Source organism: Globicephala melas, chromosome 7 (genome assembly GCF_963455315.2).
Source record: "Globicephala melas chromosome 7, mGloMel1.2, whole genome shotgun sequence".
NCBI lineage: Eukaryota > Metazoa > Chordata > Mammalia > Artiodactyla > Delphinidae > Globicephala > Globicephala melas.
The window spans coordinates 93,202,594-93,681,601 of NC_083320.1; the positions used below are offsets into that span (position 1 = coordinate 93,202,594).

General features: G+C 37.8%; 2 protein-coding genes, 2 non-coding genes and 1 pseudogene across 15 annotated transcripts; 2 read left to right on the top strand and 3 right to left on the bottom strand.

The window, feature by feature from the left end:
- Window positions 1-353: 353 nt before the first annotated feature.
- Window positions 354-119,284, bottom strand: R3HDM1 (R3H domain containing 1). 8 transcript variants are annotated; one of them, XM_060302492.2, is made up of 26 exons: window positions 119,145-119,284; window positions 117,495-117,705; window positions 100,276-100,317; window positions 99,720-99,809; window positions 95,809-95,923; window positions 94,668-94,746; window positions 87,648-87,707; window positions 87,424-87,564; window positions 83,175-83,283; window positions 82,990-83,085; window positions 80,431-80,468; window positions 80,277-80,327; window positions 79,937-80,163; window positions 75,915-76,169; window positions 73,034-73,185; window positions 69,094-69,195; window positions 66,577-66,858; window positions 60,171-60,294; window positions 47,104-47,258; window positions 42,738-42,889; window positions 20,118-20,221; window positions 17,877-18,049; window positions 11,793-11,937; window positions 7,476-7,558; window positions 6,920-7,004; window positions 354-6,184 (listed from the first exon to the last, which is right to left on the bottom strand). In XM_060302492.2, the coding sequence occupies exons 2-26, from the start codon at window positions 117,663-117,665 to the stop codon at window positions 5,823-5,825; spliced, it is 3,393 nt and encodes a 1,130-aa protein (XP_060158475.1). In that variant the 5' UTR covers window positions 117,666-117,705; window positions 119,145-119,284; the 3' UTR covers window positions 354-5,822. The 8 variants fall into 8 exon arrangements, with proteins under 8 accessions (XP_060158475.1, XP_030738919.2, XP_060158476.1 ...); XM_030883059.3 differs by having other exon boundaries at window positions 66,577-66,861; XM_060302493.2 differs by lacking the exon at window positions 80,277-80,327 and having other exon boundaries at window positions 66,577-66,861.
- Window positions 119,285-186,397: 67,113 nt separating this feature from the next.
- On the top strand, window positions 186,398-448,008 carry ZRANB3 (zinc finger RANBP2-type containing 3). Of its 5 annotated transcripts, none has more exons than XM_060302499.1 (22): window positions 186,398-186,625; window positions 213,998-214,165; window positions 297,541-297,559; window positions 328,790-328,968; window positions 331,532-331,763; window positions 336,690-336,775; window positions 370,103-370,274; window positions 371,607-371,723; window positions 395,349-395,468; window positions 398,342-398,461; window positions 400,685-400,726; window positions 401,625-401,804; window positions 402,636-402,788; window positions 420,906-421,311; window positions 424,928-425,125; window positions 428,996-429,087; window positions 431,856-431,957; window positions 433,128-433,270; window positions 439,926-440,036; window positions 441,099-441,501; window positions 444,409-444,540; window positions 446,606-448,008. In XM_060302499.1, the coding sequence occupies exons 2-22, from the start codon at window positions 214,005-214,007 to the stop codon at window positions 446,702-446,704; spliced, it is 3,267 nt and encodes a 1,088-aa protein (XP_060158482.1). In that variant the 5' UTR covers window positions 186,398-186,625; window positions 213,998-214,004; the 3' UTR covers window positions 446,705-448,008. The 5 variants fall into 5 exon arrangements, with proteins under 5 accessions (XP_060158482.1, XP_060158485.1, XP_030738933.2 ...); XM_060302502.1 differs by having other exon boundaries at window positions 420,906-421,221; XM_060302500.1 differs by having other exon boundaries at window positions 186,400-186,514.
- TRNAV-CAC (transfer RNA valine (anticodon CAC)) lies at window positions 188,770-188,842 on the bottom strand. The gene has a single exon. It is a non-coding gene; the product is annotated as a tRNA-Val (tRNA).
- LOC115867083 (U6 spliceosomal RNA) lies at window positions 207,539-207,645 on the bottom strand. The gene has a single exon (XR_004044957.1). It is a non-coding gene; the product is annotated as a U6 spliceosomal RNA (small nuclear RNA).
- On the top strand, window positions 311,639-312,406 carry LOC115867044 (cytochrome c oxidase subunit 7C, mitochondrial pseudogene; annotated as a pseudogene).
- Window positions 448,009-479,008: the final 31,000 nt, after the last annotated feature.

Sequence of the window (479,008 nt, forward strand, 5' to 3'; positions counted from 1 at the left end):
ATCCTACATGCCTTTTTGTCACTTCTCTCATCAAGAGGTAGGGTTTATTTCCTCTGCTGTGAGTTGACCCTATGACTTTATTTGGTTGTGCCAGGTCTTAGTTGCGGCTCGCTGGCTCCTTAGTTGTGGCATGTGAACTCTTAGTTGCAGCATGCACGTGGGATCTAGTTCTCTGACCAGGGATCGAACCCAGGCCCCCTGCGTTGGGAGCACAGTCTTAACCACTGCACCACCAGGGAAGTCCCAACCCTATGACTTTTTAAAACGACATCTGGGACTCCCAGACTGTTACCCCAAAACTGGGTTTGCCTCTTGGTGCGTGTCCAGCCAAAAGACACAACCAAGACAAAGACTGGGAGAAGGAAGGATTTATTATTGCAGCAAATAAAGAGAACACCAGGGATCTTTCCCAAAGCAGTGTCTCCCCAAACAGTAAAATTGGGTACGTTTTAAGCTAAGGGTACATACATATTCGTGAAAGGCTTGTGCAGAGAAGAATTCAGCACAGACAGAACTGGGGCAAAGGTTGACTGAAGTCATGAAGGTCAGGAAAGGTCAACATCATCATTCCATCCGCCACCTGGGTGGGAGCCTTACTTCCTGCAGAACTCAAAGATATGTTTCAGATTGCTAGGTACATCCCTTGAAGAGGAAATAGGACTCTGTTTTATCACTGAACTATTCTTTCTTTTTCCCTTTTTTTTTTTTTAAAGATTTAATTTTATTTTTGGCTACGTTGGGTCTTTCTTGCTGCGAGCAGACACGAGCGGGCTTTCTCTAGCTGTGGTGAGGCGGGGGCTACTCTTCGTTGCGGTGCGCGGGCTTCTCCTTGCTGTGGCTTCTCTTGTTGCGGAGCACGGGCTCTAGGCGTGCGGGCTTCAGTAGTTGTGGCTCGCGGGCTCAGGAGCTGTGGCTCGTGGGCTGTAGAGTGCAGGCTCGGTAGTTGTGGTGCACGGGCTTAGTTGCTCCGTGGGATGTGGGATCTTCCTGGACCAGGGATCGAACCTGTGTCCCTTGCACTGGCAGGTGGATTCTCATCCACTGCGCCACCAGGGAAGCCCCTGAACTATTGTTTCTTGACTGCTTTTCCTTTGTTTATGCATCATCTCTTAGGTTCCAGTTGATCTAGTGGTTGAGTGCTGGACAGGGGGGTTGAAATTCTGCAAGACAGCTCAATAAAGTGCTCAGGCTATCTTTACCATTGAAATAGAACTGGAAGTCTTTACTGATTTATTATCTTTGCTATTGTCGCTTCTCTTGCCTGTTAACAGTTTGTTCTTTTGTTTCCTTAAGATCGTTATTACTGAGACCTGTTCAAGGGCAAGCATTGTGGCCAGGTTTACATCAAAAATGGCTTAGGCCAAAATGGCTTCTCTTATGTCAAGAAAGCCATGCTGCTTGTCTTTCTCCAGGGACCCCCTACCCTGTCTGCTTACAAGACCAGGTTTTAAGAGGCCTTTAATTATTCTGTCACAGAAAAAGAAAGAAATCCTGCCGTCTGCAACAACATGAATGAACCTTAAGGAAGTTATGCTAAGTGAAGTAGGTCAGAGAAAGACAAATACTGTCTGATCTCACTTACATGTAGAATCTAAAAAAACCCTGAATTTATAGAAACGGAGAATAGATTGGTGGTTGCCAGGAATGGGGCTGGGAGGAATGGGGGAAGGAGGTCACAGGGTACAAACTTCCAGTTGTAAGGTGAGTAAGTTCTGGGGAGTCAATGTACAGCATGGTGACTTATTTATAAAGTCCAGGCCATGACGCTGGAGAAAGCTATGTGGACAGAGATGCCTTGGAGGATGAGATACCTCGAGAAGAGAGCGTCCACATGGAGAACTGAGGCATGGAGCCCAGACATGTGAGTCCACTTTGGAACTTCCAGCCTAGCTCAGCTGATAGCAGGTGGAGAAGGGCCAAGCTGTCCTCGTTGAGCCTGACCCATAGGATTGGTCCTTTAAACCACTAAATTTGGGTGATTTGTTAAGCAGCAAGAGAGAACTGAAACAATGCTGTGTTTTTTGTTTGTTTGTTTGTTTGTTTTTGGGGGGGGCTAATGTAGCTGATGATTTATCTATTTCAATGCTTCCCCCTGCAAAGAACCAACATCTTCAGTTTTCTGATTAGGTCCTACAGGCTTTTCCTTACACTCCTCCAATACTTTTATGCTGGTGAAATCAAACCAACATGAATCCAAGTGTAGACACTAAAGGGGAAAATGACTTTACACATATGCAAAATGCAGCCGGAGCACATGTGGCCAAGGGGAAAATGACTTACACATATGCAAAATGCAGCTGGAGCACATGTGGCCATGGGGGTAGATTAAGAAGGGCTGCTGTGTCTGCCTGTTTCTCAGGCTGTTAAGGACTATAAGCTGAATGAGTGCACCTAAGTCTCTGGTTCTCTTTTAGCATCAGCTCATAAAGGCTGTGAGAATTCCAAGCAACACAGGGCCAGCTTTGAACCCTGCCACCTTCACGCTAGCGCAACACTGGTCACCAATAGAAGATAGAATCTGTGCTCATTGCCTTTAAAGACAATACATACCACATGTTATTATCTGCTGGGCAGGCAGGAGACTGGGAATGTGGGGATCTAGCCGCCTTCACACAGGCCCTGTGGCTGGCCTCTGCTGGTCTTACACTTGCATTCTTTCTGCTGCTGCTGATGTGGAGAACCCAACTCTCTCTGCTTCCCGAGGTAGCTGTGGATGTGCTGGCTTGACCCTTCCCAAGCCACTCTGGTACTGTGGGCTCTATTGAGACCTGTAGGTTTCCACACTATTCACAGGTCACAGGTCCCTCCCTGGTGGAATAAAAAAAAAAAAAACCAATTTCTTAGCTTGGGGGAGGGTTCAGATCCCTACTTTGTTGTCAGCTCAGATGACAAGCTAATTCTTTTAAATTACTGTTGGCAAACACACTTTGTACTCCAGATTCACAAAAACATACCCAATATATCCATGTTCTTTGTGGACCAAAGGCTTAAAAACCCGTAAGCCAGGACTTCGCCGGTTCGAGCCCTGGGCTGGGAAGGTCCCACATGCTGCAGAGCAACTAAGCCTGTGCACCACAACTACGCAGTCCGCACTCTAGAGCCCGTGAGCCACAGCTACTGAGCCCACGTGCTGCACCTACTGAAGCCTGTGCACCCAGAGCCTGTGCTCCACAAGAGAAGCCACCGCAATGAGAAGCCCGAGCACTGCAACAAAGAGTAGACCCCGTTCGCCGCAACTAGAGAAAGCCCATACACAGCAACGAAGACCCAGCACAGCCAAAAAAAAACCAACAAAAACCCGTAAGCCATATTCTCAGTTTTCTAATACATAAGGTAGCAGAAATGCCCACAAAGTTATTAAATACCCTCTATCATCCCCCAAGGGGCTGCTGGAGCTGCTAATATTGGCACGGGTAAGAATAACTCATCTTACTGATAGAAGTACTACCTTCCCCTAAATATGGTCAGTGCTCTGGGAAAACCCACAGCCAGGACTGTGGGACATCTGAAGCTGCCTGTAGGAAGCTTTAGGGTATGGGCCATATCACACCTTTAAATGCCTCCTGTGTGTGCTTCTTCCTCCCATCATTTTTCTATAGGTGAAATCAGATTTTAGATCAAAACAGGAGAATATAGTGTAGGGAATGCGTGCATAGTTTTGTAACGTGTGTGGTGGTGGGGTGATGTCAACAGTATTCCCATGTGACTGTCAGGGGACAGGGGTGGAGTAGCCTTGCTCCGCTTTCCTCTGGACAGTCTTCAGCTCCTCCAGGGTAAACCAAGGGTCTAGAACAAAACTTTAGGTGTAACGTACAGCACGATGACTCGTCATTAATACTGTGTTGTACATTTGAAAGTTGCTAATAGATCTTTAAAAAGTCCAAAAAAAAAAAAACCTTACATAGGTTTACCAGGCTTACTACTGCAAAAGTTAAAGAAAATATTCAGAGAATTGAAATAGACCATAGGATTGTAGTTTTGTTTCCACCCCCATGATTAAATAATAATTCTTGCTGCAATGTTGGCCCTAATTACATGTCCTCTCCATCTCTGACTCTCTACAGTCAAAAATTAAATTCACCAGTCCTCGAAAGTGAGCGATTCTCACAGTCCTCATTCTTCTTTCTCTGTGTATGGCTCCTTAATCTGACATGGTTTAAAGGCAGCTCCCACTTCTCCCAGGAGCACAACATTCATAATTGGAATGCACCAGCCTGTGGGGAAGTCCGGGATTCCCCGGGACGAAGTAGGGCTTTGCAAATGCTCTAGAAGGAGTGAACATCTGCACCAGAGCCTGGTTCGCACCTACTGCTCTTGAGTTGCAAAGTAAACCCCTAGCCTGGGCTGGAAGCCAGTCAGGCTGATGGCTGACTGCCCTGCCTCCGACCCCTACTCTGGGTTTCTCAGCGGTTTGACTTTGCTGGGCTAACAAATGGTGAAAGCTTTCTATAAAGTATTTGAGTTAAACGGGACAACTGGGTGCTCAAAATACCAGCTAAAAACACAAATTCTTTACCGAACCGAACATAATGTTCTATTTTCATTGTAGATGAAATGTTCTATTTGTTCCTATTTTCATGTTCTATTTTCTGACTATAAGTTTGTTCATACTCAAAATTGTCTACAATTGACTGGAATTAACTTATGAGAGAACGAAATGACATGAGTCATACCCACAAGAAACACTCCGACAGAGAAAGTGATGCTTTGTAGAATATTTGTAAAACGAGGCAGTTTACTGTCTTTCATCTTCCTTAAGTCTGAAATTGAAATCTTCAAGACAGGTTAAGTCTTCAACACTGACTCTCATTGAAAAACATGATTTTAATTTACAAAAGACAAAGTGGGTATACATTTGTAAACATTTATTCTCTTGAACTGAAAAAGGCTTGCATCAGCACACATTGTACAGCCTTGCGAATTGAAAAAAAGGTTCCTTGTTCATAAGTGCAATGAATCTTTGATGTCCAGTGATCCGCTGCAAACAATGAAAACACATTCTAAACCACTTGAAGAAGTTTCCAGCATTCATCAAATGCATTTCCTCAGGTGACAAAAAAAATCCACAAGGAAGGGAATGAAAATAAGTGGCATTTAATTATTGGAGGGAGATGTAAAAAAAAAAAAGTGGAAGTATTTTCCTGCCTAGAATGATTCCTATTCCCCTTTGAACCTAAGTGGTTTGATTAAGAGGCATTAAGAACATAATTTAATTTACCCTTAATATTCATACGACCTAAGTGAATAAGGAAAAGACCCTACGAGGGAGTTCTATATTTTCTGGAAATTGTTTCTGTGTTTAGAGATACAGGGGAAGAGTAATTTTCTATTTGTGGGCTCTCCTTAGTCACCCTCCAGCCCCCCAAAGACAGTGCATGGTTGTGACTGGGTTATTACACTCCTGCATTCTTTTTCCCCCAAATTCTATGTTGGGTCACACTGTGCTGGCTGCAAAAAAAGAAATACAGGTTGCAACTGTTTGTAATCATTCTGAAGAATAATTTGCTGTACAATAGAGCTTTGGATCTGATACAAGAATTCAGAAATATAAAACAAAATAACTATAAAAGTTAGGAGGCAGTTGAACAGCATTTCCTCAGAAAAAGCTGCTAACTCTGTATCATTCCGATGTGGATTCCTACAGTCATTTGGGGTGAACTTTCCCCCCTTGGCTGGATCACTGGCCTGTCTTCAGAAGTTGTTAACGCCACGACCACACATCCTAGGAGTCTCTATCATGTTAACAGAAGCTCCAAATACCAAGCCAGTTAAAGATGGGAGAGGACGGGGGAATCACAAAGGCCATGGGTCCAAGGTGGCTGTTACTGAGAACTTGCCCTTTCCAAAATGTGAAAGTCATAGTGCTTCTTGCTCGTTCTCAGCTTAAACTTGTTAACCGAGTTAATCTGTTTCTTCAGAGCATTCTGCGCGGCGGAGATGGAGGGGAATGTGGCTAAGACAGTGTACGTGGAGGCCAAGTCACTGGGTTTAGAGCGTTCGGGGTTGACAGTGCTGTCCCCGCTGCCACAGCAGAGGGGGTGACGACGCAGCTGGGGCTGGGACTGGGGGTCCCGGAGCCACCGGATCTTGGCGCCAATTTTAAAGAGTTCCCCAAAAAGCTTCTCGGCTTCCATGCGAGTTATTCCATCTGGTAGTTCAGTAATTTCCAAGACCTTCCCAACAACTAGAATGGAAAAGGTGAGCAATTAATAACCCCTGTTACCCACAGGTGGGCAAAAAGTACTGCAGACACAAATATGACACAGGAAACGAACATAACTTTCTGAAACCACTCAAATCCACAGAGTTATACGTGTTATGGCTGTCTTCTAAACATTTCCTACCTACTCCTCAGGCGGTCACACTGGCAGCCTCACATACAAAACGCAGCCTGTGCAGTGGCGTCTCCAAACTAGGTGTGTGATCCTGGGCACACAGGTTCCTGAACTTCGAATTCCCATTGTAAACCTGCACAGGATCTTTAAAAGAGCACCTGCCCTAACGCCCCCAAGGCTGTTGAAAAGTAAGTTAAGGTACCGACTTGAAAACACCCTGCCATAGAAAGGCAATGTATTTTTTCGTTCAGCCTGTCACCTAAAGGGTGTAAGGACTATTTCCTTTCTCAAAGAATACAGAGGCAACGCGTTTCATCCTACCTGTTCCTCTCTCACATCTCTTTTGAATCCTTTTGGTCCCTTCACCCCTCCTAAACCCACCTGTACCTCAGTACTCTCAAATTCTGAAAAGAGACGGAATCAAAAGAACACGTTCAAGAACCCTACATTATAGATGGCATAATTTTCTAAGACTTTGTGCAGGACTCTAGAAGAGGAAAACCCGTTTCTGTGGTGTGGCAGTTTTACAGACTGTCAGGCCAACAGTTTGTAGAACCACATCCGGATGCCTCTTGGGGACACACCTGCTTCTCCTGCACCAAGGTCGGTGGATGCAGCTTTTTTAGCTTGTTTCCTTCCTCGGTTTCCATGCCTGCTGCCAGACTGACCCTGAAAATCCACAAACATGAATAATAAGGTTAACGATGCCGCAAAACGTGATTGCGATTGTTCGACCGCTTAACGCATAACCATACTCACTCTGGGTTTTCTACTTCAGCCGAAAAAAAACCCAGTTACAGGCCTTCTGAATTCTGCCTCGGCGGCAGGGGTACTTTGGCCTGTCACTATCACCAGTCACTTGCCGAACAGTCTTTGTAAGTGAGAGCGCCCAATGGCCTCCACCGCCCCCCAATATGTGGACTGCAATCAGGGACCCGTGCTCCACCAAGCGGCCCACCACCTTCTCCCTCTCTCTGCTCTCGGACAGGCCAGGGCAACACCGATACATCCACTGGCCCAGGCACACAGTTCTCCTTAGTGCGGTGCCAACTCGGGGGCCAGGGCACTCCACACTCTCAGCAACAGAAGCATGATGCTCGCCAACAAAGCCCAGGAGGTCAAGACAGCTGGCTCTCACACCTGTTGGGCTGGTATGTGTCCGTGCAGAACAGCAGGAGGGTTGTACTGCAGGGGCTGGCCAAGTAACGGGTATCTGGCATCTCCTGAAAGTTGATAAAAAATGATTTTTACGTTTTCCTCGGGTATGAAGTACTTCTCAGTTTTCTCAGCTGTCTCAGGATGAGACAGGGAAACATGTTTAGTATAATAAAATAGTGTAGGTATTGACATATTTTTTTAAAAGAATTAAAAGCCTCCATCTAGCCTTTAAAGAGCTGGGGTAAACTTCTGAAAGGACTAAGGACTAATAACAATGGTTATGAGGGAGGTTAAGTGGTACGAGCTGGGGAGACAGGTTAGCACGGAGAGAACAGCTCTGTAAACCTTAACATTCTATGCGAAATCCACCAAAGTAACTGTAATAGCTCATTACGCCCACTTGAGATGCTAAAATCCGCATTTTTCTCTGATGCTTAAAAATTAACAGAAGTTACATTTCAGGGGATGGAAAAAAACCTTGGAAAAACATGAAGCTCTCTATCTCTCCAAATTCATTATTACTTACTATAAACATATGCATTTATACATATACATATCCTCATGCAAACATTTTTCTAGGCTTAATCAATGGGTATATTTACATTCTAGGTCTTGGGTGTGCTCTTAAGCTCTCTTTAAATGAAAGTCTGTAACAATATTTATAACGTAAACTTGCTTAGAAAGACTGGCACAGTTCCTCAGTGTTACTCATGAGCAAGCAACCACTTCCTAAATCAACAAGTGAGGGGTAGTCAGGATGGAGATACTCCAATTATTTTCTTTCACGCATGAGTGCCTATAAGTCATCCCGTGGAAAGGGCTTCATAAATGCTGACTGCAAAAGCCTTGTCCTGGAGAGTAATGTTCTCATTTGTTATATTCTCATTTTATTTTAACTGTAAATTCCCCAGTGTAGCACATTCAGCGTCTGGAGAAGGGTTATGCGCAGCCACTAGGACAGCATCTTCAAGAAATCATACAGTGCTTCTCCTGACACTTTCCTAACAGAGAGAACCAAGGCATGAACCTCCTGCCACTCTGTGGGGCTCTTTTCTTTCTTTTTTTTTTTTTGCGGTACGCGGGCCTCTCACTGTTGTGGCCTCTCCCGTTGCGGAGCACAGGCTCCGGACGCGCAGGCCCAGCAGCCATGGCCCACGGACCCAGCCGCTCCGCGGCATGTGGGATCTTCCCGGACCGGGGCACGAACCCGTGTCCCCTGCATCGGCAGGCGGACTCTCAACCACTGCGCCACCAGGGAAGCCCTGTGGGGCTCTTTTCTGATGAACACTTTTGGGGTGCTTGGGCAGCTCCCTGGCAGAATACACCCAGGACATACTTGCTCCATCCCAAACAATAGTTGAAGGGAAGATATGACATGGAGGTTTAGCACTGAGATCAGAGATGCAATTTTAAGCATGAAGATGTATAAAAACAGTTGCAAAGAAGTCAGAGTTGGGTTTCCCTGGTGGCGCAGTGGTTGAGAGTCCGCCTGCCGATGCAGGGGACACGGGTTCGTGCCCCGGTCCGGGAAGATCCCACATGCCGCGGAGCGGCTGGGCCCGTGAGCCATGGCCGCTGAGCCTGTGCGTCCGGAGCCTGTGCTCCGCAACAGGAGAGGCCACAACAGTGAGAAGCCCGCATACCGCAAAAAAAAAAAAAAAGTCAGAGTTAAGTTCAGGCCTATGGAGCAGTATTCTTTGCAAATACAGAGATGAGACTGTAGTCAGCAACAGCCATAGACCCCTCCTGGTAGGCTATTACTGCCACATACTGTTTCAATCCACACACTGTTTCAATTAATCTTTTTATAACGTGCTTTATTTTTCTAGTTTATTAAAGTTATTTGGCTTTGTAAAAAACGTGGAAATAAGAGAATTATAAAGGAGAAGTTAGAGACCACCCTGGTAATTCCATTACTTCTAACATTTTGGTGTGTATCTTTCCAGTCTTGGTTTTATGTACGTGTGCTTACACATGTATATATGTGTGCATTTTGTAATTCTCTGAAAAACCTGAGATATAATTAACGTAAAATAAAATACACATCTTTAGTGTTGGGTTTGATGAAATCTAACTATTGTTAAAAGTTCATGTAACCATGACCCAGAGAGAGGAGTATTTCCATCTCCTTGGAAGTTCCCTCAAGCTCCTTTTCAGTCAATTCCATATCTCATTCACACCACAATCTGAGTGCTAACATCGTAGCTTAGTTGCCTACAGTTGGATTTCATAAAATTAGAATCCTGTCTTCTTTTTGTGTCTGGTTTGCTTTTTGCTTAACACGACTTGGAGATTCATCCGTGCTGTTGCACGCCAGTGGTTTGCTTTGTTCATTTTTATTGCTGAGCTGTAAGGAATACTACAGTTTTTTTATCCAATCTCCTGATGGTGGACATTTGGGTCACTGTCCAGTAGTGGCTGTTATAAGAAAATAAGGTTGTTATAAATGTACTTGTACAAGTCTGCACAGACATGTCTTCATTTCTCTTGGGTAAATACCTAGGAGTGGAACTACTGCACTGTTAGGTAAGTGATTAACTTTGTAAGAAACTGCCACATCTTTTTCCAAAGTGGTCATATCATTTTACACTCCCACACCAATGTGTGAAAATGTTGGTTGCTCTGTATCTTCACCAACATTTGGTTTTGTTAGTCTCTTTGACTATAGCCATTCTAGTGGGGGTGAGCGGTATTTCACTGAGATTTTAATGTTCCTTTCCCTAATGAATGATGCTGAGCACCTTTTCAAGGGCTTATTAGACATCTGTTTATCTTCTTTTTTGAAATGTCCATGTAACTTGTTCCTTTTTTTTTAAACATCTTTATCGGAGTACAATTGCTTTACATTGTTGTGTTAGTTTTTGCTGTATAACAAAGTGAATCAGCTATATATATATATATATATATATATATATATATATATATATATCGCCATATCCCTTCCCTTTTACGTCTCCCTCCCTCCCACCCTCCCTACCCCACCCCTCTACGTGGTCACAAAGCACCGAGCTGATCTCGCTGTGCTATGCGGCTGCTTCCCACTAGCTATCTATTTTACCATTTGGTAGTGTATATAAGTCAATGCTACTCTCTCACTTCATCCCAGCTTACCCTTCCCCCTCCCCGTGTCCTCAAGTCCATTCTCTATGTCTGTGTCTTTATTCCTGTCCTGACCCTAGGTTCTTCAGAACCATTTTTTTAAGATTCCATATATATGTGTTAGCATACAGTATTTGTTTTTCTCTTTCTGACTTACTTCACTCTGTATGACAGACTCTAGGTCCATCCACCTTATTACAAATAACTCAATTTCGTTTCTTTTCATGGCTGAGTAAATATTCCATTGTATACATGTGCCACATCTTCTTTATCCATTCATCTGTCAATGGACACTTACGTTGCTTCCATGTCCTGGCCATTGTAAATAACTTGTTCTTTAAAAATCACTCACTGTACTATGACTACTTCCCCTCCTAATGATTCTTTAAGACATTATTTTTAGATTACTGTATAGAATTACTTATATGGAGATATATACATCCATAATCTAATTAATCTCCTTACTAATGGACATTTAGATTGTTTTTGAACTTTTCTGGCATAGAATAAACTCTTCTGTGCATTAACCATTGTGTTCATTATCCTTAGGATAAATTCCAGAAAATAAAATTAATGGTTTCCATGTTATTTTATAATCATCTGCTTGAGTTTCTGCTCCTCCAACTAGACTGAGGGCTGATGACGATGAGGTCTTGGCCTTATTCATCTTTGTACATCTGGGGCACAGTAAGTCCTCAATATTTGTTGAATAAATTTTTGAATAAACTCTTGATATTATTAGTCTAATATAGAAATTAGAAATACAAAACAGATACCACATAGCCTATTACTACTACAGAGGAATGGAGCTGAAGAATAAGTCAGTCATTTTAATTCATCATGCAATTATTATAAGTAATTAATAAATTAGGAATTAATTAATTACTTTTTGGGGGGGGGCCAGGCTGTGTGGCATGCTGGATCTTATTTCCCTGACCAGGGATTGAACCCGTGCCCCATGCAGTGGAAGCGTGGCGTCTTAACCACTGGACTGCCAGGGAAGTCCCAGTAATTGATTATTAATTGTGATGAAACCTTAAGGTTAGGAGAGTGAATGGTAATAAATAAAGATGCCTGAGTGAGGTGAAAATGCAGTCCTGTGGAATAATGAAAGGTAGTGGTACCAAGTAAATCACAAAGTGACTGGGAATGGATGTCCTAAAATTCTCTGAGGCTGTGACTAGCTTTGTGCACACTTACCTTGCCCAGGGACAAAGGGTCTAGAAAACTGGGGTATGATGGAAAGTGGCGGTCCAGAGGGACGGACAGTTTTCAGGGTAGACAGCTGAGCTGGTGCTGGCGACTGAGCTGGTGAAATAATGGGACTACTGAGTTGAGGACTGTGCTGCAATTATATCAAGAAAAAAGGTCAGCATTTTAGGCTTTTTGCAAATTTCCTTTTGGACAGAAATTTTTACTCTTTCTGATTACAGATATGTACTTGTTACACCACTGCAATAGCTACTTTGTTATTAAAAAAGTTAAAACAGTATAGAAATTTATAATTTCCAATTCCCAAGGATAAACACTGGTAAACTGTTTCCATGCACATGCATCCATACATCTGTTTTACAAAAATGGAAACAGACTATACATCCTATTTCTGAATCTTGCTTTTGTACCTTTACAATAATATTGTAGATACTTTTCCATCAGAGAATATACACATCTACTTCATTCTTTTTTTCATATTAACTGTTTATTTTCAACTTCATCCTTAAAACAGTTGCAAAAATAGTCCAAAAAATTTCAGATTTCCCAAATGTCAATATTTTATTATATTTGCTCTCTCTATATATAGTTACTTCTTTTCTGAACTATTAGAGAATGAGTTGCTCATGATACCACTCTATTTCCAACGTAATTAGTGTCTATTTCCTAAAAACAAGGACATTTTCTTAAATAACCACAGTGAATTATCAAAATCAGGTGACTAACAACATAATATCACATAATTTATATAATTTATTCAAATTTTGCCAACTGTCCCACTAAGGTACTTTATAGCAGAAGAAAAAAAGAAAGAAAAACTTCCTCCTTCTAGTACAGAATCCACTGTAGAATCAACTGCTGCATTTAATTGTCTTGTCTCTTTAACCTTCTTCACCTAGAAAAGTCTGTCTTTCTTCTCTCTCATGATCTTGACATTTTGAAGATCAGTTTCTGAAGGTCACTCTGAAGACCAGTTATTTTGTAGAATGGCTCTCAACTTGGGTTTGCCTACTGTTTCCTCATCAAAAAGCTTATGATATACATGTGGGGAAGGGAATTCCAGAGAAGTGATGTTGTGTCCTTCTCAATGCATCCTGTGAGAAGGTACATGCCATCCATTTGTCACCACAGTACTGGTGATGTTTCTTTTGACTGCTTGGTTAAGGTGGTGTCTGCCAGGTTTCTCCATTGTCAAGTTACTATTTTTTCCTTTCTAGTTATAAATGTCTCGTGGGGAGATCATAATATCTGTGAACAGAGACAATTTTACTTCTTCATTTCCAACTGGGACACATTTTATTTCTTTTTCTTACCTAATTGCATTGCCTAGAACCTCCAGTACAATCTTGGTTGGTGAAGATACTTCGTATGATATTTACCTTTTAAAATCTGTTAAGGCTTGGGGACTTCCCTGGTGGCGCAGTGGTTAAGAATCTGCCTGCCAATGCGGGGGACATGGGTTCCAGCCCTGGTCCAGGAAGATCCTACATGCTGCGAAGCAACTAAGCCTGTGCACCACAACTACGGAGCCTGTGCTCTAAAGCCCGTGAGCCATAGCTACTGATTCCGTGTGCCACAACTACTGAAGCCCGCATGCCAAGAGCCCATGCTCCACAACAAGAGAAGCCAGAGCAGTGAGAAGCCTGCGTACTGCAATGAAGAGGAGCCACTGCTCGCTGCAACCAGAGAAAGCCTGCACACAGCAACAAAGACCCAATGCAGCCGTAAATAAATAAATTAAAATAAATAAATAAAATCTGTTAAGGCTTTACATGTGGCCTAACAATAAAGTCTATCGAAGAAGATGTGCAGTGTGCACCTAAGAGGAATGTATATGCTGTTGTTGTCAGGTAGTCTGTGTATGTTTGTTAGATCTAGTTGGTTCACTGTGTTTAAGCTAATTTTTTACTTATCTTCTGTCTGGTTGTTCCATCCATTATTGAGAGTAGGGTATTATGTCTCCAACTATTAATGTAGAACTGCCTATTTCTCCCTTCAATTGTGTCAGTTTTTGCTTCATATATTTTGATGGCCTGTAATTAGGTGTGTAAGAGTTTAGAATTGTTACATCTTCTTGCTGTATTGAACCTTTTATTAATATATAATATTCTTTGTATCTTGTAAAGTTTTTGGATCTGATATTAGCATAACCACCTCTGCTCTCTTGTGGTTATGATTTGCATGAAGTATCTTTTTTCATCCTTTCACTTTCAATCTATTTGTGTCTTTGGATCTAAAGTGAATCTCTTGTAGACAGCATATAGTTAGATCATGTGTTTTTATCCATTCAACCAATCTGTCTTTTGAATGAAGATTTTAATCCATTTCCATTTAAAGCGATTACCAATCAAGGGGGATTTAATTTTATCATTTTGCTATTTGTTTTCTGTATGTCTTATTGCTTTTTGTCCCTCATTTCCTGCACTACTGTCTTCTTTTGTGTTTGCTTGATTTTTTTGTACTGAAATGTTAAAATTCCTTTCTCATTTCCTTTTGTATACATCCCATAGCTTTTTTCCTTCGTGGTTACCTTGGGGATTACACCTAACATCCAAAAGTTAAATATAATGCTCAAATTTGAATTTATACTAGCTTAACTTCAATAACATACAAAAACTGTGCTCCTCTGTCTCTACCCCGTTTGGTTGCTGATGTCACAAAATTACATTTTTATACTCTATGTGCCCCCCAAAAAACTTATAATTCATTCTTTTTTTTGGCCGCACTGCATGGCAGGCAGGATCTTAGTTCTCTGACCAGGGATCGAACCTGTGCCCCTTGCAGTGGAGGCACAGAGTCTTAACCACTGGACTGCCAGCGAAGTCCCAAACTTATAATTCTTTTAAGTGCATTAGTCTCTTAAATTATGTAGAAAACAAAATGGGGAGTTAGAAATCAAAGTTATAATAACACTGTCTTTGAGATAATAATTATTTAAAAAATATTAATCTCTTAATTCATGTAGAAAGCAAAAAGTGGAATTATAAACCATTGGAACAATATTACTAGCTTTTATAATTGCCCATGTACTTAACTGAGAGCTTTTTCCCCCATATGGCTTCATGTTACTGTTTAGCATATTTTCATTTCACTCTGCGGGACTCTTTTGAGAACTTCTGGCAGGGCAGGTCTCAAATTTTGTTATCTAGGAATTCTTAATTTCTCCCTCACTTTTGAAGGGCAGTTTTTTTAAAAAAAAAATAAATTTATTTATTTATTTATTTTTGGCTGCATTGGGTCTTCACTGCTGCACATGGGCTTTCTCTAATGCCAGTGAGTGGGGGCTACTCTTTGTTGTGGTGCGCAGGGTGCGCGGGCTTCAGTAGTTGTGGCTTGCAGGCTCAGTAGTTGTGGCTCGCGGGCTCTAGAGCAGAGGCTCAGCAGTTGTGGTGCAGGGGCTTAGTTGCTCTGCGGCAGGTGGGATCTTCCCCGACCAGGGATTGAACACGGGTCTTCTGCATTGGCAGGCGGATTCTTAACCATTGCGCCACCGGGGAAGGCCCTGAAGGACAGTTTTGCTAGATATAGGATTCTTGGTTGATGGTTTTTCTTCTTGTAGCACTTTGAATATATCGGCCTGTTGCCTCCAGTCTCCAAAGTTTCTGATGAGAGATCTGCTGATAATCTTTTTGACAATCCCTTATATGTGATGAGTTGTTTCTTTCTTGCTGCTTTTAATATTCTTTGTCTTTCTAAAAATTGATTACAGTATGTCTCAGTGTGCATCTCTGAGTTCACCTTACTTGGAGTTTGTTGAGCTGCTTGATGTTTACATTCATGTCTTTTATCAAATTTGAGAAGTTTTCAGTCATTATTTCTTCAAATATTCTCTCTGTCCCCTTCTCTCTTCTCCTTCTGAGATACCCACAGTGTTTATGTTGGTCCACTTGATGGTGTTCCATAGGTTCCTTAGGCTCTGTTCACTTTTCTTCATTCTTTTTTGTCTGTTCCTCAGACTCGAATCATTTACATTGTCCTATCTTCAAGTTCTCTGATTCCTTCTTTTGCCTGCTCAAATTTACCAATGAATTCCTTTAGTGTATTTTTTCATTTTAGTCATTCTATTTTTAGCTCTAGAATTTTTCCTAAATGGCACAGAAATTTATTTAATAATTTACCCACTACTGAATATCAGACTAGTTTCAGATTTTCAGTGTTACAACAGAGAAGAAAGAAATATCCTTGCAAACATATTCTTGCATGTTTGTTCCACAATTTTTACTAGACCAAGTTCTAGAAGTGAATTTGTGAATCAGAGGCCTTCCACATTTTGAAAAACGTCACTAAACTGCACTCCAAAAAGAGTTGTATCAATCAATTTACCAAGAGTCACAAGAGAGTTTACAACTGGATATATTTGCCAACACTGCAAATTAATAGTCTTCCTAAATATCCCAATTATACAGATAAAAAAACTATTTTTATATCTTTATCTCTTTAATGGCCACTGGCCATTTATAGTTTGTGAGCTAGCCTATAAGTGACCGTTGCCTTTTTTATTTTGATATGATTTTGTCATGTGCATTGACAAATTTTTTTAGTTTGTCTTTAAAAAAAAAATTAAAAACCTTTCAATGTTGTAGACAAACTTTCAAGTATATAAAAGTATATACTCATCATAGACAGATGAGTATAACAAACTTCCATATACTCATCATCCAGCTTTGATTGTGATATCCCCTGCTTTTTTTCTTACTAGACAATTTAAGGGAAATCTCAGATTATCACAGCATTTCACTTGTGAATATTTCAGTATATAAATATTTCTATCTAACAGATAAGAACTATTACAAAAAACCCCACCTTTATCATACTAACAAAATTAACATATTTAACTGTCCACTTTTTGCCCCAAAATGTCTTTTGGCTGTTCAGTATCCAAGGAAGATCGCCATATATTGCATCTGATTGTTATAACTCTTAAGTCTCTTTTATTTTTTTATTTTTATTTTTTTTTTTGCCGTACGCGGGCCTCTCACTGTTGTGGCCTCTCCCGTTGCAGAGCACAGGCTCCGGACGCGCAGGCTCAGCGGCCATGGCTCATGGGCCCAGCCACTCTGCGGCATGTGGGATCTTCCCGGACCGGGGCACGAACCCGTGTCCCCTGCATCGGCAAGCGGACTCTCAACCACTGCGCCACCAGGGAAGCCCTTAAGTCTCTTTTAATCTACAACAGACTCATCCTTCATTTAAAAATGCCATTTATTTGTTAAAGAAATAGGCCAATTTATCCAATAAAATATTCCACTGTACATATAAATTGCTTTATATTTTCTTCCTTTATTTTCTGTAAATTAACAGCTAGACTTAGAGAGGCTTGATTAGACTCAGGTTCAATATATATATATTTTTTTGGCTGCACTGCACGGCTTATGGGATCTTAGTTCCCCGACCAGGGATCAAACCCATGCCCCCAGCAATGGAAGCTCAGAGTCCTAATCACTAGACTGCCAGAAAATTCCCAGGTTCAATATTTTTGACAAGAGTATATCATAGGTGATGCTTCTAAACCACATTAGGAAGCAAATAATGTTTGGTTGGCCCAATTTAATTGATGCTACAATTGAACAGTTGCTTCAAGTGCTGTCTGCCTAATCTACCCATTTTAAAGTTCCCCATAAATCGTTTCCTAATGTTTCTGGCATTTGCTGATGATGTTTCCCTGTTCATTACTTTAACAGGATTCCAAAATAGTGATTTTTAAATTCTATCATTGTTTTTAAATTTATTAGTTGTATTTCTTCTATGATGAAGAGCATTCCCTCATCAACTTTCTGGCTACAGTAAAATACAGTTCAGACGGGAAAGGTAGGATAACAGCTTAATTCATTTTCTTTACCAAATTTCAGATCTAGTTTATCTTCTGAATTTTTAAATTAAAAAAATTTAAATTATGCAAACGTTGGGAAACATATTTAAATATTGAAATAAATTGTCTGGATATAGAGAATGTTCAAACTTCTTTACTAATCGGTTTGAGATTTCAAATTCGGCATCAAGCCTTATAGGTTGGTCAACCTTATGTAACTAAATATTGAAAGTTTTAAAATTATAATAAAAGAAGCATCTTACCTGAACAATATTGTCTATACTGCTAAATTCCACACACTTCTGTCCTCTCTGGTGATCACAGTAGTATTTGTTTTGCTTCCACAGTGGGGGTGAATGGGCACGAGACTGTGGATTGTTTGGTACACTGAGCTGCATCATCACCATTCCGCCACCAGCTGGTGGAGGTGGCACAGCTGAAAATCAGAATCAGGACACTGCAATTAGCAAACTTTAGCAAATAGCTGGTACCTTTAAACACCAAGATAATGGCAATAATTTTACATCTCTGAAAAAAATTTTACTGCTATTTATGCAAGCCAGATTTAAACTCTAATGCTTATACTACAAGTGCTGTGTTTAAAAAGACATTGAAATTGACTCTGTAGACCTAAACATCTCACTTAACTTCAACAAAGTAAGTCAGGAAAGTCCAATTATCTACAACAAGACCTAGTATAGAGTAGGACAATTGCGATATGATCTACAAAAGTGCTTAATTTTTAAAATAAATTCATTTTCAAACGAGCATTATTCTAAATACATAAAGGAACACTCTGGGAAAAATTAGTATCCTATAGAAATTTTGACATACAGAGAAAAGTCGTCTTTTGAGTGAATCGGTCTCATGCGGTGGGAAAAAGTTTGGGATACAGGAATCAGAAAGCACAATTTCAGTGCCCTGAAATGTCCTATAACTCTGGGGAAATTATTTTTCCTCTTTTATTGTATTTTCTCATCTGAAAAAGGCTAGGAAGACCTCCTTGGCTGACTTTAAAGAGTTATAATAATCATATGCATGTACAAACACTGCTAGCTGTACAGTACCTGTGGACTACAATATCTACGTTCTTATCTGATTTATTCCTGCCATGGCACTGGTACTGCAGCACTACTAGTATTCGGAATGTAACTCTGCTACTCACCACTTCAGTGTAAGGTAACATGCCCTGTGCCCCACCTCCCGGGCCACTGTTTGCATTGCAGTAATCATAATGGTAGTTTCCAATTCCCCAGAAATAGCACCACACTGACCTGGCTAGGCACACCACAGAAGGGCTGACTGCTTTGGAACATCTCAAGGTTCTCACTGGCCACAGCAGCCCATGCTGATGCAGCCACTATTAGTCATGTATTTGATAATCATTTATTGTTTCTCTGCTTCTTTGAGATTACATATGTCAACAGATCATTACAATAAAATATGATAAAGGATTGTTTAAGACACTATGGAAGCAGAGAAAATGAAGCAACAAACTCTGTTTTAAGGACTGAGGAAGACTTTGCAGAAGAGGTGATTTCTGAGTCAAACTTCAAGGATAAGCAGGATTTTGGCAAACTGGATGGCGGACAGGCATTCCAGGTGGAGGGAAGAACAGGTACACAAGTATCTTTGGCATGAAAGAGCATAGTATATTCTACAAATAGAGTTCTGTATGACTTGAGCACATACGTATAAATAGAAGGCTTAATTGCTAGGGAGTGTAGATGGAGAATCTATGCAAATTTTTAATTCAGAGGAATGACATGAAGAGACATCCGTTTCAGGACAGTGATTCTTGCACTGTGTATATATGTGTGCATGTGTTGTGGAGGAGGAAAGCTGGACATGGGGCAACATGAAATAAGCAAAACACATAAGAAATTACTGTGAAGACATGAAAAGAACTGACCAAAAGTAGAGGCAGTGAGGAAGGAAAGACGGTACCAGCTTTGAGGAAATGGTGAAGCCTGAGTGTGAAAGGGGAGAATGGAAGAGAGTTATAATTTTGCCATTTGTATTGGACCCTAGATAGAAGGTGAGGAAAGGGAGGCAGGAAGAGGGAGAAATATTAAATCTAGTGCCCCGGACACATCCCTGAGTAGGAATGTCCAGCAGGCAGTTGGCTATGTGGTCTTGTCTTGGCAGAAATAAAATTTGGGAGACACTGGCAAAAAGCCGTTGTTGAAACCGAGGAAGTGGCTGGACTTCCGAGGAAGAAGCTGAAGAGTAATGAGAGAAGGTATCCCAGAGAACATCACTACTTATGAGGCAGGCAGGAAGGAGAACCTGAGGAGGAGAATCGGAGAGCAGCGGCAGTGGTAGCAGGGGAAAAGGAAGAAGTGGGCGGAACCTGTTAGCTCTGATTTCTCATGGCACCCTGCATACTCTGGGTACATCTCAGCACCTAACAAGTTGAAAACCTTTATCTAGAAATGTCCAAGGAACTTATTTCTCAAATGGACAAACCATTGCCTTCTTTTTTTCCAATTGTCTATTCATACCTGCACACTGGTGGCCTTGAAGCTGCTGGGAATTGCATGGTGAAGTAGTTCGAGGCAACTGGACTTGTTCTGATCCTGGAGGTTGCAAGTAACCCACTGAGGAGCTACGGGGAAAAAAATCAAACATACACAAAAACACAGCACAATGAGATGGAGATGACTGTAAAGATTCTTTGAATGAACAGTCCTATAAATTTATTTAAATAAAATTATTTTTCAAGTAGGTCAGCTTAGTAAAAGTCAAAACTAACTCTTTTCTAAACTGAGAGTTATAAATAATTACTTTTTGGATAAAAATCACCTTGTTTTTGACAATAACACAGATTTTTAAAAATAACTCCTGATTTCATTGCTCTTATTCTTTTACGACTTATTCTAAATATGATTTTTGTACTGTTCAAATAATTATTTTAAAAAGAAGAAAAATAACTCACTAATTTTACAGAATAAAAAGGTACTTTATTTGGATCTCACTAAGCTATACTTTAGAAGAGAGAATATGTAGTTAGACAATGATGAGACTCAGAAAAAAATACGTTATTCCCTAAAAAATGTGCTATCTAAGGACATAAGGTACTATCTAAGGAATAAAATAAACAATAGAACACGATTCTGACATATTCTAATAGAAATACTGACAAAAATAGAAGGCTGTTATTGTAAAACCATTAAGCTATTACTGTATTTTTCAATGGTTAGTCTTTGAGAATCAAACTAATATGGGATTTGTCATATGTCTTTAAAGTTTTCTCCATTTAGCAATTTCAAGAAAATAGTGAAAATCATAGAGCAATACCGTGAATTCTTTCCGAGAATTCTCAAGGAATCAGAAATCTTAATTTATTATAAAACCCTGTTACCACCCTTTTTTAATCATTTAAATCAACTTTCTTTACATGGTATTTTATTTCTTAATCTAGCTTTAACAACTTTTTGCATTTACGGCTCACATAACTGCATCAAAAATACTACATTAGATCCAAGTACTGAATTACAGAAAAAACAGGGAGACATGTTAAACAACACCATGATGACACAATCAGTCAAATCCAGACTCTGGGACACTCTACAAGACAAATGTGTGAAAACATAAGCAGTACTTGTGAGGTAGCTGGTAATACAAAGACCAACTGGATATTGGATATAATTAAGAAATTAACTGTTAAATTTTTTAGAATGTGAAACAGTACTATTAAGTTAGGTAGGTTTAAAAAAACCTTTTAGGGATACCTATACTGAAATACTCGTGAATGAAAATAATATGATACCTGGGTTTATTTCAAAATAATATGGGAGGATGAAATAGAAGTTTAAATGAAAACAGATTAGTCATTAGTTGATAAATGTACAAGCTAAGTGATGCGTACATGGGGGTTCAGTACACTTCTGTTTACAATTATGTGTATTTAAAAATGTCTGTAGGGACTTTCCTGGTGGTCCAGTGGTAAAGAATCCGCCTTCCAATGTAGGGTGCGTGGGTTTGATCCCTGGTCCGGGAACTAAGATCCCGCATGCTGTGGGGCAACTAAGCCCGCGCGCCTCAACGAGAGAGCCCAAGTGCTGCAAACTACAGAACCCACGTGCTCTGGAGCCCTTGCGCCACAACTACAGAGCCCACGTGCCCTGGAGTCTGCATGCCACAACTAGAGAGAGAAAACCGCACACCACAACTGGAGAGAAGCCCAGGTGCCACAGCTAGAGAGAAGTCCACACGCTGCAAAAATGAGCCTGTGCACCACAACCGAAAAAAAAAAAAAAAAAAAGAAAGAAGAAAAGATCCTGCACACCACAACAAAGACCCGAGGCAGCCAAAGGGGAAAAAAAAAAAAAGGGACTTCCCTGGTAGCGCAGTGGTGAAGAATCTGCCTACCAATGCAGGGGACACGGGTTTGATCCCTGGTACGGGAGGATCCCACATGCCTCAGAGTAACTAAGCCCGAGCGCCACAACTACTGAGCCTACACTCTGGAGCCCGCGAGCCACAACTACTGAAGCCCGCATGCCTAGACCCCATGCTCCACAACAAGAGAAACCACTGCAGTGAGAAGCCTGCACACCGCAACGAAGAGCAGCCTTCGCTTGCTGCAACTAGAGAAAACCCGCACACAGCAACGAAGACCCACGCAGCCAGAAATAAATAAATTTATTAAAAACAAACAAACAGGGCTTCCCTGGTGGCGCAGTGGTTGAGGGTCCACCTGCCAATGCAGGGGACGCGGGTTCGTGCCCCGGTCCGGGAGGATCCCACATGCCGTGCAGCAGCTGGGCCCGTGAGCCATGGAAGCTGGGCCTGCGCATCCGGAGCCTGTGCTCCGAAACGGGAGAGGCCACAGCGGTGAGGGGCCCGCGTACCGAAGACAAACAAAAACAAAAACACCCAAACAAACAAAAACATTAAAAAAATGTACCAAGGAAAACAGTCATATCTTATGATCTATTAATCCCACTCTAAAGATCCTATAAAAATGAAGAAATTCAAGTTGCTCACCAGGGTTAACAAATTATTGTATATTCATAAAATCAAACATTAAAAATTATATTTACAAAGAAATTTTTAATGACGTGAAAAACCCTACACCACACGAACAAAAAATATCCAATAGTACCACAACTATGTTAAAACTACATACAAAGACTTCCTTGGTGGCGCAGTGGTTAAGAATCCGCCTGCCAATGCAGGGGACATGGGTTTGAGCCCTGATCCGGGAAGATCCCACATGCCGCGCAGCAACTAAGCCCGTGTGCCACAACTACGGAGCCCGCGTGCCACAGCTACTGAAGCCCGTGTGCCTAGAGCCCGTGCTCTGCAACAACAGAAGCTACCACAATGAGAAGCCCGTGCACTGCAACAAAGAGTAGACCCGCTTGCCGCAACTAGAGAAAGCCTGCGCGCAGCAACAAAGACCCAACACAGCCAAAAATAAATACATAAATAAATTTATTTTAAAAAACCAAAAAAAACTACATACGAAAAGAAAAAAGATTGAGAGAATAATATGAACATGACAGTAGCAGTTAACTTTTCCAAAAATGCACACATGCATTTAATAATTCTAATCACTAAAAATACCCTATGAAAACTGCCTGACAAGTTCAACTTTTAAATGCTGTATCAGGGATTTAATATCAACTAATAATCTGAATCTCCTTCAGAAGAAGTCACAGTATGCCCTGTGAAGTCAATTACACTGATCTTCTGAAATATAAGTCACCTTCAATTCATTTGAGGGGTAGACCTCAGTCAGGTTTGCTGTCTCTGGAAGAAAATATTAGCTTTCTGCCTTATAAGCTCTTTGCAATTCAAGGTGACTTCTACCTTATGAATTTTTGTGATGAGGATATCTAGCTAGGACAATATAAACAAACCCTCAACCAATTAGAATTTGACCAAACTATATGCTCAATTAATGAAAATAAATGCCAAATAAAACTTTTATTGTACAATATTTGGAGTTTTCCTTACATGCAAATGGCCAATTTTTCTAGGCTTTCTGGTTAAATGTTTATATTCCTAGAAGTATTCATTTATAGCTCACCTATTTCCAATGTGAAAGATTAAAAAAACCTGAGTATACTAAAAAACAGAGAAGAGAAAACACTTAAAAGCAAAACAGAAATGGTGTAGGGACATCTGGGATAAGATTGTTGTGTTCACTGAGAACTGAATCTACCTTGTGTTTCCCGGCAGCTAAGACAAGTTGGTGAACCCAGAGGATACTAAGACTCTGCCAGGAAGACAAAGGAAGCAAACATTTAAGCCTCTGGCAGACGCTGGGTTACAGGCGTATCATAATTGTATTCTATGTTGAATTTAAAGCACATAGTTAATTATAGAGGAATTTAGTCCTTTGATAGAAGACATGAAACGCAGTTCATAATTTTACCAGAAAACTGAGAAGCTGAGGGGGAAATCTTGCCTGAAGAGAGGATTACTTCCTGTTAAAAAATAGGTAGGGGGCTTCCCTGGTGGCGCAGTCGTTGGGAGTCCGCCTGCTGGTGCAGGGGACGTGGGTTCGTGTCCCGGTCCGGGAGGATCCCGCATGCCGCGGAGCGGCTGGGCCTGTGAGCCGTGGCCGCTGGGCCTGCACGTCCGGAGCCTGTGCTCCGCAACGGGAGAGGCCACGGCAGGGAGAGGCCCCGCGTACCGCCAAAAAAAAAAAAAAAAAAAAAAAGGTAGGATGTAGAATTACTTGCAGTAAGGGCTAACATTTTCCTTAAAATGAACTTTGTAGTTTTCAAGTACTTGAATGAGACCCAAGGGTCTGCACTGCACATTTCACATAAAAGATGCCTTTGGCTTGAGAAATATAAGGGTAGCTCTTATCAAACACAATCAACCACAAAGATATCTGTGGTGCTCCTGGGAGGATGACTGAGTTTGAGAAGGGCCATACTCTAACCACCCCACTAGTATAAACTGGTTATTATCAAGCAGCTCTGTCAGTGCAGAGCTAACGGATGTATCACTTTAGTAGCTCACTGAAGTGGCAGCAAACATTCACCAAACAGTAATTTTAGCTTTAGTATAGCTGATCCTAAGGTGCTCTTTTTAACAATTACTGAGCTGCTTATTAAGTCTGTGAGACCGTAAAATTGTCACTGGCACTGAGGACGATGCTTGTATGCCTGTGTGATACAGCTGAAGAACAGGTATCCCATTCCTCAAACAGCTTCATAAAATCTTTTAAATATAATTTCAAAAGACAGGATGCCAGAACAGTATAATTTCTTCTTTTCTGAATCAAATTTCACCAATTAGAGACTGACTTCTGGCATGACAGCATGAGTTTACCGATCTGCTCTCCCCACTGAAAGCTATAAAAAAGCAACCATTGAAACACTATGGAAATGATCCTAAGGATGAAGAGCAAACTAGAAACATCTATTCAAGAACATGTATGAAAACTCAGTAAGAAAAGTGAGTTTGGGGCTTTCCTGGTGGCGCAGTGGTTCGGAGTCCGCCTGCCGATGCAGGGAACACGGGTTCGTGACCCGGTCCAGGAAGATCCCACATGCCGCGGAGCGGCTGGGCCCGTGAGCCATGGCCGCTGAGCCTGCGCGTCCAGAGCCTGTGCTCCGCAACGGAAGAGGCCACAACAGTGAGAGGCCCGTGTACCGAAAAAAAAAAACCAGAAACAAACACGAAAAGTGAGTTTGATATTTGAACCAATACTGCTCCTTCCTGCCCCTCCCAGTTTAGTGAAGTACAGACTCTACTCCAGACAGCTGTAGCCAAGAACACAGAGCTCCCTCTCCCCACAGCACCAGAGGGAGGATTTCTTCCTAGGAGGAGTGGTATGTCAGCTTTCTCATCCTGCCCTCAGGTACCTGTTGCTGAAGCTAAATCTGGGGTGAATGAACATGAGAGGCGGGAACTCCTTTCCACCCAACCTCCACTTGTACAACAGAGGGTCTACTGTGGGTGTGATATGCAGAGAATACTGGGGCCCTGGCCTGATCACCCTTGCCCCAGCTCCTGAAGTGGTGATTTTTCACACTAGGAGAGGTAAGCCAGTGATCCTAGGCTGTGGTCTCCCCACCCTCTACCAAGTGCTCAGCTCATAGGATAGGGTGTCACTTTTAGAGAAGCTAATCACTGTCCTAATCTCCAGCTTCTGAGCCCTGGCTCAGAGATTTTTCTGGGGAGAAAAGAGGCTATAAAACAGCACCTAATGTATTCTCCAAAGAACTGTCTTTTTAAAAATTTATTTATTCATTTATTATTTTTGGCTGCGTTGGGTCTTCATTGCTGTGCATGGGCTTTCTCTAGTTGTGGCGAGCGGGGGCTACTCTTCGTTGTGGTGCATGGGCTTCTCATTGAGGTGGCTTTTCTTGTTGCGGAGCACAGGCTCTAGGCGCACAGGATTCAGTAGTTGTGGCTCACGGGCTCAGTAGTTGTGGCTTGTGGGCTCTAGAGTGCAGCCTCAGTAGTTGTGTGCATGGGCTTAGTTGCTCTGCAGCATGTGGGATCTTCCTGGACCAGGGCTGGAACCTGTGTCCCCTGCATTGGCAGGCGGATTCTTAACCATCGCGCCACCAGGGAAGCCCTCCAGCTTTTGTTTGTTTGTTTGTTTGTTTGTTTTTGCGGTAGGCGGGCCTCTCATTGCCATGGCCTCCCCCGCTGCGGAGCACAGGCTCCGGACGCGCAGGCTCAGCGGCCATGGCTCATGGGCCCAGCCGCTCCGCGGCATGTGGGATCCTCCCGGACTGGGGCACGAACCCACGTCCGCTGCATCGGCAGGTGGACTCCCAACCACTGCTCCACCCGGGAAGCCCTCCAGCTTTTATTAATTACAAATAATACTGCAGTGAACACCTTTAGCATTATCTTTGCACCTTTGTGCTGGTATTTCAACCAGATAAATTTCTAGAAATAGAACTACTCGATTAAAGGCGGATTCTTAACCACTGCACCACCACGGAAGCCCCAAAAGAACTGTCTTTAATTGCAACAGAGTGGGACGAAGTTCAAGCCTACAGATGCTTTCAGGAACAGTGATGATTGTGGTAAAGACAACTGGGAGGAGATTCAAGATTCAGGCTAAACTGTAGGCTTGCTAGTTTGCAAGAGGGAAACAGGTAAAAAGACAGCAGGAATGAGCCTTCCTTATGTCAGAATAAAAATCAAATATTGACTACAGAAACTTTTTCTTCAGAGGAGACAGATTTTGATTGAATTACTTTGTAGAGCAATTTATGAGTCAGTTCATTATTGAAAACAACAGGGTAATCAGCTAGCAGTTAGTGGATGCTGTCAAGGAAAAAGAGAAACAAGAGTCCAACCGAAACCACTGTGATTCCAGGATGACTGTGAGAATACCCAAAATAGTTTTCCCTGCTTGAGGAAAAAAATCAGAGGCTGAACATTTGCTGGTGGTGGGAGGTTTAAATAGACTTCATTAAAATAATCCAGTCAGTCACTAAACAAATTAACAAGTGAACAACAATAACCAGACCTGCTACAATACATTATCTAAGATGTCTAATTAAAAAAAAAATTACAAGGCATGAAAATAAACAGTAAGGTGTAATCCATACTTTGGATGCAAGCAGGGAACAGAAACTGCCTGTGAGAAAGAAAGAAACTGCCTGTGAGAAAGAACAGATTTTTCACATTTATCAGAAAGGCCGTAAAGTAGCCATTACAGACATGTTCACAAAACCAAAGGAAACCATGCATAGGGAAGTAAAGAAGGAATGGTGACAAGGTTGCATTAACAAATAGAGAACATTGGGACTTCCCTGGCGGCACAGTGGTTAAGAATCCGCCTGCCAATGCAGGGGACACGGGTTCGAGCCCTGGTGGAGGAAGACAGATTAAAAGAGATTATATAAGTTAAAGAACAGAGAGAAAAAGGAACACAGAAAAAAGAGCTTCAGAGAAATGTGGGGTGTTGTTAAACAATCCTACACATGTATAATGGGATTATCAGAGAGGAGAGAAAGCAGCAGAAATGACATTCCAAGAAATAATGGCTGAAAACATCCCAAATTTATTGAAAAACAATAACCTACTCATCCAGAAACCTCAACAAACTCTAAGCAGAATAAATGCAGAGATCCAAAGAGATACCATAGTAAAAATGCTGAAAGTCAAAGACACGCAGCAAGAGAAAAATGACTAGTTACTTATAATGTAACCCCAGTAAGATTAACAGCTAACTTCCCAGCAGACAAGATGAAGGTCAGAAGGCAGTGGGAAAACATATTCAAAATGGTCAAGGGAAAAACCTGTTAACAAAGATTCCTATATCCAGCAAAGCTATTTTTCAAAATGATGGCAAAACTAAGACTTTCCTTAGTAAATACAAACTGTGAATTTGTTGACGGCAATAGGCACTTTACAATAGGCACTAATTAGAACAAACACAAAAAGATAAAGAGTACAGTATTATGGACTGAATGCTTGCATCCCTCCCAAATTCAGATGTTGAAACCCTAAACTCAATGTAATGGTATTTGGAGATGGGGCCATGAAGAGGTAACTAGGTTAGAAGACGTCATGTGGGTGGAGCCCTGGTCCAATGAGATTAGTGCTCTTATAAGAAAAGACATCAGAGAACTTGCTCTTCCTCTGCTTGCACAGGCTGAAGAAAGGCCAAATGAGCCCACAATGAGAAGGTGGCCATCTGCAAACCAAGGGGAGAAGCCTCGCCAGATATCAACCCTGCTGGTACCTTGATCTTGGATTTCCAGTCTCCAGAACAGTGAGAAAATAAATTTCTGTTGTTTATGCCACCCAGTCGTTATGGCAGCCTGAGCAGACTAATACAACCAAGAACAGGTAATTATGTAATTGGAAAGACTGTAGAAATGCATATTTTCCCTCCTTTCTTCTGATTTTAGAGGCAAGTGTATAAAATAATATGTATATAATATAATGTTGGGCCTATAACATATACAAATGTAACATATTTGCCAATAATAGCATGAAGGATGTGGGTGGGAACAAAGCTGTATGGGCTAAGGAAATGCCTACTGATGGTAAGGTAATAGTTATAACAATGTATTGTGTTTGTAATATTAATATAATATGTATAACAAGAATACCAGAAAAAAGGGGGGGAAAGAGAATAGAGCAGTGTAGCAGTAACTTTTCTTTATATCACTAGAATTAAACTAGTGTAAATCAGAAGCTGACTTGGATAAGTTAAGATATATATGGTAAATCCTAGAAAAACCACTAACAAAAACTCTCTAGAAAAGTAAAATAGAAAGAAAGAAATTAAAATGCTACATTAGGAAATATTCATTTAATGCAAGAGAAAGCAGGAAAAGGAAGAATAAAAAAACAAACACAGGAGATAGAAAACAAAAAGCAAAATGGCAGACATAAGCCAAGTACATTAATAATAACATTAAATGTGAATGGATTAAATGATTCCATCAAAAGACAGAGATTGTCAGGATAAAAAATGATCCAACTATATGCTGTCTACAGGAGACACAAAGGCTGAAAATAACAGGATGGCAAAAGATATATCACACAAACAGTAACCACAAGAAAGCTGGTATGTCTATATTAATATACGACAAAACAGACTTTAAAACAAAAACTGTATGAGATAAAGAAAGCATTTCATAATGAAAAAGGGTCAGGGAAATATAATAGTTGTAAACGTATCAGCTCCTAGTAAAGGAGCACCAAAATACATGAAACACACACTGAAAAGAATGTAAGGAGAAATATACAATTCAATGATAGTAGCTGGAGATTTGAACACTCCACTTGCCTTTTTTTTGGCCACACCGTGTGGCTCGTGGGATCTTAGTTCCCAGACCAGGGATTGAACCCAGGCCCACGGCAGTGAAAGCAGGGAGTCCTAACCACTGGACTGCCAGGGAATTCCCAACACTCCGCTTTCAAAAATGAATAGAACAACAATACAGCAGATCAACAAGGAACAGAAAACCTGGACAACACTATAAACTAATTAGACCTAAGAGACATCTACAGAACACTCCATCCAACAATAACAGAATATACAATCTTTTCAAGTGTACGTAGAATATTCTCCCGATAGACCATATGCTGGGCCATAAAATGAACCTCAGTAAATTTAAAAGGATAGAAATAATACAAAGTATGTTCTCCAACCACAATGGAATGAAATTAGAAATAAACAGCAGGAAAAAACTTGGGACACACACAAGTAAGTAGAAATTAAACACCACAATACTATGTTACCAATAGGTCAAAGAAGAAATCAAAATAGAAACCAGAAAATACTTTGGGATGAACGAAGATGAAGATACAACATGCCAAATCTTATGGAATGCCACTAAAGCAGTGCTTAGAGGGAAACTTATAGCTGTAAATGCCAATAATAAAAAAGAAGAAAGACCTCAGATCAATAACCTACACTTCCATCTTAAGACATTGGGCGGAGGGCTGGGGGACAGATCACCAAACCAAAAGCAAGCCAAAGGAAGTAAATAAGAAAGATTACAATGGGAATAAACAAAATAGAGAACAGAAAAACAAGATGAAAATCAGTAAAACCCAAAAGCTGGTTCACTGAAAAGATCAACAAAATTGACAACTTTTTGTTAAATTGACCAAGAAAAAAAGAGAGAAAACTCAAATTACCAGAGTCAGAAATGAAGAGGGGAGATTATTAGACTACAGAAATAAAAAGGATAATAAAATAGTATGCAAAATTGTATACCAAGAAAATAGATCAAATTCCCAGAAATATACCAACTGCCAAAACGAACTCAAGTAGAAACAGATAATCAGAATGGATCTATAACAAGTGAAGAGATTGAAGTAGTAATCATAAAACAACTTACACACACACACACAAGCCCCTGCATAGAAGGTTTCACCACTGAATTCTAATTTACATTTAAAGAAAAATTAACAATAATTCTTCATAAACTCTTCCAAAAAACATAGAAAAGAACACTTCCCAACTCATTCTATATTACCCTAATACTAAAACCAGACAAAGGCACCACAAGACCACAGACCAATATCTCTTATGAATATAAATGCTAAAATCTGACCAAGTGTGATTTATCCCAGGAATGCCAGGGTCATTTAATATCTGAAAACCAATTAATGTAATACATTATATTTTCTCAACATGATACAGAGTACCTATGAAAAATCCACAACTAACATCTTTATTAAGGTGGAAGACTGAATGCTGTCTAGTCACGAAGGAGACAAGGATGTCAGCTCTCACTACTTGTATGGAACAGTGTACTAAGCGTTCCAACCAGAGCAATAAGGCAAGAAAATGAAATAAAAGGTACCCAAATTGAAAAGGAAGAAATAAAACAATTTCTTCACAGATGAATATGGAAAATCCCAAGAAATCTATTTAAGAAGTATTATAACTAGTAAATGAGTTCAACAAAGTTGTAGGACACAGGATCAGTACACAAAAAATAATCTGCATCTCTATACACTTCCAATGAACAATCAAAATGAAATTAAAACAATTCCATTCATAGTATCATCATGAAGAATAAAACACTTAGGAATAAGTTTAATAAAACAAGTGAAAAATCAACTCTAAAAACTACAGAAGCATTGTTGAAAGAAATTAAAGATCTAAATAATTGAAAAACATCCCATGTTCATGGAATGGAAGAATTAACATAGTTAAGATGCCAATTCTCCAAATTAATCTACAGATCTGACACAATCTCCATCAGAATCCCAGTTGACTTCTTTGTGGAAATGGATAAACTGATTACAAAATTCATATGGAACTGCAAGGAACCCAGAATAGCCAAAACAATCTTGATAAGAGAACCAAACTGGAGGACTCACACATCCTGATTTCAAAACTTCATCAATACAGTGTGGCACTGGCACAGGATAAACAGATTAGTAGAAGAGCACTGACAGTCCAGAAATAAACCCAGACATCTATGATCATCTGATTTTCAATAAGGGTACCAAGACCATTCAATGGGGAAAGAACAGTCTTTTCAACAAATAGCACTGGGAAAACTAAATAGTTATGTGCAAAACAATGAAGTTGGATGCTTGTCTCATACCATATAAAAAATTAACTAAAAATGGATCAAAGATTTAAATGTCAGACCTAGGGGCTTCCCTGGTGGCGCAGTGGTTGGGAGTCCGCCTGCCGATGCAGGGGACATGGGTTCGTGCCCCGGTCCGGGAGGATGCCACGTGCCACGGAGCAGCTGGGCCCGTGAGCCATAGCTGCTGAGCCTGCGCATCCGGAGCCTGTGCTCTGCAACGGGAGAGGCCACAGCGGTGAGAGGGCCGTGTACCGCAAACCACCACCGCCCCCCCCCAAAAAAAAGATTTAAATGTCAGACCTAAAACTATAAAATTCTTAGAAGATATAGACATAAATCTTGGTGATCACAGACCTGGTAATAAATTCTTTGATATGATACCAAAAGCATGAGCAACAAAAGAAAAAAAGATTAAATGGACTTCATCAAAGTGAAAAACTTTTGTACTTGAAAGGACTGCATCAAGAAAGCGAAAAGACAACCCACAGAAGGAGAGAAAATATTTACAAATTATATATCTGTTAAAGGACCTGTACCAGAATATATGAAAAACTCTTACAATTCAACAATAAAAAGACACACAACCCAATTAAATTGAGCAAAGGATCTGAATATACATTTCTCCAAGGAAAATATACAAATGGCTTAAAAAGCACATGAAAAGACATTCAGTATTATTAGTCATCAGGAAAATCAAAATCAAAATCACGAGATATTACTTCACACCTACTAGAATGGTTATAATAAAAAAGTCAGATAATTAACAAGTATTAAAGGATGTACAGAGGACTTCCCTGGTGGCACAGTGGTTAAGAATCCACCTGCCAATGCAGGGGACACGGGTTTGACCCCTGGCCCAGGGAAGATCCCACATGCCGCGGAGTAACTAAGCCCACGCACCACAACTAATGAGCCTGCATTTTAGAACCCGAGCGCCACAACTACTGAGCCCGCACACCACAACTACTGAAGCCTGCACACCTAGAGCCCGTGCTCTGCAACAAGAGAAGCCACTGCAATGAGAAGCACGTGCACCGCAATGAAGAGTAGCCCTCGCTTGCTGCAACTAGAGAAAGCCCGCGTGCAGCAACAAAGACCCAACGCAACCAAAAATAAACAAAATAAATAATTTATATTAAGAAAGAAGCATGTGGAGAAATTAGATCACTCATGCACTGCTTATGGAAATGTAAAACGTTGCAGCTGCTTTGGAAAACATCATCCTCAAATGATTAAACATACAGTTACCACATGACCCAGTGATTCCACTCCCAAGTATATACCTAAGAGAAATGAAAACAGATGTCTACACAAAAATGTACAAACTAACGTTTACAGCAGTAGTCAAAGGTGGAAACAACCCAAATGTCCATCAACCGACAAATGGATAAACACAATGTGATATATCCCTACCATGGAGTATTATTCAGCTATAAAAAGGAGTAACCTACTGGTAATATGCTACAACATGGATGAACCTTAAAAACATTACGCTGAGTGAAAGCAGCCAGTCACAAATGACTACACATAATTCCATTGATATGAAATGTCCGTATCAGGGAACTCTACAGAGACCGAAAGTAGATTAGTGGCTAGGAGATGATGGTGGTGGTGGAGGGAGTTGGAGGGTGATAGCTAAAGAGTACGGAGTTTCCTTTTTTTCCCCCTTCATCAGTATATTCACATTAAAATTTTTAAAACTGTGATGAAATACACATAGCATACAATTTATCAACTTAATCGTTTTAAGCATATAGCTCACTGCCATTAAACACAGTCACATCGTTTCACAATCATTACCACCATCCATCTCCAGAACTCTTCATCTTGCATAACTGAAAATGAACCCATTAAATGGCAACTCCCCATTCCTCCTTTCCTCAGCCCCTGGCAACCACCATTCTACTTTCTGATTCTATTCATTTGATGACTCTAGGTAACTCAAATAAGTAGAATTATACAGTATTGGTCCTTTTCTGACTGGCTTACTTCACACAGTATAATGTCTTCAAGATTCATCCATGCTGTAGCATGTGACAGAATTTCCTTCCTTTTAAACACTGAATAATATTCCACTGTATGTGTACACCACATTTAATTTATCCATTTATCTGCTGATGGACACTTGGTTTGCTTCTACTTCAGGGTTTTGTTTTTTCTTTATAAATTTATTTATTTTATCCTTGGCTGTGTTGGGTGTTCGTTGCTGCGTGCGGGCTTTCTCTAGCTGTGGCAAGTGGGGGCTACTCTTCGTTGTGGTGCGCAGGCTTCTCGTTGTGGTGGCTTCTCTTGTTGCGGAGCATGGGCTCTAGAGCGCAGGCTCAGTAGTTGTGGCGCGTGGGCTTAGTTGCTCCACGGCATGTGGGATCTCCCCGGACCAGGGCTCAAACCCGTGTCCCCTACATTGGCACGTGGACTCTTAACCACCGCGCCACCAGGGAAGCCCTACTTCAGGGTTTTTGTTTGTTTTTCCGGAGAGAAAAATGTTCTAAAATTGACTGTGGTGATGGTTGCTGCACATCTGTGAATATACGAAAAACTATTAAGCAGTACACTTAAGTGGGTGAATTGTATGGTATATGAATTTTACCTCAATAATGCTGTTTACAAAAAAGATAAATAAGGAAATAGTAGAACGGACAAAAACGGTGCATATGTAAAAGGTACACACAAAGAAGTCATATTATATGAAGTCACCCACAAAATGGTTGATGATTTAGGAAAAGTAATAGTATTCAAAACCCTACATAAAAATGTCATTGCTATCATTCATCTCTTCTCTTTATGGTTTTGCAAATATAATGACTGTTATTTCAAATTATTATTATTTTTGATGGGAGAATAGGACCCAGTGTATTCTTCTTAAGCAATAATTAGTTCACTTGAAAAGCAAGTCTCACATGTGCTACAGTTTTTAGTGACTACTAAAGATGATGTCATTGAAAACTGATGAATATTTGGCAAGGTGTGCTTTGGTTTTCTGCCTTTTTAAACCATCTGACGTCTTACTGCCAGTGATAGTCAAACAAACTTCCTGAACTTAATAACATTGCTTAGTAGACATGTGCTGTGTTCCCTGAAGATGCTGTAAGTAATCGATATAATCCATTTGGGGACTATAGTAGTCTGGGTATCACACGTTTAATTCTTTAATAATGAATTAAAGAGACTGAAGCGGGTAACAAAAAACAAGCACTCTGAATCTCAATAGTCCCAATGACTGATTCACCATCTGTGACAACCTGAGCAAATTTCACCAGAATTTAAACCAAATTTAATCAGCCTAGCAGAAAAAATTAAAATTAAAAATGAAAGTAAACTATTCAAAGGTTACTCCATATTTCTCTTGGATCATTTTTGTTGGATTTTCCTATGAATAACAACATTTTTTACAACTTGTTTTTGGAGCAATTTTAATTTTGGGGGTGGATTATATTTGTGGTAAACCTTTTAGAGGTAGAATTACAGAATAAAAAAGTACAGCAGTTTCATGTTTTGTTAAATATCATCAGACTGATTTATAGAATCAGTTTTCATATACCTAGCACCCAGCAATGTTTGTCTCTCTGCTTAGTGTTAACTGTTTTGTCCTCCTTTTTTGGTTAAGGTTGCCTTAGTTCTCATTTCTTAAGATTGTTGGGGAGAGTGAACATTTTCTCATGTGATAATTTATTATTAGTTCTTGTCAAATGGGTGAAGTACTTATTTCCATGAATTATTTGTGGAGTTCATTCTAGAACTCCACAAATAATTATCATTAATATTATCATTCTAGAACATACAGAAGTGATACAAATGTTTATAAGCTTTTATCAGACATCTGTCACATTTCCCCACATCTTGATGCTTTCTTTTTGAAATCTATCTTAATGTAACTGTGCTGAATCTTTATATCAAAACAACCTTTAAAACATTCATCTACTCTTTGATAACGCACTTCATATCTTGAATCCTAAATCAGTGAGAAAAATAAAGCAGTCAGAAAAGTATTTTCATAAACTCTTCACCACACCTATCTACATACTAGTATCTGAGCCCATGCACTCTGCTTTTCCTCCATTTACCATACGCAAATCCTCTGCATTTTATTTATGGCTAACCGACTTTCCATTTGAGTGTTTACTCTCATCCGCCTTGAGGACCTTACAACTCTACCCCCTCTCTCCTATAGCAACACACCTCTTTCTGGTGTCTTTCATTTTAGCATGCAAACACTTCTTTTTTCAATTAAGAACAGGACACTCTCTCTTAACCTCATTTTCCCCTCCCATATACTACTGAAATTCAATGCTCCCTTTAGGGATGCAATTCTCAAAAGTTGCCTCTATTTAGTGTCTCCAGTTCCTCTCCTCCCATTCTCTTGCCCCTTATCTCTTAAAGTCTTCCCCCATAGTTAATGATTTTATTACCTATTTAGGGGTTTGAAATATATATACAACAAGAGTACCCAGAAATATATTATACATTTTAAAGAATTATAAGATGAAGAACTATGTAACCTCCATTTGGATTAAGAAAAGGACATCACTAAGTTTCCACAACTTTCCTCACCATGTACCTCTAACTATTGTATAGCAGTGCTCCACACGTAGGTTTAACTTTTTAAACAAATTGTTTCTGAAGGTGTTTTTTTTTTAAATTACTGAGGTTTGAGAATTCTTCATATCCTCTCTACAGAAGTACTTTTTCAGATATTTGATTTCCCAGTCAGTATATTGTTTGACTTTTCATTTTTATTCTGTTGTGTAGCCAGTTTCCAACTGGTATAATTTTCTTACTGTCTGAAAGACTTCCTTTAACATTCCTTGCAGTGCAGGTAAGCTGGTGATTAATTGTTTCAGTTTTTGCATGTTTGAAATAGTCTTTATTTCATATTTGTTTCTGAAAAATATTTCTACTGGTATAGAATTCTGTTTTTTCTCTCATAACCCCAAATACAGATGTTGTACCACTGTCTTCTGGCTTGTATTGTTTCTAACAAGAAGTCTATCGAAGTCTTATCTTTGTTCCTCTATATGTAACGTGTCTTTTTTTCTCTGGCTACTTTTACAATTTTCCCTTTATAACGTTTTGAAAAGTTTCCTCCATATTTCTTTTGCCTGAGTTTGTTGAACTTTTTGGATATGCAGGTTTATGATTTTCATAAATTTTGAAACATTTCAGCCATTACTATTCAAATAGTTTTTTGTCCGCCCTTTTCCTCTCTTTGGAGGATGCCAATTGCACATGCATTAGGCCCCCTGAAAAGCACTGATGCTCTGTTCATTATTTCCTAGTTCTTCTTCCTCTGTCTGAATTTTATACTGGCATTGTTTCAGTCAGTTTCAATTGACTGATTTTTCCTCATTATTGGCCTTATTAGTTTCTCACTTCCTTGCATACTTCCTGATTTTTGATTGGATGCCAGGCATTATGAATTTAACCTTGTTGACTGTTGGATATCCTTGTTTTTTTGTTTGTTTGTTTTGGCCGTGTTGGGTCTTCATTGCTGTGCGCAGGCTTTCTCTAGTTGCGGCGAGCGTGGGCTACTCTTTGTTGCAGTGCATGGGCTTCTCACTGCGGTGGCTTCTCTTATTGCAGAGCACAGGCTCTAGGTGCGCAGGCTTCAGTAGTCGTGGTGTGCGGGCTCAGTAGTTGTGGCTCGTGGACTCTAGAGCACAGGCTCAGTAGCTGTGGGGCACGGGCTTAGTTGCTCTGTGGCATGGTATCTTCCAGGACCAGGGACTGGACCTGCGTTCCCTGCATTGGTAGGCGGATTTTTTTTTTTTTTTTTTTTTTTTTTGCGGTACACGGGCCTCTCCTTGCTGTGGCCTCTCCCGTTGCGGAGCACAGGCTCTGGACGCGTAGGCTCAGCGGCCATGGCTCACGGGCCCAGCCGCTCCGCGGCATGTGGGATCCTCCCAGAACGGGGCACGAACCTGTGTCCTGTGCATCGGAAGGCGGACTCTCAACCACTGCGCCACCAGGGAAGCCCGCAAGCGGATTCTTAACCACTGCGCCAGCAGGGAAGTCCCCCTTGTATTTTTAAATAATATTTCTGAGCTTTGTTCTGAGCCACAGTTATCTGGAGACAATTTAATCCTCTTGGGTCCTGCTTGTTTAAGGCAGGACCAGAGCAGCTTTTAATCTAAGGCTAATTGTCCTCCACTACTGAGACAGTATTCTTTTAAGTCCTCTACTCAATGCCTCATGTGTTATGAGGTTTTGACATACTGGCTGGTAGGAATTTAAACTCTTCCTGTCCTTGTGTGAGCTTCAGGGATTGTTTTGCCTGTTCCTTTTGAATGGTTCTTTTCCCTGCCTTGGGGAGTTTTTGCACATAAATGCACCAGTCAGAAATCAACTAAGACTCAAAAGGGTTCCACTTAGATCTCCAGAGCAACCTCTTTGTAACCCTCTTCTCTTCAGTATGCTGCCCTGCAAACTCTAAGCCACCTTGGCTTCCTGGGACTCCTAATTCCATCTCCTTAACTTAGACAGAGGGTCTTGCTTGGGTTCCTCCTCCCTGAGATGTGGCTAGGACACTCTCCCCAGGCAGCAAGCTGGAGCAATCGGAAGACTCACTTGTTTGTTTTCCCTCTCTCAGGGTTTACTGTCCCTCACTGCCTAATGAAAACTGTTGTTTCATGTATTTGTCTCTAGTTTTAAAGTTATGGTAGGAGGATAAATTTGGTTTCTACTACTCTATCATGGCTGGAAATGGAAATCAAGAGGATGTAGGTTTTTAAGATCCTTTCATCAACATGTCTGATATTGTCCCCAACACTGATAAGTAAAACACAGGAGTTGTTTTACACAGGAGTGTGAAACACAAGAGTTGTTTTACACAGCAGTATAAAACACACTCTCAAGGAATAGAAATTATTCACAAAATAAAATAAATAGAATATGCCAAAGGGGCACTTCCAACACAAACCTTTTCTGCTTCCTAAACTTGGAGTATCTCAGGGGATCGCTTGTTATCTAGGTTACCTATGGCCTGAAGAAATAACAAATAAAATGGCAAGCCATTCAAATTCTTGGGCTGTGAAGAAAGTCAGGATGGATTTTGAGAAACAATTTGGAAAAGCTTAAAATTTACTTGAGGAAGAAAGCTGTAAAAATCTAACGAATAATTCAAAAGTGGGTGGGAAGATTAAGAGGTGTACTCCTTTTTCCTTATGTTTAAAAAAAAAACTAACTGAATTTCTCCTTACATAAGTTCTTTGCCTTCTGTCTTTCAAAAAAGTACTACCTATTTTTGAATAAATACTCTTCTTGACCTTTTATCTGTAAGACTTCATGAACTGCAAAACTTGTAATTTCCTTCTTAGAGTTCTTTATTTGTTATTTTGGCCACATTGTGGGGCTGGCTTATTTATTTATTTATTCATCACAAATTATTTATTTACTTATTTTTGGCTGCATTGGGTCTTCGTTGCTGCATGTGGGCTTTCTCTAGTTGTGGTGAGCGGGGCTACTCTTCGTTGCGGTGCACGGGCTTCTCTTGTTGCGGAGCACGGGCTCTAGGCACGCAGGCTTCAGTAGTTGTGGCATGCGGTCTCAGTAGTTGTGGCTCATGGGCTCCAGAGCACAGGCTCAGTAGTTGTGGCGCATGGGCTCAGATGCTCCGCGGCATGTGGGATCTTCCCGGACCAGAGATTGAACCTGTGTCCCGTCTTGGCAGGTGGATTCTTAACTACTGCGCCACCAGGGAAGTCCCTGGTTCAATTTTGAAACCAGAGCTTATGAACAATGTAATTAAAAATATAGAAAATATAATGTTTAGAATATATGATTCCTAACAAATTTCACATATTATGTGTACACTGAAAAATAACTTGAATGAAGACACCAAAATTTAACAGTGATTATCTCTGAGTGGTGAGATTGTAGCTGATTTGCTTTTTCACCCTTTTTTACATTTTGAAAATTTTATATTTTCAAATGTTCTACAATGACTCTGTATTGTACGTATAATCAGGAAGACCCAAACAAGTTAAATAGAGAGAACACTCTTTTAACGGACAAAATGTAGATGCAGGAGAATTACTTTGCCCAATAGAAACTCACTGAGAGAGACTGAAAAATGAAAAGATTTTTGCATGAAATAACACCTCTCCTCCTTATTCTTTAAAGATATCTACTTAAAAATTATTAATCTAAAATAGAGACTTCCAAAAAAATAAAATAAAATAGAGACTTCCCTGGTGGTGCAGTGGTTAAGAATCCACCTGCCAATGCAGGGGACAAGGGTTTGAGCCCTCGTCCGGGAAGATCACACATGCCATGGAGCAACTAAGCCCGTGCGCCACAACTACTGAGCCTGCGTTCCGGAGCCCGTGAGCCACAACTACTGAGCCCGCATGCCACAACTACTGAAGCCCGTGCGCCTAGAGCCCATGCTCCACGACAAGAGAAGCCACCGCAATGAGAAGCTTGTGCACCTCAACAAAGAGTAGCCCCTGCTCACTGCAACTGGAGAAAGCCCACGGGCAGCAAGAAAGACCCAATGCAGCCAAAAATAAATAAATAAATTTATATTAAAAAATTACTATTATCACTCATTTTTGGTGAGTTTACAAGAAATGGAGTAGCTATAAGCATCCTCTTCCCTTCCTATTTAACATTATTTTTGTCCATATAACTTAATTTACTAATTAATTTTGCTGATAAATAAAAGCTGTTATATCAATGAAGAGAAAATAAACATTCTGAAAAGGCAGTGTTTTAGCACCAGAAGTAACTTTCTCATTACATTTTATTTCTCTAGGCTAAGTGTTAACAAATTCCCTTTTAATAACAACAGAAGTAAAAGTTCACTAAAACATGTGGTTCAGATTGAGACTCTGTTATTGACAATTATTTCAAAGGATGGCTGAGGCAAACAAAAAACCAAAATGCAAAACTAGAAGTTTAGGAGAAATTAAAGGAATCCAAAACAGTTCCAGAAGTAGGACAAAGGGGACACTAGAGGGATACTAGTTTACAAAATGAGGAAAAACAGACTATGCAGATGGAAAAGGGAAAAAGACTTAAAAGTAGGATTTCTTTTTCATTATTTCATAAAGATTCTATGAAACCTTTTTTTTAGAGTTCTGAAAAATAAAGGTTACAGTCTCTTCAAGTTCCCCTCTCTGTACGCTAGCCCTTTGAGATTGCAGATCAAAGACAAAAGTATATTCTCCTTTTGAGTTTCAAGATAAAAATGGGAAAATAAATGGTAATACAAAAAAACCCCAAATGGGAGCATTTTGAAAATATTATCCAACTAGCCTGCCCATTTTTGCAGACTGTAGGAATGAAATTAGATTTTTCTCTACATCATAGACAGAAATACCATGATTTGTTGTAAAACTAGTTTCTCTGACCGGTACATGGCTTGCTGAAGGTGACAAGACACATGATTTGTATCAGGCTATGCTAAATGCTCATAGTACACATAACAACACAATCCAATCCAAACACAAAATTGCCTCAGTGATAACTGATTGGTTGAGCTGAAAGTAAAGATAATTCAAATTCCACTTTTCTGCATAAGGAGCCGCCACAAGAAAATGGATTGCTAAGCAACTCAAGCTAAGGAAGACATTTTTCAGAACAAAGCCTCCCTTAGTGTTCTTACAGAAATCTTATAATCTGGTAATGTTTTAGTATAAACATGAGTGTTTGGATCAGGACCCTATAGCTTAGAGTTTAAGATATACTTTCCCCCTGTGAACAAACTGAGATTTATTATAATTGCTGGTATGGAGTAATCGACACAGTTTTACCTTAGGACACTGGGTCTTGGATGAAATTTTACAATGACAGATATTATGACTTTCTTGCAAATGTGTAAAATATTACTGGGTTATGGAGACTTGTGCATAGCTGAAGTGTACAGATGAAAAAAAGGGCTGGTTAGCATAGGTCAGTGAGTCTCAACTCTTATTGCCAGAAGAATCACCTGGAAGGCTTTAAAAAATAATGGGAAATTTTAACACAGTATAAATTTCTATTTTCAGGACTTCCCTAGCAGTCCAGTGGTTAAGACTCCGTGCTTCCATTGCAGGGGACGCAGGTTCAATCCCTGGTCTGGGAACTAAGATCCTGCGTGCTGCACAGTGAGGCCCCCCAAAATTTTTTTTTAAATTTTCACTGTGCAGCAGCTCTACCACAAAAGAGCTGGGGCTCATCATTGTATAAAACTCCAAAGTTGCCTGTGAGATTTCAACCAACTTGTTTAAAAAGCCTGGGCCTTTTCAGTTTGTGGTATCCACAGACAGGAGGAAATATGTGAGTTCCTCAGGTGTGTATGTATGTGTGTTTATGACAGCAAATAAAATGAGAGTCAAGTCCCCATTTTCCCAAACAGATTCAATGAAGCAAGTACTGCAACCCCTTCTTCACCTCTAAATACCATCTGTAACCATAACTGGGTGACAACCTCTTATCAGCAATTCTACCTTCAGACTCCTTATTAAAAAGAGCACCAAGGCTACTCTGGCAACCTTACAGAAATGTCATGAGAATAAATGAAAGACTGTAATCCACTCTGAACAGCAGACTAAAAGTACCCAACTCAAAGGAAGACTATTTTTTTTTTAACACATTAGGCTTATCAGAGAAGTTTCTGTTCTTTTAAGTTAAGTGGCTAATAGAATACTTCACGACTTGCTTTAATATAGACCTACTATCATTTGCTTCTCATATGCCTCCCTCCTCTTACTGATGAAAAAGGAGCTCCCCAGAGCCTGAAAGATTCCAGCAAGATATTTTGCTCTTGAAGTTATATACAGGAAATACATTCTCCCCAGACTCTTACAAAAACCTTAAATATTAACACATAAACGCTCTTAACTCTAAGATCTATGGCCAACTATTGATTCCACTTAGGTGAGTAAAAAGAGACTGGCCTACTACTTTCAGGCACATGAGAGAAAATTTGATTCTCCATTGGTTTACATATGGAATGCCCTGCTCATACTGATTTTGTTAAAAAAAATGCTAGATAAATAGATTGTATTGTAGTTTTTCTATTCTAGATTAGAGAATGATCTCAGGTAATGCCCCTTAGGCAACTTTAAAATTAGCAACAGACCACAATCCTGATAAACAATGAGGAGCTATAAGATTAGGCTTTTTATTCATACTCACCTTAAATTATTTTGTTGGCCAGGTGGAATGATGCTATAGTAAACTGGCATTCCTGCTGTAGGCATAGATCCTTGATTAGACTGATTAGGGAACATAACAGGCTGTTGATAAGTCTGATGGGCAATTCCTTGAGAACCTTGAGGCAGTGAAACCTAAAATTTGAAAGGCAATTTAAAGGCAAAAACGTTCTTTAAAACCTTGCAAATGTTAATGTCTCCAGCCTCCATAAACTTTCAAGTGTGAGCAGTTAGGAATAAGGTAAAACTGCCAATAGGCTGTTCTGATAAGTTAGTTACAGCATTACCACTTTATTTCAATGTTCCTTTTAGCTGGTTATTGTTTTTGGCTAGCATTTATCAATAGTACAGTAGGCTAGGAGTTATGACTCACATCCCAAAGTAGAAGTTATCTTATTATTTTTATTTTAAAAATTTATTTATTTAATTTTTGGCTGCGTTGGGTCTTTGCTGCTGCACACAGGCTTTCTTTAGTTGCAGGGAGCCAGGGTTACTCTTCGTTGTGGTGTGCAGGCTTCAGTAGTTGTGGCAGGCGGGTTCAGTAGTTGTGGCTCATGGGCTCTACAGCACAGGCTCAGCAGTTGCGGTGCACGGGCTTAGTTGCTCCGCGGCATGTGGGATCTTCCCAGACCAGGGATCGAAGCCATGTCCCCTGCATTGGCAGGTGGATTCTGAACCAATGTGCCACCAGGGAAGTCCCAGAAGTTATTTTAAAAAAGAAACAGTTTCCAAATAAGGATGACCCTTTCACATGGAAAGAGTAATGCAATTTACCTCAGGTAGAGCGAAGTAAAACTCAGATGGGGTACTAGTGAGATACACTGGATCAGAAAGTGTGAGCTCTGAAGCTTAAGATATCTAGATGTGATACTGACTCCATCAATTTTACTATATATGTGACACTGGGCAAACGACTTAACTCAGATTCTGAGGCCCCAGAGTTCATTATCTGCAAAAACAGGATGCCACCTCCACCTCAGGAGGGGTATCATCTCCATTATAATCTCCATTTACAGGATCTGGCACAGCAGGCATCTGATGAACAGTGGATCTTTCAATTCTCTGTTTTCCACATTCATCTACATAGAAACCACAAGAACATAATCAGGACTTCCCTGGTGGTGCAGTGGTTAAGAATCCGCCTGCCAATGCAGGGGACACGGGTTTGATCCCTGGTCTGGGAAGATCCCACATGCTGTGGAGCAACTAAGCCCGCGAGCCACAACTACTGAGCCCTCACGCCACAACTACTGAAGTCCACAGGCCTCGAGCCCATGCTCTGTAACAATATAAGACACTGCCATGAGAAGCCCGCGCAACACAACCAAGAGTAGCTCCCGCTCGCCGCAACTACAGAAAGCCCACGCACAGCAATGAAGACCCAACGTGGCCAAAAATAAATAAATTTTAAAAAAAAAACGCAAAAAAACACATGAACATAATGGATTCATTTCTCTAGTTTCCAGTTTCTAAAACAGAAACCACAATGGCATAACGGTTTTGTAATTTACAAGTGCACCACATTAGTTGCATTACAATGATTTTGGTAAATAAAGCCTGTGTAAAAGCTTCTGATGATGATGTCAGCAACAGTAGTAACAGTGATGACAATCAAAGTTAACATTACCGAGTACTTACTACCATGTTCAGGTTCTGTTCCAAGAACTTTATGTATATTATTACATCAAGTCTTCCTAACAACCCTAAGAAGTTACTTTTATCATCCTTGTTTTATAGAAGGGGTTAAAAATTGAGGTTAATAACTTGCCCAAGGTCGTATAGCTAGTAAGGAGAAAAGTCGGGGTCTGAACCCATGCCCACTGGCTCCAGAGCCTTAGTTCTTTAACCGCTTCATCATTCTCTATACCTGGGCTCTGTGATTTATAAGTTGATGATTAACTTCTAAGTCTTGCCTATATAACATGTTTCTAAACTAGTAACTAGTCCTTTCAAAATACACAGTAATCTCTTAAACTACTTTCAATTTGGCTCAGCAGCAAACATAAAGTTGTTGGTTTGATTTATCCAATTTTTTATGACAAAATATATTTCAGTCTTTTTGTCTACTGAGGCAGTGTAACATCCTAAGATTATTTCTGATTCTATCTAAGTTAGTGTATACGCAAGATCTAGGAAAAATGGCAACTCAATCTAGATGATTTAAGCTACAGAATAAATTTGTAACTAGTGGTAAAGAAAAAACTGAAGTACCAAAAGAGAGGAAACCGTACTTGAGAATGTACAGCCGCAGAATATACTCTACTGAGTAGATGACTTTTCAGGTTTATTATTTATTTGTTAATTTAAAATTTTATTTTTATTTTTTCAGCCGTGATGCACGACTTGCAGGATCTTAGTTCTCCGACCAGGGGTTGAACCCAGGCCCTTGGCAGTGAAAGCGACGAGTCCTAACCACTGGACTGCTAGGGAGTTCCTTCGGGCTTATTTTTTAGATGACAGTTTATTACCACCTAGCTTATCTAACCAAATGTAGTAGGAAGCATGAAGCAGCCTGTCATTCACTGCTTATCAGAGCAATACATCTCACAGTCATTCACCCAGTGGAAGGATTACATGAAATACCATGAGAAAATAATTTATAACTTTTAAAAAAGTGTGCTATAGAAATGATAATAATTGTCTTAGCTCTGAAACACTTTCAGTATCTAGCTCCATTTTTAAAAACTACACTAACAAGGATGTAATTTATTTTAAACTTATATTTCTTTTTTTTATAGTTAATCCACCAGTTAATTTTCCAGTGTTAAACTAATCTTTCTTTTATTTATTTGTTTGTTTATTTATTTATTTAGTCTAGTCTGCACCAGGTCTTAGTTTTGGCACGCAGGATCTTTAGTTGCGGCATGCGGACTCTTAGTTGCAGCATGCATGCGGGATCTAGTTCCCCGACCATGGATTGAACCCGGGCCCCCAGCACTGGGTGCACAGAGTCTTACTCACTGGACCACCAGGGAAGTCCCTAAACTTATATTTCAAGGGAGATCTTATTTACACAGTGCCTGGGCATCTAACAGATGCTCAGCAGACTAGATTAGGTAGCATGACCAGGGTCCTTGAGAAGGGAGAGCTCCTGGTTTGGTAGTGATCCTGTCTAATATCTAGCTACAGAAGAAGCAGGGGATGGGCAGTCTCATGGGCCTCGGCTTAAGCAGGGTGGACTGGAGTAAAAAACATGGAGGATTTGAGAGAAAAGAAAGATATAAAATCTAGTTTCAGGATGTATCTTCTTTTTTCCTTAGTTGCTTTCTATTATCAAGGGGCTTCAAAAGTAGACATATTCTTAGTGCTCAGAAGTCTTCAACAATTCCACATTTTACATTTTAATTACAATTTTCATTTTCTGGAATTACAAGAATATGCTACCTCCTTTGCTCATATCCTTCCCCATCCTCAGAATGCCTTAACTAATTTATGCCCATAATTTTCTTTTAAGAGCTGATTAAAGGTTTATACCTTTCTAGAAGACTTCTGTATTAAGTCCCTAACCTATTCACGGCCATATTCCACAATTCCTTCAGTTAGTGGTCTGTATAGTATCATCAATTTGTTGACCTGTGTTTAGATGTACATTTATCTTCCCAGCTAGATTATTTTTACCTTGTTGAGATGAATGACAACGGCCTTTGGATTTCTTAACATTCGAGTCAGTTATGGGAAACCATGAGGCTAATAAAACAAACTCACTCGCAGGTTATTCCGGAAAGGTAAAGGAAGGTAAAATAAATTTCTGGAAATGTGCCATAGATGGGCTAAAGAAATCTGACTTATTCATGAAACAGTAGGTATTTCTACTTTAGAACTATAAATTAAAATCCATGACATTTTCAATACATGACATACTCTTCCTTTTTTTGATTTAGTGAGGGGGAAAAAGCTCAGTTCCGGCATGGGAAATTGCACATCCTTCTCTATTCTATAAATACTGACTTATAATCTGTACTGTATTTCATATACCTACCTCTACCTTTATTTTTCCCTCCCATTCCATTCTCCTCAAGAGATTTTCTAAGGAGCTGAAGAATAGAATAAGACACTTGCTCATATATTGATACTTATGTACTGAATAGCTGGAAACACAGACAATGCCAGAAAAATCTACTTCTCAAAATTAATATGGTTCAGATATTTTTTTCTAAGTTAATGAAGTGAATGAATGATGCAATAAGTGAGGACAGAACAAAGCTGCAATGACTAATAAAACTCTTTTAAGACTATAAAGTTATGTATTACAGAAGCATTTTCCCCATATTAAAAGGAGAAGAATGTAGCTACACATTTTAGTTATTCAAAATCCCCTCTACCCAATGCAGGTAAGAGCGACCACGTACCTGATATGATGGCACTGAAGGATAGGGGATGACCACTCCTTGAATCTGATTTCCAATGCTGTTCGGCTGGCCACCAACTAGGCTCTGACTCTGGGGTTGCTGAACTCCAACTATCCCCTGGTAGTTTTGCTGCTGGTTGGGCATAACTTGATAACCTGTAATGGCACAGTGAGTTAAATCCTGCTTTGAATTTAATTTATTTCACTAGCAGTATGTTTTTGTATTTTAAGCAAGTACTTTGTGTTCTAAGATGACAGAGTTTTGTTTAAACAGCAAGTCTCAAAAATCTTCTGTTATGAGAGCTAATATTTAAAAGGTTTACTATGTAGGTAACCCAAGTCAGCTACCCTCTCCGCCCTCCCAAAATAACACTCAAATAAAATTTGGGTACAAAGATTTCCTTTGCAGTTGAGGAAATTTATAGGGCCACAGAGTTGGTTTATATACACAATTACTAGTTAGTGTATAGTACAGTCTGTTATTAAAAATAGTTTCTGTGGGCCAGGACTGGCTACATAATTTGTGGGACACAGTGCAAAAGCAAAATGCAGGGCCTCTTGTTAAAAAATGGAGAGTTTTGAGTTGGTAGTAGTAGAACTAGTCCTTCTGGAGACTGAAAATAATGGCAGGGGGGGAACCACTTTTATAGAATAGTTGTATGTTTGAAAAACCACACTAAGATACGAATCCTTATATTAGGAATGTGTCAAGGGCACAAGGAAAAATTGAGTTACCTAGCAATTTTTAAGGTTATTTCCTTATATTATTAAGGTCACTTAACAGAGGAACAGATCATTAGAGGGGTTAAGCAATCTGCCCAAAGTTCACAAATCAAAAACCTAAGGGACAGTTCTTCCTAAACTGAAGGCACTGTTGGTAATTTAACTAGTAAGTTAAGAGTATAAACATACTTTTATTAAGTGAATTTATCAGTTATTTAAACAAGAATCCACAATGATAAGCTTTGAGTAGTGAATATGAATTGTACAATATGTGTCTCCTGACCCTAAGAGGATTCCTTTAAGTAAACCAGTTAGCTCAAGACTTATGTAAATTACTAAAACTACCACAAATCCTTTTTTTGTTTTTTTTAAAAGAAACCAGATAAAAATAAATAACTGACCTTCTAATCAGGGTATCTAAAAAGCTTCTACAAAGATAAACCAAACCATGGCATTGCCTATACAAACTTCCACAACTAAAGGTCAGCGAAATGATTTCTCTGATAGCACCATAAATCTATTCTGCTACCTTATAAATATCAAGATTTCATCTCCATCCTTATTAATTCCTAAAGCAACAGGAATGGCAAAGATCCCATCTCAGGTATTGATTGTAGACAAGGGTATCACTCACTGCAGTTGCCTGGAAGCCTCAATGATTCCACTCAATGGCTAAATAATTGAATAAATTCTAACATCAACCTTCTCTAAAGATATGAATACAAAACATATCCAGTAACTAAGCAACATATTAACAACAAAGTAAAAATCAAGTACAAATCCAGTTATAGTGAATACTTTAATAGTGAAGGGTTTTATAAAATGATGCTATTTCTATGGCAACAGTGCTTTATTGCCATGTTTCAAATGAGTTCTCGCCAATCTAGCTTTCCCCAAAACTGTATATTATGGTCCTTATGTGTAATAAAGTGATTGTTAACATGCTGTTTCTGAAACATTTCTCCCTGTGAAATTCCTATAGTCCTCAAATCTGGTGGTAAAGAAGCTTCTTTCTTTCTTTCTTTTTTCTTTCCGGTACGCGGGCCTCTCACTGTTGTGGCCTCTCCCGTTGCGGAGCACAGGCTCTGGACACGCAGGCTCAGCGGCCATGGCTCACAGGCCCAGCCGCTCCGCGGCATGTGGGATCTTCCCGGAGTGGGGCATGAACCCGTGTTCCCTGCATCGGCAGGTGGACTCTCAACCACTGTGCCACCAGGGAAGCCCAAGAAGCTTCTTTCTTGCTCCTTAGCCTAATAATTAACAACCAACCCTATTTTCAGTTTACCAAATAACAAGTATTTCAAATTCATACTCAAGTCCAAATATCATCGAAACGTACACTGACACATTTCCACCCCTAGGAAAAGAAAGGGCAGGAATGGAAATGGGATGTGAAGACCCTTTTTTGTGTTGGAAACACCACCTCTCATCCACACATACATCTATTGCAGGGTCAGAATTTGGGCTCAGCTCTTTATAGACTGGGAAAGTAACTTCTTACAATGGTCTTGTCCGAATTACAGTCCACTAAAATTAAAAAGAAAAATGTGACCACCTAGCAGAATTCACTGTAACATAATGTGACTTAAATACCTTGACTTAAATAGTCACGTCCCCCTAAGAAACTCAAGTGTTTTTCAAACTATTTTTGTATTTTATTCATTGCCAGTATTTGGAGGTTCACCTTGTTTGCCTCCTGCCTGCAACTCCCTCTTATGAAAAGAAATCTGACACAGAAAACTTCAATACATAGCTATAGATTTCATGACACAGTGGTCTAATGCAGCATCACCTGGACACTACATCATGGAATTTACACCGATAAATTTCCAATGGTATTTTAGATTCTTTAATGCAAACTTAACTCCACTAATATCCATTCCTACGAATGTATATATATATATATCTCCACACAAACATCACATTTTGAAAATGTGCAACATAACATAAAATCTAAAACATCTGACTCTAGCACCTCATTTGTCATAGACGGTTATGTAAAGATGCTGTGAGCTCAAGATGTGCCTGGAGGGTGATAAAAGGTGAGTGAAACACGATCCCTATCTTTGAAATTAGGCATTCTTAGCCATGACACCATAACAGAAGAGCAGAATAAACAGGGCATTATGAAATTAAGAGGGAGAAGTTAATCCTGGCTGGTATTCACAAAGGAAGTAACATATGAGCCTGGACTTAAAGAAAAGGTCTGGGCAAAGTAAAAAACATATTTGAGGAACAGGGAAGAAAAGTGGAAGATGAAGGCAGAATATTGGTGGAGAACCAGAGATTTTACAAGTAGAAAAGCAGTGAGAACTACTAAGAGGTTCCAGATTTTAAAGATTGTGAAAGTAGAAAAAATAACTAATATTAGTACTTCATTCAGAAGTAGCACAAATAAACTGGGAACATGTTTTTAAATAACAGTGGAGCTAATAAAAATAAGAATGTCAAACACATTAAAAGAAAATACCTTCCTAAGAAGCTCTCTTATTAATCTTCTCATAATTTTGTTCATTGCCTCATTCCATATTTTTCTTTTTTTTTTCTTTCTTTTTTTTTTGGGGGGTACGCAGGCCTCTCACTGTTGTGGTCTCTCCCGTTGCGGAACACAGGCTCCGGACGCGCAAGCTCAGCGGCCATGGCTCACGGGCCCAGCCACTCCGCGGCACGTGGGATCTTCCCGGACCAGGGCACGAACCCATGTTCCCTGCATCGGCAGGCGGACTCTCAACCACTGCGCCACCAGGGAAGCCCTATTCCATATTTCTTAAAACTCGACAGGTAATATAAAATTGTTCTTGTTAACTGTTCTCTCATGGCTTGTGTACACGTTTAAAAAACCCCCCAAATAGAAATGGTGTGCTTTTTAAGGGCAGGGTTAGAAGCTTGTAACACCCTACCCACCCCGTTAAAGGAAAAAACCCCCAAAATATCCATATCAGTCATCAAGCAAATAAGCCAAAAAAGTGGGCACTTAATATTTATACTTACTAAATAAACAGCGAGGAAGAACATATTCTTAAGAGAATGGAATCAAAATAATACACGCTTCTACACAAAACCAGGCTGACTGAGAATGAATGGCCAGTTTCTCACTGTCCACGTTTAGTGAATGGCTTTTGATAGCAAAAGCAGTACTTAAGTTTTAAGATAACATGTTTATATAATAAGGTTAAACATATTTGCCTTTTCATTAAAATGAAACTTAATCCCATGAATACAAATCACCTCAGTCTAGAATCATGGATCACTCATTATGCCTCTCCTTAAAAAATGCATAGCATGGGGCTTCCCTGGTGGCGCAGTGGTTGGGAGTCCGCCTGCCGATGCAGGGGACACGGGTTCGTGCCCCGGTCCGGGAAGATCCCACGTGCCGCGGAGCGGCTTGGGCCCGTGAGTCATGGCCGCTGAACCTGCGCGTCCGGAGCCTATGCTCCGCAACGCAACGGGAGAGGCCACAACAGTGAGAGGCCCACGTACCAAAGGAAAAAAAAAAAAAAAAGCACAGCAGCCGAATCACAGTAATTTTCATGTAATTAACCTCAAAGTGTTTACTTGATAAGGAAGAAAAGAACTGTTTTAGTTCATATCTAATATGTAAAGCTTGAAATGAAGGTTTAATTTGAACACTGGCTGGGGAAAAAGGGACATTAAAAACACCTTTGAAAAAGCTTTATTTGATTATAAAATAGGTTTTCATGGAAGAAAATTTGGAAAATACAAAAAAGGGGAAAAGTCAGGGTGGAAAAAACCATTTTTGCATAACAGTCACTTGTAGATAATCACTATTTACATCTTGTATATATGGTTAGCCTTATTTTCCCTGCATAGATAGCAACATACATACCCACTTACATTGTTTATAGAAATGGACCATATGACACATTCTGTTTCAAAACCTTTCTCCATGCAATGTTTCCATAGCTAATCAATAGGGCTTGTACAAAGCTATAGGAAGGAAGCATTTAAGTAAATTTTCTTAGAACATATTTAGATCTCAAGTTAACAATAAAAGGATGAGAAAAAAACTCAGCTGATCTGAACTCTCTACTGCCTTTTAGGAGGAAGGTATGTGTCAAGAAGATTACAAGACAAAAAGACCAAGTATTTTAGGACAAATTATGGCAGCTTCTGGTTTCCATTCTGCAACCCAGCCCAAACACAAATTTAGCCCAAATCCCTAAGCATTTTCATTCAGAATACTACATAATTATCATTTCTTCGATAGCAGGACAAGGCAATAATAGGAGCTAACATTTACATGACATTCACTAGGTTTTAGGTACTGTTCTAAAAACTTTCATATGCTAACTCTTTTAGTGCTCCCAATCTCATGAAGTCTTACTATCTCCATTTTTCAGATGAAAAAAAACCACAAAAGCACAGAGAGGTTCACATTTTGTCCAAGGTTACTAGCTGTTAAGTGCTGTAGCTGGGATTTGCACGTAGTAGTCTGATTGTAAACTTTACTTTTCTCAGGGAAAAATGCTGAAGTAGAAAGAGTACTACAGTAATACTGCTCAAATAAGCAGAACACTTAAACACCTGACCTCCTTCCATTTTCTGAGAATTTTGGTTAATGAAGACTTTTACTGTAGTTTAACAGAAGTTAAACAGAGTCTAAGTCTTAACAGAAATTTAATTACAGGAAAACAAAGAATTATTGTAAATAGTCAATCAACCAGGAAAGTTTTTTTTTTTTTCATTTGAAGATTATTTGTGAGTATTAAGTGTTGTTACCTAAAACAGAATCAGAGTGAAAGGTGGTTGAGCAGTTAGTCCAGACTGGAGCTATACAAACTTCCGGGCTGAAAACAAGACCAGGTGTCACAGGGTTTCCACTACTCCCCAGATGCATGGTTTGTGACCTCTTTATTTCAAGGTTACATTTCTTTGTCTCATTATAATAAGATTTCACATGTATATAAAACAACTGGGAAGGGGAAGAAGACGCTCAAATGGTGACATATTTCAGGTTCCATGTTCCCTGGTCTGGGTCTCTCACTCAGCCTGAGCATTTCCATGTCAATCTCCAATGTTCCTCTTTGGGTTTTAGCTTTGCTATTTTACCTCAAAGGCTGCCTTTACTCAAAACGTATACTCTCCTGCCATATTCCGGATGAGTATACAGAAGATTTCTCCAGCAGAATTTTCATAAATGTGGCTCTCCTCTCCATCAAGTTGAACTGCTTTGCCAAGAAGTGAGCTTTTACCAATGGGGCAATGCCAGCTTTAACCTGGACACTGTGTATATAAAGGGGCATGTCCTGTAACAGGGGTGAGCCCTTCAAGTTCTTGTGAAGCAGTGGCTCTTTTCTACATACTGAATAAGCTTTACATTCATTTTTACATTCCAGGCAGGAAAACCCACAGGGTTTGAGGTTTGAACCACACTGAACAGGAAGCTGTCAGGGGCTGAGGAATCTAACTTAAAAAAAAAAAAAAAAAAGCATCATTTAACATTTGATACATTGTATGGCTGGTATCCCAGGAAGGAAATTCTACTGGCATTAGGACAAGTACCTGAACTGTTTTTCAAGAAGTCGTGATGTTTGATCACTCATTCCAATACTTAACGACAAACAACAGTCCAGTAACTAGTTACAAAGTATACAATTTTAGAGTATACTCTCTAAAGAACATGATATTAAATGCTGCAAAAAGATTACTGGACTTTTTTTGAATGACATAACACCATGGGATCTATGTTGGTTATTAAAGTTACTATAATCACAAGCAAAACTAGAAATATTCACTTGGAAAGCTAAAAAAGACAAGAAGTGCACAACATCATTCTACTAATCCAATTAAAGATAAGCCCCTTACTATTGTTTATGCAAGACAAAATCATTAATAGTTTATTAGCAACATAAAGGACCATGTAATTACAGACATGCCTCACTTTATGCACACTTGCTTAATAATATTTACATCTTAAAGAACTGTTCAAGTTGCTTTAAACCTGTGTTTAAACATTCACGCTGCAGAGCATCAACTGTTACAGTGGCACTTATTAGAGAAGTGGCACTGTGCTTCAGGTTCATTATCTAAGTATTCAGACCAAAGGAAGGGAGGGACATAGCTCTGATAGTTTCAAAAGTATAGTTTGAAGACTGCCAAGTATGAGAAAAAAATCCAATGATCTGGAAAAGAGGGAGAAGGTTGAAGATTAGGAAGGGTAAAGTAGATTCCTAGAGAATGAAAAGTACCACTATGTTTGAAAAGTGCTACAAGAAGAGTATTTCCAGTATTCCGACGCTCAATACATCCCCAACTTGGCTACTACCTAAACTATTCTTTCCTCAATAAAGTGTGTTTCAGTACATCATAATTAAAAAAAAAAATCCTTCCTGTGATATATCTGGATTTAACCTGGGTGTAAGAGGAAAACAGAATATCTTTTATAGAAATTTGTGAGTATTGTGGGATAGCATCTATTTTGTAAAGCAAGCAATGCCTATATTAAGTGATACCAAACAACAGAATATAAACACCCAGATCTCAATATAAGGTATTATTTAACACTGACATTCTCCTTTGTTAAAGGACTGCACTGTTGCAATATTATCCCGTTTCTTCCAGCACTTTCAGAGGAAACCACAATCAATTTTGCAAGCTGAGAGAACTAGGACAATATAAATTGATGGCTCAGGCTCTTCCCCGGAGGGCTCCAAAGAATATTCTATTTTTAACTCTCTTTCACTTCAACAGAGAAGAGAGCAAGAAGGAAACACAGTGCTCAGCAGAAAAGTATTGCACCGGCTTTAACAGGCTAGTTTTATTTTATACAGGTGATCTCAAATAGCATTTGTGTTAAAGGAAAGCATTCTTAATAATACGGATTAGACATAATTAGAAAGATAATAAAAGAAACTGAAGAAGTGCTTAGTCAGAACAGCCATTTAATAAATCTAAGGTTATTTCATTTAACAGTATTATTAAATTTTTTCAAGATTGAATTTGTACAGCAGAAGCACTGTCAGGGTAGATTCTTCCTTTTTTGGATGAGCCATTTTGCCAACTTTAAATTTAATTGTAACTAGGTATCTACAAGACAGTTTGTGAGAACTGTTTCCAAATCACCAAAATCTCAAGTTTGTAATCTGGTTTGTCTTATGTTTGCGGCACTATTCTAGTGAGCAGGCAAGTTCAACTAAGGATAGTCTGTTAGGTGAATGTGGAAGAACACACAGCTGCCAGCACATCTTTGCTATTCTTCTCCTCTATCACCCTCTGCTCTCCTACTTCTGTGCCTGAAGTAAACATAAATACAAACATAAAAACAAATCTAATAAAAACAGCCACACAGAGGTTATAGCTCACAGCTATTTAAATGACAGTCCTGTGGAAGAGGGCATACGACTCAAGGAAATCTGTGGGTACTTACCAGATACATTTGGCTCCAGTGGCGGCAGGTTAATGGAGAAGGGAAAAGGGAAATAGGTGGATTTGTAGGTAATATACAATGTTTAAGTCTGAGCTGGTCAGGCAGTGCTAAGAAATGTTTACAGAAACAATGAAAAAACAAGGATAGTCAGCGCTACTACCCAGCAATATAAATACAAAATTCCTATTACTCAAGTCAAAATTTGTCAGTAAAGAAATTGACTGTGTAGATAGAGTCCCTATTTGACATAAGTAAATCTCTTATCAATATCACCCCTCCTCCACTTATCCAATAGGGCCCTTTCTTCCTTGCTTGCCTTTTACACCCTGGTTACTTTTAAATTTGTGCCCTGCAATGCTGCCAGTATTCTGTGCACCTTACAGACTATTTAAACTGAAATGTTCCTCCTGTGGTTGTGGTTCATCAGGACCCTACTGTAGTCTGCTGGTTGGAAAGCTAAGATTAAAGGTATAAATGCATTGATAATCCTTGAATTTAACAGAGGTTGCAAAACTAAAATGATATTTAGTTCTATGAAGTCATTTTGCTTCCCACATGCATACAATATCACAGTTTGGAAAAAAATTAAATTATATCCCTTCAAATAGCTTCAAATGCGTTTACATGTCTTAGGTCCATTTAATGGCATGCATAATAATATTCCTAAAAAGTTATTTAGCAACAGGGAAAGAGATGTATTTGACTTTCGCTAATGAGTCTGGCATGCTTAAGACATTAGACTTTTAAGAAAAGCTCCAATCAAAATTAATCTGCCATTCAAATCTGCTTTGGAAAAGAAATTAAAGCAATAGCTTTCATGAATTTTTAAAAGATAAATATATTAAGCCAAGGTTGTCACTTAAATTCAAATCCCTATTTCTGAGTATGATGCATGATTAAAAGGCATTACAATTAATGGAAAATATAAGCAAATGTTAATATACTTTAATACAGCATTAAAAAGAAAGAAAAAAAAAAAAGGGCAGTGGAAACCTGAGTAAAAAGAAGCCAGGAAGCAGCTGAAAAAGAGACCGGTTCACTGTGAGAAATGTAAACCTCTCAGACAGTGCTACGGCCCCGAATCCAACAGCTCAGGAACAAGGCCAATTATTGCAAAATATTCAACATATATGGTGAAGCTGCAAACTTTTCAAAAGAGTCATAAGAATGAAAGCAGCTGCATAGAAAACAGCCAGGCCTCATAAACCTAAAATCTTTGCTACAATTACTACCTGCAGGAAAAGTTTCTTTATAGTATACCAAGCTTCTTATATGTAGTATACTTCATAGTATTCAAGCTGTAAATTTTATGATAAAGGGTTAAGATAACAAATCCATATTACTGCAGCTGGCAAGTAACCAGATCTTTTGAGATCTTTGCTTGTATGGCTCCAGTTTTGACAGTATGTCACTAAGCTACTGCACACCAGTTCTCCAATGTTCCACCTTTCTGAACTAGAAATGACTCACGTAAGACAGACACACAGAATCATGGAATTTTAGAGTACACAGAGGCTTCAATAGATGATACAGTAAAACTCCTTTACTTTGCAAGTGAGTAAATGGAAACCCGGAGGCTTTAAGTGATACACCTAATACCACTTAAATACAAATAAGGGTTGTCAGGATTTGACTCCTATTTTGTTTTCTTTCATGTTATATAATACATTGTCCAAAAGGCCTTATGTAGCCAGAATTTCTTCTGCTTCTGTTGACAGGGGCTGACTCAACCTTGTTTTAATGACCATAGTAGTTTCACATTCATAACAAAGGATTTGTACATTTACTCCCCAGCAGTAACGTTAGTACTGATTTCAACTCAGTCCCCATAATACATGGGTTTATTGTCAAGGAGATCAACAACTACTGCAGTTCTCTGGTACACACTTGCATGGAAGACCAAAGGCATTTTATCCTTGAGATATTTCCCCAACCTCCTTCCTGCCCCCAAAAGGGAAAATAACAAAAAATCCTATATTTCTATTGCCCATACCCTACCTGATCTAAGAATATTTGATTCAATTGGGTTCGTTAATTTAGGGCGAAATTTCTTTAGAGTCATATACAAACATTTAAGAATTATTTTTTTGTATGTACCTCAGTGAAAAAAAATTGTTCCAAGTTTATCAATGCTTTCATCATTTGGCTGAATTATTAGTTTCATCCTTTTATGTAATAAAACAATATGCTTCTTGACTAAATGTTATTTGACAAGAAAAAGAAAAGTAAGGGATGTAACAAATTATTTCTAATTTTAATCAGATGGGGATGGTGGAATGTAGAGAAATATTACAAGGAAAAAAAATAAAAAATGAAATCCAAAAAGTATGATGTTTGCATATAAAAATGTAAATTACTGAGAAATTGCTATAAATCTGTACAGAAAATCAGAACAAAAAGTTCCTGTGTCCATTTCCCAGTGCATTTCACTTTTCTGTTAGGAGACACACAAACATAAACGCACATTTTTTCTGTCAAGTTTGACATAAAAAATAACCATTGGCTAACAATAAAAAAATCTTTAGATTATATAATCATCCAACTCCTACTAATTCTACAAAAAGGTTCAGTATAATTACCAACACAATACGTGGCACTGGCACAACTGAACTTTTTCTTTAAAGGGAAATTTTCTCTTCTACTTATTAGCATAACAGCATTTCTTTCGCTTTCATGTAAGGGTGCTCTGAGGATTTATTTCTCTTCTATTCTTCAAACTGAATGACATGAAACCAACTCTAGTTATAAAGTGTTATATTATGACTGACTCTTTTTTTTTTTTTGCAGTACATGGGCCTCTCCCGTTGCGGAGCAGGACGCGCAGGCTCAGTGGCCATGGCTCACGGGCCCAGCTGCTCCGCGGCATGCGGAATTTTCCCGGACCAGGGCATGAACCCATGTCCCCCTGCATCGGCAGGCGGACTCTCAACCACTGAGCCACCAGGGAAGCCCATGACTGACTCTTAAGAGTCAAACACAATGTCAAAAGTCATTCAGACACATGCACTTTTCTGTGCCTGTACTGTCTAGATGCAATCTGACTTACTGTTTCCTTCCTTCTCACCATAACCAGCATTAGGAAAAACCCCACAACTGAAACATCACCGATGACAAACATATGCCATCTGTCATGTAGATATTTTGGCCCTGAATTAGGAGGCGTAGCATTTACAGTTGCTGTCCATTAAGTGGGAATATTTTTGAAAGAGAGGCATTTGCATGAGCAAATGTGATTACCTGTGATTAAAAGTTTTAATTTTGTAGGCAGTTTGACAATGGAGAGGAATAAAAATTTTGCCATGAAAAAGAACAGAACCAAGAAGCCCACACAAATACAGAACAAAGTTTCTTTGCCTGCCTCATTAATAGGGTGTACTAATGAACTAATAAGTTAATTAGTCACATGCAAGATATTTGAATGGGGAAAGTTAAGACAAATTTTTTTTTATTATCATAACATTAGCTGTAATCTGTATTGTAATTTTGGAAGAAAAAAATCATGACAATTATGATGTGAAAAGTCAGTCATGGAGGCCCAGGAAAACTTAGGAAATAATTTCTATTAGAATAAAACAACAATGTATTTAAAGTTAGTGAGCAGTGTCATCACCAATGTGCCCAGGTATAAGGACAGCTTCTGATGCCTTTCAAAATTAGAGAATATACTAGTTTAGGTTATTTGAAGTGGAATGTATTATTAAAGTTTAGGAACAGAGGACAAATTCTAAGTTGGCCAAAATGACCACTGTATACACTCAACATCCTTTGGAAGAACATTTGTCACACATACAATACAAGGCCAGTAACATGAAAAAGGGAAAAACCTACACATTAAGTACAAGACAACTCCTGAGAGCAAGACTGAGGACCTGGAGGTTCCCCTGCTGGGGAGATATAAATAAGAGTAATATCTGGTAAAGGAAGTTGATGACTCACAATGATGAGTGAAGACTGCACAAGTGAGGAGAGGCAAGAACACTTCTCATCAGACCGCCCAGTGCAGATGTCTTTCTCCTGAAACTGTGGAACCCCTCAAGAGTTCCACACATTATCAAGAGCAAGAAACTGCGTAAGTAGCAGTGGAGGGTTATGTGGCCTCAGCTAATCATGCTGACATAGTCTGAGCACCTTCAAACGGCGACAAGAAGCTAAAAAGGATTCAAAGAAACCAATAAAAATTCTCCTTCAACACCTAGAGTTATAAAAGGCTGAAAAGAATACCTTATTAAACATCTGGGGCAGAAGTACACATGTAGGTGGGAAGCATAGAGAGGAATGAGTTCAGTCAAATTAGTAAGGTAGATTTTATACTGAGATCACAGTTGTTTCCACGGAATGCTTAAAGAAAATTTGAAAGGGGCAAAAGAAAAACTATCTTTTCAGTTCTAATATGTTTGATATGCTTAGGATTTGACTGCATTTGGTTTAAAAATACCTTTCACTATACAACCACAAAAACAAAACACAAAAAAGATGTGTAAGAACTTCATTCCTTTTAAGGCACTCCTGCGGAGACTAAGACATCAAAATATCTTCACTAGGCTAGAGTTCTCAACCACAGTTAGGTCATTCTGGTCCTTGTTTTTGGTTAGCTGTTCAGCAGACATCTTAACTTGCCTTGTCTGCCTTTTGCTGTTTACCACAGGTGGATTACCAGGCTGTAGAGGAGGCTTCAGCTACAATGGCAGTGAGTACCTGGAAGCTGCTCACCTGGTACAATCTTCTCATTATGGCTTCCAACTCTTTAGTATAGAAACCTGACACTGTGGTATTCCCTGGAGGGTGCTAAGATCGGCCCACTCTTTTCATCTCACTGGTTTGCATATTCATAGGTATGCACCTATCTGAAACCTTTGACAGACTGAGTGTGGCAGTATCTTAACAGTAAGACTGAAATAAAAGCAGGATGAAAAAACAGCAATACTGAAAGCTAAGAATTCCTAACCTCACATACTCACCTGCCTGCTGTGCAGGCTGTGGCAGTGGTTGGTTTAGATGTGAACTGTAATGGACAGAAGGGACTGGGCGATACTGAGGTTGACTGGAGTGGTAGTGGCCTGGAGCACAATAACAGGCTGGCATCTAGGATAAGCATTAAGGAAAAAAGAAAAAATCAATTTTACTTCCGCAGCAGAATTTTTTTTTTCCTGCCAGGAACATTGGAGTGTAATGAGTAATAATTCTCCCAAATAGTAATCATCTGAAAACTGATTTTCTTAGCTTTAAATTTACCTGAAAAAAAATTTTTTAAATTTCAAACATAGTATACATAACAAAACACACCTACCAATTTGCCCACCGATCAGATTTAGTAGATTTAAATTTTGGGGCCATATTTGTTTCAGATTTTTCTCTCTTTTACCAAGTACTACTGAAATAGCTAAGGCTCACTCCAACATTCCTTTGCTCTATATCCCATAGAAAAAGCATTATCCTGAAGTTGGTATATATCATTCCCATAAATGTTTTTAAGCTTCTAGTGTGTGTGTAATGTTATCCATACATACAATTGTTGAGAATTTTAAAAGTGTACATTTACGGTACTCTATATAACTTCATGCAACTTATTTCGCAATTAACATTGTTTTTGAGCACAAATCGCTAGCTCATTCAATTTAACTGCTGAACAGCAATCACCACATAAATAAGCCAGTTTATCCATTCCTACACTAATGCACACTTGCACTGGTTCCATTCTTTAATTTTTCTCATATTGCTAATGCAAATTAGAATGCCAATACAAATTTTATTTGTCAATTATACTTAATAAAGCTGGAAAAATGCCAATAAGACTATCTTGATTTAGTTTTCCCTCCAGAGCTATCTGTATCAGCTGCGAATTTCTCTAAAAGTAATCTGATCTGGTTTGGGGTGAAGAATAAACAATTAATCCAGTGATATGGAAGTATGTGTTAACTTTATTAGGTTCACGGGTTCTCTTAGGTTCTGCTTATCTGACTGGGTTACTTCTAAAAGACCAGAGATCTGTGGAAATCTTAAAGAGTGCCCATTTCATCTGGAAACCAGCCAAGCACAGAATTCCTGGATCAGTTGTAAGCCAAGAGCCGCCTAAATTTTCTGTAATATTCTTCTGTTTTTGAAACATAAGACACAACATACATGTGATCCCTTAATTTTTCCTGGAGGTATCAGCAAGCAATAGATATATCCTGATTTCGGATCTAATCCATTATTATACTTTTCAGTATGTGTGATGTGTATAAATAATACATTCTTCCTTTTCTCCTAATTAAAAAAAAAGATACTACTAAGGCAAAAATTATAACATCAAATTTTTCTTTATAATGTATACACATGCAATATATATGATAACAATAGCACAAACAATGGAGAGAGGGTAAATGGAATTATACTTTTAACATGACTAGTACATTTTTCTTGGAGTTTTATACGAACTCAAAGTAGATTTTGATAAGCTAAAGATACCTATCATAGTCCCTAAGGAAACCACATAAGCACAAGATTCAAAGGGCGGTAGACAAAAAGGCAACAGAAGAGATAAAACAGAACCCTGAAAGAATTCAAATAATATAAAGGAAGGAAAGCAAGAAGACAGGAGTAAAATACAGATATGACAAATGGAAAACAAATAGCAATGTGGCATACCTACATCTAACCATGTCAGGTGATATATTAAAGATAAAAGGACTAAACACTCCAATCAGACTGAATATATCAGGAAATACCAACTATATACTGTATGTGAACAACATACTTTAAAGGCTGCAAATAAGAGGATGGAAAAAGACATATCATTTAAGTGCTAATCAAAAGAAGCCACTAATATTAAAGTCAGATAAAACAGGTTTCAAGTACTTCAAGATCGAAGTTGGAGGACTCACACTTTTTTTTTTTTTTAACATCTTTATTGGGGTATAATTGCTTTGGAAGACTCACACTTTCTGATTTTAGACCTTACTAGAAAGGTACAGTAATAAAACAGTGTAGTACTGGCTAAAGATATAAATAGTGTAAAAATGAGAGTTGAGAAATAAACTCTTACACTTATGGTCAACTGATATTCGACAAGGGTACCAAGATTATTCAGCGGGAAAAGAAAAGTATCTTCAACAAAGGATGCTGAAATAAGTAGACATACACATGCAAAAGAATGAAGTTGGACCCTTACCTCATACCATATATAAAAATTAACTCAAAAGAGATACATGCCCTAAATATAGGAGCTAAACCCATAAAACTCTTAGCAGAAATCAGGGATACATTTTTATGACCTTCCGTCTGGAAATGGATTCTTACATATGACACCAAAAGCATGAGCAACAAAATGAAAAGATGGATAAAGTGAACTTCACCAAATTAAAAAAAAACTTTTATACATTAAAGACATTATCAAAAATGTGAAAAGACAACCTACAGAATGGGTGAACATATTTGTAAAACACACATCTGATAAGGGTCTAGAATCCAGAATATACAAGGAATTCTTACAGCTCAACTAAATGACAATCTGATTTAAAGACAGGCAAAGGACTTACACATTTCTCCCAAGATCGACAATGGCCAACAAGCACATGAAAAGATGATCAATATCACTAATCATTATAGACATGCAAGTCAAAACCATGAGATAACCACTTCACGCCAGGATGGCAATAATAATAATAATAATAATGGTAAATAACAAATGTTGGCAAGGATGTGGAGAAACTGGAACGTTTATACACTGCAGGTAGGAATATAAAATGGTTCAGACACCATGGAAAACAACCTGGCAGTTCCTCAAAAAGTTAAACATAGAATTATCATATCATCCAGTAATTTTTTCCTAGGTATATACCCAAAGAAATGAAAACAGATACTCGAACAAATCCACGAACCTACATGCTCATAGAGCACTATTTACAATAGGCAAAAGGTGGAAACATCCCAAATTCAATAATGGTTGAAGATGAACAAATTGTGGTATATATATAAAATGGCATATTATTCAGCCATAAAAAGGCATGAAGTACTCATACATGCTACAACAGGATTAACCCTGAAACATTATGATAAGCTAAAGAAGCCAGACACAGAATGTAACGTATTGCATGACTCCATTAATGTGAAGTATCCAGAATGGTAAATCCATTCTTTATAGAGAATAAAGACTGATGGTTGCCAGGGGCTGTGGGGTGAGGGGAATGGGTATGAACTTTTCTTTTGGGGTGATAAAAATGTTTTGGAACTAGACATAGTGATGGTTGCAAAACATTGTGAATGTACTAAATGCCACTGAATTGTTCACTTCAAACTGTTTAATTTTACGTTATGTGAACTTGATCTAAAAAAACAAAACCACAGGGCTTCCCTGTTGGCACAGTGGTTGAGAGTCCGCCTGCTGATGCAGGGGACACGGGTTCGTGCCCCAGTCCGGGAAGATCCCACATGCCGTGGAGTGGCTGGGCCCGTGGGCCATGGCCACTGAGCCTGCGTGTCCGGAGCCTGTGCTCCGCAACGGGAGAGGCCACAACAGTGAGAGGCCCACGTACTGCAAAAAAAAACAAAAACCAAAAAAACAAACAAAAAACCCCCCACAAAACACTGAAATGATAGAGTACAAATTCTTTTCAAGTACAGACAAATCATTCCCCAAGAGACTACATGCTGGGACATGAAATAAGACTCAACAGGTTCCGAAACACTGAAAGCTTAGAGTAGATTCCCTGACCATATGCGACTAAAATAGAAATTGGTAACCATAAGCCCCAAACGTTTGGAAATTAACATGCTTCTAACGTAAATCATGGGTCTAAAAAGTCAAAGGGGGACTTCCTTGGTGGCACAGTGGTTAAGAATCCACCTGCCAGTGCAGGGGACACGGGTTTGAGCCCTGGTCCAAGAAGATCCCACATGCTGCAGAGCAACTAAGCCTGTGCGCCACAACTACTGAGCCTGCACTCTACAGCCCGCAAGCCACAACAACTGAAGCCCGTGCACCTAGAGCCCATGCTCCGCAACAAGAGAAGCCACCGCAATGAGAAGCCCGCACTCCGCAACAAAGAGTAGCCCCTGCACGCTGCAACTAAAGAAAGCCCGTGTGCAGCAACGAAGACCCATGCAGCCAAAAATAAATAAATAAATAAATTTATAAAAAACACAACAAAAAAACCTTATATTAGTAATAGTTCAAATAGAAAATGAATAAACAAAACTAATGAAGCCCTAAGTTGTTTTTCTTTTTTCTTTTCTTCCTTTTTTTTTTTTTTGCGGTACGCAGGCCTCTCACTGTTGTGGCCTCTCCCGTTGCGGAGCACAGGCTGCGGACGCGCAGGCTCAGCGGCCATGGCTCACGGGCCCAGCCACTCCGCGGCATGCGGGATCTTCCCGGACCGGGGCACAAAGCTGTGTCCCCTGCATTGACAGGCGGACTCCCAACCACTGCACCACCAGGGAAGCCCTTCTAAGCTGTTTTTCTTTTAACATCATCAAGAGAATTGATAAACCTCTAGTTAAACTAATAAAGGAAAAAGAAGACTGAAATTACTAATATCTTTAGATCCTGAAGATACTAAAAGTATAAAAAAGGGATATTACATATGAGCAACTTTATGCCAAAAAGTTTCACAACATAAATGAAATTGATACAAACTACCATCCAAAATGAAAAGGAAATTGTAACGGCCCTATATCTATTTAATACTAAAAAATAAGAATTCATAATTTAAAAACCTTCCCTGCAAAAGAAATCCAGGTCCAGATGGATTCATTAGTGCAATTCTAGCAAATATTCAAGAAGAAATAACACCAATTCTACATAAAATCCTTTAGAAAATAAAGGAGGGAACACTATCCAACTCATTTTGAGGTCAGTACCACCCTGGGTACTACAACCTGAAAAAGACATTACAAGCAAACTACAGACTGATATCCTTCATGAACATACATGCAAAAATCCATAAGAAAATACTAGCAAATTGAACGCAGTGATATATAAAAAAGATAACTATATCATGATATATATATCACTACATATCGTGAGGTATGTTCCAGAAACAAAAGGTTAGTTTAACATTCAAAAGTCAAAGTAATTTACTGTATAAGTAGACTAAAGGGGAAAAAGCCCCACATGATCACCTCAATAGATGCCAAAAAAATTTTTTTACAAGATTAATATCCATTCATGGTAAAGACTCTTAGCAAACTAGGAATATTAGAAAATTGTACAAAAATCCCCACATATAGTATCACAGTTAATGAAAGACTGAACGCTTACCCTTACGGCTGGAAACAAGGAAAGCATATATACTTTCAAAACTTATATTTAAGTTAATACATGGATTCTAGAGATTTTTACTTCCCTCTGTTGTGTTGGAAGTATTCAACATAAGGGCTCCTAGCTAATGTAATAAGGCAAGAAAAAGAAACAAAAGGTATATAGATTGGAAAGGATAATATATGTAGAATAATCAAATTTAGAAAGTCCACAGGATAAAAGATCAGTATATAAAAAACAATTATATTTCTACATACTAGCAATGAACAAATAGAAAATAAAATTTTAAAATAATCTCCTTTAGAATATCACCTTAAAACATTCAATATTTAGGGATATATTAAAAAAATACGTGTAACACTTGTGTGATGAAAACTACAAAATACTGTTGACAAAAAATTAAGGAAGATCTAAATAAATGGAGAGAGATACCATGTTCGTGCATTGGACGATTCAATGGTGTTAAGATGTTAATTCTCCCCAAAATGATCTACCTCTTCTTAAAATGTATCATTTTATTTTTATAGTGCATTTACTTTACTGTGTTTCTCTTAAGCTAATCAGAACAAAAAAACTTCTCAGAGTCAGAAGGAAACTCAAAGATCACATAGTGTAACCCTCCAACTGAAGTGTCTACATGTCATGTGGTTGTCTAGCATGAACTTGAAAATCTCCAAAAGGGAAGATGACTACAAGCTTTGCTTACAGGTTCTCACAAATCCTATCCATGTGAAATTAAAAATAAGCTCTCTAGGGGCTTCCCTGATGGCGCTGGGGTTGAGAATCTGCCTGCCAATGCAGGGAACACGGGTTTGGGCCCTGGTCTGGGAAGATCCCACATGCCGCGGAGCAACTGGGCCCGTGAGCCACAACTACTGAGCCTGCGCGTCTGGAGCCTGTGCTCCGCAACAAGAGAGGCCGCGACAGTGAGAGGCCCGCGCACCACGATGAAGAGTGGCCCCCGCTCGCCGCAACTAGAGAAAGCCCTCGTGCAGAAACGAAGACCCAACACAGACAAAAATAAATTAATTAATTAAAAAAAATTAAAAAAAAAAACCTCTCTAAAGTTAAAAGTGATCTTAAATGAGAGGCTTCCACAGGAGAGAAAAGATGAAAAAGCAATGTACCTGTGGAGAGGGCTGTTGAATATATCCTTGCTGCTGGAGCACAGGCTGGCTGACAGGATGACCAGAGGCAGAATAGCCAGCAGTAGGGACTGGCTGCCCAGGTGGTAGCGGAGGAGGAGGCGGTGGCGGCGGTGGTGGAGGGGCTGCTGTCATGATATAACCAGACTGCTGTGGGGACTGAAGAACAACAGTGGACTGGAACATGGTGGCGTGAGGATCAGAACCATCTGCAGATGGCTGGCGGGCAAGACTCATGTGGCTAAACTGAGACCCAAGGTTGTCCTGCTAACAAAGGGAGAAGTCAGAAATCAGTAAGCTTTCCATACATAGACCAAACTTATCAAAGAAAAATACTTCACATATTTTAAGAAGAGTTGCAGTAGTATATATTACGGAAATCATGTATCTGCAACAGACATGACTTAATAGAAGAACAGCTTCAAGAAAATTAGAACTCTAAGGCAGCAAGGTAGGACTATTACAATGCTATCATTGCAAATTACTCATAAAATATATCTAACGGAAATGTATAGCATGCAGAAAAGAGTAGGGTGTAACATTACACAATAAAAAAATGAAAAGACACTATCTAAATGAAGACTAAAGGCACACTTTTATATTATACAATTAACATTTTCTGAAAGGACTTCGAAGACCAGGAGTCTAGCAGCGCATGGTACTAATTACTCTTTACTTTAAATCGGTGCCCTTCTTCCCAGAAGGCAAGATTCAGGTTCTATGCATTTCTGTATCTCCTCCCATACCTAACAATCAAATATACTAGCAGAAATGAAATAAAATATATTAAAATCTACCCTCTCTGATGCACACTCTAATCTCTCAACAATAATTTGGTCATAAACTCTTCCACAGTGTTTATCCTTAAGTCAGATGTTAGACAAATATAATCCAAATGACAGTTTCCTACTGCTTTTGCTACTTAAGAGAGCCGGCAATGGTGCCCAGCCAAGAAAGAGTTACGATTTATATGCCATCTGACAAATGTTTCTCTGACTCAACAGCATAAGGATCAATTCTGACTAGTCTACATAATATCACTGATATGACGATAATGGAGTTAAAAAGGCATTCCCTTGCTCCCAAGGAGCCACAGACTGGCGACAATATGTACCATATTTTGTTAAGAGGGAAAATTTGAAAAAAAGTTACTTAAAATATTGCGGTAATTGAGTTGTTAGATCAAAGCTGTTGACATGTCTGCAATTTCTATAATCTGCTGGTTTCTGCAAAGTAAATTAAGGCTATGGAGATGATAAAGGGACTGAAAAAAAAAGGGAACCTGACTTAGTGACTGAAAGTATATGGCTTTACTCTTCCCAAATGGTTGTTCTGACAGAGTCTAGCACTATTCATAGAATTCAATGAATAGTTTCAGAAGAGGAAAATATACTTACAAATACCTACTAGCTGTAATTACAACGTAATATGGCCAAATATTTTAAAAAGAGATACCATAACTATATACCACCATCAGAGTCATCTTGGTAAAAAAAGTCATTTTCTTAATCCAATGATCTGCCATTTTTCCAAAACATTTTTGAGGTTTTTATGGTATTTCTAAAAATGTTGTCAACCTTCTCAATGCTGGCAAAATTTCATTTTTTTCAGACTGAAAGTGATTTTCGAAAATCATTCAGAGCCAAGGCTGGTAAATAAGGTTGCCTCAAGCTTAAAACAAAAACACCCCCAACAAAACAAAACATTTCTAAAAAGTGGCAAGTGATTTTAAGATATAGCTTATAATTTAACCTGGATGTGATTTCAAAATGTGATGGCCAGATAGTCTGAAAAATAAGAGCATCACTGGGAAAAGTATACTGGTGGTTAGGCAGATTCATCTAAAGGGAAGGACATTAACACTTATTGAATATCTATTTCATGTTAGGCACTATGCAGGAGGTACTTTATATGGTGCCCTCATATGCTCAGTAACTAGAGAAGGTCACAGAGAGAACACATGGCAACGGTGTATCTGAGTTCTTACTGAGATGTATAACTTGGGGCATACTTTGGATTAAATGAAGTACCATCATTTTTAGTCACAGATTACATATCTAGAGATCCTCTTTGGAAATACACTAAGGAGGATGTCTTGTGTAATTGGAAGCTCCAATTCACCCTAATGACTGATACTAAGTCTACTGGACCTGGGGCACTGGGGAAAGAACAGAAAGCCTAAACCCAGATGAAAGCTGCCACCCCAGGACGACACAGACCTGCACTGGCCTCAATGAGAAAATTAGCTAAAACATCTTAGGACTTGAAAAGGGAGGAAAAGATTAGGCTTTATACAATCACTGTGATAAGCCAATATAACAAATATTTTATGGAAGAGAATAAATTATTTCTAATACAGGTTAGAAATGCTTTTTCAAAATGTATGTAACCCTGACTTTAGAAAATCACAAAAGAACATATCACATCAATCACATTCACAAGGATTCATCACACATCCATCCACAGAAACAACGCAGGAGGTGAATAGAGATATAGTACCACGGAGTATTGCTGGGTGGGTGAGACTGGCAGGAACGGGGATGGGTAAGGGGCTGTAGAGTACTGAACAGGCTGTGAAGAGGGCTGCAGAGGACGAATAGGCTAAGGAATAACAGGTTGGCAAACAATGTTAATGTCGGAATAAAATGTTAGAAGAATTGCATAAAATGGAAAGTTACACTTTTTTTGGCAATAACTTAAAACTACAAAGTCACCTAAAATACAACATTATAGGAAACAACAAAAACAATACTAAGCGAAGAAACTCTACATAGAAAAATTTTGAGAACATACATTTAAATTTAAAACATAATTAGAAAGATAATTTTTTTCATAAAAGTATTTATTAGATTCACTGCAACAGGTAATTTAGACATTTCAAATCCTATTATCTAACAAGACCCCTGGGTTAAGTCAGTAAAAGCAAAACCATTTATCCTTACTTCCTGGTTTGATGACGGGGCTGTTCTACTTAGCTATGTAACACTAAGTAATAAAAGAAAAACTTCACTCACTCTTATTATCAGACAGTATATCTTACATAATACCTATGGCCAAGTATCCTCTCTATTTGATAAGGTATGATTAGATAACTCTTTTGGGACCAAACTGCCTAAATTTTAGCAATTTTTAAACAAAAATGTACTGTGAGTACCATTAATAGCCTAAAGAAAACACACACGTACATATAAGCGCGTCCACACACACACAAACAGATCTTTTTACATGAGGAAGATAAACACAGTTTTCTTCTCACTAAAAATTTTTATCGAGAGAATATTAGGAGCTGAGAAACTACACTTGGTCTTTGAACAACTCAGGGATTAGGGGCACTGACCCTCTGCACGGTCAAAAATCTGTGTATAACTTATGGTTGGTCCTGTGCCTGCAGATTCTACTCCACAGATTCAACCAATCACAGATCATGTATACTGTAGTTATGTATTTAGTGAAAAAAATCTATGTATAAGTGGACCCTCGCAGTTCAAACCCATGTGGTTTGACGATCCACTGTAATTATTTGAAATTCTTTTTACTAACGAAATACTCCTGCATTCCAGAGAAAAAAAATTTTAAGTTTTATGTTTCCCAAGGGCACTCAAAACACAGGTGTTCTGAAACATGAAAGAGGTTTCAATCCTTTCTAAATTTTAGGGAATACAGCTGGCCATCTATAGGCTAATAATGGCATTTAGTTTCCCAGTCTTACATTTATATAGTTTATTACAAAGGACAATATATATATATTGGTTTAATGACTATCATAATCTACCATTCAGGTGGCAATCAGGTTAAGGGAAATTAAGTGACCTGTATACAACCATTTAAACAAGCACTGGAGGAACCCAAGTCATTTTATCTAATGAAAACTCTTAGTTTTGGTTACAATATATATACATGAATCTCCCTGGACAATATCTCCAAACAGTATACTTCAGAAACGCAAAATTAACTAAATAAGATTTAGTTAATTTTGGGAACTAAAATTAACTAAATTAACAGGGAATAATCTAGATAAGGAGAAATTCTTAGGACTAAGACGTATAATGATGAGTTTGCCCTTCCACCACAAAATCAACACAACAGTTTCTGGAAAAAATGAAAGGCTTAGATTAGTTTAGAATTCCACAAAAAATTCTAGAGCTAACATACTAAAAAAAGTATAAGCTGAAAATCTACAGAGTAGCCACTGGTTCCTCACTAACCTCTTGATTAGAAATTAGCAAGCTTCCTAATGGATGACAGCACATATCACACTAAATGAGGTGTTGTGGCTTTAAAACTACCAAGTACAAGCTATATAATGTGTTATTAAGTCAGACAACCATTAAGACACAACTTTCTTCCAGAAAACGTGACCTACTAGGTCAGTGTCAGATGAAACAAAAGCCTTAGTCTGCTGGGGCGTAAAAGAAAGAAGAACACTGTGAGCACTAAGGGTAGGACTTAATGTCTACTAGAGTGTCAAGTGGTAATGAGAAAAATGTGGGCTAGAAGACTGGCTGATCAAAGTGAAATTCTGACACTAAGTAGAAAGGAAAAAGCGTTAGCACTTCCTTTTTCCTACTTAAATTGCAACTGGCTGTAAAATAACATCCACTTAAAGTGACTGGTTTCAAGAACGCAGCCCATTTGAAGGCTTTGGAAATCACAGCATTACTGTGTTTGGTTATTTGAAATTTCATGGATGGATTATCTCAGTGTGCAAGAGATCGCTACTGAGTATCATTTGTTCATCAATTCTCTATTCTTGTATTTGACGAAGAATTACCAGAAACACCTGAAGCAATGCCAGGAAAAACAGCCATGGAGTTTGAGGCATACCCCAATATTTCAAGTTATAGTCTATTAAGACAGCATTTCTTTTTTTTTTTGCGGTATGCGGACCTCTCACTGTCGTGGCCTCTCCCGTTGCGGAGCACAGGCTCTGGACGCGCAGGCTCAGCGGCCATGGCTCACGGGCCCAGCCTCTCCGCAGCGTGTGGGATCTTCCCAGACCGGGGCACGAACCCACGTCCCCTGCATCAGCAGGCGGACTCTCAACCACTGCGCCACCAGGAAAGCCCTAAGACAGCATTTCTAAACTAAGCTGCCTACATCTTCACTTAGGACTGTCTTTTAAAGCTAAATCAGGCAAAGCTATTTCTAAGAGATAATAATCTGAAACATATAACCACAGATTAAACCCTTAGGATTTTTTGAAGGTGCCTGGCTAACATTATTTCCATTGAATTAAATCAAATGAAAATCAGCCCTATAAAGCTCCTGGTGAAATTCACAGCACTGCAAAGATGACCACACAATAGCAGATGAAAGGGAAACACTTCAAGACCAAGTTGAATGAAACCAAGGCAGAGAAGGCCAGGGAGGGAGTTTTATGTAGTTTAATATGTACCTGAGTGTATGTAATCAAACGGGGTTGGGAAGTAGGTATGGGAGTCTTTGGAAGTAGTTTTAGACAGTTTCCTCTACATATATGAATTCATTGTATGGTCCTGGAAGTGCATCAAACACCTTGAAGTCCTACTGCAGAGAAACTGCCTTGCCCAGTATTACAAGTCTTAATTGCCAGAGCAATAATTATTTGCATTAGTTTAAAAATATTTGATAACTTTATCAAACTGCTCATACATTTTTCACCCCTGCAGTACAAATATAACTTGTGAATAAAACTAATGAAATTTCTCCAGTCCAAGTTTATCACTATACTTCTTTCACAAAACATTACTCTGCATGTTCTCACCAGTGGAATATTTAGATCGTCTTCCAGGGAAAAAGAGGTGCAAATAACTGTACAAACTGCCTTTGATATGCTACACAACCTTTAAAAGATAGAATGAAAGTAAGAATTTACACTAGTATAGTCAAGTTCAGCAAGAATGAGTAACACATCTACAGGGGAAAAGCTTGAATATGAAAATGCATGTGTAAACTCTAGACATTTATACAAATTCAAGATATTATTAAGAGTACTACTGAGAATTCTAAATCAATGTTTCTGTCTTTATCTTTCACAGAGCAGGTGGGGTGGAGAGTACCTTGTAGCGAGGTGAGTCAACTCAGTTTCTTCTAAGTGCTTGATCTGTTGAATCTTAGAACAACTCACTTTGCTCACTGGGGTAATGAACTATCTTAGTTTTGCTTTTTATTCCTCTGGTCCCTTGCCTGCTGTTGTGAAATGCAAGGTATAAAATACTCACCATACAGGGTCGTGAGATAAAAATTTCCCTTCCTTCCAATATATATTCTGTTTTCATTAGCAGAAAAGCCCTTGAAGTTAACCTCTCTTCCTACGAGCGATGAGTAGGACATCACTGGTGGAGAATACTAAAGTTCTAAGAGACACTTACTTGGGCTCTCTCGATTCTAATTAGTGACTTTAGTCACAAATATGCAAAGGCAGGTGAACTTAGCATTGTGTAATCGTGGACGTGTGCACCTGTGAGAAGATGTGATGGGCTGCTTGCTGCTGAGGTGGCAGTGCTGGCAGAGGCGGCTGTGGAGGTCCAGGCACTTGGGCTCTAACTGGCTGCTGAGTCACAGGAGGGCTACACACAACTGGACTCCCATCTGGGTTTAGGAAGGGCTGACCTGAAAATTTTAAAAAGGAAGAACAAAAGATCATTTACGATGGAGACCGAATATAGGTCTCTCTACAGACAACTTACAGCACATGTCTGCAGTCCTGATTCATAATTCCAAAAGCATCAAGGTTCTGGAAACCAAAAGCTTTTCTTACCTTGGAAAGCAAAGCCTGACCTTACACGAGCCTATTAATAGCCTTTATATTTCCCACTTAGAGTAAATATTCAAAATTTTTGCTGTGGTGTTTTACTATGGGGGTGCCGTGCCAGAAACCACTTGAGTTGTTTTATACTACACAGTATTTTCCAAGAAACTCAATTCTGAAACACATCTTGCTCAAGGGATTGAGTTACAGGATTGTGTAACATTTCAGTTTCAAGGGGAAAAAAAAATACTTGACTTTGGGATACTGGAAATTTATTAATTAGCCTGTTAGATGGTAAGAAATATCTAATTTACAGGTCACACTGCATATATTTAACTAGTAAGATTAAAAGCTGATGAAAATTAAAATGGTTGATAACTTCAAATTTCAAATTGTGGAGTTGATGGCAGTGTCCTTATTTTATAACTTCTAACTTGTTAAAAGTAGAAAATAATTTAAAAATTCTAAATAATTTTCTAAAAAAATTTCCTTTCACTTCCAATGAGCTTTACTCATAGGTAAGAAATAAAACGAGAGAGAACTTTAGTACTGATCTTGAGGCTTATTCTTATTGGTTACCAATTACGGGAGGAATACTTTTAAGTAACTCTCTACACATACATTCTAAACAAGTTTTTCTTACTATGCAAAGTAATATTCTTAGAAATAACTAACAAATACAGAATAACTAACAAATACAGATCAGAAAGTAAATAAATTCCCCATAATCTTATCATCAACAATTTGGATACCTTCCTTCCAGACTTTTTCAATGTACACATAAACAGATTCAAAGAGTAGTATTTTTCCTTGCTATACACTGAATGATTTAAAAAAACACACTAGATTATTAAAAAAAGAAAGAAAGAAAAATGAAAGGACTATGTGAAATAAAGAGATCATTGACTACATACCCTTTTAGGATGGGAAGAATATCTATGTGTCTTAAACTGCCTTCAAAACATCCTCTCTTTAAAATAAACTTGTGACATATAATAAAATAATATTTGGGAAAGCAGAATACACTGTTCCATTGCTGTCAAGTGGAAAAAATTCTCCAAAGTCAAATTATTTTCATCAGTTAATTTCCTGATAATTTATGTGATGGTTATAGATAACTAAAAGCAAGCCATGCTGGATATTTGTTGATTGTTATAAATAATTTTGAAAAAAAAAATGGCAGAGAAGACTTGAGTGAAAGCACGTTTAAAAGTAACTTAAGGATTGTGTGAAAAAAGCTGGATGTGTGGTGATGCTGTTCTCAAAAACAAAGAGATCACTTTTGGGCTAATTTAAAATTAAGTATACAATTTAATTTCAGGTTGCTTAGTTTCTCATTTCTACTCAAATGAAGCTTCCACGTTACCAAAACCATGTTAACTAATATTGTAAATTAAAAATAATAGAAAATAGTAAAATATTAAATCATCTTATATTCTGCCCCAGGAAAACAGGAAGTTTAGTAATATAATAGACTTGAAGGATCAGAAGATAACGGTTATAAAGCAAAAACTGAGTTTCTGAAGAGTCAGTTATTTACGCTAATTCCATTTTTACAACAGAAACAAAAGTTTGAATACTTTATCTTAAAAAAGAGATGCAAATGAAATCTGAAGGTAACAAGTTCCCAGCCATGGTTTTTTCTACAACAAACAAAAGGCAGGTTTCAGGACACTCAGAGACTCTGACACTCTCACCTGTATCTACCTTGCCCAACTACTGCCATGCTGATATGACCACATTAGCTAAATCTGAATCTTTAAGGAAGGTTATTGAATGACTTAAGGTTATTTTCATTATCTTACCATATGATTGGGCTATGTTATTTTGATTAGAAACCAAAACTTCTTGCCATTTAAAAAAAATTTTATTTTCTCAATATAAGTCATTTTTGCCAATATACATAATGAAATGTATTATGACTGCAGTTTCTTAATCTCTCTGAAGTTCAGTTTCCTTATCTGTAAATGTAGATTTCACCTACCTAACAGGGTTGCTATAAGTAATGTATTTAAAGCACATAACACAGTACATGACACATGATAAACAATAAATACAAAGTACTAATTGCAAGGAATGTGTTGTCAATATTAATTCATAACGACTATCTATTTTCTTTCACTACTAATAAGATGTTCTTTAGCTTTTCCTAAGTAGAAAACAGTTACCATATTCAGAAGAGCAATTACTTATGGGTTCTTTCCACCGCATTACGTAAGAAGTAAGAGCTGCTAACGTTCTCCTTCTTCATGAAATGCATACTATTTTTCCCACGGTAAAACTGTTCTATCAAATAAAGTTCTTTCAAAGGTGGTTGTCCCATTTCTAGGAAATGAATTGTTTCTTAATTATTTGGCCTAAAAGATGATGTCATGGATGTCACAAGGAGAAAAATACTTTCTGATATAAATGTCTTTTAACATTCTCTAGCATAAAGTGTTTTTATTAAAGTTCTAGGGAAAATGCTAATCACACATGAAATATAAAAAGCTGACAATGCATATACAGATAATACATTTAATACATATTCTTTAGTTTTCAGATAACTCCTGATATCTCAACTGAAATAAACCTTTTTCTGGATACCAACCTGTTTGTGAGTTGATCAGAATACTGCCAGGTGGTATGCCTGTCGCTTCCAAGGGAAGCAAAAAGAAGCTAGTGCTAGGAGATGCGACTTGCCCATTTAGGCCACCATCAAAGGAAAGAGAACTATGAGTGCTGACAGTTGGATAGACGACAGGTGCGCCATGAGAAGACTGGCTGAGAGCTGTACCTGGAAGAGGCTGCTGGATGTGAGAGAGAGAGCCCGTAGATGACCCTACACTACCAGAAGACTCAGAACCTAGGAGAGGAGTAATGAAAAAGAGGGAATTTTTTAAACCTCATATAAAAACGCAGGTTTTAAATAAGTAACAATAAAATTCACATTGCATAACATGCAGTTACCACATAAAAGCATGAACTATTTTTGACTTACTGTACAATTTTGCTTCCCCTCTCCACCAAGAACATGTTTAATACAGCAAAACTGATCACATAAGTTGCAAAAGAAGTCATAGCCAAAGCATGCAACTAAAGCAAGTCTATAATACTGGGTTGGCCAAAAGATTCGTTCGGTTTTTTTCCGTAAGATGGCTCTAGTAGCACTTAGTTCTCTTTAACTTTATTTGAAACAAGTTTGTTAGACTGTATGTGACAGCTGCAGTTAAAAAAAAACTTACCAAAATTGGTGAATTTTTGTAAAGCCATTTTAATATTGAAGATGGAAGAAAATAGCAACATTTTCGGCATATTATGCTTTATTATTTGAAAAAAGGTAAAAACGCAACTGAAACGCAAAAAGAGATTTGTGCCGTGTATGGAGAAGGTGCTGCGACTGATCGAATACGTCAAAAGTGGTTTGCGAACTTTCGTGATGGATATTTCCTGCTGGACGATACTCCAGAGCTGAGTAGACTAGTTGAAGTTGACAGCGATCAAACTGAGACGTTAATTGAGAACAATCAACGTTATACTACATAGGAGATAGGTGACATACTCAAAATATCCAAATCAAGCATTGAAAATCATTTGCACTAGCCTGGTTATGTGAATCGCTTTGATGTTTGGGTTCCACGTAAGTTAAGTGAAAAAAACCTTCTCGACTGTATTTCTACATGAAATTCTCTACTGAAATGTAATGAAATCGGGTTTTTTTTTTTTTTTTTTTGCGGTATGGGGGCCTCTCACTGCTGTGGCCTCTCTCCCGTTGCGGAGCACAGGCTCCGGACGTGCAGGCTCAGTGGCCATGGCTCACGGGCCCAGCCGCTCTGCGGCATGTGGGATCTTCCCGGACCGGGGCACGAACCCGCGTCCACTGCATTGGCAGGCGGACTCTCAACCACTGCGCCACCAAGAAGTCCCGAAATCGTTCCGTTTTTAAAACACATTGTGACGGGCGATGAAAAGTGGATACTATAAGATAACGTGGAATGGAAGAGATCATGGGGCAAGTGAAATGAACCACCAACCACACCAAAGGCCACTCTTCATCCAAAGAAGGTGATTGTGTAAATAGTGGGATTGGAAGGGGGTCCTCTATTATAAGCTCCTTCCGGAAAACCAAACGATTCACTCCAAGAAGTACTGCTCCCAGTTAGACCAAATGAAAGCAGCACTTGAAGAAAAGCGTCCAGAATTAGTCAACAGAAAACACATAATCTTCCATCGAGGTAACGCAAGATGGCATGTTTCTTTGATGACCAGGCAAAAACTGTTGCAGCTTGGCTGGGAAGTTCTGATTCATCTGCCGTATTCACCAGACATTGCACCTTTGGATTTCCATTTATTTCAGTCTTTACAAAATTCTCTTAATGGAAAAAAATTTCAATTCTCTTGAAGACTGTAAAAGGCACCTGGAACAGTTCTTTGCTCAAAAAGATAAAAAGTTTTGGGAAGATGGAATTATGAAGTTGCCTGAAAAATGGCAGAAAGCAATGGAACGGTGAATATGTTGTTCAATAAAGTTCTTGGTGAAAATGAAAAATGTGTCTTTTATTTTTACTTAAAAACCGAAGGCACTATTTGGCCAACCCAGTAACAGCAGCCACAGACAGCCACAAAAAACACATTACCCACATTCCCAAAAGGACAAAGTTATGTATATTTTTACCTTTTAGATTAACACCTAGGAATATACAGATTATAATTTTTCCCCCAGGACAAAGAACTTAGCACAGCCAAATGCCCAAAACCTCTTATATCAGAAACCCCTTATCTATAAGAACACAGAAAGATTAAGAGTAGTGTAGGAAATATCAAAAATGATAATTCTCTATCAAGAGAAACAACTGTCAGGTTTCGCTGCAGACTTTCATTTTCAGCTCGTAATCATAGCATCTTCCTGTAACGTAAAGTCAACTTTCAATTTTTTATCATAGCAAGGGACAAAGGTAGAATAAAAATATTCTAAGTACTTACATTAGCATCAGCTTAAAATTTATTTCTCACTGTACTTAATAAGCTAATTTGATAATTTATTTTTAACTGCTTTCCTGCCTCCAATCTACTTAATTTTCTATTATACAGAGACTGAAGAAGTCACCGACTTTCAGTATAATGGCTTAAGGTAGACAATGAGACAATGAAAGAAAAGAAAAGATTTTGATGATGTAAATAGTTAATTAGGTTTTGAATAACAGAATTGACTCTGGGATGGAGAATTAATTTTTAATGAATGACATAAACAAATATGATACACTACAGCGACTGCCTCGGAAGGATAACTTCTATTTTAAGTTGTGCCAAAAATGACTATCTCCAAGAACTATATGAAAAAAAGTTTTTTCCTAATAAAAGAATTAAATATTTATTTTCATCTCTGAAGATAATATAGATTATAAATAGTACATGTTCTAAAAATGTTTTAGGGACTTCCCTGGTGGTCTAGTGGTTGAGAATATGTCTTGCAATGCAGGGTCACTGGTTTGATCCCTGGTCAGGGAACTAAGATCCCACATGCTGCTGGGCAACTGGGTCCGTGCGCTGCAACTACTGAGCCTGTGCAGAGCCTGTGCAGTCTGGAGCCTGCGCACCGCAACAAAAGATCCCACGTGCCATAACTAAGACTCGATGCAGCAAAAAAAAATAAATAAATAAATTTAAAAAAATGTTTTCATTTGGCTGTGTGTCTAAATGACTTTCTCACAACACATGAGTAGTTTTTTTTCCTGTTATGATGACATGATGACTGACCGTTTATCAAATAAATGCATATTTGGTACATATGCATATTTCTTATATTCATTTACCTATCTTTAGCAAGAGTCTATCATATACACTAAGACATTTTAAATATACACATTATAAGTTAAAAAGATGACAAGTGCAATTCACAAACCTTAAGAATTTAAAGTACTGAATTACAGTCAGAGATGAGAAAAATTTACTGTCACCTTCAAATTTACACCTCTCCCTTCAATTGTTATCTGTGTAAAACCATATATCTAGGCTTTACCCGAAAGGATAAAGAGCCATTTCTGCTGATTTTCATGCTTATTTTGGGATACAAATAAAGATCCGTGAGGATCCTAAAAGAGACATGAACTTTAGTATCGAAGCCAGTGAAAGTGAAAAGAGAAAAATGCTAGGAGCCTAAAAGTTATGTAATCTAAAAGCAAAGAAGCTAGTAGAATGAGAATGTTATTGAAATTTCTACTTATCCATAATAATTACATTGTATTATATTTCTTTAGTTTTTAAATTCCTCAAAAACTCAGCAGTTTTATATGTTTTTTTTGGAATGGCAAATGAACTTTATCATGAAATGCACTCAATAATATGATAGTATTAGCTGAATTTCAGCTAATGACAGTATTAGCTGAAAATGCAATCAATGTTAACTAATCCTAGGTAAGGAAAGATGCCTTCTGTAAATCTCTCTCACACAGAGAATAAATCCTAATGTCAGTAAACGTGTTACCTCTTAAGTACTTTGGAGGTGCTCAATGTACTGCTGGTAGGAATCCTATATTTTAGGATAATTACAGAAGCCACATGATGAATAAAGAGCTAAGACAACATTAGGGAAACTAATGTTTTGACTGCACAGTTCTAGACAGATATTTATACCTGTTTTTGAAAGCCTGCCTATGCTTTTGCTGCTTCCAGAACTATCACCTCTTGTCAGAACTGAAATTCCACTGAAGCTGCTGGCTTTGGTTACAGCGGGCTTGAAGTTTCGGAGAGAGCTGTCTGAATCCGTGCTGCTCCAGGGTCGTGGTTCAGAGTACTTCAACTCGTTCTCAGTGCTGCTCTGATGGCTATTTGTTGATCTCCCTGAAGAATCTTTATTAACTCTGTAATTTAGAAATAAAACTTTGAGAAGCTAATAGAGACAAAAAGGAAAATTATTTAAAAAATGCTTTAAATATTCAATACTGTGTACTGCACGAAAACATGCTTCCAATACCTAAATATCTGGCGCCTCTGCTGGGTGCTACTAGCATCCTCATCTTGGATTCTGTTGGCATTTTCATAAAACATTTTTATTTTTTTTAAAACATTTTTATTTTTATTAGCATCAGTGAGACACTTAGCAAAACAAATGTTAAAAAGCCCCTCACCTTTTGTCAATAATATAATTCTCTTGGGAACACAGGGACTAGAAAGAAAGAACAGATATAAAAAGTTGAGCATTTGTCGGATAACGCCATCTGGAAACTAACGATGACAACAAAAATCGTGTAACAATTTTAAAAAAGTAGTTACCCTCACCCCTCAAATCAAACATGGTGATAAGTTGCAAAATAAGTGACAATGAAAAATTATTTTGGCTTGGAGATACTATGCTTATTTTTAACAGATACACATTTTTGAAGCCATTCATTTTTGTTGTACAAAGTAGCTTGAAATTCAAATATCTAACAAGTGAACCCATTTTCACTATTACATATTCGAAGTATACACCTGTCTGTAGATTCCACCTCCTTCACTCAACAAATATTTTGATCACCTGTGCTTTGGCAGTAGCTGTAGCAGTGAACTAGCAGCTACGCCTCAATGTAGCTTACAGCCAAAATCCTCCAGTGCTATTAACCTAACTCAGGCAACCATCTGTTTTGCATCTTGTATTATTACAACAGTCTTCTAGTTTTCCAGCTACCAGTTTTGCTCTTTTCATCCAATTTAAACAGCAGAAGCCATAGCTATCTCTCTAAAATATCAATCTGATCACGCCTGTTCCCTCCTTAATAGCCCCCTTCGTTCTAGCACAGGGGTCCACAAACTACAGTCAGCTACCTGTTTTTGTAAATATACATTCATCAGAACACAGCCATGCCCATTCATTTGTGTATTGTCTATGGATGCTTTCATATTAAAATGGCAGATTTGAGTTGTTGCAATAAAGACTATATAGCTTGAAAAGCCTAAAATACTCATTATCTGTCCCATTATAGAAAAAGTTTGCTGACCCCTGCTCTAGCTAAAAGCCCCAACCTCCTTAACTAGCTTTCAGGAGCAAGTCACCTGCTTCCTGCTTATTTCTCCAATTGAAACGTCCCTCAATTCTTGTCACCTAGGCTACAATCCAGGTACTCTGAATCTCTCAATTCCTCATGTGTCAAGTTCTCGTTTATCTCTGGCTCGCTGCAGATGTTGACCCTGGACACGGAATACTTCACTCCTTCAGTTCTTCTCTTGGAAGCTAACTCTCCCTCTCACTCCTCAATTCTGGTTTGTGGTGCTTCTCTGCTGTGTTCCTTATTTTACCTTCACGTTTCTATACAAATCACACACCATGTTGTCATTATCTGAATACTCATCATGGGTAAAGACCTCATCCATCTTACAAACTAGAGAGAGGAAATAGATCTAGGTTAGGCTCTGAGTTCAGAAGACATGGGCTGAAATCCCAACTCTGGCATTTTCTAGCTGGATGATCCTTGTCTATTTTCCTTAGTTTCCTGGAGCCTCAGTTTACTTATCTATAAAATAAAAACAGTGATAGTATCTACCATATATAGGGTTGTTTGGGAGATAAATTAATGTAAATGTCCATGGATATGTTCTCCAGTGCCCAGCACAGCACCTACTATACATGATCAATAAGATTTGTTGAATATTATAAAGTTTTAACTGACAGTCTAGATTTTAATGTCATTTACGTTTTTTTTTTTTTTTTAATACAGAGCTAACTTCTATCTCTGGTGGTATTAACACAAATTACATATATTCTTTTTTTTTTTTTTTTTTTTTGGTGGTACACAGGGCTCTCACTGTTGTGGCCTCTCCCGTTGTGGAGCACAGGCTCCGGGGCCATGGCTCACGGGCCCAGCTGCTCCGCGGCATGTGGGATCTTCCCGGACCGGGGCACGAACCCACGTCCCCTGCATTGGAAGGCGGACTCTCAACCACTGCGCCACCAGGGAAGCCCTACATATATTCTTATATCCTTGACTAGTACCCTGTACTGCACAGAGCAGGTGCTTAACAGATATTGGTAAAATCAAACTGATTCTCCCTTAAATATATGTGTAAAGTAATCAGCCACTTAAAAGATCTCTTCCAGGACTTCCCTGGTGGTCCAATGGTTAAGACTCTAAGCTCCCAAAGCGGTGGGTGTGGGTTGGATCCCGGGTCAGGAAACTAAGATCCCACACACCGCACAGAGCAGCCAAAAAACAACAACAACAACAACAACAACAAAGATCTCTTCCATATAATCACTTATAAAGTAGAAAACAAATATTAAACTGAAAAATCAATTAGCTGTATTTTAAAAGAAGAAACAAGTTATTTATCAAGAAAAGTCCACTAACAAGTAGGATTTAGAGTACATGATTTTGTAGACAGTGACCAATGTTCTAAAAATCTCAACTCTGTGAGAAGTTTGGAAGAAAAAAATATTACATAAACTATATACTCAGTCTAATATACTACTCCTTAGTCGATCTGCTTTCAACTTTTGAAAAGTTTATACAACTGGTGCAAAGTAGTATTTTATAAACTACTAAATCATTAACATGAACAAGACAGACTGCAGTATTTCTAAAGGGGTGACTTTATATGTAACAAATGTAGTTAGAAGTATATGTGATCAATAGATTGAGGGAGGAGTGAACCCCTATAATGCAATTAGCATATATTTACACATGAAGAGCTAAATATAAGTTAGAACATACATCTTGGGAAAATATTCGGTCTCTAGCTCTCTGGTACTCTTCTTCTCTTTCTTCTATAGATTTGCTTCTTCTGTCATCTTTCAAACGTATTCTCATCTGAAGAAAAGAGAACAATTAATCTTGGGAAAATGGTCTGCTGGTATAAGTCCAGCACCTATAAAAATGCTCTAGTCATGCTAGGTTACCTGGTTATCATCTTTGTCAAAGCTAGAGTTATCTCTCTTGAGGATATATCGTTTCTGAAAGTCTTCACCTTTATCATCCTTAATATGTTCATTAAATTTCTGATCAGGTCTAAAAAAAAAAAAGCAAAAACCAAGGGAACAAAAGAGATAATACAAAATATTTACAGAAAAGTTAAATATAACGCTTTATAGAAGGTGATAAATATAAGTTACCACTCACTAGTGCCATTAATAGATACTTACGTTATCTCAATTACTCCTCAAAACAATCTAATGAGAAAATATTAACTACCCCATGTCATGACTGAAAGGCTGTATGAAATACATTGTGGGCTCTGGAATTTGACTGCTAAGGTTCAAATACTCAGCTTTAACACTTAGTTGTGCTTTAGGACTTACACAAGTTACTTATTAACCTTTATTTCCCCTAGTTTCCTCACTTGTAAATAGGAATTACAGTGTACCTACTTCATATGGCTGTTGTGAAGATGAAATGAATCAATAGATGACCAGCACTTGAAACAGTAAACACTCAGTAGAAGTTTGTTATTATTATATTACTGAGAAAACTGAGGTTCAAATGGCTAAAGCAAGGGTCCAAGGTCAAAGGGCAAGTACATGACTGAGCCATACTTGGAGCCCTGGTATGTAAGACTCAAAGCCTGTATATCATTTTTGCATTGCCTCCTCTAAATCTAAGAAACAATTCTGGGACAAAGAAAAAAGTATAGCACAGTATTTTATGTTACATTCCTATAGTACCTGGTTTGGTGTTAATCAAATATTTTGTGGCTGAATTTAATAAAGCTTAAGAGACTACTTCAAAATGCAACCAAGTTACCAAGAATTCATAATTACAGCAGGGTACATCTTTGTTTTATATTAATTGAAATAGGTTAAAAAGAGAAGTTCCTTTTTGAAGGTTAATGTTACAACCTAAAGAAATGATTATGAACTCTTAACAACATATTTTATGGCTGATTGGCCGGTCTTTCCTCTATGGAAATGTTGCAAGTTCTGCTGAGATCCAGAAAACAGACAAGGTTGTTGCCCTTGGAAAATTACAATTATATAAAACTTCACTTTCTGAAATGTATTCTCAGCTTCAACAAATTAATCCATTCAACACTCTTGAGATGTAATACCATCCTATTATAAAACTGAAATATGTGATATATAAAAAATATATTTAGAGGAAATAAAGGCTAACTGAACCCCTAAGCAATTTTTTACATATACTTTAAATATATATTATGTAGTCACATAATATATTATGAATACCCTAAATAAATTTCTAAACCAAATAAACCTCAGTAATGACATTTTCAGCAAACTTGACCAGATATTTCAATATGTAGTAATCAAGTTAACACCTCTGAATATTTGTTTTAACCTAGTGAATTTTTAGTAAAGTACTGTATCTACCTCCTGTCAAATGATGCAAAAGATTTTTTAAAAAAATAAATTTATTTATTTTGTTTATTTATTTTTGGCTGCATTGGGTCTTCGTTGCTGCGTGCGGGTTTTCTCTAGTTGTGGTGAACGGGGCCTACTCTTAGCTGTGGTGTGGTGGCTTCTCTTGTTGTGGAGCACGGGCTCTAGGCGAATGGGCTTCAGTAGTTGCGGCTCGCGGGCTCTAGAGCGCAGGCTCACCAGTTGTGGCGCATGGACTTAGTTGCTCCGCGGCAACGTGGGATCTTCCCGGACCGGGGCTCGAACTCATGTCCCCTGCACCGGCCGGTGGATTCTTAACCACCGCGTCACCAGGGAAGCCCGATGCAAAAGATTTTAAAATGAGAATTATGGGGCTTCCCAGGTGGCGCAGTGGTTGAGAGTCCGCCTGCCGATGCAGGGGACACGGGTTCGTGCCCCGGTCCGGGAAGATCCCACATGTCGCGGAGCGGCTGGGCCCGTGAGCCATGGCTGCTGAGCCTGCGCGTCCGGAGCCTGTGCTCCGCAACAGGAGAGGCCACAACAGTGAGAGGCCCGTGTACCGAAAAAAATAAAAATAAAATAAAATAAAATAAAATAAATAAAATGAGAATTATGTAAGTAAGCTGAAGAAATCTCTATTTTAAAATATACTTAGATAAGTGAAACAGAGCACATCTCCACATAAAGCGATACAGAGAACTAAAGAGAAAAATAAAAGAGTAAAAAGATTTCATGACCAAACTGATAAGAAAAAGATTGCTTTCTTTAGGAATTTGAAGGATTATCTATTTAGTTCTGACAATGGCAGTATGTTGTTATTTATTTGTCCATGATTGCCCCATTTACTTATATCAACTATTTCTGTAGCTGTTCAAAATCACATTTTCTTATTGAAGGAATTTGTACTTGGGTGAAAAAAGAAATAGTTATACCAATATGAACTATAAGATTTAACCAAGAGCCTGGCAACTTTTCTAAGAGCAGCTGGATCCCCACACCAAACAGCATTAGCAGGCATTTCAGCTAACCTTAAGACTGTCTTACCTCTGTCTTTTATAGATGCCTGAATTTACTGCCCTGCAATCGCCAACTTCCCGCTCCAATGAGACAGCCCAGTGGACACCGGGTTGTTGACATCCACAACACCACTGGTTCAAGGCTGGAGCGGGTAATCTGCCTATGAGGAAAAGGCAAGTTTGTTTTTATTCATTGTGGAGCAGATCTCTAAGGTTTTCTGATTTACATCCTTCTTCATATTCCAGAAGAAATAAAATAAGAATACAGTGTAACGTCAATGATCTGAAATGTCTAGTAATAATTACACTATTGATCCATTCTTCTTTAAGTACATCATAAACATCTGCGTTTAGCTAAACTTTTCATGATCTGGATAAAGAGAACCTTGACATCACTTGCAGCATTCAAATAACTGAGGTTACACTGTATTGAAAACCTTAGAGAGTCACCAGTCGAAATGTTAGTCAAAATGCCTGCTAATGTACACATGCTTGGGCATCCAGCAGCTCTGAGTAATGTTGAAAGGTACTGGTTAAATGAAGTAGAGTTCTGTTCACCTTAAGTCCAGCTCGTAGGTTATGGTTACTATCCAACTTTAGCCATGATACAACTAACTAGGAAAAAGCTGAAAGATGAGGATATTTTCAAAAGACTGAAAGACAGGCATAGGAAAATTAAATCAGATTCCCATTTGCAGGTAAAATTTAATGCCCCTGAAAATATGGGATCCTTTTCAAAGACATCTGTCTTCATTAATTTAATTTTAGTTGTAGTAACAATCATTTAAAAATACTAGCTTCCACCAATATACCTATTTAGTTGACAAAATACTATTTGAAATGGAAGAAAACCAACTTAGTCAAGCAAACAATATGACAGCTACAAGGGTAAAGGCCATTATAACAAAAAGGAAATTAATGAATTTATTTATTCATTTATTTATAAACCGTGCAAACTGAAGGGTTCATAATAGACAGAACCCTGAGAAGTCTAGCTTCAAGGAAGGAAGAAAAACAATGAACTGAAAAGCATTATTTATGGTATCTGAAGCTGTCTGCTGCTCATTATCACAGATCCACTGCCGCCACATATGAAATTAATATAGAAAATTCTTTTGATAGGAAACCACCGCGAAGTATAATGTTAGCTGAACTCAACTGCGTTAGCTTCACAAATAGGCCTCTGCATTGGGCCTTTTGCTCCCACATATCAGCACTGATTATCTATTTCACCATACTGTACAGGTATCACTTTTTAAAGCAAATGATTCCTCTTAACTCCTTAAAATTTCTTCCTCAGTCAATTACACATAGCCCAGAAGGGTACAAAACATTATGGATGATACTGGATTAACCAGTAAGTCTCACCGTCCTGAGATTTGTGGAAGAAACGGAGCAAAAACAAAGGTGGAAAAGACAGTAAACTGATAGAAAATTAATTAAATGTAAGGGTGTTAAAGTTTGCTCTCTTTTTTTTAAATTTGCCTGAGGTTGGCCACAGGTAACTAAATTATATTAATTCAAAAATCCGCAAGAGAACGATTATTAAACATTACTGATATTATGACCTTTGAGGGTTTTTTAAAACCCATCCTCATTCATCTGTCTTATTTCAGTCCAGACTGGTGCATTTTACACCTTGTGAGTTAAATCTACTTTTTGGTCCCGTCACATACGGTTGTCACGAAGCTGAATTAGGCTGCTAAAACATGTGGAAAACCTGAGATAAAAGGTGCTACAGAAAGATAAAGTAGTATCAAACACATAGATAATATATAACTACATTTCTTGATACTTACATTCTTGTATTGCTAGTTTTGTTTACTATGACAGACTTCCCACTCTGATCAACATTGTGGTCTAATCCAAAGTAAGCAGCGACTCTGTGTAATAGCATCCTATGGTAAGATGTCATTGGGGGGAATTTTTTACGTGGAGACCTAAAAGTAGAAGAAAAACTAATTTAGTAAATCTTGAAGAACTGTGATGACAATTTATTTTCTTGTTAAAGGTTAGGACTTACTCATTATTACCAATGAAATCTAAAATTTCTTGTTCCAATTTCAACAGCATCATTCTGTCCCTGAAACAAAATATGAAAACTCTTATATATAAAATTTAACACTGACCTAATCATACCATAAATGTTGAATTTACAGGGCTATTTTTTTGGGGGGGGGTAAAACCTGTATACTGAAGAACATCACAAGCTTGATGCTAGAATGTTTACATGCTTTCTAAAAAAAAGTAATATTTTAAAAGATGACTTTTTAAAATTTTATGGAAAATTTCACACATACACAATTGTAGAGAGACTATCATCCAATTTCAACAATTACCATCATGTGGCCATTCTTAAAACAGATATATCTTTATCTGCTAAATATTACTATATTAGATTCTGTTCTGCAAATGTATGGATTATAACAGCATATTAGTCCTTACTTCCCTACTCAATAAAGCTAAGAGGTAGCAGGAAAACAGACATCTTTAGTCAGGCTCATGACTTTGTTATTCTGAACTCCATAGAAACAGTACTCTAAAGAACATGCAATGCCAGTAACAACAGGAATACTCCTATGGGAATCCAATGCTAGTTTATAAATGGAACTATAGCAGAGAAGTATGAACTATATTACTAACTCTAATTCAGAAGGAGAGGACTTTTCAAATCATTCTGAAAATCACTATTATATATTTCTAAGACTTTGGGAATTTTTCCCACAAAGAATCAAAATGAACCAAAGACCTCCAACATGTAAAATAAATAGGGACGCTAGGGAACACCTGCACGTGCTCCTTTAGACCACTAGGGTCCTATTTAGCACACTTACAAAATAAGTTACTGGTACCACTCCCTTTCAAAGGACCTCCCTGCCCACACACCAAGAACATGGCTCAAGAGAGTATTCCTGTGCTCACTGTAAATGTCATGCGCATGTGGGAAAAACAAAACAAAACAGAAACAAAAAAAACCCCTCAAAGAACCTTAAAGCTAGAAGTAGCTTTACAAATCATTCAGTTCTGTTCCTAAAATTTTATAGATCAAGAAAACTAGGCCAAGAGGTTAATGTTTCCCTCCCAAATAAACACTATATAGTAGATCCCTCTCAAATTTTAAAAGGAAACAGTGCCCTTGCTTAAGTTGCCCGAAAGTCTATACATCAGCTCTGAGTTTGATCTTTTCTCTATATTGTGGAAGAAGTCTTATAAAAAACTGAGTAATATTAACCATACATATTTTTATATCAGTTGAAAAAAATCAAGAGAATAACATGCCTATGTGGTGATTTCAAACCCAAAGCTGAAAACACGATTACATTTTCACTCAAATTCTAGCAACATTCAATTCTGCCCCTAAACCTGTTTCTCCTTCAGTATTCTGCATTATCAGCGTGGCACTACCTTTCACTTGGCATATTGTACTAGAAGCATTTTTGGCCCATTACTGTGCTTTTAAAAATCATCCTATGCAGTTAATTACTATTGCAAAATTTATCTATCTTCAATCTATTTTTCTTCTATTTCTACTGCCACTACCCTGGATCCAAGCAATCAGGATCTCTGACTTGACTACTGTAATAGTAGTGTATTATCTCTCTGTATCCTCCCTTGTTCCCTCCTAATCTGTTCTACCTGGAGCATCCATAACAATCTTTTAGAAACACACATGTGAACACAAGTCATGGCCTTGGTTAAATATTTATCACAGGTTTCTCACTGCTCATAGGTTATAACTGAACACCTGTAATGTGGCCTACAAGGTGGGCATGATCTGGTCTTCATCTACCTCTTTAGCTTCTTTTCCTGCCCCTTACTCACAAAACTCTTATCATTTTAGCTTACCCCTGTAATTGCCAAGCTGGTTCCTTGAACAAGCTGTTTCCTTTGCCTAGGACAGCTTCTTATATTCTTTCTTAGAACCTGTTTCTTTCATACCTTTAATAGCGTTTATCACAATTACCATTATATAGTTATTTGGACTATAGAGAGGAGCTCAACAAATGTAACTGTGTGGAATAAATTAATCAGATTATTTCATCCATGTCTTTTAATATTTTTTTCCTTAAAATGTTGGGGGAGGATGGGAAATTTTTACTTCATAAGGTTTCCCCCAAAAAAGGACTTATTTACTTAACTATAAGACCCTCTTTTCTTCTAATTTTTTGGGGGTCAATTTGTCTTGAGATGATATAATTTTCAGTAACTTTCCTAATGTATTTTATATACTTGTTGCAGGGGAAAAAAAAGGAATCTGAGGCAGGCAACTTATTCAGCATTCACGAAACAGTGCATTTAAATTTGTTTCCTCTGTTTGAGCTCAACAGCAGGCCTAAGATATGTGAAATGTTCTTCAGTGAATGAACTGGCATTGAAAACAAATTTCTGTTGTCTCCATGAAAGTAAACAAAATCTAACGATTTTACTAGCTATTGATACAAATTCAGGTTTTTATTTTTTTTTCCTTTCGCATGTAGATCTATGGATTGCAGAGGATTTTCTATTATTACCTGGGCCATTTATTTAAATAAGTTCCCGTACTTAGTTTACGAAATTTTCAGTTAGTAAAAAGTAGAACTTGTTAGGAAAGTAGCTTTCCTAAGTTCTCAAGATTTACACTTCCTGCCTGTATCATATAGATATGTATGTATATGATACATGTATGTATGTATATGATACTATGTATGTATATGTATATGATATATCTATAGCTTGGTCTAAGTTTCCAAATTTTCAAATCTGTAATCAAGGTTAGATATTTTGGTAATGGCCATAAGTTAAAAATTAATAATCCTTTATAGAAGCATTACATACATCAAACTAACAGATCCACAAATTCCTTTTCTTAAGGCATAAGGTTTATTAGCGCATGAACCTAAAAGTAGGCACGCATTGAACTTATCATATAACGTTTAAAAATAGACCAATAAATGCTGTCTATTTATTAAAGAAATAATAAAAACAAAGATCTCAATCAAACTGACCAATAAACTACTATCTAAAGTGAAAATGAAGGGGCAAGAATCTTTTAGTTACCAGTGCTCTAGTCATTATACCAGAACTGACTTTAGAGAAAGTGTGTGCAGCTGGTATACAAGTGGCAAATAAAAAAGAAGAAAACAACAATGCTTCCATCTGACCACCCCCTTCCCAATGTTCCACATGACCTGGGTCAAATATCTGCAACAGGCAAGAAATAAGATGATTCAGACATTACCTCCAGTAAAAGTAATTTTAGGAAATATTTCAAACACAGAACAATTGTACGATATTCCCCAGAACAATACAGTTTACTTTTACAATATCCATTCTCAGGATTTATCCATGGGGCTGCTCCCCTCCATTAGCGATGTAATATAGTTGCCTATATTGTCCATGTTTCTTTAGTACACTGTGGAATTTACACAAAACGGGTATAAAATCAATACAAAAACAGGTATAAAAACCATGTGAGTGAGTGTAAACTCTATCTTGGACAACTTCAGGTTCCCGGGTTCTAAACTAGTAATGAGTATTATTATAGTTTCCGATAATATTTCTTGAAACAGGAATTCCAGATAAACTGTTATTTAACACCTGAGGTTAAGTTTATTCATCGGGATGAGAACAAGATAAAAGATTAATGATCTGAAGAAAAAATTTGAAATAAAACATTAGCTAAATTTTAGTATCACTAAAAGTAAATCTGCTTAACATTTAGAAATCTCTGAGCAACAATCTTGAAAGCTCTAATGGAAATTTGCCAGACTTATTACTAATTTTGTGCCACGTATATCTGGCAATTAATTGTGTGTTTCATTGAGAGAACACTGAGCTATCACTTAGGCAAATTTTGTTTCTCACAAAATTTAACATTAGCTACAACTTTCTAATCCACACTGACATTACTAATAACTTATTCATTAGCCATTACATGAATGATTCACCTACATATTTATTCAAATAAAAATGCATACACAGAAGGATTAAAGTTGTAATACATGCTACACAACATGGATGAACCTTGAAAATATTATGCTAAGTGAATGAAGCCAATCACAAAAGACCACATACATATGATTTCATTCACATGAGATATCCAAAACAAGGAAGTCTGTAGAGACAAACTAGATTAGGGTTCAGGGCATAGAGAGGTGATAGCAAAAGCGTTCAGGGTTTCTTTCTGGGGTGATGAAAAAGTCCTAAAATTGATTGTAGTGATGGTTGCACGTATCTGTGAATATACTAAAAACCATTAAATTGTACACTTTAAAAACACATATGGGGCTTCCCTGGTGGCACAGTGGTTGAGAGTCCGCCTGCCGATGCAGGGGACGTGGGTTCGTGCCCTGGTCCGGGAGGATCCCATGTGCCGCAGGGCGGCTGGGCCCGTGGGCCATGGCCGCTGGGCCTGCGCATCCGGAGCCTGTGCTCCGCAACGGGAGTAGGCCACAGCAGTGCGAGGCCCGTGTACCGCAAAAAAAAAAAAAAAAAACCACATATGCAGATAACTTTAAAACTTTTTCATTTATAGAGGAAAACAAGAGAATTGCACAAAAGAAAAATATTTTGGAATGTATAAATATAGATTTCTATATTTGTCCTTATTGATGTTTCTCCTACAGGTTCAGAAGAAAGAAAAATTCTGCCTGTTTAAGATCCCATCTTATTTTACACAAACTAGCTATGTATTTTCTACCATGCTCCTATTCCTTAATCTATTGAGTTCTAGTTTCCACCATCCTACCGCAAATGAAATGGTTTGTTAAAATAGCCAACAACTTCCTAGTTCCTCAATCTAATGGATTGTTTCATTTTACCTTTCATGATACTGTTGCCGATTGGCTGACTTCTAAGACAAGCGTTCTCATGATTCTTTTGCAATCTTTAACACCCATGGTCTCTTCCTTCACATCTACCCTTAACACGTTGCCTTTCCACAGAACAAAGCAAGAGTCACTTCTACTGAAGACTGATGGCTGCCGATAACAGCAGCCAGGCTCATTTACCTGAAAACCAGAGCCTTTTAACTGCTGACACACTTCATCTCACTGTGGCTTTCCATCAGGCACCTCAAACTATACTTATTTATAACAGAACATGCCTTACTCCATTCAGGCTTGCCCTTATTTACTTCCCCTGTTAATGGAACTAGCTGTCAGTCCAGCCAGAAATCTAGCAGCTGTTCTGTTCTGCTCCAACGTGCCACTACTCTTCCATATCCAAATAATTACCAAGTCCTGCCACGGTATTTCTTAGATGTCTTTCGAATGTGTCCCTTCCTCTCTATTCTTCTCTATGTTCGTCAACCCACAGTCCTTGCTTATGATCTTGGCCCCTCACTGACAAAGTAATCTTTCTAAAACATAAATCTCATTATAGCATCACCCTTTTGAAAATTCACTCTTTTGAAAATTCTGTCATGACTCCTCAACGTAGCATGCCATACTCAGTATTTCTCAAACGATGAACTACTGGCATCTCAAGTAAGGCTATTTTTCGTCGATCATTGCATCCCTAGCTTACCAGTAGCATTCCTTACTCATTCACCACCCCAGTGTGTTGGTACTATCCTAGGTTGAGGACAACTGCATAACCTGCTTTCATTCCTCAACAACGCCCTCCGCCTCATTTTCTACAATCACTTGCCACATGCCTCCCTGCTAGAGCCAGAGTGTACAATCTCGTCTTTGCTTGGATATGCCACCTCTCTCTCGTACGACCGTGCCCTGGCGATGCTCTTGTCTCCCTCGTGCCGCTCATGTTCCAGTTTAAAGCACTCTGAATTCAAGACTCAGCTCAGGCATTATCTTTTCAGTGAAGCCTTCCCATATCCTTTCAGAGGTTGGGATCCCCTCCCTGTGCTTTTAAAGCACACTGAAAAACTTCTTTTACAACATCTATTCTATTTTAATTACATATCATGGGTTTTTTTTTTCTAGCACACAGACAGTGAATATTTTAGGGTCAGAGATTATATTTTGTTCATCTTTATATCTACAATGTTTAGCACAATGCTTAGCACGTGATATATACCCAAGAAATGCCTGTTCAATGGACTAATGAATTCACCTTTCAGTTGGGACCGCTGAGGAATAAGTTTGCGGAGTTGGCTGACTTCTTCCTCACCTCACACTTATACATCTTCAGCCCATATTACAGGGAGACCACTTTTCAATTTGGTGGGTCCCCTTTTGGGGTTTATGTTAAATGTAAAATAGGAAATCAAGATGGTACTGAAACAATAAATCCTGAATGAAATTAAAGGTGTATCTTGAAGCAAGACATGAGATAAGGCTCAATGATACTAAAGAGAGTTGTTTGTTTTCTTTCATGTGCACCTATCCAATGAACTGAAGATTTCACAAATTTTTACTACCACTCTGGGAAGCTAAAAATTTCACAAATTTTTACTACCACTCTGGGAAGCTAACATTCTTAACCTTCAAGTCTTCTACCCCATGAACATGTTGGTCAGATATTTTGTGGATAAACCTCTCTGTGGGGAGACTGCCTCACAGGGGTCGATGACCTGTCAAAAAGCTAAATCTATTTATCTAGTACCTCGGCAAAACAAAGGACTTCACAATTAGTTAAATTTGTGACTCAAATAAGCACCTTAAAAATCTTTGGGTTGGAGGTTTATAAACTAAGCAAGAAGAAACAAAAATTCTGCATTCAATTAAGTCCAAAAACTTGTTATAAGTGAATACACTAAGTTATCTGGTTGAGTGCTTTATCATGAGGTATATTTCTCTCTCTCCTATTTCATGATTAATGATAACTCTTCATCTCAATTAAGAGTCAAAATAGCTTGGTGATTCTGTATTTTCCCAAATTCCTAAAGAGTATGAATTATCTTTATATCATGGTGATATACATAATGCCAAAAGATATTTATACATGTGCATATAGAGGCCAACAACATCTTAGCCCTAAGAAACTAAAATGTTTCTGGTGTACTTTAAATATTTTAATCTTATTCTAACTCAGTAATGAAAACATATATAACAAAATTATGGTACTCTAGAAGCAATGTAAACCTTATAAATTTAATTTTTACCTGGGATTGTTTTTTAATGTATTTACTAAAAATTCATGTAGATCTATGCCAGTTGAATCAGTGTATTCTTGACTGGAATCTAAAAAACAACAACACAAAAACCCAGTATAAAGTTGTTTGAAACAAATCCCTTTCCCTTTACACATGATGTATATTAAAATAAAATGAGATGCCCCACATTGAAAAAAAACTGACAAAGTAGGAAAATGGAATTTATGATGAATTCAGATGACCACAATTTTGCTACTCCCATATAATGAGCATGACACGGATTTACGTAACTGTATGTCTATGTACATTCTTAAAAAAATTTATCTCTCAAATGTGCCAGTTTAATTTGTTCTGAATTCTTAAAGATCCTTTTATATACTCACCACAGTCCTCATATTCAAAAATGTCTCAAGCAAAAAATCAGAATGATTTAGACAATTAACTACGTTTGAAGCAAATTGAGTCTGCTTAGTTCAGTTACAAATATAAGTGCAGGCAATAATTTGGAGATAGGCAGGAACTGTAGCTCTGAAAGAATATTTAATTAGATTTGATCGGGTCTATCACAAAAAGCTCGCTTTCAAAATGTTTCTTTACAAACATTCATGTTTATTTCTTCCCCTTAAATGTAATAGCCTTATGCTGTTTATAAAACTGGTCAACATAACTGGGTCTATAAATTAAAAAAGCATTTTTATAGACTTGTAATGATATATGATGAAGTCCCTTAAAATTTATTATAAAAGATAAACATTCTAGGTTTCCAAGAATATTCTTACTGGATACTGAACATTTTGGCATCAGCTCTCTGTATCATAAGGAATTAAAAAAAAAAAATATTTTTAGTGGAATCAGTATTCAAATTATAGTGATTCCATTATTTCAATACAAGAGACAGACCAATAAGTGATCATGACAGTTATCTTCCTTGGTGACTTTTGCATGTGTTGCAGTTTTTTGGCTAAAGCATCTTACTGATGTTCAGCAGAACTGCCTTATGCCATTTTGCCCAGAACAGTATCATCCCTTCGGTCTGTTCGAGATCATTTTTAATAGAAATACACTATGTAAAATTATTCAAGGGGTAAAGGATGGAATTATCGACAGTAAAACTAAAATTTTGTTTAAAAAACAGAAATAAATTGCAAACCTCTTGATAACATTTTTCTGGGCAACTTATCACTGGCTTTTTCTTTTTCTGCTTCATCTTTTGAGGGCTTCTCCTCTTTTTCAAATGATTGTGTTAACTGGATCTGAATTTTCTCCTGTTGGAAGGTAAAATCAGTTATTAAGTGAAAATATAAAGTGATTCAGTTAATACCTCACATTTGTATTTTTTTGAGTAATACAAAATTGTATGGAGAAAAAGATTTTTATTTTATCCAATTAGATTCTTCAAACTAGAATACAACTTAAAATATTTTTACCGTTTTAATCAACTCTTGATAAAAAAATGTTAAAATTAAGGCTTTGAGTTGAATTTATCAATTGAAACATATCCTGAAAATTATCTTAGAGAAAATAAATGTTTTTTTAAGAATAGTTTAAATGAATCTACTTGTAAAACCCTTGGAGGACAGAACAGGTCTTTTTAACCTATTTTTTTTTTGCAGTGGAGATGCCACAGTCAAGCAAAGTATGACAATTATCATCAATCATGACAATAGGAACATATGAGTCAGGTCAACACTTATCAAAAAATACTTTGAGTGTCCATTATAATCATATTTCTTCATTTTCTTGCCATATAAAACTGTAAATAAAAACTTTCCAAAACCAAATCCCCCACTTTGCTTATTTCCTATTTGAGCCTACTATCACTGTTCCTCCTTCAATCACCACAAAGTTGTTTTAGAAAGATTTCAAACAAAATTGTTTTCCTTAGTGATATGTAATATTTACTTGTAAAGTAACCATATTCTCTAAGACTGAAAAGGAGAACTACGTCTACATTTTATTTTTGAAACAATGTCATTACATGCAATTTCAGAACCCAAAGGAATTACTGGAAATTAATTCATATAGCTCAAATAGATAAAAATCACATAGCTCTGTTTATTCAGGCAAACTTATAAAGAAAGGCAGACTAACTTCCAGACCATTTCTACTAAAGATAAAGGTACAGCCTATATGCAAGCTAAATTACTGTATACAGTTGTTCTTTAGAGATGAAAAATATTAATCAATTACTTCGCTTTTCTAGGTGAGGGTTGGTGGTGACGGTAGGCGCAATAAGTCAATATTGAAGAAGATATAAATTTCAGGAATCTTAAACTTGCAGCCACCAGGATTTCTATTACCCATTTTCTCCCCACATAATTTTTTTCAAAATAGTATTTGGCAGAAGAATTTCAGATCAAATACATACATATTTTTTCCTATGGTGTTGCTGACTGCTATTTTCATCTTTTTTCAACTCTGCTTCCCATTCCATCCCAGTTCAAAGTTGTGCTCAGGATATAGGACAAAATCTATGCACTGGCAATTTCCACTAAAACGATGAACACCTGCTTTAAGCCCTCCTTTGTCTTGTTTACCAAATCTCATACGTTAATCAATGTCATACGTTCATCAACCAGTCATTTTTCTCATTATGACTCATTTTCTAATCCACTTTCCTCATTCTTTTTTAACTGTAAAATAGATATTTAAAAATGAATCCCAGAACTATGCTTCAGAAGTAGAATATTTAGAAGTTCTCCTGACTTACAGCTTCTCTATTGCTGTTACTCAAGGATAATCCATAAAATCCAGGTTGGAAGAAAAGATTTCACATTTACAACTTCACTAAAAGGCACTTATAATGACTATCAGATTTCATTTCCAAATTCTCTTTCTAAAGTCACATATTTTAATTACAGATATTAAACTATTTATCAAGATGAATTGTATTTAAAAATCCAGTATGCATAATGTACTGAGGCTTGTCTTCAGTTGGTACTGAGCCCTTGTTTTCAGTAGCAAATAAACAAGACATATTTTAAATGCCGAAGTCCTTATACACGAACTCTCCTGACTATAAATAACTCAAATGAGAGCAATATCTCCATAGGTAGCTGTAATTCCTTTACTCTTCACTTTGTAATTGACATCATTTATTGAGGTCACTTCCCTCTCATTAGCTGTCATCTGACACAAATGACATCTCTCTTTTAATTGCCTCTCAACCTTTGGAACAATGAGTTTTATTCCAGATTAATTCCTCAAAAATCACATTCTGAAGCAAGCATTATTAGTTGGAAAGTATCTCTGCCGTCAAGGATTTGGTACTAGTACATTTTACAAGAAATAACTTATTTTCCAATTCCCAGTCAGATGCAATTTAGTTAACTCAAGACTGGGAAAAAGACTTTCTATTAAAAAGAATATCTTTTGTTCAGAGAGGGTAATAATAGGTTATTATCCCAAAAGAAAAAGTTAACTGTATCCAAGAGAAATTGAGAAAGACTATATTACGTGGAATAACTGAACTCTGGCATAACCATCTTATTCATTATCCAAATGCTGTAACTCAGCTGTTTTGAACAATATATACATTAATATACAACATATACTCCTTATATTAATTTTTTCTCATAAATTTTCACTAGACAAATCTATGCAGTACTATAAGAACCCTCTCCCCCCTTCTGCCTCCCACAATAATTTTTCAGATAGGTGAAATGTACCAAATAAAACCAAAGATCATGTCTGTTACAGTTTTTCTCAAAAAAGGCACCTTTTCTGGACTAACAGTCTTATGAATGCCTGACCCTTCTCATTTCCTCTATCTCCTTGGACTAATTATTCCAAGAGGCTAAGATGGTGTAACATTTTGGTCAACAAAACAAAGAAATTAATTTTCGAAAAACATTACATTGCCAACTGCTCCACCCCGAACAGGTGCATTCTTTACTCTGAATGTACAAAAGAACTTTTAAAAATCAAAAGTAAATTTTGAACCCTATGTTGCTTGACACTTGAACGAATTTCAAAGGAAACTGATATTAAGTGCATTGACAATAAATAATCTATCAAAAAAGTCCTTTTGTTATAATTCAGAGACAGAGTTGTAGTGCTTTTAAAAACAGAACACATTCTAAATATGTGACAACTATCTTCAGTATCTATAGTAGGCTTTTGACGTCATCATCTTCTAAATCAAGGCAAAGCATAACTGTCTTTGCTTGAATTAACAAACGTACAATTAGCATTAAAAAAAAAAAGACATACAACCTGTCATGGCTTTTTTTCTCTTTTCCTTTATTCAGTCATGTGTCTTAACCACAAAATTGCCTCAATTCTTTGGAAACTAATTGTTGGAATACAGAGGGATTTTAGGTTATTCAAACTCTTAAAAAGTAGAACAAGCCACAAAGAGCCAAAGTTATCACATTGATAAACACTGGTAGAGGGTCCAAAAATAATTATATGTAAATGTCCAAATGTAGAATAAGACAAAGATCAATCCATAACTGAGATTAACAGAAAAGTAAAGTCATAGCATTAAAAAGAATATAAAAAGCAAAAAACCAAACTATTTGCTTGAGCCTTGGTAGTTCTATACTTGGCAAACATAGACAGAAGAGGAATTAGAAATATTAGACAACTATTAGAGCCATGCTAATATGAAAACAGACTTCACCACGCATTCAGGTTAAGTAAAATGATATGTAAGCAGAAGTCTTAGGTAGTCTCCTCTTCACACTCAAGAGGTGTTTGACAAATTTCTAAAAGCCAAAATCAAATTTGGGCAAATTCAAGGGCAAATTTCATCACAATCACATTAACTGGAAGTAGTACTTTAATATAACTTTTCCATAACAACTTATAATTTCCCTTAAAGCCATATTCTCAGTTAATTATATGATCTCTAAGTTTTTCCAGTGAGAAATCATTGCACTAAGCCTTAGACTTAGTAGTTTCACTTAGTAAAAACATATATAACACACGTACATGCACATCCAAATTTTATTTAACATTATGAAAAAATTTTCTCCAGGAAGTAGGTTTTTCCACAACTTTAAATAATTAATTTTTTTCCTTTTTTATTTTGCTTATTGCTTTTTTTTTTTTTTTTACCTGGTTCTCCTGTGATATCTCTGCTGTAGGGGGTGGTGGAGATTCTTCACACACTGCAAGGCTCCGAACTAGCTTTAACTTTGAGCTTGACTAAAGAAAAGTATTTAAAATTAACACTACATTCCATAAATCTAGGGCATATCCAAAAGCCCCCTAGAGTTTCTTAAGTTTCTTTATAATAGTTTCTGCCATGTACAGACGTAGGTGAAATGTGCAAATTAAATATATCATTAAATACCATTAAAACCTTATGTTATGAGGGAAAACAATAACTGCAGTTTTGAAAATAATAGCAATAGCAAGAATGGGAATAACTCCAATCTCAAAACCCAAAGAATGATGAGAAAGCCATTTTCTCTACAGATGAAGAACCATTAAAGATATAAAAGCAGTGCACAAAAGCGACTAGGCAAGACAAAAAACCCAAATAAAACAAAATAAGCTTTCTGCCCCAAAGAAAATATGACAAAACTAAACTGAATGCAGTGCTCTATGAAAACAAAGATTCATCAAGCATGAAGGCCCTTGGCATGCCAGCACAAAATATTTACTATACCTTAGACCTTTTTCCTGTCTGTCCAAATGACTGCAGTGGCCGCTGAATACACAAGAAAGATTTGTATTAAATTTCATACTGAAACAAAAGATTGCTTCTTAGTTCATAATCCTAAACCACAGAGAAACTAACTGCACAAAGAATGGAAAACGAGGAAATCAAAGTTGGTTTCAAGTAAAGAAGTACTGATTCCTCCCAAAAGCACACTTGCAGAAGATTCTCTAAAATCCTTCTGTGGGTTGGCATGTCCTTTAAGTGAGCAAATAGCCACAATTTCTGTGTTAATTGAGCTAAATTGAATTTATAAGGTAAATTCTTAGACAGTAGCAAAATAAAATATACTTCTTTGGTATTCGATAACATATTACACTTTAGCCAAGGTTAGGGGGAAAAAACCCCCACAAAGTCCTGAGGAATTTTAAGTGGCTGTGCTCAGCAAAGTTCCAAACTTACTAAGGAGAATGTTTCAAATGCCCATTGAGTCAGAGTACAACCACCTCTCTACTGAGTCTTTTCAGCACTGTACTTCATAGTACACCCCCAGTTTACTAGCACAGACTCCTACTTGCCTAACCTAGGGTAAGGCCATGAAGCAGAAATGAAGAAAAGTGGGCAAGGTTCTAATATGTATCCTACTTGCCTAATCTAGGGTAAGGCAATGAAGCAGAAATGAAGAAAAGTGGGCAAGGTTCTAATATGTATGTTCCGCTTGACCACCAGATCATCAATCACGCGAATAGGGAACTCACTGGGGTGAGTAGCTCTAGTCTGTGATACCAGGCTTTGGCTTGGGAAAGCAGCTGAAGTCCCTGTGAACCGAAGCCAGATAGGTTTTCTTTCCTTCCACCTCCTTCTAATCTACTTGTTTAACACCAACCCCAAACAGTACAAGGTCCAGGTATCTATCATTTATACTCAATGCCAGGGAGCCAGTTTGGTATCAAACATAAAACAAAGTCCTTAATACCTAGATGAGTATGCTTCACATATGAAAAAAAGCCACCATTTCATTCTAACATCTGAAAAAAACTTCCTTGTAGACCAACAGAAATGAGAATCTACAGTACCAGGGTGTTGTCTCCCATTTTGATGCCAAAGTTCTTGAGATAAGAAGCACTATATTCTTGGGAATTTTGACCCTGGATTATCCAACATTAAAAATCAGCAGTAACAACAACAAAACGAAAATTAAAAAAAAAGAAAAATGATCTTCTGTTTCTTACAGAGAAGAAAATGGTACAGATGCATGAACAAATGCACACGGCATTACTGCCTAAGAGAGCTTTTACATGTTGGTTCTGTCTTCTCTATTTACTCACTTCTTTAATCAAGAGGATTTCTGTTACTCGCAACTAAAAACAGAATTAAAAGAAGTTATGTTACATAGAGTAAGGGTTTACAGGAAAAAAAAAATCCGAGAAAAGTCAATAGATGAATACGAGCAAAATGCACATGACTAAATGAGTTCTAAGGCAGCAGAAAAGAATTTACGATTTACTCCGGTCCTCTGCTTTAATTGTAATTCTACATATCAAAGGCATAGCACTTTCTCTTAAAAGTTTTTTTTAAAAATAAGAGAGATAATTAACTGACAAGTAAAAGCTGCATTCACATGTAGGACTGGATTTAAATTTCTGGCTTTGCTTCTTACGAATAGGTGACCCTGGTCAAGTTATTTCAGTTTACTTTTACCGGTATAAAAGTTAATATTGTTTGTATTAATTCTCAAGGTTCTTGAAAAGGTTCAGGGAAAGGGTAGATTAAAAAAAAAAGGAGGGGGGGTTGGGGGAGGCTGTATATTGTCCCTACAGTAATGTTTTAGAATTTTCAATGACTTACACATGCATTAACCGTCTCAGTTTTAATTCATAAGAAAACTTTGATGAAGGAAGATTAAAAAAAGAAAAATCGGGCTTCCCTGGTGGCACAGTGGTTGGGAGTCCGCCTGCTGATGCAGGGGACGCGGGTTCGTACCCCGGTCCAGGAGGATCCCACGTGCCGCGGAGCGGCTGGGCCTGTGAGCCATGGCCGCTGAGCCTGCGTGTCCGGAGCCTGTGCTCCGCAACAGGAGAGGCCACAGCGGTGAGAGGCCCACGTACCGAAGGAAAAAAAAAAAAAGAAAAGAAAAATCAAAGAGGGGTAAAATTATCTCACTGTGACTTAATATGTTCTAAGCTCCTGCTGTAAGCCACTCTGTGCCAGGCACTAGGCCTATAAAGATGAATAAGACACAATTGTTGGTCTCAAGAGCCTTATAGTCCAGTATCAGAGTTACTAAATAGTAAAACAGAACCCAAGATCTTTAGAATCTTAGTCCTGTGTACTTAATATCACACACCTATAAAAAATCTTGCTGTGAGTCAAATACTACTTGTGAGAGGGAGAATTCTAAAGATGGCCTCCTAACAGGCCCCTCCTCTGGTAATTTAATCGAACTCCAATCTAAAGAATGTTGTGAAGGGATTCTGCAGATGTAATTAAAGTCCCAAATCAGTTGATCTTAACATACAGATAATTCAGCTGGGTCTGACCCAATCAAGTGAGCCCTTTAAAAGCTGAGAGCATTCTTCTGTTGGGAGTGGGGCGGCAGATCAGATTCAAAGGGTGAGAAGGACCTGACACTGCACAGCTGGCTTTGAAGATGGAGGGGACAGATGAAGAGGCCTACAGGCAGCCTCCAGGGGCACAGAGTGGCCCTTGGCCGACAGTCAGCCAGGAAACATGGACCTCAGACCTCCAGCTGCAAAACACTGAGGTGCCATTGTTGTCGGAATGAGTGTAAAGACAAATTCTTCCCCAGAGTCTTCAGATAAGGGCCCAGCCTGGCCAACCCCTTGGATTTCAGCCTTGAGAAACCCTAAACAGAACTCAGCTGAGCTCAACTAACTTCTAGTCTACGTAACTGTGAGCTGATAACTGGGCATTGTTTTAAGCCTCTAAGTTTGCGGTAATATGCGACGACGCAGCAACAGGAAACGAATACACTGCTACATAAGTAAACTATAAACTGCCAAAGTGGCATTATTCAACAAAAATCACTTATTATTTCATTTCAAACAGCAAAGAACCGAAATTACATAATAAATACCAGAAAATCTACCATACACACATGCACACACAACAACAAAGCAGAGAAAACAAGTTTGGCATTAAATAAGAATAAATTATTTTTAAAATGAATTTAGTTATTTAAAGCATGCCTTTCACTTTTCTAGCCCCATTTTTTTTCCTTTAATTTTTGACCCTGGATTAAGCAGGTTACATATATTTAGATTAAGCAGGTTACATATATTTAGATTAAATAGGTTACATATATTTAGATTTTACCCTAGCCCAAGCCAAGTCTCCTTCTCAATTTTTTTTTTTTACTGTGGAAAAATACACAGGAAATTTACCATCTTAACCATTTTTAAGTGTGCAGTTCAGTAGTATTAAATACATTCATAATGTTGTGTCACCATCAGCACAATCCATAGCCGTAACTCTTTTCATCTCATAAAACTGAAACTCTGTACCCATTAAACATTAACTCCCCATCTCCTCTCATTCCAAGCTCTGGCAACTACCATGCTACTGTCTGTCTCTATGATTTTTTTAAAATTAATTAATTAATTTATTTTTGGCTGTGTTGGGTCTTCGTTTCTGTGCGAGGGCTTTCTCTAGTTGTGGCAAGCGGGGGCCACTCTTCATCACGGTGCGTGGTCCTCTCACTGTCGCGGTCTCTCTTGCTGCGGAGCACAGACTCCAGATGTGCAGGCTCAGTAGTTGTGGCTCACGGGCCCAGTTACTCAGTGGCATGTGGGATCTTCCCAGACCAGGGCTCGAACCCGTGTCCGCTGCATTGGCAGGCAGACTCTCAACCACTGCGCCACCAGGGAAGGCCTCAGTATTGACTCTTTTCTTGGAAATACCACATTCTCTCTCTGGAAAAAGTGAACTGTTCCAGTAACTTTCTTCCTGCTGTCTGCGAGGACAAGATCAGCATGTCACTGCTCTCGGATGTATGTTTCTGTTGTATACATCACTGGGGGCCTGTGATCCTGGAAGATGCCAAGGGGCACTAATCATTTGATTAGAGTAGCTTCCACAGCTTAACAGCTGTTTTCAGTGTTGTTCAAAGTTCTGCCCACAGACCTGTCAACAGGCAACACCTGGGAGCTTGCTGAGGTGCAGAATCTTGGCAGTCTCACCCCACACCTTCTTCAATCTCTTTTGTGGTTTTACAGTCTTCATCCTTTGCCTCCTTAAAGGTGTTGACTTTAAATGGATCTGGCATCTCTGGCTCTGTGGCCCCTTCCCTCTTGGGTGTGCAGTTCATAGCAGGCATCCCCGGGGAATGGGGTGTCCTGGAGGTTGGGCTGGGGCTGAGAAAGCTCCCTTGGCTGGCCCCTTTGGTGCCCTAACTAAGAAATCATCTCCAAAACCAAAGTCATAAAGCTTTCCCTCAATGTTTTCTTCTAAGAGTTTTAGAGTTTTATAGCTCTTAGGTTTTTGATCCATTTTGTGTTAATTTTTGTTTATGGTCTTAGGTAAGGGTTCAACTTCATTCTTTTGCATGTGGATATCTAGTTTTCCCAGCACCATTTTTTAAAAGACTGTCCTTTCTCCATGGACTTGGCACCCTTGTCAAAAATCGTTTGATCATATACGCAAGGACTTATTCCTGGGCTCTCTATTCTATTCCACCGGCCTATGTGTCTGTCTTTATGCCAGCGCCACATTGTTTTGATTACTGTAGCTTTGCAGTAAGTTTTGAAGTCATGAAGTGTGACTCTTCCAGTTTTGTTCTTTTTCAAGACTGTTTTGATTATTCCAGGTCCTCTGAGGTTCCATATGAATTTCAGGATGGGGTTTTCTAGTTCTGCAAAAATGACATTTGGGTTTTGATAGGATAATTACATTGAATTTCTAGATCACTTTGGGTAGCATTGACATTTTAACAATATTAAGTTTTCCAATCCATGAACATAAATGTGTTTTAATTTAGTTATGTCATCTGTAATTTCTTTCAGCAATGCTTTGTAGTTTTCATAGTACAAGACTTTCAACTCCTTGATTAAGTTAACTTCTAATTATTTTATTTTTTAATGCTATTGTAGATGAAATTGCTTTTGTAATTTCCTTTTCAGATTGTTCATTGTTAGTGTATAGAAATGCAACTGATTTTTGTGCACTGACTGTGTCCTGCTACTTTACCTGAATTCATTTATTAGTTCTAACAGGTTTTTTTCCGAACATGTGTGGAATCTTTAGGGTTTTTTTTTTTTTTTTTAACTTTTTTACATTGGAGTGTAGTTGATTGACAATGTTGTGTTAGTTTCAGGTGTTAGGGTTTTATACATATAAGATCATGTCATTTTCAGAGATAATTTTACTTCTTCCTTTCCAATTTGGATGGCTTTTCTTTCTTTCTTGTATAATTGCTCTTAGAATTTCCAGTACCATGTTAAATAGAAATGGTAAAAGTGGGCATCCTTACCTTGTTCTTAATCTTAGAGGAAAAGCTTTCAGTGTTTCACCATTGAACATGAAGCTCAATGTGGGTTTTTCATATATGGATTTTATTGTGTTGACGTAGTTTCCTTCTATTCCTAGTTTTATGAGTGTAAAAACAAAAAATCTTAATAGGTTGTTGTGTTCGATTATGATGATCAGGTTACCTCCCCCCCCCCGCCCCCATTCAGTTAATATGGTATACTGCATTGGTTGATTTTCATATGCTGAACCATCCTTGGAACCCACTTGGTCATGGTGTGTAATTCTTTTCATATGCTGCTGAATTCAATTGGCTAGTATTTTGTTGAAGATTTTTGCATCAATGTTTATAAGTGATAGTGGTCTGTACTTTTTTCTTGCAGTGTCTTTGTCTGGCTTTGGTTATCAGAGTAATGCTGGATACATAGAAAAATAAGTTACAAAGTATTCCCTGCTCTATAATTTTTTGGTAAAAGTTTGGGAACTATTGGTGTTAGTTCTTCAAACACTTGGTAGAATTCCTCAGATCCAGGGCTCTTCTCTGTCAGGAGATTTTGATTTTTTGATTCAATCTCCTTATTAGTTATATGTCAATTCAGATTTTCTGTTGTGATTTAGTCTTGGTAGGTTTCGTGTTTCTAGGAATTTGTCTATTTCATTAGGTTATCCAATATGTTGGTTTGCAATTGTTCATAGTACCCTCTTTTAATCCTTTTTATTTTATAGAATAGATAGTAATGTCCATACTTTCTTTTTTTTTTTTTTGCGGTATGCGGGCCTTTCACTGCTGTGGCCTCTCCCGTTGCGGATCACAGGCTCCGGATGCGCAGGCTCAGCGGCCATGGCTCACGGGCCCAGCCGCTCTGCGGCATGTGGGATCTTCCCGGACCAGGGCACGAACCCGTGTCCCCTGCATTGGCAGGCGGACACTCAACCACTGCGCCACCAGGGAAGCCCCATATTTTCATTTTTATTTTAGTAATTTGAGGTTTTCTTTCCTGGGTTCTTTTTTTTTTCCTCTGGTTCTCTCTTTTCTTCTGGGTTCATCTAGCTAAAGGCTTGTCAATTTTGTTGACCTTTTTGAAAAACCAACTTTTGGTTTCATTAATTTATCTCTATAGTATTCTTTTCACTTTTAACAGAATTTCATTCATCGTCACAGTAAAAATTTAGCAGCTCCTTTAGCAGACTTTTACTACTTCAGAAAGATCCTAATTAAATTAGAATTTATAAGGCTTAGGGCTAAAGATGCCAATTTATAATTTACATTGTTTGATACTACAGTATAGGACAGGAATTACGCCAATAAATGGGTTCAGAATATGAAACATCCCTAATATAATTTCAGTTTGAAACTGATATTAATACACTGTCAGAGCTACTAGCTCCTTGCTTAGAGAAAAACTGAGGTTCAATAATAAATGGTTAAGGTGTAATATTACAATAAACACAGACTGCTTTTTAACATACTGCTCTGTAGATCAACTTCGAGGGCAAAGAAAAACAAACATAACTGATGATTTCAGTACTTCGGTCTTTTGTTTACAATAAAAGAACTTTAAACAAATTTAAAATTTATTTCAGAATATGGATCTGGAAGGATCCTCAAAACATTACCCATGTCTTAATTGCTATCCCAAACCAGAGACCTTTACAATTAATAACAAAAGAAGCAAAAATCTAAATCCATGTAGTCAACTTAATATTAAGGAATAATCTATAGGTTTTGTTTTCTAACATTTCTTTGCTTATCATAATGGCTCTGTCTCTCCTTTTTTTTGTTTTTGGCTGCACCATGCAGCATGAGGGATCTTAGTTCCCCAACCAGTGATCAAACTCATGCCACCTCAGTGGAAGCGTGGAGTCCTATCCATTGGACTGCTAGGGAATTCCCCATAATGTCTCTTTTGGTCTAATATTTTCAGTAATCTTCCTTGCTATCTTTGTACCGCTAGGACAAGTTTAGATCTGTTTAAAGTTTATTACGAAAGAAAATAAAGGAAAGAAAAACAAAAGCACTGAAATCATGAACTATGAGATTTACGTATTGCTAAGGAAGAAGAGAATAATCTTTATGAGTTGTACTGTGTTTTCATAAAACTAACTACCAATCAATATCACTCAATTAATAGTAAATCTAACTTATTTCAAAAAGAGGATCATTTTTTATTTGTAATTATTATGAACAAAATTAATGATAACAGTTGACACCATTCAACTAAGGCTCTTAATATACTTTGAAGACCTTACTAATTCTCACTACTTTTCAAGATAATGGTAATTATATATTTTTAATAATTTTTTTGATGTGGACCATTTTTAAAGTCTTTATTGAATTTGTTATAATATTGCTTCTGTTTTATGTTTTGGTTTTTTGGCCCCGAGGCATGTGGGATCTTAGCTTCTCAACCAGGGATCGAACCCCCACCCCTTGCATTGGAAGGCGAAGTGTTAACTGCTGGACCGCCAGGGAAGTCCCTAATGGTAATTATTGAGAGAAGATAATGAATTGAAGTGTAAATGTCAGCTAAAGGTCAAGAATAGTAAGAACAAAAGAGGCCAGGCTGATATTTTCCACCGGAATAACAGAAAACAACAAAGTTTTCTGAGTTGGCAGAGTGGATTTTTAAAAAATATCAATAAACTGACAAACCACCCCCAATCACTAATTTGTTTATACCATTTAATGCTCTGGGCAAAAAGGCACAGGATTAAAAACCCAAAGGCTGTGGAATCTAAAATTGATACAAATGAACTTATTTACAAAACAGAAACAGACTCACAGACTTAGAAAAACAAACTTACGGTTACCAAAGGGGAAAGGGGGGGGGAGGGATAAATTAGGAGGTTGGGATTAACATATACACACTACTATATATAAAAGAGATAACAACAAGGACCTACTGCACAGCACACAGAACTCTACTCAATACTCTGCAATAGCCTATATGGGAAAAGAATATGAAACAGAATAGATATCCTTATATGTATAACTAAATCACTTTGCTGTACACCTGAAACTAAACACAACATTATAAATCAACTATACTCCAACAACAACAACAAAAAAAATCCAAAGGCACAGGATTAAACATCTAAGGTAAAGTCCCTGGAGAAAGTCAAGGACTCTGGTTTATAGTTACCCCGTATATTAAATGAAGATAAAGGATCTTACCATCCACCATCCTAATGATGATATATGTGAAAGTTATTGGAGGAAGTAAAAATATTATGTAAAAGCATTCTACATCTGCAAGATGTGGGGAACATCTTCTTTATACATGTCATAATAAAGCACTGTGAAAAGCAAATGTGCTAGCTATCATGTGTATATATCACCCAGGTTCAATAGAAAGAGCACCAAATCATAGAAATAATTAGAAAAGTAAAATGTAGTATGGGAAGTCAATTTTAAGTTTTAAAAGTTGAACTCATTAAATACTTTTAAAGACAAAAGTACAGTACACAGATAGGGAACTTAATACAAAGAAAAAGTACTGTATTGAAAATTTTGGGAGCTTATGTCAAGAAATAAATTTTACTTTTTTTTAATTACTAAAGAAAAAAAAATCTGATGTTGCATGACAATAAAGGGATCAATCTGAGGAACAATATAGTTGTGCTACTGCTAATAAATAATTAGTAACGATTATGATGATGATTATAAATATCATATTACTAACAGCATCTACCATCTGTTGGGCTTTTACTATGTAGCAGGTACATTACATACAGCCTTTTATCTTTGAGGAAAAAATAGTTAAGATTTGTATGATTTTACATGGACATAATCTTACTGAGCCCTTTAAACAGAAACTTCTTTACATGTTTCCTCAATTAAGGAATTTGATGCCCACTAACCTCACTGTTGGAGAAGTGTGGTCTCCCCCCTGAGCTTTTCTGATAACCTTATTAGACTGTCATTGCTTTCCTGTCCCTTACTTGCCCTATCCTCCCCTTTTCAAAGAAATACATTGGAACTAACTTGGGGAATACAAGATGTAAAAGTCTCATGTTAATTATCACAGGGCTTGCTATAGAAGCTGAGAATATACTAAACACCTGCTTCAACTGATTCTGTGTATAGAAAATTCACTCATATATATCAGAAGCTGTTCATGCACTCTGGCACATGAGGCCTACTTGTTAACAAAAATCAGTTCTATTATTTCCTCCATAACAAGGGTTACCAACACAATTTGGACTCGCCATCCTACTGTTCAGTAGTTTGTGGGAAGAGGGATCAATGTTTGAACTGCTCCGAAATACGTTTTGGATTGTATTTATAGGTACATGTATACAGATGATCATTCCTAGACAAAACATTTGTCAAGTACAAAGATACAATTGTCAAACCATGGGAAAGTTGAGTTTGAACCTTAGAGCATAAGATTCCTAATTTTACATTTCAAATAAATGGCAGAAATAAACACAAGTAATTTACCCTAAATTTAATGTGAAAAATCTATCTCTGAGAAAAATCAAAACACAACGACCACATGATTAAGTTATACAAAGGAAACCAAAGCAAACACTCCCCCCACCCATTTATCCCATGTTAAAGGTTAGTGGTAGTCTAACAAATTAAGATTTTTCTGGATTTAGAAACCTGACACCTCACTACCCCAAACCTTCCAAATATTTAATAATCATACAAAGTCCAACATATCACTCAAGATTTGCAAGAGGAATGGTGTGTGTGTGGCAACAGAAAAATTACTAAGCAAAAACCCTTTGTACAATTATTTGGGACCATATCAACAATTCAGAACAACTCCAAAGCAATTATGTGGGAAAGTGAACTTCTTGACATTAATGCACACATACTGCTTGAATTACTTCTAAAGCATTCTTAAGAAATTCTTAAGAAAGTAATCTTAAAAATTCTCTAAAAGATTATAGTTTCAAATAAAACTGAATAAAAAACACAATTAACATTTCTGAAGAATAGAGAATCACAGAAGCGAAATTATTTATAGAAGAAATGGTCAAGGAGCTCTAGGAGATAATATCTGCTTGGAACCATTCAAGGTGATGCCTAATGTCTGCTGGCCTCTCTCCAGCTTGATGAAATTAATATTATTATTACTTTGGTTTATGCAACTTTATTGAAGAAAAATCAATTAGTAGCAGAGCTATCAGTTTATCACTTATCCATTGACAACTTGCATCATTTACTCAGTGTTATATTAAACAGTGTATTGGAAGATAGATTAGCTAATAGCTCCAAGCCTCCTAACAATGTAAATGAAAATTACAAAATGTGTGAGACCCTATTTTGGAATACAAAGAGTGTTTGACTTCCAATTTCCATTCTCTGTAGAACAAGAGCAGGTCATTCCCTTATTGACATGCATAAAACACATCACATTTTCCATTCTGCTGATGCTATCAATTCAATACCAATTCTCCAGCCACATCAGTTATGAGCATAAAGTATATCATGTAACCTCAAATCTCTAACAGTGGAAGGTTTAAACAAGAATGGATGCTGCTAGAATAATGCTGCTTCCTTTGATGTGACAACTCAGCTTCCACCTTCCTCCCCCTCAGATGATTCTTCAGCACATTAGAGCAGTGAGGAATGGTTTTAGTCTCATAACAAAGTTAGAGTGAAAACACTGGCCACATAATACACATGCTCCATTTTTTAAAAAAAAACTTCTGAATCTTGGGTAACTGTTCTCTTGTAACTACTTTACAGCTTCTAAAAGCACTTACTGTCCAAAGCTGGAAGAACGTAAGTATTCTCAGATGAGCATGTGAATGAATGGAGGGAGGTAAACAAAACATAAAATGAAAAAAGATGAGGTCTGATAGGGGAGCAGCCAGATAAGAAAATAATAAAAGGAACCATAATTTAAAGTTTATTCCAGTTGTAATGAAGGTTATTCTGACTTTAAGGTAGCATCACATGGCATACTTCTGAGTCCATTCCTGAGACAGCCTGCTGTACTTATCTCTGTCTGTTTTATAGATCCATGCAATCTCTGGCACTAGGGGATCATCTGGGTTTGGATCACATAGCAGTGAACAAATGAAGAACATTTTATGTAAACGTTATCCTTAACAAACAGTAGAAAATCATAAGATTTCTTTACAGTTTTATACTATGACATCCCTTCATTTAAAAATGAGTTTTTCTAAATAAAATATTAAGGGGATGGTCAGGAAATTAAGACTTGGAAATGGATGAAATGTATGCTTCCTTAGGAAAACACTTCCATTTCCCTAAGTCACTTTATTTTTATTTTTTCGGTACGCGGGCCTCTCACTGTTGTGGCCTCTCCCGTTGCGGAGCACAGGCTCCGGACGTGCAGGCTCAGCGGCCATGGCTCACAGGCCCAGCCGTTCCGTGGCATGTGGGATCTTCCCAGACCGGGGCACGAACCCATGTTCCCTGCATCAGCAGGCGGACTCTCAAACACTGCGCCACCAGGGAAGCCCCCTAAGTCACTTTAAATATTACTATGCTGAAGGAAGACAACAGATATAAATTATATTCACGGTAGCTGACTTTCAGAATGATAGAGAGGAAAGCAGAGAATATATTGACTAATTCAAAATTCTTAATAGGGAACCTACATTAATTGGTACATACATCTAAAATTTGAGTAAAAATAATAGTTGCTATTTAAAATTAAACCTTCAGGCAGTATCTTAGAGGTAACAAAAGAAGATGAAATGCCTAGTAGTATTTTTTTTAAAAAGGCATTTCATAATAGGTAACTCCCTATCAAGTTAAGAGGTAACTGTATATTAACTGGATTATTTTTTCAACAAGACACTCTATTCCCTGTTGATTCTTAAAACAGCTGACTTTATTTTACATTATGCGAAAACAGAATGACAATTTTTTTCTAGTTTTATATACTTCATTCCTAATTTCCATTACTTAAATCTCTTCTCTGTATATTATTCCAACTGTAAGCCCCTTGCCAGACACCTTGCACAGAGGCATCTTGGACTTCAAAATCTCCAAGCAGAGTAAATATACCCACATACAGTAAATTCTTGATAAACATTTGAGTAAACAACGAATATAGCATTCAGTGGATTAACATAAAACAAATTCTCATATTCTCCTTGTTCCTCCCCCAGTCGTTATAGTCACCATACTATACGGAATGTGATGTCAGAGACCAGGCCCATTTTTCCTTGCTACACTATGTCCTTGCCATGGAATAGGTTTTCAGTAAGTGTTTGGGGAATGCATGAAATTCTCCTGTAGTATGAACAACTGGGCCATGATTCAAGAATGGTCGTCAAAACGTTTTTGTGCTTATTGCCAAGGGCAACACAACAGACATGATAGGAAATGCAATACAGGCATACCTCATTTTACTGCACTTGGCAGATACTGTGTTTTTACAAACTGAAGGTCTGTGACAACCTGCAAGTCTATCGGCACCATTTTGCCGACAGCATTTGCTCACTTTGTCACCGTTTGGCAATTCTCACAATATTTCAAACTCTGTCATTATTATTTTATTTGTCATGGCGACCTGTGATCAGTGATCTTTGATGTTACTACTGTAATTGTTTTGGGGTGCATCAAACCACATCCACGTAAGACGGCAAGCTTAACCAATGTGTGTGTGTTCTCACTGCTCCACCAACTGGCCAGCCGTTCTGTCTCTCTCCGTCTCCTCTGGCCTCCCAGTTCCCTGAGATACAATAACACTGAAATCAGGCCAGTTAATAATCCTATACTGGCATTTAAGTGTTCAAGTGAAAGGCAGAGTCACACGTCTCTCAGTTTAATTCAAGAGCTAGAAATGATTAAGTTTAGTGAGGAAGGCATATCGAAAGCTGAGACAGGCTGAAGGCTAGGGCTGCTGTGCCAAGCAATCAGCCAAGTTGTGAGCATAAGAGAAAAGTTCTTGGAGGAAAGTGCTACTCCAGTGAACACACCAATGACAGGAAAGTGAAACTGCCTAACTGCTGATACGGAGAGAGTTGTCTGGATAGAAAATCCAAGCAGCCACAACATTCCCTTAAGCCAAAGCCTAATTCAGAGCAAAGCTCTGACTCTCAGCAATTCTGTGAAGGTTGAGAGAGGTGAGGAAGCTGTGGAAGATTAAAGCCAACAGAGGTTGGTTCATGAGGTTGCAGAAAAGAAGCCATCTCCGTAACATAAAAGTGCAAGGTGAAACAGCAAGTGTGATGTAGAAGCTGCAGCAAGTTATCCAGAAGATCTAATAGCCTTCTACTGGGAAAAGATGCCATCTAGGACTTCCATAGCTAGAGAGGAGAAATCAATGCCTGGCTTCAAAGTTTCAAAGGACAGGCTGATTCTCTTGTTAGGGGCTAATGCAGCTGGTGACTTTAAGTTGAAGCCAGTGCTCATTTACCATCCTGAAAATCCTAGGGCCCTTCAGAATTACACTAAACCTACGCTGCCTGTGCTCTATCAGTGGAACAACAAAGCCTAGATGATAGCACATCTATTTACAACATGGTTAACTGAATATTTTAAGCCCACTGTTGAGACCTACTGCACGGAAAAAAAGATTCCTTTCAAAATATTGATACTACCACTCACTGACAATGCACCTGGTCACCCAAGAGCTCTGATGGAGATGTACAACAAGATTCATGTTGTTTTCATGCCTGCTAACACAACATCCATTCTGCAGCCCATGGATCAATGAGTAATTTCAACTTTCAAGTCTTATTACTTAATAAATACATTTTGTAAGGCTATAGCTGCCACAGACAGTGATTCTTCTGATGGATCTGGGCAAAGTAAATTGAAAGCCTCTGGAAAGATTCACCATTCTAGGTGCCATTCAGAACACGTGTGATTCATGAGAAGATGTCAAAATATGAACAGTAATAGCAGTTTGGAAGAATTTGATTCCAACCCTCCTGGATGACTTTGAGGGGTTCAAGACTTCAGTGGAGGAAGTAACTGCAGATGCAGTGGAAACAGCAAAGGAACTAGAATTAGAAGTGGAGCCTGAAGACATGAATGAACTGCTGCAATCTTATGATAAAACTTCTAACAGACAAGGAGTAGCTTCCTGTGGGTGAGCAAGGAGAGTGGTTTCTTGAGATGGCATCTACTCCTGGTGAAGATGTTGTGAAAATTATTGAAATGACAACAAAGGATTTAGAATATTTGATAAACTTGGATGATGAAGCAGCAGCCAAGTCTGAGAGGATTTGATTCCAATTTTTTTTTTTTTTGGGGGGTACGCGGGCCTCTCACTGTTGTGGCCTCTCCCGTTGCGGAGCACAGGCTCTGGACGCGCGGGCTCAGAGACCACGGCTCATGGGCCCAGCCGCTCCGCGGCCTGTGGGATCCTCCCAGACCGGGGCACGAACCCGTGTCCCCTGCATTGGCAGGCGGACTCTCAACCACTGCACCAGCAGGGAAGCCCTAATTCCAATTTTGAAAGAAGTTCTGCTGTCGGTAAAATGTTACCAAACATCAATGCATGCTACAGAGAAATGGTTTGTGAAAGGAAGTGTAAATTGAGGCAGCAAACTTCATTGTCTTATTTTAAGAAATGGTCACAGTGACCCCAACCTTTAGCAACCACCACCCTGATTAGTCAGCAGCCATCAGCGTCTAGGCAAGATGCTCCACCAGCAAAAAGATTATGCTTTGCTGAAGGCTCAGATGATGGTTAGCAGTTTTTTTAGCAATAAAGTATTTTTAATTAAGGTCTGAACCTTAATTAAAAGTTCACTATGAATTAATACATAATGCTATTGCACCCTTAACAGACTACAGTAGAGCATAAACATAACTTTTATATATGCTGGGAAACTTCGTGTGACTTGCTTTATCGTAATATTTGCTTTACTGCAGTGGTCTGGAAACGAACCTGCAGTAAGTTCAACGTATGCTATAATCCAAATTAATCGCTTGTTGATAAACGTGACCTGAAAGAGGGAACATTAGGTGTAGAAAAGAAACTAGAAGGAAATCTTTTACTATTTCAATCACAAATGCAATAGAATTTAAGCATTTTCTCTGATCCAACCAGGATACTGGCATTCTGTCATCACTGAGTGTACTGACTGCAAGCATGAGAATTTTTTGCAAGTGCTATTACTAAAAATGACTAGAAAAATTATGTTATTCCTCTAAATTTCTTAGATAATTACCACCTTACTATACTGAATCAGTGGGGTCTAAATGCTTTTTTACTGCTGTATGAGTTGCTATCAATTTCTAACACATTTCTGGCATACAATGAAGAATAAAATTTTTGACTGAATGAAGGAATGAAATAACCTTTAAAAGAACCTTCTTAAATTATTCTACAAAAATAAGATATAAGTTTCAGCATGTAGCCCTCAAGGTCTTTAGGATGTAGAAAGAATGACAGAATATTTTCTCCAAAAATGAATTCTTTATTCATAGGGTTAAACTGAAACAGAAATGTTTGGCTTCCCTGGTGGCACAGTGGTTGAGAGTCCGCCTGCCAATGCGGGGCACACAGGTTCGAGCCCCGGGCCGGGAGGATCCCACATGCCACGGAGCAACTAAGCCCGTGTGCCACAACTACTGAACCTGCACTCTAGAACTTACGAGCCACAACTACTGAAGCCCGCACGCTTGGAGCCCGTGCTCCACAGCAGGAGAAGCCACCACAAGGAGAAGCCTGCACACCAGAGAGAGGAGTGGTCCCCGTTCACTGCAACTAGAGAAAAGCCCGCGCGCAGAGTTTTATGCCTCCTCCCTTGAATCCGGGCAGGCTTTATTGACATGTGTCATCAAAAGACAACAGTGGAAGTGACATTCTGAGACTTCTGAGCCTAGGTCAAAAGAAAGCTTGCAGCTTTGCTTGGTATTGGAACATTCTTTCTGGAACTCTGAGTTGCCCATAATGAGTCTGATTACCTGAGCCTACTGTGCTGGAGGGACCACAGGTAGGTGCTCCCAGTTCCAGCTGAACCTACATTCCAGCCATTCCCACCAAGGGGCCAGATATGTGAGTGAAAGAGTTGTGGACCTTCCAGGCCAGCCCACCTGCCATTTAAATATCAGTGAGGGATCTCTTTTGACGCCTTGTATGAGAGAAGATTCACTCAGCCAAGCCCTTGTGCCAAACCCTGACTCACAAATCATGAGATATTAAAAACAAAATGTTGTTTTAAAATTGTGAGCTTTGTTTTGTGATCAGCTGTTGTATAGCAATAGATAACAGGAACACTGAGAAGTGAACACTGTGAGTACTACTTGAAACAATTTTTATCTATCTTGAATCTGTGGACCAACTCATCAATTTCTATCTATGCCTAGAATTAAAAGCCTTCTGAGGGGTTAGTTCTAAGTCATCATACATGTGTAGCATCAAAAGCCTCAAGTGACCTTTTCTTCCCCACCAACCTCTTTTCTCAGTCATAGTTGATCAATTGCTTCCCCTAGGGTTGTTTTTGCCAATACAACTCCTGCAGTTTCAATCTCTCTAATTCTAATCTCCTCTAATCTTAGGTTATTTTCGACTCTCACAACACGGATAGGCGCAGAATGGAAGGAAAAAGTATAAAGCCACTAAAAAAACATATTGGCCACATACAAATAAAAAGAAATATATTACATGATACAAGCAAATCAAAGAGCTAGACTCAACAAGCTAATCCAGATGACTCCAAAAAACAGCTGGTAGGCGTGTCGCAAAAGGTCAACTTACCCTTTTACAATTCTGAAAGTGAGTTTTGTATGAAAAGTATAATTATATATAGAATATTTAATATTTGTAGCCAGGGGAAAAAATCCTGTTTACCTGCAAATCAATATTGTTGTCAATGCAACGTTCATTCTTCTCTGCCAAAATCTTCCCATAGTTTTCAGATTTGATAAGATTTTCAACTCCGGTTGTATCTTTCACTTCTGCCTCCAAATCCTTCATTGTTTCAGTATCATTTTTTACAGTAACAGTATCAGACATCCTCATTAGCAAAGGTTATTTTAGAATTCTACAGGGAACTTGAAGCCTTAGCAAGCAAGAAAAAAAAATTAATTCAGTTTGAAATATTTCTTACATTGAGTTAGTGCACAACATTGACTAAATGCCTTCTATGTTCCAGGAATAATGTAAAATATACATGGATAGAAGCAAAATTCCTGCTTCTAAGGAACTGTAAAATACAGTTTAGTGGCAGACATATTCAAAAATAAAAAATCATAAAACAATGAGATAAGGGCTATAATAAGGTTATGAGGTGATTTTGATGCGCACACCACTTGTGAAAATTCCCAAGAAACATTAAGGAATAAGCCCTATTGAGATGTAAGGTAATGGCTGGAGAATTATAAATGCATATTTAGATGACATCAGAAATCTTTTTCTCTGAAGGGATATTATAAGTATTACCCTGTGAAAAAAAATTTTCCTGTCATAGCTTTCATCTAGATTTCTGAAATTTCTAATTTGTTACATTAACCTGCAATTCCAAAAGGAAATAACTTAAAAAATAGACAGTAACATTCTATACAAAACACAGTTGTGAATCTTCACTAATAACTGTTCAGCGTTATGAATCAAGCATTGAAAACTCTCCTGACTCATGTGATTCAGGGCCAAACAACACATATGGGCTCTATAGATCAGATATATAAGATGCCAATATATTTCATATCTTTAGTGAGTTTAAGACAACAATGGGGACTTTACACTGAATATCAAATAGGAATGTATCAGATAAAGCTGTCATTTTAGGACATGTGAGAAATGTGAACCTGAACAGCAGAACTTGATGTAAACCACTCCGTTTTTTCTAACCTTATTGAGATATAATTCGTATATAACAATGTGTAAGCCTAAGGAGTACAACGTGATGATCTGATACACTTATATACTGTGAAATGATTAACATAATCCATCACACCACATAATTAAATTTTTGTGTGTGTGGTGAGGACAAAGACAACTTATTTCAAAATGCATCCAAAAAATGTAGATGAATTGATGGAGAGGTAGAGGGATGGATATAGATGGACAGATGCAGGTTAAAGCAAGTAAGATAAAATGTTAACGATAGAATGCAGGGGTGGTTAAATGGCTGTTCACTGTAAAATTCTTTCAACTTCTCCGTATTTCTGAAAATTTCTTAATAAAATCTAGAAGGGGGTGAAGAAAACAGTAGAACTTGTCTTTCCTATATAGAAAATTCAAGAGTTCCTTTCCTGAAAGAATGTTTTGCAACTAAGTATCTAAACAGATTTCAGGAATCCATAAATACATCTGAAAAGCTTAAAAAAAAAAAAAGTCTTCCTTAATTATATCCACACCAAAGTTAAGTGGTTCATTCTCAAAACAGTAAGGTGACTAAGGCGGGAGGGGGTACTTAAAGTACTCTGGCTCCTTGCTTTTTGTATATAAGATTTTGAAAGAAAAAGTGAGATGTTTTTCTCAAGTGACAAGACAGGTTACCTGATGTGTTCTATGGATTTGGGATTGTGGTGTCCCACAAAAATAAAATAAAATAATCCAAGGTTCTTTCTCACAGTTGTCAACCAGGATGTCAATTGTCTTGACCAATTTGGAATCTGGCAGGAGGAGTCCCATGTCCTTGTCACCACTGTAGATTCCTGGACTGAAATGGACTGTCTTGGATCAAATATATCATTCCTTTCAGTGGCCTAAAATTCAAACAAAAGAAAACATTATAACAAAATAGCCGAGGGAAATGAAACACTACACAGTAAATTGGAAATGAAAAATATTACTGCTGGTGACTTTATTATTTTCTTGTCCTAAACAAGAGCCAGAACACTTAATTACAACCAATTCTGACATGCATTGGTTTTGTGAGCCTGGGTAAACCATGAGGCCACCTAGAGAGTTTTGCAGTAAAAGCAGAAGGAAGAAGAAAGCAAGGGAATGTATTAAGAACCAAGTATGTGGTCTGTGTTGTAAGGGAGATATAATTTTCGTTTTAAAAGGTTTTCCCAAGATCAGAACCAGGAACACTTGCCTCCAAGAACTATGATTTTTAGAGTTTCTTCCAGAGCTACAACTCTATGGACTTAAGACAGTAATTCTGAAAACTAATCACATTCCAGGTTTTTAAAAGTCCAAAAGAACAAAATCTATGATAAGCCATTTAACATTTTCAAAGAAACGCACATTGCCTATAAAGGGTGGCGTGACTATTTATAAAGACATCTGAAAGACTAAAGCCAAAATTCTCTCAGTGTCATCTGTTTTGAAAGTTAGTTTCATTTAAAACTTTTCTGGTGCAAGTGACTACATCACAGCAAAAAAACACTCTAAAAATCCTATATAGCTCTTCCATCTTCCTTTGACAATTTTGGTGTCAATGAACACAACAGCACAATTTTAAGGTGAAACAACTGAGCAGAATGAGGTCCAAGTATCAAGAGATAAAATACTAATACTGCTGAGCATGCATCACAGAAGAATTCACATCTTATACTAACTCTTCAAAAAACAATTTTGAAATGGAATTATTTAGAACCCTGATACAGATACACATTAGTTTTCACATCTCAATGTCACTCTGTTTGACTACAGGATAACAGAAAAGGAGGTATCATAAACAAATGTCAAAACTGTTTTTAACTGACATTGTCATCTCAACATGACCAAGGTTCTGGGCCACTAAATCAAATGGCTAGGCTTAAAAAAAAAAAAGTCCACCCAAAACAAACCAAAAAATACTTAAATATAATTTTTGTCATTAAAAAATTTTTCTCTCATAAAATGGTAGACACAAGATGGCAGCACTCACTAAGCAGCCAAATTCTTTGTGTTCCTGCACACTTGGGATTTAATCATGAATCCTTTAAAATCGAAATTCTAAAGAAGCATGGTTGTATCCATTTAAGAAATGAATAAGGCATCACTAAGGTAATAGCTGCAAGGGGTAATGAGGGAGAGGCACAATGTGAAAAGGTGAACGTATCAGAAGATCCTCTGAGGACCTGTGCAACCTTAGGGATCACCGAGTCCAATCATATAATTTACCATGCAAGTTATTAGCGCCCAGGAGTATAATAAAATGACTTGTCCAAAGTCATACAACCAATCTGTAAGACCAATACTTGCTAATAAGCCACACCACTTGACCACAGATTAATGAATGCTGCTGAACCAAATGGCCAGTTATTGCCTGGGAAGGAGACAACTGGTATAATAGAAAGATCAAATGCATTAGCCTTAGACCTGAGTTTAAATCCCAGCGCTGCCAGTTAACGACCTCGGTAAACTGCTTAATCTCTCTGAGTCACAATTTTCTAAACTGTAAAGTGGGGAAAATATACTTAGCTGATAAACTGTTAGAAGAACTGAATGGTTTAAATGTAAAGCACTCGCCACAGCCTCTCTTACACAGTGGGCGCTCCAAAAATGTTAGCTTCCTTCCATGGCTAGAACCGCCCTAGGGCAACAACTGGCTGAGGCTTAGTCCGCTGTGTCCTGGCAACACCCTGCATGATGGGAGACTGACAGCAGGCCCACCACAGGTGCGCAGGGGCTTTGCACACCTCAGGCCTCCTCGTGCATGTACCCTACAAAGCTCAGCAGAGGAGAAGGACGAGCGTTTGTGTGGATGCGCTAAGTTACGGGAGGAAGTGCAACAGCCTCAAGGGGCTCTCACTAGCGCCTTCTCATTTAACGTCCAAAATTCACATAAGCTTTGCATTCTTCTCATGAATATTAATGTCTTTGTCTTAAATACAAATGTTTTCCTCTCTAAATCTTTAAGCAAAAGAGGTATTCCAGCTTTCTGGTCTTCGCTAAAACAAAATCCCTTTTATCTTGGCACAAGGCCTACACTTTTACAGTTACCTGAGGCTGTGTGGACGTGTAGGCGTCAAGTACATAAAGGCACAGACACATCATATTACATCTCTGCCACAACACTTAGGAGTGAATTAAATGCATCCTAATGTAATAAATAGTTATATAGTAAGTCAAAGTGATTAAGGAACTTAAATGAATCTGGTAGGTTTCTACAATAGAAAGACAACTTAAGAGAAAAAAAAAGTTGGCATTTATTAAGTGCATACATTTGAGTACCTACAGTTAGTGATATTTAAAAACTGAGTTTCTCAGACTCTGTTTCAACCTAAAAGAGATGGATATATGTGCTCAAAATTCATACTCAACTTTGAAAAAACGTTCTTCCATTCGGTAACATGTTACTTATTAGGGACATACCAAAGATTTGATTACATACAACTTCTGTGCTACCAGGTAGCCAACAAAAGAGAAATGCCACATGTATGTATGTAGACATAATAAAATCTTCAGAACCTTAGGCACAAAAAGGTTGGCACCCCCTCAGCACCATAAGCAAAAGGGAATTAAAGGGAAAACTAAAGATTATAACCTAAAAAAAGCAAAACTATAAAAGTACAGAAAATATAGGAAATGTTTTAAAATTACTGGGTGAAAGAGTCCTTCCCAAACATGATGTAAAAATCTAGAAGCTATCAACGAAAAATAGTAACAAAACTTACAATGACGTTTTAATATATTTCTGTACAACAAAAATATAACAGAGATTAAAAGGCAAATGATGTAATAAAAAATATTCCCAACACAGAAGTGCCAAAATCTGTAAAGTAAACAAGGTCTTAAAATCAAAGAGAAAAGGAGAGAGAAATGGGAACTGCAATTTACAAAAGAAACACAAATAACTACCACCCAAACTACTCATAAATAGCTCACCATGTGCAGGTACTGTTCTAATACCTAATTTAAAGCTCACAATAATTCTAGAAAGTAGGTTCTATTAATATCCCTGTCTTACACATTAGGAAACTAAAGCATGGAGAAGTTGATTCGTCCAAGTTCAAATAAGTCACATAGCTGGTAAGAGTGGGATATGAAGCAGGATATGAACTGGGGCAGACAGGTGCTCCACTGTCAGCTGTAAGTGGAGCACCACTGTAAGCTCTTACCCACAGTGCTGTATCATCATTCAGGTGTACCAAGAAGAGGAGCAATTTGGGCTTACAGAGCATCTTTATTTCAAAAATACTTAGAACGTGTGGTAACGGTAACGTGTTCAAGACAGAAAGTACTAAACTTATCCTTTTCACATAGATAGGAGCTATGTACTACTGACTTCTTATCCATCGTCAGTCAGGCTAATCACTACTGAGTTATCAGAACTGTCAGGTAATCATCCACTTTCTCTTATTCTCTCTATCTCTTGTGATCTTAAGTATTAAACTATGTAAACTTGGCTGGCAATAAGGATTCAATTTGTGGCAAAGGAACAACATGAAGCCTAGGAGCTTAACAAACGATAACTATGCATAGTTAAGTGCCTTCCTCCAGGTAACAAAGCAGGGCAGAATTAGGATCAACATTTGGAAAGTATATGCAGTCTATGAATGAATAGTTTCTCCAGTGAAAATGTCAGATACAATTTTCGGCAATAAAAATGAAACACTGATACTGCTAATTCAAAGGATCACCTTATTCTGCCTATGGCCTAATATTTGGTTCTACAGCACAAAAGAATTGAAGAATTAGGCAATCAAAAATAATATTCTAATATTATTAGAAAAAATATTCTAATTTCACACAATGAAAATCAGTTTATTCTAGATAAAACATAAAAAAAAATTATTTAAGGGAATTCCCTGGCAGTCCAGTGTTTAGGACTCTGCACTTCCAGTGCCAGGGGCCTGGGTTTGATCCCTGGTAAGGGAACTAAGATCCCACAAGCTGCACGGCACACACACACACACACACACACACAAAGTTAAATTTTTGGGGGGGAGGAAAGAAATGTGGCCCTACAGGTAAAAAAAAAAAAAGGAGTTCTCTTCACATGAATATTGGGGTGGAGGGAAGAGTCACATCATTGAAGTTACCTGAATAGAATTTGGCAAAGCACACAGCATTGTTCTTCCCTTATTCAAGGTCATTTCATTAGACAGATACAATGCTGTATTTCTTCCCTTAGAGAAAAAATGTAATCAGGCAGGCACATTTATAAAATAAACCAAAGGCACAAAACCAACACACAGCTTCTCCTAAGATTATGAATTGACACAACGAATTGGCTAATGGCCTCTAGGGAGAAAGGCGGAAACCCCCCCCCCACTGTTTATGCTCTACTTAGAAATGGTAGAAATTCACATTCTCAGAGTCAATCACTTGTTAGTTACTTGAACAAGAATACAAGCAGCAACATTTCAAAATGCTAAATGTCTATGTGATTTATAAACAGTTGCTGTCATCCAATAAAAGTTTACTGAGTAACCTCAGAAAGTAGTACAGCTGCAATAAGTATTAGCTATACTATTTAAAATGACCAAAAGAGAAAAGAACTACCTTGACCTGAAAGAGTTTGTTAAACCCAAATGAGGAGGTTAATAATGACACTTATCAACAAATACATAAAATAATTTTCAGAGGATATTTAAAAAGAGAAGAAAAGGCTTGCTAAGTTTAAAGACTGGGAGGGAATAATTTATTAGTGGAGTCCTACCATATTACGAGACAAATTACTTTTATGTAAAAAGTTATATGGCGATGTAAGGTGTTACAAATTCATTGCATTCTGAGTAGAAAAATAGAGAAGGAAAAAGAAGCCCATTTAACGGAAATAGAACGTATGAACTGAGGTTGAGGACAAAAAAATGTGATGATAGCTAGAGTTGGCAGGGCATGGTGAAACACTCTCAAACACTGTGAGTTCACATTAGTAAACAATTTGTGATAACGAAGTTTAAATTCCTCCTATTCTGTACCCAACAGATCCACTTCTGGATCTACACAGTGAAGAGACTCATACACGTACATGAGCAGACGTACAAAAATATTCACTGAATTGTTTTATTTTAAAGGATGGGAAAGACCAAATGTCTACCAATATGGAAACTGATTAAAATAAAAAGCTTAACAACTATGGTATACCCATATTGCACGATACGCTAAAACAATTAAAATGAATGGACTAAAGCTATATCAATACAAGTCCCCAAAAGAATGTTAGACTGTTTAGTGAAAAAGCAGAATGATCTCTATAATACAGTGCAACTTAGGTAAAAATTTTAAAACCACACAATCATGAATGGGAAGGATACACACCTATTTCATGTTAGTAATTCTCTCTGGAGAAAGAATGGGTTTCTGGTGAGATAGTAAAGGGGTTTTAATCATGTCTTTATTATTTTATTTCTTAAAGAAAAAATCTGTAGCAAACACAACAAAAGGTTAACATTTGCTAATTCTGAATACTAGGTACTGAATGTTTGTTATAATTAAGTACTGAATTTTTTTTTTTTTTTTGGTCTTGACATTTTTTTCATTAAAAATGCTCTAACAACAGGAGAATAACATCAAAGGGTGGATGTATTTGAAGTTGAGAAGTTTGGTATTGATCTCATAAGGGACAGAAAGCCTGAATAATAGAGGAGCATATTTTAAGGGAAGCCATGGAGAATTATTTTAGCTACAATATAGATGGACTGTGTTCTAGCAGGTAAAATGTTATGAGAATTGTGATGGAAAGTGACTACAGAGTTTAGACAAAGAATTAAGAGGTGAAGGCTGAAAAGGGAAAAGGAGATTTCATTCATTCATTCTCATCATTTGGTTGGTTGCTCTAAGTGCTGAGGATATAACTGAGCCAGGCAGGCAGGATCCCCAGTACTCATGGTGTTTACATTCTACTGCAGAAACAAAATAAGACAATTACTGATTGTGATATGTGTGTTAAAACCAATAATATTAACAACAAACTCTTAAATAGCTACTTATTATTGATGAAGCACTATTCCCAATGCTTTAACTGTATTATTGATATTTCATTTAATCCTTATAACTACCCTTCAGATAGGTGCTCTTACTGTCTTCATTTTACAAGTGAGGAAGCTGAGGCAGAGAAAAATCAAGCAGCTTGCCCAAGGTTGTATGACTATTAAGTGGCAGAGTTAGGATTTGAATTCAGGTAGTCTGGCTCCAGAGCCCCTGCTATTAGCCACTACCTGTATATACTGCCTCTAGAAATGAAGAGGTTGATATAACAGAAAGTAATTAACTGGGGGAAGCCAACTGGATACAGGGGTGGTCAGGGGAAAGTTTAGGGATGCGACAGAATAGTTATGACAGGATCAATAAAGGTGTAGGTGTGCTTGCTACCCACTAACAGGAAACACAGGAGGGGAAAAAGAGGATTTGGTGCAGAACAATAATTTCAGTTTTGTATACAGTAAATTTAAGGTACCTTCAGGACATTCAGGTGGAGAAATCTAACCGGGAGTTGGATGATCAGGTGCTAAGGACAGAAGGCAGGGCTGATGCTATTTACTGGGTAGAATCGCTGTATAGATGGAAGCTCTGAATTATCAACCTAGATGAAGTTGCTGAGAAACCACTGAGTAAGAAGATTAGTGGCCTTGGGATAGAATCCCTGGGGAATACCAAACCTTTAGGAGATAAGCAGGAAGGTGGAGGAACAAAAGGAGTCTACTGGATTTGGTAACAAGGTTAGCAGGAGATGCAAAGTTAGGGGAAGGCTGTCACGATAGAAAGCGTGTAGCAAAGAGAAAAGGCCACTAGAGAAAGGATGGAGAGAGGCTGGAGGCTTAAAAGGCAAAATGGGCGAGACTGAGAAGGAAAATCTGAAGTGGAAAGAAATGAAGAATTGGGGTCACAAGCACAAATGAAGAGATATGCCTTACAAGTATTCACTGTCCTCAGAAACTGAAGGGAATGTGACAGGAAACTGAGGGAATTCATATCTAATATAAATATTTTCTCTATTTTACCTAGAACATTAATTTGCTAAAAGTGAGGAAGCTGGGACAGCCATGGAGTTTTGGAGGAATGATGGGTGAGGATAAATATTGGAGTGAGTCCATAGGGGGGCCTCATTATGGCTGACTCCAATATCCAGAACTGTTTAGGCACAGTCCTTCCAGGGGGAAGTTTGTAGATGACAAGACTGGAGGTTTCTGAGATTCTTTAACTGAAGTCAGTGCAGTGGAAGTAACTGAAATGAGACAGCTCAGGTCCTACTTGGCTACTGGACAGGCTAATGTCCTTTCACAGCCATTTCCAGATCTGATGTTATATCACCGTATATACAGCGCTTAAGAAGCCAAATCAAAACGTAAAAAGTTGGATGTTAGGTATGCTAGAGCCCTAAAAGAAGACTTTCTATATTTTTATGTAGTGAGGTTCTAGTCTGAGCTGAAGCAGAAGCTAAAGGAAGTGTTTCCATTAGAGAACCAAAGCAGGGGACGGGGGGAGACAGACAGCTCGTGGTGCGCAAGCAATCGAGGCAAGTACGTTAGATTCTAGCGAATATGGCACCCTGAAGACTCATCATATTAGGGAGCTCTAGGAGACAGAACTTTTGGCAGGGACATGAGCCCATTTATGGCAAGCACTAGCAAAAGCGGCAGCGAGCCATGGGCCAGAGAAGTACAAAATTGAAAGAGCATGGAAGGGCTGTTCAGGAGCTAACGAGATACCTTGCAGAATGCTGGGACAACTTGGTGAGATTCGGAAGGTGTTTAGATATTGGCAGATGAAGGTAAGAGACAATGCAATAAAGTCTGGGCCATTAATGTAACTCTGTACCTGAAGGCTTTATAAGTTACCTCCTAACAGCGTGCTAGTGAGGGGGAAATGTATTTTGCCTTAAACTCTAAACCTATCATGGACCATATCGGGAGCTCCCTACCTATATGTTAAATACAGGACTGAAATAAATCAGGCTGTGATAAGACCTCTTGGCACATAAGAAGATTCCCTTTAAAGACCACGTGGAAGAAAAAAGACTGGTCTTACCATCTGATTGTGCTTTGGGAAATAAAGAACATTCAAAGGTTTAGATTTCCGAAACTGAGCACAGATAATGAGGATGTGAGAGGAGAAATTAAGATAATGGGCATGTATGAAGAGAGAATATAGATTTTTGTTCCATATTGAGTTTGAATTGATTATAATTCATTCTTTACATAGTATATTATCTACTTAGAGATGCTTTTAAGCTATGGAACCAGCTAAAGGGAGCTATTTAAAGGGAGACACATCTGTTTTTTTTTAAGTTATTTAAAAATTTGTTTTTTTTATTTTTGGCTGTGTTGGGTCCTCGTTGCCACGCGCAGGCTCTCTCCAGCTATGGCGGGGGCTACTCTTTGTTGCGGTGCGCGGGGCCCCCAGTGTCGTGGCTTCTCTTGTTGCGGAGCATGGGCTCCAGGCGCGTGGGCTTCAGTAGTTGTGGCTCATGGGCTTAGCCGCTCCTCAGCATGCAGGATCCTCCCGGGCCAGGGCTCGAACCCGCGTTCCCTTCATTGGCAGGCGGACTCCCAACCACTGCGCCACCAGGGAAGCCCAAAACATGTTTATTCAGCCTTGACTTCAGAGTTATCTCTTATAATAACGAGAACCAGAAAAGTAAATTATTTCCCTAATAAACAATACCAAAGACACTACCAACAGTTAGAAAATAAAATATTGTGTAGTAAAGCATTTGGCTGGCCTTTGTCCCCGGTTCCTGGGAGGTAGTTTCTAAATTTTTGGAATTTTGGGTAATTCCCTGGTGGTCCAGTGGTTAGGACTCAGTGCTTTCACTGCCTTGGCCTGGGTTCAACCCCAGGTCAGGGAACTAAGATCTCAAAAGCCATATGGCAACAGCCAAAAAATAAGTAAATTTAAATTCTTGGAATTTTTGGAGTGAAGGGAATACTGATGGTGGGTCCTGATATTTTATGCTAATGAGGTAACTTATGGTGGGGCCCCTACATAATTTATGCTAATGAGATTACTCAGGATGGGGATTGGCCACACCTGAGAGACTAACCATGTGATTAGAAAGTTGGGGCTCTGAGCCAACATGATATCAGCATGACCTCTGGGAAGGGAAGGGGGGAGATTGAGAGATTGAGTTCAACTGACTGGCCAATGATTCAATCAACCATGCCTAAGTAATGAAACACTAATAAAAACTTTGAATGCTGAAGCTTGGGTGAGCTTCCCAAACTGCAATATCCTGTCACATATCTCTGTACTGGGAGGGTAATACATCATACCTCCACGGAGAGAGGAAAAGGGAAGCTTTGCATTTGGGATCCTCCCAGACTTTTCCCTATGTATCCCTCCTTTTGGCTGGTTCTGATTTGTATTCTTTACAATAAAACTGTAATTGTTAAGTACAGCGCTTTCCTGAGTTCTGTAAGTCATTCTAGTGAATTTTTCAAACCTGAAGGGGTAACGGGAACCTTCAAATTTGTAGCCAGTTGGTCAGAAGTGAGGGTAGACTTATGGAGGACCGTGCCCTTAACCTGTGAAGCTTGGCCTAACCCTGGGTTACTTAGTGTCACAAGCCATTGCAGTTATCAACCTTTTGCATAGTCTAGTCTCATTCATTACGTTCTTGCCAATGTATTTTGTGCTAGGTTATGATAATTTTGTGCTACAGATATGATGTCTGTAGTTTACAGTTCCTGAATGAAAGTGAATATCATGAGCATAATCCTAGTTTATTCAGCCATTCCTAATGCCATCAATGAGAAGGCATACCTTTATACAGACTGTGGCAAGTCCCAGGCCACTCTATCAGAAGCGTTCTGTGTTTATGGTATTTTTAGCTAGACTCTGATGTGGTGTTCCCTTTACTCCTTCAGAACTCTATTTCACTTGATTTTTTTTTTCCTCTGTACTACAAATATAACTAAATGAATTTATCTCTACGTACTTTTTATCCATGACTAGCATTTCATTCTTATCACAGGATCACAATGGAAATTCTTTGCAGGCCTTAAAAGTATTAAGCTCTGTCATCAAAGAGTCTTTGCAAAATTCATGCTGGGCTCCTGACACATTTATCTAATCCACCCGAAGGTTCTTTGATGGCTTAATGTATTTCATCAACATGTGAAACTTCATTTTCTTTAGCATTTGAATCACTAGGTCTAACATGACCCACTTCCTCCTTATGACAAAAATGTTTCCATTATAGGATTTTAATTTAGGTTACAATTGGCAGACATTCTGTTTTATAACTACTAATGTGCCACTCTTCACTTCTTGAACTGCCAACTACATTCTTTCTAACAAAGGATCACAACCCTCTTTCAAGAAAGCACCTAGGGATTTTGTTCAGGGGAAAAAGGCTCAAAAATGTTTTATTTCTTTTCAGTCAAAGAGCATTTCATAGTCAGTAAAAATAGCTTAAAAACAGCTTGAGGTAGAACAGGTGTTGTCTTTCAGTGGCCATGATCTACCTTCATACTCTATAAAAGGATGTGTATAACAAAGTGCAAACACTATTATAGCTTGAAGATGCTGCTGCTAGGCATGCGTGAACACCGCTGAGAACCTCCCGGTCTCTAGAAATTCACACTATCCACTATACTTGTACAGTGAGCAGATATAACTTCTCTTTAAGGTACCTAAGGTTCTGTCCAATTTAATTGGTTCAACTTCCTATGGCTGTGCACAAAATGAATAGATCCAGTGTAATACGTTTCACATTGAATTTTTTAATGGCTTGCTTTCATTATTCCTTAAGCTATGTCCACTACATCATACTGTTTTGGCAGTTATTAATATTTAATAAGTTTCTTTTGCTTTCTTTACAATTGTGTCACTGGAATTCAATGGGGGCATTCAGTCTACAATTTTTGTTGTCATTCATTTTCTACCTGTTAAAAGAAGTTGTGGTTTAGCTAGCACTTTCAAAGTACTGAGATAATAAAACATTCTGCTCTCTCTCTCTGGTGATCCTATATTATAGCCTGCCATCAGATGTGCTTGGTAATCAGCATTGCATATGTTCAAACTCCTTGAAAAAAACAAAACAAAACAAAACAAATGGTGTATGATTTTTGTGTAAGTGCCTGTTGCTGAAAAAGGAAATCATATACTCTTCTATTTGAAAATAAAGGAAAAGAGAGATGTCAAATCAGCATAGTAGATTAAATAATGATTTATAGATACCATAAAGCAGTAATTTTTTTTTAACATCTTTATTGGAGTATAATTACTTTACAATGGTGTGTTAGTTTCAAAGCAGTAATTCTTAATTATTTTTAGACCATAAAAGAATCCTGCTTGAGAAACTTATTAAACCCAAGGATCCTTTCTGCAGAGATGCAGCACTCAGGGACGTGTATGTTCACAGATATTTGGTTTGGTTTTAGGGGTTTTTGGTTGTCTAGAAGCACATACATAAAGCCTAGTTAGCAACTGTTGTTTTATATTTTATATATGCATGTTACATACAACATTTTTACATGTGTGTCATATATGATATAAAACAAGGGTTGTTAATTAAGATTCATGTGTAGGCTCTGGAGAAACACACACACATATCCACACATGCACATGTATACACACACATACACACATACATACACATATATATATTTTACACAAGCTTGTAATTTTCAAGTGAGAAGTTGGGGCTGGATCGAGAGATATTAACTGGTCTTCAAGCTTTTCTCTAGTTACTAAAGTACACCTGTGGAACTCTAGGGCTTAGAGGAACTTAATTGAGAAAAATCATTGTATTAACTCTATTAAAGATATCTTATATCAATTAGAATGGGGGTTGCTCAGCTATGGAGGTGTGACAAGAAGATTTGCAGAGACAATGTTTTTTGTTTTTTGTTTTGGTGCTATTTCACTCCTACCCCATGCCCCACACGACCAGGAGTCTGATTATACAGCACAGACAAGAACTATGACAATCAGTAGAGGCACCAAAAGGATGTAGAGAAGTGCTACATAATTTCACAGGAGGGAGGGTTATACATGAAAGTGACGTTTAACTCAGCTGTGAAAAAGAATTTCATCTTATACATCTTTCTTTGTTTCTTAAACATGTATAACTTGTTAACTGCAAATTTAATTGTGTTCCCTGATAGCTCTATGTGAGTTATACAAAACCACAGTGCCATTAAGACATACTATGCCTTCATCAACTTGCTGTCTTAATTTATTTTACAAAACAAAATAAAAACAATATGATGACATTTGCTAGGTTTGTGATTGTGTAAATAGGTAAATGCTAAGTGAATTTCTGTTCCTCAAACTATTTTAAATACGGAGATACAAGGCACAAAATCTTGAGAAAAACATTTTTTAAATGTTAAAAATCTTTAAAAAATACACATGGGACTTCTCTACTATTTTTGCTATTTCCTGCGAATCTACAATTATTTCAAAATAAAAAGTTAAAAATCCCAACATATATCCCCGGTAACACATTTGGAAAATACAGAATGGTATATTTTTTAAAAAAAGCCATATAGGTATAAAAAAATACAAGTTTACCTATAACCTGGAACACAATTATGAAGTAGATATTGTCTTAAGAATCTTGAAAAGTGAAAATTCTAAAACTGCTTTCTAAAAAAACAGGAAAATTAGTAGAAAAATCATTTAAGAGAAAAAGAATTCCCTTTAGCAGTCTAAAATGTGTATCTTTGGAAGGCAAAATATTTTAAATGACAATTTCAATATATGATCATTTCAATCCACTTATAAGGCCCGAAACATAAATTTAAAAAAATTAAAGACATTGAGGAAAGGATAAAATCTGTTTATTTAAAATATATTTATTACCCAATAGTTTCTTTTAGTAAGTGCAGAGTTTAACATAAATTAAAATGCAACCAGTAACTGCTATTAAATAACCAAAAAACATTTAAAGTCAAGTGCAAATTTGTTTCTAATGAAAACTGAAAACCTGTACGACAATGAAAATTTGGAGAGTGCAAGTGTGTGAGTGAAGCTTGGACGGGAACGAGAAAGACCTGGGGGTAGGGTGGAAAAGGGAGCAAAATGCCAAGAGGGAGAGAGAAATGGAGGCAGAAAGACTAACAGAACAGCAGCAAGAAGACTGGAGACACAAACAGGGACAGAGAGGCAGGGAGAAGGCAAGGCACGGAGGAGTAAAAGGAGGGTGAGACAGGAGAAGGAAGGGGTGGGGGACAGACAGAAAGACGGAGGAAGGGGCACAGTGGAGGGCATACCAGAGACAAAAGGAGAAAGATGGACAAGATTAACAGAGAGGGAGAGGGAGAGATAGAGACAGAGAGAGGGAAAGGGAGAGGCAGATGCAGAGACAGCTGGGCAGTGAGAGGGAGACACCCACAGAGAGAGGGAGATACCAGGGAGAGGGACAGAGTGAGGTGAGCAGAAAAGGAAAGACAGACAGACAGACAGAGAAACTGATTCCGTCAGAGCGCGAGAGGGACTCTGAGACTCCAGACAGCAATGACAGAAAGGGAGACAGACTGAGACAAAGTGGGAAAGACCAAAAGGCCAGTGGAGGGAGACAGAGGGAGAGAAGAGACAGACAGCAAGGGAGACAAACACTCAGAACACACACACACACACACACACACACACACACACACACACACACACACACACACACACACACACACACACACACACACACTCTGTGCAGGGGGGCAGAGAGAGAGAGACATAGAAAGAAACCTAAAGAACAGAATAAATGAAAAAGAGGAAAGATATTTAAAAAAGAGAAAAGTGGAATGCAACAAAGGATGGATAAAAGCAGCTGTAGGTAAGAACTGAGAGTATGTGCTGTTAATTTTCATTTTTTTCTTTCGTAGTTCAACACAAAATTTAAAATCTGAAGCTTAAAAAAGAAATGATGATGAAATTCTCCTGGTATTAGGTTGAAATAATGTATCTAATAAAATTCAACATAAAATTTAAAACCTGAAGCTTAAAAAAGAAATGATGATGAAATTCTCCTGGTATTAGGTTGAAATAACGTTATCTAATAAAAAAACCCTAAATTTAATAATAGCTATTAATATTTTCATGATCCTAATTACTTACACAGTTGGGAATGAGAAAGAAACAAAAGAAAGAGGAGTAATGATATTCAGCATTGAATAAAGGCCATTTAGTGAGTTTCCTCTTATTTCCTCTAAAAAAAGATGAGTTATTTCTCAAGATCAAAATAATTGTTACATATTGGAGAGGGGTTTGAAAACATCACAGCAATTCCAAATACTGTTAACATTTCGGCTAAATCCAGGTAAAAAAGCAAGCAAAAGTCTCAAAAATCTTCCAAACAAGTCGATTATATACTAATGGACATATTTTAGTTCACCTGTATGGCACGATTCTGGTTTTGAAGAATTATGAAATGTCAAGATAAATGTCAAAGTTTTTAGATAGTACGGTTAGAAACCAGATAGTTCTCAAAAATTAGTTTGGTTTTAGCACTTGCACTCTTTTGCAATGTGATATCTGATTATGCTAATCAGAGCAAGGAATCTAGGTTTTGCTGTTATAAGCACTTTTAAAACTATTCTACCCCTTCTCCCAAAAAGGAGTACAAAAATTAACATAGATTTTGAAAATTAAGGTTCTTAGTTTTTTAATTTCCAAGAGTCTCATCCACACTGTATTTGTTCCACAATGAAAATTTTAAGATGAAAAAACCACACAGCATGTCTGTTTTGAGATGAACCTGAAAGAGAAGTCATTTTCCCGACTGACAAATTGTTCTTCTATACAGAAATACCAGTGAGCACTCAGGTAAACCATTCTACCAACAAGGTATGAAGAGTATCACAAATCTGGGGGGTAGGGGAGAAGAAACTTGTACTACAGCTGAGAAGTAAACGAATCCTAATTCTATCAGTCTAAACAAACATATCTTTGCAAAAATAAACAAAAACCACTTAAAAACATGATCTCACTTTGGACACAGTAAGGATGTTTACCACACATCTCCCTAGCAGAAATTAGGGTACTAAGCGAGCACGAGTAACTCTTCATACATTTGATTACCTTTTGTACACATTATTAAGTGAATTAAGAGGCACATACCTTCATCGTATTGGTATTTGCTTCATCATACAGAGTGAATGAAGATGTACCTTCCATAGTATCTGTAAACTGATGCTCTGCATTGCTCCTCTACAGAGCTCACCACACACACAGCCGGCTGATTAGTCAGGCATTGGGAGAGTGCTGCGGGAGTAGACTAAAGCACTTGCCGAGGACTCAGAGACAATAGAAAGTCAACAGCTGTATGTTATGATGTCAGTAACACTCTAGCCAGTCACCAACCAGAATATCTGAAATGCATCGGAAGCTATATTGAGCTCTTCATTAGCAATTCAGAAGCAATGATGCAAAAGCCCATGAAACTGTGCAATGTGCTAAGACTACCAGGATTTTTGAGATTTCTCGCTATTAAATTTTTGTTGCATGCTGATGACAAAAGTTGAGATAATTATGTTTTCCCCTAATTCCCTAAAGAACAAAATGTATGGAATCTAGGCATGGTTAATATATCAGATTTTTAATAACTCCGTCTGACACTTTTAATGCCACTAACAAAAAGCCTTAAAAAAAAAAAACTCAAAGACAATCTGCCTACAAAGGCTGACATCCCATGATAGTTTTCCATCTTCAAACTGACTTAACTGTCACAAAGAAAGAAAATGCATTAACAGCACAATTCCTTATTTCTTAATTTGTTTCTGCTAAAATTAAAATGAACTGGCTTAATCTGGCAAGAGCATTACTTCTTCATACCAACAGATGGAGACAGCAATAGAACTGTGATCAGAAGACAATTCTGCCTTGTGTCAGATGCTTGTTGTCTATATTAGCTCAAGTGGCAGACTTAAAAGAAAAGGAATTAACTGAAACTCAGCGTTCAATAACTATGAGAATAAAAACAAAATAAAATGGGAAAAAAACCTAATTGTGTCTATTGGGTAAAATACTGAATAGACAGTATTTTACCCAATAAAATAATGGATAAAGCACATGCCTCTGTCTCGTATTTTGTAAAACAAAGATCATGCTTTCCATAAACATACAGGAATGCTCCAAGGATCCTGAATCAGACAAGACATACATTACCTATACTATCTGAAGAAAAAATGTATACCATTAACCAGAAATAATACTTTTCTCTGCCACTAAAAGGTTAAGTCTTACAGAGTTTATATAACTCTTAACATATCAGCAGTGCTCTGTATATCAGCTTAGCAAATGGCAAAAGAAAAGACACTAACTTTATAACTAGAAAATGTTATTGCTTTTTCAAAAATAGGCTATATTTTAGACCTATATACATAGATTTAAGTTTATAATATATATAAACCCACAAAACCTTCCCCGACTAGTCAAACAACAAAGGTGGTAAGACAGTGATTCTTGTCTGAGAGATTTCACATTAAAGTTTCCCAAAATACCTATTTCCCCAGTGTACGATCTTTTACCATGTCCTGTACTTTCTGGCACTCATCTACTTGTAAGAGGTTAAAAATCAAGTACCAGCCCAAGTACCCAAAAAACAAATAACCAAGTCCCCGACTATTCCATAAATGGTTACTGCTTCCATCAAAGGACACAAATGATATTTTCTCAGATAAAATTTTTGTTACTTATGAGAAATATAAATTCAAGGCAGCTTTCCTTAAAAACCATAACAAAAGCTCTTGTTACGAAACAAAAACAAACTGAAATGAATAATGAAGGAACCCACTTTCACTGTAGCAAAATTAAAATGAGTATTTCTACTAGTCAAAAAGGTCAGGATAAATCCACTTGTATACATGGATGATAATATTTCAAATGATTCTATTTATCTTTGAGCTTTGGAAATTGTTAGGCCTTATCAATTCAATTAACTCTGAATTAGTGAAAAATCATAATTAAGAATACTTTAAAATGTAGTTGCATCACTGTCAGGTAGAGGCCTCCCTCTAATTCTGAAAGGAAAGGACTTAGCTGTCAATAATGAATTCCATCTATAGTGAACCATGAATTTAGGAACAACCTACAACTTGCCCATAAGACACAAAATCTTCAACATTCTCTTTGGATACTACATCATTAATTATGTAAATTAGCTGTCTGTACCCTGTAAATGTTCAACATAAACAGTAGTGACACAGATTTAGAAAGGTTTCTTACAATATCTTGGGACTGCGCTTACAACTTGCTACCAAGGTCAGGTAATAGAGGAAACTCTCAAAGAATAAATCCTCATTAAGAACAATATGAATTAGTAAGATTTAATTTTTTGCTTGCACCTCAAATTTCATTCTGTACTTCTTAGAATGCTCAACAACTTCCTCTGCAAAAACATAAGCACACTGACTCTATTAACACAGTATTTAAGTGTAGTTACAAGGTAAAAACATAATTCCCAACTGAATTATAGGAACTGGGGCAACTATGGGACTAATAACAGAAATTTAATTTTCTAAATCTAATTACTGACACTGCTGATAAACTTTCTTAATTTTTTGGTGCCTGAGCTCTTAGGAGGTGACTTTTTAAGTGATCAACCTTTAAAGGTGAAAACAACATTTGAACTTAATTTTCTCACATATTTCCTAAGACATTCTAAATAAAAACAGTAAATGACTACCATAACCAAGGGCCATCTTACAGGAGCTAATTTTTTTAGAAATTTAACATTTTCTTAGAAGTAGAAAATCAGTATTTTGCAACCACTAATGTAATAATTGATTCCAGCAAGGCTCATGAATAAATGACAAAAACCTACCAGATGAAAGATTGTTATTGAAGAAGATAATCTTTGGTTACCATTAACTTTTAATTTCAAAGAGAAAAAGTTGTGTTTACAACCAGCAGACTCTACCTTAACGAAGTGAGCAAGTTTGAGCAAGTTTAACATCACCAGTAATAAGACAGGCTAACATTACATGCCTCCTGATGTAATGTAATACGGGACAAAAAAAATCACCTATACAGTACTCCTCTGAAAATATTTAAACTGAATCTATCATGAGGAAACAATCAAACAAATTTAGACTGTGGACCACTCTACAAGACAGCTAGCTTGAACCCTTCAGATATCAATATTATAAAGAAAAAAAAATAGGCAAAATTATAACAGACTAGAGAGACATGATAACAAAGTACTACATTTGAGTGGATTCAATATCATAAATATCATAAAATGTGGCATATATAGTATGCCAGGTAGTAGTTTGCAAATATTAGTTATTCCTCATGACAATAATCTTAAAAGAAACATTGCCTCCCTACCCCAAGTTTTAAAGTTGAAAAGACAGAGGCATAAATGGATTAAGTGATTTTTCCTGTGTACTGTTAGACCCAAGATGTGAGGCTGGATTTAAATTCTACAGCCTTTACTCTTAGTTGGTACCTATTTCCTCTCTATGCAGAAATTAAGACTAAATAAATATTGGCTCAATTATGAAAGACCTTTAAAATCAAACATCAGAGTTTAAAACAATACTTCCAATTCACTGAGATAATTCAACATCAAAGCTTAGAATCAACATAGTTCCTGCAAACCTAAGTTGAGGATAATGAGGCAGAGAAATTAAGAATGTAAATTGGGGGCTTCCCTGGTGGCGCAGTGGTTGAGAGTCCGCCTGCCGATGCAGGGGACACGGGTTCGTGCCCCGGTCCGGGAAGATCCCACGTGCCGCGGAACGGCTGGACCCGTGAGCCATGGCCGCTGATCCTGCGCGTCCGGAGCCTGTGCTCCGCAACGGGAGAGGCCACGACAGTGAGAGGCCCGCGTACCGCAAAAAAAAAAAAAAAAAAAAAAAGTAAATTGGGAGGTTCTTATAACAATCTAGATATAAGATGACTATGGTTGGGGTAAAATGAAGACAGCGGAGAGACACTTCAAAGCAAAACCTGATTAGTCATGAATGACTCATGAAACAGAAGGTTAAGTCAAGGGTAATCCAAACACTTTAAAAACTGGATAACTGAAAGAACATTATGAAAGAACTAATAAGAAGTAGGGCATTTAGCATGGGAAACTGGTATAGGGGCAGAAAAACCACTAGTTTCTCATCTACTCTTGGCCACCACCCACCAAAAGCAAGTAAACAAACAAGCAAGTAAGCAAATAAACAAGCCCAATTATCCTCTTCAACTCAACATGTGAAGAGAAGATTCTACAGTGGTTAAGGAAGAACTGAGACATTCCCCAATTAGTCAGAAGAACTGAATCAACATTTCATAACCAGTGGGATATCCAAAGTGCCAGCCTCACAGACCTCTGTAGACAATTACAGAAATAAGGTATCAAGACAGTTAAGGGTATAGTGAAATATTCCATGTGCAGGAAACAGAATTGGAGTCATGATTATAAGGCAGGATTTGTGAGATTCTCCCTGCTATAGATCTAAGGGCAAACAGGACAAACTGCCCTCAAGGATCTTACAAACCTACTTTCTGAGTATCTGGATTCCACCCCCTACTGCCAATATCCTAATGTAGGCAACCATTATTTCCTACTTGGATTTCTCCAAGAGGCTTCTTACTGGTCTCTAACCTTTAAAATGCTATTGCCCCCTTCTCATTTATTCTTTATACCACAGACGGTCTAGAGAAAGATACAAACATTATGACAACAGTGTGGGTAAATGCTAGGACAGGATGCTACGGAAGCACCTAAGGGGGCACTGAAGGCTTGTTCTGGAGGGTCAGGGAATGTTTGTGGAGGAGGTAACATTTAAGCTATCATTTGAAGGAATTTGCCAGGCAAAGAAGTATTAAGAGAAAAAGAAGGATGTGGGGGAGACAGAACATTATGAGCAAGGGCCAAAAAGCATAGGATTGAGTGAATTCAGTGAACTGAAAGTAGCTCAGCAAGGCAAGAGCTTTAAGTGCAAGGAAGAGTGAAGCAAGAGTTTTTAAAATGAGGCTGAAAGATGGTAAGTAGGAGCAGAAGAGGCAATGCCTTGAGAGAGAAGTTTAACAGGTGGAACTTTTCCTGAGGCTGAATAGGGAGACAATGTAGACTATCAGGTTAGTGGCATGAACAAATTCTTCCCTTAGAGTGACAGCTAATGCCAAATAAACGAATGAGCCCTCTAAGAAGAGTATATAGAGAGAATAAGCAAGGAGTAGATGGTTGACTCCTGAGGAATAAAAATAAACCCTATTTAGGCCAAGTTTCAATAATATTGCAACAAAAATATCCATAACAGACACAGGTATCTTGTGAATCTATTCAGCCTAGTTCAAATAGTGAGAGTCCTGATAGCAGAGGTGTTATCAAAATCTGTTTGCTGAGTTTGGGTATCAAGAGTTCAGGCAGCAAAGAGATACTTGGACCTCAAGCTCTTACTTTTTAAACTTGGAAATAATTTTAGACTTCCCAAGTTGTAAAAATAGTAGAGAGCATCTGTATATACTTTCATTCAATTTCCCCTAATGACAACATGTCACACAATTAGAGTATAATTACTGAAATCAGAAAATTAACACTGATAGAACACTATTAATTAGTAACTAATCTACAGATCTTACTCAAATTCCTTAAGCCAAGGAATTCTCCAGTTTCCCACTAAGGTCTTCTTTCCTGATCTAGGATCCAATCCGGGATCTCATATTACACTGTCATGTCTGCTTACTCTCCTCCAATCTGTGACAGTTCCTCGGTCTTTTGTGACCTGTATGCTTTTGAAGAGCACTGGTCAGTTATTTTGCAGAATGACTGTCAATTTAGGTTTACCTTATGTTTTCTCATGATCAGACTAGATTGACCTCATTATGCATTTTTGGCAAGAACACCACAGAAGTGAAACTGTGCCCTTCTCAGTGCATCATAATCACAGTATACATGATGTTGATATATCTTACAAATGGTGATTTTTACTTTGATTACATGGTTAATGTGGTATCTGCCATGGTTTTCCTACAGTTACTGTTTTCCCCCTTGCAATTAATAAGTATCTTGTGGGGAGGTATTTTGTGACTTTGAAAATATCTTGTTTCTCATCATAATTTCTATCACTAATTAGCATCCATTGATAGTTCTTGCACACAATAATTATTACAGTGCTGTCTGCCTACTGGTGATTTTAATTTCCCTGGAATTCGATTGTAAGAAAGTGCTGTCCCTTCTCCCTATTTATTTACTTCTATGTATGAATGTCTGGATATGTATTTTATTCTGTGGGTTAAAATCCAATATTCCCATTTTTAAAATGACTTTCTGGTACATGATGTTCCAGGCTCATCTTGTATTTTCCATACTCCAGCCTCAGACTCAACCACTTCTCCAAGGATCCATGGTTCCTTTTTCTGGAGAACACTATTTAGAGAAAACCTGGGCACTAATGTGTTCACTGTGACTAGGGTCTCACTGCTCTTTGTCACTCTCAGGATAGAACTAAGACATGTACACTAACACACACATTCACATGTCTATGTTTATTTCTGAATTCTGCATCTGCATACATGTTAAAAATCATGGGTTCATATGGATACCTCCAACTCCAAAGAAAACAGTATTCATTATTGCTTATTTCCTTAACTATAACTTCCTTATCCAACAGAGAAAAAATATACTTTCATTATCTACCATATATTCACTTATTTGTTCAAACTCAGTATGCACAAAGACAGTTTCAGAATTCCTAAACAATACCTTTGTGAGAAACACATTTACCACATAGAGTACAATATTTGTTCTTTTAATCTTCAGTCCTAGAGTACATAATCAAAATCCTGTTTTCCAAAGTTACTTAGTTCCTTTCTTCCCCACTCAAGTCAGTGTGATTTTGTCATTCATTTCTAATACAGCTAGGTTCATTTGTTAGTGTTTGTATTCCGTTTTAGAATCACCACCCACCAAACATGTATCCAGGTTGACTTTTACTTATTTTTGGAGGGTATGTGAAAAATTATGAGTTCTAAGAGTCAGGGTTATACAAAAAAGTGTTGCTCCTCTTTGCTCCCCAGTGTCTTGTCCCCATTATTGCTAATCTTTCTACCCCATTTCGAACCCCTTCCCTGTAGGAAACCAATTTTATTAGTTTCTGGTTTATCATTCCTGGATTTCTTTTGCAGGAATAAGCAGATATCTGTATATACATCTCCCTTCTTACATGAAGAATGGCATATTACAGATACTCTCGTACTTTACTCTTCACTTAACTACACCTTAACAGTTCAGAGACTTTCCTCATTCCTTCTTACAACTGCATAGTTCTTCAATGTGTGGCTGTAGCATAATTTATGCCGTCATTCTCCTGTATGAGCAGTCAGGTTATTTTCAGTATTTTGCAATTACAAACACTCCTAAAATGAATAAATTTGTGTACATGCAAGGGTGTCTTTAAAGAAGATTCCCAGAAGTGGGACTGCTGGGTCAAAAGTGCTTTGTAGATTTATTAACTAAACTATTGCCAATCGCCCTCCAGAAGAAGGGCTGTTGCCGGTTTGTATTTCTACCACCAGTGTATGAGAAGGGTGCCTACTTCCCAACACTTTTTTTTTTGAATTTTATTTTTTTATGCAGCAGATTCTTATTAGTCATCAATTTTATACACATCAGTGTATACATGTCAATCCCAATCTCCCAATTCATCACCCCCCCCCAACTTTCCCCACTTGGTGCCCATACATTTGTTCTCTACATCTGTGTCTCTATTTCTGCCTTGAAAATCGGTTCATCTGTACCATTTTTCTAGGTTCCACATATATGCGTTAATATACGATATTTTTCTCTTTCTGACTTACTTCACCCTCTATGACAGTCTCTAGGTCCATCCATGTCTCTACAAATGACCCAATTTCGTTCCCTTTTATGGCTGAGTAATATTCCATCATATATATTTACCACATCTTCTTTATCCATTCGTCTGTCGATGGGCATTTAAGTTGCTTCCATGACCTGGCTACTGTAAAGAGTGCTGCGATGAACACTGGGGTGCATGTGTCTTTCTGAGTTATGGTTTTCTCTGGGTATATGTCCAGTACTGGGATTGCTGGGCCATATGGCAATTCTATTTTTAGTTTTTTAAGGAACCTCCATACTGTTCTCCATAGTGGCTGTATCAATTTACATCCCCACCAACAGTACAAGAGGGTTCCCTTTTCTCCACACCCCCTCCAGCATTTGTTGTAGATTTTCTAATGATGCCCATTCTAAACGGTATGAGGTGATACCTCATTGCAGTTTTGATTTGCATTTCTCTAAAATGCAAATCAACATTAGTGATGTTGAGCAGCTTTTCATGTGCCTCTTGGCCATGAAAAGCCAAGAGGCTTTTCATGTGCCTCTTGTCTTCTTTGGAGAAATGTCTGTTTAGGTCTTCTGTCCACTTTTGGACTGGGTTGTTTGTTTTTTTATTATTGGCTGCATGAGCTGTTTATATACTTTGGAGATTAATCCTTTGTCCATTGATTCATTTACAAATATTTTCTCCCATTCTGAGGGTTGTCTTTTCATCTTGTTTATAGTTTCCTTTGCTGTGCAAAAGCTTTTAAGTTTCATTAGGTCCCATTTGTTTATTTTTGTTGTTATTTTCATTACTCTAGGAGGTGGGTCAAAAAAGATCTTGCTGTGATTTATGTCAAAGAGTGTTCTTCCTATGTTTTCCTCTAAGAGTTTTATAGTGTCTGGTCTTACATTTAGGTCTTTAATCCATTTTGAGTTTATTTTTGTGTATAGTGTTAGGGAGGGTTCTAGTTTCATTCTTTTACATGTAGCTGCCCAGTTTTCCCAGCACCACATATTGAAGAGACTGTTTTTTCTCCATTGTATATCCTTGCCTCCTTTGTCATAGGATAGTTGACCATAGGTGTGTGGGTTTATCTCTGAGCTTTCTATCCTGTTCCATTGATTTATATTTCTGTTTTTGTGCCAGGACCATATTGTCTTGATTACTGTAGCTCTGTAGTATAGTCTGAAGTCAGAGAGTCTGATTCCTCCGGCTACATTTTTTTTCCCCTCAAGATTGCTTTGGCTCTTCCCAATACTCTTGCAACAGAATGTGCTATCATTCTTTTTAATTTTTCTCAGTTGGATAGATAAGAAATGTTATCTCAATGCTGTTTTAATTTGTAGTTCTCAAATTTTGAGTGAGATTAAACTTTTTTGTGTGTTTAAGGGTTGCATCAATATTTACATTGTTCATGAGCTCCTATCAGGTCCTTGCTCCTTTGTCTCAATTTTTTTTTACCCCTTAATTATTAAGAATTCTTATATGGTAGGAATATTAGCCTTTTTTTCTATGGTATATGGTGAAAATATTTCTCCTAGTTTTTCAGGTCTTTTGACTTTTTTCATGATGGTTGTGCCATACAAAATTTTCTTATTTTTATGTGGTTAAATTTACCAATCTTTTACTGCCTCTGGATTTTGAGTCACAGTGAGAAAGTCTTTCCCTAAACCAACATTAAAGAAGAAAAGCCATGTTTTCTTTTAGTACTTGTATGGTTGGTCTCTTTTTTTTGGCTCCCCTTTGGGGCTTGCAGGATCTTAGTTCTCTGACCAGAGATTGAACCGGGGCCCTCAGCAGTGAAAGTGCAGAGTCCGAACCACTGGAAACCCCAGGGAATTCCCCTGTCTCTCTTTAACATTTAGATTCTTAATCTATTTGGAGCTGCTGCTGCTGCTTCTTTTTTGTGTGTCGTAACAGCTTCATTGATATATAATTCAAATACCACACAATTCACCCATTTAAAGTATCTAATTCAATGTTTTTAGTATATTTATAGGGATGTATAACCATGACAACCAACTTTAGAACATTTTCATCACCTCAAAAAGGAATACTGTACCTTTTAGTAGTCTTTCCCCTTTCCCCAGACTCCCTCAGCCCCTGGCAACCACTAATCTACTTTATGCTGCTGTAATTTGCTTGCTATGGACATTTCACATAAAGAAAGTAATACAATACGGGGCCTTTTGTGACTGCCGTCTTTCACTTAGCATAATGTTTTCAAGTTTCGTCCATTTGTAGTACCGGTACTTTTAATTGCCATATAATATTCCATTGTATGGATATACCACTTTTTGTTTATTCATTTATCAGTTGAACATTTGAGTTGTTTCCATTTTTGGCTACTATAAGTAATGCTATGAACATCTGTGGACACACTTTTTTGTTGAGTTTATTCTTGTGCAAGATGTAGATCTAATTTTATCTGTTTGCAAATGGCTACCCAGATACGCTGGCACCACTTATTAAAAAGTTCATCTCTACCTCAGTGATTTGAAATGTCACTTTTATTGTTTCCATGTGTACCTCGGTTTGTTTCTGGGCTTTCTATTCCACTGCTCTATTTGTTTATTCATGTGACAGTAGCACACTGTTTTTAACTGTAGAAGTTTTATAGTGCATGTTTTAATGTCTGGTAGGGGTAGTCCCTTCTGGCAATTTTTCTTTTTATAGTCTCTTTCCGGCTACTTTTGGATGGTTTTTTCCAAATATAATTTAGTATCAGTATTGTCTAACTTCATTTTTTTTTTTAAAAAAAGTACTTTCACTGCAACTGAGTTAAATTTAGAAAAAAGGAGAACGGACATCTTTATAATTTTGAGTCATCCTATTTTTGTGGCTTTCAAAAATGTTAAAAATTTCTTCATATAGGTTTTGCACATTTCTTTTTAAGTTTATTCCTAAGTATTTAATCTTTGTCGCTATTGTAAGTGGAGTTTTCACTACCATTATGACTGTTAAATGCTAACTGTTTTATATGAGGCTATTGTATATGAGGCTATTGATTTTTCTAAGTTAATTTTATATCCTGCTACCTTACTGAAATCTTTTCACTGTTTGAATTAGTTTTACCAGTGATCCTCTACGGGTTTTCTAGCTATACTAGCACATAAGCTGCAAAGAGACAGTTTTACTTCTTTACCCATTATCATACCTCTAATTGAATTGGTTAATACCTACATAACAATGCTGAATATTAGTGGAGACAGTGGGCATTTACCTTATTTTTGTATACTGTGGAAACACCTCCACTATTTCCCAATATATAAGATTTCTGGCTTTAGGATTAAGATATAGATTTTTTTATTATTTTAAAAAAGTATCCTACAATTCCTATTTTCTTGAGTGTGTTTGTGTGTGTGTTTTATTTTTATCATGAATGAATTTTTTGAAGACTTTCTCAGACAGTATCTATAGACATAAATGATTTTTTCTTCCCAAATCTATTAATATGAAGTATAATTATTAATGACTAACACTATTATTTTACTTAATATTTTGTATCGGTATTCATAAGGGATATTGATTTGTGGGGGGTTTTTTTGGTACCGTCAGGTTTGAGTATCAATATTATATTTGCTTCATAAAAGGAACTAGGAAGGTTTCTATCATTTTCAACACCCTGGGACAATTTACAAAGCAGTGGAACTATCTGGTCTTTGAAGGTTTGGTAAAATTCCTCTGTGAAACCATCCGGACCCGATGCTTTTTAGTGGGGTAATTTCTTAATAACATTCTTTATTTCTTCTATGGAAATTGGTTCATTCAAGTTTTCAAACTCAATCTTGGTAATCTGTATTTCCCTAAGAAATTATTCATCTAGGTTTTCAAATTTATTGCTGTGAGGTCTACGAAGTAATATCTTGTGATTTTTTATTATTTATTTATTTGGCTGCACTGCACGGCTTGCGGGATCTTAGTTCCCCGACCCAGGCCCTGGCAGTGAAAGTGCCGAGCCCTAACCACTGGACCGCCAGGAAATTCCCTATCTTGTGACTTTTAAAATAAAAAAATTGTTTTCAATAACTATTTTCAACCTTGTTATCTTACTTTTTGCATATTTATGCTTTACTCCTTTACATGATCAAAGTAGTGATTTGTCTATTTTGATAATTTAAAAAAAAAAAACATAGTAGGGCTTCCCTGGTGGCGCAGTGGTTGAGAATCCGCCTGCCAATGCAGGGGACACAGGTTCGAGCCCTGGTCTGGGAAGATCCCACATGCTGTGGAGCAACTGGGCCCGTGAGCCACAACTACTGAGCCTGCGCAACTAGAGCCCATGCTCCGCAACAGGAGAGGCCACGACAGTGAGAGGCCCGCGCACCGCAATGAAGAATGGCCCCCACTCGCCGCAACTAGAGAAAGCCCTTGCGCAGAAACCAAGACCCAATGCAGCCAAATAAATAAATAAAATAAATTTTAAAATATCATAGTATATATTAATTAGGTCTACTGTTTTTCTATTCTCTCATTAATTTCTACTTTTTTTTTAAAAAATTATTTATTTATTTACTTTTGGCTGCATTGGGTTTTGCTGCTGTGCGCAGGCTTCCTCTAGTTGTGGCGAGTGGGGGCTACTCTTCATTGGGGTGTGCCGGCTTCTCATTGCACTGGCTTCCTTGTTGCGGAGCACAGGCTCTAGGTACGCGGGCTCCAGCAGTTGTGGCACGTGGGCTCAGCAGTGTGACTCGTGGGCTCTAGAGCACAGACTCAGTAGTTGTGGCGCACGGGCTTCGTTGCTCCGTGGCATGTGCGATCCTCCCGGACCAGGGCTCGAACCCGTGTCCCCTGAATTGGCAGGTGGATTCTTAACCACTGTGCCACCAGGGAAGTTGTGTTGAGCCGGAAATTTACCTCACTTATTTTCATTTTTAAAGATAAATTTGTTTATTACTATGGCTTTTCTTTTGCACACTATTTTACTGGGATGTTTTACAGATTCCTATTTTTAATGGTGCCCTCTTTTGTCAATATTGCAAAGTTCAGATATTTTAGCCAATTGTTTTATTCCAAGGGGAGAAGTTGGTTATGAATCCTACAATTTTGTGGTTCTCTGTCTTGCTGGATTATGAATTTCCTCCCTTTGCTTTATTCTCCCTTCACTACCCACCTGCTGAAGGGTGCTTCTCCCTTCTTTGTGTGCCTTTTTGTCTCTCCTAGAAGCTATGCATTTTGAAGGCTGCCCTTTTAAACTGCATGCATTTTTAAGTCCCCTCCCTATAGTTCCTATTCCAATCTAGATCCTTTTTTTTTCCTTTTAGAATTTTCAGGGTAAACTTAGTCTTTCTAGCTGAGTGTTTAGATCAAGCTTAGCTTCCCTTTGTGTTTTGCCCCCTTCTTTTCTTCAATCGAAGTATAGCTGATTTACAATATTATATTAGTTTTAGGTGTATAACATATTGATTCAATATTTTAATAGCTTATACTCCATTTAAAGTTATTACAAAATAATGGTTATATTTCCCTATGCTGTACAATGTATCCTTGTTGCTTATTTATTTTATTCATAGCAGTCTGTATCTTAATGCCCTGCCCCGTAATACCCCTCCCCCTTCCTTCTCCCCACTGGTTACCACTAGTATGTTCTCTACATCTGTGAGTCTGTTTCTGTTTTGTTATATACATTCGGTTTGTTTTTAGCTTTTAGATTCCACATATAACTGATAACAGACTATTTTTCTTTGTCTGACTTATCTCACTAAGCATAATACTCTCTAGGTCCATCTATGTTGTTGCAAACAGAAGAATTTCAGTCTTTTTTATGGTTGAGCTTTTTTTTTTTGCCTTTGCTTGCCACGAAGTTTTGTGGCAGGCAGGAATGGAGTAAGAGTGTGAGAAATCACATGCTGAATTTGGTAAAATCTTTTTTTTACTTAAAGCTATTTTGAAGTCTGAAATTCTCTCAAATTATGCTGTCTTTAAATTTTTCTTTTTCTATATTTTAAAGGAAAATTGGGAAGCAGTATCTAGATGACCATCATTGCCTTCAGTTACCTGGAAGTCCTTGACATTTATATTTGGTAACAGCTTTAGTGAGATATAATTCATATATCACATAATTTGGCCATTTAAAGTGTACAATTCAATAATTTTTAGTATATTCAGAGAGTTAACTATTATCACAATTTTTAAACATAAAAATCATCCCATAAAGAAAACCTGTACTGTTTAGCCATTATCTCCTAATCTCTCCACCACTCCCCCACCCGGCCCTAGACAATCACTAATCTACTCCTGTTTTATAGATTTCCCTATTCTGCAAAGTTCATATAAATTGTTTTCTCTATCAGTTGATGGAGGACATTTGAGTTGTTTCTATCTTTTGGCTATCATGCCTATGCTATGAACATTCATTACGAGTTTTTGTGTGGACGTATGTTTTCGTTTTTATTGGCTATATACCTAGGAGTCGAATTGTTGGGTCAAATGGCAACTGTGTATTTTCCAAAGTGGTTGTACAATTTAAATGCCCACCAGCAGTGTAGGAGGGGTCCAATTTTTCTATATCCTTGCCAATGTTTATTATCTTTTCAATTATAACCATTCTAGTGGGTATGAAATGGTATCTCGCTGTGGTTTTTGATTTGCATTTCCATTGATGGCTAATGATGTTGAGTATCTTTCCATGTACTTATTGGTCATATGCATATCTTCTTTGGAGAAATGTCTATTCAGATCATTTGCCCATTTTAAAATTAGGTTATGTGTCTTTATTACTGAGTTGTAAGAGTTCTTTATGTATTTTCCACATATAAATCCCTTACCAGATAAATACTGCAAATATTTTCTCCATTTCTATGTCTTCCTATGTCTTTTCACTTTCTTAATGGTGTCATTAGAAATACAAAACCTTTTAATTTGATGAAGTCTAACTGATCTCTCTGACATATTTGAAAACAATTTCCAAAAAAACATTGTATACTACTCACTAACTAAAAAGTACATACTAACTCTAGGAATTCTGGTAGCATGAACATGTTTAAAAATTTTTTTTTTTGGCTGCGTAGGGTCTTTGTTGCTGCACGCAGGCTTTCTTTCTCTAGTTGCGGTGAGCGGGGGCCACTCTTTGTTGTGGTGAGCGGGCTTCTCATTGCGGTGGCTTCTCTTGTTGCCGAGCATAGGCGCTAGGCACACAGTCTTCAGTAGTTGTGGCTTGCAGGCTCTAGAGCGCAGGCTCAGTAGTGTGGCGCACGGACTTAGTCGCTCCATGGCATGTGGGATCTTCCTGGACCAGGGCTCGAACCCGTGTCCCCGGCATTGGCAGAAGAATTCTTAACCACTGCGCCACCAGGGAAGCCCAACAGCTGCATCTTGATGTACTCTGGGATACTCCACTCTGCCACTGTGTATCAGATGTGGCAGCACTTAAGGCAAACAGGGAGCCCCTGGCCCTCTCCTCTGCAGTGGTAAAAAGACTACACTTTGGGAGTAATAAGTAAAGCTTATGTGTATATGCTTGCGCGCGCGCACACACACACACACACACACACACACTCTACAATTACCCATCTTTGGGAATAAATCTGTAAATATGACTCCAGAGTTGAACAGTATCCAAAGAACATGGATATATAAACTCAAGCAGCGATTACTAATTAATTATATTGAGCCCTAACTGGACCAAGTCTGAAAGAGAAGCACAGATTAGGCTACAGCATGGACTACCAGCCTACGGGATACAGATTGCTAGCGTACTGCTGATTTATAGCAAGGGATTCATATATCCATCTACATACAAAGCACTACTACTGACCTTTTTTGAACTTAAAAAGAAATTCTTTCACACTTGAAAAAGCTGAGAACCTGACTTTGGAGACAAGTAGAAGAGCCCATAGTGCCAATCTCAACAATGGAGAAAGCATTTCAGCCAGGCCTACACTTGACTGCTTCCTTTCCTATGACATGTATATTCCTAGCAGACCAGCTAACCAATCAACTCACTTTAATCTGAACCCCTGCTTGTCAAACAGCCTTCTAATTACAATCTGGCTAGTCCATGCAGATTAATCTGAAGAGAATGCAGTGGTAATGCTGACAGGAGCAGAACTCAACTCTCACAGTAAATTAATAACTGACATTCACATTTATTCAGTCTCTATAAACTTCATTAACATATAAGACCTGAGTGTTTGCTTTACTTTATGTGATTCTACAAAAACAAAACTTTTGAGTTTTCAAAGCTGAGGCCCCAATTACTAGAGCTGTGTAAATCCATCAACATAAATGTGCTGTGAGGTCTTGCGGCAGTACCACTCTTACCCCTAACTCATTCCCTTTCTAATAGTGGGAACATGTAAAATAACAAAGAGTTTTACACATATCCTAGATCAGTATTCCAAAGAAACTGTCAAGTTTACAAAGAAAGAAAATCTTGTGTTCTATGTACTTAAACAACAAATGTTTAGCTCAGGGAGAGTAGAAGTTGTTTAGGAGACCATTTCAGATAAAATAAGATGCAATGGTGGTATCTGAATCTCAAATTAGTTAAGAAAGTTTTCTGCTCATTGTACCATTATCTACAATAGTCAAGATATGGAACCAACCTAAGTGTACATCGATGGATGAACAGATAAAGAAGCTGTGGCATACATATACAATGGAGTATTACTTAGCCATAAAAAAGAATGCAGTCTTGCCATTTGCGACAATACGGATGGAAATTAAAGGGCATTTAAGCTATGTGAAATAAGTCAGAGAGAGAAAGACAAACACAGTAGTCCCCTCTTATCCATGGGTGATACATTCCAAGACCTCCAATGGATGCCTCAAACAGTAGAAAACCCTATATATACTATGTTTTTTCCTATACTTACATACCTTTGATAAAGTTTAATTTATAAATAGATACAGTAAGAGATTAACAACCATAACTAATAATAGAACGATTAAAACAATATACTGTAATAAAATGTATGTGAATGTAGTTTTTCTCCTTAATTAACTTCAACTCTGCTGGAAAGTGGCACCAGCTTTTTCACAGCAGGCAGCCTCTCCAGTAACTTTTACATTTTTCAGTCCACTTAATAATGATTAAATGTACAACATAATGATTAAGTAAAGACTTAATCATTATGTTGTACACCTGAAACTAATATAATATTGTATGTCAATTATACCTCAATAATAAAAGGAAATTTTTCAATTTTACTATACATATATCTGCATTTAAGTCTCAAACATCTTTTTATTGCACAAGGCAGTAATTTAGCTTATTGTTATTGTTGAGACTGTAAATAATCTTCAGTTAGCTCTGTGCAGTAATAATTATCATTAAAGGATATTTCTTATTTTGCAAATAAAGATGAACATACCTGTGAAAAACAGGCAAAGAAATAAATAGCTATTTCACAGAAAAGAAATTAAAGATTTTTTATTAAAGAAAAGCCATTTTAAAAAAAAAGCATTTTCCACTAGCAATGACAGATGAGAACTCTGCCTCTGCCAAGTGAATGGAGGGGCCAGAATAACTGACATTCTCATACACTGTTTGTGGGAGTGAAAAATGGTCCAAACTCTTTGTAGGTCAATTCAGCAGTATATATCATCAAAAGTCTCATATTGAACACACCTTTGATCCAGGGAGACCACTTAGAGGATTTTATCCTAAAGAAAGCATTACAATGTACATGATAGTGCTGTATAAAAGAATGAAAAACTGTGAACACTACAGGACTGGCTGGCTAAATGGAAATACACTCAATAAGCTGCAGAAACTCATTTGTTGGCAGCCAAGATGATGACATTTTAGGTGAAAGAAAAAACAAACCAGTTCATGAAACAGTATGTACAATATGATCTGATTTTTTGTTTAAAAAAAAGGAATGACGTATTTAGTGATAACTGTTTGCCAGGGAATATGGAAAATACATTTTTAAAGGTCTGGAAGAATATATACCAAATGTTAATGGTTTTCTCTGGGTGATAGTAACTTACTGGTGGTTAGTTTTCATAGTTTTGTTTATATTTTCTTATTTGTCTTCCATGGATGTATATTATGTATTTATTTATAAAATATCAACAAGAATCTATATGCTAGGATCTATAGTTAGGGAAATGTGACTCTTTCAGATCTACCTTATAGCTGTCTCTTATTTGTAAGTACAAGACTTTGCACATAGGAAGTAAGCAACTGTACATAACTAACTTACTGCCTAGGTAGAAATACAAAATACACAGGATAACACATAATACAGAGCCAAACTGTAAGCATTAAAAATGATCTTAAGCCTAGTATTGGGTGGCTAGCTTATTTTTAGTGATTGGTCTTCTTTCTCTATACCAGGGTTTTAAAAGTATTCCACTGGGCTTTGGGTACTTTCCCACTCAGACTCAAGTTTATTTCAAAAACAGTAATGATTAACATTTATCAAGCGCTGAAAATGTACCTGTTATGATTTTATATCCAATACCTTGCCAAAAACTTAAGATGGTTAACGAAGAGCCAAAGAGTATATACTTTATAAAATCACTCCCACCAAAAGGAAGACAGATGCTAACCATCAAAATAGCTAATAGGGATACTTGACTGAGGATCAGATTTGAGTCTGAGTGTTACAGCAACAAGGGCAAAAGGGAAACAACATAGTCACGCAGTTCTCATTCTCAGAAAATGAGGAAATGTACCAAATCCTTCAGAACAGAGAGAATTTTTCTTTAAATTAAAAGGTAATTCTTATATTTGCTTCTGCAGTGCATAAACAAAAATTAGATTATATGGCCCTTGCACAAGGATGACACACACATTCATGAAATATTCCCATCCTAAGGATTTTAGATTTCCAAATATCATCTCATAGACTACTTGCTGATGTAAGAGATAAACGAAGGAATCAGGGTGCTATCAGCCAAACAAAATGGAACACTTTAATACAAGACATTTCTGCCAATCATTGCCAGAAGTGAATGATCAACAAGATAATCATACAATTTTTTGTCCAAACTGGGCAGAGTGAAAGGGGGTATGTTATTTTGCTGGACAACAGGTGTAAACTGGTACATGTGGTCACCCTAGTTTTCAACCTAACAGCAAATGGTAAAGGTAGCAAGTAAAAGAAGGAATAGTTCATTTATTTCCACCAGAAATTAAGTGAAATGAACACTGAACACCAACTGAAGTTGAAACAGGATGTTTACTTTTCCTACAGTTGAGTTTGTCCCAGGCAAACAAGGTTAGGTTATTAAGGATAACTGGCTTTAAAAAGAAACCTGCTAGGGACTTGCCTGGTGGCGCAGTGGTTAAGAATCCACCTGCCAATGCAGGGGACACAGGTTCAAGTCCTGGTCCGGGAGGATCCCACATGCCACAGAGCAAGTAAGCCCATGCAAAACTACTTAGCCTGCGCTCTAGAGCCCACAAGCCACAACTGAGCCTGCGTGTTGCAACTACTGAAGCCCGCGAGCCTAGAACCCATGCTCCGCAACAAGAGAAGCCACTGCAGTGAGAAGCCCGCGCACCACAACGAAGAGTAGCCCCCACTCGCCACAGCTAGAGAAAGCCCGCGCACAGCAACGAAGACCCAATGCAGCCGAAAATAAAATAAATATATAAATAAATTTATTTTTAAAAAAAAAGAAAGAAACTTGCCAAAATACAGGAATAAGGTAGGGATAAAGAGGTGAATGCACCTAGCCAACCTAAAATTAGTTCAACTGTTCAGGTTTTCATAAACCTGAAAGTGTAAATAAGACTGAAATGAAAAGTTTTATAAAACTAAGAAGATAAAATTTTTCAAAAGGGACTTCCCTGGTAGCACAGTGGTTAGGAATCCACCTGCCAATGCAGGGGACACGGGTTCAATCCCTGGTCTGGGAAGATCCCACATGCCGCTGAGCAACTAAGCCCGTGCACCACAACTACTGAAGCCTGCGTGCCTAGAGAGTGTGCTCCGCAACAAGAGAAGCCACCAAAACGAGAAGCTCGCGCACTGCAATGAAGAGTAGCCACCGCTCGCTGCAACTAGAAAGCCTGCACGCAGCAATGAAGACCTAATGCAGCCAAAAATAAATAAATTAAAAAATTTGTTAAAAGAAATTTCAAAAGTCTAGGTATTGATAAGTGATCTCCCATTTTTCAACAAATGATGTTAAGAATTGGTAAATGTGATATCAATCCCCAGGAAAATTATTACAAAAAAAGCAACTAAAAAATACATGATCACTAATTACTATGAACTAGCACAGAGTAAATCATGTAATACTAAACCTTGTATTTTTTTTTGATAGGGTTACTATATGGTTAATATACTACAGACTATATAATTTATGATTTCAGAAAAGTTACTGACCAAATATCCTATGGAAATTTGCCATACTGGAAAATGCTGGCTAGAAAGATCAAATGCAAAGCTAACATTCACTTTTTGGAGCAAGTGCTTAAAATGCACAAACCTTGAAAATCTGCTATCTCAGCCTCATCCAAAGCCTGGATGCCCATATGCCTTATTCTACAAACAGCCATTAGTCATCCTCCGTGAAGACACTGAAAGAAAACTAATAAAAGATGGATTTCATTATAACCCCTTGAGTATCACCATATGACGTCCAATGGCCTGTTTCTCTTTAAAAATAAATATCCATGATTCCTTTAATCATCTCCTCTGTGATATGGTTTCTAGATTTTCCTGGTAACCAGTCCTCTGGACTAACTTTGTCAATTTTTCCTTTAAAACTCTGTTGCCTTTAATTGAATAGACGTGGTTGGACTTGCTCCCAGTACAACAGAAAGGTAACCTGACCTAAACAAAAAGCCATGTCTACAATTGGATTAACTTCTTAATTGTCATTTTACTGTTATAAAACAGTAAAGCTGAACAATTAAGATGACAGTCTTTTTCTCATGAACTGACTCAATTATCTAACCATGTGTGCAACTGATTTTTCTAAACTTAAATGCAGTTTATCATATTCTAGTTTACGTAACTTTTACTTTGAGCCTATTTTTTTTTATTGTTTAATATATTATTCTGTTTTCTTCTAAGTTAACAGAGCAGAGAAGACCTAAAAACTATCCTAGGATAATAAAAAGCTGCCATAAAGTGTAAATTTATCAAGAGGTAGAAGGGAAACCAACAGATAAAATGGAATCAGGACTCTGGCTCACTAAAAAGAGAATAGTTTCTCTCACACATGGAGTTGTCCAACAGTGGAATAGGCCATTTCATAGAGTGTGCAGTATAGAGACTCCTGACATCAGAAGCATTCTTCAGGAATCTGCTGGGGTTAGGGAGTCAGATGAGATTACATGTGTATTAGGCAAGTATGTTGTGATAATTAACACCTACAACTCACTGGGTTAATACAAAGACTTTTGTCTCTCACTACATGTTTGATACCAGTCAGGTGACTCTCTAGTACAGTTAGTAACCTAGGGCCCACGGCTTGTTTTCATATGTCCTTTGAGCTACAAATGGCTTTTTCATTTTAAAGATTTGTGAAAACAATATAAAACAACAACAACAAAAGAATGTGTGACAGAAATGGTATGCGGTCTGCAAAGCCTAAAATATACCATCTGCCTTTCATACGGTGACTTAGATTCGGCTACTTACATCTTGTGGCTCTTTGCTTCTTTCTCAAAGTGGCTCTGCCATCTCAACACCTAGCCTCCACTATGGTCTCTTCTCACACTCCAGAATGAGTCATGTGGCACCACCTAACTGCAACGGGGCTGGGAAGTGTGCTGTTCCAGACGCCCAAGGAAGCAGAAGAATACCGGCATGGGAAAGCACTGTAAGTCTCCGTCACTGCTTGTATACTTTATTCTAACTCAGAGATTCTATGATTCTATATATTTCAACTATAATTTTCATTTTTAGTATAAATCTTAATGAAGTGGTTTTAAAATTGATTTAGAAAGAACGTATCAAAATATCACAGCTGGTGGTAGAGTAAAAATGCTTTATGTTTGAGTTAGAACTAAGACAAAGGAACCTAAATATCATCTGCAGCATGTCTAGATTAAATTCTTTAGTTTGCATAGCCTTCGAATTTTAGTATGGCCACAATGTTACTAATGAATCATAAAAACCTGAAATTTTAAACATTACATGACTGGAACAGAAGAACTGATAAGTCTTGCAGAAAAATACTTATGTGTACTGACTTTGTAAATGAAAATAAGTTCTATGCCATTACCGCAGGGAAAACTTCGTAATTTGGTCATTTCAAAATCTCCTCACTTCTCACTGAATTGATTTAGTAAGTATGGAACAGCTGCAAGCTGAATTATACATGATGATAGTGAAATATTTTATAGATCGTTTAGCCATATCTACTGGGCATACTAAAAGACATAAATTAGAGTATCTCTTTTTCCTTTAGTCTAGCAAGTGAATGTTCCATTACTTTTAAGAAGACTTCATTTACACAAGCATACCAAGCATTAAAAAATTAGTTCAGGGCTTCCCTGGTGGCACAGTGGTTGAGAGTCCGCCTGCCGATGCAGGGGACACGGGTTCGTGCCCCGGTCCGGGAAGATCCCACATGCCGCGGAGCGGCTGGGCCCGTGAGCCATGGCAGATGAGCGTGCACGTCCGGAGCCTGTGCTCCGCAACGGGAGAGGCCACAACAGTGAGAGGCCCGTGTACCACAAAAAAAAAAAAAAAAAAAAATTAGTTCATAGTTCAAAATTGTTTTAAAAATCACACGTAAGTCAACATACCTACTCTATTCCAATCTGTCAGGCACAGGAGGAAACTATATAAATATAGTAAGAAATACTTAAAAATGACAGGAAAAAAAAAGGAAACAAAAAAGGAAAAACAAATTTAAGAGTGTACACCTCACAAGCAAATCACAAAAAATGGGACTGCCCTTACATAAGATGTTAATAATCAACTGTCAATATGCAAAATGAGGAGGGAGGTATGAGAAATTAAATAAGAGGATGCACGAAAATATTTAACTCAACAAAGCTCACAAATATAACTATGAGAAAGCTAAAAACTTGAAATTGACTTCACCTGCACATTTCAAAAGGCTAAAGGGCTCTGTCAGGGCACAGTTCAAATATTCATTGGGATAGAGCTTTCAACTTACTAGCAATAAGAGACAATGAACTACGAAACAACTGTCTAAAATATTAAATTACAGAATTAATAGAAAAAATTACAAAAATCAAGGAAATCAGAATACAAAATGAATCCAGTGATTTTTTCCAACATCTCAAAACATTTTAGGGGACAAAATATTAAACTGCTATTAAAGAATGAAAATAAGGATGACAAGTAACATATTTTGTGAAATCATGAACACCAGTGATAAAGGTATCTTGGTTTTCAGGTTTCATTAAACAAATGATTTTAAAACGGAAGTAGATTAAAAAGTAGTAACCTCTAAGTTTTGTGTAATTGTATTCTGCCTTTCAAAGAAGTCTTTATGAATTTTCCTTGAAGAAAAATTCTGCTAAACATTTCTATTAGGATGGCCACAGGTATTATTGGAAATAACCTGAAACTGTTTAAAAGTATTTTTTAAAACATGATTATCGCTTTAAAGATTTAAAAATACATTTATCCACCTTAAAAATGGAAAATACTGACCAAATCACCATGAAGTATGTTCAGGGACCTTGGCTTTATAAAACTAAAAATTTCTCCATTTCCCTTGGCAACCAATTCCAAGAACAATACTTAGTACTGAAATTTCTTCCCTAAATCTCCCTAAGCTACATTTTAACCCCATTTTCTGTACTCAGTGAACAATAATATATACATTATCAATAAACAGCCCAAGTATTACAGTTCCAAAGACCTCCAATAAAAAATTTTAATTGTTGGACTACTGGCCCCTCATTTCTTTAGCTTCCATTCCAAGGTGGTGAAAGGATGGGGACAATAAAGATGATAATGACTCACACTTGAGTGTGGCACAGCAGGTGCTATGGTCTAAATGTTTGGTCCCCCTAAAATCCTTATGTTGAAATCCTAATCCGATGTGATGGTGTTAGGAGGTATGGCCTTTGGAAGGTGCTTAGGCCATAAGCCCATAATTCATGGAGCACTTATGAATGGAATTGGGGCTCTTGTAAAAGAAACCCCACAGTTTCCTAGGCCTTCTACACTGCAAGAAGTCTGAAATCTATAACCCAGAAGAAGGCCTTCACCAGAACCCAGTCATACTGGCTCCCTGATCTTAGACTTCCAATCCAAATCTGTGAGCAATACATTTCTGCCGTTTACAAGCCACTCAGTCTGTGGTATTGTTATAGTAGCCCAAACTAAGACAGTGAGTGCCAAACACATGTACGTGAATTAAGCCATTTAATCCTCAAAATAACCCATTGAGATAGGCATCAATATATATTTATCCCATTTTACAGATGGGGGAAATAAAGGCAAGGAGGGTTTTGTAAAATGCCTAATGCCTTAAAGCTATCAAATAGAGGGGGCAGGATACTATTCAAGGTATTCCAAGTCTAGTGAGCTGTGCTGTCTAATAAGGTACTTACTAGCTCATGTAGCTGTTTAAATTTAATTAATATTAAATAAAATTACAAATTCAGTTCTTCAGTTGCACCTGCCACATCTCAAGTGCTCAGTAGACACATGTGACTAGTGGCTACCATGTTGGACAGTGAGGATATGGAACATTTCCATGATTGTGCAAAGTTCTATTGGACAGTACTGATCTGTCTGCAGTCTTAGTCAGCACATAATATACCTTTCTTGTATGTGAAAAGTGATATGTGCTTACAGAATTGTCATTACACTTGAACGAATTAAACTATAATTCAATATTTCTACTGTTTTGTTATTCCTCCCCACCCCAACTCATTATCATTTAATGACATCTACCACACTGAATCTCTTAAAATGTGTACTTCTCCAGCACTGTAGACTCCAGGCCTCAATGTGAAGAAATATAGGGCTATTGTATTCTAAGATCTTATGTCAAAATTTATTTTGGACTGTAACATACCTTCATTTATGGGTCCATTATTTTGTTCAATGAATGATGACTATATATATATACTATCCTCTGTTATTTCTGTCTATTGAATGCCCTGTTCCTCTATTTCTTCTATTTCACCACTCACCAGTGGCCTTACCCTGCACTTGACTCAACATCCACTTCCAGCCCCAGGGGTGAGAACATGACCTAGGCATATACTATACACCATGAACTATACTGGACACATTTCAGGGTTGAACTTGTGACTTAAGTTGGGTCATTTAGAATGTGCCATAAGATCTTCCTTGTCACCAGCTCATTCCTACAGGGATCAACAGCTCTAAGGACCAAGTAAGCCAGGATTTATAGGCAACCAGTTTTTCCTGGTAACATGGATGAAGTTGTCTACCGAATGCCTGCAGAGAGGACATAAGAGGCAGATAATAGCATTTGAGGCCTGGACATAGCATTCATATGAGTTATGAATTTCCCCTTTTGTTGAGTTAGTACGCTTTGGATTTCTGTTGCTTATAATTAAAGGAACAAGAGAAAACTAATAAGAGATGAGTTCAAAGACCTTTGGTATTGTGTGGGAAGGACAATAAGACACTAAAGATATACTTAGGTTAAACATGAATGGTTAAAAAGGGTAATCACTAAAAGAAATAAAAAACAGAGTGCATAACTTCCACATTAGTAAAGCAAAAGCAAAAAACCCAAAAAACAAAAAAACAGAAGCAAACCAACAACAATAAAATACTATCTTAAGATAACTATATTGCTAATTACCACTAATTAAGCCCGTGTACCACAACTACTGGGCCTGTGCTCTAGAGCCTGCGAGCCACAAGTACTGAGCCCGCGTGCTGCAACTACTGAAGCTCGCACACCTAGAGCCCATGCTCTGCAACAAGAGAAGCCACGGCAATGAGAAGCCTGCACACCACAATGAAGAGTGGCCCCCACTCGCCGCAACTAGAAAAAGCCCACGAGCAGCATCAAAGACCCAATGCAGCCAAAAAATAAATAAAAATTTTTAAAAAATGAACTTATCCCAGATTTATAGACTAAAATAATTATAAAATAGCCAGCTAACATAGGTATCTGAATTTTGGTATCAGCATTTCTTAGATGCTTGACACTTTTAACCTGAGTATGACTGAGTTGTAAAAAATCAAGTTGTAAGTTTATAAGCCTTCTTAAATGTCTATTAAGGCAGAATTCGAATTGAGAATTAAAAAATCTTGTAATTATACTATACTCTTAGATTGATTTATTAAGAATTGACTGGGGACTTCCCTGGTGTTGCAGTGGTTAAGAACCCGCCTTTCAATGGGGGGGATGCAGGTTTGATCCCTAGTCAGGAACTAGATTGCACACGCATGCTGCAACTAAGAGTTCACATGTCACAACTAAGGAGCACATGTGCCGCAACTAAGGAGCCGGCCTGCCGCAACTAAGACCTGGCGCAACCTAAAATAAATAACAAAATAAAATAAATTTAAAAAATAAACTTATTAAAAAAAAGAATTTACTGAACACTAGTTAATCTGAAAACCACATATACTGAGTATTTTTGCATGTCTAACGTAGACCTCTGGAAACAGCATGAAGCTATACAGTATTTAATTTTATTTTGATAAATAGCTTCGATAGTTGCTAAAAAAATACTAATACTCCTCATTATATTATTACTTTACGAAGGACCTAATATTTAGGCTTCTAGTTACATGTACAGCACATTTTAACACATTTTGTGTGTCATTAAATAAAATAGAGTCTGATTTTTAAAAAGTATTACTTAAAACTGAAGCCCAAGAAAGCTATGATAAAAACAAAACACACCTACAACACAACAAAAAAAACAAACAACTCCATTCAAAAATGGGAAAAGAAGGGGATTTCCCTGGTGGTGAAGTGGTTAAGAATCCTCCTGCCAATGCAGGAGACACAGGTTTGAGCCCTGGTCTGGGAAGATCCCACATGCCACGGAGCAACTAAGCCCATGTGCCACAACGACTGAGCCTGTGCTTCAGAGCCTGTGAACCACAACTACTGAGCCCACGTGCTGCAACTACTGAAGCCCGCGCACCTAGAGCCCGTGTTCCGCAACAAGAGAAGCTACTGCAATGAGAAGCCCGCAGACTGCAGTGAAGAGTGGCCCCCGCTGGATGCAGCCAGAGAAAACTCGTGCAGCCAAAAGTAAATAAACAAATAAATAAATTAAAAAAAAAGAAAAAAGGGAAAAGGAACAGAAATGTCTCCAAATTAAATATACAAATGGCCAAACAAGCACATGAAAAGGTGCTCAACCTCAATAATCACTAGGGAAAACGCAAATAAAAACAACAAAGAGATAACACTTCACGCCTATTAGGATACCTACTATTAAGAGAGCAGAAAATAACAAAGAGTAGGTGAGAATGTGGATAAACTGGAACTCCTGTGCATTGCTGGTGGAAATGTAAAATGGCGCAGGCACTGTGGAAAATAGTATGGTAATTCCACAAAAACTTAAAAACTGAATTATAGACATACCTCAGAGACACTGCAGTTTCAGTTCCAGACCATCATAATAAAGTGAATATTGCAGTAAAGTGAGTCAAACAGACATTTTGGTTTCCCAGTGCACAAGTCATATTTACACTATATTATAGTCTAGTAAGTGTGTAATAGCATGTCTAAAAAACAATGTATATACCTTAATTAAAAAATAGTTTATTGGAACTTCCCTGGTGGCGCAGTGGTAAAGAATCCGCCTGCCAAAGCAGGGGACACGGGCTTGATCCCTGGTGCAGGAAGATCCCACATGCTGCAGAGCAACTAAGCCCATGTGCCACAACTACTGAGCCTGTGTGCCACAACTACCGAGCCTGCATGCCACAACTACTGAAGCCCATGCACTTAGAGCCCATGCTCCACAACAAAAGAAGACACCACAATGAGAAACCTGAGCACTGCAACGAAGAGCAGGCCCCGCATGCTGCAACTAGAGAAAGCCCACGTGCAGCGACCAAGACTCAACGCAGCCAAAAAGTAAATAAAAAATACTTTATCACTAAAACATGCTCTCATCTGAGCCTTTAGCGAGTTGCGGTAGTAATATCAAAGATCATCATAACAAATATAATAATGAAAAAGTTTGAAATATTGTGAGAATTACCAAAATAAGACACAGAGACAAAGTGAGCAAATGTTGGAAAAATGGTGCTGGTAGACTTGTTTGACAAAGGGTTGCCACAAACCTTCAATTTGTAAAAAACGCTTATGTGAAGTGCAATAAAAAGAAGTATGTCTGTAGTATATGATCTAGTAATTCCACTTCTGGGTTATATACCCAAAAGAACTGAAAATGAGGTCTGAAAGAGATATTTGTACACCCATGTTCACAGCAGTATTATTCACAATAGCCAAAAGTGGGAAACAACCCAAATGTCCATTAACAGATGAACAGATAAACAAAATGTGTTATATACAGAAGACAGATTATTATTCAGCCTTAAAAAAGAAGGAAGGAAATTCTGACACATGCTAAAACAGGATGAACCTTGAGGACATTATGCTAAGTGAAACAAGCTAGCCACAAAGAGACAAATACTGTATGATTCCACCTAAGTTACCTAGAGTAATCAAATTCATAGAGACAGAAATAGAATGCTTGCTGTCAAAAGCTAGGGAAGAGGGGAATGGGGAGTTGTTTTTTAATAGGTATAGAGTTTTGGTTTTGCCAGAGTTCTGGAGATTGGTTGCACAATGTGAATATACTTATTCACAAAACTGTACACAAAAATGGTTAAGATGGTAAATTTTATGCTATGTGTATTTCACTACAATAAAAAACAAAAACTTTTCACCCATCAACAGTATCAAGATGTTTTTTGCCCTATGTTTAGGACTGCAGACACACAAACTCATAAAAGTAAATGAGAGCACATATTAACTATATATTAGTACCACATTCCAATAAGATTGTACTGGTATACAGATAATTGGAGTCGAAATATACATAAATTTCACACACATATATAGCTCATACATGTGAAATAAGGAATTACTGGATTTAAACATGTTGAAAGGTTGGGATTAATAAATCAGATACAGGAATCCTTACCACAGCAGAGAGCTTCAGCCTTTCTTCCTGCCACCACACACCTGAGAGCCCAAGAGATATAATATACTCCTTTCTGAAATCTTCTCAAATGGGAAGAAAGAAAAGGTATCATTTGAAAGACACTCCCTCCTCTTATCTCCTTGAGGGAAAGCAATCTTTTCCCTTCCCATTTAAAATTTGTCTAATTCTAGAAGTACAAAGAAAAATGCACAAATGACAAGTTTGAGAACAAATAATGGAAGGAGCAGGAAATGGGATCACAAACACAGGTCATTAAGCTTCTTAAGGGCAAGTCAGAATTCTACCCTAGTCCTTACAGGGTCTCCTAGAAATCCTATCATAGTCCCTGGTACACAGTTAGGGATCAACACATTCTAAAGAGAGCTGGAGTAGGTTTGAAGAAAAGGGACACCTCTTCAGTTGAGACTGGTAGAAGAAAAAAGAGGAAAAGTATTGAGAGAGACTTTTAAAGTATCCACGGTTAATTCGGTGACCCCAAAACTATAATAAATAGCCCCAATATCTTCACTAAGAGAGGAGAGAAATTTATGTACGAAAAAAAGGGTAGGAGGTGGCAGGCGACTTAAAGAGAGAGAAGAAAAGACAATCCGTAAATGCAAGTTTGGAAATACAAGAGAGATAGTTATAAAAGGATTACAATCACCAAGTCAAAGCAGAAAGTAATTAACACTTTTTAAAAAGGTTAAACCTACTTAGTTCTCTATCTTCTTTCAACAGCCCCCACCTATCAGAAAAAGCCTAAAAAGAAGACCATGTGGATGACCCAGAAACGAAGGTCGGGACACTGGTCTCAGAGAAGTAAGACAGCAGGGAGAGTTTACCATGAAACAAAATGGGTGAGCAGCTGGCCAGCCCTCCGAAAAGGTTCTTTAGTGAGGTAATTTTAATATGGCTTGATAGAACAAAAGCATACTACCAAACCTTTTTTTCCGGTTAGTATTCTTTAGACTCGGCAATTACATTACCAGTTCCTTCTATGGCAGAATTCAAAACAGGACCATGTTAATCAGCATAGTTTTGAAAATCAATTCTCTTAACTAGGCAGAAGCACAAGTTCCTCAAGTAGCCCTGAAGACATGCTTCAGCCTAGAGGAAAAAACTGAGACTATCAGGAAGGATAAGGACAGTTCAGCGCTCATGCTCATATCAACTAATGCCAGTGTTGAGACTGGGATATGGTATTCATGGGATACGGACATTAGGAGTAAGTCATCAGCTCATTCAATAAAGTTATCTCCCAGCTATCAGACTGTAATCGCTTTTTATTGGAGACATGAAGGAGAGAAATTTTATGCAATTTTATGCAAGCCAAAGTTTTGACAGAATTTTAACTTGAAGTGGAATATCTCTGAATTTTTGAAAAGGAAGTTTATATTTCTAAATCTGTTTCTAAGTAATTTTTCCTGAGCTGTAAGTTTGATCTCTACTATTATCTCAAATCAATACAAGATATCTAATTAGATTCAAATCTACAAACATTTATTAAGTTCAATTGTGTACAAGGTATTATGATCAAGCTGACAAAGTTTTTGACTCAGGTAATTTTAAAATGGAGCAGTGTCTCTGACTGGGTGTAGGGGAAAGGCAGGTGGTAGCAGAGGTTAGGGTTGTGTACATGATGAACTACACATAATCAAGGTACACAGTAATAACTGATATGAAAATGACACCCACACACATATATATAATGCCACAGGAAAACACATGGGAGAGTACACTTCTGGGTTGTTGGGTTTTTTTTTAACATCTTTATTGGAGTATAATTGCTTTACAATGGTGTGTTAGTTTCTGCTTTATAACAAAGTAAATCAGTTATACATATACATATGTTCCCATATCTCTTCCCTCTTGCATCTCCCTCCCTCCCACCCTCCCTATCCCACCCCTCTAGGTGGTCACAAACCACCTAGCAGATCTCCCTGTGCTATGCGGCTACTTCCCACTAGCTATCTATTTTACGTTTGGTAGTGTATATATGTCCATGCCACTCTCTCACTTTGTCACAGCTTACCCTTCCCCCAACTTACCAAGTGGATTTGTAATGACTTATTAGATTGAGCTCCTCCGGGGCAAGAGTACATATCATTGATTTTTGTATTCTCAAAGCCAGGGCTTGGCACATGGCAAGTATTCACTAAATGATTTTTTCAAGGAATGGCTGATTAAACAAATGAGCGAACAATAGAGTGGAATCAAATTAGAGAGTCTTAAATGCTTATTATTTTCTTCCATAGGAAATTAAATGAAAATAATTTATGCCGTGTCACATTTAAGGGACAATTAATTCCTAGGAAATAAAAGAAGGGTAATATAATAACAAAAATGAAAATAGAAAATTAATATAAAAGCCTAAAAATATTAAAAGCACACAAATTCCAGTGATTTACCACTGTGAAAAAACCTGCACTATTAGATTCTCACAACCCTTTAAAAGTAAAGCATTTCCACCACTTAGGGTCATGAATTCAGCTTTAAGATAAACAGTTGAACTGTTTATGTCTATTTCTTCATATTTTAAACACAGTTTTTATTTGTACATCTGAATTAAGAAATCAGACAATGAGATGAAAATAGGAAAATACTCTTCTCATTTTACCCTCAACTCTACATTTATAACTTCTAGGGATTCTTTGACATTCCAAAAAAGGCGGGGGGGATATTCTTAAGCTGAATGTGCTTTATTCTCTAAATATATATATTTTAAAATAAAGGTCAAGAAAGTAATGACAAGGACCTACTGTACAACACAGGGAACTATACTCAATATTTTATAATAACCTATAAGGGAAAAGAATCTGAAAAGGAATATATATGTATGTATATGTATAACTGAATCACTCTGCTGTATACCTGAAACTAACACGATATTGTAAATCAACTAAACTTCAATTAAAAAAAAAAGTAACGAAACAGTATAACTTTGGATCATCACATACAAGGAGAACCCAATATGTTTGAATCTTTCAGGACTCCAAATGTTGTCTACGATTCATATTACTTGAAAACTCATAATATTTTCTAAATTAAGCCATACTCTAATTCTATAATAGTAATGATATATCTTTCTCTCCCTCTCTCTTCTGGGTCTGGTTTTATCACTTTATTATAAGTAGAGAGATTTAAAAATACTTAGAAAAATAAAGAGGTGATAGATTGACTATCGAAGACAATTTAAAAATAAATTTCCTGACAACCACAATGGAAGTAGGAAAGGAAAAAGGTCTACAGCATAAAGAGGAAGAGGTGACATAGAAACACAGAGTCCCAGTAACAATAAGGCAATGAAATCTGTATCAACACTATCTTGCTCAAAAGACTCTCTAGTAGTTCCCCTTGACTCAAAGGACACAAGTCAATCCTTCAGTTTGGTATTTAAGATCCTCTACTATTTTGCTCAAATTTTACTTTCCACTGTGATTTCCCCTCATCCATTCTAGACCACAGCCAAGCTAGGCAATTCACCTTTCACCACCTGTACTCACCGGTGCTCCTCTCTTTATCTAGAATGCTCTTCCACCCATTTTTGCCTGGTCAATCACATCTATTCTCCAAGCTCTAGCTCAAACTCCTACTTACTGTTTGCTCTACGTTTTCATGATCGACTTTCTTCCTCACAACTTTCCCTCACCAATCCAGTCCAGCCATTCGTTACTCTTTGGAACTTCTCAAGCATTTATTATACCATGTCCTTAATCGGTCATGTAATTATTTGCTCCATTCGCTCAGCTAAATGTGTACAAATGAAAAGTCACTAGCTCTTGAATTTTAGAGAGAAGAGTACCTGCTCTATAAATATGGACAAGTCTTAATAACAACTCAATGTAATCTTCTTCCCGTGCATAATTCGCAATGATTTCCTCAAGTTAAATTAATGGGTCATTTCATTTCTCTACTCAGTGACTGTATCCTTAGAAGACAAATTATAATGGCAGACTTGCCAGAGTATCAATTAGAAAACCAGCACATCTTCAAAATACACACTTTGAATACAGCTGATTGTATATCAATTGTACCTCAATAAAGCTTTTTAAAAAAGTTCCTCCCCCCATCCAAAGAGTTTCTGGATGAGCTACTACAGTGTGGGTACTTAGATTTAAGGCTGTGTTGCCTGGTATCATAGGTAATAAGTTAGCTGAAGTTTCCGGTAATGGAGACATCATGAGGCAACAGCTATGCTGGGATACACATAAACTCCTACCTTTTAAGCCATTTCCTAACTTATTTCTTAACTCTTTTGCATTGGTGCTAAAAGGTAATCAATCATATAAGCAAGTATGAATGGCTCAGCACAAGACCCTCCACAATTAATGCATACTACTTTATACTGAGTCAAATGTGTTCACTCATCTTGAAGACAAAAACTGTACAATTAACAAAAAAATATATCTTAAAACCCAGATGGGCATCTCTGACACCTACTGTATAGATATAAGTTATGTAGATATCTTACAAGTGCTTGGCTTACAAACAACCCTATGTGCAAATATTACCAAATCCCACTGACCCCCAAATAAATAAAACCCAACAGTACTACATTCTATCTTCCTTCTAACATAGCCTCAACGTCTGAAAGTACTTCTGCCTCCCTCCATCCCCATTAATTCTTTTTTTTTTTTTTTTTCCTGCGGTACGCGGGCCTCTCACTGCTGTGGCCTCTCCCGTTGCGGAGCACAGGCTCCGGACGCGCAGGCTCCGCGGCATGCGGGATCTTCCCGGATCGGGGCACGAACCCGTGTCCCCCGCATCGCCGGGCGGACTCTCAACCACTGCGCCACCAGGGAAGCCCCATCCCCATTAATTCTTGCTCCTAGTTCTCAGGTATGAAGAACACCTTCATGAATTCTCTTACTCTTACCTAACTCAAAGGAAAATATTATTGAGAAGCTCAGCTTTGTTCACTGCCTCTTACTAGAGGTCTGTCCTGAGATCATCCTACTTCCAGTAAATTATTTCACTTTACTTACTGTCTCATACCCTCCAGCCCCTACAAGCCAGTCCAATGTGCATGTTGATACTCCTCCCCGATCATCACTTTAAGGAGATGGGTGGTGCTAGGCTATCAGGTTAGATTATTTCTCTCCAATTTTAACTTGGAACTCACTGTCCCACTAAAACAATGATAATGGGTTTTGGGTCATAGAGCAACACCAGCATTCTGCTAGAATGATACATTACAAATGTGCTTGACCCTGAAATTGCTAGAAACATAGCTTCACACTCCTTTCTTCTGGAGTTTCTAATTTAGTAGATAGCAAGTATGTATTTAAGTAAGTACTCTAGGTTAATTGTCAGTAGGTTGGCCATATATAATTTATCATCCAAATCAGGGCATACTTCAGAGTGAAAGATGGCACTTTTATAATTAAGCCAGGACAACAGGCATAAACTGGGACTATCCCAGGCAAACTAGTAACTGCCCTATTTATCAGTTAAGTTTGGAAAACACTAATGAATCACTCCAATTCTCCAATACGTCTTGGAGCTAATCCTTTAATGTGTTTGTATACATACTGGTATTTTATATAGAATACAGTGCCTATATACTGATTAACTGTAGAGTGCATAAGAGCTACACAAACGACATTTAGATATCAAAGTTCACATAAAATCAAGTGGCCAATAAGAAGCACGGGAGAAGACTCTCAACAACTTTAATAATTAGAGAAATGCAGATCAAAACCACAAGGAGATATTACTTCACATCCACTAGGATGGCTATAATCAAAAAGACAGACAATAACAAGAACTGACGAGCATGTAGAAAGACAGAAATCCTCTTATATTCCTACTGGGGATGCAAAATGGTGCAGCTACTCCGGAAAACAGTTGATGAGTTCCTCAAATGGTTAAACAGAGTTACCATATGACCCAGCAATTCCACTGGTAGGTATACACCCAAGGGAAATGAAAACATATGTTTATACAAACACTTGTACAAGAATGTTTATAGCAGTGTCATTTATAATTGCCGAGAAGTAGAGACTACGCAGATGTCCCTCAACTGACGAACTGATGAAAAAAAATGTGGTATATTCATGTAGTGGCATATTATTCAGCCACAAAAATGAATGAAGTACTGATTCATCCAACAACATGGATGAACCTTAAAAACCTTATGCTTAAGTGAAAGACAGTCACAAAAAATGACATACTGTGTGATTTCATATATATGAAATTTCCAGAAGAGGCAAACCTATAGAGACTGAAAAGTAGATCAATGGTTGTCTAGGGCTGCAGGAAGGGGAAAAGAACATGGAGAATGATTGTTAACGGATATGGGGCTTCTTTTTGAAATGATAATGTTCTAAAACTAGATTATGGTGATGTTGCATAACTTTGTGAATATATTAAAACCTAATGAACTGTGAACTTAAGTGTATTTTATGGTATGTGAATTATATTTCAATAAAGCTATATTAAAATATCAGCATAAAAAATTCAACATTGGCCAATAAATTTCAACATGATTTATATGTCAGGTTTTATACTAACTCTTTAAAAAGCCCACACCAGGGGATTTCCCTAGTGGCGCAGTGGTTAAGAATCCACCTGCCAATGCAGGGGACAAGAGGGAAGGTCTTTTAAGTACGTAAGTAAATAGTTTTAAGCGACTGGCAGTTCTAGGAGTAACATTATAAAGTCTAGAAGAACGAAGTATGGAGTCTGATAGTAATTTGTCTGACAAGCTATCTATTTTGAAATATTCCCCAATAAATGTGCCCTTATTACATTCTGGGACTAAAAAAATAGGCACATTAAGTGACCTGATTAATTCCTTTATCCTTGATATAGTATAAAACTGGACTTGGAGTATAAAGTCCTGGCTAGGCCATTAACTGGTTATGTTAACTTTGGTTAAATAATTTAATATCTCTGAAGTATAGGATGCCAAGTGAAAAGCTGTGTGAGAAATGAGGGCAAGACAAAAATGCTTGTATTTAAATTTTACCACAGGCTATGTAAAAGCAATTCAATTAATGGTTATCTGACCACCAACTTTCACTTGGTTCTCTATTGTGCATTTAGAAGGCGTAAATCTCATGTAATCCTTGGAACCTCATATATTTAATTAAAAAGGCCACCCACTGAGACTCAGTTTCTACTTTATCATAGTTCCATTAATCCTGTCTTATCTTTAAGCAAATTTGTCCAAAGACGAGGGGAAGAAGAGGAGGACAAGTAGGATGAGGAGAAAAAGGAAATGGAAGCTGCAGCCATTTATAATACGGAAATTCTGACTCAAGTGGATCCCAGATTAAGTCGTGAGCTTCTTGAAGGCAGAGGTATGTCTTTAAGAAGAACAGAAGCAATTTAATTACTAGCCATTTCTGTGATCTTAGTGTAACTTTCACAAACAAGAACACCAATTATCCCTTACTAGCATTTCTGCAAGCATTTTCACAAATGCCACATAAACCAAGAAAAAAATGACACAAGAAAAGATAAACAAGCCCTTTCTAAAATTAAAGGATAGGCGTTAGATGCAAATAAAGTAGTTATAAGCTTCATTTAACATTTGAGTCAATCCTCTTAACACTATCATTGGATTTTCCATTTTAGTAGTAAGGTAAATGCAACCGAAAAGTTGTGTAGCTGTATGCAGTTTTCAGAAAAGCCATGAAGTAACTTTCGTATGCCACAAATACAGCTTGAATACTATACTAAAAAACACTTTACTTTTTTTACTTGAATTAAATTTCAAAATCACCATTCATTAAAAAGAAAATTAACACTCACAAAAAGCTGTGGTATGTGTACACTGGATATTATAACAGTATAAAATCCTTTGTGTAATGCGGTATGGCAATGGGAAAATGTCATTCTTAATTTATCATATGGATTTAACAAAACTTAAAGAGCTACAAAAAACACTCCATGTCATGAATATAAAATTTTAAACTTGGGGACTTCCCTGATGGCACAGTGATTAAGAATCCACCTGCCAATGCAGGGGACACGGGTTCGAGCCCTGGTCCAGGAAGATCCCACATGCCATGGAGCAACTAAGCCCGTGTGCCACAACTACTGAGCCTGCGCTCTAGAGCCCATGCACTGCAACTACTGAGCCCATGCGCTGCAACTACTGAAACCCATGTGCACTAGGGCCCATGTGCCGCAACTACTGAGCCCATGCACCGCAACTACTGAAGCCCATGTGCTCTAGGGCCCGCTTGCCGCAACAACTGAGCTCGTATGCTGCAACTACTGAGCCTGCGTGCCACAACTACTGAAGCCCGCGTGCCTAGAGCCCGTGCTCCACAACAAAGAGAAGCCACCACAATAAGAAGCCTGCACATTGCAGCAAAGAGTAGCCCCCCGTTGCCACAACTAGAGAAAAGCCTACTTGCAGCAACAAAGAACCAATGCAGCCAAAAATAAATTAATTAATTAAAAATTTTCTTTTTAAAATGTAAACTGCCATTCCAAAATTACAACAAATAGAAGTAATAATCTTTATTAAAAAACCAAGTGGGGACTTCCTTGGTGGTCCAGTGGTAAAGAATCCGCCTTCCAATGCAGGGGACGCGGGTTTAATCCCTGGTGGGGGAGCTAAGATCCCACATGCTACGGGGCAACTAAGCCTGCGTGCCACAACTACTGAGCTCGCATGTCTCAACTAGAAAGCCGTGTGCCACAAACTACAGAGCCCACATGCTCTGGAGCCCGCGCCACAACCAGAGAGAGAAAACCTGCACGCCACAACCGGAGAGAAACCCGCGGGCCACAACAAAAGATCCCACACGCCACAATGAAGACCCAATGCAGCCAAATTAAAAAAAAAAAAAAAGCAAGCAAAACGCATTCATAACTGAAAAAGTCATGCCTCTCTGGATCAAGGACAATTCACATACAACGTCAGACTAACATATTCTTTAAAAACTTCTATCTCTAAAATTCAACGACTTTATATGCTGAAGTACTAACTTCTAAGTAAAGACGCTCTTAATTACACCTAATTACCTAAAGTCAATCAGTGGACTAGAAAAAACAGGTTAATTTTAAAGTTTCAACAAAAATATAAAAAAATTTTAAAAGAGGGTATGATTTTAAATAATCTTCTTACCTGCTCTTTATATTACTGAGAACAGCAAGAAATCACATAAAGTATGACAGTATTCTCAGCTAAGTTATGAGTTAATTTTGTATTAAAAATTCAAGAGTTAGGAAAAGAATGGAATAAAGAAGAAATGAAACGGGACTTCCCTGGTGGTCCAGTCATTAAGAATCCGCCTTCCAATGCAGGGGACTCGGGTTTGATCCCTGGTCGGGGAACTAAGATCCCACATGCCATGGGGACAACTAAGCCCGCGTGCTGCAACTACTGAGCCCGTGTGCTCTGGAGCCCGCTCGCCACAACTTGGGAGAAGTCCGCATGCTGCAACGAAAGATCCTGCATGCTGCAACTAAGACCTGATGCAGACAAATAAATAAAGAAGAAATGAACCAATGTGTTTCTGTGCAGTATATTGCATGTTAGTATATATTTCTTATTTATTTGTTTGTTTGTTTATTTATTTATTTATGGCTGCCTTGGGTCTTCGTTGCTGCACGCGGGCTTTCTCTAGTTGCGGTGAGCAGGGGCTACTCTTTGTTGCAGTGCGTGGGCTTCTCATTGCACTGGCTTCTCTTGTTGCAGAGCACGGGCTCTAGGCACGCGGGGCTCCAGAGCGCAGGCTCAGCAGTTGTGGCGCACAGTCTTAGTTGCTCTGCAGCATGTGGGATCTTCCCGGACCAGGGCTTGAACCCATGTCCCTGCATCGGCAGGCGGATTTTTAACCACTGTGCCACCAGGGAAGTCCCAGCACGTATTTCTAATTTGAAGATTTAAAACTTATTCTCAAATACTCTTGTGAGTCGCTTCATTTACAACTAAAAATCAGAAAGAGCACACAGGTGGCCATCAACAGAATAGAAACACCAACTATATATTTACTCAATAAAATACTGTTCTAGTATAAAAGAAACTATTCATACAAGCAACAACTTGAATAAATTTGAAAAACATGCTGAGTGAAAGAAGCCTTACACAAAAGAATACATATTGTATAATTCCATTTATGTAAGTCCTAGTACAGGAAAATGTAACATATGGTGGAAAAGAATCAGAACTTTTGGTTCTTGTTTCGTGGGGTGATGATACTGTTCTATATCTTGATAGACAGGGATGTATATAATTTGTAAAACTCACTGAATGGTATGTTTGTGATTTGTGCATTTTTCTGTATGCATATCTACCTATAAAAATGTAACCAAATACTGAATTCTAGTTACTTATATGCAAGCCAAAGTGTTCAGGACTGAAGTATACTGATCCTTGCAATGTATTTTGAAATGCATCAAAAAATAAGATTGATAAAGGATAAAGTTAATAGAACAAAATGTTAATAATTATAGAATTGAGTCATCCAAAAAATTTTGTATGCTTGGAAAATTTCATCAGCATATCTGTGAAAAGCAACCTAGATGCCACAAGACACTAGTGCTATGTCTAAGTACAAGGGAAAAATGATTTTGAATTTAGCATTCCATACTACCAATCAGGTATGATGGCAGAATACAGACCTCAGGCATATAAGGTCTCCAAAGCTTTACTTCCTAAGCAATCTTTCTTAGGAAGATACTTCAGGCTACTATCAAGCAAAATCAGTGTAAAAATCAAGAGAGAGGAAGGATCCACAGGATCCAGCGAACAGTTGATTCAACCTAGGAGGGCAGTGAAGTCAAGTCCCAGGATGAGAGCAGGATACAGAATCCAAGAGAAAATCTCTGAAGGAAAGAGGCCTCCATGAAACAGACATTGAATAACTTTGAGGATATGTTGATGGTACATTATTATTTGTCAATCAGGAAAAAAAGAAAGAAAATTAGAAACCCCAGGAAAACTGAAAAAACACTCTCCAAAAAACCAGGAAATCCATGCTTCTAATGTGTAACAAAACAAATTGACATGGATTTTGATGAACTGATGGAAGCTTAAAAAAGAATCCATTTGGGCTTCCCTGGTGGCACAGTGGTTGGGAATCTGCCTGTCAATGCAGGGGACACAGGTTCGAGCCCTGGTCTCGGAAGATCCTACACACCGCGAAGCATCTAAGCCCATGCGCCACAAATACTGAGCCTGCGCTCTAGAGCCCGTGAGCCACAGCTACTGAGGCCCGCGCACCTAGAGCCTGTGCTCCGCAACAAGAGAAGCCACTGCAATGAGAAGCCCGTGCACCGCAGCGGAGAGAGGGCCCTGCTAGTGCAGCTAGAGAAAGCCCGCGGGCAGCAGCGAAGACCCAGTGCAGCCAAAAATGAATAAATTAAATAAGTTATTTTTTAAAAAACTAGTTAAAAAAAAGAATCCATTTGACTTTTGATGCTAAGAACATTCTAGTTCTCTTCAAGTGACTCATCAATTCTGATAATAACAGTAGATAAGGGAATAATGATCAATTACAGATCCACTGTACTGTTTGATTTTTTCATGTATGCATTGTTTTGATTTTTTTGAAGTTTAAAAAATATATAAACTTTCCAAAAAGTTAAGTTTAGAAATGTACCAAGTTCTACAATAGCTCAGCTTGTCAGTTTTCTATTGCAGTAAAAAAAAAAAAAAAAACACCCAAAACAAAAGTTTACAATCTGTTGAGTGTACTGAATAAACATGAAATGTTTTTGATTTCGAAAGACACAGAAGTTGGCGATATTACCTGAGTAGAATCACTCAAATCTAAGCATCATTTTTTTCAAATCGACTTGACTGTTATCAAAATGATCTAAAAATAGGTTTTAAAAGTGTCCACCAAGACTTTCATTTCCTACGGTCATACCACCTTGAGGAAAACAAAATCTAAAATCACAAAGATACCATTATGGTCTAGTTGCCTGGTTCTCTGACAAGATCTAGTGTGCTTTGAAGACTAGCTGTAGATTCTCTGCCCACAACAATATGGAATATAACCCAGCAAATCTAAGAAGGGCGCTAAACAGCTAGGGGGGGTATAAAGGGGCGAAGTACCTACTGAGGACATCTGTAGGATTAGTCCTCCAATTTCTCTCATTTTAGACAACAGGGCCAAGCAGGAGGGTCTTGGGCCTGGGCAACTAAAGTCTCCCATCCCTACCAACACTTCTGTTCTCTGGGGGTGTGAAGGGAGGGGGAGAAGGACAGGTGACTGATATTGATGCACCTTTATGATAACATTTCAACTGTGTCTGGAACCAGCTGGATCTCCTCTTCTCTGACTACGCTGTCCTTCCCTACACTCCCCCGCCAATATATATATATTTATCTCTACCATATAGACATATAGTAGAGACAAGTCCCTTAAGAATGCAGTCCTGTCACTAGAATAGTTCAAGTAAAGGCTACATGATTATCTGCTTGATTTTCCCATCATGTAAGGTCCCCACAAGAGCTTGCTCAAAAAGGCATGAGTCGGGTATGTACCCATCTCCCCATTCTAATACACCCTGAAAGAAAAAAGGAAAGGAAAAGCAGCTAATTTTATGAAAAGCTGCGCAGGTAACTGTCACTGGACTGATCCTTGAGAACCACTGAAGTTGGACCAGATGACCTCTCACATTCCAATACAACAATTTACCTACTGGTCTATGTAAATGCAGGTAATTGTAAGAAAAACTACCGCATCTCTTGGTTTAGCACTGAAAAGACAGGAAACCTTTGATAAGTGGAGATTAAAGATTTGGGTTTAGACTTTGCAAATGTCCCTTAAAACTCAGTACGTTTGGGATTAAGAGGATCTACAGTGGAAATGATTCACTTAGCTAGTAAATATGCATAGTTGACAGCCCCAGAGCCACACTCTAGAGTGTTCTTAGTGTACTTGTTCCTTTAAATCCTAACTGTCTTTGGGAGAACACTGCTGAACTTCAGTAAACAAGTGTAATTTCCGTCTCCATCCAAGTATGCCCCCGTGCCATGGCCTTTGTACTTTCTGTTCCTCCTACCCAGAATGTTGTTCTTCCCTCACATGACTCGTTCCCGCATTTCAGTCTGGTGTTTGTTCCAATGTCAAGAGGTCTTCCTGACCAACCTGTCCAAATTGGACCCCACACCTCATTCTGTTTCTCAACCTGCTTCGTAAAAAAACTGCAATAATGTCTATCTGAAATTTGGTTCAATATTTATAGAATCACTGAGGATTTGGAATCATTTATATTTTAATTCAATTTTATTAATTTTAACTGGGCAAATACATTCTGAAGAACCATTCTCTAATTGAAGGGCAGAATTTTTGCATTTTCCTTCATTCTTCCAAAAGTTAATAGCAGGACTGCAGTAAGGCAACAAATGGTCTTAAAGGAGACATCAACTTACTCTCCCATTTCTTAGAAATTCCTTTACCCTTTTTGTTGGCTCTTCTCTTCTGTACTTGTTTGCTATCGTAATATGAAGTTAAAAGGACTGACAGTAGAAAATTTTCTGAATAAAGTTCAGCTTTTAAGTAAATACTATACAATGAACCAAATTTACATGAAGGTTACCATGCTGTGGTATGTACACTTTCAGTGGAAAAAAATTAGCTAATCCTATAGAATAGAGGTGGACAAATATAAATGAAAAAAGACAAGCCTCAGTTCTTTGGTGGTCTTTATATACCCAAATCTTTACAGGCATGATCTTGTTTCCTCCCTATAAAAACCCTAAAAGGGAGTGTCATTATCCTCATTTTACAGAAGAAGAAAGACTGAGAGGCTAAATAACTTGCTCAAAAATCACATCAGCTGTTAAGTGGCAGACTTATGACTTTCACCAAATTTCTGAGTTTCCAAAGATATTTCTTTCCACTGAACAAGCTGTTCTCAAAGTATGGACCAATGACCACTGCAGATCATCAAAATGCTTTCAAAGGGTGCACGAGGTCCTCCTCTTTTCCCCTACGTATCTGTATGAGGCCAAATTGTCTTATGTTTCTACCAAAACCACATATCATATTAGAGTGAATGCAAAAACATATATGAGAACCCGGCTATCTTCTTATAAACCAGACATTATGGAGATCTGCAAAAATGTAAGACAATGCCATTCTTCTCGTTATGTTTTTGTTTTGAAAATATATTTTTCGTAAAATATGATACAGTTATCCCTCAATATCCATGGGGGATTGGTTCTAGGATCCCCCTTGGATACCAAAATCCATGAATGCTCAAGTCCCTCATATAAAATGGCACAGTATTTGCCTATAACCTTCATATATCCTCCGGTATACTTTAAAGTCATCTCTAGATTATTTATAATACCTAATGCAATGTAAATACTACGTAAATTGTTGTAAACATAATATAAATTCTATATAAATAGTCTCCCAAACATGGCGAGCTGTTTTGTTTTTGGAACCTCCTGGAAATTTTTTTTTTTTTAAACTATTTTTCGACTCACTGTTGGTTGAATCCATGTATGTGGAACCAACAGATATGGAGGTTCAACTGTATTTAGGTTAACAAGCAGTAAGTTTATTACTTTTCAAAAAATGAATCACTAAATAGTAAAGAAATCCTCTCAATATTGTTAAAATGGCAATATTCCCCATATTGCCAAATTGACCTACCTATTTGACACAACCCTATCAAAATCCAAGCTACTTTCTTGGCAGAAACTGGCAAGCTGATCTTAAACTACGTATAGAAATAAAAAGGATCCAGAATAGCCAAGCAATCTTGGAAGAGAATAACAAAGTTAGAGGACTCACATGTCCCAATTTCAAAACTTTTTTACGAAGTTACATAATCAAGCATTGTGGGACTACTGGAATAATGACAGACATATAAATCAATGGAATATGTATCCACCTAGAGGGATGGGATAGGGATGGTGGGAAGGAGATGCGAGAGGGAGGAGCTATGGGGATGTAGGATATGGGGATGTATGTATATGTATAGCTGATTCACTTTGTCATACAGCAGAAACTAACACACCACTGTAAAGCAATTATACTCCAAAAAAGATGTTAAAAATAAATAAATAAATAAATAAAATGGAATAGAATTGAAAATTGAGAACTAATCTTCTACAGTTATGGTCAACAAAGGTGCTAAAACAATTCAATGGAGAAAGAATAACAAATGGTGCTGAGATTAAGAAAAAAAAAAGGATACCTGCATGTAAAAGAATGAATTTGTACTCCTACCTCACACCATACACAAAAATTCATTCAAAATGGATCAAGATCAACCATATCACAGAAAGTGTACCTTCCCCAAATTGGTGGCCTACAACTTGTACTTCTGACCTCCTCACAATCTTCCCACATTGCTTTAAAACATTTAATACTTTTGTATGAAAAGGTTCATGGTCGCATTATAACCATAGTATAACTTAACAAGCACTAATATCATTTTCTTCCCCCAAATTATACCTCATTTGCTGTCTTTACAAGAGAACAAAATCTTTTATTTTGTTTTACAGATGATCAATTGCTTAAAATGCAATTATTTAGTTGAATAATGAATGTACAGCCTCCCTTGACAAAATCCTTTTCTAGCAACAGGAAAATGAACAATATAGATGACTGATATCAGATTCTTTCTAGTTCATATGAAGTGAGCTTGTAAAGTGAAAGGCAGCAAGCCCTAATAAAATAAGAATGAACTGGCATTTAGGGGAAACAAGGCATATAAAATGAAAATGGAAACTGCGTGTTGGGTATGCTTGACGTAGAAGTATTTCTATTGCATGCAGATGTACATGAACAATAAGAAATGTATGACTGGTATTTTGCAGAGGATATTTGTTTAAAAACAGAGGCTTTGGGACTTCCTGGTGGCGCAGTGGTTAAGAATCTACCTGCCAATGCAGCGGACATAGGTTTGAGCCCTCGTCCAGGAAGATCCCACATGCTGCAGAGCAACTAAGCCCGTGTGCCACAACTACTGAAGCCCACGTGCCTAGAGCCCGTGCTCTGCAACAACAGAAGCTACCGCAATGAGAAGCCTGCACACCACAACGAATAGTTGTCCCCGTGCCACAACTAGAAAAAGCCCACATGCAGCAAGGAAGACAAACGCAGCCAAAAATAAATTAATTAATTAAACAAAACAAAACAAAAAACAGATGCTCTTTTCCCAATACTATACAGGAACATACATATAAGTAAAGGGTATTTTTTTTCTGTAATTGACTTAATAATTTTAAAATAATTATAGATTCACATGAAGTGTAAAAAACAGTACAGCAAGCTCTCATGCACTCTTCATCCAGCTTCCCCCAATGATAACATTATACAGTTGGCCTTCCATATCCATAGGTTTCATATCTGTGGATCCAACCAACAGACTGAAAATACTCAGGAAAAAAATTTCAGAAAGTTCCAAAAAGCAAAACTTGAACTTGCCGTGCACTGGCAACTATTTATGCAGCATTTGCATTGTAGTTATCAATACAACGACTTAATAGCATTTGGTATTATAAGTAATCTAGATATGGTTTAAAGTATATGGGAAAATGAACATAGGTTATATGCAAATACTATGCCATTTTATACAAGGGACTTGAGCACTTGTGAATTTTGGTATCCAAGGGGAGTCCTGGAACCAATTCCCAGTGGATAACATGGGATGACTGTGTAAGTGTAGTTCAATATCAAAACCAGGTATTGACACTGATATAATCCACAATTTTATTCAGATTTTACCAATTTTACATGCACTCCTTCGTGTGTGTTTCTATGTAATTTTATCACATGTATATAGATTTATGTAACCACCACCACAATCAAGATACAGAGCTGTTCAATCACCGCAAAGATCCCTCATGTTAACCCTTTAGAGTCACAACCACCCTTATCCTCCCACCCCATCCCCAATGCTTGGCAACCATGGATCTGCATTCTAATTTTTTCATTTTGAGAATGTTATATAAATGGAACCATGTGGTTATCCCACTTCAAGATTGTTTTTTTCACTTGGCATAATTCCTTCAAGATCCATCAAGTTGCTATATACTATGGTTTGTTCCTTTTTATTGCTGCATAGTATTCCATGGAATGGATATAGCATATGTTGTTTAACCATTCAGTCACTGAGGGGTATTTGGGTTGTTTCCAGTAAAAAGACACTTATTTTTAAACACAGAACTTCTGTAATAAGCTGCTTCCCCAAGAGGACTTTTAACATGAAGGCCTTATGCTCATTTAAGCCATTGCTTTGCATATAGGTACAGATTTTTTCCCCCCACAACATGAAAACGTAAAGAAAAAAACCCCTTTAAATCCCATAGCTGCCCTCCCCAGTGAGGGCCAAGACAACAAAGTGAAATCTGCAGTTAGTTAAACTTCTAACTCAGACTGTAAGGTGATATTTTATACCAGTATGGAACTTCTTTCATGTAGAAGGCAGATTAGTGAAGTTAATTGCACAAGCAGACCACAAAAGTAAATTATATCTGTCACTGATCAAGCTAAAGTTGGGAGAAGTCAAATTATAGTACTTTAAACTCTTAAGACAAGACAATATCAAATTATTGACTTTTAAGAACAAAGGTCAAGAGTTAAAAATGAATGTAGTTTATGTTCCATACTTAATTTCTTTTGGAGAGAAAGTAGCTTTAGGGAGTTGTAGATGAAAACTTTAGTCAAGCAGGCTACAAGAACAATCATTTAAACATGTTATGTGGTCTAGTATTTATGAAATAAGAAGGCTCAAAAACGTCACAATTTGCTTGGAGAAGTGAGCTTACAGGTAGAAATTAAGAAAAAAGTCGCAAATCTACAACTCAGATGGCAAAGAGAATAACAAAAATCATGAAGTGTAGGCTTTCAAAACTCATAGGAAAAAATTTCAAGTTAATAGGTATGTGTGGAAACTAAAAAGGTAAGAAGAGGCAAAATAATAAAGGATAAAATCTGGGAATAAAAAAACAAATTGCAGGAAAATAAGGTAGAGAACTAGTTTTGAGCCAGGATTAAATAACTCATCTCTTATTTCAACCACCAGCCAATAACTATTGAATTAAATCCTAGAAAAATACACATACTTATCAGGTATAAGCAAATCTGTTACTATGTAACATATCCTTATTTGGAAAGCAAAGTTAACTTAATAAAATTGTTTGATTATATGATTTGACTCTTTGCCCATGTCTGTATTACTAGTAAGCATTATCAGAATTCACAGGGATCAGGTGGGAAAATTATTTTACTCCTTCAGAAAAAGACTACTATTATACCGAGAACAAACTGACACGCTCCCTTCTCTTTATAATAACATCTTAGTTTATTCATCTTAAGTTATAAGTAGTAAGTTATCATCACTGTATATAGATATGACTGAAAAGATAGTGTACTGATTCTGTGGTTTGGAGCAGCAAGTGCTATCTGAAAAGTTCACTATCATTTGGAACCACACCTTTTTGACATACAGGCTGCCCAACATATTTACAATAGATCATGAAAGTGTTAATAGTGAGATTTTCTAATGCAAATAGCAACAATATAATATAAACCTATCAGTCTTAAGGATTTATTATTGTAACATTTTCAAGAATGGAAAAAATAAAACTGTTATCAACTCTCAGTGCTTCTTTATTCCTAAGGAATTAAAACTTAACATTAGGGACTTCCCTGGTGGCACAGTGGTTAAGAACCCACCTGCCAATGCACGGGACACGGGTTCGATCCCTGGTCTGGGAAGATCCCACATGCTGCGGAGCAACTAAACCCATGCGCCACAACTACTGAGCCTGCGCTCTAAAGCCCGCAAGCCACAACTACTGAAGCCCACGTGACTAGAGCCCGTACTCTGCAACAAGAGAAGCCACTGCAGTGAGAAGCCTGCGCACCACAACGAAGAGTAGCCCCCGCTCACTTCAACTAGAGAAAGCCCGTGCGCAGCAACGGAGACCCGATGCAGCCAAAAATAAAATAAATAAAAATAAATATATTTATTTTAACCCACAAAACTTAACATTAACTCAAATGGGTATAATTATGTGTTCTATAGTGCCAGTACAAGAACATCTCTTTCATTACTTGGCAATTCTTGTCTTCTGCATAATATTTGAAAAAGTGTATTTCAATTTACAAAATTTTCTACGCTGCTGCCATTTAATGTCCCTCGAAGGAGCATCCAACTGTACTGGGTTCAGTAACTTCGGAGGTCCACCATAACATTTATATATTTCAGCTCGCTATTCAGCATAAGGTGTAGCTGCCTTGAACACTGGCCTGGAATTACCGTCAGAAATCTTCATAATAAAACTGTTTTCAGGCTAACTTTAAATTTGTCTCACTGTACAAACTCCAAGGACACTATTATGTGTGAAGACCCAGTATGTTTTCAAAAGTGCCTGGGAGGAGAAAGGAACAGTGTGTCTGGCATGTTGTACCACAGAAAAGAAACACTTAAGAACTGGTAAATAATGAGAACTAAAAACAGCAACAAAACAGTAGTAAGTCTATGGCCATAACGAACAAACAACTTGCTTAATCTTAACACCATAAAGAGTTCAACGGTTGCTTGCCCCTGGTAGCACAATGAATGTGGAAAGCAACTATATAAACTTGATCTTGAAACATCAGCTAAATAAGATTTAAAGATATTATAATGATTTATCACTAAAATAATTTACCACACACTTTTATTCCAGATAATCCATTTGAAATAGTCAACAAACACCTGCATTTTACTGCAAAATAGAAAAATCTCCTATAGGGACTTCACTGGTGGCGCAGTGGTTAAGAATCTGCCTGCCAATGCAGGGGACACAGGTTTGAGCCCTGGTCCGGGAAGATCCCACATGCCACAGAGCAACTAAGCCCGTGTGCCACAACTACTGAGCCTGCACCCTAGAGCCCACGAGCCACAACTACTGAGCCTGCAAGCCACAACTACTGAGCCTGCACTCTAGAGCCCACGAGCCACAACTACTGAAGCCTGTGCGCCTAGAGTCCGTGCTACGCAACAAGAGAAGCCAACACAATGAGAAGCCCACGCACAGCAATGAAGAGTAGCCCTGGCTCGATGCAACTAGAGGAAGCCTGTGCACAGCAAAAAAACCCAACGCAGCCAAAAAATAATAATAAAAATAAATAAAACAACAAAGACTAGATGTTTCCAAAAAATTATTTTAAAAAAATCTCCTGTAAAATAAATAACTCTTTTGTACCTGATGATCAATTTCCCACAAACCTTTCCCTTTGAAAATGGCTAATTACAAACTGCACTTAAAGTCACAGCATAAACGAAAATCCCCACAGTACTCCTCACTAACAGAACATGTTCTGAGGCTCCAACAATACTGTGTGCATTTGAGAAACAAACTCATTCTCTTAATGTGTGAAAATAACAATAGTTAATATTTAACATATTGATACATACTATGTGTTAGGCACAATGTGAGAGGCTTTACATACTTCATCTCTAATCCTCACAACTCCGTGAGTTAAGCATAACCACCCCCATTTTATAGATGAGGAAACTGAACTGAGGCTCATAGAGGGGTCCTGCAGCTATTAAGAGAATACAGATGCCTCCTACATTTTCATCACCCTTTCTGTACATAAGGCACGTGAGATCTGAAAGCATTATAGTAATTTATCAATTACCCAAACAAGTTTTAGAAAATGCTATGCTGAGTAATGTATGCTATGGGTACTTTTTGGGGGGAGCTGAGGGGACTCACCCTTCAGGGTTATACTCAGGGTTTCATTTTTTAATTCTAACACACCATCCAAATTTCTTTCAGGTCCTGAATCTGTGGATCTATGTCAATTCTCTATCTAGGTATATTAGTTATGGAATATGGAAGATCATTAAACCATTTTAGTCTTCTCAGACCCTGAAGAAATGGTCCAATGCTTAGTCAAAACTCAGCTATTTCTTCAGAACCCAAGTTTATTCTGGTAACAAGTAAGCCTCAGGACTGGGCCCGGGGTTTTACCTCTGATTACAGACACGTCTACAACAAATTATAGAATCCATTATTTAAGAACATATTCACCCCCCACAAAGAAGCAAGGGCTGAGAAGATGAGCACTCAATCAACGCGTGAGAAAGAAGCATTCCCTTTCAAATATGGCCAAATATGTCAAATTTTGTTAGCATTCCCTCTCAAATATGGCCAAACATGTCAAATTCTGTTAAGCTGAGGTGTGTCCAATTAACCTAGTCACACTGGTATCCTACTATGTTAAATATCACACAGATTTTACTGTTTCAAATATTACAAGTAGGTGGGCTGCCAGTTTGACTTTAACCATCTTTTCATTATTCCAAAGTTCTTGTAATCATAGACATTTAGGCTAAAAGCAGAGGGTTTCTTCAGAATTACAATCAGGCAAACCATAACCTCAGAGATATATACATACATGCATATACATATATACAAATATACACATATATATATACACACACACAGTTTTTTTTTTCACGAAAATCATATTAGAAAAATCATCTGCTATTTACTAAGCTCTCTTTGTCTTTTACTCAGTTGACTTGCTACCCCAATTATACGCGGGACCTGATAGCCTCAACAGTTTGTTTCTGCATAAGAGCAGGGGCACCCTCCTCTGGACCTAGCAACAAAAAAAGAGAGCGAGGAAAAACTTCAATCACACAAGAATCTGGGGGGCAGGGCCTAAGGCTCACCCATAATGTGTGTAAATCTGATCCCCGAAGTCCGTGGCACTGACAGTCATTCAACTTTCTTTGTAATATTCCCATTGTGCTTTTTCTGGTACCACACGCAAAATGCACCACCTAACATTTCACCAAACGGTCGGAATGCCTTACTTCCTTTCTAAAAATTCTCGGGGTGCAAGGCCGGGGGTGACGGCCGTGGGGTGGGCCGGGGAGCCTGAGGCACCGGCGCCAGCCACCCGGGAGAGCAGAGCCACGCACGGCACCCGCTCCGGGCAGGCCTGCTGTGGCTGGTTCCCGAGTCCCTAGGGCTGCAAAAGCAAGCAGCAGCAGCCATGGCAGGGACTTGGGAACCTTTCCCCTGCCTCCTCCGCTAGGCCTCGAGGGGTTTGCTTTTCACATGGCCCCCGGGTGGGGGCGGTGGGCACAAGGTACTGGATGCAGATGCAGTCGCAGCCGCAGCGGCGGGCCAGGCGAGCCGGGGCTCCCTCGGAACCCGACCTCCCGGCGAGGCTGGCAGCCGCAGCACCTCGGCGGGGCCCTGACTGGAGCGCCGACCGCTCGGCGAGGAAGGCCACCTTCGCACACACCACATCTTCTCCCCTGACTGCCTCCTTCTCCGTTAGCGCTACCGGTTGGCGGGCGGGGGAGGGGAGCGAAGCGCGTTATTCCCGGGGAGCTGGAGGGGGGAAGGGAGGGCATCTCTTACCCGCGTTACTGAGGAGGAGGAGAAGGAGGAGGCGGTTGGAGCGCGGCGCGGCGGGGCGACGGCGGGGCTGGGTGGGTGCAAGTAAGAGTCTTACGAAAGGGAATTAACCCCATCACCAGCCCGGACACCGGCTCCAGCGGCAGCCACGGCTGGCAAAATCCCGCCCCTTCCCACCACGCACTAGCCCCGCCTCTTCGTTCTCTTTGAGGGACAGTAGACAAATCATAGGTTGTACATCCTCGGAGTGACATGAGGATCATCCAATCACGCCTGAACAAACTGCCTTCTCTCCACCCCTTCATCTCCTCCCGGGCCGCGGGAGAGCCAGGACAAGTCTTTCTCCACCCACAAGGGAAAAAGAGCCAATCGGCTGTAAGTATCCGCCCTTGAAGGACGCAAAGGACAACCAATGATAAACCTAAGAGGACAGCCATTTTGCCCACTTGTAAAAGAGCCACCTTTTCCCACGAGTCGGAGCCCGAGGTGGGGGAGTTCTGGAAGTTTTTACTGACCTGGAGGTATTGGAAAGACAAACATATTTTTTCAAGGAGTATTTATATTGCTTTATAGGAGTAAAGGAAAATTTTCGTCCTCCATGTGGTGGGAAGTGGGGACTGCTGCTTAAGGACTTGGCTCCTCCCCTCAGCAGTAACAGGCTCTAAGCCGAACACCTGGTTCTCCAGCCTCAGCGAGGAAAGGCGGGGTGATTGCCCTCTTCGGCTTGCAGCCGACTACAGTTCCCAGCGTGCTTTGCCTCCGCCCATTTCAGCTCATCCGTTTGCTTCCCGCGAGGCCTGACGGGAATTGTAGTTCTTGGGCGGTACCCACGCCGCCTCATTGGCCAATGAGAAAGGACAAACTTTTGAATGATTTGGAGTTTGGGGCGGGGAAGTAGTCGCAGGGCTGTGGTGAAGCCTTTTCACCAACCTAGCAGAAGAGAGAAGGGTTACAAGCGAAAGGTAGTCGAGGAAGAGTTTTCTAAGAACGCCGTAGGAGTTTTAGATTCCTGGTATTTAGACTCTCTTACTTTCAGTTTGTGTCTTTGAAGTGACTTCCGCTTTGCGGCGGACACAGGCCAAACCTGTGGCGGGAGTTGGAGATTCTGCAGCGAATACACCAGGTGTGGCCGTCTGGGAGCGGCGTGGCGGGCAAGTTGGTAGTTTCTTACGTGAGAGATAGCTGAATGGAATTTAATTGCATTTTAATTAAGAGTGGGTGAAATGGGATGGGGGGAGGGTAGTTCCCAAGTCCAGAATGCCATGCTCCACCGCACTCTTCACTCCCCGAGTCTCACTCTTTTTGTCTTTTGAGTTGCTCAGGATTAGATTGCACCCATATATTTGTGGAGGGTGCCTCTAAAACCTTCACGTCTTCAGTTTGACTAAAAAGAACCGGTTCAGAAGTTCTGAGCTAACTCCTCCCACTCTTACAAACCAACTTCTAAAGTCTGGTTCGAAGGAGAAACGCTACAGAAGCGCTCATGATTGATAAGAATCGTCCCATTCTTTTTTTGGTTTGTTTGTTTTTAATGTAAAGCATACATTAAACAAGTGTCGACAGGTCATTAGAAAGACGTTGGAGCCAAAAGCGTAACAAGCTTAGCACGTTAGGCCCTGGTTTATGCCCCCCCCCCGCCGTCGGGGGACAAAGTTGAGTGTGTTTTTACTGTTGGACGTTCCGTTTGAGGTTGCTTGGGAAACTCATTGAACAAAAGAGATGCAGGTGTTATCAGGAAAGGCCTTCCCTCCCCAAACCTGATGGCTCTCATTTTAAACTCTTGCCAATCATTTTGACTGAGACTTTCTCAGATAAATTCTAACTCAATTTTCCCTGCGGTTTCACTAAGACTTTCTCTTAGAAATCATCTTGTAAATATTTATTGAGCACTTATACTGTATTAGGCACTATGCCAGACTTTGCGGGGAGAGCAGTGCCAAAAAGACAGGCTCCTCGTCCAAAAGTAGTGAGGAAAACAGGCCAAACAAAATGAATCGTAGTGTTACTTGTTCTTCTAATCTCTCTCTAAACTAAGTCAAATCTTCATTAGTCATGTTTTGTAGTTACTTTTTCCATTCTACTTGTGGACTGAAATAAGCATATTTTCTTTATTTTTTTTAAATTGAAGCACTAATAAGTCTGTGTCCTATACTCATGAGTTGTGTTTATGCATCAACTAGATGGTAAATTTTATGTTGTAATCCTTCTAGATATAGGAATGTAATCATACATTTCAGCCACAGTGTTCTGGTTCCACCAAAGAAAGTGTTGACTCTTGCTTTTTAATGCAGCTGGGAATTTCATACAATTAAACAGAAGAGTCTTATATAAATGCTTATTTTTTTTTGTCGTGAGGGCTTCTAGTGTAAATCAAGTCAATAAATAGTAATGGCCATCATTTTATTGAGTGTTTCCTCTGAGCCAGGAATGGTGTTAAGTGCTTTCAGTACATGTTCCCTTCAGCAATGGGCAAGTATTGTTCTGTGACGTTTTATACTTGAAGAAGTTGGAGTTCAGTGAAGTTCAATAAGACTTAAAAAAATTTTTATTGTGGTACAGTTGATTTAAAATGTTGTGTTTGTTACTACCGTATAGCACAGTGCATCAGTCATACATATACATATATCCACTCTTTTTTAGGTTCTTTCCCCATATACGTCATTACAGAGTATTTAATAGAGTTCCCTGTGCTATACAGTACGTCCTTATTAGTTATCTATTTTATATATAGTGGTATGTATATCAATCCTGATCTCCCAGTTTATCCCTCCCCACCCTGAATAAGACTTTAAGGCCTTGATTAGAAAATTTTGGAACTGAGATTCATATCCAGATCTGTCTCATTCCTGAGCTCTTAACCACTGCTGATTTCTGCCTCTCAAATATTTATTGATCCCCCAATATGTGCCAGGCATATAGTGAGAAATGTGAAATTCCATCCTAGGATTCTGGAACCAGTGGTGGCAGTCACCTCCTCTTTTGAGCTATCCTTTGGCATCACCTAATACATACTCATTGTATTTAAAAATACAGGAAAATATAAAAAAGAAAGTAATCTGTATTCCTGTTAAAGATACGACTATTAAATCTTGCTGAATATCCTTACAGATCCCTAATAGGTACAGACGTGTGTATGAGTAGTATAATACTACTTTGCTCTTTTTTAAAAAAAATATTTATTTATTTTGGCTGCGCTGGGTCTTAGTTGCAGCATTCAGGATCTTCGTTGCCTTGTGAGGGATCTTCATTGCATCCTGCAGGATCTAGTTCCCTGACCAGGGATTGAACCTGGGTCCCCTGCATTGTGAGTGTGGAGTCTTAACCGCTGGACCACCAGGGAAGTCCCCTACTTTGCTCTTTTTGTAAACTGTTTTTGACTCAAAAATAGGCTGTGGATATGACTGAAAATCAGTAGCTTTTTAAAAAATAAATTTATTTATTTTATTTATTTATTTTTAGCTGTGTTGGGTCTTCGTTGCTGCGTGCAGGCTTTCTCTAGTTGTGGTGAATGGGGGCTACTCTTCGTTGCAGTGCTCGGGCTTCTCATTGCGGTGGCTTCTTTTGTTGCAGAGCACGGGCTCTAGGCGTGCAGGCTTTAATAGTTGTGGCACGCGGGCTCTAGAGCACAGGCTCAGTAGTTGTGGCGCACGGGCCTGCATTGGCAGGCGGATTCTTAACCACTGTGCCACCAGGGAAGTCCTCAATATCAGTTTTGATGGCTCTCTGGTATTACATTGTATGTTTCTAACATAACCAGTTCCTAGCTGATGGATATTTACATTATTTTTGATTAACTTCTTTTTTGATTGTGCTAAAAAATATATAAACTTTACCATCTTAACCAATTGTAAGCGTACAGAACAGTAGTGTTAAGTATATGCACCTTGTCATGCAACAGATCTCTGGAACCTTTTCATCTTGCAAAACTGAGACTCTGTACTCGTTGATCAACAACTTTTCTTTTCCTGCCTCCTGCAGCCCCTGGCAACCACCATTCTACTTTCTGTTTTCTAAGAGTTTGACTTTAGATGCCGCATATAAATGGAATCATGTAGTATTTGTCCTTCTGTGACTGGGTTATTTCACTTAGCGTCATGCCCTCATTGTTCATTCATGTTGTGGCATATGACAGGACTTCCTTTTTTTTTTAAGGCTGAATTAATATTCCATTGTTTGTATACACCATATTTTATTTATCCATTCATCTGCCAGTGAACATTTAGGTTGCTTCCACTTCTTGGCTATTGTGAATAATGCTGCAGTGAATGGGTGTGTATATCTCTTCAAGATATGTTTTTAGTTCTTTTGGATATAGGTGTTCTTTCGGATATATGTATATACGTATGTATACTTCTGGGTGTATATATATATATATATGCACATGTATTATTCACTTATTTTTGGCTGCGTTGGGTCTCCTTTGCTGTGCATGGGCTTTCTCTAGTTGCGGCGAGAAGGGGCTACTCTTCGTTGTGGTGTGCAGGCTTCTTGTTGTGGTGGCTTCTCTTGTTGCGGAGCACGGGCTCTAGGCACGCGGGCTTCAGTAGTTGTGGCACGAGGGCTTCAGTAGTTGTGGCACGAGGGCTCAGTAGTTGTGGCTCACAGGCTCTTGAGCGCAGACTCAGTAGCTGTGGCACACAGGCTTAGTTGCTCCGTGGCATGTGGGATCTTCCCAGACCAGGAATCGAACCTATGTCTCCTGCATTGGCAGGCGGATTCTTAACCACTGTGCCACCAGGGAAGTCCCGATATATACATGTATATACATGTACACGTACATGTATATGTATACTTCTGGGTATGTATATACACGTATGTATACCCAGAAGTAGGATTGCTGGATCAATTATTAACTTTTAAAAGCAATGCTGTCATGAACACCATTTTTGTATGTTTGCCTGATTATCCCTTAAATCTAACTTTTTAGAAATAGTATTATTTAGTGTTATTTATTAATACAATACTCTGTAATTCCTAAATTGCTCTACAGAAAGGTTATGCCTATTTTCTTTCCTAACAGTGTGTGAGAGCACCTGTTTCCCATCTTTTATTCTATCCAGTATGATTGTGAAAAGTGATCCCTCATTTATTTAATTCTGTCTAGTTGAATTCTGTTTATGTTGAGCATCTTTTATGTGTATATTGTCCATTGTTGTCTACTCTTTTTTTTTAATAAATTTATTTATGTATTTATTTTTGGCTGGGTTGGGTCTTCGTTTCTGTGCGAGGGTTTTCTCCAGTTGCAGCGAACGGGGGCCACTCTTCATCGCGGTGCGCAGGCCTCTCACTGTCGTGGCCTCTCCTGTTGCGGAGCACAGGCTCCAGACTTGCAGGCTCAGTAGTTGTGGCTCACGGGCTTAGTCGCTTCCCGGCATGTGGGATCTTCCCAGACCAGGGCTCGAACCTGCGTCCCCTGCATTGGCAGGCAGATTCCCAACCACTGCGCCAGCAGGGAAGCCCTGTTGTCTACTCTTTTGAATAGACTGTTGTTATCTATCATAGTCCCTTAGTAATTTTAAAGAAATTACTTCCTAGGTTTTTAACTCCTTGTCATGTATTTTGCCTTTATTCTCATTTTGAAATTTGTCTTTTTAACTTTTTAATGCTGTTTTTCTATGACATAGTGTAAATTATTTTAGTGTCGAAATTTATGTCTTTTCCCTTAGGGTTTCTAGATTATTTGTGATGCTTAGAAAAAGCTTTATGATGATTAGAAGTAGATAATAAAACATAATATGTATATATAATTTTTATTTGTTGTTACATTTGGTTTCACAATATATATACACTTGGTTTTGTTTGGATTCTCTACTCTTTCATTGTTCTGTCTTTTCTGTGACTTGTACCATACCCATTTTCTTAATTTCTATAACTTGATAGTATGTTTTGATATCTGGCATGTGTGGTGTGCTTCCACTTTTTTAGACATTGTCTTGTCCCTTGTCACATTTTCTTGTATTTTGGTGTCATTTTGTCAAATTAAAAACAAACATCTGAAAGAAACAAAAGAAACATCTGAAAGAAACAAAACAAACATCTGCACTTTTATTTTTTAAATTTTTTGGCTGCTTCGCGTAGCTTGCCAGATTTAGTTCCCCAACCAGGGATTAAACCCGCGCCCCCTGCAGTGGAAGCGCGGAGTCTTAACCACTGCACCACCAGGGAAGTCCCAATATCTGCACTTTTATATTTTAACAAAATACAAATTTAACTTTATATAGATATGAAATACTACTTAAAGGCAATACAGAATTTTTCTTAGTACGGTCAGTGTTCAATGAGGCATTCTGTGCTTTGTTAAAACATGTTTTTATTACAGAGTTGAAGGTAAATGGTGACAGTTTAAGAGCACATCTAATTTTTTAAATTATATAATCATGTTTTAGGGCTTCCCTGGTGGCGCAGTGGTTGAGAGTCCGCCTGCCGATGCAGGGGACACGGGTTTGTGCCCTGGTCCAGGAGGATCCCACATGCCGCAGAGAGGCTGGGCCTGTGAGCCATGGCCGCTGAGCCTGCGCGTCTGGAGCCTGTGCTGCACAACGGGAGAGGTCACAACAATGAGAGGCCCGCATACCGCAAAAAAAAAACAAAAAAATTATATAATCACTTTTTATACAGAGACTAACATTTTGTAGGTGGCTTTCTGTAGGACCTGCTGACTTCTGGATTCTTATCTCTATTTATAACTACTTATTCCACTGTACCTCATAGCCTTTTCAGAGTACTTCAAATTCATCATATCCCCTAAATCTATTCCTCTTCTCTTCTCCTTTCCTCTCTATCTCAGTTGTTTATTTGGTCAAGAAATATTAACCATCTACTATGAGAGGTATTAGATAATGGTCAAGAGGATGGGATCCAGGCTGCCTAGGCTTAATTGTGCTTTCTGCCTTGTACTACTTGAGTGACCATAGGCAGATTACTTTATCAGGTGTCTTTGTTTCCTTATCTGTAAAATTGAGATAAAAGAAGTCATAGGCCATTATGAGGCTTAAATGACTTAATATATGTAAAACACCTGAAATAGTGCCTGGTACTTAGTAAGTGTATGTTGGGTTTTGTTTGTTTGTTTTATTTTTAGTAGAATAAGTAACTTTTTCAATATATTAATCTCCGATAAATCTCATTCCTATGTACAGAAATTTCAAGTTTGTAAAGTATAATTCTTTGGTTCTATAATGGAACATTAATTAAGACAAATTACTTTTAAAACACATCACTTTCAACCAGAATGAAAAGGGTTTTGTTAATACTGTTTCTGTTGACCTGGCTGATGCTAGAGTACTGAAGTAAAACAGTGTTAAACAGGACATTTGTGGTCCTTGACATTATGAAGGCATTCTAATAGGAGGGAGTAAACAGATGAAAATAATTGCCAATCGCAGTTAAGTGCTTAAAGGAAACGAATTGATATTAAGGAAAATGTAGGAGAGTCCAGTTGGGAACTACTGCAGTATTCCAGTTGAGCACTGATGGCTTGGGGTTGGTGATGGCAATGGAACTGGAAAGAACTGAATAGATTTGAGATATATTGGGGGAATAATTAATAATAAGTGGATGTAATTTGGTGGTTAAGAAGCAGAAATCAAGAATGAACTCAGGTTGCTGGTTTGACTAACTTGCAGGGTTGCACTGTTACTGAGAGATTTGGTCACGGAGCACACAATTTGATAGAGAAATCAAGACTTTGGTTTTGGACATTTAGGCTAGAAGTGTCTATGTATGGTCAGGCCACTAGAAGTATGGTCAGGCCACTTAAGATGGTTGTTCTCTTGCTCTCTGTACGTCCCCTGCTCCATCCCTGCATGCTTCACCTACACTCAACTCACCTGACTGACCTTCCTGTGAGTATTTCCCCCAGGCCCCAGCTAGTGATTGTTCTTATCAAAGGGGCAGTGAGGGGCGCGCCAGTAGTGGGACTGGTTTCCTTGGTAGCTAATGCCCCCACCTGCATCAATTCCCCTATAACTGGTAATCTCCCCTAACCCCTGGGAGCGATTACTGCCACCTTGTCCTGCCCACCTTGCACTGTAGACTATTGCTCCAGGACCCTGCTTCAGACATGTAAACTCCCCCATCCATTAAACCACTGATGCCTCTGTTGCTGACTCCAGGCTCTTTCTTCGGTCTTAAAGCTGGGCAAGTGCAGACCTTGTAGGCCTGCCAGGTGCAGCCCAACACTTTGAGATTTTCAAAATGTCAGGTAGGTAATTAGATGTAGGAGTCTGAAGCTAAAGAGATTATAAATTGTACTACCTGGACTATTTGTGGTAGCCTTCGAAAAGGTTGTCCATTCTTCCAAATTTGACAAGGTAATCTTTGTAAAGTAGCAACTTGCTTAAACTCTGGAAAAGGCTCCCAATTTCTTACAGACTAAAGTCCAAACTCTTTTTAGCATGGCATATGAGAACCTCCCTGACCTGACCTGTTTTTACTTCTTTACCATTTATCACAAAGCATCTTATTTTTTAGCTATACTAAACTGCTTAGTATTTTCTGAAACTGTGGTATTGGAAGTATGGCTTCTTTCTCCCTAGAATATCCTTATCTTTATTCTCCACCGGCAAATTCCATTCTTCCTTCAAGTTTCAATTTAAGAGTTACATCAGATATTTAAATAAGGTGTACTACGTTCCAAGCATTTTTCCTCCTAACTGAAGCCTTCTTTGATTGCTTGCTACCTTAGAGGATTCAACACTCCCACTTATGTGTGGTATTCTTATGCATACTTCTTTCATGTGTGCTTATTGCCTTATGTTGCAATTATTTGTTTATAACTCTTATTTTCATCTTAGATTTAGCTGGAAGGTAGGCTACAATGACACAAATTCATCTTTGTTTACCTGGTACTCTCTGTGATACCTATTATATGCCTAGTACGTAATAGATACTCAATAATTAGTTGTTGAATGAGTGATTTTAAGAGGCAGTGTTGCATAATAGCAAAAATTCAGACTTTTACGTTACTAACTGGTGATAACTTATTTAATATCTTTGAACCTCAATTTTCTTGTCCTTAATGTGAGGATAATGATACTTATCTTTCTGAGTTGTTTTGGGAATTACAGGAGATTTCCTAAAATTTCCCAGTGTACTGCCTCACAGAAAGAGATCGGTCAATAAGTGGGAGTTATTTTATCATTATTCTAAAAACAGTTGCCTGTAGAATGAAAGACTCTAGGGTCCTTGCTTTTTTTCTTCTTTATTTTTTCCCTTTTATTTATTCCCTTGCTTTATTTATTTTTTAATCGAGGTATAGTTGTTTAACAATGTTGTGTTAGTTTCTACTGCACAGCAAAGTGGAGTTCCCTGTGCTATACAGCAGATTCTTTTTTTTTTAATTTAATTTTATTTATTTTACATACAGCACGTTCTTATTAGTTATGTATTTTATACATATTAGTGTATATATGTCAATCCCAATCTCCCAATTCATCCCACCACTACCACCCCCACCCCGCCACTTTGCCCCTTTGGTGTCCATACGTTTGTTCTCTACATCTGTGTCTCTGTTTCTCCCTGCAAACCGGTTCATCTGTACCATTTTTCTAGGTTCCACATATATGCGTTAATATACGATATTTGTTTTTCTCTTTCTGACTTACTTCACTCTGTATGACAGTCTCTAGATCCATCCACGTCTCTACAAATGACCCAATTTCATTCCTTTCTATGGCTGAGTAATATTCCATTGTATATATGTACCACATCTTCTTTATCCATTTGTCTGTCGATGGGCATTTAGGTTGCTTCCATGACCTGGCTATTGTAAACAGTGCTGCAATGAACATTGGGGTGCATGTGTCTTTTTGAATTATGGTTTTCTATGGGTATATGCCCAGTACTGCGATTGCTGGGTCATATGGTAATTCTATTTATAGTTTTTTAAAGAACCTCCATATTGTGCTCCATAGTGGCTGTATCCATTTACATTCCCACCAACAGTGCAAGAGGGTTCCCAATTCTCCAAACCCTCTCCAGCATTTGTTGTTGGTAGATTTTCTGATGATGCCCATTCACCTGGTGTGAGGTGATACCTCACTGTAGTTTTGATTTGCATTTCTCTAATAATTAGTGATGTTGAGCAGGTTTTCATGTGCTTCTTGGCCATTTCTATGTCTTCTTCGGAGAAATGTCTATTTAGGTCTTCTGCCCATTTTAGGATTGAGTTGTTTGTTTTTTTAATATTGAGCTGCATGAGCTGTTTATATATTTTGGAGATTAATCCTTTGTCTGTTGATTCGTTTGCAAATATTTTCTCCCATTCTGAGGGTTGTCTTTTTGTCTTGTTTGTAGTTTCCTTTGCTTTGCAAAAGTTTTTAAGTTTCATTAGGTCCCATTAGTTTACTTTTGTTTTTATTTCCATTACTCTAGGAGGTGGGTCAAAAAAGGTCTTGCTGTGATTTATGTCAAAGAGTGTTCTTCCTATGTTTTCCTCTAAGAGTTTTATAGTGTCCGGTCTTACATTTAGGTCTCTAATCCAATTTTTTTTTTTTACATCTTTATTAGAGTATAATTGCTTTACAATGGTGTGTTAGTTTCTGCTTTATGACAAAGTGAGTCAGTTATACATATGTTCCCATATCTCTTCCCTCTTGCGTCTTCCTTCCTCCCACCCTCCCTATCCCACCCCTCCAGGCGGTCACAAAGCAGGGAGCTGATCTCCCTGTTCTATGCTGCTGCTTCCCACTAGCTATCTACCTTACGTTTGGTAGTGTATATATGTCCATGCCTCTCTCTCGCTTTGTCACAGCTTACCCTTCCCCCTCCCCATATCCTCAAGTCCATTCTCTAGTAGGTCTGTGTCTTTATTCCTGTCTTACCCCTAGGTTTTTCATGACATATTTTTTCCCTTAAATTCCATATATATGTGTTAGCATACGGTATTTGTCTTTCTCTTTCTGACTTACTTCACTCTGTATGACAGACTCTAGGTCTATCCACCTCATTACAAATAGCTCAGTTTCGTTTCTTTTTATGGCTGAGTAATACTCCGTTGTATATATGTGCCACATCTTCTTTATCCATTCATCTGATGATGGACACTTAAGTTGTTTCCATCTCTGGGCTTTTGTAAATAGAGCTGCAATGAACATTTTGGTACATGAGTCTTTTTGAATTATGGTTTTCTCAGGGTATATGCCCAGTAGTGGGATTGCTGGATCATATGGTAGTTCTATTTGTAGTTTTTTAAGGAACCTCCATACTGTTCTCCATAGTGGCTGTACCAATTCACATTCCCACCAGCAGTGCAAGAGTGTTCCCTTTTCTGCACACCGTCTCCAGCATTTATTGTTTCTAGATTTTTTGATGATGGCCATTCTGACTTATGTGAGATGATATCTCATTGTCGTTTTGATTTGCATTTCTCTAATAATTAATGATGTTGAGCATTGTTTCATGTGTTTGTTGGCAGTCTGTATGTCTTCTTTGGAGAAATGTCTATTTAGGTCTTCTGCCCATTTTTGGATTGGGTTGTTTGTTTCTTGTTATTGAGCTGCATGAGCTGCTTATAAATTTTGGAGATTAATCCTTTGTCAGTTGCTTCATATGCAAATATTTTCTCCCATTCTGAGGGTTGTCTTTTGGCCTTGTTTATGTTTTACTTTGCTGTGCAAAAGCTTTGAAGTTTCATTAGGTCCCATTTGTTTATTTTTATTTCCATTTCTCTAGGAGGTGGATCAAAAAGGATCTTGCTGTGATTTATGTCATAGAGTGTTCTGCCTATGTTTTTCTCTAAGAGTTTGATAGTTTCTGGCCTTACATTTAGGTCTTTAATCCATTTTGAGCTTATTTTTGTGTATGGTGTTAGGGAGTGTTCTAATTTCATTCTTTTACATGTACCTGTCCAGTTTTCCCAGCACCACTTATTGAAGAGACTGTCTTTTCTCCATCATATATCTTTGCCTACTTTGTCATAGATTAGATGACCATAGATGCATGCGTTTATCTCTGTGCTTTCTATCTGGTTCCATTGCTCTATATTTCTGTTCTTGTGCCAGTACCATATTGTTTTGCTTCCCATAGCTTTGTAGTATAGTCTGAAGTCAGGGAGCCTGATTCCTCCAGGTCCGTTTTTCGTTCTCAAGATTGCTTTGGCTATTCGGGGTCTTTTGTGTTTCCAGACAAACGTGAAATTTTTTGTTCTAGTTCTGTGAAAAATGCCAGTGGTAGTTTGATAGGGATTGCATTGAATCTGTAGATTGCTTTGGGTAGTAGAGTCATTTTCACAATGTTGATTCTTCCAATCCAAGAACATGGTATATCTCTCCATCTATTTGTATCATCTTTAATTTCTTTCATCCGTGTCTTATAATTTTCTGCATATAGGTCTTTTGTTTCCTTAGGTAGGTTTATTCCTAGATATTTTATTCTTTTTGTTGCAGTGGTAAATGGGAGTGTTTTCTTAATTTCACTTTCATATTTTTCATCATTAGTGTATAGGAATGCAAGAGATTTCTGTGCATTAATTTTGTATCCTGCTACTTTACCAAATTCATTGATTAGCTCTGGTAGTTTTCTGGTAGCATCTTTAGGATTTTCTATGTATAGTATCATGTCATCTGCAGACAGTGACAGCTTTACTTCTTCTTTTCCTATTTGAATTCCTTTTATTTCTTTTTCTTCTCCGATAGCTGTGGCTAAAACTTCCCAAGCTATGTTGAATAATAGTGGTGAGAGTGGGCAACCTTGTCTTGTTCCTGATCTTAGTGGAAGTGGTTTCAGTTTTTCACCATTGAGGATGATGTTGGCTGTGGGTTTGTCATATATGGCCTTTATTATGTTGAGGAAAGTTCCCTCTATGCCTACTTTCTGGAGGGTTTTTATCATAAATGGGTGTTGAATTTTGTCGAAAGCTTTTTCTGCATCTGTTGAGATGGTCATATGGTTTTTCTCCTTCAATTTGTTAATATGGTGTATCACATTGATTGATTTGCGTATATTGAAGAAACCGTGCATTCCTGGGATAAACCCCACTTGATCATGGTGTATCATCCTTGTAACGTGCTTTTGGATTCTGTTTGCTAATATTTTGTTGAAGATTTTTGCATCTGTGTTCATCAGTGTTATTGGCCTGTAGTTTTCTTTCTTTGTGATGTCTTTGTCTCGTTTTGGTATCAGGGTGATGGTGGCCTCGTAGAATGAGTTTGGGAGTATTCCTCCCTCTGCTATCTTTTGGAAGAGTTTGAGAAGGATAGGTGTTAGTTCTTCTCTAAGTGTTTGATAGAATTCACCTGTGAAGCCATCTGGTCCTGGGCTTTTGTTTGTTGGAAGATTTTTAATCACAGTTTCAGTTTCAGTGATTGTGATTGGTCTGTTCCTATTTTCTATTTCTTCCTGGTTCAGTCTCGGAAGGTTGTGCATTTCTAAGAATTTGTCCATTTTTTCCAGGTTGTCCATTTTATTGGCATATAGTTGCTTATAGTAATCTCTCATGAACCTTTTTATTTCTGCAGTGTCAGTTGTTACTTCTTCTTTTTCATTTCTAATTCTATTGATTTGAGTCTTCTCCCTTTTTTTCTTGATGAGTCTGGCTAATGGTTTATCATTTTGTTTATCTTCTCAAAGAACCAGCTTTTAGTTTTATTGAACGTTGCTATCATTTCCTTAATTTCCTTTTCATTTATTTCTAATCTGATCTTTATGATTTTTTTCCTTCTGCTAACTTTGGGGTTTTTTTGTTCTTCTTTCTCTAATTGCTTTAGGTGTAAGGTTAGGTTGTTTGTTTGAGATGTTCCTTGTTTTTTAAGGTAGGATTATATTGCTATTAACTTCCCTCTTAGAACTGCTTTTGCTGCATCCCATAGGTTTTGGGTCGTCCTGTTTTCATTATCATTTGTTTCTAGGTATTTTTTGATTTCCTCTTTGATTTCTTCAGTGATCTCTTGGTTATTAAGTAGTGTATTGTTTAGCCTCCATGTGTTTGTATTTTTTACAGATTTTTTCCTGTAATTGATATCTAGTCTTATAGTGTTGTGCTTGGAAAAGATACTTGATATGATTTCAATTTTCTTAAATTTACCCAAAGCTTGATTTGTGACCCAAGATATGATCTATCCTGGAGAATGTTTCATGAACACTCGAGAAGAATGTGTATTCTGTTATTTTTGGATGGAATGTCTTATAAATATCAATTAAGTCCATCTTGTTTAATGTATCATTTAAAGTTTGTGTTTCCTTATTTATTTTCATTTTGGATGATCTGTCCATTGGTGAAAGTGGGATGTTAAAAGTCCCCTACTATGATTGTGTTACTGTCAGTTTCCCCTTCTGTGGCTGTTGGTATTTGCCTTATGTATTGAGGTGATCCTATGTTGTATGCATAAATATTTACAATTGTTATATCTTCTTCTTGGATTGATCCCTATATCATTATGTAGTGTCCTTTTTTGTCTCTTGTAATAGTCTTTGTTTTAAAGTCTATTTTGTCTGATGTGAGAATTGCTACTCCAGCTTTCTTTTGGTTTCCATTTGCATGGAATATCGTTTTGCACCCCCTCACTTTCAGGCTGTATGTGTCCCTAGGTCTGAGGTGGTCTCTTGTAGACAGCATATATACGGGTTTTGTTTTTCTATCCATTCAGCCAGTCAATGTCTTTTGCTTGGAGCATTTAATCCATTTACATTTAAGGTAACTATCGATATGTATGTTCTATTACCATTTTCTTAATTGTTTTGGGTTTGTTATTGTAGGTCTTTTCCTTCTCTTGTGTTTCCTGCCTAGAGAAGTGCCTTTAGCATTTGTTGTAAAGCTGGTTTGTTGGTGCTTAATTCTCTTAGCTTTTGCTTGTCTGTAAAGATTTTAATTTCCCCGTCAAATCTGAATGAGATCCTTGCTGGGTAGAGTAATTTTGGTTGTAGGTTTTTCCCTTTCATCACTTTAAATATGTCCTGCCACTCCCTTCTGGCTTGCAGCGTTTCTGCTGAAAGATCAGCTGTTAACCTTATAGGGATTCCCTTGTGTGCCATTTGTTGTTTTTCCCTTGCTGCTTTTAATATTTTTTCTTTGTATTTAGTTTTTGATAGTTTGATTAATATGTCTTAGCGTGTTTCTCCTTGGATTTATCCTGTATGGGACTCTCTGTGCTTCCTGGACTTGATTAACTATTTCCTTTCCCATATTAGAGAAGTTTTCAACTATAATTTCTTCAAATATTTTCTCAGTCCCTTTCTTTTTCTCTTTTTCTTCTGGGACCCCTATAATTCAAATGTTGGTGCATTTAATGTTGTCCCAGAGGTCTCTAAGAATGTCCTCAATTCTTTTCATTCTTTTTTCTTTATTCTGCTCTGCAGTAGTTATTTCCACTATTTTATCTTCCAGGTCACTTACCCGTTCTTCTGCCTCAGTTATTCTGCTATTGATCCCTTCTAGAGAATGTTTAATTTCATTCATTGTTTTGTTCATCACTGTTTGTTTTCTCTTTAGTTTTTCTAGGTCCTTGTTAAACGTTTCTTGTATTTTCTCCATTCTATTTCCAAGATTTTGGATCATCTTTACTATCATTATTCTGAATTCTTTTTCAGGTAGACTGCCTAATTCCTCTTCACTTGTTAGGTCTGGTGGGTTTTTTCCTTGCTCCTTCATCTGCTGTGTGTTTCTCTGTCTTCTCATTTTGCTTAACTTACTGTGTTTGGGGTTTCCTTTTCGCAGGCTGCAGGTTCATAGTTCCCGTGCTTTTTGGTGTCTGTCCCTAGTGGCTAAGGTTGGTTCAGTGGATTGTGTAGGCTTCCTGGTGGAGGGCACTAGTGCCTGTGTTCTGCTGGATGAGGCTGGACCTTGTCTTTCTGGTGGGCAGCTCCATGTGTGGTGGTGTGTTTTGGGGTGTCTGTGGCCTTATTATGATTTTAGGCAGCCGCTCTGCTAATGGATGGGGTTGTGTTCCTTTCTTGCTAGTTGTTTGACATAGGGTGTCCTGCACTGAAGCTTGCTGGTCGTTGAGTGGAGCTGGGTCTTGGCATTGAGATAGAGATCTCTGGGAGATTTTCATCGCTTGATATTACGTGGAGCTGGGAGGCCTCTTGTGGACCAGTGTCCTGAATTTGGCTTACCTACCTCAGGCACAGCCCTGACGCCTGGCTGGAGCACCAAGACCCTGTCCTCCACACAGCTGAGAATAGAAGGGAAAAAAGAAAGAAAGAAAGAGGAAGATAAAATAAAATGAAATAAAATAAAGTAAAATAAAGTTAAAATTAAAAAGAAAAAAAATGATTAAAAATTTTTTAAGTAATTAAAAAAAGAAAGAAAGAAAGAAGAGAGCAACCAAACCAAAAACCAAATCCACCAATAACAAATGCTAAAAACTATACTTAAAAAAACCCAAACAAACAAACAAAAAAGGACAGACAGAACCCAGGGCAAATGGTAGAAGCAAAGCTATACAGACAATATCACACACAGAGTCATACACATACACACTCATAAAAAGAGAAAAAGGGAAATAAATATATATATCGTTGCTCCCAAAGTCCACCTCCTCAATTTGGGATGATTCGTTGTCTATTCAGGTATTCCACAGATGCAGGATTCATCAAGTTGATTGTGGAGATTTAATCCGCTGCTTCGGAGGCTGCTGGGAGAGATTTCCCTTTCTCTTCTTTGTTCGCACAGCTCCCGGGGTTCAGCTTTGAATTTGGCCCCGCCTCTGCGTGTAGGTCGCCTGAGGTCATCTGTTCTTTGCTCAGACAGGATGGGGTTAAAGGAGCAGCTGATTCAGAGGCTCTGGCTCACTCAGGCCGGTGGGAGGGAGAGGTACGGATTTCTGGTCGAGCCTGCGTCAGCAGAGGCTGGCGTGGTGTTGCACCAGCCTGAGGCATGCCCTGTGTTCTCCCGGGGAAGTTGTCCCTGCATCACGGGACCCTGGCGGTGGTGGGCTGCATAGGCTCCCGGGAGTGGTGGTAGAGGTGTGGATAGTGACCTGTTCTTGCAGGTGCTCCTTGGTGGTGGCTGCAGCAGTCTTAGCGTCTCATGCCCATCTCTGGGGTCCGTGCTGATAGCTGCGACTCTTGCCCATCTCTGGAGCTCCTTTAAGCAGCGCTCTTAATCCCCTCTCCTCGCGCAACAGGAAACAAAGAGGCAGGAAAAAGTCTTTTGCCTCTTCGGCAGTTCCAAACCTTTTCCCGGACTCCCTCCCGGGTAGCTCTGGTGCACTGGCCCCCTTCAGGCTGTGTTCATGTAGCCAAGCTCAGTCTTCTCCCTGGAATCTGACCTCCGAAGCCAGAGCCTCAGCTCCCAGCCCCCGCCCGCCCTGGCGGGTGAGCATACAAGCCTCTTGGGTTGGTGAGTGCTGGTCAGCACTGATCCTCTGTGTGGGAATCACTCCGCTTTGCCCTCCGCACCCCTGTTGCGCTCTCCTCCATGGCTCTGAAGCTTCCCCCCTCCACCCTCCTGCAGTCTCCGCCCATGAAGGGGCTTCCTAGTGTGTGGAAACCTTTCCTCCTTCACAGCTCCCTCCCATTGGTGCAGGTCCCTTCCCTATTCTTTTGTCTCTTTTTTTTTTTTCTTTTGCCCTACCCAGGTACGTGGGGAGTTTCTTGCCTTTTGGGAGGTCTGAGGTCTATATCAGTGTTCAGTAGGTGTTCTGTAGGAGTTGTTCCACAGTAGATGTATTTCTGATGTATTTTGGGGGAGGAAGGTGATCTCCAAGCCTTACTCTTCCGCCATCTTGAAACTCCCTCTGTTGGAAGATGTTTAATCACAGTTTGAATTTCATTACTTGTGATTGGTCTGTTCATATTTTCTGCTTCCTTCTGGTTCAGTCTTGGAAGGTTATACCTTTTTAAGAATTTGTCCATTTCTTCCAGGTTCTCCATTTTATTGGCATAGAGTTGCTTGTAGTAGTCTTATATGATGCTTTGTATTTCTACGGTCTCTGTTGTAACTTCTCCTTTTTCATTTCTAGTTTTATTGTTTTGAGTCCTAGCCCTCTTTTTCTTGATGAGTCTGGCTAAAGGTTTATCAATTTTGTTTATCTTCTCAAAGAACTAGCTTTTAGTTTTATTTATCTTTGCTATTGGTTTTTTTGTTTCTATTTCATTTATTTCTGCTCTGATCTTTATGATTTCTTTCCTTCTACTTACTTTGGGTTTTGTTTGTTCTTCTTTCTCTAGTTCCTTTAGGTGTAAGTTTATATTATTTGTTTGAGATTTTTATTGTTTCTTGAGGTAGCCTTTCATTGCTATAAACTTCCCTCTTAGAACTGCTTTTGCTGCATCCCATAGTTTTTGGATCATCGCGTTTTCATTGTAATTTGTCTCTAGGTATTTTTTGATTTCCTCTTTCATTTCTTCAGTGATCTCTTGGTTATTTAGTAACGTATTGTTTAGCCTCCATGTGTTTGTGTTTTTTCTGTCTTTTTCCATCTTTTTGATTTCTAATCTCATAGTGTTGTGGTCGGAAAAGATGCTTGACATAATTTCAATTTTCTTAAATTTACCAAGGCTTGATTTGTGACCCAAGATGTGATCTATCCTGGAGAATGTTCCGTGTTCACTTGAGATATGTATGTTCCTATTACCATTTTCTTGTTATTGGTTTGTTTTTGTAGGTCCTTTTCTTCTTTTGTGTTTCCCACTTAGAGAAGTTCTTTTATCATTTTTCGTAGAGCTGGTTTGGTGGTGCTGAATTCTCTTAGCTTTTGATCGTCTGTAAAGCTTTTGATTTCTCCATCGAATCTGAATGAGATCCTTGCTGGGTAGAGTAATCTTGGTTGTAGATTCTTCCCTTTCATCACTTTAAATATATCATGCCACTCCCTTCTGGCTTGTTGAGTTTCTGCTGAGTAATCAGTTGTTACCTTATGGGAGTCCCCTTGTATGTTGTCATTTTTCCCTTGTTGCTTTCAGTAATTTTTCTTTGTCTTTAATTTTTGTCAGTTTGATTACTGTGTGTCTCGGTGTGTTTCTCCTTGGGTTTATCCTGCCTGGGACTCTCTGCACTTCTTGGACCTGGGTGGCTATTTCCTTTCCCATGTTAGGGAAGTTTTCGACTATAATCTGTTCACATATTTTGTCTGGTCCTTTCTCTCTCTCTTCTTCTGGGACCCCTATAATGCGAATGTTTTTGCGTTTAATGTTGTCCCAGAGGTCTCTTAGGCTGTCTTCATTTCTTTTCATTCTTTTTCCATTATTCTGTTCCGCAACAGTGAATTCCACCTTTCTGTCTTCCAGGTCACTTATCTGTTCTTCTGCCTCAGATATTCTGCTATTGATTCCTTCTAGTGTAGTTTTCATTTCAGTTATTTTATTGTTCATCTCTGTTTGTTTGTTCTTTAATTCTTCTAGGTGTTTGTTCTTTAATCCTTCTAGGTCTTTGTTAAACATTTCTAGCATCTTCTTGATCTTTGCCTCCATTCTTTGTCTGAGGTCCTGGATCATCCTCACTATCATTATTCTGAACTCTTTTTCTGGAAGGTTGCCTATCTCTATTTCATTTAGTTGTTTTTCTATGGTTTTATCTTGTTCCTTCATCTGGTACAAAGTCCCCTGCCTGTTTATTTTGTCTATCTTTCTGTGAATGTGGTTTTCCTTCCACAGGCTGCAGGATTGTAGTTTTTCTTGCTTTTGTTGTCTGCCCTCTCCAGCAGGTTCTTATTAGTTATCTATTTTTTACATATTAGTGTACATATGTCAATCCCAGTCTCCCAATTCATTCCATCCCCCACCTGCCTGTCCTTGCTTTTAAAATAATTAGACATTAGATATGGCAGTTTTTTTAAAGCCACATTAGTGATTTCTAAAACATTATATAATTTTATAGATTACTGAAATTGATCTTTTATCGTTTTAGGATATTTAATTTTAGTAACAAAATGTGATTTTAATTTATCAAATTTAGTTTGTAGCTTACTGACTGACATTCCATAGCTATATCAGATAAAACATGTAAGCTGAATGTATACTGTTATGTAAGCATGAAGTATGTTTATATATGAAATTTACAAGTCCCGATCAAATCTGAATAGTTTCTAAGACTGAGTATATGATTTTGTGTGTAATCGCTGAAGATATTTGAGTAGGTAAGAGTCATCTTCATTGACTACCTTTTTAAGCTCATAATCAAACTGTTGTTGTTGTTAGTCTGTGTGTAACTGAGCAGGACCCTATGGGGCCTTCCTGGGACAGACCGCTCCCCCATATCCTCTCCTTTAGCTCCTCTATGAAGTATCTATATAATAGTATCTGATACATGTTTCCTGAGCAAATGGAAGAAATTAACTACTTGATGACCATGAGTACATAGCCCCAGGCCTATAGGTGCCTAAGGACTGATACTGTTAACCCCTGTGACATGGCCCTGTTACTTCACCGTCAACCAATCAGAGAATTGTACATGAGCTGATCACATGCCCTGGGATGCCCCTCTGTCAGTGTGCCTTTAAAAATGCTTTGCTTAAACCCATGGGGATTTCAGGTGTTTTGAGCACTAGTTGCCCTGGACTACTTGCTTGATGTCCTACAGTAAATGCCATGCTTTCCTTCATCACAACCTGGTGTCAGTATATTGGCTTTACTGCATGTCAGCATGTGGACCCAAGTTTGGTTCGGTAACTTGTGGTTTTTGGATCCATGTAGAGGTGTCCAGTAGACCTCCATATTCACCATTTGTGGGAACTAGCAATTTATTCAAGCTAAATTTGTATTTCCAATAAGGAACTTGGAATTACTTGTGTTAATACTTGGTTACCTCTGTACTTACTTAACTTGGGAAAGGTATTTACTGGGGTTACTAGATTCTAGTCCTCCTCCCTCACCTCTGAACAGCTGCTTCCTATTATCAGTGGATGGAAGAAGAGAAGGAGTGAGTAATCAAATCTTTTGTCATAGGTCACCCAAGATTTAAGATATTTTATTTTTACAACATTTACTTGTGTCCATGTAGCTAAGTTGCCATAGTAATTAGGATCATTTCCACTAACAATTTTTGTTTGACTAGGATGAATTTATAAAACTGAATTATCTATATTACCTGAAATTGTTTTTTGGGGGGGTTTTTTTTGGGTTTTTTTTTGCGGTACACGGGTCTCTCACTGTTGTGGCCTCTCCCGTTGCGGAGCACAGGCTCCGGACGCGCAGACTCAGTGGCCATGGCTCACCGGCCCAGCTGCTCCGCAGCATGTGGGATCTTCCCGGAGCGGGGCACGAGCCCGTGTCCCCTGCATAGGCAGGCGGACTCTCAACCACCATGCCACCAGGGAAGCCCTGAAATTGTTTTTAAGTTGAACAGAAGATTTGATTGTTACTATGTATTAGGAAGAATTTTCTATAGTAGGCCTTGTTTCTAGCTTAGAACTTTCTATGGTATTCTAATACCCTAATATCCTAACGTGGGGCCTTCATCCATATACAATAAACTACCCTGTCTAATCTTAATCACTTTTCAAACTGTGCCCCCATTTTCCCTGCTATAACTTGAACTTGGCTTACAGTCTTTCTGTCTACCTACATTCTGACTTCTACATTCGAATGTACAGCCCAGCTGATGCAACATGTCAGTTTCTTAGTTCCTCGACTGCCATATCTCCTGTCAACTTTATTTCCACACTGGTTCAGCCATGTACTCCAGTGGTCCCACCTTATACTTTTTCATCTCTAGGAACTATTCTACCTCTAGACTGTCTAATCATGGTCCCCGTCCTTTGAAGTTTTAATATAACAAATAATATTGGATGTATAGTGCCAGGTACTGCTCTAGGTGCATGGAATACACTAGGAAACAAAACAGACAGAAATGTCTGCTCTTACAAAACTTATGCCTTAGTGGGGAGAGACAATAAACAAAACCCATAATAAATATGTAATTTTATAGTTTTTACAAGTTGATGAATGTTATCAAGAAAGAAAAAGTAGAACAGGGGAGATATAAAAGGGAGTTCAATTTTTTTCTGTTTTTTTGTTTTACAAAATTTTAACTTTTATTCTCAAACAACTTAAGACTTATTAGAAGGTCCCAAGAATTGTGCAAAGGACTCCCATATGTCGTCAACCCAGAATCAAATGTTGTTAATATTTTGCCACATTTACTTTAAAATTTTCTCTCAAAAATATGTAACACTTTATGAATTTGTGTGTCATCCTTGTGCAGTGGCCATGCTAATGTCCTCTGTATTGTTCTAATGTTAGTGTATGTGCTGCCCAAGCAAGCACGAGAATTGCAATTTTAAATAAGGTGGTCAAGTTAAGTGTTCATTGAGAAATTGATATTTCAGGAAAGACTAGAAGGAAGAAAGGGAAGTAGCCATGCAGATATGGGGGCAGTGCAGGAGCAGGGAGAGTGGTTTAGGTAGATGGACCAGCTAGTATGGAGTTTGACAGAAAGGAAAAAGTGAGGTAGAGAGGTAATAGGAATAGGGTAATAGGTGATTGGCAGATTGTAGAAGGGCTTATAAACCATTCATAGAGCTTTTCCCCAGTATAATCAGGAGCCACTGAGGACTTCTGAGAAGTGATATGATCAGACTTACTTTTTTAACTAGGAGGTAGAGGTGGAGGTGGTAGGGAATGGTGGGATTCTGGGTTTATTTTGAAGGTAGAGCCAACAGGAGATGCTGATGGATTAGATGTGCAGCATAAGACAAACAGTGAAGTCAAGGAGTTGGTGTGAGCCACTGGAAGGATAGGAGGGGGAAGGCCCTGGATGGAATATAGTTTGAGAGAAAGATCTGGAGTTCATTTTGGTCATATTAAGTTTGAGAGGCCCATTAGACTGCTAGGTAGGTATGTCTGTTTAAATATACGAACAAATCTGAAGTTCAGGAGAGGTGTGATCTCCATATATAAATGTGGGAGTCATTGGCATAGAGGTAGTATTTAAAAGCCATGAAACTAATGAGATCTCTAAAGGACAGATCAGAGGATACTAAAACCTGAGCCCTGGTACACTCTAAGAGGACAGGGAGATGAGGAAGAACCAGGGAAAGTTTAGACTGAGGAGGAATGATGTAGGATAAAATCCATGAGGATGCGGTGTTCTAGAATCTAAGTGAAAAAAAAGTCATTTAATGAGGAGGGAATGATTTCCTGGTAGGTCCAGTAAGATGAAGACTGAGAATTCCTTCCTGCTGTCTTCCTTTTACTTCCAATTCAGGGCATTTGTATGTTAAGAAGCCTTCCAAACCCCCAAATTTGAAAACTGAGTTCCTCTTATATGTTCCCTCAACACCTAGTAGCAATACATTTTCTATAGTATTTCTTCAAAATTGCATCTGTGTTCTATGTTATTATATATCCAGAGCCTAGTACAATGTCTGTATCATGTAAACACTCAAATATATTTTTGTTGAATACATGAAAGAATGAAATTCATTAAATGGTTATTTTTTAAGTGTAATTCTTTACAGGGCAAATATTCTGACTTTTTAAAACAATTTTTTAAAATTTATATTTGGCTGTGTTGGGTGTTCGTTGCTGTGCGTGGGCATTCTCTACTTGTGGCAATTGGGGGCTACTCTTGGTTGCGGTGTGCGGGCTTCTCATTGCAGTGGCTACTCTTGTTGCAGAGCCCAGGCTCTAGGTGTGTGGGCTTCCATAATTGTGGCGCCCAGGCTTCAGTAGTTGTGGCTTGCAGACTTCTAGAGCGCAGGCTCAGTAGTTGTGGTGCTCGGGCTTAGTTGCTCTGTGGCATGTGGGATCTTCCGGATCAGGGCTTGAACCTGTGTCCCCTGCATTGGCAGGCGTATTTCCAACCCCTGCACCACCAGGGAAGTCCTCTGACTATTTAAAATAGATATTTTCACTGGGATTTAGTCCTGAAGCAGAGATGGAGCATTCTTGTGTTAAAAAGGGAGCAAAGACCCAGTTAGATGTCTTACCTCTGCCACTAGCTGCATGATCTTCTTGGAGTTTTATCTCTTTGGTCCTCATTTTCCAAAACTTTTAGATTCATTGGTATGGGTTAAGCCAGTGTGTTGCTTTTTCCATTTTTTAAAATTAAAGTTTTAATTTTGAGATCATTGTATATTCATATGCTGTTGTGAGAAATAATGCAAAGAAATAATGCAGGTACAATCCTGGGTACCCTTCACCTAGTTTCCCCCAATGGTAATGTCTTGTAAAACTATAACACAATATCACCACCAGAATATTGACACCATCAAGATAGAGAAAATTTCCATCCCACAGGGATCCCTCATGTTGCCTTTTTAGAGTCACAACCTCTTCTCTCCTTCCCTACCTTAACCCCTGGCAACTACTAATCTTTTCTACAATTTTGTCATTTCAAGAATGTTATATAGGGCTTCCCTAGTGGCTCAGTGGTTGAGAGTCCGCCTGCCAATGCAGGGGACACGGGTTCGTGCCCCGGTCCGGGAAGATCCCACATGCCGCGGAGCAGCTGGGCCCGTGAGCCATGGCCGCTGAGCCTGCGCGTCCAGAGCCTGTGCTCCGCAGCGAGAGAGGCCACAACAGTGAGAGGCTGGCGTACCACACACAAAAAAACAATAACAGAATTATCTCCTCAAAGTACATAATTTCCCTCACCAGCCATTTGCTTATTTCCAAAATAAACTTCTTGGTAGTATATTTTAACAATATTTGATTCTCCTCAACACAGTTCCATTGTTTACTTAAGAATGCATCAGTAAATTCCTATTGAATTTACCTTGTTCCCAGTAGATTACACAAATGCCATCTTTAGCTTAAAATCTTAAAAGATTGAGAAAACTTTTCTTTATTCTCTTGTCAAGTGTTGCTTATCAGGATAACTGCTTAGAAAATGAGTTCTCCTAAATTTGCTTTCGCTAAATCTCCTTAGCCAATAGTTATTGTGTTGATTATTTTAGTAACATGATATTAAAAGTTATATATTGCTGGTTCTACCTTAATGCCCCCCCAACCTTACTAAAAGTAAACTAGTATGTATAGATTGAATAAAACCTTTTTTGCTGAATTTCTAACCTAAATCCTCTACAGTTTTCATGATTAGAAAGATATTTATTATAACTGTTAGTTTCTTGATAATTTAGAAAGAAGATTAAGCCTGAGTCTTCTACTATTAATGTAATGTTGGTTACAGCTGACCTTTTGCAGCACATGAACGTGTATGACTGATCTACATACGTATTTTTCATTATAAGTTTTGTACTTTAGAAAGATAGTATAAATGGGAAAGCGCTTTTTACAAATGTCTTTATTTTGAGTATTAACTAAAACATTCCTTTTCTATTAATTAGATTGTACCAGTACATATTTTTAAGTCCTTTATGTATTCAAGTACCTATTTGAATTATCAGTGAGCCAGTCACACCATAATTTTAGTTTAATTGAAATTTTTTCTATACATTTCTGTTCTGTTTTAGACATCTTCCATCTTCATATTTAAATAATTATTTTTTCTCTTATTTGTTACGCTATTAAAACATTTTTTTATTAAGATGGCTTTAGTTTCATTGTTTATTTTTACTAATATAGTATCTGATTCAGTCCTCATAAAATAAATCATATAAGTTGCAATGTGACCTCAACATAGCAGATATTTTTTTTCTTGGAGTATTTTTAAAATTTTTTTACAACTTACAAAAAGTAAAGATAATAGGTAGTAGAATCATTTTTGTATATTTTTCTTAGCTTCTTGCCAGTGTTCCTCACTAAAATTTGATATCCCTTATCCTACTCACTCTGAAGGGCTTCTGGAAAGTTGACATGGCTCTTTCTAATGCTACTACCCTTAACAAGATAAATTTCACTTAATCCCAACTCCTCTGAATTTTGACTTTCTAGATTGAAGTCTGGAATGGGTATATCTGATTAGCAAAATCAGTAGCTATAAGGAAGGCTGGGAAAGCAAGAATCTGGTATTTCCAGCTTTATTATCGGAAGGTGATAATCTGACTTCCACTCATATTTGTAATGTAAGGAAATTTCTAAACATAACAGGGGTCCCAGATGTTGAGTGGCTGCAAAAAATGATATAAGTTTACTATCTCAAGGTGTCTCCCAATATATGTATTCACTCTTGTGCCCTACCTAGAGTTCCAGACTCATGTTTTTTCAAGTCTATTTGGCATATCCACTTCATATCTTACAGTCATCTCAAACTACATATATTGCTAAAGGATTTGTTGATTTTTTTTTTCTCCCCATCCATTTGTTCGTTAGCCTTTAAGCTCTCAGTAAATTGCACAACTCATCATGCTAAATATATCAATACATCTTGATTTCACATTTCCCTTATTCTCCACATGTACTCCATCAGCAAGTCCTGTTTGCTTTACCTCTGAGACATTTCCCAAATCCAGTTTCACTGCTAAAGATGATTTTTGCCATGTCTTTTGCAGCATGATAATAGGTTTCTTGCTTTCATGCTTTCCCCTTTCTGAACCATTCTCTATTCTCTCTGTCTTTTAAAAAATTTTTTGGCCACACTGCACAGCTTGCAGGATCTTAGTTCCCCGACCAAGGATCAAACCTGTGCCCCCTGCATTGGAAGCACAGAGTCCTAATCACTGGACTGCCAGGGAATTCCCCCCATTCTCTGTTCTTTACTCAGAGTTTTATTATTGCTATTGAGAAAGTGCTAGGGATGCTGACTCATTGGTGCTTATGAGGACCTTATCAGACAAGTGTGAGTCATAAATCATCTCTTAAATCCAGTTGCCATTGAGGCGGTGGGGGCTTTGTGGACTGGCAAAGTCCTATAGGAACATTTTCCCATGCCTTTCTATTGATAGCTTTGTCCTCCTCTTGTAGTTTTTGAAATGTAAGTCAGATTGTGTCACTCCCCTTCTTATAACTTTCCAGTAACTGCTATCCAGTACGACTTTCAGTGAAGAACGAAATGTTCTATGTTCTATGTGTGCACCGTTCAGTATGAGAGCCACTAGCCATATGTGCCTATTGAGCACTTGAAACATGGTTGATGGAGGAACTGAGGAACTGAATTTTTAATTTAGTTAAATTTAAATAGCTACATCTGCCTAATAGTGTATTTGACAGCACCTCTCCTTTGGCTTCCCTTCATTCTTAAAGTGGAATCCAAAGTCCTTATCAAGAACTTCTATGATCTGACTCTTGGTTATCTCAGTAACTTCATCTCATATCATTCTCTTCGTTGGTCTAACCACATTGGCCTCTTCTCTGTTTCTAGAAAACACTAAGCCTTTTCTCAACTCAGGGTCTTTTTACTTATGCTGTTTGCCTGGAGTGCTCTTCTATCAACTTTGAACCTGACTGGTTCTTTCATATCCTTTAGACTGTAGACCAAGACCAAGTATCACCTAAGAGTGGCCTTACCTTGTCATCCTGCCTAAAGTGGCCATTACCCTCTTAAGTTTCTTCATAATACTTGTACTATACTGTAATTAATCTTGTTTATTTATTTGTTTATTTTCATCTCCCCCTCAAGAATGTTAGTTCTGTGGGGGTGTGATCCTTGGTTCTCTAGATCGTGGCGTGTAGTACTTATTTTTATTAATAAATACTTGTTGAATTCTTGAGATTCTTAAACATTGTACACAGAGGTTTATTACTTTTTTGGGGGGAGAGGGAGGCTAAAGTTTTATAAGTCTGCAAATAATTGAGAATTAAAGCAAATTTGTTTTAAAAATGAGATTATATATAAACAGATGAATGGTTCAATCTAAATACGAAGTATTATTATTAGAGAAGCTTTATAGTTCAGTGATTTAATAGGACTTTTCTTCTTACAGCGTTCTAAGAATTTACTGATATATGAAATTTTTATGTGGTGGAAAATTAAAATTACAACTGTGGAAAGCCACTGGTGAGGAAAGTGCTAATCAGGCAGAGTTGTTTCTTTTTGAATTTTATTTTTCTTTTTGAATTTTATTTTCTTTTTTTTAATACAGCAGGTTCCTATTAGTTATCTATTTTATACATATATATAAATGTATATACATTTATATATGTATATACATATATAAATGTATATGTATATACATTTATACATGTATATATGTCAATCAGGCAGAGTTTATACTGTGGATTCAAGTGATTAAAGAATTCATTTTAATATTTAAAAATCAATCTCATTCAATAATATTAAGTTAATCTAATTATAAATTTGGAGTTGATGCCTTTGTGCTTAAAAAAATTTTTTTAATGCAATTTAACCTCATTCTTAGAAAATCTAGTATAATATGAAAATGAACACCTATTAAAGGATTAATTATAAAAGGATTCATCTTTCTGTAACAAATTCATCCCTATTTTAAAAATTATTTAGTTTGTAAAAATCTAGTTGATTTATAACTTTTTATAATACATTTATTGCTTAAAATGGGTATGGCTACATCATGGCTCAATTAGAAATACAAATGAAGTAGAGTATGCTGGTTCTTAGTGCATTAAGTAATTGCTTTTGGACTCAGTGCTTTGAATTTTCTTAATAGCTTATTCTGGGAACATGATTTAACCAATTTATATCTGGTATGTCAAGGCTATTGATAAGTGCTTTCATATTATTATTTATGTTTAATTCTCTAATACACTTAGTAATATCTCTTTTCCCCACCCCTCCCTCTTGTGATTTTTTTGTTTTTAGGATCATCATGCCCAGAGGTCATGACATAAAAAAGTCTCTTACACCTCAGATTTCTTGTTTGACAAGTGAATCTTATAAACAGCTGGATTTTTTGCCTGACAAACTAAGAGCAAAGCTGCTTCCCTTCCAGAAAGATGGCATCACTTTTGCCTTGAGAAGAGACGGCAGGTAAAGTACTTTTTTCAAGACATGCTAAAATGCTAAATCCCTGGCAAGTGAATAAAAAAACAAAGCTTTGTGAAAAAAAAATCTTTTTGTGTATACGTAGTCTTCCCCGTTATTTATTTATTTTTTTTACTGGATCATGAAATAATAATTTCAGGATATATTTTATTTTGCCTTCATTCTTGAATGATACTTCAGTTGGCAATACAGCTCTACTTTAATAGCCTTTTTTTTCTTAGCACCCTGAACACTGTAGTCTGCTGTCTTCTGGCTTCCATAGGTACCATTAAAAAGTGTGCTCTCGGGCTTCCCTGGTGGCGCAGTGGTTGAGAGTCCGCCTGCCAATGCAGGGGACACGGGTTCGTTCCCCGGTCCGGGAAGATCCCACATGCTGCGGAGCGGCTGGGCCTGTGAGCCATGGCCGCTGAGCCTGCGCGTCCGGAGCCTGTGCTCCACAACAGGAGAGGCCACAACAGTGAGAGGACCATGTACCGCAAAAAAAAAAAAGTATGCTCCCGAGTATCAAAATATTATCCTACAGGTGACTTATTGATTACAAAGAGAAAAATTACACTTAAAATGGTCAAGGTTGGTATCTCCGATAATGGTACAGATACCGGCATAATGTGGTACACAGGAGGTCTATAACTTTCTTTTTTTTTAAGTTATTTATTTAATTTATTTATTTTTGGCTGTGTTGGGTCTTCGTTGCTGCACACGGGCTTTCTCTAGTTGCAGTGAGCAGTGCGCGTGCCTCTCATTGCGGTGGCTTTTCTTGTTGCGGAGCACGGGCTCTAGGCATGTGGGCTTAAGTACTTATGGCATGCAGGCTCAGTAGTTGTGGTTCGAGGGCTGTAAAGCACAGGCTCAGTAGTTGTGGCTCATGGGCCTAGCTGCTACATGGCAAGTGGGATCCTCCCGGACCAGGGATCAAACCCGTGTCCCCTGCATTGGCAGGTGGACTCTCAACCACTGCACCACCAGGCAAGTCCCAGTGTATAACATTCTTACGTGATGTTCTTCCCAGAAATATTTAACCTGATAATCCTGAGGAAACAATCAAACCAGTTCAGCATGTGGGACATTTTTTCAGGACAACTGACCTGATCTCTTCAAATGATTAAATGTCATGGAGAACCAAGGGAAGTGGTGGGAATGTTCTAAATTGAGAAGCAACCTAAGAGCTAGAACAGCTGAAAGTAATGCATAAACCTTGATTAGATCCTGAATAAGTAAAAAGAAAAGCTTTAAAGGTCACTTTTGGGTTAACTGGGAAAACTTCATCTGGACTCTATTAGAGTGCTGTTATTGAATTAATGTTGATTACCTTAGATGTGGGAATGGTGTTATAGTTGAGTATAAGAATGTTCTTTTTCCTGGGAAATGCATGATAAAGAATTTGGGGATGAAGAATCCTGCTATCGGGCTTCCCTGGTAGCGCAGTGGTTGAGAGTCCGCCTGCCGATGCAGGGGACACGGGTTCGTGCCCCGGTCCGGGAAGATCCCACATGCCGTGGAGTGGCTGGGCCCGTGAGCCATGGCCACTGAGCCTGCGCGTCTGGAGCCTGTGTCCCGCAATGAGAGAGGCCACAACAGTGAGAAGCCCGTGTACCGCAAAAAAAAAAAAAAAAAAAAAAAGAATCCTGCTATCTATAGCCTATTTTCTACATTTTCCTAAAAGGGAAAGGCATGTATATGTTTAGAGAAACTTTGAGGAGGTCAGCCAAAATATTAACAGTGTGAACACTTGAGTGGTATAAATGTGTTCATTGTATTATTCTTTTTGACTTTTATGTGAGTTTGAAAATTTTCAAAAAAAAAAAGAATCAGTCTAATTTTCATTTCTTTGTAAACTATCTTTTATCTGTATCTGATTTTAAGATATTCTTTTTGTCTTTAGAGTTCTGCAATTTTGCTATAATTTATTCTATATGGTTTTCTTTTTTTTTTTTTTTTTGGTACGCTGGCCTCTCACTGTTGTGGCCACTTCCGTTGCGGAGCACAGGCTCCAGATGCGCAGGCTCAGCGGCCATGGCTCACGGGCCCAGCCACTCCGTGGCACGTGGGATCTTCCTGGACCGGGGCACGAACCCGTGTCCCCTGCATCGGCAGGCGGACTCTCAACCACTGCGCCACCAGGGAAGCCCGGTTTTCTTTTTATTTATCCTCCTTGAGATTATTGTATGTTTTTAATCTGAGATTTGTGCCATGTTGATTCTGGGAAATTCTCACTCTTCAAATATTGATTCTTACCCATTCTCTTTATTTTCTTCTTCTGCTACTCCAATTAGACTTATACTTGTCCATTTCACTTTATCCTATGCTTCCATTAATGTCTCATATTTTCTATGTCTATCTGGGCTACATTATGGCTGTTTTGTTGTTGTTTTAAATGGGGTTGACCAAAAAGTTCATTCGGGTTTTTCTGCAAGATGTTACAGAAAAACCCACACGAACTTTTTGGCTAACCCAATAAATATTTATTTATTTAATTTATTTATTTGGCTGTGCTGGGTCTTAGTTGCGGCACACGGGACCTTTGTTGCCATGTGTGGCATCTTTTAGTTGTGGCATGTGGCATCTTTTTTTTTTTTAGTTGTGGCATGTGGGATCTTTAGTTGAGGGCTGTGGGATCTAGTTCCCTGACCAGGGATTGAACCTGGGTACCCTGCACTGGGAGCTTGGAGTCTTAGCCATTGGACCACCAGGGAAGTCCCTATGGCTGTTCTTAAGATCTCTCTTATAGTTTATGATTCAGCTTTTTAATCTGTTAACTCACATATTCAGCTTTAAAGGACTTTTTTTAATGATGAATAACATATGGAGAAGTGTGTGCAGATCATAAGCATATAACTTGAAGAATTTTCACCGTATAGCCATCACCACAATCAAGAAATAGAACGTTACCTGCATCCCAGAAACCTTCCTTTTGCCTTCTCCCAATCACTACTGCCTCCCTCCTTTCCAAAGGTAACCACTATCCTGATTTCTCACACCACAGATTACTTTTACATGTTCAACTATGTTAATTGTAATCATCCATATGTACTCTTTTTTTAAATTTATTTATTTAATTTATGTATTTTTGGCTGCGTTGTATGTATTATGTTGTATGTATTATGTATTATTTTTGGCTGCGTTGTATGTATTATGTATTTGGGGCTTCTCATTGCAGTGGCTTCTCTTGTTGTGGAGCTTGGGCTCTAGGCACGTGGGCTCAGTAGTTGTGGCGCACGGGCTTAGTTGCTCTGTGGCATGTGGGACCTTCCCAGATCAGGCTTGAACGCATGTCCCCTGCATTGGCAGACAGATCCTTAACCACTGTGCCACCAGGGAAGCCCCGTATGTACTCTTTTATGTCTGACTTTTCTCATTCAACATCATTGTGAGATCCTTCCATAGTGTCGCATGTAGTTGTAATTGGTTCATTCTCATTGCTATATAAAATTCCATTGTGTAAATATACCATAATTTATTTATTCATTGTACTGTTGATGAGCACTTGGGTTGTTTCTAGTTTGGAGCTCTTAAAAATAACAATGCTATGAACATTCTTAGACAATTCTTTTGGTAAACATATATACACATTTCTGTTGTGCATATACCAAGAAGAGGAATTGTTGGTCATAAATATGCATATATTCCACTAAGTAGATGCTGCCTCTGTTAGTTTGTCAGGGATGTCATAACGAAGTACCATAACTGGGTGGGTTGAACAACAGAAATTTATTGTTTCACGGTTCTTGAGGCTAGAATTCGAAAATCAAGGTGTTGGCAGAGTTGATTCCTTCTCAGGACTGTGAGGGAAGGATCTGTTCCAGGTCTCTCTCCTTGGCTTTTAGATGTGTATCTTCTTCCAATGTCTTTTCACATCATCTTCCCTCTATTTGTGTCAGAAATTTCCCTTCTTATAAGGACATCAGTCATATTGGATTTGGGCCCACCCTAATGACTTAATTACTGATTACATCAGTAATGACCCTATTTCCCACTTTCTGAGGGACTGGAGCTAAGACTTCAACATATGAATTTTGGGGGACACAGTTCAACCCATAACTTGGCCAAACATTTTTCAAAGTGATTTAACCAATTTATACTTGTGTCAACAGTGGATAAGAGTTCCATTTGTACCACAGCCTCACCAGTACCTCATATTGCTTATCTTTAGTGCCATTTTAGTTATTCTTATAGGAATATAGTGATAGCTATTGACTTTTCATGTACATTTTTCTGATGACAAATGAAGCTTAACACCTTTTCCTATGCTTATTAGCCGTTTGGATATCCACTTATGTTAAGTGCTTGTTCATGTCTTATCCATTTTTCTCCTGGGTTATCTGCCTGCCTTTTTCTCATCATTTTGTAGAGACTTATCAGGTTTATATTCTGGATGGGTCTTTTGTATCTGTGTTGCAAATGATTTTTCTCAGGCTATGGCTTGCCTTTTCACTCTCTTAATTATGCCTTTTGATAAGCAGACATTCTCAAATTTAATGTCCTGTTAAATATTCTTTATTGGTATTGTCTTTTATGGCTGACACTTTTTGCATCCTATTTAAGAAATCTTTGTCTATTACAAGGTTGTGAAGATAATTTCCTGTGTTTTCTTCTAAAAACTTTTTTGTCTCTTTTTTACATTTAGATCTACAACATACTTGGGTTTTTTGTTGCTTGTTTGTTTGGCCTTTTGGTTTGTGGGATCTTAGTTCCTTGACCAAGGATTGAACCTGAGCCCTTGACAGTGAAAGTGTGGATTCCTAACTGCCAGTCCGCCAGGGAATTCTCTACAATCAACTTGGAATTGATTTTTGTATATGTTATAAGGTAGAGGTGATGGTGGATTGATTGGTTATATTTATTTATTTACTATTGTATATGGAATATAATTGAACCATTACAATTTATTTATTTATTGGCTGCGTTGGGTCTTCGTTGCTGTGTGAGGGCTTTCTTTACTTGTGGTGAGTGGGGGCTACTCTTCGTTGCGATGTGTGGGCTTCTTATTGCGGTGGCTTCTCTTGTTGTGGAGCACAGGCTCTAGGCATGCGGACTTCAGTAGTTGTGGCACACGGGCTTCAGTAGTTGTGGGTCACGGGCTCTAGAGCACAGGCTCAGTAGTTGTGGCACACAGGCTTCGTTGCTGTGTGGCATGTGGAATCTTCCCGGACCAGGACTCGAACCCATTTCCCCTCCATTGGCAGGTGGATTCTTAAACACTGTACCACCAGGGAAGTCCTATTCTTCCATTTCTTTAATTGCCCTCCAGTTACTTCATCTCAATTATTCTTTCCCTTATTTCTTTTTCAGTAAATTTTTTGTAATTTTCAATATATAGTTCTTTCACATATATCATTAACTTTATTCCTAGGTATTTAATATTTTTGGTGCTGTTATAAATGGTCTTCCCCCCGCCTCCTGCTGATTTTAAGGTTTTCTCTTTGTTCAGCTATCCAAAATTTTACTATGATGTGCCTAAGTGTGGTTTTCTTTGCATTTATACTTCTTAATCTGTGGGCTGATATCATTCATTAGTTCTGGATAATTCTCTGTTGTTTTCTCTTCAACTGTTATTTTTGCTCATCTTTAATACTCCTTGCCTCCAGTTATACCTATGTTAGACCTTTTCTCAGTGTCCCATATATCTCTTATCTTCTCTTTTTGTATTTTCTTATTTTAAATTTCTCTGCTTCAGTTGGATATTTTTGTTTATCCATATTCTTGTTAACTAATACTATCTTTTGCTGTAAGTTAATCTATTGGATTCTCTTAAGGAAGAGACCATCACTCAAAATATCTTAAACCAAAGCCCACACAATATGTCTGACACAGGGAATTACCTGGCGGTTCCTTGGTTAAGAACTCTGCACTTTCACTGCTAGGGGCTGGGATTCAATCTCTGGTTGGGGAACTAAGATCCCGGAAGCCGTGTGGCATGGCCAAAAAAAAAAGAAAAAGTCTGAAACAAAGAAGTTGAATTTATTACTTGCTAAGCAAGGGAGAACTGTGCTCCTTGGACATGGCTCTCCAAGCAAAGCAAAGAGTTAGTATTGTATCTGGTTTGGGAGGAAGTCTGTAGACTGTAAAAAACAGGAGTGTTTAATGACTTGCTGAATTTCAGAGTATAGATGAGAGATTAGCCGACTAATGTCAAAGAACAGTCACTCCGTTCCTTTCTTGAAATTGGAGAATAGGAACATTTTATTTTCTGTTCTTAATGTCACGTAGTGTATTTTTAAGCCCTAGAATATCCAGTTTCTATCTGCCTCGTTATGACGTTGGTATCTTGTTTCTTGCCAACTTTTAATTTCATCTCTTATTTCTGTAAATATCTAGAATATACTTATTTTACATATCTGAAGTGTTTTGGAGGCTAATTCTACCTTTTGTTATTATTGTTGTTCATGATAGCTTATTTCCCAATGTATTTGCTAATTAAAAAAATTTTGTTTTAATAATTAGGTAATCTTAATCTCTGGGAATTTTGAGAAACCTAAATAGTGAGTAGATTCTTTTAGGAAGGACTTACAAAGTTACGTCTTTGGTTTAAGGTTTTCCAGGTCATATAGGCAGTATCAAATTCATTTTTAGGTAGGCTTATGATTATGAATTTTGATCATTAATTTTCTCCCCATGCCAAACCTTAAGTTTCCTTATTGGCTTTAAAAAAATTTTAGGTATAATTAAATTCAGTAAAATGCACAGATTTTAGCTGTACAGTTCAGTGAATTGTGATATATGTATACTTCTGTGTTTTCAAACACATCAGATACAGAATACTTCCATCACCCAGAATAGGCCTCTTTTTAGTCAACTCCTTCCCCTTGAATTAGGCAACCACTGATTTGATGTCTGTCACCAGAATGTATTGTTTTGTGTTAGTTACTTGATGCTCTCTTAATTTTTTTAAGAATTTATTTAATTTACTTACTTATTTTTGGCTGCGTTGGATCTTCGTTGCTGCTTGCGGACTTTCTCTAGTTGCGGCGAGTGGGGGCAACTCTTCCTTGCAGTGCACGGATTTTCTCATTGTGGTGGCTTCTCTTGTTGCGGAGCACGGGCTCTAGGCACGTGGGCTTCAGTAGTTGTAGCATGCGGACTCAGTAATTGTGGATCGCAGGCTCAGTAGTTGTGGCACATGGGCTTAGTTGCTCCGCGGCATGTGGGATCTTTCTGGACCAGGGCTAGAACCCATGTCCCCTGCATTGGCAGGCGGATTCTTAACCACTGCACCACCAGGGAAGTCCCTCTCAATATTTTTTAACTTTTTACTTTGAAATAATTTTAACTTATAGAGAAGTTATTAAGAAAAGTATAGAAATAACTTTCATATACCTTTTATCTAGTTTAATTTTAAACATTTTGCCACTTTTCCTTTACCTTTTTTTAACATTTTATTTTATATTGAAGTATAGTTGATTAACAATGTTGTGATAGTTTCAGGTGTACAGCAAAGTGATTCAGTTATACATATACATGTATCTATTCCTTTTCAAATTCTTTTCCCATTTAGGTTGTTACATAATATTGAGCAGAGTTCCCTGTGCTATACAGTAGTTCCTTGTTGGTTATCCATTTTAAATATAGCGATGTGGACATGTCAGTCCCAAACTCTCTAACCCTTCCCCCCCACCCAACCAAAAGTTCGTTCTTAAGTTTGTGACTCTATTTCTGTTTTGTAAATAAATTCATTTGTATCATTTCTTTTTAGGTTCCGCATATAAGTAATACCACACTGTATTTCTCTTTCTCTGTCTGACTTACTTCACTCAGTATCACAATCGCTAGATCCATCCATGTTGCTGCAAATGGCATTAATGTCTGAGTAGTATTCCATTGTGTATATGTACCACATCTTCTTTATCTGTTCCTCTGTCGATGGACATTTAGGTTGCTTCCATGTCTTGGCTATTGTAAACACTGCTGCAATGAACATTGGGGTTCCTTTAATTTTTTATTCTCTCTCCCTCTCCCTCTGTCCCTTTCTTTGTCTCTCTCTACACATACACACGCATGTTAGTGGTTTTTTTTTTCTGAATCACTTGAGGGTAGGTTACATGTATCATGCTCCTTTAACCTACAATATTTCAACATTGTGTGTATTTTTTAAGAACAAAGATATTCTCTAACATAACCACAGTACATAATCAAATTCAGGAAATTTAACTTCTATGCAGTTCTTTAATCTACATATCTGTTGTCAATTGTACCAATAGTATCCTTATAGCATTTTTTTTCTTTTAGCGCAAAGATCCAGTCCCAGATCAGCTTTTGCATTTAGTGATATCTCTTTCTATCCTTTATTGTAGGACAGTTCCACAGCCTTTCATGACATTAGTATTTTTTTTTTAAAGAATATAGACCTGTTTATTTTATAGAATGTGTCTCAATTTCTTTAATGTTTTCTCATGACAGGATTTAGATTAGTCCTTTCTGGATTGGTACGTAAGTGAGATCAAGGTCCTGTCCTTGTCACGATATTGCTTTTGAAGGCACACTGTATCTGTCAGCCTCTCACTGGTGGTATTAATTTTAATTGCTAGTCAAAGTGTTGTAGTTTCTCTACCATATATATAGTTACTATTTTTCCCTCACTCAATTGTTGCTTATTTAACAAACAACTAACATGAGATGTTAAGACCATGCAAATATGCTTCTCCTTATTTGATTTTTTCCTCTTGGATTTGCATCCATAGATGATTCTTGCTTAAAATAATTTTTGCCATGTAGTTGTTAAAATGTTGATTTATTGACTGGCATCCTGCTTTAAGGAAGAGCCCTCCTCTGCCCAGCAATCTCTTTCTTTCTCTCTCTCTGCCCATCCATCTGTCCTTCCCTCCTCAGTATGGGCTCATGGAATCCTATATATTGAATGAGTTATAATCCCTTACTCTACCATAGCTTACGTTTGTCTTTTTTGGAACTTGGTATGAATGGAAATCATATAATTTATGTGTGTCTGACTTCTCTTGTTCAACATGTTTTTGAGATTCATATACATTTTTTTGATCTCTGAATGTAGGACAGTTATTTTATTCATTCACTTGCTGACAGACATTTGGGTTGGTTCTAATTTAGGAGTCTTATGAATAAAGATGGTATTAACATTCTTGAACAAGTCCTTTTGTGGACATGCTTTCTCCTGCTAGATTTTAGGGTAGGTATATCTGTTTAACTTTGTAAGAAAACTGCCCAACTTTTTTTCCAGCCCATCAGCAATATATGAGAGTTCTCGGTGCTTGAAGTCTCAGCCTATATCATTTTAGCCATTCAAAATTAATGGATCTTCATGTGGTAGGTCATTGTATTTTAATTTGTGTTTTCCTAATGACTAATGGTGTTGGCATCTTTCCCTGTGCTTATTGGGTGTCTATCTATATGAGATAGTTATATCTTATATTAATGTTTTACCCATGTTTTAGTTGTTGTCTTTTTTTTTTTTTGGCCTCTCTGCATGGCTTGTGGGATCTTAGTTCCCCGACCAGAGATTGAACCTGGGCTGTGGCAGTGAAAGCACTGAGTCCTAACCATTGGACTGCCAGGGAATTCCCAGTTGTTGTCTTTTTACCTCTGATTTGAAGGAGTTTTTTTTATACTCTGCATAAAACACCTATGCCACATACATGTGTTATGGGTAGTTTCTCCCAGTCTATAACTTGCCTTTTACTTTTCTTCACAATATCCTTTGATCAACAGAATTTTAGAATTTTGATAAAATCCAGTTAATCCAGTTCTTATATGGTAATGCTTTTTATGTTGTCACCAATAAGTCTTTTTTACCCCACAATCACAAATATGGTCTCTTATGTTTTGTACTGGAAGTTTTATAGTTTTAGCATTTGTGTTTTGATATATGATTTATCGCAAATTAATTTTTGTATATGGGGTGAGAAGAGAGTTCTAGGTTCAGTTTTCTTTCACACCGATATCCAGTTATTCCAGCACCATTTGTAGAAAAGTCTATATTCTTTTCCATAAGTTACATTGGTGCCCTTGTGGCACAGCAATTGACCATACATGTATAAATCTACTTCCTGCTGGTTTCCTTTTGCTTATATCTCTCTTTCTATTGTCACCCCTTTTCCACTTTCATTTATGTTGTAGCTTTCTTAGGCTCATGTTTTGTTTAGGAGCCTCACTTCCACTGTTCATTTTGTGTAGATCTAAGACCCTATTCCTATTGCTCTGCTTGGCTGTTAAATCTTAAGGTTCCTTGTTGATGGTGTCTGTAGACACCTTCATTGTGACCCATGGCTTTATTACTCACCTGTTACTCTGGGTTTGACTTTCTCTTTTGTTTCTGGTCATTGTAAATATTTTTTTTACTTTTCTTCAGGCCAGCTTTGCATTTTAAAATATAGTATTTTATCTAATTTCCATATTTCTAGGTATTTGCAAAGGAAAGGGCTTTTAGAATAACTGAACCACCATAGTACTGGGAGCATGAATTTTACTGTTAAATCTTCATTTGGGATTATACTCTGTGTCATTCATTATATAATAGCCTTATTATACAATTACTTTCCTTTTGTACTCTAAATTTAATCTTGTATAATTAATATTCCAACAACAATTTCTTTCTCACCATAATTTTTTTGTAGTGTACTTTTAACCATCTTTCTATTTTCAACATTTTTGAGACACTTCCTTTAGATGCTTTTTAAAATTTCAAACTCAGATTTCACTTTGTGATTCAGTTTGTCTTTTCTCTTAAGTATTATTAAGCTTACTTTCATTCGTTGACATTAGAGCTATGCTTGGTCTTAATTCCGTCATCATAGTAATTGTTACTGTTTCTGTTCCTAAAAATATGTTACTATATAATCACTTTGTGAACCACCAAATATATTACTATGTGATCCAAGTTTTCTTCTGTTTAGTATGTGCTTTTAGTAATTTGAAAGGTATAGACTTTGAATCCGCTGGTAATCTTTATAACTATAGCTTTGTTTAATATACTTGTATCTCCATTTTATTAGGCAGTGTTTTCTTATTCCCAGTTATGTGTAGTGATAGTTGGTATGTTGCCTTTTTCTCTTTCTATCCTTCTTTCTCAGCACATCATATTAATTGGTTAAATTATTTTTCTGATGTTACCTTTGTATTTTAAAAGATATTTATAATTTATTCTACAATATACTTAGATTATTTTCTTTACCAACTTTATGTTTTTATTTTTTTTTAATTTGGCCACGCCATGCAGCTTGTGGGATCATAATTCCCTGACAAGGGACTGAACCCGGTCCCCGACAGTGAAAGCGAGGAGTCCTAACGACTGGACCGCCAGGGAATTCCCCTTTACCATCTTTAAATGATCTTTGCCTTTTTCCCCTCTTACCTCTTGTTAGGTATGTAATTTCGATGTTGTTGTTGTCTGTAACTGTTACATTCTCTTCTGTATGCAGATTATTTAAACCACTAAGTGATTTCATGCCTTCCCTTCAGTCCATTTTGTTTCTGCACAGTGTTCTTTGGTTGAAGTTATCTCCTCAAAGTTTTTCAGGACTAAACTAATGGGAAACCAATTCCCCAGTTTCTTGCATTTTAAAAACGTCTTTACACAGAGTTTATACTAAATGAGGAAGTGGCTGGGTAAGAAATTCCTCAGTCTCACTTTCTTTTCTGGTTGATGTTGTAGGCGTTGCTCCACTGTTTACTGTAGACAAGCTGAGGGCCGCCTGGGTTTTTTGTTTTCTTCTTAGAGATGATGGATTTTTTTTGGGTTTCACTACCCATTTTGGCAGTCCAGTACTGGAATATGTCTTGGTGTTGATGCATCTATATCTCTTTCTGGATGGGCTATATTATTTTAATGTCCAGTTTACACTTTTCTATCATTTCTGGGAATTTTTCTTGAATTACATGGAGAACAGTTTTTCAGGGCTTTTATTTTGGTTTTCTTCTTTGAAGCCATCAAGTATGCTTATGTTTTTTGATTGATTTTGACCTATCATCTCTATCCTTTGTATTTTCTTTCATAATTTATTTTTTCTCTAAAACACTTTTGGTCTGTTCATTCCCTTTGAAAATTTTCTTTCAGTCATGTCCTATGTATACTTTCCTGTTTTTTTAGCAGTGCCTATTCTCTTTTCTGCTTCCATTTGGTCTTCATTTCAGTGGTGTTTATTTTTCTTTTACTTCTCACACCCGTCAGTTCACATTTAATTTCTTTGTTTTTTAACATAACTTCATTAAGTTTCTGTACCTCTACTTTATATATCTTGTGTTATAGAGGTAATTAAAGTTTAAATTTGTGGCACACCCTTTAACTATGATTTTCATCTGCTTCATAGGTACTTTTTTCTGTGTTTTTCCTTTTGATTTCCATTTTGTTTCCTTCTTATATTCATAGCATCAATTTTTTTAAGAAATTACTGCTCATCATTCAATAAGGAACATTTTTCCTGAGCCTGCTATTTGCGAAAGATCACCTCAGAGAGGGCTACAGTAATGTTCTAGACTAAAACCTATTCTCTTTACGACACCATTTTTAAAAAATTATTTATTGTTATTTTTATTTATTTTTATTGAAGTATGGTTGATTTATAATATTGTGTTAGTTTCAGGTATACAGCATAATGATCCAGTGTATTTGCAGATTATATTCCGTTATAAGTTATTATAAGATAAAAGGTACAATTTCCTGTGCTATATAGTATATCCTTGCTGCTTATCTAATTAATATATAGTAGTTTGTTAATCTCATACCCCTAATTTGTCCCTTCCTCCTCTCTCCCCTTTGGTAACCACAAATTTATTTTCTGTATCTGTGAGTCTGTTTTGTATATACATTCATTTGTATTATTTTTTAGATTCCACATATAAGTGATATCATATAGCATTTGTCTTTCTCTGTCTGGCTTATTTCACTGAGTATAATATTCTCTAGGTCCATCCACATTGCTGCAAATGGCAATATTTCATTCTTTTTTGTGGCTGAGTAATATTCCATTGTATGAGAGAGAGAGAGGGAGTGTGTGTGTGTGTGTGTGTGTATCACATCTTCTTAATCCAGTAGTCTGCTGATGGGCACTTAAGTTGCTTCTGTGTCTTGGCTATTATAAATAGTGCTGCTATGATCATTGGGGTGCATGTATCTTTTTGAATTAAGTGTTTTTGTTTTTTCTGGGTATATTCCCAGTAGTGGAATAGCTGGATCATATGGTAGTTCTATTTAAGGTGTAGTTAAGGTAGTTTTTTTAAGGCACCTCCATACTGTTTTCCACAGTGACATAGTTACATTCCCACCAACAGTGTACAAGACTTCCCTTTTCTTCACATACTCTCCAACATCTGTTATTTGTAGACTTTTTGATGATAGCCATTCCGATAGGTGTGAGGTGAAACCTCATTGTGGTTTTGATTTGCGTTTTTCTAATATTTAGTGGTGTTGAGCATCTTTTCATGTGCCTATAAGCCATCTGCATGTCTTCTTTGGAAAAATGTCTATTCAAGTCTTCTGCCCATTTTTTGATTGGATTGTTTGGTTTTTTGATATTGAGTTATATGAGCTGTTTGTATATTTTGGATATTAACCCCTTGTCACATGCATCATTTGCAAATATTTTCTCCCATTTTGTAGGTTGTCTTTTTGTTTTGTTGATGTTTTCCTTTGCTGTGCAAAAGCTTTTAAGTTTAATTAGGTCCCATTTGCTTATTTTTGCTTTTATTTACTTTACTTTAGGAGACTGAGCCAAGAAAATATTTCTACTATTTATGTCAAAGAGTGTTTTGCCTATGTTCTCTTCTAGGTGTTTTATGGTTTCATGTTTATGACAGTATTTTTATATGTAATTTATTTCTTTTGATTATATGACCTGAGCAAAAGAAATCCACATAGCAGGGTAACTAATGGTATAAAGACTCTCAGTCCTCTCTTAGCCTCTCTGTGCTACCTCCATTTGGGGTTTCATCATTGAGCTCTGGCCTGGGGTTTCATCATTGAGCTCTGGCCTCCTCTGATTTCTGCTTGCAGCCAGACTGGACCCAGGGATATGCTGGCTGCTGGTCAGTCTGTCTAGCCTGTTGTGTTGACTTGCAGAAGGGATTCTTGACTTGGCAACACAAGCGTCCCCCTCACTTTGGAACTGCGTCGTACTGTTTTGTTTTGTTTTCCTGAGCTGTGAAGCCAGAAGTGTTTTTTCTAGATACACTCCTTCATTTGTTGTTGTCGTTGTTTTATTTTTTGGCCACGTGGCATGTGGGATCTTAGTTCCCCAACCAGGGGTCGAACCCGCAACCCCTGCAGTGGAAATGCAAAGTCTTAACCACTGGATGGCCAGGGAAGTCCCTGTTGTTGTTTTAGTATTTAATATTTTGGGTAACCTATCCTTGTTTTGTCTAGTTTTCAAAGATGATAAATAATCATGAGTTATATTTTTGAATCTGTGCTCCACCAAGCTCAGTGTTAGATACATTGCATAAGTAATTATTAAGTGATTTTTTTTACATGTGTATTTTTGTCTGGTTATGTGTATACAACATGGCTGAAAATAATTGACAAACTTATTAATATGTGTAGTTTTTAGTATATGGTTGAACAAGAAGAAGGTTTGCTGTAAATGTCATTTACTTATTCACATCTGGTAAGATATAAGACGACTGTCAAAGAATTATTAGGCTTAGGCTTGTACACTGTCACTGGTACCTTCATCATTAGTTAATACTCATGTATAGATGGTGTTCTGAAATAAACTGATTTTCATTTCTTATGGAAATCCTGGCAGAACCATTTGTTTTAATTATTTGTCTGCATGGGGGAAGAGAAGACTTCGTGGTATTTAAGGCTTTTACCAAAAGTATGAGATGATGTTATAGTCATTTGTATTCTTTAAAGGTATCACTTGACAATGTAATTTGTTTCATTGTTTTCGTTTCTTTCCTAAAATTGAAAAGTATTTTGTTATAATACCCATTTAGATATAGTGCTTTTGTAGTGTTAAAATCCCTACTAGTTTGGCTGAATATAGATTGAATTTTTGCATCAGTGAACAAAAATGTTGAAACACCTGGTCGTTTTGCTACAAGAAGTTTTTTTGTTAAAGTATTTTAATATTGGGCTTCCCTGGTGGCGCAGTGGTTCAGAGTCCGCCTGCCAATGCAGGGGACGCGGGTTCGTGCCCTGGTCCGGGAAGATCCCACACGCCGTGGAGTGGCTGGGCCCGTGAGCCATGGCCACTGAGACTGCACGTCTGGAGCCTGTGCTCCGCAATGGGAGAGGTCACAACAGTGAGAGGCCTGCGTATCGCAAAAAAAAAAAAAAAAAAATTATTTTAATATTATGGTGTATATCACCATGCTTATCATCTCAATAAGATAAGGATAACTAGGTGAAGGTCTGAATGAACCTTGAAGTTGGGTATAAGAAAGCTGAAGAAATAAGTAGCAAAAATTTACTTATTAATTTCATACAATCTGAGTAATCTAATTCATGAGAAATGAAATCTTGACATTCTAAATAGCATTAATTTGAGTTGTAGAGCGAAGTCATTGTTTTGCTCCCTCCCCAGGCAGTGAGGGCCCTATAACAGTATCTAGAGAGAGATTTGGCAATGTCAAAAAGCTTTATTGATGCATATATCAATAGGTATAAATTTTGCATAAGCAAAAAGAAACAAAACAAAAATAAACAAGTGGGACTGCATCAAAGTAAAAAGCTTTTGTACCGCAAGGGAAACAACCAACAAAATGAAAAGGCAGCCTACCAAGTGGGAGAAAATATTTGCAAATCATATATCAGATATGGGGTAGTATCCAAAATATATTAGGAACTGATACGACTCAAAAAACAAATAATCCAATTAAAAAATGATCAAAGGACCTGAATAGACATTTTTCCAAAGAAGACATACAGATAGCGAACAGATACATGGAAAGATGCTCAGCATCACCAGTCATCAGGGAAATGCAAATATAAAATCACAATAAGACATCACTTAATACCTGTTAGGAAGACTTTTATCAAAAAGACAAGAAATAACAAGTGTTGGCGAGAATGTGGAAAAAAGGGAATCCTAGTGCAGTGTTGATGCAAATGTAAATAGGATAGCCATTGTGGAAAACAGTATGGAATTTCCTCAGAAAATTAAAAATAGAACTACCATGTGATCCAGCAGTCCCACTTCTGAGTATATATCTGAAAGAAATGAAATCACTATCTGGAAGAGATATCTGTACCCCCATGTTCATTTCAGTATTATTCACAGTGGACACCGTAGCCATGTGGAAACAACCTAAGTGTACATTAATGGATGAATGGATAAAGTTGTAACAACATGGATGAATCTTGATGGCATTATGCTAAATGACATTAATTCAGACGGAGAAAGACAGATACTGTATGAACTCACTTATATGTGGGATCTAAAAACACTGAACTCATAGAAAGTAGATTAGTGGTTTCCAGGGGCCAAAGAGTGGGGGGAAATGGGGAGTTGTTGGTCAAACGGTACAAACTTTCAGTTGTAAGATGAATAATTTCTGGATCTAATGTATAACGTGGTGACTGTAGTTAGCAGTACTGTACTGTATGTTTGAAAGTTGCTTAAGAGAGTAAATCTTAAATGTTCTCAGCACACACACAAAAATGGTAACGATGTATGGTGATAGATGTGTTAACTAACCTTATTGTGGTAATCATGTCAAAATATGTATGTATATCAAATCATCACATTGTACACCTTAAACTTACAGGTTATATGTCAATTACATCTCAATAAAGCTAGAAAAAATAGATATAATTTTTATAGATGATCTTAACTGCTACTTTCATTTTAGATAAACCTACTTAATCAGGCTTTTTATCTACCTGCTTTCAGGCTTTTTTATGCTTTGAGGAATAAAGTTAAGTGTGCTTATAGATCAACATGTATGCTAATTTCTGTTGAAGATACAGGTTCACTTTCTTAACATTTGTATGTTCACTGGAGTAACATTTTTAATTTCCTTGAAGAACTTTTCCTTTGCAGTCACAACTTGACTAACTGGTGCGAGAGGACTAGGATTCATCCTGTCTCGGCTTTTGACATGCCTTCCTCACTAAGTTTAATCATTTCTAGCTTTTGAGTTAAAGTGAGGGACGTGTGACTCTTTCTTTCACTTGAACACTTAAGAGGCTATTGTAAGGTTATTAATTGGCCTAATTCCATGTTACTATGTCTCAGGGTCTAGTGAGACTTGAGGAGAGAGATGGGGAATGGTCTGGTTGGTGGAACAGTCAGAACACACTCAACATTTATTAAGTTTACTGTCTTGTGTGGACGTGGTTCATGGCATCCCAAAACAATTACAATAGTAACATCAAAGATCACTGATCAGTGATCACCGTAACAAATAAAATGATAATGAGGAGTATATTTATTAAAATTTCCCCACTTATCATAAAATGTCTTTCTTTGCACTGTTGGTTTTTTTGAATTGTTTCTAGACAAGGTCCACACATTGCATTTGGTTGGCTCTTTTAGATCAGCAAATCTATAGGAATATTATAGTATTTTCACTTGTAAACTTGCCTTATTAACCTTTTAAATTTTTCCTTGGTTGAGCTGCAGTTTATTTTTAAAATAAGGGAACATTCTATGATAAATTTAAATATCCATCAGCACTTTGTATTTTTTCATGAATCCTCAAAACAACCTAATGGAATAAAGTAATATTTTAATGGCTGCCTTTCCAGAAATTATCTATGTAGTGCCTACTGTGGTATTGTGCACTTAACAACACTGGTGTGGAGCTGAAGCAGCATGTTCTTTGGCCATAGCTGGCCTCATGGTCTTCCTGTTTCACCCATTCTACCATTATGATCACAGGCATATTCTTAAAAGTCTTTGAAGCTGGGAATGATAACATGATGCCCAGTTCAAAGAGATACTCAAATATTTGATTGAATTATTATGAATTACTTATTTAAATATTCATGAGTAGATGAATTATCTCTGGAAACCTCAGGGTTTCAGAATGACTGCAGACACAAAAGTAGACACAGGGCAGGAAAAGCATACTCTAGAAGTGAAGACAAAGTAACTGAGACCCCAAAATTAAGTGAACAGTTCTTGTGTAAGTATAGACTCAAAGGTTAGACCTGATTAGACTATTGTACATAGAGGAATAGCAGATTTTTATCAGTAACAAATCTTTTTTACTGAAAAATTAGACTTTTGGGAATAGTGACAAAATGAGAATTTTACATTGATCACTAGTTACTGTTTTGGGCTGCAGTTAAAACTGGTCACTGGGAGAGTGAGTGGTTGATTTCAATCATCACAAAAGGAAGAAACCACCAATGAAGTGCAAAGTAAAACAGCCCTTTGGTCTGCAGAAGAAAAACTCCACCGTTCTTATCTGAGAACGGCCATCAGAGGCAGATGGCCGATTTTCTTCTGTGAGTCCTGGTGTGTGAGTGGAGGGTGTGGTGTGTATTTGGACCAGTACTCTCTCGAGTTGCATCTCAGTTCTGGGTCTATGATACCTTGCTGGGGTGTGTGTGTGGGTGTGTGTGTTGGGCTGGCCAAAAAGTTAGTTCGGGCTTGTCCAGAAGATGGCTCTAGTAGTGCTTAGTTGTCTTTAACTTTATTCAACAATTTTGTTAGATTGTATTGTGACAGCTGTCATACCAGTGTGCATTTAAAAAAAAAATCAAAATTGGTGAATTTTTGTGTAGCCATTTTAATATTGAAGATGGAAGAAGAAAAGCAACATTTTTGGCATATTGTGCTTTATTATTTCAAGAAAGATAAAAACGCAACTGAAACACAAAAAAAGATTTGTGCAGTCTATGGAGAAAGTGCTGTGACTGATCAAACGTGTCAAAAGTGGTTTGCGAAGTTTCGTGCTGGATGATGCTCCATGATCGGGTAGACCAGTTGAAGTTGATAGCGATCAAATCAAGACGTTAATTGAGAACAATCAACATTATACCACAAGGGAGATAGCTGCTGACATACTCAAAATATCCAACTCAAGCATTGAAAATCATTTGCACCACCTTGGTTATGTGAATTGCTTTGATGTTTGGGTTCCACATAAGTTAAGCGGAAAAAAACCTTCTTGACTGTATTTCCACATGCAGTTCTCTACTTAAACATAACAAAAACGTTTCGTTTTTAAAACACATTGTGACGGGCAAGGAAAAGTGAACACTGTACAATGTTGTGGAATGGCAGAGATCGTGGGGGAAGTGAAATGAACTACCGCCAACCACACCAAAGGCCGGTCTTCATCCAAAGAAGGTGATGTTGTGTATATGGTGGGATTGGAAGGGCGTCCTCTATTATGAGCTCTTTCCGGAAAAACAAATGATTAGTTGCAACAAGTACTGCTCTCAATTAGACCAGCTGAAAGCAGCACTCGACAAAAAGCATCTGGAGTTAGTCAACAGAAACCGCATAATCTTCCATCAGGATAACACAAGACCGCATGTTTCTTTGATGACCAGGCAAAACTCTCACAGCTTGGCTGGGAAGTTCTGATTCATCTGCCATATTCACCAGACATTGCGCCTTCGGATTTCCATTTATTTTGGTCTTTACAAAATTCTCTTAATGGAAAAAAATTTCAATTCTCTGGAAGACTGTAAAATGCACCTGGAACAGTTCTTTGCTGAAAAAGATAAAAAGTTTTGGGAAGACGAAATTCTGAAGTTGCCTGAAAAATGGCAGAAGGTTGTGGGACAAAAGGGTGAATACGTTGTTCAATAAATTTCTTGGTGATAACGAAAAATGTGTCATTTATTTTTACTTAAAAACCAAAGGAACTCTTTGGGCAACCCAATATATATATCCCCTCCCCCACCTTTTTTTTTTTTAAGATTTCTATCTCAGAACAAATAATGTCTGACGCTTAGATGGTTAACCTTCAGTTTATCATGGTAACTGAACTGTATAGAAACGAAACCATAGGTATTATTGAAAATATTTCAGTATCCATTCATTTGTAAGAGGAAATTCAGGGTTAGAGTTAGGTTGAGTCAAACATATGGCAGAATCCAAAGGATTCATATTGTTTACTCAAACTGGAATGAAACTAATTGTTCTCTGTTTGTTCCTGTAAGTACATTTGTCTGCAGGCAAGGTAAGGTTCCTTTTTAAAAGGGCGTGGTTTTGTGTTGGGAGCTCTGGAGCTGAGAAAGTGAGGGCTACTGCTCTAGGCCACACTGCCACCTGGGGGCTAATAGGAAACTCTGTCACGGTGTTGTAGTCAGTGCCAGAAATCTTTGAAATTGACCCTGGTTCTATTAAGACAAATACCAAAACACCATTATCTGTAGGCACCAGTATAATGCTGTTGGCTTACCTAGTAATGTGGTATGATACAATATTATAAAAGCATGTTTAAAAATTTAATGTGATACTTCCATATTACTTTTTTTTGCTGTCTTGTACTTTTCCCCTGTATTTTAAGATATTACTATCTTGAGACAAAGTTAATGTACATTTCCTGGATCCTTTTATATGTATACTGCTACTTAGTACTTATAAAGAGTATTATATACATACTGGTAATAGTTTCCAATTTATACCATAAAATTGATTAGTCAATGAATGTTCTTTTCCTAGCCCAAGTATTTTGAACATATGTAAGCATTTTTATAATGTTGATATGTATGCAGTTACTTAATTTAAATGTTTTTTTCTGAAAGGTGATTTTCTTTTATTAAGTATAATGCCACTGGATTATTTGACACTTTAAAATGTATAGCTGAAGAACAAAAATTGTATGATTCCACTTATATGAGATGCCTACGATAGTCAAATTCATAGAGACAAGAAAGCAGGATAGTGACTGTCAGGGGTCAGGGAGAGAAGGGAGAGAATTGGAAGTTAGCGTTTAATGGGCACAGAATTTCAGTTTGGGATGATGAGAAAGTTCAGGAAATGGATAGTGGTTGGTGATGGTTACACAACAATGTGACTGTACTTTTTAAAATTTTTTTGGCTGCATTGGGTCTTCGTTGCCATGCATGGACTTTCTCTAGTTGCGCCGAGCAGGAACTACTCTTCCTTGTGGTGTGCGGGCTGCTCATTGTGGTGTATTCTCTTGTTGCAGAGCTCAGGCTCTAGGCACGCGGGCTTCAGTAATTGTAGCACCCAGGCTCAGTAGTTGCGGCACGTGGGCCCTAGAGCGCAGGCTCAGTAGTTGTGACTTGTGGGCTCTGGGGCACGTGGGCTTCAGTAGTTGCGGTGCGCAGGCTCACTGGTTGTGGCGCACGGGCTTAGCTGCCCCGCGGCATGTGGGATCTTCCAGGACCAGGGATCGAACCTGTGTCCCCTGCATTGGCAGGCAGATTCTTAACCACTGTGCCACCAGGGAAGTCCCTGTGACTGTACTTAATGCCACTGAATTGTACGCTTAAAAATGGTTAACATAATAAATTTTATGTTTTATACACTTTACCACAATCGAAAATGTATTACTATACTAGTAGTGTTGAACGGTACCCTTTCTTAGGGCATAGGAAGGAGTAGGTACATGAATTTAATTTGAAAAGCACATGTTAGGTGCTAGAAGCTTTACTTATAGAAAGCTAGAATCCTATGAGGTATATACTTATTAATAACTTTCTTTTACCCATTAGGAAACTAAAGCTCAAAGAGGTTTGTTTGTAACAAATTTACAAACAGCCTACTGTTTGCTCAACTCAGGATAATTTATCTGAAGTACAAAACTTCTAAGCTAATAAAAGATGTAGCTGAGGCTTGGATCTATTTCTGTCTCATTCTAAGGCGGGTACTCTTCCTATTTTATTACCTTGCCTTCCATGAGAATATTTCAGCTTCATGTCACAGTGAAATACTGACATGGCATTCTGTTATACTATAGATTCTGACATGTTACGGTTCAAGACTGGAAACAGAAAAATCACATAGCAGCAGTGGGAGCACCCTGAGATAACCCCAAGCTGTGTGTAACATCTGTGGGCTTTAAACAGTTCATGTCTAATTTGAGTAGACTGTGTATGGTGGAAATGACTCATGTACCATGAGGTCATCTATTACAGTATTTTTTATTTTGAATTAATTTCCTATCAGATATAAAGTCAGTGCTTCTCTTGAGAATACCAAGAGTCTCTAAGGGAAGAGATTCACTCTTGTATCTATTTGCTATTTTAAATTGCATCCTTCATTCCTATCTGCTTTTCCTGCTTTCCTTTGGGAGACGCCTTCCTTCCAACGAAAGAAAATGAAGGTTTTCTCATCATGATAAATAATTTAATAGAAAATGTCTCAGTATAATTAAGATTTTCAAACTCTAGTCATAGAATCAGTGTTTTCCAAAATACTATAAACAAAAGACTTTTAGAATAAACAACAGGTAATGATCTGGGCAGTCCCTTTATATTTGTAGTAATCTTATTTCGCATATGTACCTTTCCAGTTACCCTTCAGAAATGGAATATTTGATATACCGTAAAACTAAATCAATCCTACTTCTCTTGAACCCTAGCCTCTCACTGCTGTTGCCTCTCCCGTTGCGGAGCACAGGCTCCGGACGCGCAGGCTCAGTGGCCATGGCTCACAGGCCCAGCCGCTCCGCGGCACGAACCCGGGATCTTCCCGGACCGGGGCACGAACCCGTGTCCCCTGCATCAGCAGGCGGACTCTCAACCACTGCACCACCAGAAAAGCCCGAACCTTAGTTCTTTAACTATCCTTAGTAGCCATGGAAGTAATCCCCCCCGTAAGAGTGTAGTTGCTAAATCACTGCCTAATTACTTGGTTTTCTTTATTTACAAAAATGAATAATATTTGGTAAAATACCTAGATTTTAAAATGACGTTATGTTATCTGATTACAGAGAAACAGTTTACATATTTTCTTAACATGTTGCGCAAAACACTTACAGTACTGAAACACTCTGGAATGCTTCTTTGGAAGCCAAGGAGCTTGTTGCTGACATAGTAATAATTTGGTTGTTTGCACATTTTATAAAATATTAAAATGTAAGTTACCATGTTCCCTAAATAACTCATGGTGAGATGTTATCTCTGAAGTGTTGGCTTGTGAGTAGGAGGGAAATTATATGTTACAGTGTTATATAAAACTGACTCATATGAGTGGGTAAAAAATCCTGAGAATACCAGGACACCCACACTTGCAAAAGCCAATATGTGCCATTTCTCTTTACACCATGTTCCAGCAGGCTGCTTAAGTGAGCTGTATTCATTAAAGAAATTGCTATACTTTCTTTCATTGCCTTGGTGAAAACTTCCTGTTAAAAAAAGTGAAATAACATTTTTTATCCTTTAGGATAAAAAGTTTGATTCCGTATTTGAAGTAATTCACTTCTCTGTGCTTGTGTGTGTTTTTTGTTTGTTTGTTTGTTTGTTTTAATTAGGTAAAATCAAGAGAATAAAGCACACCTACTTTTGGAATATTTTAGAATATTTATTACATCCTAAATAAACACAATTACATATTTTTTAGCAAGTAGTATTCCAGGTCTTGATAAACACCTAAACAGCTAACTCACGCAGTTTTACTGATAGTGACAAGAAGAGAAGAATGTTACATTGATCAGTAGTTAACTGTTACTTGGAGCAGTTAAAACTGGTCACTGGGAGAATGAATGGTTGATTTGTAGTAACATTAAATATTCTTATATATATATTTGTTGTATTATCCAAAATGTTGTTTTGGTAGGTTTTCACAAATTATATTTTGTTTGTATGGAGATTTTTTTGTTGTTTGATTTTTAAAGACTGCTTTCTAGGTTCTTTCACTACATGCTAACTAAGACTTATTGTTTTTTGGAATTCTCTTTCCTCTTTTAACCAAGATTCTTTGTCCAAACTCAGAATCTCAACCAATACTTAAAAAAAAAAAAAAAAAGTTTTTATGTTGTTGACAAGAATGCTAACTTCATTTGAAAATAACAGAAGGGCAGCTCTTGCTGTGAAACAAGCCTCTAAAGAAACACTTAAATTTATGTTATTTAATTGTTTTAAGATCTCTGCAATGGTGGTGGTGTTATCCCAACTATTTTGAAGAGGAAGCTGTAGCTTTGAGAGATAAAGTAACTTGCCCATCTAATGACGTAGTTGGGATTTGAACCTAGATGAAACCTCTGTTCTCAATTTTTCTTGTGTTATAACCATAATATATCTACATTTGTACATAAATCTTTTTATGAGAGGTGTTTTGCTGCTGCTTACAGATGTACCATATATGTGATTTCTATTACATTGCATGCCTGTCTCAGACTTTGTTTTAAAAAAAATCTAACAAGCAATTCGTCTCCTTTATCTTCTCAAAAAGAGATTCTATTCAAACTGATGTCTATTATGATTATTATGGATACATTTTTTAAATGAATTTAAAATTATTAATCATATTCTTAATCTGATAATGATTAAAATAACTCTCCTTATGGCCAGATAGTTTTTTATCTTAGGATGTTCATACCTCATCATGTAGCTAAAATAGTGATCAAATAACCAATATTATTTTTATGAGCTGCTTGCTTTAGTAAAGAGGAAGCACTAAAGTATTTTAAGTAACTTTAATTTCTGTGATATATATAGATATAGATATATTAGGTATGTATATATGTTTATCTTTGTGTGTTTGTGCGTGTCAGATAAAATTTTAATTAGGGTATGTTGCACATGTAGAAAACTATTGATTTGCCATTCTTTCAGAGTCTTGTTTTTAGTCAATGAAAAGTTAATTTGATCAGCACGGATCTATAGAGGTTTAATTTTAAATTATAATCAATTGTACTTGTGGTGGTCATTACTCAGATTCATGTAGAATCATTATTTTTTATCACTTACACTTTAATTTCTATGATCTCATTTTAGATGTTACTCCTACTGTATGCAGGTACATATGTCGAGGTGGATAATTCTTGATGATTTTCTCAATGTTGAGTATTACCAGATAGGAGTAGAATTCAAGCTGTTTATGACAACTGACCTTAGTTCTCACCACCAAATCATTGTGTGCAAATATGTGTTTCTCAGATCTGTGAGAAATTTTTATTTTGTCATTTTATTTTGATGATAAAAAATAAGTTCCATAGGTAAAAACTAATTTCCAGAATGAATTCCCAATTGGAATGACTTAGAATTAGAATTGGACTTTGTTTCTCAAACAGGGTCCAACTACCCACTTTGTGAGGTCATTTCAAATAAATACCCATTGAATGGCTCTGCATTGGGCACAGAGAGAGGCCCGTGAAATGCAGAAATGAATAATACAGTGTCTTATCTTCAAGAGATACAGTGTCTTATCTTCAAGAGATACACTGCCTAGGGCTTCTCTGGTGGCGCAGTGGTTAAGAATCCGCCTGCCAGTGCAGGGGACACGGGTTCGAGCTCTGGTCCGGGATGATCCCACATGCCTTGGAGCAACTAAGCCCATGTGCCACAACTACTGAGCCTGCGCTCTAGAGCCCATGAGCCACAACTACTGAGCCCGCGTGCCACTCCACAACAAGAGAAGCCACCACAATGAGAAGCCCACACACCGCAACGAAGAGTATTCCCTGCTCAGTGCAACTAGAGAAAGCCCACACTCAGCAACGAAGATCCAACGCAGCCAAAAATAAATAAATAAAATAAATTAATTAAAGAAAAGAAGGAAATACACTGCCTAGGGGTCTTCCTTGGTGGTCCAGTGGTTAAGCCTCCATGCTTCCACTGCAGGGGGCATGGGTTCGATCCCTGGTCAGGGAACTAAGATCCCACATCCCACATGCCGCATGGTGTGGCCAAAAAGAAAAAAAAGATAAAAAGAAATACACTGCCTAATAGCAGAAGATACATAAAGAAATTTTCTTACAGTGTGATAGATGTCACAGTAGAAGGATGTTCAAAGTATAGAGGGGATACTGAAGGAAGATGGGAGCATGGAACAAAGGTGGTTTCAGAATGTTTCTCAAGGGACTAAGCTAGGTTTTGGGAAGGACAAATACACATTTACTAACAGAGTGGAATACAGATAGGGAGTTGTAATTGGATGTTTCAGCAAAGCGAACAGTGTTTAGGGAAATATCATATGGAAGAAGAATCCACTGTTGTTCCAGAAGATTATTTTAAAGATTTTTTTTCTTGCTTTGCAAGTGCAGTAACAGAGCATTTATCAAATAGTACTTGCACTGATCTAAGTTTCCAGCCATCTGTGATCATTGCTAAGTATAAATGGTGGCACTAATGAAAAATAAAGCAACTAGACAGCAGGTAATAAGAGGGAAATGGAAGGATAAGATGCCTGGATTATCTGCCAACTTTTTATACATAACTATATTATAGTTCACTGAAAATTTAGCCTTTTTTTTTTTTTTTTTTTTTTTTTTTTTGCCGTACGCGGGCCTCTCACTGTTGTGGCCTCTCCCGTTGCGGAGCACAGGCTCCGGACGTGCAGGCTCAGCGGCCATGGCTCACGGGCCCAGCCGCTCCGCGGCATGTGGGATCTTCCCGGACCGGGACACTAACCCGCGTCCCCTGCATCAGCAGGGGGACTCTCAACCACTGCGCCACCAGGGAAGCCCTAACTTTTTTTTTTTTTAAGATTTAATTTTACTTTTTTTTTTGGCTGCATTGGGTCTTTGTTGCTGTGCATGGGCTTTCTCTAGTTGTGGCAAGTGGGGGCTACTCTTCGTTGCGGTGCATGGGCTTCTCATTGCAGTGGCTTCTCGTTGCACAGTACAGGCTCTAGGCGTGCGGGCTTCAGTAGTTGCAGCATGTGGGCTCGGTAGTTGTGGCGCACAGTCTTAGTTGCTCCACGGCATGTGGGATCTTCCCTGACCAGGGATCGAACCCGTGTCCTCTGCATTGGCAGGCGGATTCCTAACCATTGTGCCACCAGGGAAGTCCCTATACGTTGTTTAAAGTATAAAGCCTGTGCAGAATTTATTTATTCAACTCATGTATATTGAGCTGGTGTCCCTGCTTTAAAAATCATTATCCCCACTTTACAATCCAGAAAACTAAGGTACAGAGGTGAAGTAATTTTCTTAGTAGTGTAAAAGGAGGAGCCAGCATACATTTTGTTTCCAGAGAACTTGTTTAAAGAAATTATAAAAAGGTCAGTGGGGCTGGAGTAGTGGGGGTGAGAGAGGCACGAAATGAGGCTGGACGCTTGGCTGTGAATATAGAGAGGCAAAGTAAGGACCATAGAGGCATGCTTGTTTGTTTTTTAGGTGGGTAATTCTTAGCATGTGTAAATGCTAATAAAAATGATCCAGAAAAGGCAGAGAATTAGAAGGCACAGATGACAGAAAGGATAATCAATACTGAAGTTTCTGAGAATGTAAGACAGGGCAGGACCCCTCACAAAAGGGAAAGAAATGAGCATGGTACAGATACAGGTGAATCAAAGTTGGTGTTAGGAAGTTAGAGGTGGTTAATATATCACATGTGTCAGCCTTTTGGGATGCTTTACTTGTGCACATTATCTTTAACTGATCTCTGTGATATACCTGAAAGAAAAACCACATTCAGTTTAGAAGCGCTCATCTGGGAGTCTAATTACAGAAGAGAATGGGACAGGAGGCTTGGTATTTGGGAGTCTTAAGGGGGAAAGCTGTGACTGCATAGCACAAGGGGGAAAATGAGGTAATACTCTGCTCAATTGTTTATATGGCGAATGAAAACCACTTAGCACAGTCTCAAGCTGAGTCCAGGAGAAAGTGTAACAAGAAATACAAACTAAGCCATAGGAAGAGTAATTGGACCGAGAGAGACATAACGTCTCCAGTTCATCTACTTTAAAGGAAATGAAAACCTCTTATCTACAATAATAGTGATAGCATTACATTGAAAGAATCTAAATTTTTCTAAGAGCTTCTATATTCTATATACAGTAACTTTTCAGATCATTGAATAATAGAATTCTAAAACTGAGGGGTCCTTGTATACTATTATTGTCCATTTAATAGAACAGATAACTGAGACCCATCCATAGAGGTTAAATGATTCAGCTAAGATCTGAAACACAGCTTTTAGTGGCAAGGTCCAAACTTGAACCTCAGGTTTCTAACTTACAGTTTACTGTTCTTTCCACCATACCATGTGGCCTCCCATTTCAACACATTATTAAAACTATTTTTGCAAGGCCCTTATGTGCATTTGAAGATCCTCACCTCCAAACATTTTCCCTCTTAAAATAATTTATTCATCCATTCTTCATGTGTTTTGTTTTTCTTCTTTATTATCCTAGTAACTCTCCTCTGAGTTCTCAGCATTAAATCGATATTTCTCTTCGACTGTCTCATTTAGATTGTCAGCTACTTGGTCTGCAAAATATCTGTTAGGTGAAACCATCAACTTTTTTTTGCTACTCAATTAATATTCATGATGTGGTAAGATAAATACTCTCAGTGAATATGCTATTTCCTTATTAACTTACATTTCAATTACCTTATTTTAAAATTATATCAGGGCATCTTTTTTTTAATTTTTGAATTGTATTTTATTTACTTTTTTATACAGTAGGTTCTTATTAGTCATCAGTTTTATACACATCAGTGTGTACATGTCAATCCCAATCGCCCAATTCATCACACCACCATCCCCAACCCCCCGTGGCTTTCCCCACTTGGTGTCCATACGTTTGCTCTCTACATCTGTGTCTCAACTTCTGCCCTGCAGACCAGTTCATCTGTACTATTTTTCTAGGTTCCACATACATGTGTTAATATACGATATTTGTTTTTCTCTTTCTGACTTACTTCACTCTGTATGACAGTCTCTAGATCCATCAGCGTCTCTACAAATGACCCAATTTCGTTTGGGCTGAGTAATATTCCATTGTATGTATCTACCACATCTTCTTTATCCATTTGTCTGTTGATGGGCATTTAGGTTGTTTCTATGACCTGGCTATTGTAAATAGTGCGGCAATGAACATTGGGGTATATGTGTCTTTTTGAATTATGGTTTTATCTCGGTATATGCCCAGTATTGGGATTGCTGGGTCACATGGTAATTCTATTTTTAGTTTTTTAAGGAACCTCCATACTGTTCTCCATAGTGGCTGTATCCATTTACATTCCCACCAACAGTGTGAGAGGGTTCCATTTTCTCCACACCCTCTCCAGCATTTGTTGTTTGTAGATTTTCTGATATGCCCATTCTAACTGGTGTGAGGTGGTACCTCATTGTAGTTTTGATTTGCATTTCTCTAATAATTAGTGATGTTGAGCAGCTTTTCATGTGCTTCTTGGCCATCTGTATGTCTTCTTTGGAGAAATGTCTATTTAGGTCTTCTGCCCATTTTTGGATTGGGTTGTTTGTTTCTTTAATATTGAGGTGCATGAGCTGTTTATATATTTTGGAGATTAATCCTTTGTCCATTGATTCGTTTGCAAATATTTTCTCCCATTCTGAGGGTTGTCTTTTCATCTTGTTTATGGTTTCCTTTGCTGTTCAAAAGCATTGAAGTTTCATTAAGTCCCATTTGTTTATTTTTGTTTTTATTTCCATTACTCTAGGAGGTGGATCAAAAAGGATCTTGCTGTGATTTATGTCAAATAGTGTTCTTTCTAAGTTTTCCTCTAAGAGTTTTATACTGTCCGGTCTTACATTTAGATCTCTAATCCATTTTGAGTTTATTTTTGTGTATGGTGTTAAGGAGTGTTCTAATTTCATTCTTTTACATGTAGCTGTCCAGTTTTCCCAGCACCACTTATTGAAGAGACTGTCTTTTCTCCATTGTATATCCTTGCCTCCTTTGTCATAGATTAGTTGACCATAGGTGTGTGGGTTTATCTCTGGGCTTTCTATCTTGTTCCATTGATATGTTTCTGTTTTTGTGCCAGTACCATATTGTCTTGATTACTGTAGCTTTGTAGTATAGTGTGAAGTCAGGGAGTCTGATTCCTCCAGCTCTGTTTTTTTCCCTCAAGACTGCTTTGGCTATTTGGGGTCTTCTGTGTCTCCATACAAATTTTAAGATTTTTTTGTTCTAGTTCCGTAAAAAATGCCATTGGTAATTTGATAGGGATTGCACTGAATCTGTAGATTGCTTTGGGTAGTATAGTCATTTTCACAATATTGATTCTTCTAATCCAGGAACATGATATATCTCTCCATCTGTTGGTATCATCTTTAATTTCTTTCATCAGTGTCTTATAGTTTCCTGCATATAGGTCTTTTGTCTCCCTAGGTAGGTTTATTCCTAGGTATTTTATTCTTTTTGTTGCAGTGGTAAATGGGAGTGTTTCCTTAATTTCTCTTTCAGATTTTTCATCATTAGTGTATTGGAATGCAATAGATTTCTGTGCATTAATTTTATATCCTGCAACTTTACCCAATTCATTGATTAGCTCTAGTAGTTTTCTGGTGGCATTTTTAGGATTCTCTATGTATAGTATCATGTCATCTGCAAACAGTGACAGTTTTACTTCTTCTTTTCCAATTTGTATGCCTTTTATTTCTTTTTCTTCTCTGATTGCCATGGCTAGGACTTCAAAAACTATGTTGAGTAATAGTGGTGAGAGTGGACATCCTTGTCTTGTTCCGTAAAGGAAATGCTTTCAGCTTTTCACCATTGAGCATGATGTTTGCTGTGGGTTTGTCATATATGGCCTTTATTATGTTGAGGTAGGTTTCCTCTATGCCCACTTTCTGTAGAGTTTTTATCATAAATCGGTGTTGAATTTTGTCAAAAGCTTTTCCTGCATCTATTGAGATAATCATATGATTTTTATTCTTCAATTTGTTAATATGGTGTATCACATTGATTTGCATATATTGAAGAATCCTTGCATCCCTGGGATAAATCCCACTTGATCATGATGTATGATCCTTTAAATGTGTTGTTGGATTCTGTTTGCTAGTATTTTGTTGAGGAGTTTTGCATCTATGTTCATCAGTGATATTGGTCTGTAATTTTCTTTTTCTAAAGCATCTTTGTCTGATTTTGGTATCAGGGTGATGGTGGCCTCGTAGAATGAGGTTGGGAGTGTTCCTTCCTCTGCAATAGTTTGGAAGAGTTTGAGAAGGATGGGTCTTAGCTCTTCTCTAAATGTTTGATAGAATTCACCTGTGAAGCCATCTGGTCCTGGACTTTTGTTTGTTGGAAGATTTTTAATTGCAGTTTCAATTTCATTACTTGTGATTGGTCTGTTCCTATTTTCTATTTCTTTCTGGTTCAGTCTTGGAAGGTTATACCTTTCTAAGAATTTGTCCATTTTTTCCAGGTTGTCCATTTTATTGGCATAGAGTTACTTGTAGTAGTCTCTTAGAATGCTTTGTATTTCTGCAGTGTCTGTTGTAATGTCTCCTTTTTCATTTCTAATTTTATTGATTTGAGTCCTCTCCCTCTTTTTCTTGATGAGTCTGGCTAATGGTTTATCAATGTTGTTTATCTTCTCAAAGAACCAGCTTTTAGTTTTATTGATCTTTGCTACTGTTTTCTTTGTTTCTATTTCATTTATTTCTGCTCTGATCTTTATGATTTCTTTCCTTCTGCTAACTTTGGGTTTTGTTCGTTCTTTTTCTAGTTCATTTAGGTGTAAGGTTAGATTGTTTACTTGAGATTTTTCTTGTTTCTTGAGGTAGGCTTGTATAACTATAAACTTCCCTCTTAGAACTGCTTTTGCTGCAACCCATAGGTTTTGGATTGTCGTGTTTTCATTGTCATTTGTCTCTAGATATTTTTTGATTTCCTCTGATTTCTTCAGTGATCTCTAGGTTATTTAGTAACGTATTGTTTAGCCTCCATATGTTTGTGTTCTTTACACTTTTTTCCCTGTAATTCATTTCTAATCTCATAGCATTGTGGTCAGAAAACATGCTTGATATGATTTCAATTTTCTTAAATTTACTGAGGCTTGATTTGTGTTCCATGCACACTTGAGAAGAAAGTGTAATCTGCTGTTTTTGGATGGAATGTCCTAGAAATATCAATTAAATCTATCTATCGTGTCATTTAATGCTTCTGTTTCCTTATTTATTTTCATTTTGGATGATCTCTCCATTGCTGTAAGTGAGGTGTTAAAGTCCCCCACTATTATCGTGTTACTGTTGATTTCCTCTTTTATCGCTGTTAGCAGTTGCCTTATGTATTGAGGTGCTCCTATGTTGGGGGCATATCTATTTATAATTGTTATATCTTCTTCTTGGATTGATCTCTTGATCATTATGTAGTGTCCTTCCTTGTCTCTTGTAACATTCTTTATTTTAAAGTCTATTTTATCTGATATGAGTATTGCTACTCCAGCTTTCTTTTAATTTCCATTTGCATGGAATATCTTTTTCCATCCTCTCACTTTCAGTCTGTATGTGTCCCTAGGTCTGAACTGGTCTCTTGTAGACAGCATATATACGGGTCTTGTTTTTGTATCCATTCAGCAAGGCTGTTTCTTTTGGTTGGAACATTTAATCCATTCACATTTAAGGTAATTATCGATATGTATGTTCCTATGACCATTTTCTTGTTTTGGGTTTGTTTTTATAGGTCCTTTTGTTCTCTAGTGTTTCCCACTTAGAGAAGTTTCTTTAGCATTTGTTGTAGAGCTGGTTTGGTGGTACTGAATTCTCTTAGCTTTTGCTTGTCTGTAAAGCTTTTGATTTCTCTATTGAATCTGAATGAGATCCTTGCTGGGTGGAGTACTCTTGGTTGTAGGTTCTTCCCTTTCATCACTTTAAGTATATCATGCCACTCCCTTCTGGCTTGTAGAGTTTCTGCTGAGAAATCAGCTGTTAATCTTATGGGAGTTCCCTTGTATGTTATTTGTCATTTTTCCCTTGTTGCTTTCAATAATTTTTCTTTGTCTTTAATTTTTGCCAATTTGATTACTATGTGTCTCGGCATGTTTCTCCTTGGGTTTATCCTGTATGGGACTCTCTGTGCTTCCTGGACTTGGCTGGCTGTTCCCTTTCCCATGTTAGGTAAGTTTTCGACTATAATCTCTTCAGATATTTTCTTGGGTCTTTTCTCTCTCTCCTCCTTCTGGGACCCCTATAATGCGAATGTTGTTGCCTTTAATGTTGTTCCAGAGGTCTCTTAGGCTGTCTTCATTTCTTTTCATTCTTTTTTCTTTATTCTGTTCTGCAGCAGTGAATTCCACCATTCTGTCTTCCAGGTCATTTATCCGTTCTTCTGCCTCAGTTATTCTGCTATTGATTCCTTCTAGTTTAGTTTTCATTTCTGTTATTGTATTGTTCATCTCTGTTTGTTTGTTCTTTAATTATTCTAGGTCTTTGTTAATCATTTCTTGCATCTTCTCTATCTTTGCCTCCATTCTTTTTCCGAGGTCCTGGATCATCTTCACTATCATTATTCTGAATTCTTTTTTGGAAGGTTGCCTATCTCTACTTCATTTAGCTGTTTCTCTGGGGTTTTATCTTGTTTCTTCATCTGGTACATAGCTCTCTGCCTTTTCATCCTGTCTGTCTTTCTGTGAATGTGGTTTTTGTTCCACAGGCTGCAGGATTGTAGTTCTTCTTGCTTCTGCTGTCTGCCCTCTGGTGGATGAGGCTATCTAAGAGGCTTGTCCAGGGCATCCTTTTAAAATTTTAATTTTAACCTTTATTTTTCTTCATTTAGGTATATTTTCATTAAAACCTTTTAAAGTCTAAAAATGCAGGTCAAGTGACAGTTCATCATCATTCTCAGATGTAATCAGACTGGCTATTCCAAGGGAACTGTGGTGAACAAATGCAGAAACGACATTTCATATTTTTCTGAATTCTGTTTTTTTCTTTTGGTGGATTGAATCAATTTGCAGAACATGAAACTGAATATGTATGTGAAGTTGAAAATAAAAGTTTAATGACTCAGTCTTGTACTCCTGGATGTAGATTTCATTAAGTTCTTATATGAACAGATGGGTAGGATGATGACAGAATTAGGTAACTGCCAGTTAAGGGGGAAATGTTTATATGAACTTTAAAAAGCAACAAGAACTAAGGATTTCTGAATCTAAGGTGTTTTGCATGGGTGTCCTTTGATAAGTCTGCTTAGGATTCTTTTCCTCAACAATAGAATGAAGAGGCTTATCCACGTATGCAGGAATCACTACATCATACCTACTATGCACCTCGAACCAGGGGATACCATTCCACTCCTAACCTTTGTTTATCCTCTTCTCGTTCTGCTCTTCTGTGAACTGCAATAACTTCTCCCACCCCATTTTTAATTCCTCTTGATGCTAGTTTTTACTCAGGCTGAGGCTGTTTCTGAGCTCATTCTGCTTGCCTGAACTACAGAAGCTTCTAATTAAATGGTATTGGAGTGGTTTGTACAGTTTTCTTCTCAAGGAGAGCCAGTGTCCCAACACATCTAAATAGTCTCCCATTTAGCAACTCTCATCAGCTTTTAAAATATTAAGTGGTGGAAAGATCCTTATACTGCAGGAGTTAGATGCCTGGCATATCCAGGCTGTAAAATCAGCATATGTACTAGTTAACGTTCTTACTGTAGGTGCTTCTGAACCGCCTCTCAAGTTTTTATGAAATCAGCTTGCAGGGGCCAGGCAAGTGACACATCCCAGTGTGGCAGGTTGTTTGCAAAGTAGCACATACATCATTTCTCAGGGGGACAGCTGCTACTCGGGTTCAGCCAGTTGTCATGTCAGAGGACCCATTCAGTGTTGCTAGATTTCCCAGTTTTTCAAAGATGTTTTGTGTGTGTGAAATATTCTGTTTTGTACATATTAGCAACTAATGTGAATTTCCAAAAAGCACTCTGGGGCTGAAGCAAATTCTCCTGTAAGCCTGACTGCCAGTTTGCAACCTCTGTTCTAAGGAGAACAGTGTGACATGGATCTTGGGCCTCCACACTGCCTCCAGTGCTACCAGTGCCATTTTACCCTGGCTCTGAAGACACTGGAGGGCTCTAGGGCTGTATAGGAGGAAGAAGAACAAAAGGAGGTGAGAACGTATTTGGTTAAGTTGTATTACCTTAGATGTTATGCTTTTTGAAGAGGAAAAGTGTTAAGCAAACGCCCATTTTCCTCTGAGAAACACTTTTTTTGGGTAAGTTTAGGTCAAAATGATAACAGCTTAATTTGGTTTCAAAAACTGACCTTACTTCTTTGTTGAAATTGACTGTAGCACATCTTTGAGATTTCCTTTGAGATAAAAATAATTTAGCCCTTTTTTCTTGTGTCTTTTGCTTCCTATAATGATGAGAATTGTAGATATTGGCATCTTCCACAGATGCAGCAAACTTTAATGTGTAGAAGCTCATGATTTTATAAATGGATGGATTTGGAACTTTTCCTTCCAAGGTAAAAGTACTTATTTTCTCTGAATTAAACCTAGTTCCCAAACTTAAGACTCTAAAGTCAGTATTGGTAGCCAATTCCTATGTCAATCAAGAGAAACTTTCTGATATATTTTTATGGGAAAACAGAAGGAAAAGTAGGGATAATTGGCATTTGTAAGCAAGAGCTAATGCAGTTTCTGGAATGATAAGAACATTACAAATGACCCAATGAAAATTTCTAGTTACTTATGTCATTGTCTCATAAAATTGTTTTAAATGTTTAATGTAGATCTTTTCAAATATGTATATGTGTGTGTGACAAGTAGATCCCCCAAGCCCAATTCCGCCACTGGATTTTTTTTTTTAAAGCAAATCACAGGCTTTTAAATGCTATGTGTGGTTGTATGTGTGTGCTCGTCTTAGTTATATGGAATCATAGTTATAGGTTGTTTGTATAACTGGATACACCCTTTGGGAACATGTTTTTAAAGTTACCCTTGGGGTCTCATTTACAGGCAGGTAGGAGTTTTGTAGTATTTGTGGTCAATTGAAGTAATGAAAATGCCTTTGCGAGATTTGTTGGGGAGAGTGTCTATTGGTGCCTTCCTGTTTTTACCCAGTAGTTGAAGTGTTTATTAGTGGTGGTTTACTCACATGTATGTATAAGTGTATCTCTCTGAAGATTGAATAAGTAAGGTAATTTTTTGGTTTTATTCTACTTTAATTACATTCGCCTTCTAATTTGAATTCACATCTAATTCAGTCTTTTCCAGGCTAAGAATGTTTATTGGATTCTTACTTTGCCTGGAGACTCTGCTAAATTATTTACAGGCTTTAAGTTATTTAATCCTTCTGACAATCTTTTTGAGACATAAACTATTGTCCAGGTTTTGCTGATGAATAAATTGGGCTCAATGAATTTGATGTTTCTCAGCCAGAAAATGGCAGCACCCCTATTTGAATAGTTTGACATTAGAACATCTTTTTCATCATACCCCAATGCCAAAGAGCCTGTTCAGAGTTGTACTGTCAGTATAAGTACAGTATTTTCAGTTTATAAGCTCACAGCTTTAGACCCATACTTACAGTACTATACTCTAGTATCATGATTTACTATAATATAAATACTGATTATACTTACCTATAACAAAAAACCCTCTTTATGAACTTGTCTCCAAATCTAATTTACAGGCATTTTGCTTACCACTTAATTGGTTGCAAAGGTCAAACCTGCCATTGTTATACATAGTATAATATGTGAGTCACTTATACATCAACCATCTAGGAGTGATGATGGTAATCATTACAGGTTTTCACACTCATCCTTAATGAGAATATCGACCTCAGTGATAATTTTCAAGTCTATACTCTGTCGCTATCTAATAGAACTTGCTGTGATAAAGGAAATGTTCTATATCTATGGCTGTCCAATATAGTACCTGCTAGCTAGTATGGCTTAAGAACTTAAAATGTGGCTAGTGTGACAAAAGGGCTGAATTTTAAGATTTTATTTAATTTTAATTAACTCAGATTTAATTTGGCTAGTGGCTACCATAATGGACAGCATAGCTCTAAGAGATTATAGTTTGTATTTGATATGATTTATATGTGTTATAAAATGTGTTTAAGACAAAAATAGAGTGCTTAAAGGAATTTGGTCTTGAAAAACCTTATTGGAACAAGGAGCATAGTTTATCAAATTCAGCACCTAATACCTTTGAAGAAAATGAGAAATTGCCCTTACTCAGATACCAGAGACCTTTGGAATTAAATTTTCTTCCATTTATTTTATGTAAAAAATCACCAAGCAGGGGGACTTCCCTGGTGGCGCAGTGGTTGGGGCTCCATGCTCCCAGTGCAGGGGGCCCGGGTTTAATCCCCGGTTGGGGATCTAGATCCCACACGCATGCCGCAACTAAGGAGCCCACCTGCCGCAACTAAGACCCAGCACAACCAAATAAATAAATAAATATTTTTAAAAATCATTAAGCAGGAAGTTGGAAATATTATTTAACTGATAATAATGCTTCTGGTTGGGTGGAAAATTTTAAGTTCACAAGTTGTTAGCCATTCAGTCAATTTACTATTTAAGCAGTAGACAGGAAAATAAAATTATCATTGCAGTAGGGACTTCTTATGGCTACATTTATAAAACATTTTGAAATAGCAAATCTTAGATAGGTCAGGAAGAGAATTTAAAAAATCTCAAATACCTAGATTCTCCCGCCCCTCACTGATCACTTTCCCACCCTCTGAATATTCTGATGTGTTCCCTTACTGTTTTGAGTGACTTTGTATAATGAGAAATGTTACTGATAGTGGTGGTGTGCCTATGAGGATGATGAAGACAAAGGGGAAGTAAGTCTTGATAGCCAGAGTTTTAAACTTTAATATTTGGGATGAATCAACTAAAGATTTGTTGTTTGAAATTCTTTCCATTTTTAACTTAATTTTTTTTCATGGCCACTGACAGATTAGTGTAAATAAGTCAGGCTGCAGCTTCTTTTTTCTAAGTTGTTTTCCAGAGTTGGTACTCCAGAAGATTATGTTGTCATTGCAAATAGATCCTGCTAACAATGACTATGTTGTAAAAAGTTTTTCTTTTTTAAAAATAAATAATTAATTAATTAATTTTTGGCTGCTTTGGGTCTTCGTTGCTGCATGGGGCTTTCTCTAGTTGAGGTGAGTGGGGGCTACTCTTCGTTGTGGTGCACAGGCTTCTCATTGCGGTGGCTTCTCTTGTTGCAGAGCACAGGCTCTAGGCTCACGGGCTTCAGTAGTTGCTGCACGCAGGCTCAGTAGTTGTGGCTCACGGGCTATAGAGCACAGGCTTAGTAGTTGTGGCACACGGGCTTAGTTGCTCCACGGCATGTGGGGTCTTCCCAGACCAGGGCTCAAACCCGTGTCCCTTGCTTTGGCAGGCGTATTCTTAACCACTGCGCCACCAGGGAGTCCAAAAAAAAGGTTTTCTTCATTAGGAGAATTTCCAGATATGTTATGCTTCTGAAACTGGATGAAAACTTTTTTCTTTATTCAGTTCTTATTTTTAAGGTCTTTATTTTTTTCAGATTTTGAAAGACAAGTAGAAATGTAAAATAGTGTATGTTTTTTAAAAAAATCAAAGAGATAAACATAATTCCTTGGTGAAGCAAAGGATCCTGCTTTCTTCTCTCAGGGTCTCTCTTCAACAGAATAATAATAAGGCATTTTTAATAGGAATTTATAGTAATATTCATTCTCCTCTGGGCATGCTTCTTTCTTTTTCCTTTGATTTGAGCTTCAAATTTTGCTCTGGACAGATTGAGGCACTAACACAGTTAGTTAGAATAAGCTGAAAATGTATTAAAATGAGATGAAGAGATAAGTTTTATTAGCATATTGATGGTATTGCAGCCCAAAATATCTCGTGTATATGTTTTAATTGAGAGACGAATGAGGCAGAAAGAGTTAACAAAGTAGAGTGATTATGTTTCTTCTATAACTACCAATTCCATCATTACTGTGCTGTGGTCCTCTGAAATGTTAGAATCTGGGAATCTGCCTGTCATGTATATAAGAAATAGTTGTGATAGCTTTCATTTGGTTTTGTTGTTGTTGTTGTTACTCAAGGGGAGATTATAAAGAGTAACATGGTCAGGGGGGAAAAGAGGATTCAATAAATCTAGATTAGAATTCCCCAATCACAGTGTCTGTTAGACTAGCTATTAAGAGATGTGGATTCTAGTTTTAGTTCTAATGCTAATTAGGTTGTATTGACCTTGAGTAGGTGACTTAACCTCTCTTGATCGGTGTTTTATTTTTCCCTTCAAATATGTATTAGGGTTCTCCAGAGAAATAGAACTAGTAGGATGATATATAGATATCCCATTAGTTCCCCCTGCCCCCCATTTCTCTTTCTCTCTCGAGATTATTATGAGGGATTGGCTCATGTGATTATGGAGGCTGAGAAGTCCAAAGATCTGCAGTTGGCAAGCTGGATTTCTAGGAGAGCCAGTGGTGTAGTTCTAGTCCAGGTCTGAAGGCCTAAGAGCCAGAGGAATCAAAGGTGTAAGTTCTAGTCCAAAAGTCATAGGTTTGAGGCCCAAGAAGAACCAATGTTTCAGTTCAAGTACAAAGGCAGGAAAAAAAACATTATCTCAGTTTTAAGGCAGTCAAGGCAGTAGGAGTTCTCTCTTACTTACAGGAGGGTCAGCCTTTTTGTTTTATTCAGGCCTTCAACTGATTGGATAGAAGCCACCCAGATTAGGGAGGGCAATGTGCTTTAGTTAGTCTCCTGATTCAAATTGCTAATTTTATCCTGAAACATCCTTATAGACATACCCAGGATAATACTCAACCGAATGTCTGGGCACCCCATGGCCCAGTCAAGCTGACATATAAAGTTAACCATCATACTATTCCTTTTTTCTGCCATTTTAAGATGAAACATTTTAGTACATTCAAAATAATATATGTAATGTGTTGTTTCTAATAAAGCAAAATAATAAAATTAGCATTGTCAGCCTACAACCCAAAATAGAATATTAGTGATAGTATTATGTTTAGTACAGGGTGGTTTTATTTTGCTTTGCTTTCATATGAAGGGATTAGAATCAATCTCTATTTCCTCATTATAAAATTTTTTGATTCCAAATAATTTTTATTGTTCTTTGCATCACTTTCTTTTGTCCTCAGTAGAGTCCAGTGTCCCTGAAATACCAATCTAATAAGTGATTGAGCAATTAACATAGTAGATAGTAAAAATGGTGATTTTTCTCTGAACTCTAGACTTATTAATATATTTCTATTTGCATGTCTAATAGACATGTCAAAACACAATATATCTAAAACAGATCTATATTACAGATTCAATGCAATCCCTATCAAGATTCCAGCTGCCTCTTTGTATAGAATTGACAAGCTGATCCTAAAATTCATATGGAAATGTAAGGGGACCCAGAATAGGAAGAACAATTTTGTAAGGGAAGGATTCACATTTACCTATTTCAAAACCACTAAAAATAAAATCAGAAACAAAAGATATCACAGCAATACAAAGGATCATGAGACTACAGTAAACAGTTAAATGCCAACAAATTTGACAATCTAGGAGAAATGGATAAATTCCTGGAAACATACAACTTACCAAGATTAAATCATGAGGAAATAGAAAATCGGAACAGACCACTAGTAAGGAGATTGAATCCCAACAAACAAAAGTCCAGGACCAGATGGCCTCACTAATGAATTCTACCAAACATTCAAAGAAGAATAAATACCAGTTCTTCTCAAATTCTTCCAAAAAATAGAAGAGGAGGGAACACTTCTAAACTCATTTTATGAGGCCAGCATTACCCTGATACCAAAACCAGACAAAGACACTGCAAGAAAAGAAAATTACAGGTCAGTATCTCTGATGAACATAGATGTAAAAATCTCAACAAAATATTAGAAAGCCAAATTCAACAATACATACACCATGATCAAACAGGATTTATTCCAGGGATGCAGCAATGGTTCAACATCTGCAAATCAATCAATGTGATACACCACAGTAATAGAATGAAGGATAAAAACCATAGTCATGGGCTTCCCTGGTGGCGCAGTGGTCGAGAGTCCACCTGCCGATGCAGGGGACACGGGTTCGTGCCCCGGTCCGGGAAGATCCCACATGCCGCGGAGCGGCTGGGCCTGTGAGCCATGGCTGCTGAGCCTGCGCGTCCGGAGCCTGTGCTCCGCAACGGGAGAGGCCACAACAGTGAGAGGCCCGCATACCGCAAAAAAAAAAAAACAAAAGAAAACCCATAGTCATTTCAGTAAATGCAGAAAAAGCATGTGACAAAATTTAACAGCCATTTATTATAAAAACTCTCAACAGAGAGAGTATAGAGGGAACGTACCTCAGTATAATAAAGGCTATATATGACAAGCCCACAGCTAACATCATACTCAAGAGTGAAAAGCTGAAATCTTTTCCTCTAACATCAGGAACAAGACAAAGAAGGCCACTTTATTCAACATATTATTGGAAATCCTAGCCAGAGCCATTAGAAAAGAAAAAGAAATAAAAGGCACCCAAATTAGAAAGGAAGAAGTAAAACTGTCACTATTTGCAGAAGGCATGATATTATGTATAGAAAACCCTAAAAACAATACCAAATAACTGTTAGGACTAATCAACAAATTTGTAAAGTTTCAGGGTACAAAATTAATATACAAGAATCTGTTGCATTTCTATACACTAATAATGAACTATCAGGAAAGAGAAATTAAGAAAATAATTTTATTTACAGTTGCATCAGAAAGAATACAATGCCTTGAGATAAATTTAGCCATGGAAGTAAAAGACCTGTACACTGAAAACTATAAATATGGATGAAAGAAATTGAAGAAGACACAAAGAAATGAAAAGACATTCCATGCTCATGGACTGGAAGAATTAATATTGTTAAAGTGTCCATACTACCCAAAGCAATCTACTGATTCAATGCAGTTTCTATCAAAATTCTAATGGCATTTTTCATAGAAATAGAACAAACAGTTCTAAAATTTGACTGGAGCCACAAAAGACCCCGAATAGCCAAAGCAATCTTGAGAAAGAAGAACAAAGCTGGACGCATCATGCTCCCTGATTTCAAACTGCATTTCAAAGCTATAGTAATCAAAGCAGTATGGTACTGGCATAAAAACAGACACACAGATCAATGGAATGTAGTAGATCCCAGAAATAAACACACGAATATATATGGTCAATTAATTTATGACCAAAAAAACCCCAAGAATATACAATGGGAAATAAGAGTCTCTTTAATAAATGGCATTGGGAAAACTGGACAGCCACCTGCGAAAGAACAAGTCTGGACCACTATCTTATACCATACACAAAAATTAACTCAAAATGGATTAAAGACTTGAATGTAAGACATGAAACCATAGCACTCCTAGAAGAAAACATTAGGTGATAAGGTGCTCGACATTGGGCTTGGTGATAATTTTTTGTATCTGACAGCAAAAGCACAGGCAACAAAACCAAAAATAAACAAATTGGACTATATCAAACTAAAAAGTTTCTGCACAGCAAAGGAAATCATCAACAAAATGGAAAGACAACATACCAAATGGGAGAAAATATTTGCAAATTGTATATCTGATAAGAGGTTAATATCCAAAATATATAAGGAACTCATGCAACTCAATAACAAAAAAACCAAACAATCTGATTTAAAAGTGGGAAGAAGGGCTTCCCTGGTGGCACAGTGGTTGGGAGTCCGCCTGCCGATGCAGGGGACATGGGTTCGTGCCCCGGTCCGGGAAGATCCCACATGCCGCGGAGCGGCTGGGCCCGTGAGCCATGGCCGCTGAGCCTGCGCGTCTGGAGCCTGTGCTCCGCAACGGGAGAGGCCACAACAGTGAGAAGCCCGCGTACCGCAAAAAAAAAAAAAAAAAAAAAGTGGGAAGAAGATCTGAATAGACATTTTTCCAAAGAAAGATGCTTACCATCACTAATCATCAGGGAAATGCAAATCAAAACCACAATGAGATATCATCTTACACCTACTGGAGTGGCTTCTTTCAAAAAGAGAAGAAATCACAAATGTTGGTGCGAATGTAGAGAAAAGGGAACCCTTGTTCACCATTGGTAGGAATGAAAATTGGTGCAGCCATTATGGAAAACAGTATGGAGCTTCCTCAAATTATTAAAAATAGAATTACCATATCATCCAGCAGTTTCACTTCTGGGTATTCATCTGAAGAAAATGAAAACACTAACTCAAAAACATATATATTCTCCTGTGTTCATTGCAGCATTGTTTACAATAGCCAAGACATAGAGACAACCTAAGTGTTCATTAATGGGTGAATGGTAATGAAAATGTCATATATAAATCTTTATATTTATACACACACACAATGGAATATTATTCAGCCATAAAAATGAAGGAAATTTTGCCACTTGTGACAACATGGATGTACCTTGAGGGCATTATGCTAAGTGAAATAAGTCAGATTTGGAAAGACATATACTATATGATCTCACTTATATGCAGATCTAAACAAAAGCAAACAAAAACAGAAAAGCAAAACCAAAACAGTAACTGCAGCCAAAAAACTCAGGTTCATAAATACAGAGAATAGATTGGTGGTTGACAGAGGCAGGGGATTAGGGAGGATGGGAAAAATGGGTGAAGGGGTCAAAAGGTGTAAACTTCCAGTGATAAAATAAGTAAGTCATGGGGATGTAATGTCCAACATGGTGACTATACTTAATAATACTGTATTGCATATTTGAAAGCTTCTCAGAAATTAGATCTTAAAATTTCTCATCACAAAAACCAAAAATTTTGTAACTATGTATGATGACAGATGTTAACTAAACTTATTGTGGTGATCATTTTGTTATATATATTTACAAATATCAAATTATTATGTTGTACACTTGAAACTAATGTAATGTTATATGTCAATTATATCTCAGTAAAAAACCCAAAAAAACTACTGCAAGGCTGCAGTAACAAACACTATGTGATCTGACATAAGGAGAGACATATAGATCAATGGAATACAGTTGAGAGTCCAGAAACAAATGCATACATCTATGACCAGATGATATTTGACAAGAGTGCTGAGACTATTCAGTGGAAGAAAGAATAGTCTTTTCAACAAAAAATCCTGCAGCAACTGTTAATCTACATGCAAAAGAATGAAGTTGGATCCCTACATTACACTGTTACAAAACTTAATTTCTCACAATGGATAAAAGATTTAAACATAAGAGTTAAAACTATAAACCTTTTAAAAGAGGTATAAATCTTTGTGACTGGGAAGTAGGAAGTTTCTTAGATATGATGACTAAAATATGCAACCAAATAAAAAATAGATAGACTGGATTTAATCAAAATTTAAAACTTTTGTTCTTAAAATGATACCTACAACAAAATGTAAAGATAACCTACAGAATGGGATAAAATATTTATAAATCATGTATCTGATAAAGGACTTATATCAGGAATGTATTTTTAAAAACTCTCTTTTTTTTTTTGGTTGTGCTGCACAGCATGTGGGACTTTAGTTCCCTGACCAGGGATTGAACCAGTGCCCCCTGTATTGGAAGTGCGGAGTCTTAACCACTGGACCACCAGGGAAGTCCCTAAAAAACTCTTATAACTCAACAATGAAAAGATAAATTGCCCAATTTCAAAATGCGGGAAAGATTGAAATATACATTTCTCTAACAAAGATATACATATTGCCTATAAGCTCATGACAATATTCTCATCATTGCAAGTCCCACCCACTAGGATGTCTATAATAAAAAGAAGAGACAGTAATAAGTGCTGACAAGGATGTGGATGAATTAAAACCCTTGTGTATTGCTAGTTGGAATGTAAAATGGTGCATCCACTTTGCAAAACCTGTTTGGCGGTTCATCAAAATGGTATACATAGAGTTACCATATGATCTAGCTTTTACATTTCTAGGGAGGTGCCCAAGATAATTCAAAATATGTATACAAATACTTGGGTACAGATGTTCATAGCAGCATTATTTAAGAGATCCAAAAAGTAGAAACAAGCCAAATGTCCATCAGCTGACAAATTCATAAAAATAGTAATGTATCCATACAATGGAGTATTACTCATCTTCAGAATAATACTCTACAGCATGGATGAACCTTGAAAACATGCTGATTTAAAGAAGCCAAACCAAAGGCCATATATCATGATTGCACTTATAGAAAATGTCCTGGAATGAGATAGTGGTGATAGTTGTACAACCTGTGAATATGCTAAAACCCACTGAATTGTATAGTTTAAAGGAGGAAATTTTATAGTATATGAATTACATCTCAATTTAAAAATACTGAATTTACTGATTTCCTTCTCAAACCTGCCCCTTCTGGTCCCCGTTTCAAAAGTTAAGGACAATTTGAAGGGTGTTCTGATGCTAGAGATGGGGATTATTGAATCAGAAGGAGACCCAACTGCACTCAATAGAGTGATAGTTTGAGATTCTCTAGGAATAGACTGTATACCTCACTCCTATACTTTCCACCCATCCAACAAACTTTGACCTGGCATCAAATAATGCAGTGGTTTAACTTCAGGTGAATCAGTGAGTGTAGCTTTCTTGGAAAAATCGCCAAAGCTTTAGATGGCTGGCAGCCCCCAGGATGAATGAGAACTTCCTTATCCACAAGTTTAACTATTGACACAATCTGCCCCAGAGTACCTCCTATCTCTCCTCTGAAAATAGACTGTCATAAATAGTGCTTTAACAGAATGGCTACGACAAGACTGTTAGCTGTTCATCCCAAATTCATTTCTTCTTGGGTATACAGTTAGACTACACTTCACCTTCCTTATAGGTGAAAGTAAGGCCATGTGGCTGAAGTCTAGGCAATGAAATATCAGCAAAAGACACTTCCCAGCTGTATTCCTTTACTGTCCACTTCTGCCAGCTAGATGGAAAGCCTAGGTAATGGCAGATCCTCCAGGAGCCTGGGTCTCTGAGTTACCACACGGAGGACAGCTGCTTGCCAACCAGGAACACCCCTCTCCTACTCCTGTCTGGTTAGAAAATAGTTCCTTTTTTGGTTTAATTCTTACACACTGTGGAGTTTATTTGCTACTATAGCCAGACCTACCCTAACTAACACATGGACTGATTGCAATTCTAACAAAAAATAATGACAAAACAAAGAAAAACCACCGAAGTAAGTATTGTGACAGAGGCGTGTTGGTGCTGGAAATTTTTATATTCTTATGCATATTGTTGAGCTTTGTTCTAGGACACAGCTGATTTACTTGGAAATGATTTGATTCGTTTAGGTCTGTTTTTAAAGTTTTGTCAGGTAGGAAGGACCAAAGCAGGGTTTTATTCTAGGGCTAATTTTGCCTTACTATGAAGCAAAACCCTTCTGGATACCATTATCTTTGTGAATTATGAGCAGAAAGTATGCCTGGTTTGGACATTGTTCTGCCCCAAAATCTCAAATGATTCCCTGGACTCGGGTAGTGTGCTTCCAGGCATGCCTTGATCGGTACTTGGCTAAAGAGAGTATCTTCTGTAGATGACTTGAGTTCTCTCTGGGCAGCTCTTTCCTCTTTGGTACTCTGCCTTGTGAAGCTTAATCTTCTTTGTCTCCCGAGACTCCCAGCACCTTCACAACTCAGGGACACTGTGGAGACTACCAAGCTCTGACAGCGTCCCTATTGGAAGCTCTCTCCAGCAGTAAGCTTTGGCTCTTGTACGGCTTAAATTCTTTGATTTCTTTCAGGGATCACTGCTTTTTGTTGCCTCATGTCCTATGTCTTAAAAACCATTGTTTAATTTATTTTGCGTGTTTTTTGGTTTGATTTAGGTAGGAGGATAAATCTAGTCTCTTTTATTCCATCTTGACTAGACCTCTTTCTGTACTTTTTTTTTTTAATTTGGCCATGCCTTATATGGGATCTTAGTTCCCCGACCAGGGATCAAACCCACGCTCCTGCATTGGAAGAGCAGAATCTTAACCACTGGATGGCCAAGGAAGTCCCTATACTTTTTTTTTTTTAACTTTTTTCTTTTTATTTATTTATTATTATTATTTTTTAAATTTAATTTTAGCTGCGTTGGGTCTTCATTGCTGCACACGGGCTTTCCTAGTTGAGGTGAGCGGGGGCTAATCTTCGTTGTGGTGCACGGGCTTCTCATTGCGGTGGCTTCTCTTGTTGCAGAGCACGGGCTTTAGCCACGCGGGCTTCAGTAGTTGTGGCACGTGGGCTTCAGTAGTTGTGGCACGTGGGCTTCAGTAGTTGTGGCTTGCGGGCTCTAGAGTGCAGTTTCAGTAGTTGTGGCGCACAGGCTTAGTTGCTCTGCAGCACATGGGATCTTCCCGAACCAGCTCTAACCCATGTCCCCGGCATTGGCAGGTGGATTATTAACCACTGCGCCACCAGGGAAGCCCAGTCCCTATACTTTTAAGAATAACAAAAACAATATGAGAAGCCTCTGAAGATTTATTGTTTCAGTTTATATGGTGGCTCTTCCCCTTACTAGCTATTTGTTGAGCAAGTTACTTAAGCTCTTGTGCCTCAACTTCCGAATCGATAAAAGAAAAATGTAATTGTTTACATCATAAGGCTTTTGGGTGGGAAGAAATTTTTCTCTACTCTTCTAGTTTCTTCTGGCTGGTCTAAGAATTAAATTGACATGAGACAGATTAACAGGAGAAAATCAAACAAAAGTTTAATTACATGTTTACATGGGAGAGACCCAGGAAAACTGAGTAACTTGCGAAAATGGCTGAAACCCTCACCTTAAACACCATCTTCAGCTAAAGAGAAAAGAGGATGTTGGGGTAGTGGTTTGGGACTTTAGAGGGGAGGAAGGCATTTCATGTGGAGAAGAAAAAGCAAATGTTTGATAAACAAATGTTTGCTGGGCTGAGCAGAGACAATGGGACACAGAGTGGACTCGCAACTCTAGGCCCTGCCAGAGTTTCTCCCACCACATCTAGCACATGTTCTTTGCAGATATCTCTGCAGATATGTGCCTTTTATCTAAATTCTTTAGGCAGCTAAGGGGGAGGTTAAATGAAAGTCTTCCTGAGTCTTATGTTGCTTAAAAATAATTAGCCTGAATTAACCCTCATGCCAAAGAGACACATTTTTGGGGTGGCACATTTTGCTCCCCTACATTGTGTTTGTGAGAATTAAGAGTTAGTACATGTGAAATGCTTCAGAAAGTGACTTGCATATAGCTCTGAATAAATGAGTTATTGTTATCATCGTAGAAAATTTCTAATGCCGAAAAACTCCGACTTTGGAGTGAGAGGGATCTTTGTTTCAGTATCAGCTCTACCACTTACTGTGGTCTTATGTAGCCTCTATTGATCTCATTCTGCTCATTACAAAAAAGTGGATAATAACATCTACTCATTAAATACTTGTATGGATGAAATAAAATGATAATTGTGAAGCACTTGGCCCAGTGCCTGGCACAGAGTAAGTGTTCTGATTGTTATTCTGATTATCTATTGCTACATAATAAATTGCCGCAAAGCATAGTGGCTTAAAACAGCAGTTAGTGTTTTATCATCTCTCATGATTCAAAGGTTTGGCTGGGCCCAGCTAGGTAGTTCTCACTCAGGGTCTCTCAGGCAGCTGCAGTCAGACAGTGGCAGGGCTGCAGTCTTCTTGAAGGCTTTCATAGTCCCATGTCAGGCAGTTGATTCAGGCTCTTGGCTGAGATCTCTCCACTTCCTCACGGCATGGTAGCTGAAGTCCAAGAACAAGCATCCCGGGAGGATGAGGTGGAAGGTGTATCACCTTTTGTGACAGCCTCAGAAGTCACCTGGTGTTCCCTTGTCTACAGTCATAGACCAACCTAATTTTGAGAGGAGAGTCAACATCACCTTGCAAGAAGAACATGTGTGTAACGGGAAGTACTGATGCAGTCATTTTTAGGCAGTACAGTCTGCCACAGTTAGCTATTTTTCATGTGCATGTTTACATATATGCGAACATTTTACATAAAATGTTGGTGCTCTCCACCCCTAGCACACAGACTTTTTGAAGTTTTCCATCTAGGCTCTTTTTTTGTAAGGTCTCTTGTCCACATCCAAAGTACCTCATGGCCAGCAGGTTGTATTAGCATTCTTCTAGCTTCCGGTTGAGACTTATAACTCATTAGTCCTTCATCAGTGCACCAACTCCATCTTTTGAGGCTAATGCCATAATCCCTTCTCATTGCTATCATTTATGAACCCTTTGATCACTCCTCTGTGTTTATGCAGGATATGTACCTGAGGGTGAGGGGTACGTCTTGGGGACCATCTTAGAATTCTGCCTGCCACAAGCCTCTTGAGGAAATTTTTACTTTAGTTATTGTACTTTTCCATTCCAGATTTTCCGTTTGGTTATTTTTTATAATTTTTATTAAGATTTCTTACTTGAGCAATAGTCATCATATTTTCCTTTAATTCTTTGAACATATTTATAATAGCTTCACTTACTTTGTCTGCTAAACTTGGGCCTGCTCAATTTTCATTAACTAATTCTTTCCCCCTGTTTATTTGGATGCCTAGTAGTTTTTGGTTGAAAACTGTCCCTTTTAGATAATATAGCAGATTTGGATTCTGTTTTATATTTGTTACATAGTATACAGCCCAGTGTTTCTGCTCAATGATTTTATTTTTATTTTTTTAACCTAGATTCCTAGGTGTTGTCTCTCTGTGTGTATAGTCTAGTCATCAGCCAATGATTTGGGTGGAGATTATGCTTAAACACCTTGAACCTTAAGGCTTCCACCTTCTGCCTATCAATTTGTATATGGGTTGAGGTACTCAATTCTAAATTGCAGTCAGTTCTCAAGCTTTCTTTAGTTTTCACTTTCCACCAGGCTCTCTCACATCTCCCCTGCGCATGTGTCTGTAGTTTCCTCGTCAGCCAGGGACTGTGTGGAGAACTCATCTCAGTCCTTTTATGACTCTCATTTCTAGGATTCCCTATTAAATTTTTGGTCTGTCTGCTGCTTGTCCCAGCTGGGACCACAACCTTGGATGAGTAGAGCGGATTTTCTCTGTCCATTTCCATCTAAGTCTACTACTTTTTTTTTTTTTCCATTTGTATTTTTTATTAATAGGGTAATATACATTCAAGGCAGAATACCAGTATGTTCTTACTTAAGTATTAACAAGGCTGGCATGTAATGCTAATTCCGATATATTTGTTATACAATGAATACTTAAAATGTTTTTCTGATATGTTATTTTATATCCCCCTCCGTTGCTTTTCAAAGTTTAATCACTAGGTAAGTCCGCCACTTTTAAAGGGCATGGGGTTTTTTGTCCTCCACCTCTAATTGAGTTCAACCCCTCTGGTTTTCACTGCCAGCCTATCATGGTAAAACTGCTGTCCTTAGAGTAGTCAAATTCATAGAGACAGAACATAAAATGGTGATTGCCAGGGACTAGAGGGACAGGGGGAATGAAGAGTTTTTGTTTAATGGGTATAGAGTGTCAATTTTGCAAGATGAAGGGTTCTAGAGATTGGTTGCACAGCAATAAGAATATACTTAACATTGTACACTTAAACTGGCACACTTAGGTTGATAAATTTTATGCTATATGTATTTTACCAAGTTAAAAATTAAAAACAAAGAAACTACTGTTCTTGCCAACAGAATTTGGGAGAGTGGAGGGTAGTGCAGATGGGACCAGCCTCAGGCAAAAAGGCCACGGTCTTCTGCTGTTCTTACCTGAAGCTTTAGTATGATTTTAAGCATAAATGTTCTCAATTTGTTTTCTGTATCAAAGTACAGCCCTGAAATGGTTGTTTTTTAAATTCTGTCCAGTTGAATTATTGATTTTTGTGGAGAGGAATCACTGACCTTTTCACCGCACCAGAACTGGATATTACTTCCTTGGCCGCTCCTTCTTCGTGTCTCCTGAGGGTTCTTACTCATTATTCCTTCTTCTGAATGATAGTGTCCTAGAACATAGTTCTTGGGCCTTTTCTCTCTCTCTTTTTTAATGCCTTCCCTAGGAGATTTCATCAAGTCTCCACATTTTAAATATTAATCTGTATGCTGGTAGCTCCCAAATTTGTAACTCCCGACCAGACTTCTTCCCTACTCTCCAGACCTGTGTATCTACCTGTCTGTATGACATCCTACTTAGATGTTTAATAGACATCCCAAACTTAATAAGGCTGAAACCAAACTCCTGATATGTGTTGTCAGAAACTGGCTTCTCAGTCTACCCTATGTCAGTTATTGATGTCTTTATTCTTCTGTTTCCTCAGGCCAATAACTTTGGGTTGATTCTTGACTCCTTTCTTTCATACTGTAGGTCCACCACGTCAGAATATCCTGTCAATTTTACCTTCAAACTAGTCACAGAGTGTGATCGTCTTCTCATCATCCTTACTGCTACCACCACTTTCAGGCCACCATCATCTGTACCTGAGATTATTAAGTAGGCTTCCAACTGTTTTCTTCTAATGGTCTTTTCCTCCTATAATATGTTCTCAATAGGGCATCAGACTGATCCTGTTTAACGTTAGTGGGATCCTCTCACTTCTGTTCTCAGATTCTCCTAGTGAAGCGTTTCTCATTGCACTCAGAGTAAAAAACCAAAGTCCTTACCAAGACTCACTACATCCTACAGAATCTTGCTCCTCCTTACCTTTCTAACCTCATAAGCTCCTAACCTCCCTCCCTCAGCTCACTTGGCTTCCCTAGAGCTGCAGACATGCATCTGTCTCAGATCCTTCTTATTCATTTTCCTTGCACCTGGAATGGCCTTTCCTTACCACACTTGTCCTCATGCCCTAGCTTCCTTACTTGCTTTAGGTCTTTATCCAGAATTCACTTTTGCGCAAGGCCTTCCTTGGCCACCCTGTCCAAATTTCCAAGCCTTCTTCCACATTATTTCTTATTCTACTTTCTTGCTTTATTTATTTATTTATAGATGTTGGGGGTAGGAGTTTATTAATTATTTTTTGCTGTGTTGGGTCTTCGTTTCTGTGCGAGGGCTTTCTCTAGTTGTGGCAAGCAGGGGCCACTCTTCATCGTGGTGCGCGGGCCTCTCACTATCGCGGCCTCTCATTGCGGAGCACAGGCTCCAGACGTGCAGGCTCAGCAGTTGTGGCTCATGGGCCTAGTTGCTCCGCGGCATGTGGGATCCTCCCAGGCCAGGGCTCGAACCCACGTCCCCTGCATTAGCTGGCAGATTCTCAACCACTGTGCTACCAGGGAAGCCCTTTGCTTTATTTTTTGACCTTAGCACTTATCACTAGTTAATGTACTATACACTTAATTAATTTTGTTTACTGTCTGTTTCCCTCACTAAAATTTTAGCCCCATGAGGGCAGACTTTTTTTTTTTTAAACTACCATCCTAGAACCTAAAATAGTGCCTAGCACTTAAGCTTGCAATATATAGAATGTTCATAGTGAAAGTTGAAGAAAGGCATGCAATTCCAGAGTAAAAGGTCTCCCTAAGTACCAAGGAGAATGAAGGAAACACATTCTTGGGAAATTTCAAAATATCAGGGTTATAAAAAAGATCCCAAAAAACTTCTAGAGAAAAGAAATGGAAGTCTACAAATTAGCACATTTGGATGCTAGAAGGCAAGACAGTGGGACAATTTTATCAGAGTTTTGAAGAAAAATGAATTTTAACCTAGAATTCTATACCCAAGTAAACTATCTAAAATGTGAGATCCAAATAAAGTCATTTTCACACGTGCAAACGTGTGAAGATAAATGAAGAGGTAAATGACGTTTATCTCTGAAATAGCTGAGGATTTTGTTTATCAAAACAAGGATGAAAACCAAGAGAGGATACAACAACCAGTGAAACTGACCCCAAAATCCAGTGATTACAAGCTCCAGATGACATTTGTTCAGCAGTCAAGAAAAACAATTAGGTTAAAGTAGGAATTTAGTTGTGTCCAAGAAGACTGTGGGAAACAAATGATAAATTAGAATCAATAAGAGGCAGGATAATATTGGGACTGTGGTAAAATAGTATGTTTCTTATCTCAATAAAGACAAGAAAGATGGTCGGAAAGTTCAGAAAAAACAAAAATAACTAGATAAGAAAGTTAGTGTCCGGATAGTAGGTAGACTCAAAGTAATATGATTCTGAGAAATTAATAGAAGAAAAGAGATTTCTTCTGACCTTGAGGTAGCATGGAAGAGAAGGAAATGTACTGAACATACTGCTTGTTTCTACCCTAAGCAGTGTTCATATAAACCCTGATATCGTACATGTTGTATATTGTTTTTCAATTTTTAAATAAAGAATTGGCTTTGTAGCCAAAGCATGAAAGTCACAGTTATAGTCATAGAATATAACCTAAATTTTATCAACCTAAGAAATGTTAAAAAAAAAAAAATTAGATGTGACACAAGTTGGGAAGGATGGGCACAACTGTTATTTCTAAAACATTCATTTTACATGGTAGTTCTCAAACTTTGTTGCATATTAAAATCACCACAGAAGCTTTCAAAATCTTGATTCCCAAGCATCAAACTGCATCATACCAATTATACCCAAATCACTAGGCATCAGTTTGTTTGTTTGTTGTCTTAAGTTTGCCAGGTGATTCCAAAGTGTAATCAAATTTGAGAACCAGTGGTCTAAAGTTCATGGAACTAGAACTAGAAGCCACAGTTTATTTTCTGAAGTTACAAATGTGACAAGTAGTAGAATTCTTCTTATAACTATTACCATTGGACAAAGGAGAAGGTGAGGTTGGAGGGTGGTGGAAGTGAGCCAGATTTTCCTTAGTGGAAAGCCAAATCTTTGGTGATGAATCAGGGTTCTGCATTCTGTTTCCAAGTTAGTCTGTTAGTCATTTTATTTCACTTGCAAAGAGGAAATGTCCCTTTAGTCATGTTCCTAATTTTTTAAGAATCTGTACTGTCTTTTTATAAATAGTTTGAATTAATTAGAGCTAGATCAGTGAGGTCATTATGAATACATTATTATCTGGATGTTAAAATCAACTTCCTATGGCAAACATAGAGTACATTTTTTTAAGTGAATAGGTACAGTTTTCTATAAAAGACATTTTTTAACAAATGCCATTTCCTCTGCCAAACATTTTAGACAGAAGGTTACGTGTAAATAGTGTTAATAGTCCTTACAAACAAAACTTTCAGTATTTCAATGAAGTCATTTGTCTTTCTTAGCAAACAACTTGGGCAGAAACTCAACTTTTTGAATGCAACGTATAAAATAATTATGGTTTTTTGTAAATTTAATAGTAATAGGAATGTAAATATATTCCAACCTTTTCTTCTCTAATGGCCTCAGCCTTTATCAACCTTGACAATGCATTGGAATCCCTTGGGGAGCTTTCAAAAGTCAGTATCCTGTTTTTAAAACTTCTTCATTAGGAATTATTAACTAGAGCCTGGTACTCAGACCTCAGAGATACTTTTCTAGTCAAGCTAGAGTTAAAGAGTATGAATTTATGATTTTCTTTTTCCACAGACGTTAACAGATAATATCTGGAGTTGATGAATAATGAGATTGCAAGATAAGTATATTAGTACTTAAGATTATCAAGGTTGCCTTTTGGGAATGGTATTGGAACTGGGGGGTGAGGAGGAATGAAGGTGGGGACAGTTGTTCTTCATCATAAGTTCTTCTGTACTATGTGCTTTTTAAACATAAAAACTATGCTCATGAACACTTTGATTAAATTAATGGTTGTAAAAGTATTGTTCTCTTACATCTTTTTCCTTTCCTTTTTTTCTTTTTTGGCTGTGTTCAGTCTTCGTTGCTGCGTGTGGGCTTTTCTCTAGTTTCAGCGAGTGGGGGCTACTCTTCGTTGTGTTGTGTGGGCTTCTCACTGCGGTGGCTTCTCTTGTTGTGGAGCACGGGCTCTAGGCGTGCAGGTTTCAGTAGTTGTGGCTCGCGGGCTCCAGAGTGCAGGCTCAGTAGTTGTGGCGCACAGGCTTAGTTGCTCTGCGGCATGTGGGATCTTCCCAGCGAACCCGTGTCCCCTGCATTGGCAGGTGGATTCTTAACCACTGCGCCACCAGGGAAGTCCTCCCTTACATTTTGAAATAATAAAATGTTCTTTATGAGACTCACAATTTATAAAATAGACATATTAGGATGTTTTTGTTTTGTATTAAAAAAATAATTCTAAAGTTTAAAAAAAAGATCCTTATAAGAAGTTTCTTACTGATTTTTTTTTTTTTCTTTTTGTGGTATGTGGGCCTCTCACTGCTGTGGCCTCTCCCCTTGCGGAGCGCAGGCTCTGGACGCGCAGGCTCAGCGGCCATGGTTCACGGGCCCAGCCGCTCCACGGCATGTGGGATCTTCCCGGACCGGGGCACGAACCCGTGTCCCTTGCATCGGCAGAAAGACTCTCAACCACTGTGCCACCAGGGAAGCCCTTACTTATTTTTTTAAAGTAAACATTTTACTAAAGTATATCATACATATAGAAACTGTCCTCATCTTAAGTTTTCACAAGGAGAACACTCCTGTGTAACCAGCATCCAGGTCAAGGATTCTATGTTGCCTGACTCCAGGAAGCCCAGGGTGTGCTGTCTCCAGTCACTGGCCCCTCTTCCAACAACCACAGTCTTAACTTTGAACACGATTCTATAGTTTTTGTTTCGTTTTGTTTCTGAACATTATATAAGTAGATTCGTACATTATGTACTCATTTACCTTTGGCTTCCTTATGAACATTATGTTTGTGAAGTTTATTAAATGGCAAAACAGGACTGGTGATAGTAAAACTCTGGGTATGTTTAAATTAACCTATGTCTCTTCAGGTTTCCCAGTAGCCTGGGGGATAATCAAAGGGTAAAGAATAACAGGCTTTGATTCTGTTACCTGAGCTGTGAAGCAAACTCCATCCCTGAAATACTCACTTCTGGCCCTATGTTTAAGGTGTACCACTGCACCTAGTTAGCTCCTAAAGTACCTCTCCACTCGCTCACAAGCCAGTATTTTAGGACATGCCATCCAATTCTGGCTTTGCTCTCTAATTCTACTTCTATTCTAATTTACCTCTTCAGCCTTTGCACCGTTCAGTCTTCTCTTTGTTACTCATAACCTTCTTATTTCATTTTTGGGGGGCAGCTATTGGACTTTGTTCCCCTTGCCAGAGGACTCATATCCGTTTGTCAATGTTTGGGGCACTAACAGATGCTTCCTTATGGTCAACCATGACTGAGGTTGCCTTGTGTCAATTTTCCACCCCAAAATGTCTTTACTTGCCAGATTCATCTAGAGTTTTTTTTTTGGGGGGGGCGGTGCGTGGGTTGCTGCAGGAATTGAGGGATCTTAGTTCCCCGACCAGGGATCGAACCCGGGCCCCCTCCAGTGGAAGCACAGAGTCCTAAACACTGGACCACCAGGGAATTCCCCGTCTAGAGTTTCTAATTGGAGTCTGAGAATTTTAAACTTCCACCACAGGGTGAGCCTATCTTGGGTGCTTTCTGAAAGGAGAAGGTCAGTGTGTCCCATCTTTGATCAACAGCTCATTTAACTTTGATTTCTATCTTAGGGGATTCAGTCTTCTTTATCAACATAGAATACCCTGTGATCTGCCTCAGTTCACCTAGACCTGCCAGAATTCCAGCCCAGGGTATACGGGTTGGCCCACCAACCCTGGCACTTGATAAGATCTCCCCAACTGTAAAATATGCAAAATCTCCTGTTTCATCCAAGAATTTCTCCTTGAAGCAGGGGTGAAATCAGCACGTCAGTCTAGTGTGGACTTATTTTCCAGAGGCACAAACTCCTAATGCCAAATAGCTATGGGCTGTTTGGAATCAGAGAGCGTCTCCCCCGGTACACTTGAAACAGTGACGTAGAACATTCTTGCCAGCCTCTAGAATAGGAAATTGCCCTATTATTGAAGGTATAGCCCTTCAATTCCAACTTTCCACTTTTCTATTTGCTCCTTTCTGGCTTGGGTAAGGCGTTTCTGGTAAGACTTTCCTACTTTTCAGACATTCCTCTTTGGGCTAACTGGAGCCTGGAAGAGGGGAAGGGATGGAAGGGTAAGTTGGTTTAAAGGTTAAGATCTACTCAGTGCCCAGTGCTACCACCTGTGAAAATGCCTGGCATCCGTGAATGTTATCAGTCCAGCTTGTCAGCTACCTTTACCTCTTAAAACTACAAGTGTACCAAACTTTAGGTCTACGTTAGTATTGTCAGAAAAATCTTTCTGATACAATCTCCTTTTACTGTAGTTTTTAGATTTAGGTTTTAAGTTGATGGCTTATCTTGACTTAAAATTTTAGAAGGAAAAAAGCAGTATCAATTTTACAACTTGTCGAGAGCACTAAAAATCCCCATTTTCATATAATGTTTCATATATTTGAGTGAATATTTATTTTTATTAGTTATCTGTTTTATACATATTAGTGTATATATGTCAATCCCAATCTCCCAATTCATCCCACCACTGCCCCCGCCACTTTCCCCCCTTGGTGTCCATACATTGCACCCATCTAGGTCAACACAGAGCACTGAGCTGAGCTCCCTGCGCTATATAGCGGGTTCCTCTAGCTATATGTTTTACACATGGTAGTGTATTTATGTCAAACCTAATCTCTCAATTCATCCCACCCTATGTCCGCACGTCCATCCTCTACATCTGCCTTTCTATTCCTGCCCTGCAAATAGGTGCATCTATACCATTTTTCTAGACTCCACATATATGCATTAATATACAATATTTGTTTTTCTCTTTCTGACTTACTTCACTCTGTATGACAGACTGTAGGTCCATCCACATCTCTACAAATGACCCAATTTCATTCCTTTTTATGGCTGAGTAATACTCCATTATACATATATATATATATATATATATATATATATATATATACACCACATCTTCTTTATCCGTTCATCTGTCGATAGACATTTATGTTGTTTCCGTGTCCTGGCCATTGTAAAAAGTGTTGCAGTGAACATTGGGGACTTTTTGTGTGTGTGTGTGTGTGTGTGTGTGTGTGTGTGTGTGTGTGTGGTACGCGGGCCTCTCACTCTTGTGGCCTCTCCCGTTGCGGAGCACAGGCTCCAGACGCGCAGGCTCAGCGGCCATGGCTCACGGGCCTAGCTGCTCCGCGGCATGTGGGATCTTCCCGGACTGGGACACGAACCCGTGTCCCCTACATCGGCAGGCGGACTCACAACCACTGCGCCACCAGGGAAGCCCTGGGGACTTTTTTTAGCTTTATAAATAATCTCAATAATTTGAATCACACTGACATCTTTATTACAGTATTGGTTTATTTATTGCAATACTTTTAAAAGATAAGTTAATTGAAGTATCATTTACATATAATAAAATTCACCCTTTTAAAGTGTACAGTTATATGTGTTAAGACAAATTTATGCAATTGTGTAATCACCACCAAAATTAAGATAGAGAAGACTTCCATCACTGTAGGAAGTTCCCTTGCTCTGCTTTGTAATCAATCCCCTCTCTTAACCTCTAACTCCTGGCAACAACTGACCTGATTTCTGTCCCTATAGTTTTGTGTTTTCTAGATTTCCATATAAATGGAATCATCCAGTATGTAGCATTTTATGTCTGGCCTCTTTCACTAACGTAATACTTTTGAGATTGATTCATTTGTTGAATGTTTCTTTCCTGTTTTTGGGGGGAGTTTTTTGATGAGTAATATTCCATTGATTGGGTATACCAAAATTTGTTTAGCCATTTACCTGTTGATGGGCATTTTGGATTGTTTACAGTTTTTCATGATTATGGCTAAAGCTACCCTAAACATTCACATGCTGGTGTTTGAGTGGGGTATGTTTTTATTTTTTGTATAAATACTTAGGAGTGGGATTGCTGGGACATATGGTAAATATAGGTTTGACTTTATAAGAGACTAATGCACTGTTTTTAAAGTGGATGTATATTTTCCATTGCCACCAGCAAATATATGAGAGTTCCAGTCACTCTGCATCCTTGCCAACATTTGGCATTATACATCTTTTTAATTTTAGCCATTTTAGTAGGTGTGTAATGATATCTTATTGTGGTTTTAGTTTGCAGTTTTCAGATGACTAATGATGTTGAGCACATTTTCGTGTGCTTACTGGCCATCTGTATGTTTTTGTTGATAAAGTGTCTTTTCAAATCATTTGCCCATACAAAAATTGGATTATCTTCTTCTTATTGAATTATAAGTGTTACTTATATATTCTGGATACAAGTCTTTTGTTAGCTATTACATATTCTCCTAGCCTGTGGCTTGTCTTAGCTTTGTCTTTTGAAGAACAGATATTAATTTTGATGAAGTCCAATTTACCAGTTTTTCAGTACTTTGTGCTTTTTTTGTCTAATCTAAGAAAAAGCCCAATCCAAGGTTACAAAAATATTTTTTCCTATGTTTTCTTCCACAAATTTAATACTTTTAGCTCTTACATATAGTTCTATAATCCATTTCAACTTCATTTTTGTATATAGTGTGAGATATAGGTTGAGGATTTTGTTTGGCTTTTGCATATGCATGTACAATTATTCTACCACCATTTCTTGAAAAGACAAATGTTGTTTCCCCACGTTACCTTTGTGGAAAATCAATTGACTGTGTATGTGTGGGCTTATTTCTCGACTCCGTTGTGTTCTGTTGATTCATATATATATTCATATATATCGCTATGCAAATACCACATTGTTTTGATCATTATAGCTCTATAGTAAGTCGTGAAATTGGTTTATTCTTATTATGGGAAAAATAGTATTGAGCTGAAAATTTTCTATCTGTAGCTTCTTCCCCCTGGTTCTGTGTATGCCCTCTAGAATAAGATTACTTCCTGTTTTATATGACAGCTCCTCATTTATTTGAATAAATGTTCACAGATTTTAATTTGGACTATAAGCTCTAGACCTTTCCATCTTGGGACATCTTTGTCTTTTTATATTCAGAGCTTATCACTTTTTAGAGCTCAATAAATATTTGTTGAACTGAATTAAATTGAGCTCTGGAATAATTGTTCATTAGTGTCCTTAAAGCAGGTTACTTGAATTCAACATAGTGAAAAAGCATAGTTCTGGTGATATTCATGTCATTAAGGAACCATGGTTCTTTTGATCAAGAAATGAATCTTTCTTGGGCTTCCCTGGTGGTGCAGTGGTTGAGAGTCCGCCTGCCGATGCAGGGGACACGGGTTCGTGCCGTGGTCTGGGAAGATCCCACATGCCGCGGAGCGGCTGGGCCCATAAGCCATGGCTGCTGAGCCTGTGCTCCGCAACGGGAGAGGCCACAACAGTGAGAGGCCCGCGTACCGCAAAAAAAAAAAAAAAGAAAGAAATGAATCTTTCTGGATAATTGCATTGTAACTTGTTTGTTTTTACCCACTGGAAAGATCTTGATTTAATTTTGAGTTCTATCAAAGTTTTCTGTGCACATAGTTTAAAGAATCAGTAGCTCTTATAAGGCTCCTTATGAAAAATAGCCACATCCTGATATCCTCCAGCCTTCCTCTCCACAGTTTGCAATTCCCCAGTGCTGTCAGTTTCAGTTCTTTCAGTCTTTGGTTGTTTACACCATATCTGTAAATAGTGTGCTTATGTTGCAACTTTTTTTTTTCCCCAACAAGTCCAATTTACCAGGAAGTTTTAATATGTTTGCACTTAACTTCAAATTACATAGAGCCACAGAGCTACAAGGAAAAAATAGACAAATTCACTGTCATAATAGGAGATTTAACCTACTGCTGTCATTCACTGACAGAGGATACCTCTTTCAGAACCAGTAGACCCCCCCACCCCCCCAAAAAATTAGTAAGGATATAAAAAACTTAAATAACGTGAGCAGCAAATTTGATTCAACAAGCAGATATATAGTCACTGTAGTCCAAAACTTTAAATTACAAATTATTTTCAAGCACACCTGGAACATTTTTAAAACTGACCACATTGTGTTATAAGGCAAATTTTAATAAATTTCAAAGTATTAAAATTATACAAAGTATGTTTCTTGACTTGTAGTTAAGCTATAAATCAGTAACAAAAAAGTAACTAGAAGTTATGAAAAATACTACCTCTAAGTAACCCCCCCCAAAACAAATCACAATTGGAGTTAGAAAATAATTTGAACTGAATGATAATAAAAATATTATTATCAAAACTTGGATGTGACTAAAGCTGTGTTTACAGGAAAATGTGTATATAGTCCTTTTTTTTTTCAAGGTAACAATAGTGTTGTTTTTTTTTTTTTTTACTTTTTTTTTTTTTTTGGGTACGCGGGCCTCTCACTGTTGTGGCCTCTCCCATTGCGGAGCACAGGCTCCAGACGCGCAGGCTCAGTGGCCATGGCCCACGGGCCCAGCCGCTCCGCAGCATGTGGGATCTTCCCAGACCGGGGCATGAACCCGTGTCCCCTGCATCGGCAGGCGGACTCCCAACCACTGCACCACCAGGGAAGCCCTGTTTTGTTTTTTGTTTTTTAATTGCACATGTCTATAAACCTAAAAAATAGGTTTTCTCTTTTTTTTATACAGTGGGTTCTTATTAGTCATCAATTTTATACACATCAGTGTGTACATGTCAATCCCAACCTCCCAATTCATCACACACACACACACCCCCCAGCGGCTTTACCCCCTTGGTGTCCATACGTTTGTTCTCCACATCTGTGTCTCAACTTCTGCCCTGCAAACCAGTTCATCTGTACCATTTTTCTAGGTTCCACATATATGCATTAATATACGATATTTGTTTTTCTCTTTCTGACTTACTTCAGTCCATATGACAGTCTCTAGATCCATCCATGTCTCCACAAATGACCCAATTTCGTTCCGTTTCATGGCTGAGTAATATTCCACTGTATATATGTACCACATCTTTCTTATCGATTTGTCTGTCGATGGGCATTTTATTTTCCAGTTTTAGACATTGTCTATTGGGTCATTTTCATACTTTCTGCTAGACACTGGCTGGGCCAATTCAATATGGAAGCTCATTTCCTTAAGTTGGGAAATTATAAAAGAATTATTAATATTAACATTATTTATATTCTTCTGGTTTTCTCCACGTTATTTTTTTCTTTTTTCTTTTCAGCTTTTTCCTTGCTTTTTTCCCCCACATTATTCAGATATTGGATGTCTTGAGTTGGTTTTCTGATGTTTTTATCTCTTCTTTTCTGTTTATCGATAGATTGTCCTCCTTTTGCCCTCCTTTGTGAGAATTTTCCTTAACTTTGTTTTCTAGTTCTTCTATTGAGCTTTTAATCTCTGTTATTATCATTTTTTTAAAGTCTTTTAAAAAATATTTATTTTATTTTTGGCTGCGTTGGGTCTTTGTTGCTGTATGCAGGCTTTCTCTAGTTGCAGTAAGCGGGGGTTACCCTTCGTTGTGGTGCACGGGCTTCTCCTTGCGGTGGCTTCTCTTGTTGCGGAGCACGGGCTCTGGGCACGTGGGCTTCAGTAGTTGTGGCACGCGGGCTTAGTAGTTGTGGCACACAGGCTTAGCCGCTCTATGGCATGTGGGATCTTCCCAGAGCAGGGCTTGAACCCGTGTCCCCTGCACTGGCAGGCAGATTCTTAACAACTGCGCCACCAGGGAAATCTCTGTTGTTATGTTTTTAATTCCCAACACCTCTTTTTTGTACTCTGAGTATTTTTTTTTTAATAAATAAATACATTTATTTATTTTTGGCTGCATTGGGTCTTTGTTGTTGTGTGTGGGCTTTCTCTAGTTGTGGCGAGCAGGAGCTACTCTTCATTATGGTGTGCGGGCTTCTCATTGCGGTGGCTTCTCTTGTTGCAGAGCATGGGCTCTAGGCACTCTGGCTCAGTAGTTGTGGTTCGTGGGCTCTGGAGTGCAGGCTCAGTAGTTGAGGCGCACGGGCTTACTTGCTTCTGCGGCATGTGGGATCTTCCCGGACTAGGGCTTGAACCTGTGTCCCCTGCATTGGCAGGCGGGTTCTTAACCACTGTGCCACCAGGGAAGTCCTCGGAGTACTTTTTCTTACTAGCATTCTCCCCCACTCCCCCATTAGCATTCTGTTCTTGATTCATGGGTGAGATCTCTTCTCCGAGGATATTAATGATGACTTTTCTTGAGTCTTTTTCTTTTTAAATAGTCACTGTTTCCTTAAATTTGCTTTCTTTTTGTGTTTTGAATTCTGTCTTTCATATTATTAGCTATCCTTAAATGTCTAGTGATCTATATCTTTTTAATGATATACTCTGTTTCACCCTCTCCAGAGGATAAACTCAGAGTTTTGATAGAGTGTGGGAGGACGTTGTGTCAGATAAACTCAGAGTTTTGATAGAGTGTGGGAGGACATTGTATCAAGTAGGGGATCTGGGAGTTTAATTGTTTAATAAACTTCTGACCAATCATCCTGTTTTCTTCCCTATATTCACCCTACTTGCAGAATTACCTTGTTCTGCCACTCTGAACTCTTTGGGGGTTCTTCAGTGCTAATCAAGTTGCTTTTCAGCTTTATGCTCTGCTGAAGTAGGGGTCCACTTGTCAGATCTGCTAAGACACTTTTCAGTTGTTCATCTGCTTTCCACCTTCTGAAATTTGCTTGCTATTTCTCCTTCTGTCCTGTGGGTTTATGTCTTCTAAAGAAAATCTGTTTATTGTCATTTTAAAATAGGCCTACTCTGATGAAGAAATAAGAATGATTTCTAGTTTAAAGATGGCATTTGAACATACTCATGTAGCTCTGTTCCTTCTTAAAACTTCTCTTTAATCAGAGATCCTTCTTAATTTCTTCAGCCAAGAACCCAGTGCTACTCTAACTTTTTTTTTTCACACACACACACTGTATTTTATTTTTACAAGAGATAAATAGACTGACACCAAGCATTGTAAATGGATGACCACAACAAAAGCAACAATGATTGCAATTACCAAACACGAAACACACTCACACTATGTCATAATATTGACATTCAGTCCAGGAATCCTCCACTGTAACAGCTCCTTTACTTTGCAGTGAAAATTGATTTGTGTATTTTTTGCCTCTGAATCCTTGTGGGATTTTTTTTTATTCAAACAGAAAGTCACAAAAATTATAATCATCCTCATCAGTTCACTCAGTCCCATGTAATTAATTTTTTTTTCATCTTGATCTTTTGTTAGCACTTTTATGAATTCATCAGTTTTCCATTAGAGTTCTGAAAATGCGTATTCATTCAGTTCAGCAATATAGTCAGTTATCAGAAACCTGTACTTGTCAGTCTTTTCCATGAATTCCTTGAAGATGAAACCCTTAAAATCATCACGTTTTTCATTAGTAACTGTGATTACATGTGGGCTATTGTGGGCTTCCCTTGCCTGTTCCCTGCTGCACTCTTGCAATGTGCTGGTTGCTATACTTTCAATATGATATTCTGTAGCTTTACAGCCCTAGATGAAAAGTGATACTGAAGTTACCATTTAACGGTATCTGCCCTCCCACACACACACACAAAAAAACTAAAGAGAGAGAGAGAGAAGACATTTATACTTAGGGTCATTGTTTTCCCATGTAGCAGAAGTAGCAATTTTTTCGTATCTTGCACATAAATACTCGTGGTATCTTTTGAGAGCTGTACCATTAAGCATCATGGCCTTTTGCCCTCCACATTTTGTATGCTTATTCTGAATTTCATCTCTTGGTTTCTGATTCTTGTTTTCTGCTGTTAAGGGTATCAAATTCTGTGCTATATATTTCATTGCATCCTTTTACCTGTATTCTTCTTCTTTTTTTAATTAATTATTTTTTATTTATTTATTTGTTTATTTTTGGCTGCATTGGGTCTTCATTGCTGCACGTGGGCTTTCTCTAGTTGCGGTGAGCAGGGGCTACTCTTCGCTGCGGTGCACGGGCTTCTTATTGTGGTGGCTTCTCTTTTTGTGGAGCATGGGTTCTAGGTGTGTGCGCTTCAGTAGTTGTGGCATGTGGGCTCAATAGTTGTGGCTCCCGGGCTCTAGAGTGCAGGCTTGGTAGTTGTGGTTCATGGGCTTAGTTGCTCTGCGTCGTTTGGGATCCTCCCGGACCAGGGCTCGAACCCTTGTCCCCTGCATTGGCAGGCAGATGCTTAACCGCTACGCCACCAGGGAAACCCCTTCTCTTCTTTTTAAAAAGAAAATAATCTCTTAATTTGTCATGTCTTTTACTGATCATTTCTTCTTTGATTTTTTTTTTCTTTTACCTAAAATGACTGACTTTCATGGACCTAACCTACCAACTACAGTATTTCTTCTAAAGTGGTGAAAACAAGCTAAGGTATTGGGTGTACTTATTGAGTCTTCTGCTTGTTACAATTGCATTGGTTGGTTGTTTCATTTCCAGAGGGAACCTCTTTGATTTGAGAAGGGCCTATGCCTAGTTTTGAAGATGATTCTGGAAAAGATAAGGGTTTTAAAAAAAATTTATTTATTTACTTTTATGGTAATATGGTAATACATGTACATGGAACAACACTAAAAAGGCACAAAATAATGCACAGTGTAAAGTTTTTCCTCTCTCTTTTACCTGCTCTCTGAGCCTCCCAAGCCCCCATTTCTTCTTCTCAGACGTTATCACTGGAATCATTTTTTTCTACACCCTCTAGAGAGCTATAAATATTTATGCATATATGCACATAGATCGTAAATGTAGTGTTTTTACTCTTGCCACGTCTACTCAACGTAGTACTGAAAGTCCTAGCCAGAGCTAGGACAAAAAAAAAAAGGAAGGAAGGAAGGGGCACTCAAATCCAAAAGGAAGAAGTAAAATGCTCTGACATGTAGGTGACATGAAATGTAGATGACATGATCTTATGTATAAAAAACCCTAGGGAGTACACCATAAAATTGTTAAAATAAGGAAACAAAGTTGGTAAAGTTGTAGGATACAAAATCAGTGTACAAAATGCCATTGTGTTCTATACAGTGCCAACAAACTTTCAGAAAGATAAAATCCCATTTACAATAGCATCAAAAAGTATAAAATATTTAGGAATAAATTTAAACAAGGAGGTGAAAGATCTATACATTGAAAACTATAAAATATTGATGAAAGAAACTAAAGAAGACACAAATAAGTGGAAATATATCCTGTGTTCATGGATTGGAAAAATTGTTAAAATGTCCATACTACTGAAAGCAATCTACTGATTAAATGAAATCTGTATCAATATTCCAATGGTATTTTTCACAGGAATAGAAAAAACAATCCTAAAATTCATACGGAACCACAAAAGAACTTGAATAGCCAAAATAATCTTGAGAAAGAAGAACAAAGCTGGAGGAATCACACTTACTGATTTCAAATTACAGTTGACCCTCGAACAATGCAGGGGTTAGGGCACACAGTCGAAAATGCTTGTAACTCATAGTTTACCCTCCACATCCACTGTTCCTCCACATTTGCGGATCCAGCCAACCTGGAATTGTGTAGTACTGGAGTATTCACTATTGAAAAAAACCCATGTGTAAGTGGACCTGTGCATTTCGAACCCGTGTTGTTTAAGGGTCAATTATGTATTACAAAGCTATAATAATTAAAGTATGATGCTGGCATAAAAACATACATATAGACCAATGGAACAGAATAGAGAGTCCAGAAATAAAGCCATGCATATGCATTCAACTAATCAACTAATCTTCAACAGAGGTGCCAAGAATATACAGTGGGGAAAAGATAGTCTCTTCAGTAAGTGATGTTGGGAAAACTGGATGTCCACATGCAAAAGAATGAAATTGGATCCTTAACTTACACCATATACAAAAATCAACTGAAAATGAATTAAAGACTTAATCATAAAATCTGAAACTAACACTCCTAGAAGAAAACATAGGGGATAAGCTGCTGGACATTGGTCAAGGCAATGATTTTTTTTGGATTTAACCACAAAAGCAAAAATAAATAACTGGAACTACATCAAACTAAAAAGTTTTACATAGCAAAGGAAACCATCATCAAAATGAAAAGGCAAACTATGAAATGGAAGAAAATATTTGCAAACCATATATCCATTAAGGGGTTAATATCCAAAATATATAAAAGAAGACATACAAATAGCCAACAGGTATATGAAAAGGTGCTCAACTTCACTAATCTTCAGGGAAATACAAATAAAAATCACAATGAGATATCACCTCACACCTTTTATGACTGCTGTTATCAAAATGTCAAAAGATAACAAGCGTTGGTAAGGATGTGGAGAAAAGGGACACTTGTGCACTATTAGTGGCAGTGTAAATTGATACACCCATTATGGGAAATAGTATGGAGTTTTCTCAAAAAATTAAAAATAGAACTACCATATGATCCAGCTATCCACTTCTGGGTATATATCCAAAGGAAATGAAATCACTATCTGGAAGAGATATTTGCAGTCCCATCTTTATTGCAGCATTATTCACGCTAACCAAGATAAGATAGCCATGCATTGATGGATGAATAGATAAAGAAAATATTATTTCTATATATAATGGAATATAATTCAGCTTTAAAAAGGCAGTTAGTCTTGCCACTTATGACAACATAAACAGACATGAAGGACATTATGCTAAGTAAAATAAGCTAGACACAAAAAGACAAATAACTGCATATTTCATATGTGGAATCTAAAAAATGCAAAAGTCAAACTCATAATAAAAGAGAATAGAATGGTGGTTACCAAGGGCTAGGGAGTGGGGGGAGAGGGGAGATATTGGTCAAAGGGTACAAACTTTCAGTTAAAAGATGAATAGGTTCTGGATGCCTAATACACACCATGGTGTATATACTTGAAATTTGCTAAGAGAGTAGATCTCAAGTGTTCTCACCCCATACACACAAAAAATGGCAACTGTGGGAAGTGATGAATATGTTAATTAACTTGATTGTGATGTTATACGTATATCAAAATATCATATTGTATATCTTAAACATGTAATTTTTACATATAAACCATACCTCAAAAAGCTGAAAAAAGAAATGTGGTATTTTTCTTTCTTTTTGAATATATTGACAATTTTCTTTTTCTTTTTTTTTTCAATAATAACTTGTTATTTCACAGTGACCCCATTAGAGCAAATCCCCTAACACTGTGCATCTCTTGGACTGTCCCCTGCCCACCCTGCCCTTCAGTGTTCATGCTGCTCATCCTTAGATGGAGAGGTTCTCCATTATTGAGTGTAACTGGATTCCAGTCTTCAGTACAACTGGGCTCCCAGGGCAGTTATTGTGTTTCCATTTACTAATTCAAAGGCAATATTCTGTAGTCGAATTTTGTTTGGTTTGGAAACAACTGATTCAGCAGTCTCACAGATTATTGTAGTCCTAAATGTCCATCTAATAAGTTTAGAAAAACAACTAATCACCAGTCCCTAGAGTAGAACCTTTGCTCGTTATCACCACACTGCACACAAGAGACTCTGTGGTACTTAAGGGAAAGGGGAAGGTGGAGAAAACCCTCTGCATTTGGTCTTGCTTAAGTCCATTCAGTCAGTGGAGGAATTCCTACATCCTTGGTCTCTAACCTTACACTCCACTGGGTGAGATCTCTTGCCAAATCCTTTAATATGTGTTGGTTTACTATACTTGAGAAGGTGAATTTCTCTTTCTCTTGTTGATTTATATATCGAACATTTTGGTTTCAAGGAGTTGTTGCTTTATGGTAAAGTTCAAGAAATTGAAATTGTGGCATCTGTGGTCAAGACATTTTCTTTATGGTACCTTTCCTACTCTTCTAGATTATATTGTATATATGCTTTGCATTCACTTCACCTTTCCTTTGAGCCTGGTCTGTCTCTTGCCCCAGAGCTGAACTCAGTAGAGAATCGATCTACACACATGATCACCACTACTTCTCTGAGGATTCAGCTGACAATTTTCTTTCTTTTTTAAAAAAAATTTTTATTGAAGTACAGTTGATTTACAATGTTGTGTTAGTTTCAGGTGTACAGCAAGGGGAATCAGCTATACATAAACGTATATCCACTCTTTTTTAGATCCTTTTCCCATATAGGCCATTACAGAGTATTGAATAGAGTTCCCTGTGCTATACACTAGGTTCTTATTAGTTATCTATTGTATATATAGCAGTGTGTATATGTCAATCCCAATCTTCCAATTTATCCCTCCCCCCTTTACCTGCTGGTAACCATAAGTTTGTTTTCTACATCTGTAACTCTGTTTCTGACAACAGTTATGTTTAACCCAGCACAACATTTTTCTAACAGTTGCCTCTTACCAGTGCATCAGAATTGCCTGGAAGCTTACTAAGAATACATATTCCTGTTCCAGATATACTGAATAAGACTCTTTGGGGGGAGGGGATGGGGTTCAACATGGGAATCTACATTTTATTCAGTTTTCCCTGTGGCTACTACTGTCCTAAGTATTTTTAAATTAATTTTTATTGAAGTATATTTGCTTTACAATGTTGTGTTAGTTTCTGCTGTACAGCAAAGTGAATCAGCTATACATATACATATATCCCCTCTTTTTTGGAACTCCTTCCCATTTAGGTCACCGCAGGGAGCTGAGTAGAGTTCCCTGTGCTCTACAGTAGGTTCTCATTAGTTATCTGTTTTATACATAGCAGTGTATATATGTCAATCCCAATCTCCCAATTCATCTCACCCACCCACCCCTCTTTGGTATCCATACATTTGTTCGCTACATCTGTGTCTCTATTTCTGCTTTGCATATAAGTTCATCTGTATCATTTATCTAGATTCCACATAAAAGCGATATTATACGATATTTGTTTTTCTCTTTCTGACTTCACTCCGTATGACAGTCTCTAGGTCCATCCACATCTCTGCAAATGGCACAGTTTCATTCCTTTTTATGGCTGAGTAATATTCCATTGTATATATGTACCACATCTTTATCCATTCCTCTGTTGGTGGACATTTAGTTTCCTTCCACGTCCTGGCTATTGTAAGTAGTGCTGCAGTGAACATTGGGGTGCATGTATCTTTTTGAATTATGGTTTCCTCTGGGTATATGCCCAGGAGTAGGATTGCTGGGTCATATGGTAGTTCTATTTTTAGCTTTTTAAGGAACCTCCATACTGTTCTCCATAGTGGCTGTGTCCATTTATATTCCCACCAACAGTGTAAGAGGGTTCCCTTTTCTTCACACCCTCTCCAGCATTTACTGTTTATAGATTTTTTGATGATGGCCATTCTGACTGGTGCAAGGTGATACCTCATTGTAGTTTTGACTTGCATTTCTCTAGTAATTAGTGATGTTGAGTATCGTTTCACGTGTTTGTTGGCCATCTGTATGTATTCTTTGGAGAAATGTCTATGTAGGTCTTCCGCCCATTTATTGGATTGGATTGTTTTTTAGTAATATGGTATTTTTAAACAACAACCTCAGACAGTGTTAGATCTTTACGGTGCATTCAACAGATGGCATATTAAGTATGCCATCAACTAAAATTCACAGATTTTAAAAACACGTACCATGTTATGGGAAAGAAGACCAGAGACTTAGGGTTTAGAGTAGGAAGGAATGAGAGTGAAGACATATAAACTGTAGTTGTTTGACTATCACACCTCAATTCCTAGATTGGATTTTATAGTCTTTCAATTTATGTTCTTAAAAGCATACAAGATTAGCAGATTTTTTTTAGGCACTTTAAGTCACAAGATGATGATGTCAAAATGTTATAAAAATGTTATTTTGCTTAATATTCTGTGATGTTCACTTATAATTGAGTTGGGTGTTATTTATAAAGAATGCTGGTAATATGCTTTTGAAAGAGAAAGATCTCAGTATTTGGTCAGAGAGAGTGAAGCGGAAGATTCTTTTCGGTTTGAGACAACTTTTCTCTAATCGGTTATCTCTGTAACATTGTTGCCGTTTTTATATATAGGGTCTGATTTCTTTTCTTTTTCTTTCTTTTTTCTATTTATTTTTTTGGCTGCTTTTGGTCTTCATTGCTACGCACCGGCTTCACTAGTTGCAGTGAGTGGGGGCTACTATTCGTTGCGGTGCACGGGCTTCTCATTGCGGTGGCTTCTCGTTGCAGAGCACAGGCTCTAGGCATGTGGGCTTCAGTAGTTGTAGCACATGGGCTCAGTAGTTGTGGTGCATGGGCTCTAGGGCACATGGGCTTCAGTAGTTGTGGCATGCGGGTTCAGTAGTTGTGGCTCGCGGGCTATAAAGCGCAGGCTTAGTAGTTGTGGCGCACGGGCTTAGTTGCTCCACGGCATGTGGGATCTACCTGGAACAGGGCTCAAACCTGTGTCCCCTGCATTGGCAGGCGGATTCTTAACCACTGCGCCATCAGGGAAGTCCCTGATTTCTTTTTTCTACTATTATTTTGTATTTCCTCAATTCTGAATTTATAACAATTCTGTTTTTACACTCAAGTATAGTGCTTTGAATTTATTCCCTATAAAATTTACATCTATTGGTATGTGCTCTGTGTGTTCACTCTTCTGATAAATCCACATTTTGTTTCTTCATCCAGTCTTAATAGAAGGGTTTTATGTATCAAGCTAAATTCATACCCCATTGGCACTGTACCAGAAACTTCCTTCAGGTCACCATGGATGTATTCTAAGATAGATATTCGCAAACTTTTTCTATAAAGGGCCAGATAATAAATACTTTAGGCCTTGCGTGTCATATAGTCTCTGTCACTAGTACTCACTTTTGTTTTTGTTGCACAAGAGCAACTATTGATAATATTAAATGAATAAGCAGGACTGTGTTCCAATAAAATTTTATTTTCAAAAAAAAATTGATAGGCCAGATTTGACATATGGACGGTAATATGCAAACTCTTGTTTTAAGGGAGTGAGAATTCTCTTTAATTGTTAAGTGCTGAGTTCTCCTTTAGAGTATAACCCAAAGAACAGTACTATAAGAATATTCTGGATTATCTGAATAACTAGTTTAAAATCAGGCATTTGGTACTCTGTTTTGCATTTAGGGTTGTGTGAGGCATCTCTCCTCCCACATACATCCACACCAAATACTTCTTATTATGGAATGCTGAATGAATAAAGGTTTTTACAACACTTGGAACAGAGAAAAGAGAATAATTGAGGTATCACCTGGCAAAAAGGGGTACATGCATGCAGAACATCATACTCATGATGGAACTGATTGATTTTTTTAGCTTCTGAACTTTAACATATCAGTAACCATGATAGTCCATATGAAATGAAGAATTTTTCTCCTCTTAATTATAGTCATAGTTATATACCTGTTTGATACAGATTTCCATAACACCTCAGAGTTGACTTGATATTTATGTGATTGAGGTGTCTACAGTGTTTCCAAATCACTTCTTAAACTTGGCCTTGGAATTTGTGGCAGAGCCTGATGTTACTTTCCCCAAAACCTTTATTCCCTTTTTCCCTCACTGACACAACCCAACCCTGGTGGGGGGGAGTGTCTGAATGACCAGCTAAAACCCCACTTTTCTAAGCTCCATTTCAACTAGGAGTGGTTATGTGACACAGTGTAGCCAATGAGACATTAGTAGAAGTTACTGAATAGGGATTCTGGGAAAACCTGTTAAAATGGGGTCAACCCAGTTGGCATGTATCCTTTTGTCCTCTTCCTTTCTTCCTGCATCAAACAGTGATGCCAAACCTGGAATTGTCACAGCTATCTTTTGACCTGCCAGGAAGAAAGAACAAAAAAATTGTAGAGGTGTGGCTCTGACATCTTGGCTGCTGCTCCAGCATGGACTGCTAACTCCAAGCTTCCTGTTCAGTGGCAGAAGGGACGGAGTGAGGGGGAAAATAGGCCTACCTATTTTGGTCATTACTGTTTGGGTTTATACTTTGTGCAGCTGTAAATTCTCTCTCATTAAAAAAGTAAATACATGGGCTTCCCTGGTGGCGCAGTGGTTGAGAGTCCACCTGCTGATGCAGGGGACATGGGTTCGTTCCCCGGTCCAGGAGGTTACCACATGCCACGGAGCGGCTGGGCCCGTGAGCCATGGCCGCTGAGCCTGCGCGTCCGGAGCCTGTGCTCCGCAACCGGAGAGGCCATGACAGTGAGAGCCCCGCGTATTGCAAAAAAAAAAAAGTAAATACAGGATATGGATACAGTTTATATATTAAGTAGATAGAAAGCTATTTCTTTTCACCGTAAAACCCCAAAGCATCAATTCAGTTTCTGCAAAATGACACCATCTATCATATTAAATTAATATTGCTAAGTAGAATTATTTTTATTTTGTGGTTTATTCTTCATTTTATAAAAGTGTTCTCATTTTAAAAATACTTGCTAAACTCTAAGTATAAGGAATTTGTACCTAGTTTTGAGTTTGTTCTTATTTGACATTAAAAAATTCTTAATTAACAGTAAGTTTTTTGGAGAATATTTTCTTTTGAAATGAGCTTGATGATTACTCAGATATGAGGACCTGCTTGAGGCATTCATTTTGAACCCAGCCAATATATTTTTTTAAGCATGACTTGAATTTAATTTAATTTAATTTATTTATTTATGTATTTATGTATGGCTGCATTGGGTCTTCAGTGCTGCACTCAGGCTTACTCTAGTTGTGGCGCGGGGGCTACTCTTCATTGCAGTGCATGGGCTTCTCATTTCGCTGGCTTCTCTTGTTGCACAGCACGGGTTCTAGGCATGCTTGCTTCAGTAGTTGTGGCATGCGGGCCCTAGAGCGTGAAGGCTTCAGTGGTTGTGGTGTGTGCACTCAGTAGTTATGGCACGTGGATTCTAGAGCGCAGGCTTTGTAGTTGTGGCGCACAGGCGTACTTGCTCCGCGGCATGTGGGATCTTCCCAAACCAGGGATTGAACCCGTGTCTCCTGCATTGGCAGGCAGATCCTTAACCACTGCGCCACCAGAGAAGTCTGAACCCAGCCAATGTTTTAAACCTTTTATTTCTTCAGCTGTGCTGTGCGGCACGCAGGATCTTAGTTCCCCAACCAGGGATCAAACCCGTGTCTCCTGCAGTGGAAGCTCAGAGTCTTAACCAGTGGACTGCCAGGGAAGTCCCTCTCAGTGTAACCTTTATTGAACATGTGGATAGAAGTGACTAATTCCCTATTTTTGCCTTACAGTCTTTACCCCGAAAGGGTGCATAACATTAGTAACACTTAGTGCACTTATGGCTTATATGTTTGTGTCCTGGTCAGACCGAGGGCCTAGCACTATGTGTGGTGCTCAAATGAATACTTGGTGAATGACCAAATGAATATTTTGTGCTTGGTGGTTATTGAAACTGAAAATAATTTTTGATATATACTTGCCTTAATTCACCCTCACATCTCCACAAGATAGAGACTATAATAGAAGTGCTCAGGTTTTATTAACGTATAATTCAATAAGTCCAAAAACTAGGCCAAAAGGAATTTGTAAACAAAAGGTCATTGTCCTACCATATTCTGAGAGAGCTCTCAGTTTGTAATAAAACTATTTAACTTATTCCTCCATCTACCTAGCAACATTTAAGTATCAGTGGTGCACATGTCTTTATTAAGGAATTCTAAAACTGTAAATCATTTTTACTACTTATAAAGTCTCTTTAGACTAGATCACACAGAGCTGACTTACTTCTTAGTTGCTTTTTTATATGAACTATGTTTTTGTTTTTAACTCCAAAATATTGTAATGAATGTTATTGTCTAATTAAGCCCTAAAAATTCTCCACTAATTACTGCAGGAATAATCAACTGTTTTGACCTGCAGTTTTATAAACAAGGATAAATAATTGCGTCGAAGCTAATATGTGGTATAATGGCCCAGTGGGAATTATTATACATCCTGAAAACAATAATAATTCTCTCAAAACAGCTGAGATACACCTTTTTAAAAAACAATTTAGGAGGATGCAGAGACTATTTCCTGTTTTGCTCTTGTAAAAGTTATAGGGTAATTTTGTGCTAATGAAGTCAGACTAACGAAGCATAATATTTTCAAAATATTATCATGCATTAGGGACTAGTTTAATTTTTAAAAACTCATGAACAGGAAAAGCAATTCTTCTTAAAACTTCTTTGGTCTTTTGGTATACACAAGGATTTGTTTATAATACCCCACATCTCTTATGTACCTTGAAATTATTACCAGGCTTTTATATCCTTCCTGTATGTGTTTCATAATAGGTAAAGAACTAACACAAAAGAAAACACTAAATGTTATTTTAACCTGTTTTTCAAATATGCAGCAGATGTGGGTTGCTTCACGTAAAGTCTTTCTCCTTTTCCTTCCCTGTCAACAGACTCTAGAATTCTTTGGGTATACCTTCCATGTGCCTCTGAACATTGGTGGGTAAGGATATGTTGTCTAGAGCTACTTAGGATGACACAGTAGAAAGATGACATGAGTTACCTACTGAATTTATCACCTGGAACCATCCCACCCTAGATTTCTTGCTATATGTTATATGATATATTAATTCTCTTTAGCGATTAAGCCATTTTGAGTTGTTTCTTTTCTTGCACTGCATCCTTATGGAAACAGTGTTTATAAAAACAGTTTTTAAAGTCAGTCAAATTTCCTTCCATTAATAACGGCTAAATTGGAAGCTGCTGTCCTCTGTATCTTCCCCTTATTCATTGCCAGTATTTACTTACTGACAGTGAAGATAATTATTTGGATTTTTTTTTGGTAAGTTTATTTTATTTATTTATTTATTTTTGGCTGTGTTGGGTCTTCGTTGCTGCTCATGGACCCTCTCCAGCTGCGGCGAGCAGGGGCCACTCCTCGCCGCGGTGCGTGGGCCTCTCACCACGGTGCCCTCCCCTGTTGTGGAGCACGGGTTCCAGGAGTGCAGCCTTCAGCAATTGTAGCACGTGGGCTCAGTAGCTGCGGCTCATGGGCTCCAGAGCGCAGGCTCAGCAGCCGTGGTGCATGGGCCCAGCTGCTCCGCGACATGTGGGATCCTCCTGGACCAGGGCTTGAACCCGCGACCCCTGCATTGGCAGGCAGGCTCTCAACCACTGCGCCACCAGGGAAGCCCTATTTGGATTTTATTGAACAGAACTTTTTCTTTTTTTTTTAAATTTATTTGGTTCCGCTGGGTCTTAGTTGCAGCAGGCAGGCTCCTTAGTTGTGGCTTGCGAGCTCCTTAGTTGCGGCTTGCCATCTCCTTAGTTGTAGCATGTGAACTCTTAGTTGCAACATGCACAACATTCCCTGGGATCAAACCCGGGCCCCCTGCATTGGGAGCTCAGAGTCTTAACTCACTGAGCCACTAGGGAAGTCCCTATTGAATAGAACTTATCATCACCATCATAACAGCAGTAAAGTTTTTATGGTATTCCCTTTACAAAGTACTATCTTACCTCATTTTATCACAGCTCAGCTTACTTGGCTTAGTCGTTTCATAAAACAGATGAGACTAAGAAGCTGGATATAGAGGTCTAGGATATATTTAATTATATGCTTGCAAATAAGAGCAGTGCTCTAAGCTTTTACAGAAATGCAGCAGACCGATTTGATATGCAACCAAAATAAATACTGTTGTTTTGTAGTTTTTATTTGTAACAGAAATTTCCGACTCAAGGGTAAGAATCACAGACTCAAGGGTAAGAATCACAGACTCAAATCAGTTGTTTAAATAAACCCTCCAGAGGTTTGATTGTTTTTTGTTTTTTTTTTAAATCTGGGGCTTAATTAGCTTTAGTTTCAAATGTAAACATGCATTGTATGTCATAAGAACTTCAGGATATTCCGGGAAAAGAGTCCAAAAAGAGGTTTTAAATGTGGATCTATCTGGAGTATATTGTAAAAGCCTTAGGTACAGATTTAGGAGTTGTATATGTGTGATACTTAAAACTATGAGAATGGATGATAGCTTTAGGGATTTAGGTAGAGCACAAGGAGAGAATGACTAAAGACTGAACACTAAAGAGGGTGGGTGGGGCTTTCCTGGTGGCGCAGTGGTTGAGGGTACGCCTGTCCATGCAGGGGACGCGGGTTCGTGCCCCGGTCTGGGAGGATCCCACATGCCGCGGAGCGGCTGGGCCCTTGAGCCATGGCCACTGAGCCTGCGCGTCCGGAGCCTGTGCTCCACAACGGGAGAGGCCACAACAGTGAGAGGCCCGCGTACCACAAAAAAAAAAGGGTGGGTGGAAGAGGAGGCACCAGGGAATGGGGCAGAAGATGAAAGCTAGGAAGAGAGTCAGGATCCCTGGGAAGCTGAGGAGAGCTTTTGCAGGAAGTGGTTGTTCTATCCCAGACACCATGAAGAGGTCAGGCTAGATGAGAGCTGAAGCTGAAGGTGTCCTGACCACATCTGCTTGCCATTTGCCAAAGCAAAGAATGTTTTTCAACCTCAATTTTTTCCTTTTATCATGTTCATGTTAGTATCATGTTACAATATTATATTGTGCACTTTTGGGATTTTACACAAAATCAGTAAAGGTGTAAATCTTACGTTATTATTTGTGACATATAAATACCATTGTGGGGCAATTGTACTCCAATAAAGATGTTTAAAAAAATAAATAAATAAAAAAAAATAAAAGTAAAAAAAATATACATGTATATTTATATACACCTGCACACATACCCACACATATAATAACTTGTGCTTACAAAGACTATTTCCAGAAGGCTACCCGAGAAATTGGTTACTTTATTGCCTTCAGAGCAGCCAACATCTGGGACATCCTTGAGGAATAGGGGTTGAAGAGAGATTTTCTACTTTTGTATCTCTTAAATCGTGTGCATATAATGTATCTCCAATTCCAAAAATAAATAACATTAAAGCTAAACAAATAAAACAAAGGCCATTTTATCACGTTGAACTTTGATAATTATGGGGAAAAGTATTTTAAGACACTGCTGTGGCTGGAAAAAATGTTATGACTTGGTCCTCTGAACTCATGGTCCCTGTAGCTTGGTCTGTAAGGGAGAGTGGGTGGATTTATTAAAGTAACGTTAAGTTAGCATTGGTCAAATATACCATAGTAAAGAGTGGTATGGTAGTATGTTATCAACCATATATATATATATATATATATATTAAATTGTTGATTCCTGCTAATGGACAGTTAGCAAAATCCAGTAGCCAAAAGGTCAGTATTCTCCTTGGGGTAATAGCCCACTTCTGAAGCCAAAAGATGCATGGTAATTGATTAAGCAGATCCTGTTTTCTCGTACTGAGTCCTGAATTCTGTACTTATGATTCAAAACAGAGTTAGAGAATTAAATTCTCAGTATAATCAAAATATTCTCTTGGAGAGTTTTTCTGTTTTCTTTTTACAGACATGATTTATTCAAAAGAGATATGGGTGTTAATTATAGAAAACGTGGTGTTTTAATATAAAGAAATTGGAGAAAAGCATCAGGTTAAACATAAATTATTCAGTTCTATGAGTATTAGATTAGAAATTTAGCTGGTATGTAAAGTGATTGTCAGGAAAGTATACTGCTGTTCAGTTTTCTCTTTTCTATCTGTATAAGAATTTGGGTTAAAAATAGCAAACACTGAGCATGTGCATCATAGATACAGCTGCTGCAAACACCAGAGGTATGGATGCCGTGATACTGTAAGTGGATGATTAATGTAAGGGGCCTTAAGGTTTTGTTAACAGCTCAGTGAAATGAAAAGTTGCTTTTTGATGTCTGCAGCCAAGATGGATAAATTATGATTGAAACAATTAACAATGAATTTGGAACAAAGAATAATTTATTTTTTGTAAAAATGGAAAACTGAACTGCTTGTAAAATTCAGATAAAATTGCATAGCTGTTGGCATACCAAACCAGGTTTAGCAAATACAATGAATATTCTTTAATGAAGGAAGTTTTCTTTTTAGCTGTAGGTTAAAGTCCCTATAATTCAAATTGTATTTGCCATTTCCCAATGGGAGAAAAAGCTGTTTTTATTTCCTTGGATATAAAGTAATTATGGGCAGTCCTTCATTTACAAAGTAGACTTTAGTTTCATTCAAATGCGGTGTAAAATTTTTATGAAGTGAGAAATTGGATTAGCTCTGTTTTCCCTTTTTATATTATGGTCTCCATCAGTCATCTTTCTTGTTTCCCTTCTCGCTGTTGACTCCATGCCCACTGTTCAGGTTTCCAACATGTTATATAGCTACTGCCCTATTTTTAATTTTTCTTTTCTTTTTGCTACCAAACTTCCTTTCTGATTACTCTGTATCTGTCGCCTCCCTTTTTTACTATCCACAGTCCTCCTAACAAGTGAGGATTGCAAGTGAGCTTACAAGTGAGCTCCTGATAACTTAGTATGGTGGCCTTTTAGCCCTCATCCTTGGCAACATCTTCGTGGCGTTAGACACTGTTAACGCATTTACCCTGTCGTGGATGTGTTTCCCCTGGACTTCTTAGTCCCTGCTCCTTGTTCTCCACCTCCTTGAATACTTTTAGTTCCTTCCCTTTGCTTTTGAAGTAAGAATGTTTCCCGAGGATCTAGCCATGAAAAAAATTCCCTCCTTTTTACAGTTTACACAGGAGAATCTCATTCATTTCTGCTTCTGTTATCATCTTCATGCATAGCTACCTTCTCATTTTTATTTATTGTCTTGACTTGATTCCCAAGTTCCTGATCCACAGATGTTGCACTCATAGAGCCAATAAGATATTTATGGGATTATGTATACTATTCTATCTTTAAAAAATCTTCTCTGTACCCTAGTTTTCCTGCTGGCTACTACCATATTTCTTTGCTTCCTTTACAGGATAATTCCTTAAGACAATAATCTCTACTCACTCTCTCCCCTTCCTCTCTTCCCATTCTCTCTTGAACCCATTCAGGTAGGGCTTTTGTTCCCTACTGTTGTATCAGAGTTGCTCTTGTCAGAGCTATGAATCAAATGATCAGTTCTTAGACCTCATTTCACTAGACTTCTCAGCAGCATTTGTTATAGTCGTTCATTCTCTCCTTCTCAAAACACTTTCTTAACTTGGCTTCTAGGTCACTACATTCTTCTTGTGTCTTTTTACATTACTGGACAGTCCTCAGTTTCCCTTGCTGGATCCTTCTCCCTTTCGTGACCTCTGATTGTTGGAGTGCTCCACGGCTCAGTCAGTAGCTCTCTTCTCTTCTTCCTAGGTGATCTCATTTAGTCTCCTGGCTTTAAATATCATCTGTTTGGTATTCTGCTTTAGAATAATTTTAGTGTCCCCTCTCCTTTGTTACCTCCCTTCAATTTTGCACATTCAGATTTTCAGAATGTGTCCCTTCCTCTAGAGTCCTTATTTAGAATACACATCATCCATTAAATTCATACATATTGCTCACCAGATTTCCTTTTCATCTTCTCCTATCTTGAATCTGTGTTAAGGTGTTTTTATTGTTTGGCTATTTTTCTTAAGTATGTTTCCTCAGATGGTTTGCTTGAGTGATATAATCTTGGAGATCTTGGTTAACCTCAAATATCTTTTTGTCATCCCTTTTAATTAATGGGTATCTCAGCTGGATATAAGATCCATGAGTTCTTCTGCTTTCCTTTCAAGTAGTCTAGATTAGCTTCCATTGTTTTTTAGTCTCTGGTGTTGATGATAAAATTCCAATACACTTGTTTTTTCCCTTAATGATAATTGTTCTTTCTGTCTGAATACTTACAAGGTTTTTTTCTTTATTTATAAGATTAATGAATTTTATAAGGATGTGAGTAGATACTTGTCTTTTCTCTTCAATTCACCCTGAAACATGGTTACCCTTTTCAATTATCCACCAGAGGTGTTTCTTTAGCCCAGAGAAATTTTCTTTTATTATTTACTTAATTGTTCTCTCTCCTTCATATGGTGTGTCTTTTCCTCTTTTGAACACCTATTTTTCACATTAGTTTTCTGGATCTATCCTTCAAATGTTTTTGTTTGTTTGTTTTTTTCTTTTCCTTCACTACTTCCATTTATTTAACTTTCTGCTCTGTGCTTTGAGATAATCTTTGCACTTCATCTTCTAGTCTGCTCAGGTGTCAATAATGATCACATTTTTTTCAAAATTCATTTACTCATTTTAGTCTGGAAATCATGGAAGAGAGTGTGTGTGTTTGAGTGTGTGTGTGTGTGTGTGTGTTGCATTAGAATTTACTTAGGTGCTGAAACAGTTTTTGTGTAGGTTTTTATCTTTTCTAGCACTTCTCTTTCACTAGATATGTGTTCTGATTATTCACTTGTATTCTGCTTTTTCAAATGTTTGGGCCTCTCACATGATCTGTTATTTTTCTGTGATAGCTCATTGGAAATCAGGTCTGGTTGCTGAACTGCCCTTAATAGCAGGAATGCCAGAGGTCGGGATAGATATAGTGCCTAAAGTTGAAGGACAGCCCCACTAGAGATACCTGAAGGAAGCCCAGTGCTCTCTGATGTACTTGAACTGCCCTAGTTTCCAAAGTCAGGAAAGCCCACTTGTCTCCTGTTAAAATCCAGCATATCCAGAGGGCTCCAAGATACTCTTACAACTGGGGTCTTCAGATACTTGAAAGCCAAGCCAATCCAGCTATCCACAGCACTTAGTTGTTGCCTGGGGCTCTGATGCTGCTTTTCAGTCAGTTAGCCACCCACAGGGCAATTTAGTTGCATACCAGTTCTTCACTAGAGTCATAAACCTTATCTAGCAGCCTTCAGGTCACAGCCTCTGCTTCTCTTTAGAAAGTGAAGGAACTTGGAGTTGGGCATAGAGGAAAACAAGCCACAGTCAAGTTGTCATATTACAGAATACCCTGGATCCTTTCTCATTCCAAAACCATTACATTCTAATGAGTCTCAGATTTATTATATCTCCAGTTCCCTACCATTCCCCCAACTCACATATCCAGTGGCCCACTCAACAGTTCAACTCGGATATCTGATGGATATCACAAAGGTTACACGTCCAAACCGAACTTTGGATTATCATCTCCAAACCTACTCCTCTCCCAGCCTTTCCTGTCTCAGTGAGTGCATTACCCCCATTTTTCAGTTAATTGCTTAAGACAGTATCTTAAGATTCATTTTTCTCTGTCTCTCATTTTATATCCACATCCCAATCGATCAGCAAATCCTGTTGGCTGTACTTTCAAAATGTACCTAAACTGACCACTTCTCACCTCCGTCATCTCTACCATGCATCCATCTATCCTTTTTCCTTTCCTGGTCTACTTCAGGTGCCTCCTGACTGCTTTCTGTGCTTCTGCTCTTGCCCTCTACAGTTTATTCTCTAGAAGGCAGAGTAATCTTTTTAAAAGGTAAAATGTTGCTTACTTCCAAAGGTTTCTAATAAAATCTAGACTTCGTGCCATTGCATATAAGGTTCACCGTGGTCAGGACCCTAGGTGCTTCCAACCTTATTTTCTACCATTTTCCATGACTCAGTCCACTTTAATCATGTTAGCTTCCTTCCTCTTGCTTAACTACATCATAACCATCTTATCTCAGGGCTCTTGCACTTGCTCATCCCTTTGCTGAGAGTACCCTTCCTCCAGATTTTCTCATGATTCCCTTCCTCATTAAATTTGTGATTTGTTCAGATCTGTTGGAATTGCCTTATCATAAAGATTATTCCTGACCACCCTATAAAATAGCTCCTCCCTATTTCCCTATTCCACCTACCCTGTTTTAGTTTTTTTTAATAGCATGTATCACCACTTGAATCATTTATTTGTTCATTCTCAGAAATTCTTCCAGTCACCCTCTAGGAGGGAAGGACTTTTAAATTCACTGCTATATCCCTAGCACATAGGACAGAGCCAGGTACATAGTAGGCACTCAATATATCATATATACTTGAAGTGACATCTTTTCCAAATTTGAGTTGGATTTTACAATGAAAAAGTAGGTATATGCATGAATCTTCCTGGAAATAAGTCATATTTTTCAAAGTATTGCTTTTTAGTTTTCTGCTTTTTAGGCTTGTTTGCAAAAAATGTAATAAACTTTTTACTCTTGCATATGTTTTAAATTTCAGTTAAAGTATTTGTGTTTTATTTTTCCATAAAAATACTTAATATGTAACCTGACATCTTTTTTCATTTTAAGAACGAAATTCCATTTTACTTGTAACTTATTCCTTAATGATATATTTATTACCAAATTATTAATTTGTGTCTTATGTTAAAAGAAACCATGTAGTATTGTATAATGTCAAGGCCATTGGGAATAAAGGAAGGAAAAAATACAAATAGGGACTTTTTTCCTCTCTGATTTTTATAATATTCCAGTATTTTTTTTACATTGCCTGGAAATCCCCTCAGTTAAGAGAGAGGTTTTTCTCCTTACAATGTACTCACTGTTTCTAAGGGACCCCTCATGATCTTGACCATATCTGCTATTCTTTCTCTTTGCTCTTTGGTTTTTTCTTCTACTTAGGACCTCAGTTTATGCCCCCATCCTCAATTTTCAGTGGATAGAATTTACTTCTATAGGTTAACAAGAAAGAACAGAGAAGAGAGAACTCAGTAAAATAATAGTAGGAACCAAAATTCAGCTTGAAAATAGGCTTAGCGTGTATAATATAGCGTATATACTTTTACCTATAACATGCTAATGCACTTTAATACAGCATTCTTCTAATCTCTAGGGAAGACCAGTTTTAAGGTTTATTGGTACGGAGGGAAGTCATTGGTACAGAGGGAAGTCATTGGTACAGTCACTTGCCATTTTGCTCACATTTTGAAGGGTCATTGTAGCTGTCGCCATTGGTGGGATGTAGGAAACAGTACACCTGAAACTCTAACACTCCCACATCCATATGCTGTTGGCAGCTGGAGAGTCTTATACATCAGCAATGGCCCATTTTCTCATGCACACTTATAAACACCTCTCTCTGGCTTAGTACTTTAACATTTGTAAACTATTTTGTGGCAAGCTACTAGATCAGAACTTTTTAAATGGCTGACTTTGGTAATTAAGAGGTTAATTTGGTTTTATTTTTATTTTTTCCAGGTGTATGGTGGCTGATGAAGTAAGTGTTTTCATGATTTTTATGTCTTTTATAAAATTCCCCAACCAGTTTTTGTTATTTGTTATTTACCCTGTGTTCTCTGTCTTTCATATGACTATATATCTGTATGTGGAGAGGACAGTGGGAGAGCGAGGGAGGGCGGGGCATGGGGGCAGCAGAGAGAATAAGAATGAGAAAGAGAGAGTGTGTGTGCACACGCGTGTGCAAGTGCCCATGCGCAGGGCATGCATTTGGAACATGTTAGTGTTAACATTAGTGATTCAAAATTCTATATTTTTGGCCTCAGAAGCATGAATGCAGCCCCAAATGAAACTGAACTCTTTTCTACTTGTCATAATGTTGCTTGCTTAGAAGCTGAACTTTTAAGATTTGGCTCTAAAGGTTATTGTTGATTGTTTTGTATGAGTGTGAAGCATAATGTTAAAATGGCATTTTACTATTACTAAACAATTTGATACCTTTAAGGGGCATGTACTCGTATACATTCATATTCAGGTTTTTTCACTGAAATGGAAGTTCTTGCTACATAAACTACAATACTCTTTACATACATTCTCAGAATGATGTAGATCAATAAAGTTCTAATTTTTAATATCATTTTGGAAAATGTGTTGCTGTTTTCATGATGTCTTTAAGGATAACAGCAAAACATATACATTTAAAAATATAATAGAGGTGAGGAAAATGGATACTGAATTTTTTAAAAATATAAGTGAAACCATAAAAGATTCTCGCAATTAACTGTCTTTTAGTTTTAGTTACATGTAGACTCACCAGTGGCTTATCTCCACTCTCTCTTCTTCAGGAAAAAAATGAATAAGAGTATAATATGCACATGATTGCCAAGCAGAAGGTTCATATAGGGTTTCTTAGTTCATGCTGATTTATAATTACTGAAGTTTTTAGTTTGAACTCTTCATTCTATAGGCATTTGTTTAGACTAGATGTTATAGTTAGAAACAGTCATTGCCTGTGAAAAACTTCAACAGTGTAATTAAAGAGACAGGACATAGACATTTGGAAAACAGTAGAAATTTCTATTTTGGAACAGGATGCATTCCAAAAGAATCTTCATAAATTTATAAATTTGAGAGTCCAAAATGACTAGAAGAAGCTTATGTTTTTAATCCCTGAATATGTTTTCACCAAATAGGAATATAAATTCATCCTCCAACCTCCAAACTAGGCATAACCATTTTATATAATATGTATAAAATGTGTGTGTGATATATGTATGGATGTGTGTATCAATAATTTTTTTTAAACAGACCAGTTTTATGTCCACGGGAAATATACCATAATGTGTAACATTATCTTGATAATTTCCCCAAGCAATTCATGGGGAACATCTTAGTGGCTATGACATTGCATTGCTACCTTGTTCTTCAATTTGATGTTGTAGAGATTTGAATAGGCCTTAAATGTGCAGAATCATTCATGGATTGAATTTGATCAGCACCTTAACTCTTCTTAACTTTTATATTCTCCAACAAACTCCTGTCTTCTCCTCAATTGACATTAGACTAAGGATTGTGCATGATGAGTTCATGATGAACCTTTTAGCCAACAAGAGTTTTTCTTTATACCAATCACTTTTCATCTCCTATTATTTACAGTTACATTTGTCACATGTTGAGTGATTTGTGCTTGTCTTTCAAAACCATTCTTATTTTTTTATTTAATAAATTTAAAAGAACCATTTAATATTTTCTCAGTACTTAAAAGAAGATTCCACTTTGTGTCCCTCATATCTCCTTTTTTTCACCAGCATTTTAAAGACTCTCATTCTTTTACAACTATTTGACTTTCCGAGGTTTATTATGTCAAATCCTATCAATAAGGTTAATTAAGGAAAAATCCTCATTTTACACATAAGTACAAAAAACAGGCCACAGAAATAACGTAATGATGTACAATTCTAAGATCACAGCTCAAAACCACTAATATCCTCTGTTTTTGGTTGAGTTGAAATGCCATTTCTGTGGAATCTTACTGAGTTAGTGTGGATGAAAGTGAGTAAATTAAAAGTCTTGAAGTAGAAGGAAACTTGTATATATGTAAATTACATGAACTCTGGTTTGACCTTCATTTTATTTTCTAATACTGTTCTCCTTCTCTTGCTCTTATCACAAAATGGTAGTGAAGTCATAGGAGGAAATGCAGTTTATAATTTGGAGGTCAACCAAGTTTTGATTTTTAAATTAAAAAATATATTTTGACGGCTTCCCTGGTGGCACAGTGGTTAAGAATCCACCTGCCAATGTGGGGGACACAGGTTCAAGTCCTGGTCCGGGAAGATCCCACATGCTGTGGAGCAACAAAGCCCGTGTGCCACAACTACTGAGCCTGTGCTCTAGAGCCCATGAGCCACAACTACTGAGCCCATGTGCCACAACTGCTGAAGCCTGCGTGCCTAGAGCCCGTGCTCCTCAACAAGAGAAGCCACCCAATGAGAAGCCCACACGCCACAATGAAGAGTAGCCCCCGCTCACTGCAACTAGAGAAAGCCCATGCACAGCAACAAAGACCCAACTCAGCCAAAAATAAAAAAATAAATTAATAAATTTATTTTAAAAAATATGTATTTTTTGATATAATGAATATTTGACTCATCAAATAGCTAAAAGCTTTAGGAGAGCAATATTACATCTCTGTTATTGAACCTACTTTTTTTTTTTTTTAAGATGCTTGAATACCCACTTAGAGTATTGTGTAATTTAGTTGTCTGCTGTGATCTTTCCTCCATAGCTTTAGAAGCAAATGACTTCCTTCACTGGAATAACTCCCCTCTCTTCTAGTATTTTTCTACTATTGTCTTTTTCTAATGTATTCAATCTTCGTGGAATTAGGTAATCTATCTACTGTATATGAGGTAGTCATTAACCTAAAATGGGAATGATGACAAGTTCTGTTTAATTGTCTAATTGTGTGATCATTGAGTATTTCAATTATAAAACTATATTTCAGATAACCAACAAAGCTACAACTTTTAATAAAACTAACTTTGCAAACTTAGCTTAAACTGTTTTAAATCCTTTTCCCCCTTCTTGGTTTAATGTAGTCAAGCGTTGTTTCAAGAACCGTGTAGTAAATATACAGAAACTTGTGAATTTGTATTCCTTTAATAATGGAATTCAGGTCACAGTCTGTAGTGAGGCTGTTGCACTATTATCTTTACTGTTCTTTAATAATTTTTTAACCACTGTGTCCTTGTTCTATTGAAAATTATTATTCATAAAAAGATTTTAAATATGAAAAATAGTTTCATATTAACACAAAACAGGTAATTTAATTCAATATACATGAGGAAAATATCAAACCTATATACTTACTACCTTATTTGTCAAGTATCTAAAGGCTATTATTCTTTGCAGAAACCGAGCATTTAGAAAATTTTTGTCATGTTCATTTTTACTTAAGAAGATGGGATTCACATCCTAGATTTATATGAACAGCCTAATAATTGTGTCCTTATAGACAAAATGCTGTCAGTACATGGATTCTGTCTTGTCTATTGAATCGATTATCAAAGTCAGAAGATTCTTATGTGACATTTTTTGTTAGTACTCTACTTAAGTCCCGCGCCCCTGCCCCCACCCCCAGCTTTTCCCTACGTTTCCTTCCTGTTACTTGAGAAAACATTTGGAGTTGGGGGATGGTATACCAAATAAAGTATTGCTTTCCTTCCTTTTTCAAAAGAAAAGGAAACCATTTGTCAAGGCTAAGCTACTTGGCTTGGCTTACTTTGTGGCTATTTTGGGATTAATAGATATATATTTGGAACAGAGACCATAGAGTTGTCATTATGGATGCTTTTCTTTTGGTCAAGGTGCTTCTCTGGAAGAGAAGTTTGGAGGGGAGAGGCTGTGGAACCTGTTGAGTGCTCGCAGAAGTTTTTCTGTAGGCTGAAGTTTGAAAAGCCTTGTCATTTTCTCTGCAGGCAGAAATCTGTAGGTGTCTGGAAACGCTGAAGAACCCCCTCGGGAAGATTATTTCTATCAGAAGACCTTAAAATTGATATTGTGATATAGTCTCTGCCAACATTAACTTTATAGGTTTGAGGACAAAGAAATTAAACTAGACATGAAGAATTTTAGTTTTCCTTTTATATAAGCCTACCTTGGTTTGACAAAGTGAGCTGAGGTGATAATTTTTATTCCATTTGCTTCTACAAATCCTTGTTTCCCTTTACCAGACCCAAGTTGAATTGAATACTTTCCCCTCTGAGCTTTTACTCTTTCTGATTCATAACCACTCTTTGTTGGTGGTCCATTTCTGTTGAATGAATGGACTGATTAAAGAGTTAATACTTAATTAACACATATGTGCCGGGTTCTGTTTTAGTGATTTACATGTATTAATTTATTTCATCCCAGGACAACCCAACAGAGTATTATGATTATTATTACCACCATCATTTTCCAGATGAGAAAGCTGAGGCACAGGTATATTAAGTAAATACAGCTAGAACATGCTAGGAGCTGATATCTAACCTAAAATAATTCAGCACCCAAGTCCATTATTGCTATTCTATACAAAGTCTCCAGGTACTAGACTTTCTGTGTTTTTGTGTGTGTGGTTTTTTTTTTGCGGTACGCGGGCCTCTCACTGTTGTGGCCTCTCCTGTTGCGGAGCACAGGCTCCGTACGCGCAGGCTCAGCGGCCATGGCTCACGGGCCCAGCCGCTCCGCGGCATGTGGGATCTTCCCGGACCAGGGCACAAACCCGTGTCCCCTGCATCGGCAGGCGGACTCTCAACCACTGTGCCACCAGGGAAGCCCACTTTTTGTGTTTTGAAACAGGATTCTTAAGTACAGAAGAATCTGCAAGACATAGTGCTCAAATGAATGAAGCTGAATGATATAGGTGATGGCATTTGTGCAGCTGAGACGGTCTATATTCCTCTAAATCAGTATCATTTGACTGCTTCCTTCCTTTCCTCATTTTTAAGGCCAGCTTTACTATTTTTTGAATGTCCTTTTTTAAAAATAAGTTTTAAATTTTAGAACAGGTTTAGTTTTATAGAATTATTGTGAACATAGTACAGAGAGTTCTCATATGCCTCAAAGCCAGTCCCCCGTTACTAGTTACTTAGATTAGTAATGTCTCAATTAATGAACCAATATTCATATACTAGTGTTGTTAACTAAAAACCATACTTCATTTAGATTTCCTCATATTTTCACTGATGTCCTTTTTCTTTTCCAGGATTCCATCCGGTATACACATTACATTTAGTAGCCATGTCTTAAATAGACATGACAGATAGCCAATAGCCTTTCTTGGTTGTGACAGTTTCTCAGACTTTACTTGTTTTTGAAGAAGTTTACAGTTTTGAGAGTTAATGGTTCAGTATTTTGTAAAATGTCCCTTAATTGGGATATGTTGTCTGATGTTTTTCTCATGATCAGACTGAGGTACTGGGTTTTGGGCAAGAAGACCACAGAGGTTAAGTGCCATTGTCATCATGTCATACCAAAGGTACATAATATCAATATGACTTATCACTGTTAATGTTAATCTTGATCACCTGGTTTGATGTAATGTTTGTCAGGTTTTTCCCCTGTAAAGTTACTGCGTTTGTTTTTTTTTTGGTCCCTTCCCATACAGTATTTTTTGAAGGAAAGTAACTATATGCAGCCCATACTTAAGAAATGGGGATTTATGCTCTACTTCCTTAAAGGCAGAATAAATAAATACATAAATTATTCAGAATTCATTTGTTCACTCACTTACTTTATCTTGTATTCATATCAGTAGGACTCACGGATATTCACTTTATTTTGTTGCTAAAATGGTTCCACCTTTGGCCATTGGGAGCTCTTTGAATTCACTCCTGTGTCCCTTTGAATTGCCCCCTTCATTGTAGGCTGTTCTGTTTGGGGTTTTGTGTTTTGTTTTCTTTGGCTTTTCAGCATTTTCTTACTTTCTGGCACTACAAGATGCTCCAGTCTTATCCTGTATATTTCCTACCCCAGTACTTGAATCACGCATTTCTCCAGGATACCCGGGTTCTTTCTATTGGAGAAAGATATTAGAACCAGATCTAGGTGCTAGGTGTACTCATTTTTACCGTGGTGTCATTTCTTCTAGATCCTCTCAGCTGACGGAGCAAGGAGATAAATGCATGTGTTCTTACATATGCGTGTGTATGTACATATTTATGAATATTTATCTATGTAGCCATCTGTATCTGTATTTAAGCTAAACATGAGTTCCTGTTGATGTCTCCAGTTCTAATCCATCACCACATGGGTCATTCTAACTTCTTCCCTTGCTTAACTATATCCTCCTACTCCATCACTGAGTATCCTAGTTCCCACCATCTGCCATTCATTTAATTGATTATGCACTTCTAGTATACATGCGTGGTGGTTTCAGTATTATTAACCTGTACCCCGACAGGAAGGAAAATTATCAACTAGAGTACAGTGCTTAGGTACAGTTCCTTTTACCTTTATTTTTACAGATTCCATTCATTTTCAGAATTACTTTAAGTCAGACCTTATTCCTTTACTCTATTCAGTGAGGTTGTTTCATATACCTATAATACATTTAAATTATTGTATCACACTTCACATTCCATCATGGGACCCTCTGACCTCCTGAATTATTTTTTAATTATTTGTATACATCAAAATGTACTTTTTGTAATGCAAATTTCTGTGGATTTTCACAAATGCTTAATGTCTTGTAATCACCATTACAGTATCATGTAGAATAGTTTTACTGCCCAAACAATCCCCTGTGCTTCACTTATTTAATTCCCTTCAGACCAAAACCCCCAATAACCAAAGATGTGTTTAATGACTCTTATCATTTTGCCTTTTCCAGATGTCATATGATTGGCAGCATATAGTTCGCAGCTTTTTCAGACTGACTTTTTTCACCTAGCCTATGCATTTAAGTTTCAGCTGCGTCTTTTTGTGGCTTGATAGCTCTTTTAATCACTGAATAAAATTCCATTATATGGATGTACCACAGTTTGTTTTTCCATTCACCAAGATGAAGGGACATATTTGTTGCTTCCAGTTTTGAGGATTATGTAGGTGTTTGTGTGGGTATACTCAGTCGAGTAATTATCTAGGAGTGCAGTTGCTGGATTGTTATGTTAGTTTCCTAGGGCTGCCATTAAAAAGTACCACAAACTTGGTGTCTTAAAACAACAGAAATTTATCCTCTCAGTTCTAGAGGCTAGAAGTCTGAAATCAAGGTGTCAGGAGGTTTGGTTCCTTCTGAGGGCTCTGAGGGAGAATCTGTTTAATGCCTTTCTCCTGGCTTCAGGTGATGGCCGGCAGTGTTTGGCATTCCTGGGTTTGTAGGTGTATCACTTCAATCCCTGCCTCTATCTTCATGGGGCATTTTCCTTTTGTCTATGTCTCTTCTCCTCTTGTAAAAACATCAGTCACATTGGATTAAGGGCTCACCCTACTGTAGTATGACATCATCTTAACCAATTACATCTTCAACAACCCTATATCCAAATAAGGTCACATCCTGAAATACTGAGGGAATAGGGCTTCAATACATCTTTTGGTAGGGGATGGGGGGAGACACAATTCAACCCATAATACATGGTGAGACTGTGTTCACTTTTGTCAGAAACTGTCAAACTGTCTTCAGAAGTGTATCATTTTGCATTCCCACCAGTAATGAATGAGAATTCCCCTTGCCCTGCATCCTTACCAGCAGTTGGTATTGTCAGTTTAAAAAAAATTTTTTTTAATTTTAGCCTTTGTACTGGGTATAGTTATATTTCATTATTTTTTAATTTGCAGTTCTCTAATAACATATGATATTGAGCATCCTTTCATTTGTTTATTTTCCATCTCTAAGCCTTCTTTGGCAAGGTCTTTGTTCAGTTCTTTTGCCCATTTTTTTATTGGATTATTTCTTTTTGTTGTTGAGTTTTAAGAGTTCTTTGTATATTTTAGGTACAAGTCCTTTATCAGATATGTGATTTACAAATATTTTCTCCAATGCTGTGACTTGTCCTTTTATTCTTCTAAAAGTTTCTTTCACAGAGCAGAAGTTTTTACCTTTAATGAAGTCCAGCTTATCAATTTTTTCTTTCATTGATTATCCTTTTGGTCTTCTACCTCATTGCTACACCCAAGGCCACCTAGATTTTCTCTTTTGTTGTCTTCTAGAAGTTTTATAGTGTCACTTTACACTTTGGTCTATGATCCATTTTGGGTATAAAGATATGGATGTGCAGTTATTCCACCAACATTTGTTGAAAAGAGTATCCTTTCAACACTGAATTAGCTTTCTTCTTTGTCAAAGATCAGTTGACTTCATTTGTATGGGTCTATTTCTAGGCTCTCTCTTATGTCCCAATGATCTATATCTATTCTTTCACCAGTACCACACTGTCTTGATTACTGTAGCCTTATAATAATACTTGAAATTGTGTGGTGTGATTCATCCAACTTTGTTCATCTTCTTTAGTACTGTGTTGGCTATTCTAGGTCCTTAGTCTTTCCATATAAATTCTAGAATCAGTTTCTCAGTCTCTACAAACAGCTTGCTGGGATTTTGACTGGGATTGCATTGCATTTATAGGTAAAGATGGGAAGAATCTATAGATCTATAGACCAAGTTGGGAAGAAACTTTAACGATGTGAGTCTTTAGTCCATGAACATAGACTATCTCTCCATTTATTTAGAAATTCTTTGATTTTTTTTCTCATCGGTAATTTTTTTTCCTTTTTTTTTGTACTGAGGTATAATTGACATACATTATATGTAGTTTCAGGTATACAACATAATGATTTGATATTTGTATATATTGCAAAATGATCACCACAGTAAGTCTAGTTAACATCTGTTACCATACAGTTACTAAATTATTTTTCTTGTGATGAGAACTTTTAAGGTATACTCTTTTAGCAACTTTCAGATATACAGTGTGGTATTATTAATTACAGCCACCAAGCTGTACATTACATCCCCATGACTTATTTATTTTATGACTTGAAGTTTGTACCTTTAGACCCTCTTCATCTATTTCATCCACCCTCAATCCCCTGCCTCTGACAACCACCAATCTTTTTTTTTCTTTTAATTTATTTTCTTGGCTGCGTCAGGTCTTAGTTGCAGCAAGCGGGATCTTTCATTGCAGCGTGTGGGCTCCTCTCTAGTTGTGGCGCGCAGGCTCCGGGGTGCATGGGCTCTGTAGTTTGCAGCACGTGGGCTGTCTCCTGGAGGTGCGCAAGCTCAATAGTTGTGGCGCGCGAGCTTAGTTGCCCCCCGGGCATATGGGATCTTAGTTCCCCGACCAGGGATCGAACCCACGTCCCTTGTATTGGAAGGCGGATTCTTCTACCAGTGGACTACCAGAGAAGTCCCTGGCAACCACCCATCTGTTTTCTGTATCTATGAGCTCAGTTTTGTTTTGTTTCCACAAATAAATTAGATCATACAGTACTTGTCTTTCTTTGTATGACTTATTTCACTTAGTATAATGCCTGTAAGGTCCATCCATGTTGTCACAACTGGCTGAATAATATTCTGTGTGAGTGTGTGTTTTTATATATATATATATATATATATATTTATCTCACAAATTCTTTATCCATTCATCCGTAGATGGACACAGGTTGCTTCCATGTCTTGCCTATTGTAAATAATGCTGCAGTGAACGTGGGAGCACATGTATCTTTTTTAGTTAGTGTTTTCATTTTCTTTGGATAAATACCCAGAATTGGAATTGCTGGATCATGTCGTAGTTCTATCTCTAATTTTTTGAGAAACCTCCAACCACAGTGGCTGTACCAATTTTTTTTCCCACCAACAGTGCAGGAGGGTTCCTTTTTCTCCTCATCAACACTTGTTATTTCTTATTTTGATAATACCTATTCTAATAGGTATAAGGTGGTATCTCATTGTGGTTTTGATTTGCATTTCTCTGATGATTAGTGATGTTGAGCATCTTTTCAGGTACCTGTTGGTCATCTGTATGTCTCCTTTGTACAAATGTCTATTTGGCCTTTTGCCCATTTTTTAATTGGGTTTTTGTTTTTGTTTGTGGGGCTTTTTTTTGCTGTTGAGTTGTAGGAGTTCCTTATATATTTTGGATATTAACTTCTTATTAGATATGTGGTTTGCAAATATTTTCTTCCATTCTGGAGGTTGTTTTCTCATTTTGTTGATGATTTCATTTGCTGTGCAGAGCTTTTTATTAGTTTGAGATAATCCCACTTGTTTATTTTTGCTTTTTTTTTCCTTAGCTTTTGGTGTCAAATTCCAAATCATAGCCAAGACTGATGTCAAGGAGTTTACCCCCTACGTTTTCTTCTAGGAGTTTTATGGTTTCAAATCTTACATTCCAGTCTTTAATCCATTTTAGGTTAACTTTTGTGTGTAGTGTAAAATAGGGATCAAAATTCATTCTTTCTTTTGCATGTGACCATCCAGTTTTCCCAACACTATTTACTGAAGGGCCTGTCCTTTCCCCTCTGTGTATTCTTGGTTCCTTTGTTATAAATTAATTGACCATATAGTCATGAGTTTATTTTTGGCTCTGTTCTGTTCCATTGATCAATATGTCTGTTTTTATGCAAATACCATACTGTTTTGATTACTATCACTCTGTAATATAGTTCAAAATCAGGGAGCGTGATGCCACGGCTTTGTTCTTTTTTCTCATGATTGCTTTGGTTATTGGGGTCTTTTGTGGTTTCAAACAAATTTTATGATTGTTTTATTTTTGTGAAAAATGCCATTTTAATTTTGATAGGGATTGCATAGAATCTTAGGTTGCTTTGGGTAGTATGGACAGTTTAACAATATTAATTCTTCCACTCCATGAGCATGAAATATCTTTCCTCTTTTTGATGTCTTCTATTTTTTCATCAATGTCTTAATAATTTTCAGTGTACAGGTCTTTCACGTCCTTGGTTAAATTTATTCCAAGGTATTTTATTCTTTTTGATGCAATTACAGGGTTTTTTCCCTTTATTTCTCTTTCTGACAGTTTGTTGCTAGTGACTAGAAATGCAACAGATTTTTATATATTGATTTTGTATTCTGCAACTTTACTGGGTATGTTGATTAGCCCTCACAGTTTTTGGTGAGTCTTCTGGATTTTCTATATATAATATCATATCTACAATCTATATACCTTTTGTCTCCTTTTCTTGTCTTTGTACTAGCTAGGTCTTCTAAAACAGTGTTGAGTAGGAATGGTGAGACAAGACGTCCTTGTCTTGTTCTCAGTCTTAGGAGCAAAGTGTCCAGTTTCTCACCATGAAGTATGATGTTAGCTGTAGGTATTTTGTAGATAACTCTTTATCAAATTGAGGAAATTCCCCTGGGTTCCTAGTTTTCTGAGAGCTTTTGTCATGATTGGGATTTGGTTTTTGTCAGCTGCTTTTTCTGCATCAGTTGATAAAGTCATATGATTTTTTTATTCTTTAGTCTATTGTTGTAATGGATTACATTTATTCACATTCAAGTGTTGGTGAACCAGTCTTGCATACCTAGGATAAATTCTACTTGGCCATGGTATATAATTCTTTTTTATACATTCCTAGATTTGGTTTGCTAATATTTTGTTAAGGATTTTCACATCTATGTTCCTGAGAGGTATTGATCTGTAGTTTTTTGGGGTTTTTTAAAATAATATCTTTGTTTTTGGTGTTAGGGTAAAGCTGGCCTTGTAGAATGAGTTAGGAAGTGTTCCCTTTGTTTTACAAAGGCCAAAGCTGAATCAAATGAAAATAGCTACTCTTTACTGCTGCCAGAGTTGTATTCCTCAAATTCTCCATTTCCCCCTGTTGCCTATAAAGTAAAGCACTACATCATAGTCGCTACCTGTGTCTTCTATTCTCTTCTCCCCTTCTCTGGCATCAATTCTAGTGACACTTCCATCTCCCTACCTATTATAATATCTACCACTTATTATAAATGTTATATTAGATAGGTTAATCTCTCTGAGCCTTTGTTTCTTTATATACATTTGGGAGTAATAATACTTTTCTTATGAGATTACTTACGTAAGGAACAGGAGGAATATATCTCAGATATTCCTTTCCCCTATTCTGTTCCCAAACACCATGACTTTTTAAGCTTTGCTATCTCTATATATGCTGTTCTTTTTCTGATTAATTCCTTTCCTTTTGTGTCCCCATCTTTCCCCAAGTTCACCTAACAAAAGCATCATTTAAAACCCTCTTCAAATATCACTTCCTCTGTGTCACCGTCTGTATCACCAGCCTTTGAGCCTCTTGGTTCCTATGTGCTCTCACTTCTACTTTAGTTTGAATCATGTTCTAGTGTACTTTACTGGTTCTCTCCCAAAGATTGGAACTCCTAGGACTCAAGCCATATCTACGTAGCAGTGTCTAGGGAATAGTAGATTTCCAGTTAATGCCTTCTGAATGAATGAATAAGAGAGAAAAAGAGAGAGAACTTCTTTTGTCTCATTAATTGTTGTTGTTGGTTTGAGACCTTTGGACTCATCTCAGATAAGCATCTCTTTATCTGAACAAAAGGGACATCTTGTCTATAGTCACCAGTACTTTAAATTATGTCCACTACCACCCACCTCCAGTTATTCTTGTGGCATGGAGATAATGGAGAAAAGATTCCTCTAAGTGGGATTTGGAGGTTGGGGTCTTTTTTTTTTTAATTTTTTTTTATTTTTGCTGTGTTGGGTCTTCGTTTCTGTGCGAGGGCTTTCTCTAGTTGTGGCAAGCGGGGGCCACTGTACATCGCGGTGCACGGGCCTCTCACTATCGTGGCCTCTCTTGTTGCCGAGCACAGGCTCCAGACGTGCAGGCTCAGTAGTTGTGGCTCACGGGCCTATTTGCTCCACGGCATGTGGGATCCTCCCAGACCAGGGCTCGAACCCGTGTCCCCCGCATTATCAGGCAGATTCTCAACCACTGCGCCGCCAGGGAAGCCCAGGGGTCTTTTTAAAAAAACTATTAAAATGTCTAGCATAGGGCTTCCTTGGCAGTTTAGTGGTTAAGACTCTGTGCTTCCAATGCCGGGGTCACCTGTTCGATCCCTGGTCGGGGAACTAATACCACATGCCGCGCGGTATGGCCAAAAAGAAGGAGAAAAAGAAAATCAACTTAAAAAACAACAAATGTTTAGCATTGAGTTGTCTTGCTTCCTTCTGGTCATCCTCAGTTTGAAATGTTTTTATCTTGAACACTTGAAATGTATAATACTAATGCAACTGATTTCATTTTCAATTTTAAAGAAGTTTACCCTGATTTCTTTAGGGAATGATGTAATTTTGCTCAGGGCTCCTGCTGTTTTGCACAGCCAGGCTATTGCAATGTTCTCTCCATAGTCTTGGACAAGATTCAAAATGAAATGCAGAGGGGACAGCAATGGTGAGTTAAACCGTACCCAGATAGAGTCAGACACAAAGCATTTTCCTGGAATATAATGTTTATAACTCACATAAGCATTGAAAGGCACAAAGCACTAATGCCATTGTGTCACCCTAAGGCACTTTTATTATATAGTAATACTTCAAGTACATTGTAAGGAGGATGTTGCAAACGTTCCTGCCTCACCAATTTTTATTAACTGAAATGTTCTTAATGGGATAGAAATTATTTAAAATCTGGAGGGGAGGTTAAAATTAATTATCACCCCATAATCTGCTTCTTTTTTTTTTTTTTTTTTTTTTAAAGTAATGGACTTAAGTTTCCACAGAACTTGAACAGCCCTAAGGGGCCACATCTGCACTGGGAATTGGACAACAATTCTGCTCCAGACTTTTCATAGATAGCAGCTAGGGATTGGTATCAGTCCAAGTCTTATTTCTTTACATTAGAAGATTTTAAACATTTTTTTCTTTAGCCATTGATTAACCTGCCTTTTACCCCTGTATATTATTGAGGGTCTTCTATTTGAAAAATTATTATGAATATAGATTAAGAAACATGTCCACTATCTGAGAAGCTTTCAATCAGGAAATGAAGGTTGTGGAGTGTGTGTCTCTGTATGATATATGTAAAATGTAGACTACTAGAAATATTGGAAATTAAGTTTACAATATAACCTCCATGGTACTTTTGTGGAAGGAAACATTAATTCCAGCTTGATTAAGTCAGAATGCTTTGTAAAGGAGGTAGATTTAAGGTGAGTCTTACAGAAGAGGTAAGTATAAAGCCAGCACTGAAAAAAGGTAAATTGACGAATTTATTGACTTTCCGGTGTTTGTGAGCTGTATTTTCACAGAACTGAGGTTGAGACTCGAGGGTATGAGTCTGTGAAGTTTCTGCTTTACTTCAGCTAGAGCTGCCTCACTTTTTCTCCTTGATAAATGTTGAGTTTCTGTGTAATGTTTTATTTGAAAATGGCTTACATTGCTTTTTAAAAGTTTAAAAACTGCTTTTCTCGATTCTTTAGTGTCTTCTTTTTCTATATTACAGTGATGTGAAGTATGTATCTTTCTTAACCTTTATCTAACTTTATTCATAAGTGATCCAAAAATTTTCAATAGAATGAGTCAATCTTTGGCATTCTTTGCAAGTTTTAATCACATTTTCTTTCTCTCAAGCTATAAAGTTAATTCAGAAAGTTAAACTAGACACAGGGGAACAAGGTCGTGAGGAAAGGAAGGCTTGGTGTGCTGCCTCCATTTCTTCCACCTTCAGTCTTTGTGCCTTTCACAGTTTCCGACAGAGCTGTGCTGGGACAGACTGTCTGGAGGTTCACAGCCCCTGTGGTGCGTAGGAGCCACTATGAGGAGGGTCCAGGGAAGTATTTACTATTCTAGTGGAAAACAAGTAGCAGTTACTACTTATGATCACTTTGTACTTTGGATCTGGATTTGCTGAACCTTTCTTTGTAGTAAGACACCAACTGCTTAAAAAATAATCCATGAAACACATATGAAAAGGAGTATTTTAAGAGGTGCACTCGCTTTGAAAAAAGATCTGACTCTTGAACTTGATAAATGGAATATTTATAAATGGAATGGAATATTTATAAATGGAATATTTCCTGCCATATCAATAAACAAAGGATGTCACAGTCACCAGTGATTGCAGCCCTCCAAAGTGAGCTGGTGAGCCCTGAGGAAACTCGGGGCTGAAAAGAATACCTGCCATCTAGCAGCCATCAGACTGCAGCCATTCCCTGCGGTGAGCCCTGAGGAAACTCAGGATGTGAAAATACAGGTCCCAGATAGCTAAGGTGCACATCAAAGGGATGATTTCTGTGAGCCCATACTCTTGGATCTTTCCATACATAGAAAAGCGCTAAGTTCCTTAACTTGAGATATCTGGTTTTCTTTATTTAAGATAGTCTTTTGACGTCCCAGTTACTTGCTCTTTGTTGCAAAACTCCTATATATCCTGGCTCCTCCCCCCACCTCTTCAGGAGCAGTTTCTCAGAGTTATCTGAACCGCTGTCTCCCGGACTTCAGTCTTCATTTTCCCCCAAGTAAAACTTAACTCACAACTCTCATGTTATGCATATATTTTTCTTAATTCAACAAACTCAACATACTAAATATGTTTGTAAATAAACTTAAGGCATTAACAAAAGAAAGAAAATTAAACTACTATATGTATATACACATTTGTATATATACATATATATATTATTTTTTAAATTTTTATTTATTTATTTTTTTGGCCACGCCACGTGGCCTGCAGGATCTTAGTTCCCCGACCAGGGATCGAACCCGGGCCATGGCAGTGAAAGCACCGAGTCCTAACCACTGGACCACCAGGGAATTCCTGCCTACAATATATTTTTTAACAATGATAATATTTTCCTGTTGTTTTATAGTAAATGACATATTTCCAGAGAGTAAAAGTTTATAGAACGGCGAGGCATTCAGTTTTTTTTGCCATGACATTTGAAAGCATAATTTAACTTTTTTTTTTTTTTTTTTTGCGGTACGTGGGCCTCTCACTGTTGTGGCCTCTCCCATTGTGGAGCACAGGCTCCGGACGCGCAGGCTCAGCGGCCATGGCTCACGGGCCCAGCCGCTCCGCGGCATGTGGGATCTTCCCGGACCGGGGCACGAACCCGTGTCCCCTGAATCGGCTGGCAGACTCCCAACCACTGTGCCACCAGGGAAGCCCAATTTAACCTTTTTTTAGTTACTCAAAGTTATCAACTACTGAGACAAGTTAGGCCCTTTACTTAAATCTCTTAGACTGTTTTAAGTTATGTGTTTGCTTCTTTTTTGGCTGTGCCGTGCGCCATGTGGGATCTTAGTTCCCTGAGCTGGGCTCGAACTTGCACCCCCTGCAGTGACAGCGCAGAGTCTTAACCTCTGGCCTGTGTCTGCTTCTTAGTTAGTCTTCATTTTTGCTACTCCAAGGCCTTTTGCTTCCCTGTCTTAAGTGAGTTTACACATAAAATGAAATGACTCTTTATATATTTTTATTAATATTAGTACTGAGGCTATTAATGATAAATAACATTAGAAAAAATAAATGAAGTAATATCAGCTATTCCTTCACTTTTCAGTACACTTTTATTTAAAATCCCTATTTTAGGTTATTCATAATATATCAACTTTTCAATTGAGTTTCTTTTAAAATTTTACCATTAATTCCTAACATTCATTAATTTTTTTTTTTTTTTTTTTTTGCGGTACGCGGGGCTCTCACTATTGTGGCCTCTCCCATTGTGGAGCACAGGCTACGGACGCGCAGGCTCAGCAGACATGCCTCACCGGCCTAGCCACTCTGCGGCATGTGGGATCTTCCCGGACCGGGGCACGAACCCGTGTCCCCTGCATCGGCAGATGGACTCTCAACCACTGCGCCACCAGGGAAGCCCCATTACTTTTTTATTCCAACATTTTTATAGTATTTTAAATTTTCTTTACCTTATTAGTTTATGACAGAGTGTTCAAATGAATCTAATGAACTGTTTTCTCTACTTTTAACATCACTAGCATTTCGTAAAGTCAAGTCAAGCCCAGGTTAGATCTTAACATATGCAACTTCTCCGTATAAATTAACTTTTATTATTTATTGTTATACTTATTAACACTTTGCAAGTAACATTTATTTTGATTCTAAAGCCAATTTGAATTTCTGTCATAAGACAATTTTCTTAGATAACATTTTCACTAAAATTTCTGAAGTTCAGATATATACATTTTCTCTAGTCAACTGGTTCCATAAAACCAGAATCAGGGGCTTCCCTGGTGGCGCAGTGGTTGAGAGTCCGCCTGCCGTTGCAGGGGATATGGGTTCGTGCCCAGGTACGGGAAGGTCCCACATGCCACGGAGCGGCTGGGCCCCGTGAGCCATGGCCGCTGAGCCTGCGCGTCTGGAGCCTGTGCTCCGCAACGGGGGAGGCCACAGCAGTGGGAGGCCCGCGTACTGCAAAAAAAAAAAAAAAAAAAAAACCAGAATCAATTTTTTATTTTGACATGGATAATATTTAATAAATGAGGACTGTGACTAGCATATGATTCCATTATCATAATTTTGACATATCTCATTTCTTTTTATGGAGTAAAATTGAATTCCTTATATAATAATTGACGGGCTGTGCACTTCTGAGCATATTCTGTATATAGATTCATTTAAGAAATTTGGAGCCATTATTAGTTCTAGTAGAAGACAAAGGAAGAGAAAGATCACAGAAGTTATTCTACAATATATTTAGTTATATTGGGAAAACAAGGCACATCCCTATCCAATAAAAATGTTAGAAACCAAATATATTTCACTTTGCTATATAATACTTCCCTGGGGTTCATGTGACATTGCATTGTAGGAGAAATTATCTGTAACTCTGTCTAATACAGAAACAATCTATACAAATTCCACTCTAGAGGGAAAAACTTTATAGTTTGGACCCAGGAAATTTTATCTTGATGTGGGTTGGTTGATTTTTAGCCCCCAAAATCATCTCTTTAAATATTCTCTAAACATACAAAAATTAATTTTTAGGCATTTAATGTTTACAAACATTCCTGGTTTTCTCTTATTTCTTAATAGTCCTAGTGTTTCTTTATTGCCTAAGCCAATTTAAACAGCAATTTTTATTTTTGATAGCATTCCATGTCTTTTCCTTAGAATGACAAATTGATTTTGCAGCCTTATTGGATTCACATTCTTGTTTCCTTTTCAGCAAATAATGCCTAATCCCAGTCTTTGATGATCATCCTTTACTTTTTAACCTTTGACAGCTATCTACCCAACTCAGTAGGGCTCTATTTTTAGTCAATAGTGGCATTTTGGCAAGTGGTAGAAGATGTGATTAGCATTTTTTTTCTGCTTGCTTGTTTGCTTTTCATTTTATGTAACCATTTATCATTCTTTTCTTAAAAAAAAAACTTACCTTATGAAGGCTTCCTTTTTACTTCCTTTTTATTATAATATATGACCCATTTTAAATGGGTCTCAGTTCTGAATTTGAGTAGTGAATCTCTGACATTGCTTAATTTACATTTTCAAAAATTACTGGATTGAAATTTCAGTTTCTTTCTAATGGTTCTAAAGTGATTGCTATGTGTCAACACAAGAATGACAGATTAATACAAGTACTAGTTAAACTGAAAACATTCTAATAACCTCGTAAAATTTTTTCTCTGAATCTTTTGATTGATTTGCATTTGATTTCTTATTTTGAAAGCAAAAGTAATTTTCTTCTTGTCAGAAATAAGTGGTGACCTTATTTATTTACTTCACTTCCACCACGATTATATAAATGAAGAAAATATTATTTTAATATACTGTCTGAATTTCAACATGAGGTTCTTTATTCTTTATTCTGATGTTGTCTTCAAATTAATTATAGTGTTACCACATAAAAAAGGATATAAAACACCATGCTGTAATTATTTACACTATCCAAGTAAAGAATTGTTTTCTCTTTTATAAAATCTCTGGTCGAGTTGATCTCTGATCATTATTGGCAATAATCAATTTGCCAAGTGCAAATGTTCACTGTCTTTCTTTTGTTTCTTAGTCCTTGTTTTCATATACTTTTGAAAGACTCCTTTGTTTACATTTGTGATCAGCATATTCATAGCGTTATTATACAACATGGATAATTTTGTATTTTTCATACATTTTTCTTTCCTTAAATGCACTCTTTTTGATTTCTCTGTTCATTACAACTAGAAATTTTAGTGATATAAGTTATTTATTCCTCCAGTTGTTAAACAGTTTTGTTTATAATGGCTTAAATATAGTGCTTTGCTTACCTGAAATAACAGATAATCAAATTAATACACAAATTAGAATCCTTTCCAGAGCCTTTATTAAACTTCTGAAATTCTTTTTCTATTAAATTGTTAGTTTATCTAAATAGATTATGAAGTTAGAAGCCAAATTCTGTTTTTGTTATTCTAAAAGCAATTATACTCCAATAAAGATATATATATATTTTTAAGTTATTCTGTATACTATATAGCGAAATAGAAAGCACTGTGTTTATATTGCCTTAGAATTGGAGTTGAAAATCAGTTAAGGAACAAGGTTCTCCAGCAATTAATAAGAAGTTCAAGAATAAAATCCTGAAAACGTTAAGTTTGGTTTTTCTCTTTTTTTTCTCCTGGGGAGAAAATGGCAAAAAATTAGGCAAAAGCACTCTGAGATATTTTTCTCTAAGGTTTAATCTTTAGAGTAGTTATTCTCAAAATGCAGCCTGAGAGCCATCCCCATGAGAATTGCTTTAGGGGTCCTTATTTTAAAAGTCCAGTTCTTTCAAGTCAGGATTTGGGGATTTGGTGCCTTAGAGTCTGAATTTTTAACTAATATCCAAATGATTCATAAGTATAATAGATTTTAAGAACCTAGAACATTACCAAAAGATTGGATCATGTTTTCTTTTTTTCCTTTTTTCTTTCTTTTTTTTCCCCTAAGCATCTATAATTGTGCTCTTTGTGTTGTTTTGGGCTCTCATTTTCAAGAAATTGCCAAGGCACTAATCCTATAATACATATGGAGAAAATGTAAAGAATCTTATTAGAGTTCACTTACGTGATTTTTTCTTTTTTTTTTTTTTTTTTTGCGGTACGCGGGCCTCTCACTGCTGTGGCCTCTCCCGTTGCGGAGCACAGGCTCCAGACGCGCAGGCTCAGCGGCCATGGCTCACGGGGCCCAGCCGCTCCGCGGCACGTGGGATCTTCCCGGAGCAGGGCAGGAACCCATGTCCCCTACATCGGCAGGCGGACTCTCAACCACAGCGCCACCAGGGAAGCCCTCTCATGTGATTTTAATATTACAAAACAGATTTTTTAAGATATGAAAAATATATGGAACATCTACTTCTGAACTATCGAGCATTATCAATCTGTATTATTCTATCATGAACTTTTTAAAAAAATTAATTAATTTTTGGCTGCATTGGGTCTTTGTCGCTGCGTGCAGGCTTTCTCTAGTTGCGGTGAGGGGGCCCGAGTCTTCGTTGTGGTGTGCGGGCTTCTCATTGCAGTGGCTTCTCTTGTTGTGGAGCATGGCCTCTAGGTGCGTGGGTTTCAACAGTTGTGGCACACGGGCTCTAGAGCGCAGGCTCCGTAGTTGTGACTCACGGGCTTAGTTGCTCCGTGGCATGTGGGATTCTCCCGGACCAGGCTTGAACCCATGTCCCCTGCATTGGCAGGCGGATTCTTAACCACTATGTCAACAGGAAAGCCCCATGATCTTTTATTAATTCAAATTGTACCTTAGGAGTAGTAATGGTTGAATGATAATACATACACATCTGAACTTGTTACATCATAGTTACCTCATTTTTACTATCTTGTGACCATTTTAAGATTAAATATGAATGTAGAGGAGGAAAAATAATTTTTCCTCTACGCTTCTCAATTCTTGGTTGAGAATCCCTGTAATAAAATACAGATTAGCAAGAGAAAAACGAACAGAAGTTTATTAACATGTATACAGGGGAGATACCTAGGAAACATGAGTAAAATTCCTTAAATGGCCCAAGCCACCACCTTAAATACCATGTTCAGCTAAACACAAAGGAAATAAGGCAGTGGCCAGGGGTGGAGGAGGGGTTTTATAGGAAGTTTCCAGGAAAAGCATGGTTAACAAGTGTAAGATTTGTTGTGTGCATTTGTCAGTGCCTTCTTCATTGGTAAGAGTTTCTTGTAATTTAAGAGTCATCCCTCTATTCCAGGTGTGGAGAGGGAGATGCCCTTAAAATAGAGTTTTCTTTTATAAATTTTCCTTTCAAAAGGGTAACTTCTACTTCATCTTCGTAGCTTTTCCAGTGTGTGCTATTTCTCAAAAATATAGCACAGAGTAATCCTTATGCCAAAGAGGCATATTTTGGGGTGGCATATTCTGCTACCCTTCAATGAACATCACAGAAGATTTTGACAGATTGCTGCCTGCATTACACGTATAACTCAAAATTCTTCTAAAATATTATAGTCTGTGTTCATTGTTTTCCTTTCTGTGTTCTGTAGTTCAAAACATTGCGATTGTTCTTTCTTTTACTGAGTGAAATTGTTTTTCCCCAGGAAACATAAATTATTCCTTATACATTTTCCCACTTATTCCCTTGAAATGAGTAATATAATACATAGCCTCCACACTGTTACAGATTGAAAATCCAAACATATTAGGAAAAGTGACTTACTCTGAGTCTCGACCTTATCATCAGCAGAAATAGGATGAGACATGCAACCCTAGGCTTCTACATTTTTTGCTTCTTCATTTTTCCTTACGTGTGAGTTTTACCATTATTTCTTTTGGAAGAGTTCTTTCATTCTGCACTTAAATATGTGCGTTTAATTCATGTTGCTCCCTCTCCTTTTTCCTCTCCCTCCTCCACCACCCCCCACCCCACCTAAATGTCAGAGTACTTTAATAGACTGACTTTGTTATAAGGTCACAGTTGATGACCAGATTTTAGCATAAACACTTAAGTGGTTTTTTTTGGCGGTATGCGGGCCTCTCACTGTTGTGGCCTCTCCCGTTGCGGAGCACAGGCTCCGGACGCGCAGGCTCAGCGGCCATGGCTCACGGGGCTAGCCACTCCGCGGCATGTGGGATCTTCCCGGACCGGGGCACGAACCCGTGTCCCCTGCATCGGCAGGCGGACTCTCAACCACTGCACCACCAGGGAAGCCCAACACTTAAATTTAATACTCAGAAATTTGCTACTTCTCGAATAGCCTCTTGCATATTTTTAAAAGAACTTTTCTCTCTGTCTTTTACCATCCCCCTCCAAGTAATATTTTTTCAGACGGGATATGTACACTGCATGGAAGACTTAATACGAGCTCAAAGTCAGCATTTTCCTTCCGGTCCTACCCCTGCAGGCCCTCCCTCCAGTGGTAACACTATCAGTAGTTCCTTCCATCCTCCCTCCTTCCCTTCTTCCCTTTCTTCCTGCCCCCCCTTCTCTCTTTCTTTCTCCCCTCTTCCCTTCTCTCTCTCAATACTAACTGGATCATATTTACCATACTATTTTTCTTTTCCATATACTATTTTGCAGCCTATGACTTACCAGCCTTTCCATATCAGCATATAGATCTATTTCATTTTTTTAAATGATTAGATAATATCTCATTGTATGGAGGTACCATAATTTCTCTAACTGGTCTCTTCTTTAATGATTCAGCATACTATGAAAGTATATCCCTGAATAAAGTCAAAGTATTGGACTTGCTGGATGGTCAAATCACTATTTATATCTACAATAGTGTACAAGTGTAAATTTCTCCAAACTTGCTCCAACACTGTTATCAAATCTTTAGTTTTTATTCATCTTATTCTGTAGGTGAAAAAATGGGTTCTCAAAGTTTTGATTTCTTCATCCCTAAGTATGAGTGACCTTGGGCATCTTTTGATGGTTGTTGAACGTACTTTACATATGTGAGTGGGTTGTTCAGTTCTTTTCTCCATTTTTCTATTGGATTGTTTGTCCTTTTGGTTTTTTTTTTCCTTTCTGGTAGAAACTTTTCATAAATTGAGGAACTTGGCCTTTTGTCATTTGTATTACAATTCTGGGTTTTTTTTGGTTTCCACGTAGTTCTTTTTGTATTTTCCTTTATGCTTTTTGGATTTGATATAATGAATTTAAATGTCTACTCTGTTTTTATTTTTATTTCTACACATCTTTTTTCTATCACTTTTATATGTGTTACTTCTTAGTGTGTATATATATTTTTTTTGGTGGGGGGAGGGTGGGGCATGCCATGCGGCATGTGGGATCCTAGTTCCTCGACCAGGCATCAAACCCACGCTCCCTGCATTGGAAGGATATAGTCTTAACCACTGGACCACCAGGGAAGTCCCAGTATATATATATTTGATCTTTCTGGAAATTGACTTCTAGTGAGGGGTGAGGCAAAGACCTACTTGTATTATTTTTCCAAGTGGTTAGTGTAGAGGAGTAAAAAGTTTTCCTTGACCCTCTTAGGGTCCCTGGCTGGCTGTGAAAAGTAAACTGACAAAGACGGATAAACAGGAGTAAAGCATACAAATTATATTGAATTTTTTCATATACATGAGAGCCATCACAAGAGAATGAAGACTCAAAGAAGTGACCAGAGCAGGAAGTTTTTATACCTTTCAGACAATCAGACAATAAATTTGTGAAGAATTGACCAGGCAAAGGAGTTTGGGCTAGGAGTAGTAAATGGTGAAAATGTAACTAGGAAGATAAGGGTTAGTTTAACTAAGTTTGTTTGTAGATTCCTCTGGTGCCTTCCTGGACTGATAAGAGTCTGTCTCCAGGAAAAGGAAAATTTATTTCCTGCCTTTAGGTGGGAAGGAGGGAGTTTTTTCTGCATTTAGTACTTCTTAATTGCCTTCAGCTCAAAATAATTTTTATGTCAGAGAGGCATATTTTGGGGCAACATATTCTGGTTTCCTTTATTAATTAATTTTCCTAACATCATTAGTTGAATAAACCATTTTTTCCCCCAAAATGCCACCTTTATCACATGCTCAATTCCCATATATGTCTTGCTTCTACATTCTCCTCTGTTTCATTGCTCTGTTTTGAATATTCCTTCGAAGGACCAGACTTTTTTCATAATAATTCGGAAGTAGCCACTTAGCAAAATTCTTTAGGTGATACTTAGGTATTACTACCAATAGTAGTAATCATTCTTCTATTAATTCTTTTGGTTTCTATGTACGTGGTCACATTATTTGCAACTAATACACTTTTTGCCCATCTGTTCTAATGTTTATATTTGTCATTTCTTTCTCCTGTTTCTGATATTGGTGGGAACGTTTTTTCTCCATTAAACATGGTACAGCCTTTTTGGTTGAGATACGTACTTTTTTCTAATGTGAAGAGATTTTCCTTTTAGTAATAGTTAATAATAAAGAGTTTTATCAAAAATTAAAGTCAAATTTTTTAGTTGCCTTTTCAGCATCTAAGGATTATCATATGACATTTTCCCTTTGATTTATTAACGTTGTGAATTATAGTAACAGACTTTCTTACACTGAAAAGTTTTTTTATTCCTGTACTTGAACTCCTCTTGGTCATGTTATTTATTCTATTAAAGGTCTACTGAATTCTATATTCTTAGTCTCCTTAAAGTGTTTTCTCAATAATCACATGTGAAATTGATCTTTGATTATCTTTTGTGCTGCCTTTCATGTTTTAGTACCCATGTTTTGCTGACTTTTTAAAATAATTTAAAGAGAATTCAGAAGTTTTTCTCCTTTTGGTACTGTCTGGAATAGTCTAGAAGCATTTCTTCTTGGCCACTCCTTTTAAAATATAGGACAGCCCTCTTGTCCTTCCTCTCAGCACAACCGACAATAGGTCATAGAGCAGTAACTTTTTTTTTCCAGTTTTTTATTTGAAAGTTACTTCGTCTTTACAGAAGAGTTGCGGGAATATGAATAGTACAAAGAACATCCCTATACTCTTTACTCAGATTTGTCTGTTGATAATACTTTACCCCATTTGTAAAGCTGTGACTTTTAATAAAATTTCCTAGAGACTTGGTTAGAATAAAACTACAACACTAAGGGTGTAGCAGTTAACTGCTAATACTAGAAATAGTATTCTTCAAGCACATTTGCTCAGATCCAGCCTCTCTGTCCATTGCAGAGGCTTCTCACTGCTTCACTTTTTGCTGTCCCTCTCATGGGCATCATGAACCGTGCTTTGGAGTACAGGCCTACTCGAGTTCACTCAAGTGCTTCAGCCTCAACTCAGTGTCTTTGTCTTTAGAGAGAGAAGATTTCTGCCCTGTCCTGCTGCCCTCTAAGGCCTACTTCCTTTCCAGCCTCACATGATCCTAGTGTATTTCCTTCACGGGAAAGCTTGCTTCAATCCATGAGGAAGAGCCAGACCATCAGGGAAGTGTGACAGCACATTTCCCAAAGCGTAGCCTATTCATTCTTGAGTAAAGAGAAGATCAGGCCTGTATGTCCATATTCCTGTGGTCTGTTTCCTGCTCCTAGTCCCGTGTGAGACAAGAGCACATGAATGAACACACACACACACACACACACACACACACACACACACACACACTCCCTCTCTCTCTTTCTCTCTTTCCCCTTTAAGAATAAACAATAATTTTCAGATATACCATCTAAACCTCTATATAGGAAAGAAAATTAAGAACATTTAAATACTTCTGCTAAAACATACACTTCCTTAACAATGATAAATAATAGAACATAGGATTTCAGTCTAACATTTTTCTATGTGGGTTTCTTTACTTAATTTAGTTCCTCATTAAGATTTAAAATCTACATACCTTAAAAGTCCTCCAAAGGGGTATCTTCTAGAACAAATAGGCCACCTATTCTAAAGACAATCCACAAGCTGCTTATAACTGTAAAATTGGCAAAATTTCTAGTTTCAAAAAATTTTCAATCAGCAGGCATCTTTTGTATACAATTGCTGTATAAAAGCCATCACAATACAAAAAATTGAAACTGAAATTCAGTGTGTCAGTTAGGATCATTGTTATTTAGTTGCTCTTAATTTTATGGAAAAAGACATTTAGAAAACCTAAAATTGTTCTCCTCAGTATAATAGTGATTCATTATTTTGAAAATATTGAAAAAATGTTCTCTTGAAGTTAATGTATTCTTTTTAATTCTTCCTATGTAGTTAACCTAAACAGTTGTATTATTACTGAGTCAAGGCTTTTGTTCCAAATAGGTGATTTAGGCTTAATCATTATGAAACACTGGACGGTTCCACTTTAACAAATTCTGTGGTAGTTAGAGCTCAGAGCTTTGAACCACCTATACATACATAATTAAGAAGTTTATTTCTAGGGGAAAAGTAGTTTCAGCCAATTATTTTCCTATTGATAAATTTTATCTAGAACTCAGCTATTCTATGCTATGTATAATTTCTTTCCTTAATGGGAACATGAAATTAAACTAATATACTTTTATTTTTTAATTTGGAATCATGTTTTGTTAGAGTTTGTCCTATCAAACTTTATCTTCTACTGATGGTGCCCAAAAAAGGAACAATCAACAGCAAATATTTAAAAAATAAATACCTAAGAACATTAGCAACTGATTATCTTTCTAATTTGTAGAAATCACCATTAGTCATTTAACTACATGATCTTTTAACAAAGAGATGATGAATAGAAGATTTGGTGTTACCATGAAAAATAACTAGATAAAAACTAATGGGAATTTCATTTTTTAGGTGAATTCTCCAACCAGGGTAGGGTATTATCTTCAGATAAATCAGATACCTGAATCAGGTATGCAGATTCAGAAATTCATTCTTTTCAGTGATTCCAAGTTAATCAGATTCTGAGATTTTTCATTCAAGCTAACGAAACTCAAGGAAAACTTTTCATTTAGCTCACAATGCCTGCTTATTGATGTATATTGAGGAATGGCTTTCCTTGACTGTTGTCACCCTAAAGAGGCAGAATGGACTCTTTCACCCAAAATTTGGTTCAGATGTCCAGAATGATGATGCCACACAGATGTCAATAGAATGTGAAAAAGTTTATTTACTCACATACTGCTTTCCAGGGAGAGCAGGGTAGGCTCCTAAGCAGGTATGAAAATAGCTGGAGAAAACAAGGAAAGGAGACTGGTTTGGTTTTTTTACTGGGTTTAGTGCTGCTATGAACATTGCCGTGCATGTATATTTTTGAATTAGAGTTTTCTCCAGTTACATGCTGTGGAGTGAGATTGCTGGGTCACATGGTAACTCTATTTTTAGTTTTTAAAGGAACCTCCATACTGTTTTCCATAGTGGCTGCACTAATTTATATTCCCACCAGCAGTGTAGGAGGGTTCCTTTTTCTCCACACCCTCTCCAGCATTTACTATTTGTAGACTTTTTGATGATGGCCTTTCTGACTAGTGTGAGGTGATACCTCATTGTAATTTTGATTTGCATTTTTCCAATAATTAGTGATGTTGAGCATCTTTTCATGTGTCTGTTGGCCATCTGTTTGTCTTCTTTGGAGAAATGTCTAATTAGATCTTCCACCCATTTTTTGCTTTGGTTGTTTGTTTTTTTGATATTGAGCTGTATGAGCTGTTTGTATATTTTGGAAATTAATCCCTTGTCGGTCACATCATTTGCAAATATTTTCTCCCATTCTGTGGGTTGTCTTTTCGTTTCTTTTATGGTTTCCTTTGCTGTGCAAAAACTTTTAAGTTTAATCAGGTCGCATTTATTTATTTTTGCTTTTGTTTCCATTACTCTAGGAGACAGATCCAAAAAAATACTGCTGCAGTTTATGTCAAAGAGTGTCCTGCCTGTGTTTTCCTCTGATAAGAGTTTTATAGTATCTGGAAAGACCTACATCCTTGATCTCAGTAGCAGACAATATTAGGAAATTTTGGAAACTAGTTTATCAGTGGATGCCTGGCAGGCCAACACAGAACACTGTTAGTCACACTAAGTGAAGAGCACCAAAGTCCAGGTAGGCAGGTGATTGGCACTAAGTAAATTTAGCAACAAGCAAAAGGTAAGGACCTGGTGATAGAATCTGAGTCCCAGAGAAAGAATCCTATTTCCCAGGATATCAGGGAAGCAAAACAGACCCCTATTTCTAGAGAAATTGAAATTAAGAAAATGAGTGATGAAATCATGGAAGGAAGCAAAACCAGGGACTCATAACTAGGGCACAGGTTCGTGGTATGGTCTACACACACAAAATAAGGCCATGGCTCAGTTCCTGGAACTGTGCTCATGGTCAGAGTTGTTGCAGGAAAGAAGCAACACTAATGATCTCAAGCCAGGTGATGATCTATAATTCTTAAATTTCTACTGCCTTGGAACTAACTTGGTCCCAGAATTTTGTTTAAGTGGTTTCAGCTCTGAGGATTGGCAGGTTTTGAGGACAAGGAAACATATCAGTCATTATACTCTATATTGGTGCATAATTACTCTTTGGTTCGGATTTACAAAACTAAGTTATGTGAAAGCTTGTTCTTTTCTCTTAGGGCTAAGATTTACCACTAGGTGAATCTTAAATTTGACTCTGCAGGCCTAAAGGTTGGGTTGTGCGCTACTTCTTGGAAAGAGATATAGAATATTAAGGTGTTAAATTATTTAATTTTATAATAAAATATGTAGGGTGCTTTGTGTATGTGTGTGTGTCAGTTCCTAAGTTACCTTAACCTGTTAACAAGCCCTGCCGAACTTATCCTCAATTTTACTCTTAAAATACTAGGTAGAAAAAATGTTTTATCTTCACCTGCATCTTGTTTCAACACTGAAAGCTTTTAGACTTTGTTTTGACTCTGTACTTGAATGTTATGCCTCAAAACTTTGAAATGGTAACTAAAAATATAATTGCTCTTGGACTAAATACTTTTCAGTTACCTTCCTCCCTTTTGTTAAAAATCGTAAACACCTTTCCTGTGCCTTGGTCTTGCCTGTCCCAGAGAATTTAAAGTCCTTGATTTTTATTTAGTCATCCATTCACTCATACCTTCAAATAATGTCTGAGCACTTACTATATGCCAGGTCAGAAACAAAATCACTTCCTGCATTCCATTTACCATGTTTCCATAATGGAAGCTTGCTAAAAGTCCACAACTTTATTTTTCTCTTTTTTCTTTCATTTCACTCAGCATTTAAAACTTATTTTAAATTGTTTTATGTTTCTGTCTTTTTTCTCCTTGAAGAGTCTTGTAAGCAGGGTCTATGTCTTTTAGTCTTTCTCATGGTTCATAATAGTAACTACTTTTTTGCAAAGACAGGATTATTGAGGTATAATTCACCCTTTTAGGTAAATTCACTTTTTTTTTTAATTGAAGTATAGTTGACTTACAATGTTGTGTTAGTTTCATGCACACAGCAAAGTGATTCAGTTGTACTTATACGTATGTATATGTATATATCCATTTTTTTTCAGATTCTTTTCCATTATAGGTTATTATAAGATATTGAATATAGTTCCCTGTGCTATACAATAGGTCCTTGTTGTTTATCTGTTTTATATATAGTAGTGTGTATCTGCTAATCCCAAACTCCTAATTTATCCCTCCCTTCTAAATTCACCTTTCTTAGTGTACAGTTCCATGAGTTCTTCCATGCAGGCATGTAACTGCCACCACAAGATACAGAACAGTTCAGTTAGTCCCCAGATCTTCTCACATGCTGCTGTCCTCCTCCCACCCCACAGCCCCTGGGTGTGCTTTCTGTACCTGTTGTTTCGTCTTTTCCAGAATGACATAAAAATGGAATCATGTAGTACCTAGTTTGGGGGTCTGACTACTTTCACTTAGCAAAATGCATTTAAGATTTTTTTTTATTAGAGTATAGTTGCTTTACAATATTGTGTTAGTTTATACTGTACAGCCAAGTGAATCAGCTATACGTATACATATATCCTCTCTTTTTTGGATTTCCTTCTCATTTAGGTCACCACAGAGCACTGAGTAGAGTTCCCTGTGTTATACAGTAGGTTCTCATTAGTTATCTATTGTATTTTATTTTTTTAAAGGAACAAACACTATTTATTTATTTAATAAATTTATTTTATTTTATTTATTTTTGGCTGTGTTGGGTCTTCATTGCTGCACGCAGGCTTTCTCTAGTTGCAGCAAGCGGGGGTTACTCTTTGTTGTGGTGCATGGGCTTCTTATTGCAGTGGCTTCTCTTTGTTGCAGAGCACGGGTTCTAGGCGCGCTGGCTTCAGTAGTTGTGGCATGTGGGCTCAGTAATTGTGGCTCGCGAGCTATAGAGTGCAGGCTCAGTAGTTGTGGCACACGGGCTTAGTTGCTCTGTGGCATGTGGGATCTTTCCAGACCAAGGATCGAACCTATGTCTCCTGCATGGGCAGGCAGATTCTTAACCACTGTGCCATCAGGGAAGTTCTCTATTTTATACATAGTATCAGTAGTGCATATATGTCAATGCCAATCTCCCAATTCATCCCACCCACCCCCCTTCCCCCTTGGTATCCATACGTTTGTTCTCTATGTCTGTGTCTGTTTCTGCTTTGTAAATAAGATTGTCTATACCAGTTTTGTTCCTTTTTTATTGCTAGATGGTATTGCATTGTATAGATTTACCACAGTTTTTATTCATGCACCAGTTGAAGCACATCTGGGTTGTCTCCAGTTTCTGGCTATTATGAACAAAACCACTATAGACATTCATTTAGTAACCAGTTTTTAAATGGGAACAGCTTAGAGATCGGGCAGTGTGATATAACTGTGAAAACAATCGGGACAGCAGTGATGTGGGCTTTCATACTACTTTTTCATCCAGTTAACTGTGAACTTCAACAAATAGTTTAACCTCTCTGTACTTACTTCTATTGTAAAATGTGCATGATTTAGGACTTATTCTAGCTTTAAAATTACATGATATTGTACTGTATAGGTATTTACTCTTGTGTTCTTCAAGAGGAGAATTATACATGGTCACATACATCTTTGTAAAATTAAGTTGTATGAAATCAGTATAACTAATTTTTTTGATATTTGAAATTGAAGTATAGTTGACTTACAATGTTGTGTTAATTTCTGCTATATAGCAAAGTGATTCAGTTACATATGTACATATTCTTTTTATATTTTCTTCCATTACAGTTTATCATAGGATATTGAATATAGTTCCCTGTGCTATACAGTAGAACCTTGTTTGAAACCAGTGTAACTACTATTTTAAATTAGTGGTCCTTTTGTCTCTAAGTTCAATCACAAATGACTTGAAAATAATATAATTTTCTTAATAAATTTTAAATGTCATGATAATCTTGAGCTCTTTATTAACTGTGTAATCCAGATGATTTTACATTGGAAAATTATTTTGATAATACTTTTAAATAAAATATTTGATAAACATTTTCTTTCAAAATATTTTAGCATTTATTTATTTTTAATTTAGATGGGTCTAGGAAAGACAATTCAGGCAATTGGCATCGCTTACTTCTATAAGGAGGAATGGCCACTTTTAATCGTGGTCCCTTCATCTCTGAGGTACCCTTGGACAGAAGAAATAGAGAAATGGATCCCAGAGCTGGGTCCAGAAGAAATCAATGTTATCCAGAATAAAACTGATGTTGGGTAAGAACAACTTTTTAATCTTTAAGAAAAGAAAAGCCCTCCTGTGTGTATTTAGCATATAGCCATGTTTAGAATGAGATTATCACAGAATTTGGAATGAAGAGAGTAATATGGCGAATTTTATTTTACACTTTAAAATATGAATTATTTATCTAAAACCCAACTGTGTATTTGATGTCATAAGCTCCTTTATGGTATATTTTTAAAGTAAATGTAAAGTATACATGCTTTAAAAATATATGAATATACCTATGCTGTATATACCTTAAATTTACTTTAAGCAGACTATTTTAGGGTTGAAAAACAAATTTTACAACTTTTCAAGGATTAACTTGAAGATTTTGAGCTTTTATTATCAGCAACTATGGCTGGGTTTGCTTTCTAAGTTGTTAGTATGCAAGTTTTATGTATAACTGAAAATTAATGTTAGGCAATTTTACTTTTTTATTTTAATTTATAATTTTAATATTTTCTATATTGAAAATATTTATTTTGTGGTTATTTGAAGTCCTTACTCTAAAAATCAGTCATAGTATAGCTACTGTATTTTTCTCCTTTTGTTTTCTAGCCATTGGAAAAAACCAATCAATTTGAATAAACCAATCAATTTGAATATTAATAATTTATTACACTGAGTTTCTGGGTGAATCATGCAAATTATCATGTTCTCAGAAGTTGAAAATTACCAATTTCTCATCCACAAATAAAAAACGATGTACCTACTAGAAATAAATGTTAATACTTAGATTTTTTTGTGCGTGTGTGGTAGTATTCTACTATATTGTATCCTCTAAGGTTGTAAACATAAAGAGTGTTTGTAGAAATAAAGGTGGCCTTTGTAAATGTGGAAGGAGGACCCAGATAAAATAGATGGCAGCCTTTTTCTCTTTCAACCTTGGAACTCTAATTCAATGAAATATGTCTTCTGGGCCGAAGAAAATTTAGACCCTATTTGCATGGTCAAAATAAAATGTATGCAATAATTATAAATTTTCTCTCTTACAATAAAACTGCATAAAATTTAAGACAAGAATTTAGAGAATGTAGAATTTATTAAGGCCTTTATAGTCATTTTCTGTAGGCTATACCTTATTTAAAAGTTAAATTTAAGTATTTTTAAAATATTTCTCCTCTATCATTTTTAATAGCATTTAGGTCTTCTAATTTTTATTGTTATTTTGGAAATATATTGCGATTAAATAGTGGCTAGTATTTTTATTTAAATAATAGTTGGGATATGTTTGATAGTACTACAACCCTACAGTGTAACTTTTCTGCAGGACGTTAGCTAAGGGCAGAAAAACTTACCCAATGTCTTCCAGGTACTTAAAGAAAACAGCTTTAGGTATATAGCAACATGTGGCAACATGTATTTACTGCAAATACATATACCTCCTTTTGTCATGCCAGTTATTCCTGGACTGTCCACTAGTCAAGATGTAGCAGGATAGCAGCTACAGTGACCTTTGAAGCCCTTGTCTTCTGTATATTGCTCTTAGTATATCTAAGTGATATTAACCCTAAAATTTTCTTCTGCAGCTTTTTCTGGTATTTGAGTACAGTAGGAAATTCTTAAGACTCTATATTAAGTAGATTTATCCAGGAATTAAATGTAGTTGTCCTTAAGAAAAAAAAATTCATGTTAGTACTGGCTCTTTAGGAGATCTGACTTTTCTGTTAGAGAGTAGAGAACTGCAGAAGACTGACACTGTCATGTGTTTTTCACTGGTGATATAGAAAACACAAGAGTGATATGTTTTATTGTTAATGCATTTATTTGTATAATTATTTCATTCTACAAACTCATTGGGAGCGTAACATTGTACATACAAAGCTGAAAAAGACACACTTCCTGTCCTCAGCCCATCTTATGATATAATAAGGGAAATAAATATATAAATGAATAATTTCATTACAGTTTGATAAAGAATATTATAGATACGTGAATTATAGAGATAGTCCAAAAGATCAGAGATAACTTTAGCCCAATGTGTCTCTGTGTGAGGTGGTACCCTCCTCCTCTTTTCCCCACACTCTGTCACCCCAGGGCCAGGACCTCACTTGTCAAAATGACAAGGACTCTATTGGCCTTTAATGGGAGGGTTCAAGAATGTGAAATGCCCTGAAGTGTTCTGGACAGACCTGTAATACTAAGTATCATCTTGCTCGAAATCACAACAGCACCTCAGCTGAAAAACACTGCTATCCTGTTTGTGGGAAGGCTTCATTGAATAGTTAACTAATCTTTGAGTATCTACTTTTTTTATGCATGATTCTAGGTGCATGGAAGCAAATATTCTCAGAAAGTAATGTACTTATCCTAGTAAATGTGGCTACCTGGATGTCAAAATATTCCAAAGACCAGTTAACCAAAAATTTGGATTCTGATTTGTCATATTTGAAGATGGTAAAATCTTAAGAGATACTGGGTTTCAGCGGTAGTACCATCTCTTCTTATTTTTCCTCTTCTTTCTCCTCTGTGTTTCTTCCCAAAGAAATGTATTTTTTTAATGATAAATTGGTTACTAAAATATTTTTAAAGTACATGGATTTTCTTTTCTAGGAGAATATCGACCAGCAAAGTGACAGTTCTGGGTTATGGTCTTTTAACCACAGATGCAGAGACTTTGATAGATGCACTGAATAATCAGAACTTCAAAGTAGTTATTGTAGATGAATCACACTACATGAAGTCCAGAAATGCAACTCGCAGCAGGATTTTATTGCCAGTAGTACAGAAAGCCAAACGAGCCATTCTTCTTACAGGAACTCCAGCACTTGGAAGACCTGAAGAGGTATTAAAATCCTTATACTCTGGGCTTTAAAAAAAGAATTGAATCAATCACTGTTTTTTGCAGTTTTTAATTTTAAATCAGATGCCTCAAAGGCCATAAGAGCACATTGGGAAATTCTAGATATCTATTTATAGTTAAATATATCTTTTACCATGACTGTTTTTATCTGTTTACATGTGAACCATAGCCATGCTTGCAGGTATATATAAAAAATAGTTTTTACCGTCATTATAAGATTTTCATATTTAGTACACATTTGTAATATTCTTCACACTTGTGTTCTTATGGTTCTTCTATGGTCTCAGTTTTCATTTATCTAGTCTATTTTACATTATAAGCTCCTTATGACTGGTGTTGAATCTACTTTGTATCTTTTATACTGTGTTACATAATTTCTCTCTGTTCCTCTTTCGCTTCAAAATCCACATTTCGGAAGGTAGACAGAAAATAGAACTTATATGAAGACCAGATAGGGTATCCACTTTGAATGGAGGGATAAGGCATTTGTTGGATTCCCTATTTAGCTTTTACAACTCTAAGAGGCAGATGGGGTATGGAGGGCTGAGAGGAAGAAATGAAGGGTGAAACACTCTAAGGGTCAGTGTAACCTAGGGAAGCACTGTCTATTAAGGTACACTTAGTCATAGAAAAAAATATGAGCCTATTGTCTGGTAGGGTTGTTGTAAGAAATAAAGGAAATATTGCTTCGAAAGTACCTTGTCATGTGCCATAGTAAGCACTCAACTAAGGGTGTCCATTGTTATTTTTGATTCTTAAGCCAAGCCTGAGAAACAGCTATTGCATCGCATCTCTACTAGTATTACCAAGGCTCTGCTTTTGTTCTCCACCCTGGGAGTCTTCTGAAATACACATAACAGTACATAGACTGTGATGGTATAATTCTCAATTTTACCTTTTATATTTTTGCTCTGGATACTCACTGGAAGTGGGAGAGTGGACCCCAAGTAATTTACTTACGTTCCAAAATTATGTCGCTGAATAATGGGGTTTATTATGTCTTAATATAAAATGTATCATTTAAGAAGGAGAATGTATAAAAGATATATGTATTTTAAATGATAGTAGTAAAATGAATACTCACTTACTGATTACCTACCGTAAGAAAGAGAGCACTGACAATACGGTAGTGGCCCTTGTGTCCCATGTGATTACATGCCAGTCCCTTCACTCCTCACCCAGGATAGCCACTATTCAAAGCAAGGGTAATTCCTGGTTTTGTGGATCACGATGGTTATACAAATTGGGGATGTTTGGGACTCTTTAAGAAAAAACTATAAAATTACAAGTTCTAAATTAGGAGTTCTGAAATTGGTATGAGTCCTCCAACTTTGTTTTTCTTTTTCAAGATGTTTTTGGATATTCTGGGTCCCTTGAATTTCCATATGATTTTTTTTGTAGAACTTGGCATTTTTTACAGAGAATCCAGCTTAGATTTTCATAGGTATTGTGTTGAACCTGCAGATCACTTTGGAGTGTATTGCCATGTTAACAGTATTAAGTCTTCAAATCCATGAACATGAGATATCTTTCAGTTTATTTAGGATTTAATTGTTTTCCAACAGTGCTTTGTAGTTTTAACAGGATAAGTCCTATGCTTCTTTTGTTAAAAATTTTATTCTTTTTGATACTGTTGTCAATAGAATTGTTTTCTTAATTTCATTTGTAGAATGTTCATTGCAAGTATTTAGAAATACAATTGATTTTTATGTATTGATCATGTATCCTGAAACCTTGCTGAACTCATTTATTATTTCTAGTAGTTTTTAGTGGACTCCTTAGGATTTTTTGTAGACAGGATCATATATACGTTACTTTAATTGCCCTGGCTAGAACTTCCAGTACAATTTTGAATGGAAATGGCAAGTATGGCATCTTTATTTTGTTCCTAATCTTAGGAGGAAAGCCCTCAGTCTTTCACCTTTAAGTATTACCTGTGTTACTTGTGGCTTTTTGTAAATTTCTTTTATCAGTTAAGTTCCTTTCTACCTCTTGTTTATTGAGTGTTTAATCATGAAAGGATATTGAGTTTGTCAAATGCTTTTTCTGCATTTATTGAGGTACTTATATTTTTTTTTGTCCTTTATTCTATTGATAGGGTGTATTATAATCATTGATTTTCAGATGTTAAACCAACCTTGCATTCTAAGATAAATCTCACTTGGTCATGATATATAATCCTTTCATATGTTGCTAGATTCAGTCTGCTAATATTTTGTTGATGATTATTGTGTCTATATTCATAAGAGATATTGATTTGTAGTTTTTTTTAAAATTATATCTTGGTCCAGTTTTGTTATTAAGGTAATACTGGCCTCAAAGAATGAGATGGAAAGTGTTCCTTCCTCTCCTATTTTTTAGAAGAGTTTGCAAAACATTGGTATTACTTCTTTTTTAAATATTTGGTGAATTTGATGGTGAAGCTATATGGGCCTGAACTTTTCTTTGTGAGTCGATTTAGGTTAACAACTCATTCTCTTCATTGAATAATGTCCATTCAGATTGTTTCTTTTTGAGTCAGTTTTGGTACTTTGTGTCTTTTTAGGAATTTGTTCATTTCATCTAAGTTACCTAATATATTGGCATACTATTGTTCATAGAATTCCCTTATAATTTTTTGTATTTCTGTGAGGTTGATAGTGATGTCCCCTCTTTCATTCCTGATTTTAGTAATTTGAGCCATCTCTCTTTTTTCCTTGGTCGTTGGAGCTAAAGTTTTGTCAATTTTGTTGATCTCTCCAAGAACCAACATTTGGTCTCATTGATTTATTTCTCTGTTGTTTTCCATTCTCTATTTTGTTCATTTCCATTCTAATCTGTGTTATATTATTCCTTCTGTTTGTTTTGGGTATAGTTTGCTCTTCTTTCCAGTGTTTTAAGGTTAAAAATTAGATTATTAATTTGAGAGCTTTCTTCTTTCTTAATACAGACATATACAGATATAAATTTTCCTCTAAGCACTGCTTTCATTGCATCTCATTTTTGATATGTTATCTCCTCAGTTTCATTTATTGCAAAGTCTTATCTAATTTCTAAATAATTTCCCTTGTGATTTCTTTTTTGAACAATTTGTTATTTAGGAGTATGTTGTCATATAAAAAGGATGTAAAGCAACAAAGCCACTTTGGAAAACACTTTGACAGTTCCTTAATAAATTAAAAATCAAATTACTATAGTACCTAGCAATTCCATTCCTAGGTATATACCCAAGAGAATTGAATATACAGCTGTTCATAGTAGCATTATTCATGATATCCCAAAAGTGGAAAAAAGCCATTGTCCATAACTGCTGAATGGATAAACAAAATACAGCCATAAAAGAAGTAAAGTACTAATATACTCTACAACATGGGTGAACCTTGACATTATGCTAAGTGAAAGCCAGACACAAAGGCTACATATTTTTTTATTCTATTTCTATAAAATGTCCAAAATAGGCAAATTCTTGGAGATGGAAATATATTAGTGGTTGCCAAGACCGGAAGAGAGGGGAAATGGGAAATGACTAGTAATGGGTATAGATTTTATTTTTGGAGTGATAAAAATGTTCCAGAATTAGATAGTGGTGATCGAGGTACTTTTTTTTTTTTAATATTTATGTTTGTTTGTTTGTTTGTTTATTTATGGCTGCGTTGGGTCTTCATTGCTGTGCACAGGCTTTCTCTGTTGCGGCGAGCAGGGGCTAGTCTTCGTTGCGGTGCACAGACTTCTCATTGTGGTAGCTTCTCTTTTTGCAGGGCACGGGCTCTAGGCACGTGGGCTTCAGTAGTTGTGGCACGCGGGCTCAGTAGTTGAGGCTCGCAGGCTCTAGAGTGCAGACTCAGTAGCTGTGGTGCACGAACCTAGTTGCTCCGCGGCATGTAGGATCCTCCTGGACCACGGCTTGAACCCGTGCCCCCTGCATTGGCAGGCAGACTCCTGACCACTGCACCAGCAGGGAAGTCCCTGGGGCACATTTTGAACATACTAAAAGCCACTGAATTTACACTTTAAAAGTGTGAACAGTAAAAGTGGTATATGAATTTATATTTCAATAAAGCTGTTGTTTTTAAAAAGCATATTAACAGTGAGACACTACTATGTGCATTCTATTAAAGTTATAAAAATGAAAAGATTTTATGATACTATTGATGGGAGTATAAATTGGGACCATCTTTTTACAGTGCAGCATAGTAACATCTATCAAATTTTTAAAAACATATACCTTAAACCCACCTGTTTCATTTCTAAAAGTGTACCCTATAAACCCATCTAATATAAATGCAGATGGGGAATGGATGGATGGATGGATGGATAGATAGAGAGATGATTGATAGATGTAGATGTAGATACATATACCTACACCTACATATATTTACGTATTTGCACTCATACACATAGACTTACACCAAGTTATTAATTTTTGTAACTGCATAAAAGCTAGAAACAGTCTATATGTCCATTATCAGGAGACCTTTAAAATATTTTCCAGTACGTCTACATAATAAAGAGTTGCTATGCAGCCTTTAAGCAGTATTTATTATTATTATTATTATACATTGCTTATATAATTTTTAAAACTAAGTAAAATTAGGTATATATGTACTTTAATGATGTCTAAGACATGTTTTGAGGGACAAAATTCGAGTTGTGTATGTTATATGATCCTCTTCGTCTGAATAGAAGAGAATATACAAATATGCATATATAGGCATACAAAATATAGAAATGTATATTGAAGAAAAGGATAGCAGTTATTCCTGAAGAATAGGATGGCATGGTTGGGTGGATGGAGGGGAAGGAGGAGCCTTGATGAAAAAGAGATAGATTTTCTTTTCTACTTTTTACTATTTCATTAACTGGATTTATCGTAGTAACTAATTTACTTGAAAATATTACAACATATTGAGAACACTTGTATTGTTACAGCTTTTTATGCAGATTGAAGCTCTCTTTCCACAAAAATTTGGAACATGGACCGAGTATGCCAAAAGATACTGTAATGCACATGTCAGGTAAGACAAACTATTTTCTGTAAGTTTCAATCCTCACATATTTACCATGAACATTAAGCTCTGTTAGTTATTCTTTGTTCCAATGTTTTTCAAGCTTGTGGTAGTTATGGAATAATTTGAAGTAAAATCTTGGGTGGATGACCCATATATAAAATAAGTAAAAGGAGTAGATAATGGCAGTTTGTCTTTCTTTATTTTTTACCTTTCAAGTATTTCATTTTTAAAATTATTTATTTTTATTGACTAGATGGATGTGCACATTGCACAAAAATGAAAAGTAAGTGCCCATTCCACCTGTGTTTCTCAGTTAAACATTCTCTTCTGGAGAAGGAGTATCCTTCTGGAGATACTTTATATGTGAAAAAGCACATGTGGTTATGTGTGTATAATGGTATTTCATTTTATTTCTACATATATAGTATTGTAATGTACATACACACTGTTCTGCAGTTTGCTGTCTTCACCTACTATGTATTGGAGATCCATGCATATCAGTTACTAGAAGAGCTTTGACCTTTCTTTTTAAATGCTGCATGTATTCTACTGTTTGGATGCCCTGTAATTGATTTATGCAGTGTACTATTAATAGACATTTATTTGTGGTATATAGCTGTTGCATACAGTGCAGCAATGCATATCCTTGCACGTGTTGAGAGGTAGTATATTATAGTGTCAAAGAGCATGTAAAACTAGAGCTAGACCACCTGTGTTTTATTTTCATATTCAGTGCCTACCAGATGTTTCATTTTAGGAAAATAAGTTTACCTCCCTATCCCTTAATTTCTTCAGCTCTAAAAACAGAATAATTATTCCTTCCTCAGAGTTATTATGAGACTTAAATTAGCTTATATTTATAAAGGCTTGAACAGTGACTGGTACATAGTGAGCTCTCAATAATTTTTAGGTATTTTAATATTTCATGTAATATACATGGGAATAAACCTGTAAGATAAATTTATTAGAAGTGGAATTGCTGGTAGAAAGGGCATTTGCATTTTTATATTTTTTAGACGTTTGCAAATTATGCTCCACAAAACTTATACCGATTTATATTCCTATCAGCAGTAAGATTGTCTCTTTCCCCACACCTTGCCAACATATTCAAATAGAAATTATTTTGTATTGCCAGTGTGATTTGATAGTAGTTTTAATGCACATTAGTCTTCTTGCACATTACTAAGTGAAGCTGAACATTTTTTTCATATATGTAAGAGTCATTTGTACTTTTATCTGTCAGTTATCTGTGCTCTTTGCCCTTCATTCTACTAAGCTTATTAGGTTTTTTTCTTATTGATGTACTGGAAATCTTTATATATTGTGAGCATCAGGTCTTTATCTGTGATATGAGTCCCTTATCTTTTTTGTCAGTATGTGTGTGTGTATTTGATTTTTTTCTTTTTACAATTCCCTCAAATATCCCTATGTGGTTGTGATGTTCTGATGCCTTTTAAAGGGCTCTAAAGCACAGAGATACAAAGAATCCTTCCAAATTGTTTATGTGAAGGCAGTTTAACACTGATACCCAAAATCAGAGAAGATAGCACACACACAAAAAGAACCAAGGCTCTTTTTCTACTTAAGACTATAAATGCAGAAATAGTCAATATTAGTATAAACCAGATACTCATTAAATGGCCTAATACATTAACCATATGCAAATGGAATCTATGTCAGGAATGCAGCCATAGTTTAATATTAGGAAGTCTATTAATATATTTAGCCATGTTAATAATGAAAAGGAAAAGCTTCATTTCATTTTCCCCATTTATGCTGAGATAGAATTTAATAAAGTTCAGCATACATCTTTTTTTTTTAAATAAATTTATTTATTTGTTTATTTTTGGCTGTGTTGGGTCTTCATTGCTTCATGTGGGCTTTCTCTAGTTGCAGCAATCAGGGGCTACTCTTTGTTGTGGTGCGTGGGCTTTTCATTGTGGTGGCTTCTCTTGTTGCAGAGCACAGGCTCTAGGTACACGGGCTTCAGTAGTTGCAGTGGTGGGCTCAGTAGTTATGGCTCGCAGGCTCTTGAGTGCAGGCTCAGTAGTTGTGGCGCATAGGTTTAGTTGCTCCGCGGCATGTGGGATCTTCCTGGACTGGGGCTCAGAACCCGTGTCCCCTGCATTGGCAGGTGGATTCTTAACCACTGCACCACCAGGGAAGTCCCCAGCATTCACCTTTGATTACAGTTTTTAATAATTTTAAGTTATTCATGTGTGATATTTATATACATATCAACACATATAATATATACGTTTATGTATCTGTATGTGTTTTAATCCCAAAGCCACCATCACATGAAACACTAAAACCAAGGCAAGGGTGTTAATTGTCACGCACTTTACCTTTATTCTGCAGGCATTAGTTCAACTACTCAAAAGAAAAATAAGAGGTAAAAATTGGAAAGAAGGGCTTCCCTGGTGGCGCAGTGGTTGGGAGTCCGCCTGCCGATGCAGGGGACGCGGGTTTGTGCCCGGGTCCGGGAGGATCCCCCGTGCTGGGGAGCGGCTGGGCCCGTGGGCCGTGGCCGCTGGGTCTGCGCGTCCGCAATGGGAGAGGCCACAACGGTGAGAGACCCGCGTACAGCAAAAAAAAAAAAAAAAAAAAATGGGAAAGAAAAAGGCAAAATTATTATTATGTGCAGCTGATATTATTTATTTAGAAGACCCAAGACGATGAGCTCAAAAATGTTCAAAACCAAAGAGATTTCATTAAGGTGTCCTAGCACAAAGTTATCATTAAAAAGTCAGTTGTCTTCCTCTACACAAATAATAATAAATAGTTTTAGGATATAATACCAAATAGGTACAATGGTAGATATTGTTGGGGAGCCCTTAGTTATAATTCTTGCAGATTATAAATGTCAAACGTCTGTCTACATGAAACAGATATATTAATATATTAATTACATTTTGGGGACTAGCAAAACCTAACTGGTCAGAATACATTTCTTTTTTTGTTTGTTTTCTGATTAGGACTTGTCACATGACATTAGAAGTGTTAGAAGTGTATACCTGTCCTTTTCTTGCTTATTAATGTAGACATTGTTTCAAAGAAAAGTTTATGAAATGCTTTATGATTAGAGAGATTGTGTTCTATTTCCTGTTTACGAGAGAAAGCCATTTCAAGATTATCATCATGCTTCTCAAGGCATTTTCTTTCAGATTCCATTTCAAAAGTTTTATGTTATTCCTTTACTTCTTTACCTCGAAAGCCCTATGGTTTCATAGACTCTGATTCAGATCAAGGCACTTCTTGGCATTTTAAGTTAGTCTATGGAATGTTAAATTTTTTTCCATAATGTTTGGATTCTATGAAGTTGTCATTTTCACACTATAATTTTGCAGAAGCCAAATTATGGTTAGTTATTCAGTTCTAGACCCTTATTTTATACTTGAAATGTCATGACTATATTAAAAATAAAATTAAATGAAGTTTGAGTAAAAATGTAACTTTACCTTTGTAAAGTTTATTAAATACATAAGTAATGGTAAACAGAAGTATACTTACATGAATGTGATTTTGAGATGAGAAGTCTAGGTGTAGGTAACCACCTACCTGGTTTGCTTTGAGAGGAACAAGAGAAAGTATTACTCAATCAGAGCATCTCATATCCAAGATTCCTTACATCATTCACTCTACTAGGTTATATTTAGAAGAAGCTATAAATACAAATATGACTTGGAGAAGGCAGCACATTCAGTTTCAACCATTAGCACGTTAGAGCTAGAAAGACTTTACAATCATGCAGTCCCCCTCTGTCATTTTATAGGAACCTGGCAAGGTTAAATGGCTTGTCCTGTATGTGACTTCCTGTTACATTTTTTTCACTTTTCCTGGCAGTAAGAAAGACTTTGGCAATGGCAACTTTAAAAAATGTTCCTCTACATAGAAAAAAAGGACACATAGATAGTCCAACCATGCATCCCGTTATTAGCAGCCACCTCCCTGATGTCATGCTTAAAGGTTAAGAATATCTTTATAGTAATTTATCAAAATTTCTGAACTTTCTTTACAGCTGATATTTTGTGCCCATTCTACCTCTTAGGAGAAATAGTTGTCTAAATTTTTATGAGAGGGAAAATCCTGGGTGATAGTACATATAAAGGTATTTATAGTCATTCTCCAAAAGTGTTAATTAGTAGGTCATGTCAGCTTCAAGAAAGCTGTCTTTTATGGAAGTGCACGGTACCTTGTCGTTAGCACTGTTGCATTTAATGTTCTAATCCATGGCTAAATAGAGGTCAGGTCTACTCCATTTGCAAATGGCTCGAATCTGAGAGAAATAGTTAATATACTGGATGGCAGAGATGAGTTTGAAAACTAACTAGATAAAAATTAATAGGATAAATTCTGCACTTAGGCTTAGAAAGTCTGCTTTGTGCGGAAGGGATTTGAGAAATCCTCACCTTTTATCAGTAGTTCAGTTCAAAAAGACTTCTGGTTTTAAATAATGCTAGGCTAAATTAAAGTCAAGTGTCTGTCATAACTGATAAAAATAAAGTAATATTAGGGCACACTAATCAAAGTAGCATCTAGGGTAAGGGATGGTTCTACTCTGCTCATTGATTAGACTATCAGGAGTATGGTCTAATTTTGAATTAATCCATTCATTCAAAAAATATTTATAGGGTACTTGTTACATGCCATGCCATGTGCTAGGCATCAGGTATGCATTAGAGAACAAGACTCAAGTGGTCCTAGCCTTCATTGAATTTTCTAGTCAGACGCTAACTAGATAATTATAGTTGTGATGAGTGTCATAAAAGGGAAGCAAAGGATGTTATGGCAGAGTTTAATAGAGTGAACTAAAAGTAAGTCAGAGAGGACAGAAGAGGCATCCTGTGAATAAGTGATATTTATTTGCATTCCAGGAAGAAGAATTTTCTGTGGTAAGGCTCAGAGCAAGAGAGACTGCTATGCCTTTGAGGAACTAGAAGAAGTTCAGTTCAGCTTGAATATTCTTGAGTGAATTGAAGAGAGGGTCTCAAGGCAAGATGGAGTTAGGCAGGGGTCATATTATACAGGGTCTTGTTCTTCATCATAATAGCAGTAGGAAGGCACTGGAGGGTGTTTTGTGTTGTTATTTTAGTTATCACTATTGTGGGGTTTTTTTTATTACACTAAAATATACTTGAGGAAGTTTATCATTTTAACCATTTTTAAGTTTATAGTTCAGTGATATTAAGTACATTCACATTGTTGTGCAGCCATCACCACCATCCATCCATCTCTAGAACTTTAATGGGCACTGAAACTGTGCCCATTAAATAATAATTTCCCATCCCCCCACTGCATGCATGAAAGGACACGCATGATTATATTCACAAGTTTTACTTGTTATTTTTTAAGACAACATTTTCACATGGTTCAAAATTCTAAAGCGATAGAAACGTATATACTTTGAAAAATCTTCCTTTCACCCCAGTTTCCCTCCCTTTAGGCAACTGTGTGTAGTTTTTAATCTTTCTGCATAAATTGTGTGCCTTTTCAAGCAAATTCCTATTTTTTACTAGTTGTTATAAACATACACGTTGTTTTGTACTTTACTTATTTGTCCTTTCTTTGTATACCTAAATACCTTCAGCCTTTTTATGGCTTTATGATATTATTTACAATATCCATAGTTTCTGGGCTGGCTAGAAGTTGAGGGAGTTTGCATACTTTTATTTTCTCTAGGAAACTGGAAAAGTTTCAGAGAAATGGAAAAGTTGAGGGTTAAAAGTTTGATGAACGTTGACATGGTGTGAGATTTTGATGAATATTGATATGGTGTGAGATTTTGCTGAATGGGGGAATGAGATAATGAGATTAGTGTGGTAGAATTGGTGCAGCACTGAATAACCAATTGAGATCAGCAATTCTAGATTTGTACTGGAACCAGTCTTCTCTAAGGTATATTTCCCCGCAGCGTGGGTAGAGGCTTGGAAAAGGCTTATAGTTGGGTCGATCCAAGATTTTTTCTTTTTCTCACTAGCTTGCAATGCATGGACTGTGGGACAAGGGAAATTATACTATACTGATAAAAACAAAGGTAATGTATGGACTCGGAAATCAAAGTAAGGTGAGGAAGGATGTGAAGACAGGAAGGTTATTGTGGATATGGTAAAAGTTGACTTAAAGGTCCTGATGAGATAGTAAAGCTACAGTGGGTGTGAGTGAACAAGAGGGCTAGGAGGACGGAGGTTCTAAAGAGTGGAAGGTCTGAATTTACCAGGTAGAGCTCTTTTTCAGGATCGATGATTGCTGTGGGAGTAGAATGATTGGAGTGGATTTTAGAAGGTCACTGGAGACAAGGAATACAAGGAACTGAAAGGGAACTAAAAGTCACATTTTAAGAAGCATGTTAACAAACGAAAACATATCTGGGAAAGGGTTCCCGGAATAATGAGGGGATTTCATATTCAGCTCTACAAATGCCTAATATTATTGATTGCCTGCTATATTTAAGACATTATTTCAGAGCTGCCGGCAATACAAAGATGAGTAAGATGTAGTGCTTGATCTTAGGAAGCCTATAGGAATTTGAAAAAGAGAAGACCTAGAGGGAATAAGTCTTTAAATACTTAAAGATCTGTCATGTTTTAAAGGAATTAGACTTTTATCTTTGTGGTCTCAGAGAGTAACATTATTATCAAGGAATGAAACTTAATGGGGAGGTAGATTTGGGCTTAATATAAGAAATAGTAAAATATTCATATGTATATATGACAAGAAGACAATAAAATATATAACACCATACAATAAAAATGGAATGGAAAAATAACATAATCCAACTATACTAACAAGTAAATTGTTTTCATTTTTTTATTTCTATGCTTGTCCATATATCTAATAATTTTTACATAGTTTTAAAGTTTAACATAGCCTACATGTGATGCTGTCATCTACTGTTTTCACTTAGTTATCATCTTGTCTCATGCTTTAACATTGTCTTTATAAGTTATTTTATTTATTTATTTATTTATTTTTGGAGCTATACAGGGACAAGTTTTTATACACTGTTAAAATGAAATTTGTATTAATCTTTACATCAACTATAACTCAATAAAAATTTTTTTTGAAAACTTGAAAAACACTATAAACCTGGCAGACATCTATCGAACGCTCCACACAACAGCAGTAGAATACACATTCTTCTCAAGTGCACACGTAAGGTTTTCCAGGATACGCCATATGTTAAGCCATAAAACAAATCTCAATAAATTTACAAGGATTAAAATCACAAGTGTGTTCTCCAACCACAGCGGAATAAAATCAGAAACCAATTACAGAAAGAAATTAGGGGAATTCACAAATATATAGAAATTCAACATGTTCTTAAGTAATAAATGAGTCAAAGAAGAAATCACAGGGGAAATTAGAAAATACTTTGACATGGGGGCTTCCCTGGTGGCGCAGTGGTTGAGAGTCTGCCTGCTAATGCAGGGGACATGGGTTCGAGCTCTGGTCTGGGAGGATCCCACATGCCGCGGAGCAACTGGGCCCGTGAGCCACAGCTACTGAGCCTGCACGTCTGGAGCCTGTGCTCTGCAACAAGAGAGGCCGCGATAGTGAGAGGCCCACGCACCGCGATGAAGAGTTGCCCCCGCTTGCCACAACTAGAGAAAGCCCTCGCACAGAAACGGAAGACCCAACACAGCCCAAAATAAATAAATAAATAACTTAATATAAAAAGAAAAAAGAAAATACTTTGACATGAATGAAAATGAAAAGATAACATATCAAAACTTATGTGATTCAGCTATGAACACTGGGTGCATTTATCTTTTAAAATTAGAGTTTTTGTCTTTTCCTGATAAATGCCCAGGAGTGGGATTGCTGGATCATATGGTAACTCTATTTTTAGTTTTTTAAGTAATCTCAATACTGTTTTACATAGTGGCAGCACCAATTTACATTCCCACCAACACTTTAGGAGGGTTTCCTTTTATCCCCACCCTTTACCCTCCAGCATTTATTATTTGTAGACTTTTTGATGGACTAGGAATATTCTCTTTCCTCAGAGAGTAAATAATTCATGAAGGGTTGTTTCATGGAGCTATATTAGTTTTTTTAGGTAACAAAGTGAAAGATGAGAACTTCTTAATGCAAAATACAAAATTTGAAACCCTCAAGTTAGGTTTTTGTTGGTTTGTTTCTATTTTTTAATATTTTTTTATGTTTTTGAATTTTTGAATTTTATTTTATTTATTTTTTTTATACAGCAGGTTCTTATTAGTCATCCATTTTATACACATCAGTGTATACATGTCAATCCCAATCTCCCTATTTTATTTTTTTTAATTTCTCTGTTTTATTTTTTAAATATTACTAATGTAAAGATAGTTTATTGCTTTTGTGAAAAGGATTCATACTTATTTTATCAAATCAAACAAAGAGAAAAGAATTTTAAAATCAGTACAAATTAACTGAACTCTCACTGTCCAGAGGTAACCAGGACTAATTTATTATAGTGACTTCCCCTCTAGATAGCTTCTCTGCTTAGCTACATAAGGATAGGTAGATTGGTAGGGAGATAGAGAGGCAGTTTTATATAAATTGGGCCATAGTATGCATACTCTTCTGGAATATGCTTTTTCATTGAACACAATTTTTAAGATGTCTTTCTATATCAATAACTAAAATACAGCCTTTTTATTGGCTATATGGTATGTTATTTTATGTATAAGATACTACGCTATGTATTTTAGATGTATTATCTTTAATTCTTTAAACAATCCTACATGATTGATATGTCCATTTTATAGATGAGTAAACTGAGACTTGAAAAGATTAAGTAACTTGTCCAGATCACAAAACTAAAAAGTGAAAGAGTAGTAATTTAAACACCCCATGTCATCACTTTTCTGTTATTCCTTTTTCAGTATTTGAATTATTTGGTAATTCAGTATCCGTGTTTATATGATTGGCTAAATAAATAGACTAAATAGACTAAATAATATTGTTCTCTAATAAATCAAATAGCTGACTCTTCCTTTCTTGGTCAACTTTTTATCTTTAATTATTCCCTTTTATTCCATCTTTTGGTTTTCTATATAGCTATCACTATTTTTTTTCTTTTTTTACTCAAAGACTTCAACAGATCTGTCAACTTCCAAAAGGCCATACAAGCTCATAGAATTATCTTCTTCTTTTTTTTTTTTTTTCTTATTTCCTGGAGGCCTCCCTCCCACAGCCTCCTGTTCTGCTCCACTCTGGACTGGTTTTTCTTTAGGCATGGTGCAAAGCTGTCTTTCTGAATTTTCTTTTGCCGTTCCATTCCTGGATTCGATGACTTTTGTTTCTTAGTTTATTTTCTGGTCTTCTTTTTAATGTTTTATCATGGAAAAATTCAATATATGTAAAAGTAGACAGAACAAAGTAATGAGCCCCCCATGTACTCTTCATGAGCATCAACATTTGTCAGCTTATGGCCAATCTTGTTTTAGTTATAATCTCATGTACCTCCACCACCCTGTATTATTTTGAAGCAAAGCCTAGACATCACAATTTATCCATAAAATGTTTCAGTAAATATACCTAGAGAGTAAGAACTCTTTTTTTAAAAAAAAATTAATTATTATACCATTATCATGCATAAAAAGATTAAAATTAATAATGATCCCTTAATAACATTAAAAACTCAGTGTTTCAATTCTCAGTTATCTTGTGAATATCATAATTGTACAGTTTTTTAAGTTTTTTCCCCATTGTTTGAGTCAGTACTCAAATAAGGCTCACACATTACAAATGATAGATCTCTCTTAATCTAAGTCTCTCTTAGTCTCCAAGTTTCTCCTCTATTTCCTTGTTTATTTGGTTAATTTTAATTTGTTGAAGAAACTAAATTGTGTCTGTAATCTGGATTTTGCTGCTTGCATCTCCATGGTGTTATTTAACATGTTCCTCTGTCCTCTGTATTTGATATAGAGATTTCAATTTTTTTAGCAATTCTACTTTTCTAGGGATGTTGTGTTCTTCCATTAGAAGGCCTGTGATATCTAAGGACTCTCTTTTTGTCATGTTAGTAGCTATCAACATTCAGTACATGATTTATTAAATCATTAGACATTGTAAAATGGTGATATTCTAATACTCTTTCTTCATTTATTACCTGACATGCCTCTATAAAGGAACCAACCATGCCTCATCCACTATTTGGACACTCAGTGGTTCTCTTTGTTTACAAAAGGCAGGATAAATGCTTAGTTTTTCCTTTTTATTTATGAGTGTTCAAAATAATAAGTTGTTTTGCTAGCATTCTCTAATAGTGTCCAGTGAGGGCTTTTATTTTTGAAATTAGTAAAGTTAAGTCCTTTAACTTTGTTCTTTTTCAAGTTTGTTTTGGCTGCTCTGTGTCCCTTGCACTTTCATCGAAATTTTAGGATCAGTGTGTTGATTTCTGCAAAGACGTCGTCTGGAATTTTGATAGAGATTGCATAGTATCTATAGATCATTTTGGGGAGTTTTGCCACTTTAATAATATTAAACCTTCCAACCTATGAACAGAGATTTGTTTCCATTTATTTAATTTTTAAATTGATTTCTATGGTGTTATGTACTTTTCAGTGTATGATTCATAACATTTATCTTATTTTGTTTTTTTTCATACACTAGCAGGTTGAAGAAATTACCTTCTAATCCTAGTCTCTTGAGTGCTTGAGAGGTTTTATTTTTATCTCATATTTTTTCAATCCATTTTATTTATTATCTTTATTGATGGTCCGATTGTCCCACATTTGACAAAAGGGACTGTCTTCAATATGGTACTTTTGACAGAACCCTACTAGTCTTTAATTGCTTCCTTGACATCTGATATGACCAGATGTTACAGGGTCATTTGTACATTTTTTTTCCTTTGTTCCTCTTAGCATATTTCCTGTTTTTTTCTGAACACATAACCCTGAATGGTTTCCTAAGAAACGTGCACAGAAAGTACATTTTTTGAATCTTTATATGTTTGCTTATAGATAATCTCTTGATTTTTACATTGGTTGGGTATAGATTTTTGTTTTGGAAATCATTTTTCCTCAGGAATTTGAAGCATTTCTCCATTGTCTCTAATAACCATGGTTGCCATTAAGAATCATAGTGCCATTCTGACTTTTGATTCTTTCCATGTTTCATATATTTGTCTTCCCCCCTATTCTGGAAGCTTGTAAGATTATCCTTTACCCTGTTACTGTTTAATTTCATAAATATGTGCCTAGGTTTGTGTTCTTTTTTTCAAATGATGGACACTAATTGGTCCCTTTAATCTTAAAACTTGAGTGCTTATGTCTGGGAATTATTCATTTTAACTTTTTCTTTCCCTTTCCTTCAATGTTTCTTTCTGGAACTCCTATTATTTATGTAATATTTGTCCTTTAACTTTCTTATTTTTATTTTTTGTTTTACTTTTTTGAGAGATTTCCTCCTTTATCACATGGTTCTTCTGTTGAATTTTTGTTTTAGCTAAAGAAAAGAGCTAAACTGTTATGAATTGTTAGCCATCCTTTCTTACCCTTTCTCCCCTTATTCCCTGTAGTCTTGTAACCTCCTCTTTTTGGATGCTTGTTGTTGCTGGGTGGGTTTTCGGTATTATTTTGTTTTATTTTTTATTTTAAAGTTTTCTTCTGTTGGCTGCATTTTATGTTTACTCTGAATTTTTTTTTTTGGTATTGTTTTGGTCTTCATTGTTCATATTGGAGGCTCTCCTCAATATCTTAATGGCCATTCGTATTAAAAACTGATGTTAAAAAGCTCATTAGAAGAGCTTTTTGACTAGAAAAGGATGAGCTTTTCATTGGGGAATCCCCAAATGTCATTATGTGGAGGACATCTTTCTGACCTTTTAAATTTTTAAAAGAAACAAAGAACTGTCCATTCTTCTGCTGTGAGTGTTGCGGAGGTTTAAACCTGGCTACCATGTTTTTGGCATGAACAAGGGAAGGAGAATAATGTACTCAATGCTTAGTATGTAGACTTTATCTCAATCTATCTGGTTTCCATATGGCGCCTTTCCCCCACCTTCTACTGTTTTTGGTTTCCCTAGGTTAAACTTTGGTTCAATTTCTCTTGTAGAATAAAACTATAATCTCATGGTGGGGGATAGTAACAGGGTGGCATGGGATGGGGAGAGAATCAGGGCATGTCACCATGCCTTATACAGTCTTTCAACCAGTGTCCCCATTTTTAGCTATCATGTCACACTTATCCCCACCTTCTAAGGTACCTGATCTTTTTAATTCCTGAGACATTCTGGGATTTTGTGGACACCCCTCTTTAGGTCCTTGGTATTCAGCTTTCTCTGTTTCGTTAGCTTCTTCACTTTATTTTTTGCTTCTAGAAGTATGTTCACATTGTTTGCTGTTTCTCTTTCATTCTGTTTGTCCTGGTGGGTTAATATATCTTTATGTCTTTGGACTCATTTTGATTGAGGATACTATTTGTGTTCAGTTCACCATGTTTTAACCAGGACATCTCCTCTACTTACTTTCCCTTTTCCAAAAATTGCTTGAAATCCTCGTCTTCTGTTTCTCTCTCTCTCTTATTCTCTTTGTTCTTATTATGTAATACATTTTATTTTTTTTTAATTTATTTATTTATTAATTAATTTATTTTTGGCTGCATTGGGTCTTCGTTGCTGTGCACGGGCCTTCTGTAGTTGCGGCGAGCGGGGGCTGCTCTTCATTGCGGTGAACGGGCTTCTCATTGCAGTGACTTTTCTTGTTGCAGAGCACGGACTCTAGGCGCACGGGCTTCAGTAGTTGTGGCACGTGGGCTCAGTAGTTGTGACTCTTGGGCTCTAGAGCACAGGCTCTGTAGTTGTGGCACACGGGCTTAGTTGCTCCACAGCATGTGGGATCTTCCCGGACCAGGGCTCGAACCTGTGTCTCCTGCATAGGCAGGCAGATTCTTAACCACTGCACCATCAGGAAGGCCCCTGGAATACCTTTTAAATTCCTTTCCTTTCATGTTAGAAGGGTTTTCATAGAAACAAGTAATAAATATGATTAATTTGCCACATTTAACCACATGTACCTTTCCAAACTCTGGTTGTTGCTTCGGTTTTTGCTTGCTAAAGAATTGCTCTTCTCAAGAACTGTGGGGTGTATTCATTAGTCAGTTCATCCATTTATTCATTAATTCATAAGCTACTTATTATATGTTAGGCACAATGCTAGGTGCTAAGAATGCAAAGATTAATAAGATATGGTCCTTGCCATTAAGGAGCTTACACTCTGGGTATTCATGATTCTAATCTCAGATTTTCATGGTGTTTCTAAGTTACATTAAAATTTTGAGTTATTTTGTGACATAATATATTTTCATAGAGCCAGGGAGATTTTTAACTTGCTCCCAAATTTATCTAAATAGCCAGAAAAACAGTTCTTGGACTCATATGTTTATCTCTGTAATTCCAGAAGTACTTTATTTAGGTGAGTAGTTTGCCTCAGTTTATTCACCTGTTTTTGGTCCTGACCACAATTACTTTGATGATTCAAATACATCTTTTTTTTTAAATGGGTGCAAAGTAGTATCTCATTGTGATTTTTAAAAAATATTTATTTATTGGGGCTTCCCTGGTGGTGCAGTGGTTAAGAATCCGCCTGCCAATGCAGAGGATACGGGTTCGAGCCCCAGTCCGGGAAGATCCCGTGTGCCGTGGAGCAACTAAGCCCGTGTGCCACAACTACTAAGCCTGTGCTCTAGAGCCTGTGTGCCACAACTACTGAGCCCACATGCCACGGCTACCGAAGCCCGTGCACCTAGAGGCTGTGCTCCACAGCAAGAGAAGCCACTGCAATGAGAAGCCCACGCACTACAACGAAGAGTAGCCCCTGCTCGCCACAAATAAAATAAAGCCTGAGCACAGCAACAAGGACCCAATGCAGCCAAAAATAAAATTAATTAATTAATTTAAAAAATTTATTTATGTATTTTGGCTGCGCCAGGTCTTAGTTGCGGCATGTGGGATCTTTTTTAGTTGAGGCATGTAGGCTTCTTAGTTGCGGCACACAGGCTTCATAGTTGTGGCATGTGGGCTTCTTAGTTGTGGCATGCAAACTGTTAGTTGCGGCATGAATGCGTAATCTAGTTCCCCAACCAGGGATTGAACCTGGGCCCCCTGCATTGGGAGTACGGAGTCTTACCCACTGGACCACCGGGGAAGTCCCTCAAATACATCTTAAGATTTGGTTTGCTTAAGAAACACAAAACATTACTTCCATCTATGTGAATTTCTTCTACACATTTGAACTCCTTTTCACTGAATTGATTCCTAGTGCTTCAGAATCTGCTATTTTACAGAGCTCAAAGAGCTTTACTAACAGGAGATGAACACACTCTTGAGAAGCCATCTGTCCCATGCACGTGGCTCAGCTGCATCTGAATTCCTATACTGTCTTAAATCAATACAGCAGCCTCTTTTTTCTTCCTGCAGTTTCAAGTTTAGAGCACTCGATTGTCCAGTTATACTGGTAAACATGTAAGGTCTTCTGAGCAGCATATTTTATCTCAGGACACTGGGCTTTCTAAAATTCTTGATCTCTACAGTTAGTTCCCTAAATGTTAAACATTTCCAAAACCAACTGTCTGACTTCATTGAAGAAATAAATTCTTCATGTTTCTTCCGGCATTTTCCATATCTTTCATTCCATCAACTGACTATGGTTAGGGTGAAAAAAATCACAATTTGTTGATTCCTCTTTTCCACAGCTTGATTACATTGTAATGTACAGTCTGCTCTTTTCATGGTGATACCTTTCTTGAGTTTCAGAGCATCCTAATATTTCAGGATTTGGGGAACAAGTTTATGTTTTATTTATCTAGACTGTTGCTCTTTATCAATTCTATTTGTAAGTTCTCTTAGTGTTTTCACTCTGAATAATTCCAATTTTTCATTCTTTTTTCCTATAATAGAACTTCCCTACTTCATTTTCTCCCTCTGGCATTTTTTTTTTTTTTTTTTTTTGCGGTACGCAGGCCTCTCACTGTTGTGGCCTCTCCAGTTGCGGCGCTCAGGCTCCGGACACGCAGGCTCGGCGGCCATGGCTCAAGGGCCCAGCCGCTCCGCGGCACGTGGGATCTTCCCAGACCGGGGCACAAACCCGTGTCCCCTGCATTGGCAGGCGGACTCTCAACCACTGCACCACCAAGGAAGCCCGCCCTCTGGCATATTTACATTAAATTATTCCCATTTCTAAACATTTTCTAGTCTGTGGTATTCTTCTTGGGTGATAGAACCAGAACTACACACTGGATTACATATATGGTTTATCATTATTTAATATGAGAATGGAATATTCTAAATTTCTCCAATTTCTATCATTTGTCAAATTGTTTAGTTGTTAAACACTCCAATATTGTATTGGGAAAACAAAATGCTACAGCCACCTTTAGAAAAAAAGTTTGGCTGTTTCTTATAAAGTTAGATATGTATAAACTATAAAACATTAAGGAAAAAATGAAAGATTTAAATAAGTGAAGTGGAATACTGTGTTCATGGACTGGAAGACTCAATGTTTTTGAAATGACCTTTTTTCTCAAATTGTTGTATAGATTCAATGCAATAATAATCAGATTACCAGTAGAATTTTTACTATACCATGCATTCTGCCTCCCGCCATGACTATGATGCCAGCCCAACTGCCTCTACTTCATCTCCTTTTGTTTCTCTTATTTTGTTTTCTCCCTTTGTTTCTCTGTCACTCCCTTTTACAACCTTAGTCCTTCCCTTAATTAACTAATAGTTGGAATTCTCCTGTACTGTGTCTGCTGAGCCCATTTTACAAGAATAGAGCATTGTTTTCTAGATATTGAATGAGAGGAATTGACTGAGTGGAATCCAGCTTTCCTCAGAATGTCCTTAGTCTGGTGACATAGGTCTTGATTTGCTTTTATGGTCCAGTTTATTCAGAATTAAGGTGTCATGAGGGTAAGCTCTGGGAGGAAGGGATTTTCTCATTAACGTCTCATGAGTTATTTCTTGGGAGATACAGAGTCTTTTGTTTGTGCAGCACCTTCTTGGATCATGTGGAAAAAAAGAGATATGGTGAACTGAAGATTGTATGTTAAATCTTACTTTCTGCTTGTCCTGAGGTATAGCTTACTGCCAGATTCTGTTGAATTTCTTTCTTTCTGCTGTTTTTTTCTAGGCCTTTGTTAATTCTTTTTAGGATCAGTCATCCAAGTCAAGGTTGATAATGTGAGGTTGGCTTAACACCTTCAGGGCCAGATTCCAGGGTCAGGTAGGGAAGCATGGATTCTCAAGGGCTCAAACGAAGCTCTGGGCCTCTAGACTCTTTGACATTAATTTTCTTCCCGGGTCCTCCTTAGTCTTGTCAGAAATTCCAGTTTTGTCCTAAGTGTTCAGGAACAGCCAGATGGAAGAGATGCACAGGACAAGGTATGGGGAAAGGTTGTGGAGCTACCATGCCCTCTCTAGGTGCTCCACTCTCCCTGAAATCTCCATGTGTTCACCAACCTGGAAGCCTGGTAGTCAATTGATTTTTGGCAAAGATGCAAGGCAGTCCTATGGAGAAAGTTGTCTTTCAACAAATGTTTCTGGAACAATTAGATATACAAATGCAAAAAAAAAAAAAAAAAAGAAAGAAGGAAAAGCAGTAGCAGCAGCTCAGTTCATTTCTCACACCTTATGTAAAATTTAACTAAAAATGGGTTTTAGAGGATTCTGGAAAGTGGTGCGGTAGGAAACATCAGGAATCTGTCTCCCCACCTAGACAATAATTGCACTGGCAGAGTCTGTCTGATGTCAGTATTTTGAAAATCTGGAGTATATTGAAGACTTGCAACTTCCAGGGGAAGACTTAGATAATAAACTGTGGTTAATTTCAGTCAATTCCAACTCTTGACACAGTAAACAGCTACCCATCGCCCACCTCCAGCCTCGTGGCAGACAGCTATATACGTGTTCCTGGAGCAACTTGCACACAGCTTGTGGGAGCCAGGCTGGGCAAATAGACCCCTGTTCTCCAAATTATCAAAGATCTGTACTCTGATCACTGATTGCTGCTTCTGATCACGGAAGTGCAGATGAAGTGGGAGCATCCATTGTTGTTTCACCTTTCCCTATTATTGCAAGCCCTTTCCCCTCCAGATTATGTCACTTCCAGGTAATTTAAGAGGCTAGTGCCATTTATCTCCTCACTTCACTTTTCTGTTTTTCCCCTTTTGGGGGCCAGACATTAGGACATTCAAAAATAACTATATACATGGGTAACATTTGAAAGGGACCACATATGCCCAGGAAAAGGCACAGGCTCAGAAAAGAACTGAAAAGACCTTAAGTTTATACCTCAGGCGGATCCTTAGCACAGAGACAGTCTACAAAAATTTAAAAAAAGAAAAAAGAAAAATGAAAAACAAAACCACAATAAGCAATAACAACAACAACAAAAAAACAGTAGAACATGGGGAAGGGGAGAATCTGGTTTATAGAGTTACCATATTATTAGATTCAAATGTCCAAATTTCAACAAAAATATCACAAGGCATACAAAGGAAAAGGAAAGTATGGCCCATTCATAGGAAAAAAATAAAATAGAAACTGCCCCGGAAAGGACCTGATGGCAGATCTCCTAGACAAAGACTAAAACAACTGTTTCAAAGATTCTCAAAGGAACTAAAGGAAGATGTGGAGAAAGTCCAGAAAATGATGAATGAACAAAATGGAAATATTAATAAAGAGATAGAAAACCTAAAAAAGAATCCTAAAAAGAAATTCTGTATCTGAAAAGTAAAATAACTGAAAGGAAAATTTTCCTAGAGGAATTCAAAGGCACATTTGAGCAAGCAGAATTAAGAATCAGAGAACTTGAAGATAGGACAATGGAAATTTTCAAGTCTGAGGAACAGAAAGAAAAAAGAATGAAGAAAAGTGAACAGAACCTAAGGGATCTGTGTGAACCATGAAACAGAGCAGCAGGTGGATTGTAGTGTCCCAAGAGAAGAGAGAAAAAAGGGGCTGAGAATATTTGGAGAAATAAGGACTAAAAACTTCCCAAATTGGATGAAAGATATGATTATAAACATCCAAGAAGCACAACAAACTCCAGAATAAGATAAACTGAAGGTGGCCCATATCCAGATACATTATAATCCAGCTTTCTAAAGACAAAGACAAAGAGAATCTTGATAGCAAGAGCAAAGCCACTTGCCACATAGAAGCGATCCTTAAAATGATTATCAGCTGATGTTTTATCAGAAACTTTGGAGGCCAGAAGGCAGTGAGCTCATATTACCATATGATTCAGCAATTTCACTTCCGGGTATATACCCAAAAGAATTAAAAGCAAGGTCTTGAAGAGATATTTGTACCCTTGTTCATAGCAGTGTAACTCACAATAAGTTAAACATGGAAGCAAACCAAGTGTCCATCAACGGACGAATAGAGTAGCAAAATGTGGTTTATACATCCAGTGGAATTTTCAGTCTTAAAAAAGAAGGAAATTCCGACATGTGCCACAACATGAATGAACCCTGGACATTATGTTAAGTGCAATAAACCAGTCTCCAACAGACAAATACTGTATGATTCCACTTATATGATGTACTTAGAGTAGTCAAAATCATAGAGACAGAAAGTAGAATGGTGGTTGCCCTGGGTTGCGGGTCAGAGGGAATGAGGAGTTACTATTTAATGTGCATAGAGTTTTGGTTTTACAAGATGAAAAGAGTTGTGGAGATGACCTGTCGTGATGGTTGTATAGCATTATGTATTTATTTAATACCATTGAACTGTTTACTTAGTAATGGTCAAGATGGTAAATTTTATATTATGTGTATTTACCATAATTTAAAAATTGAAAAATCAATTAAAAATGGATTGTAAACTAAAATATAAAACCTAAAACTATAAAACTCAAAGAAAATAAAAGAAAAACACATTGTGACCTGGGGTTAGGCAAACATTTTTTTCTATAGGACACAAAAAACATGAACTGTGAAAGATAAAAGTGATGAATTTTACTTCATAAATATTGAAAAGGTCTCTTCCAAAGATACTGGTAAGAGAATGAATGGACAAGCCACAGATGAGTAGAAAATATTTGTGGGAATTTCCTGATGGTCCAGTGGTTAGGACTCTGTGCTTCCACTGCAGGGGGCATGGGTTCCATCCCTGGTTGGGGAAGTAAGATCTCACATGCCCCTCAACGTGCCAAAAAAAAAAAAAAAAGGTACACACACACACACACATATTTGTAAAGCACATATTTGATAAAGGAATATATATATTCATATATGTCTATAAAATATAAATTTTAAAATATAAAAAGGAATTTATAAAAGAATATATCAAATGTCTCAAAACTCCATTATAAAAGAAAAAAAAATTTTTTAATGGTTGAAAGAGAGGCCTCACCAATAAAATAAGGTGAGGTCAAATAAGCACTTGAAAAGATGCTCAACATCATTCGTCATTAGAGAAGTGCTAGTTAAAACCACAGTAAATACCAGTACACATGCATTAGTACAGGTAAAATTTTTACAGACTGACAATACCAAGTGATGGTAATGTATGATGCTGAACAACTGAAATTCACATACATTGCTGATGGGAATGCAAAATGGCATAGGAACTTTGGGAAAAAGTATGCCAATTTCTTATAAAGTTAAGCATACACTTAACATACAACCCAGCGATCCCATTTTGGATATTTAGTCAAGATAAATGAAAACATATGTCCTTTCAAAAATATGTATGCAAATGTTTACAGCAGTTTTATTTATAGTCACTTAAAACTTGAAACAATCCAGATGTCCTTCAACTGGTGAATGTACAAACAAATGATAAAATATCCATGCAGTGGAATATATTACTCACAATAAAAAGGAATGAACTACTAATACACTCAATAACATAGGTGAATTTCAAATGCAGTATGCAAAGTGAAAGAAATCAGATTTAAAAGGCTGCATACTGTATGATTCTATTTATGTACCATTCTGAAACGTGCAAAACTGTAGGAGCAGAAAACAGATCAGTGTTTCCCAGGAGCTGGGAGTAGAAGAAAGGGATTGCTGCAAAAGTACACAAGGGAACTTAACTTCTAAAAAAGAAGTCAGAGGGTAATTTCCAAGGTCCAAAGTTAACTCTGTGTGTGCGCGCGTGTGTGTGTTCATGAACACAGATAAGCATGCATGTTCTTTGCCATAAACTTCCAATTTCATCATCATAAGCTAATATCAAGTGCCTATGTAGAAATGCCTCTTTTTAATTATACATGGTCAAAAAGACATACAAAAAAGTTTATGTTTATTGTTTAGAAAAGGAGAAACGAGTTTTTACTTACTTTGTAAATCTGAATGAGAAAATGGCTGTATTAATTCCAAAAAAGTTTTAAAGGTTCATGTTTCATAACTTCTTTAGAGACATTTGAAATTTTGTTGTTGTTGTTGTTAATTTTAGGTTGTTAGGAATTACATTTTCTTTATGTTTAAATGTTTAATTATACCCTAAGGCATACTGCTGCTGCTTGGTCTTTAAAAAATATTTTTTTCTTATTCGTTTACACCTTTCCTCTTTCATCTATACACCTTTTTTGCCATTGTACTTACAGACTTGTTTTATAATTTTCTTTCCTTCCCATAAAACTAATGAACCTTAAACTTCAGAATCACTCACTTACATATAGGCCCATTTCAAGGCTCTGGGAAGGACCTCGGCAATTTTCACAATTTTGTGTCCTGTCAAATTTATAGATGTAGGCTACTTTAATCTCAATAGATTGAAAGATCTTTTTTCAGTCCATCATTTATATATATATATTTTTATATATATGTATGTATATATACACACACATGTATATATATATTTGTGTGGTGGTGTTGGGTGTCAGCGAGCATTTTCTGGATCAGGCTAAGAGGAAACTCTATTGGGGGTACACTTAGTTTGAGTTTATGTGGTTCTCCGTAATTTCCATTTTTAGGTATTTTTAGGTGATAGCTAGCCATCCCAATGTAGGAATGGCTTCCAGGAACACGCACAGTGCAAGGATGGCAGTTGTACTGCAGTGTGAGCTTGTCCTCTGGCACTCACGCTGGAAGGATATAAGTAATGGAAGACAAGCAAGGTTGAAAGGTACAGAGCCAGAGGATTAATCTGTAAATAATTCCAATTCTTACAGCTCATATATAGCAGAAACTTGATGGAAGTTTTTTCAAATTTGACAATTCCAAAAAATTTTACACAACATGGTAATGATAAGTTATGAACCTGAAAGAAACTTTTAAAAATTATTAATAGAAAATAAAATTTGGTCATCGATGCTTGAGTAAAGTCTGAATTATCCTATTTCTTTAAAGAATATATTACAGAGGCAATCAAAGGGTAAGCAGTAGAAAATGTGGGAAAAGCATTATAGATGTGTGTCCAGTTAACTAATAAAAATGTGTTCTTTCCCTGGATTTGGAAACAAGTGTAGGTGTTTATAAATATTTTTTTTTAAATAAGTTTATTTATTTTTATTTTTGGCTGCATTGGGTCTTTGTTGCTGTGCACAGGCTTTCTCTTGTTGCGGCGAGTGGGAGCTACTCTTCGTTGTGGTGTGCGGGCTTCTCATTGCAGTAGCTTCTCTTGTCATGGAGCACGGGCTCTAGGCCTGTGGGCTTCAATAGTTGTGTCACACGGGCTCAGTTGTTGTGGCTCGCGGGCTCAGTAGTTGTGGCTTGCGGGCTTAGCTGCTCCGCGGCATGTGGGATCTTCCCAGACCAGGGCTCGAACCCGTGTCCCCTGCATTGGCAGGTGGATTCTTAACCACTGAGCCACCAGGGAAGCCCCTATAAATTTTTTAAATTGTGAAATTTGTTGTGATTTTTTTCTGAATTGAATTTTTTTAATTACAAAAGCATTATTTGCTTATTATAAACAGGTAGACAAAGTACAGGCGTACTTCATTTTATTGTGCTTCTCAGATACTGTATTTTTTCATAAATTGAAGGTTCTGGCAACCCTGCATCTAAGCAAGTGTATCAGCACCATTTTTCCAGTGGTGTTTGCTCACTTCATGTCTCTATGTCACACTTGGGTAATTCTCATAATATTTCACATGTTTTCATTATTATTATAGCTGTTACGGTGTCTGTGATCAGTAATCTTTGATGTTATTATTGCGAAAATATGACTCACTGAAGCTGAGTATTTTTTAGCAATAAAATATTTTTATTAGGGTATGTACTTTTCTTTTAGACGTAATGCTGTTGTGCACTTAAGAGACTACAGTATACTTTTATATACAACTTTTGTATGCAACTTGTATATAACTTTTTTTTTTTTTTTTTTTATGGTACGCGGGTCTCTCACTGCTGCGGCCCCTCCTGCTGCGGAGCACAGGCTCCGGACGCGCAGGCTCAGCGGCCATGACTCACGGGCCCAGCCGCTCCGCGGCATGTGGGATCCTCCTGGACCGGGTCGCGAGCCCGTGTCCACTGCATCGGCAGGCGGACTCTCAACCACTGCGCCACCAGGGAAGCCCTGTATATAACTTTTATATACACTGCGAAACCAAAAACTTTGTGTGACTAGCTTTATTGTGATATTCACTTTATTGTGGTGGTCTGGAACTGAACCCACAGTATCTCTGAAGTATGCCTCTAAAAACAAAATGGGAGTTAAAAAAAAAGTTTTTATGTCAACCCTTTTAATCCCCACCACCATTACCCCCAAGATTAGCAATGTTATATTTTGCTGCATATTCTTCCAGCGCTGTTTCCATTATTATACAGACATACACATGTACACACACATATACATAATCTTTCGTATCAAACATATTACTCTACAACTTCTGTTTTTCATTTATTTTATACCTTTGACATTTTTCTTACTCCATACATATAATCAACTGCTTCTTAATGAATAGTTGCTTAATAGTCCGTGTTTGGCATGACCTACATTTTATTCAACCATTCCCCCAAAATAGTGGACTTTCACATTTTACGCATTTTATAAACTAAAGATCAGGAAAGAAATGGCTAAGACCTAAAGTCAAGAATGTTTCCTAGTCCCAGAATCTCCTGCTTTTGTACACCATACTCCCCAACACACACACACACACACACACACACACAAATTTGTTCTTTTTACTTCATTAAAAAAAAGCCTCATAGACCTCTGAAAATTCCTTGGCCTTAGGCACTTAAAAGCTCCCCAGCCCAAGATCTCAAGCAGTCTGACATCAGCGCAGGCACCCTTAGCTCAGAAGATCTGTTGCCCTAGTGGGCTTTGGGGAGGGAATCCTGGAAATGTGCAGGGTAGAAACTGAAATATGCAACACCCCCTTTTTTAAATTAATAAACTTTATTTTTTAGGAGCAGTTGTAGGTTCTCAGCAAAATTGACTAGAAAGTGCAAGGAGTTCCCATATACCCCCTCTTCTCACAAATGCACAACCTCCCACACTATTGAAATTCTGCAACACAATGCACATTTGTACTATCATTGAACTCCATTGACACATCATTATCACCCTATGTCCACAGTTTACATTAGGGGTCACTCTTGGTATTAAACATTCTATGGGTTTTGACAAAGGTGCAGTGGCATGTATCCACCTTTGTTAGAATAGTTTCACTGCCCTAAAGATTCTCTGTGTTCCACCTAATCATCTCTCCCTCCCCTGTAAGCCCTAGCAAGCATTTATCTTTTTAGTGTCTCCATAGTGCCTTTTCAAGAATGTTTTTTGGTTGGAATCATATAGTGTTGCCTTTTCATATTAACTTCTTTCACTTAGTTATATACATTTAAGTTTCTTCCACATTTTTTCATGACTTGATAGTTCTACCATTTTGCATTCCCGCCAGCAATAAATGAGATTTCCTATCGCTCCACGTCCTTGTCAGCATTTGGTGTCATCAGTGTTTTGGATTTTAGCCATTCTAATAGAGGTATAGTGGTATCTCATTGTTTTAATTTGCAATTCCCTAATTACTTATGATGTTGTAAATCATTTCATATGCTTACTTGAAATCTGTGTATCTTTCTTGGTGAGATGTCTGTTCAGGTCTTTTGCCATTTTTTTTAAAAAAATAACTTTATTTATTTATTTTTGGCTGCGTTGGGTCTTCGTTGCTGTACACAGGCTTTCTCTAGTTGCGGGAGGGGGGCTACTCTTCGTTGTGGTTCGCGGGCTTCTCGTTGGCGGAGCATGGGCTCTAGGTGCACAGACTTCAGTAGTGGCGGCACGTGGGCTCAGTAGTTGCGGTGCACAGCCTCCACGGTGCAGGCTTAGTAGTTGTGGCTCATGGGCTTAGTTGCTCTGCGGCATGTGGAATCTTCCCGGACCAGGGTTTGAACCCGTGTCCCCTGCATTGGCAGGCAGATTCTCAACCACTGCGCCACCAGGGAAGTCCTGCCATTTTAAAATTGAGTTACTTGTTTTCTTATTCTTGGGTTTTAAGAGTTCTTTGCATATTTTGGATAATAGTCCTTCATTAGTGTGTCTTCTGCAAATATTTTTCTCAGTCTGGAGTTTATCTTTCCATTCTCTTCACATTGTCTTTCAAAGAGCAAAAGTTTTAATTTTAATGAAGTCCATCCAGCTTATCAATTATTTCTTTTATACATCATGCCTTTGGTATTGTATCTAAAAAGTCATCACTATACCATGGTCTAGCAACACTATACTACTTCATGAATAGTGCAAGTATCTTATATTAACAAAATAATCCTCATTCTTCCCTCTAGTACCTTGTATCATTGCTGTCACTCATTTCAGTTATACGTAAGCATATAGAGAGAGAGATAATGGAATACACTGTTGCTATTATTATTTTGAGCAAACTGTGATCTGTTAGATCAATTAAAAATAAGAAAAATAAAAGTTTTTATTTTACTTTCACTCATTCATTCTCCAATTCTCTTGCCTTCTTTATGTAGATCTGATATTCTGACTTACATCATTTTTCTCTTTCTAAAGATCTTCATTTATTTATTTATTTTCTCTTCACAGGGACTTTTATTTTTCTCACTTGGTTCTTTTTTTTTTTTAACATCTTTATTGGAGTACAATTGCTCTACAATGGTGTTAGTTTCTGCTGTATAACAAAGTAAATCAGCTACACATATACATATATCCCCATTCGTCCTCCCTCTTGCGTCTCCCTCTCACCCTCCCTATCCCACCCCTCCAGGTGGTCACAAAGCACTGAGCTGATCTCCCTGTGCCATGTGGCTGCTTCCCACTAGCTATCTATTTTACATTTGGTAGTGTATATATGTCCATGGCACTGTCTCACTTTGTCCCAGTGAAGATCTTCATTTAATATTTCTTGCAAAGCAGGTCTTAGGAACAAATCCCCTCAATTTTTGTTTGTCTGAGAAAGTCTTTGTTTCACCTTGACTTCTGATGGATAATTTTGCAGGATACAGAATTCTAGGGTGGTGGGGTTTTCTCTGAACACTTTAAATATTTTACTCTACTCTCTTCATGCTTTCGTTTCAGAGGAGAAGTTATATATAATTCTTATTTTTGCTCCCATATATGTAAGGTGTTTTATTTTTTTTTCCCTGACTTCTTTCAGTGTTTTTTCCCTTATTTTTGATTTTCTGAAGTTTGAATGTGGTATGCCTGGGTGTAGTTTTTTGGTGTTTATCCTGCTTGATATTCTCTGAGCTTTCTGGATTTGTGGTTTGGTATCTGACTTTAACTAGGGGAAATTTTCAGTCATTATTATTTCACTCATAACTTTCATGATTATGAGTCTGGGGCTGACAATTGAGAGAGTATGAGATAATAGGAAGAACTAATTTCCGGTATTTAGTGATGTTTTATGACTATCATCTAATCTCATAAAACTGATAAAGCATGAGAGAATCCTGGTTTAGTATTGTATTTCCAAGCTGAATTTTTAAGAACACTTAAAAACCATAACAGGGACTTCCCTGGTGGTCCAGTGGGTAAGACTCCATGCTCCCAGTGCAGGGGTCCTGGGTTCAATCCCTGGTCAGGGAACTAGATCCCACATGTATACCGCAACTAAGAGTTTGCATGCAGCAACTAAGAGTCTGCATGCCACAGCTAAGAACTCTGCATGCTGCAACTAAGAAGTCCACATGCTGCTACTAAAAAAGATCCTGGGGACTTCCCTGGTGGTCCAGTGGCAAAGAGTCCACCTGACAATGGAGGGGATGCAGGTTTGATCCCTGGTCGGGGAACTACAATCCCACATGCCATGTGGCAAGTAGGCCCACACAGCACAACTAGAGCCCACGTGCTGCAAACTACAGAGCCCATGTGCTCTGGAACCTGTGCACCACAACTACAGAGGCCACGTGCCCTGGAGCCTGCCTGCCACAGCTAGAGAAGAGAAAACCCACATGCCACAACCAGAGAGAAGCCCACGCACTGCAACAAAGAGCCTGTATGCCACAACTAAGACCCGACACAGCCAAAAATAAATTAAATAAATAATAAATCTTTAAAAAAAAAAAATCCTGCATACTGCAATGAAGACCTAGTGCAGCCAAAATAAATAAATAAATAAACAAACAAATAAATAAATCTTAAAAATAAAGTAAGAGTTTATGGTATTGGAAGAGGGAAACATCATTGCTCATATTTTTCTTGAAAGTTTTTAAGGAAGGGAATAATATAATTTGCATTTTAGAAACTAAACTTAGCGTTGTGTGGGAGCAATTAGAAGGTAGGAGATGGAGTAATTCATAACTACCAACTTGCCTTGGTGTACACCTATCCAGGTAAAGAGAATTTGACTGTATGAGGAGTTCTGTTTAATACCTTTTTTTAGCTTATGAGCTATTTCTTCACATTTTATTTGTGGTAAGAGTCACTATTCCACCATCTTTGTAGCTGTGTTGTATTGCATGTCATGTTACATTTACCTTCATAATACTTACAGTTTTCTAATTTAAGGCATTTAAGATCTTGTGCATTCATCTTCCTCAAATGTTGTGGGGGTTTTGTTTGTTCATTTACTTTACTTGGTCTTTATTGCTCCTTATGGGCTTTTATTTATTTACTTTGTGTTAAAGATTGACATGCACAAATATTAAATAACTTTTTTTTCTCAGAACTTAGTCTTACATATATAGTACATAATAGGTGTAAGTGACCATAATAAGAGCAGGGAAGTAGTAGTATTGTAGAGCAGTGTTTCTCAACCCTGTTGACCTTAATGCCCACGTTTTGTAATAAATATTGTGTAATGCTCCCCTAATACTGAAACAAAATACATAGATATAATAATCTATGTCTACTGGTAATTTTTTAAAAAACTAATACAACCCAGCATAACACAGGGGAAAAATAAAAATTATGCAAACTAAAATAATATGTACTTTTGAATGTAAATAGATAGGAGCTTTTCCATTTGTAATTTTCTTGTTTCTAGTTGTGGTCTTTTCCACCTAGAGAAGTTCCTTTAGCATTTGTTGCAAAGCTGGTCTGGTCGTGCTAAATTCTCTTAGCTTTTGCTTGTCTATAAATCTTTTGATTTTGTATTTTCTTGATTCGTGCCTCTATTCTTTTTCTGAGATGTTGCATCATCTGTACTATCATTACTCTGAATTCTTTTTCAGGTAGATTGACTCTCTCCACTTCACTTAGTTGTTCTTCTGGGGTTTTGTCTTGTTCCTTCATCTGGGACATACTCCTCTGCTGTCTCATTTTGTCTAACTTATTGTGATTGTGGTTTCCGTTCCTCTGGCTGCAGGGCTATAGTTCTTCTTGCTTCTGCTATCTGCCCCCTCATGAATGAGGCTGTGTAAGAGGCTTTGCAGGCTTCAGCGGGGAGGGACTGGTACCTGCCCACTGGTGGGTGGAGCTGGTTCTTGTCCCTCTGGTGGGCAGAGCCGTGTCAGGGGGTGTGTTTATTGGGAAGCTGTGTGCTTAGAAGACTTTAAACAGCCTGTCTGCTGATGGGTGGGGCTGTGTTCCCACCCTGTTGGTTGTTTGGCCTGAGGCGTCCCAGCACTGGAGCCTGCAGACTGTTGGCTGAGGCCAGGTCTTGGTGAGAAAATGGTGGCCTCCAGAAGGGTTCACACCAATGAGTACTTCTCAGAACTACTGCCACCCGTGTCCTTGTTGCTGCAGTGAGCCACAGCTGCTCCCCACCTTCGCAGGAGACCTTCCAATACTAGCAAATAAGTCTGGCCCAGTCTCTTACGAGGTCACTGATTTTTTTCCCCTGGGTCCTGGTACGCACGAGACCCTGTGTGTGCTCTCCAAGACTAAAGTTTCTGTTTCCCCCAGTCCTGTGGAATTCCTGCAGTCAAACCCCAGTAACCTTCAAAGCCAGATTCTCTGGCTGGGGAGCTTGACGTGGGGCTCAGAACTTTCACTCCTGTAGGAGAATTTCTGTGGTATAATTACGTTCCAGCTTGTGGGTTGCCCACCTGGCATGTATGGGATTTGATTTTATCACAGTTGTGCCCCTCCTATGTCTCATTGTGGCTTCTTCTTTGTCTTTGGATGTGGGCTATCTTTTTGGGTAGGTTCCAATGTTTTTTTGTCAATGGTTGTTCAGCAGTTAGTTGTGATTTTGGTGTTTCTTTAAGAAGAGGTGAGCTCACATCCTTCTACTCCACCATCTTGTCTGTATAATCATTAGATAGGAATGACTACACTGGAAGTCAGTTTTAAAAAGAGTGAAATAAGTATATTTATATACTGGCTTTTATTGAATCTAAGACAGCCTTGATTGTAATATGAACTATTATTTTACATACCATTGGGGGAAGAACTGCTACAATTAAACTAATAGATCTCTGTGAATTTCAGAGATATTAAAGGGGGGAATCTGAATCATAAAATTGATGAAAGTTGATGTCTGTATGGAATCATTATAAACACTTGCTCTACAAACACAAGCTAATATAGCTGTGTGTGTTTGCAAGGCAGCTACCTCAGTGTCACTGTTGCCAGTGACATGATTTTCCAAAGTGGCAAACAACTTTGGGTTAATTTTCTAATAAAGCAAAGTACAATATCCTTTTGCGTTAACAGCATTTATGGTTCCTAGAAAATCCATTTTATATTAACACTGTACCAAAAATACTTTGTCCTTACAACCCTGATTCTTGATTCTTACTGCCTTCTCTTAAACATAAAACAGCAGCTTCATGGCTTTAACCCTGCTCTCATCTTTACATTTTTGTTCTGTTTCTGGACTACAGAGGCATTTACCTTGTCTTTATCCCCAAATGTGGATTTTTGTTTTCTCTTTATATTTTACCTATCCTGAGTTTGAAGCAAAGAGGATAAATCAAAGCCTGAACTTACTGACCCTATTTCCTTGGAAGTCTTTTTATTTGAAGTTTAAAAACTATTGCATGTGTCACTTTGATTTTTTAAAAATTCATTAAGAATATAGTTCTAAAATAAAAACCAGCAGCTAAATGCCATAGGCAGCCATCTATACAAAAGTAAGTTTGAGTGGCTACAATAAAAGTAGATGGTGAATAGCTCCTGTTAGGGAAAGACTGGTCACCTTTCTTTATTCACAGTGTGCATCATTCTTCCCAACATAAAGTAACAACCTGCTATAAGGTCCCACTTCTAATGTTATTTAACACAACAAGTTAAATAACATTAGGATTTAACATCTGAAATAAATGGTAACTTAAGCAAACAAAATTATAAATAGAAACAAATGAAAAGACAGCCCACAGAATAGGAGAAATTGTTTGTAAATCATACATTTTATACAGAACTTGTATCTAGATATATTAAGAATTCGTACAACTCAGTATGACAACCGAATTCAGAAATGGGTAAAGTATTTGAATAGGCATTTCTCCAGCAAAGACATACAAATGGGCAGTGAGCACATGAAAAAAAAATGCTTGACATCATTAGTCATCAGAGAAATAGAAATCGAAACCTCAGTGAGATAGCACTTCATACCCACTAGCATGGCTAACCTCAGTGAGATACCACTTCATACCCACTAGCATGGCTAAACTCAAAAAGTCACATAACAAGTGTTGATGAAGATGTGGAGAAATTGGAATCCTTGAACACTGCTGGTTGGAATGTAAACTGGTCTAGCTACTTTGGAAAACAGTCTAGCACTTCCTCAAATGATTAAACGTAGAATTGCCATGCAAGCCAGCCATTCAACTCCTAGGTATATACCCAAGAGAAATGAAAGTATATGTCCACAAAAAAACTTGTACATGAATTTTGATAGCAGCATTGTTTATAAAAGCCCAAAGTTGGAAACAGCCCAAATGTCTATCAACAGATAAATGAATAAACAAAATGTGGTATATCCATACAATGGAATATTATTTGCTACAACATGGATGAATCTTGAAAATATTATGCTAAGTAATAGAAGCTAGTCACAAAAGACTATACAGTGCTGTATGATTCCATATATATGAAAATTCAGAATAGGAAAATCTTTAGAGACAGAAAATAGATTAGTGGTTGCTTAGGGCTGGGTAGACAGGACAGCGGTTAAGGGAGGGATAGCTAAAGGATACGAGGTTCCTTCTTTTTCTTTTTTTTTCTTAATAAATTTATTTGTTTTATGTATTTATTTTTGGCTGCATTGGGGCTTCGTTGCTACGTGCAGGCTTTCTCTAGTTGCGGCAAGGGGGAGGGCTACTCTTCATTGTGGTGCGCAGGCTTCTCATTGCAGTGGCTTCTCGTTGCGGAGCACGGGCTCTAGGCCCACGGGCTTCAGTAGTTGTGGCTCACGGGCTCTGGAGTGCAAGCTCAGTAGTTGTGGCGCATGGGCTTAGTTGCTCCGCGGCATGTGGGATCTTCCCGGACCAGGGCTTGAACCCGTGTCCCCTGCATTGGCAGGCGGATTCTTAACCACTGCGCCACCAGGGAAGCCCGAGGTTCCTTCTTGAGATGATGAAAATGTTCTAAAATTTACTGTGATGGTGGTAGTTGCACATATCTGTGAGTATACTAGAAACCGTTATTGAATTGTACACTTTAAGTGGGTAAATTGTATGGAATTATGAATTATATCTTCGTAAAGCTGTTTTTAAGAAAGAATAGGATATTCCAAAAAGTATGTATAATTTACATCAAATTTAAGGGGAAGAGACCAGGTCTTTACAGGTGGCATCTCTTAGCCCTCCCTCCCCTTCTCATTTGCCTTTTGCACCCCAAACTTGAGTCTGGGGGCTCAGAAGCTAACACTCTTTAAAGTCAATACCACCTCAAGGGGTCTGACTCCAGCTAAAAGAGAAGTGAGGATTAGGGAGGGTGGATGAAAGGATTTCTCTAAACCATCATTTACACCAAGCATAGGGCTTGCAATCAACCAGTGACAAAGCACCCAGGAGGCAACTGGCTACAAAAGCTTCTCTCAATAGGGTGGTTTCTCCTGGAGGGGTGAAGAAACCTCATTGTTACAGGCCTGGTACTGGTAGTGTGTGGCATCTGAAATTAGATTGCTCCGACTTCAAAACAGACCTGTGCATGTGGTGCTCAACTATTTTGTGCTCTGCAGGAGGCAAGTGAGGCCTATGTGGTTAGCCTGTGTGACAACACCTGTGTGCTTTCTATACCAAAGTGGAATAATTGTGCCAAAAGACCTTCACTTAGCATGTTGTACACTTGCCCAATGTTTTGCAAAGGTGGAGAATGTGCTTAAGGATTCATTTTAATGGCAACAAAAAAAGACCCAACATCTTTTTCTCATTTTCTGTAGTCCTAAACATTAGATTTTTTTCCTGTTTAGTTTATTTTTCCAGTTTTATTAAGATATAATTGACAAAAATTAGATTTTTTTTCTTTTTTTTTTCACCGTGAGGTCAAAATGTACTTAAGTATCTTGATTGTGAATGGAAAAATAGGTGACAGAATCGGTTATTGGCAAGTATTTTTCCATTTTCATTAGTGTATAAAGTTTTAATATAAATATGGAGACATAAAGCATTAAAAAGTCAAAATATTTCAATAAACAAGTTTCAGTAATTCAATTTATAACAATTATAACTAAACCTATTAAATTTTTTACAATGCCAGCCCTTAGTTTTTTAAAACAAGTACATTTCTTATTGATGACAACTAAGTGGTGTCTGTCATTTTATCATACAGTAGTTCCATCCATTCACTATACTTTTCTAATCAATTCTACATGCAAATACATGATTTTAATGTTTTTGGTACTATTCCTGTATGTTTGCTATCAAAATACATTAAACTAAAAAAAAACAATGTCAGCCAAGTTCCAGGTTTCTCAAAATGACACTGTTTGCATTATATAACACCAAATCCCACTAAAATGAATAGTTATTTAATTTTTAATATTAGTAATTATAATACAACCTAACAGGAATTTTTCCTTTGTTAATTATTCTCTAGTAGCTATTTTTAGTAGTATTGGCCCCTGGAAGATGATTGGGAATTTTGTGGATTTGTGTGGGGTTGTCACAGTGATTCAGGGATGCCATTAGGCCAGCTGTCCTGATGCCTAAGTTCAATAGGTCCACTCGATTTAATACCTACCCCAGTGCTTGGTGCTTCCAACTCCTGGTCTTCTCAGAGATCTAGAGGATAAGTTCCCTATTGCAAACATTTTAAGTTGTAGCTTACTTTCTTTTGTCGGGTCAGCTACCGCTTGTCTGTCTGACTTAAACGTTTGTTGAAATCACTTATCCTCTGATGTTTTCTCTCCCATCTCTCTTCCATAGGGCATTTGTACCTTTTTTTTTTTTCCTTTGCTGTCAGTCCAGTGGTTCAAAGGAAGAAGAGATCACCAAGTGATCTATCTGCTGTGCTTAACAGTTCAATGGGAGATAATACTGCCTCCTAGAATTTGTAGAAATCATTTTAGTTGGTTTTGGTTGTTACGTATACTGGCTGATGTACTTGCAGTTAGTGCTTATTTAGGGCTAGATCTGCTAAACACACTGCTACGTGTGAGGTCATCCGAAATGCCAGTGGTATTCATAGTTATCTGTTCATCCCACCCTTTTATTAACTCGGTATAAACACTATGTTTAAACACTAACATTTACTACAGCTGAGAGTAATGTGTAATCTTATTCATTACTATTTCTAAAGCTGAGCTTTTTGAAACTAATTTGCATTCAAAAATAAAAGTAAAGGGACTTCCCTGGCAGTCCAGTGGTTAAGACTTCGCCTTCCAATGCAGAGGGAGCCGGTTCAATCCCTGGTCAGGGAGCTAAGATCCCACGTGCCTCGTGGCCAAAAACACCAAAACATAAAAACAGAAGCAATATTGTAACAAACTCAATAAAGACTTTAAAAATGGTCCACATCAAAAAAAAAAAATCTTAAAAAAAAAAGAAATAAACAGCGTCATGGCTCCTTATTAAAAGGAAGAACACACTGGATAAATTGTTTTCTTACTCTAAAGTTCAGCTTTGCTACATGTGTTTTCTTTATATTAACAGATATTTTGGTAAAAGACCTCAGTGGGATTGCAGAGGGGCCTCAAATCTTAATGAACTTCATCAGCTATTAAGTGACATAATGATTAGAAGATTAAAGGCTGAAGTTTTAACCCAGCTGCCCCCTAAAATCAGACAGCGTATTCCATTTGATCTTCCAGCAGCGGCAGCCAAGGTGAGAACCCGTGTTTGACTGAGAGTCTTATTTGAAATCATTTTAAATTATACTGTGAAAGATAGCACATATTTCATTTTTCACAGAAGGAAAAGTCCACTTTCTTAAAATAGGTTTAATTAATAGAGCCATATGAATTGGCTTTGTGTCATTTCAAGAAGAGAGCGGGAAGAATTTAAATTTAGTCATCAAATAATGTGAAAAGATTTAGTATCGTAATTAAAAAATATATTTCTGCTAAATAGAGAAAAAAAGCACTTCAACTGCAACATAGACTTAGTATTAAGAATTCTAAGGGAGACGCAAGAGGGAAGAGGTATGGGGACATATGTATATGTATAACTGATTTACTTTGTTATAAAGCAGAAACTAACATACCATTGTAAAGCAATTATACTCCAATAAAGATGTTAAAAAAAGAATTCTATGTAGGGTGTGAAGGCCAATAATTATCAAGGGAAGTTCTTTTTCTTGCTGTAGGATTTTTTTTTTTTTAAGTACGAGTAGCTGTCTTCTAGGATAATTTGGATCCAGCCCTCTGTTCTTGAAATCCTGAAGCTCTGTGATCATGTTGTAAGATGTAAAGTTCAATATATTAGAAACCAGAATTGGTAATACGAGATTAGGTAATCCTTGTCTACATTTACTTTTGGGGAGTACAGTGCTTTTATAGTCTCTGAAATTTCTTCAAATCTGGATATAACTTTGTCAACAGAGACTGTTTATTGCCTTGTTTTGTCTTGAAAGCTGAGACTAAGAATTTTGTAAACATTGAGCAATATATTATTGGTAAAATAAAAACGATCTGATTTTCTGTATCCATTATTTTAACAAAAGAAAAATAAGAGTTAATATATGACTATGTTACATTTTATTTAACTAATATTCCCCGTCTTTATGCTTATTTAAATAAATTCAATGCTTTTAGTAAAAAATGCTTTGCTACCATATATATTTTTGCTACTGTGAGTTCTTTAAGCTTTTGTTTTTACATAAAATTTTTATTTTATTTAAAAATTTTCTTAAATTTTTATTTTTACTTGACTACATGCTCCTCTGTAAGAGAAGGCTGCAGTTGTTTGATATATGATGTTAGCAAAGGGCTTGGTTTCCTCCCACATCTTTTCATTGCTTTCTGTCATTAGCGTAAACATGTGTCTGACCTACATCCACACTGATTGATGTTTTTTAAATCAACACACTGGCACCTATGAGAATTTTTCTTCATATATATATATTTCTATAAAAAAAATAAGTAGGACATGATTCATTATTGCATTAATTGCTATGTTCTTTATGCTGTATTTCTAAACATTATTTTCTCCTACATAGGAATTGAATTCCAGCTTTGAAGAGTGGGAAAAATTAATGAGAACTCCAAATTCAGGTGCCACCCAGACTGTCGTGGGGTTGTTTACTCGCATGTTTAAACAAACTGCTATTGCCAAGGTACTCATTGCTGGGCCATCATGTGTTTGTCTTGATACAAATTATTTAATGTATTTAATTTTTTTTAATTATGCAGCTTATTTGCATACTGCAACATGTCTTTGCCATTTAATTTTTAATCTCTATTATGGAAAAATTCAGACATATTCAAAGTAAACAGTAGTATAATGAACACTATTATACCTGTTCATATATCGATCCTTTTCTATATATGGGAATACTTTGATGAGGGAGTATAATATATATTACACTTTCTCATTTAAAGGACTTATATATATTCATGTTTGTTGCCAGCTTTTTCCATGGTGTTCCTACATAATTGCTACAAATAATCTTTTTTTATGTAAGTCAATCATTTTTAATTGGTATTATGTTTTTAGATCCCTACAGATAGATGTGTTCACATTCTGTTTGTCCAAAACTGCAAATTAGAGTTTCTAAATCTCAGTATGACTCTCAAGTAGACGCATCACACATTGTCTGCTGTTTTTACCGGCATGGTTGAACTTATACATACTAATGAGTGTCATCTTTCTCCAATTCTGAGATCTTTTATAACATAATTTTTTTTAATTTTATTTTTTATTTATTTTTGGCTGCGTTGGGTCTTCGTTGCTGCATGCGGGCTTTCTCTAGTTGTGGCGAGTGGGGGCTACTCTTCATTGTGGTGCACAGGCTTCTCATTGTGGTGGCCTCTCTTGTTACGGAGCATGGGCTCTAGGCGCACAGGCTTTCAGTGGTTTTGGTTCGCAGGCTCTAGAGCCCAGGCTCAGTAGGTGTGGCGCACGGGCTTAGTTGCTCCACGGCACGTGGGATTTTCCTGGACCAGGGATGGAACCCATGTTCCCTGCATTGGCAGGCGGATTCTTAGCCACTGCACCACCAGGGAAGTCCCTATAACATAATTTTTTTTTTTCTCTATAACATAATTTTTTAAAGAGAGGTTTATTGAGGTATAATTCACATACAGTGAAATTTGTCTTTTTAAAACATATTGTTTGATGAGGCTTGACAAATACATATAGTCAGTTACCACTACAATCAAGGTAGAGAATATTTGCATTACCCCCAAAAGTTTCCTCATGCACCTTTGTAGTCATTTCCATCACATCTCCCTCTAGACGTTGGTGGTCACAGATCTGCTTTCTATCACTATAGTTTTGAATTTTCCAGAATGTCACAAAAATGGAATCCTTTAGTATGTAGCCTTTTGTCTGGCTTATTTCACTTAGCATAAAGCTTTTGAATATTGATCCATTAGTTTTTTCATTTATATTGCTGACTGATATTCCAATATATGGATACATAAATATTTATATATCTATATTAATATAACAATTTTTAAAAATTCCTTTACCACATAATGGCCATTTGGCATAGTCTCAGTTTGGGCTATTGTGAATAAGCCTGTTTTAATCATTCATGTACAAGTCTTTGTATAGACGTATTTTCATTTCACTTGAGTAAATAGCTGGAACTGGGACTGCTGGGTCATATGGAAAGCATAGATTTAACTTCATAAAAAGCTGTGAAATTGTTTTTCCAGGTGCCATATTTTTGCATCCCTACTGGCAACGTGTCAGAGTTCCAGTTGTCCTATATCTTTGTTAGCACTTAGTGTTGTCAGTCTGTTTAATTTTAGTTATTTTTCTCAGTATGTAGTAGTATCTCATGATTATTTTAACTTGCCTTTTCTTAATGGCTAATGATATTGAGCATATTTTCATGTGCCTTTTAGCCATTCATTTTTTTTTTTGGAAAAGTGTTCATATCAAGCCCATATTTATATTGGGTTATAAGAGCCCTTGATATATTTTGGAAACAAATTCTCTAACATTTCCAAATAATTCTTCTAAGTCTGTAGATCCCATTTCTGTTTTATTTTTTTATATATATGTAAATTTATTTATTTTATTTTATTTATTTTTGGCTGCGCTGGGTCTTTGTTGCTGTGCACAGGCTTTCTCTAGTTGCAGACAGTGGGGGGCTACTCTTTGTTGCGTTACTCAGGCTTCTCATTGTGGTGGCTTGTTCAGGGTGGAGGTTCAGTTTGTTTTCTGATTTTGTGGGGGTTTTTTTTGTTTGTTTGTTTGTTTGCATATGGATTTTCAGTTGTTCCAGCACTCTTTGTTGGAAAGACAGTTTTTCCCTCATTGAGTTATCTTGGCACCTTCATAAAAAATCACTTGGTTATATATGTATAGGTCTGTTTCTGAACTTTCTATTCTGTTTCATTGATCTATACATCTGACCTTACAGAATACTACATTGGCTTGATTACTCTACCTTTATAATAAGTCTTGAAATCACATGGTGTTCACCCCTACTTTATTCTTATTCAAAATTGTTTTGTCCCTTATAAGTCCTTTGCTTTTCCTTACGAGTTTTTAGAATTAGCTTAAGTATGTACAATTTTGATTGGAATTGTTTTGAGTCTATGGATTAATTTGTAAGAATTGACTTCTTTTTTTAAATTGAGATACAGTTGACATACAACGTTATATTAGTTTCAGGCGTACAACATAATGATTTGATGCTTGTATATATTGCAAAATGATCACCACAGTAAGTTCAGTTAACCTCCATCACCATGTGTACTCACAAAATTTTTTTCTTGTGATGAGAACCCTTAAGATCCACTTGTTTAGCAACTTTCAAACATGCAACGCAGTGTCATTAACTGCTGTCACCATGCTGTAGATTACATCCCGTGACCCATTTATTTTATAACTGGAAGTTTGTACCTTTTAACCTCCTTTGCCCATTTCACTCACTGCCCCCAGCCCCTTGCCTTGTCAGCCACCAGTCTGTTCTCTGTATCTGTGAGCTTGGTGGGGTGGGGGTTGGAGTTGTTTGTTTTTTAAGATTTCACATATAAGTGAGATCATAAGGTATTTGAGTTTCTCTGTCTGATTTATTTTTCTTATTAGCATAATACCCTCAACAATACATGTTGTTGCAAATGGCAAGATTTCTTTCTTTATTATGACTCAATTATATTCCATTGTGTATATATATACATACCACATGGTGTTTTTTTTTTTTTTGGTTGCTTTGGGTCTTCGTTGCTGCGCGTGGCTTTCTCTAGTTGCGGTGAGTCGGGGCTATGCTTCATTGCGGTGCGCGGGCTTCTCATTGCAGTGGCTTCTCTTGTTGCAGAGCATGGATTCTAGGCATGTTCACTTCAGTAGTTGTGGGTGGCGGGCTCTAGAGCGCAGGCTCAGTAGATGTGGTGCATGGGCTTAGTTGCTCCATGGCATGTGGGATCTTCCCGGACCCAAGATTGAACCCATGTCTCCTGCATTAGCAGGTGGATTCTTAACCACTGCGTCACCAGGGAAGTCCCCTATATACCACATTTTCTTTATCCATTTATACATCAGTGGACACTTATGTTGTCTTGGCTATTGTAAATAATGCTGCAGTGAACATGGGGGTGCATATATCTTTTCGAGTTAGTGTTCTCATTTTCTTGGCTAAATACCTGAAAGTGGAATTGCTGGATCATACGGAAGTTCCAGCTAAATTTTTGAGGAACCTCCACACAATTTTCCATATCAACTGCACCAATTTTCATTTCTACCAATAGTGCACAAGGGATCCCTTTCTATACATTCTCATCAGCACTCGTTACTTCCTCTCTTTTTGATAATAGCTGTTCTAACAGGTGTGAGGTGGTATTGAGTATTGACTTCTTAATATTATTCAATCTCCTGATCCATGAAGAGAGTATCTCTCTCTTTTGATTTAGGTCTTTAATTTCTCCCAGCAACGCTTTCTAGTTTTCTTGAATACATTTTGTTAGATTTATTTCTAGGTATTTCATGTCTTTTTATGCTCTTGTAAATAGTACTTTTTTTTTTGTAAATAGTACTTTTAAATTTAAATTTCTACTTTTTCATTGCTAAATACAGGATTTTCATTGATTTTTGTATATTGGTCTTTTATTTTGTAACCTTGCTGCACTCACTTAATAGTTCTTATGGTTTTTTGGTAAATTCCTTGGGATTGTTTACATAGACATCATTTTATCTGCATGTAAAGGTACTTTTATTTCTTCCCTGTAATCTGTATGCCTTTTATTTATTTTTGTTGCCTATCACATTGAAGGAACAAAAGTACAATTTTGAACAGAAGTGGTAGGGTTGAATAGCCTTCCCTGCTGCCAGTCTTAGAAAGAAAGCATTCAGTCTTTCACCATTGATTATGATGTTATCTTTAAGATTTTTACTGATGCCCTTTCCTAGGTTGAGAAAATTTCCTTCTTTTCCTAGTTTGTTGAGAGGAGAGATGAGACATATAAAATGTTTTCCTTTGGCAGAGCAGCAGTAAGAATGTAGCTACCATAAAAGTGGATAAGAAGAAAACAGATAAAATGTAACAAAATTATAAAAGCTGAGCATAGGCTGCCATGACAGTCCAAAATAATAGGAGTTCCTGACACAGGGAGTCCATACTCACTCACAAGCTTTATTTCCATTGGCCTCTACCACATGCTGACTAGGAGATGAGAGAGCACCCCTACTGGTAGCGTACAAGCACAATACCCTACCTATTTCCTGGACCCTTTTCTCAACTCACACTAATCAAAAGCCTTAAGCCACTGTGAGAGAGGTAAAGTCCCCCTCCCCGAGCCTCCAAAGTCCAGTTCAGGATCAACTGTTTCTGGGGGCTGAATAGAAACAAAACCCATCTACACCTGGGAATTGGGCAGGAAACCCTATTGAAATCAGGACCTTTATTGAGACAGAAATCTGTTACTACTGGAGGAGAGGCAGGAACGTCTGTCCTGCCCAGGACCACCCACAGTTATATGACATAGTTTGGTTGTCTTAGGGGAGCGGGACAGAAACACCAGGAAAGCCACACCTCCAAGACTCAGCTGGAGCAAAGGGCCTACCTTATACTGATGTGCTACCTGTAGATCCAAGAAATCTTCCGTCCATTATCATGAACTGAACAATGAGAAACCATCAAGATTAATGTAGTACTGGGGGAGAGAGATATCCCTCTATAGTTCAGGCATGCAGGGACTGCTGAAAGCTTAGAGTGCAGTTGGGACACTTAGAAGAATTCTTGGCACACACTTTCACAAGGTAGAAGCATCCCACTATTGGGGACATTTCAAATTTGTGGTGCACTGAAGGTAAAGCAAGAGAACCTAAATAGAACTCAGTATTGACTAGATTGTTGCAGTCCCTCACATACTATCACCTTGATAGAAAAAGAAGCATGCCCTTTTTTGGGTGTAAATATAATTTATCTCCGTCTGTCCTGTTCTTCCACACATAATTTCTAGTATTTAATAGAAATTATGAAATAAACAAAAAAGCAATTTAAAAAAACATCATCCATTGTCAAAGATAATGTAATCTATAAAGCCAGATGGAGAAATAACTCAGATTTTAGAACTGTTAGACAAGGATTTTAAGAAAGCTATGAATAATATGTTAAAGGAGCTAGTAGAAAAGGTAAACAACATAAATGAAAAAGATGGAAAATTTCAGAAGAAATATAGAAACTGTAAAGACAGTAAAAGGAAAATGCTAGAAATAAAAACATAATATCTGAGAAAAAAATAATTCTTTCAATCAGCTTATAAACCAATAGTTGAGATAAAAAGTAATCATAAAAAAATGTAAATCATAAAGAAATGTAAACTTTTTTTTTTAATCCAAATTTCTTGAAGGGTATCTAGCCCCCATTTCTTTTTTTTTTTTTAATACATTTATTTATTTTTGGCTGCATTGGGTTTTTGTTGCTGCGTGCAGGCTTTCTCCAGTTGCAGTGAGTGGGGGTTACTCTTAGTTGCGGTGCGTGGACTTCTCAATATGGTGGCTTCTCTTGTTGCGGAGCACGGGCTCTCGGCATGCAGGCTTCAGTAGCTGTGGCATGCAGGCTCAGTAGTTGTGGCTTGCAGGCTCTAGAGCACAGGCTCAGTAGTTGTGGCACCTGGGCTTAGTTGCTCCTCGGCATGTGGGGTCTTCCCGGACCAGGATATTTATCTTAGAGAAATGAAAACTTGGGTTTACACAAACATCTTTACAAGAATTTATTTATAATAACCCCAAACTTGGAAACAACCCAAATGTCCTTCAAACAAATTGTAGTACATACATATAATGAAATACTCCATTAAAAGGAATGGACTATTGATAAATGCAAAAGCAGTATACTTAGTGAAAGAAGCAAATATCAAAAGTTTACATATATCATGGCACCATTTTTATAACATTTTCAAAATGGTAGAATTATAGTGATAGAAAATATCATTATTCCAATGTAATTTTCTGGTGTTGATATTGTACTATAATTATATAAGAAGTGATCATTAGGGGAAGTTAGGTTAAGGGTACATGGGAACTCTGTATTATTTTTGCAACCTCTCATGTATCTAAACTTTTTTCAGAATAAAAAGTTTTAAGTGGTATATATATAGTGGACACAATAAAGTAATCTAATGACAGAAAAAAAATTCAAGTTAATCCAAAAGAAGAAAAGGAAGATAAAGGAACAAAGAACAACTACATCAAATAGAAAGCAACTTACAAAATGGTAGATTTAAATCCAGTTTTATCAATAATTGTATTAAGTGTAAATGCTCTAAACCCAGCAATTAAAAGACAGGAATTGTCAGATTGCATAAATTATATGATATCTATAAGAAGTTCTCTTTAAGTACAAAGGCTAAAGGTTAAAAATAAATGGATGAAAACAATAATCAAAAGAAAGATGAAGTAAGTATATTAATATGAAATGATGTAGGCTTCAGAGCAAAGAATATTACCAGGATTAGAGAGGAAACTTACATAAAGATAAAGGAGTCAATTCTTTCTGACTCATAACAGTCAGAAATATGTGCATATCTATTAACTAAAACTTTTTTAGAAAACAGAAGAGGAATAAATATCTCTCAAATAATTTTATGAAGTGGAATTACTCTGACACCAAAACCACACAGACACATCAGAATAGAACTACAGACCAATATCCTTTATGAATATAAAAATCCTTAACAAAATGTTAGCAAATTAAATCCACCAGTATGTTAAAAAGTATTTATACCAGCAATGTAAGGTTTGTATAACATTGGATTAATTAATCACGGTATTTCACCACATTAACAGAGTGAAAATGGAAAACCATTCAATTATACCAATGAAAACATTTGATAGAATTCCACATCCATTCATGATAAAACATCTCAGCAGACTAGGAGTAGAAAGGGACTTCCTCATCCCAGTAAAAGGCATTTTTGAAAAACTTACAACTAACATCATAGTTAATGCTCAAAGACTGAATGCTGTTCCCTAAGATCAGGAACAAAATAAGAAAGTCTGCTCTCACCACTTCACTTCATCACTTTTGCTTCAACATTGTTTTCATAACTGTGCAATAGCCTAGAAAAAGGAACAAGAGGTATGCAGATTGAAAAGGACAACATGATTGTCTACATAGAAAATCAAAGAACACTTCAAGCTACTAGAACTAATGATTGAATTTATCAAGGTCACAGGATTCATGTTCAAGATACAAAAATCATTTGTAGTTCCATATACGAGCAATGAAAAATTGGAAATTGAAATTTGTAAAATACAATTTACAATAGCATCAATAAACATGAGCTAATTTTGGAATAAATTCAGCAAAAAATATATTCAGTGAAAACTATGAAACATTGTTTAGAGAATGTAAAGCAAATTTAAATGACAAGATAAATCGTGTTCATAAATCAGAAGATTTGATATTGTTAAGATGCCTGTTCTTTGTAAATTAATTTATATACTCAATACAGTGTTAATCAAAATCCCTGTAGTCTTTTTTATTGAAATTGACAAACTGAATGTAAAATTTATGAAGCAGTACATAAGGACTTACTGTAGCCAAAATAATTCTGAATGAAGTTGGGAGACTCACACCACATAATATAAATACTTACTATAAAGTTACAGTGATAAAACTTTGTGATATTGGCATAAGAATAGACATTTAATGAACCAGAAAAGAGAGATCAGAAATAGCCATTCATATTGATTGTCAACTGATCTTAGGAAAGGGGACAAGATAACCCAATAGGGAAATGATAGTCTTCTCAGCAAATGGTACTAGGACAATTAGATATCCATAAGAAGAAAAAAAGAGCCTTGATCGTTATTTCACACCATACATAAAAATTAACTTGAAGTGAATCATAGACTTAAATATAAAAGATAATTTATAAAACTTTTAATAGCATACATATTTTAAAATATCCCATCCTTTGGGTAGGAACATTTTTTAGATGGGATGCTGCATACTTTAAAGGAAAAACCAATGGGACTCAAAACTTTAAAATTTGTGGTGTTTAAAATTATTGTGTATGAAAGACACTGCTGTGAAAATGCTAATGCAAAATATAGATTGGAAGAAAATATTTGTAATACATTCCACCTGTTCCATTTTCCCATATCATAATTTTTGGTTTTATCAGTGTTCATTGTTTACAGTATAATGACTGTTAAACATTTCACAGTTGAGCTATAATTACATTTCCTTGACAACTATTGTTTTTCTTAGAGTTAATAACTATCTTGTTTTTTGTTTGTTTGCTTGCTTACTTAGCTTTCTTTGTACTTAGTACTGAGTATAGAATGCTGCTTAAAGGAAAAGAATATATATGAGAACCTTGTAGATAATTTCCTGCGTGCGTAAGAAACCCTAGTTGGAAGTCAGAAGTGTTGATAGTCAATAGGAAGTTGCACCTAATTCCTAGGATCCTTGAAGAAAAAGAAAGGAGATGAAAAGTCAGTTGTCCCAGATTGGAATATATTCCCAAAGATTATTGGTAGCAGAAGGCTACCCCGACTTCCTACATTATAGATGTAGTAACTTTGAGGGGAGGTATCTGGTTATTACATTTAATATTGTTTCCATGTGAAAATGTGTTTCAGAGTTCTCCCAAACCTCTTTGTAAATGAACTTCTGAAATACCACAGATTATAAATTGGTTACTATGTTGTGTGCGTACTAACAGTTGAAGCTTCCTTTCTTTGGCTAAATGTTTTCCTAATTCAACAGACATTTATTGAGTGCTTACTATGTGGCAAGGATTATGCTTGGTGCTAGAGAGGCATGGTGAACGAGACATGGTGTAGATTACCTCTACACTATGGAACTATGTAGTAGGAACTATGTAGTTCCTACCTCTCAAGGAACTTGGAGTCTCTTGGGGAAGACAGTAAAAGTAAATGTTCAACTACAATAGAGCATATTTAGGGCTTAAAAAACAGAATATTTTGGAAGGACATGGGAGAAGATACTTGGCCAAGTCTTGGGGATTCAGGAAAAATGTTCCAAGGAATGAAAAAGTTAAGATTTAGCAAACCAAAGTGGAGGGGAGTGAAATGGGAATGGGATGGAGCTGATGGAATGTATTTCAGCACATGAATCATTTGTGCAAACTCACAAAGATTAACCAGGAATGGTATATTTAGGGAACCAAAAGTAGGTCATGGCAAAAGCCTAGTATGTCAGAGAGGAATTCTGAGAGAGACTAGGTTGGAGACCACAGAGAGCAGTACCACATCATGAAGGTCACAGTTCACAGTGTGTAATTTATCCTAAGGGTTCTGAGCAATCAGATATTGTGGAGTAGAGTAAAATGATCAGATTTGCACTTTAGAAAAAGAACTGTAGCTACAGGCATGCCTCATTTTGTTGAGCCTCACTTTATTGCACTTTGCAGATCGCATATTTTTTTACAAACTGAGGGTTTGTGGCAGCCCTGCATCCAGCAAGTCTCATTGGCATTATTTTTCCAACAGCATTTGCTAACTCGTGTCCCTGGGTCACATTTTGGCAATTCTCTCAATATTTCAAACTTTGTCGTTATTATTATATTTGTTATGGTGATCTGTGATCAGTCATCTTTGCTGTTGATATTGTAATTGTTTTGGGGTGCCTTGAACAGTGCCCATATAAGAGGGTGAAGTTAACCAATAAATGTTGTGTGTGTTCTGACTGCTCACCAGCCAGCCATTCCCCCATCTCTCTCCTTCTCCTCGGGCCTCACTATTTGCTGAGACACAGCAATATTGAAATTAGGTCAATTAATAACCATACAATGGCCTTTAAGTGTTCGAGTGAAAGGAAGAGTTGCATGTCTCTCACTTTAAATTAAAAGATAATGATTAAGCTTAGTGAGGAAGGCATGTTGAAAACTGAGATAGGCTGAAAGCTAGGCCTCTTGCACCAAACAGTTAGCCAGGTTGTGACTGAAAAGGAAAAATTCTTGAAGGAATTTAAAAGTGTTACCCCAGGGACTTCCCTGGTGGTCCAGTGGTTAAGACTCCTCGCTCCTAATGCAGGTGGCTTCGGTTCAATTCCTGGTCAGGAAACTACATCCTGCATGCCACAACTGAAGATCCTGCATGCCGCAATGTAGATCCTGCGTGCTGCAATGAAGATCCTGCGTGCCGCAACTAAGACCCCGTGCAGCCAAATAAATAAATGCACATATATATATATATAAATAGACATTAATTATTATATATTATTATGTGTGTATATACATACATAAATGCATACATAAATATATATTAATTATATATATAACTCCAGTGAACACACAAATGATAAGAAAGGAAAACTATCTTACCGATGATATGGAGAAAGTTTTAGTGGTCTGGATAGGAAATCAAACCAGCCACAACATTCCCTCAAGCCAAAGCCTAATCTAGAGCAAGGCCCTAACTCTCATCAATTCTTTGAAGGCTCAGAGAGGTGAGGAAGCTACAGAAGAATACAGTAAGTCCCCTACATACGAACCTTCAAGTTGCAAACTTTCAGAGATGTGATCATGTGTTCGTGTGTCCAGTCACGTAAGTTAGTTCACAGTCTGGCATACATTATCACGTGCATGCATCCTCTACAAGTGGTTGTGCTTTTCTGTACTTTACTGTACAGTCCTCTATAAAGTACAGCAGTACAGTATCTTTATTTCCAGCCCAGGATGTCCGGAAGCAAGCGTAAAAGCAGCAGTATATAGCCAATTGTGTTAGTTGGGTACCTAGGCTAACTTTGCTGGACTTACAGACATGCTCTCAGAATGGAACTTGTTCATATGTAGGAGACTTATGTAGTTTGAAGGTAGCAGAGGTTGGTTCATGAGGTTTAAGGAAAGAAGTCATCTCTGTAACATAAAAGTACAAGGTGAAGCAGCAAGTGCTGATGTAGAAGCTGTAGCAAGTTATCCAGAAGCTCTAGCTAAGATAATTAATGAAGGTGTCTACCTTAAACAACAGATTTTCAGTGTAGATGAAACAGCCTTCTACTGGAAAAAGATGCCATCTAGGACTTCTATAGCTAGAGAGAAGTCAGTGTCTAGGTTCAAAGCTTCAAAAGACAGGCTGATTCTCCTGATAGGAGCTAGTGCAGTTGGTGACTCTAAGTTGAAGCAAGTGCTCATTTACCATTCTGAAAATCCTAGGGCCCTTAAGAATTTTGCTAAATCTACTTTGCCTGTGCTGTATAGATGGAACGAGGAAACCTGGTTGACAGCACATCTGTTTACAACATGGTTTACTGAATATTTTAAGCCCACTGTTGAGAACAGTGCTCAGAAAAGATTTCTTTCAAAGTACTACTGCTCATTGACAATGTACCTGGTCTGATGGAGACATAAATTGAGATTCATGTTGTTTTCATGCCTGCTAACACAATATCTATTCTGTAGCCCCATGGATCATGGAACAATTTCAACTTTCAACACTTAATCTTTAAGAAATATATTTCATAAGGCTGTAGCTGCCATAAATAGTGATTCCTCATTTAGATCTGGGCAAAGTAAATTGAAAACCTTCTGGAAAGGATTCACCATTCTAGATGCCATTAAGAACATTTATGATTCATGGGAAGAGGTCAAAATATCAACATTAACAGGAGTTCGAAGGAAGTTGGAGTCCAACCCTCCAGGATGACTTTGAGGGGTTCAAGACTTCAGTGGAGGAAGTAACTGCAGATGCGGTAGAAAATAGCAAGAGAACTAGAATTAAAAGTGGAGCCTCAAGATGTGACTGGATTGCTGCAATCTCATGGTAAAACTTTAGTGAAAAGGGGTTGCTTCCATGGATGAGCAAAGAAAGTGGTTTCTTGAGATGAAATCTATTCCTGGTGAAGTTTGTTGAAATGACAAAGGATTTAGAATATGACCTAAATTTAGTTGATAAAGCAACGGCAGAGTTTGAGAGGATTGATTCCAGTTTTGAAAGAACTTCTGCTGTGGTAGGATGCTATCAAACAGCATTGCAGGCTACAAGGAAATTGTTTGTGAAAGGAAGGGTCGATTCATGCAGCAAACTTCAGTGTTATTTTAAGGTACTGCTACAGCCACCCCAACCTTCAGCAACCATCACCCTGATCAGTCAGCAGCCATCAGCATCTAGGCAAGATGCTGCACCAGCAAAAAGATTATGACACGCTGAAGGCCCAGATGGTTAGCATCTTTTAGCAATAAAGTATTTTTAAATTAAGATATGTACATCATTCTTTTAGACATAATGCTATTGCACACTTCATAGACTACAGCATAGTTTAAACATAACTTTCGAACACACTGGGAAACCAAAAAATTCATGTGACTCACTTTCTTATAATATTTGCTTTATTTCTGTGGTCTGGAACTGAATCTGCAGTATCTCCAAGGTATGCCTGTCTGTGGAGAATGCATTGGGAGGAATAAGCCTGTAGGCAGGGAATCCAGTTGGGATGCCGCACTGGTCACCTAGGTGATCTGAACCAAGGGTAGTGGCTGTACCACATCTTAACTGGAAAGAAAGAATAATTCAAAATATATTAAGACATTGGTGTTCGACTGAATATGGAGGAGAGGGTAAAAGCCTACTAGATTTTTTTGCTTGGCCAACTGGGTTGATGTTTCTGCCATTCACGGAGACTGGGAGAAACAGGAGATACCTTTTGTGCGTAGTTCCCCATTCAGTATGATCTGTGCCAAATTCACAAGGCTCGAGCTATGAGGTAATAGAAGATTTGTTTTGTACTCTGCAGCATCATATCGGAAATGCTTTTCTTTTTATTGAATCACTTGAACAATTAAGTCAAGAAATTTAAGGATAATTAGAACTATCTAATGATAGTTTATATAAATTTGAAAATCTTGATGAGAGTAAGAAGGAACATTTAAAGAAAATGAGTTTTCAAGTAAATGCATTTGTGTGAGTATACTTATAGGATGTGCTATTTTATTTTATTATTTTATTTATTTACTTGGCCGCGCCACGAGGCTTGTGGGATCTTAGTTGCCTGAGCAGGGATCAAACCCGGGCCCTCAGCAGTGAAAGCAGGGAGTCCTAACCACTGGACCGCCAGGGAATTCCCCAGGATATGCAATTTTAGAGGCATATACTTAATTACTACCTAAAGTAAAGCGAACTCTTCATGATTTGTGATATTTAATTTTTTAAAGGCTATAACTTCATAATAAATAACATGTAAAGTGTAAAATCTTGTTCTTGTCAGATCTTCTGAGGAAGCAAGTACTTCCCACATCCATCTATATCACTGTTGTAACACTGTCCATTCATTGTGGTTAGGGAGCAGTGGGCTAGAAAGGACCTCTGTGGGTCATCCGCTCTTACTTTACTCCAGGCAGAGTTATGCATAAAATCTTCCAGACAAATGGGTCTCCATCTATCCTAGTTTTATAGATCTCCAGGACAGGTTTCTTTGTCTGCTCTCATCTTTTCTCTTTTTCTTATATCCTGCAATGTCTTAGGCAGATGGGAATACAGTACCAGTGTTTCAAATTAGGTCATGTCAGCAAATTAGGTCATATTAATCTGATAATTTTTCATGTATACAGTGTGATACTATGTAATGGTGTTGACATGTCATCCATGTGCTGTATAAACATTTATCCTGTTCTGCCTTTTGAGATTAAGTACTTGTACTTCTTTGGGGGATAGAGGCTGTATAAGTTTTAAGTATGTTTGTTTTTACATTATTGAGATCTCTTTTTCAGATATTTCTTAATAAGAAATTTAATAATGATAATGGTAAGCAGTAAATGATAATGATAAACACTAAACAAAGGAAAAGACCGTAAAATAATAAATGTTACTAGTACAAAGTCAGTTACTGAAGGATCTCAGATAATTATAATTACTTTTCTTCCTCTATAACATTATTTTTATTTCTCTGTAATATTTGTTGAGAATATAATCGATAAAAATGAACAGATTCTTTTTTTTTCAATTGAAGTATAGTTGATTGACAATGTTGTTTTAGTTTCTGCTGTACAGCACAATGATTCAGTTATATATGTATACATTCTTTTTTATATTCTTTTCCATTATGATTTGTCACAGAATATTGAATGTAGTTTCCTGTGCTACACAGTAGGAACTTGTTGTTTATCCATTCTACAATAATAGTTTACATCTGCTAGTCTGAAACTCCCAATCCATCCTTCCCCCATCCCCTCCCTTCCTCTTGGCAACCACAAGTCTTGAACAGACTCTTTAGATTTAGGATCAGCCTAATACTCTCCTAGAAAAAAACAGATGTAAGTTGTATGTGAACTCTTGGTTATTTTCTGGTACTTTGTAACAATGTCTCATTTTTAGAGAAAACCATTTTAAGAGAAATGCCAGTTATTTTTCTATGAAAGTGATTAAGTCAACCCATAATTTTAAATTTCCTGTCACTGTGGGGATGGCAGCATTTCTTAGTGCCTTAAAAACTTTGCACAGGGAAATTGCTTTAAACACAAAGCACATTTTCTGTTTGCTGTGTTGCCTCAGCTGCTTAAACAGGTAGAATCCTACTTATAATATGCAGTGAGGTATAATGAGGTCACTGCAATGTTCCTGCCACACAGGGACTGGGATGTCGTGAGACTAGGGTGCCTCTTCCTGAGCCAATTGTTTTGTTTAGGAAAGGGTGTCTGGCTCTGAACCGGGCACTGTAGGCCCCTGTTTATTAGTAAGGAGATGGTCAGTAATAATAAAGGGCAAATAAAACAATGATATTATCATTTTAGAGCAGGAAGGAGATGGTATGTTAGCTACGTGGCTATGTGGAATGGAGGAAGGCTTTAGTAAAGATGTGGAAATATCCACTTGAGAAGGAAGAGTGGTTTAGGTTTTTGGGATGGCAGGAATGGTTAAGTCTGGATCACAGGTGGAGGGATTTGCCTTAGAGAAGAGAAGAAATACCTCTCTTGTACAAAAGGAAAGGAAGTGATGATGAGTAAAAGTAAGGAAAGGTAACAGAATTCTCACGTGATGAGTTGTGTTTTCTCTGGGCAGTGGGAAGTTTGAGAGCTAAGAGGCATAGGTTCTGATTTCGAAGAAAGTGGCAAAGGTTGAAATTGTTCTTGCAGTTTACTGGAGGAATATAGTAATAATAAGAGCTAACACTTTTACAGTGTTACCACGTGCCAACTGTTCCAAGCATATTTTATGCACTAACTCATTTAATTCTTACCACTCTAAAGGTAGTAAGTAATTTTTATCCCCTTTTATACGTTGGGGAAACAAGGCACAGAGTTTAAGTGACTTGCTCAGGGACCCTTAGATTGTAAATGACGGAGGCAGGATTTGAACATAGACAGTTTGGCTACAGAGTACGTGCACTTACCCATCATTCCACTAGGATAGCAGAATATTTAATATTTGTCAGTGACCATGGGTTTATGGTGACTCCTGTTTCCCTATTAGTGATTTTTTAGCATCCCTGTACAGGCATAGAGAAAGAAGATATAGAATTTAGAAGTCTATACATTCTGTATGTTATCATTTTACACACCCAAAGAAGATTTATTCTTGCTTAACTTCAGTTGTACAAAGTTGATAACCTTATTGACATGATCGATGGATGGAATTTAGAAAGAAATTGAGAATGTTTCTCAAAATTGATTCAGTTTTTAAAGAATTAGATTAGCTCTTTTGATCAATGACTTTTATGATCAAATTCACATGAAATCAACCTTTATGAAGAAAGTTAAGTTCCTAATACTATTGCCTTTACTTTCTAACTTTGTCTAAATTTGGTTAACCCAATGGAGTAGGTTATTCATGGGAATGTTCTCTCTCATCCATCCTTGCCAGATAAATAGATTAGATAGAATGATTAGATAGAACAATTGCTTTATTATATCTTGTTCCAAAAAGTTTTATGGAAAGGTTTAGGATCTCAGGTTCTTTTGTAAAATTGTGTTGGCTAAGGTATTAAATTGGGGTTACTCTCTTCTTACATACGGTATCATAGCCCTTCTGTTTCTCAGTGTAAAATGGGCTGCTTGCAAAACTGGGCCAGTGTCAAAAGATTAGATGTATTAGAAGTGTTAGATTTCTGTTTACAGATGGATTCATAAGCATGCCTAGAGATAAGAAAATCATGCTTCTAATAGTTCACCCAAACTATTTTTGGAAGTTTTCTATGGGGAAATTTAGGCATGGGGCTCTGTAAAAATGTCCAGAACACTGATAGAGTATGGAATGACCATTTTCCCCTGAAGGCTGTCTTCTACCAGATTTGAAAATATTTTTTCAGGTTGATGGAATGGTTTCTAAATTAAGAACCATTGGCAACGGGAAAGGGATAGCAGAAGACAAATTGCTAGCCTTTCTTTGTGATGGTCTGCAGGGCAAGTAGGGAGGTGAATAAGCAATGCATGTTCTCTTTTACTTGTTACTTTCCTTTCTTCATTTAAGATCATTTTAAAGGATAAAAGGTAAGTTATCACAAATAAATTAATAAGAAACACTATAAGGTGAAATAGATAAGTGAATAAAAACAAGAGAGGTGGGACTTCCCTGGTGGTGCAGTGGTTAAGAATCCACCTGCCAATGCAGGGGACACGGGTTCGATCCCTGGTCCAGGAAGATCCCACATCTGCGGAGCAACTAAGCCTGTGTGCCACAACTACTGAGCCTGCGCTCTACAGCCCACTAGCCACAACTACTGAACCTGTGTGCCACAACTGCTGAAGCCCATGTGCCTAGAGCCCATGCTCCACAACAAGATAAGCCACCACAATGAGAACCACACGCACCGCAACGAAGAGTAACCCCCATTTGCCGCAGCTAGAGGAAGCCCGCGTGCAGCAACAAAGACCCAACACAGCCAAAAATAAATAAAATAAAATAAATAAATTATAAAAATAAAAGAGGCAGAGAGGATATCAACTGATGAATGGACAAATAAAATGTGGTATGTCCACACAATGGAATGTTATTTGGCAATAAAAAAAAGAAGTTAAACAGTGAAAAATGCTACAATGTGGATTAAAACATTATGCTAATAAAGAAGCCAGTCACACAAGACCACATATTATGTGATTCCACTTATATTAAATGTCAAAATAGTCCAGTCGGGCTTCCCTGGTGGTGCAGTGGTTGAGAGTCCGCCTGCCACTGCAGGGGACATGGGTTTGAGCCCTGGTCCGGGAAGATCCCACATGCTGTGGAGCAGCTAAGCCCGTGCGCCATAACTGCTGAGCCTGTGCTGTAGAGCCTGCAAGCCACAACTGCTGAGCCTATTTTCTGCAACTGCTGAAACCCGCGCGCCTAGAGCCTGTGTTCCGCAACAAGAGAAGCCACTGCAATGAGAAGCCCGCGCACCGCAACGAAGAGTAGCCCCCGCTTGCCACAACTAGAGAAAAGCCCACGGGCAGCAACGAAGACCCAATGCAGCCAAAAATAAATAAATAAATATATTAAAAAAACAAAGTAGTCCAGTCCATAGATACAGAAAATAGATTAGTGTTTGCCTACAGCTAGGGGTGATCCAGGGACCTGCAGTGGGGGTGGGGTGATTGCTAAGAGATGAAAGATTTTGTGCGGGGTAATGAAGATATTCTGAAGTTGTGTACGACTCTGAAGGGTGTACGACTCTGAATATAGTAAAGGCTATTCAGTGCTTTCATCAGTAGCCTCTATAGTAGCCTCAGGGTGACCGCTGCAATTCCTGGTATCAAGTGCAGGCCATATGTCCAAAGCAAGGAAGAGCTTTCCATAATGTCCCTTTTGTCAGTTAGGATTTTTTTGAAACCTCCAGCAAACTTCCCATGTTTCTTACTAGTCAGAATCACTTGCAGGGGGAATGAAAGTGCTAGGCTTGCTTAGACCTATCACAATTCACCTCTTGTTGACTAATAAGGGCTTAAAGAGTTGTCCTTAAAGTATGTGCCCACCAGATATCTAAACAGAACTGCCGTTTAGTCTGGGGCCTGAGGACTTCAAAACTTAAGGAGAAGCTTCTTTTCTGATCCTTGTTAAAACAGTAAGGAAGACTTGGAGTCAACTCTACTGCAGTTGAGGAGAGAGATCACTCATCGCTGAACACAGGGAGAGGTGGGGATTTATAGCCAACAAGCAGGATCAAGAGGTTGGTGGATGGAAAATTACTAAGAGGAGACATCAAGGGTAGGGGGATTCTTGCTAAACTGGTTGTTCCTGCCAGCAGCATGTGCTTGTCTGGAAGATTAAACTATGCATGTCTAAGTACGCAGGCTGGTACAGTGAAACTATGAATGGCTCATTAAATCATTTATGGTTTCTTTGGTCGCTCACTCTCCTATTTGGATAACCGGTGATTCTAGAGCTCCTTGCAGCGGGGTTGTCTGCACTTGTCAGTTTGAAACCAAGGCCAAAACAGGTTTCTTGCTAAAAGAAGGCGAAGGAATTAGCTATCAAAAGTGGGGATGAGGAACTTGATCAGATACCAAGAGTCGATCAGGTGTCAAGTGTGGAAGCATTCTTGATAAACTGACTTAGCAGGATTCTTGTGAAGACTGGGCCTGGCAAGGGCAAGACAGAAGGCCAAAGTTGAGGCCTAGTCAAAAACAGGGCTCAGAGAAGCGTAACTGAAGTTCGGTCAAGGAGAAAGTCTTTGTCACAGCTCCAGTTGGGTGTTGTTTTCTTTTTTCACTCTTTCTCAGTCTTATTTTGTGATTAAAGGCTGACAACGTAAAGTACCTTTCATCAGGTCTTTAATGCAATGTAGGTTTTTCTTTAACTACTTTTACTTCAAAATATGATGTACACCTATTCACTGAAAAAAAAATGTAGAAATAAATTGTACAACATATTCTCTTTATTTCTGCATTTCTTTAAATGAGATGGAGTGTGTGGTCTTCATTAATTATTTAAATTAGAACTTTGACTCACAGACACAGTACTAACAGACCAATTTCAGTAAAATAAGATGGAATTGTGAACATGGCAGCTTCTACAAAACCTGAACCAGTATAATCAAAATGCTGACCATTGACAGAACCTGCCATTCCTATATAATATGCACTTAAGATACTTTAAAAGCAAATTTCTGCTCAGATGCCTTAAAATATGACAATGCAGTGACTGTTTTATTTAGAATAGAATCAGAACAGGGGAAATGCACGTATAGTTAATTTTAAAATGCAAACCTGTGCAGTCCCCAACCTAAGAACCTAAGAGAATCCCGAAGTTCCTTTGTTACGTAGATGTTTTGGTTCTCCAAACACATTCTCTCCTAGGAAGCAATGTCACAATGATGGTTAAGTTAACAGGTTAGTCCCGAGAGACTGTTTAGGCCATTGAACTTTATATAATTGAACTTTATGTTAATAGTAACCATAAACCTTTCTGAACCTGTGATTGGAAGGAATAGGGAGTGGAGGCTTGAGCTTTGGCATGAGCAGTTTCTGGTTGTACTGAGGAGGGTTTGATGTTAGTGGAGGAGACTGGCAGAAACAGCTTGCTTGTGAAGAGGTGGGGAATGCATCTGAGACTAGGGGTACAGTGATTATATAGTTTGTAAGTCTGCAGTGGCTGGTAAATGAATGCACCTTAAAAATACTCCAACTTGATATGTACTTTTTGAAAGGCTTATCACAGTAAATATAGCTCTTTAGGCAAACATGCAGTTTATTAAAGTGGTTCAGTTACCATGGCAACATATCTGGAATTTATAGCTCCTTATTTTGAGAGGGCTTCATTTCTACTTTCTGAGGCACTAAAGTCCAAGGCTAAAGTTCTTAACAGCCTCCAGTCTCATTGTGTGAATTTTTATTGTTTAGAAAACTTAGACATACAAACTTTAGCTTGCAGAATCAATCTTGTGACTTCATAGTCATATGCATGAATTTTAAATAGGTATTTTTCAATTTCAAAATGCCCCCGTTTTAAAATTTTTTTAGTTATTATCAAAGCTACATATGATCATAATTTAACGAGAAGAAATAGACATTTCAAAAAATAATGGTCCCCTAAACTTATTCCCCAGAGGCAACCACTTTCTTTTCTTTTAGCTGATTTTTTGGGGATTTACTTCAAATCCCTCAGCAATGTGTTTATCTTGCTTCTTGGTGTGTATTGCTGCTTGCTTTGTAATTTGAGCTGTCATCTATTGGCTTCCCAATATGGAAGATACAATTTTAGCTCTTTCACCCGTCAGCCCCACCCTCACACCCAGACCTTTCCCCTGTTCCCATTCTTCTAACGAAGTGATAGGTAGGGAGGTAGGTAGATTGATAAATTGACAGATCAATCTATCAATAGAAAGAGTTGAAGAGATACAGTTTTACTAATTTTATAGAAATGTATACTAATTTTGGCTTGATCACTATTCACCATGTATATTATTAGAACCATGTTTATAATATTTACAGATGAACCATGTAATATACTATCGATATACTATGGATATTTTCTTTTTTCTTTTACAACTCATTTTCACTAATTCATCCTCAAACTTTACCTTAGTCGTTCAGTCTTCTCTCAGTACCTATAAACATTAGGATTGCATTAATTTTATCTTCTTAAACAAATCTTCCCTGCAGTATTTGATCAGCTGCAGTCTGGACCATTGCTCTTTGGATCTGTTGCAGAGCTCTCATCCAGGGGTTTTTCTTTATTTCTCCTGTGTGCTGAATTACCTCTTTTTTTACATATATATTACTTTCTTTATTTGTTTACTCCATTGTTTGGCAGGACCACATTCTCTAGTAGCCTCCCAAGAAAGCGTATATTGGAGGTAAATTGTTTGAAACCCCTGCATATTTGAAAATGGCTTTGTTCTACTTTTATATCTGATTTTTCATTTGGCTGAACATAAATTGTTAGTTAGAAATCACTTTCTCTCAAAATTTTCAGTACTGATGTTGAGATATCCAATGCAATTCAAATTTTTTATTTTGTTTTGTTCGTGAAATCTATTCTTCCCCTCTCTGGAAGCTTAGAGAATCGTTTGTTTGTTCCCAGTGTTCTAAAATTTCATGATGATGGGCCTCGCTCTGGATCCATTTTCATCCATTGTGAAGGATCTTCAGTGGGCATTTTACAGTTTCCATTTTGGAAACTTACAGCTTTAAGTTCTATAAAATATTCTTAATTTTTTTATTATTTCCTTTTTTTCTGTATTGTTTTCTAGAACTTTTATTTTTCATATATTGCCCTCATGGCCTGGTTCTATAATTTTCTTATATTTTATATTTTCTGTATTTTTTTCCATCTACTTCCTGGAAGATTTTCTTAGCTTAGTAACCAGTGCATTTTTAATTTCTGCTACTATATTTTTACTCTTCAAGAGTACTCCCCCACCCCTACCCCCCCAACTCTTCCCTTTTTTGTAGCATCCTGTTCTTGTTTTATAAATGTAATCTCTTCTAGTTTTTTTCCTCTCTCTGCATAGTTTATCTGTTCATATAGGTTGCTTTCCATAAATGTCTGGTGATCCTTGGTTGTTTGCTTATATTTACAAGTAAGACATTAAATACTGACTAGAAGCTCTTCGTGGATATGTCTTGTAAACTATGGCCTTCAATAAAAAGTGATCTGATTGGGATGTCTTGTTGAGGAACCCCAATATCAATATCTTTAGTCTTTTGTCTTTGGTCAGATATTCTAGAAAAGGATCATTTTATATGATTCTGCTCCCCTGCCTAGAGGACATAAGCCTGTTTTTCTGTTTTGGAACCCTTGGGGATAAGAAGGGGGAGGGGGAGGGATAGATCTCAGCCTTTATTATGTAACTTTCATTTAATTCCCATGATTTTTGCAGGATGACCTACCATCAATGTAGGATTCCTCCATCTAGATACCCTCTATTTTGCCCTTTCCAGAAAATAAATCTATAGTTTTCTGCCAGGATGGATTGGGAAGTCATCTATTATGTGGACTACGTAGAGAAAGGATATGGATCAGTGTTGCACATATTCAGCTACTTAAACAATCTTTCAAACAATCCTCCTGTTTTAGCCACACCCCGATCCTCACTTCCAGAGGTGACATTTCCTGATCACTTTCAGATCACTCCATTTTAAATCAGGTACTTCTCAACACTCTGTACTGGCAGCTTAAGAACTGTCAGGTTGGCTAATCAGTTACCAGGCATCTGTCTACTTTTTAGCTTCCAAAGTTTTGTTGCTATTGATCTGTCTCCAATTTTCTTTTTCTCTATACATTTTTCTATCATTTAAATATAGCACTGAGAAGGAGTGGAGGTTAAATATATTCAGCCTGCTATCTTTTCCCAAAATGTCTAACTAGTTTTTCACAGTTAAGAGACACTATATTCATGTTTTAAATTTAATTCATGCTATCCACTTTAAATTTAACTCCTATTTAATTCATCTCATATTGATTTCTTACTCTTAATTGGTAACCTGGCCTCAAGTTAACTAAGAAAACCCTATTCAGTATGAACTTGTTTGATTTTCTCCCTTCTACCTCACAATTTTTTTGTATTCCTCCCTGTTCTCTCTTGTGCTCTTAATAGCATTACTCCAGCCTCTTCTGAGACCTTCTCCATCCTAGAGGCAAGCTAAATCCCCTCATTTTCCATTTCTCTTAGCCTTTCTGCACCTTCAACAACCTATTTGTAAACCTACCTAAGTTTCTTAGTTTAAAAAAATGAATAGCCCAACTTTTCGTAATCTTTAAACTTCAGCCCAGCTTTCTTACTTTTTCAGTCTTTCCCACACACAAAAAAATGTCATTTGACTTTTTATCTTCCATTTTCTCCTTCACTCTATTCCACTTAGTCTTCTATATGAGCCCTTTTTTTAAAAAATATTTATTTATCTTGACTGTACTAGGTTTTCATTGCGACATGTGGGATCTTCCTTGCAGCATGCGGGATCTTTAGTTGCATGCAGGCTCTTAGTTGCGGCATGCAGACTTCTTAGTTGCAGTATGCATGTGGGATCTAGTTCCCTGACCAGGGATTGAACCCAGGCCCCCTGCATTGGGAGGGCAGAGCCCTACCCACTGGACCACCAGGAAAGTCCCTATATGAGCTTTTTTTGAAAATTACTTTCTAAACAAAACCACCAACCACTTCCTGGCCACAGCCAACTTGACTACCTACTTTCCTTTGAGACTCTTTCCCTGTCTTGTTTTTTAAAATCTAATTCTTATCTTGCTCTTGTTTTACGTCTCAGTTTTTTTCCCTCTCTTGTCCCTCTTCTTCCATGTGCTCCTTCACTTGTGGGCTTCTACTTTAAGCTACCTAGAGAACAAAACAATTAAAAGTTCATAGAAACTTACTGATTTTCCAAGCTTTTCTTGCTTTATTAAAGAAAATGACATGATTTTTTAATAAACATTTTTATGACATTAATAAGGTTTAACTTTTAATATTTAGGCAGGTGCTGTAAAGGATTATATTAAGATGATGCTTCGGAATGATTCGCTTAAATTTCTGGTTTTTGCACATCATTTAAGCATGCTCCAAGCTTGCACAGAAGCCGTCATAGAAAACAAGGTATGTTACCATAATTCTATAAAGTACTTCTTAGAATGCAGGGGGGTTTTTTGTTTTTTGTTTTGTTTTTTCGGTACATGGGCCTCTCACTGTTGTGGCCTCTCCCGTTGCGGAGCACAGGCTCCAGACGCGCAGGCTCAGCAGCCATGGCTCACGGGCCCAGCCACTTCGCAGCATGTGAGATCTTCCCAGACCGGGGCATGAACCCGCGTCCCCTGCATCGGCAGGCAGACTCTCAACTACTGCGCCACCAGGGAAACCCTAGAATGCAGTTTTTAATATACTAAACATCAATTGTAGTTCTATAACTGAGCTTTTTTGCCTTCTTTAGATTATGGGATGGTATTATATCTATAAATTATTATTATGTATTTTTATTGCAGTTATACTAATATTATATTTCTGTTGTATTGATAATATACTATTAAGTTTTCCCTTTTATACCAGTCATAATTTTCCACTGATCAAATTATCTGGATTGATTAAAATATGCTGCCTTGATAGGCTATAATGTGAATTCTGGGTTTGTTACTGGACCATTTGAGATTGGTATAGGCAGTTAAAATTTTTTGTTTACCAACATGGTGGCCTTAGAATGTGGGTGATTTTGAGGGGAAAAAAGAATGATTTCAGCCAATTTTAGTGCCCAGCCGCAGTCATACCTTTTAAACTTCCAGGCAGCCTACTCTATAGAATATGATTATTAAGATTTAATGTAGGTGGGTTTGAAACATATGCCCAGGTAAGCGCCACCAAACCTGCTGGCCTCACTGCATTCTATTCCGTCCACCTTGTTTTCCAACAGCCCTATCGGCCACAGCATCTGCCATTTTTTCTTTCAGAGTGTAAACCTGGTTACATCCAGTGTAAACGTGTCATATGTGCTAAGGGCTTCCAGAGGTGCTCTGAATCGGCCAGAGAAAGTTCCTGACACATTATATGAGCTTAATATACATGTAGCAGCAGAACCACTTGCCTGTGCAGGTGGATATTTTAAAGGGAGGAATAAAGCCATATTTTTTTAAAAACTTTGTATACATATTCAAGCATTTGCTAATATGTTCATTAACATTACCAAAGATGTAATTCTAGTGTTTTCTTCATAGAAAGATTTATGATAATATGATATAGTAAAGTGCTGTATATTAAAAGATGCTTTATCATTATCACATTGTATCTGTGAAACACCCTCCGAGGAAGAGATAATTAGCCTTAGAAATAAATTTTAAATGATTGAACAGTAACGTTAGATTTTTTATTCTGATTCATTACACCTTAAAACCACCGGAATCTTTTCTAAGTGTGTCTCTTCCCACTCCCACTTTACTGGTATGTTTAGAATCCCATTTAGCGTCACTAAGAGTTAAAAACGTAGGTAAAACTCTCCCTAGCCTGACAATGTGTTTTCTTTAGAAAGACCCTCAAAAGATTCTGTAATCTCCCTTGATGGATATTAAGTGGATCACTGGTCAATTTATATCTGTTTTGTGAAGACATAGAAAGTTGATAAGGGGCATTCTATTTAATGATTAACTTGATGATTCCCTTATAAAACTGAGTATTTGTATGTCTCAACTATTTAAGGCAACGTTTTCCATAAAAGTGCATATAAAAATGAGGCAATTTGAAATTCAGGGCTTATATTTGTTTTTACAAAGTTGAGTAATAAGTTCTTTTTAGCTATTCTAACACACACTGATTGCTCCTTTTTCTTAACTCACATCGTTCTTAAAAGAGCACTGTTCAGTTTAGCATTTAATGTTTCCTCACTTTGTAAAAATGTATTTGGGTGTCTTGGTTCCCTACCTCAGTGGAGATGACCATGTCACATATTTCTTTTAAGTTTAATAATGTGAGAAAAGAGAACTCAAATGGTACATTAAAAAAAATGTTTTCCCAGTTAATGTTGCGATATTTCCGGACTGCTCTTCATGAATCCCTAATACATGGGCAGAATCTTCTTTTTCTTTTCTCACATGTCTGACTTTACTTTTACTTTGGAATTAGTGATCCTGTTACTTTAGAATTAGTTTGATCCATGATTTAAAGTTTGCTTATTAATTTACATAGAATGTTACTGATAACAACATTAGCTTAATCCAGTAATGATTATAGAGCTCCTGTTATATATGTGGCATCACACCTGGCATTGATGGTATGAAGATGAACTAGACATAGATCCCACTCTCAAGTAGCTTAAAAGATTTAAAAATACAAAATTGTTATAAGAAGCTTTAAAGAAATCTGGTTAAGATTCTTCTTGTATTGGCCTTTCTCACCTCCTGAGATGACCCACACTCCGTCTGGGGAGTGTGTTTCTCTCTGAATAAATCCGCTTCTTGCCTATCACTTTGTCTCTCACTGAATTCTTTCTGTGATGAGACATCAAGAACCTGAGCTTCATTAAGTCCTGACACCAGCTAGACCAACTCCCGCTCATCGTCAACACCATTGGGGACGCCTTCTGTGCTGTTTCTTAGCAACAGCTTTTTGGGCACTATCATCTGGTTGGGAGACTGCCTTGGAAGGGATAACATTTAAAATCGATCCAGGACTTCTACTCCTGAATACATACTTCAGAGAAACTGACACAGGAACACAAAGAGACAGAGACATCTGTGAAGGTATTCCCTGCAGCACAGTTTGCAATACCCCAGAAGTGGAAACAACTGTCTATCAAACAACAAATAGAGTACTATGATATTAGTTAAAAAAAAAAAAAAATTCTTCTTGTGTAACATTTACTAACCTGTCATCTTCACCACTTTCTGTTTTATTATGTGAACATAAAAATAAGCTGTAAAATATGTATAATAAGATGGATGCATAGGAGCTTGTCCTAATTTTGCCATTTCCCTTGTTGTTGGTGGTAGACTCGTTACATTAGGATTGATGGAAGTGTCCCATCTTCAGAAAGAATACATCTGGTTAATCAGTTTCAAAAGGATCCTGAGACTCGTGTGGCTATTCTAAGCATTCAGGCTGCTGGTCAGGTAAGAAGTTTCAGGTCTAAATTTGATAATGAATTGTTGAGATGATAAAAATGTCAAGATGATTAACCATAACTATAACTTTATATCTGGTGTGATAAATATTCATTCTACTTTGGAGAGTGCTAGAAAGTGTAACAGAAGGAGACCTCAACACCTCTGACTAAGCTTCCTAAATTTTCAAGGAGATAATTTCCTAAAAGAATATAGCTAGTGTGATTATAATACTTTTCCATGATCTTTTCCTTCCTTTGAATTTGCGTAGACTCTTCTCATCCCTTTCTTTATAGCACTTATCTTTGGTTGTTTTCATCAGAGTCTGTGAGGCAAGGTGGCCTGAGGGAAAAGAACTCTTCTGTCTTTCTGAACTTTTCATAGAGTGCCCTTGGTTTGTCCTTTAGAGTTAGGTTTGGCTGTAAGTAAATGAAAACCCAAATTAAGAATGACTTAAATCACAAAGTTTTATTCTCTGATATAGGCAGTCTAAGGCTAGCATGGTAGTTTCTTAGCACTTAGGCCCCTTCTGGTTTTCTGCTTTACCACTCCTAGCAGATATCTCTTTTTTTTTTAATTTAATTTAATTTTTTTTATACAGCAGGTTCTTATTTGTCATCCATTTTATACACATCAGTGTATACATATCAATCCCAATCGCCCAATTCATCACACCACCATCCCCACCCCCCGCGGCTTTCCCCCCTTGGTGTCCATACGTTTGTTCTCTACATGTGTGTCTCAATTTCTGCCCTGCAGACCGGTTCATCTGTACCAATTTTCTAGGTTCCACATACATGCGTTAATATACGATATTTGTTTTCCACTTTCTGACTTAACTTCACTCTCTGTGACAGTCTCTAGGTCCATCCACGTCTCTACAAATGACCCAATTTCATTCCCTTTTATGGCTGAGTAATATTCCATTGTATATATGTACCACATCTTGTTTATCCATTTGTCTGTCGATGGGCATTTAGGTTGTTTCCATCTAAGAGGGCTGCTAGAGCTTATCCATCACATCTACGATCCAGGCAGTTGACTGGAGAAAGGCATGCTGTATCTCACTGGCCTGCAGTTAGTCCCAGGGCCACAACTAACTTCAAGGGAAGTTGGAGAAAGTAACCGTTATTCCAATTAGTCATATTAAACATCAGGTGTCACATTACAAAGGAATAAGAAAAGAATAGATATTAGTCTCTGCCACCCTGTGTAAGAGGGGATCCTGCTGGATGTCTTTCCTACTAACATTCTAAAATATTTTGATGTAAACGTCTAAGCCAGGATATTTAACATAGGGAAAAGTAATTGAGCATATTGCTGTTAAATATCCAACCTGCTATATGGCATATCTGGCAGCTTCTGTGGATTCCGGAATCTGGACCAGGGCCAAAGTTCTCCTTTTACCCAGCTAACTGATGTATATAAAACTGTATATATGGTGAGAATCCATGAGGATGAAGAAGTTCTAGAACTAACTCACTAGGAGTTCTAGCCAAAAGGAGGGTTGTCTCAACACTTTCCTCATGTTGGATTAAATTTCCAGTAATCTAGTTTTATATCTGTTAGAATATTTCAGCCATAGAGAATATCATCAAAAAGAGCTTAAAAGTAGAAATGGAATACTGATAGCTCAGGAGAAGATAAGTAGGAGGAAGCTGGGCAGGAGAGTCTTGGAGTGGCCTGATAAAAGACTTTCTGAAATTAAGATTTTGCAAGGCACTCACATTTTATTCAAGGCTGTATTCCTGAAGACCTTGTATAGTTCAAAACTCATATACTTGAATACTAATATCTTCATAGCAATAAAGGAAGGTATTGTAGAAAGGGCTTTGTTTTGGAGGTTTGTGACTCTTCCATTGTAATTTAGTAGCATCTTTTTTTTTTTTTTTTTTTTGGCCATGCAGCGCCACAGGTAGGATCTTAGTTCCCCGACCAGGGATCGAACCCACGCCCCTGCAGTGGAAGCACGGAATTTTAATCACTTACTGCCAGGGAAGCCCAATTTAGTATCATCTTTGTGTGACGTTGATCCTGCCAACATCAACGTGGATTCTTGTATGGTCCTATGATACTTGTTACACACTTAAAGGTGTCCATCTTTAAATATCAATACTACTTAATTTTTCTGCATTATCTCTCAATGTGTGGCATTTTATATCCTAAACAGCAGCACAGTTTAGCATGGTGTGTATTTGACTCTCTCCATGTTTTTATTACTTCTACGTTCAGCTTGAGAACTGGTGCCGCCATTTAATGAATGCTAGTATGAAGGTATGTGATATAAAAATACTTCAAGTTAAAATAACAGCACAGCAGTCACAACAGTCACTTATTGAAGTTCCAGTACACGTGAACAACAGCATAGATTGGATTAGATGACACTTCGAAAGTATAGTAGGTATTTCTGACTACCTAATATCACTTACCACTATGTAGCAATAGCGTAATTATGGTCCACATTTCGCTTGGCCTATCCACTTTAAAGTCATGCATTTTTTGACACATTTTTAGTTTGAGGAGATTTGCATTATTTCATATATTAATTGTAAAACAAGACTTAGTTAATATTTTTAATGTTACACTATTTCAAACTGATATAAAATGCAATTGCACAAAAATGCAGTTGTGTTTTATACATCAAGATACAAGTCAGTAAATGTCAGAGTCTTTGGGATGCAACATGAGAAATTCCATAGAAAGAAAAGAGTGTGACTGTAGACATGATTTTCTTGCTTTATAGAACAGCAGTATGAATTAAATGAATAGAGGATGTCATTGCTGTCATAGTTGCCATGGATACCATGTGTTAGAAATTATATTCTCATTTATAATATATTTTATTAGATTTTCCAGTGGTAATGTGAATCCAGTCTTCATCAGAGGTTAAAGTGATTTTGTTTATATATGTATCCATTAAACTGACTTTTGAAATATTGAAGTACCTTTTAAATGTGTTCTTTGTAGTTCACCTGGCTATCTTGCAATAAGCAGTCTTCATTTGCCTTTCATGAATTAAATTTTCTTAATTTGGCTTAAAATGAAAGACTCATTTGTTTTTAAGTCCTTCAGTGTTCTCTTGTCCATTGAACATACTCAAAAGACTTTATTATATATGGCTCTATGCTAAATTCTCAGTTTATTTGCATCTCAGTTTCTTTATTTTGCTTAGGGTTTGACATTTACTGCTGCAAGTCATGTTGTATTTGCTGAGTTGTATTGGGACCCTGGACACATAAAACAAGCAGAAGACCGTGCTCACCGGATTGGACAGTGCAGTTCTGTGAATATTCACTACCTTATTGCAAATGGGACTCTAGACACCCTTATGTGGGGAATGTTGAATCGCAAGGTAAAGCTTGAATTTAAACCAGGTTACCACTTACTCATTATTACCCATAGCCTGCATGAGTTAAGAGGCTGAGCTTTAGTGTTTTCAGGCAAAGGATATCGAAGTACACTAAGATATTGATGTTGATAGGGACCAAGTCCAGAAAAGGCTTTAATTGGTAGTACTCTACCTGCTATCCTCAGTAATGAGAGACAGACATGAATTTATGTGTGTTCCTATTGTCTTCCAAGCCCTTCTTCTACCATTTTAGCAGCTAGGGGAGGAAGAGCTAGTAAGGAACTAAAATGCTTTCAAACCCCTTAGCTTTTTGTGAGCTAAGAATAAACCCTTTTTCAACAGGATTCTTGAGTTCCGGGCTAAATTTTGGACAGAGGACAGCCTGTACCCGGATTCTAGCAAAGGTATTAGGGATGTTGCTTGCTCCGTCCACTCAGCTGTCTCTTCTCCCCAACCTTGAGGGATGTTTATAGAAAGGACTTGACTAAGGTCTAGAGGATGGCTTTCAAGCACTGAGTATAGATATTCAAAATGGCCAATCATATGTATGTTCAATTTCAAAGTTTATAAATATTAGAATAAAAGTTTTTATGAGAAAAGCAAATAGTATAGCTTCTCTAGTTAACCTTTTCCTCATTAAGCATAGGAATCATTGACTTGGCAATTTGGTTGTAATTATAAATAATTATATTACTAAAGCCCTTGATAAGTTGAAACAGTAAGATTTTCTTTATTGGATTGCTTGTGATTTAAATGCAAAATCAAGTTACTACTTAGTAAATGTCAGCTGTGAGGTGACCTGTTGTAAAATTCATATATTTTATCATCTTACAGGCTCAGGTTACAGGGAGCACACTGAATGGTAGGAAGGAAAAACTTAAGGCTGAAGAGGGTGATAAGGAAAAATGGGATTTCCTGCAGTTTGCTGAAGCTTGGACTCCAAATGAAAAGTCTGAAGAGCTCAGGAATGAAATGTTGTTCACTCATGTAAGATTATATGACATTCTTTTCAATTGTTTTTAATATATAACTTCATCATATATTGTTTTAAATAGCAATTTTCAATCGTTCATGCTATTGAAAAGCCTCCACATAAAGATGGAAAAACTCTAAGAACTAAAAGATGACTTTGATTATAAGGAAGCTGTAACAGTGGCTTGTATCTTCCAACAGTTATAGATCAGTGCTTACTGTTCATGTCCTTAGAAAAACAAGCTAACTAGAATCCAGCCTTAAGAAGAAAATATGGGAGACTATCTCTGTGACCCTGAGGGTAGGGAAAGATGTATTAAATTTGCCACAAAAAGTAACATACACAAGTCACATAGTCAGTAAAGATATTTGCATTACAGTGTCCAAAGTATATAAAGAATTTATACAATTCAATTAGTAAAGCAAACAAGCCAACAGAAAAATAGGCAAACAATGTGAGCATCAGAGGAGACCAGAATAGAAAAAAACATGAAAAGAAACTAGCTTCACCAAAATAAGACAAATTCATAAAGGTACCCTTTTCTCTTTACAATTAGTATGTAATCTATGGTGTGATACTTTGAGATCACGTGACTATCCTGTTCCCCAAACTTTCACACAGTGGTTTTAGCATTCATTGATCTTTGCCTGAACCAGTTTTGAAATAGTGTTTTTTCCAATTCCATCATTGCTTCTTTATTTATTAGCTGTTCTGTGAAGAAAAGCTTCTCATTTAAAAAAAAAAATCATTATGAACTTGGGGATTCTATTATTATTATTTAGTGTGTTATAATCTTTGCCTTTTTTTTTTTTTAAAGATCTGGTTAGTGGAAGCTCCTTTATTTTATTTTATGTTTTGGTTTGGGTTTTTTTGTTGCTGTTTTTGGGGTTTTTCTATTGAAGTATAGTTGATTTACAATATTGTGTTAGTTTCAGGTCTAAAGCAAAGTGATTCAGCTATATATATACATATATATATATATATATGTATATATATATATTCAGATTATTTTCCATTATAGGATCTTACAAGATATTGAATATAGTTCCCTGTGTTATACAGTAGGATCTTGTTGTTTATCTGTTTTATGTATAGTAGTTTGTATCTGTTAATCCCATACTCCTAATTTATCCCTCCCCTCCCTCCCTTTCCCCTTTGGTATTCATAAGTTTGTTTTCTATCTGTGAGTCTGTTTCTGTTTTACAAATAAGTTCAATTGTATTATATTTTAAATTCTACATATAAGTGATAATCATATGATACTTGTCTTTCTCTGTCTGGCTTACTTCACTTAGTATGATAATCTCTAGGTTTATCCATGTTGCTGCAAATGGCATTATTTCATTCTTTTATGTCTGAGTAGTATTCCACTGTGTGTGTTTGTGTGTGTGTGTGTGTATGCCACAATTTCACCTGTCAGTGGGTATTTAGGTTGCTTCCATGTCTTGGCTATTGTAAGTAGTGCTGCAGTGAACATTGGGGTGCATGTATCTTTTTGAATTAGAGTTTTCTCCAGATATATACCCAGGAGTGGGATTGCTGGATCATATGACAACTCTATTTTTAGTTTTTTGAGGAACCTCCATACTGTTTTCCATAGTGGCTGCACCAATTTATACTCCCGCCAACAGTATAGGAGGGTTCCCTTTTCTCCACACCCACTCCAGCATTATTTGTGTGTGTGTATATATATGTATTATTTGTGTGACATATATATATACCACATATAAGTGATATCATATGATATTTGTCTCTCTCTATCTGACTTACTTCACTTACTCTGATAATCTATCCATGTTGCTAAAAATGGCATTATTTCATTCTTTTTTTTCATTTTTAATATGGCTGAGTGATACTCCATTGTATATTTATACCACATCTTCTTAAACATGGGCATTTGGATTGCTTCTGTGTCTTGGCTCTTATAAATAGTGCTTCTTTGAACATTGGAGTACATTATCTTTTCCAATTAGAGTTTTCATCTTTTCCAGATATATGCCTGGGAGTGGGATTGCAGGATTTCTTATTTGTTGACTTTTTAATGATGGTCATTCTCACTGGTGTGAGGTGGTACCTCATTCCTACAACCAAACAATTCCATTGCTAGGGATATATTCTCCTGCATGTGTATAAGGGTACATGTATAAGGATGTGTACCAAGTCATTTTTTAGAATGCAGAAAATTGGAAACAACCAAAATGCCTTTCAGTAGGAGAATGGCTACATAAATTGTCATAAGATACTACTTAGAAGTTAACATGAATGAATTAGGTTTATATGCATTAACATGATCAGATTTTGAAAACATAATGTTAGTTTTTTAAATGCAGAGCATACACACAAATATTATGTATTTATGAATACATATATATGTAATGATATATATAAACAAAGATTGGAAGAATACATAATAAATTTATTGCCTCTGGAAGAGGAGGAGAATGGGTCTGAGGAAGACTAAAATGTGGTAGCAGCTTTATCAGAAATATTTTTTTTCTTTCATTTTAAAAAAGTATCAGAAGTAACTATTACAATATTAGTACTTATAAATTTTGAGTGGTGGGTATATGGATATTTGTTATATTCTCTGTACAGTAACAGATGCTTTTTGGAGGCCATATATAAACTGAATAAGAAATAATAGAGAAGCTTATAGTCATTCAAACTGTCTGCTTTTTTTCCTAGCCCTTCTGGAGCAATATAGTATGAGAGTTATGGGGAGTTTAATTTTAATTTTTGAAAGAATGGATCAGATATTATAGGAATGAAATTGAAGTCTGTACACATTTTCTCATAATGCAAAATTAAAATTTTAATGTCAAGTTTAGTTCCATAAAAACATGTTTTTTATGTGGAATCTTACTAAGTTTCCTATGTATCCTATTTGGAGGGCTAGTATATTTTTCTTTTCTAGAACACTAGAATGCCATTCTGTCAAATTTGCTAAAAAAATAGAAGAATTATTTCTAAGACATTTTTCTTTTATTTTAAAAACTTTTCTTTTAGTAGTGCTTATTATATTATATTTTGGTCTATAAAAATCAATAGATATCATAGGTATTTAAAAAATATAACTAAAACCATGACTTGTAGCTGTTCTTTCTCTAAAATTCCCTGTTGAACTATGTCTAAGTTAGTTTCTAACATAAATATTAAGAACTTGAAACACATCTTCCCACATTTATACATGTTTATTGTTTTTAAGTGTCTCTGAAGAAAAGTGTATATCTGTGTGCAAAGTTTAAAAAAAAATTGCCTAGTCATCCTTACCAAATCTTGCTTTCCTGAATTAGGTGTTTATCTTTCATAGTTCAGTGTGTTACCTTGCACAGATTTCTCAGTGCATGTCTTTTACACAGATGGTTTTATATAAACTGGAATCTTGTAATGTGGAGACCATTTGTTCAGTTTGCTTTGTTTTGCTTTGTATTTGTTTTTGTTTCTTTGTTTGTTGGCCAGGATGTGAAGTGTGTTTTAAAGGACCTTAGGTGAGGTTGCTGCTCATCGGTTTTTGTCTTTATACCCTCCAGCTTCATGCATCTTAAGAAATGTTCAATTTGTTGAGAGGTTCTAAGGAAATTTAACCAACATGTTTTTCTTCTGAATGTTGCCAGAATTTCAGCATTTCCTATGGGAATTTTTCTATCTATAATGATGTCTTTCAGATCCTTTTTTAAAGCCTTTAAAAAAAAATTGCCTACATTTAGCATTTTTAGGATACTTCCAATTTTGCCGATTAAACTTTGCCAAATTAACTAATTTTGCCCATTGTCATCAAAAACTTGTTTAACTAAAATGTTGATAACAGTTCTAATTGGATGGTTTTTAACAGCTTATGAATATTTCTGTAGTGTCAGCATTTTAAGGAACGTTCACTTTATCTCTGTCCCGGCATCTGGCTGCTGCAGCTGGAGGTTAGAGCTGGGGCAAAGAAGAGAGACCTTCCAAGGCCAGAGGAACAGACTATGTGTTAGTCAGTGCATGGCTCAGCCCAGGCCGTCAGCTCTAGAGAAAGAGAGACCAGGAGGCTCAAACAGGAGGAGACCAGGGTGCAGAGAGTGAGCCTGCAGGGCAGGGAGAGGATGAACTGAGGCAGAAAGAGTCAGGAGACTCCAGGTCCCTGGGTCCCTAGTTCCCCATAGTCTTCTTAACCCTCCCAGTATCATCACATTCAAAATGCTGTGGACTCTATAAATGATTTTTTAGAAGGCCAATAAATGTGGTAAATTTGGCAAGTTGGTCTTCAGTGAATTGGGTTTCAGGTGGATTGACTTTCAGCATATGGGCTTTTGGCAAATTGTTTTCTGTGAATTAACCTAGAGCTAATATTAGTATGATTATGGGTCCTGGGGACAGAGAGACCTCTGGTTAGGAAGAAGAGAAGGAGGATGAGAGAATATTTTCCTGAAAAAAATTTTTATATTAGTTTTGCTCTTTCTTGCCTTCTTTCTCCCCTGGGGTTCATTCCAGAGCAGCATTATTTTTGTCTCCCTCCTCTCTTAATCAGAATTCTCTGTCTGTCACATAACTCAGCTAATTTATCGGGATTAAAAAATGTATGGAACTGGGGCTAGTACTCTACCAGTATATATGGATATAGGTGTACTGGCTATTAAATGTTAAGTATTTTGGTAACGGTCCATAGCCACTTCTTCAGTCCCTTCACTGTACTCCCTCACCCCACCGCTAGGGCCTCCTGGACCTCCTTGTTATCCTGCACAGCATGGGCCTCTAGGAGTCTGGTTCATACCCCTGCTGTAGCTGTTGCTAAGTATTTAAATAACACCCTGCATGGAATTAATCCACACAAATGTATGAGTAACAGTTCTTTACCGATCCTAGATATATTTACATTTTTAAAGCAGTTATTTATTAACCCAAATGAAGCTCAAATTGAAGTCCAACTCAAATGAAAAGAAATAATTCCACCACCACAAGGAAAGCCTAGGTGGCTATCCCTTCAGTAACCAGTCCCGCCTGGGAGTCCATCACCAGGGTGACTGTCTCAGATGCAATCCACTCAAGCTTCTTCCTTTATTCTGCGTTTGAATGTGCATGGCTTCTAAGTACTCTTGGTTTTGCAGTGTTTTGATTTTCCTACATTGGCTTCCATGGAGTGATAAAGTAGGGCATCTCCAGATGGAAGGAGAGAAAGGTATGAGCTATATTATTCTATATTGTCATTTCCAAGTAACTACAGGCTGTTTCTGAATAAAATAGAATGAGTGGAGTATTCAAATAGGAAGCCTGCCTCTCTAATTTTCATTTTTTCCTGCCATCATCTCAGGGGTATCCCTTCTTTTAGCTATAGCTGTGGGAAATTGGGCCCTTCCGTTAACCTCTTTAGGACCTTTTCCGGTCCTCTTTTGGCCCATAATGGATAAGAGCCAGCAGCAGCATTTATGCAGCCATTTAAGTCCCTAGATCACTAGATGGCTTCTGAGGTCCCTTTCATTTATTTTATATATATATAAAATAATGTATCTGAAGAGAAATTTGGTGTGTAAGAGATTCATAGATAAGCAAAAGAAAGGACTCTAACCTAATATGGGTAACAAGTCCAGCTCCTGCGTAGGATAAATCTTCTTTCTGCTTGGTTTCTCTTCTCCAAATCTCGCTGAGCCAGAGCTGCTTCCATTTCATTACTTCAGACAGTAGTTCTCTTTCCATTTTGGAACAGATCTCTGGATAGTTCCCAAATTTAGCCACACTGTGGTCTCTGCTTTCCCTCAGCAGTTGTTTTCATTTTTGTAGGCTTTTAGTTCAATTATCTCCCGATTTTCCTTTCTTCTCACTAGCCTCTCCCTGGTTGTCTCATCTTCCTTTCCTTGTGGTAGTACTTACATCTTTGACCTGGCTCACACCCTGCCTTTTCTCTGTCATAATCATTCTTAAGTCCCCTGGTCTGCTGTCCTCAAGGCCACCTAGAACATTCTTCACCCAAAGCAAATTTACATTTGAAACACCGTATTTGCATTAAAAATATACGGGATGATTACTGGTCTGCTGAAAAAAAAATTCTGTGTAGTTGAAAATGAACTCTTTTTTTTTTAAATGTATTTATTTTATTTATTTTTGACTGCATTGGGTCTTTGTTGCTGTGCGCGGGCTTTCTCTAGTTGTGGCGAGTGGGGGCTACTCTTCATTGCAGTGCATGGGCTTCTCATTGAGGTGGCTTCTCTTGTTGCAGAGCACAGGCTCTAGGCACGCGGGATTCAGTAGTTGTGGCACATGGGCTTAGTTGCTCCATGGCATGTGGCATCTTCCCAGAGCAGGGCTCGAACCCATGTCCCCTGCATTGGCAGGCGGATTCTTAACCACTGCGCCACCAGGGAAGTCCCTGAAAATGAGAACTCTTAAGCACGCTGTGAAATTTAAAAATATGCCCCAAAACTTCAAAAATAAGCTTTACATTTTTTATTAAATGCCAGCATTGTACAAAATGTTTGTTTTGTTGTGAGCTAAGAAGTGCAAATAAGAAATTGTCTCATACATATAAAAAATAACCTTGTTTCCCACATATTGTCTACTTTAAAAAACAGTGAAAGCAAAAAGAAAGTTGACCACAGGAGCTCTATATTCATGAAGTATAAATCATTCTTATCCCAAATCTCTTGTTTCTCAGTATGCTAAAACACTACTTTCTTGAAGGTAACACATCTTAAATTAGAATATTTATTTAATATATATTTTAGAATTCAAACCATTATGTAAACATGATGTAATTAGTTTGCATAATTGCCTAATAATAAGAACAAGAGGGTAGCCTCATTGTTATGGATAGAGACATAAATATCTCTGTCACAGCTTACATCATATAGTGCTATTATTAGGCATTTTTCTTGTTTACCTTTATGACTTCATTTCACTCAGTGAAAATAATTAACATGTACTGAGTATTCCCCATAGCCACTGTGCCAAGCCCTTAACACTCATGACCTTATTTAACCTTCACAGCTACACCATAAGGCAGATACTGTTACCATGCCCCCACTAAAGCTCAGGAAGATTAAATTGCCTGCCCAAGTTCATACAGCCAGTAAGTAGCAGAGTTGGGATTTGAACTCAGGCCTTTTTGCTGCAAAGTCTACCTTCATAACCTTGCCAAACTATACTAGATGCATTAGAGTTAGCCCATTGTGGCTTAACAGTTATCTGTGGAATGAAAAGAACATTGAAAAACTTCAGTTTGGTTAGCTAGTGTTTATGGGATGTTTACTACTGTTACGGACCAGGGTTCTTGGCCTCCTTAATCAATAGAAATTGATCAGAGGCCAGACAAGAAATTCAGGCAAGGCTCTATTGGGGCCCCTGCTGCAGCACGGGGGGAGCGGGAACAAGCAACAGCTTCCCTTGCTTGCTTGCTCGCTCAGGGGGAGTGAGCTGGATCCTTATGTGGGGTGAAGGTAGGGGTGTGCCCAGGGGTCAGGCCGGAGTGGGGGCTTCGGTAGTCTGCCCACCCCTTCGGTGGTGTTTTGTGTAGGGAGCATGTGCAGTCGCTGCTTTTGCTCCCAACCCCCTGCTTTTGCTCCCGGCTCTTCAGAAGTGGCAGTTGGGCTTTTTGGTCTTTTTGCATCTTGGTGTCCATAATTTGCCCCAACTGCCATGCACACAGTTATTTTTAGTTTCTTATAGTTTCTTTGTATTTTGTTGCTGGAGGAAACGTTTGTTCAGGTGCAAGCATTGCAGCAAAGGGTCCCAGGTCCCATGTCCCAGCCTGTCTTACTATGTATAGGGTATTCAAAGATTATTCATTATATAAACAGTTATTAAGATTATTATGTATAATTCTTTCACGTTGCTGTACAGCAGAAACTAACACAACATTGTAGGGACTTCCCTGGTGGTCCAGTGGGTAAGACTCCAAGCTCCCAGTGCAGCGGGCCCAGATTCGATCCCTGGTCGGGGAATTAGTTCCCACATGCATGCCTCAACTAAAGATCCCACATGCCACAACAAAGATCCCGCATGCCACAACTAAGAGCCGGCACAGCCAAGAGAAAGAAAGAATCATCTTTCTCAAAAAAAAGAAAGGAAAGAAACTAACACAACATTGTAAGTCAACTATACTCCAATAAAAATTAATTTTAAAAAAGATTATATGAAATGCAAATCAAAACCACAAGGAGATACCACTTCACACCCACTAGAATGACTAAAATTAAAAAGACAGACAACATGTATTGGCACAGATGCAGAGAAATTAGAACATTTATACACTGCTGGCAGGAATGGAAAATGGTGCAGCCATTTTGAAAAACAGCCTGACAGTTTTTTAAAATGTAAAAACACAGATTTAATGTATGACTCAGCAATTCTGTACTCCTAAGGGAGTTGGAAACATATGTCCACATAAAACCTAGTACATAAATGTCATAGCAGCATGCCTCATAATAGCTAAAAAATTGAGAACAGTCCAAATGTCTATCAGTTGATGAACGGATAAACAAAATATGGTATGTGTATATATATATATATATATATCCATACAATGGAATATTATTCAGCCATAAAAAGGAGTGAAGTTCTGATGCATGCTGCAACATAGATGAATCCTGAAAACGTTTTGCTAAGTGAAAGAAGACAGACACAAAAGGCCACATGTTGTTTGGTTCCATTTATATTTAGTGGCCAGAATAGGCAAGTACATAGAGATATAAAGTAGATTAGTGGTTGCCAGGGGCTTGAGGGAGGGAGGGATGGGAAGAGGCTGCTTACTTGGTATGGGGTTTCTTTTTGAGGGTGATGGAAGTGTTTTACAATTAAACAGTGGTGATGGTTACATAATTATACAAAAGGCCCTGAATTAGACACTTTAAAAGAGTGAATTTTATAGTATATAAATAGATTACATCTCACTAAAGCTGTTATTTTCTTTTTTTCTGTTTTTCTTTTTTCTTTTTTTTGGCTGTACCACACTGCAAGCAGGATCTTAGTTCCCTGACCAGGGATCAGACCCGTGCCCCTTGCAGTGGAAGCGCCACGTCTTAACTACTGGACCGCCAGGGAAGTCCCTAAAGCTGTTATTTTAAAAAGACTATATGCTAGGTGCAAAGATAAGGAAAACAGCTAACTTTATTTTGGAGCTTACTCTGTAACTGGGAGAGATGATCATAAGCGAATCATTTTAATGCAATATAATAAATGTGAAAATAGAGATATATAACCAGGCTCTGGAAACATAGGATAGAATAAATAAATACTTGGGGCATGTGGGAAAGTTTCCCTTGAAAAACATCAGAGCTGGATTATGAAGAATGAGTTCAAAAGGAGTGGGTCCTGGTTCAGGCAGAGGGACCACCAAAAGCATGCCCCAAAGCCCAGTGATAGGAACAGACGTCCTGGGAATGGGAATTCCATGCAAATGTGTGAGTGCAGGGCACACTGAGAAGTGAGTCAAAGGAGAGGAAGCCTGAACCTTTGGCACCAATCAGATGGAGTGGAGCCCACGCATGCCATGCCAAGAAGTTGCACTGTATCCTAGGGAAGTAGTGTAGTGTCATCAGAGGCTTTTAAGCAGATAAATAGCATGGTCAGATTTCTGCTTTCTCAAGGTGCTCCTCGTGGCAGTGTGGGAAATGAATGGGAGGGAGAAGGGACAGAGGTTCTTGGAGGCAGCGGGATCTGGGGAATGGATTTCTTCTGCCCTCCCTCCCATCCAGTTTGAACCTGTGGTAAAGGGATTTTCTGTTTCCACTCCTCAGGGGTTTCTCCCCAACCCCAGAGGAGGAGTTGTTAATCTAATTTTTTTCAGCCTGAGAACTTGGGCCACAGTTCAGGGCTAGTGCTTCACAGAGGCATGCTTCTCCTGTACTATGTCTCCACCGGAAGCAGGCCCTGTAGTCTTCTCTGTTCGATTTGGGGTGAGAAGTAGGAAGTCCCATTATGGCCTTGGGTTCTGGTTGGTTTTTTTAATATACCTTTTACCAAATTTTACTTGGGTGCTTTTAGGCACTTACAGGTTTATTACTAAAGCCAGTTCCTTTTTTTTTTTTTTTTTTTTTTGCTGTACGTGGGCCTCTCACTGCCGTGGCCCCTCCCGTTGCGGAGCACAGGCTCCGGACGCACAGGCTCAGCGGCCATGGCTCACGGGCCCAGCCGCTCCGCGGCATGTGGGATCTTCCCGGACCAGGGCATGAACCAGTGTCCCCTGCATCGGCAGGTGGACTCTCAACCACTGCGCCACCAGGGAAGCCCCAGCCAGTTCCTTTTTATTCATAAGGCTATTACTATATAAAAGTCTCCTTTGTCAGGGATTCCCAACCGGGGTATGGGGCACTAAACTCCACCCTGAACTCCTAACAGTGGTAGTAGGAATAGAGATAGAAAAATGCCAGACATTTCAGAGGTAGAATCATCATAGTGAGGCCTAGGAGGTACCTGTCTAACAGCAGCAGGTACAGGAGGAGTAGAAGGGATTGAAGCAGGCATTTAAGGGAGATGCCATAACCAGAGGCATGCCAGTAGGTAAGGGCAGGACAAATGGAAGCCATAGGAAGTGATCCAGTTTAGTCTAAAACTGGAGAATCCATAGCAGAGGACTTCATATTAATTTGGTAAACAGTGAAGAGCAAAGAGATTGTGATGGTAGAAGGTGAGCAGGCTTACGGGCAGAGTGAAGACCCCGCTCAGGCCCCCTGGAGTTTGAGGAGCCTCTGAACCACTCAGCTGATGTCTGTGAGGCATTTGGAGGTCAGGCCTAGAGCTTAGGAGAGAGATTATGGCACGTCGGCCCTGATGAATTTACCCCTGTCCGTCATGTTCTAGTGATCCGTGCACTGTGTTATATGTAATATTTTGCTGTGAATTCTAATTGCCCTTATTGAGGTGGCTGTTACCAAAGACATTTGCCTGCACTGCTTTTTTTTTTTAATTGATTAATTTATTTATTTTTGGCTGTGTTGGGTCTTCATTGCCGTGTGCGGGCTTCTCATTGCAGTAGCTTCTCTTGTCGCGGAGCACAGGCTCTAGGCGCACTAGGGCTTCAGTAGTTGTGGCATGCGGGCTCAGAGCTCTAGAGCACAGGCTCAGTAGTTGTAGCGCACGGGCTTAGTTGCTCCGCAGCATGTGAGATCTTCCCGGACCAGGGCTCGAACCCGTGTCCCCTACATTGGCAGGCAGATTTTTAACCACTGCACCACCAGGGAAGCCCAGCCTACACTGCTTTTGATGTCATCTTTAAAAATAAGTAATAACATTTTCTTTTTTACCACTTTGGTTTTTTAACCAGAGTGTTGTTTTATTTTGTTTGCTTTGTTTTCTCTATGCCCACAGAGAAAAACTTGTTGTGCCTAAGAGTGGATCACTGCCAAAATTTTATTTAATTAGTACACGGGGATGGACATTGTGTGAAATCTGAAAAAGTCATTTCTTTTTTAGGAGAATTTAAATTCATTTTTCAGTTAGATGACTGAAACCCTACTTTTGTCACTGTATATCCCCTGGCTTGTTTAAATGTTAGTGAAGCCTTTTTACTTCCAGTTCCAATCATCAGTCGCCTGCCATTCAAGAGACCCGCAAGATGTCCCAGTCACCCATTTGTAAACGGTGGTTTTGTTAATTCTTTGGGGAACAGGAGAGGAAAGACATGAGGCAGTACTGGTTTCTCCCAGAGCTGCCCTTTGATCAAAGTCTATTAAACCCGACACCAGTGCTCTTGTTGGTGGCGTGTGCTGCACTGGAATGGCACCAGGCTTTGAAGTGTTTTATTGTGTTTTATGAGTTTAACCAGATTTCCTTTTCCTCTCCTTCAGTTCTAATAACAGACTTTTAATCCTATCATCATGGCTAGGGGATTTGTCTCTAAAGAGCAGTTGTTTACCATGGTGCAAAACAGAGCAAATGTATTAGGTCCCTGAACCTTTCAAATAAACACACGCATTTTGCCACCTTAAGCATTTTGCAGTTTTTATTCCCAGCACTTCTCACCAAAAGCAATATTTCTTCTTTTGCTTTTCAAAAACAGTATTGAACAAAAGACAGGAACACAGTAACTGAGTGTCAGCTGTATAACTGAGGGCAGGAATATGTTCTTCCATTTTCTACATTTCTTATTACACAGGCATGTTGACTTAACTGTATTTTCTCCAAAGCCTTGTGATAAAAATCACTATAATCTTAGATTGCTCCTCTTATTTAGAAGCACGTACTTTTAAGTTCCTTATTCATCACACATTAAAAGGGTCACTTAATACAGTTTCTTTACAAATAGTCATGATTTACTGTAAGATTTATTGTAAGATAATTTACAAATATCTTGCTATCTTTAGTAATTTAACCAATGGACCAACAGTTTCTTCTGACAAGGACAGCAGTAAGCTAAAAACAAAATCAGCTGGCTGAATCGTCTTTGCCTCTTGTCTGAGGATGAAACTCGATTTTCATTAGTCCAGAGCTGCGGCACCGGAGATGATTTCATTCAGCTCCTTGGTGATGACAGCTTGGCGGGTGTGAGCTGGATGGACAATTTCAGGGGTTTCTCAGGCACACTGAAGGCCTCTTGTGAGAGGCCTATGGATCCCAAGTTAAGAACTCCTATTCAGTAAACCTTTTAACCCTTCTCTGTTCCCACCTAATGCATGTAATTATCGTCAGGCTGTGTCCCAGAGATTTTCTCACCTATTTCTCTGTCAGTCATAGCCGTTGAATGTCAGAGAAACCTAACCAACCAACTTCCTGCCTGACTGCTCAGAGGCTTCAATCTAAAAACATACAACTGATAATATAGACCAGGTTTCTAATTGATTATCTCAAAGGAAGTCTTTATTATTCCTGTTAGGCCTTATGCTTCTGCCAGCCCTGTGGCCGGGGCACTAACTCGTAAGGTCCACTACCTGTAACCACATTCATCATTGTGCAGTTTAGCCATCATAACATTAAAGTCTACTGATTAATCTTGTCCTCTCCTTTTTCTAAAATTATACCTCAAGTGTATCCTTTGGTTCCCAAAATTATATAAAATGATCCCCTTTCCACCCACGGCTCCTTTTCTGTATTTTATATTCTCCAGTCTCACTTTATTTTTACCCAAGCAGCCATGATTTCAAAATTGCCCCCATACTGGCTACTCCCAGGCACTGTAAGTTAACCCTTGTTGTGGTGGAGGTATACATCAATTTCTGATTGCTGTCAGTCACTGCTAACCTTTACTCTCAACCTGCTTCTGATACATAATGGGAGTTTCTCAAATGCTGATTTCTAAAATTAGTCACTGCTTACATAGTAAATGAAGTTATTTTTAAAACGGCTTAATTAAATAGCTTAATTAAAGAGGTCAGCTGTAAGACCTGATATTTTAAGGCCCTGAGAATTTTTTTTAAGATTTCTTAGGTTTCGGGGAGGGTTGTTTTTTTATAAACAAATCTGAAATAATCTTTTTAATTTTTATTTTTTGGTGGCAGGGAGATGGAGGGATTAAAACGTTTTGGACAGCTGGAAACAAATCCTTTAAAATGTAGCATGGGACAAAAGATGCTGATGTTATTTAAACATTATTCAGCATAGGTGAAAGTGGCCTGCTTTATATATTTTATTTATTTTACTTTTTGTATTCTTTGTTTTTGACATTTTATTCATTTATTTCGCTGTTTTACTTGTTCCTCTTTAAAAAGCATATCTAGGAGAAGGGCCAGTGGAGGGAGTGGGGTAAGGCAGTAAATTGAAAATAAACATATTAACTGGAAGACTCCATTATCAATGGTGAAATCCTTAGCACCCTTCTCCTGATCAGCCTCCAGGTCACTGGTAGCCAGCATTGTATCCTTCTGGCAGGAGATTGAAGGACTCCTTTCTGGAGAAATTGACTGGACCCAAAAAAGACTATGGAGCCTGAAAGGGACCCCCTGACAAACAGTCACTGATGACCTTTAGTGAGGTCCCCCACTTGGAATTTCCAATGGCATTTTAGTGTCTTATTCTTAAATGTGAATGGACAGTGAAGGCCACCAAGTTTGGAGGAAATCCTCTCATGGGTGATGCAAAGACAAAAATAAGCATGCAAGACAAGAAAGGATACAAAAGAAGCAGAGATGGTGTAATGAGCTGAAGTAAACAAACAAAGAGCCTTTCATTGATATTCACAGAGAAGTAAAAGAAATTACTGCACCCAAGAAACAAGAACAAGGAAAGGGAAAAATCAGAGAACGAGGAAAAGCTCTTAGAAATTGAACTTGTAATATCAGAAAATAATAATCTGACAAGGATGGAAAGGAAGATAATGAGGAAATCACACAAAAAGTAAAACAAAGAGAAATGGAAAAGTGTGCAAAAAAGTGAAGAAGATCAAATGATCAGTTCAGAAGATTTTGCCTAATAGGAATTCCAGAAAGAAAAGACAGAGACAACAGAGGAAGACAAAATAATATAAGAAAATCTCCCAGATCTGAAGGACATGGGTTTTTCTGATTGAAATGCTCCCTGAGTACCTAGGATAATGAATGGAAACCAAAACACAGGCACACTAAAGCCATTACTCTCCTGGCTTTTCTACCCTTCTTACTGTTCCTTCTGTTCCCTTCCTCAGTATCTCTTCCTCCTCATTCCACCCTTAATGTCCCTCTGCTCATGTCCATGACTTTTACCTTTTCTTACTTCCTCCTCCCTTTGTTCATGACATCCAGGCCTCTGACTATAACCACCTCTGTATGTCAGTGGTTCCCACACGTGCAAATCCAGGTGTCTCTTTCCCTTGAACTCTGGACCTGCTTCCTGGAACTCGCTACCCTGGCACACACCAGTCCTCACACATGTCTAAAAATGAACTTTTATTTCCTTACCTCTTCTCTTTTTGTCTTCTAATGAGCCCATTTATCTTCCTATATTCCCTGTTACAGTAACTGAAAATGTCATCCCTACAGTGGAGTCCGAGTATCACTGTGGTCCCCTCCATCTTCCTCACCCCTCGCGTTCAATCAGTATGTCCTACTCGATCTACTTGGTGATAAGCCCCGTGTGTCCTAAGTTCCTAGGCAACCCTCCTATTCCTTCATTCTTATGTATGAGGTCATTGGAAATTTGAGGAGGAAATCTGTGGCATGAAAAATGTGAACAAAAATAAACTAATACAAGAATTGATCATAGAGATAACTTTTTAAAAACTAATTCATAGTTTTAGATTTGAGGTGATATTGCAAATATAAATAAAATCAGAATACTATTTAAAAAAAAAGGAACAAGAAGGAACTTCTAGATATTAGAGGGAATTCCCAGTGGTTAGGACTCAGCGCTTTCACTACCTGGGCCCAGGGTTCAGTCCCTGGTCGGGGAACTAGGAATCCTGCAAGCCACGCACTGCAGCCAAAACAAACAAAAAACAAAACAAAAAAAGAACACAGATGTTAAAAATATGACTGCCAAACTAAAATAATGTTATGGAAGGGCTGGAAGATAAAATAGAGCTAAACGCCAAGAGTTTAGAGGGTAAAAAGACAAAAGGAAGGAAAATATGAGAACAAAAGATGGCATAAATATCTAGGTTCAACATTCTGCTAACAGGAATTCCAGAAAAAGATAAAAGAGAAAATGAAGAGGAAGAAACTATCAAGGAAGAATAGACGTTTCTAAGAACTAAAGATGATCAATACTATACAAAATTAATAAGGTGTTCAGGGTGCTGGGCAGAAAGCATATAGATATAGATGACACAGATAGAGATATATAGACACTGATCATTGTGAAATTTTAGAATACCAGGGATAAAAAGGCCCCAGAAGCCTCTAAAATGAAGAAAGAGTTTGCAGCCTACAAAGGAACATTGTCAGTATCATCAGATGTTGGAAGAAATAGAGCAATGTCTTTAAAGATTTTGAAGAATTGTATGCCCAACAAAACTACTGAGAGTTAGGGCAAAATCAGGTCATTCATTTCCAGACATGCACAGGGACTCAGAAAGTTAACCTGTCTTGTAAAATCATTGTGGTTTAACTAGAAATAGCCGGTAGAATTTGTTCACATTTGCTGAACATTTGCCAATATTTTCAAAATTCTGTAAGCTCTCTTTGCAGTCCTATTATATGGAATAGAACATTCTCTTTAGATACATAACTCTCTTTGTATCCTCGTTACTTTTTTAACACCAAACTCCATTAGTCTGATAATCTCTCTGCTTTCCTCCACCCTTTCTTAGAATTTCCCTTGTGCATTGTTTTAAAAATCTTGTCTTATTGATTTCATTCTTTATATTTTAATCTAAATTCTGTAACTTCCACAACTTATTAGATAACTTTTTAATAGTATATGAGAATATATAAATAACAGTCATATAAAATCAAAGTTGTACATTATTGGGGGGTGGTACCTTTTTTCCTATAATATATGTTTTAATTTTACCAATATGGGAACAACATAAATATTCCTTCTTTTCTTACCTTTTTAACCTTTTTTGAAATTAAAAAAATTGTGATTATATATAATCGTAAAATTTGCCATCTTAACCATTTTTAGTGTATTATTCAGTGACATTAATTACATTCACAATGTTGTGCAACCATCACCACTATTTTCAAAACTTTTTTATTACCCCAAACAGAGACTCTGTAACCATTTAGCAATAACTCCCTGTTTCCCTTTCTCACAGCTCCCGGTAACCACTAATCCTTCTGTCTCCATTAATTGGCTAAATCTTTCTTATGCAACACTACTAAGAAAGAAAGATAAGATTTATTATGTAAACTATCTCTTTGCAGTATTTGGATGTCATTATCTATAGTGTCTATCTCTGTAATCTATTGTGGCATAACAAATTACCCCAAAACTTAGTGCCTTAAAACGACAATAGTTATGTATTATTTCTCATGGTTTCTGTGGATAAGGAATTCAACCAGGGTGCAATGGAGATGACGTATCTGCTCCATGAGGACTGGGACCTTTGCTGGAAGATCCCAAGACTGGGAGCAGGAAACATCTGAAAGCCTCTTCACTCCCATGTCTGATAATTGATGCTGGCTGTCACCTAGGGGCCTACATGGGGCTGTCAGGTTGAATACCCATACATGGTTTCTCCATGTGGCCTGGGCTTCCCCACAACATGCTGGCTATGTTTCAAAGGCTAGTGTCCCTGCCAAAAGATATAGAGAAGAAGAGACAGACAGAGTGCCAGCAGCCACGTTAGCTTCTAGAACCTAGCCTCAAAAGTCACACAGTGATACTTTCACTGCATTCTGCTGGTTGAGACTGATACAAAGGTCCAGCCAGGTTCAAGGGAGAGGAACACAGACCCCACCTCTAAATGTAGGTGTGTCAATGTCACAAGTACACGTATGGGATAAGAATTGGTATGGCCATTTTTGGAAATGCAGTCTGGCACAGTGTGTGTCCACCATGGTACCCAATTCAGGCCTTAGCAGGACTGCTCTAAAATTAATTCCTTTAATTTACCTTAACTGCTGGCTAATCATTTGTGGAGATGGGTATCCTCCTTTCTCTAGGAGATTGAGATTTACACATTGAAAAGAAGATGAAAAACATGAGACAGTGAAGTTGCTGTTCTTAGAAAAGAGAGATATATTTCTTAAAAAGATAATTATTAAACTGTGTCTATTAAAGAAGCTGTTCTAATTGATATCTTTAATGCTATTTGAAAAATACTCCCTGGTCAGGAAAGTATTTTAATATGAAAAACATATTGTTTATGAACATTGTTCGTGTTTATAGTTTGGTCATGAAAACATTTTTCTAGGTCTTGATTGACTTGAAATTTTTAAACACACAGTTGCCTCCTTTCCTTGACATACATCTAGAGCAGATAGTTTATAAAGTATATTTTTATTATATAACTCATATAGCCAAGTTACCTAATTTCTCTAAAGCTTTAGTGTCCTCATCTGAAATATGGGAAGAATAACAGTACTAGTACCTGCCTCACAGAGCTGGCATGAGGATTAAATGAGTTGATTTATGTAAAGTACTTGGCACATTGTAAGTGCTCAAAAAAGTTAGACACAGAAAGTATATGGAGGTGTTAGTGGTATTCTCCATGTATGGATATATGAAGAGTCATTGCATGATTGAATTCATTTCCAACAAGGGATTCAAAAGATAAAGGAATATGGCTAATGAAAAGAGTTTGTTAACCTGTTTCATTTAGGAAGAACATACTCAATAGCCTCTTAATTTAATACCTTTATTTTTCCTAGTTTGAAAAAGAAAAACAGCATGATATTCGATCATTCTTTTTACCAAACCCTAAGAAGAGACAGTTGGTGACCTCCTGTGATGAATCAAGGGTCTTCCAGGAGAAAAATACTGTAGTACCTGCAGACCTTGGAAAAACAGCTACAAGAGATTATGAAAGTGATCTTGAACCTGAAGCTAAAAAAATGAAATCAGTCACCACCGATGACCACTGCAGTCCCCTGGAGGAGAAACCATCCCAGCCCGGGCAGACCAAAGCTCCGCTCATGGACAGGGTCTGTGAGGCCAAGGCCCAGGCCACCACTCCACCCCTTCCTGGTGAGGGCTGGCAGTGTGCTCTCTGCACCTATATTAATAACTCAGTGTTACCTTGCTGTGAAATGTGTGAGAATCCTCAGGGCAGTGCTGGTGAGTACACAGAGGGCAACCATGAGGGGGGCTGTCAGTGGTGTCCTCAGATAACCTGTGCTTTTAGAGACAACTGCTATCATCAGAGATCTGTGTGACTGGGTACCAACTTTAGCTTTTAAGCTGGAGGAAGAACTTCACATAGTGAAGACTGTGAATTTATCCCCTTGTGGAATGTGAAAATCTCCCAGTTCTGTCAAGAATGTATATCCCCCAGCGTCTGTGACATGGCATTAATTTGGCACAAATGGACATTTCTGATTAATGCCAACAGGATGTGAATTCAGTGGGCAGGAATAGAAGCTCTGTTGCTATGGCAGCAAATATGCCTTATAGTCATAGACCTGCTGTTTTCTTTCTTTTGTAGATAATACTTGTTTTTAAATAAATTACAGATTATTATTTTTAATAGCAAAATGAATCCAGCGTAGCTTCTTTGCCTAGTAAAATATACATTGTGCCAATGTTTCTTCCATGACAAATCATAAAAATTCCTCTATAGATCTTCTTTTAAAAACCAATTTCCTGTCTATTTTATGAATTTATTCTTTTCTAAAACATGCTATTTAAAACTGGAAATCATAAACATACCTCAGAGTATATTTTTCTAGCATGATATGCCATTTTCTGATGTTTTATTTTTGAAATGATTATTAACAACTGTGGTTGTCTTAAGAAAAGATCATTAGTATTCCTTTTGTTTCCAATTTTAGAGACCATTTTTATGGCAACTGAAAATGCCAAGTTGACCGTTTTGGAAACTGGAAAAGATCATAAATAAAATAAAATTTTATCAACTGTAATAATTATACACATCCACTTTTCCATCTTATGTGAATTATTCTGAGTATTGACATTAACGAAGACTCAGCAAAGATAGAAGCTCTGATGCTCCAGTTCCTTCCTGCTTTCCTTGCTCTCCTCTGCCTTAGTTTTGATGTGAAAGAAAATGTAATCAGTAGCTGAGTCTTTCCTCCTTCAATTCTGGGTGTTCCTACCAAAACTGACAAGTCTGCCATCTGGGTGGTTATATTTGTAATGTGGACACCTGTTGTCTATGAACTAAATTGGAGCCACAAGCTTATTCCATATAATATCTCCCACAATTTGCATTATCTCATTCAATTTCCAACTGCTACAGGCAATAAAAATAAAATATCTCGTGACTACAAAATAATATCAGTTCACATGAAGTCTATAAATTGAGTGACTGAGCAATAAAAATCATAGTTTAATAGGGTTTTTTCTTTTTTTTTAATTTTTGGCTCAGTTGGGTCTTTGTTGCTGAACGTGCGAGTGTTCTCTAGTTGCGGCGAGTGGGGGCTACTCTTCCTTGTGGTGTGTGGGCTTCTCATTGCGGTGGCTTCTCTTGTTGCGGAGCACGGGCTCTAGGCATGCGGACTTCAGTAGTTGAGGCTCATGGGCTCTAGAACGCAGGCTCAGTAGTTGTGGCGCATGGGCTTAGTTGCTCCACGGCATGTGGGATCTTCCCGGACCAGGGCTCAAACCTGTGTCCCCTGCATTGGCAGGTGGACTCTTAACCGCTGCACCACCAGGGAAGTCCTAATAGGGTTTTATAGTTCTGATTTTTCTCTGTGATACTAAGAGCAGCAATGAAGATTTCTGGAACGATGATTTAATAAGCAAACTGTCAAGCAGTCTAAGAAAAACAAAACACCTTTTATGAATATGAAACAGTCTGATTAAGAGCAATACATATTCTTTCTTTTTTCTTTAAATCAATCTATTTATTTATTTTTGGCTGTGTTGGGTCTTCGTTGCTGTGCGCAGGCTTTCTCTAGTTGCAGCGAGCAGGGGCTACTCTTCGTTATGGTGCGCAGGCTTCTCATTGCGGTGGCTTCTCTTGTTGCAGAGCATGGGCTCTAGGCGTGCAGGCTTCAGTAGTTGTGGCACACAGGCTCAGTAGTTGTGGCACATGGGCTTAGTTCCTCCGCAGCATATGGGATCTTCCCGGACCAGGGCTCGAACCCATGTCCCCTGCATTGGCAGGCGGATTCTTAACCATTGTGCCACCAGGGAAGTCCCCAAGAGCAATACATATTCTAAGTAATGGTGATATTACTGTGTATGATAGTTATAATTATTAGATTAATACTACTGCAGTTTGACATAATGATTTCCAACCTTGGTGTGGTTGCATCCCAAAAGCATTAAAAAGCAGAATTAATTCTAATCCATCTACATTTTAGTTTAGTTTATTATTTTAAACTTTTTATTTTATATTGGAGTATAATTGGTTAACAATGTTGTGTCACTTTCAGGTGTATGACAGAGTGACTCAGTTATAGTATACATGTATCCATTCTTTTTCAAATTCTTTTCCCAATTGGGTTGTTACATAATATTGAGCAGAGTTCCCTGTGCTGTACAGTAGGTCCTTGTTGGTTATCCATTTTAAATACAGCAGTATGTAGATGTCTATCCCAAACTCCCTAACTATCCCTCCCCCCCATAATTCATCCAAATTTTTAAATCAATACCTGCCATATAACAGTTTGAGGAAACAGTGGAATTCAAAAAATTAAAGGAGCAATATTAGGATATAGGACTGGAAAGTCCTATAAAGGTTGCTAACTCAGTCTCTAGTATGTTAGATAAAATTTGGTATAATATACATTGAACACTAGTATTGTGCTTTGTTCTTAACAGCTAGTGCTGATACTCAGCATCTTATAGCTCATATGCCCAGATTGGATGTATCTTGAATTCCAGATTGGATGTATCTAGTGGCCTATGTAACATCTCCACCTGGATGTCCAAATGGGTACCTCAAGCTTAACTTGTCCAAAATGGAATTCTTGATTCACCACCACCACATCTAACACTAAATCTTCTCTCCCCCCATCTTCCCCACATCGTGTTAAAAAAACCTAGAGGCAGCATCTTTGATTCTTCCCTCTTCTGCCACTTCATGAAGTTCTGCTAGTATAACCTCTACAATATATCTTGATTCCAGCCACTTCATCTTCACTGCTACCGTCCCACTGGAAGCCATCATCATCTCTCTCTCAGGACCTCAGAAGCCTCCCTGAGGCTGGTCCTTCTCTACACAGCAGAGTGATCCTTTAAAAACTCAGATCATTACATTCCTTTGCTTAAAACCCTTTAATGGCTTCCAGTTACACTAAGAATCTAATCTAAGAATACAGGCCCCCTGGGGCCAGGCTTCCTAGATTCCTGAGCAGCTCTCAGCTCAAAAGGGCCTGCTGACTTTTCTCCTCCTACCCCATCCCCTTACTCACTTACTCTCTTTATCTGAAAAGATCCTATTTGTTTACCTGTTTATTTCTGCCCCTTGGAATGGAATCCCCAGGAAGCAGGGAAATTTCTGTCTTGTCTTGTCTTCTGCTCTGCCTCTCCAGCACCTAGAGTAGTACTTGGTATTTAGTGACTCCCGATGCATGTTTTGAAAGAAAGAACAAACACTGTTGACTTTGTTTCTTTTTATAAAACCTAGCTGTGACTTTTTTTTAACCTTACTTTTCTATATTGGGCTTAGAGTACATAATGACTTTACCTAAATGTAAATTATTTGTTTGATTTTAATAAACAAATTAATTTGTTTATTTGTTGTATAAATTTGTTCTACAAATAGATAGCCTCCACCACACCCAGTATAAAAACAGAAACGAGAAAGATGATTCTCGGAAAGACACCTCCGAAAAAATATGGACTAGTTCTGACGGGGAAAAACAAGTCCTTGCACATTCAGCACCTGAACCGTTAGCTGAGAGCCAGGAAGAAGTTTCAAAAACTGAGGGTGAGGACAGACTCACACCCCAGCCAGGTGATGGTAAGTCTTGCTTCCATTTCCAGGATCCAAATAATAACCATATACGTAGACACATAATACTGTTAGTAGACTTGCGATTACTACCTTGTTCCAGGTTCCTTGTATTCCCTTTTGTATTAAAAATACCAACTACTTGTAACTACATACATAAGCACCAGATGGCTGGAAGAGCAGAGCTGCTGACATTCAGATGTTACACAGAGAGCTAAACCCATACATGGCCGCATGTACTATCTCAGGCCTGTTGCCCGGCCTCCACCGAGCCTGGCGCATTCTCCCGGTGAGAGGGTGGTTTTAATGTTTGGGGGTTCCTTTGGACCATGTGGACTGTTGTAAGATTGACAGATTATTAACAGCCACTTAGAAGGTCATTAACCCTTCACACATGAATTTCTTTTAAATGGCTACAATTAATTGGCATATTTTATATTTAGGGTTTTGAGGGTTTTTTTTTTTTAATAATTTCAAGACTGTGTGAATCATGACTGTGTTTGGAACCAGCCATGTAGTGTCTCAGATTTATTTACTTTTTTGTTGTTTCCATTCATCGTTTATAGCTGTGATGGTTGGCAAATACCAGCCTATATGTCATACATCACTCTTTATGGGCCAACTGGCAAAAGATTGTGCGTACTTTTGGGTTATTTTCTTTGTTACTCAGTTGGTGACCATAGTAACCCACAGGTTGATGTTCTCATTATAACAACCCCAAAATGGTTGGGATGGACTGTCAGTTTTTCTTTTAAGGTAGTTGCTGTTAAACATAGATAATTTAGAGTTGGGTTCATAGCTCTAAAATGAAATGTTCGTTTAAGTATTTCTGAGCTCAGGGCATCCTCCTTTCTTCTTTACTCAGCTTTCCTTTCCTCTAATTCCTCAAGGTCTTCCCAGAACTATCTTACAATGGATCCTGTTTAGATCTGTTAATTTTAACGGCCTTTAAGTAGACAATGTAGACTCAGACTCTTTGTCTCTAGTTTCCTTGTTCTTGCTGTGACAGTCCCTCCAGTGCTGATGAAGCTGTTGCTCTAGGATAGCGTACTGCTCAGTTAACTAAACATCAGACCCAGAATCAGCAACTGGCAATTGTCGTCAGCTGGGCCATGAGTCTCTCCATCTATGGCAGGGAAATACTGGCGTATTAGTTACAAATTGGTCCCTTGATGAAGACATGTTAGCTTTACTTACACATACTTTTCAAAAATCACTAGACTTTTATTTATTTATTTATTTACCGGAGTATACTAGCTTTATAATACTGTGTTAATTTCTGCTGTGCAGCAAAGTGAATCAGCCACACGTGTACATATATCCCCTCTTCCTTGGGTTTCCTTCCCATTCAGGTCACCACAGAGCATTGGGTACAGTTCCCTGTGGTATACAGTCTGTTTTCATTAGTTATCTTTTTTTTTTTTTTTTCGCGGTACGCGGGCCTCTCACTGTTGTGGCCTCTCCCGTTAACGGAGCACAGACTCCGGACTCACAGGCTTAGCGGCCATGGCTCACGGGCCTAACCGCTCCGCGGCATGTGGGATCTTCCCGGACTGGGGCACGAACCCATGACCACTAGCATCGGCAGGTAGACTCTCAACCACTGAGCCACCAGGGAAGCCCCATTAGTTATCTCTTTTATACATAGTAGTGTATGTATGTCAATCCCAATCTCCCAATCCACCCTACCCGCCTTTTCCTCCTTGGTATCCAAAAATCACTAAACTTTTAAAAATTCTATTCTGCTATTGAAACTTGCATTGACCTCATCCAGTAGACAATGCCAGCATTTCCCCCATACCTATTCCCTCTTCTCTCTCTTTTTTTTTTTTTTTTTTACTTCTCAAATCACTGGACTGAGACTGCCACAAAAGCGATATGCTTCATGTCTACTCACTAACATGAATTTCCTTGAAAAACAGAAGGAAGACAGAGAAGGCACATTATAGTAAAATGCTTCTTCTATCCACATATGCTCTTTTAGAACCAGAGCAGTATATACCACGCTGGAACTGTAGTTTCGTTCTAACTGGAATTCTAGGGGTCTGGAAGGATGGCTGTATCTTCAAAAGATGCATTATCTGTAGTTTCAAACCATTAAATTATACTTCATGAAAACAATGAAAAGAAAAATATGTCCCCTAATGTAGCTACTAGCTACCAAGAATGTCAACTGACTTGGAGTTGTTCTCGTAATGCTTTTTATCAAAGAATGACTTCTGGTCTTTAAGCATTAATGCGTTAACCGTAGTTCTTCAAATCTGGAGACACAGTGATTATGAGATGCACTTACTTTATGTACATTAAAAAAGAAAACAACTCTGTCAGTTAAGCTACGACACAATAAATTAATGATAGCCCAGACCAGATCATAAGACCCTCTGTTGCTTTGACATCACTTTCGTTTGTTCTGAGGGATCTGGCAGCTTCTCCTGCCTTCCCTTGCCTTGCTTGGCATGTAATAGACAACCCTTTTGCACATTTCAGTATTCAAATATAACACATCTTTCTCTGTTTGCAGTGATCTCCCTTTCTTAGGTCCCGTGGAGCACTTGGTTATTCCTTGGCAAGAATAAGAAATTTCTCAATGAGAAATTCTGGTTATTCCTCTGGTGATACATAGTTGCTTCTTTAATAACAAATTTATGCTCTTCTGCTCTGTGTCCAAGTTTTTCGTATACATGATAACTTTTCATTTCAATCCCAAACCATAGTGAAACATTTTGAAGACATTTTAAAGGTAATTAAACTTAATACTCAGTAACAACAATGCTTGTATCTCGAGTGTAGTGTCAAAGTGACAACGATATTGTAGTTATGACTAAGCTTATGCTCAGGCAGTGACAACTTCCTCACAACTGCCACCTGGCCAACCATGGTTGTAAAATGCCACGATTATTTACTGTAAGACATGCCAATTTCAGAGATGTTAAAGTGTGGAAAAAAATGTACATTTTGAATTTATGAAATATGGGAATAATCCACAATCCAAGTTTGTAAAGTGACTGATGCCTTGATTAGAAAAATTAAAATAGATGACATGGCTAAAGAGAATCTCAAACAAATCATAGACTTCTAGATCTGGAAAAATACCTTAAAAGGTCACTGAGGAACTATGGCAGAGGTTAAGAGCACAGGCTCTGGAGCCAGATTACTGGTCTCTTACTAGTGGCCTTGGGCAGATTAATGTGCCTCAGTTTCCTCCTCTGTAAAATGCACTACTTAATTTCTGAGAGGTGTTAATATATGTACTTGGAACAGTACCTGGCACATTTTAAGTGCTTGATAAGTGCTAACTGTAATTATTATTTAGATCTGCTTGAATAACCCTGTTTCTCTTGCAGAATATATTGGTCAGTAGGACTGAGAAAGGAAAAATAAAGAGGGATTATCAGAAAGGAGGCTTCTCCACTCATCTCCTTTGAATGTGAGGCACCAGGCCATAGGCCATCAGTCATTTAGGTGGCCCTCGACATAGCTGTATTGCTGCTGATAATCAAAATGGTGCTCCTTCAGTCTTAACTTAAACCCTCTCTAGCAACAGGAATAGATTCTAGAAGACTTCAAGATCGATAAGGACTCTTGAGGGGCAGGAAACTCTCCCTTATGCCTGACTCTTATCTTTGTAGCGAATGCTGAATTTCTTTTTTTCTTGTTGGGTCATTAGCAACAGTTCAAAGCAACTGGTTACCACATAAGCCAATCTGCTCTTAGATGGCCTACCATGTTTTATTGCACACCCAGACACATGTACTTTGTCCAATATGTTGATATATTTGTTATAGCCATTTTATCATCCTAACCCACAGAAGATTAGAATAAGCTGTTTTGGACAGAGGGCAGATTCACCTTCAGGTTCTTTTTTATCTTGTTTATTAGAACAGTTGAAGAGTACGGACACTTTGCCAGTGTGTGATACCTTAATGTTTTGTGCGAGCAAGAACACTGACCGGATTCACGTCTATACTAAGGTAAGCATGTGGATTCTGGAAACATACAAAAGGCTTCCTTTTTTCATGTTTCAGTGGAGATAATTAATTTTATTAGCAATGAGATAGGCATCAAGTTCTTTTCCTCCTTAAAGCTAATTTTCAAATTCCTCTGTTAAATCTAAAGGCAATGAGAGGTAAACAGCATAGTAGTTAAGAGTGTAGACTTCAGGGCCAGGGTGCCTCAGTTCATACCTGTCACTGACTGTGGAATCTTGGACACAGTACTTAACTGCTCCGTGCCTCAGTCTCCTCAACTGTAAAATATGGAGGAGTTGTTGCCAGGACAAAATAAGCTAATTCCTGTAGGGGACTTAGCGCAGTGCCTGGCCGTCATGAGCTCTCACTCAGAGTTGGCTCCTGCACTGATCCTGCAGCTACAGCAGCAGTAGCATCTCTACAGAAGCCTAAGCCTGCCCATCCGTGTGGAGTAAACCCTAGGAAGCTTTAACAATATGATTGCTCCGATTCCCGCCATAGCCCAGGTTAGCAGCACTCAGACTTTTCAGGACCTCTCTGCACTCCTAAAATTTGTTGAGGACCCAAAGAGCTTTTGTTTATGTGGGTTATATCTATTGATGTTTACTGTTTGAAATTAAAATGGAAACACTTTAAAATATTTGCTTAAGAGTAAGTCCATTACATATTTATAGAAGCATATTTTTATGAAAACTAATTATATCTGCCAAAACAAAAACAGTGTTCAGTGAGGAAAGTGGCATTGTTTTACAGTTTTAGCAATTTCCTCTGAAGTCTCAGTAGAAGACAGTGGGATTCTCAGATCTGCCTGTGCATGGGAAACTTCACTGTACATTCATAAGAGAATGAGAGTGAAAAAGGCCAATGATGTTGTACTATTATTATAAAACTCTTGTGACTCTCTGGATCTTCTGAAAGGGTCTTGCAGACCATGTGAGAATCTTTGGTCGAGAATAACTAGTGTGAGTGTTTGAGAGAAAAAATTGCTAAGATTATGAACACTTTTGTTTGTTCTACGGTTTCAAACCTCTAATCTTCGTAAGTATCATAAAATAGTATTTGTGCGTTTTTAAACTCATGGGTCACCCTATTGAAAGAATGCCTTTTTGGTCTTGTTTTGTTTTGTTTTGTTTTTTGGCTGTACCACACGGCATGCGGAATCTTAGTTCCCCGACCAGGGCTAGAACCCTCACCCATCCTGTCCTCCACAGTGGAAATGTGGAGCCCTAACCACTGGACTACCAGGGAATTCTCAGAATGCCTTTTTAAAGATAACTTAGGTTGGAACTGCCCAAACTCAGTTATGGGTTTTCTGCTAAACCAAATATTAGATACAGATAGATGGTGTACCACGTAATAATCTTCAGTTCTAACTGAATATTAGAAGATACTGCTAGAAGATTAGAGATGGCTAGGATCCTGAATACCAGAAGCCCCAGGCAGCCTCCACTGTGGGACCACCACCAAGAGCGATACTGAGAATGAAGACAGGACACGTTCCCCTTAAAGGCTTGGACTTTGGTCCACCATGTGGAACCTCTAGACTCGGGGAGTACCAAGGACCCCTCTGCTCACCTAGAGACAGGTCTAAGTGCCTGCGCTTCCTTGTCCCCTCATATGGGGAGTTCCAGGCTGTGCTTCTCAGACCGTCATGTCTACATGATCTGAGAATAACAGAGAACGGATCCCCCAGGTGCTGGAAGGTCCAGAAGCCGGAAGGCGGACCCCAGGCAGAGCACGTACAGGAATTCAGAAGCCCTTAAACTTTTTACTCTCAGTGAAGCCTCTGCATCCTGGATCATCTGATCAGGGTGTTTCCTCCTCGGGTGGAGACCGGAGAGAAACTGCAAACTCCTGGTAGAGAGTGGAGTGTGCCCACCGCCGGGCAAATACCGTGGCCTCCCTGACCCACATTCTGGCTCGAACGCCCCGCCTGTGCACTAGTCTCAAGTGCATTTTTATGACTCTTCTAAATACTTACATGTCCCCTTGCCATGAAATGTTGTTCAATCAGTTTTCTAAACCTGAGACACTAAGCAGATGAAATGTCAACAGGGATTTTCACAGCTACAGGAGAGTTCAGATGAAAGCTTTCCTTTTTACCTTAGGAGATCTGAAATAAAATCTAGAAACAGAAATTTGGATAAAAATCCTAGTTCAGTGCCTAAAAGAGCCCCCTTTAAAAGGAAGAGCAGTAACAGATGTTTAGCATCTTATGTCATGTTAATAGTATACCTCTAAAGAACTGTTCATTTCAGCCAGAATCCCATGTCTAATGCAGAGTTTAGAGTAACGATTACATATCTAAACTTTTAATCACTATGTAAGTACTTTTCGTATGTTTTTTCCCCCAAAGTGATGTGGGAACTGTAACGTTACCTTTTGGCTGAGAGAATTCTATAGAATGTGGGTTCAACTATTGTTTATACAGTAGATTTCCGTAGACAAAGATTCTTCTTTCCCTTTGTAAAAGAAATACTTCATGTTTAAACCTCGTATTTGACTGACCACACCCCTCTGCATGGGATCGCTTACCCTTAAGATTGAATGCAGTGAGGACACCCAGAGGGCGTGAGAGCCTGGCCCTCCTTCTCCACTCAGCGTTCTTTCAGGGGAGCTGTGTGGGTGGAATCTTGTCTAGAATAAGCCTCCTCAGTTTATCTTTTAGGAGACTGGGCATGCGATGCCATAATAGAATTCTTTACTTTTAAAATAATTATTAGTGCCTACAGACAAAATGTATTAATATTGCCTTCCTAATCTATCATCAGGATGGAAACCAGATGAACTGTAATTTCATTCCTTTGGATATAAAATTAGACCTTTGGGAAGATTTACCAGCAAGCTTTCAGCTGAAACAAAATCGCTCCCTGGTAAGAATAGTCCTGCGCGTTTGTTCTAAATGAAAATTTGTTGAGTAATTTTAATGACCTTTTTTGAGTTTAATAAAAGCAGAGCACTTTGTGGCCTGTTGCAGAGTCAAATCACTGGTTGCATTTTAATCAGTCCAGGCAGTGCCTATGAATTACCCCGGTGCTAAGAATAAAATGAAATCTGTTTCCTGGCAAATGATCACACCTAGGTTTGCTGTTTCTGTGTATAGAATCATCCTCACGTCATTTAATTTCTCATTCACAGGATTAGCAACTGTGATGTTTGTATCTGACAGAATCACCTTTTATCTTTGTAGATTAAGTTCTAACACTGACAAGCTCTGAGAGCAGGGATAATACCACGTGGGGTGACTCCATTCGTTGCTGCAAGTATGTGTGTGCAGCCGCAGGCCACATACCTGTTGGGGAGTCCTTAGTTCTCCTCTGTGGCTGATTTATCTTCACTGCTAAGAAGGGTCAGCATCGCAGGGGCTGAGCCAGCAGGCAGTGTACCACTTTTTACAAGAAAATAGTGATTATGTTTTTGCCCTTTGAGCGGAAATGAAACATTGCCCTTGGTTGGCTGCACCTGTCTCAGAGGAAAAGGTAGCCATGAGCTCTTTTCTTTGGTATCATGTAATCTTGATTCTCAGATTGCCAGAAAATAACCAATTACCTATAACTGACCAATAAGTAAGAGTAATGGTAACCCTAATGAAAGGTGCCAGATTTATTATTGATGGCTTCTTTCCTGTGAGAATTTAGGTAGTCAGGTACAAGCGATGCTCAGATGTTGCACTGTGACTGTCACCACCATAAGACCCACTGTCCCCAAGACCAGTTTTGCCTCGGCCACTGGTGGGGTGTGTCTTTCCAAGAGCCAGACCACTTTTGGTCTCTATGTGCATTAAAGACATAGGCTGAGTGTCCTGAAGGGTGCCTTTAGAGAGTCTATGGCTTAAACGAGACCTATGCAGAACTGGCCATAGATAGCTCACAATAAGGATAGGAAAACTGCATCAAATTGAAGGAAGCCTTAAACTGTGAAACTCAAAGCCTATTTGGGGGATATAATAAAACATCAGTTTTCAGATGTTATAAGTAGCCTCACTTTCAAAGGAAGATGCCTGGCGAGCTGTACACTCTTTTCATTATCTCATTTTCTGCCAGATTTTGAGGTTTGTTCGAGAATGGAGTAGTCTAACTGCTATGAAGCAAAGGATAATCAGGAAAAGTGGGCAGCTGTTCTGCAGCCCAATTCTTGCTCTGGAAGAGATCACAAAGCAGCAAACCAAACAAAACAGTACCAGGAGGTATGAGTTGTCTGTCTTTATTTCGTACTTTATTACTCGTCATAGTTATTTCTACCGGAGGGTCTAAGGCATTTTATTAACCACTAATGAGATCCTGATGAGTTAAGAGAAAATTATACATCAAATGACAGCTTAGATTTTGTGAACTTGATCATATCTGCTGGAAAGGATTCAAGTTGTCTGGGTCTTGCTCACTATGGGTCCTGCTCGTCAAGAGAGAGGCCAGAGTCCCAGGTTGATCTGACCTGTGACCTGCCCAGCCTGGGCTACTGGTTGACAAGAGGAAAACATTTCCCTGATATAACAGTGGAACCTGCCTCTGGGCCCCATCTGCCCTTCATTCTTGGAGTGTGAATCTTGGGTGCCATGCAGCATGGGAGCCGGTTCTGTTTGATGTACTACCAGGCAAGTAGCAGAAGGTTAACAAGTTTCATGCCCATGGTTGGAAACAAAGTGGTAGGAAAGGTTAAATGTCTCACATTTGTAACTGTCTTGCCTTTATCATTATAGGTCCCTTTCTACTCTCTGCACACTACCTTTCCTTTCTTGGCATCATCATCATCTTTGCCTCACTCAGACATCCCCTTGTGTGATCTGAAATCCCCATTCTCTGTAGACTCTTTTTCAGCATGAAGCAAAGATTCACAGGAAAAGCAGTCAGCCACTCTACACCCCAACTCTTGCTTTGGAAGAGATCACAAAGCACCAAACCCAACAGCAGCACTGGCAGAAAAAGCCCCTTCCTTTAGCTCTTGCTGTCTCCATATACCTGTACTCTCTCTTCATCCTCACATTCCATCATTTTATGATCTCTAGCTTTTTCCATGCACACAGGTGAAAAAAATCCATCAATGCGATGTGAAGGGGTGCAGCTGGTTAACTACATTATATTGCAATACTGTGAAAATCTCTTCAGCTGTTTCAAAATAGAGCTGTGGTATATTCATATGCGAGAACAAGGAACGATGTTTGTGATAAATTGTTAAGGGTAAAAATAAGTATAAAAAAGGATGGAGACACAAACATATAATTGCTATCACTGACATAGTAAGTGTCAGGGAGGATACCTTAGAAACACATATCAGAGGTTTCTCTAGGACATTGTTCTCAAACGGGCAATTTCTTCTCTGGGTAGCAGTCTTGTGAGACATTTTTAGATTTTCACGATTAGGGGATACAACTGGGAACATCTAGTGGGTAGAGGCTGGGATATTGCTAAAAATTCTGCAGTGAACAGGAACAAACAAATAGTTACTGATTTCAAAATGTCACTAGTGCACTGTTGAGAAGTTTTACTCTACACCATACGATTAGAAGATTTGTGGAGATGGTAGGGACTTTATACTTTTTGCTGGGATTACAAACTCATGTGAGTAAAAACAAAGCAAGGAACTGTAAATGAATGAATGAGATCAGGTGTAAAACTAGAAAAGGATGGGGTAAGGAGCAGAGCTATAGCAAATTAGAAAGTACATAACCCATCTAACGTCACTCAAATTCAGATTAAAAAATAAAACACTGTAAGAGTCAAATAAAGCCTTTTGACTCGTTGGATATATCCATGAGCTGCCAGTTTTGGACTATCGCCTCAACTCTTTATACTGGTTGAATTTTCCCATGAGTGTGTATTGCTTTATGTAAAAAATACATTAAAAATATATGTGTGTATTTATACATACACACAGAAACCTACACATACATATACACACACACTTAACAAAAAACACGATGCCTATTTTACTTTTCTCAATACTTCTTCCAGTATTTTTTCATTTTTATAACCATAGTCTTAGTTTTTTTTCATTTTTATAACCATTTTTTTTTTTTTTTATAACCATAGTCTTAGTTGAAGTATTGGTCTTCTCTTTACATGATCATAATACCCTTCCTAACTGAATTTACAGCATGCCCCATTGTTTCTTCTCCAGCAGACATGGAAGCACCACCTCAGAAAGAAGGCTGGTCAGGTGTAAAAGCAAAAGTCATAAAATCAATATAAAACCAAGTCAGACACACAGTGTTATTTATAAAAATATATGTAGGTGATATATTAAAGATAAAACTATGTTAACAAGCAGCGGAGTAAATAATCAGATTTGTATTTTAAGAGCTCACTCTGGCAGCAGTTGGAAGATTAGACTGAAAGGGCAAGACTCGAAGGGAGACAAGTGGCATTAGCTTCCTGTGGCTGCCGTGACAAATTACCACAAACTTAGCAGCTTAAAACAACAGAAATTTATTATCTCACAGTTTTTAAGTCAGCAGTCTGAGTTGGCTCTACTTGTTTCTCTGCTCTGGATTTTACGAGGCTGAAAAAAAGATGGCTGGGCTCTTACTGATAGTCTGGGAAGAATCCATTTCCACACGCATTCAGGTTGTTAACAGAATTCAGTTCATTGTGGTTGTAGGACTTAGGTTTCCTTGCTGACTGTCGACTGGGAGCCACTCTCAGCTTCTTTTTAGTTCTAGCACATGGGCCCCTACATCTCAGGATCAGAAGTGGTGTGTGAAATCCTTCTCATGCTTTGAATTGCTCCCTGTCTTAAGGTCAGCTAATTCATAACCTTAATTACATCTGCAGCATCCCTTTACAGCATTACCTAGATAAGTGTTCAATTGAATACCAGGGAACAGGACTCCTAGGGAGCTATCTTTAAAATTCTGCTTACCACAGACGTTAAGAGACTATTACAGTAGACCTGGAGAAAAAAGATGAGGGCTTTTATTGAGGCGTTAGAAATGGGAATGGAGGAAAGAGAGTAAAGAGATGTGTTACAGAGGTAGATCTAGAGACCTTGGTCACTGATGAAAGAGAGGTGGAGAGAGGGGGCTCCAGGGACATGGACTTAGCAGAGCCATGAAAATGAAACATGTGCACCTGCAGAGGGGGATGCTTTGAGGAAGCATGCTGATTCTGGCTGTAGAACCCCAGTAAGTCTCAGTAAACTGGAGTAACTGTGTCTCTCTGAAAGCAGGTATGAAAGATGGGGCTACACAACAGCATTGATTGGAAGTCTATATGAGGAGCAGTTAGACATTGGATGCCTTGCCTTCCCACTGTCCTCTATAGAGAAACTGAACGAGAGAGGCACCAGTCTTGGAAACACCAACCTCAGTGGAGATAAATGGAGAGGCGTTATACTGGAAACTACACTCCCCAGGTCCCTTTCTTGGCTCAGCTGCCATACCAACAGCCACATTTTACTTTCTAGGCATGAGATTAGAGGATTCATCTCTGAAAAGATGGAATGGCTTCAGAATAAAGACACATATATACTAGTTTTCAGGAATTCTCCCAAAAGCAATGGCTAGAACTCCCAACATGATTATCCTCCAGTGGCATCCACTCCTTTGCAGGTTGCGTCCAAGCTCAGAGTTTGTAGTCAGCTTTTGAGCAGCTCACTCTTAAATATAAATAGAAGCCAAGATCACCAGCCATTGTTTAGGTTCCTAAGTGGGTTTCCACTTGTCAAAGGGCAGGTCTGATTCACTTGGAAACCTGTGGGTTTAGAATGCCAAATTTATCCTCTAGCCACAGCTGATCTCTAAAGCAAGTCAACAGCCTAGAGCCCAGCACTGTTCTTTCTTTCTTTTTTTTTTTTTTTGGTTGTGCTGGGTCTTGGTTGCAGCAGACGGGTTCCTTAGTTGCAGCATGTGGGCTCCTTAGTTGTGGCATGCATGTGGCATCTAGTGCTCTGACCAGGGATCGAACCCAGGCCCCCTTCATTGGGAGCGCAGTCTTAACCACTGCACCCAGGGAAGTCCTGAGCCCACCACTCTTCTCATTGGTTCAGGCCACCTTCCAACTCACTCCTCTTTTATTGCAAAACTTGCCATCTCCTCTGATCACCCCCATCCAGGAATTACTTGAGTAGACAGCATTCTTCCTTCCCTATCTGTCAAAATTCGGATTTACCATAATCCTTTTGAAAGTTGGTATGCTTACATGAACTTTTTGGCAAAACTCAATGGAAAATTAAATATTGGTAACGCAGCTACATTTGAAAAGTTGCCAGCAACCCACTTTGGGGTTGATTGATCCATTTTTGTGGTTTCCAAAAATTTGTACTTAAACCTCTCATAGGAAGTAACCTCTGGTTATTTTTAGTTCTTAAATCACTGAATAGATTTCTCAGCATCTTTTTTTTTTAATTAATGAATTAATTTATTTGTGGCTGCGTTGGGTCTTCGTTGCTGCGCACGGGCTTTCTCTAGTTGTGGCGAGCGGGGGCTACTCTTCGTTGAGGTGCGCGGACCTCTCATTGCGGTGGCTTCTCTTGTTGTGGAGCACGGGCTCTAGGCACACGGGCTTCAGTAGTTGTGGCTCGTGGGCTCTAGAGCACAGGCTCAGTAGTTGTGGCACACAGGCTTAGTTGCTCCGCAGCATGTGGGATCTTCCCGGACCAGGGATCGAACCCATGTCTCCTGCATTGGCAGGCGGACTCCCAACCACTGCGCCACCAGGGAAGTCCCAGCTTTCTCAGCATCTTTTAAAGTTACTAAATTAAGCTTCTAAGCTTTTAAACATTGAAAATCCCTGAGGCAAGGCTTAATATCCCATTGCCCATCAAAGCTAGAAGCTTTTGAGTTCTTTTAGAATATGCTGGAATACTTTAGCAAAGTGCTTTTGTCAAGGGAATGAAATGGTTGAAGATAGGAGGGGGGAGGGAATTTAGGAGCTAAAAGGGCAAGTTAAAGAATACTTAAAGAATTCACTGTGATTCTTTTTTTTTGCTTTAAGAAAGACACACAAGTAGAAATGCCAACATGTGAAAAGATAGTCATCCTTCCTCTTAACAGAAGAAATGCAAATGTAAAGCTATAACAAGATACCTATCACCATTAGCAGAGATATTTTTAACTGATATACCTTGTGCTAGTGAAAGTGTGAGGAAACCGGCTCTCCATTGCTGGTGGATGTATAAATTTGTACAGAACCAAAGGAGAACAATTTGTCAAAATCTGTCCAAATTTAAAGCACCCAAGATCTTTGACCCAGCAATTCTACTTCTGGGAATTTATTCTACAGCTACTTCTTATGTAGAAAATAGGGATATTTGGGATGGGGATATTTTGTACAGCATTGTTTGTGATAGCAGAGACTGGAACAACCTAAATGGACATTAATCAGAGACTGGTAAGATACATCATATGGTTTGTCGAAATGATGAAATAACATGCAGCCATTTAAAAAAATAGGGCAATTCTATGTGTGCTAAAATGGAAAGATCTCCAAGATGTATGTTTAGGTAAAAAGAGCAAGGTGAAGACTAATGTGTATATTACGCCACCATTTGTTTTTAAAAATAAAAAGTATAATGGGGAGTGACTGCTAATGGCTATGGGTTTCTTTTTGGGGTGATAAAAATGTTCTGGAATTAGATAGTGGTGAAGGTTGTACAGCCTTGTGAATATACTAAAATGCACTGAATTGTAAACTTGAAAATGGTAAATTTTATGATATGTGAATTGTATGTCCATAAAAATACAAAGAAAGAAATAAAAGTTATACACATAAAAAATGAACTATTTCTAGAAGGATGTATTGAAAATTGGCAACAGAGATAGTTTGGGGAAGGGGGGAGAAAAGGATGGGAATGGAAGGGAAACACTGTTCACCATATAAAGCAGTGCGTGCCTTTAAAATTGTGAAATATGTGCATGTATCACCTCATCAAAAAATTAATAAACTACTTTATAAAAAGGAGGAATTCTATTAATTACTAAATCTACTTCAACAACATAAAAGCAAATTTCTAAAATTTTACCTGTAACTGCACAATTCCATTGTGATTTAACTTGAATTTTATTGTCAAGTTACCAAATGAAGAAGTATTTGAGAATATGGAAAAAATGCATGTTTAAAGTAATTTTTAAAGAAAATTGCAATAGGTGTAAACTACTAGAGAAACTAGGCCATGCTAATTAGAAGGAATTAATTGGGTAATTGCATTTCACCTACTTAAATTCCCCCGTCACCTTTAATTGGAATAACTTTCCGCTTTACTTCCAGTCCCTAAACCATTATGTGGTATTGATAGTGTTGTGTAATAAGGTTCTGAATCCCACATCAAGAGTGGCTTTATTTCAGTGGAAGATTCCATAAACTCTATATGAGCTGATAATAATGGAAACAACCTTAAGATTATAGACAATGTGATTGAATCTAGTTAACTAAAAAGGGAATCACTTTATCTGAATACACTGATACACTGTTATAACTGATTAAGGTGATGTGAGGAGCCTTGAAGAGAAGACCAATAGGGAGGTGAAAATCCAGTTAGAGATTTTCTGCACAGCTTGGCAAGCAGTTTACTTACGGCTGTCAGTGGTGCATGTATTTGATCATTTCTTATTCCTACACCCACGCCTTTTTTCCCCTAAGCGAAAATTTGTCCAAAGGATATTGAATGACTCTTGAATTTCTTAGAAAAATAAATCTTGAGAAAACTAATTTGGAACAAAGAGATGTGTTTCCTACATGTGGAGACCAATGTAGAGGGAAAAAATTCCATTCCCTAATTTAAGTATTAGCACAACGAATAGACTCATATATTTCTTTTTCTCCTATTGCTTTCACAAGGAGAAATGTGAACATGAAATAGAGAAACTCTTATAGGAGAGAGGAAATCTACTTCACATGTATTTGTTTTAGATACATAACCAAAGAAGATGTTGCTGTAGCCTCGGTGGACAAGGTGAACAATGATGGGGGCCATGTCCGTCTGATCACAAGGGGGTCCAGGCCAGGGGTCCCTTCTACAAAGTAAGGGGTTTTTTTTTACTTGTCGGGCATAGTAGTACTAAGACTATTCCTTTAAATTTATGCTTTCATTTTTGTAATAATACTTTACCTTTGTGTGGCTACTTTACAGGTTACAAAAAGCTTTTACAATGTAATAGCTCTTCTGTCCTCCTAGCAACCCTGTGAGGCTCCTGATGCCCTCATCTTAGAAATTAGAGGTAAAGAAGGATCCTGCAGGTGGGTCAAGTGACCTGCCCCAGGCCACTAGATGCTAGCAGAGCTGAGGTCAAATCTGGGCTCTGCCCCCCAGTCTTGAGTTCTTACTATCATAAAAAGTTTTCTTTTAACACTCTAACAGCCAGCCATGGAAAATGAGCAAAGCAGCTATTGTAATTCCCATGTAGGACTTTTCAACAAAACTGAGTAATGTACCTTTTCCTTTTATTCTAACAAATGGAGTTTATGTCCTACCATGTTTCATCTCTAATTTTAATTCTGTCGACTCAGAGTTTACCCATAGGAGGTGCGTATTTAGCAAGTCTCCTGTTCTAATTCCTATCAGCACTGTTAACTCCCTGGCTCTGTCACTTAATGGATATGAATGATCTTTTTCCTGAAGGCCAGCAGAGGCCGGAAGAGAGTGTTCCTGGAAGCCTTGGTAACGGCCTCTCGGTCCTAATGGGGTGTGTGACCTGACACATCTAGAGAGCAGGGTAGCCACTAACTTTAGCTGAGGTTTTCCATCACCCTGTCCTTTCCCAGCCTAAAGAAGCATTTTCTAACTTCTCATTTTCCTTCTCGAGAGTCTGAGTGTGTAACTTGAAGACATCTAAGTTCCCAAGAGAGGCAGCATATTTTTTTGCAAATTTATTTTTTTGAACACAACATTCCTTCTTTTACTTGCCGTGGAGTAGAGTGTGCCGACTATAGCTATTTCATTTCCACACTGAATCACAAAATCTGTGGGCCCCATATTTACTGTTTATCAGCATAGAAACTTTGAAGACCTTTAAATGAAGTAAAAATTACTTTGAATAGAGTAAGCCTTCATTAGTTACCTAATCAATATTTTGCTCATTCTAGAGAATTTTTTGAAGATGGAGCTTGTGTCCCATTTCTAAATCCCAGCACAGCCCAAGCTGATCTCACTGTGAAACCTTCTACATCCAAAGGCTATTTGCAAGCTGTGGATAATGAAGGAAATCCACTTTGCCTTCGCTGTCAGCAACCCACTTGCCACAGTAAGCAAGAGCATAAAGCAAATGCTTGGGATTCACGGTTTTGCTCTCTGAAATGTCAGGAGGAGTTTTGGATTCGATCTAATAACAGTTACCTGCGGGCCAAAGTATTTGAAATTGAACATGGCGTGTGTCAGCTATGTAATCTGAATGCACAAGAACTTTTTTTACGTCTGAGAGATGCCCCTAAAAGTCAGAGGAAGAATCTTCTGGATCTTACCTGGACCTCAAAGCTCCCATTAGAACAGGTAAATTATAATCATGTGACTGATAGAAGGCAACATTGCACTGAGTGATGAATACTGACTCACTTTCTTTTTTTAAACTTTTTAATATGGGGATTTTCAAATACATATACAAAAGTAGAGAGAATGATGGACCCACATACCCATCACCAAACTTTAACAGTTATCAACATTTTGCCATTCATCTTCATCTGTCCCTCACCTCAATTCTTTCTCTCTCCTGGAATTATTTTAAACCAAATTCCAGACAGCGTTTCATTTCACCCTTAAATACTTTCATTATGTATGTCTCACAGATAAAGACTTTCTTTCTCCCTCCCCCCCTTTTTCTTTCTCTCTTTTATTATTTATTTATTTATTTATTCTTTTAATTGAAGTATAGTTGATTTACAATGTTGTGTTAATTACTACTGTACAGAAAAATGACTCAGTTATACATATATATACATTCTTTTTTTAATATTCTTTTCCATTATGGTTTCTTCATCATAGGTCTGTCTCTCTTTTAAATATCCCAATATCCATTATCACACCCAACACAATTATAATTCCGCAGTTATAGTAAGTCCGTGTTTGGTTTCCCATGTTCTCTCAGAAATGTCTTTTTACAATTGCTTTCTTCAAATTAGGATCAAAATATCACCCACACATTGCATTTGGTCATTACACCTTTTACGTTCCATATAATCTGTAATATCACCCCATCCCTTTTTTACACTATAAATTGTTACATTTGCCTTTAGAATTTCGCACATTCTGGATTTGTCTCCCTGTATCCTCATGATGTTGTCTGACATGTTTCTCTATCCCCCCTGATTTCCTGAATAATGGTTATAAGATCTAGAGGTTTAATTAGATTCTGACTAGATTATTTTGGGAAGAGACCTTAACAGATGGTACATTGCATTGAGAGGCACTTATGGTATGCTTGTTCCACTTTTCATGGTGTTAATATTGAATGACAAGGGGTAAACAGATAACCCCCAAAATGTAGTCGTTACAATGAGAAGAAAACTTATATATGTTTATCCCATTGTAAAATGTAATTCATGACAAAAATAGTATTCTTAGCACACTATTCTCAGTATTTAATTTGACTCCCAAAACTCAGTTGGATTTCCAGTGTTGTGATCTGATAAGTACTAAATTTCAAACTAGAGCAAAATGTGTAATTTTGTAGTAAGCTTAGTTTTGAAAAAAATCACTCTCCGTCTGCTAAAATATTGGGTAAGTTCCAGCCAGGGAGTCAAATCTTATATTTTTATTTACCTAGTATTGCTGAATCATGACAGAATTAATAAGCATTTCTGCAAAGATGAATTAGCATGACTTTGTTAGGGAAATGCACTCTTCCCCTAATGTTATCCAGAGTTCCTGAAAGATCCTTTGGTCTAACTGGTGAGGGTCACGTCACACCCATCCCGGAGGTGTCAGCCAGACTCCAGTTGCTTGCTGCTGCCTCCATGTGGAGGCTTCCGGAAGACACACAATGAAATGACTCAAGAACATCTTGAAAGCAGTCTGTCCAAGAATGCAGAAGTTACACAGTACACATCTAAAAGAGAAGCGCTCAGAGAATCAGGAGCACCGCAGGGCCCAGATGGAATGACCAGTGGGAGAGGGAGTGATTCTTTCTGGAGGTGAGTTTAGGATGTTGAAGACTGGCCCCAAGTGATTCCGAATTGCTGGGAAGAATAAAGAAGCACCTTCTGGATCACAGGATCTGTCAGAATGGAGACTGCTCGGCACAGAAGAATCGGTTACAAAAGACAGAACCAAAATGGATTTTTTTTCCTAAGAATATGCCATTTGCTTGATGCACAAGACTGCCACATGAAGTCTCCTCCCACAATGCCAACCTCAAAAATAAAAATCATTATATATCTTCTAACAGAATTTGGGAAGTTCAGTGTAGAAGAGACAGTCAGTCCATCTGTAACAGAGTTAAGGTGGACAAAGGTTACTGCTCCAATTTGCTGCTTCCTGGGGCTGCTCTTGGGCCAGACACTGCTGCTAAGGTCCCTGAGCCATCCATGGGCCTGACAACTTTCCTAAAGCACTTTAGAGCTATGTCACAGATTCCCATGGCCAGCAGCCTTGAAGTCGATTATAATATCTTCCTTGTTCAAGACCAAGGAACAAGGAAGATATTATAATATCGTCTTCACACTCGTCTTTGTGATATTTAAACAACTCTACACTGCTATGTTGTGAGCTGGTTTTACTACCTCAGATAAAATGCTAAAATACATCCCGTTTGAATGTAGGTTATTATTCGTTAAATATGAAGTATGCATATATGGACTGGCCTAAATAGTGGCTGCTTTAAATGAACATCTTTTTTATTCCAAATATGCAAGCAACAGAGATTTGTTCTAGAAATTTGATTCCAGTCCATGTAACTTAGGAGGTTCCCAGGTAATAGCATAAAAGTTCTGGGTGATATCTGTTAATATTAAACTGTCATTGGTATACTAACAAATGCATTTAGGTCAACAATTAAAAGACGAGTCAGTAATATTCAGAAGTTTTTCATTTCTAATCTGTTCTTTTTTTTTTTTTCTCAGTTTTGTTTTAGTGACTATATAAACTAGCTCAAAGGTGCAGAAGCAATTGATTTTTCCCAGTCTGTCAGAAGGCTTGGTATTTTATACTTGCTTGTAATTTTTTCAAAATGGGTTAGGTAAGGGGGGGAAAAAACCTTTTTCAGAAACATATTTTTTATTGCTTTCAAATTGCTAACCTAGAGGGTTTTTCCTACTCACAATAAAAGCTATAAAAAAAAAAAAGCTAAACCATCCTAATGTATTTTTCCCTGTGATTCTGCTGTGTGAACATGATTGCACAATGCAAACCCAACAGTTCCCACAGTGTATGTTGAAAATTGCTGATCTTGTGTTCTTATTACAGCTTAATGAAATGATAAGAAACCCAGGGGAAGGGCATTTCTGGCAGGTGGACCACATCAAGCCAGTGTCTGGTGGAGGAGGACAGTGCTCCCTGGACAACCTGCAGACCCTCTGCACAATCTGTCACAAAGAGGTCAGTGAAGCTCGCAGACACATTTGACTCCATCTTGAGATATCAAATTGAAAATTGTGCATACAGGTGTGGAAGATTACGTGTGTGAATCTATATCCCTAGTCTGGGATCCGAGATTTATTTTATTCTTTTCATCACTTAACACTTGAGTTTTCTCTTGGGGCCTATGCAAGTTCTCAGTCACAGATGAAAAACAAACTGCTTCCCTTTCTATTCATTCTAGGACCAGGAAATTTTCACCACCACCTAGAAGAAAATGAATACAACTTACATATTGCATAGTCTTGAAAAGATCCAGATCCTCAAACTAGAAGTTTAGTAAATGGGGACAGTGACATATGTTTGCATCTGCAGCTAAATATGTCCTGAAATATCTGAGAACATTAATAAATTATCTCTAGGACCAACTCAGTTCAACATGCAAACATTACACTGCTGACCTAAATGTGAAACCTGTTAACCTTGGTACATCTTGGAGCAATTACCTATTGCTTAAGAGGAGAAGAAGAGAATGACATAATATTGTCTGTCAACTAGGATGAATTTTTAACAGGCAGTTCAGCAAAAGGTCATAGGATCTGCCTCTTGAGATATAATCTTAGAAAGAAGCACACATTCAATATGCAACTTTGTATCCAACTTTTTTTTTTAATTATGGCAACATTTAAGCATTTTCCCATTCCCATGATAAGCATTCAGTGTTTATCATCTGAAATGGCTGCTATTGTCCTGTTGAATACGTTTCTACTTTGGTTTATTCAGCCATTCTCATACTGATGAACATTGAAGTTGTTTACATTTTTTGGTGCATATACACAATGCTGCCAACCGTGTTTTTCTGTATATAATTTTTTACATTTTGAGGTTGTTCCTTTAGATTCTCAGATGTAAAAATCACTGAGTCAAGTGTTTAGATATTTTTGAGACTGTAGGAGATAAATTTTCTCCAAGCTGTTTTCCAAAGGACTACGCTCATATACGCTCCTTCCCCCCCCCCGGCACTGAACGGGAGTGCCCGTTTAACTGCACTTGTTATTGCCGATGCGGTGAGAGAAGAATTATTGTGTTTACAAAAGACCCTGATGTTTGTAAAAATGCTAATCAATTGTATTTACACCTTTTTTTTTCTTTCATTTTTTGGCCGTGCCATGCGCTATATGGGATCTTAGTTCCCCGACCAGGGAGCAAACCCATGCACCCTGCGTTGGAAGCGTGGAGTCTTAACCACTGGACCACCAGGGAAGTCCTACACTTTTGAGAACTGTTCAGCTCCTTTGCCAGTGTTCATATCATATGAGCACTTCCTTAGCCTCCTTTTAATATTTCAGATTCCTCAATTTCTCCACAAACATAATATTTACATAAACGGGATCATCTCATAAGCAGGGCTTTTTATTTATTTTTAGTTTTAACCTTTGTTCTCTCCTTACCCCTTCCACCTGGATCACTTCACATGTACATGGACTTCAGCTGGGGAAAAAAAGTCATCTGATTTCTCAGCTGTGCAAATTATTAGCACATTCAAGACCTATAAGAAAATGAAGATATAGCAAAAGAGAATGTTGCACCCTCTGTAATCACTTTTTCAGAGTCTTATGAAAAACTTTATTTGTGGGAGCAGCAGAAGAATCCAGTTCTGTTCTATCTCGTTTTGGTTTTTTGCATTGGCTTGGCTGTTGGGTTGGGAAAGGCTTCAGAGCCCAGAGAACAGGAGGTGGGTGGGCCCTGCACACACTACAGTCTGGGAAATTGCCATGTGGGTGAGGGGAATCATGGCCTCCCCTAGTCCACAAATGAGGTATTTACCATCTCACTGGGTAGCAAGACAGCCCCCAAAGCTGTGCATTTTCTCCTCAGCATCTGGTCCTAAGTGAACCTACGACCTCAGAGCTACTGGAGTCCTCTGCTTGTGGCTTAGTAACCCCCTCATTGCAAAGCACTGGTAAATGAGTGTGTTGATAATGTATATTTTTTTAACAGAATACAAAGAGTTTTTGAGTTTCTGTAGCCGGTACTTTTTTTTTTAACGTGTGTACACATGCATTTTTTTTTTTTTAACTCTTAGAGAACTGCAAGACAAGCCAAGGAAAGAAGTCAGGTGAGAAGACGATCTCTAGCATCAAAGCATGGATCAGACATCACAAGATATTTAGTAAAGAAATGAAGTATCAACATTTTTGAATAGAAGATTATGGTTCGTATGTGGAGAATTCAACATAAATTATTTTTCATGTTAGTGTAATTTTTTTTTATAAATTTATTTTATTTTCTTGACTGCGTTGGGTCTTTGTTAATGCAAGCAGGCTTTCTCTAGTTGTGGCGAGCGGAGGCTACTCTTCGTTGCGGTGCGCAGGCTTCTCATTGTGGTGGCTTCTCTTGCTGCGGAGCACGGGCTCTAGGCATGCGGGCTCCTGTAGTTGTGGCTCACGGGCTCAGTAGTTGTGGCTCACAGGCTCAGTAGTTGTGGCTTGCAGGCTCTAGAGCACAGGCTCAGTAGTTGTGGCGCATGAGTTTAGTTGCTCCGCGGCATGTGGGATCTTCGCGGACCAGGGCTCGAACCCGTGTCCCCTGCGTTGGCAGGCAGATTCTTAACCACTGCGCCACCAGGGAAGCTCTCGTGTAATATTTTAAGAATGAAAATTTTCAGAACAAAAATCAAGACTTCGACTTCCCTTTTCATGTTTAAAGCTTTTTGTGTTCAGTAGCTTTTGAAAGTTTTAACAGAAAATGAGATACAATACTAAATATTTCTATGATCTTGATTTTGTGCAGACTCTCGTTTCGGTAAGGTTTTGTTAAGCTTTCAATTCCTTTGTACCCTAATTACAGTATTATGCATAGATTGTTTTTGAAAAATATACTCTCGATTACTTGAAAAACGCTGCTGGATTAGTATTGGTTCTGGACTGCTGTGTGTCTAAATGGAACATTGTAAAACCATAAGGGAAATTTCAGAGGCAAATCATCATTATTTAGGATTCTGGGCCAATTGTGACCTGCCTGCTTAGTATGCAATAGAGACTCTTGTTCACTAAATGCCTCCAAAATGGGACTGGGGTACACATTTTGAATGTTGTCTTCTTTGTTTTATTTCTTAGCCAATTGTCTATTGAAAAGATGCTTTTGAAGATAAGCTAATTGGACCCATGGTGTTTGTGGACAAATTCAGGGGTTCTGGCTAAAGTAATTGTTAAAAATGTTTAAAAACTGAAAACAAAATGCCACTTAAACTTCATTTTTTAATTAGTTTGTTTTAATGCATAAATCTAGGCATACTGTCAAAGCACCCTTTGTCTCCTGGTTACCATTTTTTGTTCTTAAAATCCTGTTTTATTAAAAGTGTATTCCTGGAACCTCTTTTAAAAGGAATGATGATGATAAAACACTTTATACTGAAACATGATCAGATGGAGATATATGTTAAAGTGCAAGGGTAATATTAAAATGTGACTGATTGATATTCAAAAATAAAAGAGTGATGGTAAAAGAAAACCAAGGCATAATCCTGCAGTACGTCAGAATCATGAGAGCAAAGTGTCAGAACTCCACAAAATACAGGGCCAAGGAAGAACTACATTCACAAAAGTCCTGTTTGTAAATACTGTTTGGATGTAAACCACATCAGTTTGAGCACTCTTTAGTTTTAATTAGTAGCTAGTATTTTACAACATAGAGGACTTATTTTTATAAATATTATACAATCATGAACCTTACGGAGTTTTTATTAAGTTTACAGTATTTCATTGTATGAGATCCAATAGTATCGTTCATTTTATAAATTAGTTGGTCTTTCTTTGGCCTCCTTTCTGCTTTGCTGGTCAGGCTTTTTGCAGTTTTCTGCCTCATTACCAGGGTAACCTAGGATTCCTCACAGCTGAGAGCTGAGAAGCCAGCACACTGCTTTTCCTCCAGCATGAGGTGTCTGCAAGTGAGACTTTGGTCTAAGTAGGTCAGATTTGAGTGGAGCTTGCTCTTTAGATCAAACTAAAGTGGTAATTCTAGGGAGAAAATTCTTAGATGTAGGAACTGTATGATGGTTTGAGATGGAATGACCCATGAAGATGGTTTCTCTGTTTGCCAGATTTCAAAATTCCAACCAGTTAAAAATGCTATAAGAGCATCAAAAAAATTAAAGTAGTTAGGAATATATTTAACCAAGAAGGTGAAAGATTTGTACACTGAAACTACAAGTCTTTGGCGAAAGAAAATGAAGAAGACACCAACAAATGGAAAAAATTCCACATTCATGGATCAGACAAATAAATATTGTTAAAATATCCATACCACCCGAAGTAATCTACAGATTCAATGCAATCCCTATCAAAATTCCCATGGCGTTTTCAAGTAGAAAAAAATCGTAAAATTTGTATGGAACCATAAATGACCCCAAATAGCCAAATCAGTCTTGAGAAAGAAGAACAAATGTGGAGGTATCACTCTTCTGCCCATTTTTTGGATCGGGTTGTTTGTTTTTTAGATATTGAGCTGCATGAGCTGTTTGTATATTTTGGAGATTAATCCCCTGTTGGTTGTTTCATTTGCAAATATTTTCTCCCATTCTGAGGGTTGTCTTGTCTTTTTATTTATGGTTTCCTTTGCTTTGCAAAAGATTTTGAGTTTAATTAGGTCCTATTTGTTTATTTTTATTACTCTAGGAAGTGGATCAAAAAAGATATTGCTGCGATTTATGTAAAAAAGTGATCTGCCTATGTTTTCCTCTAAGAGTTTTATAGTGTCCGGCCTTACATTTAGGTCTTTGATCCATTTTGAGTTTATTTTTGTGTGTGGTGTTAGAGAATGTTCTAATTTCATTCTTTTACATGTTGCTGTCCAGTTTTCCCAGCACCACTTATTGAAAAGACTGTGTTTTCTCCATTGTATATTCTTGTCTTGTTTGTCATGGATTAATTGACCATAGGTGCATGGGGTTTTTTTTTTATTTTATTGAATTATAGTTGATTTACAATTTTGTGTTAGTTTCAGATGTACAGCTTCAGATGTTCAGCAGAGGGATTCAGTTATACATATATGTATATTCATTCTTTTTCAGATTCTTTGCTTATATAGGTTATCACAGAATATTGAGTAGAATTCCCTGTGCCATATACTAGGGTCCTTGTTGGTTATCTATCTTATGTAGAGTAAGTAGTGTGTGTATGTTAATCCCAAGCTCCTGATTCATCACTCCCCACCACGTTTCCCCTTTGGTAACCATAAATTTGTTTTCAATATCTGTAAGTCTGTTTTGTAAATAAGTTCATTTGTATCATTTTTAAAATTAGATTCCACATATGAGTGATATTATATGATATTTGTCTTTCTCTGTCTGACTTACTTCATTTAGTATGATAATCTCTAGGTCCATCCATGTTGTTGCAAATGGCATTATTTTGTTCCCTTTTGTGGCTGAGTAATATTCCATTGTAAAAATGTAGCACATTTTCTTTATCCATTTCTCTGTCAGTGGACATTTAGTTTGTTTCCATGTCTTGGCTATTGGATATAGTGCTGCAATAAACATTGGGGTGCATGTATCTGTTTAATTATGGTTTTCTCCAGATATATGCCCAGTAGTGGGATTGCTGGGTCATATGGTAACTCTATTTTTAGTTTTTTAAGGAACCTCCATCCTGTTCTCCATAGTGGCTGTACCATTTACATTCCCACCAACAGTGGAAGAGGGTTGCCTTTTCTCCACACACTCTCCAGCATTTATTGTTTGTAGACCTTTTGATGATGGCCATTCTGACTGGTGTGAGGTGATGCCTCATTGTAGTTTTGATTTGCATTTCTCTAATGATTAGTGATGTTGAGCATCCTTTCATGTGTTTGTTGGCAATCTGTATATCTTCTTTGGAGAAATGTGTATTTAGGTCTTCTGCCCATTTGGGGATTGGGTTGTTTTTTGGGGGGGTTTTGTTTTTGGTATTGAGGTATTTGAGCTCTTTGTATATTTTGGAGATTAATCCCTTTGTAGTTTGCTTTGTTTGAAAATATTTTCTCCCATTCTATGGGTTGTCTTTTCGTTTTCTTTATGGTTTCCTTTGCTGTGCAAAAGCTTTTAAGTTTAATTAAGTCCCATTTGTTTATTTTTGTTTTAATTTCTGTTACTCTAGGAGATGGGTCAAAAAAGATCTTGCTGTGGTTTATGTCAAAGAGTGTTTGTCCTATGTTTTCCTCTGAAAGTTTTATAGTGTCTGGTCTTACATTTAAGTCTTTAATCCATTTGGAGTTTATTTTTGTGTATGGTGTTAGGGAGTGTTCTAACTTCATTCTTTTACATGTAGCTGTCCAGTTTTCCCAGCACCACTTATTGAAGAGACTGTCTTTTCTCCATTATATATTCTTACCTCCTTTGTCACGGACTCATTGACCATAGGTGTCTGGGTTTATTTCTGAGCTTCCTATCCCATTCCACTGAATTTTCTCAAAAGCTTTTTCTGCATCTACTGAGATGATCATATGGTTTTTATTGTTCAGTTTGTTAATGTGGTGTATCACACTGATTGATTTGCAGATACTGAAAATAAATAAATTTTTAAAAAATCTATTAAGACGATTTATAGCCTAGTATACATACGATCTACCCTGGAGAATGTCCCATATGCCCCTGAGAAGTATGTATATTCTGTTATTTTGGGGTAGAATGTTCTGTATATTTATGTTTGATCTAGTTGGTTTATTGTATTGTTTTCTTTCTCCTGACAAAACAAGTCTTTGTCTTTTTTTTTTTTTTTTTTGGCTGCATTGCGTCTTTGTTGCTGCACGCGGTCTTTCTCTAGTTGTGGCAAGCAGGGGCTACTCTTCATTGTGGTGCACAGGCTTCTCACTGCAGTGGCTTCTCTTATTGTGAAGCACAGGCTCTAGCTGCATGGGCTTCAGTAGTTGCAGCATGCGGGCTCAGTAGTTGTGGCGTGCAGGCCCTAGAGTGCACAGGCTTCAGTAGTTGAGGCATGTGGGCTCAGTAGTTGTGGCATGCAAGCTCTAGGGTGCGTGGGCTTCAGTAGTTGAGGCGTATGGGCTCAGTAGTTGCAGCGCACAGGCTCTAGGGCACGCAGGTTTCAGCAGTTGTGGTGCGTGGGCTCAGTAGCTGTGGTGCCTGGGCTCTAGAGCACAGGCTCAGTAGTTGTGGCACACAGGCTTAGTTGTTCCACAGCTTGTGGGATCTTCCCAGACCAGGGATCGAACCCATGTCCCCTGCATTGGCAGGCAGATTCTTAACCACTGCACCACCAGGGACGTCCGTAAGTCCTCTATTTTTGTACTTATCTTCTACCTGTCTTTTCTATCCATTGTGGAGAATGAGATATTGAAGTTTGCAACTATTATTTTAAAACTGTTTCTTCTGTCATTTTTTTGCTTTATGTATTTTGATGTCCTGTTATTAGATACATTAATGAAGTTTATAATTATTTTACTTTCTTGTTCTATTGAATCTTTTATTAATATATAATATCCTTCATTGTCTTTTGTAACCATTTTTGATTTAAATAATACTATTTTGTCTGATATTATTATAGCTGCCCCTGCTGTCTTTGGTTGCTGTTTGCACGGAATATCCTTTTCTGTCCTTTCACTTTTTTTTTTCTTGGTCCTTTCACTTTTAACCTGTTTCTGTCTTTGGATCTAAAGTGAGTCTTATAAACAGTATCTAGTTGGATCATTTTTGTTTGTTTGTTTCTGCCAGTCTGTATCTTTTGTTTCTTTTTTTTTTAATTTTCTTGAAAAAGTCTCACTGTATTATTTGGTTATGTCTATTCTGATTTTTTTTCTTTTGACAATACTTATGGCTTTGAGACTGCTGGGTTTTTTTTTTTTTTACATCTTTATTGGAGTATAATTGCTTTACAGTGGTGTATTAGTTTCTGCTTTATAACAAAGTGAATCAGTTATACATATGTTCCTATATCTCTTCCCTCTTGCATCTCCGTCCCTCCCACCCTCCTTATCCCACCCCTCTAGGTCACAAAGCACCGAGCTGATCTCCCTGTGCTACGTGCCTGCTTCCCACTAGCTATCTGTTTTACGTTTCGTGGAGTATATATGTCCATGCCACTCTCTCACTTTGTCACAGTTTACTCTTCCACCTCCCCATATCCTCAAGTCCATTCTCTAGTAGGTCTGTGTCTTTATTCCTGTCTTACTCCTAGGTTCTTCATAACCTTTTTCTTTTAGATTCCATATATATGTGTTAGCATACGGTATTTGTCTTTCTCTTTCTGACTTACTTCACTCTGTATGACAGACTCTACATCTATCCACCTCATTACAAATAGCTCAATTTCGTTTCTTTTTAAGGCTGAGTAATATTCCATTGTATATATGTGCCACATCTTCTTTATCCATTCATCCGATGATGGACACTTAGGTTGCTTCCATCTCCGGGCTATTGTAAATAGAGCTGCAATGAACATTTTGGTACATGACTCTTTTTGAATTATGGTTTTCTCAGGGTATATGCCCAGTATGGGATTGCTGGGTCATATGGTAGTTCTATTTGTAGTTTTTTAAGGAACCTCCATACTGTTCTCCATAGTGGCTGTACCAATTCACATTCCCACCAGCAATGCAAGAGTGTTCCCTTTTCTCCACACCCTCTCCAGCATTTATTGTTCCTAGATTTTTTGATGATGGCCATTCTGACTGGTGTGAGATGATATCTCATTGTAGTTTTGATATGCATTTCTCTAATGATTAATGATGTTGAGCATTCTTTCATGTGTCTGTTGGCAGTCTGTATGTCTTCTTTGGAGAAAAGTCTATTTACGTCTTCTACCCATTTTTGGATTGGGTTGTTTGATTTTTTGTTATTGAGCTGCATGAGCTGCTTGTAAATTTTGGAAATTATCCTTTGTCAGTTGCTTCATTTGCAAATATTTTCTCCCATTCTGAGGGTCGTCTTTTGGTCTTGTTTATGGTTTCCTTTGCTGTGCAAAAGATTTGAAGTTTCATTAGGTCCCATTTGTTTATTTTTGTTTTTATTTCCATTTCTCTAGGAGGTGGGTCAAAAAGGTTCTTACTATGATTTATGTCATAGAGTGTTCTGCCTATGTTTTCCTCTAAGAGTTTGAGAGTTTCTGGCCTTACATTTAGGTCTTTAATGCATTTTGAGCTTATTTTTGTGTATGGTGTTAGGGAGTGATCTAATCTCATTCTTTTATATGTACCTGTCCAGTTTTCCCAGCACCACTTATTGAAGAGGCTGTCCTTCCTCCACTGTACATTCCTGCCTCCTTTATCAAAGATAAGGTGACCATATGTACATAGGTTTATCGCTGGGCTTTCTATCCTGTTCCATTGATCTTTCTGTTTTTGTGCCAGTACCATACTGTCTTGATTAATGTAGCTTTGTAGTATAGTCTGAAGTCAGGGAGCCTGATTCCTCCAGCTCCATTTTTCGTTCTCAAGACTGCTTTGGCTATTCGGGGTCTTTTGTGTTTCCATACAGATTGTGAAATTTTTTGTTCTAGTTCTGTGAAAAATGCCAGTGGTAGTTTGATAGGGATTGCATTGAATGTGTAGATTGCTTTGGGTAGTAGAGTCATTTTCACAATGTTGATTCTTCCAATCCAAGAACATGGTATATCTCTCCATCTATTTATATCATCTTTAATTTCTTTCATCAGTGTCTTATAATTTTCTGCATGCAGGTCTTTTGTCTCCTTAGGTAAGTTTATTCCTAGATATTTTATTCTTTTTGTTGCAATGGTAAATGGGAGTGTTTTCTTGATTTCACTTTCAGATTTTTCATCATTAGTATATAGGAATGCCAGAGATTTCTGTGCATTAATTTTGTATTCTGCAACTTTACCAAATTAATTGATTAGCTCTAGTAGTTTTCTGGTAGCACCTTTAGGATTCTCTATGTATAGTATCATGTCATCTGCAAACATTGACAGCTTTACTTCTTCTTTTCCGATTTGGATTCCTTTTATTTCCTTTTCTTCTCTGATTGCTGTGGCTGAAACTTCCAAAACTATGTTGAATAAGAGTGGTGAGAGTGGGCAACCTTGTCTTGTTCCTGATCTTAGTGGAAATGCTTTCAGTTTTTCACCACTGAGGACAATGTTGGCTGTGGGTTTGTCATATATGGCCTTTATTATGTTGAGGAAAGTTCCCTCTATGCCTACTCGCTGCAGGGTTTTTGTTATAAATGGGTGCTGAATTTTGTCGAAAGCTTTCTCTGCATCTACTGAGATGATCATATGGTTTTTCTCCTTCAATTTGTTAATATGGTGTATCACATTATTGATTTGCATATATTGAAGAATCCTTGCATTCCTGGAATAAACCCCACTTGATCATGGTGTATGATCCTTTTAATGTGCTGTTGGATCCTGTTTGCTAGAATTTTGTTGAGGATTTTTGCATCTATGTTCATCAGTGATATTGGCCTGTAGTTTTCTTTCTTTGTGACATCCTTGTCTGGTTTTGGTATTAAGGTGATGGTGGCCTCGTAGAATGAATTTGGGAGTGTTCCTCCCTCTGCTATATTTTGGAAGAGTTTGAGAAGGATAGGTGTTAGCTCTTCTCTAAATGCTTGGTAGAATTCGCCTGTGAAGCCATCTGGTCCTGGGGTTTTGTTTGTTGGAAGATTTTTAATCTCAGTTTCAATTTCAGTGCTTGTGATTGGTCTGTTCATATTTTCTATTTCTTCCTGGTTCAGTCTCAGCAGGTTGTGCATTTCTAAGAATTTGTCCATTTCTTCCAGGTGTCCATTTTATTGGCATAGAGTTGCTTGTAGTAATCTCTCGTGATCCTTTGTATTTCTGCAGTGTCAGTTGTTACTTCTCCTTTTTCATTTCTAATTCTATTGATTTGAGTCTTCTCCCTTTTTTTCTTGATGAGACTGGCTAATGGTTTATCAATTTTGTTTATCTTCTCAAAGAACCAGCTTTTAGTTTTATTAATCTTTGCTGTCGTTTCCTTCATTTCTTTTTCATTTATTTCTGATCTGATCTTTATGATTTCTTTCCTTCTGCTAACTTTGGGGTTTTTTTGTTCTTTCTCTAATTGCTTTAGGTGCAAGGTTAGGTTGTTTATTTGAGATGTTTCCTGTTTCTTAGGGTAGGATTGTATTGCTATAAACTTCCCTCTTAGAACTGCTTTTGCTGCATCCCATAGGTTTTGGGTCGTCGTGTCTCCATTGTCATTTGTTTCTAGGTATTTTTTTATTTCCTCTTTGATTTCTTCAGTGATCACTTCGTTATTAAGTAGTGTATTGTTACCGTACATGTGTTTGTATTTTTTACAGATCTTTTCCTGTAATTGATATCTAGTCTCATAGCGTTGTGGTTGGAAAAGATACTTGATACAATTTCAATTTTCTTAAATTTACCAAGGCTTGATTTGTGATCCAGGATATGCTCTGTCCTGGAGAATGTTCCATGAGCACTTGAGAAAAATGTGTATTCTGTTGTTTTTGGATGGAATGTCCTATAATTATCAATTAAATCCATCTTGTTTAATGTATCATTTAAAGCTTGTGTTTCCTTATTTATTTTCATTTTGGATGATCTGTCCATTGGTGAAAGTGGGGTGTTAAAGTCTCCTACTATGAATGTGTTACCGTCGATTTCCCCTTTTATGGCTGTTAGCATTTGCGTTATGTATTCAGGTGCCCCTATGCTGGGTGCATAAATATTTACAATTGTTATATCTTCTTCTTGGATCGATCCCTTGATCATTATGTAGTGTCCTTCTTTGTCTCTTCTAATAGTCTTTATTTTAAAGTCTATTTTGTCTGATATGAGAATTGCTACTCCAGCTTTCTTTTGGTTTCCATTTCCATGTAATATCTTTTTCCAATCCCTTACTTTCAGTCTGTATGTGTCTCTAGGTCCGAAGTGGGTCTCTTGTAGACAGCATATATATGGGTATTGTTTTAGTATCCATTCAGCCAATCTGTGTCTTTTGGTGGGAGCATTTAGTCCATTTACATTTATGGTAATTATCGATATGTATGTTCCTATTCCCATTTTTTTAATTGTTTTGGGTTTGTTATTGTAGGTCTTTTCCTTCTCTTGTGTTTCTTACCTAGAGAAGTTCCTTTAGCATTTGTTGTAAAGCTGGTTTGGTGGTGCTGAACTCTCTCAGCTCTTGCTTGTCTGTAAAGGTTTTAATTTCTCCATCAATCTGAATGAGATCCTTGCTGGGTAGAGTAGTCTTGGTTGCAGGTTTTTCTCCTTCATCACTTTAAATATGTCCTGCCACTCCCTTCTGGCTTTCAGAGTTTCTGCTGAAAGATCAGCTGTTAACCTTATGGGGATTCCCTTATGTGTTATTTGTTGTTTTTCCCTTGCTGCTTTTAATATGCTTTCTTTGTATTTAATTTTAGACAGTTTGATTAATATGTGTCTTGGCGTATTTCTCCTTGGATTTATCCTGTATGGGACTCTCTGTGCTTCCTGGATTTGAATAACTATTTCCTTTCTCATATTAGGGAAGTTTTCAACTATAATTTCTTCAAATATTTTCTCAGTCCCTTTCTTTTTCTCTTCTTCTTCTGGAACCCCTATACTTCGAATGTTGTCCCAGAGGTCTCTGAGACTGTCCTCAGTTCTTTTCATTCTTTTTTCTTTATTCTGCTCTGCAGTAGTTATTTCCACTATTTTATCTTCCAGGTCACTTATCCGTTCTTCTGCCTCAGTTATTCTGCTATTCATCCCATCTAGAGTATTTTTAATTTCATTTATTTCATTTATTGTGTTGTTCATCGTTGCTTGGTTCCTCTTTAGTTCTTCTAGGTCCTTGTTAAATGTATCTTGCATTTTGTCTATTCTATTTCCAAGATTTTGGATCATCTTTACTATTACTATTCTGAATTCTTTTTCAGGTCGACTGCCTATTTCCTCTTCATTTGTTAGGTCTGGTGGGTTTTTATCTTGCTCCTTCATCTGCTGTGTGTTTCTCTGTCTTCTCATTTTGCTTATCTTACTGTGTTTGGGGTCTCCTTTTTGCAGGCTGCAGGTTCGTAGTTCCCGTTGTTTTTGGTGTCTGTCCCAGGTGGCTAAGGTTGGTTCAGTGGGTTGTGTAGGCTGCCCTGGTGGGCAGGTCCACGTCTGCTGGTGTGTTTTGGGGTGTCTGTGGACTTATTATGATTTTAGGTAGCCTCTCTGCTAATGGGTGGGGTTGTGTTCCTGTCTTGCTATTGTTTGGCATAGGGTGTCCAGCACTGTAGCTTGCTGGTCGTTGAGTGAAGCTGGGTGCTGGTGTTGAGATGGAGATCTCTGGGAGATTTTCACCATTTGATATTATGTGGAGCTGGGATGTCTCTTGTGTACCAGTGTCCTGAAGTTGGCTCTCCCACATCAGAGGCACAGCACTGACTCCTGGCTGCAGCACCAAGAGCCTTTCATCTACACGGCTCCTCAATTTGGGATGGTTCGTTGTCTATTCATGTATTCCACAGATGCAGGGTACATCAAGTTGATTGTGGACCTTTAATGCGCTGCTTCTGAGGCTGCTGGGAGAGATTTCCCTTTCTCTTCTTTGTTCTCACAGCTCCCGGGGCTCAGCTTTGGATTTGGCCCCGCCTCTGCGTGTAGGTCACCAGAGGGCGTCTGTTCTTCGCTCAGACTGGACGGGGTTAAAGGAGCAGCTGCTTCGGGGACTCTGGCTCACTCAGGCTGGGCGAAGGAAGGGGCACGGAGTGCGGGGCGAGCCTTTGGCGGCAGAGGCTGGCATGACGTTGCACCAGCCTGAGGCGCGCAGTGCGTTCTCCTGGGGAAGTTGTCCCTGGATCTCGGGACCGTGGCGGGCTGCACAGGCTCCCGGGAGGGGAGGTGTGGAGAGTGACCTGTGCTCACACACAGGCTTCTTGGTGGCGGCAGCAGCAGCCTCAGTGTCTGTCTCATGCCCCTCTCTGGGGTCTGCGCTTTTAGCTGTGGCTAGTGCCCGTCTCTGGAGCTCCTTTAAGCAGCGCTCTTAATCCCCTCTCCTCGCGCACCAGGAAACAAAGAGGGAAGAAAATGTCTCCTGCCTCTTCGGCAGGTCCAGACTTTTTCCCAGACTCCCTCCTGGCTAGCCGTGGTGCACTAACCCCCTGCAGGCTGTGTTCACACCGCCAACCCCAGTCCTCTCCGTGCGCTCCAACCGAAGCCTCTGTATCTTTTGATGGAAGGGTTTGATCCACTTATATTTAAAGTTATTACTGACAGTGATGTCAGCATTCTCTCCCCTTTAATTTATAATTAATCAGACATCCATAACTAACCAAAAAAGAGTACCTCCGCACATCATACCAGGAAACCCAAGAGATCATCCATATGTGAACCCAAATGTGGGTGGATTGTACCACGGAGGAAGCTGTGGAGCAAGAGGAGTTGCAGTGTAGCCAGCAGCAGCACAGAAGGCAGCAGCAGGTCCAGGGGTTGGTGGCACAACCTCTTTGGCAGACTGAGTAAAGAATGGAAGCAGTGAATGGTATCTGTCCTGTTGCACATCTGCAGCTAGAGGGATCTGCTGCTCTCTAAGGAGAGACCTCAGTGACTGGGAGGAGAGAAAGGAAAAGGAGGTAGTAGACAAGAGAACTGAAGAAAAGTGTCTACTGCTGTCTGCCCCAGGATTCTGGCAAGACAACCACCCACAATCCTCTACAACCCTCCCACTTGAGGATGCCCCTACTGAGCCATGGGCACACCCAAAGCTGCAAGTGCTAAGTACAAACCTCCTGCCACTCTTCCACCGCCCCCCCCTTTTTTTTTTAACCACCAGCATTTTGTGTGTGTGTGTGTGTGTGTGTGTTTGTGTGCTTCCAGCCTTAGTGGCAGGTAGCTATTAGTTTTGTAGACTTCTATATCCAGTTCCTTTTTCCAGGTTTGGGAAGTTCTCAGCTATTTCCTTAAATAAACTGTCACCCTCTTCCCCTTCTCTTCTCCTTCTGGAATATCCTTATTCTTTTGTTGGCTTTTTAATGGAGTCTGATTGCTCTAATAGGATTTTTTTCACATTTAAAAAAGTGATTTCTCTCTCCTGATTCATTTCTAGTTTTCTATTTTCCAGCTTACTGATTCTCTCTTCCATCTGATCTCCTCTATTTCTAATGCATTCTTCTCACTTATCAAGTTCTTTAATTCCAGAATTTCTGCTTAGTTCGTCTTTTAAAATTTTTATTTGGTAAAGTACTCCTTCTGTTTATTAATTTTATTCTTGAGATCATCATATTGCCTTTTACCAACCTTACATTGGTCAGAATGGCCATCATCAAAAAGTTTACAAATAATAAATGCTGGAGAGGGTGGGGAGAAAAGGGACCCTCCTATACTGTTAGTGGTAATGTATATTGGTACAACCACTATAAAAAACAGTATGAAGTTTCCTTAAAAAACTAAAAATAGACCTACCATAAGATCCAGTAACTCCATTCCTGGGCATATATCTGGAAAACACAAAAACTATAATTTGAAAACATACATATACCCCAGTGTTCACAGCAACACTGTTTCCAATGTCCAAGACATGGAAGCAACCTAAATGTCTATCAACAGATGGAGAAAGAAGATGCGGTGTGTGTATGTGTGCGTGTGCGTGTGTGAATTTAATGGAATATTACTCAGCCATAAAAAAGAATAATGCCATCTGCAGCAACATGAATGGATATAGAGATTATTGTGTTAAGTGAAGTAAGTCAAAGACAAACATCATATGATATCATTATTTGTGGAACCTTAAAAAATGGTATAAATGAATTTATATGTAAAACAGAAATTGACTCACAAACATAGAAAACAAACTTATGGTTACCAAAGGGGATAGTGGGGAGTGGGGGGAGGTAAATTTGGAAATCAGGATTAACAAATACACACTACTATATATAAAATGGATAAACAACAAGGACCTACTGTATAGCACAGGGAACTATACTCAATATCTTATAATAACCTATAATGGAAAAGAATCTGGAAAAGAATATATGTATTATATATATATATATATATATATAAAACGTATTAATATATGTATAACTGAGTCACTCTGCTATACATTTGAAACTAACACAACATTGGAAATTAACTATACTTCAATAAAATAATAATAATTTAAAAAGAAGATATATTACTGTAAATATACAGGCTCCCAACTCCCAAGCACCAAAATATATTACGCAAATAATAACAGATATTAAGGGAGAAATAGACAACAATACAGTAATTGTAGGGGACTTCAATACCTCTCTATCACCAATGGATAGATCATCTAGACAGAAAATCAACAAGAAAATACTTGAATTGAACCACACTTTAGAACAAATGGACTTAATAGATATACAGAACATTCAGTCCAACAGCACCAGAATACACATTCTTCTCAAATGCACATGGAACATCCTCTAGAATAAATCATGTGATAGGCCACAAAAAAAAAATCTTCGCAAATTTAAGAAGATTGAAATCATCCAGCTATCTTTTCTGACCACAATAATATAAAACTAGAAATGAGAAAAGTGAGAATATCTACAAATATGTGGAAACTAAAAACACACTTCTAAACAACCCTTGGGTCAAAAAAGAAATGAAACTGGAAATGAAAAATTATTTTAATACAAATGAAAATACAACATACAAAATATTGTAGGATGTAGCAAAAGTTCTCAGAGGCAAGCCTGCAGCAAAAATTCATACAGTAAATGATAAGCAATATCTCACATAAACAACCTAACCTTACACCTCAAGGGACTAGAAAAAGAACAAGTTAAGCCCAAAATTAGCAGAAGGAGGAAAATAAAAAAAGAAAAGGTATAAATGAGATAGACACCAGAAAAAAAAACAATAGAAAGGAACAACAAAAGTAAGGTCAGTTCTTTGAAAAGATAAATAAAACTGACCAAACTTTAGCTGGACTAATTGATGATGAAATAGAGAAGACTAAAAATTAGACACAAAACAGGAGACATTACAACTGATACTGCAGAAACACATAGAATCATAAGAGACTACTATGAACAATTATATGCTAACAAATTACATAACCTAGAAGAAATGTATATATTTCTAGACCATATAACCTACCAAGACTGAATCAGGAAGAAAGAGAAAATCTGAACAGACCAATAATGAGTAAAGAGATTGAATCAGTAATCAAAAATTCCCCACACAGAAAATTCCAGAACCAAACAGCTTCACTAGAGAATCTTAACAAACATTTAGAGAAGAATTAACACCAATCCTCCTCAAATTCTTCTAAATTACTGAGAAGGGAACACTTCCAAACTCATCCTACAAAGCCAACATTATGATACCAAAACCGGATAAGGATACCACAAGAAAAGAAAACTATAGACGAATATCCCTGATGTATACTGATGTATAAATTCTCAAAAAAATTAGCAAACCAAATTCAAGAACACTTTAAAAGGATTATGCACCATGACCAAGTGGTATTTATCCCCGGGATGCAAGGATGATTCAACATATGCAAATCAATAAGTACATCACATTAATAAAATGAAAGATGAAAATGAAGGAATCAACTCACTAGAAACAGAAAAAGTATTTGACAAAATACAACGCCTTTCGTGATAAAAACCCTTAACAGATTAGGTATAAAAGGAACATACTTCAACATAATAAGGGCCATATATCACAAACCCACAGCCAACATTTTCTTCAACTCAGTGGAGAAAAACTGAAGTGTTTCCTCTAAAATCAAGAACAAGACAAGGATGCCACTCTCACCACTCCTATTCAAAATAGTACTGGAAATCCTAGCTAGAGCAAATAGGCAAACAACAAAATAAAAGGTATCTGAATCAGAAAGAAAGAAGTAAAATTTTCACTATTTGATGATTATATGACCTTATATATAGAAAAATCCCAAAGAGTCAGTCATAAAACTGTTGGAATTAATCAATGATTTTAGTAAAGTGGTTGAATCAACATACAGAAAGCAACTGTATTCCTTTACACTAATGATGAAGCATCTGAAAAAGAAATAAAACTATCCCATTCACAATAGCATCAAAAATAATAAAACACTTTAGAATAAATTTAACCAAGGAAGTGAAAGATCTGTTCAATGAAAACTACAAGGCTTTGCTGAAAGAATTTAAAGATGACACAAATAAATGGAAAGACATCCCTTGTCCATGGACTGGAAAAATTAATATTGTTAAAATGGCCACAGTACTCAAAGCCATCTACACATTCAGTGTAACTCCCACCAAAATACCAAAGCCATTCTTCACCGAAATAGAAGAAACAATCCTAAAATTTGTATGGAACCACAAAAGACCCCAAATAGCCAAAGCAATCCTGAGAAAAAAAAGAACAGAGTCAGAGGTATTACAGTTCCAGATTTCAAATTATACTACAAAGCCATAGTAAGGAAAACAGTATGGTACTGGCACAAAAAGAGACACACTAACCAGTGAAACAAAATAAAGCCCCCAAATCAAATCCTGCTATATACTGTCAACCATTATTCAACATGGGAGCCAAGAATACCCAATGGATAAAGGATAGTCTCTTCAAATAATCTTGCTGGGGGCTTCCCTGGTGGCGCAGTGGTTGAGAATCCGCCTGCCAATGCAGGGGACACAGGTTCGTGCCCCGGTCCGGGAAGATCCCACATGCCGCGGAGGGGTTGGGCCTGTGAGCGATGGCCGCTGAGCCTGCGCATCCGGAGCCTGTGCTCCACAGCGGGAGAGGCCACGACAGTGAGAGGCCTGCGTACCGCAAAAAAACACAAAACAAAACAAAAAAAATCTTGCTGGGAAAAGTGGAGAAATACATGCAGAACAACGAAATTGGACCCCTGTCTCATACTGTTCACAAAAATTAACTCAAAACGGATCAAAGACTTAAACATAAGACCTGATAACATAAAACTCCTAGAATAAAACATAGGGAAGAAGCTCATCAATAATGTAACTACATCGGGCTTCCCTGGTGGCGCAGTGTTTGAGAGTCCGCCTGCCAATGCAGGAGACACGGGTTCGTGCCCTGGTCCGGGAAGATCCCACATGCCACAGAGTGGCTGGGCCCATGAGCCGTGGCCACTGAGCCTGCGTGTCTGGAGCCTGTGCTCCGCAACGGGAGAGGCCACAACAGTGAGAGGCCCGCATACCAAAAAAAAATAACAACAATGTAACTACATCAAATGCAAAAGCTTCTGCATAGCAAAAGAAACAGTTAACAAAATGAAAAAACCTACAGAATGGGAGGAAAATTTTGCAAACCATATATCCAATAAGTGGTTAATATCCAAAATATATAAAGAACTCAGTAACAACAACAAAATCCAATTTTTTAAATGGGCGAAGAACTAACTAGACATTTTTCCAAAGAGGATATCAAAATGACCAACAGACACATGAAAAAATGTTCAACCTTACTAATCGTCAGAGAAATGAAAATCAATACCACAATGAGATATCACCTCACACCTGTTAGAATGGCTATCATCAAGAAGAGACAGCAAGTGCTGGTGAGGATGTGGTGAAAAGGGAACATATATACATTGTTGGTGAGAATGTAACTTGGTCCAACCATTATGGAAAACAATATGGAGGTTCTTCAAATGTTAAAAGAATAGAGCTGGAGGTATGATCCCTGACTTCAGACTATACTACAAAACTACAGTAATCAAATATTGTACTGGCACAAAAACAGACAGATAGATCAGTTGAACAGAATAGAGAGCATAGAAAAAAACCCACACACTTAAATTCAATTAATCTACAACAAAGGAGGCAAGAATATACAATGGAGAAAAGACAGTTTCTTCAATACATGGTGCTGGGGAAACTGGGCCACTATGTGTAAAAGAATGAAATTAGAACATTTTCTAATACCATATACAAAAATAAACTCAAAATGGATTAAAGACCTAAATGTAAGACTGGAGACCATAAAACTCCTAAAAGAAAACATGGGAAGAACACTCTTTGACATAAATTGTAGCAATATTTTTTTAGATCTACCTCCTAAGGCAAAGGAAACAAAAACAAAAATAAATAACTAAAACGTAATTAAACTTAAAAGCTTTTGCACAGCAAAAAGGAAAAAACAACCTACTGAATGGGAGAAATATTTGCAAATGATGTGACTGATAAGGGGTTAATATCCAAAATATATATACAACTCATACAATTCAGTATCAAAAAAAAAAAACCAACCAGAAGAAAGAAACAAACTAAAAGTGGACAGAAGACCTGAACAGACATTTCTCCAAAGAAGACATACAGGTGGCCAACAGGCACATGAAAAGGTGCTCAACAGCATTAATTGTCAGAGAAATCCAAATCAAAACCACATGGGATATCACATCACACCTGTTAGGATGACTATTATCAAAAAGAGAAGAGAAAACAAATGCTGGTGAGGATGTGGAGAAAAGGGAACCCTCAAATACTGCTGGTGGAAATGTAAATTGGTGCAGCCACTGTAAAAACAGTATGAAGATTCCTCAGAAAACTAAAAATGGTACTACCATATGATCCAGCAATTCCACTCCTGGTTTATATCTGAAGAAACTGAAACAATCAATTCAAAAGATATATGCAACCCAAAGTTTCTAGCAGCATTATTTTCAATAGCCATGATATGGAAGCAACCTAAGTGTCCACCAACACATGAATGGATAAAGATGTGGAATGAATACATACACATACACACACACACACATACACACACACACACAATGGAATACTACTCAGCCATAAAAAAGAATGAAATTTTGCCACTTGCAACAACATGGATGGACTTGGAGGGTATCTTGCTTAGTGAAATAAGTCAGAGAAAGACAAATACTGTATGATATCACTTACATGTGGAATGTAAAAAATAAACTAGTGAATAAAACAAAGAAGAAACAGACTCACAGATCTAGAGAACAACCTTGTGGTTACCAATGGGGAGAGGGAAGCGAGGAGGGTTAGGGGATTAAGAGGTACAAACTACTATGCATAAAATAAATTAGCTACAAGGATATATTGCACAGCACAGGGAATGTATAATAACTATAAATGGTATATAACCTTTAAAAATTGTGAATCACTGTGTTGTATACCAGAAACTTATAAAATATTGTAAATCGACTATACCTCAATTTGTAAAAAAAGGGAAAAAATTAAAAATAGAAATATGATCCAGCAATTACACTTTTGGGTATATACCCAAAGAAAATGAAAACAAGATTTCCAGGAGATACTTGAACTCCCATGTTTATTGCAGCATTATTCACAATAACCAAGATATGGTACCCAAATGCCCATCAACGGATAAATGGACAAAAAAAAGTGGTATGTATATACGATAGAATATCATTCAGCCATGAGAAAGGAGGATATCCTCCCATTTGTGACAACATGGATAAACCTTAAGTACATTATGCTAAGCAAGATAAGTCAGAAAGTACTGAATGATATCATTTATATGTGAAATCTAAAAAAAATTAAACGTGTAATAAAACAGTGAAATGGTCGTTACCAGGGGATGGGAATAGGGATAAGAGTGATGGTGTTTAAGGGTACAGACTTGTCAACAAGCAGTAAAGAAGCCATAGTGATCTAATGCACAGTATAATGAAATGAATATAGACAATAATTTTGTACTATAATTACGTGATGTGAGAAATAATAGCCTCATCAGCCATCATACTACAATATGTAAATGTTTCAAAGTAACATGCTATATAACTTAAACTTACACGATGTCGTACTGTCAAATCTATTCAATAAATAATAAAAGTAAAAATAAAGTATCATTTGTTATTTGTTTTCTATATACCTTATAGCTTTTTGTCCCTCAGTACTTGCATTATTGTCTTCTTTTGTGCTTAGTGGATTTTTTTGTAGTGAGACATTTTAATTTCTTTGTGGTTACCATAGGGATTACATTTAACATCCTAAGGTTCTAACACCATCTTAACTTCAATAACATACAAAACTGTTTCCATACAGCTCCATTCCCCAACCCCTTTCAGTTACTGATGTCACAAAATTACATCTTTATGCACTGTGTGTTCAAAAACATAGGCTAATAATTTTTCTATGCATTAGTCTTTTAAATCATGTAGGGAAAAAAAAGTGGTATTCCACTTACAATTTACTAGCTTTTATAATTTCCCATGTATTTATCTTTACTATAAATATTTATTTCTTCATATGGATTTGAGTTAGTGCCTAGTGTCCTTTCATTTCAACCTGAAGGACTCCCTGTAGCATTTCCTGCAGGGCAGGTCTACTGGTAATGAATTCCTTCAGCTTTTGTTTATCTGAGGGTGTCTTAATTTCTCTCTCATTTTTGAAGGACAGTTTTGGCAGATGTAGTATTCTTGGTTGACAAGGTTTTTTTTTTTTCCTTCTTCTTCTTCTTGCAGCCTTTTAAAGGTATCAACCCACTGTATACTGGCCTCTCAGGTTTCGGATGAGAAATCTCCACATGATCTTATTTAAGATCTCTCTCTTATATGTGATGAGTCACTTCTCTCTTAATGCTTTCAAGACTCTCTCTTTGTCTTTGTCTTTGACAGTTTCATTAGAATGTGTCTCAATGTGCACCTTTTTGTGCACATTCTACTTGGTGTTCATTGAGCTTCTCGGATATTAATATTTGTGTATTTCATCACACGTGAGAAGGTTTTGGCCGTTACTTCTTCAGATAATCTCCCTGCCCCTTCGTCTCTCTGTTCTCCTATGAGACTCCCACGAGGCATATGTCCGTCTTCTTTACAGTATCTCACAGGTTCTGCAGGCTCTATTCACTTTTCTTCAGTTTTTTTTCTTTGTTATTCAACTCGATAATTTCAATCATCTTTTCTATAATTTCTTTCTTTTTCTTTCTCAAATCTGCTTCTGACTCCCTCTAGTGAATTTTTCATTTCAATTATTGTACTTTTTGGTTCCAGAATTTTTTTTAGTTCCTTTTTATGTCTTCTCTTTACTAATATTTACAAATTATTCCTACATTGTTTTCTTGACTTTATTTTCATCTTCCGATAGCTCTTTGAGCATCTTTAAGACAGTTGTTCTAAAGTATTTTTCTAATAAGTCCACTATCTGGTCTTTCTCAGGGATGGTTTCTGTTGATTTAATTTTTCCTTTGAATTGGCCATACTTTCCTTGTGATATTTTGTTGAAAATCAGACATTTGAATTATACTGGTAACTCTGGAAATCAGATTGTCTGCCTGCTCCAGGGTTTACTGATGTTGTTGTTTTTGTTGTTGTTGTTTGGTGCCTTTGTGCCAAGGATTAGCCTGAGGTATAAAGTCAGGGTCTTCTCCTGTCTTTTCTGAGCCTGCACCTTTCCCTGGGTATACACAGTGACTTTCTATGGATATTCAATTGGTTTTGAATGTCCTAGTCCTTAAATGTCTAGTGCCCAAAAGGGGAGAAAGGGAATAATGAATGAGGGAATGGATAAGCTCTGGGTCTTTAAATCCCCTGTAAGTCTCTTCAGATGGTGGGACTGGAACAATGGTTGCCCACCACAGTGTCTGTATCTCTGCAATCAGAAGCAGCAATCAGAACGCAGATCCCTGATATTTGGAGGACAAGGTTCTTGCTGTTCACCCTGGCTCCCATAAGCTGTGCGCAGGCTACTACAAGTACATGTGCATGGCTGCCTCTGGTGGGGGGATGGTAGTGGTTGACGGGGAGCCACTGATGTGCTAAGAGGTGAAATTAACCAAAATTAACCACAATTTACTGTCAGGGCTTCCCCTGGAATTTGCAACTTTTGAATAGACTGCAGAGGTCTAGAAGAGTCACATCAGGCAGATTCTGCCGGTATAGTTGTCTAGGTAGGGAGATGGACTCCTGGCACTTCCTACTCTACCATCTTCCCTGATGTCACTCCACATATGTAACTTAAAATTTCCCAGTAACCACTTAATAAAGCAAAAAGAAACAGGTAAGTACTTTAACAATATATTTAACCTAGTGTATCAAAAATATGATTAGTCAGTATGTAATCAACATAAAAAATTTTATACCATCTTCAAAAGTGTGTATTATTTCATACTTAGAGAACATCAATTCAGATGGTAAATTTTCAACAGTTTGAAATGTTGTACTACCAAACCAAAAATGTGTTTAACAGAAAAATATTTTATATTGCTTCAGTTTCTCAATTTAAATTAATTAAATTTAACACAATTTAAAACTCAGCTCCTCAGTTGGAGTAGCCATGTTTCAAGTGCTCAGCAGCCACAGGTGGCAATGGCCACTATATTGAACAACCCAGCTCTAGACTCTCACCTTATAAAAAAAGATTTGTGAAGTTAAGTTTGGTTTGGCTTTACTTTCTGTTCTTTACTGAAGGGCTTTCAGTTCCTTCTTTTTTCAAAATGCCCACTGGATTAGGATGGATCCTTCCCTTGTAAGGCAAGCATGAAATGTGTAGACACCTGGGAAGCCACTGTTGAAGCAGAAGCCTCCACAGGGAAACCCTGTAGCCATCCTAGAGGCTGCCATGCAGCAAGTGAGTGAGTTGTATCTTCCAGGCATAAGGTTCTAGAAGGGACTGGAGTCCACACAAGTCATTGGTACTTGTCTTCCATTCTAGAAGCAGCAAGGCTTTCACTTTCACACTCAATCTAGCAAGGAGCCTGTCACTTCTGAATAACAGTGCTGGTAGCAGCTCAGCTTCATGTTACAACCCTGAAGATGTTTTGCTCTGTTTGGGGGGATCATGCTGTGAATATCCATGTGGAATCCCAGTTGCTTCCAGGAAAGTTGTTTATAATACTGCCGAATGGGCAAGACAAAGCGAACTTCTGCATTTTTTTTTTCTTTTTAAGGTAACTAACCCAATATGGTAAACCTCAGCAAATGCAGTTTAAAACCATAATAACATTTCACATGCATCGAATTGGTAAAAAAAATTTATCTTTGTCGGGACTTCCCTGGCGGTGCAGTGGTTAAGAACCCGCCTGCCAGTGCAGGGGACACGGGTTCGAGCCCTTGTCTGGGAAGATCCCACATGCCGCTGGAGCAACTAAACCCATGCGCCACAGCTACTGAGCCTGCGCCCTAGAGCCCGCGAGCCACAACTACTGAGCCTGAGTGCCATAACTACTGAAGCCCTTGCACCTAGAGCCCATGCTCCTCAACAAGAGAAGCCACCACAATGAGAAGCCTGCGCACTGCAACGAAGAGCAGCCCCTGCTCGCCACAACTAGAGAAAGCCCACGTGTAACAACAAAGACCCAAAGCAGCCAAAAAATAAATTAATTTAAAAAAATTTATCTTTGTCAATATCAAGAGCTAGCAAGAATATGGACTAAAAAAAAAATCTCATCCAGAACTAGTGGGAGTATAAATTAGTTCAACCACTTTGGAAAACACTGTGAATCATCCAATAAAGTTGATGGTGCAGATCCCTCACCAGGTACATACACTAGAGAAACTGCGTGTGGATGAGGAGTGGCCCCAGAATGCTCACAGAGCACTGTTTATAATAGCGAAATGTCTGGACCACCCGAATGTTCTTAAAGAAGATTGGATAAACTGGATATGTTCCACAACAAAACACTATACAGGGCTTCCCTGGTGGCGCAGTGGTTGAGAGTCCGCCTGCCGATGCAGGGGACGTGAGTTCGTGCCCTGGTCCGGGAGGATCCCGTGTGCCGCGGAGCGGCTGGGCCCGTGAGCCATGGCCGCGGAGCCTGTGCGTCCGGAGCCTGTGCTCCACGACGGGAGAGGCCACAGCAGTGAGAGGCCCACATACAGCAAAAAAAAACACAAAAAACAAAAAAAAAACACTATACAGCTGTGAAAATTAATAAACTTAGGTTATGTACGTCAACATATGAGTGGTTATCACAAATAGAAACTACAATCCAAGCAAGTCAGGAAGACTACACACACTTTGATTTCATTTATATGAAGGTCAAAAACACACAAACTTGATAATGTGTCGGGGAACACTAAGAATGTGTTTAACACCACATTCCTGTGTGGTGAAAGTATAAAGAAAAGCAAGGCATGGCTAACAGAAAACTCACAGAGTGATTACATTTGGGGGCTGGAGGAAGGGGCATGTGATAAAGGAGAGGACAAACTCAAATACGTATGTGGTTACAAACAGCAAGTTTTCTGTCTGCTCAATGATCTATTCCAAGATAATTACTGAGAGAGACTCTGAATTCACCAATGAGGTGGCAGTACTACATTTTCAGGTTCTGCCTGGAAGACATTCCTATAGGCCTATAGGTGAGTCTTATTGCTCTGTCATGTGGCTGAATGACCTACTGACCATCTCTCATTATTTCAGGGAAATATTTGTTACAAGAGTTTTTTGGGGTAAAGATAGATGACCTTTCTAAATGTCTCATGTAAATGAGACATGTCCATGTGTGCTGCATCCTGTTTAACTATTCCTGTCGCTGGACATTTAGGTTGCTTCCATGTCCTGGCTATTGTAAATAGTGCTGCAATGAACATCGGGGTGCATGCATCCTTTCAAATCATGGTTTTCTCTGGATATATGCCTAGGAGTGGGATTGCTGGGTCATATGGTAATTCTGCTTTTAGGGTTTTTTTTAATATAAATTTAATTTATAAAAAGACCCAAAGGCTGTGTTGGGTCTTCCTTGCGTGCGGGCTTTCTCTAGTTGCAGTGAGCAGGGGCTACTCTTCATTGAGGTGCGCGGGCTTCTCATAGCAGTGGCTTCTCTTGTTGCGGAGCATGGGCTCTAGGTGGGCAGACTTCCGTAGTTGTGGCTCACAGGCTCTAGAGCACAGGCTCTAGAGCGCAGGCTCAGTAGTTGTGGGCCACAGGCTTAGCTGCTCCATAGCATGTGGGATCTTCCTGGCCCAGGGATCGAACCCATGTCCCCTGCATTGGCAGGTGGATTCTTAACCACTGCGCCAGCAGGGAAGTCCTGCTTTTAGTTTTTTAAGGAACCTCCAGACTGTTCTCCATAGTGGCTGTACCAATTTACATTCCCACCAACAGTGCAGGAGGGTTCCCTTTTCTCCACACCCTCTCCAGCATTTACTGAATATTACTCAGCCACAAAGAGGAACGAAATAGTGCCATTTGCAGAGACGTGGATGGACCTAGAGAATGTCATACAGAGTGAAGTAAGTCAGAAAGAGAGAAAAATATATAATATCGCTTATATGTGGAATCTAGAAAAATGGTAGAGCTGAACTTATTTGCAAAGCAGAAATAGAGTCACAGCTGTAGAGAATAAATGTATGATTACCAAGGGGGGTTGGGATGAATTGGGAGATTGGGATTGACATATATACACTGCTATGTATAAAACAGATAACTAATGAGAACCTACTGTATAGCATAGGGAAACCTACTCAATGCTCTGTGGTGATCTAAATGGGAAGTAAATCTAAAAAAGAGTGGATATATGTATACATATGACTGATTCACTTTGCTGTATAGCAAGAAACACAACATTGTAAAGCAACTATACTCCAATAAAAACTAATTTTAAAAAATGAGACATGTCCATGTAAATGAACTAAGAGATTTAAAAAATTACTGTTCAGAACCAAAACCTTTTTTTTATTGTATGATACGTATAAAAAGGTACATATAAGACATTGCCATATGGCCTTTAGCCGTAGGTCTCATCCTGTGTGACAGAAGAGGAGACACAGAGGGGAGGGTGAGGTCAGGTGGCAAAATGGCAGACAGCCCTGACTCCTGGAGTGGAGAGGCTAAAGGCAGGTGTCCGCATTTCCTAATCCTCCCTACTAATCCCTTTGAAGTTCCACCGTCATAAGATCCAGAATTGTCCCCATCCACATTTAAGCCAGGGTAGATACCTAAGCCACCAAAAACTGGCATCAAACTGCCTCATGGACCAGACAAGTTTGGATCTGACAGCCAGACCCCCAGAACTGGCCCAGCAGGTTGGGCAGGCTTGCTCGTCATTTCATTTACCTCTCAGTCACGCAGTCCTACATCTCACGTGACTGAAACTTTCAGTTCCCACTGAGTATACTATTTTTTAAAATAGTGAACAGCAGTGAACTCACCACCTAGCTTAAAAGTAGGCTATCCCCAGTACCTTTAACGCCTGTACGCTCTTCCCGTTATCTCCTTCCCTTCCCCACAAACAGAACCACTGTCCCCAGCCGCAGTTTCTGGCTCAGCAGGTCTGGGTGGCTGGAGAATGTGCATCTCTACAAGTTCCCAGGAGATAACTGATGTTGCTGTTCTGGGGACCACACTTTGAGAACCACTCCCTACAGCACACACCCAGGAACAGATTACTGGGCTGTAGGGTATGTACTTGTTCAGATTTTATTAGGGAATGCAAAACTATCTTCCGAAGTTGTACCAACTTACACTCTTGCCAGCAATAGGTAAGAGTGTCTGTTGCTGGAAATCCTTGTCAACACCTGAGTATCATCTAACTTTAAAATTTGTGCCCATCTGGTGTGTGTGAAATGGTATCTCACTGTGACAAATCTCTTTTTCCAGTCTGTAGTTTGTCTCTCATTCTTTATGGTGTTTGTTGAACAGAAGTTCCCTTATTAATATTAATGCAGCCAAATTTATCAGTCTTTTCCTTTATGGGTCATATTCTTTGTGTTTTATTTAAGAAGACCCCCCTACTCTAAAAATTTAAAGCTACTTTCCCACATAGTATTCTAAACATTTTATATGTTTTCCTTTTACATAACAGTCTTTAATCTGCCAGGAATTGATTTTTGAGTATGGAGTAATATATGGGTCCAATTTCATTTATTTTTCCCTCTTGAGATACAAGGATGACCTCTTGTCCAAGCACTGTTTATTGAATATCCCATCATTTCCCCACTGATCTGCCTTACTGTCTCTATCAGAACTTAAGTGTCCTTATATGTCTGGGTCTACTTCTGGGTTTCTGTCTGTTCTGTTGAACTACTTTGAGTCAATAGCATACTCTTTTAATTACTTTAACATTATGGCGTCTTACTATCTCATATAGCAAGACCTCCTAATTTATTTTCTCCTTTAAAAAGCTTGCATATCTTTTGCCATATTTATCACTAGGTAAATAATGTTTTTTGCTATTGTAAATTGTATCTTTTTTAAAAATTAAAATCTGCATATGTGCTCGCTTCGGCAACACATATACTAAAATCTGCATAGTATGCATTTTAAAAGACATTTAATATTTATCCAGAATTTCAGTTGCTATGGGTATGGTTTTTCAGAGTATCTAGGATGCCATTTTCTTTATCTTTCCTTAAACTTTAATTGCACTGATTTTGTCATACATAATAAAAATATCACTAGATCACTACAGCATCTAATAAGGAGGATTCAAATTTGAAAATGTATTTCCTAAATCAGCTCAGTGACTGTTCTGACAAGTTCTTTCCTGAGAATCGACCACACATAGCTTTGGTCATTTCTCTCCATCAGAACGTGGTGGGAAGGAAACGTTAAGGTGGGCAGAAGGGGGATGGGGGATTCATAATTTCTATCTAACACAGATAACTTGGCCTAGAAAACCAAAATGGCAAAATATTTACAATGGGTGAATCTGCGTAAAGGATTTACAGAATTTCTTTGTACTATCCTTGCAACTTTCTAAGTTTCAAAAAAAAAAAAAAGTTAAATAGAAACCTTCAGGAATAACTAAAATCATAAACCCAACCATGCTGGAGTTACAGCCACACCATCTTCTAAAGGATTCTTTCTGGTTCATGACCCTCCTAAGGGGGCAGTAAGCATGTGATATCCATGAACATTTCTCACCACAGCTGAAGGGACAACCCAAGGCTGGCCCACAAATTATGCCTAACAGGCTGGATGAAAAGATGAAGTGGGCTGATTGGATGCTTCTCTATGGAACTAGAAAAGTGAAAGACCGAGCTAGTTATCAACAGAAGGTGGTATTGAAAAGTGGTGATGTAGAAGCTGGAGAACTTGCCATGGACCCTGAGCAAGCGGAAAGTCCAGAGGAATCAAGCTGGACAAGAGGAGGAAGCCAGCTCGTACAGGGACAGAAAGACAGTTACTCGGAGCCAAGTCACATTCACGGTCATACACTAGGGTGAGAAGCCAGGAATTCCTGCTGCAAAGATTCTCTAGAGCTGACCCAAATCCGAAACCCCAGACTCTAGACTCCATGTGGTCAGGCCTATGATGGCTCAGTTTCATTTCATGACCCTCACTGCTCCCCATGAATCCTTACTTCTGGTCTTTATTGCTTACAACCAAAAGAACCCAACTGCATCCCTCTAACCAATACTTTTCCGCATGAAATTGAAAAATATGTGACCTTTAAAGATGTTGTAAATATAAGCCTGAAGTCATTTATAAAGTTCTGCCACTAATGCTGTATTATATTCATTGTGTTTAATTACATCACTAACCAACCAAAAATTTGAAAACCACTCTTTAATTTAAAGCCAGCCTGTCTTAGCTCAAGCTGCTATAACAAAATACCTAAACTGGGTGGCTTATCAACAAGAGAAATCTATCTATCACGGTTCTGGAGGCTGGAAATCTGAGATCATGGTGCCACCATGGCCAAGTTCTAGTGAAGGCCCTCGTTTGGGACACCAGCTGCTGACTTTTCACTGTGTCCTTATATGGCAGGAAGAGGGGGAGAGCTCTCTGGGGTCTCTTTTATAAGAATACTAATCCCATTTGTTAGGGTTCCACCCTCATGACCTAATCACCTTCCAAAGGACCCCAACTCCTAATACCATCACACTGGGGATTAGGATTTCAACATATGAATTCCAGGGGGACACAAACATCCAGTCACCCTTTTACTAAATCTCTTCCCCCTCTAGCTTGCTTTCTTTACAGAGCCAATTTTTCTCATGGAACCTACGTGAACATGGAGAGGCAGATGCTGGGTGGTCAGCTAGAGTCACCCACTAGCCTTCTTATTTCCAGGAATGATTCAAATCCGTGCATCAGCCTAGTGACCACACGTCATGGCTACCTCAAGCTGCACCCGAGACATGCATGTGGACTGAACCTTTGACCTTCCCGTGCATCTGGCCAGGCCCTTCAGCTCTCAGACTAGCTGCTTCCACCCTGCACAGCTCCTCCCATCACTAACCCTGAGAGTACGTACGATGGTCATAGACAGACCTAGAACTGTCCTCTCCACAGAGGTGGGAGGAGGGCTAGGAGAACACCTGCGCCCATGGGCCTAAGTATACTTCTTCAGGCCAGGAACATCTTGTGTGCAGTAAACCCTTGGAGAGGATGTGTAGTTTCAGCTGGGTGTTGCTCATTTTTCACAGGACTGTGAGTATTAAGCTAATGTGCTGTGTTTCCACCTGGAAGCAGCTCTCTGCCACGTCCCACAGGTTGCACAGGCCTTTCTCCCACCACAGGGTCTGAGAATGTAGTCTCTGGGGTCTGAGTTCTCTGATCCTTTTAAAAGTGTTTTTTCATTTTAGTGATAATCTAAGCGATGACTACCAGCTATTCTGGCTCCTCTGAAGATTGGGGTGCCTACGTCCCCAGTTGAGATTACTATCACAGTGCTGCTAAGTGAGCCAAAGGCAATGCCAGGGTCTGCAAGAAGCTCGTCCTTTAAGAGGCACCGTACATTGTTCATGTTTGAGAAACTCTGGAGTAGTTTATTTAACTGTGGGAGATGATCTGCCCTAAGATCATGTATAATGAGGCCATTTGCAAAGGTTTCAGATGACTTCTCAGTGGTGAGGGTCCCCTGTCTCCTGACTCTCCCACAGGACTTGCTGGGTCAACTGTTCCCATTACAGCCCAGGGAGGTCTGTCTCGACTCCTCCCAGCCTAGAGGTGGGTCACCTTTCCCCACAGGTGGTTGTGCCCCAGCTTCCAGAAGTGGTTTTCAACCAGGACGCTGTTGGGGAATCCCATAAACACAGGAAGGAAACATGTCTGGCTCTCCAGCCAGATTGGCAAGACCTGAAACGCCCAGGCTCTTTGGACAAACTTTTTTGTTATTGGCTGTGTTGGGTCTTCATTGCTGCGTGCAGGCTCTTCTCTAGTTGCAGCGAGCGGGGGCTAATCTTCGTTGCAGTGCGAGGGGTTCTCATTGCAGTGGCTTCTCTTGTTGCAGAGCATGGGCTCTAGGCGCACGGGCTTCAGTAGTTGTGGCTCGTGGGCTCAGTAGTTGTGGCTCTCAGGCTCTAGAGCGCAGGCTCAGTAGCTGTGGCGCAAGGGCTTAGTTGCCCCGCGGCATGTGGGATCTTCCCGGACCAGGGCTCGAACGCCGGTCCCCTGCATTGGCAGGCGGATTCTTAACCACTGCGCCCCCAGGGCAGCCCCCAGATTTGCTTTTATAGACGTTCTTTGGCTCAGCCGAGCCCATCCTGTTGGGACTTCACTGGCCCCGTCACACCCATTTCAGGGAAGCCTCCAGATGGCCGGCCAGGAAGGAGCCTTTCAAACTTATGCAAGGCACTTTCGCCTCCCCGGTTTGACAGGCACCCCCCACATAGGGGATGAGCCTGTCACTTGTGTGCTTAAGAAGAGGGGTTCACTGCTTGTGGTCATTCCCCCCCCCCGACCACTCTTTTGAATATCCTGAAACAACAGGAATGAAGAATATCAATTAAGATTATTCCTAGGCTCCTGAATCCGCTGCTGAACACGTAAAACCCTGGGCAGAGAGGAGCCTCCGCCACTTAGCCGGGACAGGATGGGGCAGACAGGATGTCCAGCCAGCTCCTGAGGCCCAGGGTCAGCCCCGGCCAAACAGGAGACGACTGGGCCCTCTCCCCATGCCACCCTCCCGCCATGACGTTATGCCTTCAGCCCCAGAAATAGTAGAGGACGTTTGGGAAATTCACACTCTAAAAATATTTCCTTTTTTCATGTAGGCAAGATAACACAGGAGTGACAGTGGGTTACTAAGAATGCCGTTCCCTCATTATGTAACACGGACAAAAATAAAGAGTGTTCTGGGCCAAAAACAGGGCTGAGAAAGAGGAATGTGAATAAATAGCACTGACAAGTCATTATTTACTCAAACTGTCAAATGGCTGAAGAACCTGAGGAAAGTTCTGATCCACATTGACACATCAGTGTGTCACATCATGTGACTACGGAGGGAGCCCAGGTCAGCGTCCTGACAAGTGTTTGTAGCGGAGGCCGCTCAAGGAAAGGTAAGTCGCGCAGTGCACACTCCCTCCCCCGTTATCAGCCAGCGGTAAGACTGGGGCTCCCTGACGCTGGGAGCACTGGGCTCCCTCGTGAGACTGCAGCCCATCCTGTCAGGTGACAGACAGGGTGCAGGTCGCACTGGAGCGCCCAGCCGGGTACCCTCGCTGGAGGCTGTCGTGCCGCCAGGTGGCTGGTTACGAGCCACGGGTCCCTCTCCCAGAAGAGCCACTGCCCCTCAGGGGTCAGAGCAGGGCGTCCAGACTCACCCCGGCTTTCACTGCCCACCATCCCGGCTTCTCAAAGTCCTGCCAGTGTCGCTTGCTGAATCTCTCACCCCCTCACTACTGCCGTGGTCAAGGCCACTGCCATCTCGTGCGGGGATCACCATGGCGACCACTCTAGCTCCTGATGGGTGAGTCTCGTCTCACACCTCTGTTCCTCTACTGAAAACCTTCCAGAGCTTCTTTGTTCTCACTCAACAAGCTCCAAACTCCCCAAAGGGGCATGTGAGGTGCTGAACCGGCCGCCGCTTCCCTCTCTGCTCTGGCCACACTGGCATCGGGGCTGGGGGCCTCTGCAGATAAGCCTGCAGCCTGGAACGAGCCAGGACTCTTCCCAGGTTCCTGCCCCAGCCCTCCGCCTTGATAAAGTTTACTCAGCCTTTAACTGTAACTTCCTCCATGGAGCCGGGTGCCAAGGAGGGGGAAAGGAATCAAAAGAAAACCACTCGTTTGATGAGAGGGTAGGAGATTTCGAAGTCCCTCTCCCGTTGCATCATCTCTATGAACACCGGCTGCTGGACGTGTCGTCACGTGAAAACCAGAGCTTGTAGCCAACAGCTAAGCGGTCATTCGTCCACAGCTGGGCCACTTAGTACAGCTAAGTACCTGGAGCATGCTGGGCACTTTTCAGATATTATCTTGTTTAGTTTTTGTAACACCCCATCTTGCAGAGGAAGAGGTTTGGCGTCTTGTGGCTGATAAAAGCTGGGATTTGATCTCTCCTAAGCCAGGTCTGTGCTTCTGCCATCAGGCCCAGGGCCTACCAGCAACTAGAGGGGCACATATCCATCTGGATGTCTTTTGAACGACGCTTTTAGGGGTTGAACTGTGACCCCAGCGCCCGTCCAAAAAAGTAAGATATGTTGAAGTCCTAACCCCAGTACTTCAGACCGTGACCTTGTTTGGAAATAAGGTCACTGCAGATGTAACTAGTTCAGATGAGGTCATACTGGAGCAGGATGGCTGGTGTCCAAAAAAACAGACACAGACTCAACGGTGGGGTGGAGGGACACTCTGCCATGTGATGACAGAGGCAGAGACAGAAGCGCTACAGCTGTAAGCCAAGGAACAAGGATGGCAGCAACCACCGGCAGCTAGAAACAGGCAAGGCAGGCTCCTTCCCTACACACTTCAGGGGGAGCACCGTCCTGCCAACACCTTGATT

What these genes read in the sequence shown, in the direction of transcription:
- ZRANB3 (XM_060302499.1), top strand. Translation starts at nt 214,005, where the DNA reads ATGCCCAGAGGTCATGACATAAAAAAGTCTCTTACACCTCAGATTTCT. An exon ending in CAAAGCTCCCATTAGAACAG is followed by an intron (nt 441,502 to 444,408) that starts GTAAATTATAAT and finishes TTCTTATTACAG; the next exon opens with CTTAATGAAATGATAAGAAA. An exon ending in GCACAATCTGTCACAAAGAG is followed by an intron (nt 444,541 to 446,605) that starts GTCAGTGAAGCT and finishes TTTAACTCTTAG; the next exon opens with AGAACTGCAAGACAAGCCAA.
- R3HDM1 (XM_030883059.3), bottom strand. Translation starts at nt 117,665, where the DNA reads ATGAGGATGTCTGATACTGTTACTGTAAAAAATGATACTGAAACAATG. An exon ending in AGATATCACAGGAGAACCAG is followed by an intron (nt 95,924 to 99,719) that starts GTAAAAAAAAAA and finishes ACCTTCCAACAG; the next exon opens with GAGAAAATTCAGATCCAGTT. An exon ending in TCAAGGCCACCAGTGTGCAG is followed by an intron (nt 18,050 to 20,117) that starts GTATGAATAGAC and finishes TCTGATTTTCAG; the next exon opens with CTGTGCCACCTCCACCAGCT.